The sequence below is a fragment of the Podarcis raffonei genome, chromosome Z, assembly GCF_027172205.1.
Source record: "Podarcis raffonei isolate rPodRaf1 chromosome Z, rPodRaf1.pri, whole genome shotgun sequence".
Classification (NCBI taxonomy): domain Eukaryota; kingdom Metazoa; phylum Chordata; class Lepidosauria; order Squamata; family Lacertidae; genus Podarcis; species Podarcis raffonei.
In genome coordinates this window covers 8,617,847-9,194,562 of record NC_070621.1, presented here as the reverse complement: position 1 = coordinate 9,194,562, position 576,716 = coordinate 8,617,847, and the positions used below count along the sequence as shown (strand labels likewise).

The 576,716-nt window shown below is 44.8% G+C and overlaps 9 protein-coding genes and 1 long non-coding RNA gene across 15 annotated transcripts in view; 5 read left to right on the top strand and 5 right to left on the bottom strand.

Annotated features, from left to right (window-relative positions):
* The window catches only part of NIBAN2 (niban apoptosis regulator 2), a 98,740-nt gene extending 31,107 nt beyond the window's left edge, over positions 1–67,633 (top strand). The window contains exons 2-14 of the mRNA XM_053373477.1: positions 14,647–14,777; positions 31,826–31,954; positions 33,050–33,155; positions 38,548–38,715; positions 50,582–50,697; positions 51,218–51,322; positions 54,577–54,739; positions 56,430–56,617; positions 57,645–57,800; positions 60,158–60,274; positions 62,452–62,559; positions 64,540–64,651; positions 65,370–67,633. Of these exons, the coding sequence (XP_053229452.1) occupies positions 14,647–14,777; positions 31,826–31,954; positions 33,050–33,155; positions 38,548–38,715; positions 50,582–50,697; positions 51,218–51,322; positions 54,577–54,739; positions 56,430–56,617; positions 57,645–57,800; positions 60,158–60,274; positions 62,452–62,559; positions 64,540–64,651; positions 65,370–66,109 (2,339 nt within the window). The 3' untranslated portion in view covers positions 66,110–67,633. The remainder of the gene's footprint in view (positions 1–14,646; positions 14,778–31,825; positions 31,955–33,049; positions 33,156–38,547; positions 38,716–50,581; positions 50,698–51,217; positions 51,323–54,576; positions 54,740–56,429; positions 56,618–57,644; positions 57,801–60,157; positions 60,275–62,451; positions 62,560–64,539; positions 64,652–65,369) is intronic.
* A 3,126-nt stretch (positions 67,634–70,759) lies between these two features.
* On the bottom strand, positions 70,760–75,764 carry SLC31A2 (solute carrier family 31 member 2). Its single transcript, XM_053373479.1, has 3 exons — positions 75,415–75,764; positions 73,000–73,192; positions 70,760–72,775 (listed from the first exon to the last, which is right to left on the bottom strand). The coding sequence occupies exons 1-3, from the start codon at positions 75,479–75,481 to the stop codon at positions 72,607–72,609; spliced, it is 429 nt and encodes a 142-aa protein (XP_053229454.1). The 5' UTR covers positions 75,482–75,764; the 3' UTR covers positions 70,760–72,606.
* Positions 75,765–93,942: 18,178 nt separating this feature from the next.
* On the top strand, positions 93,943–152,604 carry LOC128406275 (syntaxin-binding protein 1). 3 transcript variants are annotated; one of them, XM_053373526.1, is made up of 20 exons: positions 93,944–94,173; positions 116,097–116,146; positions 119,078–119,159; positions 120,546–120,622; positions 122,952–123,030; positions 124,778–124,881; positions 129,494–129,642; positions 130,832–130,916; positions 131,285–131,415; positions 131,960–132,067; positions 133,315–133,375; positions 134,491–134,556; positions 134,807–134,887; positions 136,064–136,202; positions 137,148–137,257; positions 138,884–138,985; positions 140,992–141,077; positions 142,200–142,354; positions 146,227–146,358; positions 149,402–152,604. In XM_053373526.1, the coding sequence occupies exons 1-19, from the start codon at positions 94,137–94,139 to the stop codon at positions 146,334–146,336; spliced, it is 1,812 nt and encodes a 603-aa protein (XP_053229501.1). In that variant the 5' UTR covers positions 93,944–94,136; the 3' UTR covers positions 146,337–146,358; positions 149,402–152,604. The 3 variants fall into 3 exon arrangements, with proteins under 3 accessions (XP_053229504.1, XP_053229501.1, XP_053229502.1); XM_053373529.1 differs by lacking the exon at positions 116,097–116,146 and having other exon boundaries at positions 93,943–94,173; XM_053373527.1 differs by lacking the exon at positions 146,227–146,358 and having other exon boundaries at positions 93,946–94,173.
* A 4,917-nt stretch (positions 152,605–157,521) lies between these two features.
* On the bottom strand, positions 157,522–215,891 carry AKNA (AT-hook transcription factor). Its single transcript, XM_053373617.1, has 22 exons — positions 215,641–215,891; positions 194,109–194,634; positions 191,597–192,798; positions 189,809–189,883; positions 185,143–185,299; positions 183,449–183,603; positions 181,504–181,563; positions 179,613–179,740; positions 178,047–178,266; positions 176,428–176,585; positions 175,481–175,660; positions 170,690–170,975; positions 169,366–169,472; positions 168,318–168,544; positions 166,990–167,143; positions 165,906–166,076; positions 165,075–165,214; positions 164,223–164,336; positions 163,161–163,301; positions 161,723–161,839; positions 159,831–159,999; positions 157,522–157,825 (listed from the first exon to the last, which is right to left on the bottom strand). The coding sequence occupies exons 2-22, from the start codon at positions 194,416–194,418 to the stop codon at positions 157,546–157,548; spliced, it is 4,551 nt and encodes a 1,516-aa protein (XP_053229592.1). The 5' UTR covers positions 194,419–194,634; positions 215,641–215,891; the 3' UTR covers positions 157,522–157,545.
* Positions 215,892–218,037: 2,146 nt separating this feature from the next.
* On the bottom strand, positions 218,038–334,846 carry WHRN (whirlin). Of its 4 annotated transcripts, none has more exons than XM_053373823.1 (13): positions 333,131–334,846; positions 295,916–296,131; positions 280,838–280,963; positions 257,359–257,561; positions 254,048–254,084; positions 244,754–244,966; positions 242,816–243,022; positions 238,163–238,195; positions 231,282–231,353; positions 225,842–226,439; positions 222,117–222,325; positions 220,202–220,324; positions 218,038–218,991 (listed from the first exon to the last, which is right to left on the bottom strand). In XM_053373823.1, the coding sequence occupies exons 1-13, from the start codon at positions 333,950–333,952 to the stop codon at positions 218,809–218,811; spliced, it is 3,042 nt and encodes a 1,013-aa protein (XP_053229798.1). In that variant the 5' UTR covers positions 333,953–334,846; the 3' UTR covers positions 218,038–218,808. The 4 variants fall into 4 exon arrangements, with proteins under 4 accessions (XP_053229798.1, XP_053229799.1, XP_053229800.1 ...); XM_053373824.1 differs by having other exon boundaries at positions 222,117–222,298; positions 333,131–334,845; XM_053373825.1 differs by lacking the exon at positions 238,163–238,195.
* A 45,095-nt stretch (positions 334,847–379,941) lies between these two features.
* Positions 379,942–389,515, top strand: ATP6V1G1 (ATPase H+ transporting V1 subunit G1). The gene is made up of 3 exons (XM_053373743.1): positions 379,942–380,294; positions 387,042–387,142; positions 388,767–389,515. Exons 1-3 carry the CDS (start codon positions 380,213–380,215, stop codon positions 388,938–388,940), a joined length of 357 nt encoding a protein of 118 aa, XP_053229718.1. The 5' UTR covers positions 379,942–380,212; the 3' UTR covers positions 388,941–389,515.
* An 8,330-nt stretch (positions 389,516–397,845) lies between these two features.
* On the top strand, positions 397,846–416,232 carry TMEM268 (transmembrane protein 268). Its single transcript, XM_053374145.1, has 8 exons — positions 397,846–398,952; positions 402,320–402,429; positions 404,616–404,723; positions 405,141–405,290; positions 406,444–406,554; positions 409,774–409,854; positions 412,630–412,815; positions 414,761–416,232. Exons 1-8 carry the CDS (start codon positions 398,844–398,846, stop codon positions 414,938–414,940), a joined length of 1,035 nt encoding a protein of 344 aa, XP_053230120.1. The 5' UTR covers positions 397,846–398,843; the 3' UTR covers positions 414,941–416,232.
* Positions 416,233–439,163: 22,931 nt separating this feature from the next.
* TNFSF15 (TNF superfamily member 15) lies at positions 439,164–458,833 on the bottom strand. The gene is made up of 4 exons (XM_053374061.1): positions 458,550–458,833; positions 444,187–444,241; positions 441,852–441,884; positions 439,164–440,682 (listed from the first exon to the last, which is right to left on the bottom strand). The coding sequence occupies exons 1-4, from the start codon at positions 458,727–458,729 to the stop codon at positions 440,234–440,236; spliced, it is 717 nt and encodes a 238-aa protein (XP_053230036.1). The 5' UTR covers positions 458,730–458,833; the 3' UTR covers positions 439,164–440,233.
* LOC128406557 (uncharacterized) lies at positions 454,429–459,727 on the top strand. The gene is made up of 3 exons (XR_008328521.1): positions 454,429–454,701; positions 456,552–456,601; positions 459,686–459,727. It is a non-coding gene; the product is annotated as an uncharacterized LOC128406557 (long non-coding RNA).
* A 73,027-nt stretch (positions 459,728–532,754) lies between these two features.
* TNFSF8 (TNF superfamily member 8) lies at positions 532,755–557,883 on the bottom strand. Its single transcript, XM_053374257.1, has 4 exons — positions 557,332–557,883; positions 546,089–546,134; positions 539,484–539,561; positions 532,755–533,627 (listed from the first exon to the last, which is right to left on the bottom strand). The coding sequence occupies exons 1-4, from the start codon at positions 557,527–557,529 to the stop codon at positions 533,194–533,196; spliced, it is 756 nt and encodes a 251-aa protein (XP_053230232.1). The 5' UTR covers positions 557,530–557,883; the 3' UTR covers positions 532,755–533,193.
* Between the last annotated feature and the right edge of the window lie 18,833 nt (positions 557,884–576,716).

Here is a 576,716-nt window from a genome sequence, read left to right as displayed (position 1 = left end):
GACGGGGTGAGCTCCCATTGCTCGGTCCCAGCTCCTGCCCACCTAGTAGTTTGAAAGCACGCCAAAAGTGCAAGTAGATTAATAGGTACCACTCCAGCAGGAAGGTAAATGGCGTTTCCATGAACTGCTCTGGTGTCACTGTTCCACTGGGCCAGAAGCGGCTTAGTCATGCTGGCCACATGACCTGGAAAAACTGTCTGCGGACAAACATCGGCTCCCTTGGCCTGTAAAGCGAGATGAGCGCCGCAACCCCAGAGTCATTTGCGACTGGACTTCACTGTCAGGGGTCCCTTTACCTTTACCTTCCTTGGTCCTAGTCTGACACTAACCACTCTCTGATTTGCATTTATCTATAGGTTGCACAGTTTCAATAAGCTCTCTTGGGAGTCTAAAGTTCTTCGTTACAGTAGGTTGTATTCAGCATTAGAACTTTCAGCCTCTGCTTGTTTCTTCTAAAGAGCTTCAGTCATCTGTTTTTAAAACTTGGTTTTGTGAACAGCCTTGGATATAAACAGTGGAAAGTTAGCATTTTAAAGTAATAATTAAAAAAATCTCACCACCACCAGAAGCCCCCAGTGTCCATAAACCTAAGCTGCTGGAAGGATGCACTCATCCTAGCAACTGTGGCGGGGTGATGACTGGGTCGCCTTTTAAATATGTCTCAAGGAAATTTCCATAAAAACTAAACATAGTTGTTGGTTTTTTTTTAAAAAAGCCCCCAAACCAACTGAAGACCTGTTTAAAAATAATGCAACATAAGCACCTTCTTCAATTTTACATTAGATAAATTGAGGTCCCTTCAGACTGGGCTTTTTGTGTGTGTGAGAGAGAGAGCTTGTGCAACAGGGTGTGTTGTGTGTGTTCTATTCTGCAGCAAGTAATTGAGGAAATAATACTGCATTAGTGCTGGATTGATACTGGACCATCCACACATCATTCTGCGTTGTCAGATGTTGTGCGACGCTTCCTCATTATTGTCACATTATTGCTGTCTGGAGGGACACTTGTGCTGCAGCGCAGCAAAAGCAGAACAAACAACAACGCCTGCATCGTTCTTGATTTCAGGGTTTTGGCCGGAAGCTACAGGACTTGCTTTGATAGGAAATAAAACCTCCCCCAAACCTTTCCAAGTGTAAACAGCATTGGAAGCAGGATCATGTATAACTACCCCAATACCCTCATGAGCACAGATCGTCCTGAATACGCAATAGAAAGGATTCCTGTAGAGACCTATTGGTTTTCTGCCAAGTGTCCATAGGAAGGAAACCTCCTCCACTTTCAGTCTGGGGTCATCTGTCGTCTGAGGCTTCATCCACCATTCATGCATCTAACTCTTTAAGTCCCAAGGTTTCCCTGCTACTGGATCATCTGACTGTAGCCAGCTTTGCAGCTATTTAAAGAGCACGTTCATTTTCACATGATTTCTTGAGAGAGAGGGAAGGGGGAATAGGAGCTATTTTTTCTTTCCCTTTGTTGGCTGCAGTCCCTCTCCTCCAAACCTGCTTGTCTGGTTATTAGACTTGGCATCTGTGTGTGTGTGTGTGTGTGTGTGTGTGTGTGTGTCGAAAGTTTGGAGGCCCAAATGTGGAAAATCAGCCAAGGAGAGGTCTCTGGGGTTTGTAATCATATCTTGTCTAAAGAAGAACCCAGGAACAGTGGAAGAACAAGCCGATCAGGTGCCTGGGGTGGCACACGTGCCCTGTGCCCAGGGGCGGGGCCAGCTGCCTGCGGGGGGCGACACCAGCTGGGGCAGGACGCTCCATGGGGCCTCTGAGGAGTCTGCCTGCCTCCTCCCACTCAACCATCCTACAGCTGAGGGGGGGGCGGTAGGCGGACCGTTTGGGGCAGCACGGAGCCTGCGGGTGTGCTGCAAGCCCTGCGGTGAGTGCTGCCCGGCATTTTGTCACCCCGTCAGTGGTGACACCCAGGGCTACTCACCCCACCTCACACCCCTTCCTCCTCCCCTACCCAGGAAGCTACCAGGTGCATCCATCTAAGTACTGCAATGTGTATGCTGACAGGCAGAGACTCTGCAGAGTTTCAGACACTGGACATTTCTGGACCCCACCTAGAGATGCTGGGGATTGAACCTGGGACCTCCTTTATGGAGCTACAGCCCTTCCCACAAATCAGCCAAGTTGCAGGATACGCAGTGCCCTTTGCACTAAGTACGCAGTGGGGATGTTGCTTATCTTTTTTCCTTGGTACACACAAAAGTTTGGATATGCTAAACGTTAAAATACGCGAATGGATTTGATAAGGGATACCAGCTGAAGGGAAGGAGGGGAGTTGCAAGCTCGGCAGAGCAAAAAGGTTTATATGTTGATTAATGTATTTTAAGAATTAATTGTGTAAAGAAAATAATAAAGAAAATTTATAGGGGGGGAATTGGATATGCTAAAGCCTATATTTCAGTTGGTGACTGTGCACATGTTGAAACGCCCCCCCCCCCAACATCTCATTTTCTGTCACGAGAGAGAATGTGCAAAGGGGACTGAACAGAATCTGAAAAAACATGTTGCAGTCTTGGAAATACAGTGGTACCTCGGGTTACAGCCACTTCAGGTTACAGACTCCGCTAACCCAGAAGAAGTACCTCGGGTTAAGAACTTTGATTCAGGATAAGAACAGAAATCGTACTCCGACGGCGTGGCGGCAGCGGGAGGCCCCATTAGCTAAAGTGGTACTTCAGGTTAAGAACAGTTTCAGGTTAAGAACAGACCTCCAGAACAAATTAAGTTCTTAACTCGAGGTACCACTGTAAGTCCACACAATGTTTTGGTCCTGAGTTTTATTGTACCTTTTGCCTTTCCCAGCCTGAAAGGCGAGGGGAAGCTATTTGCAACCCTTGCCTCCTCAACCTTCTGTAGAAAACTGTTGTGCTGGGCATGGAACTCTCAGACAGCATTCCCCTTGGGAGAGGATTCTATGTCCGCATACAGTTGTTTTGTGCTTCTCTCTTTTGCATAACCAGCCCTGGAGGTGGATCAAGACTTTCTTCTGGGCTTTTCAGATACTCTGCGTGGCTTGCAGTTTTGGGCTATGAATCACACACTGCTTTCAGTAGAAAACACAGCCTCCCCACCCCCCACCGCTGCCTCGCCACCCTGTGAGGTCAGTTGGGAAAGAAGCTCTGTGACTAAGCCAGCAAGACTGGGATTCCCACAAAGCAGAACTGAAGGTTGCCAGGCTTCCTTGTTTCAGATGACTTCATGTGGAGTCAGATCTTTTCCCTTGGCAGTTGTGATGACCCACCCACCACGGTACAGATCCCCATCCCCCACTGCCCATTCTCATCCTTCTCAAGGCAGCCCTTAGTCTGAGCTTCTAGTTGCTGTTGTTGTACTACATGAGAACAAGCAGAGGAGCCTGGCTGCTGGATCAGGCCCGAGGTGTGCCTCGTCTAGCTCCCTGTTCTCACAGTGGCCAACCAGGTGTCTCTGGGAAGCCCAGAAGCTGGACCTGAGCACAACAGTGCATTCTCCCCACTTGTGATTCCCAGCAACTGATACTGTCTCTGATCCTAGACTGATGAATTAATCAATGGTAATAATAATTATCCTTTGATTTCTTAGTAAAGGTAAAGGACCCCTGACCATTAGGTCCAGTCGTGAGTGACTCTCGGGTTGCAGCGCTCATCTTGCTTCATTGGCCGAGGGAGCCAGCGTACAGCTTCTGGGTCATGTGGCCAGCATGACTAAGCCACTTCTGGAGAACCAGAGCAGCGCACGGAAACGCCGTTTACCTTCCCGCTGGAGTGCTACCTATTTATCTACTTGCACTTTGATGTGCTTTCGAACTGCTAGGTTGGCAGGAGCAGGGACCGAGCAATGGGAGCTCACCCCATCGTGGAGATTCAAACCGCTGATCTTCTGATCGGCAAGCCCTAGGCTCTGTGGTTTAACCCACAGCGCCACTCGCGTCCCTGATTTCTTAATAAAGGTAAAGGTACCCCTGCCCGTACGGGGCAGTCTTGCCAGACTCTAGGGTTGTGCGCTCATCTCACTCTATAGGCCGGGAGCCAGTGCTGTCCGCAGACACTTCCGGGTCACGTGGCCAGTGTGACAAGCTGCATCTGGCGAGCCAGCGCAGCACACGGAACGCCGTTTACCTTCCCGCTGCTAAGCGTTCCCTATTTATCTACTTGCACCCGGGGGTGCTTTCGAACTGCTAGGTTGGCAGGCGCTGGGACCGAACGACGGGAGCGCACCCCGCCGCGGGGATTCGAACCGCCGACCATGCGATCAGCAAGTCCTAGGCGCTGAGGTTTTATTTCTTAATAGGTCACTACAAAAAGAGTCTGTAAGTGATTTCCAAAGCACAAAGTGCTAGATGGCATAGCATACAAATGGAAGGAATGCATTGCAATAAAACCATTCTAAGGAAACCCGGCAAAAAACAGCAGCAGAAATCTGGGTTGTATCTAGCTAATTTCTACTCAGATTAGACCCATAGAAATTAATGGGCCTAAATTAGCCATGCTGATTTATTTTAGTGGCTACAACCCATTTTATCATAATCTGTCAGATGCCTTGGAGAAGAGATTGATCTTTACTTGGTGCTGAATGGAGGCTGATGATGGCACCGTGTGGAACATAGTGGCTTTTCCTGCCACTATCCCCTGGAGGAACCCACTTATCAGCACTGAATCGGAGCAAGCAGATTTTGTGCAGGTTGATGTCTGCCCTGATTTAGCACTAAAGAGCACCTTTTTCCTGGGTGAAACACTGGGACAGGCAGACAATCACTTGGATCCATGCCTGGAAAGCATAGGGCAAGCTGAGAACTTCTGAGGGTGCACGCTTTCCAGGCACGGGACAAAAGGAAGTGTGGATAAGCCCTCCCTTGGGAGAGAATTTCACAAGCAGTGAGCCATAACTGAAAATGTCCTGCTGGTGGACTCATAGCCACTGACAGCCTTATCCTCCCTGCATTTTTCTAAACCCATTTTAAAGCCATTTAAGGTGGTGGCTATCACTGCCTCTTGCAGCAGTGAATTCAGTGCCAGATTTACGTATAAGCTAAACAAGCTATAGCTTAGGGCCCCACTCTCTTGGGGCCCCCCAAAAAATTTAAAGTGGAAAAAAACCCTGGATGTACATTTCCAGAATATAAGATAAAAAAACAAATAAAATAAAACATGCATACAGTTAGAGCTTAATAATTATTTCACTATTAATATACTTATTCTTAATTGTATTTCACTGTTAATATACTTCTTATTAATTATATTTCAGTTCAACAATTACTTTGAGGGGAAAAACATATTTTGTTACGTGCGAATGGCTTTAGATACCTATGAGGTCCATAAATTACCATATAGCATATCTTCAACACAAAAAACAGTGGCAATTTGTTGTTGACAAAGGACAGCTGGACATATAAAGGGCTCCATTACCTTCAGTAGCTTAAGGCCTCATGAAACCTAAATCTAGCCCTGAGTGAATTCCATAGTTCAATTAACCACTGTGTAAAGAAGGACCGTATTTTTTGCACCATAACACTCACTTTTTTCCTCCTAAAAAGTAAGGGGAAATGTCTGTGCGTGTTATGGAGGGAATGCCTACGGGTGGCATGCCTACGGATTTTCCTCCTCTAAAAACTACGTGCGTGTTATGGTCGGGTGCGTGTTATAGAGCGAAAAATACGGTACTTCCTTTCCCTTTCCTTGAATCTCCCACCCTTCCATTTTATTGAGTGACCATTCTAGATTCTTGTATGATCAGCCACTTCCTCCATGCTAGGCATCATTTATTCATCTCTATCAAGTCCTAAGTAACTTCCCTCCCTGTAACCTTTCCTCATCAGAGGAGTTGCTCCAGCCTGTTAATCATTTTCTTTTGTCAAATTTTATGGCTTTACAATGTGGGGTTTTTTGGGGTTTTTTTATGTTCAATGAAAGCATTGAAAAACTGGCTTTTTGTTCATGCCAAAGACAGTGGAAAAGCACAACTTTTCTCTCTTCCTGCCTTTGGATGCTTCAGGACTTCTTTCTAGTTGTCCTGATACCTAAGAACGCAAGTGGCCTGCTCAATCAGGCCACTGGTACATCTATTCCAGTGCGTGCATGCACGCGCGTGCACACACACACACACAGAGAGAGAGAGAGAGAGAGCTTTATTGCAGTCAACAGACCCCAAATGCACAGTACAGCAGTGGTACATATCAACAGTTATTGAGGTGTAAGAGCAGCCTTAAAGGTAAAGGGACCCCTGACCATTAGGTCCAGTCGTGACTGACTCTGGGGTTGCGGCGCTCGTCTCGCTTTACTGGCCGAGGGAGCCGGCGTGCAGCTTCTGGGTCATGTGGCCAGCATGACTAAGCCGCTTCTGGTGAGCCAGAGCAGCACACGGAAACGCTGTTTACCTTCCCGCCAGAGCGGCACCTATTTATCTACTTGCACTTTGACCTGCTTTTGAACTGCCAGGTTGGCAGGAGCAGGGACCGAGCAACGGGAGCTCACCCCGTCGCGGGGATTTGAACCGCCGACCTTCTCATCAGCAATTCCTGCGCCACCCGCGTCCCAAGAGCAGCCTTGCTAGTCAACAAAGGAGCTTCAGCCCGTACCTACTCCAGTATTCCAATACTGAATCCTGTTTTCACAGTGGCCAGTCAGATGCCTGTATGAAACTTGCAAGCAGGACCTGAACACAACAGCCCTCTCCCCTTTCGCAATTTGTAGCAACCAGCATTCAGAGGCACACAGCCTCCCAACAGCGGAGGGGAAACATAATAATCTTGGCTAGTAGCCATTTGTTGTCTCTTTAAGACTCTTGTGTTTGCCTGTGTACAGGTGAAACTCGAAAAATTAGAATATCGTGGAAAAGTTCATTGATTTCAGTAGTTCAACTTGAAAGGTGAAACTAATATATGAGATCGACTCATGACATGCAAAGCGAGATATGCTTCCACTTCTCAGAGGTCCAGTATTGCTCTGTTTTGCTGATTTCATTGAATATTCTAATTTTCTGAGATGGTGAATTTGGGGTTTTCATCAGCTGTACGCCATGATCATCACAATGATAACAAAGAAAGGCTTGACATATCTCGCTTTGCATGTCATGGGTCTATCTCCTATATTAGTTTCACCTTTTAAGTTGAATTACTGAAATCAAGGAACTTTTCCATGGTATTCTAATTTTTCGAGTTTCACCTGTACCTGTGCACCACAACAGTCTAATGTACTGCACACACAACACCACTGGGGCTGCTTTAAGAGGAAGCTTTAATAATGTAAGAGGAGCCCTGCTGGGTCAGGGCAATGGCCTGTCTAGTCCAGCATCCTGTTCTCATAGTGGCTGCTCAGATCACTGCACAAGAGCTCTCTCCCCTCCTGTGGTTTCCAGCAACTGGTATCCAGAAGTATTGCTGCCTCTGACTGGGGTGGCAGAACATAGTCATCATGGCTTGTAGCCATTGGAGCCTTTATCTTCCGTGAATTTTTCCTATTCTCCCTTAAAGCCATTAAAGTTGGTGGTTGTCACTGCCCCCTGCAAGGGCAAGTTCTGTAGTTCAATTCAGCACTGAATTTAGTTCACCCACCCACCCACCCACACACACACACACTTTTGCTTTTCCCATCTGTTCTTTATTGAAAGCAGAGAGCCATTTCTGCATTTTCATCTTGAAACTACTGTGGTTTTTCTATGAACAATAACCGCATGCAGATGGAGAGGTCAAGTGTGCTTGGTTAAACTCTTGCCAGTGCATCCTTTAATAAACAAACAAATCCAGTATTTTCTACAGTATTCCTGGGTGTTGAACTTATTTTTTCTCCTCTGTTTCTATCTTTTTTAAAATATCGGGGTTTGAATAGTGCAAGAAATGTTTCATTTTTTTCAGACTGGGATGAAAATGAAAACCTTAGGCATGGATGTCTTCTATACCAGGGATGGAGAACCTCTGGACCGGCTGATGTTGCTGAACTACAACTCCCATGAGCCCTGGCCATGGGCTGTGCTTGCTGAGGCTGATGGGAGTTGTAGTTCAGCATCATATGGAGGGCGCTGAATTTTCCATGATTGGAGGGTTTTTCTTTTTCAAAAACAATCTAGTGGTGTACAAATTTAAATAAATAAATAAATGAATGTGTGCTAGATGGTGCCTTCTCTCCACAATTTTCAACAAGGTACCTTTTGTCAGGGTTTGTCCAAGCTAATAATAATTATAACTAATTACAGTACTTAATTAACTGATTGGCTTATTTACTTAAATAAAATAGTCTGATCACAGGAGCTGAAGAGCATCATGATGGAGGACTGCTCTGTTGATCAGGGGAGGGCAGATGGATGCTCATTGTGTTAATATCAGGTCTGGCCAGTCCCAGGGAGCATGTGGCTGTGTATTAAGTATGACGTTTGGGACCTTTTAGCTTAGAGAAAAGATGACTAAAGGGTGGGGACATGATAAGAGGCGCATAAACTAATACATGGGGTGGAGAACGTAGTTGAGGGGAGAGTCTTTTTCCCTCTCATGAGAGGGAACCAGAACTCAGGGCTGTCTGGTGGAGTTGAACAGACAAAAGAAAGAATTTCATATGGCACGTGGTAGAACTGTGGAACTCACTCCCATGAAATGTGGGGATGGGCACCAAACAGCCTCGGCCCAGTATACCTGAAGGAGCATCTCCACCCCCATCATTCTGCCTGGACACTGAGGTCCCACTCCGAAGGCCTTCTGGCGGTTCCCTCACTGTGAGAAGTGAGGTTACAGGAAACCAGGTAGAGTGTCTTCTTGGTAGTGGCACCCGCCCTGTGGAACGCCCTCCCACCAAATGTCAAGGAAATTAACAACTATCTGACATTTAGAAGACATCTGAAGGCAGCCCTGTTTAGGGAAATTTTTAATGACTGATGTTTTAATGTATTTTTAATCTTTTGTTGGAAGCCTCCCAGAGTGGCTGGGAAACCCAGCCAGTTGGGCGGGGTATAAATAATAAGTTGTTGTTGTTGTTATATAACTTGGCTGGCTTTAAAAGAGCACTAGACAAATTCATGGGCTGTCAATGGCAGCTAGCTATGAAGCCTACAGTCTCATTCCACTGTAAAGGTAAAGGTACCCCTGACCATTAGGTCCAATTGCGGACGACTCTGGGGTTGCAACGCTCATCTTGCTCTATAGGCCGAGGGAGCTGGCGTTTGTCCGCAGACAGCTTCTGGGTCATGTGGCCAGCATGGCTAAACCGCTTCTGGTGAACCAAAGCAGTGCATGGAAAGGCCGTTTACCTTCCCACTGGAGCGGTACCTATTTATCTACTTGCACTTTGACTTGCTTTCTAACTGCTAGGTTGGCAGGAGCAGGGCCTGAACCACGGGAGCTCACCCCATCGCGGGGCCAGTAATTCTTCTCAATACCAGTTGCTGGAAACTGCAGGAGGGGAAAGCACTGGTGCATTCAAGTACTGCTTGCTGTCAGTGTCCCATGAGCCACCTGTCTGGCCACTGTAAACTTTTGAGAAAACCATGGTTATTTGTCATCTGTAATGCAAAACAACAAATACAGTCGTACCTTGGTTTTTGAACAGCTTAGTTCTCAAACATTTTGGCTCCTGAACACCGCAAACCCGGAAGTGACTGTTCTCGTTTGCAAACTATTTTTGGAACTCGGAACATCCTCCGGGGCTTCCGATTGGCTGCAGGAACTTCCTGAAGCCAATTGGAAGCTGCACTTTGGTTTCTGAATATTTTGGAAGTTGAACGGACTTCCAGAATGGATTCTATTTGACTTTTAAGGTATGACTGTAATTACAGGGGTCACAGTGCATGTGTTTCTGGTGTTATCTTCCTGTTTTGCAGCCCGAAGCCCAAAGTCCTGTTATCTTCCTGTTTTGCAGCCCGAAGCCCAAAGTGCTCTTAGGTACCCACAGATGCAGCTGTAGGTTCCAGCTTGGAACCACAACATTCCTATAGAGTTTTTGGGCCCTGCTTTTTATGAACTATTCACATACAAGTTATACAAACAAGCTGGTTATACCCATGTTTCCCAGTGCAATTTGCTTATCAGGGTTTTTGTTGTGCTTAGAAAAACAATGGGATAATTGCACTAGAAAGTCTGGAATAAGAACCAAATGTGCAAATAGATAGCCTGTCTGGACACTCCCCTTGTTCCTGATGGCAGCTCTGATTCATTATTGTTAAAATTCTGCCATTTTTAGAATGGTAGAATGCTTCATTTGTATTATAGTACCACCAGCTGCAGGGATGCGGGTGGCACTATGGTCTAAACCGCAGAGCCTAGTGCTTGCCGATCGGAAGGTTGGCGGTTTGAATCCCCACGATGGGGTGAGCTCCTGTTGCTTGGTCCCTGCTCCTGACAACCTAGCAGTTTGAAAGCACGTCAAAGTGCAAGTAGATAAATAGGTACCACTCCAGCAGGAAGCTAAATGGCGTTTTCATGTGCTGCTCTGGTTCACCAGAAGTGGCTTAGTCATGCTGGCCACATGACCCGGAAGCTGTATGCTGGCTCCCTTGGCCAGTAAAGCCAGATGAGCGCTGCAACCCCAGAGTCATCTGCGACTGGACCTAGCGGTCAGGGGTCCCTTTATCTTTACCTTTACCACCAGCTGCATCTGTAGTGGGAGATGAATGGGCACACACACACATTGAATTTGTGCTGCATGATTTGGGATTGGGGGAGAGGGTGGTAGAGCACCTGCTTTACATGCAGAAGATTCCAGGTTCAATCCCCAATAGGATCTCCAGGTAGGGCTGGGAATCTCCTCTGCCTGAAACCAGTATAGACAACACTGAGCTAGATGGACCAATAAGGTAAAGGTAAAGGTACCCCTGCCCGTTCGGGCCAGTCTTGACAGACTCTAGGGTTCTGCGCTCATCTCACTCTATAGGCCGCGAGCCAGCGCTGTCCGCAGACACTTCCGGGTCACGTGGCCAGTGTGACGAAGCTGCTCCGGCGAACCGGCACCAGAGCAGCACACGGAACGCCGTTTACCTTCCCGCTGGTAAGCGGTCCCTATTTATCTACTTGCACCCGGGGGTGCTTTCGAACTGCTAGGTTGGCAGGCGCTGGGACCGAACGACGGGAGCGCACCCCGCCGCGGGGATTCGAACCGCCAACCATGCGATCGGCAAGTCCTAGGCACTGAGGTTTTACCCACAGCGCCACCCGCGTCCCATGTAGAAGGACCAATACCCTGACCTGATATATGCCTATGTTCCTATGTCTGAGTTGTAGAATGCTGGAATATTGCAACTCTCTTGCACTAGCCATCTGCCCTCTTGTACTTTGCAAAGCAATATGCACAAAATGTTTGCTATATGAATCATGAAGGAGGAGAAGAATATAAAATAATGTTTGGTTCCTTGATTTTGCAACCTGTGGCTCGCATAGAGCCAGCATGAAATCTCCCTATCAGGCTCAAGAAACTGCTGTGTTTTGGGCTGGGCTGGGTCCTTCCAGGATGTGACTGCCCTCTTTCAAAGATGCTATTTCAAAGTTACTTTTTCCTACCCCCCCTCCCCTTCTTACTCTCTGGAATTCTTTCCTTATCCTTGGGAATCATTGTAGCTCATGGGTGGAGCATATGCTTTGCATGCAGAAGGTCCCATGTTCATGTCCTCTTTGAGCTGCGAGAGAACCCCTGTTTGAAAAGTTGGAAAGCTACTGCTGTCCAGTGTAGACAGCGCTGAGCATTATGGACCAGTGGTCTGATTCCGTATGTGGCAGTGTCCTATTTCCATATTTCGACGAACCATTAATCTGTATTGGTAAAGGTCACTCCCTTTAGCATGAAAGGAGCTGTTTTTTTATCTAGTTCCCAAAAGACCTTGCCTCCCACCCTCCCCAAGTGCGTATGTCTGTTTGTTCATTGCAGAATTAATCTGAGATGGCAGCTGTTCTCCAAGAGGCCCAGTCTGCTGGGATGTTCTGCAGCATGACACCCATCCACCTGTGCTGCTCCTGTTTCTGTGGAGCTTGCGTTGGACAACTTCCCAGCAGACTGTGTCCAAAACTCTGGTTGCCTGTTCTGTTCCTCTGCTTGTTGTGCCAAGTGAGGAATAGTTATTTCTCCTGAATTACTCTATATTTGGGGTTCAGGTTAGGTTAAAACCTGTATTAATACTGAGCATTTGCAAGCATGCCGTTGGAGAACATGATCCAGCCAAGCAGGATAGATTCTGACCTGTCCCCCCAGGGGAATTTTAGCTGGTGGGCAGGGCCTTCCACCTGTAGTTCAGTTCACAGTGACGTGAAGCAAATAATAATGATTATTTAGCTGCCCCTAAATACCAGACGATGCTTTGCATTGCTGGTTTCAGTTCAACCCAGCAATGCAAAGGGATCTCCGCCAGCTTCCTGTAAACACCAAGCAGCTACCCCCACCCCTTTTTTTTACCTGCCTCACACCGGGCATCATATATGATGTCAGGTGTAGCACAGGTAGGTATTGTCCTGGCTCTCCTCTTTGGAACTGTACTTGTACTTGTTGCCATGCCTGGAAGTTCTGAGAGATTTATTGGTAAGAGTCACTAAAGCATCTCATTCTGGGTCTACAGGTTATGGGCAGGTAAAGTCCCAGCGGACTATGGTTAGGGTTAGGCTCTTAGGTTCTTAACTCCCTGCCTTTGTCGTGGGGTGTTTTTAACTTTCATGGACGAGGTCCAATAACACTAAAAGGAAGAGTTTCATTCACCATTAAAATAAATATGTGTTTTTTAAAATACATAAATACTTTTGATCTCTGCTGCCCCAAAGTCACAAGGTGTTCTGGCCTCCTTCAACTACTCTCTGCATGATCCGTAGGAAAAGTTGGCCAACACAGGGCTGGACATCTTTTCACCATGACGTAAGAACTTGGTTTACTGAGGTGTAAGGCAGTCTCTTGTTTTGACTCATCTCATAGGGAAGTGGTGTGTGTGTGTGTGTGTGTGTGTATACTTTCCCCCCCTACAAACAAAGCCCTGTTGTCTCTTACTGTTCCCAATTGGCTATTGGTATTAGAAGTTACCTGGTGGAGAGAATTAAAGAGTTAGAAGGTGCTCTCGGAGATTATCTAGTCCAGTGATGGCCAAACTTGGCTCTCCAGCTGTTTTTGGACTACAACTCCCATCATCCCTAGCTAACAGGACCAGTGGTCAGGGATGATGGGAATTATAGTCAAAACAGCTGGAGGGCTGAGTTTGGCCAACACTGATCTAGTCCATCTCCCTGCTGTATGCAGGATCCAATTACAGCTGGGGTAAGGAATCCTTTTCAGCTCAAGGACCACATTGCTTTCTGGAAAATCTTCTGATGGTCACATGCCAGCGGTGGGTAGGGCCAGAAGCAAAAGTGTGTGGAGCAACTAATGTAAGTGAATTCCTTTCTGCAGCAGGCTAGCTTCGATACACACACATATACACGTCCCTCTCTGTTCTCCATCCAGATAAGCAAGAGGCATTGTCTGGGTTCAACATTCCAGCCAGGCAAAAGACACTCTGGGTGTTAAGCAGGGCTGATGAGGGGATGTCCTAGGGAGAGGAGGGATGGCCTGGAGAGAATCCAGAAGGTCAAAGAGAAAGGCTTGGAGGTTCTCCAAGGGGCAGATCTACTATGAAACTAATGAAGCTTCAGCTTCAGGGCCCCTCATCCTGGAGGGGCCCCAGAACCACACTGTTTTGGGTCTAGTAGACCAAATTTGAGTTGGACAACTCAAATTGTTTGATTTTTCTGAGGTATATATTTCAACAATCCCAAAGTTTGGGAGTCGGTATCACAGATGTTACGTTAAGGGACGCGGGTGGCGCTGTGGGTAAAACCTCAGCGCCTAGGACTTGCCGATTGCATGGTCGGTGGTTCGAATCCTCACAGCGGGGTGCGCTCCCATCGTTCGGTCCCAGCGCCTGCCAACCTAGCAGTTCGAAAGCACTTCCGGGTGCAAGTAGATAAATAGGGACCGCTTACTAGCGGGAAGGTAAACGACGTTCCGTGTGCTGTGCTGGCTCGCCAGATGCAGCTTGTCACGCTGGCCACGTGACCCGGAAGTGTCTGCGGACAGCGCTGGCCCCCGGCCTATAGAGTGAGATGAGCGCACAACCCTAGAGTCTGTCAAGACTGGCCCCTACGGGCAGGGGTACCTTTACCTTTACCTTTTTATCACAGACGTTGTAAACAACCCCATTGAAGATGATAACAGTGGTTACCCAAACCTTGTTGCTGGTTGCAAAGGGGCCCCCATAACAGTTCAGGCTGTAGGTCTGCTGCTGGATTCTCCCACCCTTGAAGCACAGGACCCCTGAAGTAGGACATCCCTGATAAAAGAAGTGCGGTGCCCCAAGCACATTCCCCTTTTTACTATGACATGTTGAAAGGTGTAACATGCCTTTTCCTTTTTCAAAATCTATGCTAGAGCATTTGAGATATAGATACGACAACAAGCAGCAGAAGAAGAGAATCCTCTGCAGGGTTGGGGGATACCTTTTGCTCTCTTGATGTATCTGGACTCTAATTTCTATCCTTGTCCATTGTCTATGCTCGTTGGAACTGATGGGAGTTGTAGCAACATCCTCAGGACACCATGTGGGCTACATAGCCAGTGCTTCTATTTGTCCCACTTCCTGCCAAGTACCAGATCATCTCCCCATAACCCGCAAAAGGGTTGATCTTTTGTATTTCTGCTGTTACATCTGAATGTGTTTCTTTAACTTCCAGAAAAGACTGGCAAGGTCCTGGCCGAGTTTTGCCAGTTCTATGAGGAACAGTATGGTGTCTCCCTCTTCAACAGTGTCCGGTATGAAATTGAAGGCAGTGGAGGACCCCAGGCTCAGCTACTGCGTCGCAAGGTAAGTGGACTGAGATATTTGAGGGCAGGGATTGACCACCAACAGTGTTGCTGCTCAAAAAGACAGTAGTTTTATAAGTTGGGTGCATGTAGGTGCATCTGGGTTTTTTTGAAGTCCTTATGATAATGGACAACTTGAACCAACAGTGAGGCAGCTACTTAAAAATCATGTTGTGTTTTTGTGCTTTTATACTGTAAACCCCTCATAATCTTTGGATGAAAGGGGCATAGAAATTTAATAAATAAAATAAGTGTGCTGCATTGATGAAAGCATAGTGAGAATAGTAGCTCCGTTCTATTCTGTACTTGTCTGGTGAAATCTGGAATACTGTTAATTAGTTCTGGATGCTGCCTTCTAAGGAGGTCACCAGAGTAGCGTGAGGAGGATGGTGAGGAGCCAGAGAAACCAAGTGCTGAAAGGAAAGCTTAATATGTTTGGCCTAGAGAAGATCAGATTAAGCGGAGACATGAGAGAGTCCCCAAATATCTGAAGAGCAGAAGATGGAGCAAGGCTCGTGTTCCGCTGCCCCAGCAGACAGGACTTTAATTAAATGGGGGCAGTTGCAGAGAAGCAGACCTTGGCCATACATTAGCTGAAGTGTCCTAACTTTGGAAGTAGAAGCTTCTTGAACATAAACTATGGCAGAGATGGAGAACCTGTGGCTCTTCAGTTGCTGGTGGGCTGCAGCTTCCATCAGCCTCAGCCAGCAAGGATGATTGGAGTTCCCCATCTCTAGCCTAGGGTTAGCAAAACAAAATGCTGTCTCTTCCTGTCTACCATCCTCAATGAGAGATGGAGGCTCATAGATTGAGCAGTCCCTTTGTATTTGTAATTGCTAGGGGGCTTTGGTGAAGGAATGGGGGACCCGTGGCCCTTCATAAGGTTTTCAACTCCAACTCCCATCAGCCCCAGGCAGCTTGATTAGTGGTGAGGGATGATGGCAAAGTAGTCCAGCAACATCTGGAGGGCCATCCCCATCCCTGCTTTAGGCAAACTGCCAGCTCTTGGCTTCAGCCTCCTGACTGCAATATGGTGGTACTAATGCTGGCCTACCTTATAGGGCAGTGGTAAAGTCTTTTGAGCATTCAAAATCCCACAGAAATGCTCATTACTGGTTATTAATATGTATGTGTTAGTTGTGAACCAGCGGTTCAGTCCAGTGCCATTTTAACTCTTTGATTCAGATGTGTTGGATGTTCCTTCCCAGAGTGGCATTCTGGTTAGAGAGCTGGACTTGAGGAGTGCCAGGTTCAAGTCCCCATTCGGCTATAAAATTCACTAGGTGACCAAGGGCTGCTCTCTTTTTCTCAGTCTATTTTACCTCGCAGAGTGGAGCTGGTTGTTCTCAAGGGGTAAACTTTGCGCATTTGACAAAAGAGCATAGCAGGATCCCTGCTGGATCAAGTCAGTAGCTCAATCTACTCCAGCACCCTGTTCCTACAGCGGCCAACCAGATACCTCTGGAAAGCCCACAAGCAGGAGATGAATGCAATAGCCACTCTTCCCATTTGTGATTCCCAGCACCAGTGTTCAGAGGCAAACCGCCTCTGACAGTGGAGGGGAGAACATAGCCATTGTGGCTAGTAATCACTGGTGGCCTCCAGGAATTTGTCTAATACTCGTTTCAAACCGTGCAAGGTGACCATTTTGAGGGATCTAATCCTTAGTTTTAAAATGCCTGCAAGCTTCCCTTTGGGTCATCTAGTTGGCCACTGTGAGATTGGGATGCTGAAAAAGATGGGCCTTTGCCCTGATCCAGCACAAGTAATATCTCTGCCTAGCTCTGGGGAAGGAGCAAAGATGAGATCTTCTGGTGGCCTAGGAGACTGCAGGTGCTGCCATCGCTTTGCTGTGATGCTTATAGGTGTTGGCAGGGATTTTTAACTGGGTGGGGCACAAAGTAAAATACTGAAAACACACACACGAGGGAGGGAGAAAGGGAGGGAGGGGGAGAGAGAGAGAGAGCGAAGTAGTTCCTGTACATTTTGTCACATATCTAGGGTTCTTTTTTAAGAAAATGAAATCTGTAAGTCTGGGGATTATGGATTGTTCATGGTGGGAAAGCTACCTCCCTTTACCCCCATTCAGTGGATGCCCATGATGCAGTGCATGTAAAGCCCATGACGCAGTGCAGGTGTGTGTACATATGGAAAACCACATGCACAATAGCACTCCTTTTAAGGGCTGAATGGAATATGAAGTAGCCTATAGCTGTTTTTTATATTAGTCCACAATTTTATGTTACTTTTCGCCTGTGTCAGTTCCCCCCATTCAGATACTTTTGACGACAGCTAGAAATTTGTCTTCCCGTCCCCCTCCTCCCCACAATGAGCTGCTTCTTGGACTTTTTGATGTTAATATAACTGGCTTTTGATGTCTGCCTCTTTCTCTTTTCTCCTTCTCTTCTCTTCTCTTCTCTTCTCTCTCTCTCATATTCCCAACCCCCTTCCTGGCAGGCAGCCAAAGTGGTTAATGAGCCATTGTACGCTAAAGTGTCCTCAGTTTAATTTTACACGGAGACCTCTGCAAATAGCACTCAGGAGAGGAAGAGGGGGGTGGAAAAATGGAACAAACCTGAGCCATCATGTACTTGGCGCACTTTGTGAGAATCAAGGGGAGATGCTGGTGATAGACAGACAAGCCTCTGGGAGTGTTATGTTGGGAGTGGTGGGGGGGAGGTGTGGATGGTGTTACCTGACGTGACTTCTGTCAGCCTCCTGGGAAATACGTGTAGATCAGGCTTCCTCAACCTCAGCCCATCAGATGTTTTTGGCCTACAACTCCCGTGATCCTTAGCTAGCAGGACCAGTGGTCAGGGATGATGGGAACTGTAGTCTCAAAGCAACTGGAGAGCCGAGGTTGAGGAAGCCTGGTGTAGATGCAGGGGGTTTTTTTGCTTGTGAAAGGGGCTCATTCTGGGCAGTGGTGTGCAGCTCAGTTGTTAGGGCATCTGCTTTGCATTTAGAGGGTTCCCAGGTTCAGTTCACAGCACTTCCTGATAGGGCTAGAAGAGACACCAAAGTCTCAAATCCTGGAGAGCTGCTCTCAGTCTGTGTAGGCAATACTGAGCTATATGGGACAGTAGACGGCAACGTCCTATGTTTGTGGGGAAGAGCTGAAGCTCAGTGGTGTAGGGCAGCTGCTTTGCATGCAGAAAGCGCCAGACTGGGAGAGAACCCTATCAGGAACCCTGGAAAGCCAGTCAGTGTAAGGGAACGCAGAGCTAGATGGGCCTTTGATGTGGCCCTGCATAAGGCAGCTTTTTATGTTCCTGTATTGTCCCTGCTCCCAATGCTCTACAGTAGTGGTTCCCAAAGTGGGGGATATCACCCCTTGTGGGGGTGGATGGAATTAATTAGGGGGCACTAAGGGTGGAATTAATTTGGGACACGGGTGGCGCTGTGGGTTAAACCACAGAGCCTAGGACTTGCCGATCAGAAGGTTGGTGGTTTGAATCCCCGCGACGGGGTGAGCTCCCATTGCTTGGGCCCACTCCTGCCAACCTAGCAGTTCGAAAGCATGTCAAAGTGCAAGTAAATAAATAGGTACTGCTACGGCGGGAAGGTAAACGGCATTTCCATGCGCTGCTCTGGTTCGCCAGAAGCGGCTTAGTCATGCTGGCCACATGACCTGGAAGCTGTATGCCAGCTCCCTGGGCCAGTAAAGCGAGACGAGCGCCGCAACCCCAGAGTCGGCCACGACTGGACCTAATGGTCAGGGGTCCCTTTACCTTTAAGGGTGGCAGAGAGCAGTGCTGGAGGTGTAAATGACTGTCAGCTTGGGAAAGCTGGTATCACTGGATCAAGTTAATTTTGTTGAATTAATGAAAGTAAACAGTTTTAATGGGATTTTGTATAAATGTGGAATTCATTGTTCCAGTTTTGAATTTTATCGTGTTGCTATCTTCTTTAGTGGGCTGTTCTGAAAAATGATTTTTCTAGGGTAGAGTAGGCGCCAGTGGCGTAGCGTGGGGGGTGCCAGGGGTGCCGGCCGCACCGGGCGCAAAATCTGGGGGGGCGCGACTCGGGGAGCATCCCCAACAAGTGCGATTCCCAGCAGCTGGCACGACGCCATTTGGATTTTAAACGCGCGAGCCTCCCAGAGTGGAGGCAGCAGAACAAACGCGTCTTCCAAGAAACCTCTCACCGTTTCCCCTTTTTTAAAGGAGGAGCGGCGAGCCTGGTCCTTCTCACGTGGAAGGGCAGTGAGGCGCCCTTGGCGTGCCTCTCGGGCAAAACGCCCAGGCGGTTGTTGAGGGAAACCGCGGGTGCGGGGGCCGCCTCCTCCTCCTCGCCCACGCCGCGCGGGAGTCCCCTCGGCTGAGGACCGTGGCGCCTGGGAGCACCGAGTCTCTCTGCCCAGGCGCTTTGCCTGCCGGCCCCCATTGGGTGGGTTCTTTTTGTGTCGCAGGGTTGTCCCCTGTGCAAACAACAGGTTGAATATTGTAGGTGCGGGTTATTAAAATGTCGCGGGGACAATGGCAGTCTGTGTCCCATTCGCCACGCTCGGCTTCCTCTTTGGAAAAGGGCGCACAACATGGGACGCGGGCTTGGCTTCCAGCGTGAGGGAGTCTGCATAGCAGCAGCGCCTGCCCTGTCGCCCTGGAAATCTCGCCGCGCGGATGGAGACGCAGGGCGATGCGGTCGAGGCGGAGGGGTATAGGATGGATATTAATAATAATATAGACGCCTGAAAGGTTGGAGACGCCAAGGGCTTGCGAGCCGCATGGAGACAGTGGCGACGAGCCCTGATAATAAGAGCTGTGTAGGCTTGCCACGTCGCCACCCATTCATAATTTTTTTTATGGATGGTTTACCTTCGGGAAATCTTTTCCCATAGTAAAAGGAGAACACATATCCCGGACCTGGAGTTTGCCAATCCCCTCCCTTAAGAATGTACGTCTGACAAATATATGTCAGACAATTTTTCCATCTGTGCAAAGATAGGACTGGGTCCAACTCTGCACTTTCCTCTGGAAGTACGACCCCCATGGAGCACAGTGGGGCTAAGCAGGCATGTTTTAGGTTAGGATAAAGCTGTGAGGTAAAAGTGCTACAACAGCAGCAAACATACTTTAACTTAAAAAAATAAAGGTTAATGAGAATTTGTTTTGTAGGAATATAATGCCTAGTAAATGTGAACACCACTTTTGATTCTTTTTAAAAAGACATTTAAACCCATCTTTCTGCTTTAAAAAAAAGCCCTCCAGAGAGTAAAGGATTGCAACAGCAGGGCACTGGTAAGCTTTCAACATGCCCTATTTATGAATGAGAATAATAATAATAACAACAACAACACTTGATTTATAACAGCTTCAACAAATCCCTTGAGGTTCTGCTTTGCTTCCTCCCCCAGTGGCGTAGCGTGGGGGGTGCAGGAGGGGCCGGCCGCACCGGGTGCAACATCTGGGGGTTAGGGTTAGGGGGCGCAAATCCACGGGTTAGGGGGCGCAAATCCATGGGTTAGGGGGCGCAAATTACTTGCCTTGCCCCGGGTGCTGACAACCCACGCTACGCCACTGGTAGGCGCCACTGAGGATGAGTTTATGAAAAAGTTTGGGAAGCACTGCTCTACAGGGACATTAATGCCCACAAGGGGAGCAATACTCCTCCTCTGCCTGGCCAGCCATAATACCCGGATTCCCAGCTTTGATTTTTGTAAAAAGAGGCCAGTTTCTAGCATTGTAGAAACTGAGATAGGCACTATTATTATTTTTGGGGTGAGAAACTAACCAGATCTGCACTTTCAGTGTTTTCCTTTCCCTCCCACCACCCCAAGGAATATTCCTATAGATGCCTGTGCACAGGGAGAAGCTAGCATGATTTGCAGGAGAAGGATTGGGAATAGATCCCAGATTTCTTTCCCCCCCCCTCTGTTTGCAAGAGGTAGGAGATCATGCACTTCAAATAAGCATTGACAGTGTTGGGGGTTTTTTTAAGGGCAGGGCAGGAAAGCTTTCTTCCAAAATTTGAGCAGGTCTGTAAGAGGACATATAGATTGAGGGGTTCTGTTTCAGACTTTGGGGGCTGGGAAGGAGAAACTTCAAGAAGCGGGCACGGGGAGGGGTGGCTGGAAAGGGTCTCGCAATAAGGTTCAAAGGAGTCTTGTTGGATTTAGACTCTTCAGCCAAAAATGGGTCCTAGAGAAGCTCAGATAGATTGATAATAAGAAATCCATAACTTTTGTGCCTACTTTCTGAAAGACATGGCGTAGAAGGGAGAAAGGGGATACAGAGGGAGCGGTGGGGGAGGAAACCCAGGGACTTTTTTTTTTTAGGTAGCAGAGTTATTCCAGTGAACAGGGAAACAGTTTAAGGTGAGGAGGAACCAAAAGTTGCTGGTCTTTCAGTTGAGCTGATGGGGTGACCTTGCTTCCCTTCTCTCCCTCTGCTGCAGCCTGATGGAAAGGCTGCTTTCTGGTGACAGGTGAGGAAGGGAGGAGCCTTCTAGAGCACAGCCAGGTCATTCTGATTTCCTTTGGTTTGCACTGGATCCCAGTTCACTTCAGTTCAAGGTGCTGCTCATTACCTAAAGCCATGAGCATTTGGGGACCGGGATACTTTAAATGACTGCCTCCTTCAGTATGAACCTGCCTGGTGACTGCATATATTATCAAAAGTGCTGCTGCACATCCTAACACCTGGAGAGCCACCTTTGCTTGGGACATGGAGCAGAGCCTTCTATGTTGTGGCACTCCATTCGTGGAAGCCCACTCCCAGAGGAGATTCAACTGGCCCCATGCTCAGTCTGTATGTGTGTGCATGTTTTAGACAGGGCAGTTTAAATACCTTTTTATTCCAGCCAGTTGTGGATGGTTGTGGGGTTTTTTCTTTGGCTCCGTTTAATTACTTTCTGATTTTATGGTTTGCGTCTTTAATTTTCATTTTGAATGTTGAGAACTGCCTTGGGCGGCCTTTTGAGGCTTGCGTGGTGGCCTGTAAAAGACTTTTGTAAAGAAAGAATGATGCATACACCCATCTAATTGTTCCTTACAACAATAGTTAACTCAATTACTATGCAGCACTGACAAGCTGGCTGGGGATAGTAACCTGACTCAAATATCATGGGGAGATGTACTTTACAGTGGTACCTCAGGTTAATAACTTAATTAGTTCTGGAGGTCCATTCTTAACCTGAAACTGTTCTTCTTAACCTGAGGTACCACTTTATAACAGCAGCAGCAGCAGCAGCAACAACAACAACAACAACAACAACAACAACAACAACAACAACAACAACAATTTATTATTTATACCCCGCCCATTTAGCTGGGTTTCCCCAGCCACTCTGGGCGGCTTCCAACTCAATATTAAAAACAATACAGCATCAGACATTAAAAACTTCCCTAAACAGGGTCGCCTTCAGTTGTCTTTTTAAAGTAAAATAGTTATTTATTGCCTTGACATCTGCTGGGAGGGCGTTCCACAGGGCAGGCACCACTACCAAGAAGGCCCTCTGCCTGGTTCCCTGTAACCACACCTTGGTGCTGGACCTCAGTGTCCGGGCTGGATGATGGGGGTGGAGACACTCCTTCAGGTATACAGGACCGAGGCCGTTTAGGGCTTTAAAGGTCAGCACCAACATTTTGAATTGTGCTCGGAAACGTACTGGGAGCCAATGAAGATCTTTCAGGACCGGTGTTATATGGTCTCAGCGGCCACTCCCAGTCACCAGTCTACCTACCGCATTCTGGATTAATTGCAGTTTCCGAGTCACCTTCAAAGGTAGCCCCACGTAGAGCGCATTGCAGTAATCCAAGCGGGAGATAACTAGAGCATGCACCACTTTAGCTAATGGGGCCTCCCGCTGCTACCGCGCCACTGCTACACAATATCTGTTCTCATCCTGAAGCAAAGTTCTTAACCCGAGGTACTATTTCTGGGTTAGCAGAGTCTGTAACCTGAAGCATCTGTAACCCAAGATACCACTTTATACTGAGTCAGGCCATTGCTCTGTCTAGCTCAATAATGACCACACTGATTGGCAGCAGCTCTCCAGGCTTTAGGACAGTACCTCTTTCAGACTTACCTGGCAGTGCTGGGTATTGAAGCTGGGACCTTCTACATGCAAAGTAGCACAGGGGTCTGTAGGGTGCTGCAAGGGGTGGTAGAAATCGGCAGCTATGGAAATTTGGTGACTGCCCTAAAAAAAGTCTGCTCCAGGCACCGTTGGAGGTTGATATGCCGCTGGGTATGAGTACACTGGATACAATATACCATATAATTTTGGACTGCCTTCTCTTCGATATTCTTCGGAGAAATCTACTTGTGGCTCCCTTGAAGTTTAAGAACCTGTAATCTAGTATCTGTTGAGGGATGATATACCCGAAACTACTGAGATTGTTTCAGGATATTTAGCCAAGATTTTTAAAGTCAAATTTAAAACTTAATGGTGGCTACTGAATCTTTTATATGTTTTATGTGTTTAATATGACTGGATTACAAGTGCTTTATGGATAGGTGCTTTTTTCCCTCCCTCTCTTTTATGATTCTGTTGTCTAAATTGTGCCAATAAAGGCTGAATGAATGAATGAAAAGGTGCTCTACCATTGAGCTACCGTCCTAAAAGCTTCAATCAAATCTTTAGTCATGCTGTAGGAACATAGGAAGCTGTACTTAGTCGGATTGTTGGCCCTTCTAGGTCAGTATTGTCTACACTGCACTGACTGGCAGCAGCTGTCCAAGGTTTCAAACTGGGTCCTCTGTAAGCTGAACACAAGAGCACTCTCCTCTCCTGTTGGAGCAACTGGTATTCAGAAGCATTGCTGCTCTGACCATGGAGACAGTATATCCATCATGGCTGGCACTGTCTCTGCAGGGTGGTGGGTGCCCAGGCACCCACAAAATTTTCAGTGCAGTGGCTAGTAGCCATACCAATAGCCTTGTCCTCCGTGAATTTGTGCAATCCTCTCTTAAAGCTATACAGTCATACCTCGGGTTAAATATATTTCAGGTTGAGCATTTTCAGGTTACGCTTCGCGGCCACCTGGAAGTAACGGAACGCGTTACTTCTGGGTTTTGCTGCTCGCGTATGCGCAAATACTCAAAATGACATCACGTGCATGTGCAGATGCGCAAAATGTCATGCGCGGAAGCGGCGAATTGTGGCACGCGCAGACACGCAGACGTTAAAGTTTTCAATACTACTATTAAAGTTTTCAATAGTAATACAATAAAAATCAAAAAGAAAAAATAACAAAAATACAAAAATAAAAAATAATTAAAAAACACATAAAGTTTCCATTACTTATTTTTCATTAACTTATTTCCCAGACCTCCTCATACCTCCCTTTTTTGTATTCCAATTCAAATTGTTAGTTCAGCAAATCCTTATCAATAAATCCTTATCAATAAATTTTAACTTATTTCTAAACCTTTTTTTCCATATTCTCTTAAAGCGTTACAGCTGGAAACCACTTAATTTCTATCCGACATCATTCTAACATTCATTAATTTTGCAATATTTCTGTAAATAGTCTTTAAATTTCTTCCAATCTTCTTCCGCCGACTCTTTTCTCCTCTTTCTATTCATTTATTAGTTTTCATTGGAAGTGAGAGAGGTTGGTGGGGCATGGCATGGTTGGTTGCCTTTAGTTGACTGCAGTGAGATTTGTTTGAGGGAGGGGAGGGGTTGCCATATTGATTCATATACTGTTGGTGTGTTCTTGTTCTCTTGTTGGGCTGTGTGTGTAATAAAGGGGAGCCACTCCAGGGATAAGGTGTTCTCTTTTATTTGTCCCCATTTCAGTTTTAGTCTGTTGGTTAGTTTTTCTAGTAAGGCTGTTTCCCATACAGTGGTCCATGTTCACTTCTCACAGGTATCTTCAGTGTCTAGCTATGATGCTTGTGGCTGCTGAGAGTAGGTGGGTTATAATAAGCTCTTTATAGCGTGTGAGCATTATTGTCTTGGAAAATATTCAATAAGGCCAGTGATGGGGTAGCTTCTAATACCTGTTTACTTATTTTGCATATTTCTTGTAGGACTGCTGTCCAAAAGGGTTGAATTTTGGGACAATCCCAACACATGTGGAGGTATGTGCCTGCAAAGCAAGGCAGGCTTTACATGTAAAAACACATTTTAAGTTCTCATGCAGGGACAGCAGTTCTTCTCCCACCTCCCTCCCTTTCCTTTGTTTATATGTGACAGAGAGACTGGGCTAAATCAAAGCCAGAGGCTACAAAACTAATTGTTGTTCAGATTGCATTGTTGGCCAAGTAACTATTATTAGTATTAGTATTTTATTTAGACCTTGCCCATCTGGCTGGGTTTCTTTTCTTTTTAGAAAAAAAGACCCCCGGTTGGATTTCACCAGTAGAAGCAGTTGCAATAAAAAGACTAAATATGGATAGGACTTGGGGGAAATATAAAGGCCTCCTTGAATACCATGAGGGCAACATATAACTAAGAGACAGGCAGGATATTTTTAATTGGATACCTGATTGCTCTCAGTATCTCAAAACAAATGAGAAGTTCAAAAAATATAAGGAAATAGGATTTATTCAAGAAAGTTTAGAATATGAAACACTGATTTTGGGGCCCAATAAAAAACTATATTCTAAATTATATAAGCTATTGCTAGAATGGGAAACTAAAGACGAACTTATAAAAGAAGCAATGATTATGTGGGCCGTTGACATTGGGCATAATGTTTAAATTGACGAGTGGGAAAAATTATGGAAGCAAACAATGAACTTCTCTGCTTTTTACCAAATTAGAGAAATGCAAAAATAAAATAAAATGCAATACAGATGGTATTTGACACTAGTCAAACTGGCCAAAATGAATAAAAAAGATTCAAAACTCTGTTGGAAATGTCTGGAAGATGAGGGTACATTTATTCGCTTATGGTGGAAATGTGATCGAGCAAATGAATTTTGGGAAATTTTGGGTGTCCAACGAGTTATTATTTTTTTAAAAAAAATACATTTCCTAAGAAACCAGAAACTTCTTGGCATAATTGGGAATGAGTTACACACCCACCCCAAGCCCATTACTTATTCTTATATGCAACAACAGTGGCAAGGATAGTATACACAAGATATTGAAAACAAAGGGAGACCCCAGGGAAATAACAAAGGGTAATAAATTAATTGAATATGTGAAGCTTGCAAGTATGACATCCGAAGTAAGACCTGTAGATGATAACTAGACGGGGAGTGAGTAGGAATATTTAGGGGAATATTTACAAAAATTTGATCTTAAATACGAATTCCAAGTAGGGGATACCTTCTGACCAGCAGTTGACAATAAAGGACACGAGAAGGCTGAAAACAAGATGAATGTATTACTGTATATACAGCTAATTAAGATGTACAAGGGACGCGGGTGGCGCTGTGGTCTAAACCACAGAACCTGGGGCTTGTCGATTGGAAGGTCAGCGGTTCGAATCCCCATGACGGGCTGAGCTCCCGTTGCTCAGTCCCAGCTCCTGCCAACCTAGTAGGTCGGGAAAAAAGTGCAAGTAGTTAATTAGGTACCACTCCGGTGGGAAGGTAAACGGTGTTTCCGTGCGCTGGTCAGGCTTGCCAGAAGTGGCTTAGTCAAGCTGGCCACATGACCTGGAAGCTGTACGCCCGCTCCCTCGGCCAGTCAAGCGAGATGAGCGCCGCAACCCCAGAGTCGTCCACAACTGGACTTAACGGTTAGGGATCCCTTTACCTTTACCTAAGATGTACAAAGAACTGTCCAAAAGAATTATTGTACAAGAATGTAAAATGATATGAGTGTACAACTGAAAACTTATAAATAAAATTAAAAATTAAATAAAAACAAAAACTTCCCTGGCGTTTTCTAAAACTTGCATAATTCTTTATCTCCCTGACATCTGATGGGAGGGCATTCCACAGGGAGGGTGCCACTGCCAAGAAGGCCCTCTGCCCATTTCCACCTCTTGTCTCTTCTGCTGTCCAAACAAGGCAGTGATGTTTCTTTCCAGCTGATCCTCCATCCTTTTCAAGGCATATAAACACCCTTAAGTGCTTAATTGCAACTTTCTCTGTCTGCCTAGAGGCAAGACAAGCTCAGATGCAAAACAGGATACTTGGTGTGCTGTCTGCCTTGAGCCTTTGATCCTGAGGGAACCTGGAGGGCTTCCAGTCTTGTGACCTGTCCCAGCTGCTGGGTGAGGGTGGAGAGCTGGCAGGAGGAAGGCCTCCAACATCTTCATTAAGGCTAGGGGTCACATGTTAATGAAGCTGCCTCCAGTTGCTTTTCAGACCAGGCCAGGTGGTGGAAAGCTATTGGCCAAGGCATGTGGTTAAGGTGCTGGACCCGGAAGCCATCTTCTAAAAGGCTTCTGCAGAATTTGGAGTGAGTGGAAGGAAACCTGACAGTACCCTTATTGGACTAGGAAATGCCAAAGCTCAGATCCACGCCATACTTTTAAGGCACATGGCTCCCCACCAAGAATCCTGGGAATTATAGTTTGGGAAGGGTGCCGGGAATTGTTGCTGTGTGGCTTAAATGTATGGTGTGGGCATTACCAGAGCCTTCTTGGTGGTAGCCCCATCCTAGCCCCAGAACTCCTCCTGGCACCTTTGCTGATTACAGGCATCCCCCCCACCCCACTTATGCACATTCTACTTGCGTGCAACCAAATATTTGCGTGGTGCCAGGAAATAAATAAATAAACTGAATCATACTCAGAAATGTGAGAGAGCTGAAGCTTCTTTGTGGCTCACGAGAAGACCCTCCCAGGAGCCCTAAGAGGATATCAGTGAGGGCGGAGGAAGCTCCAAAGAGACTAAAGGCACAGTAGGACTTGGTTTATGCTGCTCAGCCTCACCGCCTAACAGCTATTGTGTGGGGTAGCGCAGCAGCCACTTTCCCACATGTCCTCCAGCTTCCTGCTGGCCCCAGAGCTGCAACAGCAGATCGTCTGGACTGCACAAAGAACGAGCAGGAGAGACTGCTGGAGAGCAGGGGAAAATAGACATCCAGAGGCTTTTTAGAGGGCGCTCCCCGCTTTATGCAATTTCACTTACGCATGCGGGGCCTGGAATGTAACCCACCCATAAGTGGGGGGAATCCCTATATATGCAGCATACATTTTAAGTTTTTTCCCCCTCCTAAAAAAAAAATAAAAATCCTGGGAAATGTAGTTTCTCCTCACGGTTACAGTTCCTGGCACCCTTAACAGACTGCAGTTCCAAGGATTCTGTGTGTGTCTGTGCGCACGCATGTTAAATGTCCTTTAAATGTATGGTGTGTACACAGCCTAAGGCACAAGATTAAGACTTCTTAAAATTATTATTTGCTCAAGCTTCTTTTATCTTGGATGGTTTGCGAGGGCATTTTACTTTCTCTTTTATGTTCTGTCTTTTAATTTACATGCAGGTTTATTTGATGCTTTTTAAAAGAACTTGCTGCTGCTGTTTGACCTTATTTGGCTATAATAAACAGGCTGGTTCTTTACAATGGTGTGTACACTGCTTTGAAACAGGGGAGTAGATTGAGGAGGGCCAGAGGGGCCATAGCCCTGGGCACATGGTTTAGAGGGGGCACAGGACAGGCGCCCCTGCACTGGAGGTCTCTGGGCACCGGAGCCTGGCCTTACCTTGCCGGTAGACCCACAGCCCCCTCACCAGTCAGCTGGCCAGGCTTCCCCTTATGTGGGTGGGCAGGCAGGCTACACAGCATGGCCCCATGAACCCTCTGTGCCCTGCGCCCGCCTGGTCTCCCAGGTCCTAGTCCAGCACTCTACCCACTACACCACACTGCCCCATGCTTGTTGCTCATTGTGTGGGTAAATGTTTTCCTACATATGTGGCCTGTAGTTTTGCTTTCAAGTCATGCATGAGATCGTGACAGAAATGCTGGCACATTTTTCTCTAGAACGAGGGTGGGGGGTTGGAGTACTAGTTGTGGCCAAATCATAATCCCCCATCCCTCGGAGGCCAAATTTGACAGGGTGGCCATCCAAATTCATGGCTGTCATTGCATCTTCTGGGAGAGGATGCCATTGTTTTAATAGGTGCTGTGCGAATAAATGCTTCCTCTCATATGTGAAAGCGGGGAGGTGTTTCTTGATCTGACTGGCTGAGGTTCAAAATAGCAAATGAGGGGTCAGAATCCCCTGTCCCTGTGCAAAGCAGAGCATCTCTCCACTGTTTGTGTCTGGCTAGCTGCCTCCGTCAAACCTGCTTTCTAGTCCTGAGCTGCAAGGGACAGCTGCTAATGACCGCTGTCCTGTCGCTAGAGCACAACAGATCCCTCTTTAATTCTGAAGTGCATAAGCAGTCAGGGGTGTGTGCCTTTCAAAAACTGGTGTCCTTGCTGTGTCTGCTGTGGCCTCCTGTTTATTGCAGGATACCTGAGATAAATAAACATTTGGGCTTTAATAACCACCCCTGGGTGTCACTCGCCTGTGGTTAAGGCTGACCTTGGCAAGGGAGGGAGGATGTTGGCTGTGCCCTGCTTATTACTGGGTAGTTTGTGTGTGTGTCCATGTGCCTGTCATAACCTTGACTCATTCTCACCGTAGCATTGGAGCCTGGTCCATAAGGCACATGGGGCAGTGCCTCATCAACCTCTCTCTGCCCCCATCCAATCCCTACCTGCCTGCCTTCTCAGTTACAGCCAATCAGGGAGCTGCTCATTCTATGCTGTTGCCTCTGGCTCCACCCACAGTTGGTCACTGCCTTCTGCTCCACCACGGTCACCAGCCGGCTGCCACTGCATTGAAGTGCTGTGGTTGTTCACGTTGTGGTATGCTTCTCCTTGCAAACGCATGCAAACGATCCTAGCCACAGTGGCCTTATAACATGCAGACTCTCTGTGTTTATCGGCAGAGAGGGAAGTTTGCTTCCTTTCCTCAGGGATCAAATTCAAATAATTTAATGATGAAGTGCAGCTGGACCCTTTGCATGTTTAATCAAGAGTTGAAATCCAACTGTATTCAGTAAGGTTTATTCCTAGGAAAGTATGTGTAGGATTGCAGCCATATCTGTTCACCCTTGACCTTCCAAAAAAAAAATTTTTTTTTAAGTGTCTCTTAGTATTTATGCTCAAATTCTCTGACAGATGGCTGTGTGTGTGTGTGTGTGTGTGTGTGTGTGTGTGTGTAAGTAAAAGAAATAGGTGAGTGGGTTTCTTCCTGTTTATGCTGCTTCGTCAACAAAGCCAGCGCAGGAAGTGACTGCTCCTGACTCATGGGGAGGTTGGGATGTGAGATTCTTCAGGATTGCTAAAGCCTGCCTCAATGAAAAAGAGAATTACTATTAATTTCTGATGTTAAAAGAAAGCAAAACTACAGGATCATCTGAGGAAATGAATGGAAATGGCTTTGTTAAGGCCAATGACACCTCTTCCCATATGGCAACCTGTGAAACTTACTACACCTGGATATTTTGATAGTACAGTGGTACCTTGGGTTACATACGCTTCAGGTTACAGACTCCGCCAACCCAGAAATAGTGCTTCAGGTTAAGCACTTTGCTTCAGGATGATAACAGAAATCATGCTCCTGCGGCGCGGCAGCAGCAGGAGGCCCCATTAGCTAAAGTGGTGCTTCAGGTTAAGAACAGTTTCAGGTTAAGAATGGACCTCCGGAATGAATTAAGTACTTAACCTGAGGTACCACTGTATCCTAACATAATGATTACTCGGCCTGTTTCAAGTGTTGGAAGCAGCTTTTGTGCATCTTTGCAACATCCCTCTAAGGTAGGCCTTTCCTACTTTCCAACCAAATGTATCCAGAATGCCATTTGCAGGATATGATGCAACAACTCTCCCCAGTGGTGTTCTCCAGTAAACTGGCATTTGGGAGGTCTACTTCTTCTGAACATGGGGGTTCTGTTTTATCATTTAGCTTAATAGCCACTGACAGACCTGCCCTCCTGTCAAGCACTCTCTCAAAGTCATCTAAACCAGCAGCAAAAATCTTGGGAAAGTGATTTCTACAAGGGAATTAAACATAGCATGAAGGAGTGCTTTGCCATCTCTGTCTCAATTTTGTTGGGCAGTTGTGTTTTCTATCATTATGGGTAGGTGTTCTTCTATAAACTACCCACCCTGATTTCAGTATTTTAAAGTTTTGCAGGGGGGTTAAAGGGAAAAATCTTTCTTCTGCTGCATCTAGAATGGAAATGTGCTCTGGCAAAGGAGGAATGGGTAGATCACTTCTCCTCCACCAGGGTATTCTCTCTCCTACAAGGAGTTCCTGATACCATAGTTAGGCAGGGAAACCAAAATGCTTGTTTACAAAGCTATTGTACTACCAACCTTACTGTATGCTTGTGAAACATGGACCACTTAGAAACGCCATCTCCAACTTCTCGAAAGATTCCATCAACGGTGTCTCCGGAAAATCTTACACATCACTTGGGAAGACAGACGAACTAATATCAGTGTACTGGATGAACCAAAGAGCACCAGTGTCGAAGCAATGATTCTTCAACAGCAACTTCGTTGGACTGGTCATGTGCGGATGCCTGATTATTGTCTTCCAAAGCAACTACTCTATTCCGAACTTAAAAATGGAAAGCGTAATGCTGGTGGTCAACAAAAGAGGTTTAAAGACTGTCTCAAGGCAAATCTTAAAAAAATGTAGAACAAACACCAACAACTGGGAAACACTGGCCTGCCAGCGCTCCAATTGGAGAACAGCCTTTACCAAAGGTGTCATGGTCTTTGAAGACACTCGAAATCAGGGCACAAGGGAGAAATGTGCTAAGAGGAAGGCACGCTTGGCAAATCAACACCGTGACTAGCTCCTGCCTGGGAACCAGTGTCCCCACTGTGGAAGGACATGTGGGTCCAGAATTGGCCTCCACTTACGGACTCATTGTTAAAACTGTGTTTATGGAAGACAATCTTACATGGCTATGAGTGATTGCCAAAGAAGAAGAAGAAGAGGAGGAGTTAGGCAACTAGGAGGATTGTTAAAGACTGAATTTGTTACAGTACTGTTGTCAGCTGGCATGCAAGTCAGGGGGGTGAGTGTTTTGCAGAAATGTGTCCTGAAGTCTCATTGCTGCACCTTCTTTCCAGGTTCACTGTATTTTGCTTCTCTCTTTCTCTCTCTCCCCCACCCCACTCCCGCCTCTCTAGGTTCCACTGGAGCCACGTACCATCTTCTCGGGGAATCTGTTCCAGTACATGGAAGAAAACAAGAAGTGGAGGAACCGTTTCTGTGTCGTGCCCCATAATTATGGGCTGGTGCTGTATGAGAACAAACTGGTGAGGCCCCTCACTTGGGTTAACAAAGCATGCATTGTGCTTGCTGGTGGGTGGTATTTGGGCAGAGGCGCTTGTCCCGCTGGCAGCTTTATGGGTAGGGTCTTGAGCACCTTCTTGAGATCTCTTGTGTTTTGAGGTGATCTCTGGGGATGGCTGCTCAAGGAGGCCCTCCTACACAGGAGTAGCAGCTCTCTGAGCTGCAAAGCAAACTTCTCCAGCAGTACAATTTGCACACACTCTCACTTGACCTGGCTGACTGCTCTTTAGTGAAGGCACATAGCTCAGTTGTAGAGCACCTGATTTGCACACAGATGGTCCCTGGTTCAATCACCAGGGAGGGCTAGGAGACAACCCCTGCCTGAAACCCTAGAAAGCCATTGGTATTCAATGTTTACAGTACTGAGCTGGTCTTGTGTCAGTATAAGCCAGCTAACACCAGACCCCAGACATTATATTGGAAAACAGCTGTGATTCAGCAGTAGAGCATCTCGCTTGCATGCAAAAAGTTCCAGATTCAATCCCTGGCATCTCCAGGTAGGACTGGGAGAGACTCCCTGTCTGAAATCTTAGGGGGCTGCTGCCAGTTGGTGTAGACAATACTGTGCCATATTGAGTTCAGTCGTTTTCACTTTATTTGGTCTGCAGACCATAAACATCAAATCCAGTATAAGGTGATCAAGGCAGCATCAGGGACTGGGGGATGGGGAGCAATATCCATGCATGCAGACTGCCTTTTGAGTAAAGCCCACAACATTACAGACCAGTTCTGATTGAGCTCATCTAGCTTTGATGGCAATTTTGGGGACTTTTCTTCCTGTTTGGAGTCTTCCATTAAAACCGAATTTTAGTCATATTGCATTGTGTTGAGAAAGTACAGGCAGGTAAGTGAGGGGTCTTATATAGTCTGAGATGGATCTTTGACTGATCTGCTAAGTTCTGTTAATTGTAGAAAGACAGGGTGTAAACATGACTTGATTGAAGGATTTGCAGGGCCTGGATTTTGCTGGAGCAAAGGTCCAGAACCTTGAGTGGCCCAGCAGATCTGATTTGCCTTTGGGACATTCCTGGTATGTGCTTGTTCTCCTCCTTATGCAGGCCTATGAGAGAGGTCTCCAGCCCCGGATTCTCATCAACAGTGCTGGCTACAAGATCCTCACCTCCTTGGAGCAATACCTGGACCTGGTCAATAGCAATTTGCCAGGTGAGTCCTACTGCCCATCCCTCACCTTCTCGGTGCCAGATGGCTCCATTATCTTAGGGCTCAGAGGAGCATAGCAGGGTTGATGAGCATGCCCATCTAGCTTAGTACTGTCTGCACTGACTGGCAGTGGCTCTCCAGGTTTTTGACACATAACCTTCCCAGCGCTGCCCGGAGACCTGGGGCCAGCTGCACAGAAGGTGGATGTTATGCCATTGAGGTGTGTCCCAGGCAGTGACAATGACCCTCCAGGCCAATATTCCTGACCCTTGGAACTCCCTCCCCCCCCCGTAAGCCACACCTTTCACTGACCCAGTGCACTTGAGAGTTTTTGCCTGGAATATGTTCTTGAACTCTGATGATGCCTCTTGCTTGCTTGCCTGGATGGAGGATGCCGGGGAGACGGGGGCATCAGATAGGCCCCCAGCTGGCTCCAGACGATCACCAGTCTCCTGTGGAACAGCATCAGTCAGTCAGCTACATGAGCCTCAGATACGTTTAGAGACCTGTGCATGCTCTGTCAGCAGAGTGTGTAAATCATCACACAGCAGATGAGGTGGACAGAGGCAGATGTAAGCATTATTTACAGCATTTATTTAGCATAGTTCAGGAACAAAGGAAAACATGTCTGCATCCCTTCGTCTCCGGCAAAACAGCAGTATAGCAAAAGCAACATACAACAGAAGTTCCCAGCAGACAGTGCTGGGAGTAAACAGGCATGTGATACACAAAAGTCATGCCTGTATCCTTTTAAGGTGGAATGGAACTATATCCTAACAGGAGGGGAGTGTTTGTTGACATTGCCCTACTGCTCAAAGCTCAAATCTACATTCTTCGCTCCACCCACTTTTGCCTCTGGTTCTGCCTACTACTGGCCCCCAGGAGGTTGCTCAGAAGGAAATGTGGCCCTTGGGCTGAATAGTTCCCCACTCCTGGTATATGGGTTCCCCGTCCTAAACTGGACCTCAGTTCTGGATGAGAATGTTGATCCTTCAAGCTGCAGGCAAATTCCAAAGCTCTAATGGCTGGCCAGCTTCTTGTTTTAATTACGATTACAAGGCCCTTTTGATTATTGGGAGCAAGTTGCTTACTGTTCCCAATAATCATCCATGCTTTCATCTGCCTCTGTTTTGAAATGAGACTGTGAAGTGGCACAGTCTGGCCTATTTGATGTAAAATATGATGTGGCTACATAATATACCTCATTTGGATATAGGAAGTATCCGGGGAGCATCAGCTAATCTGTTAATGGAGAACAAAGCTATTAGTGGCTATTAGGCACAGCGGATGCGTTTTCCCTTTGCTGCTGGAGGCAGGGTGCCTCTGCATACCAGTCCTGGGAGTCACAAGTGGGGAGAGCTGCTGTTTCATTCAGGTTTCCCACGGGTCTCTGGTTGGCCACTGTGGGAACAGGATGCTGGACTAGATGGACCACTGGCCTGATCCAGCAACCCTCTTCTTAAATTCTTATTTTAATATGTAGACCAGAGATGCCCAGCATGCAGCCTCTTGATCATGACTGAAATGTCATTAACGTTACATTGGACACGATAACTGTATTGCATTGTACTGTATTGCCATCCATAATGTCTCCAGCCTTCCGTCTGCCCTCTCTTTGTTTTGAGGGTAGGGGGTGAGGTGTGCTAGTGCCTCAGCTCAGAAGGGAAAGCAAACCTGCTGCCTGGCCCTTGTGTGAATTGCCAGGCTTTGACACAAGCTGTGTGCGGCTGGCTTGCAAAACTACAGCAGTCAGGGAGTGTGGTTGGTGGGTGGGGTGCAAGGAAGGGTTGTCCGTTTCCAAGCAGGACCTTCAAGAAGCCTGAAAAGACATTTGTTTGGAGAAAGGATGGCTGCCCAGGGCCTGGCAGGTTCCCACTTGGGATGATGAGGTCACCTCTTCAGGGAACAGCTGAGGCTATTCAGCTGTTCCCTGAATAGGGAGCCGGCCGAAGAGGTGAAAGTGTGCAGAGGGAAATCAAGGATTGGTGCGAGCATCACAGGAGATTTATGATGGTTGCAGGGTTTTGTTGATCTGTGACTTTTTATTTAGATCTGCATAAAACATTGGTCATCCCATTTTCATTCCGAGAGCTGCATTTTCTTCTGGGCAACCTTCTGTGGGGCACATGCCCCTAGTGCTGTGGGTCAGAATCAGAAGTGAGAGGAGCAACAATGCACAGTAAATGTTGCATTTGTACAGTTAGGCTAATTTCTGCAAACACTCAGCACACTCCTCTCTGCCCTCTATCCAGGCAAGCAAGAGGCATCATCAGGGTTCAAGGACACATTCCAGCCAGGCAAAATACACTCCAGGAGGGTATGAAGCAGGGCTGGTGAGGGGTGTGGCTTGAGGAGAGAGGCGTGACCTGGGGACAGACCTGGAGGGCTTGCTCAGTGTTACTATGTACACTGACTGGCTGCAGCTCTCAGAATTCAGACAGGGATTCTCTCCACGCCCTACTGGGAGCCACTGAAGATTCAGCCGGGGAGCTTCTGTGTGCAAGGCAGGTGCTCTGCCACTGAGTTTATATTATTATTAATAATTTATTCGTTTCAACTCATTATTCGCTCATTGCACAGATGTATCAAAGTGGTTTAAAGGTAAAGGGACCCCTGACAGTTAAGTCCAATCACGAACGACTCTGGGGTTGCGGCGCTCATCTCGCTTTATTGGCCGAGGGAGCTGGCATACAGCTTCCGGGTCATGTGGCCAGCATGACTAAGCCGCTTGTGGCGAACCAGAGCAGTGCATGGAAACGCTGTTTAGTTTCCCGCCGGAGTGGTACCTATTTATCTACTTGCACTTTGACGTGCTTTTGAACTGCTAGGTTGGCAGGAGCAGGGACCGAGCAACGGGCACTCACCCTGTCACGGGGATTCAAACCACCACCCTTGGCTCAGTGGTTTACACCACAGCGCCACCCGCATCCCTATCAAAATGGTTTAAACCCACTTAAAAAACATAAACATACCATAACATTCATAGTCATATGAAAACACATACTATTCATTTAAAAACAAAACTTTCTCTAATAGAAAACTGTGGAAAGCTTTGGCAGCAAAAACATCATCAAAGCCTTTCAGATGCCTGGGGATGGGAAGGTGAGCTTTTTACCTGGCGAGGCAGACCTCACTTAAGAGAGCCACAGGGGAAGGCTGCCTTCTCTCTTGTCACAACCCTCCGAGCCTCACTCAAAGAAGGGACCCAGGGTAGGGCCTCAGGTGACGACATAAAGGTATGGGTATGTTCCCCCTTTGAGAGGCATTCTAGAATATACTGGGATCCTGATCTATAAAGTTTTATAGGTCAAAACCAGCACTTTGTGCCTTCTCAATATATGTAAGCCTCTAACTTAAAAATAAATAAATTTAACTTTAAAAAAAAATCTATTTCTGCATTTTGGAAAGCCAATAAAAACGCTATTTATTTATGCATTTATTTATTTTTTTAAAAAGACAACCAAGCACTATGAATTGGACTGTGTAGCTGTTAACCTAGATTGTGCTATATGTTCTGTTTGCCTTGAACCTGTCAGCAGCTGGGCTGCTGCAGTAATTTGATGCTTTTGCACTGTTTTCAGAGGCAGCCCTATGTAAAGAGCATGGCAGTAGTGCAGTCCTGAGGTTTCTAGAACATAAATCATAGCAGCCAAGTTATTTATATCCAAATAGGGTTGTAGCCGGGCCACTAGTCTGATTTGACAGAAGGCACTCTGTGTCAGCGTGGCCACCTGTGCCTCAAGTGGCAGCAGTGGGTCCAGGAGCAACCACAAGACAAGAAACATGCTCCCCAAGTCGTCTCTATTAAGCTCCAGCTCCAGTCCATCCTTGTGACCATGCACTGATCCAGTGCACATTAGCTATGGTCCTTCCCCCAATCCCTGCCTCCCAGATGTTCCCATTTCCTTTGCCTCGCCTCCAGGGAGCTTGCCATCTGCAATCAAATCCAGAAGTGGCAGGTGGGCTGCACGTTTGCCTGGCCTCAGCAGCATGTGGCAGACAAATCAAGACAAATCTGCGCCTTGCAGTAGAAACATTTATCTAGTTATTTAGTCTGCTGCCTCTTGCTAAGACTCCTGTTCAAGCTACGGAATCCAAGCATGGCTTCTGACCTACTCCTTGAATGGGTAGGGTGGATTAAAATATGCCAATTCTTTTAAATGGATTTTCTTTTGTTGTTTCTTTTGTTGTGGCAATAATTACTACTGTACATTTGCATAGAGCAGGGCCAAGGAAGCTTTTTCTACCCGAATGCCACATTCCCTTCTGGACAAGCTTCTGAGGGCCACATGTCAGTGATGGGTGTAGCAACAAACTTCATTTTTCCTTTGTTGGTTTCTACACACTCCCCTCTCTACCCTCCGCACAGACAAAGAAGAGGCATCAGAATTCAAGAGCACATTGCAGCTAGGCAAAAATACTTGGAGTGTGAAACAGGGCCTGTGTGGGTGTGGCCTGTGGAGAGGGGTGTGGCTTGGGGAGGGTTCCAAGAGCCAGCTAAAAAGGCATGGAGAGCCACGTTTGGCCCCCAGGTTTGAAATTTCCCAGTAATGGTATAGCACTTTCAAGGGTCCAAAAGTGATTGGTGTTGCAGTTCTGACAGTGACCTTGTAAGGAGGAGGATGGCGAAACTTGTGGCCCTCCCAGATGTTGCTGGAATACAACTCCCATCATCACAGGCCATTCTGGCTGGGACCAATGGCAGTCGCTGGGTCCAACAACATCTGGAGGGCACCAGTTTGGGGAAGAGCAAAGTGTGTGTTGCCAGCACTGAGGGGGGGGCAATTCTCTGTTTGATCTGGATGAATCTCCAGTCTAAGCAGTGCTGCCCCACAGAGGCAACACATGGGCATGTGATGGGTAAGCTCTCCTGAAAGTTAAGGTAGTTCTTGCTAGTTGCCACCTCTCTGCATGAGGAGGGAATTTGCACAGTCTGTGTATCAGGCATGACTGAAGAGAACAATGGGCTTCCCCAGCCTCTGGTGACTCCACTTCCCTGTGTGAGTTTCTGCTGTGCCCTGGCTTCCTGGCGGGAAGTGGCAATGTTCAAAAGTGCAATGGGCAGTCTTCTTTGAGGCCAGATATGCCTTGTGTGTTTAGGCAAGGACTGAATTACCCATTTGGGAAGGAGGCAAGATTCAGCATGCAGAGTAGCGACAGAGATCTTCCTATCAAGTCCAGCATCCCGTTCTCTCAACCGACTAGCCAGATGCCTGTGTGAATCCCACAGCACATAAGTGCAAATGCCCTCGTCTGCTGGCCTTTCTGACTGTGTGTGTTTTTCCAGTCAGGAATAAATCACATGATGTGTGCCAAGCTTTGAAAGTGGGGACACTGATTTCTTCCTTGCTCTGCCACTGTCACATCTGTCTCTTCATGTTTTTTTGTCCCCCAGGTTCTGCACCCAAATCGGGCAACACCTCTGTCTTCAAATGCCCCACAGAGTTCCCTCTCATCCTATGGCACCCTTACGCCCGGCACTACTACTTCTGCGTGATGACCGGGAAGGAGCATGAGAAGTGGCGAGCCGTTTTCCAGGACTGTGTGCGCCACTGCAACAATGGTAAGTCAGTCAGAGACTGCCGGTTTAGCCTCTCGCTGGACAGCAGAGGCTGCATTCACACAACAGCCTATTCCATTTCCCCCATGGTTTCACTTGACATTGTATGTTTGAGCCTGCATATGATGTAAATGCCGCTTCCAGAACTAATGAAATATGGGCATAGAAAAGATTCCAGCAAGCGTTTAAAGGTTAAAACAGAAGGCGCTTGCTGAATCTCTTTACGCAGGTTCCCTGAGGATTATGTATTCGTTTAACAACGTTTGAAAGACATTTGACTGTAGTAAAATCTCTAAGCAGTTTACAAGAAATATAAATATAGATTTAATAGTAAATAATAAAAACAAAACACCATTCACAATAATTAAAATTAACAGTAAAAGAGATTCAAACACATTAACATTTCTGTGTCTGGATTGGCTTCCCTGAAGAAGAAAAAATGTTTTAAGTGTTCTCCAACAGAGTACAGTGAAGGTGTCTGCCTAATGTCAATAGGCAGGGAGTTCCGAAGTGTAAGGGTCCACAAGTATTAATGTGGCACCTGTAATAGTTCCATGGACTGAAGCAGTCAAGTGGGCTCATATGGGGCAAGTAAACTTGTCCCAAGCCACTAAGTGCTTTGAATACAAATAGGAACACCTTGAACTTGGCCTGGTAACAGATTGGCACCCAGTGCACATATCCTTTTCCATCACTCTGAACATAGTAGGACTTCGTCAACTGCAGCATGACTGACTAATTAATGGCCATGTATCTTCTGCTTAGGGATGTGGGTGGCACTGTGGGTTAAACCACAGAGCCTAGGACTTGCTGATCAGAAGGTCAGCGGTTCGAATTCCTGCGACGGGGTGAGCTCCCGTTGCTCGGTCCCTGCTCCTGCCAACCTAGCAGTTCGAAAGCACGTCAAAGTGCAAGTAGATAAATAGGTACCACTCCGGCGGGAAGGTAAACGGCGTTTCCCTGCGCTGCTCTGGTTCGCCAGAAGTGGCTTGGTCACGCTGGCCACATGACCCAGAAGCTGTACGCCGCCTCCCTCAGCCAATAAAGCGAGAGGTGCGCCGCAACCCCAGAGTCGACAACGACTGGACCTAATGGTCAGGGGTCCCTTTACCTATCTTCTTACTTAACCTCCTCTAGGAAAGGAGAGTGCTCCACCTTCAGAGGTTTAACTGCTAAACTGCCTTTTTACCTCTACGAAGTTGCTCTTGACATATTCAGTCAGGATCTTCTTTCTTGCAGTATCAACTGTTTTATTCCAGCAGAGGCAAGAAGAAACAAGTATGGAAGAGCATTGTGGGAAACGTGTGTGTGTGTGTGTGTGTGTGTGTGAATGCCTTATGGCCCATCTAGTCCAGCATCCTGTTCTCCCAGGGGCCAACCAGATGCCCCAGTAGGAAGCCTGAAAGCAGGATCTGTGTGGAACAATGCTCTCCTCACTCAGGATCCCCAGCAAAGGAAAGGTTTCTCCAACATAGGAGGCAGAGCATAGCCATCATGGCCAGTAGTCATGGATAGCCTTATCCTCCACAAATTTGTCTAATTCTCTTTTAAAGGCATTTAAGATGGTGGCCATTACCACCTCAGGCAGGAGCAAATTCCATAGCGGATCTATGTGCTGTGTGAATATATATATTCACAACATGTTTATATTTTAAATAAACCTGTCTTATTTCTTCCTCCCCTCTCTCACATAAGTGTCCCTGTCCAGTTTTTTTCCTTTCCCCCAAATACAATTCAAAATTCATATAAACAGAGGTAATAATAATAATAATAATAATAATAATAATAATAATAATAATACAACTTTCAAAGAAAAACAGTGTGGGGAAATATCCAAACGCCTGCAGGTAACTGCTGCAGAGGTTAAAACAGTGGTTTTCTAACAGTTTCCCAGGAAACAAAACGTTTGGGTGCATTGTAGAATGGCAAGTGCCTTGAGTTTCGTGAGATCTGGTGCTTCTGGGGTTTGAACCTGGGACCTTCTGCATACAAAGCAGATGTTGTACCATTCAGCTCTTGCCCTTGCTGCAAGCTTCTTGAAGGACTGCCATGGCTACAAAGAGGCCATGTAAATTTCAGTCTCTGCTTCTCATCAGCTTTGAGTCACCCTCTGCCAACCGTGACAAAGTTTGTCTGATGAACTTAAATTTTTTGATGGGAACTGTTTTGGATGTTGTGAGTATAGGATTCTGACCAGGCCAGTGGCGTAGCGTGGGGGGTGCCAGGGGTGCCGGCCGCACCGGGCGCAACATCTGGGGGGGGCGCGAGTCCAGAGGGCCCAGCCGCGTCGTGCCCTCGGCCTGCCCCTATTGTCAGAGCGGCTGGCCAGCCTCCGCCTGCTCCTACCTTGCCCACCCGAGGACTGCGGCAGCGCCCGCCCCCGTGGCCACCTACCCTCGCCTTGCCCATTGGCTTGCCTCCCTCGGCCCCGCCTCTCTCCGATGGCCGCGGGGGTGTCCTGCTCGGTGCCGGCGCCTTTTTTCAGGAGGTACGGAGGCTGGACGGGGAGGTGGGGTCGGAAGCGGGCAGAGAAGGAGGGGAGCTCGTAGCCAAAAGGGCTGCGCCGGCCGGCAAAGGGCCGGGGAAAGTTTGGAGAGGAGAAACGCACCGTCATGATTTCCCGGTGGAAGCGGCAGGATTAGGGATGGCGAAGCGTAATTACGCACAAATTTCGCTGGGTGAGAGCTTCGGGGATCGATCGGCGGAAATGGGAATCAATTGGAATATGAGAGAGAGAGAGGGACCATCATTCATAGGCATAGATTTGTAGGGTTAGGGGGCGCAAATCCACGGGTTAGGGGGCGCAAATTACTTGCCTTGCCCCGGGTGCTGACAACCCACGCTACGCCACTGGACCAGGCACAGGGAGTGAGCAACTGGTGGAGCAACATGATGTGTCTTTTCCACAGCTGGGTCTCAAGTTGCAGTTTGTTGAGCTCCACAGCTTGAGCCAAAGAGATGCTTTGGAAGAGAGCAGAGCAGTGCCCAGACTTACTAAGTGGGAACACCTCTCTTATAATCCGGCCTCAGAATTATTTGTTTACCTGGGGTGATGAATTTGTTAATAGCAGCAGTGTTGCAGTTTTGTTTATTTGTTTTATTTAACAACATATATACAGTCATGGGAAAAAGAAAGTGCACCCTCTTTGAATTCTGTGGTTTTACGTATCAGGACATAATAGCAATCATCTGTTCCCTAGCAGGTCTTAATATCAGGAAAACACAACCTCAGATGAACAACAACACATGACATATTACACCGTATCATGATTTATTAAACAGAAATAAAGCCAAGATGGAGAAAACATGTGCGAAAAACTAAGTACACCCTTACTGCTTCCATACGAATTAAGAGGCTAAGTAGCAGACAAGGACTGCCAATAAAATGCCCTTGCTTAATTGATCATCAGGAAGTGTGCCTACTTCTATAAAAGCAAAAATGATACAATGCTCTTAGAGAAGCAACTGCTGCTGCCAATGAAACTGGGAAGAGTTCTAAGGGCATCTTCAACCAGTTTTAAGTCCATCATTCTACAATGAGAAAGATTATTCAAAATTGGAAAATGTTAAAGACAGTTGCCAATCTTTACAGGAGTGGACATCACAGCAAATTCACCTCAAGGTCAGACCCTGCAAAGCTCAGAGAAATTGCCAAAAACCCAAGAGTTACATCTCAGGCTCTACAGGTCTCAGTTAGCATGTTAAATGCTAAAGTTCATGACAGTGCAATTAGAAAAAGACAGAACAAGTATGGTTTGTTTGGAAGGGTTTCGAGGAGAAAGCCTCATCTCTCTAAAAATAATATGGCTGCATGGCTTTGGTTTGCAAAGTTGCATCTGGACAAACCACAAGACTTCTGGAACAACGTCCTTTGGACAGAAGAGACCAAAGTGGAGATGTTTGGCTATATTGCACAGCGCCATGTTTAGCAAAAACCAAACACAGCATATCAGCACAAGCACCTCAAAGCAACCGTCAAGCACAGTGGAGGGGTGATTATTTGGGCTTGTTTTGCAGCCACAGGTCCTGGGAACCTTGCAACCATTGAGTCTACCATGAACTCCTCAGTATACCAAAGTATCCTGCAGTCAAATGTGTGGCCATCTGCCCAACAGCTGAAGCTTGGCTGAATCGGGTCATGCAACAGGATAAGGATCCCAAGCACACCAGCAAATCTACAACAGAAGTTTATGCATTTTGTTGTTGTTGTTGTTTAGTCGTTTAGTCATGTCCGACTCTTTGTGACCCATGGACCAGAGCACGCCAGGCACTCCTGTCTTCCACTGCCTCCCGCAGTTTGGTCAAACTCATGCTGGTAGCTTCGAGAACACTGTCCAACCATCTTGTCCTCTGTTTTCCCCTTCTCCTTGTGCCCTCCATCTTTCCCAACATCAGGGTCTTTTCCAGGGAGTCTTCTCTTCTCATGATGTGGCCAAAGTATTGGAGTCTCAGCTTCAGGATCTGTCCTTCCAGTGAGCACTCAGGGCTGATTTCCTTCAGAATGGGTAGGTTTGATCTTCTTGCAGTCCATGGGACTCTCAAGAGTCTCCTCCAGCACCATAATTCAAAAGCATCAATTCTTCGGCGATCAGCTATCTTTATGGTCCAGCTCTCACTTCCATACATTACTACTGGGAAAACCATGGCTTTTACTATACGGATCTTTGTTGGCAAGGTGATGTCTCTGCTTTTTAAGATGCTATCTAGGTTTGTCATTGCTTTTCTCCCCAGAAGCAGGCGTCTTTTAATTCCATGGCTGCTGTCACCATCTGCAGTGATCATGGAGCCCAAGAAAGTAAAATCTCTCACTGCCTCCATTTCTTCCCCTTCTATTTGCCAGGAGGTGATGGGCCCAGTGGCCATGATCTTCATTTTTTTTTGATGTTGAGCTTCAGACCATATTTTGCGCTCTCCTCTTTCACCCTCATTAAAAGGTTCTTTAATTCCTCCTCACTTTCTGCCATGAGGGTTGTGTCATCTGCATATCTGAGGTTGTTGATATTTCTTCCAGCAATTTTAGAGAGAGCTTTCTCTTTTGATTGAATCAACTCTTTTTCTAATCTACAGTAGATGGTTCTGTAGTGAGAAAAAAGGAGAAAAGAACAGAATCAAAGTGTTGCAATGGCCCAGTCAAAATCCAGACAGTTGAAATGCTGTTTGGGATCTTAAGAAAGCTGTGCATAAATAAATACCAGAAAACCTCAATGAACCGAAGCAACATTGTAAAGAAGAATGGGCCAAAATTCCCCCACAACAATGTGAGAGATAGATAAAGTCCTACAGAAAACAATTACTTCATGTTATTGCTGCTAAAGGTGGTTCTACAGGCTATTGAATCATAAGGTGTACTTAGTTTTTCACACATGGCTTTTCCATTTCGGTTTTATTTCTGTTGAATAAATAATGAAACAGTGTAATATGTCCTGTGTTGTTCATCTGAGGTTGTATTTACCTGATTTTAATACCTGCTAAGGAATAGATTATTGTTATTATGTCTTCATATGTAAAACCACAGTATTCAAAGAGGGTGCACTTTCTTTTTCCTGTGACTGTATGTTGCTGGATTGTAAGAAAACCTCTTAGTGGTTTACAAAAAATATAAAAACAAAACGTCCTCAATTTAAAAAAAGACTAGTAAAAGTAAGATATTTTAAAAGATGCAAGAGATCACTAAAATCAACAGTAGCTGAAAAGGGATGAAATACAAGCAACTTCTACATGTCTGGAAAGCCTTGCCTAAACAAAGATATTTTTAGCAAGCACCAAAAAGAATATAGCAAAGGCCTAATATCAATAGGCAGGGAGTGTAGGTGCTGCCACACTGTAAGATTGATTTATTTGGAGTGGGGAATAAGTATTATGCAGCACCTACGACAGTGCTAGTTCTGCAGATTGAAGCAACGAAGTGGTAAGGCGATCCTGCAAGTAAACCAATCCCAAGGTGTTAAAGGCATTAGTAATAGTAGCACCTTGAACTTAGTCCAACATCAGATAGGCAACCACTGCAGCTCTCTGAGCAGATGTGTTATGTGCAGACGGGGCCTCACTCCTGTCAGCATTCGTGTTGCAGCATTCTGTACCAACTGCATCCTTCAGGTCAAGCTCAAGGGAAGCCCCTCATAGAGTGGATTGCAACAATCCAACCTTGAAGTCACCATTGCTGGAACTACTAAGACCAAGGTTGTTGGTGCTATTTGTTAGTAGGGCTGGCAGTGTGTGCTCCTGATGGTCACAGAATGAAGAAGGCATGATTCTAGAGCAGATGTTGTTAGGCTCCAGCTCCCATCAGCCCCGGCCAAAATGGCCTGTGCCCAGGGATTATGGGAGTTGCAGTCCAAAACCTCTGAAGTGCAGGTTAGCACAGGCTGGTGTAAAGACTGTTGAATGGTTTATTTAAATGTAAAGGTTCATCATTGTTGCACCCGATGTGTATGTCTTTAAGGGGCCAGAGCAAGGGCCAGAGTAAGATAACGAGACCCAGCTTTACAGCTGTGAAACGTAGCAGGTGCTGCTGAGTTGTATTTGATTAAGGTGTGTCAGCATTTGGGTGTAGTATATAAGGAGCAGCACCTAGCTCTCCCATTACCCTGGGGGATGGGTTGGTGGTTGGGTCTGGTTTGGTTGTTGATGTATTGGTGTAAATGGAGTTTTTCTTTTTCTTATTAAAACCTTGTTTAAGTTATTTTTGAGTCCTTTCTTTTTAATGCATGGTCTCCCCAGCAAGCTCTCTGCAGCGTTACCATACTGCAAACAGCCAGTGCAGAGATTTCACTGGTTGGGCATTTAAATTTCTGAATGGAATAACAGCCTTCCCACAGGGCTGGCCCAATACATTTTGGCACCTGAGGTAGATCTCTAAATAGTGTCCCACTCCCCGGCAGGGGAAAAGGGGGGATGGAAGATCTGCATCAGGAACAAGGGGGGAAGAAAGATCAACATCAGGGTCTGCTGCCCCTGTGGATCCTGTCGCCTGTGGTGGTTGCCTCACCGTTCTTCATGGGTGGGCCAGCCCTGCCTGCCCATGTCCATCAAAGCCATTTCCACTGATTTCCATTGTCTGGAGATTTTCTGTTTAAGGGATTCTCAACACAAATATTCCTACATCTTCCTGATGTTTTGTACTACAACTCCCATCACCCATGACCATGGCTGAATTGGCTGGGGTTGACAGGAGTTGTAGTCTGACCGACCTCTGGATCAAATCACATGGGCAGCCTTTGCCGGCCTGGTGCTCTCCAGATGGTTTGGAATACAACTCCTATGAGCCCTAGGGCACAGTTTACCTTTCAGTCTCCTTTAGTGCCAGCCTTGAAGGACGGGGAGAGGAGGGATACTTGTGCAATAAATTAGTATTATTTATATGGTGTTTGTGTGCGCTTGCACTTGAATATCTTTTTGTAAAAAAATTAATAATATGGAACTGCAGATCTGTTGGATAGCTTTTCTCTGAGGCAAGCCTCACACCCACCTTCCTTTGAATGGGCACGCAAATATTGATTGATTGATCCTGAGAATCTGCAGGAGCTGTGGGCCTTTTTTCTCACCTGGGGACAAATTAATGCCTTCCCCAAGCTCCAATTAAGGTGAGCTCTTCCCAGCACCTGCTAGAGCCTAAACCGCTGTTAGCTATGCTCCCCCCCCCGCCCTTTTACTGCTTCCTACTGCAAAGTTGTGCAAGCTTTCTGTCCATAGTGGGCCCTTGGCATGCTTTGGCAGGTTCTGGCAGGGTCAAGCATCACCACCACCCTCTTTTTCCTCCTCCTCCTGCACCGCTCTGTGGGCTTGCAGCCCTGCCCTGCGCAGGGTGAGGCTTTGCTGGCAGAGGGTGGCATTTTCGATGCGGTGATCCCCGCCCATCCTGTCCTCTCCTTTTCTCTCTTGGCAGGTTTCCCGCTGCCTGGCCTACGTGGAATGCGTTGTGCGGGTGGGAGAGCATTAGAATGCCAGGCTAGAAAGCCATCCATCACCCCTCCCCACCCGCTTGGGGAGGACTTCCCTCTGAAATTCCTTTTCCCACCCTGAACTGGGCAGATCCTTCCACCGTGCTTACAATAAACCACCCTGTCCTTCCCCCTCCTCCCCTTTCCTCCCTGATTTCTTTCATGCTGCAACGTTTTGAGAGTTCACTCCCAGTACGTGTGCTGCTTTGTTATTTTAAGTTTATGTCCTTTGCAGCCATGTTTTAATTTATTGCTGGGCTCAGATGGCTCAGCGCCACCTCCTTAAATGAAGGAGTCGTCGTTAGGCTGCATGTTGTGCAACTGACCCATGGGACAAGGTCATGTGTGCAAGAGAGATTGCAAGATTGGCTTTCTGTGCTTTTATTTATTTATTCCTCTTTCCATCTAGCCCTCAGAAATAGCCCTACATCCCCCTCTCCCTTCACCAGGTCTGTTTTGCACCTTCCTAATGAGTTTTTGCCTGGCTGGAATGTGCCCTTGAACTCTGATCATGCCTCTAGCATGCCTGGACAGAGGGGTGTGCATAGCCTGCAGCTCAAAGGTAAAATCTGCGTTCGTAATGTCTCTGGTCCCACCAGAGTTGCCTAGGAGGAAATGTTCTGTACCCCGCATCACATGGGGATAGACCCACATGGACTGTGCCACCTCAACAAGCACGTGGGATGGTGCTTATTGGAGCCCTCTGCTAACTTGCTGTGCTCCAGAGGTTTTGGACTTCAAAATCTGGGTCTGGGGCTGATGTGAGCTGGAGCCTAACAACATCTGCTCTAAAATCAGGTCTGCTTCATGTTCTGACCTTCAGGAGCATACACTGCCAGCCCTACTGGGCAGTAACAACAACCTTAAGCATAGTTGTTCAGGCAATGGTGACTTCAAAATCTCCTTGTCTTGCTGGAGGGCAAGAAAAAATTGCTAGTCATCCCCAGGCAGGACTGCAGTGGGGTGGCACTGGATCATTTCACCTTCCAGAATCTTTCAAGGGAGATGCTGGGCAGCCAGCCATATACATGCTGTGTGTGTGTCTGTGTGTCTGTGTGTTCTGCCACATGCCTGGGAAATGGTCATGCTAGCTTTCGGAACCCATCCACGATCAGCAGCCCTGCACCCCCTTACGCCAAAATGGAGCCAGAGAAATGTCCTGAGGTTCATTCTTTCCTCCACCCGTCCTCCTCCTGCCTCCATCCATGGCTGCATTTATTTCCCAAGCCTATCTGAAGGGGAGCGGCTGCAGCACAGTGGCAGACCATCTGTGTTGCATGCAAAAGGCCCCAGGTACAATACCCAGTGGCATCTCCAAGTGGCACTGGGACTGACCCCTGTCTGAAAGAGAGCAGCTGCCAGTTGGTGTAGACAGTACTGAGCAAGATGGACCAATGCTGTGACTCAGCATAAGGCAGATCCCTGTGTTCCTGTTTCTGTCTGAATTAGGAGGACAAGAACCTTAGTTTATGGTTAGGAGGAAGACTGTAGCTCAATGGCTGGCAATCTGTTTGCACACAGACAATCCCAGGTTCAGTCTCCCAACATCTCCAGGAAGGGCTGGGAGCATCCCGTTCCTGGAAGCCTTGGAGAGTCATGACCAGTCATTATAGACTGAGCTAGATGGACCAATGATATGGCGAATATATGGCAGATTCCTATTTTCCTAAGGAGATGTGGTTCTGGATCTAGAGATGCGTGGTGGTGGTGGTAGAGGAAGTAAAGTCTTTCCATAGGATCTCATGCATGTGCACAGCCACAGAGCCTGGCTGCAGCATCTGGTGTCTCTGAATCCTACTGGGTAGGAAATAGTATTTGTAACGGGGGCAGGAGGGAGTCATGGTCACATTCTGCGTAGCTCCTTGCCTTCCCTGAGGACGGACAAAATATGCTCTAGTGATGTACCAGGCATCCGGTATTCTTCTTCCACCAGTGTTGAAACAGCCCCTTTTGTTGTTGTTCTTAATCCAGCAACCCTGTTGTTTCCTCCTCTCCCAGAGCCTTGCAAAGAAACGAAAGCAAGGCAGAGTTAACACTACCCCTTCTCAAAGGAGAGAGAGAGAGCTCTCCGCCTGCTTCCCTTTCCTCCGTCCCTCTACGGTTTGTCCCTGCCAACTCCAGACTCGGTCATTAAAAGAATGCCAGTTTTTTCTTTTTTCCTTTTACACCTCTTCTTTCCTTCTCCCATTTCAGAGCGGAGTGTGTGCCCGGGCTATAATTCTTGTTGCTGAAACCTTAGTCCAGACCTTGCCAGATCTAGCCACCTCTTGGCTTAACTCTTCTCATTCCAAAAAAGAAAGCTGTCTACTCCAAAAGGTTGGGGGGGGGAAGACTGTGGAGAAATGCTCACAGCCTCCCCCTTCCCCAGCAATGAATCACACACAGAGGAATCTTGGGCAGCTGTGATGCACCCCTTTCTCCAACCGCCTTACGGGGGTGTTGCTTGTGTTAAAAGATTTTCAGAAATCATGTGCTGACTGTGATTCATCCCATCACATTATTTTTAGTCACTTTCTCTTCCTTCTCCTCCCCCCTGCCCCATGCCAAAATGTGGCAATTTCCCTTTTGAAGACCTTCCTCCATCTTCGGCTTTCCAGACAGGATTCCTCTTTTGTGGATGTTACGTCAATTTCCAGAGCGCTTTGATTGTAACTCTGACACTGGCACAGGCACAGCCCAGCCTTGCCTGTTTAACTCTTCCTTCTTTTTAACCCTTCTCCCTCTCCCTCAGCTGGTTGGGTTTGTTAGGAGATGTAGGAAGCTGCCTTCTACAGAACTAGGCTATTGGTCCATCAAGGTTATCATTGTTTGCACTGACCAGCAGTGACTCTTTAGGGTTCTAGACAGGGCTCTCTCCCAACCCTGCTTGGAGACAGCAAGGATTGAACCTGGGACCTTCTCTTTACATGCCTGTTATCTGAGCACCACAGCACTTTCCCCTCTTGTGATTCCTAGCAGCTGGATTTCAGGGGGTCCAGTTTGCAAGGCTGTGTTATTGTTTTGTTTTATGGAAGATTTGTCCAAATGACATGGGGGCAGAGGACTCTGTTTGCTCTTTCTGTCCTGTCTAGGAGGCTGGGATAGCCTCTCCTGCTGGATAGGATCATTTTGATTGACCCTGATTGCTGTAGACTGCAGTTTTTCAACCTTGTTTCCCCAGATGTGTCGGACTGCAGCTACCATAATCCCTGAGCGTTGAGCTAGGGATGTTGGGAGTTGTAGTCCAACTCCATCATAGAATTGTAGAATTGGAAGGGTCCATGAGGGCCATCTAGTCCAACCCACTGCAACGGAGGAGTCTCAACTAAGCATTTGTGACAGAAGGCCATCCAACCTCTGCTCATATATTGGAAGGACTGGGGCAACCCAGTTAGATAGGCGGGGTACAAATTATAAAATTGTTGTTGTTGTTTCAACAAAACCAAGGAAGGAGAGTCCACCACCTCTTGTGGGAGTCTCTTCCACTGTCAAACAGCTCTTGGTGTGAGAAAGTTCTTCCTGATGTTTAGTTGGAATCTCCTTTCTTGTTACTTGAACCTGTTGGTTCATGGACTAGCCTCCAGAGCAGGAGAAAACAAGCTTGCTCCATCTTCCATGGGACAATTCCATCAATTGTTGCTCATAAGGCTTGGTTTCCAGACCCTTGATTATCTTGGTTGTCTTCCTCTGCACACATTCCAGCTTGTTAATGTCCTTAAACTGTGGTGCTCAGAACTGGACACAGTATTCTAGGTTTGGTACTATTACTTCCCTTGATCAGGATGGGGACAATGGGACTTGTAATCAAATGGCATCTGGCAGGGGATGGTGGGAGTTGTAATCCAACAACATCTGGGAACTCATGGTTGAAGAACACTTCTCTAAGAGACACAGAGTTGACGCTCCCCCTCCCCTTAAAAATAAAAGCACCTTCCCCTTTTCTCTTCCAGGTATTTCTGAGGACAACAAGGTAGAGGCTCCTGCATTCACTGATGCCGTCCGCATGTACCGCCAGTCTAAGGACCAGTATGGCACATGGGACATGCTTTGTGGCAATGAAGCACAGGTGAGTCTTTGAGGGAGCAGCCTAATTCCTAGGTATGCTTGACAACCTGAGGTCATAAGAACATCGGAAGCAGCCTTGTACTGAGTCAGAACAGTGGTCCTTCTTGCTCAGTATTGTCTACTTTGACTGGCAGATGCTCTCCAGGATTTCAGAAGGGAGTCTCTCCCAGCCCCACCTGGAGATTCACTGCCAGTCAGTGCAGACAGTACTGGGCTAAATGAACCAACAACCTGGCCCAGTTTAAGCCAGCTTCCTTTGTTTCTACCTCCCAGTGTGTGACCAGTGCTGTCACCTGCCTTGGCACTGGTTTTGCCATCACTAAGGCACCAGGCAAAGGTATTTCTTTTGTACCTACAGGAGTTCAGGTAGCACCAATGACTGGATGTTTTTAACCCAAGTATGTTTTATGGATCGGTCTTATTATATCTTAGACTCATTGTGAATTGTTTCAGGGCTTTTCGTTGTGGGAAGCAATACAATAAATCGAACCAACCTTTCCTTACCTTTATACCCAATCCAGGTCTTGAGCAACTTAGTGATGGAGGAACTTCTTCCTGAGCTGAAGAACATGATTGGGCCCCGCCTGAAGGGCAAAATCCAAGAGAGACACAGAGTTTGGATCCAGGTGAGTGTGCACTGAGCATGCACGAGGTCCCACTCTGTAATATGTAAACGTATGGAACTCTCTGCTGCAAGGTCCCAAGTTTGATCCCTGGCATCACCAGGTAGGGTTGAGAGACACTCCCTGCTTCAAACTGTGGATAGCCACTATCAGTCAATGTAGACAATACAGAGCTAGGTCTGTATTGGTATTGGCCAGACTTTCTATAAGGCAGCTTCCTATGTCCCAATGCTCCAGGAATGTGGGAACCTCTGGCTCTCGGAATGTTGTTGAACTATAACTCCCATCATCCCTGACCACTGGCCTGGCTGGAGCATGCAGGAATTGGACACCTCCCTGCTTCCCTTATGAATGGAAAACAGGATTTCTCCACCAGAAATTTCTCCATGCATTTGTGGCCCTGTCCATTTCCAGGCTACATTCAGTCAAAAAAAACCCCCAAACAAACAAAAACCACGCATTTAGCTGTAAGATAATTATGGCCCAGAATGTCCAAAGACCTCGGGTGGGAAGAAAATATATATACTGTTTGAAAACCAGGATAAATATTTCCTTGTGAGCCATTTTTAAAAATAGATTGGCAGAAAACTCCCTTTTAAACAAATATTCAGCTCCCGGTGGCTGCCTTCCAAACACTGCAGTATAATGAGGACATTCCCTCCAGCACACCGGAGCCCTGTGTGGAAGAGTAAAAAAAACCTCACAGGACCCCTTTCTCATGCACCTTCTCCAAATTTCTTAATACTTCCTTATTTATATGTAGGGCTGCAGGTGTGCCCTGTGATTCTGTGCCGGGAGAAGTCACGGGAATTTATAATTGGGCTCAGAATTAATCCTCCTGTACATCTCAGCATTCTTCATGTATCTATATCTGTATATATACATATATATACATACATACATACATATATATATATATATATGTATATATGTGTGTATACATATACATACACACACACACACACACACACACACTGCTTTTCTTCTAGAAAAAAAGATGCCAGTACTGTATACTCTTGAGTGTCCCCAGAAAAAAGCTCTGTCTATATCTATACAGTCATACCTCGGGTTGAATATGCTTCTGGTTGAGTGTTTTCGGGTTGCTTCTGGAGACCCGGAAGTAATGGAGCGTGTTACTTCCAGGTTTCGCAGCTCGCGTATGCACAGACTCTCAAAATGACGTCATGCGCATGCGTGGAAGCGGCAAATCACAACCTCCGGAATGCATCCCGTTCGCATCCAGAGGTACCACTCTGTTCAGGTTTCTAGTCCTTATGAAAGTTTGTGTAGATGTCCTTGAAAGTGCAGCTAAAAAATTACAACAGAGCAGCTGAGCAAGACTTGTGGGCAGTGTTTATTAACATTGAAATTTTTATAGATCACAGAATCAGAGTCGGAGGGGACTACGGGGGTCTAGTCCAACTCTCTGCAATGCAGTCTTATTGTTAATATCAGCTGGCAAGGTTTTGGTCCCCCCCCCCTTTTGTTATGCTCGCAAATAAAAATCCTTTAATAATGAGAGTGTGAGAGTTTAGGTGATATTTCAGGACCTGCTATCATGCCACTGTTTTTTTCCTTTCATTATAGCAGTGGGGAAAATATGTGTTGCTTTGCAGAAGGGATGTGGGACTTGTGGCCCTCAATATCTTGCTTGACGTCAGCCCCCATCATCCCTGACCATTAGTCATGTTGGCTGGGGCAGATGGGAATTGGAGTTCAAGAGCACTGGACGGGCCACAGGTTTCTGCCCCTGTTCTAGAGAAAGGAGTATAAAATCACGCAAATGGTAGAGATTTGTTGGCCTAGTCTGCTCCAATTAAGGGGCACAGAATTTAGATTCCTTGAGTGCACATTTTTTTATCTCAACTTTTAACAGCTTCTCATTTTATTTTTGCTTTTCCTTAACAATAGAACAAATTAATGATCAGCAAGGGATCTTAGCAATTTGTATCATACACTTAAAGTAAATACTATTTGTACAAATTTAAAAAGAAGTAGTAGGTGTTCGGATGGGGGAGGGAAGGAGTAAAAATGGGGGGATTGGTTCCCACAGAGCCTGATGGTCATATACTTTGTGCAACAATTCTAAGTACAAATCCCAGAATGAAAATCTTTTCACTTTCTCTCTGTTTTTGGTTTTCCCCATAGAACAGATCGTTCTAATTTATTAATCTCCCTACCCCTGCCCATGTACACGTGTTCTGTTGCGAGCTGCAGGGCATATCTTGTACTATCTCCTTCACGATGGCTGGGAGTTTGTTAAGAGGGAGATAGTAAAAGCACAACTTCAGGCAATACCAATGAGGCGGAAACATGGAAGGTGCCTAAAGAAGCCAAGGTGGCTATCTAAAGAACTTTTAACTGAGTTAAGATTAAAAAAGGATGTGTACAAAAAATGGAAAAGGGGGGAAACCACCAAAGAGGAATTCAAACAAATAGCCAGCACGTGTAGACACAAAGTCAGAAAAGCTAAAGCACAGAATGAACTCAGGCTTGCTAGAGAGGTTAAAAGCAACAAAAAAGGCTTTTATGGGTATGTTCGTAGCAAAAGGAAGAACAAAGAAGCAGTGGGGTCACTCAGAGGAGAAGATGGTGAAATGCAAACAGGGGACACAGAAAGGGCTGAACTCCTCAATGCCTTCTTTGCCTCAGTCTTCTCCGATAAAGAAAACAATGCCCGACCTGAAGAATTTGGAGCAAATGATTCAGCAGAGGAAACACAGCCGAGAATAACTAAGGAGATAGTACAAGAATACTTGGCTAGTTTAGATGTATTCAAGTCTCCAGGGCCAGATGAAATGCATCCAAGAGTATTAAAAGAACTGGCAGATGTGATCTCAGAACCACTGGCAGTCATCTTTGAGAATTCCTGGAGAACAGGCGAAGTCCCGGCAGACTGGAGGAGGGCAAATGTTGTCCCTATTTTCAAAAAGGGGAAGCAGAGGCTTGACAACCATATGTCAGGAGTGCTCTGATGGTGTTTCCTGCTTGGCAGGGGGTTGGACTCGATGGCCCTTGTGGTCTCTTCCAACTCTATGATTCTATGATTCTATGATATCTTACCCTTGCTGCAATAAGCTTGATGTTTTATTATGTGTTGGAAGCCTCCCAGAGTGTCTGGGGCACCCCAGCTAGATGGTTGGGGGTAGAAGGAGGAGGAGGAGGAGTTGCCTGTCTCTTGATGGCTCACTATGAAGGGTGCTCTCCCTGCAACCTTCCATCTTATCCCCAAAAAATCCTTCCCCATCTTTTCCTAGGTCTCTGACGCTGTGTATAGGATGGTCTACGACCAGACCAAAGTCCAGTATGACGAAGCTGTGGTTAAATGCGAGGTTGAGAAGCCTGGGATGACCAGCACCATCCGCACAGATATGGATCAGATCATCCAATCGAAGGAGCACCTGGCCAGCAAAATCCGAGGTAGGGGATGGAGAGAGAGACCCTTTGCTTTGTGGAAAGGGCAAAGCCCCTGCCCTGCTCAGGGCAAAGCCCCTGCTTCTCATGCATGAGGTCCGAAGTTCAATCCTCAATGACATGTCCAGTAAGGGCTGGGAAAGACTCCAGTCTGAAACCCAGCAGGTGCCAGTCAGTGTAGGCAACACTGAATTAAATGGACCAGCAGCCTGACTCAGTGTATAGCAGCATTTTATGAAAGGAAGAGATGTAGCTCTGTGGTAGAACATTGGCTTTGCACACTGGTTCAATCTCGGTTCAATCCCTGGCATCAACAGGGGGGTTGGAAGAGACCTCGTTTTGAAATCATGGAGTGCTGCTGCCAGTCAGTGTAGACAATAATGAGCTAGAGGGACCAGCTGTCTGACTTAGCATGAGACATCTTCAAACTGTTAGACTAGTGATTCTCAAAAGCTTTTGCTCTGGGCTATACTTTAAGAATATATTTTTTCTTGTGTCACACAAGAGATTTTTTTTTTTTTTGAGACATTGGAAAACACAACTAGGATTGTCCACATTGTCATTTGATGCTCTTTATCTCATTTTGAAAAGATACTTATCCATATTGTGCAAATAAAAATAATAATCTTTTTTATACTATACTATACTACACTACACTACACTATATTATACCATACCATAACATACCATACCATACTATACTGGCAGCAACCATTTTAGGCATGTCCAATTGGTGTATGATCATCAACATATGGGTCCTTTTGATCCCGGAAGTGGGCAGAATGGTGGCAGAGGATGCTTATGCATGCTCCGCCAACATGCGCGGTGACCAGGGATGGATCCCCTGCACAAAATAGTTAGACCAATTAGACCAATTAAACTTTTTATTGCACTAGCCATAGGCCATGGCATCATTCAGAAGGAGAACAAAAAACAAACAAACAAAGAACAATAACCACGAAAATCATCGGGCACCACACATACAATAAAAACCAAATTATTTGTTGCATTCAATAGAATAGAATAGCAGAAGATTCTCAGGTAGGATGTGCCAAATGAAATATCCGAATCCCCTTTGCAGTTGCACAAAATAGTTGCTGTACTATACTACCCTGGAATATTTAAATGCTTCTTTGGTTGTCCTTGAATCTTCCCACCACACTTGCCACCCTCTCCTGCCACACCAATGTGGGGCTGCCACACCCTTGGAGAACCACAGGGGGCAGCATCTCCTTGGTTAATGGTTTTAGAGCACCTATCTGTCGGTTTTCTGCAACATCAGGGCTTGGGATAGATCAGGGGTCAGCAAACTTTTTTAGCAGGGGGCCAGTCCACCGTCCCTCAGACCTTGTGGGGGGGGCAGACTATATTTTGAAAAATAAATAAAAATGAATGAATTCCTATGCCCCACAAATAACCCAGATTTTAAATAAAAGCGCACATTCTACTCATGTAAAAACATGTTGATTCCTGGACCGTCCGCAGGCCAGATTTAGAAGGCGATTGGGCTGGATCCGGCCCCCGGGCCTTAGTTTGCCTACCCGTGGGCTAAATGACCTTTTGAGGCATTTTCCAACTCTGGTTGATATCTGTATGATCGATCGTACGGCGTTTGCTAGTTGCCTGCACAGGTGTCCAGATCTGGGGTGCAGCTTTGTGGAGGCAGTTCTAACCTCCCTGACGCTTCTTCATCCAGCCACAGTCTTCTCCAAAGCAGAGATCTGTGTTCGGAACCACGTCCAGCCTTACATCCCTTCCATCCTGGAGGCACTTATGATCCCCACCAGCCAGGGCTTTGCCGAGGTGCGGGAAGTCTTCTTCAAGGAGGTGACCGACATGAATATGAACATCCTCAACGAAGGAGGACTGGAGAAGATGGGGGAGGTAAGCTAGAGGTCTTGGTGGCAAAAGAGGAAATTTGGGGTTGGGGCAAGCATTGTAGGGGAGGCTCTTCAGCATAAGATGCCTCAGACTTCAGCAAAAGGACCTGGAAATTAGTTGTTTTCTTTTTACCCTAGCTTTTAGCCCTTAATTTGAAGGGTTTCAATTACCTGTGGCCTCTTTTAGTAGGACAGTATCTGCAATAACTATTTGAATAGATGTGGGATTCTTCTAAAAGTTCTGATGGGTTGCGTTTGCTATAATTGGTTTCATATAGTATTTGTAAGCCTCTTTGGGTTACTTTTTTGAGGAAAGCACTAATAAGTGGCCATGGTAGTAAAAATAATACAAATCCTTCTATATACATAAAAATGTAAGGCTGTCATCATGTTGCAGTGTGGTAGGCAGGTGAGTGAGCAGCAGCGTGGGAGGCAGGTGGCCCTGGTGAACTGTTTAATGGAGGTGGGGGGAGGCACTTCAGAGAGCAGTTTGCTAAGCCACTCTCTGAAGACCCTCACCCTCCTTTAAAAGGGGTGGGGTTTTGGGTGAGCTGGGAGAGGAGGGGAAGGGGAGTTTGGGCAAGCCGTGAGGGGATAGGCCAGGGGATGGGTGAGGCGTAAAGGGAGGGGGTGGGTGGGGGAAAGAGGGTGGCAAGGGGGTTGGTGTTGTTGAGCAGAGTAAGCAGGGACAGAAGCCTCTAGTAGCAATTGTAATTAGTAGTACAGTAGTACCTCTGGTTGTGAACGGGATCCGTTCCGGAGGCCTGTTCTCAACATGAAAAGCATGCAACCTGAAGCACCGTATCTGCGCAGGCATGCAGTGTGATTTGGTGCTTGTGTGCATGCGCGAAGCATGATTTAGTGCTACTGCGCATGTGCAAGCAGTGAAATCTGGAATGAACCCTTTCTGGTACTTCCTGTTTGCCGCAGGACGCAACCTGAAAAAACGTAACATGAAGCATACGTAACATGAGGTATGACTGTAATAGTAGTAGTAGTAGTCATATCTTTTCCTCTCCCCGCTCCTCCAGTACATGGAAAACCTTTCCCAGCTGGCTTTCCACCCAGTCAAGATGCAGTCCTGCTATGAGAAGATGGACCAGTTGAAGCTGGAAGGTTTGCAGCAGAGGTTTGATGTGTCCAGCGCCTCTGTGTTTAAGCAGCGGGCCCAGATCCTGATGAGACAGGTAGGGACTGCCTTGCCAGATCGGACCAAAAGCCAGCCTCGTTGACAGTATCTGGCAAGCTTGCAAACAGCATTTTGGATCCCAAGATTCAAAGGGGAGGACATCTTTATTTCAGCCCAAGGGTCATATACCAGGGGCCATGTCTTGGTGGTAGGTGGCACTGGCAATAATAGTGGGCGGAGCAATGGATGTGACTCTTTGTAGAGTGAGACTACATCCAAGAACTCAGGACGTTTCTGCAGGCATGCAAACATTGCATCACATTCCTGTTGCTATCTAGATTTAAATACGGTCAGGGGTGGTGTACAACTTTTTTTTTAATCTTTCTACCCTGTGAGCCAGATCCGCATATACCATAATGCAGGCACAGGCAAACTCGGCCCTCCAGCTGTTTTGGGACTACAACCCCCATGATCCCTAGCTAACAGGACCAGTGGTCAGGGATGATGGGAATTGCAGTCCCAAAACATCTGTAGGGCCGAGTTTGCCTATGCCTATCCTAATAATTTGTGGGCCAAATTTGGCTGGTGGGTGTGACTGCCCAGCAGTGAAACCCCTGAGAACACAATGATTTATTGAGCGTCTTAGAAGACACACCAGCTTACTTAAGAAGCAGGAAGAAACCACTGATATAATTGAGCCTCCCCTCTTCATTTTAGAAGGCAGGGTCAGTGCCAGCCTCTTCTTGCTCCTGGTGCTGGTGGATAGTGGGAGTTTGCTCCCCCCCCCCCCTCAGCAAAGGAACAATTGTGAGCTCACTGGAAGCTCTTGATCGTTCCTTTGAAGCAATGTTAGTAGCCACCCAAAAACTTGTTAATGAACTGGACTAACTGAGAATCATAAAATTGTAGAGTTGAAAGGAGCCCCCAAGGGTCATGTAGTCCAACCCCCTGTAATGCAGGAATCACAGCTCAATAATCCGTGGCAGATAGTCATCCTACCTCTGTTGAAAAACCTCCAATGGAGGAGAGTCCACAACTTCCTGAGGGAATCCATTCCACTGTCGAACAGCTCTTACCACCAAGGAGTTCTTCCTAACGTTTAGTCGAAATCTTCTTTCTTCTGATTTGAATCCTTTGGTTTGCGTCCTTCCCTCTGGAGCAGAAAACAAGAAGGTTCCATCTTAGATTCTTAGATTTATCATTTTCAGTAGGTTAAAAGGTAAAGGTAAAGGTACCCCTGCCCGTAGGGGCCAGTCTTGACAGACTCTAGGGTTGTGCGCCCATCTCACTCTATAGGCCGGGGGCCAGCGCTGTCCGCAGACACTTCCGGGTCACGTGGCCAGCGTGACAAGCTGCATCTGGCGAGCCAGCGCAGCACACAGAATGCTTTTTACCTTCCCGCTGGTAAGCGGTCCCTATTTATCTACTTGCACCCGGGGGTGCTTTCGAACTGCTAGGTGGGCAGGAGCTGGGACCAAGCAACGGGAGCGCACCCCGCCGCGGGGATTCAAACCGCCGACCTTTCGATCGGCAAGTCCTAGGCGCTGAGGCTTTAACCCACAGCGCCACCCGCGTCCCTTTTCAGTAGGTTATCCCTAACTAAATTCCACGCACCCATTAATGTAAACTCAGAGTAGGACTAGCAGTGGATGGAACCCATTGTTCTGAATCTCCCCCTCCAGTGAACCTTTTACCCCAATTCCTCCCAAAAGGTAGAGAGAGATTCACTCAGCTCCCACTCCCATCATATGAATCAACTGAGCTGACAGAGTAGCCCTTAGTACTATTGTCACCCAACTTCACTAGGTGTCCCAGAGCATTGCCATTTTTTTTAAAAAAAAAAATTAATCATAGGGCCTCCAGTGATGTTTGTGTGTTTCTTTGTTGTAAAATCACCATTTGGGTTACTTTGCTGTTGAAGAAATTTTCAACCTAGCGCAAACCGCAAGTTCTGTTTGGGCAGGGAATTGCCACCACTGCCCTCTAGTGGCCAGGATGATTTGTACATGTTTTACAAGCCATACATTCTCTTTTAAGTTTTTTTGTTTATGTGCAGTTTGGGTTCTCTTTCTACCATGTAATAATTCAAATCAAAAACAACAATGACATCCAAATGAACTTAGGCATGCTGTAAAATTACACAATCGAAAAGTTTAAGAGCATAATTGTGACACTTATTTTAATTTCAGAGGGTAATTTTTTTTATTATTATTTTTTTTGCGGCTAAGCTATCAAATCCCAACACCTGTAGAATGTCATAGTGCTTCTCCATCAAGTGTTAATGGCACTTCAGCAAAGAGGTCTGTAGAGGCAGAGCCCCAAGCAAATCAGGGTTTAAAACTCTTATTCCAAAGTAAGTGGTCTTCTAAGCAACATGATTCAGTGTTTTATATCTTTTGTTTTTGGGTGTTGCAGCAAATGGACGATACCGTGTACACCTTTGAGACGCTCCTTCATCAGGAGGTGGGGAAATCGCCAGACAAAGATGAGCTCTGCAAAACCATTCAGCGCATCCTGGAGCGGGTGCTTAAGGTAAGCTTGCCTACCAAGCTTTAGGTCCATTTGCACTGGATAAGACCTGCCAGGCTGGCTTCTGGAAGAAGCAAATAGAATCATAGAAATGTAGTTGGAAGGGACCTCAAGGGGCCATCTAGTCCAACCCACTGCAATGCAGGAATCTTTTGCCCAGCGTGGGACTTGAACCCACAGCCCTGAAATTTAAGAGTTTCATTGCCTGCTGACTGAGCTGCCCTGGTTGAGAACTGTTGGTAGCCTATCAAGCCACATGGCATTAAGTCAGGAATGGGAGAAATGTTTTCTTTCCTTTTTACATTCTTATTTTGTCCATTGCATTTTTATGACATTTAACAACATCGTACACACAAGTAATGAAATATCACGCCCTAATCCAAGAAGATGGTGTTCAGGGAATGCATGCAGAATAGCATCCAAATAGCATAATAAGTTCCTATCCCAATTGTAAACAAGGAGTATTTTTAATTTCATTACATTTTATTTATCACTTATTTATCCCACCTTTCATCCAAGAGTTCTAGGTGGCATACATAGTCCTCCTCCCCATTTTATCTTCACAACTCTGTGAGGTAGACAGAAAGTGAGTGACTTGGCCCAAGGTCAGCCACTGAGCTTCATGGCTGTGTAGGGATTTACCGTATTTTTCGCCCCATAGGGCGCACCGGCCCAGACGGCGCACCTAGTTTTTTTTTTGGGGGGGGAATAAAGAAAAAAAATTATTTCCCCCCAAGGCGCGGGGCTGGGGGGGGGAAGCCCGAGCTTCCCCCGACCCCAGCCCCCAGAACAGGCTGCTCTGCACAAGCCGTGGGAGGGCTCCCGCGGTTTGCGCAGAGCTACCTGAAGCCTGGGCGTGACTGCTCAGCGTGCCCGGGCTTCGGGGTGCAGGCAGCTCTCCGCAAGCCGTGGGAGCCCGGCGGGAACTCCCGCGGGCTCCCAAGGCTTGCGGATAGCTGCCTGGAGAGCGGGAGGGGTTGGTGCGCACCGACCCCTCTCGCTCTCCAGGCTTCAGCGAAAGCCTGCATTTGCCCCATAGGACGCACACACATTTCCCCTTCATTTTTGGAGGGGAAAAGGTGCGTCCTATAGGGCGAAAAATACGGTAAACCCTGGTCCTCCATGTCCTAGTCTGACACTCTAACCACCTCGTCTCATTGGAGACATTTTCTAAAGTTATAAAATACCTCCATTTTCATTTTTAGCCATCTGCATAACAAATCTGTGCCAGCGAAAGATTCTCTGTGCTTCGTGCCTCGTGCCAATTTTATTTTATTATTCAATTTCCCCACAAGTGCTATTTGCCATACTTCATTGTACCGATTTGTCAGAGAAACACCTTCTTAAGTATCTCGCTATTACAAGCCTGACCTCTAGCAGAGAACCTGATAGACATTCCAGCTGTAAGTGAATATTACTTGTCATGAAAAGATTGGGAAGAGTGGAAATTTAGAGGCATTTTGTTCAGTAATGGCTTTTATTTTGGACTAATACTTCCTCCCAGAACCAAGCCAATTTGCCACATGTCCACTGCATGTGCCATTCCACAGCCTCTCCAACAGTTTAGTGAGTAGGAAGTTCTAATATGAACTAACCGTATAGGCGTCAGATGCCATTTTTGCACTATTTTAAGTGCTGCCTCTTTTGTCAAGACAGATTTAAAAGGAAATCTGGCCGTTGCCTTCCCACACCTGCCTGAAACCATCTGCTGTACCCATTTGGTTACATGTTGTGGAAATGTTTTCACCCCAAGGAAAGCGTTCCTTCTGGGCAACTTTGTAGGAGGCCATAGCCAGCGGAGGGCAGAGCCAGAGGGGAAAAGTGGACAGGGCAATGGATGCAAACTTTTACTTTGCACAGCAGGCTGATTTCTACATTCACCCCTCTCCTCCTGCCACCCAGACAAGCAAGAGGCATGTTAAGAGTTTGATGACACATTGCAGCCAGGCAGGAACCCTCAAGGAAGGGGGGCAAGCAGCGGCAGTAAAGGGGTTGGTGTGGGAGAGGGGGGTGGTTGAGGAGCTGTAGCTCCCCTAAGCCCAGATAGCAAGGCTTGGTGGGTTGCATTTGTCCTCTAGGTCTGAGGTTAGGCAGACCACTCTTCTCTTACATGGTTTACGTCCCTTCCCTCTGTCTCAGTGGTGTGACTCTCTGCCCCCTCTTTTCTCTCCTCCCTGCAGAAATATGACTACGACAGCAGCACGGTAAGGAAGAAGTTCTTCCGGGAGGCCCTGCTCCAGATCACCATCCCCTTCCTGCTGAAGAAGCTGGCCCCCACTTGCAAAGGGGTAAGCACAAGCCCCCAACAGGAAGAGGGGTGCGCACAAATGCAAGGGCAAGCAAAGCCTCCCTTTCAGAAGGAGTGTGCTAGCTTCATGGCCGGGAGGAAGAACCTCTGGCATGAGGGCCTCAATCGGCCTACCATACCATACAATAGTTTTTATTGTCATTGTCCCATACAGAACAACGAAATTGAAAAAATCTACATCAGACATTCAAAAACCAACAAGCCTGCTATCCCAGCCTGGTTAGCCCCCTAAAAACTCTGATACCCCATAATTAGATACAATATACTCCCATAGAGACAACCTTACACTGCATTTAAAACCAAAAACACATTTGGATAGGTAAAGTTAAAGGGACCCCTGACCATTAGGTCCAGTCGTGGCCAACTCTGGGGTTGCGGCGCTCATCTCGCTTTATTGGCCGAGGGAGCCGGTGTACAGCTTCTGGGTCATGTGGCCAGCATGACTAAGCCGCTTCTGGCGAACCAGAGCAGCGCACGGAAACACCGTTTACCTTCCTGCCGGAGCAGTACCTATTTATCTACTTGCACTTTGATGTGCTTTCGAACTGCTAGGTTGGCAGGAGCAGGGACCGAGCAATGGGAGCTCACCCTGTCGTGGGGATTCGAACCGCGACCTTCGATCGGCAAGTCCTAGGCTCTGTGGTTTAACCCACAGCGCCACCCGTGTTCCATTTGGATATGTCTCCTCAATTGACCCATGAGATAATTTGGGCCAAGCCATGCTGTCCTGTTCTGCACTTGACATCCTAGATGATGCCAGGGTGTGGCAGACAATGATCTTGCTTAGCTTAAAGGGCAGTTTGCCATCATAGCTGATCAGAGCATCTGCAAAGCTCTCCACAATACCTGACAATCTACTGATAACCAACTCTTACCAGTAAAAAAAAGTAAGGGCAAAAAAATAAGCATGTATTCAAAACATTTGAAAAGAATAAAATCAGCAATAAGCTACAACCATATTAAAATACATGGCAGCTTCCACATGTCATGAATAAGTTTGCCCAAAGGAAAGTATTTTCAGCAGGCTCCGAGAAGACTACGGTGAAGGAGCCTGCCAGATGTTAAAAGGCAGGGAGTTCCAAATTGCAGGTGCTGCTGCACTAAAAGATCAATTTCTTACAAGTGCAGAATATTAACGTCGCACAGACCACAGGCTGAAGCAGAGTGGGTGCTTATGGGATAATGCGATCCTGCAAGTAAGTGCTAATGGAACAGCCTCCACCAGGCAGCAGCTCTCACCATCCCTAACTGGGGCTGGTGGGATTGGAGTTCAGCAACATCTGGAGAAGCCACTGGTTTCCTTTTGCTGGTTGTTGTGTAAATGTTGTGCATAATTTTTTAAAAACGACAACAGTAAACCAACACTTGTCTATAAGGTTCTTCTGGTTGCACTTTGCTTGGGCAATTTTGTCCGGCAGAAAAACTTTTGTAATTTTTTTAAGCAAATACACTACAGAAAGAAAAGAAGGAAGGAAGGGAGGGAGGAAATTAATTAAAATAATGTTTAAAGTAAAAGGTAAAGGTACCCCTGCCCGTACAGGCCAGTCTTGACAGACTCTGGGGTTGTGCGCCCATCTCACTTAAGAGGCCGGGGGCCAGCGCTGTCCGGAGACACTTCCGGGTCATGTGGCCAGCATGACAAAGCTGCATCTGGCAAGCCAGCGCAGCACACGGAACGCCGTTTACCTTCCCGCTGGTAAGCGGTCCCTATTTATCCACTTGCACCCGGGGGTGCTTTCGAACTGCTAGGTTGGCAGGCGCTGGGACCGAGCAGCGGGAGCGCACCCTGCCGCGGGGATTCGAACCGCCGACCTTTCGATTGGCAAGCCCTAGGCGCTGAGGCTTTTACCCACAGCGCCACCGCGTTGAGTGTGGGTCTTCCTCCCCCCTCCCTCCTTTCTTATTTTTCCCTTTTTCTGTTGTTCATTCCAAATATTTTTCTTTCTTTCTCCCATGGCAGGACCTCTCAAGATTCCAGGAACTGATTTTTGAAGATTTTGCCCGTTTCATCCTGGTGGAGAACACCTACGAAGAGGTGGTACTGCAATCTGTCATGAAAGACATCATGATGGGTAAGGAGGAGCGAATGCCCTCCTCATGGGGGGTGTTACTATTCTATTGAAGTGGTCGCTGACTGTTTTTGGACCAGTGGGCACATTTGGAGTTGTGAGAGGGCACCGTGGGTGCCAGTCACAGAGTAGCCACCATGGGGAGGGTGTGGCTTCACACCAAATGATGCAGGTGCTCCCCCATGACCCCCCACATCACTGGGGAGAAAGATGCCTACCCCAGACATCACTGTGCTACACTGTTCCTAAAGTAGTTTAACAGTATATTGTTCTTCCCAGGGAACCCTGGGAACTGTAGATCTATGAGGGGAATAAAAGGTAAAGGGACCCCTAACCATTAGGTCCAGTTGCAGACGACTCTGGGGTTGCAGCGCTCATCTCGCTTTATTGGCCGAGGGAGCCAGCGTGCAGCTTCCGGGTCATGTGGCCAGCATGACAAGGCCGCTTTTGGCGAACCAGAGCAGCACACGGAAATGCTGTTTACCTTCCCGCCGGAGTGGTACCTATTTATCTACTTGCACTTTGTGCTTTCAAACTGCTAGGGGGCCTCTTAACAACTCTCAGCACCTTCAACAAACTACAGTTCTCATAATTCTTTGGGGGGGGGAGATATGACTACTTAAAGTGGTATCATTGCACTTTAAATGCCTGGTGTGGATGTGGCCTTATGCATTGTCCCATTAGTGGTCCTGTTCATGCTCCTTTCCTTTCCACATTTCAGCTGTGAAGGAGGCAGCTGTGCAGCGGAAGCACAACCTGTACCGCGACAGCATTGTGATGCACAACAGTGACCCCAACCTGCACTTGCTTGGCGAGGAGACGCCCATAAACTGGGAGGAAGAGTTCGGCAGGCAGTCGGACTCAGACCCGCCAGATGAGAAGCAGCGCCGGGCCAAGCAAGTCGTTTCCGTCATCCACGTTGACGAAGAGGCCCTTCCCTACGAGGTCACTTCCCTGGAGGGGTCCCCAGGTGCAGCTGAGCTGGAGCCCGAGGGGGTAGACCGCAGTCCTTCCCCTCCTGTGCAGGGGTCCCCTGACAGCGTGAAGGACCTTCGTACGATGCTGGTGAAGGAGATCTGCGTCAAGGCTCCGCTTGAGAAGGCTGATTCCCAGCTGGGCAATGGCACCATTGCCCAGAAGAGCGAAGTAGACCCCAAACACATGGAGGGGAAGGAGGAGGAGGAAGCCACCAGAGAGGCAGGCAAGCAAACGCCACAACATCCCGCTGAGTGCCAGGCGGAGGTGCAGGAGGCTACGGACTCCATGCCCACTTCTCCTGCCCGGTCGCCTTCCCTGGCTGCCGACAGGGGTTCCTGCCTTGAGCCTAGCGATAAGGAGACAGGGGAGGAGACGGGGGTGCAAGTGGAGGTGACCCCAGTTTGTGAGACGAGCAAGGAATCCTTTGTGGAGAACAGCCATGGGGCTACAGAAGGCAGCGAAGGGGTGCAGACTCAGTTCTAGGACAGCTGCCCCACCTCTATGCAAGAGGGTTCCTCTATTGGCTGTGTCAATGCCAAAGGCAGACTCGAATTGGGGGGCCCTGTGGGGGGCGGTGGGGGGGAGAAGGCAGGCAGGGTGAGGGGAGAGCAAAGTGCCTAAAGTTGGTTCTTTGGCCTCCTTAATTTGCATGTGCTCAATCCATCCAGAGAAGTATTGAGGGGGCCCAGGGGATGGGATGGAGGAGCCCCAGAAATAATATCAGTTCTTCTAGCTGTCTCTCTTGGGACTATGCTGACCATTCTGGGCTTCTGTAAGCCTGGAATTAGGTTGGCTTCCTCACATTCCTTTGCACCTTTCGTTCACAATTTGCTCATCAGGGGTCTCCTTCCCCCATTCCAGTTCTACTGAAAAGACACTTTCCCTTGGATGCCAGGGAATGTCTGGGGTACAGGAACAGAATGACAGGTGCTTCCCTCCTCCTTGCCCTCCACTACAGATATAGAAAATGCTTTTCTGCATTTCTTCCAATCCACCTTCATTTTATTGGATCTTGGTTGTGTTTTAATCCAGTCTCATTGCCCCACTGATAATTATACATTTTTTAAGGGTAGTCATCTTCTTTTAACTGTTTCACAAGTAAGAAAATCTCATCACCTGTGCATCTCCACCTCTTCCCCAGCGTTGACAGCCATGTCCTAGTGTAGTTCCGCAACTCCCATCACTTGGAGAGATTTGAGGGTCTGGGTAGGAATATTGGCTGCAAGGCCTAGTAGGTAGAGCCAGCGAGTCCCTTTTCGCTAGAGAATGACAATGCAAATGAAGGTTAGAGAAACCGGATGTGGCGGTTGTTAAGGCCGAACGAGGGAAGTGTGTAGCAGAAAGCAGTGAACGTATGTGGATGAGGGCAAAGCTGTGGAATAAGTTTTCTTTCCTGCCCAATGGAGGGGTCAAGTGACATACATCTTGTAGGTTTACCACCAAGGCAAGAAACTGGGTAGATATGTTAATGGTGATGGCTTGTATCCCATACTCATCCTATTCAGAGTAGGCCTCTCTCTGCGCCCAATTTATAGGCAAGAAAATCATAAGAGAACTTGCCTGCTTTGTTTTAGAACGTTTTCTTCATTGGTGATGGTGGGTGGATGGGGAATGCAGACTGAATGCCATAGCAAGGGTTGTCCCATTGAAAGTGTGCGTGTATGCACATATTGGATTTACAAAAATATCAATTTTTCTCTTTACCCCTGATGGGTAAAAGGAATATGGTTATTGTCTCCTGGAGCTTCTAGGGATTGTGCCGAAACTTAGTCCTTGGTTGGAGGCAGGTCCACTGAAATTAATAGACATGAGTCTCTCTCAGAGAAAAAGGTGGGGATTTAAAGCCTGGTACAGGTGAAATTGAGAGGAGATATGATAGCCATCTCCAAATACCTAAAGGGCTGCCACATGGAGGATGGAGCAAGCTTATTTTCTCCAGCTCCAGAGGACCCAAACCAACATTAGGAAGAACTTTCTGATGGAAAGAGCTGTTTGACAGTGGAACAGTCTCCTCTGGGAGGTTGTGGACTCTCCTTTCTTGGAGGTTTTGAAGCAGAGGTTTGATGGCCACCTGTCATGGATGCTTTAGCTGAGATTCCTACACTGCAGGGGGTTGGACTAGATGACCCTTGGGGTCTCTTCCAACTCTACAGTTCTACGATTCTGTGAAATAAATGTATAATATTAATAATATGGTGAACTTAGGCACATTTCAGTGAGTCTGCTCTGAGTAGGGTAGCTTTGGGTGCACCGCTGTGTTATCCTGTTATCTGAGGGTTAACTCACTCATTTCTCAGCACCTCTGACTCTAGTTTATGAGGCAAATCAAATTTTAAGAGCTTGTCATCCCAGAAAGTGTAGGGCGGTCAATCCTTTGTCATGGAACAGCACCACCTCAGGAGGGCTGTTCTAGATAATATCCAGATGTTGTATACTTGAGAGTGGTTCATTACAAGTTTTTTCCCCATCAGTCCACCTCTGGATGTTGTTGGATGTTCTCCACCTCTGGATGTTATTGGGCTACAGCTGCCACCATCCCTGAATGTTGGCTAAGCTGACTGGAGATGATGGGAGTTGTAGTCCAACACCATCTGGGTAATCCAAAGTTGACTAGCACTGAATGGGCCTCTTGTACATGAATGCGGAACCTGTGGCCCTCCCACCATCCCTAGTCACTGGCTACACTGGTTGATGGGAACTGCAGTCAAACAACACCTGGAGGCCTTCCGGTTCCGCATCCCTGTCACATTTCCTCTTCCCCAGTGGCCAAGTTGTTGCTTTTGCCTATCAAACATGCTTTTATAGGTGCAGGGGGGCAGGGAAGCAAATGGACACTGGTACATTTGTATGTGTTTTAGTTAAGGTGGTGACAGAATGATGTTTTAGAATGAAAACAGTGCAGACCAATGGGGCATCTGGCTTCCACTAAAGTTAGAGGGAGTGGGTAGGGAGCAAGCCCACCAAAGGCTCTAGCGACTTAGAAATGGAGTTTCTTAATGTCAATGCAGAACTATTGTACACTTTTCCAAAGGACGATGGGAAGACTGAATGACCATGATCCAAGCCTTGCATGTAAATGCACATTGCACATACACACACACACACACACCCTTCCTGCAGTTGTGGCACCATGCCAGTTTCAAAGTGCTTGTTCATTATTCCCTTTATGTCTCTTTAAGATTTTTTTTTATTTGATTTTTTTGGAGGAGGGGATGGAGACCTATTTAGCAATTCATTTTCACTTTCTCTCTCTGCTCTTCGTAAAACAAAAAGTGCCTTAATCTTGGGAACTAAAGCCTGCCATCTTTTTACCTTTTTTCTTCCAGTATACTTTATTGCAAAACTTATACCAAATGTTTAAGAGGGGGGAAATGTGGCTTATATATTATTAATAAAATCTAGATTTATTTAAGATCAGTACAGCTTGCCTCCTCCTTCCCATCGCTTGGGCTCTTGACAAAAAGACGTTTGGAAATTTTGTGTGCTTTAAAGAGAGGACACAACCTCTTGTCAGATAGGCCTCCAATTTGATTTTACTGTGGCTGCATTCACACTGTATTTTATTCCCATTTCCCTGACATTTCTCAAGCTGTTCATTCCCCCCACTGTTTTTGAGCTTTCACACAACACAAAGTTACTTTCAGAAAAGCAATGGGACATAGCACGAAAGATCCATTTGCAGAAAATCAATGGAGCAAAGTAACAAAATTTGGGGTGGTATTCTGGCATACGGTTCTTTCCTACTGTTTTCATAGGGGGGATTCATGGGGGAACAGAGGGTGGGGAAGTAGCAACATTTGTTGTTGCCGGACCAACTCTGTGTTACAAAGATGTCTGCAAATGTGAGAGGAAGTCTGGCAACATCAGCCCTGCTGTGTGGGAATCCCTTGCAGAGGACAGCAGTGTCTGGAGACAGTCAGGTTGTGCATCCACAGCAGTGACCAGAAGAAGAATGACCACTAGGAGAAGCACAGAGACAAGAAATGTCACGGCAGTACAACCAGACAGCTTCACCTGCCCCAGCTGCAACAAAACTTCTCTCTCCTGCATTGGTCTCTACAGCCACAGCAGGCACTGCAACTGTCCAACAGCTTGACTTCATCTCCAAAGGTCACTTCTCCATTGCCTCCCAAGACAGACGGATGCCAACACCACCACCCTCACTGGTGGGAATGAAATTTAGCACATGGTACTGGTGTTTTGGCAAAAAACACACCACTGTTCCATAATGCAACAGGTACTGCAGTGTGAAAAGAACATTAGAAAATGGACAGAAGTGTTGGCATTACAGTCAAGAAAACTAATGCAATAACCCCTCACATCTAAAAGCACTTGTGGCCCTCCTGCATTCTTCCTCACTTGAGTCTGGTTCAAAGGATGGGGGGGGAATCTATGGGCCACCATGTGTTGTTGAACTCCCATAATCTCTGTTTATCTATCCACTGCTATTCATAAAATCCAGGTGGTTTACAATAATCATCAATGTCCATTGGCTTTGCTGCCTGGGCCTTATGAGTCCCAACAGTAGCTGACTGGGATACAGGATCCTCCCCTGTAAGACTCTCAGACAGCCAAACTCTACTACTGATAACTCCAGCCTCTTTTATTCTCCCCCAGCCAAAACACTCTTTGTCCTGATCTACAGTTTAAGCATTTTTAATCCTCCCTTAGGATGGGCTCTCTAACCAACCTTGAAACAGCCAACCTGTTTGCTTTGCATGCATCCTGCTCTGTGTGCTAGGTGGTGTGCCATCACCACCTATCTGCTGAGCATCCATTCTGTTTGGTTTGTAGAGAGGCTAGCATATGGCAAACATGATTACCTCACTTTACGATGCCTTTCCATTCTTTCCTTAGCTCAGAAAGTTCATTTTTGGTTGGGGCGGGGCAGGGAAGTCAAGTGGGCATACTGTACAAGAGCATCAGATCACCTTTGATGGCTCGCCCTGAATTTGCCAGCTTGTGACTGAATCCCAGCCAAAAGTAGCAACGGTCTGGAATGATCCACAGAGGTCTGTGCTGAATGTGCTTAAGCAGTTTTGGGGAAAGAAAGTGTAGCTTTCACATGCAGGAACAACCTGAGACACCCTTCACCTAATTTGAAGACCATAAAGAAACTTCTGAAATCTGATGTGTTAAGTAAAATATTTTATTTGACATTGATTTTTGCATCAGATTTCATAGCACATTCATTTTTAATTTAGCCATACAAACGTTTTTCCTTGGTTTAGCATCTGGAGCCATAATGACGCCCTCTAGTTGTGCTGGACAACAGCGCCCATAATCTCTGATCACTGATCATGTTGACGGGGGTCAATGGGAGTTGCAGACGAACAATATCCAGAAGGCACCACATAGGCTATCCTTGCTAAACACCCTGTGTACATTTTCCTCCCAACACAGTATTCCAGGTGTGGTCTGACCAAAGCAGAATTAAGTGGTACTGTTACCATGGCCTGACTATGTATGAGGCAGCTCTCTGTCCCCCAAGCATTGACCAGACCCAGTCCTGCAAGGCATTAGTGAGGCTAACATTTGATTCCCCTCTCTTTATAGCCTCAACATGTGGTGGTGCGTCCCTTATGTTAATCTTCCCTTTTGTGCCCTGAATCCAATATCCCCACCCCCAGAAAAATAAAAGAATGTAAGAGCTCTATTGGTCAAAACCAAAGGCTTTACATATAGTCTGGCAGCCTGTTCTCACAGTGGACAAAAGAAGAGCAGCTGGGTCAGACCTGTGGCCCAAATACTCTGGCCTCCTGTTCTGACCGTGACCAACCAGACACTTACATTGGAAGCCCTTAAGCAGAACCCAAACACCAGAGTCCTGTCCCCTCCTGTGGGTTCCAGCAACAGGGATTCAGAAGCATACTGCCTGTGACTGTGGCAGGGGGCCACCAGTTGCCTAAGGGAATCCTTTAAGCAGGATATGCGCTGAATGGCTCTCTCCCATTAATGATCCTCAGCAACTGGGATTCAGAGGCGTGTTGGAGGGGTAGGACCTAGTCATCACAACTGGCAGCCACCTGTAACATTATCCTCTGTGAATTTGTCCAGCTGCCATTTATTGCTGCCCAAGTTGATGGCTATAGCAGTAATGCATCCCATAGCTTACTTACTTATGTGCTGTGTGAAGAAGCACTTCCCTCCTGAATGCTAGAGTCTCCCACCATTCTGAGTTATTGGATGGCCCCAGTTCTACGTTTATGAGAAGTGGAGGGGGGGACACTTCTCCTAATCCCCTTTCTTCCCATTATGTATAATTTTATATATCTCCACCATTGCCCTCCTACACTAAAAAGCCCGCAAGAGAATGCAACCATTCAGCATGTGCTTTGAATAAAGTTGGCATGGGTTCCACTCCCTCAGAGGACAGAGCATAGTGGGGTTGGTAAAGTTGCCCCCCCAACCTCACTTTCAAGAGTTCTGCCAGTCAGAGTGGACAGTGCAAGGCTTAGCTGACTACAGTGGTACCTCGGGTTAAGAACTTAATTCGTTCCGGAGGTCTGTTCTTAACCTGAGGTACCACTTTAGCTAATGGGGCCTCCCGCTGCCGCCGCACGATTTCTGTTCTCATCCTGAAGCAAAGTTCTTAACCCGAGGTACTATTTCTGGGTTAGCGGAGTCTGTAACCTGAAGCGTCTGTAACCCAAGGTACCACTGTTACACATCCTGAGGTTAGAAAGCAAAACATCTCAGTTCTAGCTACTGAGCATTTGTTCCAAGGCACTTAGTAAAGGCAGTTACAAATAAATTCCAGTGAAAGGACAAAAAGTCATTCTCAAAAAGGTAGAAGGTTTAAATGCCCTGCCTGTGGAAGTCAGAGGATGGGGAGCAGGGGAAAGGATCTTGGAACTACAACAGGGTGACTCCTCTTTACCCAGTTCAGTATCCAAGCACCACAGATCTGTTCCCAAGGCAGGAGTCTCCAGTTAATCAGCACTGTTAAAAACCATCTTCCGGCGCTGATGCCAGTGCTGCTATCTGGGACTGAGCAGTGGGTATGCTATGTAGTAGCCAATGGCAGAGCCCGCAATCACTCCCAGGAAGATCCACGTGTTGTAAGACATCACCGCCAGCATCACCAGGTAACCGAGGACCACTTGGACCACATGGAGCAGGGTCTGGACGACATGCCACGAAAACCAACTTTTCCAAAAGGAAAGAGAAACAAATGTCAGGGCTTATCTACACTTAACTTTCCTCCATGCTTTCCAGGCACAGTCTGCACTTTAAAGCTCTGTGTCTGAACGCATTTTCCCCGCCCCTGCCCCTCCAGAGCTTTTCCCATGAAAAGCGGAATCAGAGCAAACATCAATACAGGTTTTCTGCAGATTGCTGTTTGCTTCCCCACCCCACCCCATTTTTTTTACTTCTTTGGGGAGCTGCTTAGCTGTTCCAGGCCCGTGTTAATAGATGCCCTTTCTGGCTCTCTCAAGGTCTCCTGGCTGATGCTGGAGGCAATGGATGGCGGCATTGTGTACTGAAGCACTTTCGCCTTGCCAACTTTTATGAATTCGTACAACACGGCAAGCAGCATGATCACCAGTACTGAGAGCACCATCCCTGTTGGGTAAAAAAACAGATTTATGGTTGGAGATGGGATGGGTGGGTGGGTGTAAAAATATATTTGTACACAACCATTCCCAAACCTCTGTGTAACTACAGACTGCATAACTCAACTGCAGGATTCCATTTCCTGCAAACCTTATCTTTGGGGTTTTTTTTAAGAGTGCAAGTTACTAGTCCATGTGTGTGTTAAGATAAGCTTACTTCTGGGAGGGGAAAATCAAGGAGAATTAATTTTACAGTGGTGCCCCGCAAGACGAATGCCTCGCAAAACGAAAAACGCACAAGACAAAATGGTTTTTCCGTTTTTGCGTCGCTTTGCAAAATGAAAACGTCTTGCGAGTTTGTTCGCTTTTTTCCTAAAGCCTCTTGAATAGGTGCAGTTGCAACGGACCGTGCTTCGCAAGACGAAAAACATCGCAAGACGAAGAGACTCGCGGAACGAATTAATTTCGTCTTGCGAGGCACCACTGTATATGCAGCTTTAGCACTCTGTGGCACAGCTGAAATATTAAAATGCAATAAAGATAATAGTGTACTGATAATATGGTGATAATACAACTATTAAGAGGCAAGCATGGTAATGATATCCAAAACAGTTACATCAGACCTGCTCATATCAAAAGAGCATTCATTATTATAAATACCCTCTTTATCAAAACAACAATAAGCTGCAGGAGACTCAATAAGACTTCCAGAGTGAGAGGAAATGAAGGAGATTCAGGTGGCAACCCTCCACTCACTTTTCTAGGAGTAAGACCTATAGAACTCAGTGGGACTTAATCCCAGATGTAGACATGTGTAGGATTACAGTGTCAAATTTTCAAGAAGCAACTGGAGCATTCCTTTTGCTAACCATCTTTCAAACGTTTTTACATACCTGTTTTTAATCAACAATTTTAAGGTTCTATTTTATATTTTGTAAATAATAATAATAATAATAATAATAATAATAAAAAGCTGGCTTTGACTGCCAAACCCTGCTGGTCTCCATTATGAGATTTTCCCCTAACACTGCTTATATTAATTCCCACAAGCTACCAGACCACTGCTATGGGTTGTTGGTTTTTTCACTGCTCATCTATAGGGAGCTATTTTTTATCTCAAGAAACCTACCAGAGCCTCAACAATTATATCCTTGTCCAAGAGGCATGTGCTCTGTGTGTGTGTTCATGTAAATTACATAATTCACTCATGTGCCTGTGTCCATCCTCCCTTAACTCTGTATGCTTTTTAGCTGTTTTTTAACTGTTGTGCATAAAAGCGGGGGGGGGGGGGTCCTAAAACTTTTATTTGGGGATGTAGGGTGAAGGTTGAGTCTCTTCCAGACCTATTCTACCTTTCACATATATCCAACAATCCCTGATTTAGCATCCAGATGTCCTTGCACAAAGTCCAGCATGGTCCGTAGTAAGGAATTGTGGAACTTGTAGTTCGGCATAATTTGGAAAGCAGCAGGAGGAAGTTCTCCTTAACCTCCTTTTCTGCCCCTGAAGGAAGCTGCAGTTCTCACAGGCTCCCCATTCTTTTACCACACCATGAATGATGGAGACGAGAAGCTATCTTATACCGAGTTGCACCAATGGTCCATGTAGTTAGGTAATGTCTCTCCCAGCTCTACCTGGAGATGCTGAGGATTGAACCCATAACCTCCTACATGCAAAGCAGATGCTCTGCCACTGAGCCACAGCTGATATATTATGGACAACTGGTCTTTCCACACTTACCTTTCCACTGCTCTTTCCATGCACAGCAGAGTATTAAAACTCCGTGTCCAAGTGCCTCCCCTTTTTTTGCTCCACAGCTTTCCCTACAAAGCCCCAATCTTTATAATCAAACAGCAATTGCCTTTTGCTCCAATTGAGCACTAAAGAGTAGGTTTTTGCAGGGAAAGCTCCAGGGCAAAGAAAGAGTGCTCAGACACAAGAATTTTAAAGTGCAAGCCTGTGTCTGGAAAGAGTAGGGAAAAACTAAGTACAGTTTGGATAAATCCTGTTTTAGTTTGTTTGACTTCTTCTTTCTTGGCCCTCAAAACCATTACAAAGCCAAGCATTCTAGGGAGTCAGTTGCCTAGGGAAGCCTTATGCATGGCACAGAGCAAGCTTTGTCATCTTTGTTTCTGAGGCTAAGGTTTCATATAATCTTCCCTCATCCTCAAGGAGCTTTCTTGTTTGCCTCAGCAGCTCATATTTACTTAAGAGATAAGGCTGTTTTCTTACCTGCTGGGGTGTGCGTGTTCCAGAAGTCAAAAAGAAGGACCACTTTGTCCGAGAAATAGAAAAACATCTGTAGAGGATGGATGGGAAGGAGGAAGAATTAACAAAGAGGAAACACTGGCAAGGTTTCTGGGACTAGCTATGGACCAAGGGTGGGTGAATCTGCCAATCTCAGTTTCTCCTCTTTCCAATTCAATCCACTAATTTCTCCTTTACCTCCAGAATTAGGGGTCAATGAATCTGTCAATTTCAGTTTCTCACTTATCAGGTCTTAATTTCAGTTCTCCACAATTCCATGTCAGCGTGCAATTCTTTTTTAAGTGCTCGTGATAATTCACCAACATGTTAGTGCAAATTTCTCCTGATACACTTTTTTTTTGCATATTATTTTCACACACACACACATTTATGCACAATTTACTCTAGTATATGTAAAGTAGCCCCACTAGGTTCCTGGTTGATAGGCCAGTTTAATAAGCCAGAGCCCCAAATCTAATTACCTAAATCCAGGGCAGGCTTATGCAAGATCTTGAACAGCCTCCACTAATCTGGTGCCCTGCCAACATCCCATCAGCCCCAGCAAGCACGACTGTTCATTGCTGGGACTGATGGAGGTGTAGTTGAACAGACCTGGAAGGAACCAGGTTGACGCAAATTGATCCACTGGGACTGGTAGGGCAGAAAGCAAGGAGCCCAAGAGCAGGTAGTGCCAGGGCCAATGAGAGGTAGTGCCCACTAATTCTAGTGCGTCCCCCACCCTCCTCCTTGCTGAGTCCTACAAGGGCAACACCATGACTAAAAGTGCATTCAGATATGAGGAACAGTGTGTAAGTTCTCCTGTCCCATTTTCTGATCTTCCTTTCAAACTGCAGTAGTACCTGTTGTGTTATTGGGGGGTGGAGTGGGGTGTTGACTGATATACCAGCATGCCATGTTAAATTTAATTCACACCAGCGGGAACAGTGTGGCACGACATCTAACATAATTGGACCGTGTTGCCACACCCCAACTTTTCCCCTGTGAAAATGGCAGGAAAGAACTGCATGCCAGGTTGCTGTCCCAAATCTTGTCACTTCCCCACACTTCCCTCTACAGCACATGCATAAACCGCCGTCTTGACCGCTGGATCCAATCTTGGTCTCAGCTGCACCATTTGCTGGAGCCTGTCTTCGCATGCAGGGGAAGCCCCTCACTCACTGAGGTTCTGAGACCCAGCAGCTACCCTCACCTGGTTTAGCCGGCTAGAGGAAGCCATCCCCAGGGTGTGTCCACTCTTGCATGCTGGCAGCTTCCACCAGAGGTACTGCCCCTCCCCTAACACCCCATACACCCCAGAAGTGCCCCCTCTACATACATAGAACGTGTGATAAGGGCTTGCATCCTATATTCATTGAGAGTATTTGTACCCTGCTGTTCAGCCAGAAAGGCTCCCAGAGCTGCTTACACACAATCAAAACAAGGCAGTTCTTACCCACGAGGCTTACACACACAAGGGAAAAGGGAAGGGAAGGAAGAGGAAAAACAAAACTTAGGTGCAAGTTTCTAAATCGTTGTTCCTATATTGACCAAGAGGGGCAGGAGGTGCCTGGTGGAGCGGGGCCTCTGACAAAGTTGATTAAATGAGCCCTGCTTCCCATTGCTCCTGGTCTGGTGGAATGGCAGCTGAGGTGAGAGGAGGCCTGATGGACTTGGCCTGTCATAGCAGAGCTGATGGAGTGACATCTGCTTCCCAGCTCTCCCATGGCTCTATAGTCATTCACTATTTTACTCTACTGAGGTGTGTCTGGTACAGATAGGAGCTAGAGCTAAAGGCGTTTTAGGGTTAGGAGCTTGGTGGAATAATAATAATAATAATAATAATAATAATAATAATAATAATAATTTATTTGTACCCCACCCATCTGCCTACTTTTCCCCAACCGCTCTGGGTGGCTTCCAACAAAGATTAAAAATACATTAAAATGTCACACATTAAAAACTTCCCTAAACAGGGCTGCCTTCAGATGTCTTCTAAATGTCAGGTAGTTGTTTATCTCTTTGACATCTGGTGGGAGGGCGTTCCACAGGGCGGGAGCCACAACCGAGAAGGCCCACTTCCTGGTTCCCTGTAGCTTTGCTTATCGCAGCGAGGGAACCACCAGAAGGCCCTCGGCACTGGATCTCAGTGTCCGGGCAGAACGATGTGGGGTGGAGACGCTCCTTCAGGTATACTGGGCTGAGGCCATTTAGGGCTTTAAAGGTCAGCACCAACACTTTGAATTGTGCTCGGAAATGTAGTGGGAGCCAATGTAGGCTCTGAATCCAGAAACTCCTAGTTTGATCCCTGGAACCTCCAGATGACCAGTCAGTCACAGAGCTTGTGTGTGTCTGTCTCTCTCTCTGTGTATATGTAATTTACCACAGGTGTCAGGGCGACTCAACCAGTAACATAGGCTTTATTTGACAACCTGTACCACTGGTTTGATTCTGTACAAGGAAGTTCTTTATCATGTGCCATTTTCATCATCCCAACCTATGATTATCTGTCATCTTATTCCAACTAATTGTTGGGTCTCTGTTTTGCTTATTAATGTGGAAGCTCTATTACAGTATGGTCAAAAACAGGGTCAGCGTCTTTGCAAATCCCTCATTCACAGGGTCAGTGAATTCCGGGCAGCACCAGTTTCTTGGTGCCAAATTCCACACCTGTGTTGGATCTTCGAACAGAAATTGTTCACTTCAAGTTGAATCTCTCTTGAAACATGCAAAACTGAGAATGTGAAAGGAGAACCAAAACTGTATTATGCAAAAGCTGGTTTCCTAAGAGGCAGATTCTCATGGTCAGTTGCAAAAGCCTATGGAGTGCATGGAGTATTTGGGTCCCATCCCTGCCCAAGTTCTGGAGAGCCACTGCCAGCCAGAGAAGAAAATAGGTTATATCAGTGTTCTTCAACCTTAGGTCCCCAGATGTCTCTGGACTCCAGCTCCCATAACCCTTGACCACTGAGCTTGCTGGCTGGGGGTTGATGGGAGATGGGGTCCAAAAACATTTATAATAATAATAATTTATTATTTCTACCCTGCCCATCTGGCTGGATTTAGAGGGCCACAGGCTCCCCACCCTTGCATAATTTATTATTATCAATAACTATGATTGTGTTCTATCACATTCTTCCTCCCATAGGAGTCCAGGGCAGTTCACATCATTAAAAAAGTATATTCACAATAATTAAAGCATTCAAAACTACATCTCTTAAAAGCCATTTTGATGCAATTTCTCAGTAAGTGGGACGTATTTTTTTAATTAAATTAAAATAAACCTAATCTTCTTTGCATACAGAAGGCCCCAGGCTCAAACCCTGTCTTCTCCAGGTAGCACTGGAAAAACTCCTGTCTGAAACCCAGGGGAGTTGCTGCTTGCCTGTGTCAACAATACTGAGCTTTTTAATGCTCAACCTAAAGCAATAAGTTGAACATACACTGTCTGCCAAATAAACTCCAATGGGAGTTGAGGAAATTCACACAAGACTGGGCATGTCTAGGTGTGAGGTCGCAATTATTGGGTTGCTGTGAATGAAAGAGATGGAGGCGGAAACAGAACCAGGACTATTTCTTTCATTGCAAAAGAGCTTGGGAAGAAAGCTGTGGTTTCTAATCAGTGGGATAATCGGGTAAACACTTCTAGCAGATCACATGAAGGGAGAACAGAGAACTGGAGAATTTCCTATGTTTCACTAATTCCTGAGGAACATAGGAAGCTGCCAGGCCACTGCTCTACCTAGTTCAGTATTGTCCACAGCAGTGTTTACCAACCTTGGGTCTCCAGCTGTTTTGGGACTACAGTTCCCATCATACCTGACCACTGGTCTTGCTAGCTAAGGATGACAGGTGTTGTAGTCCAACAACAGCTTGGGACCCAAGGTTGAGGAACACTAGACTACACTGACTGGCAGTGATTCTCCAGGCTTTCAAGGTCTCTCCCAGCCCTGCCTAGAGACACTCAGAATTGAACCAAGGGTTAGTCTGCATGAGAATCAGATCTACGTTCTCTTCTGGTGAGTGAGGGGTATGGCCTGAACAGAGAATTCACAGCTGAGGAAGGAGTATGGCCTAGGGTGAGTCCCAAAGGTCCGATAAAGAACACTGGAGGGAGACACTTGGCCCTTGGGGCTGTTTTCTCCCTTCCCTGGCATATTTACAAAGATACCCAAAGTCTTGTTTGCCCTGTGATTCTCAGATGAAGGTGGTATAGAAATTTAATTAAGAAGAATAAGAAGTCAGGCATGTGAACTGAATCAGATTTCTCCATCCATCTCTAAAATGAATATAGTGGGACTTCTCATAAAATAAGAATAGCACTCTCTCACATTGAAATCATGGGGAATGAAAAGGACTTTGCTTTGACTGGCTTGTTCTCATAGTGTTTACGCTGGGGATTACAATAAACATCAGAGTCCTCTTCCATAGGAAGTTGCATCAGCCTGTTGCAGCAAATGCAAAAGAATGTGACTGGCCTATTGAGACCTACTTCCAAGTATGCATGCACAGGATCGCTCTACTGAGGTGGGACAGTTTGGCACATACTCAAGTAGGACTTCCTGAGTAGGTAGTCAGGATGCGGAAGCAGTACTGTCTAACCTAATTTCAAGGAACCAAAGAACAGCTTCTGGTTATACTGGGAAAGCCCACTGAGGAAGCATGACATGAGTCACCCGACTGCCTTTTTCATGCACGCACATACATGTTGCATTATCTTAATTAGCAAAATACTTATTTAAAAGCCATTAGAGAAAACGGGAAGGGGGATGGGATTGCAACAAGAAAATTCAGAGCCTTGTCAAGTTACATCAGATTCACCTCCAAACCCAGGAGTGGCTGGTGCCCTCTGGGAGACAACTTTTCTTCAATTGCTGGCCTTCAGAATGACTAGGAAATACCTGGATGCAGTGGTGATTGGTGCCCATTGAGGCAGATGGTGCCATAGTCAACAAGAGGCAGAGACAACTCATTCAAGACAATAGGATTGGCTTGGATTGAAACTCAGGTTGCAAATCCACACACACCAGTCCAAGGCCTATTTCACATTGACGAAGGCTCTTCTGTTCCTGCTGCCCATTTACCTGGTGATAATCCAGTTTAGGCTTGTCTGGTTGGGCACTGCCCCATCAACCCCAACTGCTCCTGCCTGTCTGCCCTTTTACTTGCAACCAGTTCAGGGGGTGGCCCTGCCTGCCAGCTTAGTCTCAAATGTAGCCCTTGTAGAAGCCAGAAGGGAGAAGGATGGGCAGGGGACTAGACCAGAATTAGTTGGCTCTGCCTCTCACTGGTTCTGGCTCCACTAGTCTGAATGAGCACCAGCAGTTGTCTGTCTTGTGCTGACCTCTGAAGCAGGAAACCCATCTATCTGGACAGGGGGTTATGGGGATGGGAGAGGAATGAAAGTCTGTGTGGGGGCATTTTACACCCATAGCCATACCAATTAGGTCTCAGGCACAATTTAGCAAGGACCTTTCAAACCCTAGCTTGGGGCCAAGATACTTTGGGGATCACCTCCTCCTGTACTATCCTGTCCTCTCCCAAAAATCAGGAGGAGATAAGTGTCAGACCTAGGACAGAGGTATGGCTGGTGGCAACAAAGGTGGCACTGTAAGGGAGGATATTGGGGCAGATGCCGGCAGCCCCATGCAGCAACAAGTAGGAGAGCATCAGGGCTCTCTCATTACATTCTGAAGAAAGTGAAATAATACACATCTCCATCTAAAGAGGGTCACCCTTGTAAAACCATAGCAAATTCAGGGTGATTAGGCACGCCTGTGCAACAACCCAATCCAGCCCACCCCACCACAATCATTTTCATAGTCTTCTACATACCATGAAGTTAAGAGTCTTCTGAGCTGCCTGCATGGTGCATAGCCACTGGGAGAGCTGGACCAAAATTTTCTTTATACTGTAAATCTAAAGTTTGTATTCATGCACTCTGGACCCAAGATATATCTCCCCAACCCAACTCAAGGATTAAGTGTCTGTAAGGCAAGGGAATAGCTGCAGCTCAGTGGTACAGCATCTGCTTAGATTACAGGGGTCAGCCAACTTTTTCAGCAGGGGGCTGGTCCACTGTCCCTCAGACCTTGTGGGGGGCCAGACTATATTTATTTTGGGGGGGGGGTGAACAAATTCCTATGCCCCACAAATAACCCAGAGATGAATTTTAAATAAAAGGACTCATTCTACTCATGTAAAAACACACTGATTCCCGGATCGTCCGCAGGCTGGATTGAGAAGGCGATTGGGCTGCATCCGGCCCCTGGGCCTTAGGTTGCCTACCCAGGGCTTAGATTAGGTCCCAGATTCAGTCTCTGCCATCTCTAGGTAAGAATGGAAACAGTCCTTTTCTGATACCCTGACGAGCAGCTGCCAGTCAGTGTGTGTAAACAATAGTGAGCGAGATGAGCAATGGTTTGACTCTGCGTGAGGCAGCTTCCGATGAAACTCGCCAGACGGTAAGAGATGTACATCAACTTCTCTTTAAAAGGAAAGTCATCCCCAAATCTCTCTCTCCACCACCACCACCCGCCCCCAATTAGGGACAAAATAAGGCTCATTGTTTTTCAAGGAACCCAACAAAACACTAGTGTGTTCCTGGTAAACAGGCAACAGATGGAGACGCTGACTCGCCCAGCGTGCAAATTAAGATCGCGATCGAAATTTCATTACCACGCTTTAAAAAGAGCTAAATAAAGGCTACTTTCTGGGCACAGTTACGTTATAGTAAAGTAGTTGTCCGGCATTTGTTTATAAAAATTGGATCAGCATCGATCTCAGCACGAATGAAAGCAACACGAGCCGGGGAGAATTTGTCCACAAACTTTTGTTTTTTAAAAAAAACAAGCTCCGCATTTTTAATTTGCTTCCAATTAAATAAGTAAATTAAATAGACACCATCTACAATTTTGAAACAGACTTGCCTGCATCATCTTTTTTCTTCACCGCTTCGTTTTTTCCTCCGGCAGAAGCAGCAGGCGAGTTGCCGTCTGCGCGCAATTAAGTTCGTTCCACTCGATCAGGTTCCGCCTAGATTCAATGCCTCGGTAAAAGATAATGAATTTAGTGAGGAGTCACGTGGGCCAGGGCGCGCAGCATCCTGGGAATTGTAGTCTATTATTCTGGCTTTATTTATTTGCACTCCCGTCTTCCTCCCCAGCCCAGAACAAATACTATTTTACGATTTAGACAAGCGGCACATTGCAAAACCTTGATTGCATGCATCGCTTTGTGCTTACTCTAGAGTAAATAGAGAGTAGGAGTTAAGATCACACCCATATTTAAGTAGCTTTTCAGGCCGATTCGAAAAAAATATTGCAATAATACTGCGAATAATAAATGTAAATCTAGGAAAGAAAGGGTCGGGTAGTCCTAAGGCTCTTTGCAACGATACCGTTTACCTCGGTGCATAGTTGTGGTTCCCTATTTTTAAAGGAGGGAGAGAGGGAGAGTTTGGACACTTTCAAACTACACCTCCCAGAATGCTTTGCTCGGCAAGCCCGGATGCAACAGCTGTAACAGCTGGTAGGGACGCTCAGTGAAGTACTTCCATTCCTGCAATCGCAGAGGGCCTCCCTGCGATTATCTTATTCTGCTAGGCATAATATTAGTTCTATATTTATTTTATCTTATCATTTATAAGCCGCCTTTTAGGCTAGCTACCGTCACAAGGCTCAAGACATGCACCCCTCGAATAACAAACATTTCAGTATCATCCTACTATGCCATCTTAAGTATAATCAAATCAAATACCAGAAACAAAACCACCATACTAATTAATCTATCGTTCTATTTACAACCAGTAATCTTTTAAATCTTTATAGCCAATTAAAACAAAAAACTACAGGATCTCACCAACTTTTTTTATTATTTAAAAAGGGTGAGTCTTAAGCACATAAGACAAGCATGTTGGATCTTGTCAGTGACCCATAGTCCAGCATCCTGTTCAGTGGCTGAACAGATGAAAAAGACTCAGTTACACACACACACACACACACACACACACACACACCATTATCTTGATGTCTGCCCTCTGGTTCTCACCATATATGTAAGCTTAACCACACATACCTTATCCCAGATTTTAGTTATCCATTCTCTCAAGAATGGTGTTCTTACCTCCTCCCCAATATGACAATAATAATTCTGGCACAAGGGTGCCAACTTGAAAAAAATATTGTGGGGGCCCAGGTAAGCCCCTCCCTGCATAATCAATCACATGACACAGTGCACACACACCATCTGAATGGGAACGCCCACCAACTTTGAGGGGGCCTGGTGCCCACAAGTATTTTATTGTGTGTGCCGAAGCCCTCGTGCCCCTAGGAGTTGGTTCCTAGGTTCTGGCAGCAGTTAATAGATGTTGATTAATTCCCTATCCTCTTACAGAAAGGTAGCCGTGTTGGTCTGCCATAGTCAAAACAAATTTTTTTTTCCCTTCCAGTAGCACCTTAAAGACCAACTAAGTTAGTTCTTGGTATGAGCTTTCGTGTGCATGCACACTTCTTCAGATACACTTGAAACAGAAGTTGCCAGATCCCTCTTTGTCATTATACATGACAAAGCCATTTTTCACCTTCTCACCCCTTGCTTTTTCCTGTAAGACCTATTGCAGTCGTTAAGAGTCGTCAACAGGCTCATCACAGCTATCTGCCAATCACCCATTCCCACCACCCTTCTGAGTAATACCCCTCCCCACCTTCTCACTATATAGAGGGATCTGGCAACTTCTGTTTCAAGTGTATCTGAAGAAGTGTGCATGCACACGAAAGCTCATACCAAGAACTAACTTAGTTGGTCTTTAAGGTGCTACTGGAAGGAAAAATTTTTTTTGTTTTCCCTATCCTCTGTTAGTACAATTTTCTTTAACATATCAAAAGAGGAGAATTAAAGGGTCCCTGGGTAAAGTATAACCAGTTATCACAGTACATTCTTTGTTTTCCATCACTATACCTTCCAAGAATTTTCTGGCATGAACCCCAAATTTCTCAGCATTTGCAGCTTTACACCTCCAGCAGGTACCACTGGCAGTTGGGTCTATTAGGCTAAGACATTAGGTTCCTGCCATTGGTTAATTCGGCAGCCGCCTCGTCTCCTGACCCTCTCTTGTCTCTCTGCCGCTTAGATTCATTCCTCTGCAAGAGGATACAGATGCAGCAGGCCCCTTGCAGCTTTGAGGCTCAGTCTTTGCAGCAGACTGCAGCTGAAACCACCTGATGATGCCTTTAGAAAAGGGAGATGGAAGAAAACACAGGAGGGTTCCGCATTTTTCCTTGGCAGCCAGAAGCAGGTTGTTTGGGAGCAATGATTTTAAAATTACTTTAAAAGCAGATTTTCCAGTAGCACGAACTCTGCATCAGACTCCACACACCAAAAAAGGAAAACCCAAACAAATACAAAATGTGCCCTGCTCCTTCCTTACACTCTGAATCCGTGGTGGGTTTCTCCATAGGGAGCCTCCAGGGATTCATCCATCTATCCGCCTTAGTTCAATAACAGGTGCAAAACCAGGAGTATTTTAGGAGTGTTTACTTTGATGTGATGAAGCGTTACCTGACCGAAAGGGGAAGAAGAGGAGGTTCCAGCCAGAAAGAAGAAAGTGATTTGATATGGTCTGGGGAGTTTGAGAATGGAAGGAAACTGAGCACATTCTCCCTTTACATAATTTGTGTGTACACTCTGTGTCTGCAATAGCCTGTAGTTAGTAGTTAAGGTGCTTAATAAATGCCTACACCTATGTATTTGATTTTCGTCCACCCCAATTTTTCAAACCACACATCAGCTTTCCAACTTCATGATGCCCCCACTCCAGTCCACATTTTGTATCCAACTGCACAACAAACAAACAAACAAACAAACAAACGAGTCACACTTTTTTCTGTGTATAAAAGAGTTGGAAGGAAAGGATACGGTAATCTATTCCAACCCCCTGCAATGCAGGAATTTGAACCGAGTTATTCTTTGAGGCCTCAGCTGAGCTGTGTTTGCAGATTGTCAGTCATGGACAACCCTTTGGTAGGAAAAGAGAAAGGGGCTAATACAGAACTCTAATCAGTGCTAGGAATGGGAGACCTCTTTGGCTGGGACTGCCCTTTACATTTCATTTTTATACACGAAGGTCTGTACTTGTGTCCAGAGATGTCTGCGGCTTTTGTAAGGACATATATTTGCTGGAAGCTGCCCAGAGTGGCTGGGGCAACCCAGTAAAATGTTTGGGGTATAAATAGTAAAATTATCATTATGGAATGGGACGTCCCTATTTTCATCAGAGAAATGTTGAAGGGTTTGTGTACAGAGAATGGGAAAATATCTATAACGAACTGAAAAAGATGTTTAGATTTTCATTTGAAAAAACCCCAGAATCCTTTCTCCTAGGCATCATGTCAGAGGAAATAAAAAGATTGGTCAGGCCAATATTTATGTATGCAACTACAGTGGCAAGGTTAATGATTGCCAAAAATTGGAAAAGCAGCAGCGTCCCAACTAAAACAGACTGGTTATCTAAATTGATAGAATACTTCCATATTGCTGAACTAACAGGGAGGATGAGGAGAATAAAGTGAATAAAGAGTGGGCTATCTTTAAGGAACACATCCAAATTTATGTAGAAAAAGTAGAATTTCTGACAGATATTGAGTGAATCCAGAAAATGATTAGAGTGAAAGGAGAGTAAAGTTAAGATAGAAGAAGAGATTAAAGAAATAATGAAATGTGTTTAAGCTAGTTGGAAAAATAAAGTAGTGTAATAAGAATGGCTGGAAGTCAAGTCACTTGGTGGGTGTCCATGTGGGGTAGGTGTGTAGGTATGTTGATATGTACAGTATTCTTAGGTATCATATAGGGTAATGTAGGTATGTTTTATGTTATGAAAATAAGTTAGTGTGTTATGTACGTGTATTGTGTAATTGTGCAAATGTATATGTATGTGTTTTATATTTAATAAAATTTAATTTTTTTAAAAAAGAGAATGGAGGGATTCACAGCATTAGCACTGCAACAGATCTTGCTTTCCCTTAGGTTTCCAGAAAAGCCCCAAAGACATGTAAAAGACATGTAACAGGCTTGGCTAAGACTGTTAACAAAGAGACAAGTTTGACCACTTCTTGTAGACTCCCATCTTACATACATCAAGTCACAGGATTGGTGGTACCCAAATCTATCATCCAAATCAACTTCCCAATCCTATTATTATTTGTTTCTGTTGATTTATTGGTTTATTAATAGTCTGTATAAGATATTCCATTTTTTAATATTTGATGTTTTATTATGTTTTTATGTATGCTGTAAGGCACCCAGTGTGTTTGGGAAACCCAGTCAGATGGGTGGGATATAAATATAAATATAAATATAACAACAACAACAACAACAACAACAACAACAACAACAACAACAACAGATTTATGTAGTGTACATTAATAGCTATTTACTTCCAGGCAATAGTTATGGGATAGCCATTGGACTTCCTTTCCACATGCTCCTTTCTCTTAGGTAAATAAAAGCTTGAAAATCATATATTGGAAGTACATTCTCTATGAGGAAAGACTGTTCAGACTGAACAAAAAGGAAGGTGGGAGTTAGTTTATAAGACTTCTCCTTACACTCACAATAACTAGAAACCATGGCCACCCAATGAAATAGATTGGCAGGCAATTGAGGACAGACAAGGGGCAGAAATTATTTATCAGACAAAGTGAAACAAAACAAAACACCCTGCTATCATTTGTTTACCATATTCACTGCTGTAGAATCTGGGAATGAACACTAGATGGCTTCCAAATGGGATTTTGAGAAATTAATGGTGGGCAGAGTCTTTTTCCAATCAGGTGGTGATTAACACAAGGGGCTGTTTGTTTTAATGGAGAACACAGATCCCTCTATTTATAAGCAAACTTAAGAAGCATCAGCATTGTAAGTACAAGAAAAAGCAGAGCCAGCTGTAGGTTTTAGGGACCTTGTGGCAAACTGCGCCTCTGACATCAGTAGGTGATGGGGTTGCTAGATGGTAGGGGATGAGCTGGCCAGCAGCAGTGTAAAATAAGGTGGGCAGGGCAGGTGTAAGCTCATTGGCCTTTTTGTTGGGATTTGATGCTGGGCAGTTAAGACCCAATCTTGAAGGCTGCTGCCCAGCTAGAGATAGCCAAGCACTGGACGTACTCCATATAGTTCTTATTGGTGGGATGGTGGTCCAAAGTCTGGTCTCTTGCCAAAATGGCTTATGCAAAAAGGTGTTGAGGAGCAGAGGGACTGCTCTGCAGATACACAAGACCCCATTCTGCATTATGTTGCTGGTCAGAGAGGTGTAATAATACAACTGTCACTTCTGCAGAATTTTGTTGGATTTACAACTGAGATACCTCCCTGGACAAGCAGCTCCTGGTGGATATTACTAAGTGGTTTATTTAGTGTGCTTGTGAATTTCCCTTTTCAACATGTAGTAAACTGCTGTGCACTGCATTTTTATGTTTATATTAAGGTTACTTTGCAAGGTTATGCATAGTATGATGCTATGTTGTCATGGCAGTGGCAGACTTTGGGCTCTCAAATTTCAGCAGTGCCCTGTACAATTCTAAAATTCAATGATACTCCACTCCCCAACCCCTCATGCTCCATTCTACAGCATTGTTTTGGTGCCCCCTGAAGCTCTAAAACCGCCTCTGGTCACCCAGAAGTATATTTTTTTAAAGGGGGAAGCTATCAGATAATTTCTAATATTAGGTACAACTTAGGAACACATCCAAGGTTTCTTGTGTGTGTGTGTGTGTGTGTGCACGCGCACGTCGCAGTTGGACATAAAATGTAGAGTTGGGGGAAATTGTGCTGTCAGAAAGCTTGACAATGTGCAATTTGAAAAATGGGTGGGGGTGGAATTGAGCAATTTAGATGTAGCTGTTTATTAAGCACTTAAATGAGAGTCAATGTCAGGGACAGCATGTACACAAATTATGTAAGGGTAGGATGCGTTTGGTTTTCATACATAAAAGATATTGCCCAAACCAAATTAAAACACTGTGCTCTTTTCGGCTGGAAACTCCTCTTCTTCCCTTTCATCTTTGGGTAGGTCATGCTTCATAACACATCCTCATAAATACATTTGAAGTACTCCTGGTTTTTGCACCAGTTACTGAACTAAGGCAGACTGATAATGAACCATTGCTCCATAAGAAATACAGGCTCTTGTGGAGAAACCACCAAAGATACTGGGTGTGAGGAAGGAGCAAAGCACACTTTTTATCATTTGGCTTTTCTCTTTCTTTTTTTTAGTGGGGTGTGTCTGATGCAGAAGTTGTGAAGTTGTAAACAACAACAGCAACCCTGAACTGGCTAACAAATCATCACACACGATTTGCGGGAGGGAGACTCAGTACTATAACAAATATACTTGAAGTGTATGAGTTCAAAACTCTGTGCAGTCCCACATTCTGAAATTGAAAGTATTTTCTTCTACTTCTTTTAGGCAGGAAGCCTTAAGAGCAGCAAAGTCTGCAGACGGGAAGCTTCCTGTGTTGCTAATTAATTTGGTCCTGTTTTCAGAGCCACAAAGAGTGGAATCTTTTAAGTGAAGAACAATTCTGTGGTAGTGTGAAGGGTCCCAGGTTCAATCCCTGACAACTCCATGCAGAGCTAGGAAGGTTCCCAGGCATAATTTATGCACCTAATGAGAAAAAAGCAGTCTTCTTTAAAAAATTGGAAACAGAACTACTTGAATTTGCAGTTCAAAAGATGATATTAATGGGAGACTTAAATGGAGTTCCATCATTAGAAAAAGATAGATCAGCTAGGAAAAAAGAGACAAAAGAAGGCAGGTTACCAAAGACTTTCTTTGATTTGGCTCAAAATTTGAACTTGATAGATATATTGAGAACAAGACATTTGTTTCATAAAGAGTTTACTTATTATAGCTATGTTTACGATAGCAGTTCAAGAATAGACTCTTTGTGGAACAAAAAGTTGGAACCTTGAGTTTAAAAAATTGAGATTAATCCCAGGACATTTTCAGCTCATAATTCCTTGACAATGGAAACACAAAAAGAAAGCCAAATTTCATTTAGATGGAGATTGAATGAAGATTTATTAGATGATCAAAAATTTATGGAAAAATCCAAAAAGGCCTTGAGTGATTATTTTGAAATAAACACTCAAGGACAGACAAAATTGCAGACGGTCTGGGACACAAGCAAGGCAGTGATGAGAGGATTGTTTATACAACAAATTCATTTAAATAGAAATTGAAAGAAAAAAGGGGAAAGGAGATTTTTGAGGAAATTGTGGACAAGGAGAAACAATTGTCAAAGAAAGCAAATAAAGGGCCAGTCAAACAGGTAATTAGAACATTACAAACTCAATATTCTATGATAGTTAATGAGGAAATTAGCTGGAAAATAAAAATAATGAAACAAAAATATTTTGAGCATGCCAATAAATCAGGAAAATTGCTAGCGTGGCAGCTGAAGAAAAGTGAACAGAGGAACTCCATAAATAAAATTAATATAAATGGAAAGATCACAGATAAGACGGAGGAAATAAGAGCAGCATTTGTAAAATATTTCTCAGATCTGTATAGGAAAGGAAAGGAGATTTTTTTAAAAATAGAAGAATATATTAAAAGTAGTAATTTACCAAAAATAAAAGAGGAACAAATGGCAATCTTAAATACTCAAATAACAGTTCAAGAACTGCTAGAGGCAATAAAGTGGACTAAAAATGGCAAGTCTCCTGGCCCAGATAGACTAATGGCAAAGTATTATAAAAAATAAAGTGAACAATTGGTAAACCCACTGAAAGATGTTATGAATAAGATCTTAAATACAGGTGAAATTCCAGAAACATGGAAAGAGGTGTATACTACAGTAATTCCAAAACAAGATTCAGACTTGCTGCAAATTAGAAATTATAGGCCTATCTCATTGTTAAACAATGATTATAAACTATTTGCAAGCATTTTAGCTAATAGAATGAAAAAAATATTAAATGAGTATATACATCAGGATCAGACAGGATTCCTTCCAGGTAGGCAAATGAAGGAGAATATAAGAAATAATTTGAATATAATAGAATACCTGGAGGTCAAAAATGAAAAGAAAGCAGTAATGTTGTTTATAGATGCCAAAAAAGTCTTTGACAACATCTATTGGAATTTCATGATAAAGTTACTTGAGGAGAGGAAATTAAATGTGGATCTAAATTTTTAAAAGGAATACAAGCAATTTATTCAGAACAGAAAGCGAAATTAATTGTAAATCAGGTGATAACGGATGAATGTAAGATACAAAAAGGAACCAGACAAGGTTGCCCATTATCACCGCTGTCGTGCATTCTGGTTCTGGAAGTACTTGCCAGGAATATAAGAGAAGATAAAGAGATCACTGGGATAAAAACTGGGAAAAGTGAGTTTAAACTGAAAGCATATGCTGATGATTTGGTGATCACAGTGGAAGATACAAAAAATTCTCTCCCTAGAGTTATAGAAAAGATTCAGAAATTTGGGGAAGTGGCAGGATTTAAATTAAATAGGAATAAAACTAAATTATTAGTTAAAAATTTGAAGGAAGAAGAGAAAAAAGAGTTGCAGCAAAGTATTGAAACAGAAGTCCATAAAAAGGTCAAATACTTAGGATTATGGTTAACATCAAGAAATAAAACTATTTACAAAGATAATTATGAAAAAGTGTGGCTCGAGATAAAAAGAAATCTAGAAATATGGAGCAGAATGAATCTCTCCCTATTAGGAAAAATAGCAGCAGTAAAAATTAATGTTTTGCCAAAAGTTCTATTTCTTTTCCAGTCAGTCCCAGTAATGGTGAAAGATGATTGCCTCAAAAGATGGCAGAAGGAAATCTCCAAGTTATCTGGAGGGGCAAAAGGCCAAGGATAAAGCATAAGATACTTACAGATACAAAAGAAAGAGGCGGTTTTGCCCTCCCAGACCTTAAATTGTATTATGAGGCTGCATGTTTGGTATGGAATAGGGACTGGTTAAAACTGGAAAAGCAAGAAGCATTGGATTTGGAAGGTCATGATAATAGATTCGGATAGCATGCATATCTATGGTATGCGAAAGGAAAAGTACATAAAGGATTTTTTAATCATATAATTAGGAAATCATTAATGAGGGTTTGGGAGAGATATAAAGATTTAATAGAACAGAAGACACCTTGGTGGCTTTCACCTCTTGAAGTTTTGCTGCTCAAGCCACTTGGTAAAAAAGGAAAGTGGCTTACATACAGTGACTTACTAAAGGACCAAGAAGGAAAATGGAAGCTAAAAGAGTATGAGGAAATAAAATAAAATTTTCAGAGTTGGTTACATTACAGGCAATTACATGAGATATACAAAGAAGACAAGAAAGGATTTAGTTATACTACTTCTAGATTCCAAAAGGAAGTCATAGAAGGGAAAGTGAAGTTGCTGAAGGGTGCATATAGTATTCTGCTAGAATGGGAAACAAAAGATGAGGAGGTGAAATCGGTCATGATCAAATGGGCACAAGATATATGACATAATATACAATTTGAAGACTGGGGGAAATTGTGGAGAATAGATCTAAAATTTACAGACTGTTCTCTTTTGAAAGAAAATTATATGAAAATGATGTATAGATGGTATATAACACCAGTACAGATTGCAAGAATGTACAAAACTGGGACAAATGTATGCTGAAAGTGTAAAGAAAAAGAAGGGACTTTTTACCATATGTGGTGGGAATGTAGAGAAATTAAATTTTGGGGGGAAATGATATATAATGAGTTGAAGATAATGTTTCAATTAACATTTGTAAAAAACAAATAAACCAGAAGCATTTTTGTTAGGGATTGTAGGAAAAGACCTGCCAAGGAAAATAAAGAATTTATTTATGTATGCTACAATGGTGGCAAGAGTCTTAATAGCATAAGGATGGAAGAATGAGGGAATCCCGACAAAAGAGCAGTGGCAAGAGAAATTGATAGACTATGCAGAATTGGCGAAACTGACATACAAACTGAGACAAGGACAAATGTGACTTTAAAGAAGAATGCGAACTCTTTACAAACTACTTTTAAAAACCCCAAAATGAATTGGACTCCTTGGCAGGTTTTGAATAAACATACACAAATTTATTGATTGTTAACATAATTTAAGGATCTTGACAATTTTACAATATGCAGAGAATAACATGTGCTGAAAAATCAGAGAGAGGAGCTGAGGGAAGTCTTTCGGGGGGAGGGAGGGAGGGATTTTCTTGGGGGGGAGGGAAAAATTGTGGGGAAATAATGAAGATGATATGTTTTGATAATTTGTTATGTTGAAATTCTCAATAATTTTTTTTTTAAAGGAAAGTTCGCTGGCATCTAAAATCTTTGTGAGCTGCTCCCGTTCAGTTTAGAGTAGGCATAGGCAAACTCAGCCCTCCAGGTGTTTTGGGACTACAACTCCCATCATCCCTGACCCCATCATCTCAAAACATCTGGAGGGCTGAGGTTGAGGAAGCCTACATTATAATCATCATCAATATTGAGATTGTCTGTCCTCTGCTCTTCAGCCTAGACAGGCTTCCAGAGTGGCTTACATACAATCAATTAAACAAGACCATCCTTGCCTGCAGGCTTACCATTCTAAACAAAATGAAAATACATGACACATGAGGGGAAAGAGAAGAGGGGAAAAACAGGCACCAGTTCTTGAAGAGCTGCTCTTTTGGCAATGAAAGTTGGCATCTGGGTCTGAAGCAAAGTCTCATCTTAGTGTCTATATCCCTGTGCCTCTTGATATGTGGGCTTGGTAAATAGCTGTCTGTTCTTATTGGGACTTGAGGGGTGGCAGTGGAAGCTGCCTAAATTTTTCATTATTTATTTATAACCTCCTTAGTGTATTTGAAAAAATACTGTGTATCTGAAGAAGTGTGCATGCACACGAAAGCTCATACCAAGAAGTAACTTAGTTGGTCTTTAAGGTGCTACTGGAAGGAAAAAATTTTTTTGTTTTGACCATGGCAGACCAACACGGCTACCTATCTGTAACCTCCTTAGTGTATTTGAAAAAATAAAATCTCTAAGCAGCAGTGCAACATCATTAAAAAAGTGTTGTTTTTTTAAAAAGCAACATCAAAACTGCAAATCCAGCTGCACGAAAGCAAATTCAAAACAAGGACTTGGTGGCAGGGGTTAGCGGGGATGCCATCGAATGTTTGCATTCTGCAAACAAGTACATGTGCAAACGCATGTAAGGGAGGTTCATTCATACAGCAGGAGAGGCTGCGATCCTTTCTTTTACCCACCCCCATCCCTTTATTTGCAGATGTTGGCTCCGCCCCTCACCAGAGTTGGTCGCTGAGCAGAGCCGCAGGCCGTGCGGGTGCGTATGTCTGTATGTGTGTAGAGAGAGTGGGGGGAGAGAGAGATGCTGAGCAGGCGGCGCGCTGATTGGCCCGGTGGGGGTATGACGCCATCCACGGCACCACCAGCCTCTTTCTGCATCAGCATCAGCAGCTCGCATCACAATCCCGGACCACGCCCTGCCTGGACTTGCCTCCTCCTCCTCCGCCCCCCCTCCGCATCCTTGCCCAGACTGCCCTCCCTCCTTCCTTTTGCAGTCAGCTGAGAAGCCAAACCGGAGTGCAGTTTTGTGCGGGGTTTTGAGCCGAGCAGCAGCAGGAAAAGGAGAAAAGGAGAAACCAGACGTGGGGATTCCTCCCCACACAAATACTTCAAGAAGAACAAGAGAGGGACGTCATGGCACCAGCTGGGCTTAAGGCTGTGGTGGGAGAAAGTAAGATTAAACTCTTTTTGTTGTTGCTTCCTTCCTCTCTCTCCCCCGCCCACCATTCATTTAATGGTCAATGAGACGGGGGCTGTCTATTCCCCCGCCTCCTGCTCCGTAGTCCCCATTGTAAAAATAAATAAGGGACGCAGCTGCAGAAATCTGGAGAGTTGGTGGTAGTGGTGAATGAAATAGAGTATTAAGAGGGATGGAAGGGGGAGATTTGGAGCGTCACTGCAGACCTTACGTTTTTTTGTTGGGTGGGGGCGCCCTCGACGGTCGAGGACTCTACGGGTCAAGAGATCCCTTCCAACACCACCCTTTTTATACAATTAGTATCTATTCATATTATGAATAGCTTCCTGGCTAAAAAAGAGAAGCGTTCGTAACTGGAAGGGAAAAGGCAGAGGGGGACGCTGTTATTCTGCAGTATGTAGAGTGGAAGATGAGGGAGGGGGAAAAACAGTACCGGCTTGACTATCCCCCTCATCCTTGCCCCGTTTTAAGGGGGGGCGCTTTTACCAGTAGATGTATCCTTAGCAGATCAATGTAAGACTGGTGTCTCCTGTGTCCTTAACGGATTTATCTGTGACTGGAAATTATATGTTTTATGGCCTGCAATACAGAACATGGAGAATGTGTGTGTGTGTGTGTGTGTGTAAGCGTCAACTGAGAAATCCTCTTGTACTTGCAGGTTCATTTGGGGCGCCCCCCCCCAATCCAGTCCTTTATTCTCTCTATCCTACTCCTCCCCCATGCACAGTGGAAGATCTAGCGCAGATCCTGCAGTGTCAGTGCAAAACAGCCCGGTTGTTATCCGGTTGTTATCCCTCCCACCAATATCTCATGTATTTTTCTCTCTGTCATCCTCCCTTCAATAAACCAATAATTATTGGGGGGGGATACTGGTGAAGAATCCAACGAAATTGAGAAGTCCTTAGAATGACAGCATATAATAGAAGCTTTTTCCTGCATGGGAGGCTGAAAATGAGAAATTGGTTTATATGTGCTCGCACTGATTTAAGGGAGGGGGCCTTTGCACACGGAACTGAAATGCTATTTTTGGTCCTTTTGAGTTGTGCACTCTAAAGTATATCCAGGGAATGGTGTGGAAGGGGGATTTGCTTTATTGTTCATCCTGCAAAATTTTGCATTTTAATTTTTTTCTTAATGTGCCAGCCACATACTAAAATGTATTGATTATATAGGTCAAGTGCCATATTGCCAAAGTCCTTTTCCATTTGTACAAGGCAAGTAAATAATTTCAGTCCTTTGTAGGTATGCAGATAAATAGTGAAGACGATAAGGTGGTGGTTACTTTTAATGGAGGTATGTTGCTATGGCTCATTTAAATCCGCCGTCTGTCTGAAGCAATTACAGTTAAGCCGTATTTTCAAAGGCAGCGTTGTCCAAATTATACCAGTCGTTTAAAAAAGAAAAGCAACATAATATTAAATAATTATTATTTTTGCTTTCTCATAGAAAATGAAAAGAGCAGAATCATGGCTGGGAAACAGCCCAAAAAGGCGGCGGCTGGGGGGGCAGCAGTGGTGTTTTTTTTTAGTATTTAGGAAAGAAGGCATCTTCCTCCATGTTATGACACTGGTTCAGCACTGCAGTCAGATGAGGCTGGAGATGGTGCGTGGTGGCATGACTTGGCGAGGTGGGGGCTGGGGAAAGAAATAATCCTCTTAGATTTATGGCCTGCTTTATGTTGCACTAAATCACCTGTCCAGAGACCACTGATCAGCATCTCTGCCTGACTGTTGCGTGTTCTCAATTCTAAAAAAGCATTGAGACTCAGGTGCTGCTAAAAGGTGGCGTAGGGGGGATGTTTTCCCCCTGCTTTAGCCCAAATACCACCCTTTCCTGCAAGGCACGGCAGAATCCCCCTCCCTCTCTTGAGCTTCAAGATTTATTTATTTTTTTCAGAGGGGGCAGCATAAAAAAATAAATAAATGAGAAGAGCTTTGTTTGTGTTGTATCCCCACTTGCTGAAACATTTCTAGGTAGGAACGGCACAAAAATAAAATCAAAGCATAATGATTGAGTCAACGAGGGAAATGCTGGCTAATCTCAGTGTTTGCTTTTGGTGACCTCTAGCCCATGCACTGTGAATCCCCCCCCCAACTAATCATCAACTAATCATCACAATCGTCAGCCAATGAAGATGCTAATGTGAATTTGTTGGTGGTGATACTTAACGCTGTGAAAATTGGACAGAATTGAGGACCCTGTTCTGGGGCTCTCCTTACAAGCCATGCTTTAGGTCTCTCAAAAGCGTGTGTGAGAGATGCTTAACAGCAGACTATCTGATTTATACCGATATGAACCTGGCTGCCTATTGAGATGATCACCAGAGGCCTTGCTTCAGAACATTCGCCTTTTATAGGGGTGCCACTGAGCAGGGATTCAAACTCTTGTCTGCAGCTCCTAGCCAACCCTCCAACCGCTATGCCACACTAGCAGTCCTCATAATGTCTACCCTCCAGCAAATATTCAGTAGCATACCTACAGGGTCTGAACACAGATAACATTTTAAAGTTATCATGTTTTTATCCTTTTGATAAAGCCAAGGTCAATGAATATCCTCTAAACCCAATTGACCACGTCTTGTGACTGTGAGTTGCATGAGTTTTAATGAAGTAGAGGTGCAGAGATACTTAAGAAGCTGTTGGGTGGTTCTGTTGTATCTAAAGCAAGGGTGAGGGACCCATGGACCTCCAGATGTTTCTGGACCATAGTTTCCATTATAATTGACCATAGGGCTAATAGGAGCTGGGGTCCCAAAAACATTGGGTGGGGAGTGGGCAGACACAGGTTCCCCACCACTGATCTAAAGGCAGAGCTATAGGCCTGCCATACATGTTATGGGTTGTATCCAACTAAGTTCTACTCAGAATAGACCCAGATAAATTAATGGATTTATGGGAGTCAGCTCCATTATTTTCAGTGGGTCTTCTCTGAGTAGGGCTAGCATTGGATACAAACCAGTGCTGTTGTTTTCTGATATATCTGCAATACCAGGGTTGGCTACAGTGCCTTGTCTAGTGTATGTGAAATGGCAAACATTATTATGATTGTCCATCACTGTAAGCTGCCTTACTGCATTTCCATCTTCACCATTCCCATTCAAAAAATTCCCACATGATTCACAAAGCTTAACCCTCTCAATTCCTCCTCCTGAGTTTGTATTCCTGTCTTGGCAAATCCTAATTTCAGTGAGAGTTCTAATTTTGATTTCCTTTCCTTTTTAAAATGAAACTTGTGATTTGTTCTTAGACTTTCCTTAGAGTGGACCCATTGAAATCAATGAACCTAAGTTAGTTCTGCCCATCAGTTTCCATGGGTTTTACAGGTGCCATACAATACTCATTCCTCACTTGTAAGAAATGGTTATTCTAGTATGGCAGCACCTACACTTTGGAACTCCTTGCCTGATGACACCAGGCAGGCACTTTCTCTGTATTCTCTTTTGGCTCCTGCGGAAAATACTTTTGTTCAGGCAAGTCTCTCCAGATACATAAGATGTTAATGACTTTTAACCCCTCTTAAAATGTTTTGGGTACTTGTTTTTGCAGATCACTTAATTTTTTTTAAAATTTGAGGTTTTGTTATAATCAAGTGGTATATAAATATTATTAGCTAAATCAATGAGCAATGACCCCATGAAATTCATACAATTTGATAAGACCTGATCAAACCTACCCAAGAGAGTGGGATAAATCCTTGCTCATTTCACAAAGGGTCATCCTCCTTTACCACATGGGTTTGGAATCACAGGCTACTTTTCTCATGGATTCTGCTCTATATACCCTGCACTGAATCTGAATTGGACCCCTCTGTGGCTGCTATTTAAAAAGAGGGGGGCAACAGTTAAATAGATGACAACATGTTTTGTGTCTAGGTGGGCCCTTGGAATACAACTAGAAAGTGACTGTTGGACTGAAGGTAGCCACTGGGTTGAAGTTCCCTAGGTGACTCTCAGTACTTTTAAGGTTTGGTGGGTGGGGGAGCTGTGAGCAACTCCCATCATCACTTGACCATTGGTCAGGCTGTCTGTGGCTGAAGTTATCATCCAGCAAAGCCTGGTGGTCCTCAGCTCTCCTTACCCCATGCTACTTGAGGGGTGGTTTCTTTCAACAGGGCGAGCTTGATGACAATGAACGTTCTCCTTCAGACACACTCTCCCAGTGTTTGAAACTCCCATTGTTCTAGGCGCATTTTGCAACAGGGAATTTCATTAAGACGAGCAGTTTCTGAGCTCTGGACTCAGTACTGTGCCTAAAATTTCAGATTAAAACTGCAGAGTGGAAGGAAAAGAGGACCCTTTTTTGCCTCCCCACTTCCAGCTGCTCTCTGAAGAATGGAGAAGAGACCCTCTTGAGAATATTAGGGGAGTGGGCAGGGGAAAGACTAGACCATGTGAAAAATGAACATAATATTTGGCTGCAGTCATTTTCACCTTTGTATTCTTTTTTATAAAAGCGTGCACCTAGACATTCCGTTGTTGCACCCATGACCTAGGTTTAAGGTGCTCCTAGCTTTCATATCTCAGTTTCAAACACTGCTCTCTCTTATCTGTATCCTGTTGTGAAACACAGTTTTGTGGGCAGAACTGTTGTGGCTTTATGAGTGCTGTGCAGGGATGCTTTGACCTCTGCCTGTGTTTATCTGAGGGGCCTCCATGGCAAGACATTGGCCAGATCGTGCAACATGCCTTCACAGCCCCTCTAGCCATGACTTCCTGATGATTTTCATCCTCGGGGATGAAGTTATTTCCTGCCTTTCAGTTTCCTCTGTGTGTTTCCATCTGAATTGGCTTGTGATGGTGTAGGAACCTCTGAATGCAGCCAACTTTCTGACCCTCAGGAGGCTCCCTGTCCTGTCCTTGCTGCACATCCTTGAGTGTTTTATTTTCCTGGCTGGGATGTGCCTTGTGGTGATGCCTCTCACTTGCCAGGGTGGAGGACAGAGAATGATGTGTGGCTATTGGTAGAAACTTGCCCACCATACAAAGGTGTCACTTGCATTTTCTGCTCTGCCCACATCTGCCTTTGGCTCCAACCCAGCACTAGGAATGTGGCCCCTGGAAAGTTGTATTGAAGTGAATATGGCCCTGAGACTGAAAAAGGTTCCTTGCCCCAGTGTACCTTCTTTGAAATGGTACTTGCTACACCAAAGTCGGTCACACCCACACAATGCATTAAAAGCACATTTATTTATTTATTGGTGGAAAAAATCTAAGGAGTTCAAGGTGGCATCCACAGCAACCCAGTGAGGCAGATTAGACTGAGTGGCAGTAACTGGCCCAAGGTCACCCACTGAGCTTCAAGACCAAGTGGGGATTTGAACCCTGGCCCTCCTGGTCCCAGTCTACACCACACTGGCTTTCATGGCTGTCCCTCAACTACCAATCTAGGAAACTATAGATTGGGGGAAGAGGGCATGACTGAGGTGAGAGTGTGGCCTGGGAAGAGTCCCAGGGGCCAGATAGGGAGACTGGGAGGCCAAATTTCCCTACCCCTGTTGTGATGTTGAACTGAAATCCTGCTTTCCTTTGTTTTTTACCCACTGGTTCTAGCCCTGACCCCCTGAAGCAACAGTGGCCAATCCAGATCCAACTTTTCTTCAACAGCCCTTCTGTTCATACCATACCTTCCCTGAATCTGGAGACCCAGCATGGTATAGTTGTTAAACTGTCCTGCTAGGACCTGGGAGACCAGGGTTCAAATTCCAACTAATCCATGAAGCTCGCTGGGTGAACTTGGGCCAGTTACTCACTCAGCCTAACTTCCCTCCCAGGGTTGTGGGTATTAAATGAGGAGGCAGAGAACTGTGTAGGGTGCCTTGAGCTTTTTGGGGAAAGGGTGGGATATAAATGCAGTGAATAAATATGAATTAATAATTTTCTCTTCACCAGGCTAACAATATCATACTCTGTTCCTGAAAGGACATGGTTTCCAGACCCTTAGCATGCTGGGCCTCATCTACACTGTACATTTAAATCACTATCATACAACTTTAATCAGTTGTGTCTTCCTCCACAAAATCCTGCAGACTGTCATTTTTTCAGGGGGCTGAGAATTTTTAGATCTCCTGACACCTCCCTTGCAAAAGGGGACATTAAAGTTTTGCTTGACCTGACATTTGCTGCATGTTATATGTTAAAAGAGAATTATATGAAAATGATATATAGGTGGTATCTGACACCAAGTAAGTTAGCAAAGATGTATAAATCAGAATTATATACCTGTTGGAAATGTAAGGAAAAAGAAGGTACCTTCTTCCACATGTGGTGGACATGTAAAGCTGTGAAAGGCTACTGGGAGATGATTTATAACGAAATGAAAACAATGTTGAAAAGGGCTTTTATTATTAAAAAACCAGAAGCCTTTCTCTTACGAATATTAGGTTTGACATAAAGGAAAATCTGTATGCAACAACGATAGCCCGAATAGTATATGCTTAGAAATTGAAGGAAGGTACAATTCTAACTAAGGAGGAAGGGCAGGCTAAACCAAAGAGTATGCTGAACTGGTTAGTTTAACTGGCAAATTAAGAAAACAGGAAGGGATAATATTTAAGAATGTTTGGAAAATGTTTGTTGAATATTTGGAAGATTATTGTAAACATCTAAAAACATTAGCAGGAATAGATTAAATCTAGCAGTGAAAATATAAACAAAGGGAAAATTGGTTGAGTTAAAATAGGGACTAATTAGAGTTTGCAGCAATGAAGGAGAACTTTAATGAACCATGGGGGGTGGGAGAAGGAAGTCAATCTTTAATGTATGGATTGTTTGATGTATGTTGATTTACAAAACTGAAAATGATAAATAAAATCTATTTAAAAAACAAACAAACAAGTTTTGCTTGCCTGTTGCACTAAACACAGGTACATGCTGTCTCTCCACATGTACAAGTGTTTGTGTGAAAGTGTGTACATTTGTACTTAGCTGTTCATTTGTACTCCTCAGCTGTTGTGTACACAGGCTGTAACCTTGTTGAAAATGGGATGTAAATAATTTTACCAGTGTACTGCCCAACTGTTAGGGGTGTTCCCATTCAGCAAGGATACAATGAATGACATTCAGCAAGGATACAGCTGTACACTTGAACAATCATTCACCGGTATCATTCAAGAGAGTACAGTTCTGTGTATACCATAGTTGAATGTACACACATCAGGTGTTCACTCTTTCACACAAATGCTGTTTCATGTGTACTTGTACCTGTGGTCAGTGTAGCATACGAATGAACCTATTGTGTACATATATTGCACGTTCATTGACTGTTACCTGTGTGAATATCTGTACAGTGAATGTTCCACGAAGACTGAGATGTTTTCTTATTTGCCAGACAGCTGTAACCTAGGGCTGTGTCTCTTTGTTGATTTAGGATTGGAGATGAACGGTTTAAAAATATTTTGGCTAATTTAAAAAGGCACCCACCCCAATTAATTGGGTTACTTATTTTTAATCTAAGTCCTCGGGGGGTGGGTGAAAACATGGGTGGCTGGTACCATTTTGGAAGAGGGATATTTCCTCATTTTACACAGAACCAATTTTTTAAAAAAATTAAATTATTTATATGCTGATATTCATAGAAGTTTACATTTATACATAAAATCACCCAATAAATATAAAAATATTACGATGAGAAATTGGCTAACTTATTATGGAAAAACATTCTTAATTGCCTGTTTAAGCCTAATGGAATAGAAAAGTTTTCAACAGGCATTGAAAATTTGAAACTGCCTGCCGAATGTTTTGGAGGTGGGGGAGGGGTGATTAACAAAATCAGTCCTTCCGGCAAACTGGGAATATCCCCTCAGTCACACAGTTTAGGACATAACACACTTTTCCTCAGCAGAGTTTCTTTTTCTTTGAGAAAAATAAGTCTTTCACGTAAATGTAAACTAAGCTTTAGCAATAAAGAAAACTACAACAAAATAATATGATGAGAGAAGCCAAATAAAACATGAGGCAAGTTTAAGGCAAGAAACAAGAAGAGGCAGTTGGTTCCTCATAACTGACACTCTTAACTGAACAGACACTGAAGGGAGGGGCTGATTATGGAGCAGAACACGCAAGCCCCGCCCACCAGATACCAGGCACTCTACTATTCAAATTAGGTCCCAGTGTTTTCTTACAAGCCACTTCTCACAATGCCTAATTTGAATTAATCAATTTTAATTTAGCATGTAAATTCTCAAAACCTTCTTATTTAAACATCCAACAATTTCTGTACAATCTTGTTTGTTCTCACTATACAAAATTGTATCATCTACCTTGCTTTATACCAGGGGTCAGCCAACTTTTTCAGCAGGGGGCCGGTCCACTGTCCCTCAGACCTTGTGGGGGGCTGGACTATTTTTTGGGGGGGGGGAATGAACGAATTCCTATGCCCCACAAATAACCCAGAGATGCATTTTAAATAAAAGCACACATTCTACTCATGTAAAAACACCAGGCAGGTCCCACAAATAACCCAGAGGTGCATTTTAAATAAAAGCACACATTCTACTCATGTAAAAACACCAGGCAGGTCCCACAAATAACTCAGAGGTGCATTTTAAATAAAAGGACACATTCTATTCATGTAAAAACATGCTGATTCCCGGACCGTCCGTGGGCCGGAATTTGAAGGCAATTGGGCTGGATCCGGCCCCTGAGCCTTAGTTTGCCTACTCATGCTTTATACCTTTGTACATTCCCATTCTTATCTAACTTTTTCTTAAACACCTATTTGCACCCTATAGCCTTTTTACCCTTTGGGAATTTAGTAAGTGTGCAAGTGTTGTTTTTATTCAATGCTTCAAATTCTTCCTTGGCTGCTTCTATCCACTTGTCAGCTTCTTCTGCAGGAAGTTTGTCAATTTCTTTCCATGTGTCAGGTTCACCATTAGGCACTGCTCTTGTGATGTATGATAGTTGCTTTTCTGGCAAACTTTTGTTAACTCATGATGAGTGTCTGATTAACAGTTCTAATTGTTCATCCATATCATCACACACAGCTTCTTGTCCTGACTCTGTTTCCACTTCTGCTGGTAGATTTTCTATACTTGGACTAGTTTTCTCTGTTCTTTCAACTTCTGTGATCAGTTTTACTGGAACCTCTTCAGTTACCGAATCAGCATTAGTCTGTTTCTCTTAAAAATTGTTCTGATTAGGAACACATGCACAAGATTGCTCTCCTTCTCTAAAATACACTACTCACTTTCACTTCTCCTGTCTTTGGATTAAGAATTATGTAACCTTTGCACCCCTTCTCAAAGCCGACAAATATTCAGTCCTGATGCTAAGATTGGTACATCTTTGTGTTGGCACATATGCAAAAACTTTTGATCCAAAGACTCTAATGTGACTGATGTTCAGTACTCTTTCAAACCCAAGTTCAAATGCCGTTTTATTTGCAGCTTTTGTTGGCAGTCTGTTCTGCAAATATGTTGCTGTCATCCTTTCCTCACCCCAATATTCAAGTGATAAATTTGACTTCATCAACATACCTCTGACCATCTCCATCAGAGAGCAATTCTTTCTCTCTACTATTCCATTTTGTTCCGGAGTAAATGGGGTGGTGTGAAAACGTTTAATACCATTTTCCTCTAGATAAGATTTGATGTGGTGTGACATGTACTCAGCACCGTTGTCTGAAAGTATTGCTCGTAGTTTCCTCCCAAATTGATTTTCAATATTTGCAACAAACATCTTCAATTTCTCTGCGATTTCTGATTTTTCCTTTAAAAGATAAGTTGTGCAGTATCTGGAATAATCGCCAATAAATGTTAAAGTTCACTTACTTTCCCCATGAGACATTGGTTGAATTGGACCACATATATCAGTATGAATAAGTTGCAAAGGCTCTGTTGAACTTCTCTAGCTTTGCTTGGGGAAAGAAGGTCTTGTTCCCCAGCAAACAACTTTCACATACTTCACCATTCAGGTCAACTTTACAAGGTTTAATCTCCATTCCTCTCACCAAAGTCTCTATGTCCCAGCCTTTTGTGCCACAGATGAACACAGGTTGTACCTGAATTCTACTTGACCATATTCACCCTTTCTTGACCTGTACCCAGCACAAAGACTCCTTTATTTTTAAAACCTTGTGCATGTAAAACTCTGCCTTTGGTAATTGCACAATCTGTTGTGATTAAAATTTCCGTTAAAACCACACTTGGTCAGAGTTGACACACTCAGCAAACTGTTAATTCTGGCAAGTAAACTACCTTTCTCACTTCATTACAAACAGTTCTTCTGCCTTCAACACACTTTCTCCTGCTCCTTTTCCTTGCACAGAAATTTTGTGGCCATTTGCAACCGTAACTGTCTCTGGTGAGTTTTCATTTAACTCTCTGAAAAAATTAGCATCGCATGTCATGTGCAATGAAGCTCCTGAATCAATTAACCAACTAGAAGAGTTACTGTTCCTCATCACTGGTCATTGGCCACTCTGGCTGCAGTTGATGAGGACTGGAATCCAAGAATATTTGTAATTTATGGAAATAAAAAGTGAGAAGGCACTATGTATCAACCACCTCAAGCCCTACGACTGGCAGAGAGGGCTCTGTTGGTGTTGCCTTTTCTGGCTGCTGCCCATTTGGCATGGATTGGTGGGACCTTCTCGGTGGTCATTCTCCATTTGTGGAGTGTCCTTCCTTGTGAGGTACATCCACATCCCTCAATTTTGACTTTCAGGTGAAATTTTAAAACATTGCTGGTTTACCCAAACATTTGAAGGCATGTATAGATATCAGTTCCATGAAATTAATAACTGCGTGGGTGAGGTTTTTCTTCTTCCATATTGACCCTAACACATTTCAAAGCAGCTGATCTCTTCCTTGGGAGGACAGTGCGTATAAATAATATAAAATAATATTCAGTAATCTATTAGAATATAATGCTACACAATAAAATTAACTCCCAGACATCAGCAAATAATAAACAGAAATTCACTCTTAACAATTACAATAAATAATGACTAAACTGTGATCAATAAAAATAACTAGTCACAATGCATAAAATACCACAATACATACAAAACCATGCGAAAGGATAAAACTGAGAAACAAAGACACACGACTTATAAAATCATAGAATTTTAAGGTTGGAAGAGACCTCAAGGCGTTCAACCTCCTGCAATGCAGGAAGCACAGCTAAAGAATCCATGACAGATGGCCACCCAACCTCTGCTCAGAAACCTCCCGTGATGGCGAGTTCATCACCCTGCGAGGGAGCCCATTCCAAATGCGGAGAACATTTGTATAGCAACTTCATTAAGATGATTTTTGATGGGGCTGTGGCAAGGGAAGAAACTCCCTTCACCTGTAATAAAAACTTCCCAAAGGGTGCTGCTTGTGTTTCCTGTCCCACCACACATGTTAATTTTTAGCCTTGCCCTGAATCTGTGTTGCTTTATTTATTTATTATTGCATTTGTATCCTGCCTTTTCTCCAAAGAGTTATGCGCACTTCTACCTCTACATTTTGTCCTCAAAGCAAACCTGCAAAGGAAGTTAGTCTAAGAGGTAGTAGTGACTGTGTCACCTAGTGGGATTTGTGGCTGAGTGGGGGATTTGACTCCTGGTCCCCCAGCTACTCAGTCTGACACTCTAACCATTAATACAGCACTGTCTCTCTGTCAAGGTAGTTAAGGGCATCTGCTTACAAATCTCACTAACTAGATTGTGGCTTTTTTAAAGAGTAAAATAAAATGTTGCCCATAGACATTTGTGTTATGCTGAGTTTATTGTCGACAGCCCTGATGCTGAGGGATTTGGACCAGCACCAAGGTGAATCAGCAGTAGCGGAAGCTGCTATGGGTTTGTTGATTCTCTTAGGAGGTCACCAACCTGGCACAGTTCTTTCTTTTCGTTGATTCTAGGAATAAGAAGACTGCCAGCTTCCTAAGATGGCATGGGCGTGATAGTCTGATTCTTATTTATTAATACCTTGCTTTTCCTTCAAGGACCTCTCAAAGTGTCTAATGCATTGCCCGCTAACAATCCCATGGCATTTGGTGGGTTGGCTTTGCTGTCTTCTACATGGCAACTACTCAGGGGATGCTATTTCCCCACCCCTCAGAAAGCTAGCACCTCAGGGAGAACACTTCTAGCCTGAAGTGCTTGTTTTCCAGCAGCAAAGAGGATTATTGTTGTTGGCTTTTCCCCCAATGCGGCAAATGAATTGGCCTGAAGTGGAACATAGGAATAGAGGAAGCTGGCGTATACTGAATCAGGCCATTGGTGCATTTAGCTCAGTCCTGTCTGCGCTGATTGACGATGACTTTCCTGTGTTTCAGGCAAGGGTCATTTTGAGCCCTGTCTGGAGACCTGGGAGCTTTTGCATGCATAGCAGATGCTCTGCCACTGAGCTATGGCCCTTCCCTTAAGAGAGGGGAACATAGGAAGCTGCCTTATACTGACTAGGCCATTGGTCCTGCTAGCTTAGCATTGTCTACATGGGCTGACAGGGGCCTCTCTGGGTTTCAGGCAGGGAGTCTCTCCCAGCTTCAGCTGAAGATGCTGGAACATTCTACATGCAAAGCCACGAAGCTATGACCCTGGTACAGCCCTAGAAGGATCCTACAGTTCTGTTTGTTTGTTTGTTTGTTTGTTTGTTTAGATCTGCTGGAAAGAAGCCATGAGAGAGGGCTGGACTGCATGCTTGCATCTATGTTACCATCATACTGCTCAAGCTATACATCTGTAAACAAATGGATCAAAAATATTTAAGGCTTTTGTGCAATGATCTTCAGAGGAAAATAGAGTCTCTTTGGCTGCCCTGAATACGTACTATCGCTCTATTAGCAAAATGAGTTAGTTGGTGCCGATAGGACTGTAGCCAAAAACGGGCTACTGAGAAAAAAGTGGGTGTTATTCACATGCTGCGTGGAACCTCAAGCTTTGCAGACATGCAAAAAAACCACTAGGAAAATCCCCTCCGCCACCCCTCTGCAGTAAGGACTGAGTGTGCTTGGCAGCCACTGGATGTCGAGGGCCTGTTTGGGGTAGGGAAACAGAAAATGAGGGGGGGGGGAGAGATAAGGAATGGAGTATCTTGGAAAAGATAGCTCTCTGACTATCACTCTGAACAGGAGTACCCTACACTGCAACATTTTGTTGCAGCTCTCACTCGTTACTTCTGTTTTACATATTGGTAATAGAGACATAGGGCTCTTCCAGAATTCATTTTGCGCCGTGTTCCTAGGCACTGGTCTGGGCATTAAAGCGTGGGCCTATGTTTGGAAAGCCCAGTGCAAAAGGAAGTCTGGATGAGCCTATAGTGCCTTTAAAAAATACTACTAAAATGTATTCCAGTATCGCCTAAAGCAAAGGGTGTCCTTTATCTGAGGAACAAATCCCGCTATCAGGTCAAGCACACATTTTTTTCCAGCATGCTATTTTAGCAATGTCATGGTGACGGTGTCCATTTTTATCCTTCCTTCTGGGTGTTGTCCTTTATTGATCTGGTTGCTCACCTCTCTCCTCTCTTTCCTTTCTCTCCTTCCTAGCAAACTCATGTTGTTATTTTTCCATGTTTTTGAGACAATGTTATTCTCCAACCCACACACCTTTTTGCATTCCCCCCCCCAAAAAAAACCAAAACAAAGAACCCTCCAGTACTGTATAGGGAAACTGGAAAGTCCCATTCTTGTATGTGTGGATTGTTTTAAAGGAAGCGCCCCCCCACACCCAGTTTCCAGAGAAGTGTCCCCTCTGTGTGTCCCCTTGAAACCTCCTTTCCCTCCTTTCCTTCTTATTAGATTTCCAGAGCTGAAAGCAGAGAGAAGGAGAGGGAGAGAGTGTGAATGTGTGTCCTGAGCAATGCTGCAATGCAGTTCTGAGGCTCAAGAGCATGGCACAAGAAACGGCTGAGAGGGCCAAATTGTGCTTTGCTGCAGAAGGATGGGGAGGTTAGCCACTTCACACACCTCCAAAATAACACTTCCATCACCCAAACAAATAATAATAACTGCAGAAAACTTTAAATTTAAGGGAGGGAGAGAGAGAACCTTTAACTGCTATGTATATGTGCAAGTTCAGAAATGGTGGCTATAATTTAAATGGAAAGACAAGCCCTCTGTGCCTGCTCAGCCTGGTAGCCAAGTGCTCATACTTCTTCCAGTGTTCTTTTTACAATCTCTAAAGCAGACTTGTACCGGGCAGCCCTTGAAGTAGAGCTCTGACCTCTATTTTCACATGGTTAAACAATGAAATATATACCTGCAAGGAAGAGCAGTGGCCACTGATTCAGAGGGCTTCAAAAGAGCATTACACAAATGGAGGATCAGCTATTAGATATGATGGATATGTTCTTCCTGCACTGTTGCAGGCAGTGTATGCTTCTGAAGACCAGTTCTGGGAAATCACAAGTAGGGAATTGCTATTGCAAACTGGTTCAGCTTTTGGGGCTTCCCACTGGGGTGCCTTGCTGGCAACTGTGAGAGCAGGATGCTGAACTTGGTGGGCCTTTGGCCTGATCCAGCAGGCCTCCTTCTATGTCCTTAAGATGACACTTTTGGAAAAAAACCAAAGGCACCTTCCTGTGGCTTAGCTTGCTTGCACAAGTCATCTGGCTGAAGAATCTCGAAGCTTGATCTCACTTTGTATGGTCTGCCCTGTGCTGTCTAAGGGGAGCTAAAAGTGTCATTCCTTGGAGGTATTGATCACCGGTGGAGGTTTGGTGGGTGGGAATTGGCGGTTCCCTCACTGCAAAAAGTGAACTAAGGGAACCAGGCAGAGGGCCTCATCAGAAGTGGTGCACTCCCTCCCATCAGATGTCAAGGAGATAAATGATTGCACAACTTTTAGATGACATTTGAGGGCAGCCCGCTATTAGGAAGTTTTTAAATGTTTGACATTTTATTATGCTTTTATATTTTGCTGGAAGCCACCCAGAGTGGCTGGAGGAACCCAGTCAGATGGGCAGGGTATAAATGTTGTTGTTATCAGAAGGAATGAATATGCTCTACCTAAATACCCACTATAGCAGGGGGGTGTATGCCTCTTAAGACCAGTTGCTAAGAATAACAAGTGGGGAGAGCTCTTGTCCTGGGTCCTACTTGTGGATTTCCCTTTTGGGCAACTGGTCGGCCCCTTTGAGAACAGGATGTTGGACTAAATGGGCCACTGGCCTGCTCTAGTGGGGCCCTTCTTAAAGTAGATCACAAGGCAGCAGCTTTCCAAGGTACTGGGCGTGGCTTTCACATCACTCACTGCCTTTCAACTTTAGATGCCAGCAACTGAACTCGAAACTTGATGTGCAGAGGGAACTGATGCTGTACCACTCAGCTATGGCCTCTTCCCTCTCCAGGAAGATTACTGGGAGAGCTGTAGTCCTCTCACTTTTGTACATCTTAGAATCATAGAATCATAGAGTTGGAATAGACCACAAGGGCCATCGGGTCCAACCCCCTGCCAAGCAGGAAACACCATCAGAGCACTCCTGACATATGGTTGTCAAGCCTCTGCTTAAAGACCTCCAAAGAAGGAGACTCCACCACACTCCTTGGCAGCAAATTCCACTGTCGAACAGCTCTTACTGTCAGGAAGTTCTTCCTAATGTTTAGGTGGAATCTTCTTTCTTGTAGTTTGGATTCATTGCTCCGTGTGCGCTTCTCTGGAGCAGCAGAAAACAACCTTTCTCCCTCCTCTATGTGACATCCTTTTATATATTTGAACATGGCTATCATATCACCCCTTAACCTCCTCTTCTCCAGGCTAAACATGCCCAGCTCCCTTAGCCGTTCCTCATAAGGCATCGTTTCCAGGCCTTTGACCATTTTTGGCAGGGTTTCCAGGCCTTTGACCATCTTGAAACACAACAGGAGCTGCTGAAGCAGAAATAAACCTGTGTGTATGGTGGTGGTGTTGTTTTTTTTAAAAAAATGTCATTGCCTTGCCTAATTGGAGGTTAAAAATATACACACAGCACAAATGAGATGGTAGAGTCCAAGAGTGGTAGAAAGGATTGTACCATGTCCAGCTGTAGGGGTCTGAAGCTGGAAGTGTGTTCTATTCATAGGGAGATTTAAAAACAAAAATGAAGGAGTTGTTCAAAAATTGTGTCCCCCCCCCCCATAATCTCGAAGTGTTGTGATCTCCTCTACCCTCCTGCTTCTGTTGCCTGTGCAGCCAATGCCTAGAAAAGGGGAAGCTGACAATAGGCTGCGGTTTGGTGCAGATCATAGGGTGAGGGAGATAACTCTGTGCAAACTACAGGGCTTGGTTTTTCTTTTTGCTGAGCCAGATTATGTAAGCAGAAGGTTTGCAATGCCTTGTTACTCTGGAAACTTCCCCTATGCTTTCTGCAGAAAGGGGTGTGTGCAGCAGTGTGTGTGTGTGTGTGTGTGTGTGTGTGTGTGTTTCCTCCTTTTGTCTCATAAACTATTTGTTGAAAGAAAAAGACCTTCACTTTTTAAAAAGTGAGATGGGAAAAAAATGTATTTACTCCTGCATATTTGCTGTGAACTTTTCTTGGTAGGGATTGGCCTGTCAATTTTGTCCCCCCTCTGTTTCTCAAGTTCAGTTTTCCACATTTCTGCAACAGTTTGTGATTATTTTATTTTAATGGCATACGTTCTTGAAAGTTAGTCAACATTTTAGTGCAAATTTCTAAGTTGCACATTTTTGTAAGCAGTTTTCTTTTTTAAAAAAATATTTTTATTAAGCAATTTCAACATAGCAAATTATCAAACCGTATATTCACATACATTAAAGGTAAAGGTACCCCTGCCCATACGGGCCAGTCGTAACCGACTCTAGGGTTGCGTGCTCATCTCGCTCAAGAGGCCGGGAGCCGGTGCCGTCCGAAGACACTTCCGGGTCACGTGGCCAGTGTGACGAAGCTGCAACTGGCGAGCCAGCACCAGTGCCGCACACGGAAACACCGTTTACCTTCCCGCTATAAAGCGGTACCTATTTATCTACTTGCACTTAGGGGTGCTTTCAAACTGCTAGGTGGGCAGGAGCTGGGACTGAGCAATGGGAGCTCACCCCGCCGCGGGGATTCGAACCGCTGACCTTATGATCAGCAAGTCCTAGGCACTGAGGTTTTACCCACAGCACCACCCGCATCCCATACATTATTTTCCCCCTTTTTCCTCACCCCCCTTCCATCCCTCCCTCCCCCCTCCCACCAGGGACTTCCCTCCGCTCCTCTCTCTGATTTCTCTGCGCATATTATTCTCTGCATGTTATAATGTTATACATATCCTTACCTTATCCATCTATCATGTTATCAACCAATAAATTTGTGTATGTTTATTCAACAAGCAGTTTTCTTTATGCATTGTTCCAGAAAAATCCATATGGATGACTAGTCGCTCTCTGCCTGAGCCTTTCCAGAAGACTCTATGTGGATGACTAACATCTGTTTGCTTACCACTCAAATCATCCTCACAAGGACTATACACACACACACACACACACACACACACACACATATACATAGGTAGGGCTATATTAGAGAAGGGCTGTAGCTCAGGGGCAGAGTACCTGCTTTGCATGGACAATTGTCTCAGCTTCAATCCCTGGCATCGCCAAGTACCGTAGGTCTGGGAGTGTCTACTGCCAGAAACCCTGGAGAGCTGCTGCCAGTCGGTGTAAACAATACTGAGCTACATAGACAAATGGTTTGGATTGGTATAAGGCAGCTTCCTGTGTCCCTAGGAGCAACTGTCCAGATCTTAGCACATGCAGAGGGTGAAAATGGTGGGTGACTTGTGTATACGGGGGTCCGGTGTGAGTCCCTTCCGCTTAGTGTAAACCATCCATAAAAGGGTTGCCAAATGCGATTTAGCTTGGGGATTACAAGGCATCACCTCAAGCTGCTTGTTTCTTGTTTCTAAATAAGGTTCTAATGTCTCTCTCTCTGTGTGTCAGATTATCAGCTCCTTGCAGAGAAGGCAAGCGAATTGAGGGACTGATGCCTCTCTTTGTGTGTGCTGTGAGCGAGGAGGTTTTCTGCATGTTGACGTGCACTACTGTGGACCCCTTTCCAGTTTTTCATTTGGTTGTTTAAATTCCTTCATTCCTTAGTTTCTTCTCCCTGTTCTAAGAATTCTAGATGTGGTTAAAAGGCCTGGTGAAGCATAGTTGTAATCTAGAAATGCCTCACTTTGGAGGCATATTGGGGACACAGGGTTTTTCACACTAGCTATGCCCACCAAGTCCCAGGCTTTGTTGTCCTCAGAAGAAGGAAGCCTGTTTCTATTTCTAGAGGCTCCTCCTGCAATGTAGAATAGTAGTTTTTCAGGTTTCAGTGTTGAAGAGAGAATCACTTCCTTTGTGGGTAGCTTTCTAGGGGCCACAGGACCATGGCAGGTGGGGCCACAGGCAAAAATAGAAGGGGAAATGGATGTTTCTCTTACTTTTGTATGATAGACAACCAGTGTTAGATATGAAAGCAAGGAGCTAAATGGCACCTTAAGGCTAGGTTATGGGCAATGCAATGGAGTGTCTAGGCCAGTGGTTCCCAACTTTTTTTTGACCATGCCCCACCTAAGCATCTCTAAAATCCTGATGCCCCCCCCCCCCGATATATACTGGTAATTCTTATTATTCAAAAAATGAACTCCTATTCATGTGGAGGAAGCCTAAAAGGCTATTCGCTGTTAATAACTCATTCTCGAATTGCCCCCCTTAAAAATCAAATTGGTCTCCTGTGGGGTGTGTGCCCCACCTTGGGAACCACACTTTTGGGGAGGGAGAAAAAGATCCTCCCTTTCTTCCACCAGTGGCAGTTTTAATCTGAAATCTTAGGCGCAGGACTGTGCCCGGAGCTCAGAAACTGCTCGCATTAATGAAATTCCCTACCACAAAATGTGCCTAGAACAATGGGAGTTTTGAAAGCTTTAGACAACATTCTAGCCATGCAAAAGTAAGGAGTTTCTGGGTGCTTGAGCGTATACACCCATTTCACAGTATTCTCATGCTAAAAGCTGGCTCGAGGGGAAAGGGAAGAAGTCTCACACTTCTATACAGTTCTCCCAGATGCACAGACAGGACCAATCACAGGATTGAAACATTGTGGGAGGATGATAAATGATTTAGAATAGAGGAGAATCAATGGGCTAAGCCATTTATGGACTAAAAAGCCAGTTGGTTGACAGCAAATGTAAGAGAAACTGCTCTTAAGATATTTCATTGTTGATCTAGGACTCCTGTATGATTACCTCATTTTCTACCAATGGTTGCCCACAACGGTTGGTCAACATGTGCTCTTTGGTAGCACTGGCCTGTAGTGGAAACGTTTTGAACAGATATTCATGGGGGACTTGCAAACATTACAGAAGTTATTGCCTTTATATCAGAATTATTTTTATTATAAGAATGTAAGATCAGGCCAGTGGCCCATCTGGTCCCTACCGTTCTCACAGTGGCCAACCAGTTACTCGTGGGAAACCAGGGAGAAGTGTGGCCTTGGGACAGTCTCAGATAGCTGACCCCTGTGGCCTGAGATTCCTCACCTGTGCTCTATCAGTAATTCCAAGCCCAGGAATTACATTTGGCTACCAGAACTTAATGAGGTTCACAGACCTTCAACACAGAAATCCACTCCTGTTTACTTGACTGAAGTACCACGTTCTGTATATTTTATCAGATTGTTTGATTGAAGTACAATTGGTTTGGTTTGATCCACCAGGATTCTCAGGTTCCCAACACTTGCTGTGGGCCTCTTAGCAAAGCTACTCTGCAATCCTACTGCTATATATTCAGTAGGCACTGGCAACTAATAATACCAGTAAACTGTCCTGTTGTGAGTTTAATCCCAATGATACCTGAATACCCAGATAATTTGGTTTCCCTTGTGACTTTTGGGGGCAGGGGGCATAGTGGGATAAAGATTTTCCTGAGCACATAATGCCTATGTTGTCTGGACAGAGAAACTGGTTGGCTGCTGCCTAAAATCCAGGTTTGCTTTGTGTGTTGTTTACAAGTAGGACCTGCAACAGAAAGTTGCAGTGTGAAGTGCTTGCATTATCTGACCTTTGTCCCTGTGCATGGTTATGTGCTGCTCTTCAGATTTCTGGCCCTTATCCCATCTCTATCCATGTCAAATCTCTTGAATTGTGGGGTCACACATTAAGTCTTTAATGCACATGGACTTAAATGCACACACATTGATATTTAAGGCTACTACACAGTATGCAGTCTGCCATTTTGTGTCCTGTGGAAGGTCCACTTTGAGTTCTTGATCTTGCAGCACACTAGCAGTTTTCCATTGTGCACCAGGACATCCTTGTCCTTGGCAAGCCAACATGTCAGGAGAGAAGGGTAGGAGGGAATGTTTTTCTTTGATGTGTTGCATTCTCCCAGGAGTGTAGCCAGGATTTTTGTTAGGGGAGCCAGAACCTCAGTTACCTACCGTATTTTTTATTGATTCTTATGGGGGGAGGGGCAAACATAAAATTCTGGTATTTTGCAGGAGGGATTCAATCTGGAGTTGCAATTGGGGAAGGGGCATAGCTCAGTGGTAGAGCACCTGCACCTGCCTTACAAGTAAAAGGTCCCAGGTTCCACCCCTGGCATCTCCAGGTAGGGCTGGGAATGTCTCCTGCTTGAAACCCTGGAGAGCTGCATCCAGTCTCTGTAGACAATACTGAGCTAGATCAGGGGTCAGCAACCTTTTTCAGCTGTGGGCCGGTCCACCATCCCTCAGACCATGTGGTGGGCCAGACTATATTTTGGGGGGAGAAATGAACGAATTCCTATGCTCCACAAATAACCCAGAGATGCATTTTAAATAAAAGCACACATTCTACTCATATAAAAACACTGCTGATTCCTGGACCATCCAGGGGCTGGATTGAGAAGGCAATTGGGCTGCATCTGGCCCACGAGCCTTAGGTTGCCTACCGCTGAGCTAGATGAACCAATGGCCTGATGGACTCATTATAAGGCAGCTACCTCTGTTCCTAATCATGGAAGGGGAAGCTCAACTCTCAATTGTGCATTTGTTGGGAAGAGTGTCTTAGAATCCAGATATAGGGAGGGGAGGTACCATAGATTCTGGTGTATAAGACGACTTTTTAACGCCAGGAAATCCTCTAAAAAGTCAGGGGTCATCTTATACGCCAGGTATGGGTTCGCTGGGCAGCGACAGTGGATAGCGGGCTCTGTGCCAGGAAGAAGCCGCCCAGCGATGCTAAGCTGGCTTCGCTGGGTGGCTTCCTCCTGGCGCGGCGTAGCACAGCGCGGAGCCTGCCGCCCACTACTGCTGCATATTAGGTGACTGGGTGTATAAGTCGATCCCCCAAATTGGCAGCTGCCTAATACACCAGAATCTACGGTACTTTGGAGGAGGGAATCCTCTTACTCCTCCCTATCATTTTCACTTTTGCCTCCTTGCTGTTGTTACCTTTCTTCTCATTACAAAAATAAAATTTTAAGGGCGGGGAGAAGGCAGAGTGCCAGTTGAACATAAGAAGAGCCCTAATGGAGCTGCTCAGTGACCCATCTATCACAACACAGTGGCCAACAAGCACAGTAGTACTCTTCCCACCTGAGATTTCCAGATGAGTATTCCCCCCATCAAAGAAGGCAGAACATAAGAGCCTGGCTACTGCATCGGGCCAGTGGTTCATCTAGTTCAGCATCTTCTTCTCTTGGATGCCAGCCAGATGCCTCCAAGAAGCCCACAGGCAGGACCTGAATGCAACAGCACCATTCCTGCTTATGATTCCTAGAAACTGGTATTCAGAAGCATACTGCCTCCTGCAGTGGAGGTAGAACATGGCTGTCATGGCTAGGAGCTATTGATGCTTGTGCAGTAAAAATAGAAAATAAATAACAGAGTAAACCTTGCTCAGTGAGGCATTCTAAGGTGGTAGAAAAGGAGACGATCTCAGCCATAGGACCTTGGGGCAGTGTGTAGCATAACACTTCTATTTTCTGATCTTGTTTTCTTTCTTTCTTCCTTCCTTCTAGAAATTATGGCTGATGTGATCAAAAAGGTGAAGAAGAAGGGGGAATGGAAGGTGAGAGGCTTGATCTTGACAGATTGTGAGTTAGTAGAAATTAGTGTGCTTATGTGTGTATGTACACAGTTATAACCAATGCCAGCTAGCCATCTGCTGCCTTGTCCCACTTTTCCAGAGAAGGATTAGTTCACTGTGACGTCTTGGTAGGCTCAGGGTGTGCATGTTTTGTAGCATTTGTCACAGAATCCCAAGATATGATTCAGGATTTTGCATCCAGAGAAACCTCTTCAGTTTTATTTATTTGTTTGTTTATTGAGATTTCCTACCTGCACCATAAGGTCTGTGGGTTGGTTATAAGTACCTTTTAAAATATAAATTAAATCTTTATTATATCTTCAATTATTCAGACTTTTTGTGTGTGTGCCATTGCTTCATATATGTTTTTATTGCATTGTAAAACATTTTGAGATGCCTCAGGAGAAGCAATTCATAAATGAAAGAAAGAATAATAATGCAGCATGCAGATAAAACCAGTTTAACTATAAAACAACTGAAACCATTCCAAGTGGAACAGAAGAATACAACTTCAGCAGCAGAGGTGGGTCCCACAAAACAAATACCACAGCAAAGACCGTGGTAATGAGGTGCATTTTAAGATACAGGGAAAGCTGTACAGGGAAAATGCCAGGTGCATCTCTGTGGCGAGGGAGTTCCACAATTTAGGGGCTGCTGCCCAGAAGTCCTCTCCCTCCTGGGCCACCATTCTCTGCACCTCTGAGGGTGGCAAACCAACCTAGAGAGCCTCACACAGATCTTAACACCTGAGAAGGTCAGGAGGGATGGAGATGGTCTTTCAAAACTTGGCTCATGTGAGTTCCACTGGAACCCTCAACACAGCAGTTACTGCTGTTCCAGATGAAGCATCCTGTGCCATAGTAGGTGATGTGTTTTGGGATCAGTTTCAGCCAATGCAGACTGATGATGTGGACAAGGTGCTTGCAGCTGTACGCCTGACTACATGCCCTCTTGACCCTGTCCCTCCTGGACTACTAAATCTAATAGAGAGGGTTTGATTGGTTGGGTCCAGAGTGTGGTACATACTTCCTTGCACGAGGGAGTGGTGACTGCTGCCTTGAAAGAAGTGGTGGTGTGGTCTCTCCTAAGAAAAGCAATTTTGGAACCGTTGGACTGGAATCCACGAGTCACAAATTCTCCCTTCTTGGGAAAGGTGGTGGGGCAGCTGCAAGCATTCTTGGATGACACTGGTTATTTAGATCCATTCCAGTCTGGGTTGAGTTGTCCTTGGTCACTGTAATGGATGACTTTTACAGACAATGAGACAACAGGAGTGTGACCTTGCTCCTGCTTCTCAATCACTCATTGCTGTTGACCATGGCATTCTCTGAACCAGCTCCATGGAATGGGAATTGGAGGCACTGTGTTACAACAGTTTTGGTCCTACCTGTGGATCTGAGTCCAGAGAGTAACACTGGGAGAGTGTTTTTCACTGGTTCTGCTATGGGGTGACTAATACCTGAAGCCACTAGAAGCGGTCCTTAAGTAATTTGGAAGCAAGATGCCATCAGTATTGTTATCACACTCACCTCTGTTTCTATCTAAACCTCTGAATAAGGAGAGTCTATGGGGCCCTGGACTGGTGCCTGAATGCATTGGTGGGATGGATGAGGTAAGGAAATTGGGTTAAATCCTAGCAAGGTGGAGGCACTGTGGATGAATGCTTACCAAGTATGAGTCAGTTGTCTGCTTCGAATAGGATTGTACTCCTCCTGAAGGAGCAGGTACACAGTTTGGGGGTTCTTCTACATCCAGATTTGTCACTGCAAGCCCAGATAGCCTCCGTGACTAGAGGTGCCTTTTCCAGCTGCAACTGGTGCAATAGCTGCAACTGTTCCTCTGAACCTGGAGAGCTTGACCACCGTAGTTCAGTCACTGGTGACTTCAGGGTTGGATTACTGCAGTGCAGAATCTACAACTAGTGCAAAATGCTGCAGTGTGATTGCTTACAGGAGTGAGACCCTGCTAGCATATAACACCTCTGCTTGGGACCAGTTTATCTGCAGGATCACCTTACCCAACACACATGCCTGCTCAACCACCTTGATCTGAGGAACTGTCACTCTTACAGACACCACATGACCCTCATTCCACACTTGTAAGAAAACAGTCTTTTGTTTGACAGTACCTACACTGTAGGGACGCGGGTGGCATTGTGGGTTAAAACACCAGAGCCTAGGACTTGCTGATCAGAAGGTCAGTGGTTCGAATCCCCACGATGGGGTGAGCTCCCGTTGCTTGGTCCCAGTTCCTGCCAACCCAGCAGTTCGAAAGCACGTCAAAGTGCAAGTACATAAATAGGTACCGCTCCGGCGGGAAGGTAAACGGCGTTTCCATACACTGCTCTGGTTCACCAGAAGTGGCTTAGTCATGCTGGCCACATGACCCAGAAACTGTACACCAGCTCTCTTGGCCAATAAAGCGAGATGAGCGCCGCAACCCCAGAGTCGGTCACGACTGGACCTAATGGTCAGGGGTCCCTTTACCTTTACCTACACTTTGGAGCTCCCTGTCTGTTGACATGAGGCAGGTGCCTTCACTGTATCTCAGTGCCTGCTTAGAACATTTTCATTTAGGCAAGCCTGTCCAGACATGTGCCTTGTTTGTTTTAACTACAGTTAGCTACAGTTAACTGTTGTAAGCTGAAGACTAGCCTCTTTACCTGAACCTTGGGCACATGAGATACATATTTTTGGATCCACCATATTCTCTTGACTGTAATTCACTTTAAACTGATTTTGATATTGTGTTTTTAAATTGCTGTTATCCCACTCTAGGACCTTATGGTGAAGGGCAGGTAAGTGATGATGATGATAATGGGGAAGAAGATGCTCATATACAGGACAGTTTTAGTTCAACCCCAAGCCAAGTCAGTGGCAATTTTTGCATGACTTCTTTCTCCATCTCTCCCAGGTGCTGGTGGTGGATCAGCTGAGTATGCGTATGCTTTCTTCCTGCTGCAAAATGACTGATATCATGACTGAGGGCATAACAAGTGAGTGCATTGTTCAGGACCTCCCCCACCCCCTTTCTCCAGCCACCTCACCCTCATTGTCTGGATAGAACCAAACCTGGATACCGCCTAGTTTGCTTGGCATATGGCTTACTGGGATGATGATGATTTCAATTTATATACTGCCTCTTATCAAAAGCTCTCAGGGCGGTGTGGAAACATATTACAAAATATCAATGACAAAAACACAGGCAGCCCATGGGCAAACTTGGATTTCTGAGCAAGTGCCATGGGTGCCAATCTCCTCTCAGAGACAGTTATCAAACATCTTCTTTTGGACTTAAGCTGTGTTTCTGTGAAGTTTCATTGTATGTGAAGCCCTCTTCTCTTGAAACTGAGATGTTTTTAGCATTCCTAAATGTTTAGTTTTTTTTAAATAAAGATATTTATTAAGCTTCCAATTTTATACAAACAAAAAAAGCAAAAGAAAAACACATACAATTCTGAATACTTAATTTTCTATGACATATTTCCCTGACCTCCTCATACCTCCCCTTCTTGTATTCCAATTCAAATTATTTACTCAGCAAATCCTTATCTCATAACATTACAGCTGGAAACCCTTTAATTTCAATCCAACATCATTCAACATTCTTTAATTTTACAATATTTCTGTAAATAGTCCTTAAATTTCTTCCAATCTTCTTCCGCCGACTCTTCTCCCTGGTCACGGATTCTGCCAGTCATTTCTGCCAATCCCATACAGTCGATCATCTTCATCTGCCATTCTTCCAGAGTGGGCAAATCTTGCGTCTTCCAATACTTTGCAATAAGTATTCTTGCTGCTGTTGTAGCATACATAAAAAACGTTCTGTCCTTCTTTGACACCAATTGGCCGACCATGCGCAAGAGAAAGGCCTCTGGTTTCTTCCTAAATGTTTAGTTTTGGAGCATACAATGGTTAAAAAGCTCCTCATTCATACTGAGGCCAATTGGACTGGTAGTTGAAACTTATACCAATACTAGCGAAAGAACAATGTATTTCACTTCCCTAGTGGGCAGCAGGTTAGTGGAGGGGGGGCAGGGTACGTGGGACTCATAGCTCTGGCCCCTCCCCCATCTCAGCATCTGCCTCACTCTTCCATCTTAGGGCCTGAATACATCACTACTTGTGTACCTGGGTGGTGGCTTCATTTAGTAAGTCAGAAGCACAACAGCCACCCAAGTCCATTTTATTTTGAGTATTGGCTGTGTTGTTGTTGTTGGTGGTATTCTAAGGGGAAAGGTAACTTCTCACATGGACTGATTGAATTGTAGGCTATTGATCTCTGAGAATGGAGCAATAACTAGTTGCAGGACTTGGTAGCCACCTTGAATCTGCCATATTTTCCTCCCTGATGAAAATCTCTGTTGCGTTGCCTTTTGCAGTTGTGGAAGACATCAACAAGCGCCGGGAGCCACTGCCCAGCCTGGAGGCTGTGTATCTCATCACCCCATCAGAGAAAGTAAGCGTGATAGAAGCATGGTAGAAGTGTATAAAATTCTGCGTGGTGTGGAGAAAGTGGAGAGAGGAAAGTTTCTCTCTCTCTCTCTCTGTCTCTCTCTCTCTCTCGCATAACTCTAAAACTCAAGGACATCCAGTAAAGCTGAATGTTGGAGGAATCAAGTGTTTTATTACACTGTGCATAGTTAAACTGTGGAACTCGCTCCCACAGGAGGTAGTTGAAATATACTCAGAGTCGAGAGTGGATTTCATGCTCTTTATTCAGCTCATAGTGGTGAGGAGGAATGAAAGTCCCCCCAAAGTATCTGCTTTATATACATTATTTACACAATGGGCTGCACGAGATTGGCTAATTCCGGAATTCTCCTGTAGGCCAATCAGGTTGTGGATTCACTTCCACCTGGAGCTGGATTGGGTGGCTCCTGCAGACCAATCATACTGCTGCATTGTTCTAGGACCAATCAGACTGCTGCATTTTGGATCCTATTCAACTCAGTACATAACAGTAGTGATGGCCATAAACTTGAATGGCTTTAAAAGAGGATTAGACAAATTCATGGAGGGCAAGGCGATCAAAGGCTACTGGCTGTGATGGCTTATGTTCTTCCTCCATTGTCAGAAGCAGAATGCCTCTGAATCCTAGTTCCTTGGACATTGCTGTGCTCAGGTCCTGGTTGCCAGCTTCCCATTGTTGGGATGTGTCCAAGGGAACGGGGGCATGCCACAGGCCCCCAGTTGGCTCCAGCCCACCGGCCGGCAGCCGGGCAAACTCCGGTCCTTGGAACAGCATCAAAACAGCGGCACACAGCTTCAGAAGCCTTCAGAAGCTTGAACACACCTTAATCAGCAGAGTGAATAACTTGCAACAGAAGTGGCGGACAGAGGCATATGTAAAGCATATTTACAAGCAGTTTATTCAGCATAGTTCAGGACAAAGAAAACATATCTGCTCTCTTTCATGTCCAAGAGCAGGAAACATAAGCAAAAGCTATACACAACGGAAGTTCCCATCAGGCTGTGCTGGAAGTAAACAGACATGTGACATACAACAACTTCACATGCCTGTTCTAAAGGTGGAACGGAACATCAATATCCTAACACCCATTGAGGCATCTGATTTGCCACTATAAGAAGAAGATGCAGAGCCAGATGGGTCATTTGCCTTATCCAGTGTGGCTTTTCTTATGAGGTAGCCTGCCTCTGAAATGGCTAAGGGGGTTGGCTAAGGGGCATTCTGGAATGCCCACCCTAAGAAGACACATCTGGCACAAATGCTGCAATATTTTTTGGTGCCTGGTCAAGACTTCCTTGATTTAGACAGACTTCTAGTTTGTTTGTTTTTTGCCCTAATTTGTTCTCTATATTATTCTGTTTGTTTAAATATATTGCATGTCACAGTTTTGTACTCTACCCTGGACTCTTTGGGTGATGGCCATTCAGGGAATGACTTAAATAGAGCTGGTGCAGTGTGGGAGTGAAAATGTTGAACTAGAACCTGGGAGGCCAGGGTTTGAATCGCCACTCAATCATATGAAGCCCACTGGGTATCCTTGGGCCCAGCTGGGCACTATCTCTCAGCCTAGCCTACCTTATAGGGTTGTTGCAAGAATAAAATGGAGAGGAGCAAGAATAAAGTATGTCACCTTGAACTCCTTGAAGAAAAGGTGGGATAAAAGGTAAAGGGACCCCTGACCATTAGGTCCAGTCGTGACCGACTCTGGGGTTGCGGCGCTCATCTCGCTTTATTGGCCGAGGGAGCCAGCGTACAGCTTCCGGGTCATGTGGCCAGCATGACTAAGCCGCTTCTGGCGAACCAGAGCAGCGCACAGAAATGCTGTTTACCTTCCCGCCGGAGCGGTACCTATTTATGTACTTGCAATTTGACGAGCTTTCGAACTGCTAGGTTGGCAGGAGCAGGGACCGAGCAACGGGAGCTCACCCCATTGCAGGGATTCGAACCGCTGACCTTCTGATCAGCAAGTCCTAGGCTCTGTGGTTTAGACCACAGCGCCACCCGCGTCCCAAAGGGATATGAATGTACTAATATTTCACATGAAACCAGTAGGGTTGTATTATGGGACAAAACTGTATTGGCCAGTTCTCCTATCCAAAGACAGAACTTCCCAACCTAATTTTAAGCAAGTCAAGCCTTGTTATAATAGTGGTCAGTGGGGCAGAATCAATGAGTCAGGAGAACTCCTTTACAAAGTGGGCTCACAAAGCAAACTAACTTGGGAAAAATTGTTTTCATACAAACTAAGGTCTGAACTTTGAACAGAACTAGCGAGCATCTAAAACTGATTGTTTTTAATTCTTCTTCTTTCTCCTAGTCTGTTGAGTCTCTCATTGGTGATTTCAAGGAACCGCCGAATGCCAAGTATCGAGCTGCCCACGTCTTCTTTACTGACTGTAAGCATACTGGGAAATTCTCTCTGCCCCTCCTTGTTATAACTGGAAGTTTCAAGAACTGCACTGTATGGTGCTACAAACCAAGCATTGGGAACTTCTTTCACCCCCTGCTTTCTATGTAGGGTTGCCATACATCTGGGAAATCCCAGACATGTCCTCTTTTGGGGGACCAACAGGACAATCTGGGGGAATTTTTACATTTGAAAAAATAAAAATGTACACATTTATTCAGTTTGGTGGGTCCATATCTCCTAGTCTTCTGTTCCCAGATTAAACAAATAATGAATTGATGAAACGTTACAGAATCATACCACAGGTAAAATTTCTGAGCCAATTTAATTAAGCTAGAAAGGATGCATCATCGGTAGGAAAAATGCACATGGACCCAAATCTGTTTGCAAGAATATTGTCTACATAATTTCATAGACACAGCTCCAATTAACAGTTGGTTCAGTATTATGAGCTACATTTTGCATGTGCATGGAAACAGCATTTGCTTCCAGTATCATTTTTTGCTTAGCCTTGTTATTATTTCCACTGTTGGGCCAATTAATATGGCGGTTTACAGAAGCTAACTGATAGGCAGTGTTGAGATTTTAAATGATGCAAGATGAAGCTCACACTGTACACTAGAGGAAATAAGACATATAAATATATTATGCTGAAAACTCCATGCATATGTACCAGAGCGTCAGAAAACTGTTTTTGTGAACAAAATAAGTACATACGTGGATTAAAAATCTTCACAACCTACCTGCACCAGTGGTTCTCAAAGGGTGTTTCAATTTTTACATTTTAAAGGAAATGTCCAGGGTTTTTATTTTATTTTTGCTTGGGTGGTGCGGGTGTGGGCAGCTTGGCTGCAGGCTCAACTGCAGGTGGCTCTCCACACTGCGGCCACTGCTAGCCCAAGCCGGAGAAAGAGGCATGTGGGCATGGCCACACTCCCATTTGCCTCTTTCCCTGGCTCAGGTTGGCAGTGACTCAAGCTGTCCTCTGTTTTTGCTCTTCAAGATATGGCAACCCTAGTCTATGCAGCCATCTGGGAGCCACAAGGCATAGTAGGCAGAGCTGGACGCAAAAGTGGGTAGACCAAGTAATGCTAATATAACATTTGTTTGAGTAGGTTTGTTTCTACACACACAAACCTTTCCCTCAGGCAAGCATGAAGAAAGATGTGAGTTCAAGGACCTATTACAATCCAGTAAAATCACCCAGGGAAGGTTCAAAGTATGGCGGGGGAGGGTGTGTGGCCTGTGGACAGTCCTGAGGGCCAGAAAGAGAGGGCTGGACAGCTGCCTCTGGCTCCCCAGGCCAAAGATTTCTACTTCAAGCAAGTTCTCCAGGGAGTGCTGATTGGTGGATGCACACTATTTCCTGCAAGGACCTGCTGATCTGTAACTTCTGCAGAAAAGGGAGGAATTCCTTAAGTTGCAGCATCTGAAATGACCTTGGCAAAAATCCTAGCAAGGGATGCTGCAGAAGATGACTTGTTCCTTATGTGGAAAAAAGAAGACTGAAAAGCAAAACAAAGCGGTGGCTTCAGTGATGAATGAATGGGAATGTGACATAGGAAGGAGGGATTCAGAGGCAATGGATGGTGTGTCACCTGTGGTTTTCAGAAAATGGCCCTGTATGGTGTGGGTGGGCCTGATTTGGCTCCTCACCTCATACCCCCACAGAGGCATCCAAATGGTTTTGAGTTGGCTGTTTGACTATAGTGGCTACTTTTACTCCATTCTTCCAGCTTGCCCCGATTCCTTGTTTAATGAGCTGGTCAAGTCCCGTGCTGCGAAAGTCATCAAGACTCTGACAGAGATCAACATTGCTTTCCTGCCCTACGAGTCTCAAGTGAGTCCACAGAGTGGTGGGGGGCGAGTGGGGGTGTGGGAGCCAAACTTGCTTTTGCATGCAAAAGGTCAGCCTGTTTGTCCAGCTCACCAGTGTCACCCTCTGACTGGCAGTGGCTCTCCAGTTTCCCAGTCATAAATCTTTCCCATCGCTTGCTACCTGATTGTTTGAACTTGGGGTGGTGGGGAACTGAACCTGGGCTCCCTTTCTATTTGATATTCTCTGCTCAATACGTCCAAAAATGCTTTGACCCTGTGCAACAACTGAGAAAGGACTGTGCATTTCTAGTTTTCAGTTTCAGCACAGATTTGGTGTGTCAGGGGGAAAACACCCCACTTCATTTCAAAGCACTTCTGCCTGGTTCAATTTGGATCTGCATTTCAATTTGAAAAGGGGGGGGGAATCATTTCTTTCATTTCTTTCATTCCTTTCTTACATTTATATACCACATTTTCCTCCAAGTTGCTGAAATCAGTGTACAATTGCAGATTGTGGAGAACTGACTTTGGGATTGGAGAAATTGGAAAGTTAAGAAAACTGAAATTTATTTTTTTATTTCCTTATTGCATTTATGCACCAGTTTTGCTCTGAGGAGTTCAAAGTGGCTTACACACTTTCACCCCCATTCTATTTTATCATCACAACAACCCTGTGAAGTAGGTTAGGTTGAGAATAATGACTGCTCCAGGGTCACCCAGGGAGACTTCATGGCTGAATTGCGATTTGAACCCTGGTCTCCCAGGTCTTACCTTCATGTCTCCCCCATTCAACATTATTATGAAATAATAATTTTAAAAGCAGCTGTAACTTTTATTTTCCTTTTGACATAACTGGATAAAATTTGCAGAAGATGCAACAGAATCATGTGTGGTGTAGTGGTTAGTGTGTTGGACTAGGGCTTCGTAGACCAAGGTTCAAATCCCCACCGTGGCCCATGAAGCTCACTGGGTGATCCTGGGCTGGCAACTGTCTCTCAACCTACCTATCTCATCTGTTGTGAGATAAAATGGGGTGAGGGGAACTATGTACCCTACCTTGAGTCCTTGAGGTGGGGAAAGGTGGGATATAAAATGTAAGAAACAACAACAACATTAACAGAAGATTCTCCCACTCCCCCTCAGTGAGCAGGTCTGGCTACCAATTAAAGGGCTGGTCCAATTAAGACTCACATCTCCCTAGGGGCCCCACCCCAGTCAGCAGTGATGACAATTCTCTTGTGTGTGCTTCATTCAACAGCCCCTGAAAGCTGAAGCTACAGCCTCGTCCGTATTCTTCTATGCTTTTTAAGTTGCCTACAGAGGAAAGAGAGGATTACAGGCTTACATAAGGGCTTGCAGTGGGAATTGCAATTCATGCAACAGCTTTCTAGGCGAGGGAGTGGCCTCCTTCCTTCCTGCCATCCTGTGCTTGTCTTCCTTGATTTATTTATTCTTTCTCCAGGCCTGCCTCTCTCTGTTGCGGCCTTAGCCTTCCTGCTCACACACCCACACCCAGGCACAAACAAACACAGATGTTCCCTGCGTTCTACTCTTTCTCTTCTATCATTGGCTGATTCTCTCCAATGGGAGAAGCAAGGAGCCTTCCTTGGCCATCTGCTTTGCAATTGGCCCTTCCTGTGCCGTACCAAGGGGTGGGTGGGTGACGTGACTAGGAACAGATGGCAGGCAGGTGTACAGAGCTATAAATACTAAACAGGTCACTTTTCTCTGCACAAACATGCCCTTGGCGAATAAGTACAGAGATGACTTCACTTCCAGCGGAACTACTGATGATGAACAGAAGAGAACCATGCATGCCACCTGAATCTCCTTGGGGGGGGGGGGGGAGGAGAGATAAAAATGCAATAATAAATAAATAAATATAGCCAAAACTGCATCGGGCAGATATGAGGGAGATATAGTGAGAGCTCAGAGATTTGCAAAAGTATAAAAATGAAATCTTAAGGGGGAGGGACTTAAGATGGAGGATATCCCAGAAAACTGCACAGTAAAGACTTTGGAGGGGGGGAGAGAGAGGATGGAATGGGGCAGCTGGAAGTTGGACAATCCATGCTGTCAGGTACTATAGTGGCAGCAGTGTAGACAGCATTTTACAGACATTAGCAAAAAGGCAAATCCCTACCCTGACAGCCTTAACAGCCTACTTTTCTATTGCTTGAGTGAGCGATGACAGCAATGACAGGGAAACAAGCATGGCAAGGGATGAGCGCAAGCAGATCTAGGCATGCAAATATAAGTTTTGTTTTAGCCCTCCTGGATCAAATCAAAATCCAGCTAAGTCCTGCATCTTCTTTCCCACTGTCAGCAGCCGGATGCCTTTGGAGCACCCCAGAGCAAAAATGCAATAGACTTACCCTCTACTGTTGCCCTATAGGAACCAGCAATTGAGTAGTAGGCTGGATCTCAAGCTACAGGCTGCATTTAGCTACCATGGCTCATAGCTATTGGTAGACCTCCTGCATGGATTTGTTTCATTCTTCTTTAAAGCCATCCAAGCCATGGCGGTCGCCATCACATTATGATTGTGTGATGAACTCCCTGCTTGGTCTATTCTCTGTTGGCCTACCAGCCAGCATATCCTCTGAACTTAGGGAGGCAACTGAACAGTGTTGAGAGGAAAGATTTACTCCCTTCCCTTCCCTGCAGCAAACTCTATCCCTTTTTGCACCCAGTGGTGATGTTGCATCCCACTAAACCAAGTAGCAACCTAGGAGCAGTATGTGGCCCTCAGCTCCATTTTGTGTGCTTTGGAACATTTCCCTGGTGCTTCTCTATTCTTCCAACCCATCAAAGAGTTGCTTCCTTCTTGTTTTCCTCTTATTTTTTCAAGTTTTATTTTTAAATGTCCCCCCATATTTGTGTTTAGTTTCAGAACAGTTGGAAAGGGCAGTGTTTAAGTGGTGAAGGTTGGAGAATATTGCGCTAGCCCACAGTTGAGCATGATGCGTGATTGTGGCTATTGTTACAGCTGTTTGCGATGGAGCAGACGGAAATCTCAAAGGGTGCTTTGCCATGATATATTTGGTTTCCCTTTTTCTGCAGAGGTATTTGTTGGAGATATTTGCTCCCCCTTAATTCCCAACATCTGCTGCACCATCATGCCCTGCTTTTGAACTGTCCCTGAGACATCTGTCAGATCTCCTCCAGGAGGCAGAATATTAATCTGAATGGACCATTCTCCTGACTGCGCGTGGCAGCAGTCAAGATAGAAAAACAACAACAAAAAAGCTAGTTGCAGAGGGGGTTTAATTTGAGCAAGATTTCTTCCCTTTCAGGGTCTGTTTTCAGCCCCAGGACTCGCTTCTGTGTTTAAGTACTTTATGTTCAGTTCAGCTAATAGGGTCTACAGACCATAAACATCCCAATATAATAAAGGGTTATCATGACAACCACACAACTGAGGAAGAAAACCCCACAATATACATGGACACAAAGTGTGCATTTTAAAATACGAACACAATAAAACCCATGTACAATCAGAAATAGTTTTTTTTAAAAGACACTTTTGACATGGGGCTCATCTTCTCTTTAACAGTTCTGGCCTAGTTTTAATGACTATAGCAATGAACTATATTTTCTGTAATCTTAGGGTTGGAGTCCCCTGTTGCTATTGAAACATAAATTTCATCAAATTTCCGCTGTTTTTTATCTGTGGTGGAAATGCCCTCTGGCACTGATGGAATTGGGATGATGCTATTACTGAAATAAGCCTCACTGTATGCTACTCCTTGTTTAAAGACCACAACCTGTGCTGACTATGCATATTTTCGGGTGATTACACAGAAGCACTTTCTGAGGACTTGATAAGGTTTATGCTTGTGGGAGCATGTATAATTACAGCACAGCACTTAAAAATATTTTGGGTCTGACTGTCCAGAAGTGTTGTATCAAATCTTGGGTCTTAGCAATAATGAAGAAACTAACAAGTCACCTTAACACCCCATCTGCACCTTACATTTACAGCAGAATTATACCACTTTGAAGAGGCAGGGTCCCACCCCCCAAGAATCCTGGGAAGTATAGTTTAGAATCTATCTATCTAATCTATCTATCATGTATCTATCATCTATCTGTCTATCACTATCTATCATCTCTCTCTCATCTATTATCTACCTACCCTTAATCCAAAATTTACAGAGCAGTTCACAACATAAAAATACAAAATGAGAACACAAAATACATAATAAAACAAACAAAAAAAGTAACCCCCACCCACAAACCCATTTTAAAAGCCATAGAACATGCAATCAGCCAAAGGCCTGGTTGTAAAGGAATGTTTTTGCTTGCTGCCTGAAGATGTGTAATGAAGGCAGAAGACGAAAGTGGTTTAACAGTCACCCCTTCTTATTAGGGAACTCTACTAGGCTCAGTTCCCAGCATCTCCTATGTAGGGCAGGGAATGTCCTTCTCTGAAATGCCGGAGAGCTGCTGCCAGTCAGTGCATGCAAACCTGAGCTAGAGGAACCAATGGTCTGACTTGGGATAAGTCAGCTTCCTATCTTCCCACCTTGGAGAGGCTTGCTGGCTCCCATGTGTGGTATCCACCCATTTTACTTGGCCTTGACAATTTAGCTCACTTTGTCATTCTGCTGTTCTTTTGATGCCCTCTGCAGGTTTACTCCCTGGACTCTGCTGACTCTTTCCAGAGCTTCTACAGCCCTCACAAGGCCCAGATGAAAAACCCGATCTTGGAGCGCCTGGCAGAGCAGATTGCCACCCTTTGTGCCACCCTGAAGGAATACCCTGCTGTCCGATACAGAGGGTGAGTCTGGGTTCTGGACAGGGGTCTTCTAAAGGACGCACTTCGTGCTCCGCCAACCCCAACCTTTCTTTCCTTTACTTACCGTATTTTTTGCTCTTTAAGACTCACTTTTTCCCTCCTAAAAAGTAAGGGGAAATGTGTGTGCATCTTATGGAGCGAATGCAGGCTGCGCAGCTATCCCAGAAGCCAGAACAGCAAGAGGGATTGCTGCTTTCACTGCACAGCAATCCCTCTTGCTGTTCTGGCTTCTGAGATTCAGAATATTTTTTCCCTGTTTTCCTCCTCCAAAAACTAGGTGAGTCTTATGGTCTGGTGTGTCTTATAGAGCAAAAAATACGGTACCTGGTAGTAAATAGCAACAATGAATAGGATGCTTTATTTACTATTGCTCTTCCTCCTCCCCTCCATCCTGATGTGCCCTGAATATTTTTATAGATAGTAGCTTTAAGTCAGGGTTTCACGTACATTTTATAGCTAAAACAAATCCTTAGAAATAGCTTCCTCAAACTGACTCAGGTTAATGAATCACACTTGCAAATCAGCTTACTTTTCTTTATTTTCTATTTTTTTTTGAAAGGTTTGCTTGAATTGTCCATGCTGGCTGGAAAGGATGGGAGTTAGGAGTTTTATTGATTTATTTTATAAAAAGTATATGTATGCTGCCATCTCTTAAAATGTCAGGGTGGTGTACAACAACATGTATACAATGAAAACATAAAGCAACATTTAAAAAAAGGTCTGGGAAGCCACAGGTTCCTTGTACCTGCTTTGGGAAAAGGAAAACTAGATGAATCCTGGTCCCATCCAGCAAAGCAGTTCACACCTTCTTTAAAGTGGGAGCTGAACTGATGTATTTGTGGGTTTTTCCGGGTCCAGCAGCGCGAACGACTCTGGGGTTGTGGCACTCATCTCGCTTTATAGGCTGAGGGAGCTTCTACAGACAGATTTTTCGGGTTATGTGGCCAGCATGACTAAGCCGCTTCTGGTGAAGCCAGAGCAGCACAGGGAAACTCTGTTTACTTTCCCGCCAGAGTGGTACCTATTTATCTACTTGCACTTTGACGTGCTTTCAAACTGCTAGGTTGGCAGGAGCTGGGAGCTCACCCCGTTGCGGGGATTCGAACCACCGACCTTCCGATCGGCAAGCCCAAGCAGATATATATAGCATTGTTTTTCTGCTTTTTTGCAGGGATTACAAAGACAATGCCATGTTGGCCCAGCTGATCCAGGACAAACTTGATGCTTACAAGGCCGATGACCCTACCATGGGTGAGGTGAGTACTTCAGTGTGGAACAACCAGCAAGGTCAGGTCATATAAACTGGGCACCTTTCCTCTTAAGGGGCACATGTCTAGCCGGGTTCCTGACAATTCCGGGGTGGGAAACTAGATTCAGCCAGCAGGAGGACCTGCCTCACAGAACTCCAGGGGACACTTTGACTGCTGGGTGGGGGCAGCAACCTGCCATTCCCCTGATGTCATCATGACACCAGGTGGCAGCTTCAGAGGGGCTTGCTGTCCTTGAACTGGGAAGGTCAGGGATTGGGTGTGACACATGATGGCTTTGAGGGTGGGGCTTGTCCATGCTCCCCCTGTCCCCACCCACACTTTGAGCCTTTCTGTTGTGTTTCTCCCCTCCTAAGGGTCCAGACAAAGCCCGCTCCCAGCTCGTCATCCTGGACCGCGGCTTTGACCCCAGCTCTCCAGTGCTCCATGAACTGACATTCCAAGCCATGAGCTATGATCTGCTTCCCATTGAGAATGACGTCTACAAGTAAGGGTCCTGCAGACACCCTGGTGGTTGCAAAAGCCCTAAGGACAGTGTTCCGCTAAACCCTTGAGCGAGTGGAATGACTTCCACCTACACCATAGGACTTTCCCCCCTCTTCCCCATGCACACCTTAGGCCTCCCCAAAATCTGCCCTGGAAGTTTTGGTGAACCCCATAACTTGTAAATGAATTTTAAAATAGATTTTTCAAAAAGTACTACTGAACTTTACCTTCTCTCCCCATAGTTAAACTGCAGAACTCACTCCCACAGGAGGCAATGATGGCTTTTAAAGAGGATTAGAGAAATCAATGGAGGAGAGTGCTATTGATGACTACTAGCTATGATGGCTATGCTCTGCCTTCCCAGTTTGAGGCAGCAATGCTTCTGAATACCAGTTGCTTGAATCCTGCTTGTGGGTTTACCCCAGGCCTCTGGTTGGCCACCGCGAGAGCTTCCCCTAAATAAACCTGGGAGCTGTAGTTTGTTAAGGGTGCTGAGAGTTGTTAGGAGGGTCTTATGTTCTTACATTCTCTTTCTCCCTCACTAGGTATGAGACAAGTGGCATTGGGGAGGCCCGTGTCAAAGAGGTTCTGCTGGATGAAGATGATGACCTCTGGGTCACCTTGCGCCATAAACACATTGCTGAAGTCTCCCAGTAAGAGCGCATCTCCTCTCTCTTGGTGGTGTTGAGTTCACTCTGCATATTGCAAAACAGTGTGCTGCCTTTTGTTCCTGTTGCCTGAGGTTATTTTGGGAGGGAGCAGCCTTCCAGCTAGAAATATTGTGCAAAAGGAGAGATTATATATGTTTGTTTTTGTGTGTGTGTGGGGGGGAATCATAACGCAGAGCAGCACAGCAGAATCCTAAATCCAATTAAGAAGGTTTAATTTATTAATTGAAGTTTGATACCACTTTTTATTTTTTAAACAGCAAAGCACACATTCAACTGGATAGTATACGGACTGTCCTTTCTTCCTCCCCACTCCCTCATTTGTAGGAGGCTAACATTAATAATCATAATTTGCACAGCACTTTTTCAAGTGTTTGTGGTCACTGTACAAACTCTGGTTTTCTCACTGGTTTTCCATACCAGTAAAAAGTTAACTTTAATTATGTTTTTCCAAGTATTCAAAGTACTTTACATTCATTGTCTAGCATAGTCCTTACAGTGACGCTATGAAGTCAGTGGGTGTTGTTATTTCCATTTTGCAAGCTGGGACATTATTATTGTTATTATTATTATTTGCAGAGGAGGGAGGACTCAGGCTGAGAGTGTGTGTACATGGGTTGCTTAAAGCTATCTAGTGAGTTCACGTCCACAGGAGACTTGAATCAGTAGATCAGTCACTAATCTGTAGCTCAGTCACTCCACTGAGGCAGTTCAGCTTCTTTAGTGAAGTCCATTGGAACTGATGGGATCACACACACTCATAACCTCCCTGTGTTGAGTTGCAGCCCTAGAGACTTACATTTAACCTCCTGTGTTGGTCTGTGGCCTGAAGCTACGCTTTTAGGAAGTGAACTATGTTTCCTGTCTAGGCAGTCTTCTGAGGGCAATGTACCAGTGGTGGGTGGGGCCAGAAGCAAAAGTGCGTGGAGCAATGAATGCAAATTTTACCTTCATAGAGTAGGCAACTTTCCACGTGCAATTGCACCCTGCTCTCTGTCCTCCATCCAGACAAGCAAGAGGCATTATTAGAGTTGAAGGACACATTCTAGCCCTACTTGGGCCAGTGAGGGGTGTGGCCTGGGGAGAGTTCTGAGGGCCAGATAGAGAGATCCAAAGGGCCTTATTTGACCACCAGTCCTGCGGTTCCCCACCACTGCTCTAGGGAAGGGGTATGGCTTGAACTGGATGTAGGGAGGATGTTACTGACTTGCTTGGTCTTTATTTGATTCCAGGGAGGTCACTCGCTCTCTGAAGGACTTCTCTTCCAGTAAAAGGATGAATACGGGTGATAAGGTGAGCTTTAACAAGCAATCATATGTTAGAATGTTTAAGACTGAATAGAGAGCTAGAAGCAGGGGCAGGAAAGGTGCCTTTTTATTCCTATAGATATAAACTTCCCCCCCTCAAATGTAGCAAATATATAAAAGACCAAGTACTGTGAGGGATTGGCTGAAGAATCTGGGGTTGTTTACTCTGGAGAAGAAAGGATTACGATCACATTGTCAAATATTTAAAGGGCTGCTGTACAGCTGGCGCAGCGAATTAATGAGTGAAGCATTGAGGGGTTCAAATTACAGAAAAAGGATTAGATTATTATGAGGAACATGATTACAGTGAGTTCCCCTTCATGAGGAATTAGACTGGACCTTTTGAGGCTCCTTTGAATTCTTTGTGTTGGAGCCAGATGAAGTTAGTTAAACGTGGTCCCACTGATTCCAAGTTAATCATGACTTCACTTAATCTTTATTGATTTCATTAAGAACTCCAGGCAAGTGTGCACCACACGTTTAAAGCCCTCTTATACCCCTTCGGCAGTTGTGACTTCCCACAAAGAGGGAACTGTAGTTTCTTAAAAGTCCTAAGAGGTGTTGGGAGACACACTGTTCCCCACACGGAGCTACAATTTCTAGAGTTCCCTGGGAAGACAAATTGACTGCTAAACCACTCTGGGAACTGTAGCCCCCAACCAACTCTCAGTACCATTAACAAATGGTGATGTCATGACTGTTAAGCGCCCCTCACAGAGCAACAATTCCCAAAGTAATTTATCAATCAATCCCTCTTCTCAGGGAACTCTGGGAACTGAGGAGAAGTTCTCCTAAGAACTCTCATCCCCCTTGACAAATTACAGTTCCCAGGTTTCTGTGGGGGAAGCCATTGCCATTTAAAATGCTATACAGGTTCTTTAAATGAGTAGTGCAAGATATGGTGTTTGTCTAGGTACAGCTCAATGGTTCTAAGTAAGATTTTATCCTCCAAAAAAACACCCCCCCCAACAACCTGGTTGTCTTGCTTTAACTGTTTAAGATCTTCATTGTTTAGCTCAGGTCATCTGGTCCAAAAGCTGCCAGGTACCCTTTGGAAGCAAGGCATGTGGATGATTTTTGTTCTCTGTTTAAAACTTGTAGACAACCATGAGGGATCTCTCCCAGATGCTGAAAAAGATGCCCCAGTATCAGAAGGAGCTGAGCAAGGTAAGACCTATTTGACAGTAGAACGGACTCCCTTGGGAGGTCGTGGACTCTCCTTCTGTGGAGGTTTTTTTTTAACAGAGGTTGAGTGGCCATCGGTCGTGGATGCTTTAACTGAGATTGCTGCATTGCAGGGGGTTAGACTAGATGACCCTCAGGTCCCTTCCAGTTCTACAAGTCTATGGTTCTGTGCACTGACGACGGAGAGTAGCTTAGCCACATTTATTTATTTATTTATTACATTTCTTTTCAGTACTCCACTCACCTTCACCTGGCCGAAGATTGCATGAAACACTACCAAGGCACCGTGGACAAGCTCTGCCGAGTTGAACAGGTAAACCAACTGATTCAGAAAATTTGCTGAGCAGGTTGTGATGACGGAAAGACATTGCTGCAAACACATTCTTATGTCAGCAACACCATGTGGTTTTTGTGTGTGTGTGTGATGCATTTTTGCATAATTTGCTAGGAATCTCAGAAAGAGCTGACTTAGCTGCTGACTAGGTTGCTCCATTTCCCCTTTGTTGATGGAGTGTAGTCTTACAGGGGTCACCTTTTGTTTTTAAGTGCTCTGTGACATACAATGGAAGAGTTACAATGCACGTATCTTCCTCCAAAAGGGAGAGATGCACATCAAAGCTTTGAAATGCTCATGGACATGATATCTGGATGGCTCTAGGCAATGTGTTTATTAAGTATGGGGAACTGTAAGGATTGGGAAGAACTTGGATTAGGTTTTCATTTGCAGGTGAGAATGAATAAGCAGGCAGTGGGGGAATGGAAGACTTGGTGGGGAGGAGTATCCTAGTCTGTTGGAAGTTTTGGAACTCAGCTTGCACTGGAGGCTGATGTGTCTGCAGGGGAAAGAGCAGATGGAGAGAGAAACCTCCAAGTTTCTTAGCCCATCCTATCTGACCTAACCTGTGCTGACCTTCCATTAGGTCAGCCATGTCCAGAGTCTGTTTTGGAGGCCTAATCTGGCCAGCTGGTTGATTTAATCCGGCCCCTGTGGCAGTATATGTCCTGGGTAAAATCCTAAAAAAAGCTCAGCAACTTCAATTCAATCCTAAGAAAAGCTCAACAACTTTGGGGTAAAATTGTAAAAAAAAGAGCTCAACAACTTTGGTCACCCCTTACACAATTTCACTTCTGGCCTTCTTTGGAAAAAGTTTGGGCACCCCTGCCTTAGGTGCTAGACTCATACTCTTGGGGTTGCTGACCTCATTTCCTACTTCCTCCCACTCCATGAGGATTCAGCAAGATCAAGCATGGCTCGAGGCATCTCCATCTTAGATAGAAATAGGAGCTTTCCCATCAAACACGTAATAAATGTAGTGTCTTACTTTTCCCTAAATTCAGGATCCCAGTGTGATTATATTAAGAGTAAAGTTGTGCTGTTCCAGCATTTTCCCTCCCTAGATTTGACATGGACATCAGGCGGCAGAGGGCAACCTACCTTGTAGATCCAAAGTGGGCAAAGACTGATGGATGCTATATATTTCTTCTTCAGGACCTGGCCATGGGAACCGATGCAGAGGGGGAGAAAATAAAGGACCCAATGAGGGCTATTGTCCCCATCCTGCTTGATGCAAATGTCAGCACTTACGACAAGATCCGTATCATCCTGCTCTACATCTTCCTGAAGAATGGTAGGTGATGCAGCTGCTTCCAAAGTGGTTGCTATTGATCCCCACCTCACCCCAGAGGTCAATGGAGCAGTGCAGAGGCTGAATAAAGACTTTGTAGTCAAGAAGGGGTTGTTAAACTCCCAGGGATGTAAAAAAGAATCTCATAAGATGTAGTGCAAAAAGTTTAATTGGGAACTATGAGCCTGAGAAATAAAAGGCCTAGGCATGTGTGGAACCATGTGTCCTCTGGTTAATGAGGAACCTCTGTATTTATTGAGATGATTCCACAATATACTACACAGATTTGCATGCAAGTATACTTTTTTCTGGAATGCAGGTGGTGCTGTGGTCTAAACCACAGAGCCTAGAGCTTGCCGATCAGAAGGTCGGCGGTTCGAATCCCTGCGATGGCGTGAGCTCCTGTTGCTCAGTCCCTGCTCCTGCCAACCTAGCAGTTTGAAAGCACGTCAAAGTTCAAGTAGATAAATAGGTACCGCTCCGGTGGGAAGGTAAACAGCATTTCCGTGCACTGTTCTGGTTCGCCAGAAGCGGCTTAGTCATGCTAGCCACATGACCTGGAAGCTGTACGCTGGCTCCCTTGGCCAATAAAGCGAGATGAGCGGAGCAACCCCAGAGTTGTCCGCCACTGGACCTAACGGTCAGAGGTCCCTTTACCTCTTTATACTTTTTTCTACTTCCTTATTTTTCTTTTGTTTTATGATTTCAAGCCATGGTGATTGGTGATTGATAAATGTTGATTATATGCTGGTATTTCTTGACTTTATTTCATTCACGTTCTTAAAAATTTGGGTTGGGGTCAATGACAACTTTGTAAGTCCATCCATGGGGTCAATAAACTCAGAAGTTTGGAAAACCTGGCGAAAGGGGTGCTTGAGCAACATGTGAAATTATTTATCTTTTTTGGGGGGAAATAGCCTCACTTTTTATGTTTTTCCACCCTCCCAGGCATCACTGAGGAAAACCTCAACAAGCTGATTCAGCATGCTCAGATTCCACCTGAGGACAGTGAGATCATCACCAATATGGCCCACCTTGGAGTACCCATCATCACAGATGTAAGTTTTTACCTGGTCTTGAAGATTTTTTAGCAATGGCCCGGAGATGCCTTTCCCAGTTGCTGAGGGAGAAGGGCTGTAGCTCAGCTTGCAAAGCTGGAACATAGACTCAGTCACCAATATCCTGAGGCCCTTCTCTGTGTGCCACCTTCGAAGGAGGCCCTGAGAGTGGCAACAAGAGAGCAGGCCTTCTCTGTATAGTAGCCACCTGTTCATGGAATGCTCCCCCAGGGAGGTTCTTCTGGTGCCTTCAGGTGCCAGGCAAAAATGGTCCTTTTCAACCAGGTGTTTGTCTGATTAACATTTACAGCCTTTTTAATGAGTTTGTGAGTATGTGTGTGTGTGGGTATTATTCTGTTCTTTTTATTTAAACTATTTCTTTGTGCTTTTGCCTTGTATTTTTATCATGTGAACCACCCTGAGATCTTGTGATGAAGGGTGGTATATAAATAATAATAATACATCTACAGTGGTACCTCAGGTTACATACGCTTCAGGTTACATACGCTTCAGGTTACAGACTCCGCTAACCCATAAATAGTACCTCGGGTTAAGAACTTTGCTTCAGGATGAGAACAGAAATCGTGTTCCGACAGCACAGTGGCAGCAGGAGGCCCCATTAGCTAAAGTGGTGCTTCAGGTTAAGAACAGTTTCAGGTTAAGAATGGACCTCTGGAACGAATTAAGTACTTAACCCAAGGTACCACTGTACTAGATCTTTTGGGAAGTTGTTTGCCTGGCTGCTCTGTATGCATTTGGATACCTCTTTATGTTGTCATAAGCAGATTTTGCATGATGGTTCCTGAGATCAAAAAGCAGATTTTTGTCTGTGTTTGGATACAGCTGATCACCATTTTGGAACAAAATGGTGGACTGAGCTACTCCAAACTGCACAGGTTGGGGGGTTTCTTGGAATTTCTTGACAGTGCAGAGTACAAGGCTTCAAGTAAATTTAATAAAGCTAATATACCTAACTTAAACCTTTTCTGAATCGCAGGACATCCACTGACACACAGTAGATTAGGGGTGGTGCCTTTTTTCTCTATGAAGGAGCATTGACCTATGGGAAAAGTAAATTCTTCTGACTTTTCCATTCCATTATTCAAAGATTTTTGTGCCTGTCAATAGCCTTGGACTAATTCAACAATTTTTCCACCTTCCCAGGGAATAATGGGAAACATATTTCAGTGTGTGGAAGAGCTAGGGATAGCCACTACAATCTTTGGGACTCTTTCTAGACTGTAGTTCGCAAAATTCTGTGGAAGAAAGCCATGCGATTTAAAGGGGTATAAAAGTGATGTATGTTGGTGGTTTAAATTTACAGCTGGAATTTATTTTATGCTTCTTCCTATGATATTTTCTCTTTTTGTGGGGAAGGGTGCCAGCAGCTATCAGGAAATCCTCACTTTGTCCACCAGACACTGATGTGATTGAGATAAATCCCTTATCTGGTCCCTGCAGCTTTCAGCAGCACCATGAAGGAGCTTAACTTGTTAGTGGCCCGTTTGCAAGGCACAGGCAATGCCCTAAACTAAAGCATGAAAAAGAAAGCCAGTTGTGTGGTGTGTCTGCCTTTTTTGTTCACACTTCCTCCATGTTTGCAATTGCCTGTTTCCCTCTTCTCAGTCTACCTTACGCCGCAGAAGCAAGCCTGAGCGGAAGGAACGAATCAGCGAGCAGACCTACCAGCTGTCTCGATGGACCCCGGTGGTAAAGGATATTATGGAGGTAAAGATTTAAATTAGAGGAGGGGAACCTTGAGGCCCAGGGGTCAAATGTGGTCCTATGGGCCTATCTGTCTGGCTCCTGAGATTCTCTTTAGGCCACATCTCCAGTCTAGCCACACTCTCTGCTTCGCATCCTCCCTGAGAGTTGTCTGGCTGGAATGTGTGCTTGAGCTGTGATAACGCCTCTTGCTTGCCTGGATGGAGGGGAGGGGCAGAAACTAGCCAGCTGTCCTAAAGTAAGATTTACATTTGTTACTCTGCCTGTGACCAGACTGGCTGCTCCTATGATGTTTGCATGTGGGCATGTGATGGACATGAGCAGCCTGGATCTCCCTGGATTTGGCGGTGATCATAGGGCTGATGCTGACAGTTGATAGGGTCAAGCACTTGATGAAGGCATCTTTGGGGGAGATTGCCATTAGCAACAGCTCCCTGGCTGTGTTCCTCCTTGGTTTTCTATTTGCATATTTATAATCTGTATTTTTTTAAAAAAAAATGTATTAAGGCTTAAAAGAATGAGAGGCATCCAAGGGCTGGCCCACTGTAAGGAAAGGAGAGACAACTGGTGGCCAAATCAACAGTCTCCAGATAGACATCACCTCCTGCTGCTATCACCTTGGTAGCAGCCATGGCTGTGGCATGCTTCTTGGAGGCTGGATCTGCTGCCTCTATAGTGGCCTCTTGGCAAATAGGAGGCATTGCTGGTCTTCCCCCACCCAGAAGGAAATGGTGGGGGCTGCCTTCTGGGGGCTGCACCCACCTGGCGTGATTTCCCCTCATGACAGCCTTTCATCCCCACTTTAACTGCTGGGTATGGTTGATTTGCTTACTCCCATTGTTCCTCATGTAGACCTTCACTCACTTCTTCTTTCCTGGGGGTGGTGGGGCTGGGGGTGGATCTACTATGAAACTAAGGAAGCTTAAGTTTCAGAGGTCCTAATCCCAGGGGCCCCCAAGAAATGACTTTAGTCCACATTGCTTAGAATTTTTGGGTCTAGTAGACCCAAACTGAGTCGCACAACTCAAATTGATTATTTTTGTTGTTGTATATATTTCAACAATCCCTAGGTTTGAGAGTCAGTAGCACAGATGTTATAAAGGTATGGTGATCTGTTATGGAACAACCCTCTTGAAGAAGATAACAGTGGTTACCTAGACCTCGTTGCTAGTTGCAAAGGGGCCCCCATAACAGTTCAAGCTTCAGAGCTCCCAAAAATTAGGTCCGCCACTGGATGGGGCACCATGTTATGATTCACCTCAAGCACCAACATGTATTGGGCCAGCCCTGAGGCATCTACAAAAAGCAGCTGCAGAGTTAAAAACACCAGTAAAGCATCTTCAAATATTGGCTGGTTAGAAAGAGAAAATTCATATTGTGAAGGCCTGTCTAAACAGTTCCATAAAATTGGACCCACAATCCTAAATGCACGGCTCCTAATGGACATGAGATGTGCATTGAAGCCATGGGGGGCAAATTGCTTTGCTTAGGAAAAATGACATAGAAAAATGTGGCTCTAAGGAGAAAAATGTGTATATTAGGAGAAATTTACACTAAAATGCAGATGTAGGCTAAAAGAAAATTTCAAACTGATGTGGAAATGTGGAGAACGAAAATGAGAAATGAGAATCCAGAGTTGACGGATTTGCTCATCCTTAGAACGGGGTGAGCTCCCGTCGCTGGGTCCCTGCTCCTGCCATCCTAGCAGTTTGAAAGCATGTCAAAGTGCAAGTAGATAAATAGGTATCGCTCCGGCGGGAAGGTAAACGGCGTTTCCATGCACTGTTCTGGTTTGCCAGAAGCAGCTTAGTTATGCTGGCCACATGACCCGGAAGCTGTATGCCGGCAACCTCGGCCAATAAAGCGAGATGAGCGCCGCAACCCCAGAGTCAGTCACGACTGGACCTAATGCTCAGGGGTCCCTTTACCTTTACCTTAGAGCTAGCTCACTAGGATGCACATATGAAAGCTCTTCCAAAACTGCTGATCTTCTGCTCTTCTCTTTTTAGGATGCCATTGAGGACAAACTGGACACCAAACACTACCCTTACATCTCCACCCGATCCTCTGCTTCCTTCAGCACTACAGCGGTCAGGTAGGAAGAAGGCTTCACACCTTGCTCCCAGGCCAGCAGCAGCCACAAAGGCATTCCTTGGGTTGTACCTTCCTCCTTTTATCTTCTGTTCTAACACTCCTCCAACCTGGTTTGTGCTGCCTTGTCATGAAAGCACAGCATAAAAAGCAACCACGTTATTAAAGGAATGGAAGTGTGGAAGAATTTGAATCCCATGTTGGGAATAGGGCTTGCGAATAAAAGCTGCCCGTGTCTTAGTGCTGTTTTACCCACTGATGGTAAGGCCACCCATGGAATACTGTGTACAGTTCTGGTTGCCTCGCCTCAAAAAGGATATTTGCAGAGCTGCAAAAAGCTCACAGGAGGACAAACCAACTCCCCTATGAGGAAAGGTTGCAGCGTTTGGGGCATTTTAGTTTAGAAAAAAGACAAGTAAGAAGAGACATGATAGAGGTGTATAGAAACTATGTGTGGTGTGGAGAAAGTGGATAGGGAGAGGTGTTTCCCTGTTTTTCATAATACTAGATATGGGAGGAACCATGACTGTTTAAAGTGGGATAGTAGTGATGGTGCTGTGGTCTAAATAACTGAGCCTCTTGGGTTTGCCGATTGGAAGGTTAGCAGTTTGAATCCACACGATGGGGCAAGCTCCTGTTGCTCGGTCCCAGCTCCTGCCAACCTAGCAGTTCAAAAGCACACCAGTGCAAGTAGATAAATAGGTACCACTATGGTGCAAAGGTAAACAGGCCCATTGCACCAGAAGTGGTTTAGTCACGACCCAGAAAGCTGTCTGTGGACAAACGCCGGCTCCCTCGGCCTGAAAGCGGAGGTGAGCACCGCACCCCATAGTTACCTTTGACTGGACTTAACCATCCAGGGGTCCTTTACCTTTTTTTTTTTTTACCTTGTAGTGATGTCAATGTATAGTGCAGATGGGCCTTGTGGGGGCTGTTTGTAAGGATTGCAACAGGACAATGTATTGACCTGTCACTTCTGACTACTCACAAGCTTGTGTGATGTGCAATCCTAGCCGGGATCATTTGGTTCATGTTAACACAATTCCATGTATTTTAAATTGTTGAACTTCTGCATGATGTATTTTCCCCTCCTCTTGTTTGTCCTTCTTTTCTCTCCTGCATTCAGTGCCCGCTATGGACACTGGCACAAGAACAAGGCTCCTGGGGAGTACAGGAGTGGCCCCCGCCTCATCATTTTCATCCTGGGGGGTGTGGGCCTGAATGAGATGCGCTGCGCTTATGAGGTGACTCAAGCCAGTGGGAAGTGGGAGGTGCTAATAGGTGAGTCCTTTTGGCAGAGTCATGCTTGGCCCCACCTCCCTTTTCTTCACTCCATCATGAGCTTCTCTGTCCTCTTCTTTCTCTGTCTCTCTGTGTCTGTTTACCTGTCTGTCTCTTCCTCCTTATCCCTTCCCTATCTGCTCCCACCTGTGGCAAAATCCAGTCTCCAGGTGGCCTGTTCTAGAGAGATCCAATTGAACGATGGTTGGTCTAGCCAGATCTCTATTTCACATCCCTAACTCCTACAGTTCCAACTAAAGCATTGTTATTTTTTTATGTAGGCAACCTTAACATTTAAAGCAGAATAATGCCACTTTAAACAGTCATCCAGCAGATCCAACAGTCTTCCAGCAGAGAATTCTGAGATGTGTCTTTGTCATCTTCTTTGGCAATCACTCGTAGCTGAGTAAGATTGTTTTCCACGAACACAGTCTTAACCTTGAGTCCGTAACTCTGAGAAGTGTACTTTGCTAAGGGCCCTGAGAGTTGTTTGTTGTTGTTATTGTTTAGTCGTTAGGAGGCCCCTATTCTGCTTATGGAGCTACAATTCCCAGGGCAGTTTAACAATCGGTGAACTCTGGGAACTGTAGTTCTTGGAGGGAAATGGGGGGTTTCCAAACAACTCTTAGCACCCTTAGCACAATACAGTTCCTCGGACACTTTGGGGGAAGCCACAACTGTTTAAGACGGGGCAACACAAGTGCTTTAAATGTATGGTGTGAATGCAGCCATAACTGAGTCCCTGCACAGGCAACTCTGCTGTGGCAAGGGATCCCAAACTGTTTGACTGATTGTGGGCAGGAGCAAGTCAAGTATAGTTCTTGTTCAAATGGGGCCTGTTTGAATTGCTTAGCAAGTATCTGCCTCCAGCTCCCCCACTTCCCCCCTAGCAGCTTACCTGTGGAAGTTGGGGATACAGTGCTGGTGGAAGGCTCTCCAGTTCCCTGGCGGAGCATCTATTCCCTGTGATGGGGACGTGAACGATAAACCCCATTGGGACTGGTGGGGGGGAAGGCAGAGAGGCCCACGGTAAGAGCTGGACCCCAATTACTGGTAGTGCCAATTCATTCTACTTTTGCCCTGCCCACTTTCTACAACGGCAACACTGAGACAAAAGAGGAGAAAGCCAACTGTATCTTTAAAATGTATCTAAAAAATAAAATAATAAGTAACCTTGGTTACTATAGGCACCCTGAGTTTTCAGGACTAAGAGGAACCAATTTGTCTAGGGCTGGCCCTTCCAATACAGAGGCCTTCTGGACCAGCCTTAACCCCCAGGCCTCTCATTTTCCATCCCAACAGCTGCCTATCCCAGGGATGGTGTGACCTGTGCCCCTCCAGATGTTGCTGGATGGCAGCTTTCATCATTCTGGCATATTGAATGTTGCAGCCCAGCATCTAGAGTGCTACAGGTTCTCCAATCTGAGGAAATGCCTCTTTTGAATAGAGCCTTCCTTCCTTCCGTTTAATGCAGTAGGGAATGCTGCTTCTTTGAGCAGGGGTGTGCAATATGTGGCCCTCCAGATGTTGCTGGATGGCAACTGCTGCATCCCTGACAGTTGGGAGTGCTGGCTGGAGGGTTCATTTCCCATCATCTGAATACTCCTTTCAATTGAATGATTGGACCCTGCAGTCTCATATTATGTACGACTGGGGACAGGTGTAGATTTAAATATGGCATGGGGAGCTTGTGGACCCCCAGATGTTGCTGGACTCAAACTCCCATCATTCGTGACTATTGGTTGTGCTGGATGCACCTCTGATGAGAGCCAGATTCTAGAAATGTCTGGAGCACTACAGCTCTGCATCCCTTGCCCCCACCTGCTCACTGGATTTTCCCCTTCTTGGAGGTGAGCCTCCTTTATAACTCTTTTTCTCTTTCTCTACTCTCATATCTTGGTTTGCCATGTGGCTTCACTGTTCTGTGCCTGTATATGTATGTATGTTTGTATGTATGTATGTACATGTGACATGTCAGGTAACTGTTAAATGTAGCTTTTAATGTTGAACGATGCACACTTTGTCTGATCTAGGATTGTGATAGGTGTGTGTGTGTGTGTGTGTGTGTGTGTGTGTGTGTGTTTTAAATGTTCATCAAGGAACCAGGCACCATCTCATGCTCTTCCTGGGTGTCAGGTGTCAATCTCCATGCTGCCTCTTAGTTAACTAGATCTATTCATTTATTCAGACCAACATTTCCATGATTGCCTTTTGGCCTCAATGTCAATTAATGGGCTCACAAGTGATGAAAACAGAGAACAAAACTGAAAGCAGTATATATAAGAGCAGCAGCTCTTATATCCATGGCATAAACTATTATTCCCAGAACACTTAAACTACACTTCCCAGGATTCTTTGGGGTCAGCCATGCACTTTATATGCATGTTGTGTATGCAGCCCTTGGTTTTTAGAAACAACAAACACACAGTAAGAGGAACACAGAGCACCTGCTTTGTATGCAGAAGGTCCAAGATTCAACCCATGGCAACTTCAGGGCAGAACAATGGGGATGGAGATGCTCCTTCAGGTATACTGGGCCGAGGCCGTTTAGGGATTTAAAAGTCAGCACCAACACTTTGAATTGTGCTTGCAAACTTACTGGGAGCCAATGTAGGTCTTTCAAGACTGATGTTATGTGGTCTCGGCGGCCATTCCCAGTCACCAGTCTAGCTGCCGCATTCTGGATTAGTTGTAGTTTTCGGGTCACCTTCAAAGGTAGCCCCATGTAGAGTGCATTGCAGTAGTCCAAGTTGGCTGGTTCATATATTGCTTTGGCAACTGTGAATTCAGTAGCCCAATCTTCAAATGCAAACTGAATTTTCTCATCCCTCATTTAGCTGAATTATTTTGAGACATCTAACCGGGGGTGGGGGTGGGTTTGCAAACATTTTTGGTCCAGTGGGTCACCTAGCAGTCAGTCATCCAACCTCACAATGAAGCCAGGTAACTGACAGGGGGTAGTCTGACCCTTCTGTCAAGGTTAGCTCATGGGGGCGGAGGAAGATTGTGATCATGTAGGACTGAACTGCCTGCACATCAGCCAGTGTGCAGGGAGGTCAATCCTTATTTCTGCAGCATGAGAGTGCATGAGAGAATTCCCTACAGGATTGAACTTCATACAATCATAGAACAGTAGAGTTGAGTCATCTAGTACAATGCCCTGCAATGCAAGAGTCACAGCTAAAGAATCCCTGATAGATTCCCATCCAACCTCTGTTTTAAAAACCTTCACTGAAGGAGAGCCCAAGTGCTGTCTGCAAAAATGCATACACTACTAGGGTAAATTGTGCATGGGTTGCATGGGGAATTGCTTAGTGAAAATGTGCATTCTAGGACACAATTGCATACAGACTTGTGCGTGTTGAGGAACATTCACACCTAAATCTGAATTTGTATACATGAGGTAAGCATATTTTTATATGGAAAAAATAATAATTACAAATGAATGTGGATAACTGAACTTAAGATTCGAACAACGAGAAACTGGGAGAAACCAAAATTGATGGATTCGCCCATTCCTAACTTGAACCCCAAACGCATTTCTGCTGCATACAGCAGTTCCTGGAGGCCCAGTGGTGACTGCCCAAACCCAGTTCCATCAACTCCACTCCACTGCATGCCTTGGGGATGCTTTCCTCGACTGTCCATCTGCCTTCGTCTCTCTGTTCGTATGTGTGTCTGTCATTTCCACATTTGCTTCTTTCACACATGTTCACTCTGCTTCTTTGTACTGATACTTTCTGCTGATAATGAAGTAATGTTAAAGGCCTTTTTAAAGGAAAAGAAAAATCTTTTTTCAGCATGTGCCCTTTTGAATTGTTTTTTTGTTTTTCTCTGTGCAAGGAGTCAGCCCACACTCTGTTCTCCCGCAGGTTCTACTCACATTCTTACTCCCACCAAATTTCTCATGGATCTGAGGCATCCCGACTTCAGAGATTCCACTAGGGTATCTTTTGAGGAACAGGCTCCAACAATGGAATGAGAGCCAAAGAAAACAATAAAAAGTAAAAGCAGCTTACTATAGAAAAAGAAACTCTTCCCTCGCTCGGAAGGGCTTCTTTGATTATTACATCTCTCTCTCTCTCTCTCTCTTTCCTATCTCTCTCTCTTTCCTATCTCTCTCTCTCTCTCTCTCTCTCTCTTCCCCCCTCCTTTCCTTCTTTCTTTGTCCATTTTTTGGTTCTTTAAATGAGAAAATGCTTGCGATTTTTTTCTGTTTTTAAAACAACGGTTTTGAAAATGTGCCCAGCGTTGCTTCCATCAAATCCTACACCATCTCTTATTCAGAACTTGCCCATTCCTCCCACCAACGGTGATCTGTTTCCAAAGGAAATGTCAACACTCCCATTTTTAAAAAAATAAAAAATATGAAAATGAAAAGGGGCTGCAGTTAGACTTGGGAAGTATCCATTTGCCACTTCAGATTCAAACAGGTTTGAAACTTGTTTACCTTTTGCTCAGAGTCCGTTTTGGTAAATCGTAGCATTGCACCTGCCAAGAATTCCTTGGCTTTTAAAAAGGTGTTAATAAGCTTACACCAGAGGTGGGGAAACCTGTCAACTCTAATCATCCCTGACTATTTGGCCGTGCTGGTCTGGAATTATAGGAGTTGGAGTCAATGCCGGTAGGGACACAGGTTTCCCATCACCTGGCTTTCAACACTGTTCCTGCCAAAGTTCCAGTGACAGTCTCCCAGAGCAGTTGATACATTCATGAAAATACTGCTGGGCATTTGCTGTTACTACGGCGCATTCTCTCTGCCTGCTCTCATCAGCCAAAACGCCTGCCTAGCTGTCACTGTTACAGGGGGTGTGGTGAGGGCTGGGTCAGCTGCCCCTTGGGAGCCCCTCTCCCCCATCCCCCACCCCGTTATGGAAAAATATATTGCATGGTCTAGATAGAATGAAAGAGTCCTGCTTTTGTTTTACTCTCAGGGAGAGGCCCTGTGGGGGTTTTTCTGCCTACGGCGACGAATTAGCTTGCCTGTCCTTTGGTGCTCCTGCTTCTTGAGCTGGTGGGAAGGAAGTTGCATTTCCTGCTCTGCCTCAAAGAGGAACAGGAGATGGGGAAAGTCAGTGACTCCAGAGAAGCAAGGAACACCTCTGAAAAGCTTGCTGGTTTGTAGATTGCAAGTTCCTGCCCCAATAGCCATGATGGTTGTATGGCTGCTGTATGTTCAAAGGCAGGACACCTCGCTTGTTTGTCCTGACTGGCTTATTGCCTCCCAGGTCTTTTGTACAGCCTCATCACATTTCTCCTGCTTTGGATCATTTTTTATTTTATTAAAGGGAGGTGCCAGCTAGTGAGTTTTGCATTGCTTAAGAGGGTGGGGTTCTTGGCACATGGGACACTGGTGTTAAGGGAGCAGGACCCCAGTGCAATCCAGATGGACATTTAGTGCTATACTGGACCTAGCTGCCATGCTTTGAGTATAGAGATGCAAGACTAGAGCAACACACACACAAACCAAACACACCCACCCACACACTCATCCTCATCTGTGCCCACAGAGTGTCCCAATTGGCAGCAGGCCTTAGAATCTTATTCTTTGTTGCTGTTTTTATTTCCTAACACACACTCTGGTCAAGGGTAGCCATAATTACATATTTATTTACAGCATTTTATACCTTGCCCTTTGAACCTCCAAAGGCTCCCAGAGCAGCTTACAAGAATCATCATCTAAGACAATCTGAAAAGCACCATGGCACTTGATAAAATAAGCAGTGGGAGAGCAGAGGAAAAAGCAAGCTCGATCCCAGGTTCTGAAGAAGTGGCAGCTCTTACAACGCAGTTTTAAGAGCAGCAGCTCCTTACCAGTGTCCACTGGCAGTTCTGGGAAACTTTGCCTTTTTAAGGGGTGCACAAATCCCCCACCCACTGATGCGTCTCTACCTTACTGGGGCTACAGGAAGGAGAGTTCTCTCTTTCTTCCTGGTCATCATGAATTCCCCCCCTCCTTCTTTGTCTTCAGTGACATGGGTTTTCTCTTGAAGGCTCCTGCAATATTCCTTTTGTCTCCCTCTCCCTGACTCCTCTCAATCCCCTTCTCCATATCTCAAAATATATATACATGCACATTTTCAAGTATAGGCAATTCTTTCTTTCTTTCTTTCTTTCTTTCTTTCTTTCTTTCTTTCTAATTTGGCTCTTCCCTCCCATCTGAGGTGGGAGAGGAAGAGGCGATCTTTTATCTGACAGCCTGCCATTTGCCACTGCATGCCAGGGCCTCATGAGCCACACAGCCACTCCTGACTCGCTTTCGCTATCTATCTCTGCGCCCTCGACGTCAATGGCCTTATGCTGCCCTCTCCAGCATACCATATGCATCATTCCTTCACCACACTTAACTCACGGGGTTACAAAGCCTCCATCTGGTATTCTATATTTTTTTCTTTCTTTCTTTCGTTTCCGGTTTTCGCCTTTCCTTGCCTTTTCCTGCACTAGATGGAATCGTAGTTCCATAGGCTTAACATTTTTGCAAGCATTTCTTCCAGTGGTTAAAAAATAAAAAATAAAAATTGGTACGCTGTCCCCGTGGCAGGTAAGAGGTTCTGAGTGTCAGGGAGGGGGGCGGTGTCTGCAATTCTTCTCTCTTCTTTCCTATGTGTATAACAGAAACTGGTGCAGAAGGGGATGGATTGGGGGCACCTGATAAGGGGGTTCACAAATCCTCCCCCACACAGTGGCTGCTGCTCTAACTTACCACATCACCAGCATGCCACTTATGGGTGTTGGTGATCAATTTTGACCCTCTGTTCCACCATGTTGCACCTCTTAAAAACTTTTGATAATAACTTGCCTGATTTGTTTTTGTTGGGGGGGTGGGGCAGGCAGTCCTTAGCACATGCATTTGCTCAGACGTGGGTGCAATAGCGCCTCCCCCATCCTCACCCCCACCCACCCAAACCCACCGCAGGTCACCAAGGCCCCCACCCTTATAGATGACAACCCCTTCCCCTTTTCTGATGCCTTTTTCAGGGTGGGAGTTCTAATATGCCTTTCTCTCCTCTTCTCCCTGACTCCCACTCCCCCCACCCCCATTTGCAGGCTCTACTCACGTCCTCACCCCACAGAAACTGCTGGACACTCTGAAGAAACTGAATAAAACGGATGAAGAAATTAGCAGTTAAACAGACACACACACACACCAACACAGAGATCCTTCCCTCTTTCTCTCCTCCCCCATTTCCTGCCCTTCCCTCCTTGACACCATCATCAAAAAAGCAGTGACATGGCATTTGGGGCATCCCATTTCCTTCCAGCTCTGGGGTGATCCTTGCCCCACTTAAATTTGTTGACTGGTTCCATTTCACCTTCTTCTTATTCGTCTTGGTTTCCCCTTCCACCCTACATTTGAAACGAAGGTAAATAAGAGAAGGGTTTGGGGTGGGGAAATTCCATTGTCTTTAAGACAGAGAAAAGAAAAAAAGAAAGATAAGAAAAATAATATATTCTATAATATAGATATTATCTCCATATGTGTCCTCCAAAATAAACCACCAAAAACTAAACTTCCATCATTTCATCCTTGGCGATTATATGACGACGATGCTGATAATATTATTATTTTTTAATGATGATGTCCTTTTAGTTCTGGTTTTAGTTTTCTGCCCGGATGGACGAATGCTTGTGACTTATTTATGGCTATGTGATCTTGTACCTAACCTCAGATGCAAACTGTGAAAGGAATGCTCTTCTTCCCCCCACTGTGTATTGGGATTTTTGCTTGCGTTTTGGAAATAACTGTCATTTGACCTTCCTTGTCCTCCCTCGACCCCCCTGCTGCTTCTACTGCTGTTGTTGTTGAGATTGTCCATTCGATTTTCATATTTATTTAGTTTATCAGTGTGTAGGTGGTTGGTGCATTTCTGGGTGTGGTCTTTTTATTGCTTCACCCCTGACCTTTTCCAACTTTTTTGGAGCATTATTTTAAATGGAGTGTTTGTGGTTTGCAATTCCAGCATGTCTGGATCAATCTTCCTTATTAGATCTTCTTTGTCCCACCCAGGAATGATGATTTATTTCAACACAAGCATATTTGGAGACCAACCCCTGGTTTTTAATTGGTTTGAAACATGTTGGCAAATGTTATTTTTTTTCTTTAGGAAGGAACTTTATTTTAGCACTTTGGTGATACCTTTAACGAGGCAGAGTTCGCTTGTGAATTCTGTAATATTATTTATCACATTCTTCCACCTGAGGGCCCAGGGCTGTCTCTCCAATTTTATCTCCACAACAACCCTGTGAGGAAGGGCTGTCTTACTCATGGTGAGAAACCCAACACCACTCAATAAGATTGTGGTTGACTGGGGATACGAACTCTAGCGCTTTAACCTCTAGACCACAGTATGTCTCTGATTTCACGGTTCAGTGAATAGCAGGCAGGATTTTCTGGTTCTGGGATGCTTCCTCTTACCGGCTTCCAGAAGGCAGGCTCTGGTTGGGCAGGATCTATCGGGATCTCCAGACTTTTCTGGCCCATGAAAGCATAAGGCAACAGCTAGCAATGGTGTATTCATTCAATAGACTTTGTTCTGGTTTGGGAGTCAATTTCCTTTCAGTAGTTTGCTGAGAGCAAAGTTGTCTTGAAACCACAATTCCCATGATTCTCTGGAGGCGGCCGCAGCTCATGTAAAATGATATGCTGTGTAGTATAGTCAGCTTGTTTCCTTTGTCCTTCTAGCTTTGCCCCCTGTACTCTTGCAAGCACATGTCTAGAGTCCCTGGAATCTGCATTCCTTAACGCAGACTCTAGAGAAGCTGACGTCAGTTTGAAAGAGAGTTCGCTGCTTGTGGGATGTAAGCTACACATCCTGTGCACCCCACTTTTGCTTCTAGCTTGGCAGATTCACACATTGCTGTGTGGGGCAGAGAAGCCTACTTTCTTTGCACCGCTCTTTTAATCATCTTTTATCTGTCTCCAACCCTGCTGTCCTGCCCACAAAGCAGAAATCTGCATTGTGCTGCATTGAATTGACATTCCTGGACTACAACTTCCATCACCATGCTGGCTGGGGCTGATGGGAGTTTGCATCCAACAGCAGATCTGCGGCCCCTGTAGTAAGCAATGTTGGCACTTCCTTGCTTTGCCTACTAAGGAAGGAGGAGACTATACAGCTTTCTCCTTTCAGTGACAGATGACAGATTGGCTGGGTGGTGTAGATGTACACTGCATGGTGTAGATTGCATGATGCTGAACGTGTCAGCTGTTGTGAATCATTTAATCCCTCCCATTTGTGTGATTTGAGGGAGCTCAAGTGGCTTCAAAACTGTCAGGAAAGGGAAATATTTTTTTGAGAGAATGATGAAGGATCACTGCCCCGGGCAAAGACAAAGTGACCAGGATCTTTGCTGTGAAAACAAGAGGCTGTATCCAATGTTAGTCCTACACAGAGTACCCAGAGTAGACCCATTAAACCTGGTGGCATGACCAACCTAGGTACATTCCTTTTAATGGATCTCCTCTGTGTGGGACTTAGATGCTTCCCACAGACATCATTTCTGGCCCCACAGCACTGCCTTGTGGTCATTCTCCAACAAAGAATATACCATTGAGCTTTAAATGGGCTTAAAAGCTTCCTCAGCTCTAGGCTGGATTGTACCCAATTTCTTCCTGGCTTGTTTAGGAGCAAAAATAAAAAATAAACACATGACATATTTCAGGATTGAACTGAAAATAGCAAAATGGATTTGGGAAATGACATTATCAACCAGGCAGCCACAGTTTAAGTGCTTCTATGTCTATTGAGCTAATATGGGATTCGAGTGAGCAACATTACTATCCTATTTAACATAGTGACTCAAGATAGTGTGGACTACAATGACCATCACCCCACAGTGGTTGTGGGGAGCTGATTGGAACTGTAGCCCACAATATACAGTCTACAACTCCCGTCTTCCTGTGTTGTTGGGAAATGTAGTCCGCACACTCTGTGTGTGGGGCGTCATGTTGACTAAAGCTCAAGCTTTTTTTCAGCTGGAGTGTCTCGTTTCTCCTGCCGTCAACAATGGCATTTCTCGTCATCAAATTTTGCCCTGCACCCTTTGGATTCCTTCCCCCTTTCTGTCTCTCATCATCCAGTAGTGAAACATTGCTGGCTGTGGCAAGCGCCAAAAATCCCCAGTTGTTCTGCATTTATAGATCCCTTTGCCGGTCCTTCTGCTCCCCCTGCAGACTGTATGTATATGAATTAAATAATTGTGTATTGTGGTCGTCCTAACAAGCTTGAAGTAAAGTGGTTTACCGAGTCTTCCTTGTGTGTCCTTTTCTCATTTGACTCCCACAATGGCTGTGTTCCCTTACCGTGATATTTTTAAAAAACTGTATTTTCTTCCCTGCAGTTTTGGGCTGTCCCTCTTCCACCTGTCCCAGGGCATTAATGTCTCTTCCTAGAATATCCCAACAGAGAGAAGAAAATACTCTTTCTGTTCGCTACCATTTTTGTGGCCCATTTCCCCCCCTCCCTTGCCCATAATATATTTGTTTTTCGGGCAATGGTTGTGGTCATTTTGCATCAGTAACTGTTTTGCCAGCTCTCCAACCTTTTCTTGCACCCTCCCACCCCCCCCCTAAATTTAGCATTGCAGCCGCTTCAAGGTATCTCTTTCTCTCCCTTTTGTTTAGATGTGTTTTTGTTGTTTTTGGTGTGATATATATATATATATATGTATACACATACACACACATACATATATATATATATATATATATATATTCACACACACACTCTTTATCAAAAGAGAAAAACAACAGCAAATTCTTGTTATGCAACTTGTTTAATTCTTGAAATTTCAGTGTTTGGAACTGTTGAAGCACAAACGTGTCATCTCTGTTTAGCTGTTCTTCTGTAACTTAAAAAAAGCACTTGGAGTCAATAAATGATTTACTGTCCCATCGAGTGAGGTAAAAGAGGATTGATTTGACATGGGAACTAGTTTGGAGTGCGGGGAGGGGGCAGGAGACAAAAGGCAGACAGAGAAATGCTTAAGGAAAGACTTTCACTTTGCAGAGTGTTTTCTAGATTTTCTCTCTTTGGATATGTGGTCAGCCCTGTGAGGTAGGCCTATGGACGAACTCCACAACCTCTTGAGTTAAGGTTCTGCATCTTAAAACTGTGGTCCAAATATGAGGTGCTCCATGAAGATGCTACCGATACTTTCTTCAAGATTTTGAAATGGCAGCATATGCTTCGAATGGGAGAGACCAACCACAAGCAGGTGAATTTCCAAGGAAAATTTGCCAACCACATCTTGCTCTTATCTTGTAAGAGAGCCCTGGTGCGGGCTGTGCTTGCCTATAACAATATTCCCGTGTTTTATTGAAAGCAAGCAAACAGCACCCAATTGCTAGTACTTCATTCCTCCTTGCATGTAAATAGTATAAGCAGGAGATCCTTTGTGCTTCTCCTTAACAAGTTATGATTGGTAGCCATCCTGAAGATGCCATGACTTGTGAAGATCATAAGCTGCTGCATAGACCCATCTGGTCCAGCATCTTGGTCTTACCATGGTGAACCAGATGGCAGTGAGCCATCTCTGAATGCAAAAGCACTCTCCTCACTTGTGATCCCCAGCGACTGGTAGTCAGAGACATACTGCCTCTGACAGTGGAGTTAAGGCATAGCCATCATAGATAGCCAATCTTAGCTTTGCTCTCCCTGAATTAGTCTGTAACCTTTTGAAGCCATCCAAATTGGTGGCCATCTCTACTTCTTTTGGGAGTGAATTCCAAAGTGTGAATGTGCTATGTGAAGAAATAACTTTATGTTGTTGTTCACTTGCTAATCACAGCTTGCAAGGGAGCAACTAACCACAGTGCCTGGTTTGGATGTAAAGAAAACCTGGTACAGTCTGTTGTGTTTGCATTGGGCAGCAGGAAGTACAAGCACTCTGACAGGACATCACTGTCAGACTTTCTGGCTTATTGTAGGTTTCATGTGCAAACAGAGTCAGTGTGTGTGTTTGAAATCTTCCCCCTTTTTAAAAATGAATAAAGACACCAGCAGACAAAAATCATTTATTGAGCAAGAAAAACAGAAACACCCATTTGCAACATAGTTTTCATTACCAGAGATTTGCTTGTTTTTTATTTTATTTTATTTTAAAGGAATGTTGAAAAAGATACAACTATCATAGTTTCACAGTGATTTTGTTTGTGGTAATGGCTCCAATGCAAAACACACACACCCTACACCAACACCCTGTCTTTGAAAGTGCTTTGAGAACTATTTACAACATAATGCACATTTTAGCACATTTCTACAGATAGTATGAGTGTTGAGAAGGATCTGTCATTATAATTTTTTTTCTTAAAAAAAATAAAGGTATATTTATAGATTCAAAAAGTTTATTTTTAAAAGGTGTCAGGGGAGAAATGGCACAGATATCCTTCATCAGCTGCCCACTTCCCCTTGCTTTGTGTTTTAATGTTTCTAAGGCACTCATCTTATGACTGAGCTAATTCCTGTTTTTACTGCACTCTCATCTCAATTCACATAATCTACAGGCAGCATGGAACATTATCAGCAATGAGGATAGGACCAAGAACAGCCAAGGTGGCCTCAACTTCCCAGCTGCATTTAAGCGGTTGCTTAATTCAGTGATTGGCAGAAGGTAGAACAGGCTCTCCTAGGAATTCTCTGGGTTAGCCCCAACAGATCAGCAAGGGTTTCTAACTCCCAGTGGTCTAATAACAACAACACAAAAGCTGCTGTCTTAAAGGTGAGGTCCTATCTGCACTATACATTGACTGCAGCATTATACCACTTTAAACAGCCGTGGCTTCCCCTGAAGAATCCTGGGATGCATAGTTTGTTCAGGGTGTTGAGGGGTGTTTTTCCACACAGCTGCAGTTCCCAGAATTTCCTGCAAAGAGGGATTCCCTGTAAGGGGAATAGGGAATTTCCTAAGAACTCTCAGCACCGTTGACAAACCACAGTTTCCAGGATTCTTCGGGGGAACACATGACTGCTTGAATGCAGTTTCATACCGCCTCAATATATCATGCAGGTGGGCCTTAGGTTGCTGAAAAAGAATGCCTAGGGAAAACTATGTGTTGGTTTGTGGGAGGAAGCTTGTTTCTGCTACTGATCACAAATTCCTGGGTAGCGATCATGAGCCCAGAAGAAATCCTATTGCATGTAATGTAGGAATATTCTACAAGACCCAGTGATCAGCCAAACATTGGTGCTGGCAAAACCCTGATATGACAGCTTATGGGGGCTACCTACAAACTCCCTCCCAGCTCTGACACCTCTTTATCTCTCCTGCTCCTGATACTGCATATGACATTAGTTGTAAATATAAGTGCCTCTTGAGCAAACCAGCCTTGTGGGCAAAATGAGGAGGGTGGGCAGGCCTAATCAGACCTGTAGGCTGAAGGCTGCTTACCACTGAAATCTGTTCTGTCTTAAATATTGATCAACTTTGCCCTGACAATGACAGCAAAAAGTGTCTGATACTGTTATATATCTACTGCCCCCAATGCTTATTGACTGCATTTGGTCTTGGCAAACTGCCTACAATGTGTTGGACCTCCGAGTGGCTGCTTGCCCAAAGTTCTTAAAGCACACATAAACATCCTAATGGGCACAAGGAAATGGGGAGGGAGAGAAAAGTATTCTGGCAAAATATATTTTGAAGACATTCTTGAAGGCAAAAAAGACAAAAGAGTTGACATACAAAATGCTCATTGTTTCCATTCCATAGTACCAAACCAAACAGCAATTGAAACCACACATGTAAAAAAACAAATACACACACCCAAACACATATACACATATCTCTGAAAACGATTCACCATGGCTACCCCTTCACAAAATAGAGCTCTTTCTCTCATGCATCACCAAGAGTCCTGAGGTAAGTATTGCAATAGACTCACGGCCCTTAAGAGGACCAGCAAAAAACTTTTATGTCCTACTCTCAGCTTATTGAGCCTTGTAAGTAGGACAGTACCCTGTAAGGGGTTGTATTCAGACTAGTTCCACTGGAATTAGTGAACCTAAGTTACGTGCATTAATTTCAGTGAGTCTGCTCATAAGAATGACAAACATTGGATACAGTGCTGTATGTTTACAGTGAATGAGATCAGTTCAGCAACAGCACGGAGGAGGTAGTAGACCTTCCTGCAAGACGATCAGCATAAAAACGTAAGAGCCCTGCTGGATCGAGCCAATGGCCCAAGTAGCTTAGCATCCTGTTCTCCCAGTGACCAACATATTTCCCAGTGGGAAGTCCAAAAGCAGAACCATTTGTTATTCCCAGCAGGTGGCATTCAAAGACACAGTTGTTCCACCAGTAGAGGCAGAGCATAGCCTCAAAGGCTCTGAACAGCCACTGGCCAGTGCTTATGCCCAATATGGCTTTCCTAGGAGATGAAGGGTGCTAAAGTAGGATAACTCTGCAGCAGGTGCCAGAATTGTTTGCTGGCCAACAAGCCATTTGTTGGCTGCCCCCCATAGGGCCTTTCAATTCCCTGAAAATAAGATGAGAAGAAGTACCATCTTCACATGGCCTCAGTGTGCCAGAAGATGTTTTGCTTCTGTCACTATGCCCACAAAGGAGCTTTTAAGACTTCCACTTTTAAGGCAAAAGACAGTTGAGGTAAGGTGAGAACAGAGGAACAGGCAGGTAGAGGACACCCAGCACTGGAATATCTAAGGCTGACCTAAGGACCCACCACCAAGCCCCCTGCCAAAGTTAAGAGAGATACAACTCCATCAATGTCCATTGGAAAAATAAAGTAATGAAACCACTACTGTTGCCCCTACTCCATGAAAATGCTACATCTTCCCCCAAACTGCTTGGAAATTTGCCCTTTTAAGATGCGCAAAGTAAGGGCAGAGATGGCTTTCGTGATACGAAGTTATGTTGCTTGTTCAGGGGAAGTGCAGCAGCAGTCCCTTTCCACAATCTTTGAAGGCTCCCAGTGTGTATTAAGACAGGCGCCACACACAGCCTAGAGACTTGAGCACCTCCACAATGCTTAAGAGGCTGTCGGGCACCCAAAAATGGGACACCTCCACAGTGAGTTAGGGACTCTATGGTGGTGCTCTTTGGCACATAAAAGACCAAGAATGTTATATGAATATCTCCCCCATGTTATGTTTTGGGGGAACTGAGTCCCATTCCCCCCCTTTTTTGCAATTCCAGCTAAACCAGTAGAGGAGGTGTCCATCCACTTGGCTCTCTTGCTAAAAGAGGCAGGATCTCCGCTGGTGCCTCCCTTTGTTCAAATCTGAAGTCAGAGACCGGCTGATCCGCTTGGTGGTGAGCTTCATGTCTCTCGCAGCTACTATGGCACGGCTCAGAGACCTGTTCAGGTCCTGCAGACCAGCGCAGTCCAGAGTCATGGAACAGCAGGAACCCTCTTGCATTTGGTGCCGAGAAGCCGAGGTTTTCAGCTCTGTGGCCTGGGGCCCGCTAGGGACAGCAGCAGGGGAGGAGATCTGAGGTGCAAGTGGAGAACAATAGCTGGCGAACAGAAAAAGAAGGGGGGTCTGAATAAACCTTTACACTAGGTGAAAGCATTTGTGCATCTAGTTCAGTACTGCCTAGACCAAGGGGAATTAATAATAATAATAATAATAATAATAATAATAATAATAATAATAATTTATTTATTTATTTATTTATTTATGCCCTGCCCATGTGGCTGGGTTTCCCCAGCCACTCTGGGAGGCTTCCAATAGAACACTAAAATACAATAACCTATTAAACATTAAAAGCTTCCCTAAACAGGGCTGCCTTCAGATGTCTTCTAAAAGTTTGGTAGTTATTTTTGACTTCTGGTGGGAGGGCATTCCACAGGGTAGGTGCCACTAACGAGAAGGCCATCTGCCTGGTTCCCTGTAACTTGACTTTTCACAGCGAGGGAACCACCAGAAGGTCCTTGGCGCTGGACCTCAGTGTCCGGGCAGAACGATGGAGGTGGAGACGCTCCTTCAGGTATACTGGACCAAGGCTGTTTAGGGCTTTAAAGGCCAGCACCAACACTTTGAATTGTGCTCGGAAACGTACTGGGAGCCAGTGTTGGTCTTTCAAGACAGGTGTTATATGGTCTCGGCGGTCGCTCTCAATCACTAGTCTAGCTGCCGCATTCTGGATTAGTGTTGGTTTATGGGTCACCTTCAAAGGTAGCCCCACATAGAGCGCATTGCAGTAGTCCAAGCGAGAGATAACCAGAGTATGCACCATTCTGGCGAGACAGTCTGCGGGCAGGTAGGGTCTCAGCCTGCGTACCAGATGGAGCTGATAAACAGCTGCCCTGGACACAGAATTAACCTGCGCCTCCATGGACAGCTGTGAGTCCAGAATGATTCCCAGGCTGCACACCTGGTCCTTCAGGGGCACAGTCACCCCATTCAGGACCAGGGAGTCCACCACACCTGCCCGCCTCCTGGCCCCCCAAAACAGTACAGTGGTACCTTGGGTTAAGTACTTAATTCGTCCGGAGGTCCGCTCTTAACCTGAAACTATTCTTAACCTGAAGCACCACTTTAGCTAATGGGGCCTCCCGCCGCCGCGGCGCTGCCGGAGCATGATTTCGGTTCTCATCCTGAAGCAAAGTTCTTAACCCAAGGTAATATTTCTGGGTTAGCGGAGTCTGTAACCTGAAGCGTATGTAACCTGAAGCATATGTAACCTGAGGTACCACTGTACTTCTGTCTTGTCTGGATTCAACCTCAATCTGTTAGCTGCCATCCATCCTCCAACCGCCTCCAGACACTCACACAGGGTGGGGGACGTTTTTCAGGCAGAGGGCTGCATTCCCATCTGTGCAACCTTCTGGGGGGCCACATGCCAGTGACGGGCAATAAATATAAATGCTACTTTAGTGGAGTGGGCTGCTATTACACACATTCATGCCCCACCCTGTCCTCCATCCAGGTAAGCAAGAGGCATTATCAGAGTGAAAAAACCAACCAACCAACCAGGCAAAAACATTCAAGGAGGGGTATGCAATAGGGCTAAGTGAGGGGTGTAGCCTTGGGAGAGTCCAGCGGACCAGACACTGAAGCTTAGAGGGACACATTTAGACCCTGAGTCTGAGGTTCCCAGCCCTGAGTCTGCACTAACTGACCAGGAGCTCCCCAGAATCTCAGGAACAGCAAGGGCCTTTTTCATCCTTTTACCTGATCCTTCTAACTGGAGGTGCTAGGAACTGAACCTGGGGACTTCTGCTGGTAAGGTATGTGCTCTCTCACTGAACACTCCCAAATGAGTTTTGGAGGCATCAGTGGCAGGGAACAATCCAACATCAGAGTAGGAGACCTTATAGAGGCAGACAACTGAAGCTGGACTACAACACCAATCACTCCTGATCACTGTCCATGTTGTCTGGAGCTTGATGGAAAGTTTTAGTCCAGCAATATCTGGAGGGCCACAGGCTCTCCATTGTTTGGGTCAGCACAATAAGGGAAAAAGTCATATCTCTCAGAATTCTCACTGAACAAAGGCCTGAATGAATGGTTCTTACATTATAGACGTTGGAGGATAGGGAACCATGGGGACATAGTTGATGGAGGCAGGAGGGCTTGGGAGTGCCAGATACCAGAGTCCAGGCTGCTGTGATTGATGGTGGTCGCTGGAGTTCTGCTGTGGTCCAGAACCTTGCTCTGCTTTGTCCCCTGCGCCATGGTCCACCCCTGGGGGCAAATGAGAAAACAAGATCTAAAATTCTCCCTAGACAGAACTGGGAGGAATTGATAACTTTATTATTATTATTTATAATTTTCAACATTACATAACTACAACAATGTTTGCCAAGTTTTAACATTTTCAATTTTGACTCCTTTCCCCCTCTTTCCTTACATTTATTTTCATCCTTTCCTGTATACTCCAAATTGTTTTAACTTATTCTTTTATACGTCTATTCTTATATATCATATATATTTTATTAAAAAACCCTGCAAGTTTTTACAATAATTGGAGGAATTGATATCTTACTATAAAGGAAAGTGGGAGGCACTTCAGAGAGCAACTCCCACTCTCCTTTGAAAGGGAGTTGAAGCTGGGGTGAGCTGTGAGGAGAGGGACTAGGAGCGAGCTATAAAGGGGCTTGGTTGGCCTGTGAGGGGATACCAAGGGGGTGGGTGTGGTGTAAAGGAAGGGAGTTTGATCAGATGTAAAGGGAGGAAGGGTTGGCGAAGTATAGGGGCAGAGGGGTTGGTGAGTAGAGTGAGCAGGGGCAGCAGCCCTCTGTGTGCATATGTGTGTATTCAATGACATGTTGCAGAATACACACACAATAATCTCATCCATAGCTGTCAGCTCACAGATTTGAAAAGAAAGGGACCAGCAGCCTCGACAGTAAGGGATCAGCAGCCAAAATAAGGGATTTTCCAAGCACAGGTATGTTCAACTTCTGAGCCCCTCCGAGCCAAAGGCAGAAAGCCCAGCCAGCAGCCAAATGAAGCCTCAAGCGGTGGTTCCCACAATGCAGCAAGCCGGCAAATGAGATGCAGCAAGGAAAACCACTGTCACCTCTCCGCTGGGAAGCGCTGAGCAAAGGCGAGTTCCCAGGCAACGCGGCCGATTTGATCGGCACAAGGCATGCAAGCTCCACCCCCCAGTCATTCTTAGATTCCCTATTGGGTGAGCAATGCAGCCAAGCAACACAGTTGGAGCCTCCCACCTCCCTGGCTGGCAGGGAGGGAGGGAGAGGAGCTGCTTCCTTTGAAACCCGGGAAATTTATCATCATCAGTAAGGCACAGCAGCGGGACACAGCGTTGGGATAAGGGCCTTTCCCGCCAAATAAGGGACGGTTGACAGCTATGATCTCATCCCAGTCTGGAGAAGCCCCAAGTGTCCAACACGTATCTCATATTTTGTTTAGTGTCCATGGAAGTTCAGTGGCACAGATTCTCTTTAACACTCTTCCCCTTGAAAGACAACTGCCGAAAACATTTCCATTTCACTAAGTGCTTTTTAGAGAATTAATTTGACTCAACTTTGGCCATTTGTTCTCTGTTTTACGACCATAACATTTATACAATGCCTGAATTTTCTTTATTGTTACTTGATTTCTAAAAATGTATTGGCAGTTTACAAATCAATGGCTACTAGGTATGATGGCTATGCTCTCCCTCCACTGTCAGAGGTGTCAGTAACATCTCTGAATACCAGCTGCTGGGGAAAGTGCTGTTGTGTTCAGGTCCTGCTTCTGGTCAGCCACTATGAAAACAGGAAGCCAGGCTAGATGAGCTGTTGGCTTGAGCTAGCAGCCTCATCTTATATTTTTATAAACAAAACCATTCCTCTTGGGAACTGTTTCCAAACCCCTCACCATCCTTGCTGCCCTCATCAGGACCTGCACTCCGGTTTGCCAACACGGCATCAGTTTTCACACCAGAATTTCCCTTTCTCACCATGAACTACTTTGCTCCTGGGGTTCCTGGTATCCTTGAACAGATGGCTTGGTGCTTCTGACTTCTTCGGAGTGCTTTGGTAGAAGGGTCCAAATGAATCCCTTGGGGAGTCACAGCCTAGAAATGAAAGACAAAGTAATTCATCTTGCCACGAGGACCCTCCACCCCGAATCCAAAAACAAGAATACCCAGAACCAGAGCCCTGGAGAGGATTTTTTAAAAAAAGAAAAACTACCAGTATGTGGAATCAGCAAAGATATTGAGCTATAAATTAATCATGACATTAGACATGCATGCCTCTGGGTGTCCTGATGTTGCTCACATGTCCATCACCAAAATTTTGTGAGTGCCTAGCCCCCTCTGAGTGAACTCATTAGATAAGTCTTGGACAAACCAGTCATTCTCAGTTTCTGCTGAAACTGCTGACCCAGATTTATTTATTTTTAATCTCCTAAAAAAAGTTTTTAAAAAAGAAAAGACATTTAGACCGAGTCCTTAATTTAGGAATGCAGAAATTCACCAGGTACCAGTTAACATTTAACCAAGGATAATGATTCCTGTGGCACTATTCCACCTGTTGCTAAGCGAATTGTAAAAAGGGAAAAGTCAAGAGGAAATTTAAGGTGGAGAGCCAGCAGAGACACAACCTTCAGCACCTGATTCGTTCCACATTTGCTTCAGTGAGCCATTTGGTGGTGTAAGTTATGGGCTAATTTTTCTTATCAGTTGCTGTGTGGAACTCCTGATTCAGAACATACCCTGCTCACAGAATCTGACTTCCTTGTTCTTCCAACAGAGTGGACTGCTCACATAAGCCAGCCACTTCGCTGCCACTGCGAATCCTGCCCTGCTCTGTGGTCTGGATTGTGCAAACAGAGATGGGGCACTTGTGGCCCTCCAGATCCTATTTAATTACTACTCCTATTACTGCCTCACAGTTGAGCAAAATGATCAAGGGGATGGAGCAACTCCCCTATGGGGCAAGGTTTCAGAGTTTGGACATCTTTAGTTTAAAGCAAAGGAGAGAAGGAGGCAACATGACAGATGATGTGAAGAAAGCAGATACACAACTCATGAAGATGCAATGAAGTTGAATTTTAGAGGACTCTAAAGAAAGACTAAAGAAAGTACTAAAGAAAGTACTTATTTACACAGCACAGAGTTAAAACTACTTGCTCCCACAAGATACAGCAATAGGAACCAACCTGGATGGCTTTGAAAGAGGGCTGGACAAATTTGTGGATAATAAGGCTAGCAGTGGCTACTTACCATGATGGCTATGTTCTACCTCTACTGTTAGTAAACCTCTGAATACCAGTTGCTAGGAATCACAAATGAAGGGAGTGCTATTGCTTGTGGGCTTCCCAGTGGAGCATCTGGCTGGCTACTGTGATAATGGGATGCTGGACTAACTCCAGCAGGGCTTTTCTTACGATACCTTTGTAGCCTCTGGCATCTTGGTTTCTTGTGGGTACATCTTCAAGCCGTGACTTGACCTCTTGGCAATAGGGGCACGGGGCAGAGCTTTTGGGAGTCTTTGGTTCTTGCGACTTGGGACTTGAAAAAGAATACTGGGTTCCTACAGAAATCGAAACAAAGAAACTTGATACATACACCCCAGACATCTGGTTTCCCTTGTGGGAAGAGAATGCTGGACTCGATGGGCCTTTGGTTTAATGAAGCAGGGGTCTTTTTATGTTATAGCGTCTCCACCTCCATCGTTCTGCCCAGACACTGAGGTCCAGCACCGAGGGCCTTCTGGCAGTTCCCTCGCTGCAAGAAGCCAAGTTACAGGGAACCAGGCAGAGGGCCTTCTTGGTAGTGGTACCCGCCCCGTGGAACGCCCTCCCACCAGATGTCAAAGAGAACAACAACTACCAGACTTTTAGAAGACATCTGAAGGCAGTCCTGTTTAGGGAAGCTTTTAATGTTGAATAGGTTATTGTATTTTGGTGTTCTGTTGGAAGTCGCCCAGAGTGGCTGGGGAAACTCAGCCAGATGGGCGGGGTATAAATAATAAATTATTATTAATTATTATTATTATTATTATTATTATTATTAAGCTTTTATTGTAACACATTGTTCTTTTTTCTGATTTTATGCCACACTTTATGTTTATAAATTTTGCCTGGAGACATTTGGTGCCAAGCAACCGACAAACTGAAAGGATGATGATGATAATAATTTGCTTGGTTGCTTTCTCAATGGGGACCACCATTCGTCCCCTGCCCACCTGGAGAGGAGGGGAGAAGAAATTATTGCCACAAATCAGAGCAAATTTCCCCTGAAAATTACACCCCACCCCCAAAATGCAAAAGGGGAAAAGGCAGTTCTGCTTCCCTATTTTGCTTCCCATACCCTCCCCTAAAATTTAGGCCATATTTTTATTAGCATGGAAATTCAACCCAGCCTTCCTAGCACAGTACACTGCTACCTGTCTAGTCCTTCCTGGGGCAGTTGATTTGGTAAAAAAAAGCAGGCTCAGGTGCCCATTGCTCACCAGTGTAGGGCCCCCAGAGGATGGGCTGCTCTGGGGATTCTTTCCTAGAAGCAGAGGTTTCCTGACGTTTCCCTTTCCATGGCTTTGGTGGTGAGTAGTCTGACTCTGAAGGGCCTGCAAACAACACAGGTGGGGACACCCTCAGTCCTCATATGTGCATAGAATAGCAGTCGCTTCATTATACAGGATCAAGTGCTGTTGGTTTGGAGCAGAAGCCACTTGTGCACAACACTGATGGGCTAGTGCATGAGATGTCACTGACAATGAAAAGCTGGAAAGGGTTTAGGTTAGGCTTATTTAATTCATACATTGCTTCCCTTAAAAAAGAAGAAGTCTGGAGCAATTTGCAAGCACTGTAAAGAAACACAAATAAAAATCACATAAACTTTTTTTTAAAACCCAAAACATATCCACCCAAATTTAACAGTACAATAATTGGTGATACCCAAATGCCCAGGAAAACATATTTGCCTCAAATAAATATCAAGGTTGGCACCAGAGCAGTTTGTACAATAGGTGTGGGAGGTGCTACTGTCCTGTCACTGCCACCCTCATAGAATCACAGAACTAGTCCAACCTCCTGCAATGCAGGAATGACAACTAAAGCATCCCTGACAGATGGCCTCCAAACCTCTGCTTAAAAACCTTCCGAGGTACTTCGTTCTTCAGGACATCCTTCAAAGGTGGCATGCAGAAAAGGACCTTAGGGTCCTGGAAGGCTTATATGAGGAACAGAAGCACATACAGCACATCCTTCTGAAAGGCATGCCTATATTCAGCCTCAGAATAAAATGCATCTCTTTGCATAACCAAAGCAACCTAATGCACACCACAAACATTTTTGTTGCTTACTGAGATCCAGCTGGATCCCATCTTGCAGGTGGGATCTCTTTATCCACTCTTCTGGCTTGATCAACAGAGCTGGACTGTCATGGTCAGCTGCGCTCTTCCCGGATGTTTTGCTGCGAGATGAGGTGGGGATGTGGTTGGACCTGCAAGACAGTGAATTGTTTTAGGCACACTGCACCATTCCTTACATGAGCAGCAGCAAGCACAGGGCAGAGAACTGCTTATCTACTGGAAATCTGTGTGTCTGTGAGAGAAAATTTAAAAGGGAAGAAGTGGTGGGCACAAGTAAGAGGTCTTTACCTTTGCAGTGCTTCTCCCTCCTCTGCATATCAGGGCTCCAAGACCACCCCCTTTTTTGCAACAGAAGCTTACCAAGTGTTTGACTAAAAATGACCTTGTATGTGAAAAATTATAGGATATCATTAGTCTCAACAAACAATAAATCTATTTCAGGTTTCCAGCTGATGCCTGGTGTAAATAAAGGCAAGAAAGAAAGCTGGGCTTCTGGGGCATTGTATGGGCAGCAGATGGCACCAGAGAGAAGACACTTGTTGCTGTGCAGGGTGTCAATACCCAGCATCTTCAGGCAGGTGCCAAGGCCCCTAGGTCCAGGTAAGGTATGTTGCTGGCGCCTGCCCCTCCAAGTAGAATAAGGCAGCTGAATCTAGCAGCCATTTTAACTCCCCACCATTCTCTGAAGAAATGCTTGCCAGAGGCATTGTGGGAAAATCCTTACATGAACCTGCCCTGGCTGCCATCAGGAGACAGTGATGGAGAAAGGAGAGGCTGCCTGGGCTACCCTCAAACCTGGAACAAGCTCTGCCCATTGCTTACCCTACTGAATTGGCACTTCTGGGGAGGCGGGTCCTGTCCTGTCTTGGCATCTGGAGTGTTGAGGTATGTGCGGAGGGTGGCTGCTTTGGATAACCATGAGGCTGCTGGAGGGTCTTCTCCAGGACTTGGCGAAGCTTAGAGACTTCATGCTGCAAAGCTCTGATAGCCTGGCTGTTAAAGGGACAAAAACAACCCCCAGCCCAGGATCAGTTAAAATCAGGACCTAGCATGACAAGAGATATTAATTTTAGGCATGCTATGCATGTCCAGCAACCCAAATTGTACACACAATAGTGGAAGGGTCATAGCTTAGTGATAGGGCATCCACTTTGGAAAAATCCTAACAACTGCACTCTTAGTGAGGCTGCTTCTGTTTACAGTTTTTACAGAGTAAGTACAAAGCACAACCAGCTTGCAGATGGAATGTTTTTACTGCAGGAGTTAGCTCTTAAGAATGATGGAAAGCTCCCAGGCTGGTAGCTGAAGCTTGCCAGAGCATGGAGAAAATGTTTCCCTAAAAAGGGTTAAAAGTGATGCCTTCTCCTCTGAAGGGCCGTAGCTCAGTGGTGGAACATCTGCTTTGCACACAGAAGGCTCAATCCCTGGTATCTCTGGGCAAGGCTGGGAGAGACTGATCCAAAAACCTGCAGGTTTGCTGCCAGTTAGTACAGACCAGGGGAGGGGAAGCTTTTGCTTTTTCACCTTGAGGGCTGCACTCCCTTCCAGCCAACCTTCCAGGGGCCACATAATAGTGGTAGGACCCGAAGCATAAAGGGGGCAGAGCAATGAATGCTGATTTTAGCTTTATTCAGTTGGCTTTTTTCTTTGCACATCCCCCCTCCATCCTCCATGAAGGGAAGTGAGGAGCACTGTAGGAGTTCATGGACACATTCCAGTTTGCCCAAAAGACTCGAGGAAGGTACAAAGCATCATTACCCAGTGATGGGTGTGGTCTGGGGAGAGTTCTGAGGGCCAGACAAAGTGGTCTGAGGGACTGCCTTGGCCACCTTGGCCTGAGGTTCCTCATTTATGATCTATTGTGTTTCTCACCCAGTGCCCCCCCCATTCCAAAGAGGAAACTTACGCTCGGTGCACGCGGGTGTCAAGGAGACTGTAGTCATGAGTCTGGTCTGGGGGCAGCGAAACGGCAGAGGAGCTAGGAGAATGTCTTGCTTCATCAAGAGGCGGATTGTAAGTTTCAAGTCCTGCCTGGGCCTCAGCCTCAGAGTCTGTGTGAGCTGGTAAGAAAAGAGCCAGAAACACATCATGGAATCATAGGGTTAGAAGGGACCCCCAAGGGCCACCAGTAGCAGCAGAAGATAAGCAGTAGCCGGATGAACTGTGAAGAAGGCAAAACCTTTGCTAACGTTTTCCTGCTTTGCCTAGCAAAAGCAGAGGAGAGGAGCAGGACCATCCCTGGGTTGAGGATGTGGTACCCATCCACTGTTGTTTTGCAACAGCTGGCCTGATTCCAGACTTCTGGGTGGGGAGGGGAGTTTAAAAGGGGGGGGGACAGTTATTTATCTGCTAATTAGTGGGTGGGAGTATTCTTTGTTTATTATTTATGCATGGTTAATATTGTCTGTTATTAATTATATGGTGGGTGTATTTTTGTTTTTTTCATAAATGTTATGCTAGATGATATAGTGATGTATTGTATGACCCTTCTTCTCTTTTTTCTTCCCTTATGGTAGTGTGTGTGTACACCTGTTGTAAGTCACCTGGACACCTTGGGGCAATAAGCGACTAGTAAGTTTAATAACTTAATAAAACAACAACAACAACAACTCTGCAATCCAGGAATCACAGCAATGCATGAATCATGGATCTTTCCACTTTGGAAACTGCATTATACAGAGCCAGATCATTAATCCATCTAGCTAAGTATTGCCTATACTGATTGGCAGCAGGTTTCCAGGACTTCATACATGGGTCTCTCTCCCAGCCCTACCTGGAGATACTAAGGAATGAACCTGGGAACTTTCACCTGTAGAAGCACTTCCCCTGTGACTCCAAGAGCCAACATGTGCATCACAGAGTTTCCAGTGCTCACCACTCTTGACAAACTCTCCTTCCCTGCAGCTGGATGCAGGGAGCGGGGAAAGAGCTTAGGATGGCACAGAACAAATACCTGTTTAACATGTTTCAACTGACTCAGCATTAGGCCGTGCAAAAGATCCATGATTCAGGGGTGTTGTTTGATCTCTGCAAGGTGTTTCAGGGATCCAGGTAAGGTGGTACAAGCTGGCCAGGCTGCATGTGTGTGCATGTGCTCTAGCTTTATGTGAGTGAATGTTCAGGGTAGTGCAGCTAGCAAAGTACTGAGGGGCAGGATGTTAGGAAAGACCTCAAGTAAGAACAGGCACATGACCTGGCATTCCTGCTCAAAGCAATTAACTGCTTTTAGCTCACCACTATCCATGCCTGGCTCCATCTCACTGGCGATGCTGTTGGTCCACCTGGTAGGGGAGTTAAGCTGGAAAGGTCTTCCTTTGGAAAGGACTTGTCTCTGCATCCCATTGTCTGATTGTGTGTGCCTGGGTGACCTGTCTGTTTCCAATGTGACAGGCGCTTTCCTTAGAGATTCTGCTTCAAAGTCTACATCAACAGAGGTTGAATTTCCCAGCATGCTGTGGGACCTTGACAAGAAATGGGAACACAAAGTTGTTTTATACCAAGTCAGATCTTTGGGTCCTTCTAGCCCAGCTTTCCCAGCCCTATATAGAAATACTGTGGTTTGAACCTGGGACATTCTGCAGCCAAAACAGATGCTATTTTTAAAAGTGTACCCTTCTTTTTGAGGGACTTCCTCTACATAGTGGCTTTTAAGAGATGTAGTTTTAGCTGTTTTAATGACTGTGAAGACATGGGTCTTTTATAATGTTCCATAACTGTCCTTGGCTCCTAAGCAAGGATGGGATAAAAAGCCAATGAAATAATAGCAACACTACTAATAAAAAATAGTGCAAAGGAGGAGAGCCAAATGTCCTTGGACCCTAACTTCCTTCAGCCCCAGTCAGCATGATCGTGATCAAGGATGATGGTAGGAATCCAGTGATACCTGCAAGACCATAGAATCCTCACCCATGCTATTCATGTCTACTCAAGAGGAAGCCCCAATGGGTTCAGCTGGTCTTACTCCCAAGTGTGCAAGTCTAGAATTGCAATCTGATTCTGCTATAAGTCAAACCAAAGCTGATACAAGAGGTAAAATCTCCCAACACATTAAAAAACAAACTTCCAACAGCTTGCAATCAGTTTGGTCATTTTCATGCTCCAGGTCTTCCAACCACACTTTCCTCTATCTGAATATTGCTGGATGCCCACCCAGTTCCTGGTTTCGCCCACTTTTTGTCTTCAGGTATCTTCTATATACTTCCTCCTGTTCACTGCCAACTCAGGGACACAATTATGGGAATTAACACAGCTCATAGGAAAAGAAGGGAGGGAGGGTTCATACCTAAACTTGGATGTATAGTGCTTTGGCATTTGTGCCAACGGGGACACCCTGCTGGCTTCTGATCCCACAAATCCACTGTCTGTCTCTGGGGAAACAAGGCGTAAATTCTGCAAGAGAAGGAAAAAGATGTTGTGGGGAACCTCAAGTCCAGGGGCTGAATGCAGTCCTCCATGCCTTTCTACTTGGCCATCAGGACTCTTCTGAGGCCACCCCCACTCCCTGATGGGCCCATATTTGCATCCTTCTTGGGTGTTTTTCCTGGCTGGGACATTTCCTTGGATTTTAATAGTGCCTCTGGCTTCCCTGAATGGAAAATCGAGAGAGTTATGTGAGTGAGTGTGTATAAAATAGTGTACTGTACAAGGGGAAATTTTACTTCCTTTGTTCCACCCACATTTGCCACCGACTCAGGCAATCACAGGCACGCAGCCCCTGGAAGGCTGCCAGAAATTAATGTGGCCCACAGACTGAAAAATATACCTTATCCTTGAGGCGGTTAAATGATTGCCTGAACTTCCTCAAAAAGAACCGTATTTTGAGGCAACAAAGGATACATATAAACATTTTTATTTGGTATTTCCTTCATGAAGTTGGGGACATCTCCACCCCAATATTTATCCTCACAACAAATTTGTGAGGTAGGTTCGGCTTAGAATACATGGCATATGGCTGTATGTTTCACTCCATGGGTTACAAACAAGGACAGGCAAGATCCCTCCCATCTCTATTCAGAACAGGGGCTCCTAAAACTGATTTAATTTGGACTCAAGTTGCACCATTCCCAAATTACTTCAGCCTCCAAGTTTCACTGTGCTCCTGTTCATAACATCCAGAACACAATGAGGCCTGCCCAGTCCCAAACCTCTTTCTCCAATCCTATCTCTAAGCAGAGGAGAGCTGCTTCTCAGGGCTTTCATTGGCCCCTGAGCAGAGATGTGGATCCAGTTGCTCTCCATATGTTTCTGTACTCCAGCTGCCGTCAACCCCAGCCAGCATGGCCAATGGTCAGGGATGATGGGAGCTGTAATCCAATGATGTCTGAAGGACCACAGGTTCTTACCCCTGCTCTGCTGTTAAGAAGTAGCACTCCTACCATACCTGGTCATTGGGCCAGGGACTCCTCATTTCTCTAGGCTTGCTGGCTGGTGATGATGGGAGTCAAATCTCAATAAAACGTGGAGGACACCAAGTCCCAGATTCTTCCCACACTCTGGGTCCTACCCCCGGCACATGGCTCCCAGAAAGCCCCAAAAGCAAGGTGGTGAAAAATGTTTTCTCCCCCTGCTCCATTGTGACAGTCCCCTCCCCACTAACCAATGCTTACCTCAGGCAATCCTGTGTTTGTTTTCTGGAGGGACTTCTTGGCTGTGTGTTCAGAAGCAGCACTGCCCGCCACACTGACCATGCTGCTCTGTGGCGAAAGGTGCTTCTGCCGTGTCCCAGATGATGAGGCCTTTGGAACTGGAGTCGATGGACATTTTTGTTCAACTGAACCCTGAGGAACTGGCTCCTCCTCCTGCTGGGTGGATGGTGAGCAGCTGGTTTGGTCAGGTACTTCCTGCTGGGGCTTCCTCAAAAGCTGCTCAGAAGGTTCCATCTGTTGCGGCTGCCTATTAGAAATGGGGGAGCAGGAAGAGAGAGAAGGGGGAACTCAGCAAAGGCTTATGGGTTGTCTGACCTATTCCGGCCACATTCTAGTTTTGCAGATTTCTGAACAAAGCTATCGGGTCAAAGGTGCAGCTTCACTTTAAGGAAACAAAACAAATAAAGGCTTTTGGGGAAAGTAACATACAAAGGCTTTGCTGTCAACAGCCTTTCACATTCTGGACTGCCCCTACTTCCAAGGTAATCTCTCAGCAGTTTCAAGAATATAGCTCAGGGAATAGGAACACAGAAGATGCCAGTGGCTGTTGAAAAGTCCAGCATTCAAGATGGCAGCTGCTAAGTCAGCATAGCTGTCAACTTTCCCCTTTTCTTGCAAGGAATACTATTCGGAATAAGGGAATTTCCCTTAAAAAAAGGAAAACGTTGACAGCTATGTAAGTCAGGGATGAAGAATTTGCAACCCTTGGCCTAGGGCATGTTCAGATGGTTTTCTTATTGAACATTCATCCTGGAGAAGAAGGTGGATTAACCCTACCACACATTTAGGAGTTAGCAACATCACTTTTTTTTTTTTTTAATCCCCACCTGGGGATCTGGGAAGAGAAGGAGTAATCCAAACCTGCTGCAAGGGCTTTCAAGCCAGGCTATGAGAGTCTGTTCCTGTCAGAACCCAGAGACTAAGAAGGCCCTTATCATTCCCAGACTTCTAAAGTAGGATCTGTGCTTGGTATAGGTGCAATTTATTCTGAACAGAAAGCAAAATTAATTGTAAATAATGTGGTTACAGAAGAGTTCAAGATTGAAAAAGGGACACGACAGGGGTGCCCTATCTCCCCATTACTTTTTATATCGGTCCTGGAGGTTTTGCTTAATATGATTAGGAGGGACCAGTTGGTTAAAGGGATTCAGGTCGGAGCTAAACAATACAAACTGAGAGCATTTGCAGATGACCTAGTACTTACATTGCAAGAGCCAGAAGCTAGTACGAAAAGAGTTTTGGAAATAATCCAAGAGTTTGGTCAATTGGCAGGATTTAAATTGAATAAGTCAAAAACAAAGGTATTGGAGAAAAATCTAACACAGGTTGAAAAAGAAAGGTTTCAGAATGAGACAGGGTTGACTGTGGTTAAAAAAGTGAAATACTTGGGTATAAACATGACAGCTAAGAATGTGAATTTATTTAAAGATAATTATGAAAAAACTTGGACAGAAGTGAAAAAAGACTTGGAGATTTGGTCAAATTTAAAGCTTTCCTTGTTAGGTCGAATTGCAGTTATAAAAATGAATGTATTGCCAAGAATGTTGTTTTTGTTTCAAGCATTGCAAATAATGGATAAAATGGACTGTTTCAAGAAGTGGCAAAAAGACATATCTAAATTTGTCTGGCAGGGCAAAAAGCCCAGAATTAAATTTAAGATATTAACGGATTCAAAGGAAAGAGGGGGGTTTGCCCTGCCAGACTTCAAACTGTACTATGAAGCGGCAGCTTTCTGCTGGCTGAAAGAATGGCTGCTTCTTGAAAACACAGACATTTTGGATTTGGAAGGTTTTAACAATATTTTTGGGTGGCATGCATATCTGTGGTATGACAAGGTTAAAGCACATAAAAGTTTTAAAAACCATATTGTCAGAAAAGCACTATTAAATGTCTGGGTCAGATATAAAGACTTGCTGGAAAACAAAACTCCAAGGTGGCTATCGCCAATGGAAGCAAAGGCTGTTAAAAAGTCTAATATGGAGTCAAAGTGGCCAAGATACTGGGAAATCTTGGAAAAGGAAGGGGACAAATTGAGATTGCAGAGTTTTGAGAAATTAAAAGGGAAGGTGAGAGATTGGTTGCATTATCATCAAATAAATGAAGTGTTTAAAATGGACAGTAAAATTGGCTTCCAGGTGGAAAAATCAAAATTGGAGACAGAACTGTTAGAACCCAGTACTAGAAATTTGTCAAAAATGTATAATTTGCTGCTGAAATGGAATACACAGGATGAAACGGTTAAATCAAGTATGATTAAATGGGCTCAGGACATTGGTCATAACATCATGTTTGCTGACTGGGAAAAGTTGTGGACCACCGGGATGAAATTTACGGCATGTAATGCCTTAAGAGAGAATATTATGAAAATGATCTATAGGTGGTACATAACCCCAGTCAAGCTTGCAAAGATTTACCATTTGCCTGACAATAAATGTTGGAAATGTAAAGAAAAGGAAGGTACATTCTTTCACCTTTGGTGGACGTGCCCGAAGATTAAGGCATTCTGGGAAATGATCTATAATGAACTTAAAAAGGTATTTAAATATACTTTCACCAAGAAACCAGAGGCCTTTCTCTTGGGTATTGTCGGCCAAGGGGTGTTAAAGACAGATACAACTTTCTTCATGTATGCTACAACAGCAGCTAGAATACTCATTGCGAAGTACTGGAAGACGCAAGATCTACCCACACTGGAAGAATGGCAGATGAAGGTGATAGACTACATGGGCTTGGCAGAAATGACGAGCAGAATCCGAAACCAGGGAAGAGAAGCAGCGCAAGAAGATTGGAAAAAGTTTAAGGACTATTTAAAGAAATACTACAAAATTAATGAGAGTTAGAATGATGTTGGATTGGAAAGTAAATGGTTACTATTAGTAATGGTTAAGACAAGGAGAATAAGGAAGATTAGCTTGAATTTTTATTAAAATAAGGGAAGATTTGCTGAGTAATTGATAAGAACTGGGAATACAGAGAAGGGAGGCATGAGGAAGTCGGGGAAGAAAGGTGTAAGAAACTAAGATATGAAATGGTACATGTTTTTTGTTTTGATTGTGTTTTTTGTTTGTTTATGTATTTGTTATATGTTTGTGTTGTTATAAAAATCTGTAATAAAAAATTATTATAAAAAAAATAAATAAAGTAGGATCTGTGCTTTCATGTACCCAAATGACAAAGCTGTCTTTTTGCATGGGTTATAGAAGCGGGCACTATGTTTTACATAAGCAGGGAAGCTACAAACTGCAGCCGTGGGCATCCTACAAACATGAAAGGAAAGGAAAGGAAAGGAAAGGAAAGGAAAGGAAAGGAAAGGAAAGGAGAGAGAGATTTCATACGCATTTACCTCCCCCTTCCTTTTCACTCCATGTGATTCCAGGCTTCACATTCACTCCCTTCCCACAAATTCGTCCCCTTCCCCCACTCTCCTATTTCCTTCGGTTTCTCCTTTTTTCTGCTCCCACAGTCCCCGCCCCTGCATCTGCCCTGCCAATTCAGCCCTATCGAGTAGAAAGAACTGAAAATAAAAATAGCCTAAAATAAAAAGCTCCTTTGTCCAACTCTGGGAAAGAAAGTGGGAGAGAAAGCAAAGGCATCTTTGTTGGAAAAGCAAGCCCCCCTGCTTCTAAGTTTAGTCACATCCCAGAATGTTTGCAGGCATCGTGGTGGTCTGTGAAAGGTCTCCCACCAATATTTGCAAGGCAATGTGCAGAGTGGTTAGACCAGAGGCAGTTAAGGACATAAGAACCCTGCTGGATCAGGCCAATAGCCCATCTAGTCCAGCATCCTGCCCTCCCAGTGGCCAACCAGAAGCCTGTGGGAAGCCCACAAGCAAGACATGAGTGCAATTCTGCTCTCCTGCAATTCCCTACAACTTGCATTCAGAGGCATACTGCCCCCAACGGTGGAGGCAAAACATGGCCATCATTGCTAGTAGCTGTTGATAGCTTTGTCTTCCATGACTTTGTCTAATCCTCTTGTAAATCTGTTATGTATTGAAGTTCTCACTCTGGCCACCAGGGGGGATTGTGTATATAGTTTTCACTCAGGTCCACGTAAGTTAATTTAGGTGGGAAACCCTGGGCTGTTGTTGCTACAATGTTGACAGCCGGCTGCCTATAAAAGCAGGACTGCTGAGCTGTTTGCTGTTCAGTTCAGTTCCAGCTTACTTATAAAGAACTACTTGGAGAAATCTCTGGGTCGTCTGCTATGTCCATGCATTACAATGGTACCTCGGGTTACAGACGCTTCACGTTACAGACGCTTCAGGTTACAGACTCCGCTAACCCAGAAATATTACCTCGGGTTAAGAACTTTGCTTCAGGATGAGAACAGAAATTGTGCGGCGGCAGCGGGGGGGGGCGCTTTTAGCTAAAGTGGTATCTCAGGCTAAGAACAGTTTCAGGTTAAGAATGGACCTCCAGAACGAATTAAGTTCTTAACCCAAGGTACCACTGTACTTAATAAAAGCCATCCAAGTTGACAGCCATCACTGCCTCCTGAATGTTCCACCATTCAGCTTCAGTGGATGCCTATGATGAAGCTGGCTGCTGGAAGGTTCAGGACAGATAAAGAGAGCTGATGTGGTGCCCTCCTGATGCTGTTGGACTCCCATCAGATCCAGGAAGCATGGCCAATGTTGAGGGATGAGCAACATTCCTCATGGTCCAGCAACATCTGGAGGGCCACAGGTCCCTGACCCATGAAATAATTAGGGCATAGCTGAAGTGTGGTTTCTTCTCCTGGATGACTTACTGCAAGGTTGAAGGCCTGCAAGAGGTCTTGCTAGCTTTAGACACCACCCAGTGGGAGCCTTCCTTTGTCCCAACATCCGTTATGGCTGTACCGTCTGCTTCATCTGGGCGTGAGTAATGACTGTCCAGGTGCAGCTGTTCCAAGCTCAGAGCCTCTGGCAAAGATTTGAAGCTGTTGTAGCTGTGGGACAAGAGACAATAGGTTAAGCTTGGGTCTGTCAGCCTTCTGAAACCAGATGAACTGACACTGAATATTAGTCGCTGCCAGTCCTACTAAGAGTAGGCCCATTTGAATTGATGGACATGATTAACTTAGGTACATTCACTTCAATGGGTCTACTCTGAGTAAAACTTCACTGGAAGCAACCCAATATATCAACCAACCATTCAAAGTAGAGATATAGGTTTCATCTGCACTATACATTTAAAGCAGCACCTTAACACTTTAAACAGTCATGGCTCCTGCCAAAGAATCTTGGGAGCTGTAGTTTGTTAAGGGGGCAGAGAGGTCTAAGGAGACCTCTGTTCCACCTCACAGTACTACAGTTCTCAAAGTAGTTTAACAATCAATTCACCTTTCCAGAAACTCTGGGAACTGTAGCTCTGAGGGGACTGGGGGCCTCCTAAGGACTTTAAGCACAAACTACAATTCCCAGGATTCTTTGCAGAAGAGCACAGTTATTGGGAGGGGCATAATACTGATTTAAAAGTATAGCAAAAATGGGGTCCTAGAGAAGAAAACATCACAGCAACGATCAATTTGTTCAGAAATCCACAGGAATACATTCTACCATGCTAGAACAACAGCATGATGCAGAGATCATTTTTATTTAAAGAGTGAAAAGGCTGTAAATCTTCAAAAGATTATCGAAGGACTTGGGGGGGGGGGTGTCTTTCTCCGACATCAAAAAGACATTCACCCCATATATACAAAACTCATACACTTACTGGTCCAGGAGGTGATCAAAGTCCGTTTCCACCTGGGCTTGCATGTGCCGGAGTGGTTCCGGAAGGCTGCTTTCTCCCTCTTCTCCAGTCTCATCACTGATGGAGTTCACTTCCAAGTCCAGCTGGGCTTGGCTGCGGCCATTCGTGGGGAAGGGGGCCTGAGGAGCAGAGAGTCAAGGCATGAGCAAGGCCCAAATAAAAGCAAAGCCACCACCCCCCTCCAAAAGAATTTGGCAATTGGTATAAAATGTTGAACAATTTAAATCACTGTCAGTCTAGAAGAGAGGTTGGTGACCTTTATGGAGGACTAGTGGGTGCATTTTGAATTTTGAGAAAGTGCTGTGGGCGCCAGTCACTAGGTGGTTGCCATGGAAGCATGGCCTACTGCATGGCCTGACGCAGCTGTATTGAAGTTCTCACCCTGGCCACCAGGGGGTATTGTGTATATAGTTTTAACTCAGGTCCATCTAAGTTAATTTAGGTGGGAAACCCTGGGCTGTTGTTGTTATATTGTTGACAGCCGGCTGCCTATAAAAGCAGGCCGGCTGAGCTGTTTGCTGTTCAGTTCAGTTCCAGCTTACTTATAAAGAACTACTTGGAGAAATCTCTGTGTCGTCTGCTATGTCCACCCACTACTTAATACAACTCTTCCCTTTTTACTACCTGAAGTGAAACAGGGAGGTGCCCCCCCCCATACTGCCACTGTCCTGCCCCACTCCTACCAAAACCTCCCTTTCCTGGGTTGCATGGTGGTGCCCATAAAGCAGCAGCGGTCATGGCGGCTTCTGGTGAGATCTTGAGAGATCTCATGGAGCACATGAAATCTTGCCGGAAACAGCCAACACTGCTTCTTCACCAGTGTTGGAGGCAGTAGGATGCTGTGGGGGTGCTGTCTCTTGGGCTTAGAAGCCAACTCCTAGTGGCTAAGGTCCCTTAGACCCCATTCCACAATAAAAGATTTGGAAGGGCTGCCCCCCACAAGTTGATGAGCACTGCCATTCAAATGGTGTGTTTGCAACACGTCTTGTGATCAATATGTGAAGCAGGGCTTATATGGGCCTCTCCAATATTTTATGCAAGTTGGAATCCCTGTATTTGGGCTTCCACATCTGAGGCAGCTTCCTCAGCCTGCCTCATGTGTCATCTGGCCCTGGCCTAGATGGAGCGTCCCACAGGCGAGATAGGAGATACAAGCCATTTCATGCTTTGTAATATATGTAGCCTTGTAAAGGGCTCCAGAGTAATACCAATAAATCCACGGTATAAAAAAACTTTCAGATTGGTGCACAAAGAAACCTTTAAACACACTCCTGTATCTCAAATATTACTTTGGCTTTAATTGTGATGTTTAGCTTATTTCTTAGTTGTTGCCTTGTTAACAGTGTTTTATAGACTAATTGTTTCAGTGATGATTTGTTAATTATTCCATATGATTTATGCTGTGTTTGTGATGTTCTATTATGTCCTATCATGTTATTGCTCTATTGCTTGTAATCCACTTTGAGATACCTCTGAATGAAAAGCAGCATAGAAATATAATCAAATCAATCTATCTATCAAAATATCCTTTAGATATGCCATTCTTCGCTTGGGAAAACCTTGAAGTAATTGCATGTGACCTTAGGGTATGGAGTGCAGACCGCCGGGACTGGGGCTTGAAGAGATGGAGTCGGCGACCTCATCTGCGACTCGGATGCCTGAGCTGGAAAACAGGCAGGAGATGAATCAGGTGCCTCAACGCTGCTCTGTGCAACTGGCTGGTCCCACATTGCCTGGTCAATCCTTTCCTTCAGCTCCTCCAAGCGCATCTCCAGTTGGAATATCTGTCCTTCCACTGCTCTGGAAAGTGTTAAAATGAGTTAGCAATGATGAGAGAAGCTAGAACAGCAATATAGCTCAGGGAACAGGAGTACAGAAGTCAGGCTATTGCTCTATAATGCTTAGTACTTCCTGTATCACAGGTAGGGAAAGTGACGCTCTCCGGGTGTTGTTGGACTACAACTCCCAGTAGCATGGTCAGTGTTCAAAAATGATGGGGCTTGTAGTCCAACAACCACCTCTGGGTGATGCTGCCTTGGCTACCCCTGCTCTAAATTGACTGGCAACAGCTCCCAAGGGGTCTCATCCAAAAGTCTGTCAGCACACTGTCTCCTCCTCATATTTAGTTCCCACTTTTCCTACCAACCCAGGACTGTATGAAGACGACCTCAGGTTCAACCCCCAGTATCTCCAGGTAGGGCTGGGAGAGACTCCATGCCTGAAACCCTTGCTCAATCAACTTGTGCAATACAATGGTACCTTGGTTCTCAAACTTAAACCGTTCCGGAAGTCTGTTCCAAAACCAAAATGTTCCAAAACCAAGACATGCTTTCCCATAGAAAGTAATGCAAAATGGATTACAGTGGTACCTCGGGTTAAGAACTTAATTCGTTCTGGAGGTCTGTTCTTAACCTGTAATTGTTCTTAACCTGCAGTACCACTTTAGCTAATGGGGCCTCCCACTGCCGCCATGCTGCTACTGCACGATTTCTGTTCTCATCCTGAAACAAAGTTCTTAACTCGAGGTACTATTTCTGGGTTAGCAGAGTCTGTAACCTGAAGCGTCTGTAACCTGAGGTACCACTGTAATCTGTTCCAGACTTTTAAAAACAACCCCTAAAACAGCAATTTAACATGAATTTTACTATCTAACGATATGATTCATCCATGAAATGAAAGCAATAATCAATGTACTGTACTATAAAATAAATAAGACAGTATTGTAGATATATATAAAAAATCTTACCTGCACTGATTATAGTTATTGTTTGAACGGGGGGGGGGGCTTTTGTCCATTTCCACAGTCACACAATCAATCAGTCAGTAGCTGAACTGGGTTCCACATAGTCACAAAAACAAATTAAAAGCCTCAAAAATAAAAACGCAAAATAAATAGCAAAAACAAAAGCGCCAAACTTAATCCATTCCAGAAGTCCGTTTGACTTCCAAAATGTCCAAAAACCAAGGCGCAACTTCTGATTGGTGCAGGCGCCTTGGAAACAATAGCTGACAGCTGCATCGGATGTTCGGCTTCCGAAAAACGTTCAAAAACCGGAACACTTACTTCTGGTTTTTCGGCGTTTGAGAACCAAAGCATTTGAGTACCAAGGCGTTTTGAGAACCAAGGTACCACTTTATATACATACCGATCAGAATCAAAGTCTCCTAGCGCCCCTGCAGGTTCTTGATGGTTCTGCAACTGCCTGTATTCATCTCGAGCCTGTAGATATGTCTGCTCCAAGGCATCCTGGGCCTCCTTTAGTCTTGCGAACCCCTACAATGGAAAGCAAGGTTGAAAGAAGCAGGGGATTTTGAGTGACTTGTTGTCTCCCGAGTACCACAGCTGTGTTGACTCTAACTGTATCCTTTTGATGGGAAATGGCACTCTAGCAATGCAGCAATACGGATAAGTTTCTACTTTCATTGATAATGGAACCAACAAAAATCACCTTGTAGTAAATTATTTCAGGCATTCTCCCAGGATGAAGCTTTCAGACAGATGTTGCCCTCCTGAAAGACACCTTATGCCACTCAGAGAGCTACACTTCCCAAAGTTTCCTGCAAAGTGGGATTCTTAAACCACTCTTGAAGGTGTAGCTTTGTGAGGGAAATAGGGGTTTGGTAACAGCTCTCAGCACCCTGGAAATTTATTTATTTACATCACCACCACCACCACTCATGTACCACCCTTCATCTGAAGATCACAGGGTGGTTTACAATACAAAAACACATTTTAGACAGTAATTTATTGTTATTGTCTAGCACAGGGGTTGTCAACCTGGTCCCTACTGCCCACTAGAGGGCGTTTCAGGATTATAGGTGGGCAGTAGGGGGTTCTGCAGCACAAGCTGAATCCTCCTTCTATCAAGCACTGGTGGACGGTAAGGAAATTTTACCATCAAGAAAGATGCATTAGTGGGCAGTAGGTATAAAAAGGTTGACTACCCTCGTCTAGCAGGTATCTTTCTAACTGAGAGGTTTGCATCGCAAAACCATTCCTCTTATTCAATTCGAATGCCTCATTAAGCTGATCATATTGCAACCAACTTGTTACCATTTCTGCGATTTCAAGGTGAAGAAGATGGGTGTAGGCATGAACTGAATGTCTTAAATAATCATATATATTTTTCTTTTTTATGTAAGCAGCAGATAGAAAATCAGAAGTTTTTAAAATCTTTCTCTAATTTTTATTTTTATTTTGTTTGTTTGTCTTTTTTATTTTATTGATCTCTCTCTCTCTCTCTCTCTCTCTCTCTCTCTCTCTCTCTCTCCTTTCTTCTTATTGTTCCTTTTCTTTCTTTTGTTGGTTCTCTTTGAAGTCCCATGTCAGGGACTTTTATTAAGGTCCATAGACTGTAAACTCATGGGGGTGGTAAATGGTTGTTGGAGGACCTTGGGTGAGAAACAGGGAAATGTCGGTCTCCCAGGGTGAGAGGCTGGGAAGAGAAAGAAAAGATCCCAGGTGAGAACTGGGAGAAGCTACTGTGCTCTATGGGTGGTAAGGGCTAAGAATGACCTACTAAGAAAGGACTCTGTATTCCACTTATTCCATTTGTTTTTTGGTAACCACTATTTTACGTATTCCATGGGACGCGGGTGGCGCTGTGGGTAAAGCCCTCAGTGCCTAGGGCTTGCCGATCGAAAGGTCGGCGGTTCGAATCCCCTCAGCGGGGTACGCTCCCATTCCTCGGTCCCAGCGCCTGCCAACCTAGCAGTTCGAAAGCACCCCCGGGTGCAAGTAGATAAATAGGGACCGCTTAGTGGCGGGAAGGTAAACGGCGTTTCCGTGTGCGGCTCTGGCTTGCCAGATGTGGCTTTGTCATGCTGGCCACGTGACCCGGAAGTGTCTGCAGACAGCGCTGGCTCCCAGCCTATAGAGTGAGATGAGCGCACAACCCTAGAGTCTGGCAAGACTGGACCGTACGGGCAGGGGTACCTTTACCTTTACCTATTTTATGTATTATGAAAAACTTTAATACAAATTGCATTTAAAAAAGAAAAAGATGCAACATTAATTCGAGAAAATGATTGTGGTACCTTTAGCTGGTCTTGAAGTGGCAACTTCCTTGTTCGAATTAGCTCCTCCAAATTTTCCACCTAAATAAGAGCATTCAGAACATTTCATCATATCCTGCTTAAGAGCCAGTAATGCTACCTTGAGGGGGGGCTGCTACTGTTCTTTTGCTACACAATCTCCATTTGGGTGATTCCCCCACCTTCCTTAATCAACTTAATCTCCTCCAGAACCTGTGCCATACTTTGGCCTGTTCCCCAAAGCCTCTAGGTCATGGGTAGGCAAACTAAGGCCCGTGGGCCAGATCAGGACCAATTGCCTTCTGGATCCGGCCCGCGGACAGTTTGGGTATCACCTTGTGGATCATCAGCGCACATGCTCTTTCCCTCTCCCTCACATGGTGTCGTCGTTGTCATCGTCTCCCTCCCTCCTCCTGGCTTCTTCCCGCCCTGCCTAGAGGAGGAAGGGGGCTGGGCTTTGTCGGTGCCAGCAGCAGCAGCAGCGCTCAAGAAGACACCATTTTAAGCAGCCCCTCTCCGGAGCCCTTTCGCGCACCGCTCATCATCCCTCTGCCGCTGCCAACCCCTGCCGCTTGTAAGCAGCCAGCGGGGCTCGTGGGGCTCTTGCATCATCCCCCCCAAAAATATAGTCTGGCCCCCCACAAGGTCTGAGGGACAGGGGACTGGCCCCCTGCTGAAAAAGTTTGCTGACCCCTGCTCTAGGTGAAAACATAAAGTCACCTCCATACTGTTAGTATTTTGTGAGGATTCAGTTGCAAACTGAAATGTATGCTTGTGCAACTGAACTGGATTAATATGCTTTGTCACAATTTTGCTTTTGCTTTTGTTCTTAATAGTTAGCAGGTTCTGCATAATTAGCTGAGCTCTAAGTGGAAAGATACCAGTGAAGCTGACAGACTTTGCTGGTTTGTGTGATTTATTATCAGTTAGAAGGAAGGAGGGAAAGAGCAAACAAAGCTGGAGACACCATGCCTGCAAAGTATCTGTAAAGTATGGTTCAGCTGAGCTACTCCCTGGGAAGCTGTTAAATCTCCACCTTTTGTTCACTGGTATATTGCCTTGTTGAAACACTTACCACTATGTTATTTCAATACCGTATTCAACGATATGGTGATTTATTGCACAGCCCTACAAAGTGCAAATGGCATTTCCATGCGCTGCTCTGGTTCGCCAGAAGCGGCTTAGTCATGCTGGCCACATGACTCGGAAGCTGTATGCCGGCTCCCTTGGCCAATAAAGTGAGATGAGCGCCGCAACCCCAGAATCGCTCACGACTGGACCAAATGGTCAGGGGTCTCTTTACCTTTACCTTACAAAGTGCAAAAACCACCAGCTGGTCTTGGCACCAACAAACTGGGTGAAAAACAACCTGTGAAGACACCTTCCCAACTCATAACAACACCTGTAGTAAGCTCATTATTCCCTGACAGCACTCACTTTCTCCCTTCCTTTTACATGCCATCAACTGTGCTAACTAAAGAAACAAGGCTAATTGGATCCCATCACCAATCAGCAACCAAACAAGCACAACAAACCAATGCCACACTAAGAATCCAACTCTCCTCCCTCTCTTAAGTGGGATTCTGTTGTTATTGATGGATGGTGAGCAGATAAAACTGAGTGTGTGTGCATATCAGTTTTGCAACAGTAACTAAAGGGGGCTGTTATTTAAGAGAGACTACAGTTCTAAAACACTGAATTGGATGGGTGTGTGCAGGGTTATTTCAGCTGGAACTTGCCGGAACGCAGTTCCAGCTCCTCTTAGGTGGGTGCCATTGCCACTATAAGAGAATAAGAGAGGCGTTCATGGTGAGTTCCGGCACCTCTTTTTCTAGAAAAATAGCACTGAATTGTGTGCATTGCTTGCACAAAGATTCAGAGGGAAGCAAATAGTCACACACAGGCATGCGCTTCAAAACAGTTTGCTGGCTCTAAGCTGTGAACTTGCCTGAGTCTGGAATTTGCTAGCTTGGGAAGCCAACAGGTGCGTCAAGTGATCTCCTGCAAAAGGTGTTGATGTGGAGGTGAAGCCATCTGTTGCTGGATTGCCCAAACCCATGGAGTTGGGAAGAGGAAAGGAGGCTGCTTGAGGGCCAGAAAATCCTGCAATTTAAGGAGACAAAAACTTTTATGCATTGAGATAAACGAATCTAGCAAGATCTTACCCATCAGAGCTGCTTAAGGAATGGGGAAGGCGGGGAGGAGACAGTCTAGCTAGCCATGTTCTCTTCCAGACTTCTCCAATCCATTACTTTCTTTCCTGCTTTAATATTTCTCCCACCCACAGAATTCAGTCGACATTTTGTGGATACTGAGCATGCTCACTTCTTATTGCACTGTTGGGTGTGCACCCCCCTTTTCTTATTTGAATAAAGTTTGTTCTCCTTTGTGCACTTCTGCAAAGCTTGGAGTTCCCATAAGACTGCTACTAACCTCACTCTTGTGTTTTGGCTACACCAAAACCTCACTCTAACCTCACTCTTGTGTTTTGGCTACACCAGGATCCACACTCACAAGAATGAATTTATTAGTAGTCTATAGGAACTGACATATTGAGAAAGGAGATGGTCTTCAGGGCTAGTGAGAAAGCAACAAAAAACCAGCCAAGATAAAATACAGGAAGGATCCCAAGGTACATAGAACTGCTTGGGCATCTAAGGCAGGGATGAGGAATCTTTTTGAACCTGAGGGCCACATTCCCTTCTGGACCACCTTGTGGGGGCCACAATTGATAGGTGGGGTCAGAGGCAAAAGTGGGTGGAATAGTGCGTGTCAGTAAACAGTAAAATTACCTTTGTGTGGTAGGCTAGTTTCTATGCACACTCATGAACCTCCACCACTATCCTCTACCCAAAAAGCACTATCAGGGTTGAAGAACACATTCCAGCCAGGCAAAAACACTCAAGGAAGGCACAGATCAGGTGAGGGATGTGGCCTAGGGATAGTTCTGAGAACCATATCAGGAACCTGGAGCTTGGTCCTTGCACACCTCAGTTTCAAGGGCCTGCTATTCTGCTGGCTCAGCTAAGGTAGAGCAGGGGTAGCCAACATGATGCTTTCTACATATTGTTGGGCTAAAACTCCCTTCATCCCAAACACTTGCCCTTCTTGCTGGGGCTGTTAGGAAGTGGAATCTAACAACAACTAGAGAGCCATTGGAACTCACCCATTGCTCTGTCCCAGCTCCTGCCTACCTAGCAGTTCTAAAGCATAACAGTGCAAGTAGATAAATAGGTACCGCTGTGGCAGGAAGGTAAATGGCGTTTCCGAGCACTCTGGCTTCTGTCATGGTGTTCCATTGTGCCAGAAGCGGTTTAGTGATGCCGGCCGCATGACCCGGAAAGCTGTCTGTGGGCAAACACCGGCTCCCTCGGTCTGAAGTGAGATGAACGCCACACCCCCATAGTCACCTTTGCCTGGGCTTAACAGTCCAGGGATCCTTTACCTTTACATTACTCACCACTGATCTAAGCAAGTTCATCAAATGATTGTAGGCTGGGCTTGGGGGGATGGGACCATATTTAGCTACCAGCATCAGAGATCTAGCCAATATTCATCCAAACCTTACTGTTTGTCCTAAAGTGAACTTTCTACAAACGTTATTTCTTCCAAAGGATGCTGCACAGGTTTCTCAGACCTTACCTTCATTCCAAGCAGCATCCAGTGCTGAGCTAGAGCTCCCTGTGACCTCAGCTGTCCTGGCCTGAGGGATGCTGAAGGTTATGACCTTGGAGGCCTGAGCCACAGTCCCCATTTGGACCCCATGGCTGGGTTTTGGAGGGTCATAGTACAGCCGCACCTGAGAGGCAGAAGAAATCCATGGGGTTATTCAATCCAAATATGATTTTGAAACACAGGGGTGCTGGGAAGGGTGAGGAGGGAAGGGTGAGGAGGGAAGAGCTATGAAGAGGTGCTAGATCTGCATGGAGCTCCACCTGAACTGCAGATGGCCTCTTCCCCATGAAGTACCTTCAGTCCCTGGGACTCACTTTGCCTACCAAGGCTGGACAATGAATGGTCATAGCATTGATGTCCATTGCCCTGACTTAATCAAGAGGTGGAAATCAGGTGTGGGGTGGCTTTCTCTATTTAAATGTCAGTGGTTATTTGAAGAACTGATACAGTTCCTCTGAACATGTACAGAGTACATTCCAGACTGTAGCGCTGCTTTTAGAGCACATGCAGAAGACCCCTGTTTTAATCTGTGACATCTCCAGTTAAAAAGGATCAGTCAGAAAGCTATGGAAAACAGGCTCTTCATTGCTTGAGCCCAGTACTGTCTACACTGACTGGCAGGGACTCTCCAGGGTTTCAGGCAGCCGAGTCTTTCACAGCCCTAACTGAAGATGCTGGACATTGAACCAGGTACCTTCCACATACAATGCAGATGCTCTACCCACTCCCCTCCCCTGAGCTACAGCCCTTCCTTAAAAGCTGGAGAGCCATTGCCATTAGACAATACCACGCTAGATAAACAAATAGCCTTAACTGATAGAAAGCAACTTCTGATGTTGCCAGAGTCAAAAGAAAATTGCTCAGGAAGGCCGTATGAGCTCATCTCTGATTACCCATTCACAAACAGCTCTGGGGGCTGAGGAAAATCCCTTATCTCCTCGCTCCATCACCCTTGCTCACTTATTTTCAGTTGGCGGGGACTAAAGCTGGATTTCATTAATCCTTGCCATCTGTGCAGTATGCCTCTCTCTCAAACTCCTCCCACATACCCCTCTGTGAACCACAGACCTGGAAATCCATTCTACTATACCTCTCATGCACATTCAGTTATAATCTAGTTTCCAAAGAAGCGTTTTCCTTTTAGGGAGAGACTGTAACACAGTGGTAGAGCATCTGCTGTGCATGCAGAAGGTCCCAACATCAATCTCCTGTACCTCCAGGTAGAGGAGGGAGAAGCTCTCTGTCTGAAACCCTGGAGAGCTGCTGCCAGTCAGTGTAGGCAGCACTGAGCTAGCTGGACCAATGGTCTGACTCACTATAAGCTTCACTATTTGTCTAAATGCCCCTGTATACTGAGCCACAAGGCTGGGTGAGAATTTACTGGTGGTGTCCTCTACATCTGAGCCAGAATACTGATGGCAGTCACTTTTGGAAGAGGTTTTAAAAGGGATTTGTTAAATTCATGGAGATGTTAGATCCATCAACAGCTATCAGCAACAGGAATAGACATGTCTGTCAGTTTTAGTTTCTCTCATTTTTCAATCTTCAGCTTACCCCATCTCCAGTTCAGTTTGCAATTACTGCAATTTATTTAAAAGCAAATATGTACATTTTCCAATTTCTCCTATTTTACGTATTTGGGGGGGGGGTTGGTTTTCAATATGATTTTTATTAAATTGTCTATTTTACAATTTCCGATAAATATTTTACATACTTAAGATGTCAATGACTTCCCTTCTTCTCTTTCCATGGTTCATTTTGCATATCTTATATTCCTGTATATTTTACAAAAACTATACCATTCGGTCTTCTATTATCACATCCATCAAAACTTATTTACACTGTTGAATTTATATTAATACTGCCAGTGTTTTCAATGGTACACAATTATTTTCCATATATTCAATAAAGGTTTTCCAGTCTTCTTTAAATGTATGTTCTTCTTGTTCTCTTATTCTATATGTTAAGTCTGCAAGTTGCCAATCTTCTTTGATTGTGACCTCGCTCATTTTCCATTTTGGGGCTAACAAAACACAAGCCACTGTTGTTGCATACATAACCTTTTCCGACACCTGGAGATTTCAGTCTTAATTATCCCCAACAGAAAGGAAAGGATTACCTATTCCATTTTCTCTAATACCTTAATCATGAATGACCATGAAATATTATCAAAGGCTTTCTCTGCATCTAAAAAGATTAGTGTGGTCTGCTTTTCATTTCTTTCTTCCAAATGCTCTATTAGATTAATTACGTTTCTTATTTTGTCCTTCATTTGATGGCCTGGTAAAAAACCAGCTTGGTCTCTGTGGACTGACTCAGTCAATGTCCTTTTTAGTCTGTTAGCTAAAATTGTAGCAAATAGTTTATAATCATAGTTCAATAAAGAAATAGATCTGTAATTTTTAGTCTTTGTTAAGTCACTATCTTGCTTAGAGATCAGGGTAATAAATGCATCTATTTTACATATTTTTGGATGCAATTTTGCCTCATACACATTTTCTGCAAGCAATTTCTCCATATAGAATGCACACTTGTTTGTCATTTTGACTAATAAAGGCATTGGTGAACAAACTTCCCTCTTTCCTCATGCACTTTTTAGCTGGGGAATTGCATTGCAAAATTTGGAGGAGTGAGAAGTTTGAAAGATAGCCACAATTCTACCTTTGCATGTTGATTTGGGAAGGTCAAATTAAGATAAGATAATGCAAGCCAAACAATTTTATCCCTCATCCCTAACTAGTTTTCTGCATGAAAGCCAAACAGAGCCTCCAAATCCTGTAGTGCTTTACCCAGAGTATCAAAGACAAAACAACTACAACTAGAAAGGAGAGGCCCTGCCAGTGGCCTTCTCTTAAACATTGGGCTAACCACTTCTGGAAGCAGAATGCTGATTATATCATCTATTGACCTGACCCAGCAGATATATTTCTTTTGTTAAGAACATAGCATAATAATATAAGAGCCTGCTGGATCAGGCCAATGGCTATCTAGTTCAGCATCCTGTTTTCACAGTGGCCATTCATATGACTGTGGGAAACCTGCACAGCAGCACTCTCCCCTCCTGTGATTTCTAGCAACTGACCACGGAGGCACAAGCACAACCATCATGGTGACCAGCCGCCAATAAGACTTGAATTTCTCCAACCCTACTTTAAAGCTATTCATGTTCTTAAGACTTCTTTTAATTAATGTCCCACATCTTCCTTCCTCTTTCTGAGTAGTTGCCGTGGTGGTTGCTTCTGCTGGGCTGTGGTTTGAAAAGACGCAGCTCTTAAGATACAGGAAAGGGGTGGGTGGGGGAAAACCTGTTGCAACCCTGAGCTGCTCATCTTTTAGGCACGTTCTCGTATTCTCACATTCCTGCTCAAGCAGAGGCCAGGCTGCCTGACTCACTGACACAAACAGGAACCTGGAACCAAAAGTGCTTGTGTGGGGGGTGGGGTGTATTAAAAAAAACAGAAAACAAAACATAATGATTCCTATTCTCTCCTTTAAACAGACTCTCCCCCCCCATAAAGGGGGAGGGGGCCTTGCTAAGAAGAGCCTGGTTGCTAGATCAGGCCTGTGTCCCATCTAGTCCAGGATCCTGTGCTCACAATGGCCAGACATGTTGTTGTTGTTGTTTAGTCATTTAGTCGTGTCCGACTCTTTGTGACCCCCTGGACCAGAGCACGCCAGGCACTCCTGTCTTCCGCTGCCTCCCGCAGTTTGGTCAAACTCATGTTGGCAGCTTCAAGAACACTGTCTAACCATCTCATCCTCTGTCGTCCCCTTCTCCTTGTGCCCTCCATCTTTCCCAACATCAGGGTCTTTTCTAGGGAGTCTTCTCTTCTCATGAGGTGACCAAAGTATTGGAGCCTCAGCTTCACGATCTGTCCTTCCACTGACATATGCCTGTGCAAAACCTGCAAGCAGGGCCAGAGTGTCACAGCCCTCCTCACGTGATTCTAAGCAACTAGTGTTCAGAGGTCTAGTGTCTCCAGCAGCTGGGTTAAAAAGTGGGGTTTGCACGCGCCACTGTGATCACAAGAACTTATAAATTGCTGTACCTTTGCCTGCATTGTTTAATGCCAAACCGTGCGGGCAAAGGAAAACGGGACACCTGATGTCATTGTGACGCCAGGTGATTGATGGGTAAGTGGCCCCACCACCTTCCAGATTTGGCCCACAGGGCAGTGGGAGATGGTGCCCATTAGTTCTGGTAGGGTGGAAGGCAGGGGGAACAACAGTGTGGGGAGACCAATGGCAGGTGGAGTCAGAGGTGAGATGAGCCAGAGCCAACGAGAGGTGGAGCTGACTGATTCTAGGCTCCGTGCTGATCTCTACAAAGGGCAACATCAAGATGGAGGGGGAACCTGACATTCAGTGCCATCCCCATGACTGGTTGTAACTAAGAAGGCAGGCAGGTGGAGGATGGCTGAGAGCAGACTGAGGTTGGTGGGGCAGTGCTTCATTCTCCCTAATAGGCCAGTCTCCACTGCTGTGGGAGAGGGAGATGGTTGAGAGGTAAGAATCCAGCCCACTCACCAGATCCAGTTCCCCATTCCTGTCCTACACACAGAAATCAAGCATGACAGAATACAGTTGGATGAAGGACAGTGCTAGGTCCTCAAACAAGCTGGAGACATCCTACCTTTGCACCCAGCCGTAGCCGGTCAATGGTGTTCTCAGCTTCAGCATACTTTGTCAGCAGTTTGTGGTAGTCCTCCTAAAAAAAGAAGAAAGACATTTGGCATCTGTTAGGTTCATATTTTAGAGTTCCAGTCAACCCCAATGACAGGAGCCCAGGCTGACTGGTTAACAGTTAAGAATATAAGAATCATAGAACTGTAGAGTGTTCACAGCACAGTCTGATGAATGCTCATAACTCCTTTGTCCGCCCCACAAAAAAAAAAAAAAAATCATGTCAAAGAAATGCAAACTGGCACATGTTGCATCATTTCTGCAGCATTCCCTTTTTGTTGGGACAGGATTGGCAAGATGGTAGTTTTACAGATCATAGGGCTCCTTTATTTTCAGTTACCCATGGCATGGCCTAGCTCTTCCTGAGGTGGTGAACTCATGTCTAATACTGTACCACCCCAGATGACAGATGGCCTGCATTCCTAAATGCTCTTCCATATAATAAAAATAAAAAAGATCCCCACACAAAGAAAACTAGCATTTCATGGAGAACGGTGTCCACCCATTCCTCTCCCCACATGCTGGTTGTCTAGGTGTGATGAGTTCTGTATAGAGGATCACTCAATAAGTTCATATTGTTTGACACCCCCCCTCCACTTTCTTAGCCACTTGCTACCCAGTCATGGAAGTTGCATGGGTTGCATCCAATGTTAGAGTAGGTATGTTAAAATTAGTGTACATGACTGAGTGAAACTTTTTTAAAAAATTGTGCAAATAACGATCAGTTATAGTTATCCCAGTTACATACATCATCTCCTAGCCCTTCTTGCCTGGACTTCCCAACCTATCTTCCCTTGATACCCTAACCCAATCACTTTGGTTTTTTGCAACTCTTAAAGTTTTCCAAACCTGCCCTTCTCTATCTTTCACTCTTTGTTATGCTTACTGGTGTTCATATGTTTAACCCTACTTGTAAAATTATATTTACACAGTTTCTTTTTAAAGTTGTTCCCACTTGCTCAATACTGTTTTTCCCTTTGAAGTTCTTATTTTGGCCATCATCCTGGCTAATTTTACATATTCTATTAGTTTAAGCAACCACTGGTCTTTGGGCGGAATTTTCCTCTCCTTCCACATTTTAGTGTGTACATAGTACGTAGTACATAGTACCCTTCCTGTAGCTGTTGCGTAAAGGAAGAGGTGTTTTTTTTACTTTATCTGGGATTTCCTGTCCCCTTACAGCTAACAAGAATTCTTCTGGCTTCTTGGGGCTCTGAGTGATACTTAGTTGGATACAACTCTATGGAATTTGATTCTGGAAGATGTAGTGATGACCACTAACTTGAATGGCTTTAAAGGAGGATTAGCCAAATTCATAGAGGCCAAGGCTATCAATATATCTACTCTAACATTGGTTGCAACCCATGCAAATTCCATGACTGGACAGCAAGTAGCTAAGAAAATGGAGGGGGGTGTCAAACAATTTGAAATTACCCCAATGGCTATGTTCTACATCTACGGTCAGAGGCAGTCTTTCTCTGAACACCTACCAGTTCCTGGAAATTACAATTTGGGAGAACACTGTTGTGTTCAGCTCCTGCTTGTGGGCTCCCCATTGGGGTATCTGGCTGGCCACTGTGAGAACAGGGTGTTGGACTAGATGGGCTCCCTTTGACCTGATCCACGGCTCTTCTTACATTCTTAAGGGATACAAGCTCAGACACAGGCCATCTGCCTGAATAAGAAGTAAGTCAATGTGTGGCTTCAGAACTTTCACAATAGACACTGAAGCTATTACCTGAAGTTGATGCACCAGCACTGTAGCTTGTCTTGGGGATTTGAGTTCTTCAGGAATGACAGAAATGGTGGGGTCTTGACATTTCTGCACAGACCCTTCCCCACTGCTCAACAGCACCTCGCGGACAATCTCAGCAGGAGACTTGAAGACCACTGGCTTCCCAGATTCATTGGTCCTCGCTGGGGGGGTCTTCCCCCGGGGTGGATGGTAGCTTTGTGCGTTCTTTGGAAACTTCACTCGAGGCTCCACTTTGGACAGATCTGGAAGCGGGTAGTTGAGCTGCCCTCGGCCATACTGCAAGGTGTCAGTTGTTGCCAGGTTTACTGGACTACTTTCTTGGACAGGCTTGCTCAAACTGGACTCTCCTGCCCTTTTCCAGGCAGCTCTCTCCTGTGGGCTCAGGGACCTGGACTGCCTTTTGAATTTGGATGGCAGTCCATGAGGAACATCTGTTTTCAGCTTCCACACCTTTTCCAGCTGCTGGTAGCCAACTTGCCTCAGGGTGTGAGATGTTTCCATTGCCCCGCTTGGTTCCAGAAGCTTCTCCTTTGGTTTAACAGTGGCTAAAGGAAAACACTGAGTTGTTCTGGCTCTGCCAGCAGTGGCAACCACCTTGTCAACACCTTCCTTAGGGTGGCCCAGGTTCTCTATAAAGGAGGATTCTGGTAAGGTCTCAGCCTCAATGCTGGAAAAATTTGGAACATGGTCTACAAACGAGGGGCTATGACTGCTGCCCATGGAACCCCCAAAAGAGCTGCCATGATGACTTCTCCTTGATGGGGAATTAAGTGCCATTTCTTCTGGAAACTTCTGAGTCTTGCCAAGCTCATAGGCATCTGTTTTCAAGAGGGTGCGTTCCAGAGGAGGCCTGGAAGGAGAGGCACTGAGGTTGGAGTTATCAGAAAACTCTTCTCCACCTTCTGAGATAAAACTGTAGGATTTGCTGCTCTTGTACAAGGCCTGTGGGTCTCTCAGTGCCTCAGGACTGGTGCTATACTCTGAGCCGTACTGAACCTCATATGAGAGCTCTGGGTAGGTCTCTCCCTCACTGCTAGCATCCAACTCCCCTGCTTGTTTCTCCAGATCTTGGGAGCTGCCTGGATCCTGGTCATCTTCTGGGGCACCCAAAAGTTGGTCTCTCTGTGGATGCCAGTAGGAAATTGGACCTTGATCATTGGGGCTCCCATTGTCCTCTAGATGTTCTGTGGGGAAGTAAGAAGAGAATGCTTAAATATATCCCACTTTTGATCATGTAGCTTAATGCAGAAGGCAGGCATTAAAATACTAAATTAGATTAAAAGTCCTAGACCCCTTCCAGGAGCTCAGAGTAATTCCATTTAAGACCTCACGACTTTGCCAAAATTTCAGGAAGGCCTTTAGATCCTTTCCTCATCAAACACAAGGGTTGTATTCAATGTTAGTCCTACCTAGAGCACAACCACTGGCATAATTAATTCATCCCACCCCACACCCTCTTGCTGACTCTGCAGAAACTTGAGCCAGTCACTGTTGCTCAGCCTAACCTACCTCACAGGGTTGTTGTGGAGATAAAATGGAAAAGGGGAGAGTAATGTATGCAGCCCTCCTCCCTGCTGCTCCTAGAAAGTGGCATTCAGAAGTATACCACTCCTGAACATGAAGGTTCAATCTACCTTTTGTGCCCCATTGACATTGACAGATCTGGCATACATGAATACACCTAATTTCAAAACCATCTGAACCAGACTGCCATCACCACATTTGTGACAGGGAGTTCCATAACTGAATAATGTATTATGTGCCCATCTTTTTGTCTGTACTGAATCCAATGAGCCTGAGTTCTAGCATTATGGAAGAGGAAGAAAACAAAAAAACCTCTGTTGACTTTCTCCACATTATGTGCCATGTGGTAAACAACTATCTCATCCCAGCTTCATCATCCAGAAGATCTGAGAAGTGTGAGAACTGGCATTTGGCCTCAGTGTGTGTATTTCACAACATTAAAACTCCACACAAATTCCATGCCAGCCACAGCTGAGTTTCTGACATCTGTATAAATTATGCAAATTTGCAAAAACCATGTGCATTTTGCATCTCTCATTCTGGTTTTACTAGTAACAGTAGGAAGTTAAAGGGCACTGTAGCTCCAAAACCACTGATAACCTTACTCAGCTGCCTCTCTGGTCCCGTGTTGGGACATGGGTGGCGTAGTGTTCATGGGTGCTGATAGAGTGGACTGTAGGGAGTTGGAGTCAACTAATTCTAGCTTTGTCCCTCTCTTCCTCCTCCCTGCTGAGTTCTACAAAGGACATCACTTGAGACTACGGAGGAGGAAGTTGGCAGGCAGGACCACCCCCTGGACTGGATGTAAGTAAGAAGGGAGGCAGGTTCAGACTGGCTGAGGACTCACTGAGGGTGGTGGGACAGTGCCCCATTTGCCCTAATAGGCAAGCCTCCTACTGGTCATAATCTACTTTCACTCAGTTGGCCAAGTTCGTAGAGAAGGGTCAACCAGATCTCCTGTGTTACTCACTGTGTCGGTCTGCAGGATTCCCAGGGCTGGTTGCCCCTGCACATTCGAAGTCCTGACGTTCACCCAAGTCAGACCCCCAGTTGCATTCTGCCAAAAATTCCTGGTTGCTCTTAAGCTCTTCCAGATGTTCAACATCCTCCAGGACCTCCTGAGGAGAAGAGACACCCTGCCGATCCAGGCTCCCCACAAGCCTGCTTCTTCCCACACTGGGGTCTCCGTCCAGATCTGCACGCCTCTCGAGCTCATCTTCCTCCTCCTCCTGCAGGCGGAGGTGTTGTGCTTCAAAGTCATCCCTTGCTGCATTGGACATCCCCGCAGTCACTGATAAGGCAGATTGATGCAGGGTGGCGTGGTGGAATAACCTCCCGGGGAAGGGCGGGAAAAAGGCGGGAGCGAGACTCACTTGCGCCGTTTCATCGTTGCTTCTGCAAAGAGCTGAGGGGTGTCAGGGGGTGGTACAAGCCTTGGAAAAAAAGTAGGTCACATTGCAGTTTCATTCAGCACTTCCACACATCCTGTCCCCAGGCTGTAGGGGGGGTAAGACAAGAGAGAGTTTGAATGGCAGTCAGGAAAGTTGGCTCATATTTTTCTCAAAGAACCCTTTTTTTGGCCTTTTCATTCAATGGTTAACATTTCTGTTGGCCAGTAAGACATGCCCCAACTGCCCCCTCCTTGCGAGGGATGGCAGTCAGCAAACACAGGCTGTCCCTGGAGACAGAACTGAGAGAAAACAGCAAAAGTGGTTGACAGTGTTGGTTTTCCAGGAACTGTCCCTAAATAGATTTCCAGGTTTTGGCTAGCTGGAGAGCTTAATGTCATGAACCCTAGCCTGACACTCCAGCACAAGGGCATGGACCATGGGTCGGCAAACTAAGGCCCAGGGGCCAGATCCGGCCCAATTGCCTTCTGGATCCAGCCCATGGACGGTCCGGGAATCGCCATGTGGATCGCTGTGTGGATTCTGATTGTTCAGGCTGCGCCATTCCCCCCCCCACTCCCCCCCCCCCACTACAGCGGCGCCTCCTCCCTCCCTCCCTCCTCCTTGCTTCTCCCTGCCCTGCCTAGAGGAGGAAGGGGGCTGGGCCATTTTAAGCAGCCCCTCTCCAGAGCCAGCTCTTTCACGCCACTCATCGTCCCTCCGCCGCCACCGCTGCCAGCCCCTGCCGCTCGCAAGGCACAGGAGCCGCAGTTGGCTGAGCACCATTTAAAGCAGAGCAGCCCCTCTCCGGAGCCAGCCCTTTCATGCCACTCATCGTCCCACCGCTGCCACTGCCAGCCCCTGCCGCTCACAAGGCACAGGCAAGCAGCCACCAGGGCTCATCCAGTGCTGTGAAGAAGGGAGGAGAGAGTTGTGGGGGGGGGGGTTTCAAAATATAGTCCGCCCGCCCCCACAAGGTCTGAGGGAAAGTGGACTGGCCCCCTGCGGAAAACATTTGCTGACCCCTGGCATGGACTCTCAGGCCATTTTGTGTGGCCCTCAGAAATCTCCCCAGTCCACCCCTTCAGTGGCCTTGCTTTGCATCCTTCTTGAGTCGCCCCCGCATGTCCTGGCTGTGTCCTTGAATTCTGAGAATTGCTCTTGCAATAGAGAAGGATGATTGTGCATAGAAACCAGCCTACTGAACAAAGGTAAAACCTACATTCATTGCTCGGTCTGTTTTTGCCTCTGGCTCTGTCCATCCCTGGTGGCCCTGGGAAGGTAGCCTAGAATGGAATGAGGCCCCCAGGGTGAAAAAGATTCCCAACCCAATTTGATTGTAACACTCTTTTTCTGCTTTCTCTCCTTGGATATCCTACAAGAGACCCAAGGCTTATCCCAGGAACACGAAACTTAGATAAAGGGGGAAAACTGTGGAACTTTAAAAATCAGTGGTGGTAGAATGCCATTGAGGGGAGCTGGGATAGAGTCTTAGATCAAGGTAGAGATGAGGAACTGTCTTTCTGCTGCAGCCTACATTCCCTTGAGGGTTACCTGGTGGCTGTGCTTGCTCACAGTGGGCATGTCCAAAGCCAAGAGTGGACATGGCACACCTTTTCCTCTCTCCCACAGCCCCCTCCTTCCCACCTGCATGAAGTTAGGCCAAGGATCGAATGAAAATGTGCTGAGGGATGTTGATTTAAGGCCAGGAAGACCTGGATTCAAATCCCCACTCAGGGACAGCTTGTATTAATCACCAACTCTTGGCATAGCCTACCTCACAGTCTTGTTGTAAGAATGAAATTTGGTGTGTGTGAAGAAGAGACCCCTTGGAGGAAGGCTGGCTTCTCCAGTTTGCACAATAAGATTCCACTCTTTTCTTCTTCTTCTTCTACACACACACACACACACACACTTCAGCCTCCCCTTCCATACAGATGGCAGACACAGAAATTCCAGTATCAGGCCGTGCCATTTGCCACAGGCAAAGTGTGACACAGCTGCGGGGGGTTGGAGTCTTCTATCCTCTCCAGCCAAACTGTAGCGTCTGAAAAGGTTCCATTCATTCCAATGGAGAGGTGGCATTGATTCCAGAGCCAGCAAGGCAATAAAGGACTCATCTCACATAGAGTTGAGGAAATCAAAGGGGGCATTCACACAATCCACTAAGATCATAGACTTCAAACAGGGGTTCTTGTGCACAGCTGTTGGGAGTAGGCTTCTGTACAAGGTGGACAGAATGTATGAAGACTCCAGCTGGATAAAGCCAAAGACCCACCTAGCAGTGTCCATTTGGGGAAGGCACATACCTCAGTGGTAAAGCATCTGCTTTGCATGCAGAACATCCCAGGTTCAATCCCTGGCATCTCCAGAAAGGAGTGGGAGTGTACCCTCTATGAACTCCTGGAGAGGCACTGCCAGTCAGCATAGACAATGCTGAGCTAGATGGACCAAGGCAGCCTCTTATGTTCCTATCCTGCTCTCACAGTGGCCAACCAGATACCTCTTGGGTGCAGGACATGAGTGCAACAGCACTCTTCCCTAATAGTAATTCCCTGCATACTGTCTGATTGCGGAGAAACAGTATGGCCAATGTGCCTAGTAGTTATCAACATGGATTCGTCCAATCCTCTTCTGATGTCATTCAAGTTAGTGGCAGTCACCACATCATCTGGGAGTGAGTTCCATAGTTTTAAGTATGGGCTTCCTTCTTCCTGCATGATGCTCCACTTGAGGTGGACAGGGCTTCTGCCCCCACCCCACAAGGGAATCCATCAAGGTAAGGTCATGCACAGTCCATTAGGGTTTGCAGCTCACCCTGTGGTTATGCAGATGCAACCACATTACCTGGGTTCCACTTGCAGCTGCTGGGCTTGTTGCAGTCCAGCTTGGCTGAGAAAGACCCATTAGCACACCGCCTCCTTTGTTCACCGCTGTTTGTTCTGGGAGACTAAGTGGCCTTCACTTTCACTGTCGCCCAAGGCTGCTTTTAAAGAGAGGGGCCTCTCAATAAGCCTGCATGATTTTTCTCTATTGTGTGACTCTCCTTTTCTTAGACACACACACACACACACACACACACACACACGGAGAGAGAAAGAGAAGCTAGTTTCCTCCCACACCAAAGGCACCAGTAACCACTCATGCTGTCTCTTCTTGCTTTCCCTAAAGCCATGAGTTCACGGCCCCCTTTACCCCTCTCTAGAGAAAAGTCTTTTCATCCACTCTGTTTCTCCACAGGTTAAATATATGAGTTAGAGAGAGAAAAAATCCATCCAAAGGCTCCCAAATCCTCTACTGAGGCAATCTGAATTCTGGAAAAAAACATGCAAGATCAAGTCCACACAAGGCCAAACCACACATCTACAGTGGACGCTTGGGTTGAGAATGTGATCCGTGCGGGGTTTGACTGTGGTGAAGAAAGTGAAATACTTGGGGATTAATATGACAGGTAAAAATGGGAATTTGTTTAAAGATAACTATGAAAAATGTTGGATGGAAGTGAAAAAAGATTTAGAAATTTGGTCAAATTTGAAGCTTTCCTTGTTGGGAATTGCAGCTATAAAGATGAATGTATTGCCTAGAATGTTGTTTTTGTTTCAAACATTGCAAATTTTGGACAAAATGGACTGTTTCAAGAAGTGGCAGAAAGACATTTCTAAATTTGTCTGGCAGGGCAAGAAGCCCAGAATAAAATTTAAGATATTAACGGATGCAAAAGAAAGGGGTGGATTTGCCCTGCCAGACTTTAAATTTTACTATGAATCAGCAGCGTTCTGCTGGTTGAAAGAGTGGCTGCTTCTTGAGAACACAGACATTTTGGATTTAGAAGGTTTTAATAATGTGTTTGGGTGGCATGCATATTTGTGGTACGACAAGGTTAAAGCACATAAGGCATTTAAAAACCATATTGTCAGGAAAGCATTGTTTAATGTCTGGATAAGATACAAAGATTTACTAGAAAATAAAACCCCAAGGTGGTTGTCACCGATGGAGGCTAAGGCTCAGAAAAAAACTTAATATGGAGGCCAAATGGCCAAAATATTGGGAAATTTTGGAGCAAGAAGGAGACAAATTGAAATTGCAGAGTTTTGAGAAATTAAAAGATAAAGTGCGAGACTGGCTTCATTATTATCAGATAATGGAGGCGTACAATTTGGATAAGAAAGTTGGCTTCCAGGTGGAAAAATCTAAATTGGAAACAGAACTGTTAGAACCCAAAACTAAGACTTTGTCAAAAATGTATAACTTGCTGTTGAAATGGAACACTCAGGATGAGATGGTCAAATCTGCTATGATTAAATGGGCACAAGATGTTGGACATACTATTATGTTTGCTGACTGGGAACAGTTATGGACCACAGGTATGAAGTTTACGGCATGTAATGCCTTAAGAGAGAATATTATGAAAATGATATACAGGTGGTACATGACCCCAGTCAAGCTTGCAAAAATCTATCATTTGCCCGACAATAAATGTTGGAAATGTAAGGAAACTGAAGGTACATTTTTTCACCTTTGGTGGACATGCCCTAAGATTAAGGCTTTCTGGGAAATGATATATAATGAACTGAAAAATGTATTTAAATATACCTTCTTGAAGAAACCAGAGGCCTTTCTCTTGGGCATGGTCGGCCAGTTGGTGTTAAAAAAGGATAGAACTTTCTTTATGTATGCTACAACAGCAGCAAGAATACTCATTGCAAAGTATTGGAAGACACAAGATTTACCCACCCTGGAAGAATGGCAGATGAAGATGATTGACTGCATGGGATTGGCAGAAATGACCGGCAGAATCCGTGACCAGGGAGAAGAGTCGGCGGAAGAAGATTGGAAGAAATTTAAGGACTGTTTACAGAAATATTGTAAAATTAAAGAGTGTTGAATGATGTTGGATAGAAATTAAGGGGTTTCTAGCTGCAATGTTTTGAGATAAGGATTTGCTGAGTAAATAATTTGAATTGGAATACAAGAAGGGGAGGTATGAGGAGGTCAGGGAAATATGTCATTGAAAATTAAGTATTGTGAACTGTACGTGTTTTTAAACTTTTTTGCTTTTTTCTTTTTGTTTGTATAAAAATTGGAAACCTAATAAATATCTTTAAAAAAAATAAAAGAGAGAATGTCATCCGTGCGGGAGGCACATTCACAACCCGCAGCATTCGCAACCCGCGTCTGCGTGTCTGCGCACGAACGGGTTGCGATTTGGCACTTCTGTACATGTGCAAAGAGAGATTTAGCGCTTCTGCGCATGTGCGACCACCGCAACCCAGAAGTAACCCATTCCGGTACTTCCGGTTTCAGTGGTCCACAACCCGAAAGAAACGCAACCTGAAGCGGCTGTAACCCTATGTATGACTGTACATGGCACTATGCTCCATTGAACTAAGCTCCTGAGGTGGGCAATATGTGTCTGTGTCTCCCACTTTATGTGAGGGCTCACATGATGCTCCTCTGTAACACCACACATGTTCCCTGCACTTAACAAGCTAGTGATTCAGGGTTTGGAGACTAGCCACTTCTCCTAGTTTTCTACATGCAGGATTTTATTTTTGTTATGCAGCAACCTTTTGAGCATATGAGCCCCACCTGGAGTCTGGATAGAAGCAGGGCAAGCACCAGTTGGCCACCTCAGTGAGACTTGCCTCTGAGTAAATGCGCCTGGCATCCCAAGACACTACTCCTTCTCTTGTGTTAAACACCTCTCCACCCAGGAGCAAAAAGAACCAGCACAACAAACACAGCAAGGCCACATCTGAAACTGGAGACAGCTGGTAATTGCCGCACTTGGGAACCAAGGACATCACTATGGATTAAATCTAAGCTGTGACCATGGAGATTCTCAGCATGAAGCTTTTCTGAAGGACAAACCAGAGTAGGCACAGGAAGGACAACTCACCAGTAAAACAGCAACTTGGATTGCTCCTCTGCTTATGATGTTAATGAAAAGAAAAGCTGGAAACCTAAGTGGTGTTCCATAATGCTCCCCTTGTCAAGCTTTTTCCCTTTCAATAGGGAATGTGACAAATTCATGAAGAATGGGTTTATCAAAGGCCGCTAGCTGTGGTGCCCATATGGAACCTTCATGTCCCTAGGCAAGGTATCTGAACACCTGTCATGTTCTGGTCTGACACTGGAACCGAAAGGAAAAGCACCAAGGCTGGAAGACCATGGACAGCTCCAAATGAGCAGCTTGCTTACACAAAGCTTGAGAGCAGATCGAGGCCTTTAATGCCTGTGCCTCCCTCTTCCAGGCTCCACTCCCTTGAGAGAATTTCAGAGGGCCAACCCTCTGGCCTGAAGATGGGCACTCCCTCCATACTACAGCCTCCCTCCTGGTGATGTGCAGTGGGAGGCATCTGGAGCTTCAGGCTCAGGGGAACCCCTGAGGGTCCAGGGAATGGCCCTACCAGCTCTGGTTATCTGGGAGGTTCCTCTCTACAACCATCTCAGGTGCAAATGTCTCCCAGTACTCCATAGTCAGCTTAGACCTGACTGAGCCACAACAGCTGCCCCTGCAGCCTCTGATCATGGTGACACCAGTTGCTAAATAGGTAAGCGACGTGTGAGGGCTGTTGCCTTCATGCCTTGAAAATATCTGACTGGCCCACTGTGGGAAGCAGAATTCTGAAATAGATGAGCCCTTTACCCTGATGCAGGAGGGCTATTCTTAAGGTTGAAACACATGGTTTTATTTCTGATGTCACAGAGAATGCTGGCATGCAATGCTTGGACTGGGAACAACTTTAAGAAATCTGCACAGAAGCTGAGACCTGCCTCTGTTCCAGGTGGGCTCTTCAGATATTATAATAGCCTGTTTCTCTGTCCTAAATTTACATGAGACTTCCAGTAGCCTCCTCCACTTTTGCTTAAAGGTAAAGGTAAAGGGACCCCTGACCATTAGGTCCAGTCGTGACCGACTCTGGGATTGTGGCGCTCATCTCGCTTTACTGGCCGAGGGAGCCGGCGTACAGCTTCCGGGTCATGTGGCCAGCATGACTAAGCCGCTTCTGGTGAACCAGAGCAGCGGACGGAAACGCCGTTTACCTTCCCGCCGGAGCGGTACCTATTTATCTACTTGCACTTTGACGTGCTTTCAAACTGCTAGGTTGGCAGGAGCAGGGACCGAGCAATGGGAGCTCACCCTGTCGCAGGGATTTGAACCGCCGACCTTCTGATCGGAAAGTCCTAGGCTCTGTGGTTTAACCCACAGCGCCACCCACGCCACGCCCTAAATTACACCTAGAACTGTATTCACAAGCTGCAAGTCCTAGTATTTTTCATCCAAATCCTGAACACACAGAGCTTCGTACAGGCAGATGTCCCAAAAAAGAACATAAGATGAGCCTTCTGGATCAGGCCAATGACCCATCTAGTTAGTTCAGTAACCTTTTCTCACAGTGGCCAACCAGATGCTTGTGGGAAGCCCACAAACAGGACTTGAGCCTAACAGCCCACTTGCAATTCCAGGCAAATGGTATACAGAGGTGTTGGGGGTATAGGAAGAGACCAGATGAACCAGGACAAAGGGGACTCGTCTAGCCCATCATCCTGTTCTCACAGTGGGCAACATGATGCCTGTGGAAAGCACGTAAGCAGGACCATAGTGCAACATCTCTCTCCCCACCTGTGATCCCCAGCAATTGGTGCTAAGAGGCCAATTGCTTCAAACAGTGAAAGTAGAAAATAGCCATTGTGGCTAGAAGCCTACTGAACTTTACATCTGTGGCTCTGTGTGCCTTTGCCTAGCCCTGAAACATGGCTCCCAGTAAGGTTTCCTGAAAGGTAATACAGCCCTCAGGCTGAAAAAAACATTCCCCTCTGATGTACGCAAAGGACTACCTGTTTCTGAAATGTTTTTATATACAGTGGTACCTTGGGTTACAGACGCTTCAGGTTACATACACTTCAGGTTACAGACTCCGCTAACCCAGAAATAGTACCAGGGTTAAGACCTTTGCTTCAGGATGAAAACAGAAATCATGCGGCAGCAGCAGGAGGCCCCATTAACTAAAATGATACCTCAGGTTAAGAACAGTTTCAGGTTAGGAACAGACCTCCGGAACGAATTAAGTACTTAACCCGAGGTACCACTGTAAATGCAAATGATTCTTAACAAGGGCTGCAGATGAGGCAGGCAAGAAATGATTTTGCAAAAAAAAACACCTACAGGACAAAAAAACAGAAAAAGTTGTAGACAGGCTATTTGCTACCCACATGATCTCATCAACTTTTTTTGAGTTATTTCATTTCTATTGCACCATCTCACTTCCTCAGTTGGGCCTCTCCTGCTGTTTTTGTCTTCTGCTTTGCTTGCCAATCTCCAAAAACATTATAGCAAAACCACAAGCACATTAGCACTGCAGAAGGGATTCTGCAGAAAGGACAAAGGTAGGGGTGCCAATGAAAGATCTGTGGTTCCCTCCAGAATGCTGGGTAATTGTTGGTTTGTGAGTATATTTCACAACACGTAACTGAAATAATAACAGTGCATTAGACATTGATTTATACTGGACTCTCCATGCATCATTCCACTTTTGTTCTGCAGTGCTTCCCCAATGTTACCACATTATCACGTTGAGAGGGACACTCTTTGTGATTTGTGGCATAAAAAGTTATGGGGTTTCCACAGGAAGCTATGGGGCAAAGCCTGACTAGAAATGAAATAGTCCTGAAACATCCGTAGGCACAAACAGTATTGGAACAGGATTGCGTATACCAATACCATCATGAGCACAAATAATCATGAATGCACAATTAAACAGATGTTTAGAAGGGACCTTTCTGTAAGATCCACCCCCACCCCCAGCACCCCAATCCTGGTCACAGCACGTTGTTCTTTCTTAAGAGACAGCTGATATATCTCAGTTTACAACTTTTCTGATTGCAGCAATGGTCAGCCCGGCCTCAAAACAACTTGTGATGTGACTAATATTACAAGACCAAAACATGCCTTAAAGTAAAATCTCCACCCAGTACAGCTGAAGATGTACTTCCTTGGGCTGTAGGTTTATTTTTTTTTAAAAAAACTGCTCCTTATCCACTTTTCTCATGCAAAGTTTACTACCAGCTGAATTGTGCTTACAGTATAATCCCATTTTAGGAACATAGGAAGGTTCCTTATATCACTAGTCAGACCACTAGTCCACCTTGCTCAGTACTGTTAATACTGACTGCCAACAGCTCTCCAGGATTTCAGGCCAGAGTCCTTCCCAGCCCTACTGGGAGATGCTGGGGATTGAACCTGGGATCTTTTTGCATGCAAAGCAAATGCTCTACCACTGAGCCACACCACCTTCTGTTTTATCAAAAGAAAGGCCCACGACAACAGTGGAACTTAGTTCCAAGAAAACATGCCCAAGAATGCATCGTTATGATAAATTGCACACAGTGGTACCTTGGTTCTCAGTCTTAACCCGTTCCAGAAGTCCGTTCCAAACCAAAGCGTTCCAAAACCAAGGCACACTTTCCCATAGAAAGCAATGCAAAATGGATTAATCCATTCCAGACTTTTAAAAACAACCCCTAAAACAGCCATTTAACATGAATTTTACTATCTAACAAGACCATTGATCCATAAAATGAAAGCAAAAAACAATGTATTGCAGTCACACAATCAATCAATCAGTAGCTGAAGTGGGTTCCACACAGTCACAAAAACAAAAGAAAAAGAGCTGCAAAAACACAAAATAAATAGCAAAAACAGACAGACCTCAGCGTAACACTCAAAGCGGAAGTGTGGCACTCAAATCGGAAGCGTAATACTCAAAACAGAGCATGTTCAGCTTCCAAAAAAAGTTCGCAAACCCAAACACTTAGTTCCGGGTTTGCAGTGTTTGGGTTCCAAGTTGTTTGAGTACCAAGGTGTTTGAGAACCAAGGTATCACTGTACTCTTAAAAAACAACAACCCCATGTTCCAAGCTAAACAAAACTGTTTACTCCTGTACCTTTTATTGATTATTTAAATTCCTCTTGAGGCTGCCAGCCATGTTGTCTTCCACTATACTCCTTTCCATTCCCATCCCAGTCAATTTTTCATTCTGCCCCCCAAAACCCAGTCAGTATTCTATGGTGGCTAAGCATGGCTCTGCCCTTACTGGGCCACCTGGCTGTCTCCCCACATGATCTCCTGCAATGATTTTGCAAAGTTTTTTGCAGATAAAGTCACTCAGATTGGGGAAGAGGTAGACGCCACCGTGGGAGCAGGGCCGAGGCGAGAGAGTGCCAGAGTCCTGTCTAGTCAAATTGCGGTTCCCTCACTGTGAGAAGCCAAGTTACAGGGAACCAGGCAGAGGGCCTTCTCGGTAGTGGCGCCCTCCCTGTGGAGCGCCCTCCCACCAGATGTCAAAGAGAACAACAACTATCAGAATTTTAGAAGACATCTGAAGGCAGCCCTATTTAGGGAAGCTTTTAATGTTTGATGTATTAGAGGATTTTAATATTTTTTTGGAAGCCGCCCAGAGTGGCTGGGGAAGCCCAGCCAGATGGACGGGGTACAAATAATAAATTATTAATTATTATTATTATTATTATTATTATTATTATTATTATTATGATGCAGGTGGTAGGACATTGAATCTGGCAAGGGTAAAATATCTTCTAAATTAGGGTATGTCTAGCTTGGATATATACCTTACTGAAGTAAACCCCCACCCATTATCTTTGATTTCTGGGTACTTGGTCATTTTACTCACATGGCATTGCAATTCAACATCCCAGATAGTTGCTTAATCAGTTATTTGTGCTAAGGGGAATTGGATCTGTTGAATGGCAAATTTTCTTACAGCAAGGTTGGGGGGCGCAGTCATTAAAAATACCATTCCAGATTTGCCCCAACTGAGAATCAAGACAAAAGAAAAAACAGGCTGGCAGGCAGAGATAAACACATTGACAGTAGATGCTCAGCCAGTAGGCAGAGACAAAAGCTAGCAGATTATCAATCAGGGATGGAGGAGGGTTGATGACCACTTTTCCTTGACTGGCTACCAGATGATTGCTATATGCAACCTCCTGGTTCAGAAACAAGAGCACCTTGAAGCACCAGTTGCTAGGCCAGAACAGCAGCAGAAGGCTGTTGCACTCACACTGGGCTTGTGGACTTTCCCAGTTGCTGGGAACTACAAATGGGAAGAGGTGCTGTTGCACTCAGGTCCTGTTGGCAGTCCTCCTATTGAGGCATCTGGTTGGCCACTATGGATTAGATGGATCATCAGCTTGATCCATCAGGGCTCTTCTTAAGTTAGGGTTAACTGGAACCTAAGTTAGCCATGTGTGGGAGGGAGATCTACATGGACATTTGGGGCTGATTCAGCCTAAGGTTGTTGTGAGGAATAAAATGTGGTGGAGGAGAACCAAGTATGCAGTATTAGAGGAGAGATGGGATATAAATGTAATAAATACCAATCAAAAGAGGCATGAACACAAGTACACCAGTGTTTGCTAAGGGAGTTAATGTTCTTAATTCATTGGCGGCCCCATCATCACCTTTTATTTCAGACGTTAGAGGCCTGTGTCCTTGCTATTGTAGCCAAAGCAACACCATCCATGCAGAGGAGGGGAGCTTAGAGAAACCCCAAGATTTGTAGAAATACAAAGAATACCCCCCCACACACACAAAAAACCCAGGAATGGGATTTAGAATGCTCAGTGGCCAACTATACAGAATGGTGATGGGGAGCCTTTTTAAGCCCAACTCCCCCTTTAATTGCCCCTCTTCACCAAAACTGTTATTAATCTCAGAGCAAAAAATGAACAGATGCTGGTATGTTAGACCAAGGAAATTGAGGATTGGGCAACTGCCCCTGCTCCAATCAAAGGAGGGCATTGAGGAGGGTCAATGGGGAGTGCAACTGGGTGAGACTGTGAAGAGTTCCAAGGGGCAGACAGAGAGGCCTGGAGGGCCACATTTGTCTCCTGGCCTTGAGGTTTCCTACCCCTGATCAGGCATGCCAACTCTGGGGGTCAGAGGTGTCATCAGCCCCCTCAATATTCCTTAGCAGGGGGCTCAGCCCCCTGAAAATTGAAGCTGCAGACGAGGCAAGGTTGCTCCAGCCTGAGAAGCATCTCCCAACATTGCAGAGGCCAGCACAGTCTTCCACTAGGCCATGCTGGTCCAGCCTGCGCAGTGTTGGAAAATATGTGTAATATCACACGATGAGCCATGTACTGCCACCCCCACCTTGGGGGCTACCCAGCACCTGTGCCCCTGATATAGACCATTCATATTGAAAGACAGTCTATCTCTAGTTACCAGTCACTAGAGATGGGTGAAGAGGTGGCTTTCATGTCCTCCTTGTAGGGCTCCCAAAAGCATCTTGTTGCCTACTGTGGGAAGCTGGTAAGGAATGGACTTTTGGGTCTAATCCAGTAGGACTTTATGTCCTTAAGAGAGGGTCTCCCAGGCCCTTCAAATATCATCCTCTCCCATTCACACATCAAACTGAGACAGGCTCGGTCTAAACAGAAAGCGGTGCAGCAAGACAAAATGAGTTGAACTAGAAACAGAACAGTATTTATCCAGGATGACACTATTTATTTATCTAACTTGCAATTGATCCATTGCTAATGTATCACATTCCACTGGGCAAAAGTGGCATGAGTGCATTAACTCTCATTAGTCATCAGAGTCTAGTCACATTCTTTGATCACTGTTCCTGATATATCCAAGCACATTGATCTTTCTCTCCCTTTTTTCAACTCAAAAACGTGGGTGGTACAAGCAAACAGGTGCAGTCATGGCTGTCAATCCTAAAAAACCCCTATATTTAGGGCTCAGTTATAGGACAACTTGGTGGAAATGAAGGCACCAGTTGCAAGAAGCAGCCTCCTAAGTATCACCATTATAATTTCATTTTAAAGCAACTATTTGGATTCAATTTTTTTATAAAAAAAATTATACATTTTTTAATATAAAAAAATTAAAATTAAATTAAATTCTGGTGAGGGCAGGAAAATATGCATTACACAGAGGCCATGGGATGCAGGAATGAGGTCATCTATATCTGAAGCCTTTAGTAAATACAGGTGATTCAACTTACACAGGGGTTCTGTTCCAGGGATAGCATGTAAAGCCAAAGCACATTGGGTTCAATGGCAGGTGGGATTGGCAAAGTCTTTTTTCCCAGATGGCTGCCCCCTTTCCATGTTTTTTTTTAAAGATTTGCCAAGCACATAAAACAAAAAGCACTCAAATGGATGTAAGTTGCAAGTTGCCTGTATCCCTGCTAGTATGTTTCTGAATATAAGTTGCTGGAAAATACAGGAGGAGAGAGTGGCTGTTGCACTTAAGAGTCTGCCTGTTGGCTTCCCCTAACCACCTGGCTGGCCGCTATGAGAACAGGGTCCTGAACTAGATGTGCCACTGGCCTGATCCAGCAGGCTCTTATTACTTTCAGAGGGTGGAAGCAAGCAGATCAGTGGTGCTGGTGGTGGTGGGAAGGTGGAGGAAGAGTAGCTGCATCTGCCTGCTTGCCCTCTGGCAAGCAAGCAGATGTCAGCCACACTGAGAAAGAGGAAGAGCTGGTGGCAATGGATGGAGGTGGAATAACTGAGGGTGGTGATGGGAGGTGGCTTATGGAAGATGTCCTACTCAAAAGACCCTCCAAAATCTGAGCCAACACTATTTATTGATGTCACCTTTAAAGCAGTATTCAAATATGAGAAGACAAATCATGGAGGAACATAAGCTGACTTATATGACCTAAGTCAGACCACTGCTCTAACTAGATCAGTATTGTCTACACTGACTGGCAGCATCTCTCCATGGGTCAGACAGGGCATCTGAGATGTATGCAAAAAGGTCCCTGGTTTGACCCCTGTCATCTCCACAAAGCCTGGGAGAGACCGTGCCTGAAACCCTGGAGAGCCACTGCCAGCCAGTGTAAACAGCAATGAGCTAGATCATGGGTAGGCAACCTAAGGCCCGGGGGCTCAATCCGGCCCAATTGCCTTCTCAGTCCAGCCCACGGACGGTCCAGGAATCAGTGTGTTTTTACATGAGTAGAATGCATGCTTTTATTTAAAATGCATCTTTGGGTTATTTGTGGGGCATAGGAATTCATTCACCCCCCCCCCAATATAGTCCGGCCCTCCACAAGGTCTGAGGGACAGTGGACCAGCCCCCTGCTGAAAAAGTTTCCTACCCACCGTGGAAGAGTGGCAGATGCAAGTGATTGATTATATGGAGATGGCAGAAATGACCGGCAGAATCCGTGACCAGGGAGAAGAGTTGATGGAAGAGGATTGGAAAAAGTTCAAGGATTATCTACAGAAATATTGTAAAATGTTTGAATGTTAAAATGATGTGGGATGTGAAGGTAACATGGCATTTGGGATATGGTTAAAAGAGCTATGAAAAAAGAATTTTAAAAAAAGAGAAGGGGGGTATGACTAGAATAACATTATGTTAAAGTATATAAGGTGGAGTAAAGGACCAAGATAAGGGAAATTAGAGACATAATAAGTGGGAACATATAAATTATAAATGAGGTTTGAAAGAGGGTTAGAATTTGCTGAATTTGACGGAATAAAGAGGAACACAAAAAAGGGAGATGTGAGGAGGTCAGGAAAGAGGGATATAGAACCTTGAAATTTAAAAGTGGATTTTTCTTTTTTCTTTTCTTTACTAAGTGTGTATTTTCTGTTTTCTGTTTTTGATTTATGTGATTGTTTGATTTATGTGATTCTATGATTTCTATGTTTTGTAAAATTCTAATAAACATTTATTATATAAAAAAAGAAAAAGTTTCCTGACCCCTGAGCTAGATGGACGATTGGTCTGACTCTATAAAGCAACTTGTTATGTCCTGAACTATGTTGAATACTATGCTTATTGTTACTCCAATGTAAAATGTATAAAGAAGTTTGCAGGTACGTTGTACCCTTCTCCATATTGAAAAGAAGTTGTCAAATTTAGACAACAGCACGCAAAAAAATTTGTTTCCCCGCATTCTACTGAAGGACCCCTGCTTCCTTCTCTCCCTGCTCCCCTCCCTCTCAAGTACTTAAACATTTTGCTATCAGAACATGAAGCATCAATCCAGTTCCGTTTTGAGCAAAGAAAGTCCTTTTAAACAACTAGTGAGAGTTCCTCTGTCTGCTTTCCCCAGAAATACACTGCATCCTGCTACCAGCATGCACTGTATAGAAAAAGGCCAGTTAAGAGGAATCTTACATTTCTCCCCGCCCCTTGCAGTTTAGAGAAGTCAGCTTTGCTAATCAGATTATTCATCTTCCCCAGCCACAGACTCCTCTCCCTCCTAAGTGCTCTGTTCAGCTGCTCACCTCCCTCCTCAAATATGTCCAAGAGGCACAAAACGGGAAAGAAATCATCTGTTTTCCCAATTCTGTGCCCCTCTCTTCCTGGATTCCCTTTTTTTATTGTTACCTACTTTATACAGTATTTTGGCAAGTTGTTTGTTTGGCCTCATCTGCACAGCATGTTTAAAGCTGTATCATTATCACTTTAAAAAGTTGTGGGCTCTCCAAAGGAATCCTGGGATGCAGAGAGCTGCTAGAAGAAGCACGTTCCCCTCACAGAGCTACAGTGTTTATCAGTCCATCTTACCAGGGAAATGAGCCTGGGAAACTATGAGAATGTGTGATCCCGGCTTGTTCGTGGGTTTAAATGAGACAAGTATCAGAAAATAAGGGCTGTTTGTATACAGCGGTACCTTGGGTTAAGAACTTAATTCATTCCGGAGGTCCGTTCTTAACCTGAAACTGCTTTTAACCTGAAGCACCACTTTAGCTAATGGGGCCTCCTGCTGCCGCCAGAGCACGATTTCTGTTCTCATCCTGAAGCAAAGTTCTTAACCCGAGGTACTATTTCTGGGTTAGTGGAGTCTGTAACCTGAAGCGTCTGTAACCTGAAGCGTCTGTAACCCGAGGTACCACTATATAGTAAACTTCAGGTCTGGGAGTGGGGGCAAATGGGGCCCTCTGACCAGCCCTTGGGACTGTCTCCCCAGCCACATCCACTACTGGCTCAGCTTTGCAACCTCTTTGCGTGTTTTGACCTTGCTGCAATGTGCAATGTGTAGTAACATGTTACAGCTTAATATACATATTGAGTGACTATTATGGGTAGGCAAACTAAAGCCCGGGGGCCAGATCCGGCCCAATCGCCTTCTAAATCCAGCCCGCGAATCAGTGTGTTTTCACATGAGTAGAATGTGTCCTTTTATTTAAAATGCATCTCTGGGTTGTTTGTGGGGCATGGGAAATCATTCATTATTATTTTTCCAAAATATAGTCCGGCCCCCCACAAGGTCTGAGGGACAGTGGACTGTCCCCCTGCTGAAAAAGTTTGCTGACCCCTGGACTAGATAATGCTGATTTTTGTTTGCCTCGATGGAGGACAGAGGTGTGTGTGTCTATACTGTATATACATGTACATGAAAACAAACAAGCCCTGCTATGTCTGCAGCACAAAAGTGACCTCTTCCGGGTAGAAAGATAAATTTTAATTGCTCCACCCACTTTTGCCTCTGGCCCCGCCTACCGCTGGGATGTGATGTGGCTTAGAGAAAGTTGCCCAGAAGGGAATGCGGCTCTTGGGCTGAAAAAGACTCCCTACTTCAGTTATATAGGAATGTTTGGAGGCTATGCTATGATAGTGAATCATAGACATACAGTGATACCTCGGGTTAAGTACTTAATTCGTTCCGGAGGTCCGTACTTAACCTGAAGCTGTTCTTAACCTGAAGCACCACTTTAGCTAATGGGGCCTCCTGCTGCCGCCGCACCGCCAGAACACGATTTCTGTTCTCACCCTGAAGCAAAGTTCTTAACCTGAAGCACTATTTCTGGGTTAGCGGAGTCTGTAACCTGAAGTGTATGTAACCTGAAGTGTATGTAACCTGAGGTACCACTGTATTGTGGACCACCCTTCCCCTCCAGGTAGTACGGCCAAAGTACCAAAATGATGAGACTTTGAGTTAAACCATATTATGCAACCAATTACAGGATTAAGTCCCAAAGATCTCAGCCCGGCTCACTTCCAAAGAATGGTGCTTAAAGATTAAGACACGTGGCTACAATTTCTTGGCAAGGAAAGTTTTATGAAATCCAGACATGAATTATCTCTGCGCTCTTAAAATATTGTTATTAATGTTATTAATGTTAGGGCAGGCACTTTCCGTGCACTGTTTTCAGCTCCTGCTGAATTTTCTGTTTTGTGTTTTGACAAACCTCCCCAGGCATCAAAGTTTAACGTGCAGCAATTTTAACACTACATTTTATTATGCATATTAGTTTTTTTAAAAAAACAAAAACAAAAAACTATTACTGGCTTCATTCATTATTTTGATATTTTTAAATAAATAAATGATTTTAATGTTTGCATTTATCACTGTTTTTAAAATGAATGTTTTAGATCATTCTCCATAGACCACTGTGATATTTTCTGTCATGTAAGGGGTGTGTATTTTTTAGAATCATAAAATCAAAGAATTGTAGATTTCAAAGGTACCCTAAGGATCATCTAGTCCAACCCCTCTGCAATGCAGGAATATGCTGCTATCCCATATGGGGATCAAACCTGCAACTCTGGTGTTATCAGCACCATGCTCTAACCAACTGAGTTAGTCAAATAAATAAATAAATAAATAAGCAAGCAGCTTAAGGTGGAGAAGTACATTTTAATTTCAACCCATCACTCATCTTTGATTTCTAAACCAGTGGATTTTTAAACCAGTTGCACTCTATCCAGAGGAAAGTTGGTCAGTTATTTACTTATTAGTATTTATGTCAAGTACTTACACACTGATTTTCATCAGAACAGATCCCCAAGTGATTTACAAAAAAAAGCAATAAAGCAGTAAAAATTAAATACAGTGTGGAAAACATCAAAATCCATAAACAGTATAATATATAAGGCATCAAACTCTGTAACACAGAATTCAACTCATTCAGTATGCTGGCCACTCACTCAATATCTACAGTCCAGCTGTGGGAGAGCTGAGAAGCAGAGCACTCTCCCTGTTCTCAAGGACAGCCCTGAGAACAGCACTGAGTTCCGTTCTCAGCTGATTAGTTCTTCTTTTGAAAGTAAGCATATGGGATTTTTTATTATTTTATAAAAAATAGAAACTAAAAGGTCTTCCACACTTAAACTTAAGTGTGAGGATGTCATTTGCTTTTAACATTTTTGAAACTGATAGGAAATGTTTTAAAAGTCAGCTTTATAGCTTTGCTGCGTGATCAGAGATCACATAAATTTTGCAAAGTGGGTGGCTTGATAATTTTAAATTCTGCTTGGCATGTGGCATATTTTGCTTGATTAAAAAACCAAATATTTGAAAATGAGCCCTTTAATCGGAGCAGATGGGAACCTGTGGCCCTCTAGATATTGCTGGACTCCATCTCCCAACATCTGCAGTCACTGACCATGCTGATTGGGGCTGATGGGAGTTGGAGTCTAACAACCTTTGGAGGGCAACAGGCTGGGTAAGGCTGCAATACGACAAGGAAACTGGTGTGTGTGTGTGTGTGTGTGTGTGTGAGAGAGAGAGAGAGAGAGAGAGAGAGAGAGAGAGAGAGAGACTGTAGAGTCAGAACATTATATAACACAGCATTTCTCCATTCTTCTGTACCCAGCTGTGTTTCACATGGTTTTTGTACCATCTGGATACCTCTAGGTTATACTGCAAAGCCACAGACACAGACACACATGTACCCCAGGAGGTAATAAATGAACCCAGAGTTTGCAATGTCACTCACTGGAGCTTTAGATCAAAGACAGAATACTCTGTTAGCTGAGCAACTCATGAGAACATTCTGGTTGTTGATGGTGGTGGTGCAACAGAGAAGCTTTCAAGTCTCAAATTCTATAAAGCATGAAAGTATGATTGATGTATTTTTTATTTTTTTATTACATAGATAGCCTTAAGATTTTTATTTTTTTTACAGCGAAAAGAAAATGAGCCTTTGACTTAAGCTGCTGTTATGTGTCAGACTCTCAGCTTTCCATCTGTAAACTGGGATCTCTGATTGAGCCAGCAATCGCCCTGCCAATATTTGTTCTAGGGGTAAAGGGATAGTGTAAAAAATAATAATAGCAATACCCTGCAAAGGACCCCATAACTCGTTTGCTTACTTCTTAGGAGATGCACTGAGTATGACTAACATTGGATGAAACCAGAGTAGACCCACTGCAATCGACAGACCCTACTCACTTAGGTCCAACCCATTTAGGATAACACTACTGTAGACTTATTGCCTAAACCAAAACTTCCCTCTGAAAGGAGGAGGGGGAACTGGAATGTTTATTATGTTGCATATTGAATACCGTTAATAAAGCTGGATATTTGTTGGCCATCGCCCCCACCTCCTTAAAAGAAAATCAGAGAGGAAGCCTAGAATTTCCTGTAATGGCATCGCATGGCGAAAGTGGATTGAGAGAAGTCCCCCCCCCCCCATTACACAAAACTTGTGGATAATCAATGAAGCTGAATATTGGAAGATTCAAAACAGATAAACTAAAGTACTTCTTCATGCAGTGCCCAGTTAACCTATGGAACTCACACCCACAAGGGGCAGTGATGGCCACCAAGAAGAAGAGGAGTAGGAGTTTGGATTTGATATCCCGCTTTATCACTACCAGGAGGAGTCTCAAAGTGGCTAACATTCTCCTTTCCCTTCCTCCCCCACAACAAACACTCTGTGAGGTGAGTGGGGCTGAGAGACTTCAGAGAAGTGTGACTAGCCCAAGGTCACCCAGCAGCTGCATGTGGAGGAGCAGAGACGTGAAGGTTCACCAGATTACAAGTCTGCCGCTCTTAACCACTACATGGCTTTAAAATTCATGGAGAAGGCTATCAATGGTTACTAGCCATGATGACTACGTATTTTCTGCCTCCATGGTCAGAGGCAGCAATGTTTCTGAATACCAGTTGCTGGAAACCACAGGGGGGGAAAGTGCTCTTGTGCTCAATTCCTGCTTGCTGGTTTCCCATGATGGTCACTGTGAGAACAGGATGCTGGGCTAGATGGGATGATCCAGCAGCTAGATGGCCTGATCCAGCAGGTGCAATGTTCTTAAGGGGGCAGACAGTTCTTTTGCCCCCAGTCACGTGGGAGAATTTAGGAAGTTCCCTGTTGCTCAGTTTAACGTACACACCTAAGCCTGGTGTTGTTGCAAAGCATAGTTACTTAGAAGTAAATCCCACTGAGTTCCATGGGACTTACTCCTGGGTAAGTGTACATGCAGAATTGCAGCCTCAGTAACTAAGTGGTTTTCTTCCCCTCTTCCACTTCCCCTGGAACTAAGAAGGAAAGTCTAAAAACTCTTTCAAAGAGAAGCAAGCAGATGAACTCACCAGCCTTAGACTGTTCCCTTCGGTTGCTTAGCAAGTAGCCAGATACCAACAAAACTTCCCTGCAGCCAATGCCTTTTCCCTTTAAGATGCAACCACAGCAACAACAGGTTCTTCTCCCGCTTTGGGAGAAACAACACACAGAAGGCAGCGCACAATCCTTACCCTCGAAGAATTGCAGAGTAGGAAGAGACCTCGAGGGTGCTCTAGTCCAACCCCCGACAATGCAGGAATCTCAACACGAGGTTCCCCATCCAATCTGAAAGCATACTAGACTCCGCTTAGCTTTGCATACACGTTAGTAGGTTTAGCGCTGCATCACTCGTTAAGTCTGCAACCCTACACACAACCTTAACTTGGATGTAACATCCCACTGGCACAGCGGGACTTACTCCTGAGTAAGCAAGCATCGACGTGTGCTACGAAGATTGTTCTTTATTAAAAGAGACAGATTTTATTTTATTTTCTAAGTTGAGCCTTCTGGGAAATCAGTCACAATTGAAATAAACATGAAAAGGGGGAGAGATGCACAACTGGCGACATATTGGGGCCACGTTCTCAACTTTTTCTCTCTTTTCCCCAAGAAAAGAGAAAGCGCATCTCGAGGGCGGGGGGGGTGGAGATGGGGGATCAAAGCGCCACTGAATGATTTCTCAGTGCCTGGGGTGGGTGGCAGGGATTTATCCTGGGCTGCCTCCCCACCTCTTTTAAAGACAGTCTCTCTCACGCGCCCCTTCCCCACACGGAGCCCTTTCCTGATAGTCGCGAAACGCGGGGTCTCCAGAGCCGGCTACTCACCTGTAGAGACCAGCTTTTCCTTCCGCTCTCGGCGCGCGACAAAGTTTCCGTTCTGTTCTTCCTCCAGCTGCGCCTTCGCGGGCGAGAAAAGAGCGCTTGGCCCCCTTAGTCAATTTCCTGGAGTTGCAACTTTGGCGGCTAACAATAGTCTCCTCCAATACTGGGCAGGCAGATAGCCAGGGATGGAAGAGGCCGGGCTTGGTGGGATATCTGCATAATACGCCCTCAAGGCTCCTCCTCCCACATCCGCTCGCGTCCGTTAGCAAAGAAGCAGAGTATGCTCTGAAATTCAATGACTGCTAAAAGCGGGACAGTTCTTGCTATATTGGGATTGGTCGGAAATCGGGGCGGGGCTGAATTTGCATGCAGAGCGACGCGTAAAAAAAAAAGAAGAGCCGATTCTTTCTTTTCCTCGCCAGAACGTGGGGGACTCTCCCCACCCGCTGGATTTTGCAAAACACATAGTACTGTAATCCCGAAGGAGAGCTGGGCGGCACTGTGGTCTTCCAGATGCTGTTGGACTACAACTCCCATCAGCCCAGCCAACAACCCTAGTGTAAACCAAGTTTCCTCCTTTCCTCCTTTCTCCATCAAAGATTTCTTGGTATCAATGTTTGGTTTGTGTTGTGTGTTTTTGTGTGTGTGTGCATATATAGTTTGCTCTGAGTAGCAGCAGCAGCAGAAGAAATGTTGTTTCATTATATTTTTGTTTGCTAAAACCTACTTCAGGTTTTTGTAAAGTTGAAAAGATAAACGGTGTTTCAATAAAAGCTAAAAGACCCTCATTTTGCAAAACTCCTCTGTGCCATCTTTTATTTCATATAGGAGTTTTTGCCAATCTCTGCTCCTCATGACCTGAGAAGGCTGTGTGGGTGAACGGGGTGGGGAGCTTGTTTTCAGCTGATTTTATAAAATGTGCATTTAACTGCAGCTAAAAATAAACATTCACTTGTTTGCACTAATGCGAATCTTCTGAGCTGGAAAAATCCAAGGTTTTCACTGTGTAGAATTTGTGGGGTAATAAACAGAAAGGATGCCCATCTTTTGAGTTGCATGTAGTAGTCACTGATGTGTGCATTTTGTTCTTTTAAATGTACAGTGGTACCTCGGGTTACAGACGCTCCGGGTTACAGACGCTTCAGGTTACAGACTCTGCTAACCCAGAAATAGTACCTTGGGTTAAGAACTTTGCTTCAGGATGAGAACAGAAATCAGGCTCCGGTGGCGCGGCAGCAGTGGGAGGCCCCATTAGCTAAAGTGGTGCTTCAGGTTAAGAACAGTTTCAGCTTAAGAAATGACCTCCGGAACGAATTAAGTTCTTAACCCAAGGTACCACTGTATTGATATTGTCATGGACTGGCTGGATGTAGATTTGTCAGGCACCAGCTGGGGAACCCCCAAGGGAACCCCCAGGAGAAGGGAACCAGGGAATTGGTGGTGGGACAGTGTATGGTCAGAGGGAGAAAAGGGAGCAGACTGGGAGAAGGTGTTGAAAGCTGAAGAGGTAACAGGAAATGAGCAGAAAAGGCAGTCAGAAAGCAGTCCAGAGTCAGAGACAGATGCTGCATCAGGAGAGGAGAGAGGTCAAGAGGCAGAGATGAGTTAGGCTGGTAAGGAAGCCAGGTTGTCTCCCCCTCCTGCTACGACCAGCTATCATCCCCCTTCGTCTCCCAGAACCTGAAGAGGTATGAAAAGGGCAGAGCAAAGACAGACAAGATGATGACGAACTTCAGATTGCTTGGGAAGGAACAGGGGAAGGAGGACACTTAATGAGCTGTGGGAAGACGGAGACCTTTGGTCCATGTAACTGCCTCATAAGGGCAAGTTCTACTGGGGAACATTCTTTTGCCTGGGGTCGGCATTTTCTTAAGGGCAACCTTGACATGCCAGTGATGGGCGGGGGCCAGAAGCAGAAGTGGGTTCGTTCCATGGGCTAGTTTCTATATGCACACAGCCCTCTCTATCCTCCACCCAGACAAGCAAGAGGTATTGTCAAGAGTTAAAGGACACATCCTAGCCAGGCAAAAACACTCAAGGAGGGTGTTGTCTGGGGAGAGTACTGAGGACTAAATAGAGAGTGCTGGAGGCCTGCATTTGGCCTCCTAGGTCTGAGGAGAAGAAGAAGATGAGTTTGGATTTGATATCCCGCTTTATCACTACCCGAAGGAGTCTCAAAGCGGCTAACATTCTCCTTTCCCTTCCTTCCCCACAACAAACACTCTGTGAGGTGAGTGGGGCTGAGAGACTTCAAAGAAGTGTGACTGGCCCAAGGTCACCCAGCAGCTGCATGAGGAGGAGCGGAGACGCGAACCTGGTTCACCAGATTACAAGCCTACCGCTCTTAATCACTACACCACACTGGCTCTCTCCCCACCCTGTTATAACCAATCAAACAAGTTGTCATTTCCTAACATGTTTCATTTATTGAAAAATTAAAAGCACAAGCTCTTTCATATATAAATACAGTGACATTGCTGGCCATTTACAAGGCATTGTTCATGGCAGGCTGTGAATGGGTGGGAAGGGAGAGTATAAGAACCTCACGCCAGGTGTGTCACAGAGGTTAAACCCCAAAGCATTACAAATGGCGCCCCCTGGAAGCCCCTCTCTCCTCTAGGACTGCTCGAGAAGTGGAGGTGGGCTCTTCCCTCACCCAACCCACAGGTGCTCTGAAGCAGGTGCAAAATGCTACTGTACGGTGCAAGCAATGGAAGAGCTATAGAGGGTGGGGTGAGGTATTCAGACAAGTGACTGGCCAAGTCATTCAAACACAGAGACAAAATAGGCAGAGATGGGACATCTACGCCATAGTTCACCAACCAGATGAGAATGGTTTATGGAAAGAACTATTATCAGGAGGTGACTGACTCTCTTTGTTTCTCCTCTATGTTCCATTGCTCTTTGTTCCCACAGACCACCCGGCCGGGCTCAGTCTTGGAGTGGTAGCAGAGAAGCTGCTTTGAGTACCAGTGCAACAACCCAAAGCATATATCCTGCATGTGCTCTGTGTGCGGCATGCGTATATGTGTTGCTGGGCTTCAGGTGGGAGTTATCTGGGTCTTGTGATAGTGCACGTGTACTAACATGCACGTGACAGTCTATTCGAACCCTTGTTCTTGCTTTGTTTCTTTCTTGCATTTGGCTTTTGGACCTTTCTGGGCCCTATCCCTAAAGTGAGACATTAAACTCAGTGACTAGGAAATCAACACAGTCCTTGTCCTTCGCTTTAAATGCCTCGGCGATGATGCGAGCTGCTTCCCGGTGCTCTTTCCCATGCATTGCCACTCCATTCACCTCCAGGATCACGTGGCCCACCTTCAGCTTCCCACAGTTATGGGCAGAGCCTCCCCTCTGGAGCAGGAGCAGAAGAAAGAAAGAAGATATTAAGAGGCAGAACGAGCTGATATATTGTTGTGAGTTTTGCTCACAACAATCGTAACATTGACTTTCAATTTCATTTTGCACATTATTCAGAGAACTGTGGTTATTGGGTGGTTGATAAAGAGATTAAAATAAATGAATAAAATACATGTGTTAACAATAATGCAGAACTTAAAAACAACAACAAGTATTTTGCTCAATTAATTGCAGGAACATTTTAGTCAATCAAATTCATTATACAGTTATACCTCGGGTTACAGATGCTTCGGGTTGCGCATTTTTGGGTTGTGCACCATGCCAAACCAGGAAGTACCGGAAGAGGTTATTTCCAGGTTCCGTCGCTCACGCATGCGCAGAAGCACTAAATCGCGCTTTGCACATGTGCAGAAGAGCTGAATCGCAACCCACGTGTGTGCAGATGCGACACTGTGGGTTACGAATGTTGCGGGTTGTGAATGTGCCTCCTGCATGGATCACGTTCGCAACCCGAGCATCCACTATAAATTCCATTGAACACAGTGGGATTCATTCACATACTGTAGGGTTGAATGCTGAAGGTCTGCACTCCCCTTTAAGGAGTGTCTCAGCAGTTTTTCCTTCTGTGTTTAGTGGCTGGTGCAGGGATGTTGAGCCAGGGTGAGGGGGAGAGAGAGAAATGACCAGAGAGGATGCATTTGCTCCAAAAACCTAAATATGTCCACGGACCTAAAAAGGTTGGAACCGCCATGGAAGCACAACTTGGAAACTGCCAAGGGTCTTGGCAGACCACTTAATTATTCTTCTGACTCTTTAGCAAATGTAAAGCACCATGCCAGATGCTGCATGATTTTTAATTGTATTTCAGTGCTTCTTTTATTTCTTGTATACTGCATTTTATTACATCTTACAGAATTCAAAACGTAATACCATGAAATCCAAGGTAAGAAATAGAAACGTAGCTTAAAGTCAATATGAATATTGAATGCATAGGGTGTGCCAGCTCTTATCTTCAACCACAAGTACATAGACATGCTGCAGACCTCCTGAATGAAGGGCTGGTGGTTCATGGACCACAGCTGGGGAACCTCCTCATCTACTCAGCACAGGCTGCAGCCTTGCTCTGATACATTTCTAATCATTTTGGACCCTGAAAGAGATGTACCTGCCACTGACTGCGAGCACCAGTCACCAGCTCCCTTACCTGTATGGTCACAATACGAGGCAACGGCTGGCGAGTGTTGGCTCCTCCCTCAATGGCAATGCCCAAGGTGGGGGCACTTTTTGTCACCCGAATCAGGTGGGATGTTGGTTCCAGGAGACCTGGCTGTGGTGGAGGAGAAAAAGAGCATGACAACCCAGGGTTATTATTTACTTCTATCCCACTCCTGCAAAGCTTTTGCTCCCTTTTTACTATTTGAATATAAATTAGCCCCCCTTCCCCCAGTTCAGGATTCATGACTTTACTTTAAAACACAATATTGTGGCCAACTACACCTTGAATGGTGCTCCAGAAACAAAGGAACAACCAGGATTAGGAGGAGCTTGGGGTGAAAGCTGAAGCTGTCACTCAATTGTGAACTTCATCCCAGCCCAACACCTTCCAGCATTTCTCCTTTCAGAAGTTCTGAATCATGGGTAGGCAAACTAAGGCCCATATCCGGCCCAATCGCCTTCTAAATCTGGCCCGCAGACAGTCCAGGAATCAGCATGTTTTTACATGAGTAGAATGTGTGCTTTTATTTAAAATGCATCTCTGGGTTATTTGTGGGGCATAGGAATTCGTTCATATTTCCCCCCCAAAATATAGTCTGGCCCCCTACGAGGTCTGAGGGTCCCTGCTGAAAAAGTTTGCTGACCCCTGAAACTAAAGCATTTCTCCTTTTAGAAAGCATGAGCTATGCTGCCCTCTCGTGGAATAGTCTTCAATTGGCATTGCTTCAGCTACTTTTATATATGCAACTGTTTTATCAACGTTTCCATTATATTGTTGGTTACGTTGGGATGCCTCCTGGTGATATGTAAATTAAGAACAAGGACAGGGGCATATATGTAACCCCAACCTCCATAAAAGAAAAGCCAGGATAGATAATTAAACACCACCATATAGTGCTGATCGCCGAAGAATTGATGCTTTTGAATTATGGTGCTGGAGGAGACTCTTGAGAGTCCCATGGACTGCAAGAAGATCAAACCTCTCCATTCTTAAGGAAATCAGCCCTGAGTGTTCACTGGAAGGACAGATCGTGAAGCTGAGGCTCCAAGACATTGGCCACCTCATGAGAAGAGAAGACTCCCTGGAAAAGACCCTGATGTTGGGAAAGATGGAGGGCACAAGGAGAAGGGGACGACAGAGGACGAGATGGTTGGGCAGTGTTCTCAAAGCTACCAGCATGAGTTTGACCAAACTGCGGGAGGCAGTGGAAGACAGGAGTGCCAGGTGTGCTCTGGTCCAGGGGGTCACGAAGAGTCAGACATGACTAAATGACTAAACAACAACAACAACAACTCTGGGATACTGAGGGGACTGTACACACAGGAAGGTGTTGGAAGACTGGAGAAGAACCCAGTGTAAGAGGTGAGGAAGGTACGAAATCCCAGGTTAGGAGGCTGGGAGAAGAATAAAAACAGTGGAAGAGGGGCCTGAGGAGTGTGTGGGCATGCGGGGAAGGAGGTTCCTAGCCACTGCGACCCAGTGTGAAAAGGCATGATTTTTGCACCCCTCCTGGACCTGTACCGTTGGCGGGGGCCAACCCCAAAGTACACCTCTGAACAAGAACCTCTGTCTCACTTACAAATTAGAGCCTCTGCTTATGTGTTTTGGAGCAGGAGCTGAGAAAGCCACCTGTCAGTAATTCTGAGCTAGGTGGACCAGTGAGGCTGTTGGGATTTTTGACTACGTGCTGTTTGATGCAGCTTCCCACAGAAGCAATTAAGAAGTTGTCCAAAGGCCCAGAAGACTCATCAGGGGGAGTTTTTCTGCCTAGAGATATGGGACCTTGGATACAACTCTGCTATTGGATACCAACCCTTCGCCTGGTCCTTTGAAAGTGGCTCAGGACTGACCTCCCCCACATGTTACTTTTGTTTCCCATGGCTGGTACCCAGTGATGTCTTACCGGCTTGGGGCCTGCCTCTAAGGGCCCGTCAGCCTTCAGTGGTGCTTCCTGCGGGCTCTTGCTTTTTATGGGACCCTGCGGCCGGCTCCTGTCTTTGGCGCTGAGCTCTGTGTCCCCGATGTCCACACCGCTGTCCTCACTGAGGGTCTGCCCACTGTCCGAAAGCTGAGAGAGTGTCGAGGCTGTGGCAGACGACAATGGGAAAAAGGCTGTTAAGAAAGCGGCAGAGGAGAGGAATCAGGCTGACTGTCGGAGGTGGAATTTGTAAGGAGCCCTGATCTAATTAGGCCACATCAAACATTGGAAGCACATTTATAGTGCATTGCTTCCCACAAAGAACACTGGGAACTGTAGTTTGATAAGTGTAGTGGGAACTGTCGTTCCATGAGGGGCAATCTACTGGATTTGTTGTGGGCAGCCATTGGGCAAATGTTTTGGGGTGGTCACGCAACCTGTAAATTCCTGCTGAAATCCTTTACCGTGTTATGGCACAAATGTTCTGGTTTATTCTTGTCTGTCCCACGTTCACTGTGCTACAGTTCCCTTCCGGACAGCACCGGGGATGAATCATGGAACAAACTGAAGCAGAAGAAGCCTGCCACTAAGACACTATCACTGTGTGAAGCGTATGCTGCTGCACACTGTGCCCACAATCAAGCACCAGTCTGGAGGGGCCTGGATAACCCAAACACATTAAACACAGCACTGGATAAGCTCTGAAGTCTATAGCAAGATCTGACAACCTTTTAAAGCCTTATGGGCACCTTTTGATTGTTGTGGGTGCCACTCTTTTTGGACACTATTTCTTCCTCCACTCACCAGCTGATGGGTGGGAGGTTTACATCCTGCTGCTCTTACTTCTGGATTGGACTGCAGAAAACCCTTAACAGTTTGGGACCAGTTTACTTGCTGGATCACCTTACCCCATATTTATGTCCACTGGCAGTGGTGGAGTTTCATGCTCCGGCACTGGGGGGGGGGGGGAGAGAGAGCAGGCGGGGGTGAGGCTGGCGTGCGTCCTGGGGGCGTGGCACCCAGCGTGGGGTGGCCGCGATGGCACCCTACCAGGATCGCGCTGCCAGGGGCGGTGCACTCCCCCCGCACTCCTCTTCCTCCGCCAGTGCCCACTGGACTTTTTCAGTCTGCAGGACTGGCACCATCACAAGAATCATCTAATGTCCATTCCACACTTGCAAGGAATCAGTTCTTCACTCCAGTGGCACCTCCACTTTGGAACTCCCTATCCATTGCCATTAGGCATGCTCGTTTTCAGCATCTGCTAAAAGCTTTTTGGGTGTTGTTGTTTAAGCAAACCTGCCCAGACATGTAAACCTAACGTGCATTTTAACATTAATTTTAAAACTGCTGATTTTATTTTGAATATTTTCTTTTTGGCTAACTTATTGTTAACTTCTGATTTTATAGGGAACTCTAATGTACATTTCATGTAACCTGCTTAGAAGGTTTGATGATTTAATATAGTGCTAAATGAATAAATGAAAATGAATCGGTGAACTATGGCCTCTGTCGCTTTAAGATGCCCTACAGATCTTGAGACCCCCTCCTGTTTCCTGTGATGTTAGAACAGAATAAAATAGAGGAATAACAACAGTCTTAACAGGAAAGGGAAAAATCTATAAAAAGAAGGAACAAATGCATGTAGTTTAGCAAACAGTATCACAAGAGGGAAGCAAAGTCACAGCTATAAATGTACTTGCAAGGTTCAATGTGGAGGCGGGGGAGACTGGAGACTTTATCTGAGAAGTTTCACTCTGGAATCCTCATTATTAGAGTCCTATGCTAATTAGTGGATTTTCCCTTACAAGTAGTGGTGCTGATCTCTGGTTAAGAGGAGATTGGGCAGAGCCTTCAAGTTAGGAATATTATGCGGCATTACAACCGCATACCCTCCAACATTCCTCAGATGAAAATAGGGACATTTCTCACTCCCCCCCGACCCTCCTTAACCTTCTCCCCCCCCCATCATTTCCTATCAGGATAAGGGCAAGTGCCACCACCACTACACCAATAGGACACAGCTCACACACCCTCCCTTATCCTGAGAAAAACCCTTAATCCTGATTTCATTTTATTCTTTGGTAGATTTACAAAAAAGGAAAACACTCACCAATAAATAAAGTTTAGGAAGGGGCAAGATTAGATGCACACACACAAAGTACTTTTTTAATTAAAAAAAATCAAGACTTTTTGCACTCCACTCTACTCCCCCTTTCTTCCTGCCCTCTGCCTGCCCCTCAGAAGTGGTTTGTCACATGGGGCAGTGGCAGGCTCTCCTCCTCTGTTCTCCAACAGCTGTTATGAGCTGCTCAAGGGAAGAAGTTGGCAGAAGCAGCCATGGAGAGACACAGAGAAGCTTTTGTCATTCTGGGCCTATCCTTGGAAAACAGGGACACTTGGAGGGTATGTAACTGAGTCAGGACATTGGTTCTATCTAGCTTAGTATTGTCTACACTGACTGGCAGCAACTCTCCATGGTTTTAGTCAGAAGTCTTTTTCGGCCCCTCTTGGGAGATGATAGGAGATGCAGGGACCTTCTGCATGCAAAACAAATATGCTCAACCACTGGATTGTGGCCCTTCCCTTTGAATATGTAGAGTTTTCAGAAGGGCACATTGGCTCTTAGCTACCAAGAGAAGGTGGCCCTCTTCAGTGGGGAGATTTGTCACCCCAATATCCCCCCCTTCATGTTTCTGCTGCTCTGATCCATATTGTAGCTAATTAGTTTCCATTAAGTGTATTTAATTGTTTGATTTTATATGTGTGTGTGATACCCCATCCACAATGAAACACACAAAAATCAAGTTGTGGTGTTTTGTGCCATCCAGAAATTTCAAGAGGTTACCTGCTTTTAGCATTTCAGTCTTGATACCAAGGGTCATGGTGTGAGCTCTGTGTTGCCCCTGCCCTGCCTGCCTACCCAACGTACACTGTAACACACTCAGATAATCAGGTTCAAATCCCAGCTTCCTTGTAAAGTTCACATGAAATAATAGAATCATAAATTGTAGAGCCGGAAGGGACCGTGAGGGTCCTGTAGTCCAACCCCCCTGCGACAGAGGAATATTTAGTTCAATGTGAAGCTCAAACGCACAACCCTGATATTATTATGCTTTACCCACTGAGCTATCACCATGAGCCAATTACAAGCTGTCAGCCTAACCTACCCAACAGGATTATTATGAGGAAAAAGGGTAAAAGTTACACCCCTTGTTTTGCCCAGTTTTGCTTGTGGTCCCTGCTCACCCATGGCATGCAGCCCCTGGAAGGTAGGTGGCCAGGACAGTGGCGAAGCTGCATGCTCCGGCACTGGGGGTGGAGAGCAGGCAGGGGAGTGGCTGGTGCGCGTCCTGGGGGTGTGGTGTGTGCCCAGGGGCATGGCACGCTGCCCAAGGGGGCCTGGCGTGCGTCCTGGGAGCATGGCATGCCACCTACGGGGGCATGGCACCCAGTGCATGGCACATGCCCGGGGGGCAGCCATGATGGTACCCCCCTCCCCGGTGATGCCAGGGGCGCTGTGCTCTCCCCACCCCCCTTTCCTCCGCCAGGAAGGAAATGTGGCACTGGGACTGCAAATGGTACCCTACCCATGTTTTAACTGGTGTTTGAGGCCCTCCTCAAATGCCTGGCAAAAAGCAGGTTATAAACACATTAAAGAGCAGAACATGCCCATCATAAACCAGTCCACTAAGAGAAGAAATCCTCACCTCTGGCCTGGGGCAAAGACCTCACTTCATTCACATCTGGTTCGCTGTTGGGCTGATGAACTTCCACCATGATAAAGTGCTGTGCAGTGCCAGCTTCCCCACCTCCCTTCTCGCTGGGAGGCGGAGGAGCAGGATGGGATGGAGGTGGTGGAGGAGGGGGGGATGGAGCACTGGGGTTTAGAAGGGTGCCGATTTGTGTGGCTCTCTCAGGAGAGGGGTTCTTCAGCCGTGTTGGCGATTGGACCCGAGGGAAGGGCCCAATCAGGTGTTGGTTGACCAGCAACAAGTGGGCATCGAGGGGCCTCCGGGAGGAACGGGTGGCAGGAGAGACAGAAGCATAGATGGCGCTGGAGGTGGAGTCCTCTGTGGAGGAGGAGGCAATGCTGCCTGTATCCTTCTCAGAGAGGCTGGATGGTGGTGTGGGGTTCCGGGGCGCCACAAAGAACAGGCCTGACTGGGAAGATTCTGAAGAGGGCCGCTTGAGGGTGTTGTTTGCTGAGGTCCTGTCCTGGGGGGCAGAGGGGTCTTCTGTCATTGGAGAGGGAGGAGGAGGAGGCTTGAAGGCCGGAGGCTCCTCAGGGAAGGAGGAAACATCATCCTGATTAGACAACAGAGACAAAACAACGACAACCCTTTTTAGATGGTGGTAAACAATGGTGGTACCATACCTGCCTCTGATAAACAGCCACTATCAAACTTCTGGTGAACAAGCGCAACTGTCTTATCAGACCACTGGTCCATCTGTTATCATCATGTACCAAGTTCATATACCCAAAGAGGCTTCTAAGCCAATGATGGAGGAAAACCAGTGACAGAAACATTAAAATATGAAGCATCCATGATTAAAATAGGCAAAAACCCCCCCACAATCCCATTAAAAAAACACCACTGCTAAAATAGGAGACTGATTGAGAGATCAAGATACTGCCTGTGTAAACAGGTGCATTCCCCAAAGCTGGCAGAATGCCAATGCAGATGAGACCTTTTGTATTTCACCCAAGAGGGTGGGATCTAGCCCAGTATTATCTATTTGGATTGGCAGGGGCTCTCTGGGATATTGGGTAAGGTCTTTCCCCATCTCCAGCCAAGGTGATCCTTTTAACTAGACACAGCAGGGATTGACCCAAGAACTTTCCACATGGGAAGCAGGGCCTCTTCTATTGATCTATGCCCTATGCCCTATCATCTTCTGCTATTTGAAGTACATACACTAGACTAGGCTGTGTTTCCTGTTGAAAACTGCCCTATACATTGAGATGATCTAATGAGGCCCTGCTGTAGGTTTCTAGCTCTCAGAGGCCCACTCCACTAAACTTGGAAAGTTGGGCAGGTGTATCATTCCTCAAAAGTAGATGTTATGCAGTTTTTGCTTAGGCAGGACACCAAACAGAATCAGGGTCTATTGTATTGTGGCACCCCAAATGTGGAATACCCTCCAAAACAAAAAACATTTTCCTGGCTCCTACTTTGGAGAACACCCCCAACTTGCTCGTACTGATGGTGCTGATCCTGGTGAATAGCTTTGGACCAAGGTATCTAAAAGGTAGTTTCATAACTTATATACCCAAGGAATGCCCCCCTGCAGATACCATTTCATCAGGAGGTCCGTGTCATAGTGGTTTGAATTGGACCTGTTAGCGTGGTGGCGCATTGGAGAGGCAATGTCTCTATTGTGTTTTTGGTACCTACTGAAGATCTGTTTCCCAATGAACCTTTCTAAGTGGAGATTTTCATCCCAGCTCATATCTGTACGGAGTTTGAAACTGTTTTCAACCATGAAAGTGTTCGTGATTCTTAAATTAAGATTTTGATTAATTTTTCATAACTTAACCAATTAATTTAAACTTCAAATTTGTTACACGTTTTTCTTACAATATTACTTCCTATGTTCCTTTCCATTCTGTTTTTATACCTATCCCTTTTGTATACTGCATAATATCACACACTTCACCTAATACTTGTTCCTGTATTACGTAATAGTCTATTTCATATATTATCACTTCCCAGTACTCAAATTTCAAATCCTGTCCACAATTTCATTTGCTTATATTTCTCAAATAATCCAAAAAAGGCTTCCCATTTGTGTTGATCTCTTATTTTCACCATTAACTTTGCCGGTTCTGCATACTCTTTTTATTTTAGGAGGCAGTCTTCTTTCACTGGACTTTTCTCTTCTTTCCAGTTCTGTGCATATAACATTCTGTGCTGTTGTTGTTGCATACATAAATAATTTAACCATCTTCTTTGGGACCTCTGACCCAATTATCCCTTGGAGAAAAGCTTCAGACTTTTGAGGAATAGCCAGTTTAAATATATTTTTCATCTCATTATGTATCATTTCCCAAAAGTCTTCTCACACGTTCACCATATATGAAACAATACCCCTTCCTTATGTTTACACTTCCAGCATTTATCTGACACAGTCTTATACATCTTTGCCAATTTATTTGGCGTTAAATACCATATGTATATAATTTTCATATAATTTTCTTTAAAGTAAAACTGGCTGTGTTTAATTTTTTTATTTAATTTATTTTTTAAAATTTAATTATTATTTTTTTGAATTTTTAAAAGCATGCTATCATTGTTTTAATATATGAACTTCTATATTTTTTTTTCCACTGCTGTTGTTTTTGTTGTGAAATCACTTTAAGGTATTTCATGGGAGCTGATCCATAAATGGAAGTGAATAAATAAATATCAGGTGAATGCTGCGATGTCAACAGCGTAATCCACCTCCATCTTAATTTCGTTGCTCTGTATGGGACAATGACAATAAAGATTATTGTATCGTATCGTATTGTATCGTATCCTCTGTTCCAGGCAGATCATGGCAGGGATTGTGTCTGGTGTTGCAGAACGAGCCTTGAATTATTCCATTCCACTGCCTTGCTCTGCCTGAGTGAGTTTCTATCTGAGGAGTCCGAATGGACAAGGACAAAGGAAAGCAGTCCACTTCCAGGTGTACCTTGAAATTATAATATCTCAGTGGAGAGGAGATGGATGCTATGGCAATGAGAAGTATCCACCCAGAACAGAAGTGAATATAATAAACTTCATCTCAAATGTTGAGGGCTGAACCATGAATAGAAGGGCATTGTTAACTGCATGGCTTGTAGAAGTTCACCTTATGATGGTATAGGAAGGAGACTCATCTGTGGTGGCACCTACTCACCTTGGAGATGAGTCAGGCACCAACTTTTGGGTGCTTCTGCCATGGTTTAAAAACTCATGTTTGCTCCAGGATTCCTAGGCCACTCATGGCAGATTTCTTTTTGGCACCCTGATTAGTGCAATTTATGCCAATATTTTTATTTATAGCTTTTTAAGCATATATATGCCTTGCTGCTATGTTTTATGCTTGGGTTGCAACCCTACTCAGTAGATTCACTGAAATTGATGGACACTGCACTATATATTGAAAGCAGTATCAAGCCACTCTAAACAGGCATGGCTTCCCCCGAAGAATCCTGAGAACAGTAGTTTGTTAACGGTGCTGAGAGCTGTTAGGAGACCTCTACTCCCTTTGCATAGCTACAGTTCTCAGGGTTCCCTGGGAAGAGTGATTGATCCTCCCCATGCAGCTGCTGGGTGACCTTGGGCCACTCACACTTCTTTGAAGTCTCTCAGCCCCACTCACTTCACAGGGTGTTTATTGTGGGGGAGGAAGGGAAAGGAGATTGTTAGCCACTTTGAGACTCCTTAAGGGGAGTGATAAAGCGGGATATGAAATCCAAACAACTCCTCCTCCTCCTCTTCTTCAACCACTCTAGGAGTGGGAAAGGAGGTAGCCTACAAACTCTCAGTTCCCTTAAGAAACTGCAGTTTCCAGCCGTGACTATTTAAAGTGGCTCTAAGTGCAGATGGGGCCAAACTGAGATTCAATCATTTCAATGAACTGAATTGGATACAACCAGTGGTTCTTATTTTAGTTGCAAACCACAAGTGGGGCATCCATGCAATATTAGGCCTGTGCCATTCCTACATTTACCCAATGTCCACTTTAATAAATACTCAGCATCAGTGGCAGCTGGTAACATAGGAGCCAACTCCTAGGGGCTGTGGGGGCTTCACCCCCCAAAAAAAATGTTTGAGGGGGCCAGCCCCCCCCCCCCAGTTTCTGGGCACTGCCATTCAAATGGGGTGTGTGCACCACATTCATGTGATCAGTTATGTGGGGTGGGACTTACCTGGGCCCCTGCAATATTTTATTCAAGTTGGTACCCCTGGCTGGTAACCACTGGAGCTGGTGGAGTGGTGGGCAGAGCAGCTAATGGGAGGCAGATTCATCTCTCCCCCCCCCCTCTGTGTGTGACTGGAGGCAGTGTAAACCTGTTTTCTTCCATCCTCCTCTGTTGCAAAATTACAGTGCAAACTTAAGCCATTCTCATACGAAAGATTCAGTGGGCTAAAGCTGGACTTCTAGAAACCTTGCATTTCTAGGTGTCAGCAATAAATACCTAGATTAGGAGTAGAAGGATCTGTCACTTTTGGTCCTCTCAGTTTCTCATTTTTCCAATTTTAGAATTCAGTTCTTCACTTTCTGCAGCAATTTGTGATTATTATTTTTAAACATCTCCCATGAAAAACACCAGCATCTCAGTGCAAATTTAGCTCAACAAACTCATTTTGTTTGCATTTTTGACTCGTGTTCATATTTTTGCAAGCAATTCCCCCTAATATAACGCATTCTTATATTTTACTTTCACTAAGATGTGTGTTTTTATGCACACTTGACCCTACATTTTTGTACACATTGTTTTTGGAGAACTGCATCACACAATTCCGAAAAGTGTAATTTTTGAAGGATGGTTACGTTTCAGTTCGCGTAAGTGTGAATTTCACAGATTTAGCTTCAGATGTGTACTGATTTGAGCTTTCCCCTCATCCCTAACCAAGATATACCGTACCTGTAATTTTTCAGGTCACCTTATGCAAAGAGAGATGGGCAGAAAGAGCTCCAGGGAATCTTGGAATGATAAAAAATAAAAAATAAATGTATGACTATGACCCTGGGGAGTTAGGATTGCTGGGCCATAGTTATGGAAGCTGAGCTGCAGACATAATCAAAGTAAGGCTCCGCCCCACTCACCCCCTACCTCATTCCATAGGGATTAGTATCCTCTACTAATTGCTCAAAATCAAGCTTTTCCAGCGAAAAAGACTCAAGCTGTTCACATTTCAAGACAAATGTATTGTAGAGCAATAGAACAGTAGGATATATGCCAGATGGTGGCCAATTAGGAAGCCTGGCATAAGGTGTGATCATGAAAATCAGCTGCCAATTAGATTAATATCTTCACGCCAAGAAAGTGCATGTTTGCTGCATATTGCGTGGCACCCTGGATATGAGTCCTGGTCCTGATAGAGAGGGAGCATTACTGTGGGCAAGTAAAGGTTGAGGATGGTGGGTGGTGGGTTGGATGAGAACATGCCTTACCAGTGAGATGTCAGGCAGGGCATTGATGTTGCTTTGACTTCCATTTCTGCTCCCTTCCAAGTCTGACGTATTCTAGCCACAAAGGAGGAAGATAAAGGTCCTATTTTTATTTTGTAATAAATAAATAAACATAATAATAATAATAAAATAATATTTTTTTATTTATACCCCGCCCTTCCCGGTTCAAAAACCGGGCTCAGGGTGGCTAACAACAAATTTAAAACACTTAATTGTAAAAGCAGCATAAAATACAGTATAAAAACATGAATAACAATAAAATTCCAAGTTCAGAATTTAGGGAGAATCCATCTAATAAGCATTAGATAATCACCTAGCTGGCTGAATTAGTCCTACTTGGGCCAGCGAGGAGGCTAGGGGAGAATTAGCTGTGGGGTCTTAGAGTGCGTGATCTTCATAAAAGGGGAGGGGGAGGGAAGAGAAGGGAAATAAAAGATCAGGCTAAATTCAAATTAAAGGCCATGCGGAATAGCTCTATCTTACAGGCCCGACGGAAGGAGGTTAATCCTGAAGGGCCCTAGTCTCATGGAACAGAGCATTCCATTAGGTTGGAGCCATCACTGAAAAGGCCCTGGCCCTGGTGGAGGATAGTCTGACTTCCTTAGGGCCCGGGACCTCTAAACTATGCTTATTCATGGACCTTAAGGTCCTCTGCGGGGCATACCAGGAGATAAATAAATCATACACCTCTCTTTTAAACAAGGTTCTCTGGATTGCATGCAGTAGGTCTTGCCATCCTTTGGGGGGCCTGTAACACATTTGCAAACCTGAGAAACTTCTGTAGGCACCACACAGTTACTGCAACTCTTCCTCTCCTCTGGTGTAACTAGTAGTGTAGTGGCTAATTCTGAAGTGCAAAGTCCCTTCATGAAAGTCATGACTACACCCACTTATAGGATTACCGTATATAATCATTAGGCATGCATCACAATGATCAATACAGATTTCCATGTGCTGACTTTTAGTGAGATCTAATATTTTTTTGTTCGTACATGGGCAAATGGCTTGGAATGCTCCAATATCTTCTTTTGGGGTGACTTAAGTTATGTTTCCCTTGAAGTTCCATTGTGCAGAGCAGAACTTGCACACAGTTCTCTTGAAAGTGAAGCCATTTCTATTTTCAGTGTTTCTAAATGATTAGCTTTGGAACATATAGAATAACTCCTCTGCCTCAGTGATGCAAGAATAAAACTACTAGCAGATTTGCAAAGCTATCATTTCAAATTGGATGGGCGACTATGTGTTGACCCTCCCAAATCTACAATTCTCTGATTCCTTGGTGTTCTTACTACATGTCTTCTTCTCCAGAGTGACCCTAGCAGCTTCAGTGGTTGACTTGGCTCATTTCACCCTTATCAGTCAGTTCCAATCAGAACAAAGGTTAAGAAGACTTTTTCTCAGTGCCTTAAAAGCTACCTTTTCATGCTGATTGAGTGGTTCTAAGATGCTGGAGGCAGAGACCCTGCTGCAGAAATAGTAATGGGTGTTTGCCCCTCCCTCTAGTGACCCTGGACCACTGCACCTCTGGCTGTAACTACCCTGAAACTTGTACCACTGTTAGGCTTGAAAGAAATCAATCTACTGGTCAAAAAATACTTTCAAGCCTAATTTCAGCAGGGGTGGATGGGATCCTGCAGGAGTCATATGTACCGTATTTTTTGCTCTATGACTCACTTTTTCCCTCCTAAAAAGTAAGGGGAAATGTGTGTGTGGCTTATGGAGTGAATGCAGGCTGTGCAGCTATCCCAGAAGCCAGAACGGCAAGAGGAATCGCTACTTTCGCTGCACAGCATCCCTCTTGTTGTTCTGGCTTCTGAGATTCAGAATATTTTTTTTCTTGTTTTCCTCCTCCAAAAACTAGGTGTGTCTTATGGTCTGATGTGTCTTAAAGAGCGAAAAATACGGTACTTGCAGGCCTCATGTTGGTGACCCAAGGCTTACAGAAGGCATGGAACAACAAACAAAACTCTCTGCAGTCAGTTATAGGCACACAGCCATGCCCTGCCCCCCAATCTCTACAGAGCCAATGGAAATTAATGAATGAATAGAAACCTACCCACATGATGCTGGCACAAAAACATTGCACACACTATGCAAAAGTATGAAAGTTTACTACCCTCATTCTCTGCCTCCCCGCTCTCTTTCCTCACCTCTCTTCTTCCCCAACTTTATACTATATTTGACATCTCACATTAAATAGAGCTGATCTGTGGAAAGGACTCTGTGATCTGAAATTAGAGACGATGTGTGTACTTTTGTAACCCAAGAAAATCTTTAAATTTTAAAAATGCCACTCTCCCCCTCTCTTGCACACACAAACACTATTTTTACATAATTATTTCCCTGTCACCAAATCAGTTCCTTCTCAGGTGTATACAGGTCCCCCCCCTCCAGCTTTTAAATCTAATTATAGCCCAAATGCCATTATCAAATGTCAAAATAATGCTGAAAATGAATCAATGGAAATGGAAGATTAGAACTTTTTTTTTTAAAAAAAAGCAAATGTTAAATAGCTAGTTTGTCTCTCTGGCAGTCAAGGGACTAGTGGGGCTGTCAGTCAGAAAATTATTGAAGGTGACGCGTTGTTGAGGAGGAAAAGGACCAGAAAAGATGAGATAGACACCTCCTGTTGGTTCAATTAACATTGGGGGATTTCCTTAAAATGTCATTCTTCTGCTTGGGGCTGTCTTGAATGGAACTCTACATCCAAGTGGATCAATTACAGACCAAACTGTAGGGTGAGGGTTAGCGGAGTCTGTAACCTGAAGCGTCTGTAACCCGAGGTATCACTGTACTGTATATAAAACTGACAGATGGAGAATTGGAATCCCTTTTTATTTCTCTCCCTCTTTTCCTTCCTTTTCTTTTTTCATTCTTTTAGTCTTTTTATCTTCCTGCATATTCTTCTTTCCTTACTTTGCTTTTTCTTCTTCTTTTTTTGGCATCCTCTACTCTGGGATACTGAGGGGATTGTACACACAGGAAGGTGTTGGAAGACTGGAGAAGAACCCAGTGTAAGAGGTGAGGAAGGTACGAAATCCCAGGATAGGAGGCTGGGAGAAGAATAAAAACAGTGGAAGAGGGGCCTGAGGAGTGTGTGGGCATGCGGGGAAGGAGGTTCCTAGCCACTGCGACCCAGTGTGAAAAGGCATGATTTTTGCACCCCTCCTGGACCTGTGCCGTTGGCAGGGGCCAACCCCTAAGTACACCTCTGAACAAGAGCCTCTGTCTCACTTACAAATTAGAGCCTCTGCTTATGTGTTTTGGAGCAGGAGCTGAGACAGCCACCTGTCAGCAATTCTGAGCTAGGTGGACCAGTGAGGCTGTTGGGCTTTTTGACTACGTGCTGTTTGATGCAGCTTCCCACAGAAGCAATTAAGAAGTTGGCCAAAGGCCAAGAAGACTGAGCAGAGGGAGTTATTTTGCCTAGAGATATGGGACCTTGGATACAACTCTGCTATTGGTCAAGGTCTCCACATAGGCATGATGACTCCTGGTTGGTTAGTTGGTTGGTCAGTGTGTGGTTTGAGAGTTCATTGGAGTTTGTTCTGTGAGAGAGTTAAGATCTGTGTCTGTATCCTGTATATAGTAACTTGTGGTTCCGCTGTAAATAATAAACCTATAAGTAACCAAATTACTGGTAGCAGAGTCTTGTTCCTGCTTCATCCTGCCTGCAACTGACTGCGTCTGGACAGTCGGTATATGCTCTGCTATATTCAACAGGTTCTGGCTAAGATTCATTTGAACAGAGGGAGCTTCCTAAATTCCTAAAAAGAATATATGGGTGGGGGGTGAAGTTGAAGGAGCTGTGAGGGGATGAAAGGTTGGGCAAGGTGTAAATGGAGAGGAAGGGGTTTGGCAACAGGGGTTGGGGCATTGGCAGGGGGTTGGGGTAGGCAGCACTGGTGATCTTGTATGCAGGGGTGACAGCCTCTAGTATGTGTGTGTGGATATAGTTCAACCACTCTCAAGTGTTGCATTAGTAAAGGTAAAGGGACCCCTGACCATTAGGTCCAGTCATGGCCAACTCTGGGGTTGGGCACTCATCTCGCTTTATTGGCCGAGGGAGCCAGCGTACAGCTTATGGGTCATGTGGCCAGCATGACTAAGCCGCTTCTGGTGAATCAGAGCAGCACATGGAAACGCCATTTACCTTCCCGCTGGAGCGGTACCTATTTATCTACTTGCACTTTTGATGTGCTTTTGAATTGCTAGGTTGGCAGGAGCAGGGACCAAGCAATGGGAGCTCACCCCGTTGGGGGATTCAAACCGCTGACCTTCTGATCGGCAAGTCCTAGGCTCTGTGGTTTAACCCACAGTGCCACCTGCGTCCCCACAAGCGTTGCATTACATAGCTGGAAAATACATAAAATAAACATTATGGCACTGCCCCCCAAGCTCTGTTTTAAGCAAATTAGCAATAAATGCAATGCTATGACCAGGCATAGCTGCTTCCAATTATCTCAGCACACAATTAACCTCCCACTTAGAGGACCCGCCTGTGATCCGGAAAAAAAGTGCTATTAGCCAGGGAGGTGTTGATAAAGCAGGCCTGGCCAGATGGTTTGCATTGGTCAGGCACTGAGAGGAAGAATCAAGGAAGCAGCTTCCTATTTGAACTGATCAATATGCTGTTTGTCACTTCCTTCAACCCCCGTCATCTGTGTAAACCACACAATTACTGAAATACCAATTTTAGAGGAAACGGGATTGATAGCACTAAAAGGATAGCACTCGAACCAGCCTATTGTGCGAAGATAAAAATGTTATTTGTTGCTCCATACGCCGCAATAAAATATGCCATGGAAACGTTCTTGAACATATTTTACCTGCTGAGTTGCAGATATGATTTCGCATTTAGATCAAAGGTTCCCATAGTGGGCACTTCCATATCTGGGTGGGGGGGTGGGAATGCAGTGGGATTACCTAAGGGAGTGCTGGAGGTGCAAATGGCTATCAGACTTAGAAAAGCTGATATCGCTAGATCAAGCTCACCAGTTTTATCAAACTAGTTAATTAAACCAAGTATTAACTGGATTTTTAATAAGGGTGCAGTCAATTGTTACTGTGTTGAAAGTTATTGTGTTGTTATCTTCTGTACTGGGTTGTGCAAACCACGTTTTACAGGGTAGGGGGCACTGGGGATAAGTTTATGGAACTGGGCAAATGCTGACAAGTGTGCACCAAGGGAAGGGTGGCTGGAGTCTGACTCAGAAGAGGGGGGCAGTGATTTGTAGAGACCTGCGCCAGCCAGGAGGCAAGAGCTGAAGACAAGGGAAGCTTTCAGAGCTGAAAGGTAGAGACAGAGCACTCTTTACCACTGGGTTTACTGGCATGTTGCACCAGGGCGCCGGCCTCTCAGGGGCGCCCCAGCGAGTAGGGGAGCTGTGGGGCTTTGCTGGTGGCCTCCTCTCCCCCCCCTGCACACCTGCCAGCTGCAACCCGTCAACCATATGGCTGGCGGGCGTGCAGCTTGCCTCCCAAGCCTCCGCGGGAGGAGAGCGATCTCCGCAGAGGCTTGGGAAAAGGTTGACAACTCTGGGAAACGGGGTGGAGAAGAAGAGGCAGGTGAGGCAAGTGAAGGGCCGGGTGCTTTCTCATCCACTCCTGCACCACTGTCTTCCAGAACCAGGAGAAGATTGAAAAGGGATGAGCAGAGGAAGTTGCCACACAGGTGCATTCTCCGACTATGTGCACACAGCCTTTACATAAACAGGTGGAGAAAGACTGGTCCCTAGTTGCTACATCTGCTCCATAGAGTGTGGACCTGGGAACAGCGTCCTAGCTGCAAGATTGGTGTGTAGGTATCCAGAGCTGTAGAAGTGACTGTATGTGTTATCTTTGACAATATCTGCTGGTGCACTCCTTTGGCTGGGGAATGCCCTTGACATAAGGGGATGGCGGCCCAAAAGAGTTTGGGAACCACCGATTGAAATGATTTTGGGAATGTTTAAATATTTATCTAGGGGATAAGGTTTCATCAAGAAAGACCTGGTTACGTTTTGTTCCCTGATACCAAGATGAGGGATTCTATGGAATGCAGATAGAGAGAATTGATAAGAATAATGATCTGTTGTTACCTTGACGGAAGCGTACAATAGACGAGCCTTCTTGTGTTTGGCTCATCTTCCTCTTTTTTTCTCTTTTTTCTTTTTTCCTACCCCCCTTTTCTTTTCTTTCATTTTTTTCTCCTCTTCCTCCTCCTCCTTTCCTTTTTCTTCTTTCCTTTTTCTTTCCCATAATGTTCTATGCCATGTACTTTGATATTTTTTGTAGTTTTTAAAGCTTTTTTCATCATCATCATCATCATCATTATTATTATTATTAAGGATTTTTCTTTTGTAATTTTGGTTGTTTATATTTATCTGTATTTTTTAAAAGCAAAATAAAAGTATTTAAAAGAAAAAAGAAAAAAAATGATTTTGGTACAGGGTTTGATGGGCATCAGGAGCTGACTGCAGCCTTCCAAACATCTCTATTTGGCCCTTAGGACTTTCCCCATACCACAACTCCTCTCCCCAGGAAATACCCCTCAGTGGCCCAGCATCATACCCTCCTTAGAGTGTTCATGCCTGGCTGGAAGGTGTCCTCGAACTCCAATGATGTCTCCTGCTTGCCCAGGTGGACCGTGTGTAGAAACTAGACTATTGTGCAAAGGTAAAAAGTTTTATTTGTTGTTCCACTTCCTTTTGCCTCTTACTTTGCCCACCTCTGGCACATGACCCCAGAAGGCAGCCCAGATGGGAATGTAGCCCTCAGGCTGGCAAAAGCAGGTACTTTGGCTAAGTCCCACCCAGCTCAATTCCCCTGTGACTTGTTAACAGGAACCAAACCCCAGCCAGCACCCATTAAGAGTTGCTTACCTCCATGAGGTCAATAAGCCACAAGAGTCGCTCCTGGTGGGGCCATTTTAAAAAAGATAAAACAATGGATAGGAGAAGAGAAATATGTTAGAAGGAGGGTAAAATAAGCAAACAATATATCCTTCAGGTTCAGTGTTCAAACACACCCATGGTACCAGCTGAGCTCTTGAAAAAAGAGGATTGAACAATGGTGTATATCACCCAGTATCCATTTAAAAACTGCTTTAAGTGCTGCTTTTGCATTTCTGGGTTTTGTTGTTTTTAATTGTGATTTGACATTATTAATTGTAGTTACGAAACATTTGTCCTCCAACAGAGAACAGAGTGATGCATGACAAAAGAAAAATAATGCATAAAGAGACTGGGGGGGGGGGGACAAACCCAAAATTAAAGCATTCAGAAAATTAACAACAATGATAAATACAAACCCTCACTTTACTGTTCAGGGCCTTAGATAAGAATCCTCTCCCAGTCCTACTTGGAGATCCTGAGGATTGAACCTGCGACCTTCTGCATGCAAAGCTGGTGTTCTATTGCTGAGCTACAGCCCTCATGTCAAACTGTTTAAACAGTTGTAGCCCCTAATGTGCACCACAGTGTGTGGAGGGGTTGTACTTGTTGGCCCTTGAGGGGTCCCTTAAAGGTAAAGGTAAAGGGACCCCTGACCATTAGGTCCAGTCGTGACCGACTCTGGGGTTGCGGCGCTCATTTCGCTTTATTGGCCGAGGGAGCCGGCGTACAGCTTCCAGGTCATGTGGCCAGCATGACTAAGCCGCTTCTGGCGAACCAGAGCAGCGCACAGAAACGCCGTTTACCTTCCCGCCGGAGTGGTACCTATTTATCTACTTGCACTTTGACGTGCTTTCGAACTGCTAGGTTGGCAGGAGCAGGGACCGAGCAACGGGAGCTCACCCCGTCGTGGGGATTCGAACCACCAACCTTCTGATCGGCAAGCCCTAGGCTCTGTGGTTTAACCCACAGTGCCACCCGCTTAGGAATGAGGGGTCCCTTACAACTGTACAATTCTGTGATTTGATGCAGAAGGCCCTTCGGTGCATGCCATTGCTGCAAATCCTAGTTTTAAGATCCTTCTTTGCTGATCTTATTATTATTTATTATATTTCTATACTGCCCTTCATTCAAGGATCACAGCATAGTTTACTTTCTTAAGGACAGAGCTGACTGCTACTGGAGGGTGTTCTCCTGAAGATACTTAGGCTTGGGGCAGTGGTGGTTGGTGCCCATTGGAACAGCAGGTGGCGCCAGAGCTAAGGACAGAGACAACTAATTCCAGCTTTGACCCCATCCTGCTCCCTGCTTCTACGTAGGGCAACACTGAGGTTAAGGAGGAGGGTGCTGACAGTCCCCCCCACGGCCTTACATGGATGAAAGTAATAATAATAATAATAAATTTTATTTATACCCCGCCCTCCCCGGCCAGAGCCGGGCTCAGGGCGGCTAACACCAATAAAATCACAGTAAAAACATAAGGGGGGGGGGAGAAAAAAGGGGGAAAAAACACAATTTAAAATACAGGTTAAAATGCAATTTAAAATGCAGCCTCATTTTAAAAGTAGCCAATAAATGAAGACCATAAGGGGAGGGAAACATAAGGGTCAGACTGAGTCCAAACCAAAGGCCAGGCGGAACAGCTCTGTCTTGCAGGCCCTGCGGAAAGATGTCAAGTCCCGCAGGGCCCTTGTCTCCTGTGACAGAGCGTTCCACCAAGTCGGGGCCAGTACTGAAAAGTCCCTGGCCCTAGTTGAGACCAATCTAGACACCTTGTGACCTGGGACCTCCAAAGTGTTGTCATTTGTGGATCTTAAGGTCCTCCGCGGGGCATACCAGGAAAGGCGGTCCCGTAGGTATGTGGGTCCTAGGCCGCACAGGACTTTAAAGGTCAAAACCGGCATCTTAAACCTGAGCCTGTACTCCACTGGGAGCCAGTGCAGCTGGTAAAGCACCAGATGAATGTGATCTCGCAGCAAGGACCCCGTAAGGAGCCTCGCCGTGGCATTCAGCACCCGCTGGAGTTTCTGGGACAGCTTCAAGGACAGCCCCACATAGAGTTACAATAATCAAGCCTGGAGGTGACCTTCACATGGATCACTGTGGCTAGATCAGGATGAGAAAGGTAAGGGACCAACTGCTTAATACGCTGGAGATGGAAAAGTAAGAAGACAGACAGGCTGGGAATGGTTGAGGTTGGTTGGCCAGTGCCCCATTTTCCCTCATGAACCAGCCTCCACTGGCTATGAGCCCTTTAGGGAATTATGAACACCTTGAACCAGGCCTGGCTGCTTATGGGCAGCCAGCACAGTGCTTTAAAGAGCAGAGTGTCACCCTCCCATTTTGCTGCACCAGTTAGCAACCCAGCATGGCGTTCCCTTCTGTGCAACTTTGCAGGGACCACATGCCAGTGCTGGACAGTACCAGAGGCAAAAGTGGGAGGAGAACTGAATACAAATTTTACCTTTTTTACCAGTAGGCTGGTTTCTATACCCACACATCCAGTCAGGCAGGAAGAATAATCAGAGGACAGATTACAGGCAGGCAAAAACACACAAGGAGGGTACAGAACAAGGCTGGTGAGCGGCATGACCTCAGCTAGAGAAGCCTCAAGGGCCACAGGTGACCCCTGGGCCTAAGATGCCGCACTCCTATTCTAAATAAGCAGAGTGAGGGCAGAACAAAGGAAAGGGTATCATTAGTATTGTAAAGCTGTAAGCTGCTTAGAAGCCATGTTGGCATATCAACTGTATAACAACAACAACAACAAGAAGAAATTAATTAATAATATTTCTAGAATTAGCCCTCAAAAAGCACAGCAGTGTAATTTCCTATTCCATCTCCAGGCAACACTCCCAGCCTCCTCCAGCCTCCACCCCTGGGCAACGCCTGCCTTTGAACTACCAGAATCATCAGCTCCATTTATTAAAAGAGGTTTTCAATTTCCCAAGGCTGCTAATGCGTTTATGATGAAAAGGTGTTTTATGGCCAGCAAATTAATTTTGTGGCCGTGAGGCTGCATGCTTAGAGGTGATTACACTAACTTAATTAGACGCCGTGTATGTGGCGAGGTCTCTGAGATGTTATATAACAATGACACTGAGGCGCGGGGAAGGTTGGCAGGAGGGGAGAGGTGAAGAGGTCAGCTGAGCATGCATAAGGCTATGTTGCCCCACATAGCCCTACAGAAAGCGGCAAAGTCTATGATTGGGTGTAGTTTTAACAGGCAGAAGTCAGGGAGAAAAGACTCGCAAGTACCTAAGGATGCAAGAAGAGCCTTGCTGGATCAGGCCAAAGACCCATCAAGTCCAGCATCTCCTTCTCACAGAGGCCATCCAGATTTCCCAAAGGGAAGCCTGCAGGGAGGTCCTGAGCCCAACAGCATTCTCCACACTTGAGATTCCCCACAAGTAGTATTCAGAGGCAGAATGCCTCTGACAGTGGAGGTAGAACACACACTTATTGACAAGTAGCCTAGAAAGCCTTCTCCTCCATGAATTTGTCTAACCCCCCTTTAAAACCATCCATGTTGGTGGCTGCCACTGCATCACGTTTGGCTATGTGATGATGTCATAAAGTCAAATCAGATGGAGACGATACCTATCTGTGCCTTTAAATGTAGGGTTGTTTTATCCTGTATGGGAGGGGAGCTTGCGATTTGGATGGTGCCCCACATATCTGATTTTTATTAGTTGGAGCTTGCATCCCCCCCCCTGGAAATTGCATGCACAGGGCCTACAATCTGGAACTGGAGCAAAAGATTAAAACTTCCAGTGCTCCCCCTCTTACTAAGATCCCAGTCTAGATTTGGCATCTTGTGCTGGCAATTTGCGTTTTAATAAACAGCAGCCTGAAGACGTAAGAAGCCATCTTATACAGAGAGGTCTGTAGTTTCTGGTTCCAAAGGCAAAGGCACTTTGAAAGGAGATCTATGTTTCTCAGGTTCAGGACAATGAACAGTGCTCCTGTAACTGATGTCAACCATCCAAGTTGTCTCAGCAAAGTCCTGGAGCAACTGGCTAAGTTTTATAGTGGGGCTTTGTTAGTCATTGACTAGAGACCCCACTGCCTGAGTTCACCTATGGGTCCACCTAACTCAACCCTATTTACACTGACTGGCAGAAGCTCTTCAGGGTTTCAGACTGGGAGCATTCCCAACCCTATCTGGATGTGCCAGGAAATGTACCTGGGACTGTCTGCTTGCAAAACAGATGCTCTACCACTGAGTTACAGACCATCTTCAATGACATATTTACATATATGTAATGTTTAGTTCTCCTGCCAACCTAGCACTCCTGCCAACCTAGCAGTTCGAAAGCATGTCAAAGTGCAAGTAGATAAACAGGTACCACTCCAGCGGGAAGGTAAACGGTGTTTCCGTGCGCTGCTCTGGTTCGCCAGAAGCGGCTTAGTCATGCTGGCCACATGACCTGGAAGCTCTACACTGGCTCCCTCAGCCAATAAAGCGAGATGAGCGCCGCAACCCCAGAGTCGGCCACGACTGGACCTAATGGTCAGGGGTCCCTTTACCTTTAATGTTTAGTTTGAGTTTCAGCTATATCTTGCTAACTAAAGGGGATAGGACATGAAAACATCCAACCATGGCACATATCAGACCACTGAAGGAGAGGAGAGGGCACTTACCCGAGCTGAACTGACTGTGGTAGAAGTGAAATGACTCCCAGTGGAAGAGACTGTGTCACTGCAGGACATCAAGGAGTAGGAGTCCGTTCCTGTCCCCGAGGGCTGCCGGGCCTTCATGAATTCGATCTCCCTCTTCAGGACCAGATTGTCGAAGTGGTCAAGATCCTGAGGAGAAATGACTCCCCTGACCTCTGACAAGAGTGAGAACTGCAAAGAAAGAAGAGAGAAATGCCACGTTCGTTGGCTATAATATGGATGGGCCACCTCAGGCCCAGGATCCAAAAGTGGCTCTTCAGTTCTCTCTATCAGGCCCTCAGTGCTCTCAGCAGGCCATACTTCTTACTGCTCAAATGCAGTATGGTATTGAGATATGGGGGATCAATCACAATAACCTGAAAGACCTGGAAGTGTGCCACAATAAGTTCTTAAGGTATCTGCTGAAGCTTCCTAAGGTACCTCCAGGTAACCCAGATACCTTCCTTAGCACAGCAACAGGTGTCGTGTTTGTAAAAGCTAGGGCAGAGATGGCTGCTTTTTTGTACTATAAAAGGGTCCTGGATATGCCAGAGGACCACTTGCCTAGACTCTGCCTGGAGGAACAATGGAAGAAGGGTGTTTGGGCCAAGTTAGTACAAGACGTGCTAACCTCAAAAAAACCTGACAACAGATCTTTTTGTACTCCCTGGAGTTAAATGATTGCTCAGGGACCGGATTCATAAACAGAATAACAAGCAAGATTTATCTCTACCCCATCTCAAAATTCTCCCATTGGTACTATTTGCTGAAATCTAACCACACCAGAGATCAATACTTGCAGTCACTTACTTTTGCCTTCCTGAGAACTGCATTTACAGCTCTCCGTTTTCAAACAATGCCTTAGATGGAAGATATAAAAATGTTTAAGACTTTGTACTAAAATGCATTTAAGATTTTGTAATTGTGGGGTAGGTGAAGTAGAAGATCTCCCCCATTATATACTCCATTGTTAGCTCTATCAAAACCCCAGAAATAGATTTTTGGAACAGATGCTGGCACCACTACTGGGACAGAACCCTGAAGTGAAAATATGTTGGCTATTATCTGACTGTGATCTGTTTGTCACATACAAAACAGCCCTATTTGCTAAAGCTGCTAAAAGTATTCATGGTAGCTATATAAAGACAATGCTGTAGACTGTGCAGGCAATTCATTAACGTGACTGACTGTAAATCCATATCTCTGGATTTCTTTTAACAGGTTTTAATTGACTTGCTGGATCTGTAATTGAATTTATAATGGCCTTTAGTGAAGCACAATAAATAATTGATTGATTTGCTATAACGTGGGTTGGCAACCTCAGGCCCAGGAGCCAAAAGTGGCTTTTCAGTCCTCTCTATCTGGCCCTCAGTACTCTCACCATGCCATACCTCTCACTGACTCTGCCTCACATCCTCCTCAAGTACTATGCCTGTTTGGAATGTGTCCCTGAATTCTGTTAATGCCTCTCGCTTGCCAGGGTTGAGAGAGGAGTGCATGTGTACAATGTGTATAGATCCTTCTGACTTTTCTGTGGTTGAAAGGTAGCCCACTGCTCAAAAATATGAATCACATCTATTGCTCCATTGACTTAGTCCTTTGGCCATGTTCATCAATGGAACATGGAACCTGAAAGGTTTCCCATCAGTGAATTCACTCCTCAGGCTGGAAAATGTTCCCCATACCTGGGCTAGATAACTTCTTCAATTAGAGACTACAAGTATGTAAAGGTCAGATAACCACTCTACTGGCTGTTCACTCCAAGCAACTTGTTGACCCAAGGTTGGGAGGGATGGGTGCATCTGTTTGATTGTTATTTTTCTAATCTTAATTTCAGTGTTCTACATTTCCGTGTGTGTGTGTGTGTGTGTGTGTGTGTATACACCTTATGAAAATTCATCAACTGGACCTCTCCCATCTAACCTTGGCATGAGTGTTGAGCAGTTCAAATAGAGCCATGACAAGGGCATCGACTGGAATGTTGTTCTCCTTGTACTCATCCAGGTAATAGCCCATGGTGGATCGCTCAGGTTCATTCAGGAGATGACGTGCTTGCTCCTCCAGCATCACACGGCTTTGGTTCACCAAGCTGCTCAGGGTTACCTGGGATCCTGCCAGACCTCTGTAAAAAGATGGCTGAGAGTGGGAGGAGGAGAAAGAGCATTAAGGGAAATGAACTTTTCAGGGCCACCATCACCTGACTGCAGAAATCTTAGTCCATTGGTTATTTGACCAATGCCACTTATAAATTTGTACATGAAGAAAACAACATACCGGTAATTGAAGAAGAACATTACCCTTTCTTTGGGTTGAGGCCAACTTAGTTTTACTCAGAGAAGATTCATTGAAATTAAGGAGCCTATGAAATCCATGCCCATTATTTCCAATGGATCTAGTCTGAGTAGGATTAACATAAGCTTTGGTTTCAGGTGAGCCATGTGTGTGCTCCAGATAGAAGATAAATTCCATTCTTTGCATAAGAGAAAGAAGACTGTTGTTTCTAATACGGCATTGTCTTTTTGGGGGTTGGAGTTTGCTAGGAAACATAGAGTTGAATGTAGCTTTCCTCCACCCAGTTTCTTGCTTTCATGTCCCTCACCCTCTGCCTCATTTGGAGCATCCATGCGTCATAATATGGTATTGCTCAAAAGGCATTGCTGGAGGGGTGGGGGACAATGACAACCCTCATCCATTAAAATGGGACTTGTTTCCTAAGTAAAGCCTTATTCATGCATTTTTTTGTATGCATGTGTACTGGACTAATGGGAACACATGAGCTAATCCTGCCCCAGAAATGCTGACTTGTGTGCTGGGCCTTGTGTGTTGGGTGCCATTTTTAAAACAAAAAACAAATGTGGGACTTCTGGTCGGTTAGGTGGCTGGGATGGGTGGCTGCGCTGTGTGGCATACTGCATGCCAGTATGACTTGTCAACTCAATGACCCCCTGATGTTGTTAGACTCCAACTGCCATCAGTGCCAACCAGCATGGACAAAGGTCAGGGATTATGGGAGTTCATTAAGAATATAACAAGACCCTGCTGGATGAGACCCTCCTTCCCTGAAGGTTTTTAAGCTGAGGTTGGATGGTCATCTGTCATGGATGCTTTAGTTGAGATTCCTGCATTGCAGGGGGTCGGACTCGATGACCCTTCAATTCTTCATAAAAACCAATTAAGCAGTACTTAAGAGGGAGTTCGGGATGCGGGTGGCACTGTGGGTTAAACCACAGAGCCTGGGACTTGCAGATCAGAAAGTCGGTGGTTCGAATCCCCGCGATGGGGTGAGCTCCCTTTGCTCAGTCCCTGCTCCTGCCAACCTAGCAGTTCGAAAGCACATCAAAGTGCAAGTAGATAAACAAGTACCTGCGGGAAGGTAAACAGCGTTTCCATGCACTGCTCTGGTTCACCAGAAGCGGCTTAGTCATGCTGGCCACATGACCCGGAAGCTGTATGCCGGCTCCCTTGGCCTATAGAGCGAGATGAGCGCCGCAATCCCAGAGTCAATCATGACTGGACCTAATGGTCAGGGATTCCTTTAGCTTTAAGAGGGAGCTCACCACACCTAGTCTCTTGGATCCTAGTCTAACACTCTATGACACCACACTGGCTTTGTAGTTCAGCTTATCTGGAGACACAAAGTTGGGTGTCCCTGAAGTAGTCTGTGCATTCTCTCCTGCCCTTTAATGCATTTGATATCCAGGATGATTTCATATCAGCAGATGCACTCTGCCACTAAGCTACTACCCCGCCCCTCCCATACAAGTCTCTTTGCCATCTCATACTACGTCCGAACTCCAAAAATAGAAGGTTCATTATCCTGCCTTGCATTCAAGTGTCTGGGAGAGTCTCTTCACTTTAAAATTAGAACCTTTGCATAATTTTATTTTTGCATTATGCCTTGATTTTTAGGCTGCTCTTTAAATTTAAAAATGGGCAAAGAACCTTCATCAGCTGCAGACAGAGGAATGGAATCAGTGGGAAATGTAGGAGAGTGGCTAGCAGACATTGAGCTAGGAGCTGTAATTGTAAAGCGTTCCTCCATTAAAATCAAGCCAGTTGCTCTCAAAAGGTTTCAGAGTAGGTGGCCTGCTGGTGAAGAATCTTTTGGCCCTTGGAATAATCAGCAATTGTTAACACTTGAGTCTGATGGGGGGGGAGAGGTCCCTTTCTTGTTCCTAGCCAGGATTCCATCAGCAGCCCGATTGAATTTAAGCAGGAATAGGGAATGCTTTTCCATTTAGGGAGCCACATTCCCTTCTGGGCAACCTTTTGGGGGCCATGTGTGGTGTCTAGAGAATGTTTGAGAATTCTGACGAAAACCAAAATGGAAGCAGCAGGAACTGCTGCAATTTACATGTTTCTCTGTGGTTAGGAACAGAAATCGTTCAAGTAATCAAGTGGTGAATCAGTATTCATCCACCTCAGTATTAAGCCTGCAAATATGTAATGAATGATGTTTTCAACATTGTTTCAATGTTTGAAATGGGTATATATGTAACATAAATAGCTACATAATTCTGTAACTTACATAGCTTCAGTTAAATAGTGGATATTGAGATGATTAACATACTGTCTCTAGGGGAAACCATAGAGCAGCAGAATGAAAACAGCGTTGATTGTGGTGAATACACATCAGAATGGAAATTGCCGGCTGCTTACATCCCTTGGAGTGGAGAGTATTTTTCCTCTGGAGGTGGGGCTAATCCTCATCTAGTCAGCCTTCTAGTGGCCATGTGCCAGTGGTGGGCAGAGCCCAGGCAAAAGTGGGCAGGGCAAAGGATGCAAATTTTCCCTTCGTACAATAGACTAGTTTTTCCATACATTTCATGAAATTTACGGCATGTAATGCCTTAAGAGAGAATATTATGAAAATGATATACAGGTGGTACATGACACCAGTCAAGCTTGCAAAAATCTACCATTTGCCCGATAACAAATGTTGGAAATGTAAAGAAAATGAAGGTACATTCTTTCACCTTTGGTGGACGTGCCCAAAGATTAAGGCTTTCTGGGAGATGATTTATAATGAAATAAAAAAGGTATTTAAATATACCTTCCTGAAGAAACCAGAGGCCTTTCTCCTGGGCATAGTCGGCCAATTGGTGCCAAAGAAGGATAGAACTTTCTTCATGTATGCAACAACAGCAGCAAGAATACTCATTGCAAAGTATTGGAAGACACAAGATTTACCCACCCTGGAAGAGTGGCAGATGAAGGTGATGGACTATATGGAATTAGTGGAAATGACTGGCAGAATCCGAGACCTGGGAGAAGGCCCCCTGGGAGAAATTTAAAGACTATTTGCGAAAACACTGTAAAATTAATGAATGTTAAAAATGATGTTGGATTGAAAATAAGTGACATTAGCAACAAAGTTAATGAGAATATGAAAAAATGAATTGATAATGGATGAAAATATAGAGTTATAATATGTTAAGATATAGAGTTAAGATAAACGAAAGAGGGTAAGGATTTGCTGATTTGATTATTTAAATGGGAATACAAAAAGGGGAGGTGTGAGGAGGTCAAGGAAACAAGCTAATGAGTTTAAAGTTACAAAAAATGGATTTGTTTTTAACTCTTTTTTATCTATTCGTTTTTTGTATTTTGTATTTTTATTTTTCATTTTTCTTTCTTATGTATTTTTGTATTTTTTCTTTTGTTATCTTTTTCTTTTCCTATGTTTTCTTTTTTTTCTTTATGTATTTTGCAAACCTATGTTTTTGTAAAACTTCAATAAATAGTTTATATTAAAAAAAATAGACTAGTTTTTCCACATACCCTCATGTCCCTATCTGTCCTCCTACCAGGCAAGCTAAAGGCATGATTTGAGTTCAATTAAGCCATGGGTAGGCAAACTAAGGCCCGGGGGCCAGATGCAGCCCAATCACCTTCTCAATCCGGCCCGCAGATGGTCCAGGAATCAGCGTGTTTTTACATGAGTAGAATGTGCCCTTGTAAAGAAGGAAGAAGAAGGTTTGGATTTGATATCCCGCTTTATCACTACCCAAAGGAGTCTCAAAGCGGCTGACATTCTCCTTTCCCTTCCTCCCCCACAACAAACACTCTGTGAGGTGAGTGGGGCTGAGAGACTTCAAAGAAGTGTGACTGGCCCAAGGTCACCCAGCAGCTGCATGTGGAGGAGCGGGGAATCAAACCTGGTTCCCCAGATTACAACTCTACCGCTCTTAACCACTACCACATACTGGCTCCTATACATACTTGTATTTAAAATGCATCTCTGGGTTCTTTGTGGGGCCTGCCTGGTGTTTTTACATGAGTAGAATATGCCCTTTTATTTAAAATGCATCTCTGGGTTCTTTGTCGGGCATAGGAATTCGTTCATATTTTTCTTCCAAAGTATAGTCTGGCTGCCACAAGGTCTGAAAGACAGTGGACCGGCCCCCTGCTGAAAAAGTTTGCTGACCCCTGAATTAAACATTCCAGTCACATAGAAGAGAAGTGTGTTCTCCACTGCTGCCCAAAAAGACAAAACTAGATCTCATAGCCTTAGGCTGCAAGAGAGAAGACTGTGGCTGACTATGAAGAGAAACTTCTTGGTGGGGTGAGCAGTTTGGCTAGAGACCCAATTTCCTTAGAGGGGTGGTTGTCCCTTGCTGGAGGCTGGAGAGTCATCTGTTCAGGATGCACTGGACAGAGGGATAGATTTGGATGCCTACAAGCACCCCTGAAATTCTATTAATCCTGCCATTGTTCCAACCCCGAGAAGGTGGTAATCCCTGGTAGAGTACCTCAAAACCTGGAGGCTCCATTTGGTATAATATATTTTATAGAAGATTTCCCTGTGTTCTAATCCTTTCTCAAAGCCATCTTCCCCTGTTGCTCCCTAGCAATTATTCCTTGGTACTCTCTGAAATAATGAGGGGAAGGGTTGTAGTTCAGCAGCAGGGTGCTTGCCCTGCATGCACAAGGCAGCAGTTTCAATCCCTGGCATCACCACTTAAGGCTGGGAAGGTCAACTGTCTAGAATCCTGGAAGCCCCTGCCAGTCAGTGTAGACAAGAAGGATCAATGGTCTGATTCAGTAGAAGACAGCTTCTTTTGTTCCTAAGAGGAATATTTATGAAAGGAGACACAGACTTTGCATCTATTTCACTACTGAATAATTTCCCTTGGGAAAGATACTCAGAACATGTGAGGAATAATTCATGAAAGTGTAATTGCACCTAATGGATTTGCTTCTGGCATTCTCTCCCACCCCACCCCACCCCATTGGTGTGGTTCCTTCTCTTTTGTTGCTTGAGTACAAAGTCGCAACTGCTGCTGAGGTTGAAAAGATTAGATAGGGACTGTTGTGAGTTTGGTGTGTGTGTGTGTGTGTGTGTGTGTGTGTTAGGCTATATGCCAGAGTCCCTTCAGTTTCCTGGATGCAGCAAGGATTTAAATTGCTGGAGAGCCAGATAAGTTTCTTGGTAATGGTCCTCTAAGAATGGCCCCTTAAGGTAACAAAGGAAGTGGCTCTGTGCTAGACTACAAATGGGTGGGGCTCCCTCCTTCAGCTCACTGGTAGTTAGAAAGACAAAGGTCAGAGCTGAGGTGCGTAAGCTAGAAATTAGAAAAAAGTTGCAGGATGGGAAGCCAGGGAGTCAGAACCATGCCTGATTTCTGCTGGAATCCAAATATGTGGTTATGGGAATAGCAAGACCTTCTTTGGGTGTTAATGCTGTAAGCCACTCCATCATAAGCCTAGATTGTATATATGTGTAAATAAACCATATATCATAAAGATGCCACAGTCTGCTGTCCCTCATTCTGAGGAAACCAAACCCTGGGTAAGAGCTTGGAAGCGTGGAATCTCACAGCGCTCAGAGATTGGGGTAGCACGCAACAGTGCCGTTGCTTTAAGGGAGGTCAGAATCTAGTGACCAAAATTGGAAAGATCAATGGAGGATCAGAGAACAGTACAAAGTACTAATAGCGAACTCCTCATCAGTTATTGGATCCATGCGCAAGAAAGGCATCAGTCAGCTTATGAAGGACCCTAAAGGGCAAGGGCCCCCCCATAAAAAGCTTAGCGTGGCCCAAACATGATACATGGACATGAAATATTGCCTGACTGTTGTGAAGAAGGGAAGTGGAAAATTGAGAGAATTTGCCTAATCCTCCTTTTTAAGTCATTGAAGTTTGTGGTCATCCTGTGGGAGAGAGTTCCAAAGTTTAATTATGTGCTGCATGAAGAAGTACTTTCTTTTAACTGTCCTGATTATTTATTCTATACCACTAGAGCTATGTCAAGCTTTCCCCCTGAACATTTGAATTACTTCTCGAAAAGGCACAACATGTTGCAATCAGTCTCTTGGAAAGTCATGTCCAGATCAGCTTTAGAAGGGTTAGCCCTGAAATGGATGAACTGGGGAATTTCAATTTCTGCATGTCATTTTTCCAACTTTATATCCAGTTCCCTACATTGCTTCAGCAAGTTGTAATTATATGTACAGTGGTACCTCTGGTTGCGAACGGGATCCGTTCGCAACCTGAAAGGAACACAACCCACGTCTGCGTGTGCACAGATCGCGATTCACCGCTTCTGCGCATGTGCATGATGTCATTTTGCCCGTCTATGCATGCACGAGCGGTGAAACCCGGAAGTAACCCTTTCCGGTACTTCCAGATTGCTGCAGGATGCAACCTGAAAACGCTCAACCTGAAGCAAACGTAACATGAGGTATGATTGTATTAAAAAATCCTCGTGAAAAATTCTTTAGCATTTTAAAAATTCTTTAACAAATTTCTCATCATGAACACATTGTTGCATGCCAGTTTGACTAAACACATTTTGCAAGTAATTTCCTCTAATATATCTGTATGTTATTTTCCAAAATACCATGCATTTTAAGGCATATTTCTCCATAACACGTGGCTTTTTGTATACATCGGTTGAAGAACCGCATCACAAAACCTGGAGAAGTACAAATTACAAAGGACACTTGTATTATCTCTTCACATATTGATCTGGGAAGTGTAAATTAGGTAGTTTCTCATTCAGCTGCAAGAAAAATCTAATTCCGTTCCCCTCCCTATAACTCAGAAGTAAGACCTATTGAGTTGAATGGGCCTTACTCCCATATGAGCAAGTTTAACATTACAGCCAAATTCTTCAGAGCGATTCCAAACATGACAAGTGTTTCCGTGAACAGACATTTTCTCCTAACACATGGCGGCACGCAAACTGTTTGCAATAACTTCCGCCCTGGAGGCAGCAACAGAGTTGGCTCTGGCAAGCTGCAATGACAGTCAACACACTGAAGAGAGACCCTTGTAAATCTTTTTATCAGCAAAAGCCACCTGCAGAACTTAGCAGCTCATTTCCATTTTTAAGAAATGAGGAATGCCCTGCCGCAACTGACACCACTGGCACAATTGGAATCTCACACAATTGTTTGGGGCACGATGCAGCTCCAGGTAATTGGACCGGCCCCTGATGACGCAGGTTCGAAAGCTCTGCAGGAGGACAATGATAAGCACTGATTTACTTTTTGCTGCCTACAGCAGTGAGAGAAGAAAACCCAAGGACCAGGCTTCTTTTGTGATAAGTGCACAGGCACAGTTCCCAGAAGGCCAGTTTACACAGTCAGTAGAACCATGTGGTAAATCACTTCCTGGAATACTCTATATTAGGTTACAGATGGAGACTGCATATTGGAATTCTTCCCCGTTGAGATGCCACCCTCTCTGTAAGTAGAAAGCAGAGCCTTTGGAAGAAGAGACAACAGTGGAGGTTGATCCATTAGAGGGAGCAGTGCACTGCCCTACAAATCAGCCTGCCCCCAGCTGGACTCCAGATGATAGCTTTCTTAGCTACAATCATTCTAGGAGGGCATTGGGTATCCTCCCCCTCCATATGAAAGTCACAACCTAAAGCAGGGATGGGGAACCTCAGGCCCAGGGGCCAAATGTATCTCTCCAGGTCTCTCTGTCTGCCCCTGGAGACTCTCCACACATTCCCTTCAGGTAATCTGTGGGGCTGCTATCAACGTGTTCACTCTAGATGGGAGACCACCAGGTCCCTTCTGTTCTTTCTGTATATAGGTCTGGACTTGGACCAGGACAGTCCTTCAAACAATCAAATAGAGGACTGTCCTCTGCAAAGGTGGTGACAGGGCACCCTGCATGGAAGTCTGGGTTAGGAGCTGGGTGTGATCTGGCACCACCGGGCAGAAGCTGTTGACTCAGTTGTCTTGTTTTTGTGTTCATGATGGTTTGTGTGTTTAAAGCAGCCATGTGTGTGCAATTCATGGTGTTCATGTGAACCGTCCCCATGGTTTATACAAATGGAGGCACAGATGTACTTGATTGTTGCCTCTTATGCTTGAGAGTAACTAATAACTAATTCTCAATCTGCAAGGTCCTGTAAAAAACCCCAGCCATGACTTGAATTAGATTGACGTCCCGAGTCTATAAAATGTGGGCAATAAACCAATACTGCAGATGGGATTTTGCCCTGTCCAATGCTCCTGGCCATTCTCTCCCTCCCTCTGCGTCACATGCTTTTGCCTGTTTCTTATTTCTAACTCTCCTTCCTGGCTCCCATCTCAAAAGAAAAAGGGAAGATTAAATCTGTGAGAATGATGCCACACATCTCCTTTTGCAAATAGGAACTTAAAAATGGGTTTTTTATGCAGGACCTTAAGAGAGGTTGAAAAGGTTAAGTTCCTCCTTCATGTCTGTTGTGACCCTGATGGTTATTAGCTTCCGTCTACCGGCTGATTTGATCTCTTTCACAGGGGTTAGGAGTTTGGCTGGCCAGTTTCACCCATGGGCACACACACCTTTCACTCACTTGACACCATGCAACATCAGATGTGTGACAGGCGAAGCCTGTCCAGGACAACCATGGCTACCAAGGAATAATTACTGCTCCTCATCATTCCTTGGCAGTGAGGCTTGTATTCAGTGTTGTTTACATTCAGCAAGTCCTGCTTTCAACAGGAATTTTTGGAGCCTCAACTTCATTTGAAGCCTGGTCTGCAAAGGAAGAATCATCAAATGACACCATGGGGTTGACAGGTTGGTGGCCCTGCTCACCTGCCAAAAGTGACCCATGGATGGTAGACAAGTCCTGTTACCCATCCCTACTCTAGTGGGAACAGATTTTGCTTTGGGCAGCTTGCATGAGTTGCTTCAAACTTCTGCAAAGTCCAAACAACATTTCAAAAGCAATCCCTTGACCTGCTTTCTGAGCCTGGATGTCTCTTACCTTTGCTATCCCCTCTGCTGTGTGATCTCCAGAGACCCTAGAGTAAAAACAGTCATCATTAGCACCAACTAATGAGAGTACCAACTGGGAGTACAAAATCTAGGTAAAAAGAGATCTTAGCTACTAAGCCTCAAAAAAAGAAATTGAAAGTGAAAAGAACGGTGAGTCTTTCTTTGGTTATTATTTCCCTTTTAACTGTGGCAAAATTTGTACCACAAATTAGGGTGGCAGTTAATTGTTACTCATTCTACTTGTAGCAGGTCCATTGAAATTAATAACTGTAAGTCAGTCAGGCCAATTATTTTTGATAGGTCCAGACCTTCTGAGTGTCCCTATTTTGAAGGAAAAGTCCCGGGTGTACAGAAGCCATCCTGGTTTCAGATTTGATCCTGGAATGTCCCACTTTTTTTTTAGGATATCTCCATTTCCATCAGGTAAGTGTTAAAGGACATGGAGTTATGTGACCCCCGAGTCAAGGAGATATGTAACTATACAACCTTTAGAAACCGCCTGAAGGCAGTCCTGTATAGGGGAGTTTTTTTAATGTTTAATGTTTTATTATGTTTTTATATATGTTGGAAGTCTCCCAGAGTGGCTGGGGCAATGCAGATGGACAGGGTATTAATAATGATGATGATGATGATGATGATGATGGAATAGGACATCCTTATTTTTTTATTTTCATTGGAGAAATGATGGAGGGCATGTAGGCCTATTTTGAGTATGGACACATCGGCACCCTAACTTTAAAACAGTGTGATACAAATTTAAACAGTCATGACTTTCCCTAAAGAATTCTGGGACCTGTATTTTAAGGGTGCTAAGAGCTGTTAGAAGACTTTCTGTTCCCCTCTCAAAGCTTTAATTCACAGAATTCTCTGGAAAGAGGGCTAGACTGTTAAACCTTAACAGTTCCCATGATATTTGGGGAAAACCATGACATTTTAAAGCAGTATGTCTTGAGAGACAATGAAGTGTGCCTGTGGAAGTGGAGTCAAACAGCTGGAGAACCACCACACCTGCTGTGGCTGCAGAGACCAGAAACTCATAACTGCTGCCTCCTGTGCTGCTTTTGCTGTGTTAGCAGCACTGAAGTGACCTCACAGAGGCACAAGTCTGGGCAGTGTGTATGGAGGTCCTGGGCTGCCCAGAGGACAAGACCACCCTCTCAGTCTCGCTGATAATGGTCCAAAAGAAAGCAGAGCAATACATATGGCACAAGCTGGGGCGCAGTAGTTGCCAGAAGAAGGCATACAAGGTGCCATCCAACCTTCAATGTTGCTTTAAAAATATAGTGCAGATGAAGCCTAAGACTAGCATTAGATACAATGCTATGGGAAAACACCATTCATTTATCCAACACCATTTTCCTCTCTTGCTATGTGATCCCAGCCAATTAGGGATCATACGATGAATGAGATGCTATTCTGATGCTATGTAGCCAACAGCATTTGATGACATTACCGAGGCAAACAAAGCAGCGTTGCCCACATGGAAAAGTGGATGCACCCCCACATTGCTGAAGCAACGAGTTAATAGTATATTTCTTCATGCACTACAAGGAGTAATGAAACCTCCCTCAGAATGTGGCACATACATACACACACAAATAGGGCAAAAACATTTGTCCCTGTTCAGATGGCTCTGGAAAGCTTTTCTGAAAAGCTGTGTGTGATTTCCCCCACTCCTTTGATCCAGCTGAAATGAAATTCTGCACAAATTTGGCAATGTTCCCAGAATCTGGATTTTAAACATTTGTAGTACAGTGGTACCTCGGTTTAAGAAGAGCCCTGTTTATGAACTATTTGGTTTACGAACTCCACAAAACTGGAAGCAGTGTCCCAGTTTGCGAACTTTACCTCAGTCTAAGAATGGAGGCCGAATGGTGGAAGGGCACCGGCAGCAGGAGGCCTCATTAGGGAAAGTGCACCTCGGTTTAAGAATGGTTTCGGTTTAAGAACGGACTTCCAGAACAGATTAAGTTTGTAAACCGAGGTACCACTGTATTTGCATTTGAAGGTCATCACTGAAGGCTTGATCTTTCTAAAACAACCACCACAACATGCAGATGAACCAAGAAACTTACATCCTAACACCTGAACATCAAGATTTGAGAGAACAGGGCCTTTTGTCCTATTAAAGAACCTGCCACAGGGCCACCCACCTACAATTAGGCAGAATGAGAACTTTCCTGTGATGGGTTTTGAGATCTTCAGGGGAGGCCCTTCTAGGGCATTTTTTCCCAGCTAGAACTCACAGGAACTCAGTTCTGGCACCTCTCAGATGGGCACCATTGCCATTATAAGAGAACAAGGGAATCATGCGTGGTGAGTTCCACCACCTCTTTCTCTAGAAAAATAGCACTGGGTCCTTCTCTCAGTCTTGTCACCTCTCAAGCGCACTTGCTGGTGCTGCCCTCAGAAGAAGACTGTCTAAAGAACACAATTAGGGCCCCTCTGGATCAGTCCAAAGGGCATCATAGCTCAGCATCAAGTTCTCCCAGTGACCAACCTATAGAACAGGGCCAACTGAAGACATTTTGGTTCCTGAGACAAACCACAAAATGATGCTACCACCTCAATGGAAGAAGGGGTGAGTAAAGTCCTACATCATGAACAAGGAGAGAATAAAGATCTACATCAGGATCTGCTTCCCCTGTGGACCCTGCCACATGTGGCAGTTGCCCCATGGGTGGGATGCCCCTGCTATGGGAAGCCCAAAAGCAGGAACTGAGTGCAACAGCACTTTTTCCAGTTGTGATTGCCATAGGCACGCTGCTTCCATCAGGAGAGGTAGAAGATAAGAAGAGTCTGGCTGCTGGGTATGTCAAATGGCCTACCTAGCCCAGCACCCAGTTCTTACAGAGGCCAACCAGATGCCCCAATGGGAAGCCTACTAGCAGGACAAGAGCACTTCCCCCATCTGTGATGACCAGCAACTGGAATACAGAGGAATGTGACTTCTGATGGTGGATATAGAACATAGTCGTAGTGGCTAGTAGACTTGGATAGCTTATCCTCCATGAAGCTGTTGAATCCTATATGGCTATTTATTTATTTGATGTCATTCACAAACTGCTTCCCATAAAATATCTCAGTTAATAGTTTGGGATAAGTTTAAAGTGCCAGTTCAACCAGCTTCTTTATTTTTAATTGGGGTTGGGTGGAGTGGGTGGGCAGCTTGTTCCTTGCCTCAGGCATCAAAATGTCTTCAGCCATCTCTCTCTGCCAAGACTTTTATGAATATGGAAATCAAGAGACAGTCTTAGCAACCACAGAAGAATGGAAAAGCCTTGGTAAAAAGATACAAACCCTGCCAAGTTGACTGCCGTCTCACCAATTTGGGAACTGGTGATCCACTTGGTCTCGTCTACAGTGGTCCGAGCATGAGGCAGTCTTCCAATATCTTTGACAGTCATTATGAGGTGACGTGAAGACTTGAGCAGCTTTACTGCCTCATCATGGGGGATGCTGAGGAAGCTGTGGCCATTCACCTCCAGAATCTGGTCCCCAACCTTTGAAGAGTGTAGAAAGAAAGAGATGATGAGTGCATAAAATGGGATTGCATCCAATGAATGGCAACCAGTGCAGGTATCTGAGCAAAGGTGTTATAAGCTGATAGGGTCTCACTCCTGCCAGCAATTCTGCACTAACTGCAGCTTCTGGATCAAGAACAATGAAAGCACCATATAGAGCATGGTGCAGTAATCCAATCCTGTGGTAATTTAATCATGCTGATGCCTTTGTTAGAGTAGCATTGCTGTGTGCCATGCCAGAGAGCTTCTCAAACACACAAAAAATGTGTCAGACTGCCCATCACCCTTGGGGTGGGAGATACCCACACCTCCAGGGCACTAATCAGGCCTGGAAAGCAGTTTAGTAGTGGACAGTTGGGTTGTAGGATGCAGTTCTAAGGCTGCTGCTAGGACTATAGATGGGAGCTGATTTGGATGACTTTAAAAGGTGTGCATGGGAGGTAATGATAATTTAAGTAATGCATATGCTTCTTAATGCTGAAATAGGCTTCTAAGCAGTTCGCAAAGCATAAAAACCAGTTATACAAACATGAAAATATAAATATAATCATTAAAATTTGCAACACCCCCCTCCGATTAAAACTGCGCTTAACACAGCAGTTGACAAGAAATTTGGATAGAGACATGAAAGGAATTTCTGTGTAAACAGGTGCATTTTCAAATGCTAGCAAAATGTCAATATAGATGAGGCCTCTTATATTTTCAGCAGGGATTCAGAACACCTGTGCTACCAATGGATTAACCTGGCTCTGTATTACCTCACACTGATAATCACCAGGTTGTAGCTAAAGACTAACTGGGTGTATGATCTCAGTGCTGTCAATGGGCAAACAACGGTGAGGATTCACAAAGGAATGGCCTGTCAAGGATGCCTGCATGTTATTTATCTATCTTGCGGGGTGCTGGTGGTGTTGCTGGAAACAAACTGGGGTAGGACTCTTGCCTTCATGCCCTGTTTATAGACTTCCTGGAAACATCTGGCTGAACACTGTCAGAAACAGGATGATAAAATGATGAGTTAGACTTGATGGACCCTGCTTCCAATCCAATAAGGCTCTTCTTGCATTGTTATGAAATTAAGATACATTTGCAAATGGGCTGAGGTGTGTTGGAATAAGCAATGGTTTTTAATTAATACTCACCTTACTAAGAAGAAAAAGTCACGAAAGGGTTGTGACTTTCAAGTTCTCTATCATTGGTGATGATGGCTGTTAAAGAATACAATGCAAGCTTCTAGCCATGTCTGTCTTCCAGAGAAACTACAACTAATCCAGAATGCGACAGCTAGACTGGTGACTGGGAGTGGCCGCTGAGACCACATAACACTGGTCTTGAAAGATCTACATTGGCTCCCAGTACATTTCCGAGCACAATTCAAAGTGTTGGTGCTGACCTTTAAAGCCCTAAACGGCCTCGGCCCAGTATACCTGAAGGAACATCTCCACCCCCATCGTTCTGCCTGGACACTGAGGTCCAGCACGAGGGCCTTCTGGCGGTTCCCTCACTTTGAGAAGTGAGGTTACAGGGAACCAGGCAGAGGGCCTTCTCGGTAGTGGCACCCGTCCTGTGGAACGCCCTCCCACCAGATGTCAAAGAGAACAACAACTACCAGGCTTTTAGAAGACATCTGAAGGCAGCCCTCTTTAGGGAAGGTTTTAATGTTTAACAGACTACTGTATTTTAATACTTTGTTGGAAGCCACCCAGAGTGGCTGGGGAAACCTAGCCGGATGGGAGGGGTATAACTAATAAATTGTTGTTGTTGTTGTTGTTGTTGTTGTTGTTGTTGTTGTTGTGAGTGAAAAACCTACCCTGCAGACAATGTATTCTAATGCAGATGTTCCCTGCCACTCTTCTGGAGCATGACAAAACTACTTCAAAAACCAGCTCTGTAGCCAGTTAGGAAAAAAAGAAATTGGAAAGAGAGCCTATGTGGAAGTTCTCCAGGTGGGAGAAACTCCTGCCTGAAATCCTGGAGTGTCATTGCCAGTTAGTGTAGACAATACTGAGCTAGATGGACCAATGGTCTGACTCAGTATTATTGGTCAGGCATCTGCTTTGCATGCAGAAGGTTCCAGGTCCAATCCCCATTTCTAGATAAGGTTGGGAGAAACTTCTGCCTGAAACTCTGCCAGCCAGTGTAGACAGTAATGAGCTAGATGGACCAATGGTTTTCACTCAGTATAAGGCCATTTCCTGCATTCTTAAATCTGTTGGAGGCTTTCAGTAGCTCTCTTTGAAACCTCCTTCACTGCCTCCTTATGTCTTGCAATCTGCGCCTGAAGCGAAAACAAGTTCTCTTTGCCAGGATTGATAGTCCTCCTGCCTGGCTTGGACTACCAGCCTCAACATTCCTCTGTAGCTCTTCCTAAATTAAAATGGCTTAATGCTTCCATTGCCAAGACTGTGGTGCTTCTGCAGCAGTCGGAGAGATGCCACTTGGAGGCTATGAGGCCTTCTGTGGTCCAAGCTGCCTGTCCTGGCCACAGAGATGGTTAGTGCTTATTTATTTATTTTGCCTGCAAGGAGATATCCACTTGGAGGGTAGTCCTGAGAAGCTTAATCTTCTGGCAGTCAGCGATGGCTGCTGCTCATGGGGACCAGAAGGGTGGAAATCATGGAGATCCACAGTAGGTGGAGCCAGAGTCAGTGACAGGCAGATCCAGAACCAATGAGAGATGGAGTCAGTTAATTCTAGCTTTGTCCCCATCCTTCTCCCTCCTGAGTTCTACAAAGGGCAGCAGTGAGACTTGGGGCTTGTCCAAGCTTTGTTCTTTCTGGTTTTCCACATGTCTCATGCTTTCTAGGCAGGGTTCCAAGGGCTTCAAGTGCCTTTGCCCTGCCACTTACACCAGGAAAACACTACTTTACTGCTGTCACAGAAAACCTGATAGCTGTTTGTTCTGATTTAGCACTAAACTGTGGGTTTTCCTGGGTGAAAGCAGTGGGGCAAACAGAAGTGGATGAGCCATAAGGAGAAGGAGAAAGCTGATAGGCAGGGACATCCACTAAGTGAGAAAGCAGGTAGTGTGTGTTAGCTGAGACCAGGCTGAAGCTAGTGAGGCTGTGTCTTATTTGCCCTAGTGGACCAACCCCCACTAATCATTGTATTTTGTTATCACCAGGGAGAAGGGCTTGTGGTGCTTGTAAGAAGGCCGGCAGGTGGGGAGAAGTTGAAGGCACATTCAGACTTGGGGAATATTGCATTAGTTTTCACTACTGCAATGCTAGTGTATCTATCCCATTTCCTAACACTCCCTTGACCAACTACATTCTTTCTGCAGCACCCCTGTGGGGTTCAGGAGCCCTGTTATGTCACCCCTTGCCTGCAGAGCTGGCAGCCTCTCACCCTTTTTTAGAACACCCTCCCTTGTGGAGTGCTCCCTCAGCCTCCTCTCCTCTCCCCTCTCCTTGGGAGTCCTTCAGACAGCTGCTCTGAGCTGCCCCTCCTGCCCCAAAGAGAGGTGCCTTCTTACACTGCCCCACAGGAGCCTGGGAAGCACTGCCTGGCCAGCCCCAGAGGCACCATTCGCCTGTGGGGCTTGTAGCCAGGGCAGCTGCTGCAACAAACAGCTGTTCAAGCCTTTTGGAAGCAGAGACACGAGGGCATCAGAGGAGGGAAGGAAGCAAAGAGGGCCAGAGGCCAGAGTTGTCCATGGCACCCCTGACAATTATTCAAGGCACCCCAGGGTGCCACAGCACACTGGTTGAAAACCACTGCATTATGGAACTGTGGCTTTTTTGATCAATAAACTGGCTTGTCACACTAAATTTCATTCACACCAGTTGACACTGCATGACACAGGAACTAACATCACTGGACAGCATGACTACTCCCCCATCCTTTCCACAAATTCCTGCTTCTGTTCTCCCATGATCCTGCTATAAAATCTACAGGGACGAACTGTAAACAGGCATTGGTGTGCAGTGAGTGAACTAGGAGACCAGGCTAGTCCCCTAAGTGTTCCCCTGGCACCTCCTTCTCAAAGCCCGGGAAGCTTCTACCTGACTTAGGGAGGGAGGTGCGGTGCTCATGCATGCAATGTCTGGACATTGCAACATCACATTCACATCACTCCTCCAATTGACCTTGTAAGCTGACGCCTCTGGCCCTTACTAATCTACAAAAAATTTCACTGTACACCACTGATACTTCCAGTATATTCTGCTAGATTTCCAGAAGTGGCTTTGACATAATGTGAAAGCTCAAATATAATTCTCTGGTGGTCCTTTGGAGAATTCTTCTCGCTCCCTCTCAAATGGAAACATGGTTTTCAGACTGCAGTGAGTTCACACAGCCAAATCAGAGAGGCAGGTTGGGCTTTGATTAGACTCCAGTGGAAGTCCAGAATAGCACAGTCACTGTCTCAATAAAGCTGCTGGCACAATTCGTGGCTCTCCAGCGGCTTGCAGTAACAGCCCACTGCTTTCTCCCGCCTCCAGCCTACATTCGGGGGCTTTGTGCATTGCTACTGCCTCTCAATGCAATTTGACCTCCAACTCAAACTGCAGATTAAGTGGATTTCTCTGATTGTTCCACTTTTCTATTATTTTTTTTAACCATAGAAACCTTGAACAGGCTGAGTTTGAGGAAAAATTAGGGTGAGTGAGTGGGAGGGAGGAAGCCTACTTAACTCTTTCACCACCTTTTGAAGCTCATGGTCTGCTTTTTTCACTACCATGGCCTGATTTTTTCACTACCACCCGCCTCTGGTTGGTGAAACAGAAATTTGGAGAGGGTACTTTTGAGCTGCAAGATGGCAAGGGGGAGAATTTAAACCACCCTTCTCATCATCCAATCTCTAATTTTGCTCTGATAACAATGTGTTCCAGGTTGATTTGGGAAAACCAAAATAGAAAAGAATCACAGCACTCCACTTAACCTGTAGTTTAAACCTGTGAGTTGTATCTACAGACAGAACTTTTGAATGGGAGCTACATGTGACTCCTGTCTATGACGGCCAACCAACATCTTAAGTTACTCAAAATGCAGTGACTCAACTCATAGATGCCATTGACCCATACTTCTATCCAGACTATACTAGGGCAGCCACTGTAGTTGGGAGCTGAGCTTTGCTCCTATCATGAACTGGCTGGACACAGAGGAATGGTGAGAGACACCAGCTGGAGAACCCCCAAGGGAAGAAGGCTCAGAGCCAGGTGGTGGAATGATGATAAGTGGTTAGCTGAAGAGGTGATGGGGTTTAGTAAGCAGGGAGAGTCTGTGACAGAGAGAAGTCCCAAACGGAAGCAGAGGCAGGAGCTGGAGAGGAGAGAGCCCAAAAGACAGAGATAAGTCAGGCTGGTGAAGAGGCCAGAGGGTCTCCCCCTCCTGCTGTGACAAGATTCCCTCCCCACTGGTCTCTGAGGACCATGAGATGTATGAAGCAGAAGGAGAAAAGAGAGGCACACCGGCATAGTCTCAGATTGCTTGGGAATGACCCAGGGGAGGGGGAGACTTAGTCTAGGAAGGCAGGGACTTTCAGTCTCCACAACTGCTTCACAGGGGCAAGACCTACCAAGAAGAGTTGCTATGCTTATTACACCTGGCACTCTTGAGCAGACCTTGTTTCTTCTAATGAAAAGTAAACTTCACTTACACAGTGTGATTTTGTGCTGGCTTGCTCCTGACAGCTCCTACTCAAAAGTGGCAGTGCTCTGGAACTTCTGAGGAGGTCTTACAAGCTCCTGGGAGACCCTGGCAGTGCCCAGCTTGGCTGAGTGCTGGTGCCAGGTCTGCTGGCCACCACAGTATATTGTGGAAGGGAGTTCTCAAAGTTCATTGTCTATCACATTCAGCTCATCTCCTTGCTTCATCACTGAATGCTCCAAACTTCTAACATTATTATGAAAAAGGAAAGGGGGGGGCACAACTCAAAGAATCTATCTCCATTTTCTTCATGTCATGTTTTATTTATTCCCTTGTGATACATACAGAGAGGAAAAACGAAGATGCAAATGTTCTTTGAGAGGCCTGGCTCTTGGCAGAGTAACACACTGGGCAAGAAAGAGGAGGGATTGGATTTAATTCTAATTATTCATTCAGATCACAACGCTTGGCTTGATTTTTTTTTATTTCTTGGTTCTGAATTTAGATTTTTTTTTTTTTGAGGAATGGAAGATGGAGCAGACACATGGGCATAGCAAGGGGGGCAGCTGCCCTCCTAGATCAAGTAAAACAATAGAAATACGCATTGGTTCTGCCCCCCTAACAAAAGTTCTGCCCCCTAACAAAATCCTGGCTCCACCCATGAGCAGACAGCAGGCAAATTTCTGCAAGGGCTCCCAGGCATAATGACTCTGGCTTCCCTCTTAACATCACAACAGCTCCTAAATGCCCTTTGATAATCTTCCCGCTTCTCTATCGAAGGCAACACATTGAGCCCAAAGACCTCTTGCTGTTTCTCACAAGCTTCTTTTGTTCAAGGAGAGGAGTGACAGCCCAAACCTTTCAGCCTCTTCTACTCTTTTCCTCAGTCAATTGGACCATAAATCATCTGCCAAAGCTAAGCAAGAGCCAGTCTATCATTGCAGGGGACAGGAGTCAGGCTGCCATTTCAAAACAAACCAAGTTTGGATTTGCAAAGAGAGAAAGACTTCCACTTGACCCTCTGTTTTTCTCCTGGGAAAACTTGCTACTTATCGCTGAATTGAAACAAACGTCAAACAGTTTTTCTGCAGATTGATTTTGTTCTGATTCAGCGGCAATTCAGTGTTTTTTCCCCCCTGGGGAAAATGGCAGAACAAATGAAGAACCACTCAGACCCATCCCTAGAAAGCATCAGACAAGCAGAAAGCCTCTTGGACTCATGCTTCCTAGGCATGAGTCAAGTGGAAGTGTGGAGAAGCCCAGAGCGAGAAAGGCTAAACTCCATCCCTCTGTTTTCCTCTCCTCCCAGCAATGTTATATAGAAGTGGGGTCCTACAACAAAATTATTGGGATGACTAGGTCCATTACCTGTTCAAAAGCTTTTGTGTTGTCTAGGGACATAGCCAGCTGCCTTAAACTGAGGCAGATCATTAGTCCATATAGCTCAATATTCTCTGCACTGGGTGGTAGCATTTCTCCAGGGTTTCAAGCAGGAAGCCTCTCTCAGCCCTTCCTGGAGATGCTGGGGATCAAACCTAGGACCTTCTGAGTGTGAAACAGATGATTCACCACTGATGTGGAAATGTGGAGAAATGTGAATTTAAGATAGGAAAAATGAGAAGCTGAGTGTAATTGGATTTGCACTCTGGACTTTAAGAAGGCTGATTTCAAAAAGCCCAAGGAGCCACTGGGTGAGATCCCACGGTCAGAAATACTCAAATAGAAGAGAATCCAAGATGAATGGGAGTTTCTTATTGAAGGCCCAAATGCAGACAATTCCAACAAAAATGAAAAGTAGAAGGCATCTAAAGAAATCAGTGTGGCTGCATAAGGAGCTTACAGATGAGCTGGGATTTAGGAAGGACGTGTATAACTAATGGAAGGAATGAGAAATAAGAAAGGAGGAGTATACATGAGTAGCCAACAGGTGCAAGGAGAAGGTCAGGTGGGCCAAACAATAAAAAAAGGTTTCTTCAGCTATGTTCGAAGAAAGAGAAGGAACAAGCAAGTAGTATATTATCTGCATGGAGAAGATGGAGAAATGTTATTGGGTGACAGAGAGAAAGCAGAACTGCTCAACACCTACTTTGCCTCTGTCTTCATTCAAAAGAAAAGCAGTGCCCAATCTGGTGATAACTTAATAACTGATATAAGGAGGGAGCTGCAGGTCAAGATAGGAAAAGAGGTGGTAAGGGAACACCTAGCTAGTTTAAATGAATTCAGATCTCCAGGCTGGAGGCCAGTCTTCTGGACACCGATACTATGAAAAGTCCTTAAACAGATAATTAAACAGTCAGTTTGTGAGCACTCAAAAAAGGATGCTGTGATTACTAAGACTCAGCATGGGTTTCTCAAAAACAGGTTATGCCAGATAGATCTCATTTCTTTCTTTTTTTTTAATGGAATTACAAGCATGGTGGATCAGGGGAATGCTGCGGACATAGTGTATCTTGAATTGAGTAATGCTTTTGACAAAGTCCCCCATGATATTCTTGTGGAGAAGTTAGTTAAATATGGGCTGGACCAGGTAACTGTTAGGAGGATTTGTAGCTGGTTGACTGAACGAACCCAAAGAGTGCTCCCTAATGACTCATCAGATTTGCAGATGACACCAAACTGGGAGTGGTAGCCAATGCCACAGAAGACAGAATCAGGATTCAATATGACCTTAACAGATTGGAAAACTGGGCCCAAGTTAACACAATGAATTTCAGTAGGGACAAATGTCTAGTTCTACACTTAGGCAGGAAGACCCAGCTGCACAAATATGATGGGAAACACTTGGATCACCAGTAGTACATGTGAAAAGGATCTAGGAGTCTTAGTAGACCACAAGCTTAACAAGAGTCAATAGTGTGTTGTTGTTGTTTAGTCGTTTAGTCGTGTCCGACTCTTCGTGACCCCATGGACCAGAGCACGCCAGGGACTCCTGTCTTCCACTGCCTCCCACAGTTTGGTCAGACTCATGTTTGTGGCTTCGAGAACACTGTCCAACCATCTCGTCCTCTGTCGTCCCCTTCTCCTTGTGCAATAGTGTGATGCAGCAGCAAAAAAAAAAAGGAAAAAAAAAGCTGATGCTATTCTAGGCTGTATCAACAGAAGTCTAGTGTCAATCAAAGACAGTAATAGTCCCAGTCTATTCTGCCTTGGTCAGACCACACTTGGAATACTGCGTCTAGTTCTGGGCACCACAATTTAAGAAGAATATTGACAGGCTGGAATGTGTGCAGAGGATGGTGACCAAGATGATCAAGGATCTGGGAACCAAGCCTTATGAGGAATGGTTGAGGGAACTGGGTATGTTGAGTCTGAGGAAGAGGAGACAGAGAGGAGATATGATAGCCATCTTCAAATACCTTAAGGGCTGTCACATGGAAGATGGAGAAAGCTTGTTTCTTCCTGCTCAAGAGGGTAGGACCCAAATCAATGGATTCAAGTTACAAGAAAGAGATTCCGACTAAATATCAGGAAGAACTTTCTGACAGTAAGACCTGTTTGAAAGAGGAAGAGACTCCCACAAGAGGTGCTGGAAGTTCATTCCTTGGAGGTTTTAAGGCAAACGTTGGATGACCATCTGTCAGGGATTCTTTAGCTCAGATTCCTTCATAGCAGGGGGTTGGACTAGACGACCCTTGGGTTTCCTTACAATTCTACGATTCTATGATTCTATGACAGATTTTCCCATCCCAACTAGCTAGTAATTCTATTTATCAAGTTCTCCTCCTCCTTCTCCAGTTTTCCCAATATGACATTGCTCGCTTCCAGCCTCTGTTTTGGGGCTCCACTAAATTCTGTGCACATTCCCATTCCTTCACTCATCATTTCTTATTTCATTCTTGGCTTATAAATAACACCCTTGCTATAAAAATGTCTCCATATTAGCCACAGGCTCCAGTATTAAAAGAAGAGTGGGGAAACGTACCGTGATATATCTTATTTAATGCTTTGATTTTTGAGCGGAACGATCTGTTACTTTAAATAACTCTGCTTTTAAGGATTAGATGCTTGGCGGGATTTTTATTTGTTTACAGTGTCCCACAATCCACTTGAAAAGATTAGATACTCCATACTTTTTTATCTTCATTTTACCTCATCCGTCATGTTTTCCTTGATGCACAACTTTAAAGGTCATCGGCAGATTCTTCTTGAGCTTTTATCAACCTGCCAAGCAGCTCAAAGAGGTGATTGAGTCTACAATGCTATATTCATTTTCTTGGGGTGTATGTGTTAATTTAATGGGAATTTAATTTAATTTAATTTAACGGTACTTCCTTTTGAGTATGCATGTACAGTGTCCCATGAAGCTATGTGGGCATCAGCAGTTATTCATGAGAGGTGATCAGAAACCAGTTGAGAACACAAGAGAACTCAATTAAAGCTAAGGCCCATCTACTCTCACAGTGGGCAATCAGACGCCTCTGAGAGCAGGACCTGAGTGTAAGAGCACTATCCCCACCAGTGATTCTGAACCGTTATTCAAAGGCATACTGCCTACAACAGTAGATGGAGATCAGAGCTGTTCTAGCTAGTAGCCCTTGGTAGCCATGTCCTCCCTGAATTGTCTAATCCCCTCTTAGAAGTCATTTAAGTTGGTGGAAATTACTCCTTATGTGAGCAAATTCAAGCCAATGTCAGTCAGTGTATACAGTGGTACCTCAGGTTACATATGTTTCAGGTTACATACGCTTCAGGTTACAGACTCGGCTAACCCAGAAATAGTACCTCAGGTTAAGAACTTTACCTCAGGATGAGAACAGAAATTGCGTACCAGTGGCTCGGTGGCAGCAGGAGGCCCCATTAGCTAAAGTGGTACCTCAGGTTAAGAACAGTTTCAGATTAAGAACGGACCTCCAGAATGAATTAAGTACTTAACCCGAGGTACCACTGTATCAGGGATAACCAGTGTGACACCTTCCAGCTCCCATGGGTTAAGCTGCTGATCTGATCAACATCAATGCTAATGCACTAACTTTCGCTGGATTCTAATCAAGGTTTGATTTTGCCTCAGCAAGCATGGTCAATGGTCAGGGATAAGCAAAGGTGTAGCCCAACAGCATCTGAAGGGTGCAGTGTTGTCTAGCCATGGTGTAAACAATGCTGGGACAGATGAGCCAGTGCTTTGACTGGGTATAAGACAATTTGCTAAGTTCCTGTACTATACCTATTTCATATACTCCAAGCTTACAGCTGTAAGCTGTATGTACTCAAGTACAAGAAAGGAGAGTCCAACTAAACATTAAAAGCTGCTTGACAGTGGAATGGACTACCTCAAAAGGTGGTAGGCTCTCCTTTTTCGGTGGTTTTTAAACAGAGGTTGGGTGACCATTTCCCAGGGATTCTTTAGCTAGGATTCCTGCATTGCTGCAGGGGGGAGTGGATGAGATGACCACTGGCGTTCCTTCTAACTCTACAGTTCTAGGATTCTAAGTACATATTAGGATATTTGGATGATCAGGGGTGGAACATGTGGTTGGTTGGTTGGCTAGCTCTGGGCTGGAGGAAGCAGAAGGCATAACACATTTAGAAAAGGGTTTCACATTCAAAGAGCTTGAGAAAACACTGCCACAGGCATTTCTTCACTGGAAGAGCCTCTTCAGCATGGCTTTCATTTTTACAATCTGTGGCCCAGTTGCCCAAAGTGATGAATGCATGAGAGGGAAGGGGAGGAGGAAGGGGAAGGAGAGAACTTCCAGTGCTTTGAGGCATGAAATAAAAACAGCATTGCTATTGGCAACCGCTAATGCACACCTTTGAAAGACCACTTCAGTTGATAGAAACAGTTCATGGCCACCAGATAATATGAATTTTACGACCGTATTTTGCAGGACTGATTCTCTGGATTGTAAAATGGTGTAATCCAGCCATAAGGCAGCCGTGAACACCAGGTGCTGACAATCCCATCAGGGTTGGTTCCAAGGTCTGCCCCCACCACCAATATTGCAGGTTTCCACAGCAGTAGCTTCCTAGCACTGCTTTCTGGAGCTGGCTCTCCAGGTGTCAGGGACTGGGCAGAGGAGGAATGGTGGAGACAGCCTCCCCATCCTGACCCTTCCAGGGAGGGGAAATAAGAAGACAGTGTAGATTTACAACAGGGGTTTGCGGGAGGTCGCAGCTCAGAGGCAGATGAGGGGAAAAGCTGGTAAATGCAGTCGTACCTCCATTTACATAACCCTCTGGTTACGTAAACTTCAGGATGCACGCATGGAAAACTCGGAAGTATTTCACTGGGTTTCGCTGTGCAGGCATGCACAGAAGCGGTCTGCACATGTGCAGAAGTGGTCCTCAGGTTGCAGAAACCTTGGGATCCGACCGCACCTCCGGAATGGATCCCGTCAGCAACTGGAGGTACCATTGTAATGGGAAAGGAGTAGCAGGCAAAGTCAAAGCAGCAGCTGGCTGACGCAAGGAGCTCAAAGACAGAGGGCACATAGCAGCACTCATAGAAGTGATGAATGAGGAAGTGGGAGAGACGGGGGTGGGGGTTTTCACTTGGGACAATGCCATTATCCAAGAGGCTGGGTTCTATAGCCTCTCTCTGTAAAGCTTGAAATAAAAAAGGACTGTTGTAAGCTTTTCCTTGTCTTTATACTTTCCTGGGCAACCAGCAGCCGCTGACAGCACCCTGACATCAGGTGGGAATTGAACAACTGCAATGTAATGCTGCCAACCCACAACCCAGACACTATCTCCAGGAAGATACCATGGTTGATGCTACAACAAAATGGCATCCAGCATTCAAAAACCCCCTCAGCTTGCATTAACTAGCCACACACAAGGCATGCAAGCTCCACCCCCCAGTCGTTCTTAGACTCCTTATTGGGTGAGCAACACAGCCAAGCAACACAGTTGGAGCCTCCCTCCTCCCTGGCTGGCAGGAAGGGAGGGAGGGAGAGGAGCTGCTTCCTTTGAAATTTAAGGGACATCATTTAAGGGACATTTAAGGGACATCCATCAATAAGGGACAGCAGTGGGACATGGCACTGGAATAAGGGACTGTCCCTTCAAATAAGGGACACTTGACAGCTACGGGTGATATGTAATTAACCCCCATATTAGTAGGGCTGGATAACATAAGCAAAAAGGTTATTTAAGAGGAATAAACCAGATGAGGTGTAGGGTTGGGAGAAAAGAAATGATTCAGCCTGCATTTTAAATGCGAATCTACCTAATTTGTGTTTCTAAAACAATATGAAACACAGCCATCCTTCAACATTTGCAGTTCCCAAAATTTTGCAATGAAAAAATGCACATTAGTGAAAAATAATACTATGCATTTTATTAAGGAAAATATATGTATATTAGGCAAAACTGCATGCAAATATTTGCATATTAGGATAAATCACTACTAAATCCAGTGTTTTTTTCCCTTTTAAAATGTTTAGGGGTACTCTCATTTTGGCTGCTCCACCTTGGCCCCTTCCTCCCCCCAACCCCCAGACGAGGGAGTCGAAGCGGCGGCAGCAGCGGCACTGAGAGGACAAGAAGGCCCACGGCAGGTTCAGCTTTAGCGAGGAGGGGCGAGCACTCGCTGACTGGCTGTAGCCCAGCAAGTGGAGGAGGAAGAGCAGCACCATCACCCCCACTGCAGCCGCCCCAGACTCCCTTCCCAGGGCACCGGCATGGAGAATGACAGAGCTCTAGTCAGCACTGCTACTGCAGAGGCAGCTGGCATGTCGGTCTGGCAGTCTGTTGTGGCAACACAAAATGTTTAGGGGTATGCATACCTCTACGTCCCCCCAGAAAAAAAGCACTGACTAAAAAATCACTGACTGATTTTCACGAGGACTTCTTTAAAAAAATAGATAAATAAATTGCAATCTAATGTGGAAATGTGAAGAAGTGGGGAAAGGAGAAATGGAGAGAAATAAAAATTGACAGATTTGTCCATCCCTAATGACAACAGAAAAACATAAGAAGAAACTGGCTGCTGTTTGAGGTTAATGGCCCACCTCCTTCTCACACTGGCCAACCAACTGGCCTGTAGGAAAGCGGCAGGCAGATTTTTTCAATTTAACTGTAACGACTTGGGTAGGATGGGTGGGAAGGGAATCGAGATTGGGACTGCTCTTGGCACCAAGCTTGATGATCCCTCCTACCCTCTGGCTTGTTTTTCCACTCCTGACTTGCTCTTTTGGAGGATGAGGCTGTTGACAGATACTGTCCACAATGTTCTACCTTCACTGTCAGATGAGGTATGCATCTGAATGCCAATTACTGGTTATCACAGGTGGGCAGGCTGCTGTTGCTCTCCTGTCCAGCTTCCTAGAGGCATCTGGTAGGCCACTGTGAGAACACGATGCTGGACTAGATGGGCCACTGACCCAAAATCCAGCACGGCTCTTTATAATGTTTTTATGCTCTCTTTGGTCCTGCTCCTGGATTTCCCCCACAGCTTTTGTCTCCTGGCTCACCACACACTGCTACACATGGCAGAACCATGACAGATTGGACCCATTACATAAGGAAGCCCGGGAGATAAGACAGAGAAGCAGGCACAAAGACAAACACAGTACTGCTGTTGCCTCTGCTTCCGAACAGCTGATTACCAGCTTCCTAATGATGATGAAGTCCCAAGAAAAGGCTCCACAAATAATTACCCAAATCTCTCTCTTTCCTCTCACATACCATCAACATATTGACAGCTGGCACAGGCGATCAAAGGAATCTTTGAATTAAATGGGTAACGATCAGACATCTTAAGGGCCTCATCAAAGCAGCAAGCAATCCATTTTGGCGTACTTTGCCCTGCTTCTAAAACAAGGCAATTCCAGATAAGTATTTTTCACAGCGGCGGTAAAATGATGGTGGTCAGGAAAAAGGCAAGGGGAAATCCCATGAAAGAATTTTATTGCAATGCTGTCCGCCGCCCCCTGTATCTCAAGTATTACATTGCTGGTGACAGCCACAAAAGAACTGCTTAAGGACAAAGAAAGAAAGAGGGAGCCCCACCCCTGAGAAAACATTGAAGAATTTATCCACCCCTTAAAGCAGGCATCCCCAACCTTTGGCCCTCCAGATGTTTTGGACTACAATTCCCATCATCCCTGACCACTGGTCATGTTAGCTAGGGATCATGGGAGTTGTAGGCCAAAACACCTGGTGGGCCACAGGTTGGAGATGCCTGCCTTAAAGAATGCAATGAAATGCTTTTTTCCTCTGCCCCAATTTCTTTCCCCACAAAGCGCATGAATTTTGTGATTCCCACAAGTGGTAGTGATGGCCATCAAGCTGGATGGGTTTAAAAGCAGATGTGATAAATACAAGGGAGGAGAAAGCAATCAATGGCTGGTAGCTATTATGGTTGTGCTCTGCCTCCAATGTTGGAAGGCAGCAATGCTTCTGAATATCAGTTGCTGGGAATTTCAGATTGGGAGAAACTCCCCAGAGGCATTTGGCTGGCTACTGTGAGAAGTGGATGTTGAACTAGATGGCATTTGGCATGATCCAGCACAGGATCAGCACAGGATTTTAGAATCCTAGAATTGTAGTGTTGGCAGGTACCCCCAAGAGTCATCTCCCCCAACCCCCTGAAATGCTCTCCGCGTGCTTTTGGTGCAATTTCCCCACAGCTTAGTTCAAAACAAACAAGGCAGCTATGCAGTCTTGTTGGTCATGCACACACACACACCTGGGATCCTCATTAGATTTGGATTGCTGGGTGCCAGATATGCACCAGATTATGACTCCATGCTCTGGAGTGACATTAACCAGTGTGCAATGTCATAAAATGCCTCGTGGTGATTAATAATGCACCATTGAGCCAGCCTGTGCGGTGCCACCTTGGTTTCTAATGATCCGCTCAGACCCTGTGATCCACTTTCATTCAGAAAGGGAACACCTCTGTGCAGCTGTTTCCATCATACTTCCCTAAGGCCCAAAGGCATGCAGGTCTGTCAGGAGGGAGGGGATATTTTAAGAGCTCAGTCTGCAGTTGCTTCTGGATTGTCACATTGTGGGAGGGATTCAGTTGTATACCAGCAAATTTAGATTTGCACAATTAAAGCGATCAGAGTGATCTTATGCTCTTTTGCAATGAACACACTTTTGAAAAACTGGACCTTCTTCAGTAAGGAAAGTGACAGGGAAATTGACTAGAAAGTGTGAGATAGGGAGGGGGGCAGAAAACCAGTTCAATTTGCATTTAAAGGTGAATATACCCAATTTTGCTTCCTAAAATATTATGCAAAACTAAACACAGCCATCCTTTGAATTTCACACCTCTCCACGTCTTGCAAAGCGGTTCTCTGGCAATGTAGTACGTATAAAAATTGATTTACTAGGATAAAGTGTGATACAAAAAATGCATCACATTTGCTTAGCTAGAACGTGTTCTTGAACTCTGACAATGTTTTTTGCTTGCCGGAATGGAGGATAGAGGTGTGTGAGTGCGCGTATCTACTGTATAAAGGTAAAATTCACATCCATTGCTCTGTCCATCACAAGTATGTGGCCCCTTGAATGTTGCCCAGAAGGGAATATGGCTCATTGTACTAGAAGAATGTTGCTGTTGACCATCACAGACAAAATTAGGCCTTTGTTTGTGTGAAGTGATGGTGGATGCTAAGAATGCTGGTTACCACCCAAAGTGGCAGCTGAGGTCATGCTCTTGAACACGCCAGATATGCAGGAGTTTTCCAGCAGAGGAAATGAATGTGGAACATATTCCTGTATGGGCAAAACCCCCATACGTATCACAATGGAGGACAGCATAGAAGACATTCCAGAAGAAGCAGCTCCAATGCCCAAAGCAACCCATAATATTTGCCTAGCAAACAAAAACAGCACATCCTAAATATCCTGTAGGCAGAAAGTGGAAGTGTGAAAAGAAAAAGAAAAGCATATCACAGGAATTAGGCTGGGAGGATGGCCTCTAATTATCTCCTCCTTTTGGAAATGGAGATGAAAGGACAGATGGGGCGATAATGATACGTATTATGGTCAGCTGAAGTTATAAAATAGCTTGTTCACAGAAGGTTGTATTTGCACCAAGCCTGCAGTTATTCAAATTCAAATTCAAAATCCTTTATTAGGCATATCACACCTCACATTAACAAACAAACATCATATACAGACTGTATAAAATACGGGCTCAGCGAACACAATTTATCCCAGTCCTATTCTTAACTCCAAGAAATAAATCGATGTACATAAATAATATAATACAACACAGCAACATCACCTACCATTAAAAACCACTAAGTCTCTTTATCATGGCCCATTCTTTCTTCATGGACAGCACTTAAAAATTCAGCCGCTATTAAAGTAATTTGATCATCGCTGTCCGCCAGCAGGTCCTGAACAGTTGGTTGTGTAAAAAACTGTCTATTAAATTTTAGGGCCCCAAATAATTGTCTTCTGGCATAGCTGCCAAAATCACAGGAAAAGAATATATGCTCTAGAGTATCGGGTTCCTGTTTTCTGCATTTACAGAGACGTTCTGATTCTGGGATAGCTAAGTATCTTCCTCTCACTACCGCCGAGGGAAACATGTTAAATCTGGCCAACATAAACAGCCTACACGATTCATGTTTCTTCAGATTTGTCATGTATCCCTTTTGGAAATCTCTACACAAAGGGAGATTTAGGTGGATAGGAGAGCAGGTGCTGTGCTTTGCAACCTCAAGCATGGCGAGAACACTTTTTTCTGTGAGGGTCTTCCTGATAATTTCCCATATATCTTTGGGATCAGAGATTTCAAAATCAGTTAGAGTGAGCCCTATCGAATCCAGTTTTCTCCTACAAATCAATGATAGATTGTAGATTGCACTATCACTTAAAAGATCGTAAAGTATAGAATTAGGGGATAGGGCTCTATAATGCAGGAAGATCCAATATTTCAAGGTCCTTGGCCATGCTCTTACTGATAAAGGCAGTATTCCCAGCTCACAACATATTGTTTCATATTTTACAGAGTTTGCAAGTCCTAATAATGACCTCAAAAGGGATGCGTGAAATTTATCCAACCTCTTGAGGTCACCTGAAATCCACACTGGTGTGCCATATAGAAGTTGGGCACAGAGTTTCATGTCAATCACTTGCAATACAGCTGGAATAAATCTGTTTCCTACTGGAGAAAAAAAATAGGATTTAATATGGTGGGCTGTCACTTTGGCCTTAACTATTGCAGCACATATATGTGTATTCCAATTCATATTATTTTTGAATGTGATTCCCAGATAATTGAAGTGCTTAACTTCCTGTATTAGATGTCCATTAATTATACAGCCTTTTGGGTTCCCTCTCTTTCTGAATTGCATAATCTTTGTCTTATCATAATTAATTTTGAGATTATTGAGAGAGCAGTAGTTTGAGAAACTCTTAAATAATTTTTTAAACCCAAAACAGAGAGTGAAATAATTACAGCATCATCTGCATAAAGTAATAAAAAGAGTGGGCTATTGTTTAAATAAGGAGTATGAGTGTTTGCGTTTTGAAGAAATAATGGTAGGTCAGATAAAAATAGATTAAATAGGGTAGGGGCCAAGATACAGCCTTGCCTAACTCCTCGATTATTCAGAATAGGACCTGCAAGTCTACCATCTTTTGATACTTTAACATATATTTGGTTATTAGAATGTAAACTTTGAATCAGTGTAAGTAGATATGGGTCGATACCAAGGTGTTCTAGTTTAGTCCATAGTTTATTGCGGTCGACCGAATCAAAGGCACTTTTTAAATCCACAAATGCCACAAAGAGTTTTCGTTTATTTCTCATGACATATTTATCCACAAGATGACTTAACACTAGACACTGGTCAAGAGTTGACGAGCCTGCCTTAAAACCAGCCTGCTCTTTACCAGGTAGACCTTTTGTCAGCATCCTTTCTTCCAATTTAATAAGCAGAGATTTGGCATAGATTTTACTTATGCATGGTAACAAACTTATAGGCCTGTAGTTCTCTTGGCAATTCCTATCACCTTTTTTAAAGATCGGTACCACTATTGAGTTGTTCCACGACTTAGGTACAAGGGCTGAGTGATAGATAGAATTAAAAAGCGGTACAAGTTTATTGGCCCACCATTCTACATCTAATCTCAACAGGTCTATTGGAATGCCATCCATACCAGGTGATTTCCCTTGCTTAAACGAAAAGATTATCCTTTTCATCTCCTCAACAGTAATTTGAAATTGTGTGGTTTTTGCCAGAGAAAATTTAAAATTTTCCTTTTTACAAACTTGGTGATCATAAAAAACAGCCTGCAGTTATTGTTTTATGACTCTTGCTTGAGCATTATGGTGCCTGCATCTAATAGTTTGGCATTTTATGAAAAAGCAAAGGGGGAAAAAACCAGAGATCTGAGTGAATTGGGAAGAAAATAAGCAATTTCCTCCCAGGCAGCTGAAGGAGTATGGAGGTCAGATAGCTGTTGCAAGGGGGGAAACCCCAGAAAATCATTGGTAAAAAGGATATCTCACCACCCACTTCAACCTAGGTTCCCTACTTTTTCTCCCAATAATCAAATTTGGAATTATGATAAATGGAGCATAGGATACAGCTTCCTGTTTCAGGTACGCGAGGAATGGGGTCACTCCTAACACTGTGGGAGAGAGACAGATGGAGATAATCAGATAATGATGGGGGAATTTCATTATCTGCATTCCTCTTTGGTTGGAAGAGGAACCAGGCTCTCATCCGCAGTTTGCCTAGTGGTTTTCCTTCCTATGGAAATATACAGATGGGAGCAGATATACCCCTCCTTTAAGTCATTTACATACTATTTACTACAAAGCTCGTGACGAAATGTCTGATTGCCGGAATGACCTCTGAGCATTGAACCACTGGTATATCACAAGTGGACTTTTGAAATTGTTTAAGGTAAACCTATTTTGGAAAGAAACTACCTTTTATGGACGTTTATTGTTTGTTTACAGATAGTTGCCTTGGTGATATTATCTCGTATCAATCGCCTTTAAGTTCAAACTGAATCAAATTTCTCCCTCATCCCTGCAAAGTGAGCTTGTTTGAATTTAAGGAAGAAGCATTGCAGTGATGCAACATTGGGAAGAAAGTACGGGTGAACAAATGCCCCCATTACCATTCCTTCTATTTTTGATGCTCAAGTGGTAGTTGCCATTGCATACATAACCAAAACAGTTGCACCCATCCAAAAGAAAATGGTATCAACAGACTTGAGGGAAACTCCTGAGGGTTTGCAAAAGTAGCAGAAAAACTGGAGCAACTCAGTCAGATGGATGTGGTACAAGTAATGATGAAGAAGAAGAAGAAAAGGAAGAAGAGCCTGGTAATGTTGCAATGTTGTAACCTATTCTGGGATCATGGGGTGGTGTGGCTGTGTGTCTAAAAAAATACAATTATAAATGAATGCAGCACAATGAGGAGTAAGAATGCTTAGTTGCTATGGAATGCTGATGGGGTGAGAGTTGGGAAGGATTAAAAAACATGTTGAAGGAGCAGTGGAATAGAGAATCCTAGAAAACATACCCTCCAACATTTCTCCAATAAAAATAGGGATGTCCCATTCCATAATGATAATTTTATTATTTATGCCCTACATATCTTACCCCACTCTGGGCAGCTTCCAACATATATAAAAACATAAACATTAAGCATTAAAAAAAACCTTCCCTATACAGGATTGCCTTTAGACTGCTCAGGGGTTGGATAACTCTATACCCTCCAACATTTCTCCAATGAAAATAGGGACATCCTAAGGAAAAGTGGGACTTTCCGGGATCAAATCAGAAACTGGGACAGCTTTTCTAAAGCAGGGATGTCCCTGGAAAATAGGGACACTTGGAGGGTCTGAGAAAAGGGCATGGCTGGCTGGACCACCAAACAGAAGCACTTCACATAGTAGTGTTTTGTTACAGGACACCTTATTACATTCCATTATTCTTGGAAGAGAAATAACTCAGTGGTAGAGAATCTACTTTGCATGTAAAAGATTCCACGTTCAATCACTGACATCTCCAGGGAAGACTACTGGGAGAAAAAGCCATGTCTAAAATTCCGGCGAGTCACTGCCAGGAACTGTAGAAAGTACTGAGTTAGACTGATCAATGATCTGACTTAATACAAGGCAACCTCCTATGTTAGTACTGTACATGGATAGTATTCCATGACTTGTCTGAATTTGGAGGTCAGTGGTACAGAATCTGCTTTACATACAGAGGATCCTAAATTCAATTCCTGACATTTCCAGGTAATGTTGTGAAAGACTCCCTTTCTTAACACCCCCCCCAAGAGCTGCTGCCAGTCAGTGTAGACAATACTGAGTCAGATGGTCTGACTCAGTATAAGATAGCCTCCTTTTTTGGGTTTGCTTCTGAATTCCCATTTAACTAGAAGAATGAATTGCTCTTTCTTTCTTTCTTTCTTTCTTTCTTTCTTTCTTTCTTCTCCTTCAGTTTATCTTTTGTCCCATCCCCTAGTCTGAATAGGTGTGCATTGATAAAACATTGCAAAAAAAAAGAAAACTAAAGAAATGATGTGATTTTACCTTTGATAGAATCAGGGTCCTTTTTGCATGATGTGCTATTAATGGGCACATGCTCTCATGCACATGGGTAAAGCACTGCACAGAAAGAATCTTGATACGACTGCATGCCTACCCCATGCCTATGTACCTACGACAGCATCAAAGTCATTTTGTGCAGTGCTTTATAAATAGGCATATACTCACATGCACATGAGTTAAACACTGCACGGAGAGAAGCTGCATGGGAAGACACCCAAGATTTCATTTTTTGTAAAGGTAAAGGTAAAGGGACCCCTGACCATTAGGTCCAGTCGTGGCCGACTCTGGGGTTGTGGCGCTCATCTCACTCTATAGGCCGAGGGAGCCGGCGTACAGCTTCTGGGGCATGTGGCCAGCACGACTAAGCCGCTTCTGGCGAACCAGAGCAGTGCACGGAAACGCCGTTTACCTTCCCGCCAGAGTGGTACCTATTTATCTACTTGCACTTTGACGTGCTTTCAAACTGCTAGGTTGGCAGGAGCAGGGACCGAGCAACGGGAGCTCACCCCGTCGCGGGAATGCAAACCGCCGACCTTCTGATCGGCAAGCCCTAGGCTCTGTGGTTTAACCCACAGTACCAATAATATAAACAGAGGGAAAAGACACTGATGGACTCTGAAACAATCAAAAACTGTGCCCAAGTGGACAATGCAGTGTTTCTTGCAAAATGCTACCCATGATAAAGAAAACATATTTACACAACGCCCAGATGCTAAACTACAAAAACGTACACAAAAACATATTTAAAATGCACTGATGTGGCCATCAATGTTTATGCATGATACCTTGCCAAACGGATTAGTGCAGGAGGCTTGGTTTGTTTCCATGCCACTGCAAAACACACCTGCCAGCTGCTTATGAATATGCAGCAGCCAATCCCTGCAGCAGGACTGTTGGGCTTGATTTATGCTTTACTGATTGATTTATAGTGTGTGTGTGTGTGTGTGTGTGTGTGCGCGCGTGCGCGCTCAAATATATATATATTGCTCCTATTTCTCGAAAGAGACTCCATAAGACTAACAAACAGTAATAGAAAGAAAAGAAAGCAAACACAGTTCTTTAACTCTCCCAGTGCATTCAGATACATTTAACAATATCCTACCTGTTTAACAAATCCCAGCAGCTCAAAAGTACTATAACACTGAGCCAACTAAAGGCCTTTTTATAGAGCCAAGTCTTCACTGGCCACAAGAAGCAATACACTGATGGGGTGTGATGGTCCACGAGACAAAAGGTTGTATGCCAATTGACAGCAGCCTCACCCCCCTAGGTTGAAGGGTTTGGAGCAAGGACCTAGATGATAACTGGAGCATGTGAAGAGGAATGCACCAAAGGACGTACAAAGCTCCCAAGCCTTTGAGGACTTTAAAGGTTAAGGTAAAGGTAAAATGTAAGGTAAAGGACCCCTGGACGGTTAAGTCCAATCTAACTTGACTATGGATTGTGGCTTTCATCTCCACTTTCAGGCCGAGGGAGCCAGTGTTTGTCCACAGACAGCTTTCCAGGTCATGTGCCCAGCATGACTAAACTGATTCTGGCATAATGGGACACTGTGATGAGTACCAGAGCGCATGGAAATGCCACTTACCTTCCCGCCGCAGCGGAACCTATTTATGTACTTGTGCTGTAAGCTTTTGAACTGCTAGGTTGGTAGGAGCTGGGACAGAGCAATGGGAGCTCACCCTGTTGCACTGACTTGAACTGCCAACCTTCCGATCAGCAAGCGCAAGAGGCTCAGTGGCTTAGACCACAGCACCACCCACTCCCTTTTTTTTTACCTAAAGGTTAAGGCCAGCATCCTGAATTGACTTGAACTGATCAGTGGGTCTCAGACTGATTTCCCACTGCAAAAGTGTTGCAGAATCTTTCTGTCTACTAAAATAATACTAGTTCCTGGAATCTAAGAACTATTTTGCTGCCCAGTATTTCAAGAGAAGAGTTTGCTACTTAAAGAAGTGGGGGAGGGAAATACTCCTTTGGTTTATAGATGTCAAATAAATGGCCTATAATGATGTCATGAAGGGAATACATGAAGCTGCCCTGATAGAAGACATTTTGTCTATCTAGCTCAGTATTGACTGCACTGGCACTGACTCTTCAGAGTTGTGGGCCATTAGCTCAGGGCCAGTGGTTTGGTTTCCCATTCTTGCACCATGAGATATGCACTTTTAACCAGCTGCACTCACCTTCAAGCCAGTGCTTTCTGCTTCAGAGCCCTTGTCCACACCTGTGATGTAAATCCCAAGAGCATATTCGGCTCCTCCTCGGATCATGAGGCCAAGTGATCGCCCTTCATTCAGGACCAGATTCACCTGTGCCAAGGAAATAATGATGAGTTTTGGAGCTCTATAGGGACACACAGAAGGTTGTGTCCAACAACTACTCTGAGCAGATACATTGGATTTAATAAAGATGACAAGCTTAAGTCCACTCATTTCAGTTGGTCTACTCTGAGTAGAACTTAATTGGCTACAACCCATAGTTGTTGATATGCATGTGACCTGGACCCAGCTCTCTATTTTATTCAGTACCCAGGATTTTGTATAATATCTTGTTTGGGCAAACAAGAATAAGAGATGGCTGTGACTACAGGGTTGCGAAGGTGGGGACTCAGAACTAACAGAACACCATGTCTATTCAGAAGTCAAACTGAATTTGATGGAGCTTACTGTTAAGTACATGGGGTTAGGATTCTATCCAATTTTAGTCCTACTCAGAGTAGACCCATTGAAATTGATGGGCATGACTAACTTAGGTTCATTAATTTCAGTAGCTCAACTTTGAATAGGACTTAGTTGGATGCAACCAGTGCTTTTTTCTGGGGGGACGCAGGGATAAGCATACCCCTAAACATTTTGTGAATCTTTGTACTTTTGTTCATTTACTGTATTTATTTTTCCTGATTTGAACTATAAAATGGTGGTTTTCTTGAGTCAAAATGAGAGTACCCCTAAACATTTTTACTTTTAAAAAAGAAAAAAAAGCACTGGATGCAACCCAATGTTATTTAAATACTTAAGAGTGGATTCTACTAAACTTTATTCAAAGCCTATCAGCTGATATTAATGTACATGAGTAAGTGAGGTCCATTAATTTATATAAGTCTACTCCGAGTGCAGCTTAGTTGAATACCAGCCTAATACCCTGCTTTGCAGTCCCATGATTCCTTGTTTCATATATGGCCACCCAGCCACTTTGAGCTTTGGAACTTGCACTGTTGTAAGCGCCACATGATACTCATTCCACATCAATCTTTTAGTGCGGCACCACTCATGCTTTGGTGCTCCCTGCCTATGGATATCAGGCAGGCATCTTTACGGCAATCTTTTTGGTGCCTTAAAGTTTGAAAGAAAGAGAAATGAAAATTGACAGATTTGCCCATCCCTAAAGGAGAACCAGGTAAATCACTGCTTATTGGATTTACTCCATTTTAGGTTCTCTAGCCCTTCTTGTTCTGTAACTCTTGAAACCTTCTCCCTCCAGCCCCTTAATAAAGGTCTGCAATTTGATGTGGGCCACAAACTGACCAAGTCTTCCCCTCCGACCCGTACTGCCTTGCACGTAGAAAATTGAGACAGCGGAAAGAACCACACAGGTGACCCTCAACAGCCCCTGATGGAATAAGCAACAAAGGTTGGCAGCATTAAAGGATGCTGAAGCTGCAAGGCAAAGCAGAAGGGACAATGGGGATCAAAGTGCTGGACGTCTGAATGTCACTGGCTGTCACTGGGCAAAACTGATCCAACACGAAGAGGAAGGCAGCTGAGCAGAGAAAGAGATTAATTATACAGGAAGTATCTCATCTTCCTTATATGAATGACCAGCCTCCCTACAGATTTTCCATAGGCATCTGGTTGGCTACTATGAGAACAGGGTGCTGGATTACATGAGCCCTTGGCCTCATCTGGGAGCCAGGATCTTCTCACGACTTTAGCAATGAAGAAAGATGGTTGCTTTCACATCCTGCCTTTGGGTTTGCTGAAGGCATCTGTTTGGCCGCTGTGGGAAAGAGGATGCAGGACAAGATAGACCTTTGGCCTGATCCAGCAGGGCCCTTTCTGATGTAATTAGAGTGTATTGCTATGTTATATGTGATATGGATCCTTGTGCTTTGGAAGGAAGACTAATGATTGCTCCTTTCCCTCTCTTCAGATGGTTCATAAACTTTATATATATATATATAACATTTTTTTATTGGTTTTACAAAATTTTATACATTTTAACTTTATCTATTTCAAACATTAAAATAAAAGGTTCTACTGAACCTTTTGACCCCTCCCTCCATGGGTTCCATATTCAAGATAAAATTTTCTGCATCTTTTCCCTTTATCCATATGTTAAATATTTGTAGTTACCATACTTAATTCCACATTACAAGTGTCATTATATCCCTGCCTATGATTTTAACTGTTTACAATGGTCTTTTAAGTAAATTAAAAATTTAGTCTTTTAAGAATACTTGTTCTTCCTGGTTTCTTATCTTCCCTGTCAGTTTCACCACCCCTGCATACTCCATCAGTTTAGTCTTCTTCTTTTGTTGGTAGTTCTCCTTCCTTCCATCTCTGGGCTAGATGGTTCATAAACTTCTGTTGTGTGCACCTCCTTTTTGTAACGTAAAAACAGAAGAGGAGCCTGCTGGATCAGGCCAATGGCCCATCTAGTCCAGCACCCTGTTCTCAAACTGGCCACCCAGATGCCTGTGGCAAACCAGCAAGCAGGACTTGAGCACAACAGCACTCTCCCCTCCTGAGGTTTCCAGTAACTAGTATTCAGAGCATAGTCATCATGGCTAGTAGCCTTGTCCTCCATAAATGTGTACAATCCTCAATAAAGCTTTCAGAGTTGGTGGCCATCATGGGCTCCTGTGTTAAATAGTGATGCATGAAGAAATTCTTTCTTTCTTCTATCAGTTCTGTTTCTTATATCTGTCCTATCCCGTCCCTACATTTACCTGGTTGCATCAGAGCTCTGAGAGCAAGGAATTAAACTTTAGTTATCTCTAGAGTGTGATTAATGCAACAAAGTCCTCTACTTACAGTATGAATATGAATATGCTCTACCTCAAGCATGCAGGGACTGTAAGTCCTGGTTGGAACGGAAAATGCTTTTAATTGCATTTTCAGTCAAACTAATATAGCTAAGGCTCTCAGGAGAAAACCCCAAGCAGATCTGATTTCTATTAGAATTCAGGTGAAGTACGGCTTCAGCATACAGAAACGTTCCCCCCCCCCTTTAAATAATACTGTACAGCATATGCCTTATTGACAAAACGCTGCTGTAGGCTGTGAGCTCTCTGAGGAATCAGATAACTAAAGGAGTGAATTTATTTCTCTTTAGACTTGGGAGCAATTATCTTGGTAAAAATAGATGGAAGAATTATGAAGTGTTTCCAGGAGGCTTGTGATCGCAGAGGCAGACACCTCTTTATTGCAAAGTTGGAGACAGGAGTGCATTAATCCCATATTAATTAGAGAGTTTAGCAGCCAGTATGTAATAGAGCAGAAGTAAAGACATGGGTATGTTTGATAAAAGAGGTAATCATTTGTTTTTGAAAATGCTACTCCTATGATATTCATGGAACTGTATGCAACGATAACATTCAAGGAAAAGGATTTAATGCTTATTTGGTTGTGATAGTGGCTTAGAAGAATAGACAGGAGGGATACAGATTCCATGGAGCTGTCATCACATGTAACGAATTATCAGGAGCTTGGAACCATGGTAGGCATTATTGCATTTTAATCTTGCCCTTTTCCCAAACAGTTCAAGCTGGTGTACACCAGTGGACCTGATCCTTAATTCCCCCTACCATGGTTCTCTTCACTGTATTTCATCCTCACATCAATGCATTTGGGTATGTTAGGCTGAGAGAGAGAGAGAGAGAGAGAGAGAGAGAGAGAGAGAGGGTGGCCTAGGGTAACCCAAGGAACTTCATGGTTTGCCCAGTACCACTCCAGCTACTTCATGACAGAGGCTCCACTAGTATGCACCTGTAGCAGATGACAACCGGCATGGCCATGGGAAGCCTGGTAAGAGCAGATCTGAACCCAAATCTCCTTGTAGTGCAAGCATTGTCTCTAGAATTATGTACCTATGGTTGACAGCAAATGGGCAGGCAAACAAAAGGCAAATATACAGGGAATCTAGCAGTTGACACTCACACCTGGACCTTCTTGCTCTAAGCAATGCATCCCACTTACTCTGCCAGCAAGTACAGCACTGAGTTAGACACTTTTAGATTATGGACTTAAGAGGGGTTCTCTTATTTAGATGGCAGGGTATGTCCCTTCACTTACTTCAAAATGTGGCGTGTTTGCCCTCCCCTTCTCCTCATTCTGCAGAATAGGGCCCTGGGCTTCTGCTACCAAAGTCCTGCCCTGATAGCACAACAGAGTACACATCAGTGGCATTCAGGAAAGTGCATGCATATTTAGCCTGGTAGTGCAGAAGTGTAGGATAGGGCTGGAGAGCCTCAGGCCTGGGGCCCAGAGATGACCTGACAGATCTCTCTGTCTGGCCCTCACAACTCTCTCCTGGCTACAAGTCCTTTCCCAGACCACATTCCCCACTGGCTTTGCTTTGGGCCTTCCCTGGTGCCTCTTGCTTGGCTGGCGGGTGGTTACAGAAATGTGTGTGTGTGTGTGTGTGTAGAAACTAGCCTACTGTACAAAGGTTAAATGTGTATTCTGCTTATGTGCTTTCCACAGACATCTGTTCGTACATTGTGAAAACAGGATGCTGAACTAGATGAGCCATCAGCTTGATCCATCAGGGTTCTTGCAATGTGCTTACGGACATCCATTGTTTTGCCCACTTTTGGCTCTGGCCCTGCACACCATCCTTATGTGTCCCTCAGAAGTTTGTCAAGAAGGGCATGGAGGCCTTGGGCTGAGAATGATTCTGCACCCCTAGCCCATGGGATAGTTGTCTCCTTCAGTGATGAGCAGCTGACAATCAGGGAGTACAGCTGATTTCAGAGGACTGGAATTTATGGCCAGCAGTGGCAAAGGATTGGATTTAAGAACATCAGAAGCAGGGTCAGCCCAAGACATTTTGGCACCTGAGGCAAAACACAAAATTGTTCCTCCCTCCTCACCAGGGAAGGGGTGAGTAAAGCTATGCACCAGGAATAAGTGGGGAATAAAGATCCACACTGAGATCTGCTGTGTCTGAGGAAGTCACCTCACTTTGCCTCATGGGTGGGCTGGCCCTGGACAAAAGAGACTTGCTGGATCAGCATCCTGTTCTGAACGAGATGCCCATGGGAAGCCCACAAGCAGAACCCAAGCACAAATACACTCCCTTTTCCTGCACTTTCCTGCAAATGGTATTCAGGAGCATTGCTGTCTTCTGAGAACACATGGAACCCAAGGTCAGGAAGATTACTATACAGATACAATATTATCACTAGCTTCATATTCCTGCAGTTCTTTACCTGATTAACAGCTGTGTTGATGTAGTGGGGCAGGTAGCTAGCACCTGAACCACATACTCCAGATTCAAGCCCCTGTAGCATAGAAGGTAAAGAATTGTATGTGCCTAGCAGAACTAGATAGTGATTGGTGATGGGGTCAGGTGTGGATGTTAATACATCCACTCTCATTCACTGGATCATCACCTTGTCATGGTGAGTAGGCTTGCATGTTCCTATGACCCTTGTGAGTGAAGCCATCGGGAGTCTCACATTCCCAGCAGGGTCACCCAAGACAGAAGTTCAACGAGGAGGAGCTAGACAAAAAAATGATCAATGGCAGAGCAGGCGGATGATAACAAGCGGTATGTTACAATGGCTGTGAAGGTGGATGAAGGCTGCAGAAGATATGAATCTACAGGTTGTTGTGGTTCTCACACCATCAGAATAGAGCCTTACTGCGAAGACTGAGCATTGGTCAGTGTGCACTGATCTACACACATAAAAAAAATTAACACACAGGCATCTTCTAAAAACCCATCCCAAAACCAAAAAAATCCCATGGCGATCAGCAAATGGTAACAGGGGCAGGACCATGAAAATCTAGAATCCCCTAGTCATGAACCAGCACATGGGTGGTGGATACAGATTCAGTTGCTCTGACTCAAGGAATGAGGCAGTTGAGCAGCTCAGCAACTGTATCCATGACTGAGCAGCCCTACTTAGGATCCACTCTGCTCATCACCAAAAGGAGGATGGGCTAGACCCCACTGTGGAAAAACGTGTGGATCCAGAATTGGCCTCCACAGTCACTTACGGATTCACTGTTAAGACCATGTTCATGGAAGACAGTCTTACTTAGCTATGAGTGATCGCCAAAGAAGAATACATCCCATGATTCCTTTGTGCTTCCAGCTCACCATTGGATGATCTACCTTCATCCACCTGATGTCAACGCTGCCAAGCAGCATCAGCTTTGGGGAAGGGCTGTGGTTGCCAGGTCCCAGGTTCAATCCCCAACATCTCCAGGTATGGCTGGGAATGCCCGCTGCCTGAAACCCTGGAGAGTCACTGCCAGTTAGTGTAGACAATACTGAAGTAGGTGGATGAATAGTCTGAGTTGGTATATGACAGCTTCCTACATTAGTAAGATCTGATCTGATCACCTAAACAATGCTGAGAAACTAGGCAACTGATGCCACAGAGAGAAAGAATGGAGGAAACTGTTAGGAACATTCCTCTCACTCTGACCTTGAATTGTACCACTGATGTAGTCAGCTCTGAGCATGCATACACCAGAAGTGTGCAAAAGAACTCCTAAGAATCCTGAATAACAAACTGAGGCAGGGTGCCTTGGAGGGATTTTAGACTTTTACAAGGCAACGCAGGCTCTGTAACAAGGTAGGCACCAGTTTAAAAGCTTTGTGAAATTTGGCAATCCAGACATTTGAAAAGAAGCTGCAGACAAGTGTGAGTGAAAAGTGAAACAATGACTCTGAGCTTTATTGTGGGGGAGGTGAAAAAGGAACAACCTTGCAAAGCCAAAAACTTACATCTTTAGCTTACACATTTGGATCAAGAGCAAGGAGAGAGACCTTCTTTTTGACTGACAGGTCTAGGCTGCAAATGGAGGAAATTGCCAGCTCTCCCCAATCCAAGTGGCTTGGGGAAAAGAGCAAGTCTGCAAGAGCAAATGAACGCTTGTCTCTTCCATGCTTAAGGAGGGGAGAAGAGAGATCAGTGGATTGTGACATTCAAGTCAAGTATGTAAGTGCCTAGCACAAAAGCCCATGGACCTATTGGTCTATTTGTTTCTTATCCAGGGCTACATTTCAAGGGTAAGTCTGCAGTTTTCTCACTGATTGCCCACAAAAAACACTCAGCAAGTCTCAGGCCAGAGCAAGGCTGAAAACTGGCCACACAACCATCATGTAGCTCAGAACATAGTTACATTGAGGAATTTCTTTTATCTTAGATTTCATTTTATATGTATACATATATATGGTAAAGGTGAAGGACCCCTGGATGGTTAAATCCAGTTAAAGGTGACTATGGGGTGTGGTGCTCATCTTGTTTTCAGACCAAGGGAGCTGGTCTTTGTCCACAGCAACTTTCCAGATCATGTGGCCAGCATGACTAAACTACTTCTGGTGCAATGGAACACCATGACGGAAACCACAGCGCACATGGAAATGCTGTTTACCTTCCCGCCGGAGCGGTACCTATTTATCTACTTGCACTGGTATGCTTCCAAACTGCTAGGTTGGCAGAAGCTGGGACAGAGCAATGGGAGTTCACCACCATCGAGTGGATTCGAACCACTGACCTTCCAATAATTATTAAGATCAACCAAATGCTTCAGGTGGGGGAGGGCAGATTCTGTTTTCAATGGATGTATTAAAAGGTCAAAGAAGGAATCAGTTGGACATGTGTAGGGAAGATGTTCCATAACTGAGGGACCACAACAGAGAAGGAGCTGTCCATGGCAGCCAGCTACCTAAGCTGTGACAGGTGAGGGCACCCACAACAAGACGTCATCTGATGATTCTAATTCATGGACTTGTTCATATGGGAGAAGGTGGTCACTCAGAATCCCAAACCATCCTATCCTGTATGTACCATATTGTCTGTCTCTTACTGCAGACCCAGGCCATCCAATCTGAGCTTCCACAGGTACTGCCCACCTTGAACCATCACCAGCAGGACTGGCAACAGAAGCAGCAGCTATGTTCTGTACTCATGATAATATTTTAGTCTCTTCTTAATTGTGCTGTTTTAAATGTGCATTTTATATTTGACTTCCTTTAGTATTGCTTTCTTTTGAAATATATATATATATATATATATGTTAACTTTTCTGCATTTAATGTGCAAATTGTAGTTCTTTGTAAGGTTCCATTTTGAAATCTTCAAGTTAATATTCTAGTTTTTTGTTCTGTTGCTTTGAATGCATACTTTATATTTTACTTTCTTCCGTAATGCTTTATTCTGGAAGTTTTATTTGATGCTTTAATGTAGGTTGTAAATTGCTTTGAGTTTTTTTCTTAAAGATATAAAGCAGTATAGAAGTAAAACTATTAATGCTAATACTAATAATACTAATACTAATGATAGCAAACTCATTCTCCAAGCGGGGATCGTTAGGAATCCAAATTCAGCTCCATCCTTGCCAAGAGAATGAGCATTATTAGCTGATGTGGGGAAATCCCAAGATCTGCAGAAATACAAAGACTCTGTAGGGGGAAACTCCCCCCCCCCAAAAAAAACAGACCATGTAGAATGTTTAGTAGTTACAGACTGCTGACTGGTTGAGTGGGGCACAAGGGCAGAAAACTGGAGAGGGCAAAATCAATGGAGCATTCTGGGAAAGGGCATGTGCTGCCTGGTTTGAATGCTGAACAGGAGCACTGCACACTGCAGTGTTTTGTCCAGGCACATATTTTGGTATGAGCGGCAGAATATCCCACAGGCACCTCTCCCTTGGCTGTAAAGAAATACAATTATAATAAATTAAACAGTTGGCTGCCCTTTCATGATGCCCCAAATGACTTGCCGGAGGTGACTGCCTCACTCTGCCTCATATTAAGGCCAGCCGGTTAGAAACATTTTTAAATAGACAATTGCTTATATGATTTGTGCAATCTTTCCTGAGGCCCCGGTCCAGGGTGGTACATCAACCTATTTAAATCAATCTACATCTCTGCCTTCAACCCTGCTGGGATGTTTTGCATTTTGTTGGTCTCCTCCCACCTCTTAACTTGCATTCTGGACTCCTGTAACCTCCAACACATGAGGAAGGGAAGAGGAGGAAAGGAAGGAAGAGGATAGAGAGAAGAAAGGAATGGGGCAGAATAGCTGTGATTAATGAAAGTCAGAGGCAAGTAAGAGATAATTTAAGGAAAACTGAGGCACAAAGACCTGGCTAAATTCATCTGGAGAGGTAAAAAACCAAGAATAAAATTTAAATTATTAACAGAAATTAGAGATAGAGGTGGTTTTGCGGTCCCAGATCTTAAACTATATTATGAAGCAACAAGCTTCATTTGGCTCAAAGAATGGAAAACATTAAAAAACACTAAAAAAAATAGACATAGAGGAGTAGGATAACATCTTTGGATGGCACAGCTATTTGGAACATAATAAAGTGAAAAACCACAGAGGGTTCCTTAATCATATAGTAAGGAAGGCCCTATAAAAGGTTTGGGAAAATACAAAACACTTTTAGAGCCCCAAACTCCATGGTGGCTTTCACCAGTGGAGGTAATTTGCATCCACAAGAAAAATATGGATAATAATTGGCCAGTGTATAAAGATTTATTAGAAGAACAAAATGACCAATTAAAATGGAAAAAAAATATGAAGAACTTAAAAGGCTAGGAATTACCTGGCTACAATACCATCAAATAAATGCAATTTTTGAAAAAGATAAAAAAAGAATGGATTTGAAAACAAAATTTCAGTGCTAGAGAAGGAACTGTTACAAGATAATAAGAAGACATTATCAAAAATGTACTAAAAATCATTAAAAATAATGAAACATTGTTTGTGGTGACGATGATGATGATTTTAAGCTCATGAACATTCATCAGTATTTTAGAGTGGGTTTCTCCTAATATACACATTTGTGCACAGCTTTTGCTTCAGACACAGACATTTCCTTTTATATAATGCATTTATTTTGGTGTGATATTTTCATGTACAGTGGTATCTTGGTTTAAGAACAGCCTAGTTTTTGAACAACTTGGATTAAGAACATTGCAAACCTGGAAGTAGGTGTTTTGGTTTGTGAACTTTGCCTTGAAAGCTGCTATGGGAAAACACGCCTTGGTTTAAGAATGCTTTGGTTTAAGAACGGACTTCCGGAATGAATTAAGTTCATAAACCAAGGTACCACTGTACTTATGAATTTTAATGCACACTTTACCACAGTACACATTATTCCACTGGAGAAGTGCATGGCATAATTCAGAGTAGCATGAATTTCAAAGGATGGCTGCATTTTGGTTCTCAGTATTGCTTCAGAAGTGTGCATTAAGGTAGAGGTGCCTTTAAATGTGGGCTGAATTGAATGTTTATCCCACCTCCCGAGGAGAGGGAACAGGACACTACATGCAAAGAAGAAACAAGATTTTCTTAGAACTCCTTGGGATCATTCTGACGAACATGACAGCTGGGGTGTTGTGCTTGTCCCCTGAAGGGCAATGGGGGGAAGCTGGCAAAAATCTTCCGCATTTTTTGTTTTGCTACAAACATATCCTAATTCTCTTGCTGAGTCACACTCCCACCTTTTGATCACAGCCACACACACAAAATAAAAATCTTTTGCTTGTCACTTGACAGAAGCAAACCACCTCTGTATTAACATCTTGCCGAGCAGCCTTCACTAAGAACTTCTTGCCATCTCTGCAGTAGCTTTCCCTTGCACTGAATGCTGATGAAATGCTTGATTTAAAAGAAGAAGGAAATAAAATATTGATCCTTTAAAAACTTGCCAACCTAATTTGTGTTCTGCATACTTTGCTAGGTTCCATGCTTCAAATCTGGGCAACCTTCCTGGAGGGCAGTACTTGCAAGTAGTGGGCAAGAGTAGATGGAGCAACAAATGCAAATTTTGTGGGGGACTGAATCCAACAATGCATATTCTTGCTGGTTAGTAAGTTTACATAGACATAGACATAGAAAATCTAATTGGTAGAGAGGGTTCTGTGTGATATCATTTCCCCTTGTTTCCTGGGCAAAGCACATATGTAATTTCCTGCTTCTCTCTCTCTCTGTCTGTCTGTCTGTCTGTCTGACTGACTGACTGACTGACTAGCCATAGGGGCAGGCATGTCCTGTGTTGCTCCAGTCCCAGTCCCAAGCCTGAGACTGGTTTTTTAAAAAATTGTAAATATAAGTATTTTACCTGCATAGCTTTTACTGCTGCTATAGCTAAGAACCAATACAAGACAACTGAGTAAGTAAACTATATTTTAAGCTTACTTTCCAGTCTGTTGTTTGCTTCCTTTGCTAAGTGGGGTAAAATGAGACACTGAAGTCAGTCTGCTTTGCAGCTGGACCCTATGGTTTCATTCAGAAACATTACTGCCTCTGACTATGGAGGCAGAGCATAGCTAGTCATGGCTAGTAACTGATGTTAGCTTTATCCTCCATGAATTTATCCAATCCTCTTTTAAGCCACCCAAGTTGGTGGCCTCAGCACGAACACAGGCCAGTCCTGTTTTACAGCTGCCCCTTCTCCAAGAAAAGTGGAGTGAAACCAGTCTCTTCCAAAGCTTAAGAACATAAGAGTCAGGAGAAAGGCACATCTAGTGCACCATCCTGTTCTCACAGTGGTCAATGAGATGAACAAGCAGGTCCTGAGTGCTGTTAAAAACCATTTCCCCCAGATAATAGATGGTGGATAGCTGAACTGCTAAGGGAGCAGGCAGCATCCCTGCAACATTCTAACATCCAACAGATGTACCACATAGTACAGTCTTCCTTGGACTATACCACTTTAGCAAGCAGATGAGGGTGGTGTGGCATTTCAAGTTGACTCAGATCCTTGCTGTGAAAAGATGGCATATGAATATTTCCATCCTATGCTTTCTGCTGAGCTGATGGCTTTCTATATTCAGTCCTGTCCTCTGAGGGCTATACCACAGAAACATAACCTTCCTGAATATGTCATTCAACTCTAAGACTCTGCTTTTAAGTCTGTGATTCAGTCAAAGAATTCTATTCTCCAGGCAGGAATCAGAAAGCTTGATGGCTTCTGCAGGGGCATAAAACAAGAATACAGCGAAAGGAAATATTACTGGCATTTGTAAAACCTTTACTTAGTATTTACGAAGCCATCTAAAGCAAATGAATCGAAAAGAACTCACTCATGACTCTAACGTGATGTGTGAGAAATAATCTTGGATTGTCTCAAATGTGAAAGGGGATGATTAAATGTTCATCAGAGTCCCATTGAAATTCAATCCATCTTTGCAACAGGATTCGTACATCAGGTGCCAAATAACAAGAGCCTTCCTATCCAAACTTGGAAATACTCAGAGATAAATGTGTGGGTGATGGCAGAATTCTATTAATCTTTCTTGGAATATTGATCTTAAAAGATATATAGAAGTGAAATTATTTTTGCATGCTTTAATGTATGGGGAAGCGCCATAGCTCAGGGCTAGAGCACCTGCCTTGCATGCAGAAGGTGCCAGGTGCCATCTCCAGATAGGGCTGGGAGAGACCCCAGTCTGAAACCATAACCAGCCACTGCCAATCAGTGTAGAGCAGGAGTGGGGAACCTCTGGCCTGTGGGCCAAATTTAGACCAGTAGGATACACAATTTGGCTCAAAAGGCCATTTTTGAAAAGCCACACATACCAGATGTCAGGAGTGGGGCAGGTATCAATGTGGCTTCAAAGAAACATTTAAGTGTCAAAACTGGCCCAGAAGGTACATACAGAACTGATCCATGCGGAGAAAGAGTTTCTCCATCCCTGGTGTAAACAGTACTGATCTAGATGCATCAGTGGTTCGACTTGGCACTTTCCTAAGTTTCCAGTTGGGGAAGTGGTGCATCTCAGTGTTAGAGCACTTTCCTTGCATGCAGAAGATCCCAGGTTCAATCCCTGGCATCTTCAGGTAGGACTGGGAAAGAGCACCTGCCTGAAACCCTGGAGAGCCACTGACAGTCAGTGTAGACCATACTGAGCTGGGTGGACCAAATGGTCTGACTCCATATAGGGTAGTTCATATGTTCCTACCTCAATGGGGAAGAACCATAGCTCAGTGGGAGAGTGCCTGCTTTGCATGCAGATGGTCCTAGGTCTGAAAACTTGAGAGCACTGCCAGTCAGTGTAGACAATATGGAGCTAGAGGGATCATTGGTCTGATTTGGTATAAGACAGCTTCCTATGTTCCTGTGACTGATTGTTATGAAAGAAGGCACAAATTTTGCATCTATTTCACTACTGAATAATTTCCACTAAGAAATATACCTACAACATGTGAGGAATAATTTATGAATTGCACCTAAATGGATTTGCTTCTGGCAAAGCTTTCCCATCGACCTGTTCTGTTGGTGTGGTCCCTTCTCTTTTATTGCTTGAGTATAGGGTTGCCATACGTCTGGAATTTCCCGGACGTACCCGCAACACGGCATTTGAAAACAGTGTCAGGGCAGAAATCTCTTAAATATCCAGGAAAAGCTGGATGTATGACAACCCATGTTGGAAGTCTAGATTTTGGCAAATTTCCTTAAAAATAGCTCAAAGAATGTATTATTATTTTTTGAGATATTGCAAACAACAAACAAACACACACACAACTAAACAACTTTGGGCAAAAGTTTTAAAAAAACGCTCAAAAACTTGCCCCCCCCCCAATTCACTTTTTGAAATATGGCAACCCTATAGAAGGATAGCACTAGAACTAGCCTGTTGTGGAAAGGTAATTTTTTTAATTTGTTGCTCCATACACTGCAATAATATATGCCATGGAAACATTCTTGAACATATTTTACCTGCTGAGTTGCAGATGTGATTTGGCATTTAGATCAAAGGTTCCCATAGTGGGCACTTGCATACCTGGGGGGTGGGAATGCAGTGGGAGTACCTAAGGGAGTGTTAAGAGGCAAGGGGGTGGCAGTAGAGGGCTGGAGGTGTAAATGGCTGTCAGGTTTAGAAAAGCTGATATCACTAGATCACGTTCACCAGTTTTGTCGAACTAGTTAATTAAACTAAGTATTAACTGGATTTTTAATAGTGTGCAGTTAATTGTTACTGTATTGAATGTTATTGTGTTGTTATCTTCTGTACTGGGTTGTGCAAACCACTTTTTATAGGGTAGGTGGCAACAACTTTGGCCCTAAAAGTACAAAGACACAACTGCTGCTGAGGTTGGAAAGATGGGGTAGATACTGTTGCTTTAAGGGAGGTCATTCTCCACAGATTGAAACAGGAAAAATCTATGCCTGACCATGGAACAGTCCAATGTATTAATGGTGAACTCTTTTTCCTTATGCAGCCAAGGCAACTGTAACATCCATGCTCAAGAGAGAGGTCCTGGGTAGATAAGGGGAACGGCAAAGTTTGCAAAGGCTAGGAAAAGAGGAAATTCATGCTTGTATTTAAGTACATATGGACACCTCAGAACCACAAGCAGTACATTTTTCTTAAGGGTCAGCTCAGTTGTACCCAACTTGGCACCTTTCTTGATGTTTTGGACTACAACTCCCATCAGCCCCAACTGACAAGACTGACAGGATCTGTAATCCAAAATGTCAAGGGCTCCAGGTTAGGGAAGATGTCAGTTCGTTACTTTCCTACTAGGGGTACTGCCTTGATGTGTCCTAAAGCTAGCTGCAGAATATAGGAAGGCAACGTTAAGGCCACTCCAAATGCTAAATTAAATTAAAATGTGGATGCTAGTCATAAAATAGCTTCTGTTTCTAAGAGAGACTCACAAAATAGTGTGAGCATGCCCCCTTGTCACCGCCCCCATCATTGGGGGAAAGGGACCTCCACCAACCACCTCCACACTTGCTTCCAGGGAGAAGCTCTTTGCACCTCTCCTCTGTTCAGAATGAAAGGGAGGAAGGAAGGGTGTCTAGTCCTGGCACCCAGGGAAATATTGGTGTGTTCAACATAGGAGAGGCTGAGCAAGTGCAAAAAATCAGCTGAGCAGGGGCAGCATCTCTTATGCACTGTGTATTTTTGAATTACTGAGATCATTCACAGGTCCCATAGGAGACACTAGTGGGCCCACCAGTGCCTTCAGGCACCATGTTGGCAACCCCCGGCATATAGCATACTAAACAGAAGGGCTCCAGTGCTCACTGCCCACCTTCCCTGGTCTTTGCATCACCCACCTTTTTCTCGTCCCCTTCTTGCAGAAGTTGGAGGTGGCTCCTTTTCTCACTGTCCTTGTGTAGAGAACTGCTCTGGTGTTGGGGCAGGCCAGTTGGTGGAGAGACGCTCCTCCCCTGGGGGTCCACCCAGGTATAGATGTGGTTAGTAACATAGCCGCCAGGGATCCGCCCCACCGAGTGGACAGAGAGGTTCAGCTTCTTTGAGCCCTTGAGTGCCTGGAAACATTGAGGAAGAAATGGACACCAAGGTCCTCAATGAGATAGGAGGCAATTTAAGGAAAGCAGAACTCCAATACCAATCAGGGGTCAAGCCCAATTCTAGGAATGCTAAAAGTCTGCAGTTCAACCCCAGGAATCTCCATTGACAGAAAAACCTACAGTATGGGTGAGGAGCCTGCACCCCTCCAGACTAGGTTAGACTCTAACTCCAATGATCATCAGCAAGCACAGTCAGTGTCAGGGATGATAGGAGTTGTAGTCCCACAACATCTGGAGGGCCATAGGTTCTCAAGCCCTCATGTATATCCTACTGGGGTAGATGAATCAAGGAGTGGCTTGCAGAAGCTTCAGACATTCATATAGCTTTAGGAGGAATCATAGATCTGAAACAGAATCCTTGCTTTGAGTTCAGAAAGCCTCGGGGTCAGTTCCCAGCATTTCCAATTGAAAGAATCTCAGAAAGTGAGGGCAAAGACTTAATTTTACCCTCTTATGGTATTTACACATTATATTCGAGTAAGTAAATTCAAATCAACAGGACTATCAGAACTGGGCAAGGAAAATGACCCTGCTTCCACAGAGATTCTTCTATTCACACAACCATTTCCCCAAGACCCTTCCATTAGGGTTGTGCACCTGAACTGATATGAGGCCCCCTCAGCCTAGGCAGGGCTATCCCAGGGAACTTCCAACACAGGTCTGGGACTGAATTAACTGAGGGAACAGGTATATGCAGCATAGCTCCTTCTTCCCATCCAGTGCCCCATTCCTTGACAGCCCCCAATTTTTCTGGGAGGTCCAGACTCACTTGGGATGACCCATGGCTACCTCCACCCAACTCACCAAGCCTGTTTCTACCCAAATCAGCCCATTTCAGTTTGGTGGTTTAGACAAATTAGATATACAGTCCTAACTTTTAAAATGTGAATGCTGCTAGCCTCTATTTATGCTATGCTCATATGTTTGAGGTTCCAGTGCTGTCTCTAAACCTAAACTAAAGCCAGGTCGCACTGCCCTAGAACTTTTCGCTGCTTGGGGAAGCACACAATGATGTACAGTAGGTGGGGGCTGGGTTGGGGGAGATGCAAATTTCTATCTAGTTACAGGAAGTACTCTTTTCTTTGATGCCTGCTTCCTGGGACTGCTGCCTGACTACTTTCATTGTTCCATTCTCAACAGAACACTTAACCAGGATTCTAAATGCACTGCAATCATTTCTGAATCAATGAGACTTATCAGTCAGCAAAGGATGCATATAAGGACATAATTAGGAATTCTAATGAAAGGGACTCAAGATGGCTGGGTATTGGCAAGACTGCCCTCCTTGGTAGAAAGATTTTTTTTTTAATGGCGTTCTTTTGCAAATATACTTCTTCTTCAAAAATGCTGTCCTACACAAGGGCATCATAACCATCTTCAGACTGCACCTGCAAATGCACAGAGGCCTCCTTTGCACATAGCGCTAATGACGTGAGTGAGGAAGTGTGCTGCTTTAGAGGGAAGAAATTGTGGCTGCTCATTCCTCTCCTGCTTCTGCTGCATTACTGGGAGCTAACGTGACATCTGAACCACAATTCACTGTTTGTCTCCCTTAGATAAAACATAAGCAGTAAGCCAAGAACAGACCTTGGTTACAGCTTGTGGTTTGTCTGAAGTGAGAGAAACCACAAACCTGGGTTCAGATTTAACACTGGGATAGGGTTGCCACCTATACATCATTTTCATATAATTTTCTATCAAGGCATAACATGCAGTAAATTTCAAATCTACTTTCCAAAGTCTCTCCCATGCAGTCATTTCTTTGTTGTGCCCTAGATCTTTGGCCCAATGTATCACTGCTGACTTCACCATCTAATCTTTTGTTTCCCATTCTAACAGCAGTTTCTACAATTTTGATATTAGTTTATCATTATTTTCCAACAACCTCATTTCAAAGTCAGACCTTTGTCATTAAAACTGGTGAACACATCTTTTTTAACAATTTTAAACAATATGATGGTATTGCAACCAGCTTGTCATGTAATTCTGTATTTCGTCCTATTTTTTAGTTTCCATCTACCTCCCACAGAGATAAGTATATCTTTATAGGTACCTCAACCTATATTGGTGGTTTTGTTGTTGTTTGAGCACTTGCCTCTATAGGAGAAAGCCATAATAGAGTTTTCCTTTCTAATAATTTTTTTGTACTTGGATCAAACTCCTGAAATACTTATCTGAATACAATGGTCCACAAATTCCTTATTTACCCTTAACTTTTTCATACCAAAGATACGTATGCCATCTGTATCTTCTTCCAAATCCCTTACATACCCTTCCAAATCGAACAGTCTTGCATTTTTTAAAGATATCCACTCTTTTAGCCATATAAAACAGGCTGCTTCATATTACAGTTTTAAATCTGGCAGGGAGAACTTCCCTTTTTCTTTAAGGACAGTTAATATTATAAATTTAATCCTCGGTTATCTCCTTGCCAGATAAAAGCCGATATCTCTTTTTGCCATTGTTTGAAGCAGCTCATATTACCAATAATCAGTATAATTTGAAATAAAAATAGCATATTCGGTATTACATTTATCTTAACAGCTAATATCATTCCTAGTACAGTGGTACCTCTAGTTATGAACTTAATTCGTTCCGGAGGTCTGTTCTTAACCTGAAACTGTGCTTAACTAGAGGCATGCTTTCGCTAATGGGGCCTCTTGCTGCTGCTGCACTGCCGGCACATGATTTCCGTTCTCATCCTGGGGCAAAGTTCTCAACTCGAGGTAACTCTTTCAGGTTAGCAGAGTTTGTAACCTGAAGCATTTGTAACCTGAGGTGTTTGTAACTCGAGGTACCACTGTAATGGGATTTTCATCCTTCCCCATCTTGATAAGTCTTGCTTCACCTCGTTCCATACTTTAACATAGTTATTTGAAAAAGCAATGCATTTTTATTTGTTAACCAAATATTTCACCTTTTTCTCCACACTAATACCCATTTTGCTTTTGTAGACCCTCTTTCTCTTCATGCATCAGATTTTTTTTGCCAGAATTCATGTAAAGATCTGCTAGGTCTCCAAATTGTTTTATCTCCCTTAATACTATCTTCATATTATCCAAAGGATTATCAGCAAATAGTACTACATAATAACTGCAAAAGCCCTAAATCTATATATCTGATGTCCAACTCAAACCCTACCAATTTCTTCATTTTCTCTTATACTTCTGCACAAAGTTTCCCATACCAGAATAAACAATAAAGGTGATAGTGGGCAGCTGTTTTGAGGTTTCTTTTCCCACTCCTAAATATTTTTTAGTACTTCTGAAATTGTTAGGGTTTCCCCAAGTGTGCTGACACCTTCCTCTTGTTTTTACTAAGTGACCCTGTTATGGCTACATTCCTGTCAACACTCAGTGGCTGAGTTTGCTATTAATGGGAGAGAGGCATGCATGCATGCATATATTGATGTTTCTCAAGGCTGCAGGTTCAATTCATGTATGGGACAGCTGCCTATTCCTGCACTGCAGGGGGCTGGACTAGATGATCCCCAGAGTCCCTTCCAGCTGTACAATTCTATGATTCCATGGGCTGTAGAGTCAGAGAGTCAGAGAGAAGGAAGGAAAGCAAACCAGTCAAACAAGCTACTCCAGGCATGGGCAAATTTGGCCCTCCAGCTGTTTTTGGCCTACAACTCCCATCATCCCTAGCTAACAGGACTAGTGGTCAGGGGTGATGGGAATTGTAGTCCCAAAACATCTGGAGGGCCGAGTTTGCCCATGCCTGAGCCACTTCTTCTTATTCACTTCACCACTGCCTCCAAGCTGAGCTCATTATTTTTATTTGCTTACCTCTACTAAATAGCCCTTTAATTTCTCATGCTAAACCAGCCCAACCCACTCCCTATACTGTATAGAGTAGAATGGCAATTAGAAAAAAACGAGGCCTGTTTTTCAGAATGCTTTTACTTAGGGTTTTTGTAAGGTAGCAAGTTAAACAGCTGGGAAATTTATATATTTTTTACTTTTTTAGAAAAACGTAATTTGAGATAATATTTGAGATAATTGCATCCGCCTTTACAAATTTTAAACTGCTTCCCTAACCAATCCTTATCAATTTTGTATCATTCGGTTCAGATTCTAGCCTATTTCTCAGGGTTATGGTGAGGATTAAATGGGGAGGAGGAGAACTATGTCCACCACTTTGATCTCCTTGGCGAAAGAAGTGGGATATAAATGTAACAAATAAGCAAACAACATTTTGGTGCAAAATAGTTGGTCACCTCGAGAACAAGATTCTGAATTAGATAACCATTACCCCTGATCAAGCAGCGCTCATCTTATGTTCTTATTTCTGACCATGTGTAGTTCCACTTGGGGGTGGAGGGTGATGGCATACAGGACCCGTTTTAGTTCCAGCACCTGGAAAACAGCTTAGAGTGACAGTAAAGTATGAAACCCACTTTACTTATCAGATGGAAAAGGGTAAGAAAGGGAAGGAAGGGGGGGACATATCTGCAGGTCATTTTCTTAGCCATTGAACAGTGTGCTCCACATTCTTAGTGAAAAATAGCTGCAGGAGGAAAAGGTCAAAAGGAATGGCTCCAATTTATGCTTAGCCACAAATATTCCTGTGGCTGTGTGGTACACATCACCCTGAGCAAATATGCTGGCCATCAACCTCTCTCTCATAACCCCAAATCCCCTGTGGGAGCCTCTCTTTTTGATGCCAAGAGGGGTGTGTGTGAAATGCTGAGTACAGGAGTAAGAAAGTTAAGCTTTATAACCGTGGGTCTGACACATTGAGGAGGGAAGTCTAGCAACAGAAAATACGCAGGAAGGAAAGCCAGTGTAACTACATTAAGCCCATAGCTTACTGGTACAGTATCTGCTTTCGTAGAATCACAGAACTGCAGAGGTGTAAGAACCCCAAGGGTAATCTAGTCCCAACCCCTACAATGCTTTGGGAGATACCACAGCTCAATGGTGGAGCATCTGCTATGTGTGCAGAAGGTTGCAGTCCAGTAAATAGCATCTCAAGCCAAGAGAATGGACTAGCAAGTGATGGCAAAGATTCTTCAGCTGAGATCATGAAGAACCACTGTAGGGTAGATTGGAGTAGCCCTCCAGATGTTGTTGCACTCTAACTTCCACCAAAATCCAGCCAATATGGACAGTAGTCCCGGATGTTCAGAAATTGAGTCCAAGAACATCTGAAGGACAACACGCTGGCTACACTTCGACTGAGCAAGAGGGGTGAAATAGTCTGGCCTGATACAAGGCAGCTCCCTACTTTCCTACAGCTGCACTGGCTCCTGGTAGAGTACAGGATCAGGTTTAAGGTTCTGGTTTTAACCTTTAAAGTCCTATATGGCCTAGGACCCTCATACCTACGGGACCGCCTCTCTGGTATGTCCCATGGAGGACCTTATGGTCTTCAAATAAAAACATCTTGAAGATCCCGGGCCACAGGGAGATTAGGCTGGCCTCAACCAGAGCCAGGGCTTTTTCGGCAGTGGCCCCAATCTGGCGGAATGCTCTGTCATAAGAGACTAGGGCCCTGCGGGACTTGATATCTTTCTGCAGGGCCTGCAAGACAGAGCTGTTCCATCAGGCCTTTGGCAGTCTGATCCCCCTCCTTCTGTAATCAAAGAAAGACTGGGTTGCTCCAGCCACTCAGGGAAGCTTCCAACATATATAAAAACATAATAAAACATTAAACCTTTAAAAGCTTCCCTGCCTTCAGATGCTGCTGAAGTGATTATCACTTTGTTTGCCTAACTCAAAGCAGATTTGTATTGCTGGCGGTTCAGATCCCCTGTAGTGCAGACTGGAAAGCACCAAGACAATGAGGGACACATATGAGATGTCAAGTTACATATTGCTGATTCCAATAAAGAAACCCCTTAGTGCTCTCTGGAAAACATTTTTGTATGAAAAGTGCAACCTTAATGCAATTTCTTTCTAACCGATAGACTAGTGCAGGGACGTCCAACTTCCAAGAGACTGCGATCTCCCACTATAAATAAACTGGCAGTGATCTACCCCCCATTGAATTGACCAGAGTTGTTGAACTTTTTTGGGGGGAGGCTTCAGCAAAGTTGTTGAGCTTATTTTGGAAAGGAAGACCCAAAGTTGTTGAGCATGCTAAATGGCACCCATGGCCCCAGGCACCCACGGTTGTGGGGCCAAGTTGGGACTCCTGGCATGAAGGTATGTCACCTCAGTAATGAGACTTGCTGCCTCCCAGCACCACCCAGGGGTGCAAGTGTGCCTGTGTGCATAACAAAGCATTGCACTCCTCCACCCAGGAGCATCTATCCAGTTTGCAAACCCTCCTTCTATATGCAGCCTCCCCTTCATAAATAGCAAGTTGTCTGCTAATAGATTATAATCACCAGGATGTACAGTTAGGAGTAATGAGAGCCGCAAAAGCAGGAGCCAGTGAGATTTCATAAGGGCGATCAATCCTTTCCTAATGCAATCATTTAATTATCTTCAAGTCTAGTATGATTTAAGTAAATTGCCTCATTTTTCTGAAAGAAAGAAGAGTTGGAAGCTGGGAATGGGAGAGGAAGAGAAGGAAAGTACACTTTGAGAATAGCATTCTTTCCTCGCTTTAACTTTGCTGAGTCATAAATAGAAATAGACTGACAGAGAACAGCTTGGGGCTCTATTAAATTGATTTGCAATACAGCATTTTATTAGCTGCAATCAATGACTGTGACATACACCATCCTTCACATAGATCCATTTATGTCAATAACTGCTCCCACTGGTCGGTGTCAAGCCACGGCAATGGAATGCAACCCAGGGGCATAACAGAACTGGCCAGTCCTTTTTCCAGAGCAGGTTCCTAATTGTATGCTCTCCACCCCCTCAATGGGACACACAACACTTGTTTTAAATCATCATTGTGAAGTTATAGACAACTTTGGGAAAGGAGCTGGCAACATATGAGTTTTCCCTTGTAACAAGTAAAATTGGGGGATAAGAGGGTGTGTGGCGACAGTATGGCCACATCCACACTGTATATTTAAAGGTTTCTTATATCTCCTGCCAGGGAATCCTGGGAACTGCAGTTTGCTGAGGGTGCTGACCTCACAAACCTACCCCTCTGAGGAACCTTAACAAATTAAACCGGCCAGGATTTCCCATGACTGCTGAGGTGATGTCATAGTGCTTTTTGATGCACGATGTGGATATGAGCTATCATAGAACCCTAGAGCAGGAGGAGCTTCAGGGTGTGTGTGCCATGTGGGTCATCTTGTCCCAACCTAATTGCTTTGCAATTAGTTTGGACTGCAATTCCAATCACTGATACATCACTGACCATGATGAGAGTTCTGGGCACCACAGTTCAAGAAGGACACTGACAAACTGGAACGTGTCCAGAGGAGGGCAACCAAAATGGTCAAAGGCCTGGAAACGATGACTTATGAGGAACGGCTAAGGGAGCTGGGCATGTTTAGCCTGGAGAAGAGGAGGTTAAGGGGTGATATGATAGCCATGTTCAAATATATAAAAGGATGTCACATAGAGGAGGGAGAAAGGTTGTTTTCTGCTGCTCCAGAGAAGCGGACACGGAGCAATGGATCCAAACTACAAGAAAGAAGTTTCCACCTAAACATTAGGAAGAACTTCCTGACAGTAAGAGCTGTTCGACAGTGGAATTTGCTGCCAAGGAGTGTGGTGGAGTCTCCTTCTTTGGAGGTCTTTAAGCAGAGGCTTGACAACCATATGTCAGGAGTGCTCTGATGGTGTTTCCTGCTTGGCAGGGGGTTGGACTCGATGGCCCTTGTGGTCTCTTCCAACTCTATGATTCTATGATTCTATGATTCTATGAGAGCTGAAGTCATAAGAGCGTAATAAGAGCCTGATGGATCTTGTCCAGCATCCTGTTCTCACAGAGGTCAACCCGAAGCCTCAATGAGTAGCTCCATGGAAGCAGAACATAACCATCATGGCTAATAACCATTGATAGTCTTTAGCTCCATGAATTTGTGCAATCCTCTTTTAAGCTGGTGCTTGTCACAGCCTCCTGATTTTTGATCCAAAAGTTGTTGTTGTTTTAGAACAGTTTTGGCTCAGCATTTGTCAACATGTCAGTATGTTACTTGCCTTTTGCTGCTCATGTTGCTTTCTCTGCCCACCCTTTTCTCCACACCCTGGTTTCAGTACCGCTGAGGGACAGGGAAATCTCTCCATTTTGGTTTCCCATTTTTTCCACTTTACCACAGTATATGTATTTTTGTACAAATTACTTGGCATTGCAAAATTCAGTGAAGTGAAGGATGACTGTGTGTCGGTAGGGTTCTAGCCAACTAAAATTTACTCACAGGTAGACCTATTGGGTTGCATACAAGTAGGTTTACACAGAATTGTAGAGTGGCGCTGTGGGTTAAACCACAGAGCCTAGGGCTTGCCGATCAGAAGGTTGGTGGTTCGAATCCCCGCAATGGGGTGAACTCCTGTTTCTCGGTCCCAGCTCCTGCCAACCTAGCAGTTTGAAAGCACATCAAAGTGCAAGTAGATAAATAGGTACCGCTCCAGCAGAAAGGTAAATGGGGTGTTTCTGTGCGCTGCTCTGGTTCGCCAGAAGCGGCTTAGTCATGCTGGCCACATGACCCGGAAGTTGTACACCAGCTCCCTCGGCCAATAAAGCGAGATGAGCGCCGCAACCCCAGAGTTGTCCGCGAATGGACCTAATGGTCAGGGGCCCCTTTACCTTTTACCTAGACCTATTGGATTGCATACAAGTAAGTTTACACAGAATTGTAGAGTTGGAAGGGATCCTAAGGATCATCTAGTAGTCCAACCCCCTCCAATGCAGGAATCATAACTAAAGATTTCCTGACACATGGCCATCCAACCTATTTTTAAACATAAAAGGAAGGAGAGTTCACCATCTTCTCAGGGAGTCCACTGCCAAACAATTCTCACTGTCAGAGAATTCTTCCTAATGTTCAGTCAGAATCTCATTTCTTGTAATCTGAAATTCAATCCTACCCCCAAGACCAGCATAAAGCAAGTTTGTGCCAAGATCCATTTGATGGCCCTTTAGATATTTGAAAATGGCTGTTATATCATCTTGCAGTCTTCTCATCTCTTCTCCAGGACAAACATGCCCACATACCTCATAAGGCTTGGTTTTGCTCAGAGTAAAGTCATTGAAGTTGCCTGTTCACACTCAGCCAGGATGGTGTAGCGGTTAAGAGCAGTAGACTCATAATCTGGTGAATCGGGTTCGCTTCCCCGCTCCTCCACATGCAGCTGCTGGGTGACCTTGGGCTAGTCACACTTCTTTGAAGTCTCTCAGCCCCACTCACCTCACAGAGTTTGTTGTGGGGGAGGAAGGGAAAGGAGAATGTTAGCCGCTTTGAGACTCCTCTGGGTAGCAATAAAGTGGGATATCAAATCCAAACTCTTCTTCATAATGAAATGAGTAATCTAGCGGCTAGCCCAATTCACTTGGTTGTGGTAATGCTACAGCTATTCACAGTGGGATACAAGGAGCTTTAACTACAGCTCAGCACTTTTGTTTCCCCTTAAAAACCTCTTTGATCTAATCACAATGGACTCTGGAGCACACTATCTATTTGAAGAACGGGACTCACAACAAAAAGGGAGGTAAGCATCCACTTACATTGTGCATAACGATTTCATTCCCACATTACAAGCAATAAAAGGCTTGTGGGAATGAGGAAAAGCTTTCCACTTTGTTCTGCCAGCAACGCCATTCAAACTAAATCACTGACTGAGTGATGGGGCAAGCACAATGAATACACAGGAGGCATCATGGTGCTAGCCTTTTTCAGAATGAAATTTTCATGCAGTGAGAGTACAGTGTGCTTGTTCATTTACTTGCACGTGGCCTGGGTGGCCTTTCTCTGAGATAAAACCCTAGGGCAGAGCTTTCTAAACTTTTTGTGTTGGTGACACACTTTTTAGACATGGTTCATTTTGCAACAGAGCCTCTTGGGCTTGCCGATCAGAAGGTCAGCAGTTCGAATCCCCACAACGGGATGAGCTCCCGTTGCTCGGTCCCTGCTCCTGCCAACCTAGCAGTTCGAAAGTATGCCAGTGCAAGTAGATAAATAGGTACTGCTCCAGCAGGAAGATAAACGGCATTTCCATGTGCTGCTCTGGTTCACCAGAAGCAGCTTAGTCATGCTGGGCACATGACCCAGAAACTGTCTGTGGGCAAACGCTGGCTCCGTCAGCCAGTAAAGCAAGATGAGCGCTGCAACCCCAGAGTCACCTGCAACTGGACTTAATGGTCAGAGGTCCTTTAATTTCACTGTACTAGCAAACCAGAGGTTAAATTACCCACTTTCCAGCTCCTGGAGGAGCGCAGGGAGCATTCACACAACACACCTACATACTGCAGCTGACACACAGTTTGGAAAGCTCTGCCCTAGGGTGTATTTCATGGAGAGAAGAATAAAAAGTTCTCTGCAAAATATATCTACCTGTTTAGCAGATAATGGGGGGGGGGGAGTTGTGCTACAAGACAGGGTGATTCTTTTCTCTCAGACTGAAGGTATGAACACTATCCTCTCTTTGACTTGGCTTTGTAATGTCATCACATAGCCAAATGTAACAGGCTACTTAGTGTTCTGTTATAACTGTCTGCACCAGTGATCTTTGACTTGTCCAGGCCCAAGACCCCCAACTTGAAAAGCACTTTCACAGACTGATCCCTAGATGGAACCCTTTCTCTGTGCAGCAAGGAACCTTTCCCCTGTCCCAGTCCACTTTCAAGTTGCAGGGAGTCGGGTGAAGATATTGTGGCATCCCTACTCCCTCCAAGCACTTTCATTTCCTGCCCCCCCCCCAATAGCACTTCTGCATATTAATTTTCAGCAAAATTCCATTCTGGGAGAAATCTAGAAAGACATCAAAATAGTCTAGAAAGTGAGTTGAATGCTCTGCTCCATAGAGAGCGCAGTATAGGAATGTAGGGCATAATGCCTCTGACAGTGGAAGTAAAACATAGCCATTGCTGATCCAGAGCAATTTGGTGCTGTCAAGGGGGTTGTGCTCTGGGACCCAAGCCCCCCCTTCCAACTGCATGTTTAATTATGTAACTGGGAGGGAAGGAGAAGGAGACATAACTGAGTCTCCATTCTCCCCTCTTCTCAAACACCTAAACTAAACACTGTGCAAGGTCTACGAGTCTGTTTGGGTCCCAGGTCTGGGCTGGGTCAATCATGGATTGTCCCAGGTTGAATTGGGGTCACTCTAAAACAGCAGATCAGACCCAAAAACTGATTAAGTGGGGGTATCCATGCACGGCCCTACAATGTATTATTCTAACCTCCATATAAGCTTTGTGCAAGCAGATCAAGGCAAATGCTCAACGCGTTGATCTGGAAGAGCCCTTGAACAATCTCGGAGGTCCTTTCCATCTGTGTTGTCCCATGGAATGCTTTGCCCAGCCTTCAAAGCTTTCTTCTTCTTTTTGCATCTGATTGCTTCTGCATTGCCTACGGGTGTTTTTTGTTCTGTTAGAGGAGACAGGTGAACTGTAATGGGTTGAACAACCATGGCGCTGTGCCCTCTGGGCCCAATTAAAGAAAGACAGTTAAGAAAAAAGTTTCTCGTAGCAGTGGTGGCAGCAGCAGCAACAGAGCCAGTCTGTAGCCTGACTTGGCTGAAGGAAGCAAACAGAAGTAACCATGGATTGAATGGTTGAAATGTTTCAAGAAGGGGAAGCACTGCAGTGAAGGGGGGAGGGGCGTGAAGAGTAGGGTTGCTCCAGAACCACTTCCCCATCCAGGGACAACTTTTCCTTGCTGACAGATCTGTGTAATGCCAGACAGGAAAGACTGTAGTTAGTGGTACAGCATTCATTCTGCATGCAGAAGGTCCTAGGTGTAACCCCTGGTGTAATAAAAATGTAATAGATAAAAGTAAGTGGGCATAAATAGTATGTGCATAGGAGTACAACCTTTTTTTACACTAAGTGCATCCTAGATTAGAAGCTCGTAAGGTGCTGAGGAGGCAGGATGAAAACTAGGGCCTCTGACAAACAGTTTTCCTCCTGCATCACCAGCAGTGTTGTCACTCGGTAAACCAGGCAGACTAGGCACTATGGTTTAAGAGTGCCCTCCAGCCTCCTTTTGTATCTTAAATACAGTAAGATGACTCCAAAGGCCAATAAGGACACACCAGGTTGCAAAAAGCCCTGAAAACCCAATTTGTCTTGACATGGTATGATTATCATTTTGTGGTAATGCGGAAGTGGATTTTTCACCAGTGCTATGGAATGTACTCCGTCCCGAAAAATTTGAGGCCCCCGTCTGCACTGGCATTCTGCTGGCCTTTGAAGACATACCTGTCTACACAGCCATTCCCCTCAACTCTCATCCTGAGCATCCTATTTTTAATTGCTGTGTTATTTTAATGCAATATAGTGGGACTGAGCGTCTTTCTATTTTAATTTTAGTGCACCTGGTTTTTATATTTTACAAACCACTCAGAAGCCTATTTTGGCATTAAGCAGTATGGGGATGAATGGATATGGTTAAGTGAGAGCAGGGGCTTTGAAATTGCTCATTAACAATTAGCAGCACCTGGACAGCAGGCTGAGCTGGCACACAGGTCACCTGGTCTCATTCTTCCCTGCTATGGCGAGATGTATCTTTAATTTAAATCATAGTGATTATTTCTAATTTCACATAACAAATTCATATTTTATCAGTACCATGTCTTACCCTCTCTGCTTTTTGGGTATGTGTATTTGACAAAACTCCTGTCTTTTGATGACGTATAAAAGGTTCTTCTAGTTGCCAGTACTACAGATGATAAATTCTAACTATATATTTTTTAATGTCTTAGCTATCAAAGTTGGGCAGGTGCTGCTTGAACCACTTGGTCAATGACCCAAGACTGAAGAGTGCCAGTGAACGTAGATTGTCAACAGAGGCAGCTTTGCAATAAAGCAGCATAATTTTCCTGAGTGTTGGGTGGGGGTGGGGATAGGAAGGAGGTAATGAGACTCTTTCAGTCTTTGCAAGGGAGATGAACAAATAACACATTCAGCTGTGAATTATTTCTGCATGATGCAGCTCTATTATCTTTCAAAATGTATTCTAGTGGGGGCTGGGGAAATGACATATTATTTCATCTTATTGTGTGGTTAAGTTGATGTCAAGTCCCTTTCATTTTGTATTGAGAAGTTTTCAATTTTATAAAACGATCAAAGCCAAGAGGAAGAAAGCATATAGAGGGAAAGGAGGGGAGAGGAGGGGTGGTGGAATATAGAAGGGGTAAAGGTGGGCTGGGGGAGTCTTCATTGGCAGTGTGAAATCATCATCATCATCACAATCATTTGCCTTCTACACATGCATCTGAAGGCAATGTACAAAAGAAACAGCTTAAAGAAAACAGCGAAGAACAACACAAAAACCTGCAGATATATTTAAAACAAAACAACAACAAAAAGCAATGCAAATTAAACACCCATAGCGTAAGACCCATTGATCCATCTGGGAACAAAAATACCTTCAATTGCCTGAACTACAGATCATGGGTGCCTGTTATAGGGGCAGCTACTGTGAAGGCCCTGCTCTAAGTTCTTCTAAAGACTGCTTGCTGCTTTGTTGCTCCAGTCTGGTCCTGCTACAAACCAAACTGCAGTGACATTTGTTACTATATATTTAAGATGGCTGGAGTGTTAAGAGCCAGCCTGTTGAGTTAGGTTGGTCAGCTGGAGAAGGTTTCAAAGGTAAAGGGACCCCTGACCATTAGGTCCAGTCGTGGCCGACTCTGGGGTTGCGGCGCTCATCTCGCTTTATTGGCCAAGGGAGCCAGCGTACAGCTGTCCAGAGACAGCTTCCGGGTCATTTGGCCAGCATGACTAAGCCACTTCTAGCGAACCAGAGCAGCGCACGGAAACGCCGTTTACCTTCCTGCCGGAGTGATACCTATTTATCTACTTGCACTTGACGTGGTTTCGAACTGCTAGGTCGGTAGGAGCGGGGACCCAGCAACGGGAGCTCACCCCGTCACGGGGATTCGAACCGCCGACCTTCTGATTGGCAAGTCCTAGGCTCTGTGGTTTAACCCACAGCACCATCTGTGTCCCTGGAGAAGGTTTTAGTTTAAGCTTATTAATAATGCACCTGTTCTAAATGACTTTGTTGTTGAATCTGGATTGTCATATAGAAGATGATGCATGGTGCCAGGAGCGAAATAGTGTGTGGTTTCCTCTGAGTGCTGGGAACCACAGGTGGAGAGAGCACTGCTGTTGTGCTCAGGTACTATCTGTGGGCTTTCTATGGGCATCTAGTTGCCCACTATGGGAAGAGGATGCTGGACTAGATGGACCACTGGCCTGATCTGGCAGGCTCTTCTTTTGTTCTTCAGAATATTAGGTATTTAAAAATAATAAAGGCTACCACCCTTTTAGGCTAGTCAAATAAACACAGGGCAGTGGTGATCATTAGCTCAGCCTTGTTAGCTTTGTCAACCATCCTGATCAATTCATTGATCAATGGGGCAAAGCATTTCCTTGAAATCTCTCTTATCAGGCCCCTTAGTTCCAGGCTGCTTAGACCTGCACATCTCCTTCGCTGTGTGGGTCCCTTGATGCAGTGCAATGAGGTCCCCCCAGTGCCAGAGCTGAGGCACTTTACACTCTTTTTGACGGCTGCTGGGTTTTTAAAAAGGTCACTCCGTCCAGCAGCCAAGCGAAGGGAACATTAAAATAATTACTGGGAGATTTGAGTCAGGAAACGAGAGAGAGAGAGAGAGAGAGAGAGAGAGAGAGACGCCAACTTGGCATAATTGGTGTGCTAGACAAGTGTTCCAGAAGAACACTGCAAAGTAAATGCATCTCAAGAAAATAAAATAAGCCCTCCAAAGAACATATTTCATCTTTCAGTAACCTAAGCCTGGCATGGTCCACATTTGAAGTTGCTCAGGCAGAGAGAAGGAAGAAGCACATAAACCTATTAGACTGAGAGGCAGCTCAGGTGGTTTTCTATCAGAGCTTTGATGTATTTCTATTACTTGGGCTTCAATTTGTTGTCTTGCCCCCCCCCTTCTCTTTTAGGGATTAGGTGAAGATGCTCTTCTGCAAAATGTGAAATCATGGATCCGTACTTCAGTTGCTTGCACTGGAGCTGATTGCAACAGGCTGCTCTGAGAACACAGCAATGCTTGGTTGAAAAATAGTAGTCAGGCAGACGAATGTGACCTAGCCAGCCAGGTAGATGCTTGCTGTATTAGGGATAGATCAAATGCCAGGGCTGGGGAATCTTTGGCCCATCAGACAATGTTGGACTCCCAATTCCCATCAGGCCCAGCCAACATAGCCAACGGTCAGGGATGATGGAAGCTGCAGTCCAACAACATATGGAGGTCCACACATTATCCATCTCTGGTTTATCCAGCATGTTCCAGCTGTTCATAATTTACCAAGGAGACAAAGAGTGTCCCTTGCCAAAACACACATCATATAGGGACACCCAATTCAGATTTTACATTTTGTTGGAATGAATTAGTAGAGTTATTCTTCTGCTCCCTTACTCCTGTTTCTAGCAGTTGAATTTCTGAGTGTGAGATGGATGCATCTTGCCTATCACACAAAGTGTGGCTGGTTTCCATCAAGACTGGTAGGATGGAATGACAGGGCTCAAACAGTAGGCAGAGCCAGAGCCAATGGCAGGAAGAGCCAACTCATTCTAGTTTTGCCCCCATCCTGCTCTCTGCTGAGTTCTACAAGGGGCAAGACTGAGAATAAGGAATCTGGCACCGTGAGAACAAGTAAGGGCTGGGTAAGGGCAGTTTGAGATGGGTGAGGCGGTGCCTTATTCACCCGAATGGATCCACTGATCATGTATACATCTAAAACATACACATGAGCACTAATTTGACATGCAGTGCACATTGTACCACACTGTAGCTGCCAATGTATATTTTGAACTACTGGCAATATGTTATACGGTCCCTAGGAGATAAGAGTCAAAGCTTCAAAGCTAAGCACATATGCTCTACATGCAGAAGGTCTCAGGCTGAATATCCAGAATCTCCTGGTAAGGCCAAGAAAGACATCTGACATAAAATCCTGGAGGGTTGCTGTTGGTCAATGCATATTACACTGAGGTAGACCAATGTTCCATTTTAATTCAGCCTTTTATTCATAACCATAGGGACTGGAATATTCATCTAAAAATAAAGGACAGTAGCTCAGCAGTACAGCATAAGCCCATGAAGAGAATTCTAGTAGATCACACCAAAAGTCTACCTGGTGATGGAAACCAGAGTGCATGGAAATGCCGTTTACCTTCCCACCGCAGCAGTACCTATTTATCTACTTGCACTGGCATGCTTTCGAACTGCTAGGTTGGCAGGAGCTGGGACTGAGCAACAGGAGCTCACTCACTCCATCATGTGGATTCGAACCACCGACCTTCTGATTGGCAAGCCCAAGAGGCTCAGTGGTTAAGACCACAGTGCCACCCGCATCCTTTACCTTTTACCATACTCAAACAGCACTTCTGAGAGAACTCCTAGGCACTCATACTGTAGTTATTCTGAACTGAGTTTAGGAGAGTTTGCCCATCACTAGTTGCCATTTCTATTAATTTATTCATATAGTAAATGATTAAATCATATAGTAACATCAACATAAGTCAGGGAGAGGGAACCTGTGGCCTTCTAGACATCATTGGACCTTAACTCCCATCAGCCTAAGCTATCATGGCAAAATGTCAGGGAAGATTCGAGCTGGGGTCCACCAACATCTGGAGGATCACAGGTTCCCCATTCCTGATAGGTGTGGCCATTTACAGAGTAATACAAGCAAAAATAGGTCCTCGATCCAAAGAAAGCACATCAGTAGGGAAGGGAGAATGAGAGAAGGAAGGTTAACAGGGGACATGATAATTTTATTTGGAACACTAAAGAGTGTTGTTGATATCAAAGAGGAAAATGCAAGATACACATGCAGGCCACTCCAAAAAGGGTCATATCAGAGCAGTAAATTGTACATATAACCCATCCGCTTGTCGTCTCTTTCACCATGATTTATGGGCTGCCTTATCTCGGCAGCAACATTCTACTCTAAAAAGGTAACATATCTTTAGGCAAGCTTTTAGGTGGAGGGAAAATATATGACAGTATTGTTTTCAGAGCCAGAGACTGAAATTGAGAAAGAATGAATATTTAGGGGATAAAGCTGGAGGGGAGGGGGGAACCACCCGATCCACATATATTTCAGCTCATCTCAATTTGTAGAAGGAAGGATGTTACAATGAGCCAAAACAAGCAGCACTTAAAAGAGACATAACAAGCAAAAACATCTGCCTTTTCTGACGAAAAGCTAAGCAGCCTGTGAAAAGTTTTTAAAAGACTCCAGGAACATAGAGCTCAAGGTATTTATTATCCGCCCACCTGTCAGAATGAATGAATGAAACAACCTAGGCTTTCTTACCTCCATAGCCTTCACTATGAGATGCTGCATTCATCAGATCAGAGCAGTGGTGTGTTAAACCAGCATATGGACTATGTCTTTCACATGCCACTTGATGCTTGGCAAGCATGCAAGCATGTAAGCAATAAGCATGTAAAGACTTCACGCCAGCAAGATGTGCTACTTAAGAGAATGAGGCAGCATCACTTTTACCCCTGTGGGCCACCAGAATGATTGGTTTTATTCATCAGGCAAAGAACTGATTACTGCCAATTTTAACCATGAGGATTCTGTACTTCCAGAAGTGTCTGGCAACAATTGGCAACTACTGCTCCAAGCTCAAACTGTGCATTAGAGACCAACAATCCTTCGTGAACAATGACCCTTCTCTCTCGCACATGCCTTGGGGTGTACAGTGTAGACCTTATGTTGGGGACAGTGGTGGAATTAGACTTGATGGTTGAAAAAAAACCTCAAAGCAGTTTAAGAAGAGAATAAAACGACCTAAGTATCTGAAAAACACACACAACAATTTAAAAATATTCAGAAAAAATAAATAAAATCAGAAATAAACTGAAGACATCAACATTACACATATTTGTTGAAACAAAAATGTTTTAGAGGTGCCGAAAGTACAGTGAAGGCTCCTGACAGATGTCTATAAGCAAGGAGTTCCAAAGTGTAGTGTTTTATTTATCCTTGGCAGACTAGCAGGGGCAAGTGCTCTTTAGATTGGAGGGGTGGGTGTTTCAGAGGGCTGCATTCTCTACTGGGCAACCCCTGGCCACATGCCAGGGGTGAGTAGATCCAGAGGAAAAGTGGGCAGAGCTATAAATGTGACTCTTACTGTTTGTACAGTGGGCTAGGTTGTACACACACTCTCTCACCCCTCTTTGTCCTCTAGCCAGAGAAGCAAGAAGTACAACCAGAGTACAAGGACCTATTCTAGCTAAGCAAACCATCTCAAGAGTATGCAAAGCAGGGATGGTGTTGCATGGGGCTTGGGAAAGTTATCACCTGGGAAGAGTGCTGAGGGCCAGAGAGAGGCCAGGAGGGCCAGAATTGGCCCCAGGACATGAAGTTACCCAGCACTCTTCCCAGTTCCAAGTTTCAACCTTCATAACCTGGGGAAGCCAGCAGCCTCATCACAATCTTTCCTTTGACCTTGTCTCCAAGAGCGTGTGGTTCCCAACCATCCCAGCAATTAGGAGGCACTGTTGCTCTCCTCCCACACTTGGGGAGAAATGGTAAGGGCTGCCCTTTGGGGTCTCCTGGATTCTGCACCCACCTGGTGTCGTTCAGAGCGGACCCCTTCTCCTGCCCACCACAATGGTCTTTGAGTCCCAGTTCAAACATCAAGTAGATTTGATTCCCCTTTGTTCCTGATGTGGATCTTCTCTCCTCCACAGCTTGTTCACTATGTAGATCTTTATTCCCTTCTTGTTCCAGGTGTAGATCTTCACCCACCCTCGGCATTTTGTGGTTCACGTCAGGTGCTAAAATGTATTAGGTCGCCCTGTTCCCACCTCCTGGCTCAACATGGACCAGCCCTGGCCACCGGCGGAGCAAGCTGATCAGGAGCCTGGGGCAGCATGCATGCCCTGCGCCCGGGGGCAGGGCCAGCCACCCACAGGGGCACCACAGGGCCTCCAAGGAGTCTGCCTGCCAGTGTGGTATAGTGGTTCAGAGTGGTGGACTTGTAATCTGGTGAACTGGGTTGGATTCCCTGCTCCTCCACATGCAGCTGCTGGGTGACCTTGGGCCAGTCACAATTCTCTGAAGTCTCTCAGTCCCACTCACCTCACAGAGTGTTTGTTTTGGGGGAGGAAGGGGAAGGAGATTGTTAGCCACTATGAGACTCCTTAGGGTAGTGATAAAGTGGGATATCAAATCCAAACTCTTCTTCTTCTCCCACTCAGCCGCCCTACAGCTGAGGGGGAAGCAATGGGCAGACTGTTTGGGGCAGCGCGGAGCCTGCGGGTGCCTAAGCCACCTCGTCACTCCCAGGAGAGACATGTGGCTCAGGCGTGCTGCAGGCCCCGTGGTAAGTGCCACCCACCATTTTGTCACCCCCCTCAGTGGGGACACCCGGGGAGGACTGCATCTAATGCACCACCCTTGCTAAGCCCCTGGCCCTGGCATGAACAAAGGAGGCAAATTATTGGTCTACGAAGCTGGTGGCAGGGGCTCTAGTGGGTTTCAAACAGGGGTAGTTCCCAGCCCTACCTGGGGATGTTAGGGATTGGACATCAGACCTCATTCATAAAAAGCAATCGTGATTCAAAGCTGTATGTCCAGCTTTACCATTTTATTTTACAGCACATGCATTCAAAGGAGACCACACACAAGAGGATTCTAATGAAAAAATATGCTGAACAATCACATCACGATTATTTTTATTTATTTTTTTGCAGCATTTTATGTGTACACATAACACTTTTCTCTGTTGCTGCTGCAGTTATATTTTATTGTCACACTGAGCTTGTGCAATACGCTTCTACTAAATTCTCGCCTGCTTTGGGATTACACTGCAAAAAAAAAGGGGGGGTTAGAAAGCATTCTGGAACATAGAATCAGAGACCCCCATGGGTCATCTAGTCCACCCCTTGCAACGCAGGAATCACAGCCGAAGAATTCCTGGCAGAAAACATTTGTTGAATAACTAGTTTCAGGAGGTGGTGGGCTCTCCTCCACTGGAGACTTTTAAAAAGGTTGGATTATTATATCTCAGGGGTTTCAAACAGAGGTAGTTCCCTTTTCTTCATGCCATCCATGATTTTTTTAAAAAATAATTTTATTAAAGATTTCTTAATTTACAAAAATACATGCATTGTCTCTTTTTTCAAGTTGCGTTTTCTACAGATCAGTTTCATTTGTTGCGAGACATTAGTGTTGAATGCAGTATTAGGTTCGGAAGAAAAGAGGGGGAAAGGGGGGATGGGGCATGGTGAGTGGGGTGGGGTGGGGTGGTAATGCTTCTATTTTTCTGCTTAGTGCAGGGGTCAGCAAACTTACCACACCTTGGGCTGGTTTCTCCAGCGCCGATTGCACGGCGGGCGAGTGCGTGCCCATATGTGTGCGCACATGCTATTTCCGGTGCACTTCAGGGTTGGAGGAGTACCAGAAATAGCTTCTGTGCATGTGCACGGGCCTCCTCTGACCCGGATGTGCACTGGAAATAACGCTTGTGCATGTGCACAGGCTATTTCCAGTGCTCCTCCGACCTGGAAGTGGGCAGCTGTGCAGTGCAGTGCCGGTAAGAGCAGGCGGCAGCAGCAGGTGGTGGGGGTCGCCACGGGACGGATAAACAAGTCCCTTGGGCATTATCCAGCCCGCGGACCTTAGTTTGGGGACCCCTGATTTAGTATATGTGTGGGGTTTTGTGTCAGTGTCACTTGTGTGGGTTCTCTTTCTGTTCGCTTGTTATATTTCCTTGGTGGAGTGGCCTAGGGTTTGGTTGGTTGTCTTTGGTTGGCTGTAGTAAGATTTGTTTATGTGTGTGAGTGTGTGAGGGAGTGGATTTTTGGATCAGATTAGCCAGATTGATGTGTATGCTGTCGGTGGATTTTTATTGTCTTGTTGGGCTATGTATGTGATGAAGAGGAACCATAGTGGGGTGAAGGCATCTTCTTCTATTTGTCCCTGTGTTAGTTTCAGTTTATTGGTTAATTTTTCTAGTAAGGCTGTTTCCCATACTATTTGGTACCATTGGTCCATGTTTACTCCTGACAGGTCTCTCCAGCATCTGGCTATGAGGCTTCTGGCTGCTGAGAGAAGGTGGGTTATGAGCTCTCTAATGTGAGTGGGCATTATTATCTTGTAAGATGTTTAGTAAGGCCAGTTCTGGGGTGACTTCTAATACTTGCTTAGTTATTTTGCATATTTCCTGTACGACTGATATCCAGAAGAGTTGGATTCCTTTGATGTCTGTGGATGCCTGGATTTGGATTGCTAGGGGTTCCAGAGTCAGGATGAAGACAGGCAGTGGGCATCCTTGTTTTGTGCCTCTTTGGATAGCTATGGTATGAGAGTCCATACTGTTAGTCCTTCATTTTGCTGAGGCTTGGGAGTAGTTTTGAGGGTTTGTAAAAAGTTGGGACCAAATCTAATGTTGGTTATACTGCTAGTAGGTATTGCCATTCTAAGCAGCCAAAGGCTTTGAAGATGTCTAGGGACATAATCATCAGTGGGAGTTTAGTTGCCTTGCTGTGTTTGATCAGAATCAGTAGTTTCCTAATGGGGTCTGTTATTTTGCGACCAGTGACAAAGCCAGTCTGGTCTGGGGCTATTCATTTGTGCAGGGATTTTTTTAGGTGGCTAGCCAAGATTGATGTGAATATCTGTCATGCATAATTTTATAAATTTCTACCATACCACTTCTTACTTGCCTTTATCTAAAAAGTCACAAACGTCACAACCTTTCCTCATCAAGGAGTTCCTCCATTCCCTTGAGCATTTTGGTTGCCCTTTCCTGGACCTTTTCCAAATCTACAATAGACTTTTCAAGTGAGGCAACTAGAAGTGTAGACAGTACTTCAAATGCAGTCACACTATGGATTTGTAAAATGGTGTTATGATATAAGCAGTTTTATTTTCAGCAGTTATTTTCAGTTCTATTCCTAACGACCCTTGGCATGGAATTTCCCTTTTCCACAGCTGCTATACACTGGGCAGAGGCTCTCCAGGTTTTCAGTCATGAATCTCTCCCAGCACTGTCTGGAGATGGCAGGGACTGAACCAGGACATTCTGCATGCAAAGCAGGTGTGCTGCCTCTGAGCTACAGTCTCCCTTGAGATTTATGGAATGCCCCCTGTAACCTCCAACAGCATGATACTAAGCATGCAGCTTCAGAGCTGTCATTTACTGGACACTCACAACTTAAAAACTTCCCTGAAAAGGGAAGAACTAAAAAAAAATAAAAAAAATCTCTTGCTGTGTTTATTTACGGTTTTCGTATTAAAGAAATTGTCTCCCTCTTTGAACATGTTAATCCTTGGGCCATTTCTATTTTACAAAGCAATTGTATTTAATATGTTGGGCAAAATAGACCCTGACAATGCCATTAATTTTTGTGATTGATTCACTTCTCTGCTGCATCTACCCCCCCCCCCAAATTCCTGGACCTTCTGTCCTATAGACAATCCCAGCCAATCAAGAATCACTTAAGCCCTAATTCAGTTGTTATTGCTGTGAAGGGTCACTACAAGTACAAAGGAGTTGTGGGACCAAGTCTTTAGCCCCAATGCTCTAGTTTCCTTCTGGTTTCCCACATACCCAGAGCAAGTACCTCTAGTAGAAAGACTGCTACTCTTGTGCAGCATCTCTATGTGATCTAGATCTATGTGTGGGGACCCTACAAAAGCAGGCTTCTCACTGCAGGTGTTTGCCCTGACATTGGGAAGTCAAAAATAGCTGCATGGTAATGAAGGTAGAGCTAAAGGTGGTACTTGTCGTGTCCCCGAAAAGAGTTATAGTGACACTGCTATTGCAATGCTGCACAGTCAATCAGGTTTGACATCATAATGACATCACAAAGTGAAAACAAAGGCAATTGTGAGTGAGGGCAAAAGCTGTTGGATCGCTACTACCCTCACTCAGTGAACACTTCTGGAGCTATTCCCAAAGAATTACTGAAGGAGGGAGGGTGACGTAGCAAACTTAAAAAAAAGACCTATCCTTACAACCCATTTGGACTATGTATTCTAAATATTTACCTTGTTATAAATATTGGGTCTCATTTTTAATATATCTGTCCACCCTAAAACCAAGGCCACCCCCTCCAAACATCACAAATATTTATTTGGTATTGACTCAAACATGCTTCTGTGCTTAATCCCTGCAGTGTAAATCTCACAGCAGGTGAAACCGCCTTTTCATTTACTGAGGCGTAACTTCATAGATTGATGGGAATCTGCCAGCAGATTTTAGAAGACAACTGCCACATCGAATTCGCCCTGCTTATTCCTGTGGGGTGTCATGTCACACAAACATTGAGGATGGATCTGATTGCCTATTCTCAGGAGGAAGATAGGTGGAGAATGGAGGATTAGGCAGCAGAATGTGCAATAATGAAATGGATATGGCAGGCGCAAGTAACAGCACTCATGAATAAACATCAGGAACAATGTAAATAATTCTGTGATTGCAGAATCCAAGCACAGAATCCAGCATCAAGGGTGTTATTCAGCCTTGATTTGGTTTGGGGGTTTTTTTGTTTGGTGTTATTCATCTTTGAGTTGTTGTTTTTTTAATAGCGCATTTTGCCCTTTAGTGTTGCAAAAAGCAGCCTGGAAATATATGGGCAGCGCCTGCTGAAATTTCAAAAGTCCCTGGAAAACTGTATTGACTGGCTCTGTATTGACTTGATCAGCCCTTCAGTGTCCTGCCACACAAGAACTACTGAAGCGGACTGATTTAGGCCAGTTTTGTCCCTCTTTTTAAGAGCACAGAGATTAAACGTAAACTTGAGAGTCTATGACACCTCGTCACTGCAAATGCCAAGATACCACAAAGTCTGGGTTTGTTTATTCTTGCAGGTGTTTAGGGGGGAGAATGGAAGTCTCAAGTTTATGAAAAAGGAATTAGAGCACGTGCACACAGACACACACACCCCACAGCAAGCCCATAATTAATCTCACATCAATACAGATATTGTTTCCACAGGGATTTTTGTATAACTCAATTTGAGCAGAAGGGGGAAATCATCAAAAACCATCCTTCATGGTGCTAGACATGACAGCTGTGCTTCACCTCCATAGGCAATATGCCTCTGAATACCAGTTGCTGGGAGTCACAAGTGGGGAGAGTTGCTGCTACACTCAGGTCCTCCTTGTGTGCTTCCTGGAAGCACTTGCCTGGTAGGGTTGCCATTTTGAAGAGCAAAAGAGCACAGATATCCCTGGGAGACCTAACCCACCTCACAGGGTTGTTGTCGGCATGAAATGGGTGAGTACCACATTGGACGCCTTGAGCTCCCTGGGAGGAAAGTTGGACTAAATATACAATTAGCATTAGTAACAGCAACAACAATTATTGCACTTCACATGGAGCACCAAATAGAAAAGGTTAACTAGCTTACAAACTCTCTGGATCAGCGAGGGCGGGAGAAACTGCGAGGCTGCAAGCATATTTATTTTATTTTGAACATTAGTATGCTGTCTGTGTAGGACGCGGGTGGCGCTGTGGGTTAAACCACAGAGCCTAGGACTTGCTGATCAGAAGGTTGGAGGTTCCAATCCCCGCGACAGGGTGAGCTCCCATTGCTCGGTCCCTGCTCCTGCCAACCTAGCAGTTCGAAAGCACGTCAATGTGCAAGTAGATAAATAGGTATCGCTCCAGTGGGAAGGTAAACGGCATTTCCGTGCGCTGCTCTGGTTCGCCAGAAGTGGCTTATTCATGCTGGACACATGACCTGGAAGCTATACGCCGGCTCCCTTGGCCAATAAAGCATCGCAACCCCAGAGTCAGTCATGACTGGACCTAATGGTCAGGGGTCCCTTTACCTTTATGCTGTCTGTGTATGTGTGTGTGTCCAGGAAGCTTACCCAAAAATCACCTTCCCCATTTGTTGTGGTTTAGCCACAACCCCAATTCATCGGGTTTTCCAAATGACAACCACATGCTGTTGCATCTGCCTTCTCCCCTACGTGCTGGAGCATCTGCCCCTCAGGACTCCAAACTTACCTGGCCATACAATACCTCCCTCCTTCCCCCTTTCGCCAGTGGCGTCCTTACCCCCATCCCCCCATCACATTCCACAACCTGGCACCCACCCGACCAGAGTAGACCCAACAACAGCACCTCTCTCTAACCTCCATGGCAACTGCCACCAGCCCCATCAAGCGGACTCTCGCTCAAATCCTGTTTGAGAAAGGCGGGGAATGGGCAGACTACCGCCCGCAGTGCCTCCAAACCCGGCCTGCAACTTCACGTTCTCACGCCTAAGCGCCCGAAAGTGTTGCAAGAACAGAGACCCAAGTGCCCAGGGGAGTTGAGCAGCCAATCAGAAGCCACAGTGACGACATCCCTCCTTACCATTCCACTTTCAGGGTCTGCGCCCCCTCCCTATCAGCACCCTCTCCCAAGTAGTCACCCAGCTACCCAGAAAGAGGAAGCGGGGGAGGTGGAACGGCGGGTGGGGGGAGCAGGCAGCAGAAACGCGCACCCACAGGCCACGCAAAGCCCCCTCGCCTTCCTCCAGAGTGTTTCAGTTAAGAGTTAGAACTTGCCATTTGACTTTTCAGTTCATTTCCTCACCCCACCAACCCGCCCCATGCCAGTCAGCCGTCGCCGCTTACCAGCCCCCTCACACCCTCAGCTTCTCTACAGCCCTCCTGTAATGGATGATGGCGCCAGTCATGAGCACGCATGACTTTGGCTCGCCGCAATCGGGACAGTGCAAGCTCTGGGCTGCCAGAGGGAAAAGAGACCCCACCAGCTGCCCACCCGCATCGTTGTCAAGGCAGGGAAACGGACCGCCAGCCATCCACACACACGCACACCAGCACGCCAGCGCCCAGGGCCGGATTTAGGTTTGATGAGGCCCTAAGCTACTGAAGGTAATGGGGCCCTTTATATGTCCAGCTGTCCTTCGTCAACAACAAATTGTCACTAGTTTTTGTGTTGAATATATGCTATATGGTAATTTATGGACCTAATAGGTATCTAAAGCCATTTGCACATAACAAAATATGTATTTTATCAAGGTAATTGCTGAACTGAAATACAATTAAGAAGAAGTATATTAATAGTGAAATACACGCTTATTGCATTTATAAATTTTAAATTTATTGTTGTACATTGTTTTAAATGTTTGTTTTCCTTCTGGGATTGTAGCCCCAAGAGTGTTTTATAAACTGGTCTCCGACCGTAATAAATTATCTATCTATCTAGTGAAATACAATTAAGATGAAGTATATTAATAGTGAAATAATTATTAATACATACTATTGCTGTATGTAGGTTTTATTTTATTTGTTTTTTATCTTTTATCTTGGAAATGTACATCCAGGGTTTTTCCCCTTTAATTTTTTTTGGGGGCCCCAAGAGAGTGGGGCCCTAAGCTATAGCTTGGTTAGCTTATACGTAAATCTGGCACTGCCAGTGCCCGGCCACTCTCTTTACTCGCCACCCAGCCCCACACACTGGAGACTGAGCAGCTCACTCATCCTCTCTCTCGTGCACCCGCTCGCTCCAACACAATGGGCACCAAGCGCACCGGTGACCCAGATGCACATCCAGAAAATAAGATCGTGCGGGGCAAGGGGGGGAAGTGTGCATGCCACAGAGGATGAAAGGGGTCAAATCACTGCCTGGGCTTCCAGTTTGGGGTGGGTGGGCAGTATATCTGAATCGTGTGCAGGCACACACAAACAAGCAAAGCCAAGAAAAGAAACCCAGACTTTTTGCCCGATTTAAAAAATCTGCCCGGACAGAAATTGTGACCCTGAAAACAATACGTGTCTGGAGGAAACCTAGACGTATGGCAGCCCTACTACCTGGCCACTATGAGAGCAATATGCTGGACTAGGTGGACCATTGCTCTGATCTTCTTACTGCTTTATAAATTTATCATAGCTTAAAAACAACCCTGTTAAGCAGGGGTGGCACATCCTGTTTGCCACTCTTGGGGCAAGATAGAAAGTGCTTCAACACCTGCCCTGCCACTTCCACTGGCACCACTGCCTCTGTGTTGCCTGCTGCCTCCTCCGCTGATCTTGTTTCAAAAGTTCTCTCATATGGAATCTTGCAGGATTTTGGCAAGATCTCACTGGAAATTGGCACAAACGCCAGCACTGCTGGTGGTGGAACACCCACAGGGGTGCCACGTCAGAGGCTTTCACCACCTTGAGGTGGCTGCTTCCCCCTGCCTTTGTGGGTGGGCCAGCCCTGCTGGGAAAGCTGACAAGGCCCATCTACCCCAGCATCTTGTTTTCTCCAGTGACCAATCATACACCTCTGAGAATTTAGACGAGGGCTATGGCTCAGTGGTAGAGCATCTGCTTTGCATGCAGAAGGTCCCAGGTTCAATCCCTGCCATTTCCAGACAGTGCCTGTCGTCTCCAGGTAAGAGTGGTAAGACTGGGGAGTGAACCCTGCCTGAAATCCTGCAGAGCCACTGCCAGTCAGTGTAGACAATTCTGAGAATTGGAAGGCAGGAAGTCCTTAAGGCAGCTGCTCAGAACACTTTTGCACATTCCTAGCTTCTCTGAACATGGCAGCAATATGCCATTGCTAAGAGGGCCCATTGCAAGGGCTGGGAAGGAACAGAGAAAAGGAGTCCAGGCAGGACATGATATTAACATTGCAAGAATGCAATTAGTGTCTGTGTTGGGTGTGTGTGTGTGTGTGTTGCAATGTAAATAGCACCTAGGAAAATGATTGAACAACCACTGCCACACCCTGGGGATGGGAGAGAAATAAAAACATTCCTGTTCTGTCACACCATGCATCAAGGTGATAGGAAAGACCTTTCTCTGCCCAAAACCCACTGTGAATCAGAGAGGACAAAGCTTTGCTAGATAGACAGAGTCAGGCCCATGGGATAAGGTGGAGCATGAGCCAATGACTGGCAGGGAAAGCTAATTCTGGTTTTGTTCCCACCTCCCTCCTCCCTGCAAAGCTCTACAAAGGGAGACACTGAGACTATGAAAGAGGAAGCCGACACACACACACTGGGCTCATTGCAGGAAGGCAGGCAGACGAGGGCTGTCTGGGAGCAGGCTGAGGTTGTTGGGGCAGTGCTCCATTCATCCTAATGGACCAGCCTTTCTTTACTGCTGCTCTGAGTTGAGCTGTGCATCTTAATGAACTAATATGCATTCTTCCCAAGCTGTACTTCTAACTATCAGCCACTATCATCCACCCCACTGCAATTCTTTCTCTGCTAGCTGCAGAACACACACCCCAGTGCAATAATTTTACTTGGCTTTTAAGTCTTCAAAAAGAAACCATCAGGGTTTTCTACAGGAAATCATATTCAATCAAAAATGGAGTGAATTTCTTTCCAGGCTGTTAGTAGCATCCCATGTAAATCATTTTGATTCAACCAGCAAGAGACGTTCTAAAAGGCATGCCTTTAGACTGTGGACTCAGCTATACAGCTGCAAATAAAACGTTTTAAGTGTGTTCTAAGTGCAATATACAATGTGACACTAGATGGGGATGGTGAGCCTTATGGAAAATTCAATGTGTTTGTGTGGTGTGTGTTTTTTTTAAAAAAAGCATTTTCAGAATGGTTTTTATATGTGCATAGATTCAGCCTGGTTGTACAATGGGGTGAAATGGTCAGAAATGTTCTGACAGGAGAGCCAGTGATAGCCAGGAATAGCCAGGGCCTCCATTCTCCCACTGAACAGTTGACAATTTCAGAACCTGCTAATTCCCAGTCCCTGTTAAAATGAAGGGCAGCAGACACTAGCCTCTGCCATCATCCAGGAGATAAAGGGTCACTGTGAGGCTGCATCCCCCAGCTCCGAAGAAAAATGGCAAAGGGCACATTAGCCTGGCCAAATCCATTGATCAAGAGGAAGGAGCAGTTTCCTTCTTCCTGCCTGAAATAACCGGTGGCTCCAAATGCTGATTTGGACTCATCCATACTTCTGCTTGTCCCATGCCAAGAAAGCACAGGTCCAAGTGGTTTTGAGTTTACCCTGCTCTTTTCCTGGAGAAAACTCACTCTTTAGCTTTAGCAAACATCAATCTAGGAAAAACCCAATTGATATTTGCTTTGCTTGAGTGCTAAAGGTTGGGTTTTGAGGATCAAGCAGAAGTCTGGATGAGCCCCAAGGCTGTTGGGTGTGTATATACACACGAATATGTGTGAGTCTGTGTGAGAGAGTGAGTTTGGGGGCTCTTTATATTATCACAATCTGTTATAAGCTACATCATGAATGTGGTATATAGATCTTCAAAATTATTTCTTGGAAAGCAGAACAAGGTACAGGAAATCACAGTATTATTTTTTTTCATTTCTAATTACTAAGCAGATTCAATTATATAGCAAGAATACTGAGCACCAGCATATGCTTAGCCATGTTCTTATCAGGTTCTCCAAGTATTTTATATAAATGCTAATCAGTCAAGCATTAACATCACATTTGGAGGGATAGCAAATAGAATCATTATCACTTTAGAATCAAGTAAGCTGAAGTGCATGATGTGGAACAGAATCCTTCCCTTGCACTTTCCCCCCTTACAGCTTGTTGGCACAAAAGAATCCTTCTGACATCAGTAAGCTACTTTTGTCCAACATTTACCAAAGTGATAAATGCTGGCTATTTTAATGAAAGGTCATCTCTTTTATTGTTGCTGCAGCAAGTTCAGTTTGTGGGGTAGCTTATAGCGCCCAGGGAAGTTAAAGCATCACCTATGAGATTGCCAAACTGAAGCAGGGTAAGTTATGCATGTAAAGTCATAGACAAACCAGAACCAGGCATCAGTAATCAGTCTGAGTCCCAAAAAGGTGATCTATAGGCTAGGGGCAAAATTAGGCTTTATTTCACCTGGATTTGGCACACACACCCACACGGAGCCTCAATGGTGTCCCCCTGGAAGCTTCACCCAGGGCAAAAAAAACCAGATCCCCCCCCCCCCGCCGCACCGTAGTTACAGCCCTGCCATAGGCAATGACAGAAGGTAACAGCCCAAGGGTTCGCATCAGCTAAGTTATGGTATCTTGTACCAGGGGCCTATAGACCTGCGTTATTCCAGCAAAGACTGATACAGCCTATCTCTGAGGTAATGCCTAATGCCAGCTGTCACTGCTGAATGGTGTTCTGAGAGACCCTTTGCTTGAGAAGTATGAAACCATTGAAGCTTAAGCTTAAGGGACCCAAATCCCAGAGGGGCCCCAGAACCACATTGCTTTTTTAAAAACCGGGTCCAGTTGACCCAATTGAGTTGCATGACTCAAATTGTTTGATTTTTTTGTTGTATATATTTCAACAATCCCAAAGTTTGAGAGTCAGTATCACAGATGTTTTAAAAGGTTGTTGCAAATAAACCTGTTGAAGAAGATAACAGTGATTACCTAGACCTTGTTGCTGATTGTGAAGGGGACCCCATAAAAGTGCAAGCTCCAGGGCCCCAAAATGTAGGTCTGCCACTGCCTTTTCTTCAGAGTCACACAGAGGTTTGGGCCTCTTGTGCATGCAATTCATCATGGACGTGGGCCTGGGCCAGAATCTTTAGGCACCTGTCCTCTTAGGGGTTTTTTTGTGGGGGGGGGGGGAGTGGCTCTGTCTCTCTTGGACTCCACTCAGGCTTCATTCACTGGTAAACTGGACCCTATCCCAAGGCCCCCGGGCCTCAAGGAAATTCCCTGGAGTCAGCCTTGGCGAGCCTCACCTTGTACTCTCAGGATTGTCAAGGCTGACGACAGGAGACCCTGCCTGCTGCTTCAAGTCTTCAGTCTAAAAGAGGTGCAGTGCGTCCTCAGGAATTGGGTGTCCTGCTCAGAGGACAAGGCTGGGCATGACATCTATGTTGTTGGCACATTGAAAAAGACTAGGAGGCTGGTAGATTGTTATACACAGGCTGAAACCTGTTAAGAAAGGAGAGAATGTATGAAAAGGAGCTAGCTTTTGCAAGCTGAGTGGCATCTCAATATACTTCTTTGTCATGTTTCACTGATGTACCAGATCATAAGAGCAGAAAGCAGAAGCAGCAACAGAGACCCATTTTGCCATCTCTCAAACTTCCCTTGCAGCATTTCTCAAACTGCTGTTTATAGGTGGTTCTGATGTCTTACTCTTTCCCCTTCGCTGCCAAAGATGCTACAATTGTTCTTCAGGCAAGATCGGTGGGTGTTCTGGGAACAAAAAAGAGTCTTGGTGCATGTCTATTTGTGAGAACCTGGTCTGCAGGGTAACAGTTCATCATTCCTGACCAGAAGCAGCCTGTTTCTTCAGCATGACAAAAAGACCAGAACAAAGGAAGACAGACCACTGGTCCATCTAGCTCAGTATTATCTTAACTGACTGGCTGTGGCTCTCCAGGTTTGCAGCCAGGGAACATCTTCAATTCTACGTGGAGATGCTGGGGATTGAACAATGACTTTCTGTGTGCAAAGCAGATGCCCTACCACTGGGCCATAGCCCTCCACCAAATATACAAATATGCAAAATATGCATTGTACACAAGCAAAAATGTACAAATATGCACCCAAGCCAGTAGGAGCTTCTCCTGAGCAAATTGCACCCTCCCACTCCTAAGCTCAGGGACGCAGGTGGCGCTGTGGGTTAAACCACAGAGCCTAGGACTTGCCGATCAGAAGGTTGGTGGTTCAAATCCCTGCGACAGGGTGAGCTCCCATTGCTTGGTCCCTTCTCCTGCCAACCTAGCAGTTCGAAAGCACGTCAAAGTGCAAGTAGATAAATAGGTACTGCTCCGGCGGATAAGGTAAACGGCGTTTCCATGCGCTGCTCTGGTTCGCCAGAAGCGGCTTAGTCATGCTGGCCACATAAAGCGAGATGAGCCAATAAAGCGAGATGAGCTCCGCAACCAATAAAGCGAGATGAGCTCCGCAACCCCAGAGTCGGCCACGACTAGACCTAATGGTCAGGGGTCCCTTTACCTTACTCCTAAACTCAAATGAGCTGTCATCAAACTGCTGCTCATTTCAGTGGGATCTTGAACATAAGAAGTCCTAGATAGCTCGTGCTCCATTCCAGAATATTTTGAAACTTGCCTCTGTCTGGATTTGGGGCAGCACAGAAAGAACTCAGTTTTGATTACAGAAGAAACATTCTTCCACTTTTTAGAAGGACCATTCTGTCATCACCTCCCTAACTGAAATAACAAACATACTAGGATTGTTGTTTTGTTTAGGATACTTATTGAATAAGTGAAAAAGCTTTTTATAACTGAATCTTGGCATTTTTTTCTGAGTTCTTATGCTTCACAATTGTGGCTTGTGCTCATTAAGGTTGGTAAGGCAGAAGACAGGTAAGCCAACAATAGGCAGAGCCAGAGACAACAACAGTTGGAGGCAACCCATTCTAATTTTCTTCCCATCCTTCTTCCTGCTGAGTTCTGCAAGGAAAGAACTGAGACTAAAGAGAGGAATCTGATGGCCAGGTCCATTCCCTGGGCTGGTTGTAAGTAAGAAGGTAGGCAGGTGCTGGCTAAGAGCAGACTGAGTTTGGTGGGGCACTGCCCCATTCATTCTAATGGTCTAATGGACCAGACTCAGGGCCTACAATGCCATTAGGCTGGTACTTCACCTGCTCCACCGTGATGGAGAAGTGGCACTGGCACTGACATAAATTTTGGCAAGATCTCACCCATTGCCAGCAAGAATTCACTGAAATTATGTGAGATCTTGTGGAGCGTGTGAGATCTCACCAGAAGCCAGTGAGCTCTCACCTGAAATCCACTTCTCTGCTAGCAGTGGGGCAGGTGATGTAGGTAGTGTGGTGGCTGCCACAGGCCAGAGGGGGCATTTCCCATTTTGCCTCAAGCAGCAAACTAGGATGTGTCACCTGTGACCAGACTCCAGTGCAATAAAATGTTGCAAAATCAAGTTCCAGTCAGCAAGCTTGCCCTCCTCCACTCCCCCTTCCAGCTGATTTTCCATCTCTACTACCCGCAAACAATGATAACAGAGAATTCCATTACCACTGAAAGCACTCAATTCTCATTCATCTGTTTTGGATCTTCCCTTTAGGTCTCATCTCAACAAAAGATGGTTTGAACTTCTGCAAAGGTGGGAGTTGCTCCAAACCTGCTGATACCTCTCTTGTCTGCGGGCAGGTACCATTTGGGCTGAATAAGCATCAGCACACATTACCAAACATCAACAGAAGGAAAGATTATTGTGCTGAACAATGGTATACTTTGTGGGAATAATTAATAAGAGAATTTGTTTGCAGCCTATGATTATGATTATGCACTAATTATGAGATTAATCACTAGGCAATTTTTGAGGATTTTTAGGGTTTGGAAAATCTTCATGCGGCATAGGGGGACATAAGGGGGTGGGGGTTGATGGAATAAGGAGAAAGGGAAGGAGATGGATCACCCTGCCAATTGGCACAAGTTATTTGCCTATGACACCAGCTGGCACTGCCTTCTTCACCCAGATGATGGGGATGTACCTGGAGCAACTACTGTTGTTACTGGACAACCCCTAGATTATTGTCATGTATTCTGTATATTATAGATTCACATAAATCCCCCCCTGTGGAATGCCCTCCCATCAGATGTCAAATAAACAACTATCTGATATTTAGAAGACATCTGAAGGCAGCCTTGTTTAGGGAAGTTTTTAATGACTTATGTTTTAATGTACAGGGTACCTCGGGTTACAGATGCTTCAGGTTACAGACTCCGCTAACCCAGAAATAGTACCTCAGGTTAAGAACTTTGCTTCAGGATGAGAACAGAAATCGTGTGGTAGCAGCAGGAGGCCCCATTGGCTAAAGTGGTGCTTCAGGTTAAGAACAGTTTCAGGTTAAGAACGGACCTCCAGAACGAATTAAGTTCTTAACCCGAGGTACACTGTATTTTTAATCTTTTGTTGGAAGCCGCCCAGAGTGACTGGGGAAACCCAGGCAGATGGGCGGGGTAGAAATATTATTATTATTGTTATTATTATTATTATTATTATTATTATTATTATTATTATTACTATTATTAGAGAGTTGGTAAGGACACAATGGTCATCTAGTCCAACCCCCATACAATGCAGGAAACATAACTAAAGAATCCCTGGCCACCCAGTGATGGATGTTTAAAAACCTCCAATGAAGGAAAGTCCATCATTTTCTGAGGGAATCTGTCCCCCAGTCAAACAGGTCTTATCATCAGAATATTCTTCCTAATGTTTAGTCAGAATCTACTTCCTTGTAATTTGAATCCATTGGATGCTACCCAATGGAACAGCAGAAAACAAGCTTGCTCCATCATCCATATGGAAATACTTCAGATAGTTGATGGCTATTGTAACATCTCTCAGTCTCCTCTTTTCCAGGCTACACATACCCAACTTCCTCAAATGTTCCTCATAAGGCTTGGTTTTCACCACTCTTTATCATCTTGGTCGCTCTCCTCTGCACATGTTCCAGCTTGTGAATATCCTTTTTAAACTGTGGCACCCAGAACTGGACACAGTACTGCAGATGGGTTCTGACCAAGGCATAATAGAGCAGTACTATTACTTCCCTTGATTTGTACACTACAGTTCACCTGATTAAGCCTAGAATTGCATTAGCTTTTTTATTCTTATAACGTTAACAGCAGGTATAGGAAAAGCTGTGCACACATTATTGGCTCAAAATGCAGTGAGGTTGTTACCTTTCTCAGTTCATATCAAAGTCAATTTGGTGGGCAGGGGGAATGCATCAGAATGAAGCATTTCATAAGAAAAGGGCAGGATAGATATGTATTGTAGCTAATGTTGTTCATCCCAAACCAGTGGTGGGACAGCACTGAATGCAGAGTAAATGGGAGCAGGTATTCAGTCAATGTCTAAACAGCCCAAGGGTGAATGGGAAGGGGGCTTTAATTCTCTCCTTGCCATACTCTGATTAAAAAATAACCTCTCCAGAGCCAATATTCATATTTCAAGGAAAGTTTCCATTGGTGCCAATGGAAGCATTCATTGAAACTGAAATTCATTCATTCATAAAAAGGAATCCTCTGCCTTAAAGTAACTTGCTCCACAAAGCAGCTTTCAGATCTCTAAGGGGGGGGGGGGAGCCTCCACGTAGCAATAAAATATGAAAGCACAAAATACAGCACAAGGAAACAACAAATCAGCATAAAAAGTGAAGTGCAGAAACTATTTTTAAAAATAAAATGGATCATAGAAGAATATGAAAACATAAAAAGATGAATACGGAACTGAAGAAATGCAGCTTATTTCATTTTGTGAGATCCACCCTTTTTGTTGAATTTATATGTCTCTGTTCCACTAGAGATAGTTTAAATTGTTTTTATAATTGTCATGGTTTTATAACTGTAAATTAGGTTGTAACTCACCCTGGGACCTTATGGTAAAGGGCAGGTTCAAAAACCAAGCAAGCAAGCAAGCAAGCGAACAAACAAACAAACAAACAAACAAACAAACAAACAACAAGCCTAATTTTGGAAGGCTTGGGAGAAAATGAAAGATTATTAAACAAATGTCCAAAATGTGGCAATCTAACAGAAGAGAATGCCAGAGAACTGGTGACACAATGCTAAAAACACATGCTCAGGTAACAGTATGCTTTACCCACAGGGATGCACAGGAACACAGGAAGCTGCCTTACAAGACCATTGGTCCATCTAGCATGGAATTGTATGCACAGACTGGCAATGGCTCTCCAGGATTGCTCCCAATCCTACTTGAAGATACTGGAGATTGTACCTGAGACCTTCTGCATGCAAAGCGGATTCTACTTTAGTGAGCCATGGCACTTTGGGGTATGCAGCACCATCAACAGATCTCTACCCATAAGACTAAAGGACAGGGATGAGATGTAGGGAAGAGGTGGCTTCTCAGATATCCTGGTCTTAAGCTGGATAGGGCTTTATGCCCCCGTAATAAAACCTTGAATTTAGCTCAGTAGCTAAAAATAGCAGCTTCAGAGAGAGGACTTTTATAAGGACTGTGGCAGCAAAGGAAGAGACCCCCTCCACACCCTAGCTACTATTTACTCATTCACTCATTCCCCTAGCTACTATTTACATTGCAAACACACATTGTTATATCCTAATCTTCCTTCAAGGAAATTAGGGTGACCTATAGCGGGGTTACCTCTGTTCTATCAACTTCCATGATTAATAGCTTTCTATTTGATTGCAACAACACTGAAAGCTATGCCAGGCTGCAACCATGTGACTGGTTGAAGCCCCCAACTCCTGCCCATGTTTGCATTGGCACACCTGTGTCTGCCTGGTGGAACTGGGCTCCTTTGAAGAGATGGAAGGCATCTCTATCAGTGATCAGGATTGTGTAAGTTTCTTAATATAATCCCCTAATTAGTCTTCACTTTGGGCTACAACTCACATTACTCCCGGGTGATGGAAGTTTAGTCCAAACCATCTGGAGGAATTCACCCTAGTGAAGGCTGAACTACTTCAACTTTCCTGGCCATGCTGTTGGAGTTGGAAGAGTTGGAAGGGACCCCAAGGGTTATCTAGTTCAGCCCCCTGGAATGCAGGAATCATAGCTAAATGATAATTGACAAATGACCATCCAACCTGTTTGAAAACCCAGTGAAGGAAATTCACCACCTTCAGGAGCAGCCCATTCCATTGTCCAGCAGCTCTTAATGTCAGGAAAAAAATCCTAGTATTTAGTCAGTATCTCCTTTCTTGTAATTTGAATCTATTGATTTGGGTCCTATCCTCTTGAGCAGAAGAAAAAAAAGCTTGCACCATTTCCCTTGTGTCAGCCCCTGTAGTCCAACAACATCTGGAGTCCATCAGGTTGGAGGACAGCTGCCATATGCCCTTACCACTAGACCACCCTGCCTCTATCAACCAGCTAGACACCTCAAGCAAAGTACTACAATTACTGGAAGAGACTTGGACCAGCAAAGGCAGGGGCTGTAAATGACAGCCCTAGATACCACCACCCTGTCAGCCTGTCTTGTGTCCCACCTTACCTTGACGGCTTCAGCGTGGGTCACCTTGTCCAAGGGCTTGTCGTTGACTTTCAGGATCTGGTCTCCCACCCGGAGGCCTTCCTTCTCAGCCAGGGAGCCTGGTTCCACCAGGGAGACATAGATCCCGACTCCGTGCTCAGAGCCCCCTCGGATGCTGAATCCTAAACCCTCTTGGGCCTTGTTCCTCCTGAGGATCACTTGCCTGATCTCCCCGCGGAGTTCCTCCAAGCCGGAGGCGCCCAGGGGAACTGTCCCGTCGAGTGTGGTGCTGAAATCCTGCAGTGACCTCCGCGAGGCGAGAGCGGGGGGCCAGAAGTGGCCAGTCTGAGTGGGAGACGGGGAGCGGGTGGCCGGGGCTGGCGTCGGCAGGGTCCGTGCAGATCCAGTGCAGTCGAGGCCCGCGCTGCCGGAGCTGTTGGCAGGCAAGAAATCCGCCTTCAAGTAGAGCCCCTCGGAGGTGTACTGGTCGAAGAGCAGCTGGTCCGAGCGAGGGATGACCAGGCGCAACATGGGCAGGAGCTGCCTCTTCTCGGGGCCGTCTAGGAGGACTTTGAGGGTCTGCACCAGATCGAAGACGTTCCTCCGGCAATGATAGACGTTCAAGCAGTGGATAAACTGCTCCTTCTCCGCCTCGTTCAGGAGCAGGTTCAGCGCCCCATGAAGTTTCCTCACGTTGGCCGACAGCAGGCGGATTCCAGCTCCGGCCGCCGCCGCGGGCCCTAGCTGGCCCCCAGCCGCCGCGCCGCCGAAGGTGTTGGACTGGGAAGACGAGGCTGCGGAAGAGCACGATCCCAGAGACATGCGATCCAGATCCGCGCTCATGGCCCCCCCTCCCCAAGCGACAGGTCTTGGGCAGCCAGTGGAAGGCGCTCGCTAATGGGAGGGGGAGGAGGGAAGTGTCAGGACATCGGAGGGCAAACTCGGGAGCTGCTGCCGGAGCTTAGACGGGAAGAGGCTCCGGTTTCGAATGGGGCAACTCCGCTCTTTTCACCCTCCTTGGCCAGAGGGGAGAGCCGGAGGGAAGGACAGCCATAGAGATAGGGGAAGGAGAGGAAGAGGAGAGGAGAAATCCCTTCCGTTCTCCTCCTTCTCGGAGCCGCCGAGGGAAGACTCAGAACTTCGCGGTCTCTCCGAATCTTCTTGCCGAGTTTTCGCCACTTTTTACGTAGAGCGGGCGCGATCTGGGCTGGTTCCGAAACGCTCCAGCGCGGCAGGAGAAGTCACGGATCTTCCTACTCCTTCTGTAGATAAATGGAGCTTCGAGGGTCTTCTGTGGTATATGATCCTCTCACCCTCTTGCAGGGAAAAGAAAAACACACACACACCACGGAGAAGTAGCGCTGGGGATTTGCGGTGTATGCGCGCCGGCGGCTCTTATGTAGATCTTCTCGTTGAGAGATCGCCTCTCTCTTTTTGCGCGTGAAGTCCTGGCCTCCCCAATCTACTCTTTGTTTAATTTTGCGATTCGTCACAATATATTATAACAGAATAAACACGCGAAGCGAAGAAACAAAAATACTCGACGGCCTCTCCTGCTTTACACTCTTTGGTCTTTGCAAAGAAAAGTCCTTTCCTACGGAGCTGACTGCTGAGCTGGTGCCGCTAGAGGAGGGGACGGAGGGAGAGTTTGCTAAACTGTTGAGCGGCTCTGCTCCGCCAAGCTGCCAGCCTGCCTGCCTGCTGGGGCCAGCCTCTTGGCAGCAGCTGCTCAGGAAGTGACGCGCCTTCCCCCGTTGCCTGGAGACGGTCCGATACAGTCCGGCTCAGCAGAGGTGAAGGTACTCGCGGAGGAGGAGGCGGGGCGGGCGGCGGGGAGCCAAGGCTCGCTGGCTGGCTGATCTACCCAGGCGACTTGGATGGCAACACCTGAGGGAACTGCCTGCAAGCATGACCTCCCCCCCGGGCCTTTAAAAGCTGTGCGGCAGGCGGAAATCCAACGGATGGAGTCTCTCGTCACCAGCTCCTCCTCCCGAAAGCTATACGAACTGGACGCTTGTCTGCTAAGCGGCATTCCAGTTAGCTAGCATACACCTCCTTACAGGGCACTCCAACATGGCAGGTGGAAAGCTGACAGGTGGAGCTTTTCTACACTACTTGCAAAACAACAAACAAACCTTTTCAGTACTTTATGAAGTTCTGAGAGGCAAGGATCCAGGTGACTACCATAATACAGTTGTGTAGCAGGCTTTTTAAAAAGTGAGGGCTAGAGTCTTGCTGCATTCATTGTTGTTGCTGTTGTTTAGTCATTTAGTCGTGTCCGACTCTTCGTGACCCCCTGGACCAGAGCACTCCAGGCACTTCTGTCTTCCACTGTCTCCCGCAGTTTGGTTAGACTCATGCTGGTAGCTTCGAGAACACTATCCAACCATCTCGTCCTCTGCCGTCCCCTTCTCCTTGTGCCCTCCATCTTTCCCAACATCAGGGTCTTTTCCAGGGAGTCTTCTCTTCTCATGAGGTGGCCACAGTATTGGAGCCTCAGCTTCACGATCTGTCCTTCCAGTGAGCACTCAGGGCTGATTTCCTTCAGAATGGAGAGGTTTGATCTTCTTGCAGTCCATGGGGCTCTCAAGAGTCTCCTCCAGCACCATAATTCAAAAGCATCATTGAGTTCCTGCTTTTTATGGCCTTGGAGGTAAAGGAAGCCAAGCTAGTTTCAAGGGGATAAAGGCAGCTTCCAGGGGCAGCTGAGAAGGCAATTATTGGCCACCTCACTGCTCACTCCTAATTCTAGAAGCAGACTGCCTCTGAATGTGGAGGTTATACAGGGAAGGTGCATCTTTGAGACAGATCTGTTCACTCGAGCACTATTCATTTCAGACGTCTACTGACACCTCCAACCCAAATGTGTGGGGCACAGACTGCGGTTACAAGTGATGAAAGAAAAGCACTTTGCACATACTCTCTTTGAGGATTGGGGTTTCATCAGCTACAACCCACCACCACCAGGCAATGTGGTTTTTGGGACAGAGTGTCTGTTCTGCACAGAGAAGGTCCCAAGTTCGGTCCTGGCATCTCCAGGTCGGGTTGGGAATGTCCCCTCCCTGAAACTTTGCAGAGCCACTGCCAGCCAGTATAGACAATTCTGAGCTAGACAGAACTGAAGCTCTGAAGCTTGATTTGAACTGACAGTACACATCATTTGGAGGGGACAGCACAAAACCTGGGGTTTGTAGCACAAAACAGCCCAAGTCCTCTTGAGGGGTTTTGCCTGGTTGGAATGTGTCCTTGTACTCAGATAATGGTTCTTGCTTGCCTGGGTGGAGAAAAGACAGACAATGTGGGAAGAAAGTAGCCTAGTGCACAAAGCTAAAATTTTGCATTTGTTGTCCCACCTACCACTGCAGGGCCAGCCCACCCACAAGGCAAGGTGAAGTAGCTGCCTAGTGCTGAGGATTCACAAGGGCAGCAGATCTGCCCTCCAATCAATGCGTCACCTACTGCTGCCGCTGCTACCACAGTGGCAACAACAGATAGGACAAGCTCCTTGGAGGACAGATTTGCCACTCCTCAGCAGCCCCCACCCCACGCAGTGGCCTATTGGCAAGTAGGAGGAGGTGCTGCTGGTCTCCTCCCAACCTCGTTCCTGGTGTAGATCTTCACTCCCCACTTCTTCCCTGGCAAGGGGAGCACCATTTTGTGTTTGTCTAAGGTGCCAAAATGTATTGGGCTGTCCCTGCACCACTGGCAACTCGCCTCCCAGAAGGTTACCCAGATATGAATGTGACTTGTGGCCTGAAAAACGGTTCTGCGCTCCTGCCCCGGATTGAGCGCAACCATTTCCCCTCCCTGCCACAGTGTATAACTAAGAAATAGTTGCCATTAAAGCTATGGCTGAGCGTACGCAAAGAAAGCTAATCTTCTTGAAATTTGTGTTTTATGTTCCCTAGCTTGGGCTGCTTAATTACAACAAAAAGCTTTTGTACTTACAGAGCACTTTCTGACTCTGAAGTGCTTTTTAGAAAGAAGGGGGAAAGTCAGGCAATTAGCCCCTAGAATGCCGTATCTACAGGAGTGTGCACTGCGGGTGGGGAGGGCAGGAGTAAGTGTGTTCTAAGTGACTATAAAAGCAGGTTGGCATTTTAATTTCAATTCCGGTTGGGCAAGAACGATTAAATGACTGTCAGAGGCTCTGCGTGGCATCAGCAGTAGATGCAGGGAGCAAGACTCCCCACTTCGTCCCAAGTTATCACCATGCCACCTTGCTAGTACCGATTTGGAAAGCTTTTTCATTTGTAGTCATTAAGTTCTCCTAAAGCTTAGCCAAAGCCTGCTTCCTTGCAATGGTGGCAGTCCCTTCTTCTTCTTCTTCTTCTTCTTCTTCTTCTTCTTCTTCTTCTTCTTCTTCTTCGTTTACTGCCCTTCATCCAAAGATCCTAGGGTGGTTTACAACAGAAAAATACAATTCCCACCTGAAGTCCCCATCTGAAGAGAACCCCAAAGGAGCGCAGAGTTCAGCATCATCCCCTGTCAAGTATTTTGACAATGCATTCCAAGAGAAAAATTTCCATTTGTATGTACTTTGAAGAGCCACCCAGGAAACGAATAATACACTAGAATCAAATTATTGCAGTCTTTGTATATTCTTCAATTAATGCCCTTCAGACATTTGAAGACAATCTTAGATTGTACCCTCACCATACATTTAAAGCTCCTTTATATCACATTATGATGGTACCACTTTCCCAGCTTAGACTAAGCCTCTCACCATATGCTAATTCATTGCTCAAGTTTAGCACTCAAATTTTAATTAGCAGAGAGGTTTTTGTTTTTAAACAAGGCACCCAGAGATCCAATGGAAGGTTTGATAAAGAATACGGTTCTCTACATAACGCTCTTTCATCCTGGCATAGAATAAAGCAAATTTAATTGCAACTAGAGAAAAAGTGACCCAAAGTAACCTACAAACACTATGTAAACACTAAAACCGATTGCAGCAAACACAATAGAAACCTTAAAAAGCACATCTATGCAAATAAAACTCAGGTCTTACAGTTCCTGCTCCACACTTATGTGAAACCCTTCATATTAAGGATGAAAAGCCTGGGTGAAAAAGGAAAGAGTCTGCATGACACCTAAAATTAGATAAAGATGGTGCCAGGTGAGCCTTCCCGGGTAAAGCATTCTTCTTCTTCTTCTTCTTCTTCTTCTTCTTCTTCTTCTTCTTCTTCTTCTTCTTTTCTTCTTCTTCTTCTTCTTCTTCTTCTTCTTCTTCTTCTTCTATCACTCGTAGCTGAGTAAGATTGTCTTCCATGAATATGGTCTTAACAGTGTGTCCGTAAGTGACTATAGAGGCTAATTCTGGATCCACACATCCTTTCTAGTGGAGACATAGGTTTCCATGCAGGAGTTGATAACAGTGAGGATTTGCCAAATGTGCCTTCCTGTTAGCTCTTTTATCCCTTTTGTCCTGAGTTTGTGCTTCTTCAAAGTCCATGACACCTTTGGTAAAGGCTGTTCTCCAATTGGAGTGCTCACAGGCCAATGTTTTCCAGTTGTCGGTCTTTATATTACATTTTTTAGTTTTGCCTTGAAAGCATCTTTAAACCTCTTTTGTTGTCCACCAGCATTTCACTTTCCATTCTTAAGTTGAGAGAAGAGTAGTTACTTTGGAAGATGATAATCAGGCATCCAAACAACATGACCAGTCCAATGAAGTTGATATTGAAGAATCATTGCTTCAACACTGGTTTCTTCCCAAGTGATGTGCAAATTTTTTTGGAGACACCATTGATGGAATCTTTTAATGAGTTTGAGATAGCATTTATAAGTGGTCCATGTTTCACAAGCATACAGTAAAGTTGGTAGTACAACAACTTTGTAAACAAGCATTTTGGTTTCCCTGTGAATGTCCCGGTCCTCAAACACTCTTCACTTCAATCAGGAGAAAGCTGCACTCACAGAGCTCAGGCGATGCTGGATTTTGACATCCATGTTGGCCCTTCTGGAAAGATAACTGCCTAGGTAGGAGAAATAATCAACATTTCCCAACGTTACACGATTAAGGTGGAATTGTGGCGCTGTGGAGTTGTTTTGTGCTTGTTGGTGCAGCACTTTGGTGTAACATGGTTTGGAGGTCATCCTCTGAGTGTGTACACATTACGTTGTCAACAGCATATTGAAACTTTATGACAGAGCTTATGGTAACCTCACTCTTTACTATCAGCCTACTCAAATCTGTTCAATATATGATTTCTACCCCAGTGGGGAGTTTCCCTTTGACATTGTGTAGGACCATGGCTGGCAAAATTCTTGTAAGGATCTTAGCAAACTGTCTCCTATTTATATCCAGGATACCCTTCCTGAATCCCAAAATGGTTTTCAACTTTCTAGGGGGACAGTTGACATGATTTTCACTTCTCAACAGCTTCAAGAAAAATGCAGAGAGCAAAACCAACCCCAGTATATGGCGTTTATTGACCTGACCAAGGCCTACAACTACCACAGTGGTTTAGCACTCAATCCCTCTTCCCAGGGAACTCTGGGAATTGTAGCTCTGTGAGAAGAATAGGGGACTCCTAATAACTCTCAATATCCTTAACAAACTGCATCTATACTGTACATTTAAAGTAGTATCACACCACTTTAAACAATCATAAGGTAAAGGTAAAGGGACCCCTGACCATTAGGTCCAGTCACAGACAACTCTGGGGTTGCGGCGCTCATCTCGCTTTATTGGCTAAGGGAGCTGGCGTACAGCTTCCGGGTCATGGGGCCAGCATGACTAAGCCGCTTCAGGTGAACCAGAGCAGCACATGGAAACGCCATTTACCTTCCCGCTGGAGAGGTACCTATTTATCTACTTGCACTTTGACGTGCTTTCGAACTGCTAGGTTGGCAGGAACAGGGACCGAGCAACGGGAGCTCACCCCGTTGCGGGGATTCGAACCGCTGACCTTCTGATCGGCAAGTCCTAGGCTCTGTGGTTTAACCCACAACGCCAACAATCATAGCTGCCTCCAAAAGAAGCCCAGGAGCTGTAGTTTGTTGCTTATTAATAGTCTGGTGTAGTTGGATGATGTTTTCTTCAGTGGAAGTCTATGCTTAGTGAATAGCTTCTTTGTCAGTTGTGATGTACCACCACCACCACCACAAATGCAAGTGGTGAAGCCTTGCCTGGCACTTTGTCTCTTTCATGCCTAATCTTTATACTGTATTTTGTAGAGTAATTTCTGTGTGGAACCCGCCCCGTGCATCTGCACTAAACATCTAGAAGCAGGATGATAGCACTTTTAACAGCCATTGCTTCACCAAAAGAATCATGGGAAGTGTAGTTTAAGGGTGCTAAGAGTTGTGTGGAGACTCCTACCCCCCCCCACAAGCTACAATTTCCAGACTTTCCTAGGAAATGGATTGATTTTTAAAGCACTTTGGGAATTGCAGTTCGGGTAGGGGAATAGGGGCCACCACACAAATCAAAGCATATAGCAGTGGTTTTCTACCAGTGGGTCATGGCATCCTGCAGTGCTTTGAATGATGGTCAGAGGTGGCCTCTGACCCTCTTTCCTTCCCTTCCTCCTCTGATGCCTCTCTCAGGTTTCTGACTCCCAAAGGCTTGCAAGGCTGTTTGTTGCAGCAGCTGCCCTGGTTATAAGCTTCCCAAGTGAATGGTGCCTCTGGAGCTGGCCAGGGGGAGCTCCCCAGGCCCCTGTGGGGCAGTGTGAGGAGGCACCAGACCAGGGGCGGAGGTGGCAGCTGCCTGGAGGACTCCTGAGGAGAGGGGAGAGAGGAGAGGAAGTTGAGGGAACACTCCACAAAGGGGGGTGTTTGAAAAGAGGTGAGGGGTTGCCACCTCTGCAGACATAACAGGGCTCCTGAGCCCCACAGGGGTGCCACAGAAAGAATGTAGTTGGTCAAGGGAGCCGTGGACCCAAAAAGATTGAAAACCTCTGGCATATAGAACTTCTTATTAATTTTTATTTTTTTAAGCAAAGGAGCTGGGGCATTCAGAAAACTCAGAAATATTGTTTTGATACAGAAAGGTGAGTACTGCATTAACTGCCATGGTCTGTTTTGCAAAATTAGTCCTTCGGAATTTTACAGATCAACCTAAAAAAGCACTTCTGACATTTATATTATCATAGCAAGGTTTACAGTATTCACCTCCCACTCCCTATTATGTGTTGCTGAAGGACTTGCTTCTGTCTGCTATGTGATATATCCCTTTACTCTACAGTAGCTTGTCCTTTGTAGATTTCAAAGCCAAGAAGATTGTTTGTTCTATAGTTTAAAGATAAGAAATGTTCTACTCACTTACACAGCACAACGCAAAAATTGTGATGTCAGATGTTTGACAGAGGGGCACTTAGTCAGACTTAGCCCAAGGGAGAGCAGGGAGATAAGGATCTGGCCTGCTGGCTGGATCCAGTCTCCCACCCCTGTTCCTACACTGTGAATTATTATTACTATTATTATTAACAGAAGAAAGCTTTACAAATTGTCAGGTGGATTAGACAGGGCAAATTTAAAAGTTAATAGCGATCACACCATGGTGGAATCTACACACAAATAAAAACCATTCTGAAAATGCTTTTTAAGGGCATTTTTTTTAAAAAAAAAAATACATTGAATTTCCCCTAAGGCTCACCATTGCCATCTAGTGTCACGTTGGATATTGCACTATAAATGCACTTAAAACGTTTTATTTGCAGCTAGATTCAGGTAGGTAGCTGTGTTGGTCTGATGCAGTCGAAATAAAAATTAATAAATAAATAAAAAAGAAGTGTGCATGCACATGAAAGCTTATACCAGAACAAACTTAGTCTATAAGGTGCTACTGGACAATTTTTTAATTTTTATTATTTGCAGCTGTATAGCTGAGTCCTATGTCTCATATGTCAGTATAATCAACGTAGAATAGTGTTGTGCGCCACCTCAATCTTCAAGTGGTGCAAGACTTCAGGGGTTCAAGGATTTGGTAGCCTTGGAAAGGACAGCAGAGATTGTGGTGTCTTTATGATACTTGGTTTATTTACACACATATATACAACGTGAGCCTATGAGGGAGGGACTCACAGCTTTAACACCCCAGAAGGTCTTGCTTCTCCCATAGCTGCAGCCTTGGATTCAAATTGAAATAAAGCATGACTCTTACTTTCAGATTTCTGCCTGCTTCTAACCCAGCTCACAAGCTCACTCTAGCTTTGGTTATTGTCCTTCTCACTACCATCCAAGTGACAAGGGGGACCTACCCATTTGCCTTCTGGCCCAGGGTAACTTCCTTTGCCATACCAAGGACCACACTCAAGGCAACTGTGGCCCTTGCCTGGCTAATTCAGCAATGGGATCCTCTGTTAGATGTTAACCCTTGCTGGATCCAGGACCCCAGCAATCAGAAGGGACTCAGGCATCATACTGACTAACCCACCCACCCCCAAAACCTACAACAATATAAAGGAAAAGTACTACTGTCCTCTAATTCAGCAGGTGGTACCCACAGCCATTGTAAGAACAAAAAAAAAGTGCTCGGATAAGTAGCTGAGTGACTGACCCAATGACTTTTGGGGCCCAGGCCTTGCAGAGGAACCTGGGGATTTAACATCTTAATCTTTGTACAGCAAAGATTGTCTATACAGGAACCAAAACAAAGAGCTGGAGCACATGCACAAGAATTTCTTTCCTATTCAGATCAAATTCTAGAAAAACTTGAATGCCTTCAGTCAGAAGAATAAAGGGAAACTGGGATGCTCCATCTTGTTATTCACAGCAAAGACAGCAAGCGTGAGTGTTTATGTAACTACCTCTAAGCAAAGAAAGGCAGCTGTTACCTGGGGTGTGTGTGTGTGTGTGTGTGTGTGTGTGAGAGAGAGAGAGAGAGAGAGAGAGAGAGAGAGATATGATGGAGTAGAGTTGTCTGTGCCAACTTGGGCCCACTAAGCCAGGCTGATGCCCTCAGATGCAAAGGAGCATGTTCTCCTTTGAAGGAAGATTTGTACACAGAATGGTAAACAGGATGTCCTCTTATCCTTCCTTTTGGGCAGCAAAATGCTTTGGGTTGACCCTGATCCAAGGTATATTGTCAGGTTGTTGTATGCAACTTCCTGGGAAATAAAGGAACACTAATACTCAATCTTACAATAATAATTACTCGTTGTAATTATTTTAACAACATCATTTAGTTAGTAGTGTTCTTTGTATCCCTCAAGAACACTTGAGGGACAACCCCTTTGATGTGCTACCAATGTGGTGCTGAAAAGTTATTCCTTGCAAGCAGTAGAGACGTGTCCATTGGAAATAGCCATTAAAAGTAAAGAAGATGGAATTAAAAGATTGCTCCATTACTATTCCTGCCATTTGCTGGTGCGATTCCACCCGCCACAAAAATGATGAGTTGCTTGGGCTATTTAAGCAAGCGGTAGAGGAATGTCACATCAGCAACATTGACTTGAGCCATCTGGATCTTTTACCACTAAATCTATTATTTGGCCTGAGGACAAGGACATACTGTCACAAGAAGCGGGGGATGGGGGACTCGGGAGAATGAGATTTGCTCCTAAGAGTATTGGATCAGATTGCTTTACAATATTTCAATTCCACCTTCTTTCAAAGGGTATCAAATTCACTCTTAAAATATGAAAGGAGGGATGGGGGAACCTGTGTTGTTCCAGATATTGTTGGACTACAACTCCCATGCTGGCTGGCTGACAGAAGCTGGTGTCCAACAATATATGGAGGGCCATTGGTTCCCATTCTGCAGTGCTTATGCAAGCAGAAGGCAGCTTGAGAATTATAGAATTGTAGGGTTGGAACTCCTGCAATGCTGGAACCACAGCTAAATAATCCCTGACAGATGGCCATCCAACCTCTGTTGAAAAACCTCCAATGAAGGAGAGTCCACCACCTTCCAAGGGAGTCCATTCCACTGCTGAACAGCTCTTCCTGCCGGAAGGTTCTTCCTGATGTTTAACCAGAATCTCCTTTTTTGAAATCTGGAACCCACTTTCCCTCTGGAGCAGAAGAAAACAAGCTTGCTCCATCTTCCATGTGGCAGCCCTTCAGATATTTGAAGATGGCTACCTTCTCTTCTCCAGGCTAAATATAATAATAATAATAATAATAATAATAATAATAATAATAATAATAATAATTTATTTTTATACCCCGCCCAATTGGCTGGGTTTCCCCAGCCACTCTGGGTGGCTTCCAACAAAATATAAAAAATACAATAAAGCGTCAAACGTTAAAAACTTCCCTAAACAGGGCTGCCTTCAGATGTCTTCTAAAAGATAGTTGTTTATTTCCTTGATATCTGATGGGCGGACGCTCCATAGCGTGGGTGCCACCAGGGAGAAGGCCCTCTGCCTGGTTCCCTGTAATCTCACTTCTCACAGTGAGGGAACTGCCAGAAGGCCCTTGACACTGGACCTCAGTGTCCAGGCAGAACGATGGAGGTGGAGACGCTCCTCAGGTATACTGGGCCAAGGCCATTTAGGGCTTTAAAAGTCAGTGCCAATACTTTGAATTGTGCTTGCAAATGTACCGGGAGCCAATGTAGGTCTTTCAGGACTGGTGTCACTCCCAGGCATCAGTCTAGCTGCTGCATTATGGATTTGCTGCAGTTTCTGAGTCACCTTCAAAGGTAGCCCCACGTAGAGCACATTGCATGTTTCTCATAAGGCTCAGTATCCAGTCTCCTTTCCCTCCCTTCTCCTAGTGATGTGGTGAGCATCAGATGGTCTTGTTTGACTCTAAATGTCTTCCCCACACTGTCCCCTTGTTCCATCTCAAGGGCCTTTCATGGATTCCTTCCCAGCTGGCCCAAATTCTGATTATTATTACTTTTAGCTTTGTCCATTTTTGCTGCTGCTAGAAGGTTCTTTAGTAGCATCTGATCCTTTCTATAATATTCACCCTCTAAATAATTCAGCAGTAATGTTAATGCATTACATTTCAATGACAACCCTATTATTTCATAAATAACGTCAGTGTAATTAAACCTTAGGGTAGCTCAGCTAGACATGATAAAAATATGCTCAGGGAGCTTTATTTCAGAAAATACATTCACCCACTAGATTTTATTTGGTAACTAGAGACGTATAGGGTTCCTTTTATGATCCTGCCCTCTTTTCACCCTCACAATGATTCTGTGAGGTTAGGCTGAGGAAGTGACTGGCTGAAGGCCACTCCAGTGAGCATCATGGCCAAATGGAGATTTGAACCTAGGTCTCCCCAGTCCTGGTCCGATACTGTGGCTACTACACCACACTGTTATGTACTAAGCTTGGATCCTAGAATGCAACAACTGATTGGCTTGCAGGAAAAGACCAATCAGGCTCCAGGAGGAAGTTAACCAGCCTATTAGGCTGGTAGGATCGTAGAATGCAAAAACTGATTGGCCTGCAGGAAAAGACCAATCAGGTTCCAGGAGGGAAGCAGAATCAGCCAATCAGATGGGACTCATTGTGTAAATAATGTAAATAAAAGCCTGAGGTTTGGGGGGCAATTCAATCACTGTTTTAAAGTAAAGGTAAAGGGACCCCTGACCATTAGGTCCAGTCGTGGCCGACTCTGGGGTTGCGGCGCTCATCTCGCTTTATTGGCCGAGGGAGCCGGCGTACAACTTCCGGGTCATGTGGCCAGCAGGACTAAGCCGCTTCTGGCGAACCAGAGCAGTGCATGGAAACGCCGTTTACCTTCCCGCCGGAGCAATACCTATTTATCTACTTGCACTGCGTGCTTTTGAACTGCTAGGTTGGCAGGAGCAGGGACCCAGCAACGGGAGCTCACCCCATTGCGAGGATTTGAACCACCGAACTTCTGATCGGCAAGCCCAAGGCTCTGTGGTTTAAGCCACAGTGCCACCTGCGTCCCTTTACAAGCTGCAATAAAGAGCATGAAATCACTACAGGACTACGAGTATATTTCACACACCTTCATAGGAATAGAGGAATCTGCCTCATACCGAGTCTGTCTTGCTCAATACTGTTCTCAGAGACTGGCTACATCTCTCCATGGTTTCAGGCAGAAGCTTCTCTTGGCCCCAATTGGAGATGCTGGGGGTTGGACTTGGGGGCTTCTGCATGCACAACAGCTCTACCAGCTGAACTATCCCCCTCCATAGCCATGACAGCATGAAACTTTTTCCTCTATTTTTTATTTTTATTAATAATAATAATGTTCTCTGCTTCGTATGTAGCCTCTTCTTTTTCTCTGCTCCTGCGAAACAGCAGGAGGCTCTATCTGCTCCAAATCCAGCAGTTTGTCAGTTTAAAATCTTAATCAGGCAAGAACTCTGTCTGGCACAAGTATCACTCTGTGCCAGGAATTCTTTTGGTTCTTCCTGCAGAGCTGCATGCTCACCAGTTCATGTTCCCAGTGGGTGCTTTAACAAATGATACGGCATTGCCAGTTGCATTAAAGCAGCTGTACTAAAACGAGTGGGGAGAGAAAGATTCAGCACTCCTGAAATGTAGAATGTCCCTGTATTAATTATTGGTTGTGCATTCCCTCTTCGTGTGCTTTCCCCAATCATATTAACAAGAACGTGATGTGCTTCTAGCCTGCTGTATCTCCTCATTGTTTCCCATCTGTTGATTGATTATGAAAAAAAGACTATTAATAGCTTGGAAAAGCTCGCAAAATCCTGGCCACATATTGATTGCCACCTCCTGGCATGGCTATTGAATTTAATGACAGTTCATTTGCTTAAATGGCTTTGCCTTTTTCCCTCCAGCAGTGAGAAGTGGAGAGTATTTTTTATTTATTTAAAAGATAAACAATGTAGATGTTGTGCACACCATGCATTTGAAGCATATAGCCACCCACAAAGAAACCTGGATGCTGTAGTTTCCCCCTCACAGAACTACAATTCCCAGCACCCGTTGCACTTCTCATGAGTCTTTAAATGTGTGGCAGGTGTGCTACCCACTTCCCTTAGTAGGGAGAAGTAAGGGAATGGCATCTCTGCTGGATTTGGATCCCTTTAAATGAGAGGCTGGGTTTAGTGTGGCAGCTTCTGCATTGCCAAAACAGAGGACAAAGGACATATATTTGCATAAAATGTGCATATGCATGAAAATGTAGAAATAATTACTATAATTTAAATGGAAATCCAGTACATCTCACCACAGTGTGGAAAACTGATGAGGAGGTGTGTGTTCCTGCGTAGTCTGTTTTCTAAGTACTGGCTGTGGGCGGGTGACCTCAAGACTGTTAAAGGCTGTCACTGGTTACTAGCCACAATGGCTATGCTCTGTGGGAATCACAAGAGAGCAGAGAGCTGTTGCATTCAAGTCCTGCTTACAGGCTTCCCTTAGGTCTTTGGTTGGCCATGAGGAGAACAGGATGCTGGGCCAGATGGACCATTGGTCTCATCCAACAGACCCTTTTATTTTTCTTAAGGCCCCTCCTCTCCCCTCTGATGGTTCTTTATCTCTAGCCATTACATGTGGACTAATATTATATGGATGTTTCAGGTTTGGGGTCATGACCAATGTAGCATTAAGAGGGGGAGCACAATGCATGTACCAAAAGGAAATAAATAAGGATCTGAACAAGGCTTTATATGCAACATACAGTCATACCTCATGTTACGTTTTTTCAGGTTATGTCCCACAAGTATCGGAAAGGGTTACTTCCGGGTTTCGCCACTCGTGCATACACAGAAGTGCTAAATCACGCTTCGCACATGCACACAAGTGCCAAATCGCACTGCACACCTGCGCAGATACGGCACTTCAGGTTGCGCTCTTTTCATGTGGCGAACGGGCTTCCAGAACGGGTCCCATTCGCAACCAGAGGTACCACTGTATTTCCTTCCTAGGGCCAAGTGGGAGGCACAGGCAATGGAGCTTCTGGGCTTCTCTGCATGCACAAGATAAGCGATCAAAGCCTGTGTTCAGCAGAAGATTTGACTGACACCTGTGCATTACGGTAAAGAACCAGGCAATGTCCTTGCCTGGTACTTTTAAACTGCATTTCCATGTGCTCTGGCACTCATCACGGACCTCCTTGCACCAGTAGCGATTTAAGTCAGGCTGGCCACATGACCTGGAAAGCTGTCCGTGGACAAACGTTGGCTTCCTCGGCCTGAAAAGCGAGATGAGTGCCGCACCCCAGTTGCCTTTGATTGGACTTAACCGTCCAGGGGTCTTTTTTCTGAGTCTCTTTTCTCTTCATGCGTCCTGGAATAAGCTATAAGCCATGTGGCCATGGCTCCTTGCAAGTAAGCTGAATCTCTCTAAAAGGTAAATTTATGGCCTACTTCTTCACTAACCCAAAGATTGCAACTGTGCTTCTGGTGCTGATGGGACCAAAGGAAGGTGCTCACCTGAGATCTTAGCACCCAGGCAAGTTTGTATAGGGAGATACAAACTTTCAGGTGCTCTGAGCCCAAGCCGTGTTTCCCAGCTTGATCACTGAGATCTTTGGGACAGTCCCCTGTGGTTCAGATGCATGACTTGTAATGAGATTAGGCAGTACCCTCCTTGCAGAACAACCCACCCTGTCTTTAGTTGAGTAACATTGACTGCACCTTCCACCCTGCAACTCTGCTCCTGCCTCACCTGGGCTGTTTTCTGTCAAGCTCTTAGTCTTCTTCAATGGAAGCACCAGGCCTATTACATCTGTCCTATTGCATGGTAGGGACGTGGGTGGCACTGTGCGTTAAACCACAGAGCCTAGGACTTGCTGATCAGAAGGTCGGCGGTTCAAATCCTTACCATGGAGTGAGCTCCTGTTGCTTAGTCCCTTCTCCTGCCAACCTAGCAGTTTGAAAGCACATCGAAGTGCAAGTAGATAAATAGGTACTGCTCCGGCAGGAAGGTAAACAGTGTTTCCGTGCGCTGCTCTGGTTCACCAGAAGCGGCTTAGTCATGCTGGCCACAGGACCCAGAAGCTGTGCACCAGCTCCCTCGGCCAGTAAAGTGAGATGAGCGCCGCAACCCCAGAGTCGGCCACGACTGGACCTAATGGTCAGGGGCCCCTTTACCTTTACCTTATTGTACTGGTGCCCCCCTTTCCTCTGCCACCTTGCAGACCTCAGCAGACCCTTCTCGCCCCCCCAATTTCTTTTCTGCACTTGTTTCCTCACTTAGCTCTCTCTTTGTCATCCGTTTTCTCCTGGCCATCCACACTTAACAGGGGCCCTTCCCTGTTTTCCTCAGGGCCCCTCTGGCTCTAGGAAGCCTAAGAACTGGTGGCCAACTCTGGGGCTACCTTTCCTGGCCCATTGAGACACCTGGGCTCCTCTCCTTAGTTCTTTCCAGCTTTGCAAAGACTAAATTTGAGGATGCAACCATAATTTTGTTTTCCCCATGTTCCTGAGGCTGTATTTCCACTGTTGGTTTTGTTGTAAGCAATTTTGCCATTCCCCCCCACCTCCTCTTTTCTTTTTCCACACCTCAGGATCCATTTTTCCTCATCCTCATAATACAGTGGTTTTGAAGTGTTGTACCGCTGCTCCCTGGGGTGCCTTGAATGATGGTGGAGGAAGCGATAGGCAGCATTGGCCTTTGTTATTTCTTTCCCTCCCTCCTCTTAGATTAGATGTGTAGAATAGATTAATAAAAGTGACCACACATGGCAAAAGCAAAGCTTGTGTCACCTGCAAAGTGCACCTGATGGGGAATGTCGTTCCTGAGCCCTGCCCCTCACGTTGCCCATGGACAAGTCAAAGGGGAACCACAGAAAAAATGTAGTTGGTCAAGGCAAGTGTGGACGCAGAGAGGTTGAAAACCTCTGCAATAGACAGCTAGTGACTCAAACTTGTGTGTATAAAAGGGTTAATCTGACCCCTGAGCTCATGTTACTAGTGGGTGTTGCTTAGTAGGCTCCTAGCAACCTCTGCTTGCTCCCTTTTCAATGTCATGGGTCAAGGCCTTTGGAACTCCTTTCCACATGAGATTAGGCACACAGCCAAGATTTCCTTGTTCCAGCAGGCATCATGATAATTTCTTAACCTGTTTTATTGTCCCGTTTTCTGTGGATTGATTTTACAGACACCACTTAGAAATGCAAATAATTAAGTAGTATATAAATGTCTGAAATAATAAATAAACATGACTAAAAGAATGACACCCGGCATTTAATAATCTAAAGTGTGCCCATCAAGGGTTCAAGGTATATGGCACGCATTCTTAGCAACCCGTGCAACAAGGAAAAGAGAATTTTCTTATATACCAGATAGCAAGCATCATTCTATATGTGTGAATCTTTAGCTGAAATTGCACCACTGATGCACATGAAGTAGGTATCAGCAGACTTTGGCGGTGGGAGGGGCAGACACTCGCTGCCACCCTCACCCCTCTCACACACACAATTTTTGGATTTTTGCTAGATGATATTGCATTAAGAAATAATTATACCACCCTTTCTAGTTCATTTCCCTACTACAAAGAATCCAGAGTTTAAGGGATGGGTTTATTTGTGCAAGAGTGCAAATATACCTTTAACTGAAATTGCTGTGATTTCATCCCATCTGAAATTGCTGTGATTTCATCCTATCTGAAAATAGCAATAATTTGGAAGCACCTGTTATGAGAATTATATGGTCTAAGATATAAAATAAATGTTCATAAATGTACCAGGCAAACACATACATAAATATATAAACCACATGTCTGAAACAGTGCAGGAAAATAGTCCTGAAACCATTTTGACTCTCCCAAATTGATCTCAAATATTTTTCTGCAAGGAGGAAGGAAATGGGAAAACCTCCCCATTGTCTCTTTGCTCACAAATCCTGTCTTAAGGGCATATCTGTGTATGAATAGGGTGAGCCTGTGACCTGGATTCAGGAACTGAGTATTTACCAACACAAAAGAATGGCCAGGATGCCAAGGTAAAAGCAATCAGTGACCATTATCAGCAATCAGTGACCATTATCAGGTCCTGGCAAACAGGGTTTCTTCTTCCTTCTGTGATGTATGTATGATGTTTCAGGGGGTTGGTCTTGGGTTACAGGGTGGGCAATTTCAAAAGTCTATATAACAGCTTGAACACCAATGTTCTGGGTCCCTCCTGCCTCCTGCGTGTGATTGTGAGCACCCTGTTGCAACAGTTAATAAAGATCAGGCTTACTAGCTGCTTTGCTTCTCAATATTCTTTAGTTGGCCTCTGTTATTTTTCTCCTACCAATAGAGAACCTACATAAGGACTCTATACGGGCTCTTGGGTACCCTGTAAGGGAAAAGGAGAAGGTTTTTTTCTTATAACACACCCTATGTAAACTCTTGGATATACTTGGAAGACTTGAGATAGTCATTAAAGGGTAAAGGGACCCCTGACCGTTAGGTCCAGTCGTGGCCGACTCTGGGGTTGCAGCGCTCATCTCGCTTTCTTGGCCGAGGGAGCCGGTGTACAGCTTCCGGGTCATGTGGCCAGCATGACTAAGCCACTTCTGGTGAACTAGAGCAGTGCACGGAAATGCTGTTTACCTTCCTGCTGGAGTGGTACCTATTTATCTACTTGCACTTTGACGTGCTTTTGAACTGCTAGGTGGGCAGGAGCTGGGACCGAGCAACGGGAGCTCACCCCATCGTGGGGATTCGAACCGCCGACCTTCTGATCGGCAAGTCCTAGGCTCTGTGGTTTAACCCACAGCGCCACCCGTGTCGAGATAGTCATTAGGAACATAGGAAGCTGCCATGTACTGAGTCAGACCATTGGTCCATCTAGCACAGTATTGTCTACTTTGACTGGCAGCAGTTTCCCAAGGTTTCAGAGAGGGATCTTTCCCTACCTAGAGATACTAGGGATTGAACGTGAGCAAAACAGGTGCTCTGTCACTGAGCTACAGGATTTCCTGAGTATACAGATGGTGGTAATTGAAACTAAGCAACAATTAACAAATTCTTATTGGAAATGTGGATGGTGATCGCATGGATGCCTTGACAGATGATCACCATTACATGCCTAGAGCTGCAATCGAATGCACAGTGATTTGAGAGTATGTCCTATTGAACTTAGCAGGGTTTTTATTTACTTTTGCATAAGCAGAGTTAGGAACAGGCAGCACAAGGTGTTATGGAACAGGTGCTGTCAGTCAAAGATCTGAGAGATGGAAATCCATAGTCATGCCAGAGAGGTTAATGAAGTCCTAATCTTGGTTGATTTGTACTATCTGAAACAATCTGCAGCTGCTGCCATTGATTAAAGCCAAAAAGCAAAGCCCAGGCATTTAATCAATCACATGCCTGATGTGGTTTCCTCCCAACTTCTGCCTAAAATTAACTTTCCACCCACAAAGCCACAGGGCTGGCCGTTGTTTATCTGCCAGATAGCAGAAAACCAAAGGCCTCCTGCACTCTTGCATACACACCGCTTCAGCCACCCATGCTTCTGCCTCAAATTGATGCTCAAAACCATGGAAAACCCTAGCCACCCTGTAAACATTCTGTCAATCACAGAAGACTGTTTAACACATATTAGTTATACCTGAACAGGAGCAGAGATAAAACTACTTATCTTGTTTATGTAATTTGCTTAATGAATGTGCAAAACAGCCTCCTACTTTGGGCAGTTTTTGATACAAATGAATACAGTGGACGCTTGGGTTGTGAACCTGATCCGTGTGGGATGCACGTTCGCAACCCACGTCTGCACACGCGCGGATTGTGATTCAGTGCTTCTGTGCATGCGCAAAGCACGATTTAGCACTTCTGCACATGCACGACCGCTGAAACCCGGAAGTAAGCTGTTCCAGTACTTCCAGGTTTCGGCGGTCTGTAACCCGAAAAAACACAACCTGAAGCGGCTGTAACCAAGGTATGACTGTACATTGCTGTTGTTTTAATTCCTTCCTTCCTTCCTATCACTATCCTTGACTTTGCTGCTGCCCAGGCTGATGCTGAATTCAGTTATCAGCAGGAACCTTTGGCCTGTATCCAGTGCTAGTTCTACTTAGAGCAGACCCATTGAAAACAATGGCCATGGCGAGGACTTCCGGGTTAGCGCCATCGGCTAATGGCAGATTCCCTCCGAGCTCCGGAGGGAATCGGCTCCGCAGGATCCGGGTCTTGCTGCTGCGGCGATGCGGGGACCCTCAGAAATCACAGGCGCTGAAACCTGTGAACCTGGTGACTCGGCGGGCACCATTTGCGCCCCCCCGACCCGCGAAGGAGCCTTTTTAAAGGCTTCGGAATGGGGGACGGGGTGAGCGGCGCGGTGCTGAGAGTCGACTGCTTCTCCTGCGGAGTGAAGCCGCATGCCATGGTCGGAGAGCACTGACTTCTTCTTGTGAACAATTGGACTCTAAAAGTAACAACCCGTGAGTAATACGGAAATTGGATTTATAAAGGATTTTTTTTTTTTTGAATTAGGCACGATCGGGGAAGGCGCAAACAGGAAGTCCGTCTCCCCGTCTTATAAATAATCTAAAGTAAGGACTAGCTAACTAAGGTCGAGAGAATTTCTTCTTCTTTATTGGGTAAAAGACATTAATTTCACGATTTGGCAGTATAAATAATTTCACTGGAGGATAAGAGCTAATTTTGAGAGCTGAAGTGCCACACCCCCCCCCGGACCCGGGAGTGATCCGCGAGAGAGCCTGTTGAGGAGATATAGAAGAGTTTGACAGCTGTCAAATTAGCTGTCAAGAAGGAAAAAGAGAACTTTGTTTCTGCTATCTCTGCTGGATATATTTGCTACAATTTGGTTATATTTTGTTGAAAACAAGGAAGAACTGATACAAACTAACTTGATTTTTGGATTTGAACTGGAAGGAAGATAAAGTAACCAAAATCCCTCTAGAGGGGATTTTGGGACATTACAAGAATGGCTGAAGGAGGAAAAATTCAAGCTAAATTGGACAGAGTGTTTCTTCTCTTGGAAAAGTTACAAGGCCAAATTGATGTTTTGGCTACAAATGTTGCAACTCTGGACTTAACAGTAAACAAATCCATTGAATTTGATAAGGACTTGACTCATGAAGTCCATGCAGCTGGACAAGAAGAGAAACTTGAAAGATTTGAGAGTGTGGAGAAAGAGATATATGTTGTTTCTGAGGAAAAGGAAGGAGGAGATGTAATGTTGCAGATGACAAAGGAGAGCCAGAGGCCTGACATGATGGCTACAAAGGAAAATAAGTACTGGATGATGAAAATCTGTTTTGAATTGAAGATTGAAGAATGGAGAGATCTCCTTATGTGGAGATCTGAAGACCTATGGATTACAAATTTGATTAAGGTGAAAGTTGGAGCTTTTGGGACATTTGGACTTAAAAGGAGTAAGAAACAAGATTCAGGCTCCACTTTTAAGTATGGAGGTCTGGCTGGAAGAAATATGGACCCTATCGGGACAGAGCTTCTCCGAGATCTGGTGTTTAATATTAAGGGCTATCAAAAAAACCAGCAGAGAGGAATTGAGAGAGAATTAAGAGCCTCGGACGTGAGGTCTCCAGGCTGATAGTAGACTAAGACTGATGGACATTTGTTGGGGATCGAAACCGGGAAAGGGGGGGTGGGGTTTGGGAATCCAAAGGGTGCAGAATAATAATCTGTTTTTTTTTATTTTGTTTTGTTATTAGTATGAAAATTGGGGAATTCGTGGAAGGGAATTTGGGTCGACTTTAGAAAAAAGTTCTAAGAATGAGCACTGATGTTTAAATACTGATGTTTATAAGTTAAAATTGGTTTTTTTAAAATGAATTAAATATAAAAAGGTCAAAAATTGGGGACAAGAACTTGTTGAATTAACAATTTGAATTGGAATATAAGAAGGGGAGGTGTGGGGAAGTCAGGGAAATATGTTATTGAAAATAAGGATTGTAAACTTTATGTGTTTTTAACTTTTTTGTTTTTTCTTTTTGATTTTTTAATGTATAAAGGTGGAAAAACTCAATAAATATCTTTAAAAAAGAAAAAGAAAACAATGGCCATGGCTAACTTAGGTCCACTAATTTTAGCAGTAGCTTTGTGACATTGTCAACTACATTGACAAAAGCAGCACTGTGGGTGAATGAGGGCAAACAAGGGCAGTGAGGGTAAAGCAAGGCAATGGGACGAATTCTGTCATAGGTAGGATTCCTGCTTGCCAGATGGGAAAATCCCCCTCTCCTCCCCCTGCACACTGTTCTGAGGGTTCTCGTGATCCCCTTCCCCCAAGTGGATTTGAGTGAGCTTGGGGTGCATCAGGAGGAGACAGGGGAAGAAGGTCCATTGCATCAATAGGAGTCTGTGTTCTGGCTTCTGCTAGTGTGGGAGGCGAGTTGTCACTGAGAAGCCGCCTGAGCAAATAAAAGGGCATTGAAACAGTGCAAATGGTCAGAGGTGAGGTCAGAGCTGGGCCACGGGGAGCAGCTCAAGGTCATCTGAGAATCAGGAGTTGTGGAAGGAAGCCAGAAATCAGTACCATATAAGGACAAGGCAGGAGACAAAGGCCAAGGAACATGCTAGAAATCAGGGCCAACGAGCAATCAACTGGAACAGGAACACATCAGAGCAGAGGAAGATTTCGTTGTTTGAGCATGGCTTAACTTGGGGAAGCTCCCTCCCCCCAGGACCAAATGAGCATGGCTTACCTTAACTTGGGGGAGCTTTTTTTTCTTCCCCCCCTGAGGACCAAATGCACCTCTAAACAATTTTGTGAAAGCCAAAAGCAAAAGAGGGTGGAGCAAGAAATGTATTTTTTTACCTTTGTACAATAGGCTTGTTTCTACACACAACCCATGTCTATCCTCCACCCAGACAAGTTCAAGAGCACATTCTAGCCACACAAAAACACTAAATGAGGGCCAGGCCACCTATGAGGCAAGGATGGTATGATCCATGGGCAGCAGTTCCTGCCTCTAAGGAATGCATGGCCTGCTGCTGCTGTCATAGTGGGAGCAATGGCTGGGGCAAAGAGGCTGGATCTGTTGCCTCCTTGGCAATCCACACTCCCCCCCCCCCATGCTGCCTCTCCAGTGGCCTACTGGTGAACAGGATATGGTGCTGGTCTCCTCCCACCCCTGTTCCTGATGTAAATCTTTAATCTTTTCTTGTTCCCGATGTAGATTTTTGCTCAGCCCTTCCTCCCTGGCTGGGGGTAGGAAGCACCATTTGTGATTTGGCTCAGGCGCTGGCCGCTATTTTGTTTGAGTTTACAGTGGTACCTCAGGTTAAGAACTTAATTCGTTCCGGAGGTCCGTTCTTAACCTGAAACTGTTCTTAACCTGAAGCACCACTTTAGCTAATGGGGCCTCCCGCTGCCACCACACCGCCAGAGCACGATTTCTGTTCTTATCCTGAAGCAAAGTTCTTGACCCGAGGTACTATTTCTGGATTAGCGGAGTCTGTAACCTGAAGCGTCTGTAACCTGAAGTGTATGTAACCCGAGGTACCACGGTATAACTTTATAAGACTCCCACCTTGGGCCTCAGACAAGCTCTGCACAGGCCTGGTGGTCAGCCTCAGCAGATGGTGCAACATTCACCACACAGGGCAACTTAACACAGATTCCCACTTTGATTGAACCTCAGTGGCACCTGACAGTGAAGAAGGATTCCGGTCCATATTAATGACCTGCAGTCAGGAGTTAGTAGCATAATCTGAACTAATCCATAGAAAAAGGCAGTCACTTTCACATACACATTCCTAATTCCAGGATAGAAAAAATGCTACCGCAAAAGAAAACAAAGTGAAGTGCCAGGCAACCATCACTGCTGCTATACTTGCAGGGCCAGAGGTGGCCAGTGGCCTGGTCCTTAGCACCCTCTTCAGGGCAGGAGATATCAAGAAGATAAAACATATGTTCATTTCACCTAGCAGGTAAATTTGGCCATTCCTGCAGAGAGGTGAGATAAATGAAGTCTTTGATCTCTTAGCACGCCCGGGTTAATGCCTCCCAAGTCGTCTCTAATTCCTTCCATTTCCATTCATTAGCCAGAGCATCAGAGACATGACAGCATGCCATGTTATCGTTAAATTCCTGTTGCAACTCCCCTGTGACTCCAATTACATTTTCAAACATTTATTCATCATTCTGCCTGGCAGGGCATTGCAGTCTTGGCACTGGAAAGCATTTCAACACAGAATGGGAAAGAGGAGGTGTGTGGGGCGGGGATCACTGAGAGGGAGAAGGCAGCTGTGTGCACTGGAATGCCTGTTCCTCCCCTTGCCCCCAAATCCATCCAGTCCCATCACAGAGCAGAGCAGAACACATTTCACCGAACACTTCCAGATTGCCACATTGCAGAAGGGGGAGGGAGAGGATGCCACATGGGTTGCCAATAGGACCATTTGGCATATGCACACAAAGAGAGGCAGAGGTGCCCACTCCTTCTACAATTGTATGCCACAGAGACAGCAGAATCAACACACTGAGTGTTCTGGACCACATTGTTCCAGCTGTAGTACTGGAAGCCTCAATGCTGATGGTCTGGGCTTCTTGGCTGGGGCAAAGTGCCCAGCTGGCCTCATAAGGTTACCATTCAGGCAAGAATATGTGGGGTGGGGGAGAAAAAGAAGTTTGTGTGGGTGGCTGCCTGGATTAGGGCCTTGCTGAGAGCCAGGAAGGGGCAAAGCATTTGGCTATAGTCAGGACACTTTCAGGACTGAAGCGGCAGCTCCCCTGGGGCTCTCTGGCAAGTGCTAAGCACCGGTTTGTGGCCGGTCAGCCAGCTGTCAGGTTGGTCATCTGTGAACCTCTCCAGAACTTGGGAATCGAACAAATGTACGGTGCCAATTCCTTCTGGCTTGAGCCCTGTTATGATTGACACAGATTCCTTGCTCAACGCCACGGTCTTGATCAGTCCTTTGCTTGCCTCCAGTAGAGATGAAAGGATGAGTGGTCCTGGAGGTTTATATTAGAATGAGTTGGATGTTTTTACTCTCTCAAGTTCTGTAGCATTGATTCTTCATTGAATTCTGCATGGATGAGGCTTTCATCTTACTGTGCTCAGCATGTAAGGAGAGAAACAGTTTAATGAGGGTGTGTCCAAAGAGATGAGAACTTGAAAGCATTCACAGACACAGGCACTTCTTTAAAGAGCTGTCCAGTCCCTGCTGCTTCCACAGTGCCAAGAAACAAAATATCCTTTGAAGTCACCATCAGTGGTAGAGAATAAATATTTATGGCTGCCCATGTTGAGTTCTAACAGTGGCTGCCTTGTCTTTCCCCATTAGTCTCACTGGGTCTGACAGTTGTGTTCCCTTATCTCCACTTGCACTTCTCCCTGCTGATCAGTGTACGAGACGGAAAGCTGCCTTCGGCCAGATCAGACTCTTGCCCATGTATTATCTGCTCTTCTCTTCAAATGCTACCTGCTCATTTTAACAGGAGATGCTGAGGATCAATACTGGGACCTTCTGGAACCATCTAACAATCCAACTTCTCAGATAGGGATAGGGCAGAATCTCAGTTCACATTTAAAGAAGAATCTCCGTTATCTGCTCTTTCTGGAGCAAAATACAAACTTAAGCACAGCTGGCCTTAGAGTTTCTCATATCTCTGAATTTTGCAATTCAGTTCTCCACCGAAGTAATGTGGACAAAGATGTGTGTATTGCAGTAAAGTTAAAATGCAAATATTATTTTTTTTAAAGAAAGTGTTATGTACTAAGCTTGGCAATAGGCAAGTAGGATCCTAGAATGCAACAACTGACTGTCTTGCAGGAAAAGACCAATCAGGCTCCAGGAGGGAAGCAGAATCAGCCAATCAGACAGGACTCATTGTGTAAATAATGCATATAAAAGCCTGAGGTTTGAGGGGCAATTCAATCACTGTTTCACAAGCTGCAGTAAAGAGCATGAAATCACTACAGGACTCCGAGTATATTTCAGAAAGCATACTAAATGCATTGTTTCAGGGTAGACTGCATTGCAAAAAAAAATGTGCATAGAAGTTTGAAAGAGACAACGGGGGCTAAGAAACATTCCTGTCTACGGCTTTTCATTGCAGGGCCCCACTTTTATATTTTTAATGTCACCCTTGACACTAAAATGCTAGTAACCCCAGAAGTGAGAGCACCATCAAGGTTTTTCCAAAAGCTTTCTACTACTCCCCACTTTTGGCAAAAGTCAAAAGCAGAACTGGAGCTGTGACTTAACGACACTCCCCCTAGCGCTTGCAAACTGTCAGTGCATGCTTTTAATTAAGCTTTTATTGTGCTGTCTCCGGTGGCTTTTAATTACTTTCCCTAAAGCAGCTGATTTTTAGGTTGTGCATACTGAGAAACTCAAAATATGAATCCCACTGGCATTGCACAGCGCAAAGCAGCCAGTCTTTAGAAAGAAGTACTCTCTCTGTGTGTAGTTTATATGGAGAGTAAAGCAAAATTATTCCTTTGTGATGTTTCTTTGTAACAATCTCACTCCATTTGGCTCAGTACTGAGAACTCAGCTTTTTGAAAAGGGGAGGAAATCCTCCAGCAAACTACCCTGAATGAATATGTTGCTGTGGGTGTAAATACACCTCAGAAAATATGAAGTTTTCAAAAGGCTGCGCTCTCAAGAGAGGTTGAACTGCAAGACCTACGTTGCCTCCAGTCATTTTCAACATTCTTGTAATTGGTCTGCACTTTTGAAACAAAGTGAGTGTGCAGGGATTTAAAAGATATATTTTAAAAAGAAGCTGTGCAGAAGCTAAATGCTGCTGTAACAACCAGCGCTGTTTCACAAATGCAAAGAGAGTAGTGGGTGGGAGGGCAGCTCCCCCTCCTTTTCCCATTTCTTACTTTTATATGTCAGTACATTCATCTGCTTCAGGCACATACCGGTAGTTTCCTCTCATTCACTGTTATCCTCACAACCATCTCGAGAGGCAGATGAGGCTCAGAGTTTATGACTGGCCTGGGAACATCATGACCTTTCCAGGACCTTCCAAATCATCGGGTGCTTACTGGCTGATACTATTTTCAGGTGGGATTCAATTCATAAACCAGCAAATTCAGGTTGCACTATTACAGTTTATAGGGAGGGCTTGCGCAATGAATCCACCTCCCTTTTTTGCAGTGAGGAAAGTGACAGGGAAACCACGCTGAAAAGTGTGGGATAATACGCTGCATGAATGCTCATCTGTTTTCAAATGAACACACTGCAGGGTAATGAAGAATCAATCTGCAATTAGTTTCTATTTTTGAAATGAACCCAGCAGGAATAATTGTTCTGGGCCGAAAAACATGCAGTAGTCTCTAGAATGTGTGTGGACTATGTAGGGGGGTGGGGAAACCAAGTATTTGGTCTCCACTGATTCTAGAATAAAAGATTGTGTGTTCACAGTCTAAATGTCTTCCCATTAATTATTTCTTCAACCCACATCTTTCAGTGAACATAAAGAGGTAAGAACATAAGAAGAACCTGGTCCAGCATCCTGTTATCACAGTGGCCAACCAGATGTCTGTGGGAAACCCCTGAGCAGGATTTGAGCACAAGAGCCCTCTCCCCTCTTGTGGTTTTCAGCAACTGATATCCAGAAGCACTTATTGCCTCCAACTGTGGAGCATAGGCATTATGGCTAGTAGCCACACTTAGCCTTAAGGTAAAGGTAAAGGGCCCCCTGACCATTAGGTCCAGTTGTGACCGACTCTAGAGTTGCAGCGCTCATCTCGCTTTATTGGCCGAGGGAGCCGGCGTTTGTCTGCAGACAGCTTCCAGGTCATGTGGCCAGCATGACTAAGCTGCTTCTGGTGAACCAGAGCAGCACACGGAAACGCCGTTTACCTTCCCGCCGGAGCGGTACCTATTTATCTACTTGCACTTTGTGCTTTCGAACTGCTAGGTTGGCAGGAGCAGAGACCGAGCAATGGGAGCTCACCCCGTTGCGGGGATTCGAACCGCTAACCTTCTGATCGGCAAGTCCTAGGCTCTGTGGTTTAACCCACAGTGCCACCCGCATCACATGAATTTGTCTAATCCTCCACTGCTTCCTGCAGGAGTGAGTTCCATAGTTGGACTGTGCACTGCATGAAGAAGTACTTCATTTTATCTGTCCTAAATCTTCTAACATTCCTTTTAATTGGATGTTCCAGTGTTGCGAAAAAGGGAGGAAAACTGTCCTCTGCCCACTTTCTGCATGCCGTGCATAATTTTGTAAACTTCTTTCATGTCCCCTATTACTAATTTTTTCTCTAATCCAAAATGTCTCAACCACTGCAACCTTTATTTATAGGAGAGTCACACCATCCCCTCAATCAGTTTTGTTGCCCTTTTCTGAACCTTTCCCAGCTCTACCATATTCTTTTTAGGTGAGGCTACCAGAACTGTATTATCCTGTCACTTTCCAAACTGCAAATAACCCTTTTTTAAAAAAAAAAGTGGGTTTGTTGTGCCAGGGTGATGGTGCTTCGGTCCAACTTAATTGTGCAAACCTTGGTTCTGCCTGCAAGAATTAGCTTAGGGGAGCTCACCCCAGCCCTCCATGCCAGTCCTGCTTTGTCCAGAAAAGCACAAAACACTAAGACAACCTTCTGCCCACTGCTTCCTTGTAATATGAGCACTGATCCTGGTTCCAAACCTGAAGTGTCTAATATATAAAAAACTCTGGAATTTTTCCTAGGGTGTTCGTGTGTGTCATGGAGAAAGCTGGTGAGTTCAAAGCAGGAGTTTACTCTTTAATAGTGAGCCATGATCTTCAGAGACCGGACAGAGTTGCAGCCAGCTGAGCACAGCTGTGGGTCTTACTACATGAAGCCAGTTGCTGACATGAAACGTTCCCACCTCTCCACAGTTGTCTTTGTCTCCTTCTCTCCAGGGCTTCTTCCAAGCAATCAGAGATTGCGCCTGTGTGCAGCCTTTCTTTGCTCTTCCCTTTTCATACCTCTTCTGGTTCTGGGAGAGGCAGGGGAGCCTGCCGCAGCAGGAGGGGGATATACCCGCGACTCTTCTTCAGCCTGACTTATCTTGGCCTCCCTCCTCTCACTTGTCTGCTTTAGCTTCTGCTTCTGCTTCTGGTCTTCTCTCTGCCACTGACTCTCCCAACTCACTAAGCCCAGTTACCCCTGCAGCTTCTAACATCACCTCCTCCCAGTCTTCTCCCTCTTCTCCCTGACACCACTCAGGTCTCCCTCCCTTGTCCCACCACTACTCTCCAGGCTCTAAGCTTTCTTCCCTTGGTGATTTCCCAGCTGGTTCCTCACACTACTCCTATTTGTCCAACTGGTCCATGACAAAGAGGGTGAGTAAGACATCATTGTTGGGCCCTGCTCTCTTTGTGAGCCCTCATCCCACAGTGAGCTTCACTATCATTGTTACCACTTACAAGACAGAGAGGCAGTGAGCAGGCAGGGAACACCAGTCATTGCTGCCTTTCCTTTCTATCAACTTTGCATACTTCTTGTTCAGCCCCTTTGAGACCGACAAAAAGGATGCTCTACTCGCCCCTCTTTCTGGTGCTCCAATAAGTGTCATACATATTGGAGGCACCATTAAAATTACCTACAACAACCCAGAGCAACTCCTGTGTAGCATCATTCTGGGACACTCTGGGAAGTTTAAATGGAGGGGGACCATTTAACACGGCCAATATGCTTCAGAACAACATTATGATGGTAATGGGCATTTGTAGGCGATTTACCTGATGTCTCCAAGTCATCAAGCACTCTTTAAAGCAGGGACACAGAACCACCAGTCCAGGGGTTGAATCAGCCCTCTAGGCCTTTGTGTTGGTATTTGTGAGTTCGGACCCCCTCCAAGCCACACCTCTCACTGGCTCTGCTTTGCACCCCCTTTGGGCATTTCTGCCTTGTTGGAATGTACCATACTCTGATAATGCCTGTTACAAAAGCCAGGTGCCTGCCCTTCTCTCTGCCTAGCAGTGGCAAGAGCACATGGGGTCTCAGGCACTCACACAGGGTCTGTGACCCTTTGGAGAATCGAAGATGCAGCAGAGACTGTTGTGGCTTTAAGAAATATGGTTTCTCCACCTATTTACACCTTCAGCCTGCATGGGGGGAGTCCAGATTTTATAGCATAGTCACAAGAGGCAGCAGTGTAAGCTGCCTGCAGCCAGATTCACCCAAAATGGATCTCAGCCCTTCCTCCTCCTTTTTCTTCCCAGAAAAACACACAGCCCATCACCTTGGTAACACCCCCCACCCCATGGCCCATCAACACCTTTTCTCATGTTAACTGGTTTGCTGTTCACAGCCAGCCAGGCCAGCCCAGGAATCCTCTGTCTGACACACCTCTGCAGTTTGTGTTTTAGTCCATATCTCAATTGATCAAAATCCTATTATTTATTTATTCCTAGGGTTTAGGGGGATCTCCCCACCGCCTCCCCCGATCTATAACATGCCCCTTGCTTGCCTGGATGGAGGATAAGAGGTGGGTGGGTGGGTGGGTGCGCACAAAAAGTAGCCTACTGCACAAAGGTAGTTGTACTCATTGCTCCACCCGCTTTTGCATCTGGCCCTGCCCACCCCTGGCATGTGGTCCCCAGGAAGTTTTCCAGACAGCAATGCAGCCCCAGGCTGAAAAATGTTCCTCACTTCTGCTTTAGAGCACCATGACCACTGTCCACTGGTGCTAGTTCAGCTGACCAGGACTCATGGAAAGAGAAGCAATGTATAAGAGTCCTCACCAGAGGGCTTTCTATCAAAGGTCTCCTTGGTCTGGAGTTGGCTGGCAGTATCTCTCCCGCTTTCCCACCACCAGTAGCCAAGCCATAAGACCTAGTGGCCATCATCAGGACTCACATTCCACCAACATGAGGAAATGCAAGCAATGACTGAGTTACCATCGTTGAACTGGCCTCAGTCCATATGTGCAAGGCTTAATTGTAACCTTTTCCCAAACTGAGCAGCAGAGGAAAGCAGCTTTGAGCTGGGTAACTGCAGAATGTAAACTGAGCCCTTTTAAGGACCTTCACAGTCTTGGGGGAAGAGCATTAACAGGAACACAGGCTGTGTTCTCTGCCAGCTGCAATTTTAGCCTCTGGGCTTGGCGAGCTAAAAAGATCAGCTCTGCTGGAGACTTTGTTGCAAGAGATCATTAGCTGAGGAAGTTTTTCTAGTTGTTTTGCAGGAAGAAAGGAAAAGAAATACATTTTGCTCTGGCTGGGGCAAGGCGGCTGCAATATAAATAATTAAGCAAAGCATCAGCAAACCCCAGCTGATTTTGGCGGAGCATGTTTACATACAGAGTGACATCATCCCTGGGTGCATTAGGAACGAAGATGAGAGCTGGTGCCAAATGACTCGGGATGCTGAATGCCCACTGCCCCTGCCCTGCCAGTTGCTCTGGATTTTGATGTGCAGCTGATCTTATGCCAGATGTTCTTTCTCTCTTTGCCTGATTATTCTAATGTTCCCATGTGGTCCCGAATGTCATTGTCAGCTTCTTTCTTTTATGATATATATCCCCATGCTATCACTTTACACAGAGTTAGCAATTAGAAGCATGTTATGATGTTGAACAAGAGAAATATTCCTGGCACAGAGGATTCATTCAGTGTACAATATGGCAGCCTGCCTTAGGAATATAGGGAGCTGCCCTATTCTGGGTCAGACAACCTGTCCATTCAGCTCAGTATTTTTGACCCTGACTGGAAGCAGCTCTCCAGGCTTTGAGAGAGAGGACACCCCAAGCCTGTCCTGGAGATGAGATACTCTGCCACTTAGCTGTGGCCCTTTCCTATGCCTCAAGATGGAGATGTCAGGGCTCAGCTGGAGGCAACTATTGGAGGGGAACATGTCCTACCACTGCTGCAGCATCCCTCTGTTGCCCCTTCAAGCTCATTCCCAGATGATGCTGTACAACAGAGATGTGATCCTTCCCAGGCCTCTCTGGGGTCTTCCTGGGCCACACAACCTCCTGAGCCACTCCCTTCACCAGCCCTCTTTGAGGATGGAATAAGAGAGAGAGAGAGAGAGAGAGAGAGAGAGAGAGAGAGAGAGAGAGAGAGAACGAACTCCTAGTCTTAACACTTTGTATTGCCCTGATTACATATGCACTGTGTGTTTGCTTTGATGTGATCTGAAAAGCTATTCTCTTCTAGCCACAAACCTCCCACACTAAGCAAGACATGGTGAAATGGCAGAGGTCAGTGGGAGATGAGAGCTTTGCCAAAGCTTCTGTAGTCAACACTGTGCGTATACAACAGCCCTTAGCATGGGTGTAGCCAGGATTTTTGTTGGGGAGGAGCCTTTTGTTAGGGGGGCAGAACCTCAGTTAGCTATGTATTTTTTATTGATTTTTATTGATTTAGCTGCCCCCTGCCCAATAGCATAGGAAGGGGGGTGCGGAGAGCCCTGAGTGTCATCATTGAGGGGGTGACAAAATGGCAAAAAGATGTGTTTTTAAAATAAATTAAAAATTGAGCTCATGACACTTTTTTGGGGGGGGGAATAACTCCGGCACCTACTGCACCCCTATACCTACACCACTGGTAGCTAGGTGAGATGGGAGGCACCGGCGCCACACCGGGGGGCCTGCAGCATGCCTGAGCCACATGTCTCTCCTGAGGGGGAGGTGAAGGGCAGACTGCCTGCAAGCTCCGTGCTGCTTTTTTGAGCAGCTCAGGGCTTGCATCTGCCCACCGCCTCAGCTGCCCTACACCTGAGGGGGAGGCTGCGGAGAGGCTCCACACAGCGTGCCCTGCCTTGGCTCGCCATGCCCCTGGCTGCAGGCCATGCATACCGCACCAGGCACCCGAGCGGCTAGCTACGCCACTACCCCTGCTGCCCCCTTGGCTACACCCATGGTCCTTTGTCATTAGTTCAGCCCACTGGGGAGAAACTGGTTGGGGTGAATAGTAAGGGGTTGGTGAGAAGCCTTGGGGTAGGAGGAAGAGAAATGATCTTCCAGTATGCCAGTTAGGACATAGGAAGAACTAGGCTGCTTTGGACCAAGGTGCATCTAGTCCAGCATCCACATTTCAGTAAAGGAGAACAAGATGTTTCCAGGAAGCCCAAAAACAGGACATGGAAGACAACAGACAGCCTCTACTGGTTGCCCCTTCCCAATGCGGTATTCAGATATATAACTTAGAGCAGGGGTCAGCAAACTTTTTCAGCAGGGGAGCTGGTCCACTGTCCCTCAGACCTTGTGGGGGACCAGACTATATTTTGAAAAATAAATAAAAATGAACAAATTCCTATGCCCCACAAATAACCCAGAGATGCACTTTAAATAAAAGGACACATTCTACTCATGTAAAAACACACTGATTCCCGGACCATCCAAGGGCTGGATTTAGAAGGTAGTTGGGCCGGATCCGGCCCCTGGGCCTTAGTTTGCCTACCCATGGAGGTTCCATTTAGCTATCATGGTATTTAAAAATATGTTCTATCCTTGTTGTCACTGTGCTCATATGTATTTTGGAACCTTCTTAAAGAATACCATCTTTCTAACCTCTAGCCCAGTGGTGAAGAAGCTGTGACCTTCAAAGTAATATTGGACTTCAACTCCTATCAGTCACAGACACCAAGGCCAAAGGTCAGGAGGAAGGGGAGCTTGAGTTCAACATCAATATCTTAGACAAATAGAAACTGTTCTGATTTCCCTCTCTGAGCTGTCACACGCTTGGCCATTTACTCTTCTGGGGCATCTTGTCCTATTACCAAATTTTAACCCAGGTGGGAAGCATTTCCTGCTGTCCAGTCTAAGTCTGCTTTGCTGCAAACGGAGCCCATCAACTTCAATCCATTTACTATTTGCCTTGCCTAACTCCCTGTATTAGGTCAAAATTGAGCACAGCCTGATTCAGATGCAGTAAAATTGATTCCAGCTTGCTTTAATCTTGGTGTCATTGGCCTTTTGTAGAAACATTTCCAGAGGGCATCAGCCAATTCACGTTTGATCACTGCCAGGCAGAACCTCAGACAGAGAAAAACAGGATTTATTTCTGAGGTAAAGAGGAAGCAACAGGCTGGAAAAGAATCCATTTACTCCTCTTGGCACAGCTGCCAAGACTGATTTTCCAGAGCCTACAGTGAACTAAGAGATACTTATTCAGAACCTCCAGTCTTCATTTATTGTGCCAGTATTTAAGAATTTGCGTGGAGACCTGCTGTCTTAATCAAGCTTAATATATATTCTAGCTAAATGTCAATTACACACATGTCATGTATTCTTGAAAGAGCTCTTTGCTGAGTTGGTGATTGCTTTTTTGATCCTGGATAAATGGAAGATTAACGCTATGTTATCTGAAATGAATAAGGCTGTTCATAGTGGGCCTGTGTCTGGACTCTACCATTTTGGGCTGCAAGAAGGGGCTCACATGATGAAATGGCTTTCATGGGACTTCAGAAGATTCTTCCAGATTGAAAACAAGCATTTACAGAGAAAGACAGTCTAGAATGTTTCTTCTTGACAAACTAGGTCCTATTTGTGGGCCACTGTGGGGATGGGGATAGAAATTTGATTCAGGTTTGTTTGAAGCCAGATAGATCAAATTCACTCTTTCCGAAATAATATGTAAATTGAAACACAGGTCTGCTCTTCTCCCAGCCAGCCAGGTTTGCATAAACCAGCCCAGGAATTTCCTGAATTCCCTGTTTGGCACAGATCTATACATTGGTACCTTGGTTTACAACCATAATCCGTCCCAGAGGTCCATTTGTAAACCAAAACAGGTTGTAATCCAATGTGCGCTTTCGCCTCCAAAAATTTTTTGTTCGTAATTCAAAAGAAATTGAGTTGTAATCCAAAAAAAAGTTGCACATCGGGACACGCACTTCTGGTTTTGATGTGTTTGTAATCCAAAACGTATGCAAACCAAGGTACCACTGTACTTTAATCCGTATTTGTTCCTAGTTTTTAGGAAGGAACCCCCCCCCCCAGTTCTATAACAATACTGCTTCTCAGTTCCAAGGACCAACGGTCACTTTTGGGTGGAAGGGAAAGGGTTATTCCAGGCTAGACGGTGCACTGGAATATCCCTTCCTGTCTTGATTGTGATATTTTGAGCTGGCACACTCACCAGCGTGCTGGGTGATCATTCATTTCTTCCATACAGACTCAGCAGAGGAAGGTCGCTTGGAGATGGCTGGCTGATTTGTGATTAATTTTTTCCCCTTCAGTTGAGTTGCTCAGAGCTAGCCCATGAGAGAGAAAACTCTTTAAGTCTGTGCTGGAAGAGGACACTTTTTCCTATACCACAGAGTTATGGGCAGGGGTTCCAAGTGCCAACTTGAATAAAATAGGGGGAGGGCAGGTAAGCCGCACCCCCACGTAATTGATCACATGATATGACGCATGCAAACCATTTGAATGGCAATGCCCATCAACGGAGGAGGTGGGGCTGAAATATTTTATTGGAGGGGGCTGAAGCTTCCTCGGCTCCTAAAAGTTGGCTCATGATTATGGGGTAGCAGGGAGGAAAGGGAGCAATAGAGAGCTAGCCCACCTATATTTTGTGCTGGAGGACAATCTGGCTAAGTTATAGGGAAATCTAGGCTGTTTTTTATTTTATTAAGAGCTGATCTTACAGGGATTATGGAATGAGCTCCCTACTGATAATACAGGAGGCCCCGTCTGTATTGACATTCTGCTGGCTTTTGAAGATGCACCTGTTTGCAGAAGCCTTCCTTTCATCATTCATCCTTTTTAATTGCTGGGTGATTTTTAACACATATTTTAATTACGGGTAATTATGTTTTGATCTTTTAATGGGATTGTTTTATTGTGCATTTTAATTATGGATGCCTATATTTTAAGGTGTGTGTGACTGGTTTTTGTACTTTGTAAAACTACGTAACAGCCCGTTTTGGTCAAGTGATGATGATGATTTCCACATTGCACTGATATCTAAAGATTTTTAATGTGTTTGGGAAATCATCTGCAGAACTGTTATGAGCGGAGGGCCCAAATACCTGCTCCCTTTTTGTGTTTGTTTTAAGACTAAGAAAAAGGCTGGGATACTGGGAACTGGGCATCTTTAGCCTGGATAAGAGACTATAAAGGTAAAGTTAAAGGGACCCCTGACCATTAGGTCCAGTCGTGGCCGACTGGGGTTGCGGCGCTCATCTCGCTTTATTGGCCGAGGGAGCCGTCGTACAGCTTCCGGGTCATGTGGCCAGCATGACTAAGCCGCTTCTGGCGAACCAGAGCAGCGCACGGAAACACCGTTTACCTTCCTGCTGGAGTGGTAGCTATTTATCTACTTGCACTTGACGTGCTTTCGAACTGCTAGGTTGGCAGGAGATAAGAGAATATAGCCATCTTCAAATATGTGAAGGTCTGTCACATGGAATATGGAGCAAGCTTGTTTCCTGTTTCCTCCAGAGGGTATGACCTGAACCAATGGATTCAAACTGCAAGAAAAGAAATTCTGATTAAACATTAGAACTTTATGATATTAAGAGCTGCTCAGCAGTGGAACAAAATATATTGGAAAGCGGTGGACTCTCTTTCACTGGAGGTCTTTAAAGAAAGGTTTGATGGCCATCTGTAAGAGCTTCTTAAGCTGAATTTTCCAGTATTACAGAGGGTTGGACTAGATGACCCTTGGAGTCGCTCCCAACCTTACAGCTCTATTATTCTACTTCCCTTTTTTTCCTCTTCTTCACTTACAGTCATATTCCCCACATACTCATACTTCCCCACCCGCAAGGAGGAGGTCAAGGCCATCTGCTGGCACATCTCTCTCAGTAAAGCTGATTCTCTAAATCCAGAGTACGTAATTAGAGTTTCTCGCATATTCATTGACCCCTCCCGCCCCCATGTCTGTCCCTCCCAGCAATCTACTGGCACTTCATATAGTTTTCTTAAGCAAGTGCTTACAAATTACACAGTGGTCTCATAGGATTGTATGTGATGGATGGATTCTGAATGAGGGTCAGAAACAGCTGGGAATATTGAAAGGGCTTTCCCCTAGATGTTTGCAATGTGTCCAAGGCACTTTACTCCTTTGCACAGCTTTACAAACTTCTTCCAAGGCCTCCCAAACCCTTGAACCACCTGTAACTGTGTGGAAGATTATTTATTGTTCTTAACTATCACTGTGTTACCATGGTTATTTCAGGTTAATCCATGCTATTAATTCCAGAAGTCTACAGGAACACACAATTTCATTACATGACGTGGATCTCTCTGTACTCCCACACCACAAACTCAATTAGTTGTTTGGTTTACAGCTTCTGTGCTTGCATTAGCAGCTGCTTAATATTTTAGTCTGGGTTTGGGGCTCCCTCCACAATTGCCAGACAGTGAAAAGCAAGTTTTGCCAGGCAAAGGTTTGCTGTTAGGGGAACTCTCAGAGCTGATGGATGAGGTGGCGAGAGCAGAGATTGATTTTCAGCTTCTCCAATTTACCTTGCACAAGTAAGCAGTGTGCCGTGTGGGGAGGAGTTCTATTACAGTGTGGGGAATAGATCTGGACAATAGAAAGGTGGAATAAAACTGCTTATTTTGCAGTTTAATCACTGGTGCTTGAGAAGCAAATGCAAACAAATTGGAATTCTCCACCCAGCCATGATATTTTCACTCCTTTCTCTGGGGAGGAAGTATCTAATGCTGGAAATTAGACAATTGTAAGGTGCTCTCCATGGACCTATGAAGACAGTTCAGAAACTTCAGCTGGTACAGTATGCCACTGCCTTGAATGGTGATAGGCACAAATTAGCATACTCATATTCAGTACTTTTTTCCTGTGGGGACACAGGGGTACACATACCCCTAAACATTTTGTGAATCTAAGTTTGGCCTCATTGAGGGACAGTATTTCAATATAAGTAGGAAAATTAAGAGTACCCCTAAACATTTTTTCAGGGGGAAAAAGCACTGCTCATATTGATTGCCCCAGTATTGACTGATTTATTTCTAAACCCAATTCAAGGTGCTGGGTTTGATCTTTAAAGCGGGGGTGAAAAATAGGCCTAATAATAATAATAATAATAATAATAATAATAATAATAATTTTTTATTTATATTCCCGCCCTCCCCAGCCGAAGCCGGGCTCAGGGCGGCTAACAACAATAAAAGTAACACAGCATTCTAAAATCAATTCATTTTAAAATCAATTCAAAATCAAATTATGGTAATGGCAACTATTGGGCTAGAGTTCTGTGAGGATTACCAAAGGAGGGGAGTCAGGCTGTGCCTTGGCCAAAGGCTTGGTGGAACAGCTCTGTCTTGCAGGCCCTGCGGAAAGATGTCAAGTCCCGCAGGGCCCTAGTCTCTTGTGACAGAGCATTCCTCCAGATCGGAGCCACAGCCGAAAAAGCCCTGGCTCTAGTTGAGGCCAGCCTAACCTCTCTGTGGCCTGGGACCTCCAGGATGTTTTTGTTTGAAGACCGTAGGTTCCTCCGTGGGACATACCAGTAGAGGCGGTCCCGTAGTACGAGGGTCCTAGGCTGTATAGGGCTTTAAAGGTTAAAACAAGCACCTTAAACCTGATCCTGTACTCCACCGGGAGCCAGTGCAGCTGGTATAGCACCGGGTGAATGTGATCTCGCAGCGAAGACCCCATAAGGCGTCTCGCCGCGGCATTCTGCACCCACTGGAGTTTCTGGGTCAGCCTCAAGGGCAGCCCCACGTAGAGAGTTACAATAATCCAGTCTGGAGGTGACCGTCGCGTGGATCACAGTGGCTAGGTCAGGGCAGGAGAGGTAAGGAGCCAACTGCTTAGCTTGGCGGAGATGAAAATATCCCAGTAGAAATTTGCCAAGGACCTAGTACTGCATCTAGGCCTGGACCTAGCTCACCCAATGAGCTTCATGGCTGAGTGGGGATTTGAACCCTGTACTCCCGGGTCCTAATTGTAACCACTACACCACCACTGGCTCCGACACTTGTCTGGGGGCACCACTGACATCACCCCTATTGCCATCTCTGTATCATCCACAATTTTCAGGGGTTAGTAAATGCAGGCAATATACAGACTGGGAGTTAAAAGGACTATACGTACTTTGGGACTTGTTCAAAGATGCCAGTCCTTTGAAAAGCTGGAAGAAGTGTGCTCCATCTGACTGTCACTGGGACAATTTCAAATGTTCAGCTGGCCAAAACTGTTGAAGCAATCAGAGGTTTAGGATTTTTAAAAGGTATTTGTTTTAACCCCAACCTCGACTTAAAGGGGGTGAACTCAAGGTAATATATGGAACTTCTGCCAGAAATAGGAAATACAGTGGGGCTGAAGGAGGTGTGGGAAGCTGATCTGTGATAATGTGCCACAGGATGATATATGGCATGGAGGGTGGCTGAAATCACCAATCAATTTAGAGTCAGATAAGAGAGACATTGTACAAGGTGATAAGCTGGTGTTATACACCAGTACAACTAGGATTTTCTCCCTATTGTAATTTCCCAGGAACATACTACCATATGTGGTGGAGGTGCCCCATGATGTGTTCATCTTGGCACAGAACATTTTAGTAAGTATCAGCCACAGTAGATAAATTGGTGGTGATGGATCCAGCACCTGCCCTTTTGTCAGTAATTCCATAGGTCACATTAGGGCTTTTTTAAAATAAAGATTTAATTGTATTTTTGTTGGTATCAGCACAATTATAAATAGAACAGGGCTGGAGCTACTCCCCGCCACTCCAATGTTTTAAATTTATTGAACAACAGAAACAGACAATACACACAAATGGAAAAGCAAGCATTAACAACAAATTCAAGACGAGAAGCTTTTGATAACACAGTAAAAATTAATTTAAAAAATCAGGTGTGGACAAAATGGATATGATTATAAAATTACAGATAGGGTTTAAAACACAACTTACATTGTACAATGAATGAAACAGGAAAAATGAAAAAGTTATTGCCTGATTATAGACTGCCAAAAAAATCATTTGGCTCCACAGGGCAGATCCTTATGTGGCTCTACCCCCATAAACCAACTTTGACAGGTGGGGTATCCCATCCCACCTACCTGTCAAAATCCATTGTGCAGTGAGATTCAACAGGAGATTCCCAAGCACTGCACAATGGATTTTGACAGGTAGGTGGGATAGGGTAGGTAGGGCAGGATTTGTCTCCTCATACATCAACTGTTGCACAGGAGGGTCAACCCTGCTTTCTCTTCCATCCTTATTTGGGGCCATAACTCCCACTTATCCCATAGTGAAGAATAGACTTAGGATAAACATAGAAATTAATAAATTCTAGGATTGAGATTATTTGGGGTGGGAAGGGATGTGTGTGTGTGTGTGTATATATATATATATATATATATATATGGTTCAATATATGTTGCAAAGGAATTCTTTTGTAGTCTGGCCAAGGTAGGGCAATTAAGGGAACAATAGAAAGCCATTGAGGGGTGTTAACAAGACAAGGGCCCTAGATATTAACAGAGATTTGGGATTTGGGAGGTTGCCAGCAGGAATGCTGACTTGCCCCCCAAATTGAGGGGACACGGTCACATGATGTGTCACCTGATGCTGCCAGGTGTGCCCCAGATGAGGGCAGGATGCTTGCTCGTCCCAGCCGCTGCCCGGCTCCTGGGCTGCCGGGGTGGAGACTGGGGCTGGGGCAAGTGGGGGGCACCCGGTGGTGGCACTGCTCCCTGCTCAAAAATATTGGAGCTGAAGCCCTCTCTGCACCCAATACCCAGTGCAGCTAGTTTTCAGGGTAACTGCTCTGGGTAAGGGCAAGGTGTTTCTGGGAAGAAGAAAGGAAAGAAAGGCTGGGATCCATTTTTTGAGGAAAGCAGCCTGAAGGTTACTTGCGCTGCTGCCTCTGGAAAGGTGCATGCTGTAAGATCTGGACTTCCTCCATGCAGACTGAAGAAGCAAATAGGCGAATAAACCCTATTTCTTAAAGCACGACAGTCTCTGCCGTGTCTACTATTCTCCAAAGGGACACACACCCTGTAGGCATACCTCTGACCCCATGCGCTCTTGCCACTGCTTGGCAGAGAGAGGAGCAGGCACCGGGTTTTTGTCAAAATATTATTGACTTTAGAATCTGCCCATGACTCCACCATCTGTGGACTCCACTCCTGTTACGGTTTTCTATCACATACGCAAGTTATGGCTTGCTTTTGTTTGTGCTCTGTCAATAGAGTAGGAGTGTAACTCAACACTTTTGTTCAGTTGCCCTGTAGTAGTATCCCAGTGTTTGAAGTACTGATGGGAGGAGGCTACAAGGGCAAGGAAAAGTGTTGCTGTTGCACGAAATAATTACTGCTCCCAGACAGAGTAATATTAAGGTGGCAATGGCAGGTGGTGGGATAATGCAGCTAATGACTGCAGCATCTGAGCTGCTCAGTGGCTGAAGAATGGATCAGAACAGGTTGTGAACTGTGCTGCCATTCCTCAGCGTAATTACAGCTCTGTAACAGTTAAGGGTGGAAGGGTGGAATAAAGCCATTAAAGACTGCAGCAGTAGAACAGAGTGGTAGAATTTAGACTTAGGAAACTGTTGTTTCAACTGTAAAGACACACTGGCGTTTTTTTGACAGGGTGAGGGGAGGGAATTAGTCATTAAAGTTGGTGGTTGAAGATCTCTGAGAAGATTTCTGCACAGTTGCTCTCTCAGCTGGCCATTGAAGATGATGGCACAATGAGGCAATGGCAGTTGCAGGACCCTCAGAGGCACTTAGGTTGTTGGGAAACCATTGCAAGGCAGGCACAAAGTAGGCAGAAAGAAAACAAGCCAAGCTTTCAAGAAGAAAGGCCAAGGTCTCTCTAGTAGTCTGTGGAGCAATTTGTGGTTTTATTGTGCTTTTATTAGTTGAAGTTTGGTTTAGTGCAGGGATGGGGAGCATGATCTCACTGGCAGGCCCAATTGTTATCTCCCCCACCCTTTTCAAGCAAAGTGTGGGGAGAAAGTGGCTGCCGTATTGCTGAGTTGTATTTGGCATTGTGATTTTGCTGCCTAGAGTGAAATTCTGGGTTGTTTTTGTGTCGTTACTTGGAACGAGTCAGTTGTTGCCTCAATTCAATGTTTGTGATTTGAGGGGAAGCATCTATCCAAGTTGGTAATAATGAGATATATTTAAGAAGGCCAACATCACCAACCTGTAGATTCCAACTTCTTAATCAGGCCCTAATATAACCTTTAGAGAGCAAGTTGTCCTGTCCTATTATACACTTCTCTCATAACCATGGAATGAATAGGCTGCATTGTCAGTTCTAGTCAGACTAGAACCGGTGAAGCTAATGGAAACAACTAACTTAGGCCCATTCATTTAAATGGGTCTATTCTGACCAAACTTAGATTACTAAAGACCCTTGGCCACAGTCAGGAAATATGAATGAGGGTGCCCATTCACTTCTGCTGTTTTGCTCCCACTGGTGTTCCTCAACTCTCTTAACAATTTGTGTGTTATTAACCTGCTCATCAATCCATATCCGTCAGTAAAGTGCTGCTTTTAACCTTTAAGCACTGAATCAGGGGTTCAGAACCTAAAGTCTGGGAACTAAACGTGACCTTTGGGGCTACTTTGTGTAGCTCTTGGGACTCTTCCCAGGCTACACCTCCTCCTGAGCAAGACCACATCTCTCACTGGCCCTACTTGTGCACCAGCCTTGAATGCTTTTACCTGTCTGGAATATGTCTCTTGAACTCCAATAATACTTCTCGCTTGCTTGAATGGAGGACAGAGAGGGTTGCATGAATGGGTGTTGATGCGGGACAGGGCATTCACTACAGTAGCACCGAAGTTACAAAGCTCCCTCCATAGCGATGTCTACCACGCTTGTTATTGACTGTTAAGTACCATAGTAAATGTGGCTTTTTTCATGGGTCTTTTGGGTTGCCAGTAACCTTCTCTCTCCTCCCCCATTCTGATTAATGTGGCTACTAATTAGAAGTTTTTAAAAATTGTTACATGTTTTGTACAATTTTGTGAATAAAAATTTGTGTATATTCCAGTACTCACCATGAAGTTATTACAGTAAGTGGCATATTTTTAACATTTTTTTGGGGGGGGGAGGCACTGATTATACTGCTCCCAATATTTTTCTTTTCACCAAATTACCCTTTCCATTCATTATCTTGTGCAGTGAGAGAATTTCTATAATTCCCACCCACCACAGGGAAGTACATGTGCTCTTGATGTCAGTACACAGCTCAAATGTTCCGCAAAAGGCACCCAAAGTGCATTTTAAAAAAAACGGGGGGGGGGGGGGGACAACGCCTTCATTAGGTCGCTCAGTGCCCTTCTCCAGCTTCTTCAGGCTGGAGCTGAATCTGATGTGCTACATACGAAATCCTCTGAAATCTGATTAGCAAAGAGAGCATGTTGGCTCTCTGTGTAAATGGGGTCATTTCTAACAAGCTGTTAGCACACTTTGCAGCTGCTATATAATCTAGCATTAAGCGCCGGGGGTTGTGGACCATGTGTTGTAATGTCTCACACAGACAATATTTCTGCTTCATCTGTTGTTCTTGAACTTCAGCAGAATTACGACCTTCAGGCCTGAGGTTTAGTATTTAAAAGTGTTCTGTGTACTGTTTGCAGTTTTTGCTTTTTCAGCTGAGTACAGTGGTACCTAGGGTTACATACGCTTCAGGTTACATATGCTTCAGGTTACAGACTCTGCTAACCCAGAAATAGTACCTAAGGTTAAGAACTTTGCTTCAGGATGAGAACAGAAATTGTGTGGTGGCGGCACAGCGGCAGCGGGAGACCCCAGTAGCTCAGGTTAAGAACAGTTTCAGCTTATGAACGGGCCTCCAGAACGAATTAAGTACTTAACCCAAGGTACCACTGTATTAGTTTTCCCAATATAATGCCAGTGCTTCTGTCCCATTTTCTAATGTTACTTTCACACTGCAGTACCGGTTAGAATTACAGTGGTACCTTGGGTTACAGATGCTTCAGGTTACAGATGCTTCATGTTACAGACTCCGCTAACCCCGAAATAGTACCTCGGGTTAAGAACTTTGCTTCAGGATGAGAACAGAAATCGTGCTCTGGCGGCGCAGCAGCAGCAGCAGCAGGAGGCCCCATTAGCTAAAGTGGTGCTTCAGGTTAAGAACAGTATCAGGTTAAGAACGGACCTCCGGAATGAATTAAGTACTTAACCCGAGGTACCACTGTACTTATGTCTAAACCAGCAGCGTAGTGTCGGTTGTCAGTGCTCAGGGCGGGCACATGTGCGTGTGCCGGGCAGAGTGTGTGTGTGTGTGTGCATGTGTGTGTGCACACACCGGACAGGGGGGCACCAGTCCCTCCCGTGCCACTGAAGCTGCATTAAGTGACCCCACTCCTACCAGAACAAAGCAAGGCCTCCCTGAGCTGCCTGCCCACCCACACGGAAGGCAGCCCAGCCAACTGACAAGGCTCAAGGCGGGTAGATAGGAGCACCAGACTGGGCCTCACTGTGGTTGCCTGCGTGGGGGCGTTTGGTTCACACACACACACCACAAAAAATGTGTGCCTGGGACCACGGCCTCCCTGGCACACGCTTCTTTCTCCCCTGGTTTTAACTGCTGTTTGGTGGACACTCAATAGAGAAAGCTTACACATAACTGGGAATCCCAGGCCCATAGGGGTGCTTCAGAGTAGGTGAGTGTTGAGCAGGGGCCAGCAACTTAAGGCCCATGGGCTGGAAGCGGCCCACAGAGGTCGTTTGACCGGCCTACGAGTCGCTTCCGAACTGAGCTGTCCGCTTGTGTACTGCGCTAAACCAGCGTAGCGCGGCATGGGGACTCACTTCTGCGGTGCCTGAAATCGCTTCTGCGCATGTGCACAATCTGGTCCATGGAGGAATCTCTGTGGGACTGATCCAGCCCAGGCAGGATAAACCTTGCTGACCCCTGGTGTTGAGTTTCCCTATAGTTTTCCCAAGGGGGAGGGGAGGTGAACTTCAGAGCAGACATGTATGGAATTGCACTATTTACAAATTAGTATCTCGCAGGCGTTTAACACCAGCATGGTTTAGGCCACATCCAGCTATGGCTTCCCCCAAGGAACCCCGAGAGCTGTATATGTTGAGGGTGATGAGATTTTGTTAAGTGACCTCTATTCCCCCACCCCCAGCTACATTTTCATAGTTCCCTTTACAGATGGATTGTTAAACCACTCTGAAATCTGTAGCTGTCTGTGGGAACTAGGGGTCTCCTCTAACAACTCTCCGCACTCTTTACACATTGCATTTCCCAAGGTTCTTAGTGGGAAACCATGACTTTTAAAAGTGGTATGACACTGCTTTCTGGTTGTGTTTGAAGAGATCAATATTTTGGAGAATTGTAATAAATGAAGTTAAACTTACAATAGGATATGAATTTCCAATAGAACATTAGCTATATTATTTGGATACGGTTTAACTAGTAGACACAAAATTAAAAATAAATTTGGTAACATTGGCTTGTATTACAATCCACTATGTTTGAGGAAAATGTATTCCTGCATTAGAAGATGGGATAGTAAGATTATGGGAATTGGCCGATATGGTAAAACCAACTCATATTGTAAGAGTGAAGGATGGAAGACAAGCAGATAATTTATTTATTGAAAAATGGAAGTTTTGTTATGTACTGGTGCAATAAGACGCAAGAAAGTTTTCAACCATATATAGGGTTGTAAGCAGTTCAATGAACAAGCAATACACTTTTACATATCCTCCAATATTTCTCTAGTGAAAATAGGGACGTCACATTCCATAATGATAATTTTACTATTTATACCACACACAGCTTACTGGATTGCCCCAGCCACTCTGGCCAGCTTCCAACATATATAAAAACATAATAAAATGTTAAACGTTAAAAAACAACACTTCCCTATATAGGATTGCCTTCAGACACCTTGGGAGTCATATAACTCCATACCCTCCAACATTTCTCCCATGAAATGAGACATCCTAAGCTTTTCTAAATCAGGGGTGTCCCTGGAAAATAGGGACACTTGGAGGGTCTTCTTTTAGGGTTGTATCTGGCTAAGTTCTACTCAGAGTAGCCACATCAAAAATTAATGGACATGAGTAACTTAGATACATTAATTGAAATGGGTCCATTCTTAAGGAAAACTTGAACTGAATACATGGTTTCTTGTTTTTGTGATTGCTGCTGTATTAAACATCAATGAAGCATTCTTATACCGATTTTGCACCTATATAAAGCAATCAAATTTCTATTTTTTTTTTAAAGTGTAGAAGAAAACAAATCATAAAGCAATAATTAAATATTGTGTTGTATAGCATAGTTTTGACCCTAGCACCTCTCTCACTTGCCTAGGGAGGGTATTTCATTAATGGGGCCACCCATTTTTAAGGCTTTTTTGTTTTGTTTTAACAATAAAGCAACATATGAATTTCATGAATAGATAGATAGATAAATGCGTTTCCTCGTTCATCAAAATCTCTCTTCTGAATTACTACACTGAATCTGGAACATACACCCTGTACATACAATCATCTGGAACATATATGTTAGTGTATTTATTTCTATGTAAACACCGCTTGATAGTAACGTGGAAGCCAAGACGCTGTAACCAGGAGGTGAAATGCGCTGTGGCAAAGTCCTGTGGGCTGAGCACCATTTGTTATCTCCTCACGTGAGACAGCTGAGTATTTTTAATGCCTGGCAGAGGGTGGAGGAGGGGAAGCACGGACACTCACGCCTGCGCACTGCAGTCGAGCAATGTTTTGATCTGTGTGCGTGTGGTGAAGCTACACAGTAACATAACAAAGAGGGAGGAGCAAGAGCAGTAAGCGCCGCCCACAAGCGAGAGGCAAAGCCGGCGGCAAGGGAACGGCAGGTCGGCGCGCGCAACGCCGGGAGGCGGAGTTTAAAAGACTAAAGCTTGAGCGTGCGCAGTGAGGACTTTCGCGGTTGAGGCGTGAGATGAAGTGACGCACGCCACGTGACAACATGGAGAAGGAAAACCATAGAGCGCAGAGATAATTGAAACCCGGCTTTCTTGCTTGGGCGGCTTCTTCGTCAAAGAAGCTTCTCCTGTTAATTTTAATTCTCAGTTCGAAGGGGCGCGTAAAGAAAAAAAATTGATGTCGCTTTCAGGTGAAGGTGGCTGGGTGCACTGCGCCTCATGACGTGGCGGCTAGATCGTCGCAGCGCTTGCCAGGTCGTGCCGGAGGTGACGTCAACGCGCACCGGAAACGAGGATGAACAACACTGACCAATCCCTCCTTGGTTTTTTTCTTTTTGTTTTTTTTAGGAACTAAATCCTGGCACGGCCCCTTCCGCTGACTTCCCCGTCAGGTGACCCGCGTCGCTGGCTGGTGTCCGTGCCGGTCCTTGCCTGAGGGGAGTTGCGAGAGGGGCGGCAGAGGCCTGGTCGTGAAGAGGGAGAGCCGACCTGAGCCAGTAGAGCTGCCGGCAGGAGCTGCCGGAGAGCGCCGCGACCGCCGCTAGCCGAGCCGACCGCCGCACCGCCATGGCCAGCCAGTCGCAGGGCATCCAGCAGCTGCTGCAGGCCGAGAAGAGGGCAGCCGAGAAGGTGGCCGAGGCCCGGAAGAGTGAGTGGGCGGGCCGGGAGTAGGAGGCGGGGGTGGCTTAGTACTCTGGATGCAGTTTTATTCATTTTTATTTATTCACTCACTCATTTGTATTTGTTTTTAAATATTTCTTTGCGTTTGTTGTCATTTATTCAATTATTCTTTATTATTTCATATTTCTTTACCCATTCTTAAATTATGTGTTTCTGTTTACTTACTCGTATTTCGTTAAGAATTGATGCTTTTGAATTATGGTGCTGGAGGAGACTCTTGAGAGTCCCATGGACTGCAAGAAGATCAAACGTATCCACTCTTAAGGAAATCAGCCCTGAGTGCTCACTGGAAGGACAGATCCTGAAGCTGAGGCTCCAATACTTTGGCCACCTCATGAGAAGAGAAGACTCCCTGGAAAAGACCCTGATGTTGGGAAAGATGGAGGGCACAAGGAGAAGGGGGCGACAGAGGACGAGATGGTTGGATAGTGTTTTCGAGGTTACCAGCATGAGTTTGACCAAACTGCGGGAGGTAGTGGAGGACAGAGGTGCCTGGCATGCTCTGGTCCATGGGGTCACGAAGAGTCGGACACGACTAAACGACTAAACAACAACAAATTTCGTTAATTTTATTAATTAATGTATTCGTATTTATTCTCATTTCGTTATTTTTATTTATTCGCTTTAAATATTTGTTTGTGTTTATGCTTATTCATTCGTATTTATTCATGGACAGGAATTTAAAAATGCAGGCTGAGACAACTATTCTAAAGCACTGAACAAATGGCTGACACTGAATCAAATTATCGTGGTTATCAATCCAAAGTGCTGGTTTTGACTGTGTGAGCCAAAAAATAATTTTCAGCTGCGGTGTCCTACCTTTCGAACTCTCTGCTCAGCAAAGCTTGTCTGGCACCTCGTATATTTTTGGCACAATGCAAAGACACTTTTCAGTTCACTCAAACTTTTCAGGAATTTTTGTTTACCTAATTCTCATTATGTTACGTTGCATAAAAGTTGTTATCCTGACAACAGTTCTGGATGGCAAGGCAAGACTTACTATTCCCCAATATTTTGCAGATAAGCTTATAAGTTGCTAACCTTCAGTATTTTATTACTAGCCTATTAAGAGAATACTAGCCTATTTCCTTGCTAGCCATGGAGTAGGGAAAACCCCATGCTCTGTGGTCAGCATGAAAAGGCAGGCAGGCAGAGGTGTGATGGAGCTGAGGCACAGGCTTTCCTTCTTCCACAGCTAGTACTGTAAGTAAGCAAATTATGGTGACCAGGAAAGTTTTTATAATGTTATTGGTCTAAGTCAGTATTGTCTCACTGGCTGCAAGCAGCTCTCCAGAGTTTTTGGCAGAGGATCTGAAATGGCAGGGATTGAAGCTGGGATCTGCTGTCAGTAAGAACTGTCATCCCTCCCTCAATGGAGGCAAGGCTGCAACTTTACAGTGGTTGTATGGAAAGCCCAGTAGTGAAAATGGCAGAGAAAAGAACTTATTGTTTCAAGGTTGAAATGGTTAGCAATGAATAGCCTATGTTTAAGGGGTCTAACATTTGTATTTATGCAGCAGTGTGCAAGGATAAAATGACAAGGGGAGGCCCAAAGCATATCTGTGAGGTGGCTTGGGACTTAAAAGAAGGGTGAGGTGAGGTAACTGTTTCTTTGTTGTGCTGAGAGGTAGCTTAGGTTGCTGGGACACATGAGAATAGTGTGGCTTGGAAGGAGATCATAAGATGAAGCTTCCTTATGTATAGTTGGCTCTGGTCATTGTGAGCAACAGAGGTTCTACAAAATACTTTCTCAGATCAGATCTCCCAGAATCTGTTTGAAGTCCACATTGTGGTAATGGTTTCATAATAAACATTATGAATGTTACAAAATCACAATGTGGGGAAAACTGAAGCTGGTCATCACTTCTCTCATGATTCTTACCACCCCTGTTGCTCTGCTGCCTCTTCTCTTCCCTGCGGGGGACAGCGGACCACAAGAGCAAGCGCTGAAGAAAGTCCTGGCAACTTTCCTCAGTAATATAGACACCATTAACTGCTTGTTTTAAGTGCAGATGCCAGGTTGGTAGGTGGTTGAGGAATACGCTGGTCCAAACTGGCTCCAGGCTTCTTGCTGGGAACCCATTTCCCACTTCCTTTTATTTTGGGCTCTCTGTGCTGGCAGGCCCTGCCTGTAGCAGCCACCAGAGCCCTACTGGAGCACTTGCAAGAGCCGGAATCCCCTTCCACCTTGCCTCCCCCATTGCCCAGCCTTCCCTTTTGAAGGGTTGCTGCCCTCAAATGGGCTCGCTTGGAAGCTATTGCTGGTAGCCTTGAAAAATAAATGGCTGTAAATTACTTCTGAGTTTTAAAAACATAAAAATAAATCTTGCCCTCTTGTTTAAGCCTCTTTCCTTGCTTCTTCCCTTCTGTATCCCTGTGGTATTTCTGCTACTTATTCCTACAGCGTTAACATTTGAGAAAATGTGCTAAATGTACTATAAAATAACAGTTGCAACAATATATTAAAGGTAAAAATTTTTTTGTAAGTTTTGGACCTCTAAGTAGTAGCAGTTGCCAGGAAGTTACCCTGTTTGCCTCTTCAGGCAGTCCTCTTTTTGTGCAGTGGTTACATTCTGGACCCCCACATGTTAGTGGACCCCCCGTAAAGTGCCCCCATTTAACGACTTTTTGGATCACTTCCGGATTTCGCAGAATGTGCGATCACGTATCAACTAGAAACACGTGCATTGGTCATTGCTTGTACATAGTTCCATCCTTATTTCAGACATTGTGATATATCAGTATATCATGATGTTTAGCTGGTGACATATCATGTTGTTGAAAACCAGGCATCGCCCAGCCCTAGTTGCAGCCCTTTTCATTTTTAAACTATGTTTATGTAGGATACTCATAAGCTGGAAGCCTAATTAATGCTTGCCTAGTTTGGGAAGGAATGAAGGGCTCTAGGACCCTGCCAGAGCCCTGGAGCTTTCTTCCCAGATCAGTCCCGGCAGTTCTCCGGCACAGGGGAGAGGGCAGAGGTGGTACAAAATTAATAAGATCCATAATTGAGAAGATCCATGTGTGGGCGCCAGATAATGACCTCACACAGGCGCCATTTTATGAAAGATTACAAAGTCCGTCCATTTTGTCTGACTGGTAGGGCAGTGGGATGCCAACAGAGCTCAGGCACCAGAAGCCTATTAATTGCCCAGCTTTCAGAAGGAGGGAAGGGCTCTAGGACCCTGCCAGAACCCTGAATTTTCCTTCCCAGAGCCAGAGCGCTACTAGCAGTTTCTCTAGCAGTTTCTCTGCACCGGCGCTGAGCTGAGTTGGCGCACAATTGAGAAAATCCACTTGGGGCGTCAACCTCGCAAAGGCACCATTTTATGAAAGATTACTGGTTCATCCATTTTGTCTGACTTTTGGAAGGCGGTGCAAGGGCTCTGGGATGCTGCCAGAACTGTGTCACCGCCTTTTCAAAGCCAGGTAAACCTTATGCGAGATCACAGCTTAGTATGTGTAGACTAGGGTTATTTACTTGGGAGTTAAAAAGAAATAAAACTGTCCTTCTCCCCTTCTCTGTGTCCATGTTTCTGTGGCGCTCTCATGTCTGTTTTCCCCCTGCCTCATTATGTCCCCCATTTCCTCCTCCTTACCCATGAAGTCTCCCCAATGCTTCTGTCGCCCCTTTGCTTTCTTACACATTTGTCCCCTCCAGCCCTATGCTTCCTTATGTGCCTTTTCCCTCTTCACTTTTCTTCTGTCCCACTCATTCCTACCAGTGAAAATGGGGGGGGGGGAGTGTTTTTGTTTTCTGGTTTTGTTGGTTCCCCCTAAATAGTTTCCTTCCATGTTAAAAAGGAAGGTTTTTTTTAAAAAAGGGTTATCTCTTTGCTACATAATTTCATCCTTATTTAGACATCTGTGTTTGAAAAAGTGCTGATGTGTTAGTTAGGTTGTGGTGGGTCCTGTGGGGAAGGAAAAGGATGGATTGGGGTTAATGAAGAGTATATGTTTATAAGAGAGAAAATGGGCTACAATTACAACATTTAGAAAGGCCGAGTCTTCAGTAGAAGAGGTGTGGTGGTGTGCATTTTGGAGATGCCTGGCTGTGGTCTCTTACATAGGGTTGCCATATTTCAAACAGTGAAAATCCAGGCAGTTGTTTGGGCAAATGAGGAGGCGGCCACCTTGAGCTCTCTGGAGAAAAGGTGGGTTAGAGGTGCAATAAGTAAATAGTAATAGCCCTTGACTTTTTTCATAGGTGGTTGCGCCCCTTACTAAAATATGAAAATAGCCCCAAAATTTCTGCAATTTTTTGCAATTTCTGCCCGGACACTGCTTCCGACTGCATTGTTTTGGATATGTTCATGAAATTCTGGATGTATGGCAACCCTATTTTACAGCAAAGTCCAGGAGGGCAGAGTGGAGGACCTGTTTACTGAAGGAGCCCAAACACTGCAGGTAGAACTGGTGTGCCACAGGGGAACTTGGTATATGTATGCTTTTTTAGGGTCCCTGCAGAAAATTTTGCTTATCTTAGTAGAATAGTAGCACAGGAGTGAAGCAACAATAAAGTCAGGAAGAAAAGGCTATCAAGTTTGGGGTAGGGCTTGCTCTTGACTCCAAGCGCAGCTTCCACTTTTGGATGCATTGGGCAATCTTTTGCATAAGCTAGTTTACTCAGTGCAAACAAATTTTAGCCTGCAGATTGCCAGTTGTTTGTGGTGGGCAGATGGTCTGCAAAGTCATGTGCTGTGTAATCCTGAAATGATTGAACAAAAGCTTGGCATGCACTTAGGGACTTGGACTAGAAACGTAATATGCTGTAGTGTCTTGTCTATTGGGAATCGGGAGCCTTCTGCTCAACTAAAATTCCTTTATTTGAATTAATCCACTTTTTAATATATTATTTTTGTGTGTGGAAATACCTGGAATCTTTCCCAACATGACTGCTTGGAGGAAGGAACTTGCTGGCTCATCAGACCAGCGGAAGCATGTCATGTGCCCGAAAGACAGTGTAACAAGCAAGTGTCTGGTTGATCCAAATGTTGGAAACTGTGACAAATCCCAAGCCTTGATTAAAGATGTTGCTTCCAGTCAGCCCCAAATGTTCAAAAACTTAGTTGGGTTCACACATCATGGGGTTGGCCTACAAGTGTCATGTTCCAAGTTTCTTGACAGGCATTGCAAGTTCAGTTATATATTTTGTGTATCTGTATCATTCCTTTATCGGAGGGGACAAAATATTCAATGCAGGAAACCAAATGTACAAAAGTGGGAGGAAATGTTACCCAGCTAAACAGTTCTGCTAGCACAAGCACTTTTGGCTGTGCATTGGAAATTCCCCTCCCTGCATGCCCCCTAAATATGTTCTAGGGCTTATGAGGGAGGAGAAATTAACAACTGTACAAGACAACTTCACAGTGGATCTTTCTAGACCCTGGGTGTGTGTAGTGCAGATCTCCCCTTCTGCCACCCTCCCCCAAAAATACACACTGGTGTCTGGGGCTGGTTACATCCAGAGTGGGGGAACCCAGCAGTCAACCCTGGCTGCCTCAAAGCTGCAGAGGTAGAGGGGGGCTGAGGTGTGAAGCCCGAGGCCTTTCCTTAGGAAACTCACATCCAGCACCAGCACCCTACTTGTTTGGCAGTCTGCATAGAATTCCCTTTCCTCCTCCTCTTGTGCATTTCAGGGGGTTGGACTAGATGACCCTTGGGGTCCCTTCCAACTCTACAATTCTGTGAGTCTGTAATACAGTTTAATGCTATTTGGTAAACTAAGCTTTGTGAAAAGCTTGAATGAATTGGAAAAAAAGTCTTTGCATGGTGCCCAAAATACAAGAAATGGGACTGCCAAACAAGCTTTCCTAGGCAGAGAGCTCCAGAGGTGGGACACCACTACTGAAAATTATTTTCTGGATCACGCAAGCTCAAAACCAGCACTTTAGCTTGATTGAATATGGAAACAAAAATGGTAACCTGTGTAGATGGTATATCAGTGTTGTGTGCTCCAAGGTACCATCTCTCGTTAACATCCTAGCAGCTGCATTCTTGACCAGTTGCAGTTTCCAAGCTGTCTTCAAAGGTAATCCTATGTAGACCATACTGAAGTTATCTTCCTGGTTTGTACACAGTGAATATCATCACTGCCCTGTAATTTGACTGCCCTATATTCTTTATCCATGAATGCATGCTTTAGGTTATCAAGGCTACCTGTGGCATTCTAAAGATTGCACACACAGTGTACATAACTGTAGCAAGAGACATACACACATGTTATGTCAGGGTGAATCGACCTTTTGGGGCTATAAGTGTGTCAGTGAATTGACGTCACAGCTCCACAGCATTCAAATAAGTACTTTGCTCTTGCCTGTAACTAAGTCATGGCTGAGAACTAGTATGGTGTGGTGATTAGACTGTGCTGGATCTGGAGGACCAGAGTTCAAACCCCAATCAGCCACTGGACAGACTTCTCACAGGCCTGTCATTGCCTCCCAGCCTAACCCACCTTGCAGGGTTCTTGCAAGCATAAAATGAGGAGGAGGACAACCATGCAGGCCACCTTGGGCTTTCTGGAGGAAAGGTGGGTTAGAGGTGCAATAAGTAAATAATAAATAGCCCTTGACTTCTTTAATAGGTGGTTGCACCCCCTGCTAAAATCTGAAAACAGCAGAGCAACTTAGCTGAATCAGTTTACAGTTCTTAACTGCTCCGATATCTGAGCACTCCTGCCTCTCTCTTTTTTTCTCCCCCTTCCCCCCATAAAAAGGAAAGAACCGAAGGTTGAAGCAAGCGAAAGAAGAAGCTCAAGCTGAAATTGAGCAATATCGCCTGCAGAGGGAGAAGGATTTCAAAGCCAAGGAAGCAGCGGTTGGTTATATTTCCATACTAGCTAAGATTTTCTTTTCACTCCTCTCTGCTCTTCTCTGCCCAGATCTGCTACCTGCCCCTGTGGTGATTCTTGGAAGACTGGGATATAACTGACAACAGCAGTTATTGGTGCAGAGATTTAAGACCCTGTGGCCCTGCAGATGTTGTTAGGACTTCATCTCCCTGGCTGATAATGAGTTGTAATCCAGCAACATCTGAAGGGCACAGGGTCATCATCCCTACAATCTAGACCGCTCTTCACTCAGTGGATATATTGTAACTTCTTTCTGAAGACAATGGCTGTATCTTAAAGCAGTGGAATTTGAATCTCTTTTCTCCATCCTGCCCAATTTTCTGCCCATAAGGTTTTTTGGGGTGAAAGGAATTTTGCAGGGAAGCCACTTTCCTTCACACCGTGTGTTATTCAACTTAAATTTTCTGCCTCTTCCCCCTGTCAATTCATCCCCTAAGCTTAAAAAGTTATTCTAACCATCTGATCATCCTGGCTGCCTTTCCTCCCAGTTCTACGATACACTCTTCTTCAGACCCCCATTCAACTCCAGCCTAAAAAGCTAAACTGGCATGCACTCACACGCATATACATAGAGTATTTATCCACCTTTCTCATTTTTTATTTTTAAGTTAGGGCTTCTAGATGGAAATGAGGGGATGTTCCTTGTAACTTAATAGTTTCACAGAAAAGGAGAATTGTGTTTGCTGCAAGGTTGAGAACATGTACTAGTCGGGAGTCCCTCTTTGCAACTGATTAATAGTAAAAAGGACCTGTGTTTGGTCACTTTCTCTCACCATTCTCTTGCAGCATTATTTTTTAAATGCTGTCAACAGCAGTTGAAGTTCAGTACAGTACTTGCTCAGAATATGGATTTTCCAGTCATTTGTACCAACATGTTTAAAATTACAACTCTTATGTTTTGTATTTTTTTTTATTTTCGGTAGCTTCTCTCCTTTCATTATACAGTCATACATCCGCTTACGTATCCCTCTGGTTACGTAAACTTTGGGATACGTAAGCAGTAAACCCGGAAGTATATTTCCAGGTTTTTGCCACGCACACATGCATAGAAGTGCTCTACTGCCCTGCGTGCGTGCACAGAAGCGGTCTCTCCGGTTGTGAAAACCTCGGGATCCAGCTGGACCACCAGAACAGATCCTGTCCGCAACCAGAGGTACCACGGTATTACAGGAAGGGCATGTTTCAGGCGGTCTTTGAAGCTTGACCACTAGTCCCTCTAGCCCAGACTTGTCTATACTGACTGGCATTGCCTCGCTAGGGTTTCAGACAGGGAGTCTTTGCCATACCTAACTTGGGAATTCAGGGACTGAACCTGGGACTTTCTGAACTTTGGCCCTCTAGCCATGCTTGCTGTGGTTGAAAGCAGTTGCAATTCAGCAGCATCTGGAGGACTGAAAGCCCCCACCCTTGCCTGGAGGGCCACATATGCAAAGCTACTGAGATCAGTCGTTTTTAAGTAGATATACATAGAATTGTTCTGGATCGAGGCACTGAAGCATCCTAGAAAAGACATGGAATTCCTTCTGGTATGAAATGTACTTTTCGGCATTACAGCTTGTTGAATAAACTTTTCCCCCCTTGTTGCCTCAGGCTCTTGGTTCCCATGGCAGTTCCACCACTGAGGTGGAAAAGGAGACTCAGGAGAAGATGACCATTCTCCAGAACAACTTCCAGAAGAACAGGGAGGAGGTGCTGACTAGCCTGCTCAACTTAGTCTGTGACATCAAGCCAGAAATCCATTTGAACTACCGCATCAATGGATAGGGGCGGGGGGAGTGCTTTGGCATTCAGGAAGTATTAAGCAATACCGACTCTAGCTGTGCCCCTCCTTTTGTAACAGATCTTAACTTATTTCAGAGAGTTGTAGATAATCTTTTTGCCTCTTCTTTCTAAAACCTCCTGAGAACCTTTTGTAGCATTTTTGGAGCTCATCCAAAGATACATATATACAAGTTACATGTCTCAAAAGTGCATTATGATGGAAGGGTAATATTGTAAGACTTGTGATAAGTATTGCGCACTCTGTCCCCATGAAGTATTTTAAAGTTAGGAAGGATGAGATCTCCTATGCTATCTTCTGTATACCTCTTAAAACTGGAAATGTGTGAGCCTGGTGCTATGGCCAATGACAAGCTCACACCAGCAGAGGGAGGAAGTTTTGTTCATAAAGAGTTGTGAGTCTTACCGTACAGACTAGTCCAATGACTTGTGATGGTGTGCTTTCTTGAAGTAGATTCTGTTTGAACAGCTATACTCTGTATATCTTCCTGTTTAACTTGAACTAGAATCCTGCCCTTACAGATGTTTGAAGAAAAGTAAAAGTCTTACTTAATCTGTGATTGGATTAAAATGTGTTCATTTCATTCAATTTATGAATTGCTTCCCATAAAATGTTTTAAAGCAATGCCACAGTAAAAAACCAATTCTGTATACACAAACGAGCAATTCCATATGTAGAAGCATTTTCATTTTCCGTGGAGATACATACTGGGATAAAGAGCTTTGTGCAAAAGTCTTGTGGGACAAGAAACACATAGGTGCCAATAAGAATAAGTATAAAGGTGATGGATCTCTGATTTGCAATGGGAAGGAATTCCAAAGGATAGGTGCCATTACACTAAAATGATTACTCCTCTCTCATCTTTTCTCCCCCCCCCCCGCCCCGCACACATCTGATATAGGATGCTGGTTAACTGAATGAGTGGGTGGGTGCTTTTGTCATTCCAACGGTGGTATTCTCTTGTAAGTCACCTTCCCAGGTCTGCAGGCTGCCACAAGAACCAGATGTGAGTAAGGCAGTTGATGTGACTCTTGTCTTATGTATCTGCTAAGCCACATCAATTGCTCTACTCGTATCTGGTCCATGCACAATCCAAGGTGTGCATAATCTCCATAATTCCTCTAGCAAGCAGGAGGCATCGTCACAGTTCAGGGACACATTCCTGCACAGCAAAAGCAATCAGGGAGGTTGCACATTGAGGCCAGTGAGGTGGGGTAGCTTAAGAAGGAGCTCAGCCTCAGGTGATTTCCAAGGGGTGCATAGAAAGCCCTGAAGAGCTGATTTTATCTCATGGATGAAAACTTAATTATATTAAAACATGGCTTAGCCAGTTCATGTCATATCCTACTGAAATCCAGCCAGTTTGAGTAAAACAATTAGACTTTCAGAACCTTCGTGAGTTGGGGAAGGAGAACTGTGACATCTCAAACATAATTTAAAGAATGCTTTTAAACTTAGAGCTTGTGCTGGCAGTGGTGGAATCTGCAGTTCTCATCCTTGATCAATGGCTGTGCTGACTGTGACATATTCAGATTGGAGTCTCACAATATTTGAAGAGCCACAGGTTCCCTATGGCAACTGCTGCACCTCATCTGAGCTCTGTGAATTGTAGGGGAAGGGAACCTGCAGCCAAAGGGTCATAATTCATTGACAGAAGGTCTGGACGATATATCAGTATATCGCCCAGGACAGGTATCAGGAGTAGACCATGATGTTGGCTTCACTCAGTGGTTTATTGCTGGTGAAACCACCACCGTTCCTGAGTCCCTCTGCTAGCAGCACCCGCTGGAGTGAGTTGCTGCTCCCCTCAGTCAAGAAGTTAAAGCAGGGGTCAGCAAAGTTTTTGTGGCTTGGGCCAGTTCACAGTCCCGCAGACGCTGCAGTGGGCTGGAGTGCGTGCACACGCATGCACAAACGCTATTTCCGGCGTGGAGGAGGCGTGCGCAGCTTCCCATTGGCTGCAGAAGCTTCCTGCAGCGAATGGGAAGCTGGGCAGCGTTGCAGAAGGCGGTCCCCGCTCTGCTCCGCACCGGTTTATTGTGGTGCACGGGAGCCAACTGAGCAGGCGGCGGCGGGGGTCCATGGGCCGGTTAAAGGACCCCCATGGGCCGCTTGTGGCCCATGGGACTTAGGTTGCCAACCCCTGAGTTAAAGGATTGCCCAGCGGTGGCAGCAGCAGGGCTGGCACAGCTGGAGATCAGGAGCCCTCCTGCACCCCTGCTGAGCCGTGCAAACAAGCTACCTTTCAACATTGCAGTCTGGCAATGGTAAGTTGCACTGACCTCAGACCGCAAGGCGCTGGGGTGAAACCACCCCAACTCCCACAGTGAGAGCTGGGGCAGTTTCACCTGGCACCTCATGGGCTGAGGTCAGTGCAAGTTATTTTTTCAATATCATGGTATATTACCAGACCACAATGTTGAAAAGCTGATACTGCCCAGCCCTAATTGACAAAGCATCTGCTTTGCATGCAAAAAGTCTCATGTTCAATCCCTGGCATTTCCAGGTAGGTCTGGGAAGCTATCCCTGTCTCAGACCCTGGAGAGCTGCTGCCAGTCATCTAGCTACTGAGCTAGATGCACCAATGATCAGAGCTGGTGTAAGGAAGCTTCCTGTGTTGCTAAAGTGCTGCTTCATCCTGTTGCAAAAAGAAAGAAAAAAATGAACCAAAGAAGGCCTACTCTCTATCCTAGCACCAAGCAGATGACTGCATATGAAGATAGACTTAGTATTTGGTCTCGAGTCATTTCATCGTGCCAGAAGTCTGGTTGGGTGGGGTGGGAAGAGAAGCACTGCAGAGGTTTTGCAGAAGCAACTGGGAGTTATCACTACTGCCTTCACCAAGTCAGTGTGTGGTGAAACAGTTTCTGTTTTGCTGAGCCATCTGGTGTCAGCTGAAGAGTCAGACAGGAGTTGCATAAATAACATCGTAGGCTCTTATATCTTTATATTTTGCATTTGGGCAGATGCCAGTGCACAGAATGTTCTGTGTCATTCTAATATCACATGCATGTTAGAACACAGGAGAGCCTTGCATCAGACTGAAGGTGTGTCTAACATCTTGTTCTGTCCATCACCAGCTCCCACCAGCAAACAAGCTTCCTAGAGGCGGCTCTCACTGTTGTTACGTAGTGACTAATATTCAGAAGCATTCAGCCTCATCCTCATTGAGTTGCTGCTGAACTACAACCAGCATCCTTGGCTGTGCTGGCTAGGCCTGATGTGTGTTCCGTGCACCTGGTATACAGCCATCACCAGTAGCCATTATTGTCCAGAAAATTGTCTAATCCCCTTTTAATGCCATCTAAAATGGTGACCGTTGCCCCATCTGTGGATTGTGTAAGCAAAATACATAGTAGGAGTGGCAGCTGGGAAAAAAGGGCTTCTGCTGCTGCTGTGAAGTTTGACAAAGCAGTTGATCAGAACTGTGCATGGAATGCCCCATTCATCTTTCTCTCTCTCTCTTTCTCTCCTGTGTGTGTATGAGACAGAAAGAGATCTCATGGTGCCACATGAGATTTTATGAATGGCATTTAATATGCTGGCTTTTCCTGTTCCTTTAGTGACTTCCCTATTCTGTTGCTGGTGTCCGTTTTCTATTATGGCTCCAAATCTTTCATGGGCCTATATTTGTTCATTTATATATGAAGTTGACATTGCTGATTGGGCAGTGTGTTCAAAGCCATTGCTGGGAGTATGGCGTCATCAGCTGGTAATAAAAGCATGTCCCAGTTTGACCTTACGCTGTAAAAAACAATTCAACACCACCTGCTGTCTTTTGTGGGTGGTGGCTCAAAGTAGTTTGTTAATAATCACTTTGCTTATTTAAAATACTTATAACCTTGATCACTGATTCATTTTAATAACTTCTGTACTGCTTATTATAATATAATCTCTTAAGTGGTTCACACAAGTTACAAGCAAAAAATCTCAAGCAAAAAATCAGTATATAGCATCAAAATACAATAAGAATCTAGCAAAACATTAAAGCAGAAATACTGAAATACTTGTGGCTTGTTCCAATAGTTTGATGAAAAGACATAATGACCCATGAGCCATGTTCAAACAAATTTTGGCATCTGTCTGTCTCAAGTGTGCCTCTTGGGGTGAAGTCAAACCACAGGGGAGTTGCAGCGCCTGCTGTGGCTGCAGAGACCAGTAATTTGTAATTGTTGCCTTTTGTGTTGTTTTTGCTGCATTAGCAGCGCCAAAGTGAACCTTCTGAAGCACAAGCCTGGGCAATGAGTTTGGAGGGCTTGGGCTGCCCAGACGACAAGACCCCCACTTGGTGTCGCTGATGTGGTCCAGAGGAAAGCAGAGCAATACGTTTGGAACCAGCTTGGCTGCAGGAGTTGCCAGAAGGAGGCGTACATGGCACCACCCAACTGTCTTAGGGTCTCCACTCTGGATTTGTGTAGAGTTTATTCCTTAGTCTTTCTTCTCCTAAATATGTCCCACAAGGCAATGGGTATACAGTGGTACCTCGGGTTAAGTACTTAATTCATTCCGGAGGTCCGTTCTTAACCTGAAGCACCACTTTAGCTAATGGGGCCTCCTGCTGCCACCACGCCACCAGAGCACGATTTCTGTTCTCATCCTGAAGCAAAGTTCTTAACCCGAGATACTATTTCTGGGTTAGTGGAGTCAGTAACCTGAAGCATATGTAACCTGAGGTACCACTGTATATTTTTCTCACAGTTTACTCCCGTAAGTTTTCTCCTGAATGAATATAGCTGCAAGGCAGTGGAGGTTTAGGAGGAGTTTTATTTCTGTACGGGCTACCTTCCCAAGTTGATAAGTCCCATCTGCCACTCACTTCCCTCTACAGCATGTGCAGAATCTACCACCTAAACCATGGGTAGGCAAACTAAGGTGAGGGGGCCAGATCCGGCCCAATCACCTCAATCTGGTCCAGGAATCAGCGTGTTTTTACATGAGTAGAATGTGTCCTTTTATTTAAAATGCATCTCTGGAATTCGTTCACTCCCCCCCACCAAAAAATATAGTCTGGCCCCCCACAATGTCTGGGGGACAGTGGACCGGTCCCCTGCTGAAAAAGTTTGCTGACCCCCTGTAGATTCATTATTTGTCTCATCCACTCAGTCTGCCAGAGCTTGTCTTTGCATGCAGGGGTAGTCCCTAACTCACCAAGGGTTTGAGAATTATTGGCTACCCTCACCTGCTTTAGCTGCTCAGTCAAAGCCGTTTCCTGAGGTGTGGACACTATAGGTGAGAGCTGAGTGCAGGGTGGGGACAAAAGGTGAGCAAATGATCCCAGAAGGAGCATGACTTGTCCTTCACCAGAGGTACTACACCTCTCCTAACCCCAATTCAAGCAATAAACTCTGGTTAATAAACTCCTAACCCGCATTCAAGCAGTAAACTAGTTAATCTTAACTACTGCCTGCTTCCCAATCCATGGTTTGAATTTGGCTACTTTCAAACTGGTCATGGTGAAGGCCAACCATACACTCCCAACTTATGAAGCAGATTGGGGCAGCTGGTGTTGCTTGTGCAACACTTGGCACTTGCATTGCTTGTGTGTGCGAAGTCACTCGCATGCTGAGCACCCTCAGCGGTGCATGTTGAGCATCCCAAGTGATGAGCGCTAAGCAGCCCGAGCACTGGCTTTTCTCACGGCAGCTGCTGCTGAAAGAGGCCCTGGCTCCTTCTGGCATTGTGCAGAACAAAGTGTGTGTGATGTCCTGTGTGCTGAGTGTCCCGAGCATTACATGTGCCATGCACAATGTCGTGCACAATGCTCAGTGCGACAATGGGAAGAGCCAGGGCCTCTTTCCGCTGCTACAGCAGCAGGAGAAGAAGCTGGCCATGGAAGCCGTGTCTCAACGCTCGGCCTCCCCTCCCTGAAATATTATTCAGGGGCCCAAAGAGCTCAGCACCCACCCCCAAGGTGGTACCCCTAAGACCAACCAGAGTGTGTTGGTGACAAGCTGTGATTAATGAAAAACAAGCCAAATGAGGCTTTCAAAGGAATGGAGAGACATTGCAAAGCTGGCTTGAGTTGTGTGGGATTTCACTTAGCTGCCATATAGCAAGTCAGACAATTGGTCCATCTGGCTCAGTATTGCCTCTTGCTTATCTGGAGGGAGGATATAAAGTTCTGTTTGAATGTGTGCACAAACTACGCTAAGGCACAAAGATAAAATTTACATTCATTGTTCCATCCATTTTTCCTCTGGCCCTATCCACCACTGACATGTGGACCTCAATTGGTTTGCCCAGAAGGGAATGTGGCTCTCAGGCTGAAAAGGGCCTCCCACAATGTTTTGGGGGTTTGTGTGCTGTTAAAGCACAGGAAGCCAGAGGAGAGGTAGCTAAAAATAACACTACTGATTTCATATGCAGCCGTTCACAGATGATTTAAGATTGCCCAGCAAGAGGCAACAGGAGGCCCTGAAAAAGATCCAGTAGAAAAAAAGGTGAGGATTTGCAGGCCAAGTCTCTTGAAGCTGAGATGTGTCTCCTGTTAAGGAAGCCATGGATTTTTCTTCTATGTTCAGCCTTCAGACAATAATAAGAAAAATCTGTAGAAGGGCACAAAGTCAGCACAGCTTATCCACATTACAGAACAGCAAAAAGCTTTGACACAGGCAGATAAACAAGTGCTGCAGAACTTTGCCGGATGCTTGTAGGTTTGCAATGGTTGCTTCCAAGCAGGTTGTAAAGGAAAAGCTGAAATGGTCAGAGGCATCTTGTTGACATAGATTAATTACAGATTAATTGCCACAATTAATTACAAGATAGCAGCTCTCCTTGCCATTTAAGGATCCACTCAGAGGAACCCTGCCCTTCCAACCAAGAGAAATTGACAGCCGTAATCTGTATCTTCTATACCACTTTAGGCTACAAAGTGTGGGTGAGTGGGGAGGGGCCAGTGTGAGAAGAGGATGTTGGACTAGGTGGGCCTTTGGCCTGATGCTACAGGGCTTTTCTTGTGTTCCAGTTTGTGTTGTTTGGAGAAATATGAATTAGGTAGAATTGCCTTTAAATCTGACCTGAACTGAACCATTCCCCAATCTCTACCCAAGTGTCAAAATAAAGAAAAATAAAGAAGCAAGAACTACATAATGAAAGCTCCAGATGCACCTGTATGGGGGAAAGAATACCACAGTTTAGGGGCTGCCACAAATAATGCCTTTTCCCAGGCTGCCACCCCCTTAATGTCCGAGGGTGGTGGAACTATCAAGAGGGCCCCTTTGGAAGCCAAACCAAAGGATTTGAGGAACACATGACTGCATTCCTTTGCAGTCACTAAGCTTGCTTGCTGGTCTGAGCTGAGAAAATTATTATGGTCGGCATTCAGCAAGACTTTCCAGGTTTTTGCCTGCTTCCTCCCAATCTAAACAATCCTGCAATTCTATGGAAACCTTACAGCATTTTGATCTTTGACGCTCCTTCCTGGTTGGAAGAGGACCAGATGTTTATGACGGAGTTCTGCACAGCAGTAGAAGGAGGCGGCAATGTAAGCTCTCTCTCTCTCTCTCTCTCTCTCTCTCACACACACACACACACACATTTTCCATAGGTTGTTGTCTTTGTTTTTTACTGCAGCTCACGAAGAAGCTGACTCATGCACAAGAGACCTAGATTATTTTAGTGATGAAGGAGAAGGGAGTGCACTTCCTACCCCAAGGGCCCTCTGGATGGAAAGCTAGTCCAACTTCTCATTCATAATTCCCAGCAAGTGGTTGAGTAATGGTTGGGTGGATGGTTACAGGAGAGATGATAAAAAATTCCCAAGTTTTTCTTGTTTCTGTTGGGTGTATTGTGCAACATGCCACTGATGCAATCATAGCGGGCTAGGTACAAGCCACATACAAAAGACAAGGGAAAATGAATTTAATAGTATGGAGCAGTGGTTCCCAAAGTGGAGGTAGGAGGTGGGATTCCCTAGGGCCAAGGAGGGTGTGTGTGTGTGTGTGTGTGTGTGTACACTGGAGGTGTAAGTGACTACCAGGCTTTGAAAAGCTGGTAAGACTGGATCAAGTTCATCAGTTTGGTTGAGTTAATTAAACTGGATAGTTTTAACTGGATTTTAAATGAATAAAAGCTTGCTGCTTTGAATGTCATTGTGATATTATCTTCCTTAGTGGCTTGTGCACACCACTATTCTGCTCTTTATAGGGTAGAGGGCACTGGGAATAAATCCATGGAACCAAAGGACCTTGAGAACCAAGGGTATGCAGCCCATATTCTTGCTTCATTTTTTGTACAAGTGGGGTATTGTGTTTTTGGTTTGCAATGCATAACGAGCCTCACAAGTGAAAGAGTGCAGACTATGGATTGCACCGAGGGCTGTGCAACAGATTTGGCTGATGCATGACCCAGATCAGCCATATTTGGGTGACTTCAGTACAGCCATGGATCGCTACAGATTGGGTCGGATGGCATCCATGGCCATCAGACTATGGGATGTCAGACAGGGAGGATAGGCAGGCACTGGGTGAGAAACCCCCCACAATAACCCTACGCTGACCATGGGCTGTATCTTTCTGGGGAAAGGTAGGTGTCTGCCACCTGCCATTCCTTCCTGCCTGAGACCTGTTCTGAAGCAGCAGCACACAGGATCCATCAGTGGAGGCATCAAACCTGCGTGGTACAGGGTGCTCCTTTGCAAGAGGCCTCCATCCTGAGCAGAAGTTTGCAAAAGAACATCAAACAGTAAGTGGCTCCAGAGCCAATGACAGGCTGAGTTGGCTAATTCTGATTTTGTCCCCATCCTGAGTTCTGCAAGAGCAACACTGAGAATAATGAGGAGGAGCTGATAGCTAAGGCCACCCCCTGGCTAGTAGTAAGGATGAAGACAGGCAGGCAAACAGATGGCAGCTGTCTGATTGGGAAGAGACCATAGTTGGTAGGGGAAAGTCCCATTCACTCCCATGGACTAGTCTCCAGTGGTAGAGCCTATGTTTTAACTCCAGGGAAAACAAAGCAAAACCCTGAACAGTAGCCAGTGGAGTCTGGTCTAAAAGGGGAAATGGGTGCTGTCCCATCAGCCTCATTCTGTCCTTAGTCAGCTGCCACCTGCCTTCCTTCCTATTTACAAACAGTCCAGCTTATGGACAGTTAGCTTAGCTGTTAGCCTGCTCCTCCTTATTCTCAGTGCTGCCATTATAGAGCTGTGAAGAGAATAGGATGAGATCAAATCTAGAATGAGTTAGCTCTGTCTGTCATTGGCTCAGGCTCCACCTAGTGCTGGTTTCTCAGCCTTCCTCCCTACCAATCTCAATGGGCACCAACCACTGCTGACAGCAGCTCTCTACATTGCAACATTTTGTTTCAGCCTCCCCTCCCCACTCACAGTACCTTAATGACTTGTACATGTTTGTGTATGTGTGTTTAGGTGCATGAATTGAGAAAAAGAAATTCAACAAAGAGAAAACAGCAGAGAAGACAAAACATTGACAGGCTGAGTTTCTGAAAGTGCAGCAGAAAAAGAGGGCCCTGTAATTGGATTCTGACATAACTTGCATTTTCCCTTGGTTGGCCAATGCAGGACAGGTGTTGCATACATGCATGGGCCTCTTGCCAAGTCTCGTTCCACCCACTGTTGATGAGTATATAACATTGCTTCAGATAGTGACTCAATGAAGCTTCATGAAAGGAGGAGGGTGTGAAGTAACAGGGGCAGAACTCTGCAACAGATCTTCTACTGAGAGCTCAGACAAGTAGGTTTCCATCTCAGGACCTATCCTGAGCTTGCTTGGCCTCCACTTGCAACCCTCGACCACCTCTCAGATCAGATATCACATGATTAGCTTGGTGTTTCCTAGGACAGAGCAACTTCCAGGTGGAAGATGTGGATGCAGAAAGCTAGATTTTCCATCATCTGATTCTAAAATTCTTGAGTGGCACTGCTCTGCAGTATGGCTTGTTGGAAAAGGCAAGTGGACATGTCTAAAGAAGACGAATTACCATTCTCCGTGTCTTACTGTCAGACCCAAGGGGAGGAACATTCAGACTACTGGAAGGAAGGTAATGTAGATGAATGCACTGTTGATTGCCAAAAATGAGGTGTAGAATAGTCAACACACACTGAACTAAACATGGGTCAGATCCAGACTGTCAGTGTTTTGCAGGAGGGATTCAAATTCAAACAAGGAAATTTAGATATGTGCAATTGCAGCTGATTGAAATGCTCTGTTTTCCCAATGTAGCAAATCCACTTTAGGAAAAGAAACAGATATTTTGTGGTTAGGTAAGTGAAGGAGAAAAGAATGAAATAAATGAATGAATAACTGGAAGTCGCTTAAACACTGCACAAGCAAATCAGGATGAATGAAGGGTGAATGCTCATTGTTGTATAACCACAAACCAAACAGAATGAGTTGGATATAATTTATCCTCTGTGCAAGCTTTGAGCAAGCAACAAAGGCAGATTTAGGAGAGTGCAACTGGTTTAGTTGCACTGGGTGCAGAGCATGGAAGCGCCATAGGGGGTGCTGCAGCTATGATGTAGAATGGAAGGCAAGGGGAGCCACTGAATTTGGCATTGCACAGGGCACCACTGGAATTTGAGATCCCAAGGTATGTCACTGCAAGCAAATCAAAATGAATACTAAATGAATAGCTTGTCTGGAGGAGCCCATAGAAACTATTCGAGAGAAAGAGTTTCCATCCATGAATTGCCTTGTGTTGATATTTAGGTATATTTTAATGCACTGTGGTGTCTTAAATGGACTGGGCTTCACCAGGTTTCACATTTGAACAAATGCAATTTAAAATATGGTTACCAGATTTTTTTCAAGGAATCCAGGGACACTTTTTTTGGGGGGGGGGAAATTTCATGCTTTATTTTAGGAAAGGGTCTGGGGATGTCTGGTAACCCTAATTTAAAACAAAAGAATAATGTGGTAAAATTTATGGCAGCCATTGCACGATCAGTTCAATATGATACTTCAGTGATGTCTTTTGGAGGATCAGTAGGCTATTCTCCCTTCCCTGCTCCAGAAATTGTAGGACAACCTTTACCGTCTCTTTTCCTTCAAGGATGATGATAACTCAATGGTACAGCAGTGTGCAGATAATTGCATACAGATAATTGTCCCTGGTACCTCCAGCTATAAATGGAGTGTGCGCATTATGGTTGAGACAATACTTCTGCCTGAGAAATAGCCTTCCTAAACCTGAGATGCTCTAGATGTTTTGGACAGCATCTCCTATCATTCCTAACCATGCTGGGTTGGGCTGATGGGAGTTGATCTGGAGGGTCCCACGTTGGGAAAGACTGCGATAGAATCAAAGAACCATAGAGATGGGTGGGATATTGGAGGCCATTAAATGAATCCCCACAGTATACAGTGCGGGGTCTATGGCACAGGGTGTAACTACAGCACCTGCATGTATCATGTTTCCTCTGCATTGAAATGAATGGCTTGGAATAACGTACGAAGAATATATTCTATAATATAATAATCACCACAGCAGAACAGTGAGGAAAAATAACAGAGTTTTTGGAAGAAAACCAATTGCAGCAGAACTGATTGCTGCATGCGATGAATACAGAAGGCCCTCTGGCTCATTCCTGATTCTGTTGGGACCACAGTTCCCATCAGCCCGAGCCATCATGGCTAATGATCAAGGATGATGGGGGTGGAAGTTGAACAACTTCTGGGAAGGTGTCCCATTAGCTGTCCAGTCAAAGAATCTATGAAGCTGAATCTTTTCTTCGGAAGGGCTGAAAGGTCAGTGACGAGGTTCCTGCTTTCCACACAGAACAATTTCCATCCTTAGCATTTCCAGTAGGGATGGGGGAGAAATTTGATTCAGTTCACACTTAAAGTCACACATACGTAAACCACAGTTTCCAAAATGATAAGTTAACTCAAACACAGCCAGCCCCCAAAATTTGCACTTTATGGAATTTCACAACACAGATCTCAATCTGAGTAATGCAGACAAAGAAAAATCGTACCCTGTGCATAGAAGTGCATATATTAGTGAAAATAGCCTCAGTCAGTTTTATTGCACATAGCCAAAGGCTGCCGCAATGTACACAGAATTATTTGACAATTAAAAGAAAATATACTGAATTGATAAAAAAGGACTTAAAACATTTACATTATTAAAACATTACGTACTCTAAACAAAGCTATGAAAATGCCCCAATGTACAAATAAAAACATTAAACAATAAAATTCATAAGCTAAAATCATCACATGGTCACTAATGTTAAAAACAATATCAATTAATACAGTGTGCAATTTATACTCAGAGTGTGGTGACAAAGATAGAGCATAGCCTGAGGTAGATAGATAGGATCAAATAAATCCATCACCTTTACAATTAATGGCTACCTTGGCTATATAATTTGCTCTAATTTTCCTAGCAGCAGTTGCAAAAAGTGCTACCCGCCAGGTCACATACTTATCTGTGTCTGCAAGGAAATATAAAATCATGTCAAGGGGGTTCTGGCCAGGGGTAGTGAAAATAGCATGCAAGCATGCATTTATCGGGGGAAATGATTTGTATACTAGGAGAAGTATGTACAAAAATGCAAATGAACTTTCATGAGAATTATTATTTGCAAACTGATGTGGAAATTGGAGAACTGAGCTTTAGACAGGAAAAATGTGAAACAAACTGACAAGAGTTGCTCATCCCCATTCATGGCTAATCAGAGATTAAACTCCAAATCTCCCAGGCCAGAGCAATCTACTACAGTGGTACCTCTTCAGGTTACATACGCTTCAGGTTACAGACTCTGCTAACCCAGAAATATGACCTTGGGTTAAGATCTTTGCTTCAGAATGAGAACAGAAATCGTGTGGCAGCAGTGGGAGGCCCCATTAGCTAAAGTGGTGCTTCAGGTTAAGAACAGTTTCAGGTTAAGAACGGACCTCCGGAACGAATTAAGTACTTAACCCGAGGTACCACTGTACTTACATGGACAAATATGTATCCTCAGAATCCTTCTATATTCCTAATTTCTAAAGGATCTCTGGTTGTATTTCTGGGAAGGACTCATGCATTAAATACTTGAGAGATGGTTCTACTTAGAGGAGACCAGAAGATATCCAGAATGCTACATAGCCAATGGTCAGAGATCAGGGGAGATGTAGTGCAGAACATTTGGAGAACACCACTTCCTTTCTGGGACCATTTCCACACAAAGCACATGCACTGCTCCAGTGGCGTAGCGTGGGTTGTCAGCACCTGGGGCAAGGCAAGTAATTTGCACCCCCTAACCCGTGGATTTGCGCCCCCTAACCCTAACCCCCAGATGTTGCGCCCGGTGCGGCCGGCCCCCCCTGCACCCCCCCACGCTACGCCACTGCACTGCTCTGACATGATAGCCACTCCACAATGCTTATACTCAGTCTTCTTTACTGTTGCCTTCCAGAGCTTCATAATGGGCAAATGCTAATGGTTCTCACAGCTCACGAGTCCTGTTTTTCTACGTTTTTTGATATGAATCTTTGGGTAGAGAGATTGAAGACCATGGGAATTCAGGTGAGGGTTGCATATATCTTGTTGAATCATGCAGAGATAAAAGCCACCAGATGCAATATAATTTGATTGTGCAAGGAAACAAATCAGGATGAACCAGATCGCAAGGAGTAATTAGTACTTTTAGTACTTTTTGCTGCTATCCAAGCATCGTCGTCTTCTTCTTCTTCTTCTTCTTCTTCTTCTTCTTCTTCTTCTTCTTCTTCTTCTTCTCCTTCTCCTTCTCCTTCTCCTTCTCCTCCTCCTCCATTATTGCAATTGTTATTTTGACTCCAAGCTGTCAGCTAAACTTATTTCCTATTGAAATTAATGGGGCAGTTGGAGGCAGCAAAGCTTCTGAATACCAGTTGCTGGAAAACACAGGCAGGGTGAGTGCCCTTGTGCTCAAATCCTGCTTGCAGGTTTTCCACAGACATCTGGTTGGCCCCTGTGAGAAAAGGATGCTGGATAAGGTGAGCTATTGGCCTGATCCACAAAGGCTCTTCTTATGCTCTTATGCTTAGTAGGACTCTTGACTTACCTAGGACCCTAGGACCTATGGGACTACCTCTCCTGGCATGCTTGGCAGAGGACCTTACGGTCCACAAATAATAATACTTTGGAGGTCCTGGGCCTCAAGGAGGTTAGACTGGCCTCGACCAGGACCAGGGCCTTTTCAGCCCTGGCCCCAGCCTGGTGGAACACTCTGTAGCAAGAGACCAGGGCCTGCAAGACGGAGCTGTTCCATCAGGCCTTTTGTCCGGGCCCAGTCTGACCTCCTTTTCCCCATGAAACCCTGTATGTAAGTGGCCCCCTTGGTGCTTTCTATCGGCCCATATGGGACCAGCATGAGTGACCAGGCCTGGCGAACATTTACCGTATTTTTCGCCCTATAGGACGCACCGGCCCATAGGACACACCTAGTTTTTTTTGGGGGGGGGAATAAAGAAAAAATTCTTTATCCCCCCCCAGCCGCGGGGAAGCCTGAGCTTTTAAAAACGCACCTACCGTAGTTTTTAGAGGAGAAAAGGATATCTGCCCGAAGTGCGGGGCGCTCTGCTTCAGCGCGCCCCGCGCTCTGGGCAGCAGGCTGCTATCCGCAGCCTAGGGAGCCCTGCGGAAACTCCTCCGGGCTCCCCAGGCTTGCAGATAGCTTCCTGAAGCCTGGAGAGCGAGAGGAGTCGGTGCGCACAGACCCCTCTCGCTCTCCAAGCTTCAGCGAAAGCCTGCATTCGCCCCATAGGACGCACACACACTTCCCCTTCATTTTTGGAGGGGAAAAAGTGCGTCCTATAGGGCGAAAAATACGGTAATATTCCTACCCTCATGGCTGTGATTCGTGGGTTGCCACTTCATTTTATATTGATTTTACTGTGATTTTGAGCTGTGTTTTAATCAATTGTTTGATTTTGTGTTTTTAATGTATTATATATTTGGTGTTAGCTGCCCTGAGCCCGGCCTTGGCTGGGGACGGCAGTAGGCCCCAGACAGTCTGGCACATGAGGTGAACCACAAAGTACCTCTCCCCCTCCCACACACACCAGAGAAGAAGGGGGCAGTGGAGATTCTCATTAAGATCAAGGGAGGGATAAAGATCTACAATGGGAACAAAGCAGTGAGTCAAATCAACCTTGCCAGACTACTGAAGTGAGACTCAAAGGCTGTTGTTTGGGTGTGTGCCCTGAATCAAACCAGGCAAGTGCATAACCAAGGGGGCAACACCTACCATTTTCTCACTAGAGGAGCGGGGAGACTAGCAATACTTCCTATTTGCAGAGAAGCTGATGTGGAGGTAGCACTGTGAGGCAGGAGGCTGCTGAGGAAGCAGCAGATCTGGCTTCCAAGGAGTGTACCACAGCCACCGCTGCCACTGTAGCAGCGGCCAAGGAATTCCTTGGAGGCTGAATCTGTCGCCCCTGAGGATCTGCATCTAAGGTGGTTGCTGCACTTTGCCTCACGGGTGGGCTGGCCTTTGGTGAGGAGGAAGAGGAGGCAGAATGGTAGAGGAAAGAAAAAAAATCGGCAGAAGGGATCGGCTTGATCCACTTCGTGGGGTGAGCAGCGCTTCACACATTTCTTAGTCCCAATTGCTCTTCTTGGCCACAGTCCAAAGCATGGCAGTGAATTTATGCTCACTTCATGCTGTTAGGGGATTGTGTCCATTGCATTTGGGCATATATCAAATGACCATGCTGCTGTTTCTTACGCAGGTGACAGCTGACCAGTGGAAAAAATTGATTCAATGTGCAGTGCTAGAGCCAGAGGTGAGAAAGCACCTTTTCTACAACTCCAGAGCATTTGCGATCTCAATTGCTGTGGTAAGCACCATATTGCTTCAGTGAGAGTTGGGGCATGTGGGTTTCCTAGGGTCTAAAATGACTATATATATATATTGCAGGTATGGGGAACCAGAGGCCCATTGGTCAAATGTGGCCCTCTAGACCTCTCTTCTTGGCCCTCAGAATTCTCCTCAAGAATGTGCCCAGTAACTCCAATTATGCTTTTTGTTTGCATGGCTGGAGAAGGGGTGTGTGAGTGGGTGTAGCAATCAGACAACTGTATGAAGATAAAATTTGCATTCGTTGTTCTGCCCTCTTTAGCCTCTCTCCCCCACCCCCCACCCCACTTCTGGCACTTGGCTCCCAGAAGTTTGACCAGAAGCGAATGAGGCCCTTGGTTTGTAAAAAGTTGCTCACCTCTATTTTATTAGATAAATATTGTGTTCCTCCTTTCAGGTTTTCTACGTGACCCTCTGGATCAATCTTTTTTCCACCCTGCAGATATATTCTGTAGCACAACCCTGGGAAATCAGTATTTTGGCCACTGCAGTTGCCCTAGTGGCTGCCTTGATCGTCAGACTCACAATTCATCAACATCAAAGGAAGGTAAGACAAGTTGAGACATGTCTGCAGTTATGATTTCCATGATGACCAGCAGGTATTAGGGATTCATGTTCAGATAATCACAAATTAAGACAGAACCCAATGGAGCCTATTCAGTTCAACTTTCATTCACTGAAATAAGCAGAGGCTTGACAACCATATGTCAGGAGTGCTCTGATGGTGTTTCCTGCTTGGCAGGGGGTTGGACTCGATGGCCCTTGTGGTCTCTTCCAACTCTATGATTCTATGATTCTATGAAATAAATGCCAAAAGCAAAGCCTGAAAAGCAAGAGGAGGTTGGCCCACATCTTGCAAAGCAATTGCTTTAGAGGGTGCCTGCACATTGCAAACCCATTTGTTGCACCCACCTCATCACAGTCCTAGCTGGAATTGTCACCACTGTCAGCTCAACTCAGCTCAAATCTTTCCACCCTGAAGAGTTATAGCTCAGCAACAGAGAACCAAGTTTTTCATGAAGAAGCTCCCCAGCATCACCAGGTGCATCTGGGAATACTCCCTGCCTGAAATCTTCGGAGAGCCACTGCCAGTCAACATGAACAATACTGAACCAGATGGACTGATGGCCAGATGCAGTTATAAGGCTGTCTTATAACTGTATCTGAACCATTGGTCCACCTGTTCCTATCTTTTAAGTGGGAGAGCTCTAACTCAATGGTACAACATCTGCTTTGTATGCAGAAGGTCCCAGGTCCAATCCTTGGGCAGGGCTGGAAGGAAACTTAGGAGAGCCAGTGCCACGCAGTGTAGATGATACAAATCTAGGTGGACCATTGCCTCAGGATAAGACAGCTTCCTACAAGGAGCCATAATTCAGTGGCAGAGCACCTGGCTGCATTCAGAAGGTCCCAGGTTTCATCACAGTATCTCCAGGTAGAGATAGGAATGTCCCCTGCCTGAAATCCTGAAGAGCTGATGCCAGTCAGTGTATACAATTCTGTACTAGGTGGACCAATGGCTTGATGCTGCAGAAGGCAGCTTTCTATGTTCCCCTTTGAAAATTGTGGGGAATGACTGTTAAACCAACTTGTTAAACTGCCTATGCCCATGAGACTGTGGTATGGCTTCCCTCTTGCCTCCACTGGGCATTTCGTGGTTGAGACCTTTAATTCCCTTCCTTCTCCTTCTCATTTAACAGCTGAATGTAAGTACAGACATGAGACTAGCCGCTGCCAACGAAGCTTTCATGAAAAACAAATTCCTGGTGGGGTTCACAAATATGCCGGAGAAGCAATGTAGTGTTCCACAGGTATCCTTTTTCAGATTGAAACAATGCCAAATCTCTGTATGTCAGGGAGAACTGAAGTTTCAGTTTTGTCACTTAAGAACACATCCTATATTTACCTCTGAATATAATGATATAATAAAATAAGGGTGGGGACCTTTTGCTGACGAAGGACCTCATTCTCTTCTGGGCAGCCTTCTGGGGACCACATGCTAGTGGTGGGCGAGACCAGGGGCATCCGTACAAATGTAAATGTTTTCCTTTACAAAGTAGGCTAGTTTCTGCACCTGCTCAACCACTCCGCTTTAACCTCAATCCAGGCAAGTCAAAGGCATTATCGGAGTTCAAATATGCATTCCAGCCAGGTGAACACTTGGGGTTGTATCCAATGCAGTGCTAAGGTTTTTTTTGTGTTTTTGTTTATTTTTAAGTCTAATAATCAGGTTCATGTTTATTGAAGGCTTTTTTTTTGTTAAAAAAAATTAAAGCAAAAGGATTACATGCCGTTAAACATTTAAAAAAGAAACGCTGAATCAGCTAACAAATTTCTCTTTCCACTATGGGTCAATACTGTTCAGATGGCACAGGAAAGGGAGAAGGGGGTGGAATCCTGATCAAGAGCCAATGAAAAAACAACACCGTCCCCAAATAGAGGGTTGGGGGAGAGACACAGGATAAAGAATACACATGCCCTAGCGACTGCAGCAGGAAAGTGTTCATGGATGCTTGTGGTCTTTGTGAGAGAGCCTGGAAAACTAGAATAAGGAAGAAAAAACTCGTGAACCAAATTGGCTACCAAGTGGCCATTTTTGCTCTGCATTTGAAAATATTTTTGCAGACCCATTAAAGATGTTCCCCGGAAGTTGCCCAGTGAAAAGCAGATTGTTAGAAGATATCATACACAGGAAAGGAGTGGATCGTAGTTTTAAGATAACCCCAAAAGATCCTTGGGCGAAAGCAGCAATGGGAATTTAAATAACACCACTGTTGCTCAGTTCAATCATAAAACAAATCATAGCATAAAGGGAGACTTGCTGTAATCATGGTTATCTTGAAGGGTTGGAGAAGATTAAAAGTCCTCTTTGGCCCCATCCCAAGGAAAACAGTGTTCCATCTTAAGAAAAGAAAAGAAAAGAAAAGTTTGCTATGTACTTCTGCAACTCTGGAGAGAGTCCAGAATTAGCAGGACCACCCCAACGAAACTGGGTTTAAACACACAGCCATTTATTCCTCCAGCCTGGATATGAGCACTTGTAAGCTGACACCCCAAGAATTGGGTTCAAGCCACAAAGGCAACAGAATCAGCTGGAAGAGAGGAACCCAGCCCTCCCACAAAATGCAAGAGAAAACGTTTGGTTATGCAGTCATCTCACTCTCTGCAAGCTCCTGAAGTCAGGAGGAGAAAAGGTTCTAGCAACTTGAAAGAAGACATGAGAGTTGGCTGTAAATATGGGGTGGGGTGAAAACAAAACTCTGGCTGAACACAGAAGCTTCACATCAAAGAAAAGGGCCTATCCAAACAGTGACAACCCATTTATGGGCCAGAGGAATCAGCAATCTGACTCACAGGCGGCCAAAAGGCCAGGCTGGGCTGAGAGCCATTTTTTTAAAAAAAATTAAAAATGCAATGCTCATTTATGAAAGAGAAACCAAAACACCCCTAGAAATTAAGTAAGAGAGTGGTTTTAACAGAACGGTGGCCAGACCCCTGCGGCAGCTTCTGCCTGACAGAACTGGATCCTGCAGGCCAAAGGAAGGAGGTCTCGTGGGGTTCTTCAACATCTTGCTATCAGCAGCAAACTTCTTGGCTCAAACAATGGCAGGAGCCCCACCGATTCCCACGAACAACTCTTGCATTTCTCAGAAAGGCAGAGGAAGAAGTTCCCCATCGCATGTGCCTGATGACGGCATGAAGCTCAGGCTGACTTCAACACCACACTCTTTGATTCGGAGTTTCCTGGCCCAGAAAAGCTTGTACTGAGCGGGAAGGAATGCAGCAAACCAGAGTGGAGTGTGGTTTCCCACTGAAAAGTCTACTTTGGCTATGAAGGGGGAAGGAGGTGCGAATGATCCTGCACATCACAAGACCCCCACCACAAATGGGTGGCTGTGAGAAACCAAGGTCCACAACAGACAGAATGTTTCAAAATTAACTGGTTTGTGTCCGGTCACCAAGATGAAGTAGCCTTTTGCAGAAAGGCCGGGAGAGGCTGGGTGGGAAATCGTTATTGGAGAATTCCAGAGGAGTTAAAGACACATAGCAGTACATTTGTTCCACTGGCAAAATGTTTTGTACCAGCTGAACATTGTTGTGCAAGAGAATGTACCTGTGTTGCCCAATAAAGGTAAAGGTAAAGGGACCCCTGACTGTTAGGTCCACTCGTGGACGACTCTGGGGTTGCGGCGCTCAACTCACTTTACTGGCCAAGGGAGCCAGCATACAGCTTCCGGGTCATGTGGCCAGCATGACTAAGCCGCTTCTGGTGAATCGGAGCAGCGCACGGAAACGCCTTTTACCTTCCCGCCAGAGTGGTACCTATTTATCTACTTGCACTTTGATGTGCTTTCAAACTACTAGGTGGGCAGGAGCTGGGACCGAGCAACGGGAGCTCACCCCGTTGTGGGGATTCAAACTGCCGACCTTCTGATTGGCAAGCCCTAGGCTCTGTGGTTTAACCCACAGCGCCACCCGCGTCCAATAGATTGCCCAATAGATGGCACAATTTATTGCACATTGTTTTTCCACTATTCTAACTGTCATGTTGGATCCCTCTGTTGCACAGTGTTACAATCTCACCCAACTGCTGGCACAGGAGCCCTTGTGCTAGTAGACAGAGAATACTGGATACAGCCCTCATGGAGCAAAGCAGGGCCAATGAGGTGTGGCCTGGAAAAAGTTCAAAAGGAAAGATAGAGAGGCCTGGAGAGTCACAATCAGCCTGGGGCCTGAGGCTTCTCTCCAGCTATAGCTTAACATCACACATTCTTTACTTGCCATGATATATCCAGTACCATAATTTGTCCATAGGTGGTGGTATTGCTACAGATTACTACATAAGAGTAAAACAATTAAAACAATCTGAGCTCCTTCTTACAAATGGGTGTGAATAAGTAAGCAACATCAATCCTTTTCTCCAGTAAGCAATATAGAGAGTTGCAAAGAATTTCATCATTTACCATAATTTGTGCACGGCTGGTGGGATCATCAGATATAGGGCTGTTTTCCTTGACTTCCCCCATCAGCTCTGGTTTGTTCATTTTGACGTGGGGCCATGCCTTCAATTCTTAGCAGACTCTCTGGCAGAAATGAAGAGGAATGAGAAGGTGAGTGATGATTGGAGGGTTTTTGTTTTGTTTTAAGGCAGAAGGTTTCCAAGGAAGCCATGCTGCCGAAACTGTTAGTGGCATTGCTGACAACAAACAAAACATTGCTGAAAACAAACAAAACAAATAAATTAATTTGAGCTCCATCTTCCAAATGGGTGTGAATAAGCAAACAGCCATCATCCTCTTTCTCAAGTCAACCATACAGAGAATTGCCTGCAATTATATCAGGCACAGAAATATTCTTCAGAATTACCAGAATCCAGCTGATGGATGTTATCATGCTTTAAACAGCCACCACCACCAAAGTAAGACACTGACTCATTGCTCTTAAAACTAGGTTGTGGGTTATAACAAATTAAATATACAGAATTCAGTCAATGGAGTCTGTTTAGTCATTTAACTATTCCATTTGGGACAGGTGTCTATCATTTTCATTAAAGATGTCATTCTAAAGTTAGTTAGCTAGTTAGTTTTTCAAAAAAGAAATTCAGTATTTTTGCAGAGTTTTTGAAATAACATCACTGCTGGATCACACTGAAGAGTTTTGCTTAGTAAGACTGTGTCCAACTCCTCAGTCTCCACCCCCCAGGATCTGGGGACCCAGTCCAGGCAGATGTGGAGATCACTTAGCCTGGATCTGGACCTGAATCAATTCAGGGAACAATGCTGAAACCCAATTAAACATAAAGGCACAAGGGGGCGGAAGAAGGAGATGTTGCATCTCCTTCACCTCTTCATGACTGAGAGCAGGAGGGTACAATTGACTGACACTATCTACTGCTAGGCTCCTTGCTTTCTCACAGGAGCAGGCACGCCAACTCCAAACAGAGATGTCATCAGCCCCCTCAATATTCCTTAACAGGGGACGCAGCCCCCAAATATTGAGCAGGTGGAGGAGGTCTAGCCGAGCAAAGCACAGCATCAATGGAAGGCTGCACCAGCCTGCACAGTGCCAGGAGACACTGCAGGGACCAGGGCAGCCTGGTGTGAGGTTGCACCAGCCTGCTCAGCATCTCCTGAGACTGTGGGGACCAGCGTGACCTAGCAGAAGGCTGCACTAGCCTGCATAGTGTCGGGAGATGCTGTGGGGACAGGTGCGGCCTGGCGAGAGGTTGCACTAGCCTGCGCAGCATCTTTTTATGCAAGCAAGGACCAGCACAGATTGTAGTAGGCTGCTCCTGCCTGGCATCTCTTGACACCACGCAGGCCGATGCAGCCTTCCTCTAGGCTGCAACAGTCTGGCCTGCACAGCATAGGGGGCGTGTGCAACATGCGCCAACCCACCCAATGTTGGGGGCAACATGGTGCCTCTGCCTGGTAGACACCAGGAACCACCGGCACACACACACACACACACACACACACACACACACACACAATATCCAGCTCCATTTTCTAAGTTCTGGTTCCCTGTGTAGCCAAAGCAGTCCTGGCACCAAATCACCATAGGAATATTCTTCAATTAATTTGCATCCTGCTCTGGGTCACCCCATATTGCTTTTTCTTCAATTCATTTATGTCCAAATAATTTCCTGACAGATTGTGCTCAAGATCAGTTCAGCTGCCCCCAATGATGATCCCCAAGTCATTTCTTTATAAAGTAATCTCACAGCAGTTTATTTTCCCAAGCTAACATCCTACCCAGTCACCTAGATCACCATCCTCCTCCCATTCAATCCCCTCAAATTCATTACTCACTTGGAACCACTAGTGGCACTTCAACAAAGATTCAAGGTTGTATCCAATGTTAGTCTTGCACAGGGTAGACCCATTCATAGGTGCCGAGTTCTGCCCAACATTTTGGGGGGGGCTTGTTGCATGTGTGTGACATCACATGTGATGTCACACACATCAGGAGGAGGCCTGATGTCCTCTGCAGCTGCGGAGAGGCCCAACAAGGCCCAGCTCCTCAAGTTAGGGGGAGGCTGCCATGTCCCCACATACTTTGGGGTGAGGGCTGAGCTGTCCTCAGCCCCATAGAGTTGGTGCCTATGGACCCATTGAAATTGTTAGACATGACTTAGTTCTCTTAATTTTTATGTGTCTACTCTGAGTGGAACTTAGAGACAACCCTCAGAACCCATGCTCTCATCCTTAACAACACTCATATTCATTTGTGTGATTATGGCCATATTCACGCCATCCATTTAAAGCACTGTGATACCACCTTAAGCGGTCATAGCTTCCCTAAAGACTTATGGGAGCTGTAGTTTGCTAAGGGTACTGGAGTTGTTAATTTATCTCTTCCAGAGCTACAATTCTCAGAATGGTTTAACTATCAATCCCGCCTCACAGGTAACTCCTGAATATTGTAGCTTTGTGAAACACTCTTAACAAATTAGAGCTCCAATAATCCTTTATTGGAAGCCTCAACTGTTGAAAGTGGTAGCATAGTGCTTTATGGATGGTACAAATGTGGCTTATGTCGCTACTGAATTGTATCCAACAAATTCCTAGCCAAAGCAGAATGGTTTCTGCTCATACAACAGAACTTCTGTTCCCTCTCCTGTCTCTGCATGCCCTCAGTGCCACCTGGACCTTCAGAGGAATTTTGTGTGTCAGGACTCACATGGAGAGAGGAGACAGGAGAGGAAGGGGAAATTCCATTGTGAGAATGGAAGATAAAACCATAAAACTGTAGAGTTGGAAGGGACCCAAAGGGATTCAGCTGATCATTGTTGCTGTTAGCTGATTGCTGCAGAATGTGCTTTTCTGGGTGATGCAGAATAATATCGCTGTCCTGCAAATCTGCTCCTCCCGGCTCCTTTTCAGTCTGCTCTGAAGCACAACCTGAAAGAACTCTGCATTGTAATAGAGACTCCCATCGTTCCAAGTCAGGAAAAAGGCCTGGGAATTTCTTCAGAAGATTCTGAACTGCTGCCCGAGAAAAAGGACAGCCACCAAAGTGCCTTGGCATACCGAGAGTTCCTCCAGCTTGTCCCAGATGGAGCCCCTGAGGTAAGAATTCATTGAAGGAGTCCGTAAAAAGGTTTGGTGTTGGGGGAGAACTGAGGTGGATCTTCACCAGCCTCTGTACTCAGCCAGCCCATACCTGCCTGATTTCTTACTTATAAACTGTCCAGAAGGTGGCACTGCCTGTTAGTTTCTTTCTCCTCCTTAGTCTCAAGGTTGACCTTCTAGACCTTAGCAGGGGAGGAGGCAAAACTAGAACTAGTGCCTCTATCAGTCATTGGCTCCAGCACTGCCCTACTTTTGTATTCTATACCTTTTGTCCTACCAGTCCCAAGGGGGCCCCAGGCACTACTGCTCACTTATAAATGTTTAAGAAATATTTAAAATAAAATGTAGTGCCAATGATATATTATTATGCCTTTTAAATGATGTAGATATGCAAGGGACATTCAAGGAATATTTGAATTCTTAAAGGAATTTTTAAATATATATATATATTAAGTCAGGGACTTTTCAAGAAACTTTTAGTACACACCTTTTGGTTATTTTAAGTTGTTTTAGATTTTGTGTTTCAAAGTTGTAACCCACCCTTGGACCTCACAGTGAAGGGCAGGTAATAACAACAGTAACAACTAGGTTACTGTATATATTAACACTAGCAAGGGTAATGCACATGAAAGTTTGGAAAGGTAGATGTAAACCTAAAAAGAATTAATGATGGAAATGATGGAAATGTTTAAGTTGACAATAATGTTAAATGAAATGGGATTAAAAAGCTGTTGAAGGCTAGTTGTGCAATATAGAAGCAAATTGCTCAGAATATCTGGGTTTGGAGAAGGGAAAGGGCCACAGCTGAGTGGCAGAGCACCTGCTTTGTGCATGGAAGGTCTCAGGTTCAACCCCCAGCACTGGGAAAGACTCCAGTCTGAAATTTTGGGGAGAGGTGGTTTATTATGACATAAGCCAGGGTTGGGGATAGGCCAATCTTGGCCTGTGAGGCCATTATTTCAGAAACCATGCCCATTGATAGTGGGACGCGGGTGGCTCTGTGGGTAAAACCTCAGTGCCTAGGACTTGCCGATCGCATGGTCGGCGGTTCAAATCCCCGCGGCGGGTGAGCTCCCGTCATTCGGTCCCAGCTCCTGCCCACCTAGCAGTTCGAAAGCACCCTTAAGTGCAAGTAGATAAATAGGTACCGCTTTATAGCGGGAAGGTAATGGCGTTTCCGTGTGCTGCGCTGGCTCGCCAGAGCAGCTTTGTCATGCTGGCCATGTGACCCGGAAGTGTCTCCGGACAGCGCTGGCTCCCGGCCTCTTAAGCGAGATGAGCACGCAACCCCAGAGTCGGACACGACTGGCCCGTACGGGCAGGGGTACCTTTACCTTTACCTTTATGCCCATTGATGCTATTCCAAAGGTGGGAGGGGTTTGATTCTGAATTGGCTGCATGCATCAGTTACTCTACTGGGAACTGGCACACATAGCCGAAGCAGCAGGGTTTAATCTCCGCTCACCAGCAGATGAGTAGGAATTAAATCCTGCACCATTGGGCTGTTCATGCCTCTTCCCCTACTGGAAACAGCCATGTGCAGTCAAAGCTCAGTGTTGGTCTGTTTGAAAGCCCTTTTGCAAAGAGCCCTGTGGTGTTCAAAGAGCAACAAGGTTCTGGTTGCAAAAGAGCTTTCATACAATTCCACACTGAGTCCCCATAGTCAGGGCTTGAGAGTTCAGTATAACCTGGTACCATATTAATGTCAGATGACTGGCAGGTAGATGGCCTCTGGGTTGGGGATATAAGGATTTGGCTTGCTGGTCAGAAAATGTTCTCCACTTCTAGCACTAACTTTCAGGGACAGCACATGAAGTGCTATTTGAGCTACAGATTGGTATAGGCATCACTGGGCTAGATGGACCACTGGTCTGACTTGGTATAACAGCTGCATCCTATGTTCTTACATCATCAATAAACGTTGATGCTTGACTGATTTTAGGTGATGGCCCAGCAGCTATTGGCAATCTTCAGTGGCTGCTACATCAGACTTCTGGTCAGTGGTCAGCTCACAGAGGTCGCTGCAAGACGACATGTATTACTCAACCACACCCCATGCCTGTGCCAATTCGTCGAGACTACAGTGCTGGCAAAGAGATGCTCTTGGTTCAAGCTGAGGTGACCAGTGGTGGATAAAGTGGCCCTTTGCATTATGCACAGTATTAACCAGAATGGAGACCTAGAACTTGCAAACTGGGGAAAACATTTCACTTGGTTTTCTGAATTGGCCACAGTGACACACACCTTAGTTACGCACTATTTGCATTGCTGTAACATGCTCTACATAGGATTGCCTTTGAAAAGTGCTCAGAAACTTCAGCTGGCTCAAAGAGCTGCCAGATTGCTGTCCCAGGCTGGTTATATGACCTATATGGATTAGGTCCAAGCTATCTGAAATACCACATTCCCTCATAAGAACCTGCCCAGGTTGCGAGAGCTTCAAGGGAGATCTTTCTCTTGGTCCCACCATCCTGACTTGGTGGCGATGTAGGAGAGGACCTTCTCGGTAGCTGCTGCCAGACTCTGAAACTCCCTCTCCAGAGAAGCCAGGCTGGCTCCCTCCTTGTGGTGTTTCTGCTGACAGGTAAAGTCTTGTTCCAATAGGCTTTGGGGAGCTGACTGCTTTTAATGAAATGACTGGTGCTGTGCTGTTTTTCATTCTAGCTATTTTTTATTGTAAAGGTAAAGGTAAAGGGACCCCTGACCGTTAGGTCCAGTCGCGGACGACTCTGGGGTTGCGTGCTTATCTTGCTCTATAGGCCGAGGGAGCCGGCATTTGTCCGCAGACAGCTTCCAGGTCATGTGGCCAGCATGACTAAGCCACTTCTGGTGAACCAGAGCAGTGCAGGGAAACACCGTTTACCTTCCCACCATAGCGGTACCTATTTATCTACTTGCACTGGCGTGCTTTCGAACTGCTAGGTTGGCAGGAGCTGGGACCAAACAATGGGAGCTCACCCCGTCGCGGGGATTTGAACTGCCAACCTTCTGATCGGCAAGCCCTAGGCTCTGTGGTTTAGACCATATAGTTTTAATTATATTTTATTTTATAAAATGTAATTTTAATGATTAGTTTTTCTGTGATTTTAGCTGTGTTTTTTTTTATCAGTAAGCCTCCTTGAGTACCTGCCAGGCAAAGAGGTGGGGTACAAATATAAAAGTAGCCACCACCATTGTTCTCCATATGCAACAAGTGTCCAGCAGTAATTTTCTGGATGCATTTTTGTCATCTCCATTAAGGAGCTACTGTGAAATGAAATGAGATCAGTGGCCTGCCTAGCACAGTACTGGCAAAATTTCTCCAACCTCCTGTGCAGACATCCAACAAGCCATGTCAATAAGAGATGATCACAAATCGCTTGTGTGATTTTGCAATATTTTGCTTTCCATGGCTCCTGTTGGGTAACAATAGTGAAAGATGAGAGATGCCCCCCCCCCAATAGCGGCATAGCTTCTGAGAGAGGCAAAAGCAGGATAAAAGGACAATAATATACTTACCCTCCCTCCTTTGCTCTTTCTGTGTGAAATAGTTGCTTGGGATCCCCACCTACCCACACCCCCCCCCCCCGGTTTCCTCTCCTTGGAGACAGGGGTGAAATCTACTGCTGGTGATTTTTATGACTGGCTAAGCAGAGAAGATAGACTGGCTAAGCAGAGAAGTCTCTCAGTCATTGGAAATGCAGTGGTGTTATTGTGTGCAACAGAAAGAAGACTGCACCATAGCCTGGGAAGGTTTTTTGGGTTCAGAACCTTTTCAGGGCTATGCCCTACTTTGCCCATAAGAGTAGCCTCCCTGGTTTCAGCATTATTTCACTTTCCTGGGCCCCTTTTGACAATATAGGGCAAGATATTTCCCATGGGGCATTCCGTTGCATTTTGGTTTTTTTCACTTGCAAAGACCCTAACTCTTGAGATTCTTCAAGCAGAAATATCAGGGGGTCATGAACCCATGACTGTCATTCCTGGAAGCATGAGCTCTTATCCATGAGCTATCGGTATACCATAAACACTTCCCACACACAGAGTTGAAAGTGTGGGCTGAAGTGGACTTTATAGGTTTTCCAGACCACCCTGTGATATTTGCTGTAATAGTCATGCTGTATACTTGTCATGCGAAGTAATTCAGGCTATTTCACCGTACTGTATTTGTGCTTTTGCAATGCAACTCATAATTTTTGATGGGGAGAATAAAAAACCAAGACTAATAACAATATAACATAGCTTTTAATTAGTACAATTTCCTTTTCATTTCACTTCCAATTAAATCATTTTATAATTTCATAACTATCTACGGGCATCACAGGCAGAGGGTTTTCAGACACATTCATCTCCGCTGAAAGAGGAGTTTGTGAATCTGTCTTCATTATGGTCTGTGATGATGCAAGAGGGTGTGGACTTGCTGACATCATAGTTGCTTGAGGGGAAGCAGTGCAGGATCTTGTCCCAGGGAAGACGCTCCTTGTAGGCTTTTAGCGTCATCTTCTAATAGGCTGACTTTGGACGGGAAGGGTACATGTTGCTGGTGGCTCAGCTCTTCCAGATGAGGCGTGTCATGTAGTTACTTGTGCAAAGGGAGGGAAAATCAGAAGCAATTAGTAGCCAGTTTTGGCTGAATTTGGGATTCGGCTGAATCCCATGGTTCCGCTGCCTTGGAAGCCCCCCCCCCACTTTGTTCAAGTATTATGAACAATGGATGGGGGGAAACATTCTCCCTATCCCCTTTCTCCACATAATCTCATACACTTCTAACACTCTCCTCCTCTTTTCACCTTTTTTTCTAAACGAAAAAAATACAAAAACATTGCAAACTTCCTTCTCACTGGGAAAGCCTCTAGCCTGGGGGCCAAATGCAGACCTCCAGGCCTCTCTAGCTGGCCCTTGCAACTCTTCTCAGGCAGCAGCCCCTCCCCCAGTTCCTCCCCCCTCACCTGCTTTGAACTGTCCCTGGGGATTTTTCACTGGCTGGGATACAGTCAGTGAACTCTGATATCACCTCTTGCTCTCCTGGAGCAACAGTTGTCCAGAAGGGAATGTGGCACTCAGCCTGAAATTGATTGCCCACCTCTGCTCTAGCCCTTTGTTTTCGTGGGGGGGGGGGGAGCTGATTTTCCCTTTTATGCACCTTTTCCACCTCTGCTACACATCTTTTCTAGGAGTCCCTTTGGAGAATGGCTATTTTTGTCATGCTTCCTGAAAGCATCTGATCAGCTTCTGCTTTGGAATCATGCTGCTGGACCAGAAGGGCCTTTGGTCTGGTCCAGTAGGATTCTTCTTAACCACAGCTGCAGGGATTGGAAACTTATGGCCCTCCGGATGTTAAGATTCCAACCCCCACCAGTTCCTGCCAATGACCACCACCACCACTCCCTGGGAAGGCTTTGCCATCATCACCACCTTCACCATCATCAGTACAAAGGAATGTAGTAGTCTCTGTGGAAAAAGAAGAGATGAGGAAGGTGTTGAAGGGAATCAACCCAAGGAAGGCCACAGGGCCAGATGGGGTAGCTGGAAGGGTATTGAGAGACTAGCAGATCAACTAGCAGGAGTTTTCACTGGGATTTTAAATCGATCCCTAGCCCAGGCTATTGTTCCATCCTGCCTAAAGTCCTCTATTATCGTTCCAATAGCAAAAAAATCTAACCCGGAAGATCTGAATGACTTTCGCCCAGTAGCACTCACACCTATAATCATGAAGTGCTTTGAAAAGCTGGTACGAAATTATGTCATTGCCTGCCTACCAGAGGGACTGGACACATTCCAATTTGCTTATAAAATGAAAAGATCGACAGAGGACGCTGTGGCGATTGCCCTCCATGCCGTCCTTGCACATTTGGAGCAGCGGGGGGGTTATGCCAGACTGCTTTTTTTAGATTTCAGCTCGGCATTTAATACCATTCTACCACAACGTCTGATGTCTAAACTGGAAGATCTGGGGCTTCCGTTATCACTTTGTGGGTGGATATTGGACTTTTTGTCAGACTGCTCCCAGGGGGTTCGGTTGGGCCCTTATACCTCTAATATGCTTAAGACTAACACAGGAACACCACAGGGATGCGTACTCAGTCCGCTCCTTTATATTCTCTACATGTACGATTGTGTCGCTGCTCACCCTAGTAATAGGGTTGTCAAATTTGCAGATGACACAGCCGTGATTGGGCTCATCCCTGAAAGGGAGGGTGAAACGGATTATAGAGATGAGGTGGAGCGGCTGACAGAGTGGTGCAGAGCTAACAACTTGCTCATAAATACAAGGAAGACAAAGGAGCTTGTGGTGGACTTCAGGAGACAGAAGAGCAATGTCCAGCCACTTTTGATTGATGGGGTCTGTGTGGAGAGGGTAACAACGTTCAGATTTTTGGGCATTGAATTACAAGAGGATCTGTCCTGGAGTGTCAACACAAGGGGGCTTGTGAAGAAGGCGCAGCAGAGACTGTACTTTTTGAGAATTCTAAGGAAAAACCATCTTCCGCAGAAACTGCTGCTTGCCTTCTATCACTGTGCCATCGAGAGTGTGCTCACTTATGGCTTATGTGTGTGGTACGGAAGCTGTACTACCCAGGACAGGATGGGATTGTGCAGAGTTGTTAAGGCAGCAGAGAGCATTGTTGGCTGCCCACTCTCCAGCTTAGAGCAGATTTATGCCACAAGGTGCCATAGGAAGGCACTGGACATAGTAAAAGATCCATCGCATCCTGGTCACTGTCTCTTTGAGTTCCTGCCATCGGGACGGAGATACAGGACGATGAAGACAAGAACGAGCCGTCTTAAGAACAGCTTCTTCTCCAGAGCGATCTCGGCCCTGAATGGGAAGCCTAGACTTTGAAAGTCATCTAATCTTCCTTGCTTTAATTAGTTTTAATTAGTGTTTTAATTAGTGTTTTAATTAGTGTTTTTATGGAGCAGTCAAGTAATTTCGTTGTCCCCGAGAGGGGGCAATGACAATAAAGATATTATTATTATTATTATTATTATTATTATTATTATTATGATGATGAACAACACCTGGCTCCCCATCTCTGCCACAGAGAGTCTCCAGTTCCTCCTTACCTGGTTTCTCATTTGACTCCTGCTGTTGCTCCTCTTTGCTTTGACAGCAGCAGCAGCATTCCCTAATTTTAGCTGCCACATAGCTGCAGGCTGTAGACCGTGGAAATAAAAGGAAAGTCAGATGGAAATCTCTGTATGCAGTCCACATAACTCAGCTTTCAATTTTTGAAAATGGGGGTTTGCAACAAGAAAAGAGTTGGGTGCAAAGAAGATGTAGAGAAGGGGCTGTTGTAGTGCTGGGATAATAACATACGCCCTCTAGTTTATCTTCTGCTTTGCAAAGTGCTCCTTGTGAACTATTTGTATATGACACGATCGAGTGACTGTTTTGATTACTGTGAATGGACCCATTCATAATGATTAAGATGTGACATAGCTTAACTCGTGAGAATAAAATAAGCTTGACAACTCTTAATGGCTGGAATGCTCTCTGTAGTCTTTGGAACGAATGTCACACCCATCAAAGTTTGGAGAAAGTGCTCAGTGAAATTTTTGATTTAAGCAGAGGGAGTCTGACAGCTGGAGGGTTTGTTTTGTTTAAGATAGAATTAACTAAAAGTGGGAGTGGGGCTGCTACTGTTGCTTCTTGGGAAGAAGATGCAGGATTGACAGTTGTGCTATTTGCTTTAGAACTCTGATTGCTTTCAATATCTTCAGCACGTTTATTTGTAGAGAACAAAATGCAACAACAAAATATGTACAAGAGGAAAAAATCACTATAAATTTCTTGCATACCAGTTCAACTTGAGGAAACAGTCTCTGTAAACTGATGTACTCTGTATGCATCCTACTGCCAAAAAAAACTTGTATGACTCAGTCTTTCCACATCTCTTGTTTTTATTAGCAATATGTTCCTGGTCAGCCACATCTAGATAGTTTACAAAGCCAGACTTCCGGTGCTAATCACCATGGTGAACAGCGGGTCCCAAGATAGTGGACACCGGCCATGCAGCCAATTAAGGATAATGTGAGAGTAATTGTCCTTGCAAGCCGGGGGTTGGGGGGGAGCTTTCACTCGCAGTTCATCTGATACCTGCTTCTCACTCCAGTGGAATTTGGGGGGCAGGGACACTGAGTGTATAGCACTGCATGTATCGTAAACTCTGCAACACAGCCACCATGAGCGGAAGTCCTTCTGTTTTTTAAGATGTATCAGAATTTGGACTTAAGAAACAAGCATGTTCTGAATGAAGGAGACAAGATAACCTGCTAAATGAACCAGCCACTGAGTGCCAAGGTCTTGATCTGGAGAAGATTTTCATCGTTATTGGATTGGTATGTTGGTAGAGAGGAACCTTTGTTCTCTCTTTATATATTCACTATGCCATTTTATGTTTTGGCAACTCTTCACCAAAGAAAAATTAGCTACTAATGGAATGTCATTAATAATGGATTGCAAATATTAATGGAATGCAAGAAGGAATTAACAAGAACTTTATAATGCTTATGGATTAATTCAAAGAACAGAACTATGTGGAAACATTGGGATGTTTGGTGGCAATAATCCCTAAGGAGGACTCTAACTTAGATTTATTATGGTGTTGGCGAGATATCAGCTTGTGATCGGGTGGGAAAGAAATAAAAGAAAATGCCAGAAGTCTGCCTGGAGTAAAGGCCAGACACCTAAATAACAGTTGCGGTTGTGATGATGGGATTCTCCGTCATTCCATTTCCTTATGGTTCAGTGAGTTCACTCTGCTCAGCATTCCAGGCTTGCTGAAATCATTTTTAACAGTGGTTGGTGGAGCTGTAGAGACAAGGCAGCACTATTCGCCTGGCTGCCCAACAGCAAGCGGCACTTCCAGTTACTGAGAGGTAGAGGGAGTGAGGTGCGGGGAGCTCAGAAATGTTCAAGCATGACAGCACCCCCAGTTCAATGTTCTTGACTCTCATCCCACTAGGTAACCAGCAGCAACACCTGGCATTGGAAAGTCAGGCACCCTGATTGTGCCACCAGCTCCTAGGTAAAGGTAAAGGTACCCCTGCCCGTACGGGCCAGTCGTGTCCGACTCTGGGGTTGCGCGCCCATCTCGCTTAAGAGGCCGGGGGCCAGCGCTGTCCGGAGACACTTCCGGGTCACATGGCCAGCATGACAAAGCTGCTCTGGCAAGCCTGCACCAGCACAGCACACGGAAACGCCGTTTACCTTCCCGCTATAAAGCGGTACCTATTTATCTACTTGCACTTAAGGGGTGCTTTCGAACTGCTAGGTGGGCAGGAGCTGGGACCGAACGATGGGAGCTCACTCCGTCGCGGGGATTTGAACTGCCGACCATGCGATCGGCAAGTCCTAGGCGCTGAGGTTTTACCCACAGCGCCACCTGCGTCCCCTCCACCAGCTCCTAGTAAAGGTAAAGGTACCCCTGCCCGTACGGGCCAGTCTTGCCAGACTCTAGGGTTGTACGCCCATCTCACTCTACAAGCCGGGGGGCCAGCGCTGTCCGCAGACACTTCCAGGTCACGTGGCCAGCGTGACAAGCTGCATCTGGTGAGCCAGCGCAGCACACGGAACGCCGTTTACCTTCCCGCTAGTAAGCGGTCCCTATTTATCTACTTGCACCCGGGGGTGCTTTCAAACTGCTAGGTTGGCAGGCGCTGGGACCGAGCAACGGGAGCGCACCCCGCCGCGGGGATTCGAACCGCCGACCTTTCGATCGGCAAGTCCTAGGCACTGAGGCTTTAACCCACAGCGCCACCCGCGTCCCACCAGCTCCTACCTTTAAACAAATAGAATTGGAGCATGTGCATTCTGCAGCAATTTTCACTTCACACGCTCTACACATAAATGCTGCAAATGAGCAAAGACATGGCTGCAGGTACAAAGTCCTATGAGGAATTGTTGAAAGAGTTGAGTAGGTTTATCATGGAGAAGAGACAGTTAAGAGGAGACATGGGGAGAGCTGTCTTCAAATATCTAAAGGACTGTCGGTCACACAAAAGGTGGAGCAGGTTGGGGTCACATCCGCACCATACACTCTTAGACCACTTCAATAGGCATGGTTTTCCCACAAAGAATCCTGGGAACTGTAGTTTGTTAAGGGTCTCCTAACAATGCCCAAAATGTTTAACAAACTATAGTCCCCAGAATTATTTGGGTGGGGGGAGTCATGGCTATTAATGTAGTATAGGAGTATATGAGAGGAATGTATGCATTAGGCAAAACTGCGTATAAGCATGTGTGTATTCACACCCCAAATGGTGATTTTTTCATGCTCAAATGGTGATGAATTTTCATGTGGATTTAAATAATGGAATCATTGAGGTGGAAGGGACCACAAGGGTCATCTAGTCTCACCCACTGCAATGCAGGAATCTTATACCTAATATGGGGCTCGAACCCATGGACCTGAGATTAAGAGTGTCATGTGCTACCAACTGAGCTATGCCAGTGGCAAACTGATGTGGAAATGTGGAGAACTGAACTTACGATTGGAAAAAATGAGGAACTGAGAGAAACGGAAAATAACAGATTTCCCCATCCCTAATGACAGGACACATGGCTTGCTTACAACAGATGCCCACTTCTATCCCTGCCATCTCCAGCTAAAACATAGATGAGGTAGCAAATAAAAGGAAAGACCTCTCTCTGCCTGAGATCTGGGAGAACCATTGTCAGTAGGGGTAGATAACTGGTTTTCAGCTGGATTTCCAAGATTCATCACCAGGTTATGGCCTGATCTAAGGGTCTCTCAGAAGCACCACAACCACCATTCAAATGCATGGTGAAGAAGAAGAAAAAGGGCAAGGAAAAAGCTCTATTGATCAATATTAGATTTTAAACCATTTTGTTAATAAGTGTGGTAATGGGCCTAAGAAACGGGGGGGGGGTCATTGGAGGGATCTTTGCACCATGGCCCTGGATATGCTTAAAACGGCCCTGCCTAGCAGTTAGTATTAGAGCAAAGCCTGGCATTATGCCTGTACAATTTTGTATTTTTATGGTTTTACTTATATACCATTTTAATCTTTTTAATATTGAAAACTTTAGAATTCCTAAAAAAAACATTTTATGCAACAGCTACAATCACATAATGCAACTACCCGGGTAGCAAATTGTGAACAACAAATTTTAGCTTTTGATATAATTCTCCAGCTTCTTAAAAAGTGGACCCTAGATTAGACTTGAATATCTAGAGAGAGAAAGTTTGAGGGGATTTCCATTCCCAACAAGCTCTACAGGCAAATCCAGAAATCATTGTTCTCTCCAGTTACGTTTTCTTACATCAACATATGTAATGGAGAATTATATAACAGTTCATTTAGAAAAGTATTTCTGGCTTTGCATTCCAAGACTGTGTCTTCACAATATTTAGAGGGACTATAGCAAAATATGTATGGAAGTGAGAGCCGCACCATAAAGAAGACTGATTGCCAAAGAATTGATACTTTTGAATTATGGTGCTGGAGGAGACTCTTGAGAGTCCCATGGACTGCAAGAAGATCACACCTCTCCATTCTTAAGGAAATCAGCCCTGAGTGCTCACGGGAAGGACAGATCGTGAAGCTGAGGCTTCAATACTTTGGCCACCTCATGAGAAGAGAAGACTCCTTGGAAAAGACCCTGATGTTGGGAAAGATGGAGGGCACAAGGAGAAGGGGGTGACAGAGGACGAGATGGTTGGACAGTGTTCTTGAAGCTATGAACAGGAGTTTGACCAAACTGCGGGAGGCAGTGGAAGACAGGGGTGCCTGGTGTGCTCTGGTCCATGGGGTCACGAAGAGTCGGACACGACTAAGCAACTAAACAACAACAAATAGCAAAATACTGGTAGAACAGTGTTTTGCATATGTGATGCTGCAACAGTAGAATATCTTTATCATTATTTTCTGTACTGCTCTTTGTATTCTGAACCAAAGGCAAAATTTATTCTGAATTTTTTATGTAAGATATCTGATGGTGATGATCAAGTGAAAATCATATATTTGCTATCTGATTCTGACAAATTTCTGAGTAGATGGTTTAATAGGATGGTCTAATGTATCAGGTTTTTAACCTTTGGTGTTTCATTTTATTTTACCTTTTTATCAGGTTGGAATGTGGAAGGCAGTAGACTACAGAACCTAAGGAAGGATATAAGTTCTTCCCAGAGTGCTCCTGAAATACTTCAGTCTGGAAGTAGTTCAGGGAACTGGCCACTGGTTTTTAGTTTGGATTAAAACTCTTCACTCTGACAGAGAATTGGTGCCTTGAAGCATCTGTGTGACCCAGCAAACACACATCCCACCCTTCTCCTTTACCAGGGGAAAGATTAAAAATAGATCTACGGGGACAAAAACTGCAGCTGAAACACCAGCTCCTCTTTCCCTTTGATCTCAGGTACTGAAAAAGCTCTTTTGTAACCAAAAGTCATCTGGACTTTAGATAAAGCTGTTCTTCACTTACCGTGAGCAATAACTCAGGCCATGTTTCCTGTGGGTGCAGATGGGTGCTCTCTCTCTCTCTCTCTCTCTCTCTGCAGTTAACAGGTTTACAGCAAGAAAGCTGTTGCCACTTATTTCCTCCTTCTGGTAACACATTACATTTGTTCCTCACCAGAGGGCGTTGCCCTAGTAACCTAGTCACATGTGGGTGACAGTTAGCAGGATGGGTGTTTTGTGACTCATACAGTTGCTCTGTTTGCTTTACTTTAGGGTAAGGAGGAGAGGGGATCTGGTTTTGTCTGTGTGAGGATTGAGGGAGTCAGCTGGAGGGGGACTTACCTGAAGAACCAGCACCTGACATCTGGTGGAAACACTTTAAAAATCCAATCTTACCTGTGCAACCTGTTTATTCAGTGCTAAGTCCTATTTCCCCCCAGTGCAGAAATGTGTTAGGCAGCTGCAGCCTTTGTCAGATTTCACACATGCCGTTTAAAGCTAGTTTGAGCCTCTCTCTCCTCTTGGGGAATTTATTTTATTATAATTTTTTATTAAGAAATTTTATTAAGAAAGAAATATATATACAGTGGTACCTCGGGTTACATACGCTTCAGGTTACATACGCTTCAGGTTACACACTCTGCTAACCCAGAAATATTACCTCGGTTTAAGAACTTTGCTTCAGGATAAGAACAGAAATTGGGTTCCTGCGGCGCGGCGGCAGCAGGAAGCCCCATTAGCTAAAGTGGTGCTTCAGGTTAAGCACAGTTTCAGGTTAAGACTGGAGCTCCGGAACAAATTAAGTACTTAACCCGAGGTACCACTGTATATAGAAACAAACAGGAAGCAATAGTACAAGGCTGAGTAAATCAAGAGAGGTAAGCACAGAAACCTGTCAAAATAAATGGTGCACAATCAGTGTTATGCAGTACTTGAGCTTTAGAAACAACATCAAACTAAGGTCACCTGCAACTTCATGTTCTTGGTGTTTTAAATGCACCAGTATCTATTTACAAAATCCACTGAGGACCATTAAAGAAGGTGGCTGTACAATGAAAGAAGGTGGATATACCTTCCCACATAGTATGTGTTTCACCAGTGATTTGAACTGAAGGCTTTGATTAGTATTTCATTGCCAGTCTTCTATCCATTATCCTTTCTTCACCTAAAGTTGTATACAGCTGTGAACAACTTTTTAACATTTTCAACACCTCCTTCCTGTAGGTGATGAGATCTGTTCATTTAGAAACACACACCATGCCACCACATGTATTGTCAATTCTCTGCTTGTGGTGAAACAGATAGGTAAAGTAAAGGACCCCTGGACGTTAAGTCCAGTCAAAGGCGACTATGGGGTTGTGGTGCTCATCTTCATCTTCAGGCCAAGGGAGCCAGCATCTGTCCACAGACAGCTTTCCAGGTCATGTGGCCAGCATGACTAAACCGATTCTGTTGCAACAGGACACCATGACGGATGCCAGAGCACACAGAAATGCTGTTTACCTTCCCACCGCAGCGATACCTATTTACTCACACTGGCATGTTTTCAAATTTCTAGGTTGGCAGAAGCTGGGACAGAGCAACAGGAGCTCACCCCATCACATGGATTCGAACCGCCAACCTTCCAGTCGGCAAGCCCAAGTGGCTCAGTAGTATAGACCACAGTGCCACCCACGTCCCGGTGAAACAGATAAGATTAGTGGAAAACCGCTTCATTTTCATCCATTTCCTTCACTACAGCTGCCCTTAAACATTCTTTGCTGGAAACTTCTATCAGATTCATTCAAGCCAAGACTGCATTCTTATTCTCTCCCTCACACACACACCCCTTGAACTAACAAGGCTTTCCATCAATCTTGTTGGTTTCACTGGACAGCTGGTGAAGGTTGGTAGGGCAGGGTAGAAGCAGGACTGTGCACACGCTCAGCCCAAATCCTGGACTGAATATGGCCAATAGGGGTCAACCTGAGATTCAGCCAGAGTGGGTTGAGGGAACCCAAGATCTTGCAAGGTCAGATCAGGTCCACCTGGAACCATAGGAGCCAACTCTTAGGGGCTGAGGTCCCTTTGTCCCTCCCCCAAAAGGTGATGGGCATTCCCATTCAAATGGTGTGTGTATGCTGTGTTTTGTGATCAATTATGTAGGGTGGGGCTTACCTGCCCCCCAATATTTTATTCAAGTTGGCACCCCTGCCTGGAACAATCCTGGAACCAAGAGATGTGGGGCAACCTGATAGCAATGAGAGGGTGTGGTGGAAAGAGACACACATAGGCAGCCTGCAGGTGCCTCGTTCTTCCTTCTCCCAACTACATGATTAGTTTTAGGCATTAAAATGGAGAGTCTTCAAACTGGTTTGCGGCCAGATGTGGATTTGCAGAACCCTAGGTAGAAAGATACTTTGTGGGATTACATCTGTGTCAAATGTGGGGCTATCTGGACAGAAATATCGGGAAAGGCCTTCTGTAGCTGAAGAAGGGCATATACCATGGGAACAGGATAACTGGTAAATTGTGTTGATGCTCATTGACTGAAATGAGGGGATGATTACTGAGTAATGCTTTAAATGTGCATTTGATGTTTGTTCAGGATTTCATCAGGAAGCATTGCTTAACCATCTCCCTAGAGACTGTTTTGCAAGAGCTCACAGAGCAATTTCTTAACAGCTTCTTTATTTTTACATGCCTGCTGCTTGCTTAGACTTGTTACTCACAGCAGTTTTTGTTCAGTTGTTCTCATTTGTCAAAACTGAGTGCTACAGAGATCATCACATGCCAGTTCTCCAGAATTCCATGTGCTCTCCGGGATAGCCCTGTAAGAATCTTCAGTCTCCATCCACTAAAAACAGAGCAACACTTGATTATAGCAGGCTGCACCACATTGCAGGTATTCATATTGTGCAGTTTGAAGCAACGGGCAAAATGACATCATGCACATGCGCAGAAGTGGCGAATCACAACCCGTGCATGCGCAGACGCTCTGCTGCAGGTTGCACTCTTTTCATGTTGTGAACGGGCCTCCGGAACTGATCCCGGTCGCAACCAGAGGTACCACTGTATTCCAGTGGAATCGCCCCATGTTAAACTTTTTCAGGAATTCACATTTAGACATTCCACATTCCAGTGTCAATTAAACGATTATACATAACACACCACACTTGCACACAGGGGCTGCTTGTGTGAGGTCTGTGGAACAGAGGGCTGATGGGGACACAAGAAAAGTTCTCAGTGGTATCTCATATCCTTTGGCACTGGGGCGGGGGGGGGGAGGAAGGGAGGCCAATAGTAGGTAGAATCACAGCCAATGGCTGGCAAAGGAACCATGACTGGTTGCAAGTAAGAAGCTGCGGAAGGTAGGCTGGGGTTGGTGGGGCAGTGCCCTTATGAACTCGCCTCCGCTGAGAATGCTGCTGAATCAGACCAAAGGCCTACTTGTGTTGTGTTGCTATTTAACTACCGTATTTTTCACTCCATAAGACACACTTTTTTCCTCTTAAAATCTAAGGGGAAATGTCTGTGCGTCTTATGTGTGGTCCCTGGGGCTGGGGGGGGGGACCTGGGCTTCCCCCGCCAGCCCCAATAAGCTCTTTGGGGCTGGCGATGGCTTTCCCCAAAGAGCAGGTTGAAAGGAACCCGAAGCCTCCGGACCGCAGCGGGAACTCCTGCAGCATTCCAGAGGCTTTGGGTTGCCTTCACTGAAGGCGACTGAACGCACCTTGTATGCACTGAATGCACCTTGTTTTAGAGGGGGAAAAAATTCTCCCCCCTCTGTGCAGCGCCCCTTCAGCGAAGCGGCAGGAGAAATGGAAGGGGCATTTTGAACATTTCAGGTTCAAAATGCAGCGTCTCCCGGCCCGCACAGATTGACCTAACCTCAGTAAAGTGCCCTGCCTTACCGATTTTCGTTTCCACTGTACCATCTTAGTGGAGCAGTTCAGTTGTTCCAAACACATTTTCTCCATGACGCTCACTGCATCAGGGTTGTCAAGAGGCCTTGAAGTGAGTATGTGAGAAAGTGCAGAGGATTAGACAGGAAGGTGACAAGTGTCCTGACTTATGAAAGTGATGAATTATTCATAATCGCTCTTACAATTAATTCAGGAACTTCAAAGAAGGATTGTTGGTGATGCTGAAACAGCAAACACTTATTTTCTTTTCTGCTAAAAGTCATGACGAGGTATTATGACACGGCTTTCATTATTATTTTTTAATCACATGTCTGGGGAATTTCCTAGAATATCCTGTTGTACTACTGAATTTGAATGTCCTGCTCCTGTTTCCAGAAGGGTAGCCATGTATAGCAAATGGCCTCGGAGCACCTTAAAGTAAAAGAAGAACAGATACAAGGTGAAATGCTACCAAACAAATAATTAAACTTTAAATATCTAGATCTATATTTTGACATGTTTTGTTTCTGTCTGTTCTCTGTGGGTTTGGACACCTCTTAAAATAGCATAGTGAGATTTGTCATGATGGTTCCTGATGTGGAACAGCTTTCAGGTTCATGTTTGGATAGAAGCATATGTCATCTTGAATCAAGATGGTGGACTGAAGCTTTCAAGCCTACATTGATTTGCAGGTCCAGTCAGCTTCCAGATGCTGGAATTCCTGCACAAAGAAACCAAGACTCCTTGGGAATAAGGGGCTATTCATGAGGAAGCTGCTTCTCTTGAGTAGACAACAGTCCTCAGGCAATCCAGATGGCCTGCACAGCTGTACTCTGGGTGGGGCTCCAGAGTCCCATGATGAAAAGCCTCCACTTCCTAGCAGAGAATGCTGGAACAACCTTATATGAGCTCCTTGACAGGGACGTCTTTACCATTGGGAGTAGTGGTGCAGTGAGCCAGGGTGCTAAGCAGTGGAGGGCGCCAGGTGGAGAGTCCAGGGAGGGGAGAGCAGGGAGGTAAGCGAGGCGGAGCAGGGGCTTGGTGCCTGTGCGCCTCCAGCGTCCTTCGGAGGCACTAGGACCCTGTTCCGTTCTGCAGCGCCAGGGTCATCCCTCATCCCAGCTCTGTTTCCTCATTTAGCACTTGATCTATCTCCCCGCTGACTGAGTCTACCGAAACCTCGTTATCTTGTTAACTCTTTCATAACCTGGATGAAACGTAACAAGTCAATGTCAGAGTGTTTCCTAAACCTGCCGACTTTAGGAAAAAGCCTCAAAACTTTGGAAATTCATATAAAATCACTAGTTCCACCGATTTGCTTCATTCCAACACCACTTAATACCTTTGGCCAAGGACTTCAAACCCCATCAGTTCCCGCCATGATCCCGCAGGTGTGTAGTCACGTACGCAAGCTCTCCTGGGGAGCCCCATTGCCACTGCGGAGCGCTCCTTCGGCTCACCGGGTCTCGCCTGGTGAATGGGGCTTGGGCTACAGGGCACATACCAAACTTTCTGTGGGATGGCCGCCCCTGGAGCCCTTTCCAGTGACTGCCCGTTTATTTATTTCTTGGAGTATTTTAATCATAGTATCACAGAACTGGACGGTTAGAAGGAACCCCAGATGTCTTCTAGACCAGCCCCCTCCAGTGCAGGAATCACAGCACAAGCATCTCTCACAAAACACATTTGCTCCATCTTCCCTGTGAACAGCCCTTCAGATACAACAGAATAACAGAACCATTCACAGACTTGGAAGGGAACCACAAGGGTCATCTAGTCCAACCCCCTGCAATGCAGAAATCTTTTGCCCAACATGGGGCTTGAAACCACAACCCTGGGATTAAGAGTCTGGTGCTTTACTGACTGAGGTATATCTAAGTTCAGCATTTTCTCTCTCATTTTGGTGCCAGGTGAAGCTATGCCATTTTACTTCAGCAATTTAAGACCAGGAGTGACTTGTCAGATTTTGGATGGCCCACATGCATCTGAAACTACATAAGCGCATATATAGGTGCATTGTTAATAATAATAATAATAATTAATAATAATAATAATAATAATAATAATTTATACCCCGCCCATCTGGCTGAGTTTCCCCAGCCACTCTGGGCGGCTCCCAATCAAGTGTTAAAAACAATACAGCGTTAAATATTAAAAACTAAATGAGCAACTAAAAAAAGTTTATGCTTCCTGTTTTCTTTTCCCAAGCAGAGATAATGTGTAAGCGTGGTGTCAGCTCCCTAGAAAAAGGTCAACAACTCTGGGGCTCTGGGGAACCTTTCCTAAAAAAGGTCAACAACTTTGGGGTCCCCACCCTTAAAAAAGTTATGGGAAGTGGGGGTGGGTGGGCGCCGGAGGGATCTTTGCACCACGGCGCCAGATATGCTTAAGACGGCCCTGCTCCTTGATGTACCATACAACCTAATTGGTCACATGAGTTCCATGCGTTTAGACCTTGGACTGCTTCTGGACCTTGTATCTCATGATACCCTTATGCTTTGACTTTGGACCATGATGAGATCTTGCTTTTTCGATTGCTCTTGTGAGTCGACTTGGGACTGCTGGATTTGGCATCATCTGAAGCAGGACAGTAGCTGACTTTTGCATGACGTTTCCTGAGATCAAAGATAAATATTTTGTCTATATTTGGATACATTTAGGTTCCACTTTGAATCAAGACAGTAGATGGACCATTTGCACTGAATTTAACCAAATTTTGCAAGATTGTATATTATAGGTTACCTAACAGCATGGGAATGAAAATGTATTTTTTCCCATAAAGAAACAAGAAAAGAAGAAATCCATTTTAAAGTTGCAGTATTGTTTGGTTTCTTATAATTCCTGAACAATGATACATCTTTAAACAAATACTTTCCCTGAAAATAGCCCAGGGTTCTTACTTAACTCCATTATCTGTTTCATTTATACACCAAGGTGCCTCTCGCCTGTGCTGAAAGGGGTGCCAGGACATTGGAACCTACTGACATATGGATGGGACTACACCAAGGTTAACAGGTTTTGGACAAGGAGGTTCTCAGGAATCTCTTTGAAAATTGGGCAAGTGGTTCACTCTTGAATTTATTTGTGGATCCAGATCAAGACTTGAAGAACAATGAATTAGTTTTGTATCTCTTGATAGCTGCCTGGGCCTCAGTGGCCAAATTCTGGAACACTTTTGATCTTGCTCATTTGAAGTACTGGTATTCCAAGACTTGGCAAATTGCCCTCCTTGAAATAAAAGGTTTGCATAAATTAAAAGTGCTTCAAAGTGCTCAAGACCATTTATTTGTTGCTTGGTTTAGTATTATTTCATCGACAAAAGTAGCAACTCCTGAACATCAGATCCGACAGATTTGTGCCACTCTCTGGATTTTGTATTCTTCAAGGTTCTTTTTCCTTTCTTCCTTCTATACTGGACCACCAAGCCTTTTGTGTATTCTTTTTCTGATTGTACTTTTTGTTTCTGATGTAGTAAGCCTCATGCCTAGGCTATATATCTTTTTCTTTGCAATTGCAGTTTTTATTTAGTATATGGACTATTTTCTTTCACTTGTTTTTATTGCAATCTGTTAGGTTTATGAAATTCAATAAAATACACTCAGGACCAAACAAAGCAAATACCATACATAAATCATGGTGACTGTCACTAGACGGTGCTATTACGCAAGCTCTCTTTTACTAAGCGTATCCATTGTTATGATAAAATGCTTGCAGTTCAAGGGTCAACAATGATGGGGGCAGCTCTGAATAGCTTGGGACCAGGTTGCCTAAGGGCCCACCTCAGCCCATATGGGAGGGTGCTGAGATGATAAAGGATCTGTATCCCAAGCCTTATGAAGAATGGTTGAGGAAATTGGGTAAGTTTATCTGAGAGAAGATTGAGAGGCAATAGTATAGGCGTCTACAAATATCTGAAGGGCTGTCACATGGAAGATGGAGCAAGATCATTTACTTCTGCTCCAGAGAGTAGGTCCCAACCCTGTGGTTTAGAACACCGAACCAATGAGAACTTTAAGAGAGGAGATTCTGACAAACCCTTAGGAGGAATTTTCTAGTGCTAAGAGCTGTTGGACAGTGGAGCAGACTCCCTTGGAGGTAGTAGACGCCCTTCATTGGAGGTTTTTAAACAGAAGTTGAAGGCCATCTGTCCGGGATTCCTTAGCTGCGATTCCTGCATTGAAAAGGGATGGAGCAGATAACCCTTAGGAGCACTTCCAAATCTACAATTCCATTATTCAACAAACTCTGCCTTGCAACTGTGCTTCTCAGATGCAATACTGCTGAGAGTACCTTGTGCCCCAGAGGTGTGGCTAATATGTAGTAGAAACTGGACTTTTAAAGTTGCAGCTCCAGCCCCCTGGAAACTGTTACTACCTGAAATTAGACTCCTAGCATCTTAATGCTTAGGTGGCATTTGAGGGAGTCCAGATCTTACAGCATGGTCATCTGAAGAGGGGTTTGTTCCCCAAAGCAGTGCAGTACTGGAGCCCAAGGCATTTCTCCCAGCCTGACTTCAGCCAGCCTGGCCAAGATGGAACTTTGTCTCCCACCCTTCTTCTTCCCAGCATGCCTTGCTCAATAAACTCTTTTCCTGTTACCTTACACCCATTTACCCTGGCAACCTTCCAAATCCCCAGTCAGGGCGGGGGATGGGGGTGGGTGAGGCAGTTCTCGTGCATTGCCAATGGCCCTCAATGGCCCTGTATTTTCCTAATGGACCTAGCTTAGTCAGGTTGCTTTGCATAAGCTAGCTCAGGAGTTCCTCTGCAGCTAGCAAATAATCAAAATCTTACCATTATTAATTTCTAGGATTTAGGACAAACCCCACCCACCAAACGTGCAAACATTCTCTCCCTCTCAACACGTGGAATGGCTGTTCCTATGAAATTTTAAATGGGCCTGTCTGTATGAATTATAGTTACAAACCATGTTGATAATAGCACCATGGTCTATAAGAATGAGGAGTCTTTGTGGCCTTTAATTGTTTTATGCAGGCAAAAGATGTGGGTCGAGAGCCTCAGGTCTGGGCATCAAATGTGGCCAGCCCGGTCTCTCTAGGCTACAGCCCTAATTTGATACCCTCCTTGAGTGTTTTTGCCCAGCTAGAAAAATGGGTGTCCCTCCACATTCCATGATGGGGGAAATTAACAAACTAGATAGGATATACCACAATTATCACAGTCCCTGGAAGTCTGATAAGGACTCATCTATTCAATTCCCTCCTACTAGACTTTACCATCCACAATGAAGGGCAGGAATTGACAGGACACATAGTTGACTTTGCTGCTCGAAGTGTCTTGTCCACAACTTTGACTGCAACAACTGAAAGAAATCCCACAAACTGTAATCTGGTGGTGCTCCAGGGACCCTCAAGCAAGCTTTGAACCAATTGCAGCAGCAGGTTTGAAATGAATATAGATAATAGTTCTGTCAAAGTGAAATGCAAATCTCTCACAAGAGGTTATTGGGTGATCAATTTTTAATAACGCCAAACTGGTTTGGACCAACTGGTGTGCCACTGTAAGCAGCTCTGCTGGGAAATTCACTGAGAATGCAGTAGAGGCCAAGAGATATGCCCTCTTTGCTGCTGCCACTGCCATGTGGTTGGACTCATATCTCTAGTCAGTCAGATTTGTGCCAAGGATCATACCTTCTAGCCTCTGACTGTCATCTAGCTTGATTTGCCCAGAATTCCTTAGTAAACCAACAAGTCTATTGGATTCCCCAAGGCTGGACAGGGTGCTCAGGAGATGGCTCTTTCCATCTCTCTGTTCCACACTGAAACTAGAGCTTTGACAAGAAACTAGAGCTTTGCACTGGGAATGAACTTTCTTCTGCCATGCATGAATCACCATCTATTAAGTTCCTTCAGACACCTTGTAAAAGCGCTTCCCCAGGCTTTCCCTGATCCATGAGATTGAGGGTCCTATTATTTAATATTTGGAGTGGAGACAGGTCCACTAGAGAAAATGATGCACTCTACCCTCACCCCCCCCCACCGCCTGCCTGCCTGCCTGCCTTCTTACTTATAACTGGCCCGGGGGTGGCCCTGCTTCTCAACTTCTCATTCGCAGTGTTGCTCTTGTAGAACTCATCAGGGAGAAGGATTCTGAGCTAGACCGACCAAGTGTCTGATAGCATCTGATGTTCCTGTTTAATTCAACCCTTCATTCAGAACATTGAGAACTAGAAGGGTACTTTATTTTTAAGTGGATGAAGTACATGCTTGGCATGCAAAATATCATAGTTCAGACCCCACTCTCCAGGTAGGGCTGTGAAACACCCCTTCCTGAGACTCTAGAGAGCTTGAAAGCATCAAAGGAGAGCATCATCATCATCATGTCAGAGGACATGGAAAAAAGTAGAATTAGTAGACTCTGTTGACTCTAGCGCCACCTACTGTTGGGTTCCCTGCATTCTGTCCAATGAGTGCCAACCATCACTGAATGTGTTCTAAATGTGTTCTAAATACTCTTTTACCAGTGCTTTTGATGTTTTCTCTATTTTTATCATGTTGTTTAGTTGTTTCTTTGTAGTACTGATATGTATTCTTTGGATATTTTAAAATATTAAGCAGTTTAGAAATGCTTTCAAATAAAGAAATAAATGTAACACATTATGAATTAACTGAAGTTTGTATGTGGTATAATGGTAATAATAATAATACCCCTAGTCTTCTGTTAAGCGTAGGAGTGCTGGTATGAACTAATATCTTATTTCCTTCCCTCTGACATTCCATGGAGTTTTTCAGGTGATTCAATAACCAAAGTGTATAGAGAGTATGGGCGGCGGGGGGGCAGCTGCCACCCCCATATCAATAAAAATCAATAAAAATACATAGGCAACTGAGGTTATGCCCCACAAAAGGTCTTCTCTCCTAACAAAAATACTGGCTACATCCATGAAAAAGGGAGACAGGGAATCCCCACACACATCTCCTTTGCTGTGACTGTGCCAATTTTCTATTGCATAATATTTTGCAGTGGAAAAAGCTCTCCTCCTGGACAGTTTCCAAGACAATGAAATGCATAGCTCTCTGGGGGCCTATGGCTCACAGGGAAAGAGAGTTCTGAAACTCAGCCAGTCTGAAGGAGAGGGGTGGCCCACAGGCATAGTAATTTCAGGTGTGTTTGTGAGAGGTTTCCATTGCTCAGATGCGATTCTAAGAAAGCCGATCTGACCGACTGCAATCCAATTTTCTGAGCAGTAAGAACCTGCAGCGGAAAATCTGGGGAAATTGAACAGAAAGGAGAGCTATGATCTCTCAGGTTTCCCTCCTGCTTGATTTTCTTGCCCCCTGCCATACAGATATTGCAAATCACTTATCATCATCATCATCATCATCATCATCTCCACCATCAATTTTCCTGCTGCGTTTTGCATAACAAATACTTCAAACATCCCAGTAGATTGCTTTTAAACTGGAATTATCCAGTTCTATAAGGTTGTTCTGTACAGTTCTGTTTCAGTTACCTTCTGCCAAAAATCTTTCAATATAGGACAATTAAAAACACACATGTTCTAGAGAAGCATTATCCCTATTGCATCTCCAACAGTAAGATACCTTAGATAGCCCTTTTTAAAACGAATGTAATAGGGTCCAGTATATTCTAAATATAATTTTTTATTGTATGAGCCTCAGCTTAAGGTCCAGAGACACCCTTGTTATAGCAGTTAAAACAGTTTCCCATTGTGTGAACGAAATTGAGATTTCTAATTCTTTCTTCCAACCCTCCCTCAGTACCTGTATATCAAATTAGTTTGCTAATAACAAAGATTTATCTATGCTGATGGTGGGTTTTTTTGCTGTGTAAGAATTAAACAGCTGCTTCAATATCTCTGGGGTCAACCTCAGACGTTTATTTTGAGGAATAGAGGAAACTGAATAAAAACACAACCATGACAGAACTCATTTTAAAAAATCATCTATTTAAATATTTAATACACAATAGCATCTAACATGTATTCCAGAAACAGAAAACAATGTGGTGAATTTATGTCAACAGAAGTTGCATTAGTTTGTTTCCTCTTGTACATGAAGCAAACCTGAAAGACCTTAAAAACCATAGTTTCAAAGGGAAATTAAGAAAAAGGAGAGAAACCAAGTCATTTCCTTCCCCAAACTGAATGAACCAGTTGCATAGATGCTCTTTTTTCTGGGTTCTCCAGGTTAACTATGCCGCGTACTGAGTCCCACGCCTAACTATTATCCTTGTGGCTTTTGAATAATCTGAAGGCATTGCTCACATACCCACATGCTATCCTGGACTTAATAATGTCTAGAAACTTGTTCTCCCAATCCATCAAAGAAGTTTCCATATATTCTGTCATTTTATGCTGTAAAATAGGAACTCTTCACCCCCCTTTTTTTTCCTTTTTGCATTCTCACAACTCTGTTCCAAGGACTAATTTGCAAGAGGGTGTCATAGTGCAACAGAGAGTGAGATATATTCTTGGGGCATATTTAATTACAAGAATATTGTTAAGGGGTGGTTTAGGGAGCCTTAAGCCCTGAGGGTATTGTCCTAGGCCCCAGATCTTTTCATCCTCACCTCCAATACTTTGCTTACCAGACAGATGGGCATGCTGTAATACTCAGTGCTGCTAAGACTCCAGTCACACCTTATTGCCTGTTTTACATTTACACACATTTGTTTTTGGGTCTTGTGCCCCAAGGCATTTAAGTACTGTACCTAGAGACATATCCACACCAGAGATCTGAGCTGATTTAAGGGGTCACTCCCTCTCCACTGGGGCAACCCCACAATTTTAGTCTGAGCAGAGCGGGTGCCACAGATTACTAATCTTTCACAGTTAATTCTTGGGGGAGAATGTTTAACAAAACCCCAGGATTCCATCTAGGAAATGTACAAGTGGTATAAAACTACTCAGAAATTTGCAGTGTGGATGAACCTGCCACTACTCTGTATTTTTATGATTGGCTTTGTTCTTGCTATTTTGCTATTTGTTTGTGCCTTGGCATTTCTGTCTTGGTATTTCTCGCTGGAATGAAAGGTTGTGCATACATTCTGATTCTAATAATAACTAAGGAATGGCACATTTTGCATGCAGTGATGCATGTATACGAGCAGGTATAATATGGTATAGGTCAAAACCCAATTTCCATGCTGCACATCTCAAATCTTTGGGGTGGAGTAAGTGAATGCTATGATGGTTAATTAGAACCAATCTTATATACCGGTAGGTTCAGAGTGTAGCTATGACCTGTAGTTCTCTCCCTTGTCCCACGGTTCTCCACTGAAAGATTCACAGCAATGTGCACATAGCCCTATAGTTTCTTGCTGATGCATAACTGTTCCAGGTACAAGGCTGGATTCCTCATAATTCCTTGTAGTCATGCAAACAGAGTCCATAACCAGGTATATCTCCATGCATTGTTTATTTCATTTCATTTCCCACCCTCTAAGAACAAAGAAGAAAAAAGGGCGAGGGGTCAACACAGCACAATGCAATGACGGAGACAAATGTTGAAAGCTCCACAGGTTCTGAAATGGTTTCCATTCCATTTCAAGGGGCAGGTGAGGCTTCAGAAGCTGCACTGGGTTAAAAGATACAGAGGGGATGTTCTGTTTGTCCCAGAGCAGAATGTGGGAAAGGGGCATGTTTCAAGCCAATAGCACCATTATTTGAGCGTGGGAAATTTCAAGCAGGGTGAAAAGCACAGGAACAGCAATGTGCACAAAGAAACTGCTTCAGATAATATAATCTTGGGAGTAGCAGCTTCAAACTGGCCAGACAGATGTTTCCCTTCCTGCTCCTTTATGGAGTTTTTGTTTACCCCTTCTCTGCATACTCTGACACTTGAGGTCTAGTTTAATTTGGGATACATCTAACTTTCTAATTGGAAAGATGAGCAAATTGTTACAGGGTCAAGTCCCTTCAGTGAACCTGCATTCACTCTTGTCTATGCTACTGAACTTCATGGTGATCACAAATACAATTGAATCAGGGGTATTGCTATAGTGTCATCCTAATGGGAAGGGAGCAAAGCTTGGATCTTTTGCCCCTTCCTCTGTTGTTTTTTTTTAAAAAAAATTACAGATTGACCTTCCCATTGGAAGTGGCATATATGTGAATAATAAATCAGCAAGTATAAATCATAGCAAAATCTGTGCTATTCCTCTGTGCTGTGCTTCAGGCCTCACAATGTCTTTGGATGAAATCAATATTAATATCAATAATATTATCAATATTATTTTTATGCTATGTTTTTATTCATGAGCACATGCACTCTCAGTCATTGGTAAAACACCACACCAAAACTTTGCCAGTGATGTACAATGCGTCAGTGTGTCTGGCTGCTAACTGAAAGATTGGTGGTTTGAGTCCACCCAGAGATGGCTGTGGGCAGGATTCCTGCATTGTAGGAGGTTGGACTAGATGGCTCTTGGGGTTCCTTCCAACTGCAATTCTATGATTCTCTGATTGTGTGTGTGATAGTATTTTTATCTATGTGCTAAAGTGTGCATACAAACTCTCCCAGTCATTGGTAAAACACCAAACCAAAATTTTGTTTTTCATTTGTTTGTTTTGGTGGTGGGGTATGTGCAAATCAGAAAATTATTGCTTAAAAATGACTCCTGACACAAGTCTATGTGTGAGCAAATGAAGTTCAGGGAAAGGTCCTAGATAAGTGGTAGAGCATCTGCTTTGCATGCAGAAGGTCTCAAGTTTGGTCCCCAGCATCTCCAGTTAGGGATAGGAAGGACCCCATTCCTGGAACCCTGGAGAGTTGCTAACAGTTAGTGTAGACAATACTGAGCCAGATGGACCAATGGGCCCAGAGTAGAAGTGGCAATTTCCTATGTTCTAAGTTGTGGATTAGCAGTTCAGTGTGTGCACGATACAAATATCCTGAAAGAACTGAAAGCTCAGGGAGCTGAGCAGACAGAATACATCCAAAACCAGCATTTATGTGACATGGAAGGATTCCAGATCCCTCAACTGCACTTCAGAAAACAAGACCAGTACTTTGGAACTTCCCCATCAAGGCCATGTCAGCAGAGGAAATTTCTGGAAGCATTTGTAGGTAGCATCCTTTTATTACACTGCATTGTGGGAATTCTGGTCTGTAAGTGGGAGAATCCATGGTTTCAAATGGGCAGCTAGATTAAGAAAGCACCAAAGTAGGTTATGTCTCCTTCACCACCAAATCCCACCAGTGCAGGATTGCTGACATTGACCATGAGTGTGTCATCTTCCCACAGCTGGAAAATACCTCCAACATAAATGGTTTTCTTCCATTTTCCATAATTGTCAATGGAACTCTCGCCTTTCATGATTGGGCGAGGTGCAGGATAGCTTGGGCTCTTCAGTGAAACCACCTGCATTACGTTTCTTACATCCACACCTTTCTTTCCACAGTACTCTATGTTTTCGCATGTACCATCAGGACATCGGAAAGTGACCTGAGTGTAGACAAAGTAATATCCATTTTTTGGGATCACCAAGAAACCATTGAAATACTTCATTGGACTGTGCTGTTCATTTCTGCGAACTGTCCACTCTAAGATTGGAAGCACATTGTTGGCACAGGATGAATTTTGCTTGATAGCTGTGATAAGACAAAGCAAAACAATTTAGTTATATGCTCTCACTGAGGGCTAAAAACATTCAAAGAGGCTGATGGCTTTTGTGACTTTCTAGCCTGTTATTCAGATTCAGCCCCAAATCATCACCATCACCCCAGGAGTGGGGAAGAAAATGTGTACCTCCAGATATTTCTGAACAACAGCTCCCATAATCTCTGACAGTTGGCTGTGGTGGCTGAGGCTGATGAGTAATGGAGGGTCACTGGTTCCCTGCCACAAACTCAGATAAACACCAGAGGTCCCACCTGAACCCAGGTGAGCCTACCTGAGTCTATGGATAGGAGATAGATTCAGTTTAGGTTGCATCCTAATGTAAACCTACCTACTGCACTTCCTGAAACAAAACACTGTCAAAAATGCAAGGGTCACTCAAGATTTGCATTTCTCTAAATTTAGTGGTGCATGAAACTTGAACCAGTGGGTTCATCTCACTAGACTGGTAACTTTGTCTCTCCATTCTGTGCTATATCCAGTCTCTCTCTCTCTCTCTCTCTCTCTCTCTCTCTCTCTCTCTCTGTCTGTCTCTTCCTTCCAAATCCTCTCCATATTTTCTCAGGTCTATTTCTGTTTAGTGTTGCCCACTGAAGACCTAGAAGAGGGGTACTGTAGTTCTAGTGGGCCATTAGGATTTTGGCATGCCAATCTCTGCCTGCCCATAGCCAGACCCCACCTACCAGTCAAGGGGGTGGCACAGCCCCTCAGCTTCCTCTGCTTTAGTCTCAGTGTTCTCCTTGTAAAACTCGGCAGGGAGGAGGATGGGGACAAAACTAAAATTAGTTGGCTCCACATGGCACTGGCTCTGACTTTTCCTGTCACTGGCTTTTACACCACCTAATGTTGGGCTCCCCATTCTCTGCCCTACCAATCTCAATGAGCATCAGCCACCACTTTAATAGTTTCACCATGCTACCATATCTAGCCACTGCAAGAAGTGTATGCTGTTCTTTTAAACACATGCACAGCACCATATTTCCAGACAACTGTGCTTTGCACAATGTATTTTAATACCACTGAACACTACCAGGGGCTATTCTTGAGACCTTTCTATTCTGATGGGTTTCTGAAAGTGGAAGGAACACACTCAAGAGACATAAAGCTTCGGAGGAGAAACAACTGCAAAGTGAAAAATTACCTGAAAGGTGGATCTTTGGCTTGCTTTCCGAATCTGCAACGTAAGAGAGAGAGACAGAAAGGGAGAGAGAATGAATTACCTAATGCACTCTAAGACCACAATCTTGTACATCCTTACTTTCTTCTGGACAAACCATACATTGCCCCTCTAACCAGATGTTGAGTGAGCCCAGCGATCCTGGAGCCAAATGTATATTGCCATCCCATAATAAAAGAGTGGAGAACTGTTTTAAACTCCAGGACTACATTCCCTTGAGGGCAACCTTTTTGGAATGCCATGGTTGTTGAACTTTCTGTAAATGTGCCAGTCAAATCTATTTCCTATAAATCATTGATCTTCACAAAGGTGCAAGCAGTGTAGAAGTATGTTTTAGCACAGCTAAGGGGAGCATAAGAACCTTAAATGTAGCGCATTTATTCTCATCTGTCAATAAATAATGGGATTTCTCACTATGGTTCAGGAAATAAGCTCTCTGGAGAATTCCTGAGAAACCTGTCCCTTGAATAAGTAGGCAGGGAGTGATACAGAAGGCCAAGAACAATATTTTCTGCCTATCCCTGGCTGCAGAGGCACAAACAGCGTTTTAAAGGCAGCTTGGCTTATCACCCATCCAGAGGTGTAATGGTTAGTGTGTTGGACTAGGGCCTGGAGGAAACCAGGGTTCAAATCCTCACTTGGCTATGAAGCTCACTGGGTGACTCTGGGCCAGTCACTGATTACTCCCAGCATAATCTACCTTACATGGTTGTGATGTAATGAGCTCCATGGCTGAGTGGGGTTTTGAGCCCTGCTCTCCCAGACCCCAGACCAAATTTCTAATCCTGGGGAGCTAACAGAGTACCCTCCAGATAGTGTTGGATTACACCTGCCAACAACCTCAGCCAAGATGGCCAATGGATGGTCATGGATGATGGCAGCTGCAGGCCAACAACACCTAGAGGACACCTGCTGGCTATTTCTGGTCTAACCACTACATCACACTAGCTCTCAAACAATACTGGTTTGTTGACCATCAAGCAGACTGTCCTGTGTTTTTTTGTTATTGGAGGTCTGATAGCCCCTAATTGGAGATGATGTAGAAATGGATGGTCTGCATTTTGCACAGGTTGCACAGCACCATAGAGACCTCCTAAGGAGAAACTTGCTATAGCACATGTTGGAAGTTAACTGAGGCCCCTGAACCTCTGCAGTCCAGGGCTATGCTCCTTTTTGGACAGGGAGGATGGCCCCCTAGATGCTGTTGGGCTTCAACCCCCATCAACCCTAGCCCACAGAATCACAGAATTCTAGAGTTGGAAGGGACCCCAAGGGTCATCGAGTCCAACCCCCTGCAACAGAGTTCAACAACATTTTGAGGGCCACATAAGTTTCCCATTCCTGCCACGGTGAATGCATCCCCCTTCCAAGCTGTGATATCATCTCAAGCACAGTTTTCACCGCGAGCTTTCCCCACAATTAAGCATCATGGGCGAAGGGCTGTAGCTCAGTGGGAGAGCAGCTGTTTTGCATGCACAAGGTTCCAGGTTTAATCCTTGGCTTCTCTACGCAGGGCTAAGATAGACCCCTGCCTGAAACACTGGAGAACTGCTGCCAGTCAGTGTAGCAATAATGACCTAGATGGACTTGTGTTCTGACTCAGTTTGAGGTAACTTCCTTTTTTGCACTTTATTTATTTATTATTAATGTTGCGATACATATATGGAATATTTACATATTGATACATATACATTATATTCGTGAATTCACATTTTCACATTTCATTATGCACCAACATTTATCCATTTCTTATTTCTTGCCTTGTGTCTTCCCTCAACCCATGACTGACTTCCTTGTTATTATTTTGTAACTTTATTATTGAGATTGTAATTTTGTATCTTAATAATTAAATATTCAATCTTATATATCTGCTTAGCTTAGCTTAGTTTAGCTTAATGAAATCAGTCTATACATATCAATAAATTCTTCTTGGAGCATCTTTTGGTCATGTATTCTTCTACACATTTCCATTCCTGTTTGAGATTTTGATTAGATTGCATTCTAAGTGTTGCCGTCATTTTTGCTAATTCAATCATTTCAAAAAATTTATTTTGCCAATCGTTCAATGTTGGTACTTTTCTGACTTCCAATTTTTTTGCAGTCAATAACCTTGTGGCAGCTGTTGCATATAAAAAGATTCTCTTCATGTCTTTTGGGATGTCATTTGTTATAAGGTAACTTCCTATGCTCCTATTCTGCCAATGCCTGCTACTGCCTGGAGAAATTTGCTGCAGGGAAAATCTTATTCAGAACACAAAGCAAACACTACAATTCTTCTTCTTCTTTTAAGCAAACTTACAATTTGCAGGAGAGGCCTCTTGTTTCTGGAATATAGGAAGTGTTTCAGGTGACATCTGTAAAGGAAAATGCACAAGTGATTAATTCAGCAGTGTGGCATCTCTAATGCATGAGAGATAGAGAGAGATAGAGATAGATAGATAGATAGATAGATAGATAGAGAGAGAGAGAGAGAGAGGGAGCCTGTAGGCGGGCAATGTCTTGTTTTAATTGACTAGACGCGGGCGGCACTGTGGGTTAAACCACAGAGCCTAGGAGTTGCCGATCAGAAGGTCGGTGGTTTGAATCCCCGCGATGGGGTGAGCTCCCATTGCTCTGTCCCTGCTCCTGCACGTCAAAGTGCAAGTAGATAAATAGGTACCGCTCCGGCATTTCTGTGTGCTGCTCTGGTTCGCCAGAAGTGGCTTAGTCATGCTGGCCACATGACCCGGAAGCTGTACGCTGGCTCCCTTGGCCAATAAAGCGAGATGAGCACTGCAACCCCAGAGTCGGCCACGACTGGACCTAATGGTCAGAGGTCCCTTTACCTAAGCCACACTGTGAGCCTTTTTGGCCAAATATTAGGGTGTAGATGCTCTAAATCAAACATATCTAACCAGTAGATTGCAATCTACTGGTAGATCCCTGGCTGATCCTGGTAGATCGTGGGACCCTTATCGATCGTGGAATTAAATAAAGTTTACTGAAAGTTAACAAATAAAAGCTAAAGAACTCTGGTCAATCCTACCCCCTAAAAGCTCAACAACTCTGGGCAATACACACACCCCCAACACACGCACACTCCTCCTCCCTCCAATGTCAATGGGTAGATCACTGCCAGTTTGTTTTACACTGGGATTAGATCACAGTCTCTTGGGAGTTGGACATGCCTGCTCTAAATAAATAAGGTACAGGACAGGTAACAACAAGGGTGCAAAGGAACCACCAGGAGCCTTGAAGCATATTCCTAATTGCTCCTTGGCAAACTGAGGCTGTGTTTGGCACCTTTTAAACAGGGCACCAAATCCAAGCACCTCTGGGATTGGTTCCACCTGGGAGCACACAACCCCTTCAAAAAGCAGGGTCTGAAGTCAGCTGATTAGCTTCACTCTGGAGTTTCAGGAACTCTGCAGTGTATCAGTAGGATTATGGGTAGTGAAAATCAAGCCCCACTTGGATTGGCTAGGAAAGTCATCAGCACTGTGGCTTCAATTCAATTTTCACTGCAAAGTGGGGGGGGGGGACCCAGCCAAAGTTGTCCACCAGGAGCTGAAAATGTTCCCCACCCCTGGATTTATTCAACAACTTCAGACCAGTTTACCTGCAAGATCACCTTACCCCAAATATACTCACTCTACCATGTCTGTCTGCAGAACTGGCATTGTTACACTGCCACATAATACCTGTTCCGCATTTGTAAGAAATTGGTATTTTAGTGTGGCAACACTTACACTCTGGAACTCCCTGCCTAAGTGACATCAGGCAGACACCTTCACTGTATGTACTATTTTCTTTTTCTTTTTTTAAGATATTTATTGGAATTTTCAAAAAATAAAGAAAAAACATTAAAAAATACAATTAAAAACACATAAATTTTACATTTCTTACTGTCAATAACCAATTTCCTTGACTTCCCCACACCTCCCCTTCTTGTATTCCAGTTCCAATTTTTAGCTCAGCAAGTTCTTGTCCCCAAACTTTACCTTATTTTCTCTAATTCATTTTAGTTAACCAATTTTAACTTATAAATCTCAATCTTTATACATCAATACTTATTCTTAAAGGTCTTTTTCTAAGGTCGGCCCCAATTCCCTTCCCCAAAATCCCCATTTTTATGTTAGTGGCAAAACCAAATTAAATGAAACAGAATATAGTTATACACCCTTTGGATTCCCAAAGCCCCACCACCCCCTTTCCCGGTTTCGAACCCCAACAAAAGTCCATCAGTCCATCTGCAGTCAGCCTGGCGACCTCACGTCCGAGGCTCTCAATTCTCTCTCAATTCCTCTTTGCTGGTTTTTTTGATAGTCCTTTATATTAAACTCCAAATCTCGAAGGAGCTCTGTTCCAGTAAGGTCCATGTTTCTTCCAGCCAGGCCTCCATATTTAAAAATGGAGCCAAAATCTTGTTTCTTACTTCTCTTAAGTCCAAATGTCCCAAAAGCTCCAGTTTCCAATTTAGCCAGGTTTGTATTCCATAGGTCTTCAGATCTCCACATAGAGAGATCTCTCCATTCTCCCTTCTTCAATTCAAACCAAATTTTCATCATCCTGATCTTATTTTCCTTTATATCCATCTTAACCGGCCTCTGGCTCTCCTCAATCATCTGTGGCATTATAGCTCCTCCTTCTTTTTCCTTTAAATCATCATGTTCCTCTTTCATCACATTCTCAGATTTCTCAAATTTCTTTTCTTGTTCAGCTGCAAAAATTTTTAAGTCAACTGCAAAACTTTCCTGTTCAGCTGCAAAAACTTGAGTCAAGTCCCTCCCAGGCTCAGCAACTTTATTTACTGTTCCATTCAGTATTGTAACATTTGTAGCCAAAACACCACTCTGTTCCTGCAACTTTCCCAAGAGAAAAAAAGTCCTCTCCAGTTCAGCCAGTGTTTTTCCACTTACAGCCATTTTTGTACTGTCCTAAACCCCCTCTAGAGGGATTCTAGTTTCTTAGTATCTTCCAGTTCCAACCCAAAAGTCAAGTTAGCCTTTTCTTCTTTATTTTTAACAATTTGTTACCAAATTGTAACGAATATAACCAGCAAAGACAGCAGAAACAAAGTTCTCCTTTTTCCCCAACTTTGACAGCTAGTTTGACAGCTGTCAAAGTCTTTATGTCTCTTCTGCAGGCTCTCTCACCGATTGCTCCCGGGTCTTGGGGGAGGGGTGAATTCCGTTCTCAATGTTAGCTCTTATCCTCCAGCACAATCACTTAAATTGCCAAAACGTGGAGTTAATTGCTTTTATCCACAAAGAAGAAAGGTATTCTCACAACCTTAGTTGTAAAATCCTTGCTTTACGATGTTTACAAGGCGGGTAGGTGGACTTCCTCTTTACACCTTACCCGGTCGTGCCTAATTCCCAAAGAAAATTTCCCTTTTAAGTCCAATTTCCGTAATTACTCACGGGTTGTTGCTTTTAATCCAAATGTTCAGAGAAAGAAGTCAGCGCTCTCCGTCCATGGCATGCGGCTTCACTCAGTAGGGGAAGCAGTCGACTCACAGCACCGCACCGCTCTCCGTCCCCCGTTCCGGAGCCTTTAAAAAGGCTCCTTCGCGGGTCGGGGGGCGCAAATGGTGCCCGCCGAGTCACCAGGTCCACAGGCTTCAGCGCTTGTGGTTTCTGAGGGTCCCCGCGTCGCCGCCGCGGCAGGACCCGACCCCTGCTGAGTCGATTCCCTCTGGAGCTCGGAGGGAATCCGCCATTAGGCGATGGCGCTAACCCAGAAGTCGAGCCACTGTATGTACTATTTTCAGTTCCTGCTGAAAGCCTAGAGAAATCGCGCCAAGCAAAAATAAAACCCCACACATTCCAGTCCAGTTAATATTTATACTGGTCAATCCCTGCCCCCCCTCTCTCTCACACACACACCACCTCCTCCGACAACAACACAGGCATTACTAATTGTCATTTGCTTCCTACAGCTGTGCTTACCAAACAGATGGAATGCAGGAGAGTCCCATCTGGCATGAGGACAGGACACCTGGTACATGCAGTTAACTTTTAACCCCTAGAGTCTAGACATCACTTTACAGCTGGTAACTGAGCAGGGAAACCAGATCTCACACCAGATCAGATTAAGTGCAGTAGTTCAGCACTTAATCTTGGTGCCTCTCCCTGCCACCAAGCAAGGCAGAGAGCCTTCATTTTCTTTTCACGTTTGGAAACCTCAAGCAGACACAACACAAGAATAGTTTTTAAGCCCTTTAAGCACATTTAACGTGTGCAGTTTCAGCCGGCCAGTTTGCCTGCAACCACTTAAGGTTGAAATCACACAAGTTAAAATGTGTGTAAGATGCAATCATACTGTCATCGCCATCGTTATCCACTGGGCAATCTGGATCAGTAACATGTAGACGGTGCCTGAGTATCTCTCATAATATAACAGCCACCTGACTGTAGATTCAAAGCGACCGTCTGCTCCAGGTATTGCATATAGAACTTGGCTGTACAAGAAGCAGCAGGACTTTTTGTATTTAAGATATCCTGCTGCTGATTCTCTTTTAGGAGAATCCGTATTTTATTATCTATTTCTCATTACTGTAATGGTATTTATATTACTGCCTTGAGTTTTATATTGTATAGATGTTACATGCTGCCATTTGTGTTCTGCTTTCTAAACCACGCTGTGGTCTTTTGATGAAGGATGGTATATAAATTTAATAAATAATTTCAAGGTCACCCTCCAGATGGTGGTGGACTCCAGCTCCTTTCATCCCTGAGCAATGGCCATTATGAAAATTGGAGTCCAAGGATATCAGGGAGGGGAGGCACAGTTTCACTGACCATTATTTACAAAACCAGTCAGTGCTCTGCATGGGCTGATTGTACCACAAAGGGGACTTACCCCCTTCCAGCACTGGAGTGGGTGGGGAAGAAGACAGGGGAAGTGTTGTCTGAGCTATTGACACCATGTGAAGTTTTTGGTTTGAAAATCATGGCTGTGAACAGATCACTTGATTGATTTCTATTTGCCTTTCCATCTGCATTTCTGACTAAGGATGGATGAATCTATCAAAGTTGGTTTTACATTACTCGGTTTTTGTATGCCCAGTCCTAAATTCTGTTCTTCACATTTCCACTTCAGTCTGAATACTTTTTAAAAGTCTTCATGAACAATTTCAATAATAATGATGGACTTTATCTGTATTGACAAGAGTCAAAATTAAAATGATTTACAAACTAAGAAAAAGCACTGCTTTGGTAGGAAACAAGATCCAAATTAGAAAGTTAATGAATCTTAGTATTCGCTCATACATACATACATACATACATGTATTAGATGACCCACTACTCCCAAATCGCAAGGACACAAACATTTTGAATACCTGAAATGTTTCCCATGGGACAGCAATCCCTTCTCCACCAGGGAAAATCAGCAGAAAAGACTATGTTTAGGATCAGGGTGGATCTCCTGCACCAATGAGTACTTTATGTAGAAAGTACACCAGCAGAGATAATGCACTATGTCATTTAAAGGTTAAGTCCACTAGTCAAGAGGGGTGTGTGTGGAGATGTTGCTTAGCAACAAGGTAGAGTGACATGAGCTAGCATGTGCTCTGGTTGGTTGTGTATTTCTCAGGAAGTTTTCTCCTCTGTGTTTTTAGTTGTATGCCCCCCTGTTATGTACAAGGCCTTAACTGAAAGACAAAACCTGTCTGTTCCTTTCTCCTCAAATAGGTATGCACTGTTTGTTGTTCCATCTGTTCAGTAAACTGCTATCAGAACTTTTTGCTCTAGGCTCCACTTGCATTATTTACACAATTTCTCTAACACTTAAATAAAGAATGCAACCACCCACATCCGCTGATGGAGTTTATCCATGACATAAATAGGAAGTTCAGTTCCCTGGTTTATGCTCAGCTGGGCCAACAAGCTTCCACCCTTGGCAGAGACCCAGATTACAGAGCTCCACACATGACACCAATATACCGGTGCTTGCATTTCCTTGAATGAAAGCATTGTAGAAAGTTAATGAGCAATCTCATTTGCGGTGTGACCTCTGCTCATGCTAATTGCCAACGGATGTTTATGCAATAACTCCTACACGAGTTGCATATTGATAAATGACAGAAACATGCTGAGTGCTGGTATTTATTATCACTAAGATAACCAAGCAAAGGATTTTATCCCAGGTTATTCCTCCTCAGAATAGACCCATTGAAATTGATGGGCATGGCTAGCTTAGGTTTGTTCATTCTGATCTACTCTAAGCAGAACTTAGTCCAAACCATTCCTGAACCCACCACATCTAGCAGTATTTGCTGCTGCATTGGTCTTCAACTACTCATCCAGTATCCACTATCAGGTTGTGGCCTGATCTAAGGCAGGTCACAACAGCAGCTGTGCCACCATACAAATATTTTTTTTGGGGGGGTTAAGAAGTAGGCCCCCAAATGCATGTCCCAAGCTTGGAAGAAGTTCTGTGTAATTCAACTAACTTTTACTCAAAGTAGATCCATTGTAATTAATGAAGATGTCTGAGTTAGGGTCATTAATTTTAATGGGTCTACTCTCAATAAACATTAGTTGAATACCACCCACAGTCATCTGTCTTGCTTGGTTCCTGATGCTGGATATTGTCTTGTCTGATCCCATCAAGGTTTGGTTGTGAGACTATTTTAATGTTGCACAGTCTCCATTTATAAGTTTTGAAATTAATAGGCCCACAACAATATATACCTCTATGTGGAAGGCTCCCTTGTTGATATGTGACTCATGCTTCCAATATGTCCCTTTACAGAATCTATTTTATTGTGGTGTCTGCAAGTGTACTAAACCTTCTGTTTATTTTATTCAAACTTCAATAGTGTGCTTGGGGTTGCCTCCTCTGTTCTGGCAAAATACAGGACAGAGCACGGCAGGGCAGTTTGGGGTGATTTCCCCCTCCCATCTGCTTCTAAAGTGACTTCAAAGCAATCCATTACAATCTCTTGCAGCCTAACAGGATGGCATCTCTGGAATTTGTCACACACAAATACGTACACACACACATACACATGAATTTGAAATACAGGTCAAAACTGTATCAATACAGGATGCAGCATTTTACATTGAAATACGGGACAATCCTGTATTATACAGGACAGGTAGCAACCCTAATATGTGCTTCACACAGCCCTTGTTCATTGTTTCTTTATTGTTTGCATATTGTTGTTTTTGATCACTGCAGATGGTAACAGTGAGGCATCTGATCAAGACTTGTATTTTAAAATGAGCTTAAAATATATATATATATTTGCAGATGCTTGTGTGTTTTAATGCCAGGCAGAAGACCAGCTGTCTAAAAGACTGGCAGATGTTTATATTCCTGGACAAAGGCCCCCCTTGATTTATTTATAGCAGGAGCCAAAATTCTCAAAGTTGTAAAAAGGGAATTACAGGCTGAGAGCAAAGGTTACTAGGTTACTGACCCTACAGAATACAATCAAGCTGCAAAAGCACTAATTACCATGTGCCTCCCATTAGAGACTTGAGCCACAGGTTAAAGGGCAAGAGCTAATGGGAAAAGCAGCTGGCCAGGAAAGGGGGTGTAAACTGAAGAAGTTTTACTTTGAAAAGGCCTTTGCTTCTAAAAATCTATATATGTTATGTATGAAATATATTGGCTTAAATGAAATTATGCAAAGGATTTAGAAAGTAAGAAATGTTAGATTCTTATGTTAGATTCTTATTTCATAGAATCATAGAATCATGGAGTTGGAAGAGACCACAAGGGCCATCGAGTCCAACCCCCTGCCAAACAGGAAACACCATCAGAGCACTCCTGACATATGGTTGTCAAGCCTCTGCTTAAAGACCTCCAAAGAAGGAGATCTTTCATTGATGATGTGTGAGAATGTGAACCCAAGATCTCTGACCTCTGTTTAAGATAAAAATTTAAAACCATTAGCCATCTGTTTTGGAGGGCAATAGGGCAAGGAGGGCAAGAGGTGAGCTGGTAATTAAGGTGCCTTGTAGAGGCAAATGTAAGATATATGACTACTTATTTGCCATTTATAGATAGAAGGAAATATAGCTCTTTGTCTCCCATAAAAGGCAATAGGAAATGGGTGTATCTTTTATGATTGGTTCTAGCAAATAGCCAATAGGAATTTCAACCAGGCTGATTGGACAGAGGCAGCCAAAGGAGGAGCAAGGGGGCTGGGCTGAGGGAATATAAGTGCTGGCCATCAGGGCTGAAAGGGCAGAGCTTTGGTAACCATATACCACTGTGTCTCTCATTTATTTGTCTGACAAATAAATTATTATTTTAATTTCTCTATTGCAGCGTTGAATATTTCATTCCAGCTAAGCATTAACCACAAGCAGGGTGCTACAACAGCAGTCACGAAATTAAAAGACGCCTGCTATTTGGGAGAAAAGCAATGACAAACCTGAACAGCAACCTAAAAAACAGAGACATCACCTTGCCAACAAAGGTCTGTATAGTTAAAGCTATGGTTTTCCCAGTAGTGATGTATAGAAGTGAGAGCTGGACCATAAAGAAGGCTGATCGCCGAAGAATTGATGCTTTTGAATTATGGTGCTGGAGAAGACTCTTGAGAGTCCCATGGACTGCAAGAAGATCAAACCTCTCCATTCTTAAGGAAATCAGCCCTGAGTGCTCACTGGAAGGACAGATCCTGAAGCTGAGGCTCCAATACTTTGGCCACCTCATGAGAAGCGAAGACTCCCTGGAAAAGACCCTGATGTAAGGAAAGATGGAGGGCACATGGAGAAGGGGACGAAAGAGGACAAGATGGTTGGATAGCGTTCTCGAAGCTACCAGCATGAGTTTGACCAAACTGCGGGAGGCAGTGGAAGACAGGAGTGCCTGGCGTGCTCTGGTCCATGGGGTCACGAAGAGTCGGACACGACTAAACGACTAAACAACAACAACAAATTGTTGTTTTTGAAAACTCAATAAGCACATCTTAAAGTACAGTTGAGTTAGATGAATTAATTTCAATGGGTCTGCACTGAGTACACATTACTTGAATACCAATCATGGTAATCTGCCATGTTTGATTCTTCATGTGGCTGTTCATATCCCAGTGTGACACTTTTCTCCAGGCCTTTTGTATATACATTGCTATCCAGTGCTTTTTATCTAGGGACACTCAAGGGTACGCAGTACCAGCACCTTTCTTTTCCGGGAAGAAAAGCACTGGTTAAAAGCGTGGCACTTACCGTAACAACTTCACGGTGAGTACTGGAAGAAAAGCACTGCTGCTACCCAATTTCACTTTCTCTTTGGGACAGGGAATAAACAGGTGGAGGTGCAAACTTGAGCGGTACAGGCAGGCAGGAGAGATACAGAGGGTGCACACAGCTGTGCAGATATGTGCTAACACTGCAGCACTCCTAAAATGTTCCTTGGTCTATGCAAGTGATTGCCCAGATTTTGTGAGGGGGTGGGGGGTAATAATAAAACCCCACACATACAAGTCATTTGGAAAAGCAAACCACAGTATTTTCACGTTTTGCACACAATGTTAAACCATTAAATAAAGTTTAGTTAATAAATCCCAATTTATTCATTTCTAAATAATTAATAAACTTATTTATTAGTTATTACTAATTAACTATTTGCTGTTAAACCATTACCTGCCAGCCCAGCCCAGCCCTTTAACTATGGTTTGTTAGCAAAAAGGAACCATGGTTTGTTGTTGGCTTACTGAACTTTGCTATGGTTCAGTGATAGGTGCAAGCTCACACAGTTCCTTAACTATGGCTTAGGTGTGGCTTGTTTGTTTACCCACCAGGCTATAAAGATGCTAGTCAATGGGGTGGTGGTGGTTAGAAATTGTCTTTTGCTCAATGACTTTCACCGACTGGGCTGGGCAGCCTTAAGTTTACACATGTTGGAAAGTCCCAAATCTGGATTGCAAGGGGAAAGGGTTTTTGTAGCGGGGGGGGGGTAGGGGGGCATATTGGAAGCACCAACACTGGGGGAAGACAGGAGAGGAGATGAGGTATATGAAGTAAGGTGATCTTAGCAGCATCAGCACCACAATGCACCCACTCTCCTGGACATTCCCTGAAACCTGTGCACACAATGTAGTCACATCCTTCATCGCCTTCCCTCATGCAGCAGTTTTCAGGAGCATGGAATCCTGCCTGAAAATAAAATGTCTCATCACCCTGGCACTGGATTCCCCTCATTCATGGGATGTCAAGGAGTCTGAGTCAGAAAGGGAAATTACAGAGAGGGCCAGCCCCAGAAGCACATCCATAAGAGGATCTCGTGATGCTGGCGTCACTCCAGCCAAAGGGTGTAATGTTGCCATACTCTGACCCTGAGGACTCTCGTATCACAGAAGCCCTCATGCAGCCAGCCAGCCTTCCCTGCTAATATGTAGTGGGGAAAAACAGTTGGAGAAGGCTGGGCCCCTTTAACTGAAGAAGCCCCTTTCAGTAAAGTTAGGCAGAAATGCTTGCTGCTATGTAAGGCTCAAGACGAGTCCACACTTCTGCTAGTCCCGTGCCTAGAAAGCACAGGTGTGAACAGTTTTCCACTTGACCCATGCTTTCTAGACACAGGCCCGAGTGGTTTTCTCTCTGCCCCACTCCTTTCCCAGGTTTGCTCCAACTGAGTGCTAAAGAGTGGTTTTCCCGTGGTGGTGTGGGGAATGAGCAGTGGGAGAAGAAGAAGTGTAGAGAAGCCCAGAGTCTAAGGTCACATCTACCCCAAACAACAAACTCTTATTCCACTTTATCAGTCATGACTTCCTGCAAAAAAATCATGGAAACTCGTTTGTTACCGGTACCAACCTCACAGATCTACAGTTCCCACCAGTCTCAACAAACCATAGTTCCCAGGATTCTCCAGGTATGTTAAAGTGGGATAAGAGTGCCTTAAATGTAAGGTGTGGGTACTGAGCTTCAACGCTGACTGGTGCTTGAGCAACAGCAGAATCCTGTGCGAGGCTTGGCCCTAAGAGGAGGATAGAGCAAGAAAAAGTCCCTGCTCTCCAACATTTTTTGCAGAATGTTTGAAACAATATTAGACTATATACTCTCTAATGGGTTATACTCATCCAGCTCCCCTATCTGGGGAAGGATGATATAGTATCTAAATGGGAAAGTACTGTAATGGAGTCACATTTCAGTATAACAGTGGAAGAAAGGGGTTAAAGAAACCCTAGGCTGCTATAATCTTTTGAGTGCTCTTGAGGAGAGTGGGCAAAGAACTCTTGAGAAAATTTCCACACCTTTGCAGACAGCCAATAGGAAGGGGCAGGGAGATCTGCTGAGGCAATGGTAGCAGTACAGCTCTAGGAATTCTTTTGGGATGTTAGGTAGGTAATATGAAGCACATGGGGAGTTATGTAGGGCATATGCACCCACAAAACAAGCCATCTTTGCTTGATCTTCTTTGTGGTGATTTGCAGTTTGCATAACGAACTGTGGTTTAACTTTGGCTAAGTGCAAGGGTATGGAACCTTGGGGCAAATGTGCCCCTTCGCTGGCTGCTCTTTCTGCCCCTTGTAACTCATCCCAGACTACACCTCTGCCTTGGACTGCACCCTGAGTGTTTTTGCCTGGCTGGAATGTGTTCTTGGACTCCCATGATGCCTCTTGCTTGCCTGGATGGGGGATGGAGAGGAGAAGGTGGAGAAACTAGCCAACTGTACAAAGGTAAATTTTACATGTGTTGCTTTGTCAGCTTTTGTCTCTAATCCTGCTCATGTGGCCCCTAGAAGGCTGCCTAGAAGGAAATGCAGCCCCCGGGCTGAAACGAAAGTTCCCCACTCTGAGGTATGGGTGATGCATGAACCAGGCCACTCCATGGAAATGCAAAAGCACGGAGAGACCAGAAAAAAGGTGTGGGGGACTATGGAAATTAAATATACTGTATTTTTCGCTCTATAAGACGCACCAGACCATAAGATGCACCTATGTTTTGGAGGAGGAAAACAAGAAAAATAAATATTCTGAATCCCAGAAGCCAGAACAGCAAGAGGGATCTGACTTCTGGGATAGCCTCTTACTGTTCTGGCTTATGGGATAGCCAAGTGAAGCCTCTTCAGGGCAGTGGGATGAAGGCTCCCCCTGCCCTCAAGAGGCTTCGCGGAGCAAAGCCAGGGCAGCAAATGGGATTGCTGCACAGCAATCCCTCTTGCTGTACTGGCTTATGGTATAGCTTCACGAAGCCTCTCGTGGCCAGCAGGATGAAGGCTACACCTGCCCGGAAGAGGCTGCGCACGGCTAAGCCAGAAGCCAGCACAGCAAGAGGGAAGCCTCAATGCAAAGCCTCCTGAGTGAAGAGTCAGGAACGCTCCTGCTGCACTCAAGAGGCTTTGCATAGCTGCGCAGCCTGCATTCGCTCCATAAGATGCACACACATTTCCCCTTACTTTTTAGGAGGGGGAAAAGTGCGTCTTATAGAGCGAAAAATGCGGTATGTGTTTCAGGTAACCTCCTGGCTCTCATTTCTGGATCTCTGTGCATGTTAGGATTCTCTCTAAATTTCAGGATCCCTCTCAAGGTATGGAAGTTCAGTGGGCTCTTTAACTCATTGTGTTCTAGCTCCATCCTATCACCCTTCTCATATTTCACTCCACTGCTGAATCTGCCCCTCTCCTCCAGCCATCCTGCATGTGGGATCTTTGCCTCTTACCTACTATCTCTTCTGGGACTATGTCCCATTCAACTTTTCCAACCTTTTGTCTGCTCCACACAGCTCCTGCCTCACAGCTGACCAAACTGTCAGAGCAAGCCTTCTCACGGAAGGTGAGTTTTGAACATCCTATTCTCGGCTGCTATGTTACCCGAGCAATTGAATGTTTATGGACATTCCATAGCATCACCACTAGCATCACCCAACCATCATCTGGAACCTCACTGCTAGAAGCGCCACAAAAAGTCTGTGTCACAAAGCTTAGTGACATCAAAAGAGTTCTGCTGAATGAGGCCAAAATCCAGCAGACTGTTCTCACTAGTGGCCAACCTGCCTCTGTGAAGCCTGTAAGCAGGTGCCAAGTGCAATTGCAGCTCTCCTCCTGTGATTCCCAGGAACTACAGTATATTCAGAGGCTGGCCTTCTCCAACAGTGGTGATAAAATACCAAATCAGGTTGCAGGTTTCTGGTTTTCAGAGACCCTTATATTGTCCAACCTTTTATGTCTCAAGTCTTCCATGGGAGATGAGGACACAACACACAGACACACACACCTTGAGTCTGGGGCCCTCCAGAAAAAATCCACTTCAAAAAGTGTTCCTGCCCTGATATAATGAATCCACTGGGGACAGAATTCCACTCCCCTAATCAGGTCCAGTGGTACCTTGTCGTGTCCCCTGTCCTCTAACACTCAGCTGAGTGAGCCTGATAAGAATTACTCAGCTTGAACTGGGGGGCTCACTCATTTAGTCTGGCAGGTTACTTCTTGAGCCATCTCAGTTGAGTCACCTTGCAGGGCTGTTGTGAATAACAAAAATGGCAAATTTGATCTACAACAGGAGTGGGGAATTTCAAACCTTGGGGCCAAAGGTGGCCCTCAAAGCTTCTCTGTCCAGCCCTCAGGACTCCTCCCCACACCACATGCCTTCCCAGATGCCCCCCCTCCCCAAGAGAGTGTCTTTAACTGGCTTGACTGTATCCTTGAACTCTGATGATGCCTTCTACTTGGAAGATAGAGAGGGGTGTGAAAGTGTGTGTACAAACTAGTCTACTATTTAAAGGTAAAACAGACATTCATTGCTTCACTTGCATCGCCTCTGGCCTCCCACCCCCTCACATGTACACCCCAGAATACTGACAAAAAGTGAATGCAACACACACCCTCCCATCTATAGTAGTCAGCACATGAACACATTTGAAATTTGCAGTAACAACAGCGACCTGCTCCTTATGCTGCAGATGAGCAAATTACTGGAGCGCACTGCAATCTAAACTTCATCCTACAAGCATGCCCCTAAAAACACACAAACAGCCATCGCCATGACAAGAAGCAGAGGAGAAACGAATGAACGAACGAACGAAGGGAAGAGTAACTTTCCAACTACACTTCCGGATTCCACAGTTGTGAAGAGAGAAACAAACTTCCACCTCCTCTGGTCCACAACATTTGTTTGGGACGCGGATCTGTGGAGCCCCACCCGCTCCATAGCTTCCCTAGCCAAAGATCCCTCCGTGGGTTTCCGCACTGTTTATTCGTTTGTTTACTTAACAGAGTATATAGACCATTAAATCATTCCAATACTCTTAACAGAAAACGATAATGGCAAGTCAGCCTACAGAGGGATCAAAACACGAGTAAAAGCAAGTTAGAATGTTCAGCATGAAATTTGCATGTTGATCGTTCAGTGAGAAAGTACCTGCTTTGCGTGTCCCAAAGTGCCAGGTGCCGGGCATCTCTCAGTACGAGTGGGGGAAGGGGGCGAGGATCCTGCCTTAAAACACTGGAGCGTGCGCTGCTGGAAGTTCTGAGCTAGACGGATCCATGGCCTGACTCGGCAGCTTTCTCTGATAAATCCCGCCCACAGAGAGACAACCTACCCTTTGATTTGGGGAAGCGCGGGAGCTCAGCGTAAGAGCATCTGCTTTGCATGCAGAATGTCCCACGTTCAAATAAATACCTGGCATCCCGTGGTAGGACTCCCCGTTCGAAACCCCGGGGAGCCGCTGCCGGTCAGTGCAGACGCTACAGGGTAAAACGCAGGTCCTCGTATTATTCCTTACCTCGTCTTGCTTGCACCTGAGGCTGCTGCCCAGCAGGTAAATCACGGGCATAGCCAAGAGAACAAGAAGCAGGAGGCAAAAAAGCGCCAGGCACTGGAGCCTCCGCAAGTCGCCCGCCAGCCGCTCCCACCTGTACCCGTAATGCTCTTCCGCCAATTGCTGCGTTCGCGCCCCGTCCATAGCCAAGTCTTCCCCAGGCTCTGAATATCACCGAGCCAATGGGGGAGGGGGGATAGCAAATGTCTTCTGGGCCCTGGTGGGGACCCATTATATAGCCCTGTATATTCCTGGGTGGAGAGAGGAGGAGAGGGGGGGGGAGGGCGCGAGAGCCATCCCACTCCGCGACGAGACTAGAGGGCACGTGGAGTTAAGGGGGGAGACACACCCTTCCATCTCAGCCAGGATGCCACACCTACGCCGGAATCGGCTCTCTTTCCCTACGCCTGGGCTGGGGAGGATGGCACTTAGGAAGGAGGAAGTCGGAGGAAAGTCCCCGAGGGGAAGGGAGAAACGCGAGTGTGGGAGGCAGTGAGTGGGGCAGCGGCAGGAGCTTCCGCTGAGACTAGCTGGAGTGTCATTTTCCAGGTGCCTTTCTCAGTCCCTGTCTCGTTTCCTATCTTATCTGAAGCTCATACACCTCTTCCAGATTCTTAATAAAAGAGGCCCAAGGTCTTTCAAATTATTCTCACCTTTAAGAATGTAAGAAAAGCCCTGCTGCATCGGACCAAGAACCTATTTAGTGCAGCACCCTGATTTCTCAGTGGCTAACGGATACTTATGGGAAGCCTGCATGCAGGACCAGAGCACAACAGCACATCTCCCCATTTGTGATTGCCAGTGACTGGTATTCAGAGGCATACTGCCTTCAGCAGTGGAGGGAGAACAAAGCCATTATGGCTAGGAGTAGCATCAATTGAGACCTTTATCATTTTTGAAAGGTGCTGGTGGCTGTTACATTTAGTGGGAGCAAATTCCATATCATACCTGTGTGCTGTGTGAAAAAATACTGTATTTTTCTGGGTATAAGATGGTATCCCCCCTCCAAATTTTGTAGTTAAAATTGGGGGTCATTTAATACATGGATGGTGAATGCACAGGGGTTAAACAACAAACAAACACTACTTACCTTCCTGCAGGAACCATCCAACCCTGTCTGATGAAAAAGTGGATGAGTTTGTCAGGGTTCTTCCCTTGAAGGACACGTTTTAGGGATGCTTAACCACAGGCAGTCAGGAGGAGGCCCTTCTTGGCACACTGACAGGAAGTGATGATTAAATGTTCACCCACCCATCTTAACCTAACTTACAGGCCAGGGCCAGGAAAGCAGCCTCGCCTCTGTTCTAGGCTCTCTTTCACCCTCAGCCAACTCATCAGCACTTGCTTGCCTCTGGCACTCTGCTGATGGTGCTAGGCCACTTGAAGGGGCGCTGTCACTCATGACACTCATGTGTTAATAACAAAAGACAAGGCTGCTGGATCAGGCCAAGGGCCTATCTAACCCAGCATCCTGTTCTTACTAGCAAGACGCCTGTGGGAAACCCTCAAGCAGAACACAAGCTCAAAGGCACTCTCCCCTCATGAGGGTTCTAGCCACTGGCATTGAGAAGCATTGGAGGCAGAGCAGAGCCACTGTGGCTAGTTGCCATTAATAGCCCTCTCATCTATGAATTTGCCTAATCCTCTTTTAAAGCCAACCAAGTTGGTGATAGGGACACTGGTGGCGCTGTGGGTTAAACCGTGGAGCCTAGGACTTGCCAATCAGAAGGTCAGCGGTTCGAATCCTCGCGACGGGGTGAGCTCCCGTTGCTCGGTCCCTGCTCCTGCCAACCTAGCAGTTCAAAAGCATGTCAAAGTGCAAGTAGGTACCACTCCGGCGGGAAGGTAAACAACGTTTCTGTGCGCTGCTCTGGTTCGCCAGAAGCAGCTTAGTCATGCTGGCCACATGACCTGGAAGCTGTACGCTGGCTCCCTCGGCCAGTAAAGCAAGATGAGCGCTGCAACCCAGAGTTGTCTGTGACTGGACCTAATGGTCAGGGGTCCCTTTACCTTTACGTTGGTGATGCTCACTGCCTCCTGGGGGAGCAAGTTCCATAGTTTAATTATTTACCGTGTAAAAAAATACTTTCTGTTTTCTGCCTTGAATTCTCCAACATTCAACTTCATTGAATGTCCACAAGTTCTAATGTTAATGACAGAGGGAGAAATACACTTTTCTCTTCACATTCTCCTTGCCATACGTAATTTTATAAACTTCTATCATGTCATCTTTTACCCACAGTGCCACCCCTTGGGCTGGATGTAAGTATGAAGGCAGGTAAGCTGGAAGATGAGAGCTAGTAAAATCAGACAGAGGATGGTGGAGTCATACCTCATTTGCCCTAATGGACCAGCCTTCTGGTAGAACAACAGCTTCAGCAAGATGACTGAGCAGAAAGGCCAAAGCTTCAGCAACAGGGAAAAGGAACATTTTTGGAATTGCTGACCTTTCATTGTAGTGGTGTAAGATCTAACCCAGATCCATCCTCTAGCATGCACAAAAATCCCAGAGCTTGAGACAAATGAAGACCAGAAGACTTCTCAGAGGGAGAATTTGAAAGCTGTTGCTCTCTCAGCTCCACTGTCACGAAGCAAAAAAGTTGACAGTTCCTGGGTTTAGCATTTAAAGGTAAGAACTAGACATTCTGTCCAGAATGATTCCTCAGTAAGTGGATGTCTTTGACTTGAAGAAGGCATAGCAGGAAAAAGTTTTTCACATATACACAGCTGGAATTGAGTAATCCCTCTGGCTCATTTATGCAAAGGTCATAAATTTTTCTAATCCTCTCTTAAAGTCATCCAAGTTGGTGGCCATTACTGTCTCTTGTGGTAGTGAATGTCAGGTTTTCAACACACTTTCCATCTAGTGTCAATAGAGTGCTAATTTCATGAGCTTCTTACCTCAAAACACCACCCAAAGCTATCCCATTGGGAATGGAGATTAGAATCCACCCTACTTGGATGACTAAAACAATTAAGGGGGTGGAGTGACTTTCCTATGAAAAAAGGTTGCAGCGGTTGGGACTTAGTTTAGAGACAAAGCAAACAAGAGGTGAACATTTAGTCTCTTAAATAACTACTATGAGTGAAAGTCATGCCAAAATTCATTGTGCCCAGCTAAACGTGTTGCAAATCTTAGCACATATTTTTCAGCACATGAAAACAGAGTGTTCACGTTTACTATAGCCATCCTGCCACTATTTTGGCCCTCATTCTCATTCCTCTTGGTACATCTGCTGTACTAATGTAAGAAGAACCCTGCTGGATCAGGCCAAAGGCTGAACTGGTCCAGTATCATGTTCTCACAGTATCCGCCTACATACTATTGGGAAAACCAAAATCAGTACCTGAGTGAAACAGAAACACTCCCCATTTGTCATCCCCAGCAACTGGTATTCAGAGACATGCTGCCTTGGACAGTAGAGGGAGTCATTAGAAACCTTATCCATTGTCTTCCTTTTTGAAAATGGAACATTTCAGTAAATTTTGGCAAATTATCATACTTTGTTAAAGCACTCTTGTTCAGTTGGAACCACATGGGCATACACTTTAACTGTTATCAACATTTTAGCTGCAGATAACATAAAAAGGTAATGGGTAAAGGGACCCCGACCATTAGGTCCAGTCATGACCGACTCTGGGGTTGCGGCACTCATCTCGCTTTATTGGCCAAGGGAGCCGACGTACAGCTTCCGGGTCATGTGGCCAGCATGACTAAGCCGCTTCTGGCGAACCAGAGCAGTGCACGGAAACGCTGTTTACCTTCCTGCCGGAGCGGTACCTATTTATCTACTTGCACTTTGATGTGCTTTTGAACTGATAGGTTGGCAGGAGCAGGGACTGAGCAACGGGAGCTCACCCCATCACGGGGATTCGAACCACCGACCTTCTGATCGGCAAGTCCTAGGCTCTGTGGTTTAACCCACAGCGCCACCCACGTCCCCGCAGTTAACATATTGCCTACTAAATCATGATGGTATGGTTGGACATCTCTCTCTCTCTCTTTAGAGATAATTCAAAGTGTTTTGTAAGAGGTTCATTGGTATGTGATATCCAATCCATTTTTTCTATGAATGCAGTATTTCCTCCACCCCCACAATTTTTGGTTTACCATATTTAGATGGAATCCACCACACTCTTTCCACATTTCCTGCATCAATTATTCTGTGATACATTTTTGGCAAACGGAGTGAGGTCACATACCTACTATATGACTTTTTAAAAAGTTATTTTTACTCCATTAGATAGGGCCACATTAGTGGAAAATATATCTCCATTCCCTATCCCATTATATTTGTTTCTAATGTTTTCTGTCACCTCTTTTACAATTAATTCCCATTCTATGTAATCATCTTTGTTAGCTATCAAAATGTGGTAAGAGAAACCAGTTGCTCCATGTTTGACAAACTTTTAAAATGATGACAGTTCTCATGTAGAAAACACTGTCCTTGTCCTGAGCCTAATCATTGGTCCATTTTGAAGTTCTGGAAAATGAGAATGAGTAACACGAACTAGGTAGGCTTGCTTTTAAATGCCAACCAGATCAAATTTATCCCCAAATTTCTACAGATTTTCACATCTCTCCCATTTTTCTACTCTAACTGTATATCAGGCATGGGGAACAGTTGACCTTCTAGATGATGCTGAATTACAACCCCCATTAACCCCAGCAAGCATGGCCGGTAGTTTAGGATGGTGGAAACTGTTGCTCAGCAACATCCAGAGAGCCACAAATTATTTACATTGTTGTTGGTTCATGTGCAATTATGACACATTGCATCCTGGGATGATCTCTAAAAATCCACAGTTTTGGATCCAGACTTCCTATAGGTAGAATTCCTTTTATCAGACACTTTTGCTGGAAAAAGAGGGGCAGGTGATTGTGGTCAATTTTGTCTTCCTCCTTTGGTGGTGTGTGCGCCTTTATCAGCTTTGTCTGCATATCAGCAGTTCAAGCACCAGTGGAATTTTCAGTCCCCACTCACAGATAAACAGCACAGAGGCGATTACAGAATTCTGCGTATGTGCCTGCTCATGCACCTATGTGCACAGTCACATTAAAATTGAATGTGCATCCTTATCTAGAAAAGGACAACACAAAGAATCCATCTTTTTTTCCTGCACCCAAAAACTTGAAATGGTCAAATGTGCATGCATGCACGTCTTTCCTTCAATGTACTTTCAATTCTTTCAGATGTCTTCTAAATGTCAGATAGTTATTTATCTCTTATACATCTGGTGGGAGGGCATTCCACAGGGTGGTCGCCACTACCAAGAAGGCCCTCTGTTTGTTCCCTGTAACTTGACTTCTCACAGTGAGGGAACTGCCTGAAGGCCGCCGGTGCTGGAACTCAGTGTTCAGGCAGAACGATGGAGGTGGAGACGCTCCTTCAGGTATACTGGGCCGAGGCTGTTTAGGGCTTTAAAGGTCAACACCAACACTTTGAATTGTGCTCGGAAACATACAGTAAGCCAATGTAGGTCTTTCAAAACCAGTGTTATGTGGTGTCGGCGGCCACTCCCAGTCACCAGTCTGGCTGCCGCATTCTGGATTAGTTGTTGTTTCCGGGTCACCTTCAAAGGTAGCCCCACATAGAGTGCATTGCAGTAGTCCAAGCAGGAGATAACTAGAGCATGCACCACTCTGGCAAGACAGTCTGTGGGCAGGTAGGGTCTCAGCCTGCATACCAGATGGAGCTGGTAGACAGCCACCCTGGACACAGAATTACGCCTCCATGGACAGCTATGAGTCCAAAATGACTCCCAGGCTGTGCACCTGGTCCTTCAGGGGCACTGTTACCCCATTCAGGACCAGGGAGTCCTCCACACCTGCCCGCCCCCTGTCCCCAAAAACAGTACTTCTGTCTTGTCAGGATTCAATCTCAATCTGTTAGCGCCATCCATCCTTCACTGCACACTCCACACAGGACCTTCACTGCCTTCAATGTTTCCGATTTGAAAGATGTAGAGCTGGGTATTATCCACATACTGATGAACACCCAGCCCAAACCCCCTGATGATCTCTCTCAGCAGCTTCATGTAGATGTTGAAAAGCATGGGGGAGAGGATAGAACCCTGAGGCACCTCACAAGTGAGAGGCCAGGGGTCTGAACACTCATCCCCCATTACCACTTTCTGGACACAGCCCAGGAGGAAGGAGCAGAACCACTGCATAACAGTGCCCAGCTCCCAGCTCCTCTAGACAGACTGAATGACAGGGAACTCTGTGTGTGGAAAAGAGGCTGTATACATGATTGATCCAGCCAAGGGCATAGGAAGGGGGCGGTGGGGGTGGTCCACCCTGGGCGACATCCATGAAGGGGTGACAAAATCCCCCCTGGGCGGATCTCCACACTGATCACCCCCAATGGGCACTGATTGCCACACTGATCACTCCCCTAGGTGACTTGCCCTGCCCCCGGGTGCATGGCATGTGTGCCGCAAGCAGCTAGCTCCCTATTATCATCTTCAAATATTGATAATAAGCAGGATTCATCCACACTTCCTCTTGTCCCACTGCTTTGCCCAGAGAAAACTGTTCTTTAGTGCTCAGTCAGAGCAAAGGGCAATTCAGGTTCCCCCCAGGTTTCCATTTGTTCTTGTCTATTGTTAAGGAGTGGGATTTCCCTGAGAAAGAAGTGGGACAAGGGGATACTTACCTGGCAGGGGAGATACCATGATCACAAGAAGTGGGACAAGGGGAAAACCACTCAGACCTGTGCCTAGAAAGTGTGGGGAAAGTGGAAAACCACCTGGACCTGTGCTTTCTAGGCACGACACAAGGAGAAGTGTGGACAAGCCCATAATTTGACATCAAGATGAACAGGTTTCCTCACAATTTTCAATATTTCATTGAAGACTTGTCTCCAGAATTGATGTGCATGTCTACAATTCCACCACATGTGGAGGTATGTGTCTCTTTTGGGACATCCCCTCCAAGATAGGGAAGAGTATCTAATATTATGCGATGCGCAGACCAGGGTTAAATAACAGAATTATCCCAAATGGTTTTCTATTCATAAGCATTTCCACATCAGTCTTCAATTTTTATGCTTATGAAATGAAAACGCTAAGCCATTTCCCCCAGTATAACATGATTCTTTGTGTTGTTTTCACTGTTGTATGCATATTTACACACAATATCTCCAATACGTGCACTTTGATTGGAAAACGGAATCACAGAATTTGGAGGATTTAAATGAATAATAGTCTTTCCATTTGCATTTTGTTTTGGCGAGATTAAAATTAAGTGGGTTGCCTGTGTGCTATGTGTATTTCAGCAAGAACAGAACCTCTCTCATCATAGCAGGAACCTGCTCCATTGTTTCAAGATGTTGCAACAATATGAATGAATGTAGTAGCACTTCTGGGAAGGGGCCAGGAACCAGTAAGAACTTAAAAACGTAAGAGCCTACTGGATCAGGCCAATGGCCGCTCCAACCCTGTAACCTGTTCTCACAGTTGCTAACCATATGCTAACCACATGTTCCCACAGTTGCTAACCTTCCTGTGTTTTCCAACAACTGGAGTTCAGAATCATTATGGCCTTCAAGAGCTATGAAGAAAGGGTGTGTAAGAGGTGACATGATAGAAGTTTATAAAATTATGCATGGCATCAAGAAAGTGGATAGAGATAAGTTATTCTCCATCCATCACAACACTGGAACTTGTTTTGTTTTTGAAGTGCTCTTATAAGGCTGTGTCTTGCCATGTATGAAAGATAATAGATCATCTTGGTTTGTTTCTTGGCATTACAGTGGTACCTCTGGTTGTGAACAGGATCCATTCTGGAGCCCCGTTCGCAACATGAGCAGAATGCAACCCGCGTCTGTGCATGCACGGGTCGCGATTTGCCATTTCTGCACATGCGCGTGATGTTATTTTGTGCATCTGCACATGCACAAGTGGCGAAATCCAGAAGTAACCCTTCCGGGTTGCCGTGGGACGTATCCTGAAAGAACGTAACATGAAGTGGACGTAACAAGAGGTATGACAAAATCTAATAAAAAGTTACACAAGAAAAGAAGTTTCAAGACACATAAAAGGAAGTACTTTTTAATGCAGCATGTACTTAAACTTGGCTGTGAGACCTGAAAGACCTGCTTCCTGCCTTTTCCTAGCTGGCCTTTTTCCTGACTGACTTAGCTACAAAAGCTGAGCCTGCCAATGAAGCCAGAGACTATTCCGGCTGTCTCTTAGGGCAGACCCAGGTCACTTAGCCTGAGCTTCCACAGCTGCCACTCTCCAGGATCCACAGTATTAGCAGCAACAGCAGCAGATACATTCTATGATTAAGGTATTTTATTTTCTTGCTAATTATGCTGCTTTAAATGTGCATTTTTTATTTGACTTCCTTTAATAATGTTTTCTTGTGAAATGCACACAAATAGCTTTAATATGGCTCATAGATCCAAAATACACAGTACAACAGTGGTATATGTTGTTGTTGTTGTTTAGTCGTTTAGTCGTGTCCGACTCTTTGTGACCCCATGGACCAGAGCACGCCAGGCACTCCTGTCTTCCACTGCCTCCCACAGTTTGGACAAACTCATGCTGGTAGCTTGGAGAACACTGTCCAACCATCTCGTCCTCTGTCGTCCCCTTCTCCTCGTGCCCTCCATCTTTCCCAACATCAGGGTCTTTTCCAGGGAGTCTTCTCTTCTCATGAGGTGGTCAAAGTATTGGAGCCTCAGCTTCACGATCTGTCCTTCCAGTGAGCACTCAGGGCTGATTTCCTTAAGAATGGACAGGTTTGATCTTCTTACAGTCCATGGGACTCTCAAGAGTCTCCTCCAGCACCATAATTCAAAAGCATCAATTCTTTGGCGATGAGCCTTGTTTATGGTCCAGCTCTCACTTCCATACATCACTAAACAGTGGTATATATCAACAGTTATTAAGCTGTAAGATCAGCCTTGCTAGCCAACAGAAGAGGTTTAGCCTGTACATAGTGATTTCTGATTTTTACTGCCGCCGAGAGGAATTTTGCTACAGCCAGTGGAATACAGTGGTACCTCGGGTTACATACGCTTCAGGTTACATAGACTCCGCTAACCCAGAAATAGTACCTCGGGTTAAGAACTTTGCTTCAGGATGAGAACAGAAATCGCACAGCGGCGGTGCGGCAGCAGCAGGAGGCCCCATTAGCTAAAGTGGTGCTTCAGGTTAAGAGCAGTTTCAGGTTAAGAACAGACCTCCGGAATGAATTAAGTATGTAACCAGAGGTACCACTGTAGTATCAAATGTATCCTCAAGGAGAGTCTTGGCATGAAATGAGTAAGCAATTCCAGGTTGTTCTGTTAGTATTGGATTGATTAAATGCTGTCTGATCTGTTTATACAGACTACAATATGGTTACCAGATATTTTCCAATGAATCTGGGGACACTTTTAAAAATAAATAAATGTATAAATGCTTTATTATCCCTAATTTCATCTATACATCAGCTGTTTTGCTGTCTTGAGAAATCTGGAGGAGAGAAATGTGGGGGGTTGAGTTGGAAGCAGAGTTTGAGAATACGACTGTGGGATGATCACAGAATCACAGATCTGGAAAGGACCTCTGAGGGGCATCTAGGCCAACCCCCTGCAGTGGACCTCAACTCAAGCAGCCTCAGCTTAAAAGAACATAAGGCCCAAATTTGACTTCTGCAGTTCCCAGCCGTCGGGGACACACTCTCGTTCAAGCTCTCTCTCATGTTCAGCTGCCCGGCTCCATGCCAGCTCCGCGGCCACTCCAGTTGGCCAAGGGGATCAAAGTCATCTCACCTCTCCGAGCCTTGCCCAGCAGAGAAACCACGCTGCTTGCGCCCCTTCTGGGCAACTACACGTGACTCCCAAGCCTCCTCCAATCTCCTGCCCCCTTCCCCCTTTGTTTTGACAGATTGGGGAAGGCAGCGAACCCTATGTTTCAGTAGAGTCCATTGTGCCTAGGGTTGCCACTGATCCCTAGGAAAACGTGAGGGATGGGAAGATGGTTTATGCGCAGGCAGAGGTGGTGGTGGGGATCGAAGAGTGCGAAAGAAGAGCTTTCCACCTTGCCTGGCAGAGAAACCCTGTGCCTTGCGCCCCTCCTGGACAATGGCGCGCTGCCCGCCCATGTCTCCCAAGCCTCCCCTGATCTCCTGCCCCCTTCCTTTTGACAGATCAGGGGAGGCTTGGGAGTCACGGACAGGTGGCCATTTCCCAGAAGGGGCACAAGGCACATGTTTTTTCTGCTGGGCAAGGTGCAAAGCTCTTCTTTCACACCCTGTGAAACTCTAAACGAAGGGGCAAGGGGGCAGGAGATTGGGGGAGATTCAGGAGTCATGGGTGGGCGGTGCACCATTGCCCAGGAGGGGCGCAAGGCACACGGTTTCTCTGCCAGGCAAGGTGCCCGTGAATCCCAAGCGTCCCCTGATCTCCTGTCCCCTTACCCCTTCGTTTTGAGAGTTTCACAGGGTGCGAAAGAAGAGCTTTGCACCTTGCCCAGCAGAGAAACTGCGCTCCTTGTGCCCCTCCTGGCCAATGGCCACCCACCTGCGATCTCTCAAAACGAAGGAAGAAGGGGGCAGGAGATCGAGGGAGGCTGGGGAATCACGGGTGGGCAGTGTGCTGTTGCCCAGGAAGGGTGCAAGGAGCACAGTTTCTCTGCCAGGCAAGGTGCAAAGCCCTTCTTTCTCACTCTTCAATCCCCCCCACCTCTGCCTCTGCCTGCGTAAAAACCATCTTCCCACCCCTCCAGCTGCATATTAATCCAGGAGAGCAGGGTGTCACGTTTCCCGGGGACATTTAATGAAATCCGGGGACATTCCGGGGACGGAACTTGTTCGGGGACAGGTTTGTGGATCCAGGGACTGTCCCCGGGAAACGAGGATGTCTTGTAACCCTAGACTACAATGCAATAAAATGTGTTCCATACATTCAACACCCTGGGACCATGGGCACAGCCTATCTTGGTATGGGACACCAGTCAATCTTCCCCATAGCATTCAGATGGAAAAACATTTAATCTGGCTTTAGAAAGTGAAATTCTTACAGTAGGGAGAGAACAACAAAAATGTACGTATTGGATTCCACAGGTTCCATGTGAGTGAGATTGTAAATCACTAAAGGCAATATGCCATAACCTCTGTTTCACAGTTTTAAGGGCAGTATCATACCCAGGTGGGTAAGAAAAGTTGGTGAAAAACCTATTGAAGAGGCCTTATGTGCCATGGTTCTTTTGAAATGTTTAAGATTATAATTTTGAAGGGAAATGTCACCAATTCATTTAAATTCTTTCATCGCAGTGCTTCCGCAGACAGCCATTTTTTAGGAAACATATTGTGTGTTGATTCCTTTATTTTAATTGGAGCCTAACACTGTCTACTCAGAAGTAAGTCACACTGTATTCAATGGAGCTTACTCCCAGGTCAAGACTGGGCAGCCTTACAATGCAATCCCAGGCATTTTTACTCAGAACAAAGTCCCACAGAGTTCAATAGGATTTACTCTCTCTTATGTTCCTGATCATTCTCACAGTTTCTCCCCCCCTTCCTCCTCCTTTCCCATCTTTCTCCCTGACAGGGACTCAGGGCAGCTTACAACTAAATTTTTCTTTCATTCCATTTATCTGTTGAAGGTGTTAATCCCTTTCCTTGCAAATTTTTTCTTTACAGCAATGCTGTGAGATAGGTGAGGCGGAGAGGTTGTCATAGGCACAAGATAACCAGTCTCAATGTGTACATGATGTCTCTGCATGTGGTCAGATCAAATGAGGAAGAAGCTTCTTGAAGTAGAACAGGATCCCCCTATTTTCATCGGATAAATATTGAGGGTATGCAGGATGTTGGACTAGATGGGCCATTGGAGACACACACTGAGCAAAACACTAACCCCAGACAAAAAGCAGTTCATGCCAAACAATTGTAGCCCAACTTCCCTACGCACCACCTGCTGAAGTCACCTGGTTGCTGACACATTGTCACTAACAAGACAGACTTACCGTCATGCAAATAAAATCCCAGCCAGCACACACCAATCACTTGCCAGTAATTTCTGACTTTTCCCATGCCTCCATGGTCAGACATAGACATACTTTCACATGCTGGATTATAGCCCAGACAGAAGAAACATTTAGATCACACCCAGGCAAGAGTCGTTCGCTGTGCAGGCCTGCCCCTAGTCACACTTTCCAGACTGCAGCCAAACCAAATATTTACTGCGTAGTCTGTTAAAAAAAAAAGCCCACGACACACAGTCATACATTCAGGATTGCAGCCAATCACTTGTTCGCCTTGCTACAGCAGCTAAGGGTTCAGCTGACTGGGGCTAATTGCAGGGGAGTCCATGTGCAGCTTGACAGAGGTCTCCTGAAGAAACCTCTAGGGCCCTATCTGCCAAAGATACAGTGGTACCTCGGGTTGAGAACTTAATTCATTCTGGAGGTCTGTTCTTAACCTGAAACTGTTCTTAACCTGAGGCACCACTTTAGCTAATGGGGCCTCCTGCTGCTGCCGCGCCACTGCCACGCGATATCTGTTCTCATCCTGAAGAAAAGTTCTTAACCCGAGGTAATATTTCTGGGTTAGAAGAGTCTGTAACCTGAAGCGTCTGTAACCCGAGGTACCACTGTAGTCTCTATTAAGGTTGTAGAAAGCCCTCTTTCCTGACTTGCTTTGAGACCTAATTCCACAATTAAGAATGGGCCTCAATTCTGTTAAGAGCAATTTGGACCCACTCCAACGTAATTTGGACCCAGAAATCAAATCAACATTCAGAAATCTGAATCTGTGGTCCAGGGCTGAGCGGTATCTGGTTTCAACATTGTGATATGTCATCAGCTAAGCATCGTGATATACCAATATATTCCAATGTCTGTAACAAGGATGGACCTGTTGTTGTTTAGTCGTTTAGTCGTGTCCGACTCTTCGTGACCCCCTAGACCAGAGCACGCCAGGCACTCCTGTCTTCCACTGCCTCCCGCAGTTTGGTCAAACTCATACTGGTAGCTTCGAGAACACTGTCCAACTATTGCGTCCTCTGTCGTCCCCTTCTCCTTGTGCCCTCCATCTTTCCCAACATCAGGATGGAACTATGTAGAGGCAAATGGGGTAATATCCTGGCAACTGCTACCTAGACATAGAGAGGTAGGGAGGAATAAGCAATGGAGAAAGAGTGAGATGCTGAAACAGGAGGCCCCTCAATATTTTGAATCAGCCCCCCCAATATTGAGGGGGCCAACATCCACTGCCGAGTGGCCTCTGAGCTCCCCAGCCCCCACCCAGGAGCCAGGAGGGGGCTGGGACGAGCGAGAGCAAATATCTCTCTTCACACATCTCTCCCCCCCCCCCGCGCATGCCCCGTGAAGCAGGTGAAGCAAGGAGCCCAGCGCTGCACTCCTCCCCGTGGCATGTCCCACTGGGCAGGACGTGTCACGTGATGCACCCTTTGCATGGTGCATTTTGCCCTTGGGGAGATGAGGAGAGATGAGGGGGTAGCCAAGGTGGACATGGGAGTTTGTTCCTGCTTGCCTTCAGAGTGAGGGGTATGAGCCGCAGAAGCAGCTAGCCATGGTTATGGGGAGGTACTGAGGCTGGGGCTGTTCTGGCACTGGAGGGAAGGGGGGCAGAAGGCAGCTGAAAGGGAAGGCATTCAGAAGGAGCTTCCTGCTTTCCTCACCTTCCTGACACTTGGAAGGTAGCAGCCAGTGACCTCACCATCCCCTGGAGTGCTGAACACTGTTTGTGATATATTGCCCGATCAAATATTCTGAAACCGTTATTGTGATGACACATTGCCTAGCTCTACTGCGGTCCTCCTTTTGACTTGCACTGGGCAACCAAAATGCCAGTAACAAGCTTTTTCATGTAAAAGGTAAAGGTAAAGGGACCCCTGACCAACAGGTCCAGTCATGGCGGACTCTGGGGTTGCAGCGCTCATCTCGCTTTATTGGCCGAGGGAGCCAGCGTACAGCTCATGTGGCCAGCTTCTGGGTCATGTGGCGAACCAGAACAGCACACGGAAACACCGTTTACCTTCCCACCGGAGTGGTACCTATTTATCTACTTGCACTTTGACGTGCTTTCGAACTGCTAGGTGGGCAGGAGCAGGGACCAAGCAAGGGGAGCTTATCAAATTTTGCCAATTATCATGCTCATGTTTGGCATGTCACGTGGCTGACAACTATGCCAGTGCATAATGCCTCCTCAAATAACCACCTGGTATTTGGAGTAGGCTTGCTTCTAGTCACAGGAGACTGAGGACAGGAGGAATCAGGATTGGCAGCAGCTGCTACCACCCACTGCTACTCCAAGCAGGACTAGATTAGACCATGGGTAGGCAACCTAAGGCCCGGGGGCCAGATCTGGCCCAATTGCCTTCTAAATCTGGCCTACAGACTTTCTGGGAAGCAACATATTTTACATGAGTAGAATGCGTGCTTTTATTTAAAATGCATCTCTGGGTTCTTTGTGGGGCATAGGAATTCATTTCTCCCCCCCCAATATAGTCTGCCCCCCCAAGGTCTGAGGGACAGTGGACCAGCCCCCTGCTGAAAAAGTTTGCTGACCCCTGGATTAGACTAACCTGACTGGTGAAGAAACCAGTCTGGCCAGTGCTGCTGCTACTACCTGCACCTCTGCTGCCTCTGTGACACAATTTACACATATATGCATGTTCTTGGGGGTGAGATAAATTGTGTGAGTGTGAGACGAATGTGTGTGTGAGAGAAGGTGCAGAACACAATAGTGTGCATACGTGGAAGAGAACGGATGCACATCCATGTGTTGTGAGAGGTAATGTGCATACATATGGAGTTGTGAAGATGAATATGAATAAGTTGGGTATGTCTCTGTGTGAGAGGAAATAAGTGAGAGTAAGAGGAGGATGGAATGTGTATTTGCATGCTCTAGCCTGGGGTGAGCCTGAGGAAGGAAAGTGGATGGATGAGCTGGATATGGATAGGGTATGTGAATAAAGGTAGTATCTTTGTGTGCAAACAGGCAAGAGTGCCCCCAAACTAGGTGCAAAGAAGCCATTGCCTTTGAACAGCACAATAGCTCTTTATCTTGTAAACCTAGACAGCTGCCTTATCCTGTGTCTGAGCTTTGCTCCATTTAGTTACCGTATTTTTCGCTCCATAAGGTGCACCGGACCATAGGACGCACCTAGTTTTTAGGGGGGGAAATCAAGAAAAAAAAAGTTAGTCTAATTCAGGTGGCTCACCGACCCCTCTCGCTCTCCAGGCTTCAGCGAAAGCAACGTGTAGCCTCCAGAGCGTGGAGGGAGCGCTTCCTCTGCGCTTTGGAGAATTCACGTTGCTATCACTGAAGCCAAGGAGCCTGCATTCGCTCCATAGGACGCACACTTATTTCCCCTTAATTTTTGGAGGGGGAAAAATGTGTCCTATAGAGCAAAAAATACAGTATGTATTTTCTACACCAAACTTCCTCAATTTGATGCACTCCAGATATTGCTGAACTACAGTTCCTCACACCCTTTTTTTTATAAAGATATTTATTAAGTTTCCAATTTTATACAAACAAAAAGAAAAAAAGAAAAAAAGTTTAAAAACACATACAGTTCACAATACTTAATTTTCAATGACATATTTCCCTGACCTCCTCATACCTCCCCTTCTTGTATTCCAATTCAAATTATTTACTCAGCAAATCCTTATCTCAAAACATTGCAGCTGGAAACCCCTTAATTTCAATCCAACATCATTCAGCATTCTTTAATTTTACAATATTTCTGTAAATAGTCCTTAAATTTCTTCCAGTCTTCTTCCGCCGACTCTTTTCCCTGGTTACGGATTCTGCCAGTCATTTCTGCCAATCCCATACAGTCGATCATCTTCATCTGCCATTCTTCCAGAGTGGGTAAATCTTGCGTCTTCCAATACTTTGCAATAAGTATTCTTGCTGCTGTTGTAGCATACATAAAGAAGGTTCTATCCTTTTTCAACACCAACTGGCCAACCATGCCCAAGAGAAAGGCCTCTGGTTTCTTCAAGAAGGTATATTTAAATACCTTTTTCAATTCATTATATATCATTTCCCAGAAGGCCTTAATCTTAGGGCACGTCCACCAAAGGTGAAAGAATGTGCCTTCGGTTTCCTTACATTTCCAACATTTATTATCGGGCAAATGATAGATTTTCGCAAGCTTGACTGGGGTCATGTACCACCTGTATATCATTTTCATAATATTCTCTCTTAAGGCATTACATGCCGTAAACTTCATGCCTGTGGTCCATAACTGTTCCCAGTCAGCAAACATAATATTATGTCCAACATCTTGTGCCCATTTAATCATAGCAGATTTAACCGTCTCATCCTGAGTATTCCATTTCAACAGCAAATTATACATTTTTGACAAAGTCTTAGTTTTGGGTTCTAACAGTTCTGTTTCCAATTTAGATTTTTCCACCTGGAAGCCAACTTTCTTATCCAAATTGTAAGCCTCCATTATCTGATAATAATGAAGCCAGTCTCGCACTTTATCTTTTAATTTCTCAAAACTCTGCAATTTCAATCTGTCCCCTTCTTGCTCCAAAATTTCCCAATATTTTGGCCATTTGGCCTCCATGTTAAGTTTTTTCTGAGCCTTAGCCTCCATTGGTGACAACCACCTTGGGGTTTTATTTTCTAGTAAATCTTTGTATCTTGTCCAAACATTAAACAATGCTTTCCTGACAATATGGTTTTTAAATGCCTTATGTGCTTTAACCTTGTCGTACCACAAATATGCATGCCACCGAAATACATTATTAAAACCTTCTAAATCCAAAATGTCTGTGTTCTCAAGAAGCAGCCACTCTTTCAACCAGCAGAATGCTGCTGATTCATAGTAAAGTTTAAAGTCTGGCAGGGCAAATCCACCCCTTTCCTTTGCATCAGTTAATATCTTAAATTTTATTCTGGGCTTCTTGCCCTGCCAGACAAATTTAGAAATGTCTTTCTGCCACTTCTTGAAACAGTCCATCTTGTCCACACTTTGCAATGTTTGAAACAAAAACAACATTCTAGGCAATACATTCATCTTTATAACTGCAATTCGACCCAACAAGGAAAGCTTCAAACTTGACCAAATTTCTAAATCTTTTTTCACTTCCATCCAACATTTTTCATAGTTATCTTTAAACAAATTCCCATTTTTACCTGTCATATTAATCCCCAAGTATTTCACTTTCTTAACCACAGTCAGTCCTGTTTCATTCTGAAACTTCTCTCTTTCAATCGGTGTTAAGTTTTTCTCAAGAACCTTAGTTTTTAACTTGTTCAATTTGAACCCTGCAACCTGACCAAATTCTTGAATTAATTCTAAAACTCTTTTAGTACTAAATTCTGGCTCCTGTAGCGTCAAAACTAGGTCATCTGCAAATGCTCTCAATTTATGCTGTTTAGCTCCGACCTGTATACCTTTAACCATCCGGTCCCTTCTGATCATATTCAGCAAGACCTCCAGGACCGATATAAAAAGCAAACGGGAAATTGGGCATCCCTGTCGTGTCCCTTTTTCTATCTTAAATTGTTCCGTAACCACATTATTTACAATTAATTTGGCCTTTTGTTCAGAATATATTGCACCTATACCATTCTCAAAGCCATGGCCTAACCCCATACCCTGTAAGTTCTTTTTCATAAAACTCCAAGAAATATTGCCAAAGGCCTTCTCCGCATCCACAAATATCAAAACTGCTTTAGTATTTATATTCACTTCTAACTTTTCCAAAATGTCAATTATATTCCTCAGATTATCAGATAAATGTCTTCCCGGTAGAAATCCCGCTTGGTCCTTATGAATCTCTTCAATCAATACTTTTTTCAATCTCTTAGCCAAAATATCAGCAAAGATTTTGTAATCCACATTTAATAAGGATATGGGACGGTAGTTCCTAAGTTGAGTCTTTTCAGTCTCTGTTTTTGGTATTAGTGTAATATAAGCCTCTTTCCACGATTCTGGCGCCCTTTTCCCTTCCAAAATTTCATTACAGACTTCCTTCAAAGGTTGTAATAACCACTCTTTCAAAGATCTGTAGTATCTGGAAGTCAACCCATCCAGTCCTGGAGACTTGCCTAGTTGCATATTTTGAATGGCACCTTCTATCTCCTGGTCAGATATTTTACAATTCAACATTAATTTACTCTCTTGTGAGATTTTTTGTAATCCATTTATCTTCAAAAATCGATCCATGTCCATTTCATTCTGTGGCCCTTGTGCATATAATTGTTTAAAATACTTCTGGAAGCAATTTCTAATCTCAGTTGGATTATGTATGTCTTTTCCTTCTACTTCTAAATTTGTAATAGTATTTAATTTTTGTCTTTTTTTCAATTGCCAAGCCAATAGTTTCCCACATTTATTCACTGATTCAAATGTCTTTTGTCTCATTTGTTTAATTTTCCATTCTATTTCCTGATTCATCAATTCCATATATTGTACTTGATATAACTTTATTTCTTTCAAGATCTCCTGCGACTTTGGCTTTACTCTCAGTTTTTTCTCTCCTTCTTTTATTTTCTCCAAAATTTTATCCTTTTTCTCATTTCGGCTTCTCTTTTTTATTGCATTCTGTTGGATCAAGAACCCTCTCATCACAGCTTTACTTGCATCCCAGATTACTCTTTTTTCAACATTAGTAGTCATATTTATTTCAAAATAGTCTCTCAAAGTTTTTTGGGCCTTTTTATATACTTCTTCATCTCTAAATAAAGTGTCATTCATCCTCCATCTAAAGGAACCGGGTGTTATTTGCTTCATCTCCATCTTTACAGCGTTATGGTCTGAGCAAGTTTTAGGGCAGATTTCCACTTTCTTTATCTTTGGCTGCCTTAAGATGTCTTCTGAATGTCAGGTAGTTGTTTATCTCTTTGACATCTGCTGGAAGGGCGTTCCACAGGGCGGGCGCCACTACCGAGAAGGCCCTCTGCCTGGTTCCCTGTAGCTTTGCTTCTCGCAATGAGGGAACCGCCAGAAGGCCCTCGGCGCTGGACCTCAGCGTCCGGGCAGAATGATGGGGGTGGAGACGCTCCTTCAGGTATACTGGACCGAGGCCGTTTAGGGCTTTAAAGGTCAGCACCAACACTTTGAATTGTGCTCGGAAACGTACTGGGAGCCAATGTAGGTCTTTCAAGACCGGTGTTATATGGTCTCGGCGGCCGCCCCCAGTCACCAGTCTAGCTGCTGCATTCTGGATTAGTTGTAGTTTCCGAGTCACCTTCAAAGGTAGCCCCACGTAGAGCGCATTGCAGTAGTCCAAGCGGCAGATAACCAGAGCATGCACCACTCTGGCGAGACAGTCCGCAGGCAGATAGGGTCTCAGCCTACGTACCAGATGGAGCTGGTAAACAGCTGCCCTGGACACAGATTTGACCTGTGCCTCCATGGACAGCTGTGAGTCCAAAATGACTCCCAGGCTGCGCACCTGGTCCTTCAGGGGCACAGTTACCCCATTCAGGGCCAGGGAATCCTCCACACCTGCCCGCCTCCTGTCCCCCAAAAACAGTACTTCTGTCTTGTCAGGATTCAACCTCAATCTGTTAGCCGCCATCCATCCTCCAACCGCCTCCAGACACTCACACAGGACCTTCACCGCCCTCACTGGTTCTGATTTAAAAGAGAGGTAGAGCTGGGTATCATCCGCATACTGATGAACACCCAGCCCAAACCTCCTGATGATCTCTCCCAGCGGCTGCATGTAAATGTTGAAAAGCATGGGGGAGAGGACAGAACCCTGAGGCACCCCACAAGTGAGAGCCCAGGGGTCTGAACACTCATCCCCCACCACCACTTTCTGAACACGGCCCAGGAGGAAGGAGCGGAACCACTGTATGACAGTGCCCCCAGCTCCCAGCCCCTCAAGACGGTCCAGAAGGATGTTATGGTCGATGGTATCAAACGCCGCTGAGAGATCCAGCAGAACTAGGAAACAGCTCTCACCTTTGTCCCTAGCCTACCGGAGATCATCAACCAGTGCGACCAAGGCAGTTTCAGTCCCATGATGAGGCCTGAATCCCGACTGGAAGGGATCCAAATGGTCTGCTTCTTCCAGGCGTGCCTGGAGTTGTTCGGCAACCGCTCGCTCAATCACCTTGCCCAAGAATGGAAGATTTGAGACTGGGCGATAGTTGGCCATCGTGGCCGCATCTAAAGATGGTTTTTTAAGAAGCGGTTTAATAACCGCCTTTTTCAGCGGGTCTGGGAAGGCTCCCTCATGGAGGGAAGCATTCACCACCCCACGAAGCCCATCGCCCAGTCCTTCCCGGCTAGCTTTTATAAGCCAGGATGGGCAAGGATCCAGGAGACAGGTGGTTGGTTTCACTCGTCCAAGCAGCCTGTCCACATCCTCGGAGGTAACAGATTGGAATTGATCCCACTCAACTTGACTAGACAGAACTCTAGCACTCTCCCGCCCCAGCCCTGCTCCCACGGTGGAGTCTACTTCTTCCCGAATCTGAGCGATTTTATCTGCAAAAAACTTTGCAAAATCATTGCAGGAGAACATGTGGCCCGTACTGGGCCCCGATGTTGCAGGTGGTTCCGCTAAATTGTGAACCACCTGAAAAAGTCTCCTGCTGCTGTTTTCTGCAGATGCAATAGAGGCGGTGAAGAAATTCTTCTTCGCCGTCGCTATCGCCACTTGGTAGGCTCGACGTTGAGCTCTAACCTGTGTCCGGTCAGATTCGGAATGAGTTATCCGCCACTGGCGCTCTAGCCGTCTCAACGATTGTTTCATTGCCCTCAGATCCGTGGAAAACCACGGGGCTGTCCAGGCTCCATGCAATCGGAGAGGGCGCTTCGGAGCCAAACAGTCAATAGCCCTGGTTAACTCCACATTCCAGCGGGCCACCAGGGAATCAGCTGAAAGGCCATCAACATGGGATAAAGCATCCCCTACCACTCTCTGGAAACCATTTGGATCCATTAAGTGGCGGGGGCGGACCATCCGAATTGGTCCCACCTCCCTGCAGAGGGGATGGGTCGCAGAGAAGTCCAGTTGCACCAGGAAGTGATCTGACCATGGCACTTCTTTCATTTCACTTTTACTTAGTGTCAGATCACCAACATCCATAGAGGTAAACACCAGGTCCAAGGCATGTCCGCGGCTATGGGTTGGGCCAGACTTATTCAGGGACAACCCCATGGAGGCCATGCTTTCCACGAAGTCCCGAGCGGCCCCTTATAAGGTCGTGTCGGAATGGATGTTAAAATCCCCTAGGACGACCAAGCTAGGTGTCTCCAGGAGAACATCCGCCACGACCTGAAGCAGCTCGGGCAGGGAATCCTTGGTGCAGCGGGGAGGTCGGTACACCAAAAGGAATCCTGTACTGCCCCTATTGCCCAACTTCCAGAACATGCACTCGGAAAACTGGGTCTTCCCAATAGGACACCTGGTGCAAACTAATGACTTCCTAAAAATCACTGCAACCCCCCCTCCCCGCCCACATGACCTGGGTTGCTGTGCGTAAGAGAAACCTGGTGGACAAGCAGCGGCAAGGACAGGCCCATCTGCTTCATCCAACCAAGTCTCTGTTACACATGCCAGGTCAAGTCCTCCATCCATTATCAAGTCGTGGATGGCAGTGGTCTTATGAATCATTGACCTGGCATTGCACAGCAGCACCTTCAGGTCATGTGGGTATCCCTTGCTGATTCTAGTATCCATCTGGTCAGGACCAGACCCGGAGGCAGGAATAGTCCTCAGACAACGACTAAACCTGCCTCCTCTGTAATGACATGGTCTAGTCTTAGCGTAACTCCTCCTCCTACCCGTGATCACTGAGATCGGTTGTCCCAGTGCATCCCCCCACCCCTGTGGAACATGCCCCAGCCATTTTGTGGGCTGGGACCCACTCCCCGGCAGCCCTGACCCCTCCCCCTAAGAACAAAATAACACCTTAAACAAACAAACAAAACCAATAAAACAATATAAACAAAAAAATAATAATGTAAAAATTACAAAAACATCAAAATAAAAATAAAAAAATTCCCCAAGCCCAACCAAACATCCATCCCACCCCCACCCGCCACATACAAAAAATCCAAAAGAAAAATTTTAAAAACATTTTAAAAACACTCTAAAAACCCTCTGTGCCCCCCCCCGGCAGTAACAACTGTCCTGGTGAGGCCTGTCAGGCCCTGCCTTGGGCCAGGTGGTAAGTGGCAAGAGCAGGGCCCTCAGGGACTCACTCAGGGGAGTCCTCCTGGGCAGCGGCAGCAAGCAGCACGCAGTCCCTATGAGGCTTCAGGCCCCGCCCCAGGCCAGATGGTAAGTGGCAAGAGCAGGGCCCTCAGGCACTCACACAGGGGAGTCCTCCTGGGCAGCGGCAGCAAGCAGCACGCAGTCCTTATGAGGCTTCAGGCCCCGCCCCAGGCCAGATGGTAAGTGGCAAGAGCAGGGCCCTCAGGCACTCACACAGGGGAGTCCTCCTGGGCAGCAGGCAGCAAGCAGCACGCAGTCCCTATGAGGCTTCGGGCCCCGCCCCAAGCCAGATGGTAAGTGGCAAGAGCAGGGCCCTCAGGCACTCACACAGGGGAGTCCTCCTGGGCAGCAGGCAGCAAGCAGCACACAGTCCTTATGAGGCTTCAGGCCCCGCCCCAGGCCAGATGGTAAGTGGCAAGAGCAGGGCCCTCAGGCACTCACACAGGGGAGTCCTCCTGGGCAGCAGGCAGCAAGCAGCACGCAGTCCTTATGAGGCTTCAGGCCCCGCCCCAGGCCAGATGGTAAGTGGCAAGAGCAGGGCCCTCAGGCACTCACACAGGGGAGTCCTCCTGGGCAGCAGGCAGCAAGCAGCACGCAGTCCTTATGAGGCTTCAGGCCCCGCCCCAGGCCAGATGGTAAGTGGCAAGAGCAGGGCCCTCAGGCACTCACACAGGGGAGTCCTCCTGGGCAGCCTTGACTTGACTTGACTTCTCTCCAGGGTCTCAGGCTGGGAGCTTTCCTAGCCCTACCTATAGAAGCTGGGAATTGAATCTGAGACGTTATCCATGCAAAGCCAGATGCTCTACCACCAAGCTAAGGCCATTCATCTTTATCTAGACATTGATGAGATCCTGATGACTGGAAGAAGGGATGAAATAAGAGACATTTGGGTCTCTTATGCTGTCTAGTCCAGCATCCTGTTTCTCACAGTGGCCAATGAGATGTTTCTGGGAAGCCCATGAAAAGGAGACACCAGTCTGCTGTTTCAACCTGTCAGAAGTTCTGAGAAGCATCCTGAGTCTCTAGTAGCTTTTGGAAAGCCAACAGAATTCTTTTTTGATGACCTAGTGATTCCAGTCACTTGATACAGAACCTATTTCCACATGTTTTGGAGCACTGGCTCTTCACAGTAACTCTGGGAACTTCTCTATAGTTTTGTTCAGTCTTGCCTTTCTTTCAAGTAAGGCATGTTACATTGTTACAGGAAGTTAACAGGAATAGGAGTCCCTGGACGGACTAGACAAGATGTAACCTAGTTTCTACAGCAAACTGATCGATTTTGGATCTGCTCTGTGCCTTTTCGATTCAACTTGTTCTTCAGGTCCAACTCAGATCCATTATACCTGAATTTGTTTAATTATCTTTTATCTTCTTTTTAAACTTTTTGTGTTTTATCCATGTTTGCTTTTATTTTTATGAGCTGCCTTGAGTCCCAGTTCTGGGGGGTGGGGGAGGGGTGGGAGAGTAGGACAACAACAACAATTCCAGAACTCTACTTTCCCTCACTGACTATAATGAGGAGTTGAAAAACCACTAAAAGTGTCTGCAAGCGGACCAAGTCTGCCTAATTACAGGCAGACGAATTCAGCGGGTTTTCTGTAGGGAACCTTTACCATTTGTTTTTAAGAAAAAAATCTAACTTTTTCTGTCAGAATTGGTTGCAATTTGAAGGCATGTTTGCTCAGTCCAGGAGGGGGTCAGCAACCTTTTCCAGCCATGGGCCGGTCCACCGTCCCTCAGACCATGTGGTGGGTTGGACCATATTTTGAAAAAATAAATAAATGAACAAATTCCTATTCCCCACAAATAACCCAGAGATACATTTTAAATAAAAGCACACATTCAACTCATGTAAAAACATACTGATTCCTGGACCGTCCACGGGCCAGACTGAGAAGGTGATTGGGCCGGATCCGGCCCCCGGGCCTTAGGTTGCCTACCCCTGGCCTAGGATGTCAATGGCCAGGTCACACACTGAGGCATAGAATGCCAATCCTGGCCTGACTATAATGGCTGCCAATTAGTTTCCAGGACCAATTCAAAGTGCTGGTTTAAAACCTATAAAGCTCATATAAAGCTATAATGGCTCAGCACCACAATACTTCAAGGACCGCCTTCCCTTTATGAACCGACCGAAACCCTATAGTCATCATTCGTGGCCCTTCTTCCTGTGCCCTTTCCATGAGAGATCCGGAGGGTGGCAAGATGAGAATGGGCCTTTTCTGCAGTGGCTCCCTGCTTGTGGAATGATCTCCCCAGAGGGGCTTGCCTGGTACCTTCGTCACATATTTTTAGATGCCAGTCAAAAATATTTCTCTTCTCCCAGGCCTTTGGCTGATGAAACAATCTATGCCCTTTTAAGTTGTTTGTGTGCAAGGGTATTGTTCTGTTTGTTATTAGGTTATGTGTTTTTGTATCTTTATACTTTAAATCACCTTGTGATCCTCAGATGAAGAGCAGTATATGAATTTCATAAACAAACAAACAAACAAATTAATACTGCTGACCAGTTTTCAGGATGATAGGTGCAGTGGTTCTCACACCATAGAAGATTTTACCAATTTGGAGTTGGGTAAAACAGAAATTTTTTAACCTCTCCTCATGTTTTTTGGGCGATCTGTCTGATAACCGATGGCCCTGGGCCAGTGGGCAGCAATAAGCTGGCAATCACCAAACAACTGGGAGGAGACATACAGTTTTAGATGAATGGGAACAGGGGCTCCAACTCCTGGTGGCCCTTTCACACACTCACCCCACATTTCGGGAGTGTACCCCCCAAGTAAAAAATAATAAATCAGGGGACTGAATAAATCAGCCACTGAAGCCGCACTGCAGCTGAATTTGGCTCCGCCCTGACTCTTCCTTATGTACTGACACCACATGCATGACATCCGCCCCCCCCCCTGCAATCACCCTTGCAAGCTGATGCCTCTGAATGGAGATGTTATCTCCAGGTAGGGGTGAGAGCAGTTCCCACTTGAAACACTTGGGAGCTGCTGCCAATCAGTGAAGTGAACCAGGTGAAAGTTGGTCTGACTTGCTATAAGGCAGCTGTCTATGGTCACATCCACATCCTACATCAAAAGCACTCTTATACTACTTTTAATAGTCATGTTGTTGTTTAGTCGTTTAGTCGTGTCCGACTCTTCCTGACCCCATGGACCAGAGCACGCCACGCACTCCTGTCTTCCACTGCCTCCCGCAGTTTGGTCAGACTCATGTTTGTAGCTTCGAGAACACTGTCCAACCATCTCGTCCTCTGTCGTCCCCTTCTCCTTGTGCCCTCAATCTTTCCCAACATCAGGGTCTTTTCCAGGGAGTCTTCTCTTCTCATTAGGTGGCCAAAGTATTCTTCACAATCTGTCCTTCCAGTGAGCACTCAGGCCTGATTTCCTTAAGAATGGAGAGGTTTGATCTTCTTGCAGTCTATGGGACTCTCAAGAGTCTCCTCCAGCACCATAATTCAAAAGCATCCATTCTTCGGCGATCAGCCTTCTTTAATAGTCATAGTTTCCACCAAAGAATCCTAGGATTTGTAGTTTGTTAATGGTGCTGAGAGCACTGGCGGATGAAGGTGGGGGCGGGGGGTGGAGGCCGCCTGTCCCAGGAGCCATCGGGGGGTGCTATCACACCTGTGCCCCCCTGCAATGCTTGGTCCTCACCGCGCACCCCTGTGATGCTTGCCGCACACCTCCGGGGTGCTCTATGCTCGCCACGAACGCCCTGTGATGCTTGCTGTGCACCCCCCCCCGATGTGTGCCACGCCCCCTGGGAGGGACACCAGCCATGCCTCCAGATGTATGCTGCTCCCAGTGCTGGAGCAGGTAGCTTCACCACTGGTTGAGAGTTAGAAGGAGACCCTTCAAAAAGTTACATTTCCCAGCCCCCTTAACCAACTACATTTCCCAGAATTTTAGGGGGAAGCTATGACTGTCAAATTAAAAGAGTGCTTTCAATTTATAGCATGGATATGAGTGGAGCTGAGTTGTGCAAAACGTACAGGGAAAGGAAATAGGGTGATTCATCCATCACTACTTTTCAGATGATTACACTGGAGACAAACACACACACATATTTTTAATCTACTGAATCCTAGATCTGATATGTGCTTTTGGTGATGCTGTGCATCTTCTTATATTCTTACTTGCTGCCACTTAATTTTTTTTTTGGTCCTGCTTTTTACTGTTTTATTGATTTGTATTGTATTTTGTATTGTATTGTATTGTCTTGTATTTTATAAGTGGCACGGAGAACGTTTGCAAAGTGAATTGTTCCAGTGCCACAATAAAAAAACAACAACCCAACTCTATGACATCAGCTTGACTCAGCAAAACAATCCACAGAGCAACTTGACAGGAGCCCTTTACCAGAAAAGTTTGAGTCAGCAAGACTTTCCCCACACTCCATCCAATGACATAGATTCTACTATAGCCATGGACATCCAAATGCACTTTATCTACTCTTTTTCAAGACTGCCAGTGTGATCTTACAATGTTTACTTTGAAGTAAGTCTCAAGCAGCAGCGGTGAATTTAGGGCATGGAGCCTTGGGGGTGCCATAGGGGGTGCTGCAAGAATGGAAGGTGAGAGTTGGGGGGACGGGACCAAATTTTGGTGTTGCACAGGGTGCTGCTGAAAATTGAGACCCCGAGGTCTGACACTGCAACCAGTCCCATGTTTTGCTGGCATCTTCTAAGAAAGAAAGAATGACCACCACCAGCAGCAGATACTATGCGATTATCAATGGGTGTCTCCAATCCTCCAGGTTTTCATCAGTTCTTTGGTGGTACATGTCACTGGATCTCATGGTAATGGGTCAGCTTGTTGGGTCAGTTCACGCTCCATTCAGCCCCAATGAACACAGTGGGACTTACTTCTGAGCAGATTGAGCTGGTAATAGTGTTGGAAGAATTTGTCCATTTTGCTTTCCCCTGCTTTCTTATTTTTTCCAGTCTTAAGTTCAGGTCACTGCATTTCCACAGCAGTCTGCAATTTTCGTTTTTTAGAGGGGGGAAAAATGTGGCTCCCTGGATCTTTGTGGAAAGCATCAAGGAAATGAGATTTTGGATTATTACAACCCAAAAGAGAGCTTAACAAAAGCATTGGAAATAATAAATAAATATGGGAAAGTAGCCGGTTTCAAGTTAAACAGTTCCAAAACCAAAAGTATGGTTAAAAATCTCACAGTGAAAGAAAAAGAAGAAATCGAAACTCTAACTAAACCTAAAGTCTGCCAAAAAGTAAAATATCTCGGAATCTATATAAACACCAAAAAAATATTAATCTTTACCAATCTTTACCAAGACGTGGTCAGAATTTTTTTTAAAAAAAATGGAGATATGGAGTAGACTGGAATTATCTTTTTGGGGATGGATTTTGATAATTGAAATGAAATACCCTCCCAAAAATGCCTTTTCTTTTCCAGAGCATTCCAATCTTGGGGGGAACAGGCTGCATAACATTTTGGCAAAAAGAAATATCTAAATTCATTTGGGAAGGATGGAGACCTAGAATTAAGCACAAATGGTTAATTGACGTTAAAGAGAGGGGTGGATTTGGCCTTCCCAACCTGAAGCTTTATTATGAGGCAGCCTGCCTATTCTGGATAAGGGATTGGTGTCTACTCCAAAATACGAACTTGCTTGATTTGGAAGGGCATGACAATCTTTTCGGTTGGCGTGCTTACCTTAACTACGACAAGACTAAGGCACACAAGGGGTTTCTGAATCACATTATTAGAAAAGCGCTATATACAGTTTGGATAAAATATAAAGACCTGATTGAATATAAAACCCCACAGTGGATCTCTGCCTTGGGGGCTAATGCAGTAAAGAAAAAGAATAGGCAGGTAGGCTGGTTCACGTATAAGTCATTATTAATGGAGAAAGGCACCAACTAAAGTTAAAACAGTATGATGATATGAAAGAACATTTTTCAGGATCGTTACAGTACTTCCAACTAAACGAGACCTTTACACTTAATAAAAAGAAGGGCTTTGCCAAAGAAGCCTCTAAATTGGAAACAGAATTGTTAAATAATAAAACTAAGATACTTTCCAGAATATACCGACTCCTCCTTGACTGGGAGGTCAAATCAGTAATGATTAGCAGGGGCGTAGGAGGGGGGGCAGGGCTGCCCTGGGTGCCACTCTGGGAGGGGTGACAAGATGGCCCCTGCCTTTCCCCGGCTGTAGAGCGGCCGAGGGCACGTGCAGTCCATATGGGCACCGCTCATGCGGCATCCATACGGGCTGCTGCTCTTGCGTGATGTCCGTACAGGCGTCCGTACGGCTGCTGTGTGCACGTGGCAGCCCATACGGTCACTGTGCAAGTGGCAGCCTGTACAGACTGCGCACACATGGGATACCACACATGCGCAGTCTGTATGGGCTGCACCGCCCTGGGTGCCAGAGAGGGTTCCTCCGCCACTGATCATTAGGTGGGCCCAGGATGTTGGTCATACCATTCTGATGAGTGATTGGGAAAATTTGTGGAAAACAAATATGAAATTTACAGCCTGTTATAATACAGTGGTACCTCGGGTTACATACGCTTCAGGTTACATACGCTTCAGGTTACAGTCTCCACTAACCCAGAAATAGTACCTCAGGTTAATAACTTTGCTTCAGGATGAGAACAGAAATCATGCTCTGGTGGCGTGGCGGCAGCAGGAGGCCCCATTAACTAAAGTGGTGCTTCAGGTTAAGACCAGTTTCAGGTTAAGAAACATGTTATTCCTTTTCCAATCACTGCCGATAATCAAGGGGGCATCAATTTTTAAAGAATGGCAAAAAATAATTTCAAGATATATCTGGCAGGGTAAGAAACCAAGGATTCAGTTTAAGTTATTAACAGATGCAAAAGAAAGAGGTGGCTTCGCCCTGCCAGATTTGAAATTATATTATGAAGCATCATGCCTCTGTTGGATAAAGGAATGGATTAAATTAGAGAATGGAGAGCTGTTAGATTTAGAAGGATTTGATAACAGATTTGGTTTGCTTGCTTATCTATGGTATGAGAAGAAAAAAATTCACAAAGGTTTCGAAAACCACATCTTCCGAAGATCACTGATAGAGGTGTGGGAGAGGTATAAAAACTTGTTGGAACCTAGACTCCCCCATTGGATTTCACCATTAGAAGTGATGAGTGTGAAAAAAATTAATATGAGGGGGAGGTGGATAACATATGGAGAATTGGTAACAAGAGAGGAGGGGAAAATGGAAAATGAAAACTTATGAAGAGGTGAAAGAATCTGTTTACGACTGGTTATATTATTTTCAGATTAATGAAATGTTTAAAAAAGACTGTAAAATGTGTGGGTATGAAGGTAAAGAATCAAAATTCCAAGTGGAGGTATTGAATAATGAGTATAAAAATCTGTCTAAAATGTATAAAATGTTGCTGGAGTGGCATACAAAAGATGAAGAGGTAAAAGCAGTAATGATACACTGGGCAAGAGACTTTGGTTATAATATACAGTATGATGATTGGATGAAATTATGGAATGAAAGGTTAAAATTTACGGCATGTACTGCGTTGAAAGAAAATGTAATGAAAAGGTTTTACAGATGGTATATAACGCCAGTTAAACTGGCCAAAATGTATAAAACATGCAATAAGTGTTGGAAATGTAAAGAAAAAGAAGGTACTTTCTATCATATGTGGTGGGAGTTTAAAAGGGTGAAAGACTTCTGGGAAATGATATACAATGAATTGAAAAAGATGTTGAAATATAAGTTTGTTAAAAAACCAGAGGCCTTTCTATTAGGAATGGTAGGAAACAAAATTAATAAGAGAGACTGTAAACTGTTTCAATATGTAGTGACTGCCGCAAGGATACTTATGGCCCAACGATGGAAACAGGAAGAAATTCCAACAGTGGAAGAATGGAGAAGGAAATTGACTGAATATGCAGAATTGGACAAATTGACTGGGAAGATTCAATATCAGAAAGACCAAAAGTTTATCGAGGACTGGGGGAAATTTACAGAATATCTGAAAAATATATGTGATGTACAGACAACACTTGTTGGTTTTGAAGAGACTCTGTGAGATAGTAATAATACTGCAAAAAAGAGAGTAAGAGGAAAAGGAGTTGGGAAAGGCAATATCATGTTTAGAAATGCGTCAACAAATAGAAATTTTACGAAAGATTGACAGAGAAACTGAGGGAAGTCAAAAATTGAAGAATGAGTGCAAAATAATTTGTTGACTGTATAAAATTTCTTTGGAAAATGAATAAAAATTATTTTTTTAAAAAAAGACCAGTTTCAGGTTAAGAACGGACCGGAACAAATTAAGTACTTAACCCGAGGTACCACTGTATTGCCTGCTGCATAAGCTAGAGTGAGCCCCATCTGACAAAGCATCAAGAAGAGATAAGCAGACATGTGAGTTTGGCAGCAAGGCAAAGAGGCCAGTGCACACTGCTCTGTCCAACAGCATCCCAAACTCTCAGAAATGCAAGTAAAACAGCAGCAGCAACAAATACTAACAATTATGCAATGTACAGTAGAAAGCAAGCAGGGGCAAGGGGGCTTTCCAGTGTTTTGCATATGTTAGGGTTGTCATACGTTTGGGAAAACCCACATGCCCATCTGGGAAATGTCCAATTGTGGGGCGGGGGCGAGTTGGGCTTGGCTTTGAGTGGTTTGGGTTCAGGCTGCTCTGCACACCACTGCTGCTGCCAGCCCGAGCTGGGGAAAGAGGCATGCGGAGTGAGTGCTCTGCACGCCACAGCCACTTCCAACCTGAGCAGGAAAAGAGACTCGTGGGTGTGGTGATTGCGGCTCCACACGCCTGCACGCCCAGCTCAGACTGGCAGCAGCTCATGCTGTCCTCTTTTTTTGCTCTTCAAGATACTGGCTAGGGAACTACATTGCAAAATTGAAGCATAAATTGTGAATCTGGTAGGCTCACCTATTAATGCAAGCTGAATCAGATTTCTCCTCCTGTATGCACACCTGATTTAGTGTGATGGGGATGTTTTATTTACACATATGGTGTGTGCAGGGACGTCTTTACCATTGGGAGTAGTGGCGCAGTGAAACAGGGTGCCAAGCAGTGGAGGGGAGAGCAGGGAGGTAAGCGAGGCAGAGCAGAGGTTTGGTGCCTGCGCGCCTAGGCATTAGGACCCTGTTCCGTTCTGCAGCGCAAGGGTCATCCTTCATCCCGGCGCTGTGTCGTCATTTAGCACCTCAGCGATCTCCCGCTGCGAGAACAATGGACTCTACCGAAACCTTGTTATCTTGTTAACTCTTTCATAACCTGGATGAAACGTAACAAATCAATGTCAGAGTGTTTCCGAAACCTGCCGACTTTAGGAAAAAGCCTCAAAACTTTGGAAATTCATATAAAATCACTAGTTCCACCGATTTGCTTCATTCCAACGCCATTTAATACCTTTGACCAAGGACTTCAAACCCCATCAGTTCCCGCCATGATCCCTCAGGCGTGCAGTCACGTACGCAAGCTCTCCTGCGCTGCCACTGCGGAGAGCTCCTTCGGTTCACGGGGTCTCGCCTAGTGAATGGGGCTTGGGTTACAGGGCACATATCAAACTTTCTATGGGATGGCCGCCCTGGAGTCTTTCCAGTGACTGCCACCGAGAGGCCCGTTTATTTATTTCCTGGAGTATTTTAATCGTAGTATTACAGAACTGGACGGTTGGAAGGGACCCCAGAGGGTCCTCTAGACCAGCCCCCTCCAGTGCAGGAATCACAGCACAAGCATCTCTCACAAAACACATTTGCTGCATCTTCCCTGTGAACAGCCCTTCAGATACAACAGAATAACAGAACTATTCACGGAGTTGGAAGGGAACCACCAGGGTCATCTAGTCCAACCCCCTGCAATGCAGAAATCTTTTGCCCAACATGGGGCTTGAAACCACAACCCTGGGATTAAGAGTCTGGTGCTTTACTGACTGAGGTATATCTAAGTTCAGCATTTTCTCTCTCATTTTGGTGCCAGGTGAAGCTATGCCATTTTGCTTCGACAATTTAAGACCAGCAGTGACTTGTCAGATTTTGGCTGGCCCACATGCACCCGAGACTACATAAGTGCGTATCTAGGTGCATTGTTAATAAATGAGCAACTAAAAGAAGTTTGTTTATGCTTCCTGTTTTTCCCCCTCAAGCAGAGATAATGTGTAAGCATGGTGTCAGCTCCCTAGAAAAAGGTCAACAACTCTGGGGAACCTTTTCTAAAAAAGGTCAACAACTTTGGGGTCCCCCCCTTTGAAAAGGTTTACAACTCTGGGAAACGGGGAAGGGGGGCGTCGGAGGGATCTCTTGCACCACGGGCGATGGATATGCTTAAGACGGCCCTGGGTGTCTCTGTGTGTGTATGCAAGTATGTATGTGCATGCCCCAGGTACTGAACTAGCTTGTCCCATCTCTTGGAACAGCAGGGAATATGTTCCCCTCAAAGACGGCATTCTAAAAACATTCCAAAGAACTGAGAACTCTCAAACTTTGAAAAGGGGATTTCTCCAGCAGCAGCTGCGCTCGCAGGCATGCTAAGGATGAGGTGATTTCTATCCTCAACGGGATGCATACCCCCTCCCCCTGCAGATGACTTAAAATAGCAACTAACTAATGCTTCTGGGCATGATGAAATTCCAGGCTTGGGAGGAGGAAGTATTTCCCTTTTGTTCCATGTTACATCATATCAGATGATGTTTGGAAGGCTTATGGAGAGGCTGTCACGAGTTGAGACAAGAAAGCTAGATTCCACACTGACATTTCCACTCTGGCCTGTGAAAACACAAGAGGCAGCTTCCTTCCGCCATCCAAGCCACAAAGCATCTGAACAATGCTCTGAGATGCTGGTGGCCTTTTGATGCCCCACTCACAAATTTTTCTTCATTACTTGTTTCCTCTTAAGAAATGATGTGATGCAGAGCCTGAACTATGCATTAGAAGAAGGGTGGAGTATATGTGGCCCACCAGATGTTTCTGAGTGACAGCTCCCAGCATCCTACTGGGCTATGCTTGCGGGGGCCAAATGGGAACTGGAAATTAACAATGGTTGAGGGAGTTGGGTATGTTTAGGTTGGAGAAAAGAAGACTTAGAGATGATAACATTGTTGTTGTTGTTTAATCGTTTAGTTGTGTCTGACTCTTCATGACCCCATGGACAAGAACATGCCAGGCACTCCTGTCTTCCACTGCCTCCCGCAGTTTGGTCAAACTCATGTTCGTAGCTTCAAGAACAATGTCCAACCATCTCGTCCTCTGTCATCCCCTTCTCCTTATGCCCTCCATCTTCCCAACATCAGGGTCTTTTCCAGGGAGTCTTCTCTTCTCATGAGGTGGCCAAAGTATTGGAGCCTCAGCTTCAGTATCTGTCCTTCCAGGGAGCACTCAGGGCTGATTTCCTTAAGAATGGAGAGGTTTGATCTATGTTTGATAACACAGCCATCTTCAAATATGTGAAGTGCTGTCACATGGAAAATAGAGCAAGTTTGTTTTCTCCTACTCCAGAGGGGAGAAATCCAAAGGAATGGATTCAAATTACAAGAAATTAGGTTGCAACTAAACATTAGGAAGAATTTTCTGGTGGTAGGAGCTGTTTGATAGTGGAACAGACTATCTCAGAAGGTGGTGAACTTGCTTTCATGGGAGGTTGGATAGCCATCTGTCAGGGATTCTTTAGTTACAGGGGGTTGGCCTAGATGCACAATTCTATGTACAACTATGTACAACTCTACAGTTCTATGATTCCAGGATTATGACATGTGGAAGACCACAGGTTCCCTGTCTTTGTGGTAACTGATTGGAACATACATTCTGAATATGTGGTTAACAGCTTAACACCAGTTGCCCACAATCATCATTCATCTGGCTGGAACAACCCCAGCATCCCTGACTATTGACTCAGCTTGCTGGGGCCAACGGGACTAGGAGTCCAACAGCATTTGGAGGGTTGCTGAGTTCCTCGTCTCCAGATTAGAATGTCCCTAGCTCAAATCTTCTCTGAGCCATGAATGGCCAACTATTTCTTAGCCTCCCTGTCCAGTCTGTGAACTGAACACGAACAGTACCAATTTGTTTTGTAAAGGGACAAATGTGAACTGGAATTATCTTCTTTTTGGACATTTTGAACTTGAACTAGAACTACTTTCTTCTAAAAATGAGAGCCAGTGTGGTGTAGTGGTTAAGAGCGGTAGTCACCTAATCTGGGGAACCGGGTTCGTGTCTCCGCTCCTCCACATGCAGCTGCTGGGTGACCTTGGGCCAGTCACACTTCTTTGAAGTCTCTCAGCCCCACTTACCTCACAGAGTGTTTGTTGTGGGGGAGGAAGGGAAAGGAGATTGTTAGCCGCTTTGAGACTCCTGAAGGGGAGTGAAAGGCGGGATATCAAATCCAAACTCTAGATTTCTCCTGCAGCTGGTGCAGTGAGAAAATCATGTTGACTGTTGACCTCTGAGTTCTAAAGTCTCATTGTGAGTGACTAATTTGTTGAGAACTACACGGGTGAAGGCTTTCTCCACAGTATTCAGTAGGGAGATTCAATGGTAATTGTTACAGTCATGGTGGTCGCTTTTGTTTATATAGTCACAATGCTGAAACCACACATGTCTTTTGGCACAGATCCTGTTTCCAAACACTGCAAGAGAAAGCCATGGAGATGCATCATGAGGAAGGAGTTGGCACCAGCTATCAGTACTTCTGTTGCGATTCCATCCTGTCCTAGGGCTTTACCAATGCCTGAGAGTTGATGGCGTTCTTCAGCTCATCAAGGGAGGGAGGGACACCTTCCAAAAGAGGCACTCAGGATGCTGTTAACTGCTGTGCAGTGACCATGTTCCCCATGATTATAGCTCTTGATCGTGCTCTGCCCATCACTTCATCTGTTTGCTGTGGTTTGTGATAACCTCTCTAGACCTGGTTTTCAGTGGTGCACTTTTCTGACTGCCTTGGTCCAAAGGCTTTCTTCATGCATTTGTATATTTTGGAAGTGTTGCCACTGTCAGAAGCATGTTGAATGCTCTGACACAGCTATAGCCAGTAGCCATTGGCATATTATCTGGCAATCTGCTGCACATCACTCTTTGCCTTTCTCAGTGCAGCAAGCACACGCTTGTAGTTCACAAGAGCCTCACACTTTGCAGCAATAACAAGTTCCATGTCCTGAATGCTGGTCTCAAACCAGTCAGGGACTTGCTGATCTCTTTTGCCAAAGGAGGATATAGTTGTTTTGTATGTTTTCCTCTTTGATGTAGTTCCACCTTGCTACAGTTCAGTGGAGCTTGTTTGATGGAATCACAGAAGCATTCATAAAGTTCAGGTATGGCTGTACTGGCAGTGGTGATTCATGGCCACACTTTCTGCTTTGTGCTATGAGTTCTCTGGCTGGAGAAGTATCTTGCCACCAGGGAGTGATCCATGTCACAGTTGGCACTGTGATACACATACAGTTCTATGTGATACACATACAGTTCAGTGCTGGTTGATCAAGTCCAGTTCGTGCCAGCGACTTGACCTTGGATCTCTCCAGGACACTCAGTGTTTTACCTTGGTAGAGAAGAAAGTGTTTGTGATACAAGCACAGCTCAAGGAGCCTTTGTCCATTCTTGTCCATTCTTGTTCATGTCCTATGCAGTTGTCCCATGTGTGATGATTGCTGTCAACTCTGACATTGAAATCTCCTGGCAGGAATAGGTTTCACAGGCTGGGACCCTCCTGACAGCCTGGTCTAGGTTCTTGTAGAACTGGTCTTTGGTCTGTATGTCAGAACATATAGAAGGAGAATAAGTGCTCAAGATGTTAATTGAACCAGAGGTGGTTGGGAGGCAGAGGGGAAGCAAGCATTCTGATCCTTTGGTCAGTGGTTCTATCACAGACAGAAAAGAATTCCTTTCTGCAAAAACTATGCTGGATGCCCTTCTTGCCAGAAAATGGTGTAGTTCTTCTCTTGGAGGCAGCCATTTGAAGCAACTCTGGTCTACTGTAGAGCAGCAAGGTCAATGTTGAGCGTTTTCAGCTCACAGTCAAAGATGGCCATCTTCTGTGAGTTGTTGACCTGCAGCATGTCAGTGGACAAGCCAGCGCACACGGTCTTGATGTTCCAGCTTGCTAGGCTCAAAAGGGTTTGCTTCTTTTCTTTTTTCGGCCTGGTTCAGTAGCTTGGTCCACTTGTCAAGTGATACTCTGAGCTCCAATCACCCATTAAAGCAGTTGGACAGTGGCAGGCCAGCACTTTATTGACCAGGGGCTGTCCAGCTTATGGATAAGAACCATCTTATGCACAATTTCTTGCAGGAATACCGATGAAGGCAAACAGTAGTGCTCATAAAGGTAAAGGGACCCCTGACCATTAGGTCCAGTCGTGACCGACTCTGGGGTTGTGGCGCTCATCTCATTTTATTGGCCGAGGGAGCCAGCATACAGCTTCCGAGTCATGTGGCCAGCATGACTAAGCAGCTTCTGGCGAACCAGAGCAGCGCACGGAAACGCCGTTTACCTTCCTGCCCGAGTGGTCCCTATTTATCTACTTGCATTTTGATGTGCTTTCGAACTGCTAGGTTGGCAGGAGCAGGGACCGAGCAACGGGAGCTCACCCCATCACGGGGATTCGAACCGCCGACCTAGGCAAGTCCTAGGCTCTGTGGTTTAAAGTGCTCATACTTTATGCCAATCAGGCTGAGCTTATAACAATAACTGCTGCCTTCTGCATTGTTTTTGCTGTGTTACCAGCACCGAAGTGATTTCTCTGAATCGCAAGCCTGGACAGGGTGTATAGACATCCTGGGCTGCCCCCACCCACACCAATTCTCAGTCTCACTGATGTGGTCTAAAGGAGAGCAAAGCCATACATCTGGCACCAGCTTGGCTGTTGAAGTTGCTTGAAGGAGGCGTACAAGGTGCCATCCAACCATCTTAGGGACTCCATCCTGGATCTGCGTAGGGTTTACTCCCAAAGATGTCCTGGAAGGCAGCAAGTATGGATTGCTCCTCAGGGTTTACTCCCCAAGACACAATTGGTCAGTGAGTTATTTTTATTTATTTACTTGATGGGGGCAGCTGCCCCCCCCAGCCCCCTAGCTACACCCATGAAGATAGATACATGTATCAATACAGGACACAGCATTTTACATTGAAATACAGGACAATCCTCAGTTGTGGGATGCCCTCCTGTAATGGTTATGGGGTTGCTTGTGCGTAAGTTGCCACCACTCCTGGCTAGGTGGCCTGGTTAAACCTTTTCTGGCTGGACAGCCCCTCACTTTGCGGCTGTTCAGTCGCTGGCAGAATCCGACAGTGGGCGTTTCTTCAACCCTTTCCAACATAAAAGTTCTTTGACGCCCAGTCTCCTCCTAGCCTCCCTGCGCGGAAGCCTTCTGCGCAGGGTGGGCGTGGGTAGCGGAGGACCTGTGTTCTCTTCGCTGGTGTCCAGTGAAGAGTCTCTGAGCCTGCTCTCCGCTTCCCCCATTGGCCCCCCTCCATCCCTGGTGTCGCGCTGAATTTCTTCCCCAACAGGAGACCTGCCTCTCTCCCTACTTGGCCCCTCTCCAGCATCGTCGTGGAGCCCCTCCTCCTCCTCTCGTTCCGATGGCAGTTCCCTGACACCTCCCTAGAGAGATGTGGCTGTCTTCATCTTTCAGGAGGAATTTGAAAACATTTCTGTTTGCTCAGGCATTTGGTGGCTGAAGAATACTGTTCCTGGCAACCCCAAGATCACCGGATGGAATAACATTTTTAGCTGTAAATGCTTTTAGATGTTTTAAATTGAAATTGTTCTTATAATGTTCTAACTGTTTTAGAATGCTTTTGCTCAGTTTTTAATTAGTTTTTAAATTGTGTATCTGTTTTCTGTCCAGGATTCCTTGAGGAGGAAGAGGGGGGCTAAAGATTCAATAAATAAGAACAGATGAAGAAGCCACTGGACCAGGCCAAAGGCCCTTCTCATCCAGCATCGTGTCTTGCAGTGGCCAAATAGATGCCTGTGAGAAGCCTGTAAACAGAACCCAAGCACAAGAACACTTTCTCCTTCTAAGGTATTCAGAAGCATAGCTGCTTCCAGCTGTGGAGGCAAAGCATACATACCATGGCTAGTAGTCATCAATAGCCTTGCTGTCCATGAATTTGTTTAAACTCTTTATTAAAAAAATCCAAGTTGGTGGCCATTACTGCCTCCTGTGGTTCTGAGTTCCACAGATGAACTATACAGTGAGTGAAGAACTTTCTTTTATCTGCCCTAAAACTTCCAACATTCAGCTTCATTGGATATCCAAGCATTCTAGTGTTATGAGAGAGGGAGGATATTTTTTCTCTATCCATCTTCTCCATGCCATGCATAAGTTTATAAACTTCCATTTTGAAGCCTCTTACTTACCTTTTTTCTAAACTCCCAAACGCTACTTTGGGGTGGGGCGCTCAATCCCCTTGATTATTTTGGCTGCCCCTTTCCGAACCTTTTTCATAAGGATAAGAATAATCTTATGCATATTTACTTGGACCATTAGGTCCAGTCGCGGACGACTCTGGGGTTGCGGTGCTCATCTCGCTTTATTGGCCAAGGGGCCGGCGTACAGCTTCCGGGTCATGTGGCCAGCATGACTAAGCCGCTTCTGGCGAACCAGAGCAGCACAAGGAAATGCTGTTTTACCTTCCTGCCGGGGTGGTCCCTATTTATCTACTTCCACTTTGACATGCTTTCGAACTGCTAGGTGGGCAGGAGCAGGGACCGAGCGACAGGAGCTCACCCCATTGCGGGGATTCGAACCGCTGACCTTCTGATTGGCAAATCCTAGGCTCTGTGGTTTAACAAGCGAGATGAGCACTGCAACCCCAGAGTTGGCCACGACTGGACCTAATGGTCCAAGTAAATATGCATAAGATTATTCTTATCCTTTACCTTTTTCTGTTGAATTTAGCATGGAAAGTTTACCAATGGAGGTGAGGAGAACACAGTTCAGAGGAAGGCAGAAATTTAAATTAAATATTTCAGGTTCTCAAGCTGTTTGCTTTTCCCTGTGGTGTACTCTTTCTTTTCCTGTGACGCGAGAAGTTTAAGGAAAGGTGTGCACTGAGAGGGAAAAGCAAGTGACGATTCAATTTCCCATAAATGCCCCCCCCCGCAAAAGGTGAAGGTGCTGTTTTTCATCTCTTTTGATTATCCATGACCACAGAGCCAGAGGTGTACTTTTCTATGGAAAGCCTTTTCAATATTTAACAAAGGAATGTTGTGCAAGCTGCAACATCATGAAATGGATTGTAAGAAAAGAGAAAGTTGGATTGTGCCAAACTGTTGAAAACATCCAGAACAGTGTAGGTGTGCTGGAAGGAAGACGTGCTACAGAGCCCGTGCTTATGTCTGTGACCTCTGGGAGCAATAATGTGGCTTAATGGCTCGAGCACTATATGAAAAGCATGGAGAGGAGCAGGGGTGAGGAAGCTTTCTTCCATCTTTAGGCAGTGGTGAGAATCTCAGGGCCATCGATCAATTGTGTCCCTCCAGACCTCTTTACCTGGCTGAAGTGTGTCCTTAAATTCAGATAGTGCTTCTTGCTTGCCTGGATGGAGGATAGATAGGAGTGTGTGATGGATGGAGCTGATGGGTGGTGGAATTCAATAACATCTGGAAGTCCACAGATGTTCTCCACATCTGCTTTATCTGGAGATGCCAGAGACTGATCCAGGGATCTTGTACATGCAAAGTGCATGATCCTTCTCTAGGGTTATAAATTTTGACAGCTCTTTCATGAACACTAATTCACCTCTGACAGTTATAGCAGAGGTTTTCAACCTTTTTGAGTCCATGGCACACTGGTTGAAAACTACTGAGAGAGTTAGACTAGGACATGGAAGACCAGGATTCAAATCCCTAATTGACCCTGAAGCTCACTTAAGTGATTTTGAGCTGGGCATCGACTTTTAGCCTAACCTACCTCACAGCTTTGTTGGGATATAATGGAGGGAGGGAGAGTCATGTGTACCATCTTGAATTTATTGGAGGAAAGGTGATAATAAGCAATGCAATAATAAGCAAACAAATTCTCTTAGAAATGGGTGCCAGCTTCAATCCCCGACTGAAATTTCTGTCAAAACAGAATATTGTGGAATGTCAACTTTTAGATTAGTATAGATCCTCTCAAATGGATTTATTCACATGGTGGAGTGCCTATCCATATAACAACTTTAGGATCTGCAGAGGAGGTTCTTCTTCATGTTGTGTTCTTGGAAGTAGAGATGAAAGAGAAACTTGAATCAGTGTGTATTTAGAGGCAAAATTACCCAGTTCCATACCCGGCACTGCATAATTGATGACAAGAATGGCAATGCCCATCAACTAGGGAGGGCAGCCCCCTCAAATATTCTATTGGAGGGGCAAAGGGACCTCGCCCCCTAGGAGTTGGCTTCTCTGCCACCAACATTCCTCTGATGAAAATTGGGAGATGTGTCTTTTGGTGCTGTGCTCTTGCGGGAAGTAGCTAACTCGAACAAGAGTGTGGCACAATTGCAAGACTCATCCTCCTCCCTGAGCTGGAGTGGGGGGAAACAGGACATTCTAGGATCAAATCAGAAGATAGTATGGCTTCTGTAATTCTGGGAATGTCCCAGGAAAACTGGGACATGCGAAGCTTTTGCAATTCACACTTCGAATCAATTTTTGAACTGAAAAAGGGACGCCCTCCAACATTGTACACATGACCTGATCTGGTCCTGGGACCAATTCAGAGTCTTAGATCTGGTCTGATCCGGCCCAGGACTATCCTGATCCAGCCCAGTCTAGGCCCAGAAATGAACTCGCGGTTTTGCACAGCACTATTCTGAATTCTGCAATGCAGTTCTCCAGCTAATCAATATATTCAAAGGTGCATATATGAGGGGAAAGTATGCATTAAAAGTATAGGGGGGGGGAATAGAAGGAAGACAGAAGAAGCATGCAACCTTCAGACCACTTTGTAACTACTTTTTATTTTTAGTGTGTTTCCATCCCTAGCAGTTAGGGCTTTAGTCTGATCCACCCCTAGCAGTAATACCAGGATGACGGCGACGACAACAACAACAACATTTCAGAGGGTTGCACAGGTGACTTGATTAACTAGAATTTATTAAATTTAAGTTTTATTTTAGCTAGGCATTTGGGGAATCTCATATTTTACATCCTAGCTTCAGACATTTGTATGTGTTATTTGCTGTTCAGTAACGCCCCTAAGGAATACTTATTTATGTCATTGTGTCCCTTCCTCCTCCATATGTTTATCTGATGATGACTTATAAAACATAACTGTTATCTGAGGAACCGCCCAAGGTACGTAGCTGGTACCGTCAGGGCTGCTCACATAATGGTTTCATCAGCATCAGAGCTGAACTGATGCAATATTTCCCAGTCCTATGACATGAGATCTTCTGCAATAGGAGACACTGGGGATTAAAACCCAAACCATCTGCATGTGAAATATGTACCTAATCCAAGAGCTAACAACCTACCAAAGCCAAAAACATAATGAACATTGGGAAACTGATACCATAGTAGTGGTAAATCCAGCTGGGTTTCCTAGAAGAGGCAGTCAGCTACTCAAATCTTGCTGCACATTACACCTGCCTATATCTTGAGTGTTTTGCACTTCACCATTTTTATTACGGTACTTCGCTATAAAGATGCAAAGCCTGCATATACACCACATATCAATTACAGCTACTCAAATCTTGGTGCACATTACACTTGCCCATATCTTAAGTGTTTTGCATATCACCATTTTTTTAAAAAGGTAAAGGACCCCTGACAGTTAAGTCCAGTTGTGAATTACTCTGGGGTTGCTGCGCTCATCTCGCTTTACTGGTGGAGGGAGCTGGCATTTGTCCGCAGACAGCTTCCAGGTCATGTGGTCAGCATGACTAAGCCACTCCTAGCGAAACCAGAGCAGTGCACGGAAATGCTGTTTACCTTCCCGCCATAGTACCTATTTATCTACTTGCACTTTGACATGCTTTTGAACTGCTAGGTGGGCAGGAGCAGGGACCGAGCAACGGGAACTCACCCCATGGCGGGGATTTGAACTGTCAACCTTCTGATTGGCAAGCCCTAGGCTCTGTGACACAGCGCCACCTGTGTCACAATAAAGTGACAATAAACTTCACAATAAAGTTGCAAAGCATGCATACTAACCACATATCAATTACTAGCAGCCTCATAGCTGGTGTTGTCAATTAATTCTAAGAAGCACTCCACTTCTCTCCCCCCCCCCCAAAAAAAAATATCAGTGAAGTTTTCAAAGGTTATTGATTTGAAGTGGCTCCTTCATCTCAGTTACACCATGCAAAATTTGGTGGTGATATCTTAAGAGGGGTTCAAATACTAGCAGCCTTGCACCTGATATAGTTCAGGAATTCTGATAAGAAGCCCAGTTCTGAAAGGTTCTTGATTCAAACTGGCAACAAATTATATCCAAACATAGACCACAACAAGTTCTTAAAATTCCAAATGTGCTCCAAAGGTTGGTGACCCTAATAGTAGAAACAGCCCTTCAGACATGGGAGCAAGCAGTTTCTGAGATAACTCACTTCCCAGGCCATTTAGCATACTGCAGGTCAACGCCAGTGTGTTAAATCAAGCCCAGCAACAAATAGTCAGCAGGAAAAGGTTGGAAGCATCCACTCTGAATTGTGAGTGGGAGAAAAGCACCTAGCATCTGCTTTTTAAATGAACTGAAGTTTCCAGATTGTTCTTAAAGAAACTCACATGAAGAGAAATTGTGGCAAACCAATCTGGAAGTAATTACGACAAAGCTAATTCTATAACTCTCTTTTATTCACTTATCGGATAAAGCTAATTGGTGGTTAGTTGGGAAATATTAGCCATCAACATCTCTTAGCATTCCCTCCATGCCTGTGGGTTTCTTGCAAGCATCAGAAATGTTAGGCATATGATGTTCGACAAGATCACTCTTTGATCTTCTGTTTTAATGTGCTAAGAAAGGAATCTGTGACTCAACAGAGACTGGTTCCTGAGACAAACGGGGCACTGCCCTACACATTTCAGTCTGCATAGTACAGTGATCCTAGCCTGACGGTACTGGCTGACAATTAGTTTCTGGTAGGGTTGCCATATTTCAAGAGGTAAAAATCCGGACACAAAAAGTTGTTGAGCTTTTTTAGGGCAATCGCCTGATAGCCTCTCTGCCACCACTGAGCCTGAGCTGCCCACGCCAAGACATTTGCTTTAAAATGTAAAATCTCCCCCGGATGGGCATGTAGGACCCCCAAAAGAGGACATGTCCAAGAATTCCCGGACATATGGCAACTCTAGTTTCTGGGCTTAAGTCAAAGTGCTGGTTTTGACCTATAAATCCTTAAATGGCTCAGGACTACAATACCTCAAGGACTGCCTCTTTCTATATCAATCAACCCAGATCATCTGAGGCCATTTTTTTGTGTGCCTCCTCAAGAGGTCTGGAGGGTGGCAATATGAGAACAGACCTTTCCCGCAGGAGCTCCCTATTTGCGGGATGCCCTCTCCAGGGAGGCTTGCTTGATGCCTTCATTATGGTCATGGACTGACTGGATGTCGAGGAGCGGTAGGAGGCACCAGCTGGGGAAACTCCAAGGGAATCCCCAGGGGAAGAAACTTCAGAGCCAGAGGATTGGTAGTGGAATGATGATGAGTGGTCAGAGAGAGAAGAGGGGGCAGGCTGGGAAGGTGTCAGAAGCTGAAGAGGCAACAGGGTTTAATCAGGAAGAGGCTGTGGCAGAGAGCAGACACAGAGGGGGTCAAGAGGCAGAGGGAAGCAGGCTGCTGAAGAATTCAGGGAGTCTCCCCTCCTGCTGTGGCCAGCTCCCCTCCTCCCTGGACTCCCAGAACACACAGAGGAATGAAGAGGGCAGAGCAATGAGAGACAAGATGAAGGACCCTCAGGTTGTTGAGGAAGGATCCCAGGGAGGAGGACTCTTAGGGAGTGGTGGGAAGGCAAGGATCTTCAGTCCTCACAACTACCTACTGATACACTGAAACAGAAGTTGCCAGATCCTTCTATATAGTGAGAAGGTGGGGAGGGGTATTACTCAGAAGGGTAGTGGGAATGGGTGATTGGCAGATAGCTGTGATGAGCCTGTTGATGACTCTTAACGACTGCAATAGGTCATACCAAGAACTAACTTAGTTGGTCTTTAAGGTGCTACTGGAAGGAAAAAATTTTTTTGTTTTGACTATGGCACACCAACACGGCTACCTATCTGTAACTGGAACTACCTACTGGGAAGAGTTGCTGTTAACACTAGGCCTGCACTGTTTTGGTTTCTTTGAATAAAGAGTTAACTTCCCTAACCCTGGGGTTTTTATTGCTGACCTGCCTTTGACTTTGGCTCCTGATAATTTCATATCTTTAGGCACCAGGCAAAACTGTTCCTCTATAATCACCATACCCTCCATTTCTCCAATGAAAACAGGGACGTCCCATGCCATAATGATAATTTTACTGTTTATACCCCACACATCTTACTGGGTTGCCCCAGCCATTCTGGTATACTTTCAACACATTTGAAAACATAATAAACATTAAACATTTTTTTAAAATTCCTTATACAGGATTGCCTTCAGACAGCTCAGACTGATTAAACAATCTATAGCATTTTAAACTATGTGTGGAGGTATTGTTTTGTTTGTTACTGTTATGTATATTTGTGTTTTTATATTATAAACAACCGTGTGATGCTCAGATTAATGGTGATATACAAATTATTATTATTATTATTATTATTATTATTATTATATCCCATTTCTGGTAGATTTCCATCCAGCAACTCTTAACTATCACTTGGCAATCAGAGAAAGGTACCCATTCTTAGCAAACTTTGAATGGCTTGCTAAAGCTACCAACAAGCCTCCTGTTATACATTTAAACATCCTCTAAATCTACACAAATTATTAGTGACAGTTGTACTTAATTATTAATTATCAATTCATTGAATTTGTGTCCCACCCTACACCCAAAGACCACAGGGTCGTTCACAGCATAAAAGACAAAATGAGAACACAAAGCTGTCTGGCTCATCCTTGTAATCCCAAATGGTGTGTGTCTCATGGAGACAGTTAACTTTAAAAGTCCCAGGAGGAAAGGAACATGTTACATCAAACAGGACATCACCTGCAGGTCCTGCAATATACTGTAATTCATATAACTGAATTCAAAAAAACCACAGTGTCAGAGGTTTCCCACCACTGTGGTGTTGCACCAGTATCATTTAGCTGTATCCTTAAACAGTTACTACTCTTTAAATCTCTTTAGTACTCTCTGTAGTGAAAGATGATATAGAAATAGAAAAATAGAAATAGCACACACACACACACACACACACACACACACACACACACACACCACTACATAAATAATTGGAAAATCTTATTGAGAATAATTATATTCCAGTTACTAAACAGATTCAGATGGATTGTAGTAGATGGTATATAATGTCCCAGTTAGGGGAACCTGAACAGGACTCCTGAGTCCAAAGCTGATATGTTTAATCAGAGGAAAGTCAATGCTAACATTTACTAAACACTGGAAACCCCTCACACACTTTTTGTGTGAAAAAGAAAATAAATTAATGATATTTGGGTTTGAGGATTGGAGATAATGTTGGTTTATAGAAAGTATTTCTATTGGACGTTATATTAGAGTGGCTGAGCTGAAAGAACATTTGGAAGTTCCTTATTTACTTGATTCTTTCTATCTCTTTATCCTTTTCTATTTCTATTTCTTCTTTTTCTTTTTGATTTGTGTTTTTATTCAGATTAACATTTTAGTTTTGATAAAAAAAGATGATGCCCTCCCACCAGCCGCCCAGAGTGGCTGGGGCAACCCAATCAGATGGGTGGCATACAAATGTAATAATAATAATAATAATAATAATAATAATAATAATAATAATAATAATGATGTCAACTGTATATTACTTTTTCCAAACTCTAATAATATAAAACAAAACAGAACAGAACACCTGGATCAAATCCAGCCTCTGTCATCAAGGCTAAATGGGTCCCAAGCCCAAAAGAAAGGTAGTACCTTAAATGCTAAATGGAAACTTGACCCATCCAAAGAAGTGCCCAACTACAGGCAAGAACTGCTCATGGATAAAGGTCTCCTTGGGAGTAAGACCCTGAGGTTGGGATGTCATTCCAGCAGCTCCAGCTCAAAACCCCCAGAGCTGGGATGAAAGAGCTGCTGGAATGCTGTTTATGAATGACCTCTATGATCTGACTACTGTTAGCTCACCTGCCTGTGCCATAGACTCAGCACATTCTGCCCTGAGTTTGCTTCCCACCTGACACTTGCTGTGAACTCTGCTAGTTTGGATCCTGACCCAGAGCTTTCCAAATTGTGTGTTGCGGCACGTTAGTGTGTTGGCTGCAGTGTGCAGGTCTGTCGCATGAATACTCCCAGGGCTGGAAAGGGTTTAGTTTTTTAACCTCCGTTTTGCTAGTAAAACAGAATTACTGGGTCACGAAATGATGCATGTCTTAAAAAGTGTAACATGAAAAGTTTGGAAAGCTCTGCTTAGGGTGTTCAGATTTGGCATCTCAGAGTGTGGACTCTCACTTAGATGGGCCCTGAAAACTGCTTTGTTGCTGCTTGCTTGTTGTTGCTTCTGTCAAGTCTCCTGTTTTTTCCCCAGGAGCCTTGTGAGAACAGAATATGGCCTGGATTAAAAGTCTTATTTGTAAAAAGAGTATATGCCTTTCCAAAATTAAAATCCCCCCCCCCGCGCGAGCACCAAAAAATGGAACAAATATTGTATATAGCAATGCTATTTGATAAATGCATGTCTAGGAATTTCAAATTGCCAATATTGTCCACCTCTGATGGAAACATAAAGCAAAGACTTGTATGGTGGGTTACTCTCCTACAAGATTTTGCAGGGCATGTGATTCCACTGGACTCTATGTCCCTCCCCCACTGAGCCACATAAAAGACTAATGAATCAATAATACTGTAAGAGATTCAGTGCAAGAGTCAGCACTTATCTAGTTTCTTAAGAAAAGGCATTATTTTGTGTGTGTGAATTTTTTTGAGAGTGAGGCTGAACCAGGAGAAGACATATTTATGAATCAAAACATGCAAAGGTGATACATGCTTTCAGTGCCTGAGTCAGGTACAAAAGGGCCTGGCAGGAACCTCTCATGGTTGTAAGTCAGAAAGTTCAGATAGCCTAAGTGACTCAGTGATTGTGGAATGTGGTGGGTCTTGATTTGCTTACACAGGCAGTGAAAGTTCTCCACCTAACCCAGGGCCGTATGTTAAGATAACTTCCTGACCACTAAATCAGCTTGAGCTAGGTGAGTGACACCCTTATTTTCTCAGTAATGATATCTACCCGAATGCACACACACCCCTCACGCACACACTCTTACATCACTGTTGAGGGGATACTGTTCTCTGTCTGCTGTATGCAATAGTTTGCTTTGTGTTCACCTGAAAAGGCAAAGGAAGGGCATTTCTTTCTTTCTTTTGTTGAACAATACAGTGGTACCTCGCAAGACTAATGCCTCCCAAGACGGAAAACTCGCAAGAAGAAAGAGTTTTCCGTTTTTTGAGGTGCTTCGCCAGACGAATTTCCCTATGGGCTTCCTTCGCAAGACAAAAGCCCATAGGGAAATCTCCAGGGACAGCGGGGAAGCGCAGCGCGTCTTCCCCACTGTCCTCGGACCTCCTCCGAAGGCTGGCGGTGGGGCGGAGAGACCTTCTCCCCCCCGCCAGCCTTCGGAAGGCTGCTCTGAAGGCTGGCGGTGGGGCGGAGAGCCCTTCTCCCCGCGCCAGCCTTCAGATGGCTGTTCTGAAGGCTGGCGGTGGACCGGTCCGGGGACAGAGGAGAAGCGCAACGCGCCTTCCCCTCTGTTCCCGGACCTGTCCTGAAGACTTACGGTGGGAGGAGGGTTTTCCTTCCCACCGCCAACATTCAGAATGCTGTTCTTAATGTTGGCGGTGGGGAGGAAAAACCCTCCTCCCACCGCAAGCCCCGGGAACAGAGGAGAAGCGCTGCACGCCTTCCCCTCTGTTCCTGGACCTGTCCTGAAGACTTGCGGTGGGAGGAGGGTTTTCCTTCCCACTGCCAACATTCAGAATGCTGTTCTGAATGTTGGCGGTGGGGAGGAAAGCCCTTCTCCTCACCACAAGCCCCGCAAGCTCCGGGAACAGAGGAGAAGCACAGCGCGCCTTCCCCTCTGTTCCCGGACCTGTCCTGAAGGCTTGCGGTGGGGAGAAATGCCCTTCTCCGCACCGCCAGCCTGGCAAGCGGTTTCCATAGGAACGCATTAATTGATTTTCAATGCATTCCTATGGGAAACCGTGCTTCGCAAGACAAAAAACTCGCAAGAAGAAAAAACTCGCGGAACGAATTAATTTCATCTTGCGAGGTACCACTGTATATGCAGGTCGGGGAAAACAATTTGCCTCTGATTTCTAATGTTTAGGCTCTGAGTGCTGAGGCTTATAAAGCTAACATGCCAACACTTGTGCATGACAGAAAACACTAGCTGGCTTGAGGAAAATCAATGGGTTTTCTACAAAAGTACAAAAAGGTCTTGGGGGGAAATATCAGCAGGACCTTCTCTCTCCCCCTCCCCCCAAAGAAAACCCCAAGGAGAACTGAGGATGCTCCTGCCAGGGAATGCTAACTGGCTATATTTTTTGTGGGGGGAGGGAGAGAAACACTCAAAAACTGGATGGGAGGCAGAATAGAATTGAGTCTCTCTCTTTTTAATATTTCATAGAGTCATAGAGTTAAAAGGGGACCCTGAGGATCATCTAGTCCAACACCCTGCAACCCAGAAACACACCAGCTGTCCCATAGCTGTTTTACTGTTCATTTTAATTGTGGGTGCTCTTGTACTGAGGTCCTGCCTGCGAGATTCCCATAGGTATCTAGTTGGCTAGTGTGAGAACAGGATGCTTGACTAGAGGGGGCCTGTGGCCTGATCCAGCAGGCTCTTCTTATGTTCTTCAGTGCTTGGTAAAGGTAAAGGTACCCCTGACCATTAGGTCCAGTCGCAGATGACTCTGGGGTTGCGCGCTCATCTCATTCTATAGACCGAGGGAGCCAGCGTTTATCCGCAGACAGCTTCCGGGTCATGTGGCCAGCATGACTAAGCCACTTCTGGTGAACCAGAGCAGCGCACAGAAACGCTGTTTACCTTCCTGCCAGAGCGGAACCTATTTATCTACTTGCACTTTGATGTGCTTTCGAACTGCTAGGTGGGCAGGAGCAGGGACCAAACAATGGGAGCTCACCCCGTCGTGGGGATTCGAACCCTGACCTTCTGATCGGCAAGCCCCAGGCTCAGTGGTTTAGACCACAGCGCCACCTGCGTCCCATTTCAGTGCTTGGTACCTGGCACCAAAATTAAGGTAGTGCCAGCACCAGGTGAACTTCCCAAGAAGTGAGCAGCTAACTCAAAAAGACTCTGTTTCCATTACAAACCATAGCTGATAACTGCATTTAGGTACTGTGCAGTTTCAGGGGAAGACAAATCCAGCAGTTCCTAATCCACTCCCAGGGCAATGCAAAACAAAAGGTCTGGTTGCAGCCAAGGTCAAAATACAGGGAGAGCAACATGAGAAGCAAAGTCTGGAAGCAGTCCAAGGTTGCATCACCATTTACAATACGAGCTGAGTCATACAGAAGAGCTAGTATGAATACAGTGGTAGCTCGGGTTAAGAACTAAATTCGTTCTGGAGGTCTGTTCTTAACCTGAAACTGGTCTTAACTTGAAGCACCACTTTAGCTAATGGGGCCTCCCGCTGCTGCTGCGCCGTCGTCGTGCGATTTCTGTTCTCATCCTGAAGCAAAGTTCTTAACCCGAGGTACTATTTCTGGGTTAGCGGAGTTTGTAACCTGAAGCATCTGTAACCCGAGGTACCGCTGTATGTCATGTCAGTACTCTGCCAGGATCCACACCCTGAGCCAAAAGGCATCTGATATTTTCCAAACAAAGATTTAAACCTGCTCCTCCATCTCAGAAACAATCTTGCCAAACTGGGTGACAATATGCTTAGAGGTGACCAAAGCAGTGTGGTTTGGAACAGTTTAGCCTGCCACCTTCATTCAAAATAGAGTTCAACAGTATCCAAACATAGATCAAAACCAGCTTAAACTTAAGAAGTTCCAAATGCACAAAGAATGACAAGAATGACCACACCAGGGGTGTGTGTGTGTGGAGAGGGAATGTTCAAAAGATATAGTAGATAAATAAATCACAAAGAATAACTTTCTCAAGCTTCCTTATGGAGACATCATTCTTTCAGTCTTACTGTCCAATCATATTTGTATTTTCTTGTAAGTTAAGACTCACTGTGTTCAGTAGACCTTACTACCTAGATAAGTGTGCATGGGATTGCTGCCAGAAGCCTCCAGTCTGCTACATGGTGATAATAGTATTTGTGAACCCACTGCTTTTTTCTGGGGGGGGGGATGCAGGGGTACACATACCCCTAAACATTTTGTGAATCTATCTTTGGCCTCATTATTGGGCATTATTTCAATATGAGTAGGAAAATGAAAGTTCCTCTAAACATTTATTTATTTATTAGGGAAAAAAGCACAGGATGAACCTTACAGGAACAGTGTAAGGACTGCTAATACATGTAGTGTGCTTTGAACAAACCAATTGCTCCATATATGCTGAAAAAACATTTCATTACCCTGGCCTTTGGCTATATTCATATAGCGTATATAGCCTGACTCCAATTTGTTTTGTACTCCTATTTATAGGATATTTTAAGATTACTGGGGCCCACCCTGGGACCTTATGCTGAAGGTGTGTAACAAATTGCAACTTTAATGATAAGGATAACATTTTATTTATTTCTTTATTGAAATTTATATCCCACCCTTCCTCTCAAAGATGCTCAGAGTGGCAGACAATGAGTGATAAAACCAACAAAACAATTTCAGTACAGACTCTGTCTGTGGGAGCTTTCAATTTAAAAGACTTGTTGGAAGACGAAGGGCTTCAGTTAGGCACTGAAAAGACAGCAGAGGTGGTGGCTGTCTAATATTCGAGGGAAGGGAATTCTTCAAAGGATGGCTGCCACAAGAGGAAATGCCCTGTTCCTCCATTGTGTGAACGGACTTCCTGCTGAGATGGTGAACTCCATTGAACAACCCAGCTATCCCCATTTACTTGGATTCATCCTCTTTTGTCTGCGGGCAGGGGTATGAAGAGGGAGATAAACCAGAAGAGATAAGGGTCTACCAAGAATGCACATGCTTCATGTTTAAACTTCTGTGATAGGAATTTTATGGTCTTAGATATATGGCAATGTTCATAACCGCACATACATAGATCAACACAGGAAGGCCAACCTGGAACCATTTTGATTCCTAAACTGACCAAATGTTTTCTCTGCAAGGTCAAACTGGAAAAGTCTCCCCATTGTCTCTTTCCTCACAAATCCTGTCTTAAGGACACATTTAAGATATGAATAAGGTGTGAGCCTGTGACCTAGCCCAGGAAATAAGTATTTTACTGTAGCACCCTGCTTGTGGTTAACGCTTAGCTGGAATGAAATATTCAATGCAGCAATAGAGAAATTAAAATAATAATTTATTTGTCGGACAAATAAATAAGAGGCACAGTGGTATATGGTTACCAAGCTCTGGCCTGGCCTCCTGCCATTATGGCCAGCACTTATATTCCCTCAGCTCAGCCCCCTTGCTCCTCCTTTGGCTGCCTCTGTCCAATCAGCCTGGTTAAAATTCCTATTGGCTGTTTGCTAGAACCAATCATAAAAGATACACCCATTTCCTATTACCTTTTATGGGAGACAAAGAGCTATATTTCCTTCTATTTATAATTGGCAAATAAGTAGTCATATATCTTACATTTACCTCGACCAGGCACCTTAATTACCAGATAACCTTTTGCCCTAGACTAGGCGCCTTAACTAACATTTCATCTTTTGCCCTATTGCCCTATTCACTCCAAAACAGATGATGGCTAATTTTATCTTAAACAGATCTTTTTGTTCATCTTCCCACACATTATCAATGAAAGATCTCCTTCTTTGGAGGTCATTAAGCAGAGGCCCGACAACCATATGTCAGGAGTGCTCTGATGGCGTCTCTCTGTCTGGCAGGGGTCCGGACCCAATGGCCCTCATGGTCTATTCCAACTCTTCTATGATTCTATAATTTCTTACTTTCTAAATCCTTTGCATAATTACATTTAAGCCAATATATTCCATAACATATATAGTTTTTTTTAGAAGAAAGGGAACTTAGTAAAAGCTAAGCTAAATTCTAAAGATTCAAAGCAGTTTCGCCTAGTGCAGTTGCTGTTTGTATTAGCTCTTGCCCTTTTAACCTTAGGAAGATGTGGCTCAAGTTTAATGGGAGGCACTATTTGTTTTTGCAACCTTGATTGTATTCTATCATTTGTATGGTCAGTGTGACCTTTTGCTCCTAGCCTGTAATTTCCTTTTACAACCCTGAGACACTGCTATAGATCAGGGGGCCCTTGATCAAGAAGATAAACAGCTGCCAGAGTATGGTTTCTGCCTGGCATGAGAGATACAAACATTTACAAATATATATTTCTTTAAGGTCATTTTTAGAATACAGGAATCTGATCAAAATATAAGCCTTGATTAAATGCAGGCTATGATCAGATGCCTCATTCCCCCCTTTCAAGCTCAAGGACCTTCCCAAGTGTCCTTGATAGCTTGACCTTCATCATATTCCTGAGGTAAAGCTCTGTATAGGGCCATGATATGAGGTAAAGTTTCATTTGAAATCATCTTGCTAATTGTACTTCTAAAACATGAAATGATACATGGCACCATACACAAAACCATTACTACTACCGTCAAGAAAAACAAGCAAGACAGGACTTCCGGAGGCGGCGCAAAACCGTGATGGCGGACCTCTTCGAGCTCTGAAGAGGGGCACCGCAGAAAAGGGTTGCTCGCGACGGCGCAGCGGCAACCCATCAAGACAAACCACGGGCAGAGTGAGTCCGTGGCCGTGGGACCCGGCGGGCACCTGGAGCGACCCCGAAATCACAAAAGGAACCCCGTAAGGGGCTCCGGAGTGAAGGAGGGGGAGCGGTGCTGTGGGTTCATCGCTCTTTCTGCGGAGGCGAAGCCGCGCGGCTGTCACGGATGAGCGCTGACCTTTCTTCCAAGAAACATCGGGCTGAAACATCAAACCCGTGAGTAAGGACCTAAGACTTTACAAATTAAATCGGAAAATTTGGCTAAAAACGGGAGACGAGAAAGAGGAAGTCCGTCTTCCGACACTGCTTTCAAGATCAAAGCACACGGTCTAAAGAGCGGAAAGCGCTGTGAACAGGGAAGCTTTGAAGCTTTAAATCGGGACTTTCGTGCACATTTGAATTTCACTTTTAAAGAATAAATACAGCATAAAATTGACCTGGAGCGGACACCCCATGGGCAAGGGAAGACTCTAACCCCAAATCTCCGGGTGGCCGGGTAAAGTTCTTTAAACTGCGGAACTGTTGCAAGCTTCCAGATACTTTTGTAACTTTTGAGCTCATCTAGCTGAAGTGGATACAATTGCAGGCACCTTGCTGGAACTTTGTTATATGTTGAAAAGGGCTCTGCAGGACTTTTTTCTTTTTAGCGTGCTGGAACTAATTTGCTTTTAAGGTTGTTTTTAAAGTTGGAACAAAGAGACTTTAATTGTGGAAAGTTACCTTCTTCTTACTAAAACTTTGGTGGCACTCCCCCTAGAGGACATTGGGAATACAGAGGCCTGGGAAAGTTTTTTTTTTGTTTACCTTCTCTCAATAGACTGTTTTTAATTCTGGACTTGCCTTTCCCATGGGATTACAACATTTGACCTTGAACGTTGACTGATGAGTGGCACAGGAAAGACAAGAGCAGCCAAAGCTAAGGAAGCTAAGGAGAAAGAGAAAGCAAAAAAGCAAGCACAGCTTTTGCAAACAACTTTAACTCAGGGACGCAGATTATCAGTTCCAGCTGTGCTTGCGACACAAAAAGTAGAAACCGAAAAGCCTGAAAAATCTGAAGAGGAAGATATGGCAGCAGGAGGAGCTGAGGCAGTACTGAAACAAGTTTTGGAACAATTGTCAGCAATAAATCAAAAAATTGATAACCAATCAACAAAAATTGACCAAGCAACATCCTCGATTCAGAAATTGACAGATCAGGTTTCCCAACATACTCAAGCAATTGAAAAATTGCAAGGAGCAACAGAAGAGAATCGTAAACTGGCAGGGGAAGCCGTTCAAATTGCAACATCAGCTAAAAAAGAAGTCGAGGAAGTTAAAGCGGAAGTCAAGCCTCTTCATAAACAGATAGGGGACCAACAAACCTATCTCTCGTTGGTGGAATTGAAAAATCGCGAGACCAACCTTAGACTAAGGGCAGTCCCAGAAATTGAACAAGAGGATTTGAAAGGACTTTTGACAACAGAGTTTACAAAGTTCTGGGACTTAAAAGAAGAAATTGATTTTAAAATTGTATCGGCTTTTCGGTTGGGAAGATTAGTAAGAAAAGATAGATCCAGAGACTGCTTAATAGCTTTGAGATCAAGGGAGGAGAGAGACAAAATACTAGGCCTACACTTCAAAAACTCAATTGTGATACAAGAGAAAAGGGTGGAAATTTATCGAGATATTCCTAAACAGTTATTGGACTTGAGAGCCACCTACTCAGATTTGGCTAAGTTACTGAGACTCAACACAATTCCTTATAGGTGGGAGTTCCCACAAGGGCTATCATTCACTTACAAACAGAAGAAGGTTAAAATAAGATCACCAGAGGACTTACAAAAGTTCCAGCACGACCACGGAGAAGACCTCCAAAAAGAAGCAGCAGCTAATTGGCCTATACCCAACCCAGGTGGAGCAATACCTGCACCTTCGGAACCAGAGGAGAAAGAAGATACACCGCTCTAGGTGTAGCAGAATAGTTCAGGATGTCTCTGCGGCTACTCAGTTGGAATATAAATGGAGGAAATTCCCCGGAGAAAAGAAGGAGGTTATTTCACATATTGAAGAAAGAACAATTGGACATTATTTGCCTACAAGAAACCCATGTGACCAGGCTCCACAGGAAGGTTTTGGTAAATAAAAGATTAGGCCAAGAATTTATTTCGTCTGACAAAGTAAAGAAAAGAGGAGTGGTGATCTATGCTAAGGAGAGCCTGATACCCAAATTTCTATTTAAGGATGAACAAGGAAGAATTTTGGCAATTGAAATTCAAACCCAAGGAGAAAAAATATTGATATTAGGAATTTATGCCCCAAATGACGGGAAATCAGAATTTTTCAAGAAGCTGCATGAGACGTTGCTGGACTATCTGGACTATGCTAACATCATAATGATGGGAGATATGAATGGAGTGGTGTCTACACATATGGATAAGTCTTACAACCAAAACTTAACATCTGATGGCAGACTGCCCAAAACTTTTTTCGAACTGACTGACAATCTGGATTTGATCGACATATGGAGGACAAAGAACCCCCTAGGTAAAGAAGGAACTTTTTTCTCTGAGGCCCACCTGTCTTGGTCAAGGATCGACCAAATCTGGACCTCCAGGGGGCTGGCACCCAAGACTAAAAAGGTGGAAATCTGCCCAAAAACATGCTCCGACCACAACGCCTTGAAAATAGAACTTAGATTAACTCAACCCGGTTCCTTCAGATGGAGAATGAATGACACACTACTAAGAGATCAAGAGATTGTGAAAAAGGCCCAAATAACATTAAAGGACTATTTTGAGATAAATCTGAATACTACAGTTGAAAAAAGAACGATCTGGGACGCAAGTAAAGCTGTTATGAGAGGGTTTCTGATACAACAGAATTCAATCAAGAAAAAACTCTGGAACGGAAAGAAGGACAAAATATTGGAGAAAATACACCAAGGAGAAAAAAAACTGAGAACCAAACCAAAGTCCAAGGAGGTGCTGAGAGAAATTAAATTCCATCAAGTAGAATACTCAAAATTGATCAATCAGGAGATTGAATGGAAAATAAAACAGATGAAGCAAAGATCTTTTGAATCAGCAAATAAATGTGGAAAGCTGCTAGCTTGGCAGCTGAAAAAAAGACAAAAGCTAAATACGATAACAAATCTAGAGATTGATGGAAGGACCGTACAGAAACCAGAAGAAATTAGGAGGTGCTTCCACAGATACTTCAAAGAACTGTATGCACAGGGGCCCCAGAAAGAATCAGAGATAGATCAATTTTTAAAGATAAATGGACTATCAAAAATAACTCAAGATAAAAGATCAATCTTGAACTCTATAATAACCACACAGGAAATTGAAGGTGCCATTCAGAATATGCAACTAGGCAAATCTCCAGGCCCGGATGGACTTACCTCCAAATATTACAAGGTTCTGAAGGACTATTTGATACAACCTTTGTTGGAGGTATGTAACCAGATTATGGATGGGAAGAGGGCACCAGAAACGTGGAAAGAAGCTTTCATCACATTGATACCTAAGTCAGAATCTGAAAAGACTCAGCTTAAAAACTACCGTCCCATCTCACTCCTAAATGTGGATTACAAAATATTTGCAGACATTTTGGCAAATAGACTTAAAAAAGTCTTAAATGAAGTAATTCATAAAGACCAAGCTGGCTTTCTCCCAGGTAGACATTTATATGAGAACACTAGAAACATCATTGACATTTTAGAACTCTTGCAGACTAACAGGAACACAAGGGCGGTGTTAATCTTTATTGATGCGGAGAAAGCATTTGACAATATATCTTGGATGTTTATGAAGAAGAACTTGGAGGGGATGGGAGTGGGACGGGGGTTTGAGAATGGATTACATGCAATTTATTCAGAACAAAAAGCTAAATTAATAGTGAACAATGTGGTGACGGAGGAATTTAAAATTGAAAAAGGGACACGACAAGGGTGCCCTCTATCCCCTCTGTTATTTATTTCAGTCCTGGAGGTGCTATTGAACATGATCAGAGAGGACCGGTTGGTACAAGGGATAGAGGTCGGAGTGAAACAATATAAACTGAAAGCTTTTGCAGATGACCTAGTTTTGACATTGCAGGAGCCAGAATCCAGTACAAAAAGAGTTCTCGAACTTATATCTGAATTTGGTCGGGTGGCGGGATTTAGGTTGAATAAACAAAAAACTAAGGTTCTGACCAAAAATTTAACAATTACAGAAACAGAGGGGTTTCAGAGAGAAACAGAACTGAATGTGGTTAAAAAAGTGAAATACCTTGGGATCTATTTGTCCTCCAAGAATTTGAATTTATTTAAGGATAATTATGAGAAATGTTGGTTGGAAGTTAAAAAGGATTTAGAAATTTGGTCAAGATTGAAACTTTCCTTGTTGGGAAGAATTGCAGCTATAAAAATGAATGTGTTGCCGAAAATGTTATTTTTGTTTCAAACCTTACAGATCGTGGACAGAGTGGATTGCTTTGGAAAATGGCAGAAGGATATATCTAGATTTATCTGGCAGGGCAAAAAGCCCCGAATAAAGTTTAAAATATTAACAGATTCGAAAGAAAGAGGGGGGTTTGCCCTGCCGGACTTGAGGTTGTATTATGAAGCTGCAGCCTTCTGCTGGCTGAAAGATTGGTTTCTGTTGGAAAACACCGATGTCCTAGATCTGGAAGGTTTTAATAATGCTTTTGGATGGCACGCATACCTATGGTACGACAAGGTTAAAGCACATAAATTGTTTAAAAGCCACATTGTCAGAAAAGCAATTTTTGCAGTCTGGATGAAATATAAAGACTTACTAGAGAGTAAAACTCCGAGGTGGCTATCTCCAGTGGAGGCCAAGGCCCGAAAAAGACCCAATATGGAGGCCTACTGGCCGAAATATTGGGAATTGACTGAAAAAATTGGAGACAATTGGAAGTTGCAGAGCCAGGACAAACTAAAAAATAAGGTGCGAGACTGGCTACATTATGCTCAAATTCAAGAGGTTTTCAAAATGGACAAAAAAGTTGGTTTCCAGGTGGAAAAGTCGAAACTAGAGACAGAATTGTTAGAACCAAAGACAAAGCTGTTATCTAGAATGTATAACTTGCTGCTTATGTGGAATTTACAGGATGAGACAGTTAAATCTGCTATGATTAAATGGGCACAGGATGTTGGACACAACATTATGTTTGAAGACTGGGAAAGGTTATGGAACACCGGAATGAAATTTACGGCCAGTACGGCCTTGAAGGAAAACATTATGAAAATGATATACCGGTGGTACATGACCCCAGTCAAGTTAGCTAAGATACATCACCTGTCTGACAATAAATGTTGGAAGTGTAAGGAAGCAGAGGGGACTTTCTTTCACCTCTGGTGGACATGCCCAAAGGTTAAGGCTTTCTGGGAAATGATTTACAATGAGTTGAAAAAGGTATTTAGGTATACCTTTCCCAAGAAACCAGAGGCCTTCCTGTTGGGCATGGTAGACCAGAAGGTGTTAAAGAAGGACAGAACTTTGTTTATGTATGCTAGTACAGCAGCAAGAATACTCATCGCAAAGAACTGGAAGACACAAGATTTACCCACGCTGGAGGAATGGCAGACGCAGTTGATGGACTACATGGAGATAGCTGAACTGACCGGCAGAATCCGAGATTTGGATGTAGAAATAATTGAGGTGGACTGGAAAAAGTTTAAAGACTACTTGCAAAAGTATTACAAACTGTATGAATCTTAAGACGGTGCATGATTTGAAAATGATACGCTTTAGCAATTATGATTAAGTAAATAGTAAACTAAGTGACAAAAGAGAAAAGGAGATAATATGAAATTGAACATGTTACGTTTATTTTAAAGGTATAAAAATTCTGACATAATACATTGAATATAGATACATAACATGTAAAAGTTACAATAAGGTATGACATAAGGTAACAAATTGCTGACATTGTTAATATAAAGAACGCAGAATCGGAAGGGGTGGGGAAGTCCAATTTGGGATTTTTGTTAAAAAAAAAAAAAAAAATGGTTTCTTGTAAACTCCTTGTTTGTAATGTATAAAATTTGGAAAGAAACGTAATAAAAAATATTATAAAAAAAAAAAAAAAAGAAAAACAAGCAAGACAATAGTATCACCAATTGGTGAGCCATTCCATATCCCATCCTTCCCATGTTTGTACTGGGACATGTGCTATATTCTCCATCTTTGTAGCCAACACACGGATTGCCTCACCATTATCAGAAATGTTAAAGCAACAGGCATTCCCTGTCAAGTTCAAGACTCCACATAGGCCTCCCTGCCTGGCAAGTACATAATCCATTCCCATTTTCAGCTGCAAAATGGCGGCTCTACTTTCATCCAACTGTTGTGCAATAAGTCTCAAACTCTGGGCCGTTGCATTGGTTACAAGTTCCACTACTGCTTGCAATCGAATTATTCTGTTTAGATTATAAATAGGATCCCGTGCCCCTTGTATGAGCTCATCAGGATTCCAGGAGGCAGGTTCATAATAGGCTATAATGCGCTCTGGTGGCCAATCATCAGTATCGCTCCAACTTTGGGTACTTCCTCCTGCTATATGAGAAATATCAGCGTTTCTTCGTGTACGCTTGGCTGAACTAGTGGGCATAATCCACATTGGTGGTAATACCCATCCCAGGAAACAAGTCCCACTCCATTTGGAAGGGAGTTTCTTGTATGCCCATTCTCCACATATCCACCACAACCATCGGGTCTGAGGTTTTTGGTATGTGGAGTGCATAAGGCGAAATATCAAAAGGGGTACAGAGTTCACAGTGCAGTAAGTTAGATTGCCTTTTTCTGTCACAGTTATGTTCCACACCATTTTCCATGCATGAATAAAAGGAGGTGCACAGGGCAAGGTATTCCGAGTTCGATAGGTAGTACCATTTGCCCAGGTTTGACTATTCTTAATATAATCCCAAGTATAGTGGCAATGAGAAGAGCCTATCATGGTAGAATCAGCTGCCTCTGATGATTTATGTACACAGAATTCCCCTTGTACAGGTATAACTCGTATTGGTTTAGTTGAGTTCCATCCGGGGAAATTCTGTACTTCTGTTTGGTGTGGCATTTCGCTTACCATACCAATGGCATTTAATGGTATTGGTAATAAGGGCATACCTCCCTCTGAATCATCTGGCCCAAGAGAGCAAACAAGACAATTGGTCCTATTTGTAACATTGTAACATCTCAGCTAAGCCTACCCACATATTGTGGTCATGGCGGAATCCATATTTAGCAAATTTGCTCAAATTCAAGGACCCTTCCCCTTCCCAAGGGATCAGGATTAATAATAAAATCATGTTGATGTCTAGTATATGCATTCCTTCCACAAAAGATTACCTTATTGTGATAACAAAAAAAATTAGTCCCAATATAATTCCTCCAGTGACAGAAATGGGGAACCACCAAGACCAAAACATATATCCCAAGGATCCCCAATGAGTAATATCTCTGATAATTGTTCCACGGGGGGGGGCAGTCAATCAATTGTATAAGAGAATCTTCCCGTTCACAATCGCTAGTTCAGACGCTCCTCAAGCTTCAGGCGTGCGCAGGTCAGCCAGCTTCCAGGTTGTGGCTGCAGCAGGCCAGTCGTCTAATGTTGCCCGTGACCTAGCCCGTTCCCCGTAGGGCTAGATACAGGGGTTTTTGGAGAGAGTCAGTTTTAAAGGATTAGAGGGGTCACCTTTGCACGTCCAACTGCCTTCGGACTTCTTCAAACGGGAGTGATGAATCCAGGGGGTCACCTCAGCTACCTTCACCGCTGTTGGAGTAGAGAGCAAGACGGTGTAAGGTCCACGCCACTTAGGTGCAAGTGGATCATGTTTCCACTCTTTCACCCATAGGCTATGCCAGCCTGGAACTGATGAATCGGCTCGGCAATGCTGCACAGCGTGTGCTTGAGGGCCCACCTGTTAAGATAAACAACAACAAAAAACACGGGAGAGAGACAAAAACACGGGAGAGAGATTGCACTTGTCCCTGTGTCACATGGTCTCCTATTTGTTTGAGGTCAGCTGGAATATCCTGAACAAAGGAGGGTGGCCTCCCATACAGGAGCGCAAAAGGTGACAACTTAAGTCTTTTGTGGGTGCACACTGAACACGAAACAGTGTTATGGGTAACACATCACTGCTGTGGCCAGCATTACCATCTTTTCTTTCTGCCACTTCTTCTTCTCTTGTTTCTCAGCCTCATCCCTATTCCGATAAACTTGACGTGCAATGGCCATAATTTGGCTCATCAGCATCCCTTCCCATCCTTCTGATTTCTGAATTTTCTTACGAATGTCAGAAGCACACTGGGCCACAAAAGTAGCAGTAATCATTCTGCTGTTTTCAGGGGCTTCAGGGTCAAAAGGAGTCCATATACAATAGGCTTCCTGCAGCCTCTCTAAAAAGTCTCCCGGACTCTCATTAGGTTTCTGTTCTACTTCTGAGACTTTAGACATATTAGTGGGCTTCTGGCATGCCCTGCGGATACCTTGCACAAGCGTCTGGCGGTAGGTGGTAAGCCTGGCCAGGTGAATTGCATTGTTTGGATCCCAATTAGGATCTTCCAAAGGAAAGTTATCCTGGAGATGACGGTCAATATTAAAAATATTTCCCATTCTGGCCTGCTCACGCAAATATATCTGTGCCTTTTCAATTATGGAAGCCGCCCAGAGTGGCTGGGGAGGCCCAGCCAGATGGGCGGGGTATAAATAATAAATTATTATTATTATTATAATTATGTCTCTTCTTTCCTCAGTGGTGAACAGAGTATTCAAGAGTTGGCGGCAATCTGTCCAAGTAGGACTATGAGTATTTACTATTGAAGTCACCAAGTCCATCATAGCCTGAGGTTTTTCTGCGAAAGATGGGGTGTGTGTTTTCCAATTCATCAGATCCGTAGTTGTGAATGGAATGTACTGGAGGGTCGAAGTTCGAGGTGGCCGTGGTCCGGGTTGCCCGTTAACCAGCACAGGCTCCTCAAGTGCATCAAATACTCTTCTAAGAGGGGCTACTACGTGACCTTTCTCTTCGCTTTGCTCTAGGGGCCTCAAATCATAGGGGATGGTATCTGTCCCAAGGCGTTCTTTTAGCAGCTTTATACGCCTTGCTGTATTGCTTGCTGACCGATCAAGGTCTCCCTGTAACTTCTGTAATAATTCTCTAGGACTTGGATGTACAGGGGTTTGGGGTGGGCAATTGGTTGTTCCACTAAAGGAGACTGTAGATGGAGTTCTACTGGGACTCACAGGTGGAATAACCACTTCTGCTTGGGCTTTATTATAGGACTCCAAGGCCTCCTGAAGATATTTATCATAATCTATCAAGGAATCAAGTTCTGTGACTCCACCCCCATTATTCATTCCACTTTCTTGCCTTGGGGTTACAACTGGTGGAGTATTTGGATTAGGCTCCCTTCGATGTGGAGCATAGGGTGGAGGTGGAAGCACCTCTTCCTCTGGTCCCTCAAAAATGGGTTTGAGTTTATTTGGCAAGATTCCTTTCCTAGCTTCGGCTTTTACAGCCAATAATTTGCATCGTTGGACTTTGCATTCCCTTATCTATGGAGGATTATTATTTAATGTGCTCAGCCAAGAATCTATATATGAAAATTGTTCTGGGCACCCTCCCGTTTCTTTGGCGATATTAGACCAAAGTTTGCTTACTAAATTTATATCAAAGGTTCCCTGAGATGGCCATTCAGTATTTTGTTTCGGCCACTCTAATTCACATAACGTTCTCAAGCGCTCTGGCGTCATTTTGACTCCATATGCCCCTGAGAAGGCTTTCTTAAAATTATTTAACATACATTCAAGAGGTGTATTTCCCCCCTTTGAACCTCCAACTCCCATTATATGGGCCTGTGAAGTATCCACTCAGTCACTCACACACTCGCTTTACTGGGAAACGAAGTAGTACCCACTCCACACTTACAGATTGTACTTTCTCACACATACAATGCGCTGGATACTTCACCACACTCTACCTCCCAACCTTTCCCTTTCCCTACACCAGATCACCATCTGATGTACCCAGCCATGTAGCGTACTCAGTTTCCCCTTACTGAGACGCAGAAGTTTGATCAGGACTTCTCTTCCTCCTAATTAATTGGAGGGCCAAACCCTTTGTGCACTTACCCTTAGCTGGTTCCCAGTTTATTTCTCTGGTTACCCCCGGTCCGTCGCCGTCGGTGGGCAGGGTATCAGACAGACGAGACTTCTGCGTTCCCCTGGAAAAATGTTCCAGTGCGCGCTGGGTAAGCAGTCAGTGGTCCTCCCTCTTGTACCCTGCCCAGTAAGGCGATGGGGCTGCGTTCCAGCAGACCACTTATCCGAGTCACAGAGGCACCATAAAATGTAGCACCCTGCTTGTGGTTAACGCTTAGCTGGAATGAAATATTCAACGCAGCAATAGAGAAATTAAAATAATAATTTATTTGTCGGACAAATAAATAAGAGGCACAGTGGTATATGGTTACCAAGCTCTGGCCTGGCCTCCTGCCATTATGGCCAGCACTTATATTCCCTCAGCTCAGCCCCCTTGCTCCTCCTTTGGCTGCCTCTGTCCAATCAGCCTGGTTAAAATTCCTATTGGCTGTTTGCTAGAACCAATCATAAAAGATACACCCATTTCCTATTACCTTTTATGGGAGACAAAGAGCTATATTTCCTTCTATTTATAATTGGCAAATAAGTAGTCATATATCTTACATTTACCTCGACCAGGCACCTTAATTACCAGATAACCTTTTGCCCTAGACTAGGCGCCTTAACTAACATTTCATCTTTTGCCCTATTGCCCTATTCACTCCAAAACAGATGATGGCTAATTTTATCTTAAACAGATCTTTTTGTTCATCTTCCCACACATTATCAATGAAAGATCTCCTTCTTTGGAGGTCATTAAGCAGAGGCCCGACAACCATATGTCAGGAGTGCTCTGATGGCGTCTCTCTGTCTGGCAGGGGTCCGGACCCAATGGCCCTCATGGTCTATTCCAACTCTTCTATGATTCTATAATTTCTTACTTTCTAAATCCTTTGCATAATTACATTTAAGCCAATATATTCCATAACATATATAGTTTTTTTTAGAAGAAAGGGAACTTAGTAAAAGCTAAGCTAAATTCTAAAGATTCAAAGCAGTTTCGCCTAGTGCAGTTGCTGTTTGTATTAGCTCTTGCCCTTTTAACCTTAGGAAGATGTGGCTCAAGTTTAATGGGAGGCACTATTTGTTTTTGCAACCTTGATTGTATTCTATCATTTGTATGGTCAGTGTGACCTTTTGCTCCTAGCCTGTAATTTCCTTTTACAACCCTGAGACACTGCTATAGATCAGGGGGCCCTTGATCAAGAAGATAAACAGCTGCCAGAGTATGGTTTCTGCCTGGCATGAGAGATACAAACATTTACAAATATATATTTCTTTAAGGTCATTTTTAGAATACAGGAATCTGATCAAAATATAAGCCTTGATTAAATGCAGGCTATGATCAGATGCCTCATTACCACTACAAAAGAATGGCCAGGCTCCCCAGGAAATCCAATCAAGTAACCTGCCAGACAGGAGATAAACAAGGACAAGAGAAAAACAACATTTAAATTTCTGTGATGTAGGTGGGATGTATCTGAGGGGTGGTCTTAGGTTACACCCCTTCTGTGATGTATGCATAATGTTTCTGGGGGTGGTCTTGATCTACAGGATGGGAATTTCAAAAAGTCTTTATAAGCCCTTGCACAGCAATTTTGGGGGTCCTCTTCCTCTCCTGCGTGTGAGGGGAGCACCCTGTTGCAACAGATCAATAAAGATCAAGCTTACTAGCTGCTTTGCTTCTCAATATTCTCTGGTTGGCCTCTGTTATTTTCTCCTACCAATAGGGAACCTATGTAAGGACTCTATATGGGCTCTTGGATACCCCATAAGGGAAAAGGGCATATTTTTATTTACAACAGATGGCGACCACGCACGAAGGGACTTTTGGTTACCCAGATTCTGGAGGCGAGGAAGGACTGGTTATCCAGCGCGCACCAGGCAGTTTGCCAGGAGGAATAATCAGTCCTCCATCGATTCCAGGGTCTGGAAATAACTGGAGGTTCAGCGGGGCTAACCAGAGGAAGCAACGCTTGATCAGGCCGGCCTTAAACAACCAGTCAAGAGATCGTGGGATCACCAGGAACAGCGCATGCGGAAGTGAGTATTAAGTAGGAAACACGGGTAGTGGGTTGGGTTCTCTAAACCACAGCAACCAAAATTCTTTAACTCTTCCTTTTCCCTTCAAATCTGTACTTTCTACTTTTTCCCTCATCTAACCCTTGAAAAAATTGCCTTCTCCTCCTTTCTGCAACCCTTCGGAGTATGCCCAGGGAAACTTCTTTCATTTCCCTTCTACAGTCTATATGCCGACCTATTCCTTAGGAGTTTTGCCCAGAAAAGGTTGTGCTTTTTCTTCTGTACTGAAAACTATAACTCCCAGGTGCAGCCGCACCTCTGCCATGGTGATCTTTGTTAGAGATGACCTGTGAGCAGAGAACGCAAGGGCACCTGATTCCTTTCCTTCTTTGTCATTTCTGAGTCCCAATCTGGCACTGCGCTACGCAAGCGTCCAGTAGGGAACTCTCAGGTTAGATTGTAAGAGGCAGGAGGTTGCTGTGGGCTCCCTGGCTGAGAAATGACCATAGGGGGGGGGTTGAGATCGCTGACTGCGCTGTTAGCTTAGTAGCCAGTAAAGGCCAACAGCTGTATCAGCCTAGTAAGTCAGGCCAGACGAACGGCGGTGTGTCACAGTACTAATTCTCGGAGTTGTCCAAATTGAGTCTACTGTGGGTTATTTATTGTGTTTCCTGAAAAGTGGGGATAAAACCCCGACTGCAGTATAAAAGTAAAAGATAGCGCTATTAAAATTCTTAAAATGGGTGCACCTCAATCAAAAGAAATGAACCCGCAGACTCCTGATGGGAAAGAAGCCCAGCTGGTGCTTATTTCCCGCCTGGACTCTGACAGTCCCCTTCAATTTGTGTTTAAGAAACGTTTTTCCTGTGTTTAAATTGTACTTAGGTAACATCCAGCAGCTGCTTATCTTAAATGTCCCATCTAAAATAAAAATGCAAGCTTGCTCCAAATTCTAAATCTAAGGAAGCCATGTTGAGCCTTATCAATCTTAAACAAGACAAAATTGAGAATGAAGTGTGCAAATGTTTGTTATTTGAGAGAGGCTCTAAAAGAGAGTTCCTCCCAAGTGGTAAAATCCTGTATACGTGCTACTTGTGTTCTGAAAGGAGGATTACCCCACCTCCTTCCTCTAGTTTAAGTGAGGAGGGTGATTTTAAGTCTAATGGCAAATGATGTTTTGTTGTAACTTTTGAGTTTGTGAGTACACCCGTGTTCCAGTCTATTTTGGAATGTGAAGTTAACCTAATGTTTCTGCTGCAAAAGCCTAGTTGAGCACAATTGCTCTCTCAAGCTAAAATGCAGTCTCTGTATTTCATTAAGCATATGACTGACAATATGGTGTTCCTTCTAACCTTCTAAGAAAAATATCTGAGTCCAGTTTTAACTTTGATTTGGTTGGACAGAAGAGTTATTGTAAGGCTCCTGATATCAGTCTCTATAAGACTTCCTGGCCTCTTTTCTTAGAAAATGCCCCCCCCCCCCCCGTTTCAGTCTCTTTCAGTTTTTCCCCCTTCTTCTCTGCCAGGTAAATTTACTCCCGAGTAAGCTTCCTTTAAAGGAAACTGCAAAGGGGGGGAGCAATCTTTCCTAAGGTACCCTGCATCTCACTTTCCTATGTGTAGTTATTAAAAAATAATAATTTAAATTAGGTTTTACTATTCCTCTGCAAGTTCAGGAAAAATTGAGGAAAAATTGTTCACTTGCGTATTGCTTTTAAATCAAATCTATGGCTGTTTTAACTATACTTGCACTCTTTAGTCTAAGGAAGAAACTCACTCAAACTAGCTTCAAGATCTGCTAAAAGGGTTCTGTATAAAATTGGGTACTTTGATAGGCGCATGGCTTGTGATAGGTGCATGGCTTGTGGTCTCTTCCCCAGTTGTGTCTGTGTACATAAGTATGTATGTGTTTCTGGTAGTACAAATCTTGCTATGAACCCTGTATTTTAGGGTTGGACTAGATGATCCCAGGTCCCTTTCAACTTTCCCAATTTGTGGCCGATGAGTTGAAATTCAGCCCAGATTTGCTCTTTGTTTTTAAAGGTGAGAGGTGAAAGCCGTGATGTTTTGAAGCAGAACTGGTGATATCAGGCATTTGAGTGATTACAGTGTTTATCATTTTGTCTATTATTTACAAAAATCAGACTTAAAAGTCTACTCAAAGTTTAAGCACATACAAATTCATATAATCAAGTAGAATGAGCCTTGACATATAATTGAGTAGCCTTGACCATACCTGAAAATAAAGGGCAGAAGATTTTGTCTGCAAATGGTAAGGCTGAAATGACTGAGAATGTTAAAAATCATATGAATTCTGACTCTCTGGCCATTTTTTCCCATATATAAGGGCATGGCAGATTGTTCCGCGAATGACCAGACGGATGTTAGCCCTTTCCTGTACATAAAGGAAGCACTCCTTTTGCTTGGGCCGAATCTAACTCTATTTTAAAAATCCTTATCCTTCCATTTCCTTTATTCAAATGGTAATTTAGCCAAAAGATGCAACATTTTCAATAGTATAAAAGGTTTGCTGAGACATGAACTCTGCACATGCATAGAGGCTAGATCAGCTTACAAAGAGAGAGAGAGGAGGTTTGGAGAGCGTGGGCTGCAGGGAGAAACCTATCCAAATTTCCTTATGTGAAACTTGGAACCATTGAGGGAAACCACCCGTAATGTGTCCTTTGCTCCATGCCCTATGCAAAACAGTATACTGATCTATTGTGAAATCAACATTCTATTGAACTTCATGTTTTTGTTTGCTTAGCAAACCACTCAGAAAGCTCTTACATTTACAGTCAGATGCTAACCAGTTTTGGAAGTCAGCACAGGACCCACCCTTGGTGAGCAGATACATAAAGTGTACAGCAAGCAGGCAGAGGCAGAAAGAAAACGTCAGCAAAACACAGGGGTGGGGGAGGTACTTGGCAAGGATCCCTGGCCATGAGTCTACAAATGCTGTGAATACACGAGAGTGCTGGCAATGTAATCTGTGAAATTTCAGAAATTATGTCATCCTCTCAAGGCCTGATACATTCCCAGCTAAACAAATAGGAGCGGCTTCCTGGTCCACACAGATTTATATATTACGTAATTATCTCTCACAGTTGTCAAATTTCAACCAAATGGTAGCCGCAAATCAGAAGCAGGCTTACTTGACAGGGAACTCTTGGTTGAATAAAGATGTGGGGAATGCTGTACAGTGGTACCTCGGGTTACAGACACTTCAGGTTACAGACGCTTCAGGTTACAGACTCCGCTAACCCAGAAATAGTACCTTGGGTTAAGAACTTTGCTTCAGGATGAGAACAGAAATTGTTCTCAGGCGGAGCAGCGGCAGCGGGAGGCCCCATTAGCTAAAGTGGTACTTCAGGTTAAGAACAGTTTCAGGTTAAGAATGGACCTCCAGAACAAATTAAGTTCTTAACTCGAGGTACCACTGTATTAGTTTCCCCAATATAATGCCAGTGCTTCTGTTCCATTTTCTAATGTTCCTTTCACACTGCAGTATCTGCTAGAATTATAGACTTTTACAGTTGGAAGGGACCCCAGGGTCATCTAGTCCAGCCCTGCAATGCAGGAATCTCAGCTAAAGCATCAATGACAGATGACCACCCAACCTCTGCTTAACACCCCCCCCCAAAGGAGAGTCCACCATCTCTCGTGGGAATCTGTTCCACTGTCAAACAGCTCTTATCATCAGAAATGTCTTCTTGATGTTTAGTAGGAATCTCCTTTCTTGTAACTTGAAGCCATTGGTTTGAGTCCTACCCTCCAGAGCTTGCTCTGTCTTCCATGTGACAGCCCTTAAGATATTTGAAGGTGGCTATCATATCTCCTCTCAGTCTCCTCTTTTCCAGGCTAAACATACCCAGCTCCTTCAACCATTCCTCATTTGGCTTAGTAGTTTCCAGACCCTTGATCATCTTGGCTGCCCTCCTCTGAACACATTCCAGCTAACATGGACCCTCTTCTTTTGAAAATGTTGATAACTCTATGCACTAGCATAGCTAGGGGGCAGGGCGACACTTACCTTGTAAGTCCAGGTGCCCTAGAGCCTGGTGCCCAAAAGCAGTGCAGCCTGGGGCTGGGCTCTTAGCATGCTGAGCTGTTGTCCCTCCCACCAGAGGGTGGCCAAAAATGATGCAACTGGCACGCACTGGCCCCGCAAGCATCACTGGGCCTGCAGCACGCCCAAGTCACGGCATCTCCTGCGAGTGACTCAGTGGCTCGAGTGCCTGCAGGCATTGTGCTGCCCAAAAAGCATTTGGCTGGCGCTACCTGCCACTTTCCCCTTGGCCACCCTTCAGCAGGAGGGGGCTTGTGAGTGACTGCAGGGCGCCAGAGCCACCATGCCATGTCACTCGCAGGCAGCTCAGATCAGCAGTATTTATCAGCTGAGATCATCGTGCAATATCGTGCAAGGAGCAATATATTGTTGTGTACTGCTGGGTGAAAATCGTTATCACGGTGTTATTTCGAAACCGATTTTGGCCAACATATCGAAAAATCACAAAGCGCTAAAACAGACCATAAAATCTGTGATATTGCCATGCAAATGTGACAAAAAATTAGTTGGGTGGAAGCAAGCTGCAGACCCCCTGGGTCGGTTTCACAGACCTGCAGGGATCCCCGAATCCCTAATTGGGAACCACTGCTGTAGAATATTAATCAGCAAAAGGCCTGGTTGAAAAGGAGGTTCAACAGGCAAACCTCCCTGAGGACAGCATTCCACAAATGGATGGAAGAAGTACTTTCTTCTATGTGTCTTGAATCTTCCAATAGTTAAGAAAATGGGGAAATTGAATAAACTGCTGTGTGAATACAACCTCTGTAACAATCAGTGGCAGTTGGCAATGACTGAGACCAAGCTTGAAGACATGTATACACACCTCCTACCCCAGGAAATGCCCAGAGGTGACAATTGCTGGGCTCATTGTTCTCCAATGGAAGCCAAATCTCATCACCAGACTTGCCTCAGGCTCCAGACATGCAAAGGAGGTTCTATTGTACTTTGGGTGGTGGGTACTTAAGATTTCCTTTCTTACAAACTGAAACAAGAATGTTGCTAACTGAAATAAGAGCTCACTTGCCCTGTTCTCAAATATTGGCTTAAAACCCAAAGGAAGCGGAAGAAGAAAGGTTACTGAGATTATATCTGTTTTCTTTAGTTCTAACAATAGGTGGTTTCTGTTTTCCCCTCAACATACTCATCCACTTCAGTGGTTGATTCAGAGCATGGATGGGGAACTGGATGTCTTCCAGACATGTGACTCAAAACTCCATCAGCTCCAGCAAGCATAGCCATGGTCCTCCATCTCTGAACTGCAGAATATAAATGTAATGGGACAATAGGTTCAATCAATATTAGTCCTGTTCAGAATAGCCCCACTGAAAATAATGAAGATGACTGATTAGATCCATTAATTCCAATGGGCCTACTCTGAGTAGAATTTAGTTGGACACAACCCAGTGTCGATTCGTTCTGTGGCACTTTTGCATAATGCACTATTAACTCTATTGACTGGGTGTTTTTTTATATTAAATTAAAACCTCAACTAATGGTTTTATGAGGTGGTCTGAGAGCTGCTTTTAGAATTTAAATCCTTTGTTCAGACAGGTGACACAGCCTAGGGTTGCCATACATCTGGGAAATCCCGGACACGTCCTCTTTTGGGGGGTCTACATGCCCATCTAGGGGCATTTTTACAAGTTATAGCAATTGTCTGGGTCTGGTGTGTGTGTGTTCATTTTTAATTTGTTATAGTTTTTTTGTGTCTGTGAGGGCTTGGGTTCAGGCTTGGGTTCTGGCATGGTTGGTCTACCTGAAGGAGCACCTTTGCCCCCACACTTCAGCCCAGACACTGAGGTCCAGTTTTGAGGACCTTTTGGCGGTTCCCTCATTGCAAGAAGTGAAGTTACAGGGAACCAGGCAGAGGGCCTTCTTGGTAGTGGTGCCTGCTCTGTGGAATGCTCTCCCTGTAGATGTCAAAGAGATGGATAATCATACGACCTTCCATAAACATCTGAAGGCAGCCCTGTATCAGGAAGCATTTAATGTGTGATGTTCTGTTGTGTTTTTGTATATTCTCATGGAAGGGGGCACATGAAGAATACCCTCAGTTGATGGTTGGGTCATATGGGGAGAGGTGGTCCTTTTTAGGCTTTCTTTGTTCCGTCATCTGCCCGAAAATTACAACTCTATTGCACCATGCTCTTGCTCTATAACAGGATATCCTAAGCATCGCTTTCATTTATAGTGTGCTTTTATTTCTCCTTATGCTGATCACAAGATAGTGGGACAGTGTGAATATTTGCTAAATAAGGAATATTGCCAAGCCCACATGTAGGTGGCGAGGGCTAAAGCACGGGATGATGTAATCGTTACAGGACAATCATTTTGGGATCAGACAGGCTACAGCTTTATTGATTACAGATGTCATTAGGTTTTGGCATAAGCATTGGGCGTGTATCCTGAATCATCCAGCCTCCCTGCTCTCAAGAACTTTACAAGGATTAATAACCATTTATATACACTTTCAGCTTCTTTCATTAAACATCTGTACTCTGTTCATATAATTTATTCCAGAGCAATCTTAACTGGGATGCAGTGGAGAATAGGAATGAAGGAGAAATTTGAATCAGTTTGCACTGTAAGAGACATTTGACAATAGCATGGACTACTTTGGAGGGTGGTAAACGCACCTTCATTGGAGCTTTTTAAGCAGGTCGGATGACTGACTGCCAGGGATTATTTAGCTATGAATTCTGCATTTCTAAACAAAAACATTTCAGGGGCTTATAGTAGATAACCCTTGGGGTCCCTTCCAACTCTGCAATTCTGGGGTACTTGTTAGAATCATAGAACTATAGAGAACTGTAGAGGGGATGCTGACAGCAGTCCCTTGTCATAACCATCTCACTTCCTGTGGAAGTTTGGGCTTTCAGCACCCTATCTCCTCTGAAGAGGCAGGGACCTATGAGGATGGTGCACCCTTGAAGGCTGATAGATCCAATGGGTTTCCAGGTGGTTCTGGGGGATTTTCCGGCTGACATGTTTGGTGCTTCTGTCAAAGCCCTGGATGACTTCTGAACATCAGAACGGCTTAGGCCATTGACATGATTGCCCCTGAGTGCTCTCTCTCACTTTTTGGAGCCTGCTTGCTTCTCTGGTATATTCCAGAGCTTAGATTAAGGAAACAAACTGGGAGATAGGTTGAACATGAGTAGAGGAAAACTCTAGTCAAATGCAATTGAACACGGTGAGGCAATGAAGTGGCAATGAAAACTCTAGTCAAATGCAATTGAACACGGTGAGGCAATGAAGTGGCAATGAAGGCATACAATGAAGTGGCAATGAAGGCATACTTTTACCTAGTGGCAATGAAGGCATACTTTGCTGCCTCCATTGCATCCTCATTGTGCTGCCCAGCAGAACTTCTATTGGGAGTGTGAGGCCTTGAACAGTTTGGCTCAAGGAGGGGGCAGAACCGACAGTAGCTCACTGTGGCTTGTTTGCAAAGCATTTTGAGGATAAAATTGCTTGCATCTGCGAGACTCTAGACTCTGCTATTACAGCAGATGAATCTCAAGAGGTGTCCAGGCTGTGAACCACTAGTGGCTCCCAACCCACCATTTTCCTTTTCATGTTGCATTATGGATTTAGGGATTTTTCCAAAAGAAAAGAGAAAAAATAACCAGTGGTAATCTAATAGTATTGTCATTGATTGGTAGTTTCATATAGTGCCTCCTAAGACATCAACAAAAGTTAAGAGTTATACCATTCCTCAAAAATTGTGTTTCTGAAAAGAAACTTGCTAAGGTTTGATTTTTTGGAAGTCACATTGAAGTTCTATCAGATTTTGGGGAAATGTCATTTGAGCTTTAAGGTCATCTTGAAGATACAGCTTTTCTCTTCATCTAACAATATTATACACGGCTATTCCAATTCCTAAATAAATTCCACTGTGTTTAACAGGCTTATTCCCAGGAAATTGGGTGTGGGATTGCATCCCTGGAATATAAATCCAATGGGCAAAATTGACTTTTAGGTCCAATTATTCTCAGCGGGAGAGAGAAGGGCTACAATCCTATGCACTAGGCCTGGGAAATAATTTTCCACATACCCTTATGAGCAAGCTTCCTGCAGCCACATGCCAAAGTGGTGTGTGAGCCAGCTGAAAGACTAGGCAGAGCAAAAAATGTGAATGTTACTTTTTCCGGTGGGCTAGTTTCTATACACAGTCATGTACCACTCTCTATCGTCTGACCAGGCTTGCAAGAGGCATTGACAGAGATAGTGAATGGTGTGGCCTAGGGAGAGGGGATGTGGCTGAAGAACTGGTGCAGCCTGGTGGAAATCCCAAGGGCCAAATAAAGAGGCCTGGATGGGCACATATGGCCCCCACACCTGAGGTTCTTCTATCCCTGTCAGTGGACTCGATGTGGCTTATATCTGAGCAAACATGTAGAATTGCACCACAAAGCTCTTCCACTGAAATCAATGGGACATATAACTGCTAGATCATACCTGTATTTTCTCCTACCATATAAATAGAAAAAAAGAAAATACAGCATCCAGTCCCCCCATTTCTATGCCAGTTCAGGGTATCCTTGTGCAGTCATACCTCGGGTTACAGATATTTCAGATTGCGTTTTTTTGGGGTTGCAGACCACCGAAACCCAGAAGTACCAGAACGGGTTACTTCCGGGTTTTGGCGGTCGCGCATGCGCAGAAGTGGTAAATTGCACTTTGTGCATGCATAGAAGTGCTGAATCGCAACCCGCATGTGCACAGACACGCAGATGCGTGTTGCGAATGCTGCGGGTTGCAAACGTGCATGCCGCACAGATCATGTTCACAACCCGAGGGTCCACTGTATTTTATAAGATCAGAAATACCTTTGAACTTTTTTGAAGCAGTAACAGGTTTGTTTCTTTGTGTGTGTATGTGTATTTCACACCCCACTTTCTGCCATTGGTGAGTGGTGCCCAAAGGGACTGGGAGGGAGGGCAGAAGACAGATCCAGATCCAGAGCCAATGACAGGTGGAGTCAACTAATTCTGGTTTTGTCCCCCCCCCTTTGAGTTCTACCAGGATAACACCATGAAGCTGAAAGCCAGGGTCAACCCTTGTCTGGTTGTAAAGAAGAAGGCAGGCAAGAGCAGGCTGGCTAAGGGCAGATTGATGTTGATGGGGCAGTGCCCTCCTTGTCCTAGTGGACCAGCCTCCACTGTTCTCTGCATAATAGCCACCAAATGTTCCATAATCCCTTCAAGAGGGACTGAATTTGGCACATCTCAAATGACAGGCCCTCAGTATACATATACCTTTATTTAGAACAATTAAAGTCATTTTTCATCTTCTGTCCTGAACAAAGAGTACCTCCAGTTTTCACCAGTGTACTTGAAGGCTCCAAAAACATTGTTTTCAGGAAAGTCAGATACATCCACATAGCTGAATTCATTGACCTGTACTCCTATTGTATTCCCCTTCTTCAATTCTGCCAGTAAAGTTACGAAGAGGTCTTGTCTTTTGTCTCTGAAAGTTTTCTGAGAGCTGCACAAAGTGAGCAAAGTTGACCTCGCCACAGATGTGTTCACAAGAATCTCCAACTTTATGGTGATCTCCCCACCTTTGCACTCGGCAATGTAAAAGTGCAAATGACAATAGATGAAGTACATTCCAGGTGTCTGGATCACCAGCCTTCCATGGTTGTAGTGAATGTTGTACAGGATGCCCTCATTAATCCATCGCAGTTCTGACTGGTTGATTGGCCTAAGCACTAAAGAAAGGAGAGGATGAGATATAAGCATTCATCATTTAAAATGGGTGGGAAGCCAATTTCAGCCAGACAGTCACATTATCTTCTGGGACAACTGTGTCAGAGGTGGGTGGGGCCAAGGACAAAAGTGAGAGGCCCGGCAAATGCAGTTTTTGCCTTTGTACTGTTTTCTACATGCACTCACATACCCCTCTCTATCCTCCATCTAAGCAAGCAAGAAACATTATCACAGCTCAAGAACATTTTCCACTCGGGGGGGGGGCGGGACACTCAATGAAGCAGAGCCAGTGAGTGGCGTGGCTTGGGGAAGGGAGTGTAGTGTGGAGAGTCCCAAGGGCCAGATAACTTAGAGGGTAACATTTGGTTCCCGGGTTTCCCACACATGATTTCTCCGATCCATGCTGTAATACGAGAGGCCCCATCAAGATTGGCATTCTGTCAGCTCTTGAAGAGACACCTGTTTAGAGACACATTCCCCTGAACTTGAACTTCCTGTTATAATTGTTTTAATTGCTTTACTTAAAAAGTTTTAAATTGTTATGTCTTTCAACTGCAACCTGTTTTAGAATTTAGTCAAGAAAACATGCTAGGAGCAAAATCTGTAAGTAACCGACTCAACGCAAAGCATGTTCCTCCTGAAGATGTAATCCCAGAGGAACTTCTTTGCGTATCAGAAACTTCAGTTACATCAGTAACTGTGTATGACTATTGCATAGGACTGAGTCAAATCCTGTCATGCAGCACATCTGCAGGTGGTGGCACACACTTCTGCAGTCCCAGCAGCAGCATAGGAGAAAGCTGAAGGAAATTACTCATTGAATAGTTTCTAGTTTTGGCTCCTCATTTGACCTTCCTGCTCTTATGTCTGGTTCAGTTTCGCCCTTATGGCTGCTTTCAGCTGAGCTCTGAGAATGCAAGTGGATGTGGATTGAGGTCATCCAGTTGATGCAACCATTTGTTGCATGACCAGCTGGTGACATTGTGGTGAGATAGAAGCTCATCAATCAAAAGGCTTTCAAGGCAATCTGAAACCTCCCACTGTGCCAAACTAATCACTAGATTACTTTGCCTCACCCAGAGCAGAAGAGCAGAAGGCCCTTCATCAGGGCTAGATTAACTATTAAGCAAAGTAAGCAGTGTTTAAGGCATCAAGGGATGGGGGGCACCACAAACATTTTCCATTGCCATGTTTTTAACATTAATTGGCAGAAATTGCTCAGTGAGCTTTCATTTTCTTGGTTGAAGTATATTAAAAACCACAACAGAACAACCAACAACTATGCAACAAGGCAAGCTGGATGCCTTATCTCTACTAAATATAGAAGCAGATGTTCTGGGAAATGATATATAATTAGCTGGGGGGGGTGTTCAATATAACTTTTTTTAAGAAACCAGAAGCTTTTCTTTTAGGAATATTTGGTGACCCTTGGGGTGTTCCTTCCAACTCCACAGTTATATAATTCTACTATTATTATTAGTTAAGTGTGTTAGATGCTTACTATAAAAAATTGTCTCAAGGTGACAAGAAGATAGTTGTTGGAAATCCTGCAGTAGATTGGCCTAATGAGGACTCTTGGTTTCTCCCAATGACCCATGAAGCTTTTTAAGCCAAGTCACACGTACCTGTCATCAGTTTAGTGCAAATTTCTCCAACACACACACTTGCCAACATCATAATTATTTACTTCATGTGCTGTGGTGTTGAAGTTAGAGTGTTGGACTAGGACCTGGGAGACCAGGTTTCAAATCCCCACTTGGCAATGAAGCTCACTGGGTCGTCATCTCTTAGCCTACCTCACAGGGCTCTTGTGGGGGGTTAAATGAGGAGGGAAAGAACCATGTATGCCACCTTGAGCTCCTGGGGGTGGGGGGAAGTGGGCTAGAAATGCAACACACGGAAGCACAAAAGCACCTGATTGTTGAGCTTGGTGACATCTGGAGATAGTGTGGGTGTTTTCTTCCTCTGTAACCAATTCCTTCCCTCTCTACAACACTCCCAAAGGTTAATTAGACTTCAATAAGAAAGATGTGTTGAACAATAAAGTTCTTATTATATGGTTCTGTAATGTACTGAGTTGAATAGGATCCAAAATGCAGCAGTCTGATTGGTCCTAGAACAATAGGATTCAGAATGCAACAGCCTGATTGGTCCTAGAACAATAGGCTCCAGAATGCCGCAGTCTGATTGGTCCACAGGAGCCACCCAATCCAGCTCCAGGTGGAAGTGAATCCACGACCTGATTGGCTTACAGGAAAATCCTGGAATTAGCCAATCAAGTGGGGGCCATTGTGTAAATAATGTATATAAAGCAGACATTCTGAGAGAACTTCCATTCCTCCTCACCGCTATGAGCTGAATAAAAAGCATGAAATCCACTCTCGATTCTGAATATATTTCACTGGCGATGAGGATGGGAGCTAAGCTCAACACATTTAAGGTATCTGAATTCTACTTTCCCCACAGGGGTGGTGGAGGAGAATAATTCAGGAAAGTCTGAGCAGTGTTCACAAGCCTACTGCTCATTTACATTTAACCATTGCTTGTTTAAGACATGCTTACTGTGACATGCACACTGGGCAATATGCAGGGGAAGTGTGTCCCTTTTCTCCATTTGAGGCTCAGCGGGAAAATGCCACCCTGCCCCTGCCCCCTGGCTGTAATGTAGCCTTGCTTACCTGGTTAGTGTAGTGGTGCCCACAAAGCAGTGGGGGCAGGTTCCACATGAGATCTTGCAAGATCTTGATGAAATCTCACAAGATTTCACTGGAAACACCCCTGCTTCTCTGTCACTGCCAGAGGTAGCAGGGCAGGCAAGGTGCCCACAGGGACACCACCTCTTGGGCTTCTACCACTGGTGACAACTGCCTCAGCCTGCCTCATGGGCAGGTCTGCCTGCCAATATGTGTAGACTGGCATGGAGTTAAGCTACAAATTTCCTGATTGGTTTTTTTATATATGTGACACAAGGTGTAGGGCAGTCAAAGACAGTGAGGCAGTCACCTCAGGCAGCATGCTGGGAACAACTGGCAGGGGCAGCAGGTCTGGGGCCCTGAGAGCACGTCGCTCACCACCTCCTGTGCTTGTTGCTTGCTGTCACCACCACCTCACTTCCTGCCCCACTCCTACCCACTGTTTGCTGCTCTCTGGCCGCCTTTTTTCTCCCCTGCTTCCTTCAGCAATCAGAGGCTCCCCTGGACTGCCTCTGGTTGCCTCAGGTGGAGGAGGTGGCAGTGGGGGGGAAGGGTGCACCGTTTTCTGCTTTGCCTCAAGCAACAACACATCATGGGCTGGCCCTGGCCAAAGATGCCATGAGGCCAAATGAGTGTTTGTGGTGTAGGGGGCTTCTTTTCTTCCCACCCCTAATCTGGATTGAGTCTCAATCCCAGCCTGGGAAATTCTGAATAATAATAATAATAATAATAATAATAATAATAATAATATTTCTACCCCGCCCATCTGGCTGAGTTCCCCCAGCCTCTCTGGGCGGCTTCCAATCGAGTGTTAAAAAAATACAGCATTAAATATTAAAAACTTCCCTAAACAGGGCTGCCTCCAGATGTCTTTTAAAGATAAGATAGCTGCTTATTTCCTTCCCATCTAAAGGGAGGGTGTTCCACAGGGCAGCACCACTACCAAGAAGGCCCTCTGTCTGGTTCCCTGTATCCTCACTTCTTGCAATGAGGGCACCGCCAGAAGGCTCTCGGCGCTGGATCTCAGTGTCTGGGTTGAACGATGTGGGTGGAGATGCTCCTTCAGGTATACAGGATCGAGGCCGTTTAGGATGTATGGCAGCCCTAATGTTAAGTAACTTTATGGCAGGGATGGGGAACCTTTGGTCTTCTGCATGTCATTGGAGTGCAACTTCCATCAGCCCCCAAAGGGCATGGTTAAGAGCCAAGAATGACAAGGCTAATATCTTTTTAGGACCAATGCTTTCCCATTCTTGCTCTATGGAAATACGAGCAAGGAAAATTGTCCCAGTTGTAACCACCAGATCCTTATTTCTGGTTGCCTGCTGCAGCCAGGACAGAAGCAGAATGTATGGAGATTTGTTTTCCTTCTATTGTCACCATGGCTGGCACAGTTTGAGTCTAATTGTGTAGGGAATGAGAGGGACTGAATCCTTGTCATACCCCACACTCACCTGATACCAGGCATGGAGTCCTTAGAGCAGGGCTTTGGCCCTCCAGATGTTGCTGAACTACAACTCCCATCAGCCCCACCAAACATGGCCAATAACTAAGGATGATGGGAGTTGTAGTTCAGCAACACCTTCCTTAGAGGATAAATCACGTGCTCCAAGGACCCTGAGGAGCAGACAGGTTTCCTTGGAGCCAGGACTGAGGGGCCCTCTGGGAGAGACCTGCTAAAGAACCCTTGGAACTGTCAGAGGAAGTGCAGTCATCACAACTCCAGACATGAAGAACACCAGTACCAAAAGGTCTGCTAAGACATATGACATGACATGTGGCTGCAGACCCAGAGTCATCATGTGGCATGTGAGTAGTGTGGGATGTAATCCATTGGTACAGTCAAATGCAACATTTCTTATTCCCCTAGAGTGGGCACAGGCAGGGGCACATCCAGTCAGTGTAACTTCCTGTTCCACTGATCTGGAGTTTCCTTCCCCTGCATGTGATCTGGGAGATGGGCATGGCTCTGGCTGACTCCATAAAAGGAGTCATACACCTGTTTTGTCAGTCTTGAAGTTGTCTTGTTCCAGTGTTGTCTTGTTCTCTTTTTTTGTTGTCATGCTGCTCTCCTCCAGCCATTTTGTTGTCTTAATCTAATTTTGCTGTCTGCTGGCTCTCAGCCAGCAGCACATGAGTTCTGTCTCCATATGAGATAAACTCACTGTTTCTTTGTGTAACTATTAAGTAAAGCCTGCCTTTCAGGGATCAAATCGTGAACTGAAATGTGAGTAAACTTTTTGTTACTTTACTCAGAAAGACTCTTGTGTCTTTATTCTTTTAAGAGGGATCAAAGGGGACACCAGGAAATAATCTTAACTAAGAGATTCAAGCGAATCCGCAAACTAGCTTCCAGCTATATTGAGGGGAATTTGCTCTGCTACATCACTCACTAGCGTGAGTGAAGGAAGGATACTACTTAATCAATATATCCTTTCCTACAATCTTTAACATTCCCACAAGTAGAAGTAGACTGGGTCTCCTTGTGTGTAAAGGATCCCTGAAATGCATTTATTATCAGCAACTGTGGCTAGGGTTTGTTCTAAGAAGTCAGAGAAGGCGAGCCTTCCATTTTATGGTGACAACAAAAGTCTCTGTTTCCTTGTTCCCGAGTCTATCTTGCTATGCTGTACCTTGTTGGAATTCTTTGTGATATTGACCTTGAACTGTCCTTATCTCTGGATCATGTTTTTGACCTGGGCTGATAATCTGTGCTTGACCTTGGTTTAGACCGCACTGCATTACCAACCATGGCTTTGCAAGTGAGTGTGCCCATTTACTGTCTCCTAGGCATGGGACCTTAGCTGCTGAAGGCACCGGCTGGAGCACGACAAAAAACGAAAGCCCAGATAGGGGACTCACTCTAGGTGGATAGCAAAAGGAACATAGGAAGCTGGCTTATCCTGAGTCAGACTATTGGTCCATCTAGCAGAGTACTGCCTACACTGACTGGCAATCCTATGGATCCACAGATATCTACAACATGCCTCTGGAACATCCTATTCTACACACATATATACACATGTATACAGTGGAGAGTCATGGGGTAGATAAGAGCATTTGTGAAACTCAAAGAATATAAGGTATACAGAAAGAAGCAACGAGGCTTTTATGGTGGGAGAGGGCGACCTCTCATACTTTGATTTATAGACTATTCTCACTGACCTTGAAGATATGCAGCTGCTTTCTCAGATGCCATTGTCTGCAGACCTTTCAAAGCCTCTGCTGATATTTTCCATGGCACTGAAAAGACAAGAAGAAAATAAACAAAACCCTTGTTACTACTGCTCTTTCTTTAAACAAAAATGATGCTCCAAAGTGACTTAGCATCCTTACCTGATGGCTGAAGTGGGAATCAAAGGCCATTACAGAGGGGAAAGGTGCCTGCTCTGAATCACAACTGGAGGCTGCAGACCCCAGGACAATTCAGAGAGCAGCTCCCCCCCCCCACTTCCTCCATAAGGGTGGGAGGAGACCAGCAGCTCCTCCTATTTGCCTAGAGCAGGGGTAGGCAACCTAAGGCCCGGGGGCTGGATCCGGCCCAATCGCCTTCTCAATCCGGCCCATGGATGGTCCGGGAATCAGCGTGTTTTTACATGAGTGGAATGTGTGCTTTTATTTAAAATGCACCTCTGGATTATTTGTGGGGCATAGGAATTCATTCATATATTTCCCCCCCAAAATATAGCCTGGCCCCCCACATGGTCTGAGGGACGGTGGACTGGCCCACGGTTGAAAAAGGTTGCTGACCCCTGGCCTAGATGCAGCATTGCGTGGGTGGGGGTTGCCAAGGAGGTGGCAGATCTGGTTTCCAAGCAGTGCACCACAGCAGTGGCAACAGTTATGAATTCCTTGGAGGCCAGATCAGTTGCCCCTGTGGATCCTGCTGCCTGAGGCAGTTGCCTCACTTTGCCTCATTGGTAGGTTGGTACTGCATTAAGCAATTTCTTTATGTTCGCTTCAAAGAGCTTAAGGTAGCATGCATGGCTCCCCTCCCTCTCCATTTTATTTTCACAACAGCCCTGTGGGGTAGGTTGAGATATGGTGACTGGTCCAGGGTCACCCAGTAAGCTTCATGGCTGAGTGGGCATATGAACCGTTACCTCCCAGGCCTTAGGTGAATGTGCAAACTGCTTCAACATGCTGGCAGCATTGAAGGAAGAATCTTTGTAAATATCAGAGCTGGGTGGTAAACATTTGGCTGGTAAACCTCAGATACTCCAGATATAGTGGACTCTAGCCTTTATAAAGTCAGGCTCTTTGCAATATTGGCTGGGCTGATGAGTGGTGTAGACATCTTCTTCCACCCCTGTGTTAGAGTATTACCATAAAACATTTCTTTATTAATGCATTGAATCGGATCATGTGAGTTTATCGGTGGGATAATGAACTTTCACTGTGACTAATTCACCAAGAATCACCTAGATAGAGGCACCATCTCAAATTAGAAGCAATGATTCAGCTTTTTGAGTTCCATCACCAAGGAAGAATTTCACAACTTAAGAACATTACTGTATTGGCTTGACAAGGATCAGAGCCTGATGCTGAGGCTTGATTGGTGTCATTAATTCTGACTTTACACTAGATGGATGCAGGATTCTTAGAAACAGGTTGTGTGCATCTAACACATTTCTCATATGTGATAGAACAGAGCCTTCTACTGGCTTTGGGTGGAAATTTCATGCCTGAACTCAGCTGGGACAACAAATATGCTATTAATACTTCTCTGGGTTCTTTCACTTGATTAAACATGTTTTCCAGTTATTGCCTGGCTTTCTGAATGGTTTATGTATCACAACACTTGACAAACAGCATTGTAACTACAAGATCTAAGCAAAGACTTCTACGGGTATAAGGTATAGAATGGAGGTAGCCCACATGGTGCTCTCCAGATGTTTTTTTGGACTCAAAGTCACATCAGCTGTAGTCAGCAGGGCTGATGGAAGTTGGAACCTAGCAACAATCTCCTACCAGCAGACCTAAGTAGGTGAGACACAGGTTCCAATTTAGCCCATCAGTGTGAGATGTGGAACACATTCTATCGCTGTGTACCTACATACCAATCCAACTCAGAGTCCACCTTGGATCCAGGCTCCAAATTGATTTGGGGGCCTGTTTTAAAGTTGTCAGAAGGGTGGTAACAGGGGAAGAAGAAAAACTGCATTCAATCCTTCTGGGTGCTGCCTTGCCAACATGTTCCCTGGGGAAATTGCACTAGTCAAGGAGCCCGTGCAGAAAGCAGGAGTTAATGTTCTGCTCATTGGCTGCTTGTTGTTTCACCACTTGTGCTCCTCGCAAGGAAGGGTTGGTGAAGGAGGCTGTGCAGAGGTTGCCTGCCCTGTCTTTTGACAGCACCGGATTGCTCTAGGTGAGTCAATTTGGCATGGGACAACCCAATCCAGCCAAAGCTGATTTTGTTCAGAATTTGGGTTTCATCAGAATCGGGGGCATAGCCCTAGTACAGTGATGGTGAACCTTTTAGAGACCGAGTGCCCAAACTGCAACCCAAAACCCACTTATTTATTGCAAAGTGCCAATGGGGCAATTTAACCTGTATATCCCATTTTTTTTCTGTGTGTTTCATGTTTCTTCTTTATGACTGCTCTTGTAATAAATAATCATTCATATACAGTTCAAATTGGGAAAAATAAATACAGTTCAAATTGGGAAAAATACATACAGTGGTACCTCAGTTTTCGATTAGCTTAGTTCTTGAACTACTTGGAACCTGAACACTTCAAACTCAGAAATGAGTGTTCCGGTTTTGGAACTTTTTTCGGAAGCCGAACATGCCCTGTTCTGAGTTTAACTTCCATTTGAGTGCCACACTTTTGTTTTCCTAGTGAGGAAAGGCGGGCTGGGTGGCAAGCGAGCAGGCACCTGCTGCCCTCCAGTGCTGGGTCCCTCTGCCGCCACCACAACAGCAACCACCCCCTCCTCCAGCTCTGGTGGCCCCAGCGCTGAGTGAGGGAAGGCTGGGCTAGGGCAGCAAGCGAGCAGGTAAGGTATGTCGCCGCCACTTCCCCACCTGTTCCTGCTTGCAGGCAAGTAGGAGTGGGATCGGGCTGCTCCGCTACACAGTGTTGCTGCTTGCACAGGAACAGGAGCTGAATCGGGGTTGCTCAGTTTGGGAGGTGCAGGCTCCATCACACTTTCCATTGAGGGGTTCGTGGCTGCACTCCCCTCAAGGGAGAAGTTTAAAGGAGCCCCCACCTCCACATCAGATCCCCTGCAACCCCGTGAAGGCAGCCAGGCTGAATAGTTACTGGGGTTGGGGAAGGTGGAAGCAGCCCGGAAGCTGCCAGGCACTCCTCAGCTGAGCTGCCCAATTCCGCTCCTACTTGAGTGCAAGCAGGAGTGGAGGTGGTGATCTCTCAGTGTGAAACCTCCACTCTACTTCTGAGAGATCCCTGCCTCCACTCCTGCTTGCACGTGAGTCCTCCTCTCCCCCCCCCCCCAGCACGGAAGCTACGGCCCTGCTGGGGTGATGGCGTCCGTGCCCACAGAGAAGGCTCTGAGTGTCCAACCTCTGGCACGCATGCCATAGGTTTGCCACCACTGCCCTAGTTGATACAAATGGTGCCTTTGTTTATGGGAGTCTCTGTCAGCACTGATCAGCTGATATCTGATCCCACCAGATGATGTTATTTGTGTGTCATCTGATAGGCATAACATAAGGTTACCAGATTTTTTTCAATGAACCCGGGGACACTTATTGTTTGCTGTGTACATGTGAATGCTGAGAAAGCTATAAATCCAGGGACTGCCCCCGGGGAAACGGGGACATGTGGTAACCTTAGCATAACAGGATTTAACACCTTCACTTATCAGCCGATGAATGGGACTTAAATTCTGCTCAGTTTGGTAGGGTTCCACATCAAATCAGGAAGGGATTTGTATCAGAATCCTTTGCTAAAACTGAGAGGAGAAGGGAAAGCTTCCTTTTAGCAACACCTTGCAAGGTGCTTTTCCAAAGTACATTGCAGCTGGCATTGTATCATGACTTCAGATGATTGACAACTGGGAGGTCCCTCAAGGCTGATCCTGATAAGGATCTGACCTGTTGAACCAAGAAGGTTGTTTACCCTAGGACTAAATGGATGGGCTATCTTTCTGGATCAGTAGAAAATACCGTGGATTTCAATATTCAGTCAAGGGTAAATGAATGAAACATAGCATTGACTGCACAAAAGCAGAGCTTTGCCTCTCTAGGATGATTGATACTGTGACACTTCCTCCTTGCTCACAACATAGGCTACACTATGTCACTGAATACGAGCATGATACCCCTTCAATTATCTATCCATGCATTAATCTCAATTAAATCCTAGTGGGCTGTTTCCAATTCAGCCCTTGATGATTGATAGCTGAGTAATGTGTGTGTGTACACATAAAGTCACATTTGAGTACCTCTAGGTATTTAGCTAACGGTATCCTGTTCTCTGCCAAAAGAAATGTGGGATGAAGATTTATTAGGTGGTTTTAATAGCTCTGAATCAACTCGGCAAGGCTGTTTGGCCTTGAGAGTCTTGTAGATAATCTGCTCAATTTTAGACATGAGCTTCCTTTATCTTGCCAACAAAATATCCTTGCATTAAGATTGGATACTTTGCTCTTTTAATGGGTATATTGACTACTTGTGAACTCATTAACCCCCAACCATCTTATTTTCTAATTCTATGGAGGCAAAATGGAAACAGCCAGATGCACTGGACTAGGAGAACTACCATTCTTGTTGCCCTGGGTACTGTGCCCATGTACTAGCACTGGTTTAATGTATTGGTTAGTATGTTGGACTTGGAAGACCAGGGTTCAAATCTCCACTCAGCCATGAAGCTCACTGGGTGACTTTGTGCCAGTCACAGTCCATCAGTCTAATCCACCTCACAAGGCTGTTGCAAGGATAAAACGGGGGGGGGGGGCAGGGGGCGGAGCCAGGATTGCCACCTTGAGCTTCTTGGATAAAAGTTGGGACAGAAATGCTGATAACAGGAAGAAAAAGGAGAACGAATGTCCAAAACAGTCCACCACTCCGTATGTGCTTTTTATTTACATGTGGTGAAGTTGCAAATGGAAGTTTCATATTTTGTGGAGGTGGTGATGGTGGTGGAGCAAAGTATTTGTCCCTGCAAAGGGCCCCACTGCTGCTACTCTTCTCTTTTTCACTTATTTGCAGTCGTTGTTCACACACACACATTCATGAGTAAGCTACTCCTCATGAGAAGAACAAATGCCCAGGCAACCTGGATGGCCTGCAGGTATGCTCAGAGTGGGGTTCTGAAGACTCAGGATTAAAAACATAAAGTCTCAGGCACAGGAGTGTTGGGACAACATCTCTGTATCATTTCTCTGTCCCAATGTGTGGATACCTGTTAGTTCCTTCAAGTCTTACATTCAGTTCTCCACATTTCCTCATCAGTTTGTGAGTTAGTAGTGGTTCTTTTATTTTATTTTTAGGATTTTAGTGCAAATTTCTCAGTTTAAGACTTGCCAAGGTTAGTAGATGACCAATTCTCCATCTCTTACTGAACACTTTTTGTTTCTCTTTACATTTTACATCTCTCTTGTGGGGAGTGTGGCACATGCTACAAAGGAAAGAATCAATCTGATGAAATGATATCAGCATGTAGAACGGGGAGCTTCAGGCTTGGGTGCAGGGGAGAAAATGTGGTCCACTAGGCTATATGGTCCTTGGTGCTCTCTCTCAAGGCTACACACACCCTCCTGAACCACAACCCTTACTGGTTCTGCTTTGCAACCTCCTGGAGTGTTTTTGCCTGTCGTGGAACTCTGTTTATGCCTTTTGCTTTCCTGGATGGAGAATAGACAGGGCAATGTGAGTGTTTGTGTAGAAACCAGGTCAATGTACAAAGGTAGAACTTTGCACTTGTTGCTCTGATCACTTTTGCCTCTGACCTCCACCCATCAATGGCATGTGGCCCTCAGGAGGTTGATCAGAATGGAATGTATCCCTCATTCTGGAAAATGTCCCCCACAGTGATGTAGAATAGGTCCATCTTTGCCCAAACAATGAAGATTGTGCAATGCAGCTGACAAAGGCAAGGCAAAAATTATAGGATACACATCCGGCATACAGAAACCTCTGTTTTCTAGCACTGAAACCACTTCATCCTGTCACTGGTACTAGTTCAAGTAGGCACCATGGGTGAATAGCTCTTGTTTCTAAGAAACTGGTTAGTTGCCTACCTTGGATGAGGTTGCTTTCTCCTTTAAGGAGCAGGTTCGCAGTTTGGGGTGCTTTTGGATCCAGCTGTGTCACTGGAGGCTCAGGTAGCCACAGTGTCTGGAAGTACCTTTTACCAAGTGCTGCTGTTTTGACAGCAACAGCCATTCCTGGACTGGGGAAGCCTTGCCATAATAGTTCATGCACCGATTACTTCAAAACTGGATTACTGCAATGTGTTCCATGTGGGACTTCCCTCACATTTGATCTGGAAGCTGCAGTTAGTGCAAAATGCTGCAGGACAATCACTGACAGGAGTGAGGCATGTAACACCTGTGCTTTACACTGGTTACTCATTTGCTACTAGGCCAAGTATATAAAGCCCTTAGCAACTTGGGACCTGTTTACATTGTTTTGCGTGACTCGGCAAACCCACCTGGCAGGTGTGACTGTGCCTGCTTTAAGTGCCCCCCCACCACCACCAAGGAATTATCAGCCCAAGCAACAACTGGCTCAAATCCAACATTTTCAGGCCATCCATGCCAAAAATATTCACTTGTAATTTATCTCATTCATATCATCTTACCACATTTCTCTCTACCTTGGTGTCCATCGTACTCAGCCGTAGATCCCTTCAAAGAGACAAAAAGTCAAGAGAAAGTTACATCTATGATGTCCTAGACATATTGTTTTTTTGTGTTCCTTGCTTTCATTATCATAGATTACATTTAAATGAACTTTGACTCATAATAGGCTTTATTTTAAATCACAGGTGGCTAAACTGCACCCCATATGTTAAGATACAACATCCATCACCCCTAAGAAGCTTCCCAGGCTTTGGGAAGGAGGCACCAGGGGAACATTTAGGGGGCTAGCCTAGTCTCCCTAGTCCATAATACCATATTTTTCAAATAACATAATACTATTTTGGGAAATTGTGGTAATGAGTATCCAGTTGTTTCACTGATAAAATTGCAAACTGTGCCCCATAAAACCTGGACCATTAGACAATGCCAATGTTTGTAAAGAAGTCAATGATGTTTTGAATCCCCACAATCTCAAAATGAGATGGAACATCCTTAGGTGATGTGAGACACTAACAATGGGACATGAAGTTTCAGGAGTGGTAACATCCAGATTTGGATTATTGCAATGCACTCTGCATGGCACTGCCCTTGAAGATGACTCAGAAACTTCAGTTGGCCTAAAATGCAGTAGCCAGATTACTGGGTTGGGTTCCATTTAAATCTCACATAACTCCCTTTTGTTGCTAGTTCATTTCTGGGCCCATTTACAGCTGCTTATCTTAGCATTTTAAGCCCTAGATGACACAGACCCCAAATACCTGAAAGACCACGTCCTTCTCTACAGGCCTCCCTGGGTATTAAAATCAACAGTCTTTATAGATCTTGGCCAGGGGTAGGCAGATGCGGTCCAATCACCTTCTCAATCCGGCCCACGGACAGTCCGGGAATCAGCGTGTTTTTACATGAGTAGAATGTGTCCATTTATTTAAAATGCATCTCTGGGTTATTTGTGGGGCCTGCCTGGCGTTTTTACATGAGTAGAATGTGTCCTTTTATTTAAAATGCGTCTCTGAGGTATTTGTGGGGCACAGGAATTTGTTCTTTTTCCCCCTTTCAAAATATACCGTATTTTTTGCACCATAACACTCACTTTTTTCCTCCTAGAAAGTAAGGGGATATGTCTGTGCGTGTTATGGAGCGAATGCCTGCGGGTGGCGGGGGGATCTGCTGCAGTCGTGAGCAGAGGATCCATGGTTCCCCTTCCTTCCCTCCTCCATGGTTACAAAGCATGGATCCACATGGATCCTCAGGATTTTTGCATTGGGCTACTCCAAACTCACTGTCAGATCACATGTCTGTGGCCACAGCATGAACCACAAAAATCATATATCCACTATTTCGTTTCGAATATTTTTTTGTTTTCCTCCTCTAAAAACTACGTGCGTGTTATGGTCTGGTGCGTGTTATAGAGCGAAAAATACGGTAGTTCAGCCCACCACTTGGTCTGAGGGATGGTGGACCAGCCCACGGCTGAGAAAGGTTGCTGACCCCTGATCTTGGCAGTGCTTCCCCCCCCCGGGGGGGACACAGGGGTACGCATACCCCTAAACATTTTGTGAATCTTTGTACTTTTGTCCATTTACTGTATTTGTTTTCCCCAAGTATAAAATGGTGATTTTCTTGAGTAAAAATGAGAGTACCCCCTAAACATTTTTTTAAAGAAAAAAAAACACTGGATCTTGGCAATTCCTTCACCCTAAGAAGCTTGGGAGAGGGCATTCTCTATGGCAGGCTAGTGCCCTAAATATTCCCTCCCCATGGATGTGAATTTGGCATCTTCATTACAGTGGTATCTCTGGTTAAGAACTTAATTCGTTCCGGAGATCCGTTCTTAACCTGAAACCATTCTTAACCTGAGGTACCACTTTAGCTAATGGGGCCTCCTGCTGCCCCTGTGCCGTCGGCGCACGATTTCTATTCTCATCCTGAGGTACTACTTCCAGGTTAGCGGAGTCGGTAACCCAAAGTGTTTGTAATTCGAGGTGTTTGTAACCTGAGGTACCACTGTATATAAAGGTAAAGGGACCCCTGACCATTAGGTCCAGTCAAGGATGATTCTGGGGTTGCGGCGCTCATCTCGCTTTATTGGCCAAGGGGCCAGTGTACAGCTTCCGGGTCATGTGGTCAGCATGACTAAGCCGCTTCTGGTGAACCACAGCAGCGCACGGAAACGCCATTTACCTTCCTGCCGGAGCGGTACCTATTTACCGGTATCTACTTGCACTTTGACGTGCTTTCGAACTGCTAGGTTGGCAGGAGCAGGGACCGAGCAACGGGAGCTCACCCCATCGTGGGGATTTGAACCGCCGACCTTCTGATGGGCAAGCCCCAGGCTCTGTGGTTTAACCCACAGCACCACCCGTGCCCCTACCACTGTATATAGCTTTCAGTTAATGCTGAGGACAGACCTCTTTACCCTTGGTTTTGACACACTGGATGTTTATTTTTAGGACCCCTGTTATTTCTTTGATCTTACTTTGTTTTAAACTAGTTTTGACACTGTGTTAAAAAACCTTAGGGTGAAGGGTTAGTAAATAATACTCATAATGATTACATTTGAGTTCAGAATAAAAAGCAGCTGCTCCAGATATTGTTGAAGTTCTCTTCCCATTCATATTGCCAGCTTTGGTCCGACAAAATAAAGCACAGATCGAAAGGGATTGTGACATGCCCACCCACTCATGATACCAAATCCTCCCTTCCCTTTATGGAGGGGTTTCCCCTGCATTCATTTGAAGCACAAAGGGACAGGGGACAGGTGATCCCATTTTTCTAGGGATGGGTGGCAATCTTAATTCCTATAAGCCCCTGCTATCAAGACCATCATAGCTAATGATCAGTGATGCTCCAGACTCAGAAGCTTCATCTTTTGGAAAAGGAACCTATGTACAAGCCTTTGCTTTATGACACGCCCCCCCCCTGTAATTTTATATCCAGTTTAAAATTAATTAAATAGTCTTCACATAATGAATGCACTGTCAAAAGAGGTGGTGAAGACTGCTAACATAGGCCAGATCCACACCATACCAAGAGCATTTGATACACATTTAAATCACATGGCTTCCCTCAAAGAGCCTTTTAAAAAGGGATTAGACAAATCCATGGAGGAAGTGTCTATCAATGGCTATTGGCCATGATTAACACAGTGGAACTTCCATGTTCAGAGGCAGTTTATCTGAATACCAGTTGCTGGAGGATGACAGCAAGAGAGACCTGTTGCTATCACATCCTACTTATGGGCTTCCACAGCAAGATGCTGGTCTAGATGGGCCTTTGGTGTGCTATTCTGTGATGAATCTGCCAGTATAACTTTGGACTAACCTACCTCACAGGGTTGTTGTGAGGTTAAAATGAGGATGGGATAGAGGACACTTTGTATGCTACTCTGATTTCTTTGGGTGAAAGGCATATAGCAATGTAATAAGCAGACATTTTTTTATTTTTTAAAAAGTAATTTTGAATCTGTTTTGTTGCAATACTTGAAATAATTACTTCAAAAATATAAAAAATAACAACAGTGCCCCCTCCTAGTAAAACAATAGGAGCAACCACCCAAAACCTTCTTAAATTGTGAGTTCATCGAGTTCTTAACATGCTGCAGAGGCAGTAAGCTGGCTCTCTGGGCATGACCTCAATTTTGCCAGATGGAAATTAATCTTGTCCTTTTCTCAAAACATAGCTCTGATCAGAAAGGTTACTGTTTTCTCTTGGGTGCTGGTGCAGGTTTTTTCCAATCCTGGTATAGTTGGTGACTTACAAGCTTGAGGCTGCAACAACATCTGTCTTCCTTAGAAAATCAATTTGGTGGCATTATGCCAAAAATGTTATTCTAGGGAGTTGTAGTGATTGCTTTTCAGGAGTGTGAATCACTCCCTGAGGATGGCTGTCAAATGTCTTTGAGACCAATGAGATCAATGGTTGGTTTGAAGGAGAGGGAAAAGACCCCTCTTCTCACCTCTCATAGTTTGGGTGTTGTGCAGGAGGGTAGGATGCTGTCTTACAGTGAGTCAGAACACTGGTCCATCTAGTTCACTACTATCTATGCTGACTGGCAGTGGCTCTTTCCAGGCTCAGCCCACCTGGGGACACCAGGAATTGAACTTGGATTATTCTGCATGCAAAGCAGATGCCCTACCACTATGGAAGGGGGACAACTTTGATTCAGTTTGCATTTAAAGCCGAATGGATAAGTTTGCACTTTCCAAAACAATTTGAGAACTGAAACACAGCCACCCCTCAAAATGCGCACTTCTTTGAATTTTGTGATTCATTTCTCCAACCAAGCAATGTTTACAAAAATGCACATGCCGGGGGGAGGTGTGCATAAAGAATGAAAATGGTATACCAAAATGCATTATATGAGGAGAAATTGCCAAACAAAATACTGAAGAATGTTCATGGTGATTATTATTTATTAGAATTGTGGAGAACCAAATTTAAGAAAAACCAGACTGAGAGCACCAAAATTACAGAGCTTTCCATCCTTAACTGCCAGTGAGCTATGGCCCTCTCAACCTTCTCTAGAAAGATACACACACAGCTTTCTACCTGTCTGTCATTCAGTCCATCCTGGGGAACTGGATCTATCCCCTGGGTCAGATACTTAACTCCCTCAAACCCCTGAGGGACAAGCTTGATAGGTGGCTGGGTTTACCAATCTGTCAATCACCCGAGATCAAGTTACACTTTCTCCATCAGGAGTAGGGCCAGTGGATGTGACTTCACCAAAATAGCCTCACTGGCCACATGTGGAGATCTAGCAGGACTAGGACTGGTCAAATCTGTCAATACCAATTTCTCTTGATTTTTTATTTTCCTACATCACTTTGTAAAGAAAACAAATCCTTATTAAAATTCATCAGCCTGCCTTGGGTATTATGCAGTAGGACTCTTCTTATGTTCTGTCATAGAGGCTGGGCAGTCATGCATCAAGGGTGCTGTAATTGGATCTGTTGCAGGAATTTATGTATAGGTTGGGGGGGTTGCCCCTCCAGCAGATATCATGCACATGCAACCCACTACCAAAATCAGCACAATCGCTTTTGTGACTTTTGTGATTTGTCCCCACAAAACACTTCATCACAGTTTCTTTCTATCTATTCAAAGGGCCTTTGCTGCATGGTACCAAATGTAAGAATTCACTGATAAATGTATCTATGTATTGGCTCACAGGGAAAACTTCAGAAATTCATATAGACATGTGAGCTCAGCTACTCAGCAGCCCCTCTGCCTGAGTGATAATCCCTGGAATCCTGATACATGAGTGCCAGACAGGCAGCCATTCCAGAAATAATAAACCCAGATGAAGACAAAAGGGTGTGATTAACTTGGCTGGGAAACAGGGAAATGTAAATATCTCTTTTGTTACAATTGATGAGTGTTTGGTGGAGGGCAAGGAGAAACATGGGGCAGGGTCCAGGATGCTCAGATTACTGCCACCAGACCTCCCCTTTCATGATGTAACCGTGATGTATGAGTGATGTAGTTTGGGGGGGGTATAACATGGGGATTAGCAGCTAATAAAAGTTTGGGGGCTCTTTTGTTCGGGGCTTCCATCTTGTTCCACCTTGTGGCAGGTGGGAGTCCTGTCGCGAAAGTCTTCAATAAAGACCAAGCCTACTGGCTGCTGTTTTGCTCTGGTATTCCTGGCTGGCGTCCTTGTTTTTTGTCCAAGGGAGCCCTCAGATTTCTCCATTTACAGATCCTGCATGGAAGATCCAGCACAGACCCATGGGGTTGGATTAGCTAACTTTCAAGATCCCTTGTGACTCTTTGATTGTATGACTTTATTTAGGAAAGATATTCCATAGTGGTTGAGACTAGGAAGGATTGTAAGCTATGGAGAGATGGGAATACGAAGGAGAGTTCTGTAGATCCAGGGTGGCTGAAGAAAGTGGTTGCTAAATGTCTAGAGTCTAGACATTAACGGGGGAATTTTCCTAGTTTTGGTTTCTATCTTTTACTGCAGCTGTACTGGCTTGGCAACGCTAAGAAGAGGACCAGCAAGCAACACCTGATTTTTGCAGCTGGATTTGCATAAACACTATCAACCAATGTAATGACCACAGGCTGCTACTTCTTGAAAGTATAGCAACATCATTTTCTTTCTGGCCTCCCCCGCTTTTGTGACGTCTGGGAAGGGAAGCACTGACGTCTACCAGATCAAAGCACAAATCCTGGGGGCTTTGTTTCTGGCATCACAGCGTCAATCCTGGTGGTGCTCACCCTCATGGATATTATTCTGGGGGCCACACACCAATGGTAAGTGGGACCAGATGCAGATGTGCATCTTAATTTGTGTGCTGTGCCTTACAAAATACTGCTTTCTGCATACACCCCTCATTCCTAGTATTCAGGAGGTAGAACTTAGCCATCAATATCCTCCTTATCCTCCATGAATTTGTCGAATCCTCTATTAAATCCATTCATGTTGGTGATGGCCATCACCACCTCTCGTGACATTGAAATCCATAGTTTAGCAAGGTGCTGTGTGAAGAAGTACTTTTTTTTGTCTGTCCTGAATCTTCCAGACTTAAAACCATAGAATCATAGAATCTTAGAACTGGAAGTTACCCAAGGGTCATCTAGTCCAACCCCCTGCAATGCAGCAATCTCAGCTAAGGCATCCATGACAGATGGCCATCCAGCCTCCAAGGAAGGAGAGTTCACCACCTCTTGTGGGGGTCTGTTCCACTGCTGAACAGTTCTTCCTATCAGAAAGGTTTTCTGAAAGCTTAGTTGGAATCTCCTTTCTTGGAGCTTGAAGCCATTACCTCAAATCCTACCCTCAAGGGTAGGAGAAAACAAGGAAGCTCCCTCTTCCATGTGACAGCCCTTAAGATATTTGAAGATGGCTATCATATCTCCTCCCAGTCTCCTCTTTTCCAGGCTAAAAATACCCAGCTCCTTCAAGCATTTCTCATAAGACTTAGTTTCCAGACTCTTGATCATCTTGGTTGCCCTCCTCTGCACACATTCCAGCTTGTCAACATCCTTCTTAAATTGTGGTGCCTGGAACTGGACAAAGTATTCCAGGTGTGGTCTAACCAAGGCAGAGTAGAACGGTACTATGACTTCCCTTGATACGTCTGTTGATTCAGCCTAGAGTAGCCTAGGCTTTTTTTGCTGCTGCATCACACTGTTGACTCATGTTAAGTTTGTGGTCCCCTAAGACCCCTAGATCCTTTTCACATGTACTACTAGTAAGCCAGATGTCCCACATCCTATATTTGTGCATCTTCCTGCCTAAGTGCAGAACCTTACATTTGTCCTTATTATAATTCATTTTGTTAGCTTGTGCCCTGTTCTCTAATCCATTAAGGTCATTTTGAATTCTGATTCTGCCTTCTGTGGCATTAGCCACCCCTCCCAGTTTAGAGTCATCTGCAAATTTGATGAGCTTCCCCTCAATTCCTTCATCCAAATCATTTATAAAGATGTTGAACAACAACGGACCCAGGACAGAACCCTGCGGCACCCCACTTGTCACTTTTTTTCCAGGATGTTGAGGAACCATTAATGAGTACTCTTTGGGTTTGGTCAGTCAACCAGCTACAAATCCACCTAACAGTTACCTCATTCAACCCACATTTTAGCAGCTTCCTTGAGAGAAAATCATGGAGGACTTTGTCAAAAGCCTCACTGAAATCAAGATATATCTTATTTTTTGCTCTATAGGACACACTTTCCCCCCTCCAAAAATGAAGGGGAAATGTGTGTGCGCCCTATGGAGCAAATGGAGAGCGAGAAGGGTCGGTGAGCACCGACCCCTCTCACTCTCCACGCTTCAGGGATAGCCGCCTGAAGCCTTTGGAGCACAGTGGGAACTCGCGCTGTGCTCCGAAGGCTTTGGGTTCCTTTCACTGAAGCCGGGAGAGCAAGACTCTCCTGGCTTCAGCGAAAGAAACCCAAAGACTTTGGAGCGCAGCACGAGGTCCCGCTGCGCTCCAAAGGCTTCAGGCGACTATCCCTGAAGCCTTTGGAGTGCAGCGGGAACTCTCGCTGCGCTCCAAAGGCTTCGCAACCTTGCCGCCGCTCCTGGACCCGTTCTGGGGGCTGGGGTCGGGGGAAGCTCGGGCTTCCCCCACCCCAGCCCCGCGGCTAGAAGCGAAGCCAAGACAGCGAGTGGGATCCATCCCACTCAATGGCTTGGCTTCTGCCAAAGCTGCACACAGCCTCTCCCGGCAGGAGAGGTTGCGCACGGCTAAAGAGGAAGCCAAGACAGCCAGCAGGATGGATCCCGCTGGCTGTCTTGGCTTCTTTGCTCTTTGGGGCTGGGGGGGGAATATAATTTTTTTTCTTTATTTCCCCCCCTAAAAACTAGCTGCGCCCTATGGTCCGGTGCGCCCTATGGAGCAAAAAATACGGTACTATATCCACAGCATTTCCCTGGTCCACCAAGTTTGTAATCCCCCCCCCAAAAAAATGTTAGGAATCTCATGCTGGGTCTTAGTAACCACAGAATCCTTTTATAAATGCTCACAGGTTGACTGTTGAATTATCTGTACTAGGAACTTCCCTTTATAAGAACTTCGGAGTAGACCATCTGATCCAGCACCCTGTTTGCAAGGTGGCAAACCAGATGCCCATGGATAGCACTCAAACTGTGGACCTGAGTGCAACAGCAGCACTGTCTGTGCTTATGAGTCCCAGCAACTGGTATTCAGAGGCATGCTACCTCTGACCATGAAGGCAAAGTACAGCCACTGTAGGTAGTATCCTTGATGGTTTTATCTTCCATGAACTTATCTAATCCTCTTTTAATATCACCCAAGTTGGAGGCCACCAGTATAACTTGTGGGAATGAACTTCATAGCTTTAACTATGCACTGCTGGGAGAAATAGTTTGTTCTGAATCTTCTGACATTCAGTTTCGTTGGATGAATAGCCTCAAATTCTAGTATTATGAGATCCTTATATTACATCCCTATGTAATCCCATTGGGAAGACCCAGGTAAGCCCTGCCCCACATAATCGATCACATGATGCAATGCACACACACCATTTGAATGGCAATGCTCGTCAACTTTGGGGGCCCCCAGCCCCCTCAAATATTTTATTAGGGGGCCCAAAGCCCCCTCAGCCCCCAGGAGTTGGCTCCTATGCCCTTGAGACTTTGGATTTCAAACCTTTTCAGAATTTTGCTGTGAAATTTAGCTTAGACAGTCAGGTTTCTCCCTCCCCTCTTAACTCTTACTGATAATTTTTCTATGCAGTAACATTAAGAAACAATTTCCTAAATTCAATGCTATTAAGACCTTGTTTCCTACTGAAATAATAATAATCCTGGAAACCAATCACATCTATAATGTTAATTTATGACCTGCAAAATTTTGGAGAAGTACTCATTTCATAGAATGGCTCTGTTTTGGTTTGCATACTGTTTCAGAAACTGCAAAGCAGGTTGATTTGCCTTTTAATGGGAAGGGAATCTAACCCTCCATCTCTGTTGGCACAACTTTACAAAGTAGGTTCCATTCCTTCTAATACATACGACTGCCCTTGAGTGACATGCCCCCCCACCTCAAACTCATTTTCTCATGAGATTATCATGGCTATTTCCACCACTATTCATCTTATCTCACTCCCCAAACATTTGGTTCTTTGGTTCTTTCCATTCCCAAATTATTATTATTATTATTATTATTATTATTATTATTATTGCTATGATTTATTTCTATATGGTTTTAAACAATATACAAAGAAAAGGATGACAAAAGAAAGAATCAAAAGTAGCATTCAACTGCCTCACTGCCAGGGAAAAGAAATAAAACAAGTTAATATTGCATAGCAAATAGTCTGTCATGACTGTGTTTTACTCAGCAATCAGTTCAATTTATTGTGAGCAGCCATTAAACACATAAAAATAATAACAAGAATACCTGAAGACATTTCAACAGCTCAATGGATAAAAAATTGTGCCTTAGGGGTTCATTTTGAACTGTTTTAAGTCATGTTTTCAGTATGTGCTTTGTACTGCTTTTAAAACTATGATCTTATTATATTTCTATGAATTTTCTTGAGACTTTTATGTAAAAAGAAACCCACAAATTAATAATGAATAATCAAGGGTTGCGAGAGAGCTTCCTCTGGAGACTCCCCAGGAGCTCAGAACATGAGGGAGAGTATCCCAAAATCATCTACTAATGGGCCATACTTTTTGGAGGGAAAAGTATCCAAGTAAGGATATTGGATACCCCTAAAGTTATTGCTTCTGCCATTTCTTTTCTAACCCTTCTCCCCATTCTCTGTTTTGAATCCTTATTGCTATCCTTACTGAGATTCTTGCCTTGCTGGGGGTTGGACTGAATGACCCTAAGGGTCACTCCAACTCTACCGTTATATGATTTTATGAATTCAGTGTTTGTTCTGCTTAGAGTAGACCCATTGAAATGAATGAATATCTCTGGCTTAGGTTTATTAATTTCAATGGGTCTAGTGTGTGTATAACTTAGTTGGATCCAATATGTGTGTACATACATATGTGCACAATTATATGGGGTGCCTTTTTAGTCTATCAAACATTTTCTTTTCTTAAATAAGCATCCTCTAGATAGATCAGGACCATAGCTCAGTGCTAGAGCATAGTGTTTGCATGCAGAAGGTCCTAGGATCAGTTTCAGTCATTTCCCAGTTAAAGGACCTCAGCAGATGATAGGAAAGAACTGTCTCTGCCTTAGACTCCAAGGAGTAAAATATGACCACATATAAGACAGTTTCCAATTAGGGATGGAGGAGAATTTAAATTGAGCAAACCAACCTATTTCTCACCTTCTAGACTAATACATAAAACAAAGTGTAATAGCGCTTTAAATTTTGCTGTTCTCTGTATTTGTGAAATAGTTCTTGGCTTAAAACATGCTTGAATATTGACCACATTTCTAATGAGAATTGGAGTCCAACAATATCTGGATGTCAACATTTTACCTACCCATGTTTTACAGAATACCATCAGCAAAACAAATGTCCTTATTCCAACAGCTTGAAATCAACACGTAGAGTCTGCTTGTAGGAATTCTGTGACATTTCAAGCAGTAAAGATCTCAGCCTGTATTTCATATCCAGTTACCTACTCTCTGCAATGCAATTGACTGGCATTGTACAGTGGAGTTGGCTTTCATGGATCAGTTGAAGCCAAAGCCTGAATAATTGCAAAAGGTGTGCCGTGAAAGCTGAAACTCAACATTTTATCTGGATAACAGGAGTTAAGAGAGCCCTAGGGCAGAAGCAGGAAGCAACTTACCGTCCTTTGAAGTACCAAGACCACAATGGTTCCCAAAGATGCAAGAAGGCAGATTGTGAGAGAAATGATGGCGAAACAGAAGTATGTTTGGATTGGGGCACTGAACTTCCTGGTGACACTTTCTTCAGTCATATCTCTGGTAGCTTCCTGAGGACAATTCACTTGCATGAAAGCTTTCTGTTCTGCCTGAGAGTTCATCCCCTTATGAAGTCCTCAAGTCTTTCACTCCATACCTCTTTCTGATCACCTTCAAACAAGTCTCTGCTCCTTAGAGGATTCCCCCACATTTTGGCTCATGTGATCTGGAAAAAATAGATTCATCACTTGCCGTATGAAGAAAAAAAAAGGAGAGGAGATCTGGAGGCGGGAGGTGAGTCGACTATGATCTCAACAAAGAGAAGGCTTTTCGGTACTCCCAAAACAGACTTCCACCAGGACAGTGCTTGCGTGAGCCCATTTGTAGTGCCTCACACTGAATAGTGAGTAGCAACAAAACATGGCTCATTCCCCTCTCTCAGTAGATTTGTAGAACCCCATTGTCACATTTTGGTAAAATAAATCACTCTCAATTTTGGTGACTTCCTCTTTCACAAATTGCAGACTTGTTTCCTTTCTTCATGTGATGATGCAGCTACACTGAGTGATTTCCGCTTTGGAGATCTGAATTCCCAGAGCTGCTGATTCAGATATATATATATATATATATTTAGAAACAAGCGTACAGCCTCAACATAAATGCAATGGAAAACATGCTCCTTTCTTTCTACACTGTTCCACTCCATGGTATCAAATATTCATAGTTTTTTTTTCTGGGTATCTAGAGACATCCCAAGCACATTTGTTCATTATTTATTTATTTAAGTCACGCATATACTGCTCCATATTATAAAGAAATCTCTGAGCAGTTTACAGCATCAAGATATCAGAAAAGTAAAAATAAAAGAAATAAAAGCGCAAACACAACAAAAAGAAAACAAAGAATCAAAAATTTAAATCATAAGGCATTACAGGACAGAAGTACAAAGATACAGCACAACTCCAAAGGAATAATAATGCATTAATTCATACAAAGATTTCCTTTACAAATAATAAAGTTTTGTAAAAATAAAAATATTTTCCATCTATAAATTCCATCATTATTGAGAATAAGTGTTCTATATAGCCTTAAATGAGCCAGGCATTTGCATATGTGATGGCACTAAGTGATCATGTGCCTCAATACAGTGGTACCTCAGGTTACAGACGCTTCAGGTTACAGACTCTGCTAACCCAGAAATAGTACCTCGGGTTAAGGACTTTGCTTCAGGATGAGAACAGAAATCACGCTGTGGCAGCAGTGGGAGGCCCCATTGGCTAAAGTGGTACCTCAGGTTAAGAACAGTTTCAGGTTAAGAATGGACCTCCAGAACGAATTAAGTTCTTAACCCAAGGTACCACTGTATTTATATGAGAAATAAAATCATGCGACATATTTTTTAAAAGGTCATTTGACCTCTGCCCTTTAAATATATTTCGTTTGTGAGAAGACCAATTTGTCAAAGCCTTGAATACCTGCAATCTAGATTATTAAAATTGAAGTTCTTTCAGTACAGCCCTGGAGATGAGAAATATTTTTTTTTTTACTTTCTGAATCTCATTCTATTTCCGTATACAGGTTCAAAAGAGCCACTACAGTTTAGAGTAGCACTGGTCAATTGGAGAAGACAGGCGTAGACAATGTTGTGGTCTCAAGATGCTTTCAGGCTCCAACGCCCATCAACCCAAGACAGCATGACCAGCAGCCAGAGGCAAAAAGATTCCTGCATTGCAGGTGCTTAGACTAGATGGTGCTCATGGTCCCTTCCAACTCTATAATTCTCTGATTCTATAGTCCAACATCTAGAGTGCACCATGTTGGCTATGCCTGAGATAAGATACCCTCTTAAAACATCAGTATAAACTACAAAAAATAACAACATACAGGGCTCATAAAAACTATTAGCAGATCCACAATACAAAAGAAAAAAAATCAGCCATACCTACAAAATATACAAGCATGTATTTATAGATAAAAGCACTCTCATTTCTTCTGCTGTCTCCCTACCTTAATATCACACTGAAAGGTGGGCCATGCTGTCCCCTCTCTACTGATCATCCTGTTCACTGGCCCTGCTCCATGCTCACATGGAGTGTTGTTGCCTGACTGCAATGTGTCCTCCAACTGTGCAAATGTCTCTTGTTTGTCTGGACAGGTAATGGAGAAGCATAGGCGGAAGCTGTAGAAACATCTGGATTTTGCATGGCTGAAAAGTAGAGTACTGTACTGAGAGTCACATCAATTGCCTTGTCCACTTTTGGCTGAGGCCTCACCCACCCTTGGTATGTGTACTGCTGGGAGACTGGCTACGAGGGAATGGAAACAGCTCCCCATCTCATGTCTTCCAACTGCTGAAGCTTGTCAATTTCATCTTTTCTGTTCTGTGGTGAGGTCTCACATCTTGATTAGGCTTCTCTCCCCTGCCCTCTATCTCTGCAGTGAATCAGAGATACCATTTCACTCTGGAGATGAATATTGCAGTGGGTTTGAACTTCTTGTCATTTTCACCTCTATCTGTACTTGTGGTGGTAGAGAGAAAGCATGTTAGTTTCACTAAGGCTTCTTGTAGCCTTTTGTACACAAACGTTTATACAATTGGCAGAGTGGGGCTAGGAACTGAGCATCAGGACTGTGCTGGGGCCCAGTCAAGATGGAAGCAAGAGTTCAGGGGCAAAGTCACAAGCTAAAAGTGAACCACATCAACCCAGGAATATTATTTTCCAGCAAAATCCAGCCTAATAAGAACCCTTGTGAAACTCTTCCTGCTTCGATGGATTTGGCCAGTGAGATGAGCAAGGTTAGACCAGATCTTAGAAACATGATACTGCCCAGATGCTTCACCTTTTCAGACTGAAAACCCCCAAATGTTGCCACTTTTTCTCACTTGGGAGTTGTTTCACTCCCCCTGATTGTTTTGGTTGCCTTTTTCTGAAACTCTTCCAGATTCTTTATTGAGGTGAGATTACCAGAACTGTAAAGGTAAAGGTAAAGGTAAAGGGACCCCTGGGCATTAGGTCCAGTTGTGGTCAACTCTGGGGTTGCAGCGCTCATCTCGCTTTATTGGCCAAGGGAGCCAACATACAGCTTCGGGGGCATGTGGCCAGCTTGACTAAGCCACTTCTGGCGAAACCAGAGCAGCGCACGGAAACACCATTTACCTTCCGGTACCTATTTATCTATTTATCTACTTGCACTTTTGACGTGCTTTCGAACTGCTAGGTTGGCAGGAGCAGGGGCAGGAGCAGAGATCGAGCAATGGGAGCTCACCCCATTGCGGGGATTCAAACCGCTGACCTTCTGATCGGCAAGCCCTAGGCTCTGTGGTTTAACCCACAGCGCCACCCGTGTTCCTTACCAGAACTGTACAGAATATTTAAAATGTGATTGCATTGTAGCTTTCTATAACAACATTATAATATTGGCAGTTCCTGGTCAGTCAGTCACTATCAGTTCAGAACCATTAGTGTATATGTGATTCCTATTATTTTTGCCCCAATGTGTATCACTTTACAGTTGTTTACATTGTATTTGACATTTTGCTACCTAAATTCTTCTGCAGCTTGAATTTCTGAACTGGGAAAGAGTTCAGTGTGTTTAAAAACTTACCCCTGCTTTTTGGTGGGTATTAACAAGTCCCTGAAAAACTTTGCTGAGACTGTTTTGGGAGAAATTCTGCAGCATCCCTATTAATTAACATGTATCTGGAATACTCACTTCAGCTGATATTGTGATGACCACAACTGTACAAGCCCACAGAAAATGGAGGCATCCAATACCCTATGAACAGACTCAAAGTGACTGTACTTCCTCATCATGGTTTCATGTTTCATATTGCACAACCTGTAGGTTGCATTACGATCATAGCTACTCAAGCGCATAGTTAATGACAGAAAATACTTTTGCTGTTCTTTCCCACAAGAGTGAATTATTTCAGCATTGATTGAATAATGTATTGTCGGATGTGATTATGGAATTTTTTGGAGGGAGGGAAAGTTCTCATAGATCTGTGGCCCTCTCTTCCATGAATTTGTCTAATCCACTATGCGCTGTGTGAAGAAGTAAGCAATACTGTAGACAATACTAATCTGGGGGAATAGCTTTCTCTGTAACTCATGCTGACTGCCACTTCGCAGGTAAGATTCACCTTCTGTTGTGTGGGCGGGATGGTCCCTCCCCTTACCTGGCCAATCCCCTGGCAAAGCCTCCCCAGGCAGGATTGGGCAATTGGCTGAGGTAGGTGAAGACCTCCAGGTATCCAGCCTGGGAATGATGAAGCCAGCCCGAACTACCAGGAGTCACATTGGGATTCGGGGGTACAACTAACAGTACAACCAAAGTTCTTGGTTTCAGGTTCCTATCTGCCTTAATGGAGGCAGTTCCCATGACATTGAGGGGATCAAAGGCAGAGAAAAACAGGAATGATAGAGGATAAATCATTATTGGAAATTCCTCTCAGGGAAGGGAGGAATAGGCTTCACTGTGTTCTAAACCACTGAGCCTCTTGAACTTGCCGATCAGAAGGCTGGCGGTCCGAATCCGCATAATGGGGTGAGCTCCTGTTGCTCTGTCCCAGCTCCTGCCTATCTAGCAGTTCGAAAGCACACCAGTGCAAGTAGATAAATAGGGAATGTAAACAGCGTTTCCATGTGCTCTGGTTTCCGTAACGGTGTTCTGTTGCATCAGAAGTGGTTTAGTCATGCTGGCCACATGACCCGGAAAGCTGTCTGTGGACAAACACTGGTTGCCTCGGCCTGAAAGCGAGATGAGCGCCACACCTCATAATCGCTTTTGTTTGGACTTAGCCATCCAGGGGTCCTTTACTTTTTTTTTTACCTTGTCTCAGTACCTGGCTCTCACTCTCACTGTGGCATGGAATGGCAGGGAGGTGCCGAGTGTATAAGCACTTTGCCTGCTAAAAACTCTCCTACGCTGCCATTAAGAAGCATAGGTTTTCCTGTTAATTGGGTTTTTAATTGGGTTTAAAGTCAGGTGCGCTCTGAGAGATGTTGTCATCCGAACTGCGAAATTACCCAGCTGCATTGATCTGAGGTTTAAAACTGAGAAAAGGATTTTATTTGGTGTGGGCAGTGGATGATGGAGAGGGGAGCCTCTGGTTTCCTGTTTATTTTGAGTTTCTTTATTAATGATTTGGCAACCCTCTCCAGACGCAAAATTTTAAAGATACAAAATTAGATTTGATTGCAGTATGGAATAAAACTTGTGATTAAAATAAAAATTAGCTGTGTGGTGGTGGTGGGGAGCTCTATTGCTTGAATGGATTATCTTGGAAAATTAGAGCAGATACCATCTCTACCCCCCAAACAAAAACAACAACAGAGAAGAGAGAAAACTTTAGTGGACTTTGGCCAAAAGGCAGCCGTAAAGATGAAAGGAATTTGGAGCCATGGATGAAAGTACTCGAAGGTCCCCTGTGGCGGAAGCTGGATCCCTCTTTCCTGGGCTGTGGAAATTTCTAGATGTTGACTGAGTAGTGAGAAAGAGTGGTCTGGGAGTATGTTGTTGTCCAGAAACACCAAGCAAGATGAGAGCATTATGGGAGGGAGCTATTGAGATACTTTGAGAATTCTCCAGGATTATAACTCCATCCCAGTTATAGCCCCACTCCCAGTTACACTGAGAGACAACAGCATTTGGAGGAATTTCAGGAATAGGACAGCAGGCGAATGCCAAGGACTACATAACTGGACATATTCAGACTGACACATGCAGAAAAAAGGAAAATAATTAGAACAATTCATTTTAAATCCTATGGAAAGTTAGATAAGGTATTAAAATGGATAGAAAATGCTAAAAAGGCAGCTGTTATCTTAATGATTAAAATACCAACTGAAATGTAATTAGGTTTTAATAAAAGATATGAACCGTAATATAAGAACTGGACAAAAAACATTAATCAAGGAGCATGGGAAACCACTTTGATTAAATTGTATAAATCTGGAAATAATTGGAATTATTTTGATATTAATTGGAATCTGTATAATTGGCAAAACTGTGGTAATATTGGGCAAATATTGGAAAATTAATAAAAAATTATTATTAAAGAAGTACAATCAAAGTTCTTATGGCTTTTATCCACTAAGCCCATTCCAAATATATACATCTGATTTTATTTTCACTGACTGAATCAATATTTCTTTTTTGTCGTCTTCAGGCCGATCATTAGCAAGAATTTCTGTTAGGGCTGCACTCAAACACATTCATTCTCTTTCATTTATTATTTCTCATGCTGTGAATCAGTGATAGAGTATCTGCTTTGCATGATTCAATCTCCAGCATCTTCAGGTAGGGCAGCGAAAGGCCCTTGCCTGCAATTCTTGGGAGCTGCTACCAATCAGGGTTGACAATAGATGAGCTAATGATCAGGCTCAGTATAAGGCAGATTCCTATGTTTCTATTTTAGGGGAAGGGTGGTAGCTCATTGGTAGTTCAGCATCTGCTTTGCATGCAGTAGGTCTCAGGTACAGGGAAGTGGTGGGCTGCATATTTCCTTCCTGCGATGAGGAAAAAATATATTAATAAATTATACATCAAATACAGCTTTGGAACACAAAGTGATCTGAATTCAAGATAAAAATAAAGGTAAAGGTAAAGGTACCCCTGCCCGTATGGGCCAGTCGTGTCCGACTCTAGGGTTGCGTGCTCATCTCGCTCTAGAGGCCATGAGCCAGCGCCGTCCGAAGACACTTCTGGGTCACGTGGCCAGCGTGACGAAGCTGCAGCTGGCGAGCCAGCAACAGCGCAGCACATGGAAACGCCGTTTACCTTCCCGCTATAAAGCGGTACCTATTTATCTACTTGCACTTAAGGGTGCTTTCGAACTGCTAGGTGGGCAGGAGCTGGGACCGAATGACGGGAGCTCCCCCGCCGCGGGGATTTGAACTGCCGACCATGCGATCGGCAAGTCCTAGGCACTGAGGTTTTACCCACAGCGCCACCTGCGTCCGATAAAAATAACTTTGGCAAAAAGAGATAAACTTGAAAATCTTTTTATATATTGGAGAAGGGTTTCAATGGATTGAGAGAGATATTAATGATATACAAGATACCACAGAAGATTTAGATAACAGAAGATCTAATAACATGAAAGAAGCAGAGAGAGAGAGAGAGAGAGAGAGAGAGAGAGAGAGAGAGGTGGTTTAGTGCTATAATCAGAGGAGTTACTCATAAGATTCATACGCTTTGACGTTAAGATGACAATAAAAATAGTTAGACCCCACTATTTATTCATTTCAATGCTGCTCTTTGTATAGCAACTCAAGATGGAACAAAGCCAAAAAAATACAACAGTCCATTAAAAACATTAAAACAGTGTTACAATCTTTGAAAAATAGGAATGCAACAGTGAGTCAGGGCAAATTAACATAATTCTCTGGAACTTGACATAAGCAAAGACCTGCGTACATAGGTATGAGTCAAGTGGGGTGGGGAAGACATTTGACACATTTATTAATCAAAAAATGCATTTAACATAGTGGAATGAGTATTTATGAGAGAGACTTTGACATGTTTTGGCAGAAGTCAAGAGTGACTTTTGACTCTACAGATACTGCCACCAATTGCTCCCATCTGCCTGTTTATGTGTCAGGGATAATGGGTGTTGGATTCCAGAAAAACCCAGAGAGATAAAGGTTCCCCTCTTGGGCATAGGAGGGGATTCAAGTGGTTAGACAGATTTAACATTCGTAGAGCTAGAATCCTGATTGATGGGCAGCAGTCAAAGAAGCCATCCTGGCAGAAGTGCACAATGAGGATGCTTACTCTTATCTCTTATTTGAGATGTATAGCAAAGTCCCATTCTCGAGGGATAAGGGATGTTGGGTGTTGTAGGGAAACAATATCTGGAGGGTCTCAGGTTCCCATCCCTGCCACAGCCTATCTGGATAGATTGCAGCCAAACATTCATGAGGTAACTGTGGAACACAATACATGCATGTGTGTGGCCACAATCATAATTCTGTAGTAATTCTTCTTCTTCTTCTTCTTCTTCTTCTTCTTCTTCTTCTTCTTCTTCTTCTTGTAAGCATTGGTCAGAAGAGGAAAGGGTCAGAAGGAAAATGGGACTGCATTCCTACACCTGCTTACTCAAAGGGACTTGTGTTGTAAATCTGCTTACTTCTGCATAGGGTTGCACTGTTGTTGGGAAGAGATAGGAATTGCTTTTGCCTTCCACATTGCTCCCTTTGCTGCCAGTTCAAATGAAGGCACAGGTGAGCCAGATATGATGGGACAGCAGCAGCTGTGAAACATTACCCAGAATCAGGTAGAGAGAAATGGGGGGCGTGGCGGAGAGGTTGCAGTGTTTGGGACTTTCTAGTTTAGAGAAAAGGCGAGTAAGAGGTGACATGATAAAAGTTTATAAAAATATCTGTGGCATGGAGAAGGTGGATAAATAAAAGCTTTTCTCCCTCTCCCATAATGTTAGAACTCATAGACATCAAATGAAGCTGAATGCTGGAAGATTCAGGCCAGAGAAAAAAACTGTGGAAGTCACTCCCACAGAATGCATTGATGGCTCAGAAAATGATGAGAGGGTTACCTTTGCTTGACTGGTGACGGTTCCACCAGGAAATCTCTGACAAAATGAGACAACCTGGGGTTCTGAGAATCCATGGGGCCTTAAAGAGTAATTATAATCTCTTCTTGCTTTTTTAAAAAAAGAACACCAATGTGATTTTAAAAAATGTTATGCACCCTAAAAACTGAAGGGGTAGAGCAGGGCATAAGTTTCAAAAAATGAGCACTTAGGGAAGCCAAATAAGAAGATCATTGGGGTGGAGGAGGCAGTGGTGGGTGTTATGAAATAAGCAATAACCTCAAGGGGAAGAAACTTCAGTTCTGGAATTTTGAGAAATAAGCCTCAGCATTTCAGTGGCAATAGATAAAGATCTGTCTATGCTTTTGACTCTTGGCAGTTTGTGACTACAATAAGAAGTTTCCAATGTGTCATTTCCACTGGGGGTTTGCGTTCATCCTGTGTATTTGTGTGTGTGTGTGTGTGTGTGTTTGCATGGGAAAATGCACATAGATGCACAAATATTTTGGGGTGTTATTTACCACACATCTACTATCTTTCAGGGACTGCATAAGGATCCTGCAATGTGTGGGCATAGTACTGAAAAAAGAATCCCCCCTCCCCGACAAATCCATTACAACTAAGCTGCCAAACCGAGTTCTTGTGATTCTAGAATATTAGATGATATGAGAAAGTTATCCAGCATCTACAAAGCAGTCCTATGAATGAGGAGATCGTAGAATTCCCCTGTTCTGTACCTTTTTTGTTCTCTTTGCTTGCTCTGAATTGTGGTTTACCTAGGAGGATTTCTATAAAAATAATAATCTGGAAATCAAACATGCAGTGTCTGTTTTAGCTTTTTCTTGATAGGTAACAAGTATGGGAACCAAGCAAGACAAACTGGAGCTTTTAATACAGGATGTCAAATGTGGGATGAGACTCATGACTAGAATGTAGGAATTGAGAGGTATAACCTGTTCAAAAGGAATAGACCAAACAGGACAGGAGGAGGAGTAGCATTTTCTGTAAAGGATGTTTACAGTTCTGAATAAATCCATGACCTGGAACATAGAAAGCAGATTGAGAGTATATGGGGGGGGGGATTGAAGGAGAGAGAAACAACAGTGACTTTACTGTGAGTGAATGCTATAGACTGCCAAGCCATACTGAAAACTTGGATGATGCCTTACTAGAGCAGATTACCAAACATTCAAAATAGAGAGAAATAATAATCATGGGGGACTTCAACTTCCCCAGTATCTGTTGGGACTCAAACTCACACAAGAATGTAAGGCCTGACAAATTCCTCCATTCCTTCACTGACAATTTCACTTCCCAGAAGATGGAAGAAGCAACAAGGGGATCATCTACTTTGGACCAGGTCCTCACCAACAGGGAGGAAGTGGATACACTTGGAAACTTGGTATGAAATGATAATGTCCTCCTATGTTTCACAATACAAAGGAAAGGGAAAGCTAAGTGTTGTCGGACATGCACTATGGATTTTAAGAAGGCCAATTTCAAAAAACTGAAGGAGCTAATGGGTGAGATCCCATGGTCAGAAATACTCAAAGAGAAAGGAGTTCAAGATGGATGGGAATTTCTAAAAAGAGAAATATTGAAGGCCCAAATGCAGACAATTCCAAGAAGAAAGAAAAGTGGGAGGCATATAAAGAAACCGGCGTGGCGGCATAAGGAATGAACAGATGAGCTGAGAGTTAAGAAGGGCATGGATAAAAAGTGTAAAAAGGGGAAATCACAAAGGAAGAGTATACATGAGGAGCCAACAGTTGCTATCAGAATAGTAACAGAATAAATGATGTAAGGAGGGAGCTGCAGCCCAAGATAGGAAAAGAGGTAGTAAGGGAATACCTATTTTTTATATAAATTTTATTTATAATTTTCATTGTTGCCAAACATCACATGACAGTTCCCAAGAAGGAGGAACTGTTTTTTGTCTACATTTGGAAACTTAAACATTTTAAATCAATAAGGTGATCAAACCATTCTAAGTTAGAATGATCCAGATGCCTCGGGAGATACAGTGGTCCCTCGGGTTAACTACTTAATTCGTTCCGGAGGTCCGTTCTTAACCTGAAACTGTTTTTAACCTGAAGCACCACTTTAGCTAATGGGGCCTCCTGCTGCTGCCGTGCCACCGGAACCCGATTTCTGTTTTCATCCTGAAGCAAAGTTCTTAACCTGAAGCACTATTTCTGGGTTAGCAGAGTCTGTAACCTGAAGCATATGTAACCTGAGGTACCACTGTACTGTCTCCATTTGGCATGATAGTTCTTGAAATTGAGGAGTGGATTTTGGCCTAAATTGAAAACTGTTGGACACTATTTTGAATCAAGGTGGTGGGCCTAACTGTTCCAAACTGCTTCGAGTGGGACGCCTTTGAGGCTATCATTGCCTCATTTGGGTGATGGTTCCTGAGACCAGACAGTTGGTTTTGGTCTGTGTTTGGAAACCGTCAGATGCCATTTTGAATCAAGATGGCACACAAATAGATGCATCCTAAACAGCACTGATTTGGACACCTGGAAATATATACTTGCCCAATTTGGCGTGACAGTCCACTGACCTAAATCCCATCCCTCTTGTCCATTCAAGGGTGCCAACTTGAGTAAAATATTTTTTGGGGGGTGGGGAGGTAAGCCCTGCCCCACATAATCAATCATATAACATGATGTACAAACACCATTTAAATGGCAATGTCCATCAACTGGGGGGGGGAGGCTGGCCACCTCAAATATTTTATTGAGGGGGAGAGGCAAAGGGACCTCAGTCCCTAGGAGTTGGCTCCTATGCCTCCCCCAAGTCCTCCCAAAGCAATCTGATACTCCTTTGTCTTGCCTTTGCTCCACCCTTTTCATACCTCTTTGGGTTCTGGGAGACCAGAGAGGAGGGTAGCTTGTTGAAGCGGGAGGGAGAAACAACTTGCTCCATCACCACCTCTTCCTATTCACCCCTTCTTCTGGCTGGTTGAAGTTCTCCCCCCCTCCCTGATGAGGCTCTGCACTCCACAGTAGGCGGGGGTGGGGTGGGAATCACCAGATTTGCTTGCCTCTCTGACATCTAGAGTACCCAGAAGGGCACCTCCCTCTTCTGTCCCTGGATGCCTGCCTTCTAGTACCCAACCCACGTCTTTCCCTTCCTCCTCCTCTTCCAAATGGGGCTGGCAAGTGATCTGACTCAGTATAAGGAAGCTTCCTATGTTAAGCGCCAGGCATCTGGGTGGGTCACCTGGAAATAATTTCATAGCCACCTCTTGCTGATGTATATAGTACGCTTGAATTGGGAATCATAGGGTCCTCTAAGTGTATGCAGACAACTAGCAACACAATCAGGTTCCTGGCAGCTAACATATATGTATTTGTCAACTGAATCAGATGGAGAATATCATTCATGGCATACGGTAATGTTCCTTATGTGGTGCAACAAGGGAGAAACATTTTGTTTACATTTGCAACCTGTTCTGATTGAGTGGAAAATATATGCTGGAAGTCTCTCTCTAACACTAGTGGCAGCATTGTAAGCACTTTTTCCCTTCCAAATCTGTCTAATTTTTCTCAGCACTTAAAAGATCACAGCTCTCTCTATCTTTTATCAGGGGAAGCCCAAGTTTCAAAATCATTTCCCCAAGTTTCTATGAAATTCTAAAGAAAACAGTAAGCAATGCCTGTTGATGCATGAGACTTTAATGTCAATGCATAAGCTCCAACATTTTATAGGGGAAAGTGAGGTCACTACCTAGTTTCCCTCCCTCGCCAATTCTAATCATAGACTCATAGAAATGGAAGGGATCACAAGGATCATCTAGTCCAGCCTTTCTCAACCTGTGGACCCCCAGATGTTGTTGAACTACAACTCCCATCACCCTAGCTAGCAAGGCCAGAGCTCAGGAATGATGGGAGTTCTAGTCCAACAACATCTGGGGACCCACAGGTTGAGAGCCGCTGAAACTGCCTGCAATGCAGGAATCTTTTGCCCAACATGGGGCTCGAACCCATGACCATGAAATTAAGAGTCTCATGCCCTACCAACTGAGCTATCCCAGGAGATTGGTGTTTTTGAAGCCTTGATTCCATCTTTTATGTACTCAGTTTATTTACACAGAAAGTCTTGTACTGCTGTGTTTTAAAAGCCAAGACAGTGATTTGTGATTTGGTTGGCGATTCAGCAGAACATAGATCAGGCCCAGGGGCTGAAAGTGGCCCTCCTGGCTTCTCTGTCTGGCCCTTGGGATTCTTCTTAGGTCATAACCCAACAGAGAGCCGCACCTCTTACTGGCCTTGCTTAACACCTTCATTGAGTGCTTTTGCCTGGCTGGACTGTGTTCTTGAACTCTGAGAAAGCCTCTTGTGTGGCTGGCTGGAGGACTGAGTGGAATGTGTGTAGAAAGTAGCCAGCAATGCAAAGGTACAATCTGCATTTAAAAAACAAAAAACTTTTTTACATTGCTACATTTACGATCATAGTCCTATGTTAAGGACGAGTCTGCTGAAATGCATCCTGCTATTATAATGAAAAATATTATATGTGTAGGTTCTGTGACTCACAGAAAATGGTTCAATGGACTAATCTGAAATTTGGCAGCGTAAGAGAGGTATTATTATTATTACTATTATTAGACTGGATCTGTGTTCTGAATCAGTAGCTAAAAATCTTAACCAGATTCCAGCTGGATGAATATTTGTAATGTGGAATGTTAACTCCAGTTGCACGATAGCTTCAGGCAGTTACACTAGCCTCCTTGAATTTATTCCAGTAAACAGACAAATCTTGGACTTTAGTCCACCACTGCCTGCCGACAGCCATGCACCTCTAAAACAGTGGTAAAGTTGGAACTAACCACATCATAGGATGCCATACCAAATCCATATTTCCTAGATAACATGTTTGTTAAGAGTGTGACCCTTAACCTGTGCTATGTCCTGGCATTTTGGAGCTTGAGTGAACGTAGAAAGGCTTAACATGTGTTAAACCAAAAAGGGTTTTATTTTGGTTAGAACAGCCTACCTTTTTCGCAGAAAGTATGTGCCTTTTAACAGATGCATGGTAGGTGATGACTCAGAAGAAATATCCCCCTATCCACACTGGGGGCGGAGGAGGAGTTAGAATCTCTAGGCTATGCTCATGTTGTCAGTTTAAAACACAGCTAGGTCATTATTCTTTTTTTCCAAATAATGAAAAATGCAGTTTTTTATATGTATATAAAAACTATAGAATAGAAACAGGATCGATATGGGTTGCGGGCTCACAATGTGTATACACCACTACTCAAACCAGTGGTGAGAGTGCACTGGGTGAAGAGTAAAAGGAAATGTATATGCAGCCTTAGTTTGTACAATTTCAGATGGCAGTGGAGAATATAACACAGTGATGCTTTGGTTTGTGGGCATTGTGTGTGTTCTTTAAAGTCTAGCTACTACATGCCCAGACTTGCCTGAATTAGCCCAGACTTGCCTGAATTAGCCCAGACTTGCCTGAGCTGTCCCAGACTTTCCTTACAGTCTTGTTTCATGTCTTGCACCCAGAGATGCACCTTCCAAAACAAGAACCACTGCACAGCTGTCCTTCAAAATTCACACTCCTCTAAATTTTCTAGTTCAGTTCTCAAGCTGAGTAATGAGTACAGAAATGCATACACTGGGGTAAGGTGTCTAGAAAAATCATATATTGATGAAAATAACATTAAAAATGCATTATTTTAGGGGAAATGGCTTTACAAAAATCTGTATTTTTATTGCAAACTGATGTGGAAATGTGGAGAACTGAACAAGTTTAGAAAAAAGAGGAACTGGATTTGTCTGATTTGTCTGCCCCTCCCTGTACCATATCTATTTATGATTATGCCCACGTATTCATTTCTCATTTCACAGTTCCAATTCCTCATATCAAGTAATCCACATACAGCCAATATTTTAGTAAGGAGTCTTATAAGTTGGAAATGCCTCTGGAAATGCCTTTTGCTATAGATCACCTTTTAGCCATGCAAAAAATAAACAACCTTCTTCTTATGTCAGCCAGAGCATGTATTAAATCTAGAACCGACACTGTCCTCTGTTTAATTCCATGAATGTGATTCTCTTGTTTCTTTCTTTTAAAACTTTTTTTATTCAAAATTAAGGCAAAACATATTATCCAGAAACATATCATCCTTATTTCCCCCCCTTTTTCCTCGCTCCCCCTCCCTCCTCCCATATATATAAAGTATATCTGCATGTTCATTAGCAATCCTGGACTGTAGCACTTCCACAAGAGAACATCCCAATGATAGGCTGGACTCTTCCAAAGCACTGAGGATTTCTGCAGCAGGCAGAAAGTCAGCAATAAATCCTTTATTCCATGGAGCAAGTTGAACAGTAGGATTTATATTCAATTTTTTAAAAAACAAAAAAAATCTAATAAAACCACCATCCAGTTTATAACCTGTCATTTCGGAAACTATTCTTGGGACATTTAACCAAAAGTCTTTGAAAAAGATTACATCTGTGCTCCTGTTCCATTTATGCAGAGCTCAGTCAGCAGTCACTGACCTTTTTCTTTAAGAAAGAAAAGAAAGAAAGAAAAGAAAAAGGGGAAATTATATCCATCCATTTATACCACAGTGACTCTGCAAGGTAGAGTTACAGATAGGTAGCCGTGTTGGTCTGCCATAGTCAAAACAAAATTTTTTTTTTCTTCCAGTAGCACCTTAAAGACCAACTAAGTTAGTTCTTGGTATGAGCTTTCGTGTGCATGCACACTTCTTCAGATACCAAAAAAATAAATAATTTTTTTTTTGTTCTGCAAGGTAGGCGAGACTAAGAACATACAGAGACCTTCAGGGCCAAGGACCCTTTAACCCTTTGACCCTTTGAGCTATTTTTAAAGAAATTTGCCAAAATCTAGACTTCCGGCATGAGTTGCCGTACATCTGGATTTCTGCCTGGGCACTGTTTCCAACTACTGTATTCCGGTTGTGTCCAGGAAATTTGGATGTATGGCAGCCCTAGTCATGTGGGATCACAGAAAATCCTTGCATGGCTGCCCGCACCTCCATGGGCCACAGATCACCCATACTTGCTCAGACTGGTATAATCTTGGATCTATAAAATCATATAATTGTAGAGTTGGCAGGGATCCAAAGGTCATCTAGTCCAACCACCTGCAATGCAGGAAACACAGCTTAGGAATCCCTTGCAGATAGGCATCCAACTTATCTTTTAAAAAGTCCAAAAAGCTTTCTACCATCTGAGGGAATTCGTTCCACTGTCAAACAGGTCTTATTGTCAGAAAGTTCTTCCTAATGTTTGGTCGGACTCTCCTTTCTCATAACTTGTGTCCTTTGGCTCAGATTTTACCCTCTGGAGCAGGAGAAAACATGCTGTATCTTCCATGTGACAGCCCTTCACATATTTGATGATGGCTATCATATCTCTTCTTCTCCAGGCTAAACATTCCCCAGCTCCTTCAAGCGCTCCTCATTTGGTTGAGTTTCCAGACCGTTGATCATCTTGCTTGCGCTCCTCTGCACACATTCTAGCTTGTCAACATCCTTCTTAAATTGTGTTGCCTGGAACTGGACACAGTGTTCCAGGTGTGGTCCGACCAAGACAGAATAGAGTGGGACTATTACTTCCCTTGATCTGGACAGTATACTTCTGTCGATGCAGCCTAGAATAGTATTCAGTTTTTTTGCTGCTGCATCAAACTGTTGACTCATGTTAAGCCTGTGGTCCACCAAGACCCCTAAATCCTTTTCACATGTACTGCTAGTAACCCAGGTGTACCCCATCCTAAATCCGTGCATCTGGTTCCTCCTGCCCAAGTGCAGAATCTTACATTTGTCCTTATTTTAATTCATTTTGTTAGCTTGTGCCCAGTTCTCCAATCTGTTAAGGTCATATTGAATTCTGATTTTGTCTTCTGCAGCATTAGCTACCCCTCCCAGTTTGGTGTTATCTGCAAATTTGATGAGCTTCCCCTCAATTCCTTCATCCAAGTCATTTATAAAGATGTTGAACAACAACAGGCCCAGGACAGAATCCTACGGCACCCCACTTGTCACTTTTCCCCAGGATGACGAGGAACCATTAATGAGTACTTTTTGGGTTTGGCCTTTCAACCAAATCCACCTAAAAGTTGTCACGTGCCACCCACATTTTACTTGCTTCCTCACGAGAATATAATAGAGGACTTTCTCAAAAGCCCTATTGAAATCTCCTTTCTCATAACTTGAGTCCATTGGCTCAGATTTTACCCTCTGGAGCAGGCGAAAAGAAGTTTGCTGCATCTTCCATGTGACAGTCCTTCAGATATTTGAAAATGGCTATCTTATCTCCTCTTCTCCAGGCTAAACACACCCACTCCTCATGAGACTTAGTTTCCAGAACCTTGATCATCTTAGTTGCCCTCCTCTGCACACATTCCAGCTTGTCAACATGCTTCTTAAATTGTGGTGCCCAAACTGGACACAATATCCCAGGTGTGGTCTGAACAGGGCAGGTACTATGACTTCCCTTGATCTGGACACTATACAGTGGTACCTCAGGTTACATACGCTTCAGGTTACAGACTCCGCTAACCCAGAAATAGTACCTCGGGTTAAGAACTTTGCTTCAGGATGAGAACAGAAATCATGCTCCGGCAGCTAAAGTAGTGCTTCAGGTTAAGAACAGCTTCAGGTTAAGAACGGACCTCCAGAATGAATTAAGTACTTAACCCGAGGTACCACTGCACTTTAGTTGATGCAGCCTAGAATAGCATTCACTTTTTTTTACTTCTGCATCACACTGTTGACTCATGTTCCACCAAGACCCCTAGATCCTTTTTACATGTACTGCTAGTAATCCAGATGTCCCCTTATTTATTTATTTCCCAGTGCTGCATGTGGTTGCATGTGAGTCACATTAAGTGGGGTGACTCCTGTACATTTATCTTTGAGACACAAATAAGCATTCACCGTATTTACTTGAATTTACTTGTGGTCTGACCAAGGCAGGTACTATGACTTCCTTTCATATGGACACTATACTTCTGTTGATTCAGTCTAGCTTCTTTTGCTGCTGCCTTACACTGTTGATTCACGTTAAGCTTGAGGTACACTAAGCCCCCTAGATCAGTGCTTCTCAAAGGCTGTGGCACAGCACACTGGTGTGGCAGGAGAGGATGGCAAGTGTGGCGGGAAGATTCAAGGACAATCAAGAAAACATTTAAATTTTTAAGCACTGCTAGGAATTCTGTCATTTTGTTTTCTAATGTATTTGTTACCAATACAAAAATCAGTGTGGTGCGAGCAAATTTTTATTCTGAACGTGTGGCCCAGAGGAAAAAGTTTGAGAACCACTGCCCTAAAGGGCTGCCATACAGTATTTCAAAAAGTAAAAATCAGGACACAAAGGTTTTTGAGCTTTTCTTGCAAAATCTCAAAAAAGAAGAAGACGTTTCTGAGCTATTTTAAAGGAAATTCATCAAAATCTAGACTTCTGGTATGGGTTGCCATACGTCCTGATTTTTTCGGACATTTCAGTGATTCCCACCCAGACACTGTTTCCAACTGCTTTATTCTAACTATGTCCAGGAAATTCCAGACACATGGCAATCCTACTGCCCTAGATCACGAAGAAGAAGAATCTTTATTTGCATCAGCCTCTAACCATAGCAGTAAAACAAAATACAATGTACTGCAGATAGGAGTGAAACTTTAACTATACAATCAAAATAAAATAAAATAAAATAAAAAAATTGTCCAGTAGCACCTTAGAGACCAACTAAGTTTGTTCTGGGTATAAGCCAGGCATAGGCAAACTCAGCCCTCCAGATGTTTTGGGACTACAACTCCCATCATCCCTAGCTAAAAGGACCAGTGGTCAGGGGTGATGGGAGTTGTGGTCCCAAAACATCTGGAGGGCCAGAGTTTGCCTGTGCCCAGTATAAGCTTTTGTGTGCATGCACACTTCTTCAGAGATACACTATACAAGATACATTCTGGAGGCTTACATCAATAATCAGATAATAGATCTCCTAGATCCTTTTCAGGACTCAATACTTTAACACCACAGGCATTTGGGATGGAAGAGAGCACTTAATTTCTACCCAGTCTCTTATAAAAAATGAAGCAACTTCCTTATATAATCTCCATGGATCGGGAACTTAAGACACTCCAGTGAGACAGGGAGCCTCTGAATGCTGCCCAGCTCCCACAGAAAATAGATGGATGTGGTAGTGGCTGTAGCCCAAGTCTCCCAAGACAGATGGATGCCAACCCAAATCCCCTAATAACTGTGCAACCTGCTCATATTCATATCTATCTATCTGCAGTGCAAATACACTTTAAAAACAGTAGGCACCATAAAATTATCAAAACGTCAATAAGATCAACACATTTTAAAAGCAAATATACATAATAAATTGGGTAGGTTTGCCTAACCAAAATGTTTTTAGCAAGTGCTGAAAAAAAGTCCCTGCCTGATATCAAGAGGCAGGGAGTTCCAGAGATCAATTTGCACTTAGCAGAATGGTTCATCTGATACCATGTTTTTGTTGTGAGGCTTTGAACCCCACAGTTCATTCTGTCTGCTTTAAATCATTTTCAACCTTTTGCACAGGAGTTACTGTAAAGACTCAGGAAATGGTGAGGTTTAGGTTTTTTGGTTTTCTTTTTGGTAAGTTTCCGAGGAAAGAACTGAAATTAAAGCAGCAAGCTTCTAACTGCAGTCATCCTCAAGCCATTTGACTATATCACTGCCAGCTGCGTCCTCGGAAACCAGAGCAAACACTGCTTTT

Coding starts and splice junctions, on each gene's coding strand:
- TNFSF8 (XM_053374257.1), bottom strand. CDS start 557,529: ATGAACTCTCAGGCAGAACAGAAAGCTTTCATGCAAGTGAATTGTCCT. Junction 546,135..557,331: donor TCTTGGTACTTCAAAGGACG/GTAAGTTGCTTC, acceptor GTCTCTTTGAAG/GGATCTACGGCTGAGTACGA. Junction 533,628..539,483: donor AGCAGCTGCATATCTTCAAG/GTCAGTGAGAAT, acceptor TCCTTTCTTTAG/TGCTTAGGCCAATCAACCAG.
- SLC31A2 (XM_053373479.1), bottom strand. CDS start 75,481: ATGTTTTTCTATTTCTCGGACAAAGTGGTCCTTCTTTTTGACTTCTGG. Junction 73,193..75,414: donor GAACACGCACACCCCAGCAG/GTAAGAAAACAG, acceptor TTTACCCAACAG/GGATGGTGCTCTCAGTACTG. Junction 72,776..72,999: donor CTAAGCAGCTCCCCAAAGAA/GTAAAAAAAATG, acceptor CTTTTGGAAAAG/TTGGTTTTCGTGGCATGTCG.
- TMEM268 (XM_053374145.1), top strand. CDS start 398,844: ATGGCTTGTTGGAAAAGGCAAGTGGACATGTCTAAAGAAGACGAATTA. Junction 404,724..405,140: donor TTGCGATCTCAATTGCTGTG/GTAAGCACCATA, acceptor TCCTCCTTTCAG/GTTTTCTACGTGACCCTCTG. Junction 409,855..412,629: donor AAATGAAGAGGAATGAGAAG/GTGAGTGATGAT, acceptor GCTCCTTTTCAG/TCTGCTCTGAAGCACAACCT.
- TNFSF15 (XM_053374061.1), bottom strand. CDS start 458,729: ATGGACGGGGCGCGAACGCAGCAATTGGCGGAAGAGCATTACGGGTAC. Junction 441,885..444,186: donor AGAGGCCTCTCCTGCAAATT/GTAAGTTTGCTT, acceptor CTTACGTTGCAG/ATTCGGAAAGCAAGCCAAAG. Junction 440,683..441,851: donor GCCAAAGATCCACCTTTCAG/GTAATTTTTCAC, acceptor GTCTTATCACAG/CTATCAAGCAAAATTCATCC.
- LOC128406275 (XM_053373526.1), top strand. CDS start 94,137: ATGGCACCAGCTGGGCTTAAGGCTGTGGTGGGAGAAA. Junction 124,882..129,493: donor TCCTGCCCTACGAGTCTCAA/GTGAGTCCACAG, acceptor TGCCCTCTGCAG/GTTTACTCCCTGGACTCTGC. Junction 137,258..138,883: donor GAGTACCCATCATCACAGAT/GTAAGTTTTTAC, acceptor CCCTCTTCTCAG/TCTACCTTACGCCGCAGAAG.
- AKNA (XM_053373617.1), bottom strand. CDS start 194,418: ATGTCCAATGCAGCAAGGGATGACTTTGAAGCACAACACCTCCGCCTG. Junction 168,545..169,365: donor CACTATACATCCAAGTTTAG/GTATGAACCCTC, acceptor TTTCTTGTCAAG/GTCCCACAGCATGCTGGGAA. Junction 165,215..165,905: donor AGAAGTGCCAATTCAGTAGG/GTAAGCAATGGG, acceptor ACTGTCTTGCAG/GTCCAACCACATCCCCACCT.
- ATP6V1G1 (XM_053373743.1), top strand. CDS start 380,213: ATGGCCAGCCAGTCGCAGGGCATCCAGCAGCTGCTGCAGGCCGAGAAG. Junction 380,295..387,041: donor GGTGGCCGAGGCCCGGAAGA/GTGAGTGGGCGG, acceptor CCCCATAAAAAG/GAAAGAACCGAAGGTTGAAG. Junction 387,143..388,766: donor TCAAAGCCAAGGAAGCAGCG/GTTGGTTATATT, acceptor TTGTTGCCTCAG/GCTCTTGGTTCCCATGGCAG.
- WHRN (XM_053373823.1), bottom strand. CDS start 333,952: ATGAGCGCGGATCTGGATCGCATGTCTCTGGGATCGTGCTCTTCCGCA. Junction 244,967..254,047: donor CAGCAGAGGGGATAGCAAAG/GTAAGAGACATC, acceptor TCCCACTCTCAG/CCATCTTTTTACAGAGGTCT. Junction 226,440..231,281: donor CCCTGCCTGACATCTCACTG/GTAAGGCATGTT, acceptor TTGTCTAATCAG/GATGATGTTTCCTCCTTCCC.